The 421,945-nt window shown below is 46.8% G+C and overlaps 1 protein-coding gene and 2 long non-coding RNA genes across 6 annotated transcripts; all 3 read right to left on the bottom strand.

Annotated features, from left to right (window-relative positions):
- Positions 1 to 13,218: 13,218 nt before the first annotated feature.
- Atg16 (Autophagy-related 16) lies at positions 13,219 to 326,792 on the bottom strand. Of its 2 annotated transcripts, XM_050186603.3 has the most exons (16): positions 326,385 to 326,792; positions 283,679 to 283,793; positions 271,571 to 271,655; positions 251,322 to 251,395; positions 230,742 to 230,832; positions 192,275 to 192,435; positions 191,942 to 192,013; positions 172,214 to 172,417; positions 170,821 to 170,884; positions 133,395 to 133,500; positions 126,123 to 126,193; positions 114,769 to 114,840; positions 93,892 to 94,012; positions 86,290 to 86,554; positions 55,970 to 56,116; positions 13,219 to 13,588 (listed from the first exon to the last, which is right to left on the bottom strand). In XM_050186603.3, exons 1-16 carry the CDS (start codon positions 326,491 to 326,493, stop codon positions 13,495 to 13,497), a joined length of 1,851 nt encoding a protein of 616 aa, XP_050042560.1. In that variant the 5' UTR covers positions 326,494 to 326,792; the 3' UTR covers positions 13,219 to 13,494. The 2 variants fall into 2 exon arrangements, with proteins under 2 accessions (XP_050042560.1, XP_050042561.1); XM_050186604.3 differs by lacking the exon at positions 172,214 to 172,417 and having other exon boundaries at positions 326,385 to 326,791.
- A 3,652-nt stretch (positions 326,793 to 330,444) lies between these two features.
- LOC129387118 (uncharacterized) lies at positions 330,445 to 333,836 on the bottom strand. Of its 3 annotated transcripts, XR_008614418.2 has the most exons (5): positions 332,783 to 333,825; positions 332,420 to 332,511; positions 332,190 to 332,346; positions 331,470 to 331,698; positions 330,445 to 330,665 (listed from the first exon to the last, which is right to left on the bottom strand). It is a non-coding gene; the product is annotated as an uncharacterized lncRNA (long non-coding RNA). The 3 variants fall into 3 exon arrangements; XR_011892663.1 differs by having other exon boundaries at positions 331,470 to 332,293; positions 332,783 to 333,836; XR_008614417.2 differs by having other exon boundaries at positions 331,470 to 332,346; positions 332,783 to 333,833.
- A 26,282-nt stretch (positions 333,837 to 360,118) lies between these two features.
- LOC129387117 (uncharacterized) lies at positions 360,119 to 361,382 on the bottom strand. Its single transcript, XR_008614416.2, has 2 exons — positions 360,870 to 361,382; positions 360,119 to 360,805 (listed from the first exon to the last, which is right to left on the bottom strand). It is a non-coding gene; the product is annotated as an uncharacterized lncRNA (long non-coding RNA).
- Positions 361,383 to 421,945: the final 60,563 nt, after the last annotated feature.

Below are 421,945 nucleotides of genomic sequence, written 5' to 3' on the forward strand. Positions count from 1 at the left end.
AAGGGGATGTCGGCATCAAATTGTACCGCTTCCCTTTAAAACCGGGGGAAGCAACCCGGCGGCTGAAGTGGATCGTCGCGGTTCGTGTCGGTCTTGCGAATTTCTGTTAAACGAACTAAGACGGAAGTGCAAAAACAAGAAAAAGAAATGAAAATGAGCCAGCAGCAGCATCTGTAAAAATACACAATAAAGCGTCAACTGCATAAAACATGCGTGGACTGATTCCGGCTGTTGTAAATCAGTTTTGATAGTTGTTTAGCTCGTCTTGCTTCAAAACAAACTTGCAGTAGTTGTTAGGTGTCAAATCTAGCTTCGTAGCGCTTGTATGCGCTGTGCTTCTTCCTGCGCCAAGATCACGCGAATGCTGGAACCGAGCTCATTCGTGCCGATGTTTTCTCGCGCTTAGAACAACAGAACTAAGGTTGGAGTACACTGCAGAACACGTCGAGTATTCGAAAATTAGCATTTCCCTCGCGCACACAAGCGCATGTTTGTTCAGTCTTCACGTTGTTTAGTCTCAGCTGATTGCTCTCTATGATGCTTCAGCGGTAATGCCCTCTCACAGTCGAGCTCGAACGACAATACCAGAATATGCTCGAGGCACTTCGTCAACGGAGAACAAAGCACTTACCTGCCAATTCGCCAAAACCTATACAATGTGAGGGGCAAGGCACGCTCCAAGTAAGGAAGCGACAAATGACAGTTCAAAGACGTCCACGGCCGTATTTGCTCACTTTAGTGGCATAAAATAATGATTTGTTAACGCACTTCGCGATCGACGTCGTAAGCATACTTACTTTGTTGTGACAAATACTTCGCGACCTGCGGTGGTTGCTTAGTAGCTGCGGTTTGGGCTGCTGAGCGCGAGGTCGCGGGAATAAATCCCGGCCACGGCGGCGGAATTTCGATGGGGTCGAAATACCAAAACACCCGTGTAATTAGATTTAGGTCCACTTTAAAGAACCCCAAGCGGTCCAAATTATTCCGGAGTCTCCCACCACGGCGTGCCTCCTAATCAGATCGTGGTTTTGGCACCTAAAACACCACAATTTAATTTAAGCACCTCACTGTAATGTCCGTGCTGTTTAATTCTTTGACACGGTATACGTGGTTGTAATAAAAGATGTTACGTCCTTTCTCAAGCGTCGGTGGTCCAAAATGGGCCTCGACGTTTTCGATTGCATTAAAACCGCAATTTAGAACGTCCGAAAGGTTTCAAACGAGCGCCGCAAAAGCATGCCTCCGCAACATCGGCCGCCTCGGTGTTTCGCACAACTGACACGGTGGCGCTGACGGCTGAGCCGATCGCCGCGCCGCCTGACCATTGCAGGGAGCCTATAGAATCCAGTTGGCGCACGTGTTGTTATGACCGCGTGTGATTCGAAACTTCTGAACCACGTGCACCACAGTCCTGCAGGTAAACGTTCTCATACCGCTGTTTTACGATGGCAAATTTGCAAGACATCGAAAACTTCAAAGGAAAAAAAGCATGCGGACGGCGGTACTGCTGCGTCAAAGACTGTAGCGGACGCACAGGACTGCCAGCTCTCCAACTACATATTTCCTGGCCGGCAGTGGTTTTGTGCTCGCGCTTCCTTCCCGGAGGATCGCATTAGAAAGTATTGTAGTTAGTAGAGTTAAGTTTATGGTCGAGAAAGAGTCTTGCCGAGAAGCCGACTTAATTCTTTTTGCAAATTCTCCATATCATTTACAGCTATTTATTTTGTTGTACGAAGCGTACTGCGAGGTGGCTGCAGGTGTTCTGACTTGCATGCGTCGCTCAGCATTTCACGCTGTGCGGCTGTGCTTGGGTTCAGGTTGCCGGATACGGTCACGCCAGTCTTGGCGGCCGGAGCGGCCCAAGATCGTGCCGCTGCATCGGCAGTCGTAAACAAAGTACTGCGGTTGCTTGGCAGAACATAGCAGTCTAATACAACTTTTGTGCAAGTTGTTTAAAAGAGCTTTTTAGTAATTCGAAAAGATATGGCGCCTATCATCCGGGGCCAATGAGGCTTTGCAAGCGTGTCAAAACACCACGGAAGAACACTTTTTGTCTACGGTAACTCAAGTGGTTGGCCAAGAACACCTACACTTAAAGCTTAATAAGCTCAGCCATGCTTGCATACTCAATTGAGCTGCTTGATCAAAGGATAATATGATAGTTGAGTTTTCTCACGTCCAGAGATATGCTGTAGTTGTGTTTTCCTTGCTGGGAGTGACACGTCGCCAGCACAGTCACACCGGCAAATTCTTTCACGCTGTGAACGAGCCTGGCAGCGTAGGGCTTTTCCTCTTTGCGACGAATATGTCAGGGCCTATCCGACCGTATCCGATAGTCTAATTTTGAGATTGGTTTGAAACCACACTGCAAAACTTGCGCCATTTGTTCGTTTCAAAACAAGGATGAACATGCGATCACGTTAGCAGATCCGCGTGGGCAGCCTGAGTAGCGTGGTCCGTCAGTGTCAGTTTTGACGGAAAGTGCCGCAAGAGGCGCTGACGATCGCTGCTCGGACGCGCCGCCTGGGCAGTGTCAGGAGCGTATACACCACAGTATAACTTTCTACGGCACGTTTCTAAGGGAACACTGCATTTTCTAGAGGCGATTTTGTCTTTGAAGGAACGTGGCCGAGTTTCTTCCGACAGGTGAAGCCTGCCCTGCTTACTGAAAGGCGGGTGATCTTGCTTGGGGACTTCAATTGCGTCTGTAGACCAGAGGATAGGACAACAAACCGTTCCTTTCGAGATCGGAGTGCCGAGTTACTTTTAGAAATTGTAGGTGAGCACGGCCTTGAAGATGTAGGCTTGATATCGACGCATGCAGGCCAGGCAATGTACACTCACTGTCAGGCAGGCAGTCATGCTAGATTGGACCGTATATATTGTCAGGATTGGGGGCTCAATCCCATCGCTCGTGGTCCGTTGTCAAGATTGGAGTCCGGCATGAATTCGAAGGTAGCTGGCCCATGCTGTCGTCCAACTTATCCACGCTGAGGACGTTGACGAAGGTAAGAACTGCTTCTCATCTAGAACGAGGAATATGGGTTTATTTACAGTATTTAAATCAGTCTAACATGACTGCTTGAGAAAAAGAGTGTCAGTCCAACATGACTGCTCAAGAGAAGTGTGTCGAGCATCCGCACAACAGCCGTTTTTAAACACTCGGTCCGCCGGCGATACAAGGTGACGCGAACGTTCGTTTACTCATTGTAAATTCGCCGCCGCCCCGCAGAACAGTTTACGTACACACATTCCGATGTCCGACGCCGACGTCAGAGGGGCGCCGTTCCGGGAAGCTCAGAGCCATTCTGGGTGACTCGTTGTCCTGCGTCCTCTTCGGCGCGTGAGAAGCACCAAAAAACGGCCTTCCCGCGGCAGCTCGCTCACGCGTAGCAGTTCAGGTCCGCGCTGGGGAGTTTGGACACAATAGTTCGTTCGCCGAACTCATTCCGTCACAACGGCGATGGGGCTAGGGGATGGCGGCGGTTTTCAGCACAAAGCCCGCTTCATCGAAGCGACGGAGAGTGGGGGATGCGCGAATTGTTCCCCAGTCGTAATTGGGTGGCAATCCTGCATTGCAGCTCGCCATTCTTAACAATATGTACCTGTCGAATTTTCGCTGTTATGTTCCGACTACCAGACGATCTATATGTCTCTTTTAGTAATCACTGCCTAGTCATTGTTACAATCGGTACGAAGAGAATAGCTGCGAAATTTAATTGGGACTTGTGGAAGTTTAACGATAAATTACTGGAAGATGAAGAGTACGTGGCTACAGTCAAGGATTATATAGCGTTCGAACATGCTGCGAAGTAATTCCGGAAGTTTTATGCAAGTGTGGGAGCAGTTCAAATGTGATATTAAAATAGCCGCTATTGATAGATCATGTGCGCTTCGGCGTAAAGAAAAACAACGAGTTAAAGAGCTGCAGAGTGCCCTAGATTTTATGCTAAGTACGGAGTGCTACGAGCCGGGATTGTTCACAAAAGAAATTAAAGAGACTAAAACTAAGCTCGAGGCAATAGACGAAGAAATGTACCGAGGCACAGTGATAAGGGCGCGTAACGAAAAACTGTGGTCCGGAGAGACGCCCACCAAACGCGCGCTCAGTGATGAAAAAAGGCACGTTCTGTCGAAAGAGATAACGGAAATATGCTATCAAAACGAAATCACAAATCGAAGAGAAATAATCAAGCAGGCATTCGTCGAACATTACACAGATATAATCAGCCTTAATACACCGAACACTGACTACTTCAGAACAGATTTCCTATCGCTGATGCCGAGATTAGAGGATGACCTTGTGCACGCTCTAGAAGCCAGTATTACGGCTGAGGAAATTGAATCAGCGATTCTGGAGCTTAGTTCAAACAAGTCTCCTGGGCCAGACGGTCTCGGTACATCTCTATATAAAGCCTTTAGAACAGAAATGGCAGTCGCACTTGAAAGGCTGATTAGCGAATTCTATGAAATGAAAGCAAGTCCTCCATCCTTCCGAGCGACCCACGTAGTACTAATTCCTAAAACGAATGATCCGATTAAGTTACAGTCTGTTGAATCATACCGTCCCATCAGTCTAACAAACGTGGACTACAAGATATTCATGAAGATGTTAGCTCGACGCCTTCAAAGTGTTATTAAGTCACTTGTAGGGCCACATCAGATATGCGGCATAAGAGGCAGGACAATCTACCAATGTTCACACAGCTAGAACTGTCCTTGAATGCTGTGACGGAATGTATGGGCGCGTGGCCATGTTGCAATTAGATCTGCACAAGGCGTTCGATAAAGTCGTACACGAAGTTCTGTTCTCGATCCTAGACCATATCAATGTTGGAACCGTTATTACAGAAGGTGTTAAAATGATGTACAATGGTTGTATAGCGAAGCTGATAATTAATAGGCAGTTAAGTGATGGTATTCCTGTGCAGTCGTCTGTGAGACAAGGCTGCCCTTTATCCCCCCTGCTTTTCGCTCTCTACCTCGAGCCCTTTTGTTTGCGGCTGCTGAAGAGCCCAAACATCCGGGGTTACACCTTTCATAAAGCTGAAGTTCGAGTTTTAGCATATGCTGATGATGTAGCAGTGTTTTGTACGGACCATGACAGTGTTAAAGCAGTTGTACAAGAGGCTGTAAAATTTTGTGCTGCAAGTGGAAGTGCTATTAACTGGAACAAGTGTCTTGGTTTTTGGCATGGGAATTGGCTATACAAGCCTGAGACTTTTTGTAACATGCAATGGGCGGTAACTCCAGGCACCTACCTAGGTGTCCCCCTCGAACATTATCGAGATAGCAAATAATATTGGGACAATGAAGTAGTGCGAATGAAACCCAGACCGGCAAATTGGGAGGGCATAAATTTTCAATGTTTGCAAGAGCCACCGTGTGTAATTTGTTTTTAGTCGCTAAAATCTTTTATGTGTTGCAAGCGTTATGTCTGACGAAGATGTCTGTGCAAAAGCTGCATAGAGTATTTGCGATGTTTATTTGGGTCTCAACATGGGAACGTACAAGTCGTAGTAATCTGTTCCATAGAGTGTTGAATGGTGGGCTGGGGTTGTCACATTTGTTCCTCAAACAGATTGCAAGCAGGTTTCTTTTTTTGCGTGATCAAAAGGATGCTTTTCTGAGAACAATGATTCAAGTTAGACTGCGCGATTCATTGCCTGATTATGTAGTGTCGTCCATGTATACGGGGCCAATGCCTTTAAGTGCTTTTTACGTGAAGTGGTCGTGTCTTTCCGAATACTAAAAGCAGAGTGCGTCATGGAAGGACTCTGCTAAAAGCAAGATTTTCTAGTGAATATCTGGGCGTTGTTGCTAGTAAGAAGTTGTATAAAGATCTTGTTGATGTATTCTTGCCTGTACCGTTGTATCGTACAGTATTTGTTTTAGGTTCAGAACGAGATGTTCTTAAGAGAGTTAAACGAATGCCGGTAAGAGCCTCTGTTAAATCTTTCTTTTTTCAACAACATACAGGCACTCCCAGTGAAACCATGGCTGCAAAGCAAATGCATTTTTGTACCTTGGCCTGTGAATTGCTTTATATGCAAAAAAGCGGAGACGATTGAGCATATATTTTTGGACTGCCATGACGCAGTGTTTTTGTGGGATATTCTAAAACGTAGCTTTAAAAAGGAACTGCCGTTAAGTGCTTTCGGGATACGCTTCCTGCCATGCGCGGAACCAGAGGGAGTGCCTGTCGACCTGTTAATGCTTCTGTGCATGTACAGTGTGTGGCGAACGCGTATGGATATTAGACATGAGCGCATTGTTCAGGCCCCAACACATGAATACTTCATTGAAAGTGTGTTATATATACGCGAATTTTTCTGTGCACAGAGTGATCCTCCTGATTGGCTAAGTGCTTTGGACAAAGTCTACATCGTTCTTATCACACCACACTGATCCGGCATTGACTAGTTGTTTTTTATGGCCATGTAATATTCACATTGTACTTTCTTTTGCCAAGCCGGTAATAAAAAAAAAAAACTCATGGCTGAGTGGTAGCGTCTCCGTCTCACACTCCAGAGACCCTGGTTCGATTCCCACCAGCCCATCTTGCGAGATGTTTTTTATTTATGAAGTGCCTTCTGGGATTTATCGCTCACGGCCAACGCCGCTGACGACACCGGCTTTTCTGCGACACGAGCTCCTTAACGCTGTCACGTTAAAATAATAATTTCTCGCAATTACGGCCGCACTTGTCGTCTGCCTCCCACTAATGCCAGCGTCGCTATCGCGCTCTCAACATGCTTCCAATGAACGACTACAACCTCAAGGTAGATTGAAAAATTCTGATAAAAATGTTCCACAGAGTTCTCCGCGTTGCCATTTCTTGATTAGACACTCTGACCGGCAAGCTTTCCGCTGCATTAAAAAATATAGGTACCATGAAAACTGATTCTAAGCCCCTTTAAGCTGCACCTTTAAGAGTGCAGCGCGATAGCATTCAAAGCTCCCCGACTGCTTCTCATGCTTCCTGCATGAGACTTGCAGTCCATGCATGAGACGTGCATGAACTGGAGCTTATGTAACCATGTTTACCTGCAAACGCTGGTGGCGAACCTTATGCATGCGCAAAGGCGATCTTTCTGGTTCTTTTTCATTCCCCCCGCACAACTGGCGCCGCCGCGGATGCGAGTGTCATAGGGATGGTGCTGCAAGGAACCGAGCGGAGCGCGCAGCGCCCATTCAGACAGGCCTCAAACGGCAGCTGTAAAAGGGGTTTGTGTTCGACTCTCCTGGTAACAAAGATATGTTTTCTCGTATATTCAAATTACAATCAGACGCTGTCATGTCTGTAGGTTGTATGTCAGTCGTATCTTACGAACTTTCTGATGCATTTTACTTTGAGGAATTGAATTCGTGCAGTAACGCCTATGCGCCACTCGAAGAGCCTGCGTGGTTCGGCATCATTTTTCTCACACGGTTAACAGCACCGACACCGGATTTCACCGCGAAAGATGTATATGGCTAACCTTCCGTAGTTATTTCGGCGTCCAGCAACAAATTTTTCATACGTGGGCCAATCCCGAAGATAGTGAAATGCCAGGCCAATCCGCGGCGGAGGTGAAGCAGCACTCCCCATACGTGGGCCGATCCGAAGATTGTGCAACACCGCGCTACTACCGGCGGCGGCGAAGCAGCCGTTAAGCACTCCCCGTACGTGGGATGATCCCGAACACAGTGCAATGCCGGGCTGACCCGCAGCGGAGTTGAAGCAGGCCTTAAGCACTCCGCACACGTAGGGCGATCCCGAAGATTGTGCAACACCGTGCTCCTACCGGCGGAGGTGAAGCAGGCGTTAAGCACTCCCCATTACATGGGCCGATCCCGAAGTTAGTGCAAAGGCGGGCCGACCTGCAGCGGAGTTGAAGCAGGCGTTAAGCACTATAAGCATACGTAGGGTGATCCCGAAGATTGTGCAACACCTCGCTACTACCGGTGAAGGTGAAGCAGGCGTTCAGCACTCCCCATTACATGGGCCGATCCCGAAGTTAGTGCAAAGACGGGCCGACCTGCAGCGGGGTTGAAGCAGGCGTTGAGCACACCACATACGTGGGGGTGATCTCGAAGATTGTGCAACACCGCGCTACTACTGGCAGAGGTGAAGCAGGCGTTAAGCAGTCCCCGTTACGTGGGCCGATCCTGAAGATAGTGCAGTGCCGAGCCGACCCGCGGCGGAGGTGAAGCAGGCATTAAGCACTCGACATACGTGGGCCGATCTGAAGATTGTGCAACACCGGGCAGACCCGCGGAAGAGGCGCACTTCGCCATTCAGGGGCCCACATACACAGCTACGCTGGTCACCTACTTCACAGAGTGGAAGGGCACGGAGTTCTTTTGCGACACGCGGTCCTTAACATTATCTTTTTAAAGTCAATCTCGCACGTATATAAAGGAAAATGGCAGTAAAGCTTACTGTGACAAACGCGGAGTAGATCGAAGCTGTGCCCGGCGCGATACTTCAACCAGAAGCCTTGGCCATGAACACACTGGAGCGTGTCATCTACCCGTGCGTCCCTTCTTTCATGCCGGCGCTTTGACCACCCAACCCTATTTTATTGCTCTTCGTTTCTGAGCATAGGCATATTAGTACAGCGTACCGTGGAACACCCTCTACTCCCAGGCTCATCCCGGTGCCCGGTGGTCGGGATAAGACCAAGATGAGACGATGTTGCTGGCCCAGATCTTAGCACGGTGAAGTGCGGTGTAAATTTAGGTTCATCAAAGATCAAAGTGATCGGCTCGTACAACGGCGAGGCAGGCCATTGCGCGCATGCACGCATGCACAGCCGCATTGCCGGCTCAGCCAGCTGAAATGTAGCCTTGGAGAATTGTTTCTACTCTATGATAGCCACATCTGGAGCATGGATTAGAGTGCCACTTATAGCCCAAACAAAGCCAAGTCACAGATTTTCAGTAGCCCAAATATAGCCACGTAGCCAACTCGCCCAAGTCGACGCCAAAAAATTTTTTCTGTAGCCCAATTTGGCTATGTATAGCCAAACCTGGCAACACTGCACAAAGGTTGCCAAATTGAGCGTGGGTGCCTGCCCCGTGGTGCCTGCTGCTTCACCTAAAGTCCCTTGATGATTTGAAAGTAGCGACACTCTTTGAACCCTGCCGCCGCCGCGCCACCTCCTCGCCCCTTGCGCATTCTCCCCGCGGCAACCAGTTTTGCCCCCGTTTCTCTGCGCGACGATTGGTCTCCCTGCCGTTGCCCTTGGAAACGCGCGGATCTTGAGTTTTGCTTGTGTTTTTCTTTTTCGTTCGCGCCATTTTCCTCCTGAGCACGGCTGGCTCGGCGCTTTAGCTGGGCGTAGCGAACGTTGTACGCTGTGTTTCCTGCTCTATGTGCTAGCGCTATGCCGGGCTGTTGCGCATATAACTGCAGCAAGAAGCCTGAACATGGTTATGCCGTTTTTATGATACCACAGCGAAAGCATGACGGCTTGCGCAGGAAGCAGTGGCTGCATGACATTGGCCGAAAGAACTCTGTGCCGACAAAAAACAGCGTTGTTTGCGAGGTGAGGCGTCTTTCTTATAGCTCGTAGCAAAGCATCCCGTAATGCTGCATTTTTTTTTTCATTCTTCCGGCCAGCTCACCAACGTTTTTGTTGCGGTTGTCCTCAGTGTGCTTAATATTCTGGGGCGGCTCCATCACTTCGCACGTCGCTAACTGTTGTTATTCAGTCGGAAGTGCAGCATTACAGATTCTGCTTTGCGCCCTGAAAAGAATTAGTGGCAAGTATACCCGTGGTATTGCAGGTGATGAGCGTTAGCTAGTCAACATTGAGTTTTTTTTTTGAAGTTTTAAGGCGAAAGCCGTTAGATCTCCATGTTTCAAGGTCGCGTTGTAAACTGGAAGTATCACGTGAGCCAAGGAAGGCCGGAGGTGACCCAAAGCATGTCCACCCCTGTATAAGGGAATCATTACCCAAGTTAATTAATGAATCATTAGTGATTGACGTAAGGTCGATTAGGGAGGATTAAGGTTGATTAGAGTGTATTAAAGGTGGATTAGTGTATTAAAGAAGATTAAGGTGGATTAAGTGTTAAGATGCATGAATAAAGATTAAGGTGGGTGGAGGAGGATTAAGGCAGATTATGGTGGATTAAAGTGAAGGGTTGATGAAATGGTATTAAGACCGATTAGGGTGAACGAACATGGATTAGGGGGATTAAGGTGGATAAAGGGATATTAAGGTCGATTAATCTGGATTAAGGTGAATTATGGTTGATATATGAAGATTAAGACCGATTAAGATGGATTAGTGGATTAAGGTGATTAGGGACCATGTAGTGCGATTAGGTTTGATAGAGGTGGATTAGTGTGTATTAATGTAGATTGGGACTGTTAAGCAGGATTCAGTTGTATTAAGGTGCATGAATAAAGATTAAGGTGGATGAAGGATTTAGGTGGATTAGGGTGGACTAAGGTGAATTAGGGTTCATTGAGTGTTACGACCGATTAGTCTACCATAATCCTCCTAATGCACATTAATCCACCGAATCCACATTCATCGACCTTAATCCTCCTTCATTCGCTTTAATCCACCATAATCCATGCAAGACCTCCTTAATGCACCCTAATCCAGCTTCATCGATCTTAATCTACTCTAAGCCTCTTTAATGCACTTTAATCCTCCTTAATCAACCCTAATGCTTCCTCATTCACTTTAATCTACCCTAACTGACTATAACCGTCCTTAATTCACCTTAATCCACCCGAATGCGCATTCATCTACCTTAGTCCACCCTAATCCTCCTTCATTCACTTTAATTCACCTCCTTAATGTACCTTAATCCTTCTTATTTCACCCTTATCCTTCACGCACTTTAATCCACCCTAATCCACTATAATCGTCCTTAATGCACGTCAACGCACCTTCACCCACCCTAATTCACCTTCATCGACCTTAGTCCAACCCAGTCTTCCTTTATACACCTTAATTCACCTTCATTCACCCTAATGCACCTTCATCGACTTTAATCCACCTTAATACACCCGAATTCATCTTAATCCAATCACCAATCAATCATTACTTTGCTAATCATGAATCATCTCTTATACGCGGCTGCACATGCTTTGGTTCACTTCCCGCCTTCCTTCGGTCACGTGATATTTTCTGTAGCTCACAACAGGACCTTGAAACAGAGGTCTAAGGCTTTCGCTTAATAAGCCACACACAAATGGATGTGTCACAAGCAATACTAGATCAGACGCACGAAGTAAAGCATCTGATCATGTGGCAGAAAAATTGCCTGGAGTACAAAACTTGCCTCAAAGCACCCTTTACATTGGCATAGCCCGTTGATACGGCTTTAAGAAAAAACCAACCTCCTCGTAAACGTTGCCTCCAGCATTTTTGATGCTGTTATTTGCATTTCTCAAAATTTTCAACCCCAGTGGCGCGCGCAACTGGCCCAAAATAACACTCCTCCACAGAATCCTGCGGCCCGTCCGCGGGAGCCCAGGAGGAAAAGCGCGCCGTGCGCAGCCGGCGGGTGAGGAGAATCGAGGAGGAAAGCGCCGTGAGGAGGAGAGTGTCGCTACTTTCAAATTACCAAGGGGCTTTAGCTTCACCTATTTCACTGCGCCATCTGGCGATCCTTCAAATGAATGTCTCGTTTTGTAGACCCAGCGGACGCAGTGTCTGACACACTCTGTACATAGGGAACAGATACAATAGACCCTGCCCTCACTCGTGACTCCTTCTGCTTTCACCTCCGCATTCGCTTCTGGGTGTTGTTAATAAATGTCCTGGGATAATGGCGCTGTTCTAATGCATCAAATAACGTTTCTACTTCTTGTAGATGTAACTGCTCGCTCAAGCACATTGCATCACAACGTAAAAAAATTATGGGGTTTCATGTACCAAAACCATGACCTGATAATGTGGCACGCCGTAGTAGAGGACTCCGGAAATTTGGACCACCTGGGATTCTTTAAAGTGCACCTAAATTGAAGTACAAGATCGTTTTTGTATATTGCACCATGAAAATGCGGCCACCGTAACCTGGATTCGATCCCCTGACCTAGTGCTCAGCAGCCCAACGCCATAGCCACTAAGCAACCACGGTGGGTGATAAAAAGTTCTTACAACGGAATTTTCGTGTTCAGTCGGGTGACGTGAGTCAAAGGATAAAAAATTGTTCGCGATCACACTGCTTATGGTACACTGTTGTTTCCACACTGCCATTACTGGCCCGGCGTACAAGCACATCCAGAGAAGGCAAGACATTATCTCTCTGTTTCGGATGTGAGCTGAATGGTGTGGTGTACGCTGTTCAGTGCCATGTGGAAAGCAACCAGGTTACAAACCCTTTTTAAACCCCATTATACCTTGGGGGCTGTGCTCACGAAACCGAAAGGCAGCAACCCTGCGGACGATCAGAGTGAGGTCGTCTACAAAGTCCTATGCGGGATTGTAACACGACTTGCATTGGCGAAACACGAATAAAAAGGGCAACGAGATTGGAAGAACACAAAGGAGACGTTGCCAAGGCCACCTGTGAAATGCGTTTTATGACCGAACTTGTCGAACACTGCTGGACAACAGGGCATTGCTTCGACCTTGACAATGCGACGACGGTGGCCCGAGAGTATAAGTGGGGGAACAGAAAAATCCCAAAATCCTGGTTCGCCTCGTCATGACGAATCGGTGTGCAACACTATACCGTGCCCCCCTGCCGGACGTTACAAGGACACGTAGACCTCCCCTTATTTCTGTATGCCGCTTGCACAGGTGGCAAAATGCCTTTTCATTGTTAATTTGTTAAGTTGGAGTAAACTTTTTTTCAATAATGAATTTACCCAGCTTTTGGAACATTTCTGCATAATTTGTGGTGAAAAAAATTCAGGTCAGCGACTTGTTTCACACACGCGACAACACGCAATGTGAAACTCAGGGTAACATAGTTACGGACTTGTTGGTTCAACACAGGTGCCGCTTAACTTAAAATAACTCTTTCAATCACTTAAACCATGGCACCTGTGCAATAAAAGCCACATCGAGCCTGCTGAGAAGCAGGCGGTTGTTTAGTCTCTGTGATATAATCATCAGCTTATGTGGAGCCCAGTGGCGAGTGAAGGACCTTGCCAGAGATCACCACTTACCTTAAAGTACATTGTATTCCTGGCCCCTGCCTTGGAATTTAGGATCTCCATCCCGCAAGGCATAATAAAGAAGAGCACACAACAAATAAAACTCAAGACACAAGAAGTTTGTTTACAGACAAAAAAAGAAACAGTGACAAAAACGTGACAAATGTGTCTGTTCACTGGCATTGCATTGGCGTCTGTAAGGGCACTAGACGTTGGAGTTGCCTGGATAGGGAGTATTGCCAGGAACACAACCTCTTTATTTAAAAAGAAACTGCTGCAGTATTATAGGGGCAAATGATTGAGGCAGCAGCAGAACCAGCGAGAGCATGGCACAGGAAGGACACTGGCTGCCAATCTGCGAAAGCCACAGAGGTGTGGGCTCAGACTTGGGACCAGACGCAGATCCTCTTGTCCCGATCCGAGCTCGCAATGTAATCTCCGCTGGGATTCCATGAGCAGGCAATGATAGGTGAACTGGAAAACAGCAGTGTTGACTATAAGGTGCAAACTCCTAGCTAAATATGATACCGTACGAAAAAGTATTTCACTTATGGAAACCCTGGTCTAACCTGCAGAAATGTGGTCAAAGCATATGAAATTCAGCGCAATGAGCACAACGAATATGAACAAGGATTTTAGTTCAGCATTGTTCATGTGTGACAAGCATAAGGAAGTTGTGCGAACAAAAGCACAATTACTTTTTACAGCGAAGCTGTATATGGCTAGCCGATTCGTCTGTCAGTCGTCTGTACGCCGTAAACTCCTCCGGCACAACCCCATGCACATGTGCGAAAAAGAAAGAAAAAAGAGGCATGCGATTAGCCAACACCACCTAGATAGCACAAGGCCTGTTCACTCCGATCCATGACGTCATGCTGCATCGCCCGAAATTTCCATTGACAAGGCTGGCATGATGAAAGCGGTGACATCAAAATCACTGTTGCCTTCTTGGGAGCATCCCCATTAGATCCTATGGCAGTCAGGCAAGGTAACATGACGTCGTGGATCAGAGTGAAAATGTCTTGTGCTATTTAGGTGGTGTTGGATTAGCTGCGCCAGTAGTGACGTTGTTGCTCTCTATTGCCGCCGACCGCGCACACAGCAGTTTCTCTGCAGCTCAGAAATGGGTAGGCCACACCATAGACTTTCTCACTATAACACTAGAGGGAAATCTGGCGGCACCATCTATGGGAGTTTACTAAGGGACGCTATGCCGTCATGGGAATGACGGTATATGTGTCTGCGACGCTTGCGTTGGCTGGTGTTGTAAGAGGCTTCATCTAAATCTTGGATATGGCTACACAAATAACGCGTTCTTAAAGTAGAATCTTCATAAAATGTTTCCATTCATGCATATTACATCTTTACTCGCCTCATGACCAAGCGAAGAAAAGCAAGAACAGACAAACTGTTTCAAAGCGAACACGAATCTTGTTGTCTGTCCTCCAACTTTAGCAGCCAGCTGATACTTCTTACATATAATTGTACATGCAATAACAAGTTCTCATACTTAAACAAAACAGGTTTTGTGCAATAATAAAGCTAAAACAGCTTTTTAGGTGCTGTTTTAGCAAAAAATTATTCATTGTGACAGACGGAACGGTGCTTGCCAGGCACGTCTTCAAGGTGTCCTGGCTCTCCGAGAACGATGCCAATCCAAAGTCACAATATACCAGCATTCCCATGCATACCACAGCTCAGCAACGCCAGATTTTCCTCTAGGTAATATAATGAGAAATTCTATGGGCCACGCGTCATACATACTCCTTAGGAGCAGGCAGCTTTCGCTCAGCAACGCTGCGAACAGAACCGGAAATGAGCTCCTCTACGCCGTGCTGATGTTGCAGTCCGGGGCACAACAGGCTTGTGCAGCAGGACGCAAGCAACAACTGCGTACCGAGCCGTCATTTAAAGGGCCCCACCAGGCCCCATAGCAAACTTTGGTTATATGTTGGAAGTTGTTACGTGTACTTTAGGGAGTGTCCTGCCACAAAAATGTTTCAAATTGGCTCATTAATAGCCAAGATAGAAATATTTCAGTGCCGTGAACTCATGATTTCAGCAGGCAGGCTCCACTGCCAAGCAAGACGCTCTCTCCACTCACCCCATCTAGCCTCCGCAAGCGAAATTCCTTCCCTGTGTCCTCCCATACCGGACCTCGAGGATCACGTGACGCCTAAGTCACAGGCCCGACCTTCATTTTTTTCTCCTCGCTTTATTTTTTTTGGCACTCCGCACTTCCGCTGACAGCGTCGTGTGCCAGCTGTTGTCTCGTTCATGCAGCGCACGATTTTGCGCACTGTGCACAAGGACACATGACAAGCGGTATAATTCAGTGGTACACAAATACTGAGGCAGAACAAGCAGAACGCAGAGCTTGATCACACACTGCAACATGGTAGAAAATGGCATAGTTTCGGTACCTGCGCACACGACTGCACGACCGTAGGAACAAGCAGACGAAGCTGAAGTACATCTCTCTTGCTTAAGTACGAAGTAAAACAAAAAATATGCAGGCATTCCGTTTATGTGTTTTATTATTGCTCTAAGCTTCAATTCATCAATTCAAGCAACAGATCACACAAATAACAGATGGTGCCTTGAATAATTCTCGAAGTCACGTGTCACCACAAGCGACGGCACACTACAGACCCAAGTACGTAAGCGCAGGGACGCAAGTATGTCACCGTCCGGCTTGGAGCGCAGCGGCTGTGAGAAGGGAAAAATGGTGTTCGGATTGAAATTTCAGACCTTTCCGCGGCACGTAGCGATGTAATTCTTTGCAAACACAATCGTTGGCACGCATTGTATGTGCTGCGCTTGTCGGCTCAAAATGGCCAGACCTGTTGAGGGGTGTTTTAAGGAACCATCGGCATTAATCCAGTGATAAACACTGGGGCCACATGTTTTAGCTTCGCTGCTGAACCATCTGTACAGTGTGCTCGGGTGGTGACCTTTTCTTTTATGTATCTGCTATGCAATATCTGAAAGATCTGATTAAGAAACGCCAATGTATGAAAGCCTCTAACCCTACAGCTAGAATGAAACGGGCAGAACTTTCCAAGTTAATCAACAAGCGTAAGACCGCTGACATAAGGAAGTATAATATGGATAGAATTGAGCATGCTCTCAGGAACGGAGGAAGCCTAAAAGCAGTGAAGAAGAAACTAGGAATAGGCAAGAATCAGATGTTTGCGTTAAGAGACAAAGCCGGCAATATCATTACTAATATGGATGAGATTGTTCAAGTGGCTGAGGAGTTCTATAGAGGTTTATACAGTACCAGTGGCACTCACGACGATAATGGAAGAGGGAATCGTCTAGAGGAATTTGACATCCCACAAGTAACGCGGGAAGAAATAAAGAAAGCCTTGGGAGCTATGCAAAAGGGGAAGGCAGCTGGGAAGGATCAGGTAACAGCAGATTTGTTGAAGGAAAGTGGGCAGATTGTTCTAGAAAAACTGGCCACCCTGTATACGCAATGCCTTATGACCTCGAGTGTACCGGAATCTTGGAAGAACGCTAACATAATCCTAATCCATAAGAAAGGGGACGCCAAAGACTTGAAAAATTATAGACCGATCAGCTTACTGTCCATTGCCCACAAAGTATTTACAAAGGTCATCGCAAATAGAATCAGGAACATATTAGATTTCTGTCAACCAAAGGATCAGGCACGATTTCGTAAAGGCTACTCAACAATAGACCATATTCACACTACCAATCAGGTGATAGAGAAATGTGCGGAATATAACCAACCCTTATATATAGCTTTCATTGATTACGAGAAAGCGTTTGATTCAGTCGAAACCTCAGCAGTCATGCAGGCATTACGGAATCGGGGTGTAGATGAGCCGTATGTAAAAATACTGAAAGATATCTATAGCGGCTCCACAGCCACCGTAGTCCTCCATAAAGAAAGGCATCAGACAGGGAGATACGATCTCTCCAATGCTATTCACAGTGTGTTTACAGGATGTATTCAGAGATCTGGATTGGGAAGAATTGGGGATAAGAGTTAATGGGGAATACCTTAGTAACTTGCGATTCGCTGATGATATTTCCTTGCTTAGTAACTCAGGGGACCAATTGCAATGCATGCTCACTGACTTGGAGAGGCAAAGCAAAAGGGTGGGCCTAAAAATTAATCTGTGCAGAAAACGAATGTAACGTTTAACCGTCTCGGAAGAGAACAGCAGTTTACGATAGGTAGTGAGGCACTGGAAGTGGTGAGGGAATATATCTGCTTATTGCAGCTAGCGACCGCGGATCTGGATCATGAGACTGAAATAATCAGAAGAATAACAATAGGCTGGGGCGCGTTTGGCAGGCATTCCAGATCATGAACAGCAGGTTGCCATTATCCCTCAAGAGAAAAGTATAACAGCTCTGTCTTACCAGTACAGTACAGTAAAACCTCGTTAAACCATACCCGCTTAAACAGTAGTTTTGTTTTAAAAGTAGTAAAGTCAAATCCCCAACTCAGTGGCCATTGAACATAATGTGTTTTGTATCCGCATAAATCGTAGCTGCTTATTGTGTACGTATCGGTTAACACATAGTGTTTCCACTTTTCGTCGTGCAAAAACGACGGTGCGTCGTCTCCATCGGGCGGCCCGGCAGAACAACAAGCCTCAGAGGTCGGAAAAACGGCCTCCAGCTCCTTGTGCGTTCGTGCGTGAAGCCACATCACCATTTCAGCGGTGTGCTAGAGAGTGTTGTGGCGTCGTGTACAAGGACTCGCGTCATGCCGAAGCTCAGATAAAAAACACGCCAGATGCTCAGCATAGAAGAAAACTTAGACATCGTTCGTGCTATCGAACGTGACATGAAGAAGTTGGCGCTGGCACGTGACAGGGATCTGCTGTTGACTACGGTGTGTGGTGCATTTGGAATGTGAAGAAGTTATTCGGCAGCGCTGCTGCGACCGTGAAAAGATGTCGGCTACGAGGTTTGACTTTTCACCATCGTTGCCTCTGTTGTTTCCAAAGTGTCAGCTAGCAACAATGATGAGGACGACACGGAAAGTGACAGCACGGGCGATTCTGGCCCGACAGTGGCAGAAGCTGTGCGTTACGTCAGCCTCATGAGTGCAATCGTTGCGACAAGAACAGCCCCCTGCAATGAAAAAGGCGGCCAGCGACTTCTGCAGCGCTACCGCGCGCGTGCACAGGGAATACGTAATGCCAACGAAGAATCTGCCATGCGAATGTTTGCCGAGAAGAGGGGGGCTGGCTGAAAAGCAGCCTCGCAGTTTCCATAAGTTTGAGGCCGTTGTCGTCGCTGCCATGCCGCCGCGACATCATACGAAAATAACATTTTAGTCGTGCAAAGTGAATAAATACTGCATGTTTTTTCCCTCTTTCATCGCACTCTCTCTGAGTTCCGTTTTTGACAGGTAAGTGGTTGATCTCATGCTATTTCAGTTAAACAGTACTACCATTTATTAAATAATTTTTCTGAGCTCCGGCCAACAACGGTTTAATGAGGTTTCACTGTACTCACGTACGGGGCAGAAACCTGGAGGCTTACGAAAAGGGTTCTACTTAAATTGAGGATGACACAACGAGCTATGGAAAGAAGAATGATAGGCGTAACGTTAAGAGGATAAGAAGAGAGCAGATTGGGTGAGGGTACAAACGAGAGTTAATGACATCTTAGTTGAAATAAAAGAAGAGAAATGGGCATAGGCAGGGCATGTAATGAGGAGGGAAGATAACCGATGGTCATTAAGGGTTACGGTTACGGACTGGATTCCAAAAGAAGGGAAGCGTAGCAGGGCGCGGCAGAAAGTTAGGTGGGCAGATGAGATTAAGCAGTTTGCAGGGACAGCATGGCCACAATTTTCACATCACCGGGGTAGTTGGAGAAGTATGGGAGAGGCCTTTGCCCTGCAGTGGGCATAGCCAGGCTGCTGCTGCTGATAAATGATGCTCTCATTAGCGCTCATGGCGACGACGTTGCGATGCAGCTCCTCACCCACTATGAGCTATGCATTTCACCGCTGATGGCGCTAAAGCAGGCGAAAATAACCAATTTCTGGAAATAAACAGCTGCCAGTGTTTCTTTTTCCTTCTTTTACTAGTTTTAGGACAACAACATTCCCACTACCCAAATCTTCTTGCATGTGCCGTGAATTTCTTTGTAGCAGGATTAGACTGTAAAGTACACATACAAAAGGTCACACAGTCTATTATCGATCTCAAGTGTAATAGTACAATTTATCCTCAAAGAAATTCACCCCAGCAGAAAACAGCTAGATTGACGTTTCACTGATGCGCAAGACGTGCCTTTCTGTATCGGAAGTTTCTCAAATATGTTATTGCTGGCAACCGTTCCAGTGATTACGATGGAACGATTGATGAAGCATGTACAAAAGCCAAAGCGCTTGATCCACAGATCGTATATCGATGAGTGCGTTCGTGCTATCATTTTACTGAATGTTACTCATTTTGCTGGGCACATGCAGAAGTTCGCCCAATAAACAGTTAGTTTCATGACTTGCGTTGTGCCACTGTGGTTGTTCACCATCAATACAATGTGATATCTGGTGGGGGTGCTTTTGCGTTCATGTGCCACTACCCCCTTCAAGCCCAAACCTGGAAGGCAACATCGCCCTGGACGATCGAGCTAGCCAGAGGCAACAAAACCTGCTCCCAGAGCATGGACTTCTACCTGAGATAACCAGGAAGATCAACCACCGCAATGACATACTGAGCATCGCCTACAGCTATCATACTGCAACAACCCAGCGAACCACCTATGTTTTGCTGATCCTCGTCCGACATCACAGAAAGCTGGCTCGAGACTCTCGAAAGGGTCTCAACCTTCAACTGGAAGTCTGAGGACAAGCTGTGCCATGTGTACTTCTCCTTGGAGGACGCCATGAAGACCAATTTCGTGAACCGGGAGATCAGTCTAACAATGTGAGAACTATTTCAAAGCAACTTCCTATAGACCTTTAAGAGTGTCGTCCGATGAGAAAGGGCTCAAGTTGTACTGGAAGCGTGAGTGCAGCTGTCAGCACCACACTTCCGCACAGGTTTCATTGCCCCCGTTGAGGCGAGGTGGTCTTCGCAGAACTGGGTCTTACCCTACGGAGGCGCCTCTTAATCCCCGAGCTGACCCCCGCAGAGTGGCTGCCATGGTTCTCCATTGTCTTGCATTTTGAAAGGTGTGTGGGATGGTGCCGCCAAATACATTCCCTCAGGAACTCCCCCGCTCCCGACAGACCAGGTCGGTGATGGCGAGTTCACTAACAAAGCCTGGTTCGCCAACATCGTCCCAGCGTTCCGGTGACGAAGAGTTGCCGACTTGGTGTATTGTCCTCCCTACAGTCAGTCGCCACAGCAGACATCGTGACGCCAAAAGGCTGTGAAATGAAGCCTTGTCGTCCTTTCAAAGCAAGTCTCCACAGTAGACCTAGTGGCGCCGTTCGGCTGGAGACCGACGGTCGGTTCCTAGAAAACGCCACCCCGCTGCTGCCGCTGGGTGGGAAAACCTTGCATGTTGGCACCTCTGCAGGCCGTTCCTAACAGGTCCTCCATGGCCCAGAAAATCTCGAGTGTCCAGCGCTGACAACCGCTGCGCAAGAAGAAAACGGCTGGTGGCAAGGGGGTGATGCCTTGGCTTGCAGCAACCACTTGTGTAATGATGTCACTGCCCCAAAACATCCAACAAGCACAGGCAACTGCAAAACAAATCGCACAACATGGCTCTGCACTGAGATGACGTATCCTGGATCTCAATATAGACCCGCTAGGCTTCAAGGAAAACATAAGTGCAGAAACAAAAAATGCTGCATTTCGCTATGCCAATTTCTTTTTTTTATATAAGGAATTTCGTGCTGACAAGTTGAGCAATCATGGAGGGAATCCTGCTAAATGAGAGGGGATCTTCTTGGCTTAACAAAATTAACAATAACAACCCCAAAATTTAGGCGGGATCACTAAATGCAGAATTCAAATTAGCCTGCTCAAACCATTCGCATTGCTATGCAACTTTCCCTTCTTATATCTAATGGAGAAGTTGTACTCTTGGAGGGTGAGGCTCCACCGGAGCAAGCGGCCTTTCTTGTGTGAAATTTGATTAAGCCACGTCAGAGGACAGCGGTTGGTCTCGAAGATGAACCTCGCTCCCTACAACATGACAACTTCTGGGCTGCCCAAACCAAACAAGTGCATTCTTTTTCTGAAGTGCTGTAGGCTTTCTCTCTTACAGTTAGTTTATAGCTGGCATAAAGGATAGGATGTTCCTCATTATCGTCGCCGACCTGACTAAGCACCACGCCCATACCTCTGTCGCTTGCGTCGCACTGAACTATGAATTCCTTTGTGTAGTCTGGCACGTGAAGCACCGGACAAGAAACCAATAACGGTTTCAAACTTTGGAAAGCGTTCTCTTTGTCCTTATCCAAGTGCATGCTATTCGGTGCTCCCTTTCGGAGGGCGTCCGTTGAAGGACTTGCTATTTGCAAGTAATGGGGAATGTACCGTCGATAGTACCCCGCAAGTCCCAAAAATGAATGAATGTCTGTCTTCGTGCACGGCTGTGAAAATTCTCCAATCGTAGTTGTTTTCAGCTCGGCCGGCCGTCTCGTGCCCTGGCCGACAACATGGCTTAGATAAGTAACCTGCGAACAGCCAAATCTACACTTTTCCGCTTTCATCGTTAAGCCGGCTTCCCTCAACCATGAGAACACCTGTTTTAGGTGCGATACGTGCTGTTCCCAGCTGTCCAAAAAAATTGCTACATTATCAAGATATGGCAACGCGAACTCCTGCAAGTATTTTAGGACAATATCCATTAACTTAGAAAAGCTAAACAGCGCGTTCTTCAGCCTGAAGCTGAGTGTGAGAGGGCGAAAAGTGCCTACAGGTGAGATAAATGCGGCATAGCGGCTGGCACTTTCTGAAAGGGGAATGTGCCAGTACCCCCGCAGGAGATCTATAGTTGAAATGTATTGAGTAGCGCTAACTCTTCCAATTCGTTCCTCAATGTTAGGTATCAGGTACAGCTGATCCCTAGTGATGGCATTTAACTTCCTGTAGTCAACACATGGACGAGGGTCCTTGTTAGGGGTTTCTACAAGTATTAGCAGTGACATATAGTCACTCTCAGCGGGCTCAATCACTCCCAACTCTAGCATGCGCTGTATCTCTGCCTCCATAATTTCTCTGTCGTGGAGACACCCTGTAAGGCTTTGATCCTACAGGTTCGGTTGATGTCAGTTCTATTTCATGTGTTATTAGTTCAGTTTTAACTGGCCGATCGCTGAATCTGTCGAGATATTCCCCCAACAGCCCTCTTAGCTCATCTAGCTGCCCGGGTCTGAGAGAGTGCGAGCTTACTGAATGTTTTACTGCTTCTTCCAGGTTGATTTCAGAGTTGGAAGTCGCTTTACACTCGTTAAACTCAGTACTAGTATCATCCTGCTCCTTGATGGTACAGTTAACACCTCCGCTCTGCTCTACGTATGGCTTCATCAAATTGCAGTGGTATATCCTCACCTCCTTCCTGCAACCTGGTTTACCCGAGCGCTGGCAGGCGTCACATGATCTTAAAGTTTTCTACGTCTTTGCAACAGCCAGGCCAGTAGTATTCCATAAGCAATCTTTCCTTTGATTTCATTGTGCCTAGGTGGTCAGACCACCCATTTCCATGACAGACTCAGAAGGTCCTCCCTGTACCTAGTAGGTACGACTAATTGATCTAGAATCCTGCCCTTTCGGTCCCTGTAGTGCCGATACAACAATCCTCCTCTCTCCTGTATCGTCACATTGCGCCTAGCAATGCCTTCTTTAGCTGTGTGATGTAATTTAGCTAAGCTGTCATCATTCTTTTGCTCGGCTGCCAGTGACTCTCTGTCCACACGTAAGAGCTGATCAAAGTTCTTGGAGGCCGGTGATAGTAATGGCCCTGTCTTGCTTGCGATTGCGTCAGCTGGCTCTTCCTGCAGGTGTGAACTTTGACACCCTAGTGATACACTCTCGTTGAGCTGGTAGGCTTTCCTCAACCGTTTTTAACGCAACAGCGTTAAGGAGCTCGTGTCAAAGAAAAGGCGAGTCATCGGCGGCGTTGGCCGTTAGCGAAAAATGGCAGAAGGCAATTCATAAAAACAACTTGCAAGATGGGCTGGGTGGGAATCGAACCAGGGTCTCCGGAGTGTGAGAAGGAGACGTTACCACTCAGCCATGAGTTCGATGCTTCAAAGCGGGACAAAAGTGCCTCTAGTGAATGCGGTGTTGCCTTAGAAACGTGCCGTAGAAATTTATACTGCGGTGTATATCGGTAATTATGAGCATGTAAATTACAGAAGTCGCAGTGAAACACGTAGCGAAGTACGTTTCCGCTACATTTCTTCTGCGCTTGGCGTGCAAGCAGAGTCATCTTGCGGCAAACACAGAAGACCCCCTCCTCGCAATGTACGGCGCTGCCCCGACAGGTGGCGCGCCACTCGCCCGCTTCTCCCCTTCGTCTCGTTTGAGCGCATTGGGGCCGTGCGGGAACCGGTGCGAGGATTCCCCAATACCCTCGCGTTTAATAAGTTTTCTCGCTCTCTCCCCTTTCAACTTCCAGCGTGCGTCACTCGAACCCTCGTGTTTAGAAGACGCGGCTCCTCTTTCCGCTCACAGCGCGATTCCTAGGTGTAGCGTCCGATGCTGGACGCCTCTGACGTGATCGCTGCGCCGTAGCACGTCTGGTGGGAAAGCGTCCACTGCGATGTGTGCCATGCTGCTGGAGAGGAGTCATGCGTCTGCGTGGTGCTCCCAAGCGAGATAGAGGACGATCCCATCGAGGCGTTAGCCCCATGATTGCGTCCGCCTTCATGGCGCGTCGCGGCCCGGCTGTCCATGCCGATCATGACGTTTGGCTCGCGTAGATCGTTTCTCCCTTCGAAACACCGAGTTCTTTGATTCATTAAGCTTGCTCAGGCGCACGTTTCGTCTTTGTGTGACTCAAGAGCATGCCAAGCGAATGAGTGGGTGGTGTGAACGGGGTGCGATAACGCTATCGCTTTCCACTCTTGAAGGCGAAGCTTAAGCATCCTCCAATTTTTTGTCCCTCGAGCCTAGCTCAGATTCGGTTACTGAAGTTACCTCTTTTGCTACTTCCGCTGGAGTAGCTTGTGCATTTTAAGCCGAAAGCAACGCGATTTTGTGAGCTTGGCCTCGCGTCAATGCCTGTACTACGTCCTCTCTCAGTTAAAGCCCTTTGTCACGCAGTAACTGATCCGACCGATTCGAATAAATGTAAGGGTACTGCAGCAAAAAAAATTTGGAAACTGCAACTTCAATCACGAGCTCCCCGAATGGTCCACCGATTTTGACTTTGGCCATGGGCAGATACACGCTTTGTTCTTCTACAACCTGTTTAATCCATGCTACTTCTCCAGTGAAGTCATCTACCGTCACATAAGATGGATGGACAATGTCCGTAGTGGCGGCACTGTCTCGCAGCACTGGGCATGGTTTGCCATTAACTTGCAGGTCGTGAAGATATGGGCTTAAAAGTTCCAGATTCTCGTATTTTTCATCCACGTAGGAGAAAACTACGCTAGGCTTCCCGCAGTTTCCCGCGATATGTCCTAGTTTGTGGCACTTGTAGCAGCGAATCGGTCTGAAAGATTCCAATTTTCTTTTCTGCTCTTTTTGTACGGTTTCCCCATTTTATTTCTCCTTGCTCTTTTCTGAGGGCTTTTCCTCCATGTCTAAGGCTCCGGTCGTTTAGTCTGTGAACCTTTTTTGAACAGAAATGGCTTCCGTGGTCCATTTCAACCGTCCCAATTTCCGTCCTCGGCGTTCAGCTTTCTATGCTTTGCGTACTCTTCGGCTAATTCAGCCACCCTTTCCACAGTGTTTACATTCCCTCTGTCTTACACCCACAGTTTCACAGCTTGGGGGATGCTCTTGTAAAACTGCTCTAGACACATGCATTCAATGATCATGTCTCTGCTGTCGTACGCTTCTGCGCTTTTCAGCCACTCGACTAGGTTTGCCTTTAAGCTATGTGCAAACTCCGGATATCCCTCGCTATCCTTTTTGCCTGTGCTTCTAGACCTCTGCCGAAAAGCTTCGGCTGAAAGGCAGTACTTTTTCAAAACACTAGCCTCAACTTTCACATAATCATATGCATCCTGCGCACTGAGTCTGGCAATTACTTCCGCAGCCTCACACGGCAACATAGACAGCAACCGCTGTGGCTATATACTCGGACCGAAGTTCATCTTCTCGCAAGTCCTTTCAAAATTTCCAAGGAACAAGCCTATGTTGTTTCTGACCTCAAATGGCTTTAACAGCCAGTCCATGCAGTATGATTCTGCCTCACTTGATCATCCCAGAGCCCCTTCACTTCCTTGAGACAACTCCAAACGTTTGCTTTCAAGTTCAAGTTGCATTTTTCTTAACTCGCGATCTTTCTCGCGTTCCTCTCTCTCTCTCTCTGTCTCGTTCTTCTCTCTCAGTCCCGTTTCTCTCTTTTCTTAAGAATTTACAACCTCATTTCAATGTCTTCCTCACTGCCCTGTTCGGAAATTAGCTGCAATAATTCCGATTTTAGCATTTCCTTGCGTATATCTAAGCCCAGTTCCTCACCAACAATCAACAATTCGTCTCTCAGCAGTGTCCTTAACTCCATGGTTGCTGCTTTACTGCCTTGGTCCTGCTCGCTAAACCTACCTAGGAAAAACACAACCTTGCTAACAATCAATAATCTAGCTTCCCTACTCTTCTAAACAGAACAACCACAAAATGAAGCCTAGAGAGTCAAAGTAAGAACCAAGCACTCACCGCAGACACAGCACCACGTTGCAAAATCCGTCACACTGCTGCCACCAGTTGTAAAGTTTGGAGTCGGGCATGAATTAGATGGTAGCTGGCCCATGCTGTCGTCCAACTCATCCACGCTGAGGATGTTGTTGAAGTGAGACTTGTTCTCAACGAGAACGAAGAATATGAGTTTATTTACAGTATCTACATAAGGATGTTGCAGTACATCAGTCTAGCATGACTGCAAGAGAAAGCACACTGATGAGTCGTGCAACAGCTCCTTAAATACACTCTGTCCTCCCTAGATCTCTAGGTGAGGGAAAACGTTCGACCAGAGTCATTGTAGCTGAGCCGCTTTTGAGGGGGAGGTCTTACACACACACTTCCGCACAGGTTTCACTGCCTCCACCGAGGCGAGACGGTCTTCGCAGAACTGGGTCTTGCCTTACGGAGGCGCCTCTTAATCTCCGAGCTGACCCCCGCAGAGTGGCTGCCGTGGTTCTCCATTGTCTTGCGTCTTGAAAGGCGCGTGAGACGGTGCCGCCAAATACATCCCCTCAGGAACTCTCGAGACCGAGCTCCCGACAGACCAGGTCGGTGTTGGCGAGTTCACTAACAAAGCCTGGTTCACCGACCTCGTCCGGCATCCGGCATTCCAGCGACAAAGAGTGGCTGACTCGGCGTATTGTCCTCCCTACACGGTCCGTCGCCACAGCAGACATCGTGACGCCAAGAGGCTGCGGAATGACGCCTTGTCATCCTTTCAAAGCAAGCCTCCACAGTAGACCTAGTGGTGCCGTTCTGCTGGAGACTGACGGTCGGTTCCTAGAAAATGCCAACCCCGCTGCTGCAGCTGGCTGGGAAAACTTTGAATGTTGGCACCTCTGCAGGCCGTTCCAAACAGGGCTCGCAGAGACCTGCGTGTGCCAGGAAAGTATAAGATCGGCTGTCCGCGATAGCGGACAGCCAATTTTTTATGCGAACACCCCATGGCACACTTCGGCCTCCGCGGCCCCAACCCACAGGCAGCCCTGCTTCCAGCTTTGATCCCACCGCTACCACTTTGGTGTCCTGGAGGCGCCGCCAATAATACAAAATAATGACACGTTGTTTTAATTAGGAAAAGCATGATTGAATAAATATAATTGCATCGAGCCGCCAACTTGCGATGCTAAGTTCAGCACTACCGTACCCCGCGACTTCTGCCGGCACGCCTAGGGTCAAGTGCATGCAACGCGCGCCAAGAAACTCCTTCGTAGTGCCTAGGCAGAGTCGTATATTCAAGGAGCAAAAGTACCCACATTTCCTCTCTCGTACCCGCTTTTACTCGCGCACGCGCAAATGTCCGTCGTCTCTGCAAGTGCCACGCCCCCGTGTACCTACTAGAAATTAGAAATACGTGACCTGGACCAGTCAGCAGAAACACCACCTGCAGATCTGGTGCAGCACACATGACAGTCGGTGAGCAATAAAAGCCAACCATGAGGGGATGTCCGGATGCTCAGTTTTAATTATATTTCATTTATTTCCACCTTAGCACTTTCCTGTCCGCACCTATTCCCAATGAAAGCCAGTTACAGATGGTTGCAAATTTCTAATTTCGCGCTTTCCGAGCGGATGGATGGATGGATGCTATGAGCGTCCCCTTTGGAATGGGGCAGTGGGTTGAAGCCACCAAGCTCTTATTTTATTGCCTAATGTCCTACCTATGTTAAAAAAAAAAAAGAAACACTAGCGATGAATTTCCATAACCAAAGTCTCTGGATCCCTATTGTGAATTTGTTTTTGTACGCCTCTGTTTGTCATTTTCCTACTTCCACCAATCCTCCTATCACTATTTACTAATCTCTATTGCGGACATGTTTACTTTCCCCCTGCTCTCACGGAACCCAAGGGCTTCAAGGAGGCCAGTGATTCCTAAATATACCGCTGGGCAGATACCTTTACATTCTAACACAACATGCTCCATCGTTTACCTAGCTTTACAGCAGCCCAGCACATGCTTCTTCTTATAAGTGCGTGTTCCAAGGCATCCTGATCTCACTTCGAAAAGTAATGAGCTTCACTTTGAGTTATCATAAATTGTTTCTTTCCTGATTTCGTTTCTGCCTCTTAAGTAGTTATTCACGGCAGGTTTCTTTTTCAATGATGCCACCCATGAGATTATCTCAGCTTCTCTGACTTTCCGCTTGACGTTCTTTGTTGCTGTATTGCTCATCATACAGGCCGCATACTTGCTGGTAAGCTTCCTAGTTCTTTTCCGTCACTGTGAGTCAATGTTATTCCTGTACAAATACCTGCACACTTTCTCAGCCCATTTACTTCCTTCCATATTCCTGAGTCGTTCTTCATAATTAATGTTATTGTGAGTTTCCCTCCCTTCAAAATTTGTCCAGCCCATATCACCCAGCACAGCTTCATTTGTAGTCTTTCCGTGAGCGCCCAATGCGAGGCGTCCCACAGACTTCAGGTTGCCATTGTGTCCTGATTGTACCCCTGATTTCAAACAAACAACCGCACTTCGAAATGTAAGTCCTGGAACCATTACACCTTTCCACATACCCAGGAGCACCTCGTACCTATTGTATCCCTACAGTGCTGTGTGTTTCATTATGGTCTAATTTCTCTTCCCCTTTACTGTTAATGTTTTTTCCTGTGTTTCCATATATCGTATTTACTTGCATAATGATCGAACTTGCGTAATTATCACACTCCTGAATTTTCTCGTCAAAATTTGATTTTTTTTCTTTCCTGTGTAATGATTGCACCCCGAACTTGTCGCAGCGATATGTCATGTGCCAAGTCTAGCTAATGGTAATCGTGCTTACCATCTGTCGAATGCTGTCAAATGCTATGCGAACGACTCTTGAAGACATACCAAGCGGTATGCATGCACCAAACATTCTTAAGCAGATGCCCCATTTCATTCCTTTCATCACTTTCCGCACTTCCAAGGAAAAAAAACAAGAAAGCTACAACCAAACTTGCCTTGGCTTTATTACTTGTAGGCTTCATAATGATTTTGGCCAACAACAACAAAAAAGGTGCCTTTCGATTCTTCTCGTCTGCGCTCGTGGGCACGCAACAAATCGCGAGCGGCAAATAGTGCCGTATCAGGATAGTAGTGAAGAGAAATGCCGCAGTTTCCGCAGCATGCCCACCATGTGTTTCTGTCACTGGCAGCTACGCGCGTCCATCTGTTTCTGTCCCCTCACTACAGTGTACTAGAATGGGGCAGTGAAGCGACCGCCAGGGATTGCGCCTTGACAGAGCTGTCACAGCAGGTGGCGAATGTAGCGGCGGCGCTGCAGTCGTTGACTATTCCCCTTGACAACACGTGCGCGAGGTTTATTGTAGGCACGCTGTTTCGGCTACGTGCTTCTTCATTTAGTGCGTGTTTTTTGATACAGTTCGTGTGTGAACGGTGACTCCTTGCTTCAGCAATGGGTAAGCAACTCTTGAACCATTGCTACGCCCCTGGATGTAGCACTGGATACAGTTGAGCGGACGCTACAAAGAAGTCCTCGCTTTTCAAGGCACCTGCAGACCCTGAACGATGGAGCCTATGGCAGCAGAACTTGCACAGAGCGGATAAACAACTTACGGAGGATTGTGCAGTTTGCAAACTACACTTTGAGCCGCACTGTGTTGTCAGGGACTATGTGCATGTAATCAACGGCGAAGAAGTTCGTCTACTGCGACGAAAGCCTACGCTTTCGTCAGACGCCATGCCAACAATCTTACCAAATGCCCCGGCGTATTTAAGCAAGCGCGTGGTGCCCAGAAGGAACGAGAGAAAACGCAAGGCTGGAGAGATCAACAGATCAGCTAAAAAGGTACTGTTCTCAAGTGCTGCAGAGCGTCAGACTGTTGACGAGCCTACCGATGTTTGTGAGACATTTTGTGTGTACAAGCACGAAAGTGATGTAAATTCTGTAGTGACTGTCGCCGCACTTAAGAATGTAACCCCGCCTAATAAGCGCTGGGTTCTGCATGAGATGCATGACGCGGAAGGAATTTGTTTCACTTCGTGCACCTTTAACGCCATCACAGGTGAAGTGAGAGTTGAAAGGGTCGTGTTTTGCACAGAGGATAGCTCTGGTGGTTTTCGTGTGAAGACATTTTTGCGTGGGAAGCTGGTGGCAGAGTCATCGTTGACAACAGTGCAGGACGAAATGAATGCTTTGCAACAAGCCAATGTATCTGTGTAAGGGTGCTGCTGCGAACGACGAGGTCTTTTTGATGAGCAGTCTTACAGACCGCTTGCATAACCCAGTAGAAAACAAGTGGAAAGCCGCTTTCAGCATAAATTGTCTTGGTAGAACGACCAAGGATGCAATACCGGGCGTTGCGTGCAAATATTTGAGAAAAGCGCTTCTGACCCGCCGGTCACGTCTCCTAAGTCGGAAGTCGCCAAAATGTGCGCCTAAGAAAACATCGCAGAAGTTGCAAGCATGCACGCGCAAGAACAAGCGCCTTACATCAAAAATAATGAAGCTCAGCGAAGATCTCAGTAAGATGAAAGCCGATAGTGCTGCGACCAAAGAAGAAGTGCTTGCCGAGAAGATTAAGCATCTCTCATCGAAGCAGCAGCTTGTTGTTCGGCAGTGTTTTGAAGCTTCAAAGAGAAAAAGTCCACGTGGGATGATCTACGAGAAAGAGTGGATTTTGGAGTGTGTACTACTTAAAATGCATAGCCGAAAACTTTACAAATATATGCGAAAGCAGGCAATTCTAACCCTGCCAAGTGAAACGACTATAAGGAAATACACAGCTGAATACAGGGGTGGTTATGGGTTTAATGAACAAATGCTGATCGCACTAAAAAAGAAAACGGTTCCACTAGATGAACTTCACAGGCATGGAGGCATTATCATTGATGAAATGAAGCTCTCCGAGCACCTTTCAGTGACCTCAGTAGGAAAAATTGAAGGTTTTGTCGACCTTGGAGCATACACACCTGAGGACCAAAAGACCTTGCCATGCAATCATGGCCTTGTTGTAATGTTTGTGCCCCTTGTAGGCGATTGGACGCAGGTGCTTGGTGTCTGGTAGCCATGAGAATGTCAAGGGTGAATTGCTTGCGAAAATTCTACTTGAGGCCACAGTACTCACAGAAAAAGCTGGGCTTCTTATAGACTATATAACGTGTGATGCAGCCTCTTGGAATAGGAAGATGTGGAGAGTTTTTAATGTAAAGGCATCAATGAAAGAAGTTATCTGCAAGAAGCAACACCCAGTTGACAGTAGCCGGTTCCTTTATTTTTTTTCTGACTTCCTTCATCTTGTCAAGAATATTCGCAACCGGCTTCTAGGCACGACTTTCAAGACAACGGATGGACAGGTGTCCATACAGTTTGTGAAGGAAGCCCTCACACTTGACAACAGTGCACTTGCATTGAGGGCAATGCCTGGTATATCAAGTGTTCATGTTGCACCGAACAACTTAGAAAAAATGAGAGTGAGTTATGCTTTTCAATTCTTTGGACAGGGACCTCTGCAAGCATTCTTTCTTTATCAGACACAACTGGAGAGAAGCTGTAGCAGCATAGAAGCTACTGCAAAATTCTTTTCAAGAATGAAGTCGCTGATTTCTGTAATGACTTCTAGGTATCCAGCAGAAGCTCTAGCACCCAATTCTACCAGTGTACAAAAGATCCAAGATATGCTTGAATTTCTGAACACATGGGAGCGTCACACTGACAAGGGGCATTTTCTCAGTTACTCAACTGCAGAAGGACTAAGGGTAACACTGACAAGTACGCTCGAGCTTCTTGACTACTTGAACAAAAAAGTGGGATTAAAATATTTGCTAACTTCAAGGCTTAGTCAGGATAAAGTTGAGAACTTTTTCGGTATAGTGAGACTTTCATCGGGCTGCAACAGTCATCCAACGCCGCAGCAGTTTCTACTGACTGTTCATTGCCTTTCTTTTTACAACTTGGCACGAAGCGTCACGGGCAGCAATGTGGAGGATGGTGAGATCAACTCTCTTCTTGAGGCAACCGACAGAGAAGAGGGTACAACAAAGGGAAAGTTTTTGGAAACAGTGAAGTTGTACACAGATGAAAATACAGAGGTTCTGACTACATCTTTGCCAGCAGAAACTGATGAACATGTGTATCATGTGAAGAGAAGCGAGTCAAGGTTAATATATTACATTTCATGCTATGTGGCAAAAAAGTGCGTGCTACCGACCAAACGTCCTGATTACATTGCCCGCCTCTTGCTGTCAACTGAGCAAGGGCGCTTGTTGGCTGCTTCTGCATTTGTGCAGTTCAAAGATCAGGGTGGTTTGTTGTACACCTCAGTTGAACTTTTTACATTTATTACACGCCTAGAGGATGTTTTCACTAGTTGTTTCTCTACTAATAAGGTGCACAGTGAGAGTGTAATGGATATCCTGGAGATGATTCATTCTGCCAGGCCCTTGAGTATTGGTTGCAAAGCGCATGCAGAGTGCTTGACACCTCGTGTTGTTGGCTTTTATGTCACAACCAGGCTCCACTTTTTTGTAAAGGGGCTGAACAAAGCCAGCACCTCCAAGCGGAAGTCATCTAAGCACTTGAAGTTAAGCAGGCTGGATCGATTGCATATTAAACCATTAATTTGACTGGTATGCCGGCATTCCTGAATGATAGCTGCAGTTTAATTAACCTTTGTATTGTGTGTACAGCACAGTTGCTTATCTGTATTGTGAATTTCTTTAAATCCTTCAGTGGGTGTCGCTTTTTATATATTTGTACTTATTAACCATGGCATTGCTAAACATGTTTATTTCTATTGTGCATTTTTGTATTAAGTTCTCAATTTTGTCATACCATGGAAAACCTCTTAATGTATTTCTAATATCACTGTATGTTTGTGTATGTTAGTAACTTCTGCATTGTCTTGACCTGGAACATTTTGTGTATTTGTGTTGTGCATTCTAATAGTATGCGAATTCTTGGCATCCTCATGCCACGGAAGTGTGCAATAAAACTTTGAAGATAATCATTATCTGTTGCAGTTTTTTTATTTATTTCGTCTCATCTATTCATGCCGTAAACACTGCGCACGGCGTGTACTGTCATTTGCAATCGGTGCAAGCAAGCATCTTTGCATCGCGGTTTTGGCAAAAATAGAGAAAGAGTAAATTTCAAACGCTGGAAAAATTTGTTTCGCTTAACGGGCGCGTCCTGGGTGCGAATGAATGAAAGAAGTTGCGGAAGTAGCTTCGACGCGCGCCTCCCCGTAGTCGCCGATCACAGCGCCGCCGCTACTTTCGCCGCTGCGATAGCTGCCCAAGGAGCGCGGTCGTTTCACTGCCTATTCTAGTACACTGTAGTGGACATGGCTACGTTATTGTCCCAAACTTGCCGAATTAACAATATCATTCATTACTGATACCGAAGAAACTGTTTCAATGAGCGTAATTTACTCATGAGAACAAAAAAATGGCTGTGGCTTAGCTAAGGTTAAGCCCAGGATGCGAAGCATACTAGACTTTATTTTAGTTGTTGAACCACTGTTTAGCCTGGTGAACTGCTGTTGCTAGCTATATTTGGTTCGGCTAGTAGAAGAAACAACTCATGCGTTACTCTGCTTCGCCTTCAAGAGTGGAACGCGACAGCGTTCCCGTCGACCCGCCAAGGGGTGTAAGACAATGGGCTACGGCGCAGCGACTACGCGCCCCGCATTGGATGCGGTGAGCGTCGAGCAACGCAGCGTTCGGCGCGGCAACGAAATGTGCGCCTGAGCAAGCGACGCACGCCTGAGCCTTAGAAACAGCTCGTTTCTAAGGCAACACCGCATTCACTAGAGGCGCTTTTGTACCGCTTCGAAGCATCGTACTCGTGGCTCAGTGCTAGCGTCTCCGTCTCACACTCCGGAGACCCTGGTTCGATTCCCACCCAGCCCATCTTGCAAGAGTTGAGCCAAAGCCACCTAGAAAAAGTGCAGCTGCTTATATACCGCCGCGACGGCGCGAGTTGGAGCCCCGTTTCTCCTCTGTTCGTGACGTCACGGTGTCACGTGGTATTGAAGGCGACACCGCCGCGCCTGAGGAGCTGGGTTGAGCTCTCGTAATATGCTTTGCATAAAAAATTTCGTTCGGTGCATTCAGCTTGCTCCGCTGGCCGCCACATTTGTTTTGGTGTCCCGAACTGTTACAACGGCAGCCGCCTATTTGTTGACCTGTTGTCATCCCGCAGCAAACGCAGGATGAAAAAAAAATATTTTTGCGGAAAATTTAACTAGCGTAATGATCACACCCCTGAATTTGCGTCAATTTTTTTGACAAAGAAGTGCAATCATTAAGCGAGTAAATACGGTATCTATTGCCTTCGTTTATCCATATACCAAAGTATTTATATTCTTTTACGTGAGGTATATCCTGGCCCTGTATTATTACTGTCTGTTCACTGTTTTCCTAGAATACCATAACACCCGATTTTTTGACGCTATATTTCAGACCTGGATTCTCGCCTTCCTGTCCCCAGATTTTCGCCAGATGGTGCATATCACTTTGCTTGTTAGCTAGCAATATGATGTCGTCCGCATAACAAATAAGAGACCTGGAAGCTGCTGCTCTACTACTGTACCCACCTGTTTGTATGAGACAATAAACCCAATATTAGTTCCCCTCTAGCACCCTCTCCATCCTCACCATGTAGGTACATCATAAACAGCAGTAGAGATAAAGGGCACCCCTGCCTCAGTCCCCTGTTGATATCAACTTTCTCCCTGCTCCTCATCCCTTCCCATTCAACGCAAATGGTATTTTCTAGGTAAATATCTCTCAAAAGCTGTAGACAATCGTCGCCTAAGCCTTCCCTTTCCAGAATACCCCACAAAATGTTGCGGTCTGCATTGTCATATGTTCCTGTAATGTTATATGTGGGTTTTTTAACCCACATATAATGGTTTCCATTCTACTCTTGATATTTCAATACACTACATAAGGACAAATAGGTTATCATACAAACATCTACGTATTCTGAAGTCATTCTGAAGTTCTCCCAAAATTCCTTTATTCTCTGCTCATGCTTCCAGCTTTAATTTGATTGCCTGCATTGCAAACCTGTATATTACCGATCTAATGGTCAACGGTCTATACGAATGAATTCTATCTTTCTTCCTCTTACCTTTATATATTAAATTCATTCTACTTTGTTGCCAACTGTCTAGTATTCGTCTATCTTTTAGACTTTTTTCTACTGCTTTCAACAGAGCTTCCTTACTTTTTGTTCCCAGTTCATTAATCAGCCTAACGGGAACCACATCTAGCCCTGTGGCTGTATGCTTAGGAATTTGCTCTTCGGCTTTCTTCCAGTTGAAATTTGTCACCACCACCTCCTTTCCACCTGGTTCTCTTTCATGCACCTTTTTTCCTCAACTAGGCGCTCAAGATGGCGCTCAATGATGATGATGATGATGCAATGCGGCTTCACCCTTTACAATGGGCAGGCATGTCAATTGCATGCACTAGCCGGCCCCTCGGATGGATGGATGTTATGACATCCCCTTTGGAACAAGGCGAAGGTGGGTTGCGCCACCAAGCTCTTGTTAGCCAGACCTTGCACATTACTTTGCTTGTTCGCTAGCAACAAGATGTTGTTCACATAACAAACCTGGAAGCGAGATGGCACATGCTTTTGGACAGCGAGTGCCATCTACTGAGTTATTTAGGAACTATTTAGTTATTTTCGCTTTTCTGTTTTTGCTTTCTGCCGTGCAAAAATTTGAAAGCACCTGCAGGGAAGGGGTGTGGTCGGCACGATGAGAGCTTATAGTTTCCAAGATGGTGACGGCGTCGAGCGCTGCCCATGCAGCAAAATTGTTCTGATTGTTCGCACAAAAAGACAGCCGGGAGTTGAACTCGGCATTGCATTGCTAGGGCTAGTCACCAGGATTAGTGTTTTTTTAGTTCCCAAGAAATTCTTTACATAGAACGCTGCTTCTTCTGGGGCATTGCACAGGTTTCTTGCATTAACAAGGTATATTCTAAAATATTTTTGAGGTTTTGCCATGTGAAGCAACAATAGTGTTTTTATGTAACTTTTTCTTTTTTTGTACAAAATTTTTGTTTAGATGTAGTTTTTTTTTTCAGATTCCTTTTAATAAGCTAGCATGTTGTATAGGACTCTTACCGTCGAAAACAGAATTTCTTCATCTTCAATTTGATACTAACACTTTAGTATCAAGCCTACTCTGTGATAGGGGAAAAAAGTGTTTACTAGACTACCCAAAAAATTTGGAGGACGCTTAAGCTTCCCCTTAAAGTGTGGAATGTGGATCCCTGACTGCTCCTCGCACTTGCCAGCGACTGCAGCTTGTGTAACCGTAATGTTTACCAGGAAACGCTGGCAGCGAACGCAATGCACGAAGGCGAGCTTTCTGGCAGAAACGCGCCCTCTTGCATGGGCAGCAGATGCGCGGAGGCGAGCGCCATCTGGGTGGTGTTAAAACGGATTCGAGCCCGAAAGGACACTGCGACTAAGCCCACCAAAGCACACTGGAAAGTGAGAGAAGACCAGCGCCTTGAAGCATTTGCAAGAGATTTGGAGCTATCAATAGAAGAACCATTGAATTATAAAGGATTCACAGGAAAGTGTCTATCAATACCTCATGAAACCATGGGAAAAATGACTGGAAACAAACGATTGAGGTCACTGCCATGGTTCGACAAGGAGCTCAAAACTGAGATACAAAAAAGAAAGACACTCTCCAGACAGTGCCATCATATACCCGAAGAAAACACAACCTTAAAACATGTCACCTGGGAAGAATACCTGACGCAAAAAGAATGAGTCAGAACTACGGTCACCAAAAAGATAGAAAAAGCATTTAAGCAGCAAGAGGAACATGTAACAAAGGAGCGAAAACGCTACAGTTAGAAGTTCTAGGCTTATATACAGACCCTGGAACCATGGGAGGACCTACATAAGGTTGTTGCATTCCTAACAGGTGAGGGATGTACTCTCCATAAAGAAAGAAATAGAACAATACATAACAAACCACTTTGAAACCATGGAAGCAAACTATGCAACACCACTGCGCCAACCCACAAACAACACAATGAAATGTTGAAATGCACCACCACACAGCGAGACTCTATATGAGGTGATCTCAATGGCAGAACTAAAACAATGCCTTGGAGACTTAAAGAACCAGAAAGCATAAGGCCTTGATGATATTCCAAATGAATTTCTCAATGCTCTCCAAGCAAAAACAAGAGAAACGCTACTAAACTGTTTCCATGACATCCGTGCAACACAACATATACCTGAAGCTTGGGAAGAAACCCAAATACAATTCATTCACAAAGGCAAAGGGAAAAGTAAAAAAATGACATCAATGCCGATAACCCGATAGCGGTGCTCAGCAACGTTTTCAAGATCTCCAGTACAACTCTAAATCGTAGATTACAAAACTATGGTGAAAAAAAAAAAAAAAGCTATACAGTGAACCACAAAATGGCTTCCGTCTACAAAGACAAATAAGTGATCACATTTTCACTCTCACCCAAACAGTCAAGATAAATATAAGGAAAAAACGCAACTGGCCTTCCTAAATCTAGAAAAAGCCTATGACTGTGTGCGGCGGTCTCAGCGGCTGAATTGAGATGCGGCCAGTCGCAAGCTCGTCAGCCGAAAGACAACGGTGCATCGGGGGAATAGCGCTTCTCCCCGAGCGGCGGAGAGGGAGTCTCCCCGGTTCCAAGAAGGGGAAAGGAGGGAACGGGGTGCCTTGGCTGCAGCGTCGCGGCCAGGCGTGAAGAGCAGCGGGAGCGGCAAAGGTGCCCTCTCCCCGCTACCCTCCGCGAGCGAGCACGTGATTATCGCGTGATAACCGTGTGGCTGCTCCGGAGATATCGGGATGCGCGTGCAATCCCCACAGCCTAAACACAAAATCCGAAGGATTGACATTCATGCTAGAAGGAAATTCTATCACAAAGACAGCAACTTATAAATATCTTGGAATTGAAATATCAAACAAAAAAGATTACCTTCAAAAACAAACTTGTTTGTTAATAAAAAAAATTAAACCGTCTAAAAGGCCAAGTATCGCACCTATTCCGACACTCGTACAACCCTTATTCAGTCAGTCCCACACTGTGGAACGCACTCGCAGTCCCAGCAACAACATATGCAACTGACACTAACATACTCGACCCACACAATAAAATGCGTAAACCGGCACCAGAATGAACTTGGGTGATGGCTGCTAGAAGGAAACATTTTCACAGCCAATTCCGCGGTATAAAAGGCGAAATGGGCTGGTCGCTATTTGAAATTCAATAAGCAAGGTCAAAATTACAATACATGGGTAGGTTGAAATGTATACCCGAAGCCAATTACAGCCACTGAAAATACCTACACCTGTGGTATAAGGGCATAAAGACCCTCTTGATGCAATGACTTGCTTCTATCAAAACAAAATTTGACCCAAACCCAAAGCTCCAGGAAACCAAAAGTGAAAGTAAATGGGGTAAAGAAGTGAACAAATGGATAACACAGACAAACACACATCTGGCACACAGCGACCGCAAAGAAAAACAGTCTATTGTGCTATGCGAAACATAAACTGGAACCTGGCAGTGAACCATATACTACAGGGGGGACAGACCGAGCGCACTACTCTTTTAAGCTTGCACGGGACCTTTGGCCACTCAACAACGACGACATGAACTGTTTGACTCGGACACTTCATGCTGTTTATGCAGTGCCCACGAAGAAACAGTTTCCCACGTCTTGCAGGTCTGTCCACGCCTGCATGATAAACCCCGAACCAAGTTTGACTGAACTCTTGGGCCTGTCTGGTCAAATGGATGATGCACAAATTGATCGGGTCGAGCCCACAAAGTTTATTGCTGCAGTGGGAACGGCTCTGCGGACAAACTGAAAGCAGGCAAGCTGGGTTAACTCAGTTTGCCAAGCGTGCACACCAGCACACCACCTCTTGGGCATCGATGCACAGACGACGGCTGTGCAGAGTGGAGCCCTCACCCGTCTCTTCTGAGGATCCATCTGGAGCCCAGCCAGATCTGTCCATGTGACAGTAGCCAAAGCATTGGCTACAGGCTACGAGACACCACCTACGTGCCATCTAGATGTTTTCATCGCCATGCCACTCAGTTGGCGATGCCAAACTTGGCCTTGCTCGTCTTGGTGTGGTGCTGTGCGCAAAACTGTGGTGAACAGGGGGGGGGGGGGGGGGTTCTGTGACACTGTGGTGAAACTCCACAGTACACAACAAAAAACTAAAGTGAACTGTGAGACACAGCAAAAACTACATATATATTTTTCCTGTGGTGCCTAAAATGCCTGCCCTGTGTTAAAAGGGACTAGGAACAAACTTACTAAGAAATCGAGCATGACATACTGCTTTATGAATGATAGAAATGCAGGAAAAGGGGTTTATGTGAGTTTCCGAATAATAGAATGATGTTTTCTCAGATATTCAAATTACAATCCGACGTTATCATGTCTGTATGTTGTGTGTAAGTCGTACCTTACAATTTCTTTTTTACGCATTTTAGTTTGAGAAATTCAATTACTTCAGTAATGCCTCTGCACCTTGCATAGGGCCTGCATGGTTAGGTACGCACGGTTCGTAATAATTTTTTGCTTACACAAGACAGTAGGCACAGGATGCTAGACGCCAACACCTGTTTTGCGACATGGGGCCCTTAACGCTACTGCGTTAGAACTGCTGCTTTTCCAACGGACAGAAAAGTGCTAAAGGCCCAAATGCATTGCATAACAGGGGTGCTTTTCAGGGATTAACATCAACTGTTACAATGAAATACTCAACAAAAAACAAACAGAAAAGATAAGAAAACATGGAAACTAAATATTCGGTTATAAACTTGAAGTTGTATGCAGGGTAACTATACAGTAAGTAAACAAAACAGTACATACCGTATTTACTCGAATTTACTGCTACAACAAAGAAATAAGGACTTGACCTTTTCAGTGCCACCAAAATACCAGTATGTTTCTCCACTTCTGTCTTGTAATGTCCCTGACGTACATGTACATACTCCACTCTCTCCATGTGGACATGCACAGTAACACAAAGGTGGAAAGCTCTGAGCTGGTTTCGCTATCTGTTGCATACTTCTAGAAGCATATTTTTTCCTCTCTCTGGATTTTCTCAGTCTAGGTTTTTGTTAGTGGCTGCGGAATGCGCACCTTCATGTGTGTGGTTTCGCTGCTTCTGCAGATAGGAGGGGCAGCTCCTGGACTTTGTACACCACTACGGCGGCGATTCTCCATTCAAATATTTGCATCGTAGTGCAAGGCCATCACTCTTGCATATTTCTGCGATCTGTGTCTTTGCTATAGCGTACCTCCTCTCCAGCAACGAGGGTGCCTCTTTCGTTGGTATTCAGGATGGCTCTGCCCTCTGTCGTTTATTCTTTCATCTGTTGCTCTGTTTCAGCCGTTGCTCTCTTTGCTTTGTCTGGTTGAGTCTGAATAAACAAAAGAGCTCCTTCCTTGAGCATGGCAGCATGATCACTTCGAGACGGCTGCTGGCACAGGACCTTCAACTGCTGATTGGAGTGGAGGCTCTTCTGACTCTGAATATGAGCCAAACTTGTCATCCGAGGAAGAGGCAGCTTAGACCTTGTCGGAGTCTGACCCTGACACCGTGAAAAAGTACTGAGAACAATGGCATTTTTGAGTTTGCTGCGTGTTTTATTCCTCTGGTTAAATAGGAATGTTAGGACTATATTAAGAGAGCATTTATCATTATCTTTGCCATTTTTTCACTTCCGCATAACCAAAAGTAAACCATTGTGTTCATTTTATAATACCCGAGAATTGGATTGGATTGGATTGTAAAACTTTATTTGTCCAACAGATGTAGGGAAGGCTTTAAGCCTTCCCACCTAGATGAGGGCCAGGAATCCTTGGACCCTAGCGGCGGTGTCGGCCAGTCGGACAGTCTTCAGTTGAATCTCCGGATCGGAGCTGAGTAATAAGGTCTCCCATTGTTCTAAAGACTTTATTCTTCCCTCAGAGGGAGCCTGTGGGCATTCCCACAGAATGTGATTAAGATTAGCCCTGGCTTTACATAGCTTGCACTGGCTGGAGTACTGAGCCGGGTAGTAGAGGCTGCACGACACCGCGCTCGGAAACGAGTTGGTTTGGAGGCAACGCCAAGTGGAGGCCTGGCTCTTGTTTAAGGATATATCAGCCGGAGGATATTTAACCCGCCCTAGTCTGTAGTGTTGTGTGATCTCTCTGTAACACACTGAGCGGTCCCGCTCCGTGAAGCCTTCGGCTAGCCCACCAGCTCGGAATGTAAGTCCTTGAGCTAATTCGTGGGCCGCCTCGTTCCCAGCGTGGGAGGCGTGCGCAGGTGCCCAGATTATTTCAATTTTCCTGCTATCTCTGCAGGTCTCTGCGCCTCTGCTCATTCCATAAAAAGCCCAAACCCAGACTGCTTGCGCTTGCATTAAAGCGAATAGCAGACAGGCAAAACACTAGTGTGGTAGTAATCCCGCAATGCAAAGTGATGGCTGCAACTTGCAAATCCTGGTGCCGATCGGATACCAACAGCCTGATGCGCTGCAGCCATTCCGCTCATCTGCTCCCTTGCAGAGGGACACAATGTCGAAGCTTGACATATTGCTAGTCGCTACGTTTGCAGCCCACAGTGTAACAATGGGGAACGGTGGTTCTTGTGTAAAGAAAGATCGGGATCAACACTGACTGCGGAGCTCTCGTCAACACAGAGCACATTGTAACACAAGCAGATGACACTTGCTGTGTGCCAGAAGTCTTGAGTGTAATCACGACTTGTCCTTGTGCATTCTCTTTCTGTTACTTTCTTTTTTTTATAGAAACAAATTGACTAACATTCCAACTATTATGAACAACATTTGTTCGCCACAAAGTTGTAAAAGTTATTGATGACGTGTCCTGGGCCGCCAATTGGATAGCTCGCTCTATCGGCGTCATCTGGTCATTTTCCGTCACCTGGTTAGGGGCGGTTGAAAACTCTGCCAAGTGGCGTGCAGCGATTGGTAGCGATGCACAGTTTTAAAACCTTACAATAAGTTACACGCTTTACGCACATCACTTAGATGTGTCAGTTAGGAGCTACCCTAATGACGCAGTACGTCTATACAATATCGTCAAAATAGTTTCAGGGTCGGTCAACTCTTTCTGTACCGTGTCCATTGGGCATTATTAGCCCACTAATGATGGTTTGAAACACAATTTTCAAGACCTTCTACGCCGCTCACAGACACACAGCACTATCGAACATGAAGGAGGAGAACTATATTTTTGTTTTCTAAAGAGTTCACTTTTTTCCAGCCCGACATTAATTTTTGAATGCACTCCAAAGCTTCGCGATCATCAAAGTGGAAAGCAAGAATGACCGCCTCGGGGAGTACTTCGAAAGATCGCAGATGTCACGATTCCACTGCACATGCGGCTGATTTTATCGATGGACCGAGCAGCAGCGAGTCTGAGGATGTTGCCTTTTCATCGGACTTTGACACTGAAAACGACGACGACAAACCCAGCCTGAAACATCGGCGGCCGCAGCCAGGCAAGCCAAGCTGTACTGCTTGCACTTAAATTTTTGTAGTGGAATACCTGTTCAATGGAAAATTTAATTTTTTGGAGATAGCGCCTATTAGACTGCAATACATTTTGTTTACCTAATAATTTCTTAAAATTTTTTTCTTACTAGATACAAGCATGTCTTCACAAACTTTGTTAAATTTTATCCCACAATCTTGATTTTGGCAATTTATATCTTTTTATGACACATATGTCATTAATAAAACTTTCATGCGCGAAAAGTGCATTAGTTCTGCTTTTTGTTTATGTATCACATAAAATATTGAGTGCAGTAGTTCCTTCAGGAAGAAATTCTGGTGTAACCTACAAAAAAAAAAAACACCTATGTTCAAAAAAGGTTAAAACATGTTGGCGGGCTAGTTGGTTTGAATCAATGATAGAATGTGTAAGCGCGACTGAGCGAGGATGTAGAAAGAAATAGACAAACAGAGACAGTGCTCTCTCTGTGTGTCTGTTTCTTTCCATGTCCTTGTTCAGTCACGCTTACACATTCTACTTATTTTCCACATGGTAGGGAAAGAGTTAAGTATTTATTTTCTTGTATTAATATGCATCCTTTAGTCTTCAGCCAACTCACCTAGCAGTAAATAGTAATGATTGTTTAGCTTGGTGCAACATTTTGCAGTCATTATATAAGATGATGGCATCGGGTAAGCAGAGGCATAATAGCCTGAGAAAGAAAATAGCAGCTGAGAGCTAATGTGTGGCCACTCATGCATGAGATGGCATGACTACGGCTTAGGCATGAGGACGTCCGATAAGGCACTTTCAGCAATGTCCATCTTGATGTCAGGTGGCAGTAGGAGGAGTGTAGAAGAGCAAGAAGTGAGGGGACGTGGCAAGATGTGAGGGCCGGGAGGAGAGTTTCCGTTTTGACTTGGTGACACTGCTTTGTGGTGAGTAACCTTAGGCAATAAAGCAAGCTTTATTTAGAAAAGATTGTAAGTTTATATGCACATGCAAAGGATGCCATATGAAAAGAAGCATACTCAAATTTTGGTATGAAGCACGTCTGATAAGCTAGTATTTTATTTAGCATCAACTGAAGCGGTTTTAAGGTATATCACAGGTAGCCTAGTGTCCATAAAAAATTCGCATGAATAGTTTCAACATACGTGTCCCATGTAAACAAAGGCGTTAGATGCAGGCACAGGGACTTCTATGAAGCAGTGTTGCATATGGGGAAAGTATTTAAGTATTGGGGGTGAACTCCACCACTGGAAAAGCTGGCACCGTCATCGGTGTGACATTGTATAAGAGATCACGTGAACACAGCAGCCGCGTCAGCTACTTCGGAAGTGCCAAAGCAAGCTGAAAACAAAAGTTTAAAGTCCCACCTGTGCTGTGGTTCTGATAAGCAGGGAAGTTTTCACGCTTTGAGTGTCTGCCTCGCAACACTTGAAAGCACTACAATAGGTAGTGGCTGCCTTTGAAGGGCTCCAACATGGTAGGCTACTGCTCGGTGCTGCAGTGCCAGACATGCACAACGGAGCACGGTGTCAGCCTTCACACGTACCCACAGAACAAGAAGCTGCATGAAGCTTAGATTGCGAAACTTAGAACCGGCAAGCAGCCATCAGCTACAACTCAGCTGTGCAGCAGGCACTTCCGCAAGGAATATTTCTGCTATGGCATCGGGGCTGAGATGTTTGGTAAGTAGCAGAAAGTGTGCACTGAGACACTCGCCTGAGCACACTTCCGTCTTATGCAGCTCTGGTCTATCAACTTGTTGATGCTAGATACTGGCATGTTCACTGGCATAGAAAGGGAACATTAAGAAGCACATTAAAAAATAGCATGGCAATGCCTTTTTCCGTAGCAATATGATCATGTTTGTATTAGCACTAAACAATGAATGTACTGGTTTAAGAAAAAGAAGCAGCTGGAAAAATTTTTGGATGAGAAGACCGATAAACATACAGTGCGATGCAACATGAGAAATAATGATACTGAAATGTTCAAGAATTTACAAGAAAAGAAGAAGAGGAAGATTGAATTGTTGCAATGGCACGTCACAAGTTGCCTAGGCATCGAAGTCCCTAGTTGCAATGAAATTACTTTTGAACAGCTCTGATAGCGTCCACGTAACCAAGGTTCCTTCTGTACTGTCAAATGCTCATATGCTACAGCCTAAAGCTCATGGCACAGTGCGAAAATGCGCTCGCAGCGAAAGCGAAAGATTGTGAACGATACATGCAGACGGCACAGTCGGTCGCTGCAAAGCTGTTCGATCGCTGCATCGGAGCTTCATTTGGTTATGCTCCATTTGGTTGTACAAAGTGCCCTCTATAAGAACACATTTCACATACAGTAAAACTTCGTTATAACGAAGGTGAAGGGAGGTCATAATTACTTCGTTATAACCATTAGTTCTTTATAGCCACTATCCATTTCTATCCACAATTAGCAAGCAAGAGAGGATGCACTCACAACCAAATCTCACAGCAGCCTGCCAGGTGGAAAAGAGAATGGCCGTCGCACGGAAAAAAACAAGTGAAAAAAAAAAGACGGCAAGGAATTGCTACTTTATTCACACCAAACGGCTCATCACTGATCGATGAACAGCACACCAGCTGGCGGCTCCCTTTGCAGAAAAAAAGTACTTGATAGATTTTTGTCGCTTCTTCTTCAGGCAAATGATGGCTTTTTCAGCTGCAGCCGCTATTTTGAGCCCGTCCTTGTCGTCATCATGAGCGCCAAAGAAGCGGTGCAGCAGGTCTGTTGCATCCAGCGCTTGTGCCAGCGTCGGTACCTTGGGTTTGTCAATATTAGGCTCCGGGCTGTGGTAGACACATTTGTCACTGTCCTCATTAGGCACCCCCGTCACTGCGCGCACAATTTCCGCCTCCATTAGCTCTTCCGTTGTCACCGCATTAGCACCAGCACTGACATACGTGCAGAAGGTGTCCCAGTCGGGCACAACGCCAGTGTCAAAGAGAGCGTCCCACGACGCTAGGGCTTGGTTGCTCGCGGCACCCTCACCCTCGTTGTCGGCAGTACCGAGACCTTTGCTCTAACCGCCGCTGCTGATGCCAAAGGAGGCATGCCGGAAGCAATTGGCAATCATGCTTGCCGGCACAGCCATCCAAGTAGCCTGCAGCATCTCGATCGCCCTGTGCAAGTCAATCGTGGACTCGCGCTTCATGCTCATATTGAGCAGAATTCGGTGGATCACATGCTTGCAGTAGCCCGAGTTAAAGTTCATGATAACACCTTGGTGAAGGGGTTGCACAACTGCAGTGCAGTTTGGCGGCAAGAAGCATAGCTCGATGTTTTTTAACGCGGCGGCAGTGTGATGGGCTGCGCAATTGTCCAGTACGAGGCATATCTTCCAGTTCAGCTTGCCCAGCCGCTCGGTCCCACTCCTGCAGCCACTGTGCGAAAATTTCTCTCGTCATCCAAGCCTTACGGTAGGACACATAACTCACTTGGAGCTTTCATTTGCCTTTGAAGCATCGTGGTGACACACTTTTGCTGACCACGAGGGCCGGCACCTTTTCTGACCCATCCATGTTGGCACAAAGCAACACGGTTATACAGACCTTGCTCTTCTTACTGTCCTGGCAGCGTTCATCTTTGAGGGCGAAGGTTTTTTGTGGCAGCATCTGGTACAGCAGGGCTGTCTCATCTGCGTTAAACAAATCCTTGGCACTGTATTTTTCTAGCAGCTGTCCAATGTTTGTCTTTACCCACGCGTGCACTGCAGCTTCGCGGTCGACAGACTGCACTTCCCTGCTGACAGCCCTGCCGACGATGTCGTGGCACTCCTTGAAACGCTGTAGCCAGCCGATACTCGGCACAAAATCATCGTGCTGCCTGATGCATGCGAAGTCCCTCACTTTGCACTGCAACAGTGCCCCACTCACAAGAGTGCCGCTTGCTCTTGCATCCAAAAACCACTTGAAGACCGCCTTCTCTACAGCTTCGAAAGTGGGGGATCGCGGCTTCTTTCTGTCGCCTTTTACGCCACGTGCGACAGCACCAGACCAGCACCCCAGACTATGTGCACTCTGTTGACAGTTGGTGAGTTTTTCCACAACACCCTCGAAGATAGCGGTGGCGCGATGGGCGTTCCTGACTGCTGCGCACCATGGCTGCAGTCATCGATTGCGCCGAGGGCGCCATTTGAACACAGCGGCATTTGCACATGGCAACTTGGCTAGTTCGGTAACGTCAATGACGCACTGCAGTTGCCACACTGACTCCTTCTCAGTGCCGCGTTCTGCGCCTGCCGGGCCTCACGAGAACTAGCGGTTTGCATCCACAGACGCACGACAGTGCGCGCTCACTAGCATCACTCATACATGCCTTGGCAGACGCCACTTAATACTTTGTTATTGACAGTGTTTCAAAACGCTTCGATTGACGAACGTGGAGATCGCAGCGGAAGTAGCAGCCAAACGAAGAATGCTGCAAAGGCTGATCCTGCAAGCACTGATGTTGCTCCACTCCCGACTTCAACTGGGACTGTAGCTGCTTTGGCCCTTCTGCGCCGCTACTGCGACGCAATAGAGGGTACCGGTCTATCGCTTCTGGATCGTTTAGACTATGTTGAGGACTCTGTGTTTAAGCATGTGGCTGGCAATAAGAAGCAGGCGACACTGCTGCAGTGCTTTTTGCAGTTTTTACTGCGCCACGATTGGGATGCAATCGTTGTTGTGGAGCACACATTCGGTTGCACCGCGCGCAATTGGCCTAGGCCACGCCGACTTCGCGTGGCGGACGAAGCCGGCGCGGCCTAGGCCAATCCGCCTTTATCATGGTGCAACAGTGCATGTGCCCTGCCCTAGCAGATTAGTCGTGAAATGTTTTGGAGGGGTCGCGTGCGGGGAAGTCCCCGAAAAAAAAAAAGAAAGTGTTTGGAAAGGCGCTGATGCAAAGACTCGTGCCGTGTACCACGTTGAAACTTCACTAGTAGCTCGACGTCAATGCGGTGCCAAAAATGTGCGTAGCGCAAGACTGCAACTCCACTTTAAAACAGAAAGCAGCCAGGGCTTTGTCCGAGTGGCCCGGACGACACCATGAGCCATGTAGTTGTCACCTTTCATTGATGGCTAGCAAATTTATCGAAAAACCCATGCGTTAAGCTTAGGCAACACTTAACCCTTTCAGGGTCAATGACGTAAGTATACGGCACCGTGAAGAAGTCCAAAATGGTCGATGCCATATATTTACGGCGCCGTCTGTACGTTTAAAAAGCGCGTCAATTTCCTAACTTTTTCTTTCCTGGCATGTGCTGCCACTATGTAGGAATACAAGGATCTTCTTTTTCTCTCACCTCCCACTCTTGGCTTTCATTTCATGGTTTGCTTTAGAGCTAGTTTGCTCTGGCACATCTATATACTACCGCTCGCGCATTGGCGCACGCGGGCAGTTTCGGCTTCTTGCGCTCGCAAAACTGATGGTTATCTCGCTACTAATCGCTGAAAGGGCGACCGCCTGTTTCTCGCTCGTTTATTGCTCACAGGGGTGCGCATAGGAAGGATGCCGCCGTGCATGCATTTCTTTTCCTTTTCTTTATTGGAGACTTGCGGAAACTAATCGCCTCTGGTTGGCAATAAGATGAAGATTAGTAGAAGTTTGTTACACATTTTGCTTTTGTGACGGGCACACAACCACACAGTTTGCTTGAATGTGCTCATTTGCACAGTTCAATTATGCTATGAACGTAACTATTAGAGTAAGAGCAAGGAACACTTGAGACTTGTGAAATATTCTCGTGTGCGCATTTTCTAATTCTTGAACTATGTGTATAACGATGCATAATATTTTTAATTCTTATAAGTTTATTTCCTTTTTTATTGTTGTTATTCATAAATAAACAGCACACATATACCAACACAAAATATTTTTTTCTCACGTTAAGGTCACCCTAGAAAAATCACGATAATTTTTCTTCGAAATAGGTCGCTTAGAAGAATTGGAATCTGCAATAAAAGAAATCGACCCTGAAAGGGTTAAAAACATCACGTTGCTGACGAAGCCTTCTTGTAGCGGGGACCCTCACTTGCTGGTGGTGGCAGTGCATGCCTGACTTCACATGCCCATTTAAGGCGCGGTAATACTGGGTAGATACGAGACCGACAAGATGCTCACGCCAACGATTGATCGACTATTCAGCACAGTACATCACCGAAGCCATCATACCAGGCCAACAACGGCGCAACTGTATAGAACGTAACCGACGAGTGCGAGTTGCTGTACTGCGACGAGCTTTCTTGTCGAAGGCACCGACAAAATAAGCATGCCGACTATTGTTTGACCGAACTCCGCGCGATCGGTCGTCGAACCTACAACACAATAGCGAGCGCGCCTTCGCTTGTGTATGTAATTAATTGTACTCAATATGAGTCAAACATGCCTACCTATTTGAAATGCACAAGCTTCAACCCTCTCAAGCCGCACACATGAAGTCTGAGCCAATGTTGATACTGTTCAGCAAAGGTCAAGCCTGGCGTCATCGAGTTTGTGCACTGTTAGGAATGGCCGGACGGGGTGGCAACGTGCCAGCTATTTCAGCCCGCTGCACGTGTTCCCGACCAACCGGACGGGGCGCACTTCAGAGAACTGCGAATAACCGGCAGCCATGTGGTGCGGGGTCAGCTCAGGAATGTGGTACCCGGCCGCGCCACTCGGGACGAAGCAGAGTTCTACGAAGCCCCCCTGACGTCGGCTCCGGACCTTTACACCTGTGTGTGTGTGCGGCACTGAAACCTGTGCAACATGTGTTTGTGAGCCCTCCTCCAAAAGGGCGGATCATCTACGGTGACGTCGAACGATGACTGGACGAACGTTTCCGTCCACAGGGAATCAAGGGGGGATCAAGTGCTTATAAGCAGCGTTTGCCGGCTGCTAGGGCGTGCTCGTCGTCGGGAGCTGAGTGCTTGTTGTCATGCTCGAAATGTACTTGTGAGCTGTGTGCTCGTAAGCTGTTTGCTGTATGCGTCGTCTTGTGGGCTCCATTTGGGAGTCACGCTTGTGGGGATGCGCGACCCTCGCGCCTCCCCTGATGTTTTCCCGCATAGCGCATCCCCTGATATGCTGCTTCTCCCGCACGGCTCGCGTGGCCTGGCGCCCGCGGCGCTCGGAGTGGTACAAGCGCGGTGTGAGAGATGGCGCCACCGTCGCGGCGGGGTTACTCGGGCGCCGAGGGACAGGCGCTTGCTCTCTTTCCCGGCGGGTCGGCGAACAGCGCCGGACGTTCCGCGCGCGCGGCGACCGATGCTTCTGCGAGACCGCCTCGCGTAGCGGCCTTCGAGCGCGCCTCCGTTGGCGTGACCGAACACGCGGACGACCAGGCGTTGGGATCCAGCATGGGGCGAACATATTCGCTCGCTCGCGGTGAGTCGGACTTCTAGATTTGTCGCGCGCCCATCGGCATGTTTTGGGGATAGCAACTCGGCTAGGAGGCATTGATCTATGAAAGGTGCAATAAATGCCCTTGTGATTGTTTGCACTACTGTGTACTGTCGTTCCTTTGTCCCAAGAGTACGGAGGAAGAACCCCGTTTCTCCCACATCTGGCGCCCAACGTGGGGCTCTTGGGGCACCGGACGATAGATTTAACAGTTTTGCTTCGTTCAAGACCTTTGTTTGAACCGAAGCGTAGGCCTAGCGTGAATTTTGATCGCTAGCATCGGCGGCGTGCTTTCTTGAGCGAGGCGACGGAGGCTGTAGTGTGTTTGAACACGTCAACATGCTAAGCCTCTTCGCAAGTGTTTTCTTTAATGACATTCGTCAGTACGAGAGCCACGTGGTCTGCATCCTGGGAGAGCGAGGCTGAGCGCCCGCGGAGCAGTGGCAAGCCTGAAGCGAGTGAGTACGGAAGCCTCGTGGGTGGTCCGAATTTCTTATGTAAATAGCTTCTTCTATCTCTTTGACTCGGATGAAGTCGCGGCTCAGGGAGCCGGGTGGCCGCGGGCCACGGGTGCCACGACGGGCTGACTGGTATTGCGGCCTGGCACCGGGTGCTCCGACACCGTCTGGGACGGTGGGCGCCGTCAACTCGGATGCTGTGTGCACCAAGCGGAGTAGGACCACCTCACAGAGCTAACGTCTCCTCGCGGCTGCCTGTTTTGCGCCCATTTTGGGTGTTGTTTTTGGATGCCGGTTGTTGTCAGAGTAGCGACGATTTAGGCCTAAGGCTTTACGAAGCTGCTTGTCGCACGTGGAGGGACACAACCTGGTGGACCGTGGCGTTGAGGCGTTGCAATTTGCTTCCCTCATTCTATTTACCCTCGCACGAATTGAAATTACTCGTTCGGCTCAAGGAAGCGAGCTTCGTTCACGTGAACTTAGCATCTGAGTAGCTGCCCGATCTTTTGCTAGCCGAGTTGAACATCGTACCACGTGGGCGATGCGCATGCAGAATTCCTCTCCCTTGCACTACTTTAGTGTTTTCCGAGTGTTTTGAGTGTACGCAGCGTGATTGGAGTCGCCCCTGGCTTGCTGTCACCTGCACATCGTCTGCGCTGCTGCCCCGGACTACGATCGAGTCACCCCGGGCGATGGAGTTGCTGTGGCCAGTTCGGCGCAGCGACTTCGGCGGCCTCCTGCATCCAGCTCACAACCCTCGGCGGCGGACAAAGGAGCCAGCGGTCACCGACAGCTATGGCGGCTCTTGCCAGCTGGGCGCGTCGGCGCGAGCGACGCTTGCTCGTACCGACTACTGCGTCATCGTCTCCGGAGTCCTGGCCTGGGATCGTGCCGTCGAGTCGCAAAGCTGCTGCTGCGGTGACCGGCGGACGCCAGCGGTGTACCCCCAAGGACAGTCGGCTCGCATGTTATGGACAGCGTGTGGACATTTCTCCGGCGCGGCCACTGTTGCATGTACCACCTTGTTCGCGAAGCACGTGTTAATGTTAGACTGTGTGAAATGTTTCGCCGGAATAAGAAGTGATTTAAGGTTGGGGGGATGTGGGGATAGCGACCCTCGCGCCTCCCCTGATGTTTTCCCGCATAGCGCATCCCCTGATATGCTGCTTCTCCCGCACGGCTCGCGTGGCCTGGCGCCCGCGGCGCTCGGAGTGGTACAAGCGCGGTGTGAGAGATGGCGCCACCGTCGCGGCGGGGTTACTCGGGCGCCGAGGGACAGGCGCTTGCTCTCTTTCCCGGCGGGTCGGCGAACAGAGCCGGACGTTCCGCGCGCGCGGCGACCGATGCTTCTGCGAGACCGCCTCGCGTAGCGGCCTTCGAGCGCGCCTCCGTTGGCGTGACCGAACACGCGGACGACCAGGCGTTGGGATCCAGCATGGGGCGAACATATTCGCTCGCTCGCGGTGAGTCGGACTTCTAGATTTGTCGCGCGCCCATCGGCATGTTTTGGGGATAGCAACTCGGCTAGGAGGCATTGATCTATGAAAGGTGCAATAAATGCCCTTGTGATTGTTTGCACTACTGTGTACTGTCGTTCCTTTGTCCCAAGAGTACGGAGGAAGAACCCCGTATCTCCCACACGCTAGACTGTCAATATATGTCTTGTTCAAAATGTTAAAATGTAAATAAATCCTGTTCACCGAGTTCCTCTCTACGACCGTCAACTCCTTCAAATGGTGGCAGCGGCGAGGTCGTCCGACGACTCCTACATCTGGTTGACAGCGGTAGGATCGTCCTACAACTCTGACAGCACCCGCTACTGGCAGTCCTGAACTGAAATGCAAGCAGTTAGGATGAAGGAAACTGCTTTCATAGTTCAGTTCTGGCCTTAGCAACTTGAAATCAACTACACTTCACTTTGCATGGCGCATACACAGTAAGCGGCAAGCGGTGACATTGCGCCGTGCCAACATCTGTACGTCACCATGCCCGTAAGCTGCCGTTCGCATTTGTCACGTAGATGGGTGGGTCTGTGCTTGTTGTTACGCTGACACATTTATCAATCCCAGACATTCACTGTTGACCTCTGTGTCAAACGAGAGACGGTGCATGGTGCAGTCGGTGTACAGCAGCATAGACAACCATCTCGCTCAGTTATACCACCGGTGGCAGTGATGGCATCCACCTTTTCGCAAGAGAACAACACGGCCTATAAATGAGCGCATATGCCAGCACAGTTTTCTCTAATAATGCTTTATGGCATGCACAAACTGCAAGTATGATGGAGTTAAAGAAATGCAAAAATAAGTAACAAATTAACAGCCTTTAATATCTTGATCACAATTGCTGTTGTTTAAGTGGTTTGGCCAGTCATATTGACTCGTCTCACAGTGGAACAACACGATACATATGCGCACATATGTATGCTTTGCTACGTTTTGTGATTATTTCACATGAGCAATGCATCTTTTCCGCAATACTTGGCGCTAACAACGATCTGTGGCTGTAGATGTCGATGCAAGCAAGTGCGCCTCTTTGATAAATACGATGCAGAAGACTGCGCTTGCAGGCTTCTTGAATATGCGAAATGTCTAAATAATGTGCAAAAGAGACTACAGAAAGTGAGCTCCAAGTGCAGAGATGGATGGATGGATGGATGGATGAAAAACTTTATTAGGGTCCTTTAGGGCGTGCCCTAGCACGCAGCGGGCCGCTCCCACGTCGGGACAGAGAGGCCGAGCCTCTCCGCTGCGTCGCGGGTCCGTTGGACAGCCCATAACTGTTCTTCGAGGTTGGGGCTGTGTAGGACAGCATCCCAGCGTGAAGTAGTGTTACTATCATCGCCGCGTAACGCGGGACATCGCCAGAGCATGTGAGGTAAGTTCGCTAAGTCATTGCATAGTGCACATGCATTTGTCGTCTGAATTTTGGGCTACATCTTGTGAAGAAGTAGGGGGTTTGGGTATGCCCCCGTCTGTAGAAGCCTTAGTGTCAAAGCTTGAGGTCTATTGAGTTTGCAATGTGGGAGGGGGTAGATCCTCCGAGCCAAGTAAAAGTGCTTAGTAATTTCGGTGTACGAGGAAGGAGAGTCCCGATTGTCAGTACCCCGGGCGTCACGCTGCCCGGTAGCTACGCGGTTGATGATCCCTCGCGCAGCTCCGTGTGCAGACTCATTGAGGTTGGGCGGGGCACCCTCGATCTGTCCCATGTGGGCTGGAAACCAGATTAATGTGTGTGGCGTGATCTCTTTGCTTCCTAATATCCCTAGGGCCAGCTCGGATATGGTTCCCTTGGCAAATGCCCTAACTGCTGCTATCGAGTCACTGTAGATTGATGTCCTCTTGTTGTCCAATAAGGCCATCGCTATTGCAGCCTGCTCTGCGATTTCAGAGGATGTCGTCCAAATCGAGATTGCGTTCGTTATTTGGCTTTCATGATTTACGCTAACTACAGCAAAGGCCTGTCCGTCGGCGTAGCGCGCTGCGTCTACGAAACTGTTCTGCGAAGCCCGTTCACGAGCCTTTTCCAGGAGAGCCTTCGCGCGTGCCCGACCACCGATGACAAACTCCAAAGCAGCCGTGTTGGCAGACGGAACTCAGTGTGCCTTTATCGGCCACACTGTTTGCACAAGGGCACACTCAGGCTTGCTCACCCAGTAGTTGGCGAGTGATAAATGGTTTCCAGGAACGACATGCAGCCCCGGAGTAGCCATTAATAATGATTAGTGATCCACGAAACGCACTACCGACCCACACTCAACGTGGGCGCAGGTACGCAAATCAACTAGCGAATGCCCCGGCACCCTTCCAAAACGTTTCCAGCCGTGTGCGGCAGAGGGCAGCACAGGAAAATGAAAAAGGCGGGTTGTGTGCGCCGCAACTGAACGCGCGCTCCGAACAACGACCCCCAATCGTGCCCTTGGTTCATTGATCGATTTGCAGAAGTTATTGACGAGCTTTTACATAATATTATGTATCAAAATCTGGCTATATCGAACTATCTTGCGATCACCGCACTGTTCGATATATCTAGGTTCAACTGTAGCAGTTAAAGATATTTTTATTCTTGCTTTATCCAAGCCGCAGCAATAGAGTAACGTGCTGTGGCAATGGAGCGACCGAAAGCATCTCCGCTGCAAGCGCTATGGTCTGAAGAGAGAGCCAGCCACACCGACTGCTGAACTTACTGAAGCCTGAATTGAAGCGCTGCAGAGGGGAACACATACAGACGCTGACAAAAAAACAAAAAACAAACAAGAAATGAACACAGACCCTGTGTGAATGTACAGCTCTAGCAAAACCTGCCTGCATGATTTAAGAAGCAAGTCAAAAGGACACAAGCTAAACTGCCTCATCAGGAGAGTTGGCACTCCGTGTTGTCCACTCATAGCATGGAGGGCATGGTGCATGGAACCATTGGTGGAGGAGTAGGTCAATGAGTAAGAGGATCCATGGTGACATAGTAGAGCGTAAAAGCTACAAAGGCTGTCTGTGGCCTATGAATGGAAACCAACTTGACCAACTTGTCAAATTATTGTACTAGTACTGTGGAACCCCACTGATACATTCCTCACCGTTGCGTCTTCCTGGCTGTTGCACCTACTCTTCACAGTCCCAACCTAAAGCCCATTAGCTCCCATGTATTATGTTCCCATTTGATAAATAGCCATTGTGTAATGCTCCCGCATCTTACGTTGCATTTGAATGTGGCAGTCACATACATTTAGTGATACAAAGGCAAATTTTCTCTTGCACATTGCTACAAGGACAATAAAGGTATACTCGCAGTTAAGCTTGACAAGCCCTGCCAGGAAAACAATTATCAGTCCCAAGTAGCGTGTCTCGGTGCGATTGTGGTTTTTGGCAGTTCTTTTAAATCAGCTTCGCCACAATACAGCTGTATTATGCGGTGAGGCATTTTAAAAGTGATATGGGGTCACTGTTACGAAACAGTCTGTATCCCTAAATTATAAACACGTGCGCACACTGTCTTCAGTCACAGTACAGGCAGTGAGACATCTAATAACTGTACTAGCAGCCATTCAGAGCTGTTCCTGATGTTACTATGGTGATTTGAGTCCTTCCTCACTGTTACATTCTCTCAGCTGTTACGTTTCTTTTTCGCAGTCCCTTGAAAAATGTGCCAACTGGGATTTACTGCATTAAATACTGTATTCCCCTCCCCCGCTGCAATGTGTGTGAATTGTGACCAACATGCTAGTCACATGAAGGGGGATGATGTGTCGGCGAACTATAATTAGCCACTTGACTGCCCTCCACACTGCTTGGATGTATCACAAAGTATATCTATGAATACGAATGGAAAAACTCAATGCCAATCTCAGCGTCAACAGCTTTAATGGTAAAAGCACACCTTGTGGCACTAAATAAGTGCTGTCTAGTGTGAATCAAATAAATGCTGTCACACTAATAAGAATTAATAGGTGAGACACAACAATAATTCAATATGAAAAATAAGTTTCATGAAAATCAGCAAGGTGGAGAAAGTTCCATGAAAAGTAAAAAAATGTCATTCACCCGACAGTAGCACAAAGGTACAAGAAAATAGGTTTCCTTCACAGCTTAATCCCATTGTCAGGTGGATGACGATATTTCCCTTTCGTGAAGTGTCATCTACTCATGGAAACCTAAAACTAGCTGGCCCAAAGCTCAGCCTGCATTGACTCACCTCATCTCCTTCAATTTTTTCTCCAGTTTAGCTGTCTGTGTGTTCCATATGAAGAGTGTTCCATCGTGGGAGCCCACAGCCACGTAGCTTGCATCAGGACTGAACTTTGCCCTCGTCCAATCACAGGCCACCTTGAAGCTGTCATCCCTGCAGTGAACGCATATGGGGGATACAATAAATGGAAAAACACAAAAGGATTTCTGCTGCGCAATGAAAGAAAATATGCAGCTTCTCACCCGAGTCACATGCGTTGAGAACCAGAACATTTTATTGAGAAACACAGAGGCCAAGTTCTTGGCCTGTTTAGTATAATATGAGAGTGAGTGGCCCATGGGCAAGAGTGGGGTCAGCACTGATCAACACTTCAAGAAGAAAAATTTGAAACTGAAAAATGCCAATTGTGAACGGTCAGTTAAGAGTAAGATAGTTCAGGACCAACTGTTACCTAGCTAGTTCTCTATTAAATTACACAGAAATGCAAAGCATTTGCACGTTAGAAAACTACTGAACAATCTGAATGAAATTTCCCGGGTTTAAGAGAGAAAGATACATTTTAGTGGTGGAACAGCTGCACCAATTGTGCCTTTTGGGCCATCCTGCACCAAAACGACATTTTAGTGGAAAGTTGTGCCAAGCCTGCGCCGAAGCATGCATAAGAGCGAAACCATCCTTCCGTCGATGCTTCACAGCTATCAAAGCTGAAATCAAAACCAACAGCACGCTATCATCATCAATCATAGAAGGAAGCAGAGGCCCGTCCACTGATCTGTAATATAGTGGCACTAAAGTAAGTGTTGTCTAGTGTGAATCAAATAAATGCTGTCATACTAATAAGAATTAATAGGTTAGACATAACAGTATAGTGAGTAACTCTAGAGATGGGTGCTCAGTACACCCGTCTGTTCATGAGAAACTGAAACTGTCTCACTGAACTCTATTTCTCACTATATAGTGAGAAACTCTATGGGCCCGTTGGAGTCATTCGGTTCATCATTCGCACATATTTCTCTGACGGACGTGCAATGTAGTACCGCTGTACCATCTTAGTGGTGCTTTATTTCGGACCTGCGTGATAACGCGGAATCTGCCAAACGAGTATATATGTCACATTTTAGGATTAAACGTAAGCTGATTCGATGTTTAAAGGCGATAGTGGGGCTTTGCAAAAGAGCTTCTGCGAGAAGAATCTCAGGTGGTGCATAGTTAAGAATGGTATTAGCGAATGAGGTTGAATGTGGTACATGGCGAGAGCCGCCACATCGATGGGTGCTGCCACGTTCAAAAAGCAAAGCTTTTTCGTTGTGTCTTTGTTGCCGTGTTATTTGGCTATTTCGGTGAAATAGTATCGCCGACACCAATGTGAAACCCTATTTGTGTCTTGCGCATGCACAGTGGCGTCGCTGCTTTTTTTTTCTGCCCCTATTCGAAAACTCCCTAATGTGCATGGCTCGACATGAGTATATTGCATGATATCATGTTCAGTGCAGGCCCGCAGACTAGATTGGCCTTGCGGTGAGCCTTTGCCCACAAGCTCTGACTGTTGCACTGTGCTGCATCCTCACTTAATTATCCTCTGCACTGTATCAATGAATGCAGCCATGGTGCCCTTTGTGAGTCATGGTGTGGAGGACCATCGCATCCTTTCCTGACTGCACTTGCAGGGCAAGCCTCACGCAAATCCGTGTCTACAACATATAGACTATATCAGTTAAAATCTGCATGGTATATGGTAAGCACATGTGCATTGGACCCTGTGCCAAAAGTGCTTGCTGCTGAGCCAAATCGGCCCTTTGCCTGCGCCCAGACCTGCACCGAAATGTGAAATGGCTATTCCACCACTGAAATTCTCACATTTTTATAATAACTGCCATCATAAATACAAATATATTGCTACACGCGTGTGATATTTGCTTGTTTGAAGGAGGTGCATGGGCTCCATCACTCGAACAAAGAGCATAACTCGCGCAGTGAATCTAACCGGTCAGTACTGCAACCGTTGTTGTATATATAACCTGTAAATAGTTGCTTGTCTGACTGACTCGTTCTTCACTTAACATTGTGGTGGAGGTCGAACGTTTCCTATTCTCCTAAGCATCCGCACCGTCGTCTTCTCAGCCACGGCTTCCGATGGAACCACTCCGTTGCCACCTACAGCTGCGGGGCCTACCCCAACGTATGTTACAGTTCCTAGTCTTTGTGATGCTGGGACATTTTCTGGTCAAAATGACGTTGACGTCGACGACTGGCTCAGCATGTATGAGCGTGTTAGCCAAAGCCACCACTGGGACCCTACCATCATGCTTGCCAATGTGATCTTTTATCTGGACGGTACACCGCGTGTCTGGTTCTTGCACCCATGAGGACGAGCTCTCCAGCTGGGACCTTTTCAAAGAGCGGCTTCACGACCTTTTTGGCAACTCGTCAGGTCGCTAACAGGCTGCATGAAAAGAGCTTGCCACCCAGGTCCAGTTGTCGACCGAATCATATGTCTCCTACATACAGGAAGTGCTCGCACTTTGCTGGAAAGTCAACGAGCACATGACCGAGGTTGACAAGGTGGGCCATATTTTAAAAGGCATCGTGGACGACGCCTTAAATTTGCTCGTCTATAATGACGTTTCTACCGTTGACGCCGTCGTCAGACTACTGCTGCTCCGAGGTAGCCAAAAGCCGCCACGTCGTACCACACTTTTCCCGGCTCACAAACACCCCTGCTACGTCCTCTTGCTCCGCTCTTACCGCCACATGACCATTTCAAGAGAATGTCACCTGTATCGTTCGCCAGGAGATTGAAGTGGCGAGTCTCGCCCCCCTTAATCCACGACCCCCTGAAGGTACCTTTGACCAAGTGGCCCCCACTATTTCTGTTATCCAAGCAGTTGTGTGGCAAGAAATTGCAAACCTTGGCATCCCTACCACCTCCTCTGTCTCCCAACTCGATTCGGCACCCATTACAATATCCGCAACCTGTAATGACCAGTATTTCGCTCCCAGACCATGCAATCCTGCTGAATAGTGAACCCCAGACGACAAACCGATCTGCTTCTGCTGCCACCGCGTTGATCATTTATCCCATCACTGCCGCACCACCTTGATGCCGCCGTACTGGAGCTCATTCCCTGCTCCTCGCCCATATGCCGACGCTCGCCGTTATTCCCCTCGCTGTCTGTACCCTACTTCTGATGCCCCCTGATAGCTGCTCCTCCGTGCGATTGCTGTCGCCTCAACGCCATCGTTCCCCTTCACCCCAACCTCGCTGCTTTTCCTCGACAAACCGACAAACGGAAAACTAGGCCATGCAGCTCTTGGAGGTAGTGCTGCATCACGTTCGTTCTTTCCAAATCCTCCGTTGACGCTCCTCACCAACATGAACCTAATTCAAGTTGATGCAGATGGTTTTCCGTTGACGGCATTAATTAATACTGGAGCCCAAGTGTCTATAATGAACACTAACCTATGTCGTTGCCTCAAAAAAGTTCTTCCACCTGCCATCACTTGAGCCGTACGCATCACCAATGGTGCCACTCTTGCCATCAGGGGTATGTGCACTTCTCGCATAGGAATTGCTGGCCGCCACGTTCCAGTCCTGTTCACGGTGCTGACCACTTGCCCTCATGACCTAATCTTCGGGCTCGACTTTCTGACGATGCATTCTGCCCTCATCAACTGTGTCACCGGTACACTGTGCCTAGAGCTTCCTCTTCTTTCAGACGTTCACCCGAAACAACCGAACACTCTCTGCACTACAGCGTTTGTTCACTTACCTCCAAAAGCCCTAACCTTTGTCGAATTGGCCTCAACGGCAACCGTGCCCGACGGCGACTATGTCGTCGCACCTATTTGTGATGTTCTCCTGGGGCGCGACATCTCTGTGCCACACTCCGTCGTAACCCTTGCCGCTAATAGGATGTGCCTCCGCGTTATCAATTTTGGCTTGACGAAGCAAGTGTTACCTGAAGGCATAGTGGTGGCTACGCTCCGGTCAGTGACAGACAACCACGTCACTGCCTTTGCAGGCGATGCGTCTCCAGATCCTCCTGAATACCCTCAGGATTCCTTGAACCTCGACGGCCCATTACATCCCATGGTCCCCCTGGACCTCGCACCTGACCAAGCAGTCACCCTATATCGCCTTCTGCTTTCCTACCGCGACATATTTGACACTGACAATCGACGACTTGGTCAGACGTCCCTTGTTAAGCATCGGATAAACACTGGTGATGCTGTTCCCATTCACCGCCGACCGTATCGCTTGTCCTAGGCAAAGCTGCAAGTTATTTAGCAGGAAGTAAACAAGATGCTCGCCAGAGGCATTGTTGAGCCCTCGTCCAGTCCTCGGGCATCGCCGGTCGTGCTCGTCAAAAAGAAAGATGGCATGTGGTGTTTCTGCATTGATTACCGCCACCTGAACCAAATTACTAAAAAGGACGTTAACCTTTACCACGAATCGACGACACTCTTGACTGTGTTCACGGTGCCAAATACTTTTCGTCCATTGACCTTCAATCTGGTTATTGGCAGATTTCCGTCGATGTGCAAGACCAAGAAAAGACCGCTTTTGTCACTCCAGATGGCCTCTACCAATTCAAGGTTATGCCTTACGGTTTATGCAATGCCCCCGCCACATTTGAACGGATGATCGACTCTCTGCTTCAAGGTTTCAAATGGTCAACTTGCCTTTCTTACCTCGAAGACGTCCTTGTGTTTTCTCCTACATTTGAGACGCACCTTGAGCGTATCGCAGCTATCCTTGACATCTTCCGCAAGGCTGGGCTCCAATTAAACTCATCAAAGTGCCACTTCGGGCGCCGACAGATTACAGTGCTAGGCCACCTCATCGATGCTTCCGGAGTACAACTCGAGCCGGAGAAGGTTCGAGCAGTAACAGCTTTTCCTATACCTCAGTCTGTCAACAATATCCGGAGTTTTGTAAGGCTCTGTTCTTATTTCTGATGGTTTGTGAAAGATTTTGCAGCAATCGCTCGACCACTCACTGGACTTTTGAAGACGGGCCTTTTATGTGGGGTTCCCCTCAGGCTGCCGCATTTCCACACCTTATCACGATTCTCACCAATCCACCGGTCTTGGCCCACTTTCACCCCTCCGCACCTACAGAGGTCCGAACTGATGCCAGTGGTTATGGGATCGGCGCCGTCTTATCGCAACGCCAACACGGACACAACCTCATTATAGCCTATGCTAGCCAGCTCCTGACAACTGCAGAGCACAACTATTCCATTACCGAGCGCGAATGTCTTGCTCTCGTCTGGGCTGTTTCAAAGTTCCACCCATATTTATATGGCAAGCCCTTCTCAGTAATCATAGACCATGATGTGCTCTGTTGGTTTTCGTCGCTCAAGGATCCTACTGGCCAGCTCGGTCGTCGGGCTTTCCGACTACAAGAATATCCCTACACAGTGACTTACAAGTCGGGACGACAACACCAGGACGCAGATTGCCGCTCTCACTACCCAATCGGAGACGAGACCTCTACGTCTGACACTGACACTGATGCCTTTGTTCTCTCTGTTTTCCCCTGCTCCATGTCACCGACGAGCAGCGCCGTGACCCGTCCTTGCGTATCATCATTGAACGCCTGGAATCGTCACTTGCCGACAGTTCCCTTTGCTTACTCACACTTCAAGATGGCATACTCTACTGCTACAACGTTCACCGGTTATTACTCCTTGTGATCCTCAAACACCTTCGCTTGGCTGTTCTCCACGAACTTCATGACCTCCCCACTGCCGGTCATCTGGGTGTGTCACGTACCTACGACCGAATCCACCGACGCTTCTTTTGGCCAGGGCTTGCTCGCTCCATTCGAAGATACGTAGCTGCGTGTGAGAAATGCCAGCGACGCAAGACACCATCGATGCTCCCTGCTGGGTACTCTCAACCACTCGACATTCTCGTGAAACCATTCTTTCGGGTTGGTTTGGACTTACTTGGCCCTTTTCCTCTTTTTACCTCTGGGAACAGGTGGATCGCTGTGGCCATGCATTATGCCACATGCTACGCCATCACCCGAGCGCTTCCTACAAGCTGCGCCACAGATGTCGCCGATTTTCTTCTCCGCGATGTGATTTTATTACATGAAGCTCTGCGACAACTTCTCACTGACCGTGGCCAGACATTCCTATTAAAAGTTATCGCGGACATCGTGCAGTCCTGTGCCACGAGGCACAAGCTATCCACGTCATACCATCCGCAAACAAATGGCCTCACGGAGCGTCTCAATTGCATTCTCACAGACATGCTCGTGAAATATGTCTCTTCGGACCACACTGACTGGGAGCTCGCTCTACCATTTGTCACATTTGCTTATAATTCCTCGTGCCACGACACAGCCGGTTATTCCCCATTTTTCCTTCTGTTCGGCCAAGAACCAGCGCTGCCCCTCGACACAACCCTCCCTGTTCATGCGGCACTGACCAGTGAATATGCACTTGATGCCATCGGCCGCTGTGTCCACGCAAGGGAAATTGCCCGTGACCGCCTACCGAAATCCCAAGACAGTCAAAGGCGTTTGTACGACCAGCGACACCAAGACGTGCACTTCCCACGTGGTTCTTGGGTACTTCTATGGTCTCCGTCACGTCAGGTCGGCTGGTCGTTACACAGGCCCATACCGAGTGCTTCGTGCCGTGACTCCCGTCACCTACGAGATCGCCCCTGACGCCCCATCCGCTTCCCAGTCCAGCGATATGGTGCACGTTACACGACTGAAGCAGTATCACCCTCCCAGTGATGACATTTAGACACTCCGGGATGTCATTTCTGCCGCCAGAGGATTATGCTAGATGCGTGTGACATTTGCTTGTTTGAAGGAGGCGCGCGGGCGCCATGACTCGAGCAAAGAGGAGGAAGAACAAACTGGGCTTGCACTGTGAATGTAACTGGTCAGCGCTGCAACCGCTGTTGTAAATATAACCTATAAATAGTCACTCGTCTTACTGACTCGTCCTACGCGTAACAATATTGAAGCAAATAGTTGAGATCTCAGCTCCAAAAATAAACATTGGAATTCTGCACTAGTTTACAGCTTACACGAAATTTCTAAATTGTTGGCACTAGTTTTGCAAAAGTTCTATTTATGAATTAAATATAATTCAGATCATAAGGAGCCAAGAGGCTTCTCTGCAATTCATTGTAACATATAATATAAAAATGTTATCAATTTAGATGTCCAATACATGCAGTTCAGATAATTGTGACATTGGTTGCTACTGTTTAGTTACAAAGTTTTAAAGGTGATGCTTGTCTTATAAACTTTTTGAACTTCAGCAATCTTGATAAAAAAAAGAGATTGATAGCCTAAATAAAGATATGCTGCACACAATCAATAGCACTGAACTTTTTCTTTTAAATGCAAGAAACACTGTCAAACCAGATTACAATCACATGCAGTTGTAGCTTAATTGTAATGTCTGATGAATAGCTAGCTGGTAATGAAACATCAATCAGTTGGTGGTTAAATGACAATTGCTAGGAAGTGACAGGCTCCCTTGAGCAACTCGTGTGGCATGGGTTCGATTGAAATTGAATGAAGTTGACTTCATTTCTTGTTCAACAGACCCTTTCATTAACGCCGCATCTGTGTCTTTCACGTACCTTCTTCTATCATCTATATGCACTACATAGTACTCCAAGATGTCATACCAACCAGGCCGTATTGCAGCACTGATAGGCTGGAGTCATTAATGATGATGACTCACTTTCCTGATTGCAACATCAGTAGTCCATTCAACCATGCTGTTCATGGGTGTCATAGAAAGCATTATTAAACCAGTAATTAGCTAAGCATTACTAACTAGCAGGGTAGAAACTAATCACTAGGAATATTCTCTGTCCAATGCGCTTAAAATTTATGGCACCATATTGTGATGGTTATTGAGTGAAACATCATTCAATGACTGATTCAATTTTGACTACAAAGCACTTTTAATGCATTAGCATTCTCAGGGTACTGCATGGACTTCCCGAGGTATAACTATTAATGTATGTTTTTATATAACCATTTTCCAGCGAACCTGGGTCACCATGCAGTCCATGGTCGAATGGTTAGAGCATCGTACTGCTATGCTGAGGGAACAGCATTCGAAACCAACCATCGAACCGACGTGAGTCACTGAGTATGTGGCATTCAATGTCTACATATATGTGCCTCTTAAACGAACTTTCCACCTATGTGGGTCACTGTACATGCGGGACTGGGTAGGTACCGCTGTTCGAAGAAACTCTGTGACACCTGCTTGGACTACTAGGTATGTGTGCCATTGGCCTCCACTGTTTGATGCCAACTTGGGTCACTGGGTATGCACCAGTCTGTCACTCTTAGGCAAACATCTTTGACGCCAATGTGGGTAACTAGGCATGTGCCACGGGAATGGGCCACTTTACAGTGACAAAGAAAGATCCTTTAAATTTTTCCAATGTTGGGTGCACCCACGTGACATGGGTTTCTCAAGGATAGCGACCTGATGCTGTAGCAAGTTGCACCACAAATGCACTAGGTACGACCCGTTTTTTATGATGATGATTTACGTATTTTATTGCCACAAGGAGCGCCAAGCAAAAAATAATAAATGGATTGTCGATGATAGAATGTGGTATATTTCAAAGTTGTGAATTAGAATTGTGAACGGTAGATGTAACCTGACAGTGAGAGGCCTAAAACGTAAATGCGGTAAAGTGCGTAAAATGCTCAGGTATTAAAATAATGAGAATGACTAGAGATGTATGCTATGATCATAAAATTCCTATGACAAAAGGATGCTGTAGTAAACACGTAACAGGAGCACTCGTAGCTCACGAGTGACCCCTTGGACACAAGGTCCGGGAGGCACAGGCTTTAGAAAAATGATATCGCAGCAGCAGCCTCTAGTGAGAGGATGTATGTGCTACGAATCCCTTAGCCAAGGTTGAAAGACTGGGCGCGTTGGTATAGCATATTAGAGGTTGGATTGCGCAACATTTTGACGAGACACGCAGAAGAGAAACACACACCACAGAGCACTACTTGCAACAATAGTTTTATTCCCTTGTCAATGGAATAAATACAGGAAGATACTCAAAGGGGGAGCGAAAAAAACTTTACGAACAGGGCCAATCCAATCCACCAATGCCAAACTGGCTTTTCACGTGATCAATTTTGCTGCACTCAACATCGCCAAAAAAAAGGAACAAGGATACAAAATTTAAGATTAGTGCGTGAGGAAATCTATTTCTTTCACACTAAGGGAAAAAGATGGCATGCTTACGCACATACTTCCCACATGCGCAATCTCAGTGGCTTCGATTACCTCTCGCGTCAGTTGTCTGCCATCTTTGCTCACAATATTGCATTTTTTTAAAGAATGGCCAACATTTGCAATCTCTACAATGTATCCCAAGATGTCCCGCAACTGCTTTTGAAACATTATAATCATGCTCCTTTAATCTTTCGTTCAAACATCGTCCAGTCTGTCCGATGTACTTTCTGCTGCACTGAATTGGAATTGAATATACCACTTCTTCGGTGCAGTCGACGAACTTCTTTCCGTGTTGTGTTTCACAACCTCGTTTCTGCATAGCACCTGGGTTTACTTTCACATACATGCTCAGCAATTTTTCCAGTGCGGAGGACACCACTTTTACATTGCATCTTTTACCAATTTTCTTTGTACGGTGCGCGATTGAATGAATGTATGGCATCACCGCTATTTTTTCACGTGTGCTTGGACCGCAAGGCTCCCTCCCAGATAATGATGCCCTAGTTCCGATTTCCTTGAGCAATTAAATTATGGGGTTTTACATGCCAAAACCACTTTCTGATTATGAGGCACGCCGTAGTGGAGGACTACGGAAATTTTGACCACCTGGGGTTCTTTAACGTGCACCTAAATCTAAGTACACGGGTGTTTTCGCATTTCGCCCCCATCGAAATGCGGCCGCCATGGCCGGGATTCGATCCCGCGACCTCGTGCTCAGCAGCCTAACACCATAGCTTCCTTGAGCAATGATTGTGCCACCAATACTAATACATGGAAAGGATAACCAGCTACCGTGAGCCTGCGTGTTTGCTCCCGAAAGCTATCAGCAATGCCATGATGGCAAGACTTTTGTAACATGTTTTTGTACCAAGACTTAACTATGGGTTGTTTTACGATTTTCGAATGCGCAGATTTGAATGGCAAAAGAAGCATATTTGCGCGCGGTTTATATTGTCAACAACAATGACTAAATCCCAGACCTAGCTTTAAGTCAAGAAACCTAAGTGATCCACCGTCTGGCTCTTCACTTGTGATCACCAATGGGTTTACAGTCTCTGAAAATTCTTTCTAGGTAAGAGAGAATTTTCCATAGTTAAGTCTTGCTACAAAAACACGTTACAAAAATTGTGCCTTCATAGCATTGCTGACAGCTTTCGGGAGCAAACACGCAGGCTCACGGTGGCTGGTTATCCTTTCCATGTATTAGTATCTGTGCCAAAATCACACGTTCGGCGTCAACATCACTGCTAATTAACGTCAATCAAAGCAAATAGCATAGAAAGCTTTGCTTACATCAATTCTCAGTGTGTGGGATCCGCATATTTTGATCTTGTCTCCTCCAACTAAGGAAATAAAATTTATTCGAATTGAATTGAACAGGATCAAGCATTTTTAGGGCACTCAGTGTAGCAGACTGATACACCACAGCCCCGTAGCCTAACGCAATCGTATGAGACTTTTGCAGATTCATTAAGCATTTTCTGTCACTGGCCTAGTTTGTGCAGAAGAGAATTTTCAGTTTGTTTATTTTTTCAGGCACTTGCCCTTGAGGCATTTAATGTGGGGCATGAAACTCAGTTTCGAATTGAGTATGACACCCAAGAATTTATGTTATTTGACCACAGGAACGTGCTGTCTTTGCAATTCAATAGTGGGATCAGGCAGCAGTCCTCTCTGTCTCTCTTGACAAAAGAGGAGCTTTTATGTGGATTGACCTTGAACCCATTATTTGGATACTTTGTTCAGCCTAAGCTGAATTTCCCTCTGAATGACTGCAAGGTTACACGATTTAAAACCTACCTGTACATCGTCTACGTAAATAGAATAGAAAATGGATAGACGTAGTGAAGAACTGAGTGCATTCATCTCCACAATAAAAAGCGTACAGCTGAGCTTGCCTCCCTGGGGTACCCCAGTTTTTTGTGTAAAGGAATGCAAGAGTGTCTTACCTAATTTCACACAGAAAGTTTGTTTCAAAAGTAACTCTCAATAGCATGCAGCATGTTCCCAATGATACCCATTCCTGACAGGTGTCGGAAGATTCCACAGTGCCTCATCGTGTAATAGGCCTGTTCCATGTTAAATATTTATAAAGAGAACTGTTTATGGACAAGAGCATCACGAATATTAGCCTTGACAAGCACGAGATGGTCGGTAATTGACAGGCTTTCTCGAAATCCATACTGATACGGATCAAGCATTTTGTTCGATTCAAGGTAATCTAGAAGGCAACAATTTATCATTTTTTCAAACAACTCGCAGAGGCAACTTGTAAGCGCAATCAGGCAACAACTTGTCCCTGAAGCAGGATCTTAACACTGTTTCACAACTGGGATGACGATAGCTTATTTCCCTGCTGTTGGAAGATGCCCAGCTGCTCAGATAGTATTAAAGAGTGTGAGCAGTGTGATTTCTGTGTCAGTGTGAAAGTGTTTGTGTGTGTGTTGTTTAGTGGCACAAGGGCCAGGTATGGCCAAAGAGCGCCATGCCAGTTTTAGTGGGTTCACACTGGAACGATGAATTCTGAGAACTAGATGAGACGTGGCAGTAAAGGAGCCTAAATATAGTCAACCTAAAGTGCGTAAGATATACATGTAGTAAGATTACGGCAATGACTAATGAGGTGTACTATGAACACAAGAAGTGCAGTGCAAAAGAATGATACGACATAGAAAATATGTCAGATGCAAGGATTGGCAAGAAACACTAGTGCTTCTTGCCAATCCGTTCCGTTCCCGTTTGTAACACTCTCAATGTGGAAGATTGAGGTCTAGTTAGCTGTGGGTGTGGCAGCGGGAATTGCCTGCGCCCAAGCTGATAGTGTTTAACTATTTCATTAAAAGATAGTAGAGGAAGCAAATCTTTATGCAAGTGCAAGAAAGGCAGTGAGCTTTGACAATTTTAAGTTCTTACTAGGCGCAAGCAACCCCTGTTCTAATTTAACCAAACATTGCACGAGACCTTCGTCGCTGCCCCTGCATTCAACCTTATTTCACAGCAGGCGTAGGTATTCCCACGTCTGCACCATAGTTGGCACTTCACATGGCTCTTCCTCTGCCAGCTCTTCGTCCTCGTCGGCGCCACCAACAGCGTCAATTATTATCTGCACATCCGTCGCTGGGGCGACCACAGGAGCAGCAGCATCAGCCAACGCGATTGTCTCCAAGTTGCCTTCTACCTCTTGGCGAGCAATTTTATGAACAGCCTCGTACAGATCTCTGCAAGTCTGGTCATCGTCAGGCTGGTTATCGTCACGGTTACTGACGATGGCACTGGAAAAGCCAGTGTGCGCAAAGCAGTTGGCAACCTCTGAACGTGCGAGTTCTTTCAGTGAAAAGTTCAGCAAATGGATCGCACTAAGCAAATCAATGTTGTACCTCGTGCTGGCGTCATACGCTGTGAGCGTGCGCTGCAAAAGAGCCTTGCAGTACAGCTTCCGGGTGGTCTCAATGATGCACTCATCTATTGATTGCAGTACTGCGGTTGTGTTTGCAGGCGAAAATTCCACAGCAAACGCCTTGAGATTGTCTATCTTCCTGCGGCTCAGACAATTATCAATTATGAAAAGCACTTGCCAATTCCTTGCGTTGAACCATCTATCCAGAAGGCACAGATAGTTTTCAAAAATAGCAGCAGCCATCTATGCTCGCTTGTTACTTCTGTAGATGCATTCCTTAGGAATAGTTGCATTTCGCAAGCACTGCGGCTTCTCTGCCTTCCCCAGTATCAACAAGGGAAGCTTGTCCTCACCTGTTGCATTGGCACCAAACAGCACCGTGACAGACACGCTCCTTGCTCTATTTTCCTCTGGATGAAGATCCGCCAGTGGTAGTGAATGTGTGATTTGTTAGCAACTTGTAGAAAACTACAGCCCCGTCTAGGTTGTAGATGTCTTTGTATTCATACATTTTAAGTATAGCTTGGAGCCGACGTTGGCACCATGTTTCTACAGTGTCACAGTTCAAGGCTGCGCCTTCGCCAACGATCAACTTCGAGGTCACGACATGTCGTTTCTTGAACCGCTTGAGCCAGCCATTGCTGCACTTGAAATCTCTGTGGCCCATTTGAAGGGGGGGGTGAGAGCTTTGGCTTTTGCAGTAAGCGCAGGTACATGTATAGGAAAATTTGCACTTCTGAGTTCTTAAGCCACTGTAGAGTGCACCTTCCACTTCGGGGTATTTCAAATCACGATTCCTTTTTCTATTCGCCAAGAAGCTCTTTTCAAAGCCATCCAGCACAGCTTCCTTGTTTTTTAATACAGTTGATAAAGTAGACAGCGGTATGCTGAATTCATTCCCGATGTCAGTTTTCTGCCGGCCGCCTTTTTCCACTTCTTTTATCAGCAAAACTTTCTGCTCCAAAGTCACCGCCTGGATACTGACAGAGGCCACAAAAGCATACGCGAGGCACGCCTAACGAAGCACTTAATTACACATAATCACATGGCTTACAGCACAGATTCAAATGCACGTGCCGTCGGTGCCAAATTGACTGAACACAACGGGCGACACAAAAGGTGGAAGCTTCAAAATGTCATAAGGGCATCTTGCGCAGGCTTGTAATCGGCTTCAAGTGTAGTGGAAGAAAGGTGATTGGGAGTTCTGGAGACCAAGAAGCAGGAACCGTGGAGGAGGCACCCATTGGTGGAAAACTGTGCTCGGGTGGGCAGGCCTGAAGAGGGCAGGCCTGAAGAGGGCAGCTTTGGAGGAGCAGTGGAGTCAAAACTGGTAGTGAGGAGGTGAGGACTTGACGTGAAGGCGAGTGAGAGGAGTGACTGGCGTCCAAATGGCTTGCAGACTGGAGAGCGAATGAGAAGAAGAAGGCAGTGGCCGCTTTTATAGGGAGGGGTGCGGAGGTCACGGAAGATTATGAGAGTATCGCGCTGGAAAGTGCCGCAAATGCCGTGGCTCGAGTCTGAGGTTGTGTTTGTTGTGCTCAAAAAATGATGAGTCGCTCATTGTGGGTATGCAGCATGATCGTGAAAACTGAACGGTTTTGCAGCAGGGGCTTTTCATGATCACTGGACAATTTTTTTCTGAGGTGTGCAGCTGTGAAGTTTGCCCGAGAGTTTATCGGCGCACCGTTGTCGACGACACTGTGCTAATTTTACGGTTCGAGTGTCGGTGCTCGTGCACCGTTGCATCCGCACCATTGACAAATGTTTAGAAACAAAATTCAATGACCCTACCACGCATTTAGACCGTTTGTCTAAAGTCAGATGGCGCGAATCAAGACCGTGTCAAGAAAATCACCGGAGAAACACCAGATTGCGTTGACCCGCCACGTTGACAGCCCGACTTGTTGCTGGCGACGCTAGGATTTTTCGTGCTTTCGGCAAGTTATTGGTCAATTTGCACCATAAAAAGTGCAATGAAGCTAGGGGTGGTGTTTTACTGCGATGCAAGGCCGATGATAGCGAGCGGCGAGCAAATTTCTAGACAGGCTTCCCCAAAGTCATCTTCCCGATTTGTTAATGTAGCTCCTCACGTTAAACATGGCAATATAATCGGAGGGACACTTCTTTTGCACTTTTTGGCACATTTCAGCGCCAGAAGTGCTTTTTAGAGCAGTAAAACTTTGCTCATCGAGCGCACCCCACAGAATGCTACGGCGCAAGTTTGCCCGCAGTCTCTTGGCCACTTTTCGGAATCCAAGAGACCGTGGTTTTCTGGCATCGCAAAGCATCAGGAAAACTTTATTTTCATGTCGATTCTACCACGAGGGACACCAACAATGCGATTGCGACCGAGATTAACGGTTAAGGCATATCGCACCATGGAGTTTGACAGCTACCGTTTGTTCCACAGTACACAGCTGAGAGCACTCGGCACTCACTTCGTACTCGTTACTAGGCGGTCATCGGTAGTGGGTTTGGTATCTTTGTGGCCTGTTCTGTGCCTGCATGAGACTAATTTGTCGGCGGTACTAATTTGGCAGTGCATGCACAAAAGGGTCGCCGCCGCTGTGCTGCGGCAAGGCCTCCGCTCACCACTTTACACTAAGCGGGTCAAGCTCTTCTTGCGCTTCGAGTAATGCGGCTTAAAATGCATGCGTTTGGGTTTAAGCTATTTCTAACAGAGCTATCCCTGATAATTGGAACATTTTACCGCCCACCAAACACCAACAGTACCTCTTTTTGAGGCTCTGAACAAATTTTATGGTGTAGCAGCATTCCCTCTTGTAACACTCTGCTTGCTGATGATTTCAATATGCCTGCTGTCAGTCAAGTGGGACAGTGCGTTCCCTGAACCCCTAAATACTACTGCTTAACCGTTTCTAGATTTAATCTTTTTCCAAAACTTCACTCAAGTGGTGAGGGAACCTACCCGCATTCAAAAAGACATCAAATCAATTGTAGATCTTCACGAGTAGCAGTCCGCTTTGCCGAGATCCAGTCACGCATGTCTATGATGGCATATTGACGCGTGTTTATATTTATCAAGTTTCACCGCCTAACAAATGTTATCGCACAGCGCAGGACGCGGCTACATGTATCGGAAGTTTCTCTAATGTTATCAATGGTTCTATCCGCTGTCTGTTGTCAGCAAACCTTGCGTAATCTGATTTCATGTATGCATGACGCGAACGGTGTAGAACATTCTGGAAGACATGCGGGCAACAGCGATTACTCTGAAACCTTCTGTGACTGATGTATAAAAGCCGACATGCTTGACCTGCTGATCAGACTTTTGCCGATCACCGACTGTGTTCGCCACTGTCGCCGTGCTTGAATTGTAGCCTGTTTTTGAGGGCACAAGTGTGCCCAATAAAACGCTAGTTTCGTAACTCCCAGTTTTGCTGCTTTTTTTACCGTCACTACCACGTGACATCTGGTGGAGGTTGTCAAGTACGTTCTTTATTTTGGGAAATCCTCGGCGCACGCACACACATGCAGCCTGCGTTCCGTCCCACCGCACCGCACGTGGCTTGTTCCGCTGATTACTTCACTCACTGAGTTTGTTGTCGTGCGCTTCCCACATGCCGACCGTGCGCACACGCCTTCTATGTTCTCCCTCCCTGCCACACATCGTTGCCTACCCTCCCGTGCCTGTTACTCGACACAGTTGCCTACCGTCTCGTGCCTGCAACTCTACGCCACCTGGCGTCAGCCTGACTGTGAATCCAATGGCTACCTTACTTAGCGGGTGCGTGTCCTGGAGAACCAAGTTTCCAACCTGGAACGTAGCTAGAGTGCACTTTTTGTTGTAATACTTTGCCTGGTGGGCTTTTGCCAAAGTTTGGTGGACCTGTGCAAAGGTCCAGGCATCTCGAAGGTACACATCCAGTTCAGCAGCTAGGGCATGAGGCGCAGAAGGGGGCACTTCGGTGCCAGCTGCCCGATTGTGATGGCTCCACGGGTTCCACAGTTCCCGCCGATAGCACAAGAAGGCAGGCGTAAAGCCAGTAACTACACTTTCAGACGTGCACATTGCAAATGCCACTTCAGGCAGCCTTTTGTCCCAGTCCCTGTGGCAAGTGCAGTAGCCCACCAGGCATTGTTTAACCGTTGCGTTATGGCATTCCACAGTCTGTCCTGCTGGTCTGTATGGGACTGTATGGCTCTCCTTGATTCTCCAGTGCTGGAGAATGCCTTTCCACAGTTTGCTTATGAATGGTTTGTCATTGTCGCTAGAGATGGAGCTAGGCACACCATGCTAGCAAAAAACATTGATCATTTTATCAATGATCAATTTGTTGGTCGGCGCACGTAATGGGAAAAGCTCCATAAACTTTGTGAACTTGTCCAGCACCACCGGGATGTGCTTCTGGCGCCGAGGAGTTGTGGGCAGTGGCCCAATAAGGTCCACACTTAGCTGCTGCATAGGGTAGGTGGCCCATGAGCTGTCCATAAGCCCTTCTGGTTTTTGCCAGTGAGGTTTAAAAGCCTCGCACTGCTGGCAGCTGCGGATGTAACGGGAGATATTGGAGCAGATAGCGAGCCATATGAACTGGCTCTTTACAAGAGTCCAAGTTTTAAAAAAGCCTAAATGCCCACTGAAGGGGGTGATCATGCTCCATTTGCAGGGCCATGTCTCGTAAGTGTTGGGGAAGCCAGGCGGCCTTACGTTCACCGACTGTGTACATAAGGATACCACTGTTCGAAATTTTGCTGTCATCAGCTAGGTCCTGTACCCTCTTGGATTCTTTAGCATCACCAGGTAGCAGGCCAGACTTTAAGTATTGCAGCAGCTGCAGCAGCAGTGGATCCTTGTGGTGTTACAACTAGAACTTTCCAGGGTCGGTGAGTGGGGACACATCAGTCATGTAAACAAGGGCTGCTAGTTCAAAACGAATGGTTTGTTGTGGCTCTTGCACTTCGACTGGAAACCAGTCCTCTGCCAAATAAGGCTGAGCAGGTTCGGCAGCAGGGAGGGGGCACCTGCTTAGTGCATCAGCTGGGATGTTGGCCCGTCCTTTACGATGCCTTATGGTACATTTCAGTCCTTGTAACCTCAACACCCAATGTTGCACTCTGCATGATGCCTGCTCAGCTGCAAACATCCAAGCCAAGGATGCATGGTCATAATGCACCTCAAATGATGTGCATTCTACATACGGTCGGAATCTATTGACAGCCCACACCACAGTGAGGCATTCCCATTCTTGGACAGTATAGTTCTTTTCAGCAGCGCTGAGGGTCCTGCATATAAATGACAGAGGCCTGAGTTCACCTACGACTTCCTGCAACAACACTGCCGATATACCAGTGCCACTGGCATCTGTTTCAATCACAAGGGGCCTGTTCAGGTCAGGCAATACCACAGCCACCTCTCCTGCCAGCATTAGCCCCAGTCTTGAATGCTGCCTGTTGCTCGGCACCCCAAACCCAATGGGCTCCTTCCTTGAGGAGAGCTGTCAGGGGTCTGGCTTTGTCAGAAAACCAGGGGATATAATTTCTGGAGTATCCCACAAGGCCCAAAAACATTTGGAGCTCCCTGACTGTTTTAGGGCATGGGAACTCTGCAACCGCTCGCACCTTGTCTGGGTCAGGTTGACATTTGCCTGGAGGGATTACATGTTGGGATTGATAGTCAGACCTGCAGAGGAAATTCTTCGCAGTATCTCATCGATATGTTGTAGGTAGTCCTCAAAAGTTTCTGAATAAATGAGCATCGTCAAGGAATTCCATGCAGTAGTTGTCTTTTATGCCTTCTAAGAACACTTTGTCCATGAGAGACTGAAATGTTGCCAGCCCACCTGCTACCCCAAATAGCATTCGCTTAAATTGAAACACTCCTCTATGGCAAAGGAGTGCAGTCTTCGGTACATCTTCGGGAGCAACCGACACTTGAAAGAAGCCCTGAGCAAGGTCGAGGCTCGTGAACCACCTAGCGTGGCTGAGCTGAGCCAGTACCCAGTCTGTGTGGGGCATGGGTTATGCTGGCACAGTTGTGATTGCATTTAAGGGTCTGTAGTTGATTGCAAGGTGATATCCTCCAGTTTTCTTCTTTACTAATATAGGGGCACTGGAGCAGGGCTCAATGAGGTCTCGGTCCAGCAAATCTTGGATACATCCATGAAGAATTTCTCTCTTTTGGCTGTTAACCAGGCGCAGCTTGCATCTAACTGGTGGGTGGCTGCTTGTGTCTATTTTGTGAAGCACCAGGAATGTGCAACCTGGCAGAGTGGTAAAAATATGGTCATGGTCTGCAACGATGTTATTAAGTTCCTGCTTCTGCTCCCGAAGGTTCTCTAGACTACACTCGCCACTCTCTGTGGTATTGTGGCATATATCCTGTACATCTGCAATACGTGCCTGTAGGGAGCTGGCCACATTTTCATCAGGCTCTTGACCTTGCTTATCGCAGTGCAACGCTGTCTTACAGACTGACAGGGGTCGGTGTCCAACATCTGATGCACATGCCCGCTTCGGTGTCTTTTAAAATTTGACAAACCCATATGGGTCAGAGTGCAGTGACGCGGTCTGCCAAGGCCCATGTGGAGAGAAATACCTGCCACCTCAAGTGTATCCCGCCCAAGGACAACATCGTGGCACAGCTCTGGCAAAAGAAGAAAACGCTGCTTCCTGGACCCACCTTGCCAACGAATACGACAGCGAACGATTGTGAAGTTTGTGACCAGCCCTGGGCAAGCCTCAGGGTCATCATCATCATCATCAGCCTGGTTACGCCCACTGCAGGGCAAAGGCCTCTCCCATTCTTCTCCAACTACCCCGGTCATGTACTAATTGTGGCCATGTTGTCCCTGCAAACTTCTTAATCTCATCCGCCCACCGAACTTTCTGCCGCCCTCTGCTACGCTTCCCTTCACTTGGAATCTATTCTGTAACTCTTAATGACCATCTGTTATCTTCCCTCCTCATTACGTGTCCTGCCCATGCCCATTTCTTTTTCTTGATTTCAACTAAGATATCATTAACTCACGTTTGTTCCCTCACCCAATCTGCTCTTTTCTTATCCATTAACCCTTTCGCTGTCGGACCTTTTTGGCCGTGACGCACCCCCAGTGTCGGCTTGGTTTCAGGGAGCGAGCATAACAGGGAATGAACAGAGCAATTTATTTTTGATTATAATTGGTATACAAATAACATAGTCAATGCAATATGCACATTTTAATGTTCTGCAGCTGTTATTAGTAAACATCATCATCATCATCAGCCTGACTATAACATCCGTTCAACATCCGAATCTGACGATGCGGAACTCATCTCTTCGTCGCGTTAGACGCTGTCCGAGTCCAAATCCGAGCTCGGCTTGTATTCTGAATCGTAAGAGCCACCGCTTCAATGAACAGACGAAGGTCTCGAGCTGCTCAGCTATCCGAAAGTAACCGCGCGCAGGGAGGATGCGCTTTCAGTCGCCCGCGCAACGGAGATAAATGGGACGTTGTGTGATCAAGAAGAGGGAGATGGAAAAAGGATAAAACAAAGTTCGAAGGGCTTTACGTTTACTGCTGCAAGTCGGAAGCGAGGGTGCGGCGAGAGAGCAAAAGCAGCAATCGAGTCACTCTTTTCGGAGAGGCAACGGCGGTGCGTGCGCCTGAACTTGACGCGCCGTAGCAGACACACCAATAGAAGAAAATAAAAACCTTCAAACCGGCGGAGATGGCAGAACAACCCTTGAACCCATAACCACACTCGCGCGACGCATGATCCAGCGAACGCGGAGCCACCGCGCTACTCGGCAAAAAGAGAGGGGGGCGTGGCAGTCGCACCGTACTCTTCAATACGTGTACTAACACAGGCCGGGGCGAAAATACGAACTTGTAGGAAGAGTCAACAGATGGCGTGGCCAAGTCCGGGAGCGCCAGCTTTGCGCTCAGGCGCGAAATTTTGAACGCGCGATAGAGAACGTACCGGTACGTCAGTGACACTGTGGGGGGGGAAGCGCGATGACGTACCGGTACGTCAGTGACAGCGAAAGGGTTAACGTTACACCTATCATTCTTGTTTCCATAGCTCGTTGCGTCGTCCTCAATTTAAGTAGAACCCTTTTCGTAAGCCTCCAGGTTTCTGCCCCGTACGTGAGTACTGGTAAGACACAGCTGTTATATTTCAATGGCGGCCTGTCCGGAGCCAGGGATTCTTACCACCCTTTGCTGCGTCGCAGGTCTGACCGCCACCGTGGTCAGTTGCTTCGCATCTGCTGGGGACTGAGGGCCGGGGTTTGGTGGTTGTGTTCATATAGGAGGTTGTGGCCAAGTACTGCACCATTAACGAGAGGGTGGCAGGTCTTGTTGTGAAACTTAATAAGAGGTACAAAATGAAGGTTGTACAGGTCTACGCCCCTACATCCAGTCATGATGACCAGGAAGTCGAAAGCTTCTATGAAGACGTGGAATCAGCGATGGGTAAAGTAAAAAGAAAATACAGTATACTGGTGGGCGACTTCAATGCCAAGGTAGGCAAGAAGCAGGCTGGAGACAAGGCAGTGGGGGAATATGGCATAGGCACTAGGAATAGCAGGGGAGAGTTATTAGTAGAGTTTGTGGAACATAATAATATGCAGATAATGAATACCTTCTTCCGCAAGCGAGATAGCCGAAAGTGGACGTGGAGGAGCCCGAACGGCGAGACTAGAAATGAAATAGACTTCATACTCTGCGCTAACCCTGGCATCATACAAGATGTGGACGTGCTCAGCAAGGTGCGCTGCAGTGACCACAGGATGGTAAGAACAAGAATTAGCCTAGACCTGAGAAGGGAACAGAAGCAACTGGTACATAAGAAGTCGATCAATGAGTTAGCGGTAAGAGGGAAAATAGAGGAATTCCAGATCAAGCTACAGAACAGGTATTCGGCTTTAACTCAGGAAGAGGACCTTAGTGTTGAAGCAATGAACGACAATCTTGTGGGCATCATTAAGGAGTGTGCAATAGATGTTGGTGGTAACTTCGTTAGACAGGATACTAGTAAGCTATCGCAGGAGACGAAAGATCTGATCAAGAAACGCCAACGTATGAAAGCCTCTAACCCTACAGCTAGAATAGAACTGGCAGAACTTTCGAAGTTAATCAACAAGCGTAAGACAGCTGACATAAGGAAGTATAATATGGATAGAATTGAACATGCTCTCAGGAACGGAGGAAGCCTAAAAGCAGTGAAGAAGAAACTAGGAATTGGCAAGAATCAGATGTATGCGTTAAGAGACAAAGCCGGCAATATCATTACTAATATGGATGAGATAGTTCAAGTGGCTGAGGAGTTCTATAGAGATTTATACAGTACCAGTGGCACCCACAACGATAATGGAAGAGAGAATAGTCTAGAGGAATTCGAAATCCCACAGGTAACACCGGAAGAAGTAAAGAAAGCCTTGGGAACTATGCAAAGGGGGAAGGCAGCTGGGGAGGATCAGGTAACAGCAGATTTGTTGAAGGATGGTGGGCAGATTGTTCTAGAGAAACTGGCCACCCTGTATATGCAATGCCTCATGACTTCGAGCGTACCGGAATCTTGGAACAACGCTAACATAATCCTAATCCGTAAGAAAGGGGACGCCAAAGACTTGAAAAATTATAGACCGATCAGTTTACTGTCCGTTGCCTACAAAGTATTTACTAAGGTAATTGCAAATAGAATCAGGAACACCTTAGACTTCCGTCAACCAAAGGACCAGGCAGGATTCCGTAAAGGCTAGTCAACAATAGACAATATTCACACTATCAATCGGGTGATAGAAAAATGTGCGGAATATAACCAACCTTTATATATAGCTTTCGTTGATTACGAGAAAGCATTTGATTCAGTCGAAACCTCAGCAGTCATGGAGGCATTGCGGAATCAGGGTGTAGACAAGCCGTATGTAAAAATACTGAAAGATATCTATAGCGGCTCCATAGCCACCGTAGTCCTCCATAAAGAAAGCAACAAAATCCCAATAAAGAAAGGCGTCAGGCAGGGAGATACGATCTCTCCGATGCTATTCACAGCGTGTTTACAGGAGGTATTCAGAGACCTGGATTGGGAAGAATTGGGGATAAGAGTTATTGGAGAATACCTTAGTAACTTGCGATTCGCTGATGTTATCGCCTTGCTTAGTAACTCAGAGGACCAACTGCAATGCATGCTCACTGACCTGGAGAGGCAAAGCCGAAGGGTGGGTCTAAAAATTAATCTGCAGAAAACTAAAGTAATGTTTAACAGTCTCGGAAGGGAACAACAGTTTACAATAGGTAGTGAGGCACTGGAAGTGGTAAGGGAATACATCTACTTAGGACAGGTAGTGACTGCGGATCTGGATCATGAGACTGAAATAATCAGAAGAATAAGAATGGGCTGGGGTGCGTTTGGCAGGCATTCTCAGATCATGAACAGCAGGTTGCCATTATCCCTCAAGAGAAAAGTTTATAACAGCTGTGTCTTACCAGTACTCACGTACGGGGCAGAAACCTGGAGGCTTACGAAAAGGGTTCTACTTAAATTGAGGACGACGCAACGAGCTATGGAAAGAAAAATGATAGGTGTAACGTTAAGGGATAAGAAAAGAGCAGATTGGGTGAGGGAACAAACGCGAGTTAATGATATCTTAGTTGAAATCAAGAAAAAGAAATGGGCATGGGCAGGACACGTAATGAGGAGGGAAGATGACCGATGGTCATTAAGAGTTACGGAATGGATTCCAAGGGAAGGAAAGCGTAGCAGAGGGCGGCAGAAAGTTAGGTGGGCGGATGAGATTAAGAAGTTTGCAGGGACAACATGGCCACAAATAGTACATAACCGGGGTAGTTGGAGAAGTATGGGAGAGGCCTTTGCCCTGCAGTGGGCATAACCAGGCTGATGATGATGACTGCACCAGGGTGGCCAATCCTGCTCTGGTGAGCCTCAGGGTGCGTGCTTCTTTCCTGAATGTGGCTCCTGCACACTTGGCCGTTGCGATGGCACGGCTACCTATTAAGCTCATGCTTGGCCCAGTGTCCATGAGTGTATGAAGCACACTGTCACCAATCAGCAGTTCAAGCAGTGGTTCTTTATTTCTGGCGGTTGCAAGCACTTGCAGGGACGTCATGTAGCCGTCGACCGGAGAAGCGGCTACGCTCGTCCATTTCCCGGGCAATCTGCTTGTAGGTATCCCGGGGAATTGCAATGAAAACAGCGGGGTTGGCTGCATGGTCCGCATGACAGCTGCCCCCGGAGCACGTACCTAAGACCAAGAAGATTGTGGCCAAGACGATCCAAATAGCAGCCGCAGCGTCCCCCATCGTTCTGCAACAGCCCTGGGAGCCACCGACTTTCCATGGAGCATCATCTGAAGACCCAGAAACCTCGCTGGAGACCTATGAATGAATCACGACTTTCAACAACTGGGACTCTGACGACAAGCTGCGGCCTGTATACTTCGCCTTAGAAGATGCCACCAGAATGTGGTTTGAGAACCGGGAGTCGACCCTGCCAACACGGGACCTGTTCCATTCTGCGAACATTTACAAGCGTCGTGAGCAAGGAAAGGGCCAAAGCTATTGGGGTGAGCTCCACCACTGGAAAAGCTGGCGGCACCATCGGCGTGACGTGGCATGAGGGATCACGTGAACACAGCGGCCGTGTCGGCTGCTTCAGAAGAGCTGAAGCCAGCTGAGAACGAAAGTTTAAAGTCCCAGCTGCGCTGCGGTTCTGATTAAGTGGTGAGGCTTTACTGTCTTGAACGTCTGCTTGACAACGTTTGAAAGTACTATAATAGGTAGTGGCTGCCTTTGGAGGCATGCAGCATGGTAGGCTACTGCTCGGTGCCGCAGTGCCGGACACATGCAACGGAGTCAGCCTTATTCACACGTAGCCACAGGGCAAGGATCTGCGTAAAGCTTGGCTGGCGAAACTTAGAACCGGCAGACAGCCATCGGCTACAACTCGGGTATGCAGCAAGCACAGACGCGAGGAACATTTCTGCTGCGGTGCCGGGACTGCGCGATGTTCGGTGAGTAGCAGAAAACGCGCACTGAAACGCTCGCCCGCGCCCGCTGCCCGGCTAACGTCATGACGGTTTGGTCTATGAACTTGTTGATACTAGATACTGGCAAGTTCACTGGAATGGAAAGGGAGCGGTAAGAGGCACATTAAAAAAAGGCATGGCATATGATCATGTTTGTGTTATGAATTAATGCACTGGATTGCGAAAATCAAGCAGAGGGAAATCGCCCGCTGAGCAGACCGATAAACATACAGTGCAACGCAACTTGAGAAATAATATTGAAATGTCCAAGAATTTAGAATACAAAAAAAGATTGAATCGTCGCGGCGGTGCATCACAGTCGCCATAGGCGTCGAAGTCTCTATAACGAAATTATTTTTGCACAGTTCTGATAGCGTCCACGCAACAAATTAATGCTTGCTAATGTAGTGTCAAATGTTCATATGCTGCGGCCTAAAGCTCCCAGCACGGAGCAAAAACATGTTCACAGTGAAAGCAAAACATTGTGCGCAGACGTGCAGTCGGTGGCTGCGAACACGTGCGATCGCTGCATTGAGGCTTCATTCTATTATGCTCCATTTGGTTATACAGACATCCCACTATAAAAACATATTTCACATGGTTTACTCTCAGTGTTTGCCTACCTTTCACACAAGAATAAGGTTCGGGAGACTCCATCGCGGCGACCGCGCGCAGTGGCGTTCATGTATTGTATATACATATTCGGTAAAGAGATAGCATCTGTAAACGATTGTGTGCTTTCAGTTTGCCCAAGATTATTATATCAACACTCAGAAACTTCCCTCGTTTTGAGAGTACTTACATAAATGTCCAGGAGGACTGCCGCATGGTGTGTTTATTGCGTGCCGTAAGCGAAATCTATGAGGAGTGCTCCGCGTGATCCCTCATACTATGCAATGGAGGCGCTTCCGACAGATGGCAACTCCATAAGTTCTCGCCCCCAATGCTAGAAGCCTGAGTACAACTACCCAACGAGACCATAGCGATCTTCACCAAGGAGATGATGCGCTTGTTCCGGCACGCCGACCCTGAAATGTCCAAATGGAAAAAAGTGCGCTTCCTGATGCGAGCCGTAAAGCAAGGACTGTTTGTCAAACTGATCCGCAACCCTCCAAAGACACAAACTCGATAAAGATATCGAGTTTGTGTTAATATCAGGACCACAAGATGACATCGTTAAATCTCTAATGTGGTTCTGCTACTAGCAAAAGCAAGGATGTGCGCATAGTCCCGAATTTCACACGTGCCAATGACGTTGCCATTCTAAATTTGTTGGACAGCTCGTTTTCTGATTTTGCTGCTTTAAGTGGTTCAACCGATTGTTCTATTGATGCATTATGGTGCTTCTTCAAGAGTGTTGTGTTGAAGTGCATGAAGGATTGTGTGTCAACCATCACAAAACAAATACTAGTCTTTGGATGACTAAAGAAGTTATTCAGCTAGAACGCAAATAAAGAAAGCTAAGAAAGCGAACCCGCTTGCCCCCTTTGGCAACAAAACTAAGCTTTTATTCTTACGTGCGCAGGCAAAGGACTGTATCAAGAGAAACAGGGACTACTATTTCAACGTTACCATGCAAAACTTCCTGTTGACAGTACCAGAAAAGTTCTATCAGCATTTATATTCTAAAAAGAAAAGAACAGACACATTTTGTATAAATGGCGAAACGATAACGTCAGAACCACAAGTCACTGCAGCCTTTAATCAATTTTTTTCTCTGTATTCACAAATGATCATGGTAGAACGGCACATTTCTACCCATTGGCCCATTGTCAGCCCATTATCAATGTTGTTGTAGAGCGCGTTCCGTCGCTTCTGTTCAACACTGACACCAAAAAGTCTGCAGGCGCTGATGGTACCTAATGCCTTCCTCGTCAGGTATGCCGAATGATGCAGTAAATATTTACATATTATGTTCAACCTTTCATTATCAAAAGCAGACGTTCTCTTTGATTGGAAATGCAGCAAAAGTGTACCCATACCTAAAGCAGATGATTCATCATTACTTTCGTCGGCCATTATCATTGTTGTGTACTTGTTCTAATATCCTTGAGCATATTATTTTCAATCATATTTCGACATTTATTGAAAATAATAACACAATCCACGACAGGCAACACGGGTTCCGAAAAGGACTTTCTACTGTGACGCCGCTCTTAGAGCTAGTTCACAGTTTCTCAGCAGCAGCTGACATTCAAAGCCAAATCGACATTATATTTCTAGATTTCAAAAAAGCCTTTAATTGAGTGTCACACCCTAAGCTTCTTTTAAAACTAAAACCACCGTTAAAAAATAATTCCCTCCTTACTTGCCCAGATCGAAGCTTTATCTCTGTGGTCAAAGCCAGTGTGTGGGAATTGATGAAGAGTGCTCTGCTCCTACATCTGTTAAGTCGGGCATCCCACGAGGATCTGTTCTCGGGCCTCTGTTCTTTTCAATCTTTATTAATGACATAGTTCACAACCTACATGCCAAATTAAGCTACATGCTGACGGCATAATCTATCATGACATTTACAACTCCAGCGACCAGACTGTATTAATAATGCTTTAGAGAAAATTGCAATGTGGTGCTCAGACTGGCAAATGACAATAAAGATTTAAAAAATCAGTTGCAATGACCATAACACGCAAGTGACGGCCGTTAAGTTTCTCATACTGCATAGATGGCAACCCTCTTGCAGTGGTAAACAGCTAAAAATATCTGGGTGCAACTATAACGTCGGATCTAAGGTGGAATCTAAGCATATGTTGGACGCTGCGAGAGCTGTACAGAAAGTTTGTTGCTTAAGAACCCTGCGGCAGTGCACACACGAGGTTAAATTAATAGCACATAAACCTTTAGTTCACCTTGTAATAGAATGTGGATCAAATGTTCAGATCCACACACTCGAGCCAACATAAACAAGCTAGAATCTGTCTAAAAGAAAGCGGTTAGGTTTGTATACCGTTCATATAGTTAGAGTACTTCTGCAAGTGCTTTGGTAAAAAAAAGCGGGTCCAGCTTGCTTATAAAAGCGGCACCAACGTGAGTGATTAAAGTACATGCACTTGCTATTCCACGATAAACTTGGCATACACAAACACATATACACAGAGCCAGTGACCAGACGAACCACCCGATCGCATTATAAAAAAAATTAAAGGAATATTCCTGCCATACTAAAATATTCACAAATTCTTTCTTTCCAAAGACAATTCATTAATGGAACCAACTACCAGCGAGCACTGTGGAATGGCCAACTACAGATACCTTTGTACAAGCACTTCAGTTGTAATCATTTTTGCAATCAATTGCAATCACCACAGCTTCAAATGCTGCGCGTGTGCTTTACTTGTTCATTTTTTTTATTATTTTTTGTACAAAATGTTGCAGCAGGTGTTTTCATGAGTGCGTTTCTTACCTTCTTGTTGGTTTCTGTAACACACTTGCTGTGTCTTGATTTCTTTTATGTATGAACACCCACTCCTGCTTACAGCCTCATCTGGAGGCTAGCAGTACTGCATAAATAAATACTGAGTGTTTTCTGCCCTTTTATCGCACTCTATCGTAGTTCCAATTTTGACAGGTAAGTGGTCGACCTCACACTATTTTGGTTAAGCAGTGCTACCGTTTAGTAAGTACTTTTTTCGAGCTCTGGCCAACTACAGTTTAACAAGGTTTCACTCAGCCGCACCAGGTTAACCCAAGCCGCCTGAGAGAGACAGAAAATATGGTAAGAAAGGAGATGGCAGGACAGAAGAGGTAAGTTAATAGGAAATCAATAGATTGGGGAGAGGAAAAGGCGATCACCGGTTTCCCTCTGGAGTCAGTCCGAGGATGCCATACACATGAGGCGAGAGAGGCCTTAAAGGTTCAAACAGCCAGAATCAGCTCAACCCCCCCGATTCCCTTTTCCCAGGACACGGCTAAGCCATGCATGGCTAGGCACGAAAGTGTCAAAGCGCCGTGTGCTCGCGTCCGTGGTGTCACAATGCACCAAATGCCTGCTATCACAGGCGCCCCTGTGGGGTACCTGCTTTTCAATGAACGCCTTTCACGCTAAAGCTTTAGTGAGCTGTGCCATGAATACACTGGGTATGTGCCGCTCTTCAATGAAATTCATGGCAACTTTGGTCTATGTACATGTGACACTGCATGTGCAGCAAGCGAAGGAACCACGCTCAGTGTTTGCAGGCACGCCATGGTTCTCGTCTCGGAGGCCGTAGGCGAGCCTCTCGATGGCGCAATGAGAGGGCGCCGAGGAAGAAGCACGAGGGAGGAGCCTGGCTGCTGCACGTCTCTCAGCCTTGCGTGCCAGGCGTGTGCGCAGGCTTCACGGCGGCGGCACCACAGACGGCGCCAAGGGGTCTTACAGAAGCAACATCATGGGAAGCCAACAAACACTCACAACAAGGACAACATAGGGGAAATTACTTGTGCTTAATAAATGAAATAAAGAGACGACAAATTAATGGCAATCAAAGTGGATGAAAAAACAACTTGCCACAGGTGGGGAACGATCCCACAACCTTCGCATCGTTCCCCACCTGCAGCAAGTTGTTGTTTCCTCCACTTTCATTTCCATTTATTTATCATTTCTTTACTTCATTTATTAAGCACAAGTAATTTCCCCTATGTTGTCCTTGGTGTGAGTGTTTGTTGGCTTCTTATGATATGACGAATAAAAATCGGGCCACTCGGTTAACCCCCTTTCTTCTCACTTAGAGCAGCATGAAAGATGAGTCCCATTGTAGTGCATGCCTCATACGTAAGTCCTTTTGACGGTGGAAATATGTTGCGTCACTATAGTTATTCAATGCTGAATGCATTACCATCGACAGTCACCATGAGATAGATTCTGCTGAACTTTTTTAGACTACGCCTGTCGCACCCTTCATTCCACCATGTAATCATAGATTTCACTGAAGGTGCCAAATTACTAACATTAATGACAAGTAAATGACTCTATTTTTGGAGCACCACATCTTGATGGCTATGAAATGAAATGTTCATTTATACTGTTAATTAAAGGCCACAGTCATTAAAGATTCCAGAACTGCTCTAGCTGAATGTACATAAGTGGAGTATCTGCTTGCGAACAATAAATGGTCAGTACAAATACATCCCAGCACTGATGAACTGCTTTCTTTTTCATAAAGAAATGAGCTTGCTGGGTGGTGAAAACATCACTGACACAATCTGTGGGTCACTACTTAATAGTGGTGTGTGAATATTCGAAACTTGGAACATTAAATTCAAATCGGTTGATATTCAATTCAAAAGCCACTTCTACAGTCAAAATATTCAAACCCCCCCAAAATTCCGAAATGTATTTAGAACATCATTGAACTGCGAAACTGTCGAGGAATTACGCCGTTTCTTTGAACAGTGCTCACTAGATCACTTAGCGTGCTTTCAGAACGAGTGTGCTGCATAGTCGCCAGTGTGCAGCAATGCACATAGGGCTGAACATGCTGCTGGTCAGCTTCCTATAGTCCACTTCGCTGCACCTTTCGTGCCCTTTTTGCAATGCTCAGATTTTGAGCAGTGTGGTGATAACGGGAGGCCATTTTGATGATACCAGCCACCACAGCACACTCCGCAAGGTGCTGACAAAAGAAGCAAAAGCTGAGTGGGGACAGCGTCTGTCAAAGAGGCACAGCAATTCAAAAATGAAATATGGTGAGTGAGAACGCACTGGAAGCTCACAAGGACCTGGTTCATGCGCACGTCCAGCAGCTTGAGGGTGTCGTCGCGCACGCAGCACAACAGCTGGCAGCGGTCGGCCGACAGGTCCAGCGAGCTGATCAAGCCACCCAGCACAATCTCGTTGGCACTGCTCTCTGCCCGCGAGTCCCAGAAACGCAGACGCTTGTCAAAGTGGCCGCTGATGATGGTGGTGCCCGCACTGTCACTGGCCACCAGGTCATTGCAGGAGGAGCCAGCAAATATGGTGCGGATGCCTGCAATTTCGAACCATCCATGAACTTTTTGCTTATTATTGCTCGTGATCACATCCTATCGCCTCTTCAGCCCTCTTTTTTATTCTGCTGCAAAGTTCAAAGAAGAGGATTTGGAGTAACTCATTCTCACACTATAGCAAAGTTACAGTAACAACATAGGTAGGTGTATTTTTTGTTTATAATGCAAACTCATCAATATGCAGGATAGGTTCCCAACAGGGCGTAGCCAGAAATTGCGTTTGGGGGGGGGGGGGGGGGCTCATGTTGCAGCTCGTCCTCCTCCGTACAGAATTTGTCGAGGGATCAAATACATGAATAATAATTGCATTGCCATTGCCAAAGATGCTGCAAACGAATTATTGAACACTACGCACAGTCAAGACAAGTAAAATAGGTATTTTTTCATAAAAGTATACACTCGTATATCCCAAAATAACTGATATCAGTGCTTCCATGTCTTTTGTCTATATATTAAGTAAAGAAAAAATCACACGAGCTTTAGAACTATATCAGTTCGAAACCAGCAAAGCAGTGCATGCCGCTGATATCAAATATGTAAAGACCGTGAAATGAACAAGTTGAGGACAAATACGTTAATGAAACTTTGTCATTCAAGGTCCTTACTATTTCCATTTTTTTACATATGCAACGGCCAGAAAAAAAATCTCAATGACATCATTTGTACTAATGTATTATTCAGAAGCAGCTGTCACCAGTCGTGTATTGTGAGTAACTGCACCGAAATTACAGTTGAAAAGACATCACATATAAAAAGCAGGAATTCTGCAGAATATATGAGGGCAAGTCAAAGGAAAGTGTGCCAATGCGAATATATGACAAACAGGGTATTTTATTTAAAAGTAGTCTCCATGAGCATTTAGACATTTGTCTCATTGATTAACAAGTTCCTCTCTCATAAAATTCCTTGGGTTGCTGCTTCAAAAAGTCTGTAACTGACTCTTTCAGGTCATCGTCCAATGCAAATCTGGTTCCCTTGAGCCACTTTTTCAGTTGCCCAAGAATGTAGAAGTCGCAAGACGACAGGTCTGGGCTGTATGGTGGATACTGCAGCGTTTCCCACTTGAACATTGCCAGTTTTGTATTAACCACATCAGCGACGCGGGGACTGGCATTGTCGTGTAGCAAGATGACTCCATTCATCAATTTTCCACGTCGTTTCTTCTTGATTGTGAGATGCAGCCCATCCGGGGTTTCACAATATCGGAAACAATTGATAGTCTCTCAAGATTTAGCAAATTCTATCAGTAATGGTCCCAGACGATCGAAAAAAAAAAAGTGAACACCTTTCCGGCGGACATGATGGCCTTTGCTTTCCTTACGGGTGGTGAATTCAAATGTTTCCACTGTAAGCTTTGCCATCATGTTTCAGGCTCATAGTAGTGGCACCATGATTCGTCCCTTGTCACAATTGCAGACAAGAAGTCATCACCCTCATTATGATACCGGATCATATGAGTCAAGGCAGCACCGAACTTCATCTTCTGGCGATGGTTCAAAATTTTGGGCATCCATTGCGCACACAAGAGCCGATAACCGAGATGTTACAAGTGCTGAATTTCGGGAGTGTATGAAGCTGAATAACATAGCACATCTCCGGACAGCACTGTTTCATCCGCAGTCCAATGGGCTCGCGGAACGTGTCGTGCGAACTGTTAAAGAATCTTTGAAGAAGAGTGTCCATGAGTCATTGAAAACATGTTTGGCAAGGATTCTGCACAGGTACCTAAGCACGCCGCAGGCCGGGGGCTGTACTCATGCGAAACTCCTTATGGGCTACGAGCTCCGTTCCAGTCTGGACAACGCAGTGGTGCCTATGGGGCCTCTCGCCCCGCAATCTCCAGTTGACTGCCCCGTTCTTGGTGTGTCGCGGCCGGGGGAACCTGCCTGGGTAAAGAACTTCGGGTGAGGCGAGCCATGGATCCCAGCCCGAATCACGTCATCGGAAGGCACTCGCAAGGTGAACGCCGATGGTCCAGAAGGGGTGAACATTCGTTGACACAGCAACCAGATCAAGCCACGAGTGGGGGAGCGTGACCTGGACAACGGAGCCTGTGACCCTTGAGTGCCAAGAAGGAACCGCCAGCCCCCAAGTATTTGGGACACCAAAGCAGGGGCCAGGAATACGCGAGGCTGCCCCAAGCAACCCAACACCAGTGCTGGGCCGGTCAGTCAGGTTGGACACGAAAACCTCCAGACTGTTATGTACCATAGCGTGAACAAGATGCCATATCGTGATGACGTCACCTGCTCCAGTCTGGTCTAATACCCCTTGATTGACACTCTTCTGAACTGGTAGGCAGAAAAGTTCACGGAGGGGCTTTATTATGGCCATGCTACATGGTGCGGATCAGCTTTGTCCTGCACCAGCTTGACCGACGGATAGTAGCCACATCTGAATTGCGCATCTTGAAGCACTATCAATGGCTCACTATGAGGCAATGTTTTCCAAGGTGTCTAACCAGGAGCAGCCAGGAGTGAGTGTGCACTTGCAACCTTACATGTGGTCCAACCTTAAGTTATGTATCGTTAGAGGCTAGTTCAAACTAATAGAAATTTGCGAGACCCGACGGCTACGACATCGATAAGCATTGTGGCCAAAGTTTAATTCCCGAGTGTGAGCATACGATAGTTGGCTTCTTCTGAAAGTATGCAATTCTTATCAAAATTTGAAACACAGATCTTTGCTTACTTCAGCATTTTTGGTAAACTACGTTAATGAATACACACAGTAAAAGCAGGAAGAAGCACACTGATGCAAACACGCTTCTTGACTGATGTCAACTAATGGCCAATGACAGTGCTCTATGGGAATCTGCCCACTGATGCCAAAGGGAAGCTGCCAGCAGCCTCGAAAGGGTGGGAATGCCTCTGTTGAATAGTGTTTCAGAAAAATGCGACTTCATGCTTCAATTGTGAGCCCCATGTATCACACACGAGTGCAAAATTAGGCCGAGATGTTCACAGGAACGTATGCTATCCATAGAATGCGTCTTTTTTTTTTTTTCACCAAGCCCGAGTGTGGCTCAAGGGCCATCTAGTGCATGCATTTTTACTCACTCCTGCTTAAGAGGAACCTCTAGCTTTTATCTATAAATACATGGCAAAAGAGAAATCAGTTTTCTTGGCAACCACTGCACTGAATTTTATAAGGTTTGAACTTTGAAGTTTATTTCTTTCTTTGAATTACAGAAAGAGGAAACAAGAGCTAAAGGCCATATGGCTTGGCAGGGGCTCTTGCTCTTAAGTGCGTTCGGCTTACATGATAATTCAATGTACAAAAAAAGCAAATATAAAATAAGAACGAGCAAGTACGATGTAGAAAATACAAATAAACAAGATAGTTTGTACATTATACAATGACTATATGTGAAAAGACATTTTATTCTTCAATTTTTGTTTGTACATTCACTTTACAGCGTAGATTAAAGCATATATTATAGTACATAAAGAAATGATAGTGTGACGATAAAAGTTAAATCTAGTAACTGTTGGAAGCAGAATGCTGAAAATCACAATATTTAGAAAAACAAAACTATCATGCTATATATAACTCTAACTCAGGAATGAAAAGTGATATTACAATTCTGTACACTGCACCTAACATGATGGGTCAGCATTGATGCATAAAACCGCTACGAAGTATAATTACATAAAACCTTGTTAATTCAGATTCTAGGAGATCGAAAAGTATATCTGAATTAAACGAAGGGGGATTATCAGGGGTATCAAGAAAACAATAAACAAACGCTTACTATGTCAACATGCCTTTATTTACTGAATGAATGAACAAATCCTGTTTCTATTCTGCACAAAAGCAGCATGGAAGCTGCAATTCTCGTCATCTCATGACCTGGTTATTTTTTCGCCAGTGAGCAGGTCGCCAACAGATCATCCATACATCGCGATGTAGCCAGTGCTCTTCATTCTGGTCAGCTTTGCGATGAGTCAAATCGAAACTGTTTGCTGCACCGCTGCAGATGAAATCGCAGATGCTTTTGATGCGATAATGGATGGCGATTATGCAGTTTTGAAGGCACGCAGCCAACGCGCGTCTTCTAAAGTTGAGGAATGCACACCACCAATGTGTCATGCATACACACAAACCATAAATTCTGTAAGTACACCCACGGTCTCAACCAAATGATACATCAAGAATACTAACTCAAGTTCTGCTCCTAAAAGGCTGCCTACGTTTTTGAATTTCAACACAGCATTCACTAACATATGAACTTTAATACCAAAGCGAGATCAGTTACACAGCCATATTAGCGACACAGAATCTGATATCGACACAGAAACGTGGCTGAGCTCGGACATAGACGATAACGAAGTTTTTCCGTCTAACAATAACTTCACATTATACCGTAATGATAGACAAATAGACAAGGCTGAAGGGGAGGACGCATTCTTGTTGCTGTTAGAAAGACATTATCATCTTACCTAATATGTCACGATAGTAACCTTGAACTTTCATGGGTATGTGTCTATAACAACATGATAAAAACAGTTTTTGGCATTTGTTACAGACCACCTGATAAACAGCAAGCTTCCATTGATTTGCTGTCCCAATCCTTAGCAAACAAACACAAGCTGCCGAATGCACCGCTTTTTCTTTCCGATGATTTTAATTACCCCCACATTAACTGGAGTATGCTGTCTGTATCAACAGGGACCTTTTCTACTGAAGCGAAACAATTTCTTGAAGTAACAGAAGATTTCAACCTCCAGCAGGTGATAGCATGTCCCACCAGAGGCAATAACATACTCGACTTACTTCTCACAAGTCACCCGGGCAACATTTCCGCCATTATCGCGAAACCTGGTCTCAGCTATTGTTGTCTCCTGCACGTTATTTGTCTCCCACTGAGTAAGAAATCATCTACCCAAAAACTAATCTCTGACTACCGGAGAGGTAACTATGAGGCTATAAACAGTGGAGTCATCTTAGCAGAACTTTCAGACCACTTTCTTGTCATGCTCAGTCAACTCCAACTGGGAGCTATGTAGAAACACAATGTTATACCTAAAGATAAGTACATACCCACTATTGTTGAAAAATCAGATTACAACAACCTTTGGTTCACTAAACGTACAAAATCTCTTCCGAATCGTAAAAGATGTCTCCACAGGAAAGCAAATCAAAGCAATAACACTGCAGCGTGGGAAAGATATTGCGCGTGCGTAAAACTGTATACTCAGGAGGTCAGTCAAGCCAAAGATAAATTTAACAGTCACGATCTGCTCTCCATTCTCCAATCAAATTCAAATAAATGTTGGCGCATGCTCTCCACTAAAGACAGATCTAACACCACCGAACTTGTTGACCTCGATGGTGAACCTATTCATAATGATGAATGTGTAACTGCCCTAAATAACTACTTTTCTTCTGTATTTACTGCTCCCATTCACGTATCTGACCTGCCCACACTTACTGATTCAGTACAAACTATGCCAGACCTAGACATTTACGAGGAGGGTATATTTAACCTAATAAATAGTCTTAAACCATCATCTTCCACTGGCTGTGATGGTATTAGTAGCAAACTTCTGAAGAACACCTCTCATGTATCAGCACAAGTACTCTGCGTGCTATTCAAACAATCGCTAGAAACTGGGACCATTCCCTGTGACTGGAAGAAAGCTAATATCTTGCCCATTTTTAAATCAGGTGACCACTCGAACCTTGCAGATTACCGCCGAATCTCCCTTACAAGCATCCCCTCAAAATTACTAGAACACATCATAGCCTCAAGCCTAATGAAACACCTGGAAGCAATTAATTTTTTCTACCCATTTCAGCATGGTTTCCGAAAGTACTTATTGTGTTATACTAAACTTGCCGAATGCACCCACGGCATTCTACTTATCATGGACAGGAACCTGCAGATCGATGCCGTTTTCTTTGATTAATCAAAAGCTTTTGCAAGGTACCTCACAAGCTCTTACTGCAAAAACTATCTGGACTTGGGATCTGCAACAACTTACTCAGATGGATTGAACAATTCCTATCCAGGTGCACACAATACACTTCCACAAACAATCACCGCTCACCTCTTACCGATGTGACTTCGGGCGTCCCTCAGGGTGCCTGTCTGTGCCCTTTATTGTTTCTAATCTATGTGAACGACTTACCTACTAGCTTACATTGTAAACTACAACTTTTCGCAGATGACTGCATAGTTTACAACACTGTCGATTCTTCTGACGATGTTCTTTTCCTGCAGCGTGACCTCGATGCCACCTTGTCATGGTGCGAAAAATGGCACATGCCTCTCAACTTAATGAAATGCAAATTGATGTCTTTTACCCTAAAGTGCAGTCTCTTTCAGTCCACTTATCGCATTAGCTCGGTCAACATCAGCACCACTTCATTTTACAAGTACCTGGGTCTTATTTTGACGCCATTACTTTCTTGGATAACACATATCGAAACAATACGTAGCAAAGCTACGTACTCACTCAGGTATCTACAAAGAAATTTAAAGAAGGCATCCCCAGAAGTAAAGAAGTTAGCGTATGTGACATTTGTCTGTCCACAACTCAAATTTGCTTCCGCTGTCTGGCATCCATCTCAAGATTACCTAGCCGCATCATTGGAATCCGCTCAAAACCGAGCCACCCGCTTCATCACTTCACATTATTCACGGTACACTAGTGTCACTTCTTTGAAGCAAACAATAGGTCTGCCAACACTGAAGTCACGCTGCATCATATCACGTCTTTGTTTGCTGCACTCCTTTTTTTACAATCCACACTCAAGGCACCACCTTCTTAAACCACCATTGCGAACTTCCTCTCGCATAAGTCACAGCTCTGCCATAGCATGTTTACACAGCCGCTCATCTGCCATGACCACTTCCTTCTTTCCTGATGCCATCATTTATTGGAATGCACTCCCTGACAACTTCGTTACTTGTACTGACCACAAAAAATTTCGCGAATCCCTAACAAATCACTTTGAATAGCTTTCTGTTCCCAGTGTACATCGTTCATGAACCCATCATAAACCACTCGGGATAGTCTACCCTTGTCAACCCTTCCACTTAGTTTTTTTTTTCTTTTTTTTTTGCGAATGTATTGCCGTGTTACTTCTTTAAATTCGAAATTTTTTCTTTGATTGTTTAAAGTCATACAAAATCAACAATGTTTCTTTTTTGTTGTTGTTTTGTACGTAACCACTCTTGCACGTGTTTGTATTGCCCCCCCCTTATTATCCCCTTGAAGGCCCAAAGGCCTTCAAAGGTGATAATAAATGAAATGAAAAACGAAATGATGGCACAGTGCCCCCAACCTTATGTGAGAAGGGCACAACTCACAGGCTCGGCTGCGGAGGTCCCAGATCTTGAGGGTGCGATCATGGCTGCCTGATGCCACTCTCCCTGTGTCACCCAGGAACTTGGCCGCCAGAACTTTGCGGCTGTGGCCAGTCAGCGTATGCTGCACAGGGGAAGAGGGCAGAAATATACGCAGCTATAAGGATCATTTAGGTACAAAAGAATCGTACCAATAACCACGGTCACTAGATTATGCGCCCTCTCAAGCAGCCTGCCGCATCCCGCTGAGTGCAATAGAGAAAGGTTACCCACCCGGACTTACAGCTGCCACCGTTGTTCTTCGTGGGGTTGCTGCACAAAAGGTGTGTTTTGTGATCTTCTTGCGCGTGCGCTGACATGGAGTATGAGCAGTGCGAACGTTTTGCATGGAAGGCCATGCTACCAGTGCATAAAGTGGCTCCTTAATGCAGGCATGAGAGCACTAAATTATGTTTGCCAAAAGAGTCTGCAAATTAGCTAACAGGAGACACTGGAAGGACAGCATTCCTCAAGGTGTGAAATTTCCTTCAGTATGTGGTTCAGGGTGTCTACCAAGTTGACATTTCCAAATTCCCCGAGTTTTCCACGTTTTTCCTGAGTGCCTTTGCCAAATTCCCTGAGTGACACAGAACTTTGTTTTATGTCAAGACGGGCTGACACCATGTCGCTCATTGCTGTCACTCTCTAGTAAGCATGTTAAAAATAAAAAAAACAAAACAAAAAAACAACTCAATCCAGTTTGAATAGTAAGGTGTAGTGATTATTTTATTCAAAAAGAAAACAGAAGGAAGGGGTCACTAAAATGCACAGCAAATAACGTACCTTTGAAAAAAATGGTAATGCCCATTGCAAATCGAGTTGAACATTATCAAATACGAATAGAAAGGAGACGCATACAGAAGCAAATATTTTTGAATATGAGGTATTTCTATACACTGATAGCAAGCTCATTGCACGTTATGAGGCCTGCACTTTGTCACAAGTGAGATTTCTTCCAGCAGCTGGAAAGTCAAGCACAACTATCTGAAATTTCAAATGTTTATATACATTGACTCTATGGGGTACGTGGTGGTACCACAAAGCCACACAAATTATCGGGCGTCCAGAAAGTCGGTCGTTGACTGTACGCTGGCAATGCAACACGTCAAAGACGATTCGTTACGATTCCTCTCCATTACTCTAGCCAGCATTACTGCGACTTTCGTTCCCTTTCAATAAAATTACAGCTAATTTTCACTGATAGAAGCACAAGTTCCCTGAGTTTTCCCTGAGTATTTGCAGACTATTCAGAGTGTTTTACCAACCGGGAAAACCGGAAATTCTCAGCGATCATAAATAGTCTGGAAATACTTAGGGGAAAACTCAGGGAATTTGTGCTTCTATCATGGAAAATTAGCCACAATTTCATTGATAGTGAACAAGTCGCACTAATGCTGGCTCAAGTAACAGAGAGGAATTATAACGAATCGTCTTGGACACTGTGTTGACGGCTAGAGAAGTTGCCCACATACAGTCAACGACCAATTTTCTGGACGCCCAATTTTCGGGACATGTCCGATAACTAGGACAGCCTCGCGGCACCACTGCATACCCCATAGAGTCAATGTATAAGAACGTATGAAATTCGGGCACAAGATCCCTTTGCCATCTGATTTTCTGGACTTCTTGCCATGACCGCAGCCTGGTTTCACAAGTTACATTGTTTGCTGAAGCACAACTGCAGGAGTGAGTGATCAAAGAGCTATGGTGGAAGCGACGACATATAAACTGAGGCTACATATAATAACTCGCTTCCTTCAATTCAGTGCCTCGCCATCAGCCATTCCAAAAGACTGACTGCTATAAGAGTAACACGTCCCTGCAGTAAAGCTGCCTCGGCAGGCACCTACTGCTCTCGATTGCGCATGCTTTGTGCCTTTTCTTATTCACATGGGATCTAGCATATAGAATAACAGTTTGGTGATGCATTGAATGTTGGTGCCAGAAGATTGCATTTTATGGCAACAATAATTTTTTGTGTTCTCGATTGCAAACATTGGCGCCAGAAAATCATATCAAACGGGGTCACATCAATGGAGTTCTGCTGCACTACTACTAATAATCACGATTGGGTATATGTGAAACAAATGCAAGCATGGTGCCTCTGAAAGGTAATCAAAAAGCCTCCTGTTGATTTCAGTTGGTCATTGGTGGCTTCAATGGCTTGTGAAACCAGTAAATGGCCCACGAACAATGGCAAATCACAAGCACTCGCTGCACCGTCATTATTATACGACAGGACCAGCATGTTGGCTTGCTATCTGTGGGCTAGCCAAGACAAGTTCTTAGCCAAAACACGTGTACATCCAGGATATGCCATCTTAAGTAGTTCTTTCCGAAGATTTGACATTTTTTTGCAACAAAATACACATGCTGAATGTTAACAGTGTAGTGTGTTCAAAGAAGCTGGTTGGTTCATTATTGGAATAAAACAGAAGCAGCACGACACAGGACGAGCGAATGAAGAGCACTGGACAGAGTGCTGATTAGCAAGGAAATGCTTTATTTACAGAAGCAGTATATAAAAACATAATTGAAGGCGACACAAAAGAAGATAAAGAAAGATAAGCGTTAGCCACTGAGATACTAATAGAGCTCTTTTGTTGATAATGTGAGGGACAAAGAACTGATGCATGCCTCGTCACTTGAGAATATGCAAAAAGCCTCAAAGATTTCCAGCACCTGCTGTTCACTATATCTTCCAGTTATTTCACACTTCTTAAACATAGCGGTGCAACCACACGTGTTACAGTGGGCAGCCAAATGACTGCACGTGTTTCCTTGTAGTAAAGTGGCCTCGCTCACGCAGCTGATCATTAATGCACCTGTCTGCTTGATATAGCAACTTTTACAACCGAGTGGGATTTGATAGACGACCTGCACTGTACAGTCAATGAACCCACAGACACGATTCTTAAAGCAGTTTTTTCGCGCGACGATATCTACCCTGTTGACTATTTTGCAGAATCTGCAGTTTATTAACCCTTTGAAGGTTTTTTGCTGTACATGCACAGCGGCGGTTTTCTGTCCCGCAAGGTCTTTGCCGTACGGGTACGGTTTCGACCCTTCGTTTGAAATTTCGCACCATAATGACGATGCATGCTCACTGGGAGGTGCTGCCACCTCATAGGACTTACAAGAAGCGTTTGAAATTTGTGCTAGCTTCTTGGGGAGATAAACAGAACTGAATTCTAGTTTGAGCGCGTCGCGCAGACTGCAGCAACACCCCTTTTGCAGTTTCGGTTTTGCCACGTGATCGCAACGGAGGTGTGCGAAACGTCATTTTTCTCTTTGTCAGCACTCTCTTGCAGGGCGATGGAAGTTGATTTCTATCTTGATTGGTGCTGCTCTTAGCTTGTTTATCACCGCTGCTCGTGAGGTAGTCTCGCTCTCACCGGCAACACGCTTTCGCGGCTTCGGTTCCGCCGCGTAATCGCAACGGAGGCGCGCGAAACATGATTTTTCTCTTTGTCGGCACTCTCTTGCAGGGCGGCGGAAGTTGATTTCTATCTTGATTGGCGCTGCTCTTAGCTTGTTTATCACCACCACTTATGAGGTATTCTCGCTCTATGCAGCAACGCGCTTACGCGAGAGGATGTCACAGATCTCTGCGCAAGGCAGCCGCACGCAGAGAAGATGTCATGTGTGCGCCAACACAACTCGTCGTTCCAAGAGGAGAACAGACAAGCGTTTTAGGTGTACAGCCTGCGATAAGGCGCTGTGCGTAAACCTGTGTCTCAAGGAGCACCCCACTCTGAAATACTATTGAACATTTTGCAGTTCTGAGCGATGCCGACACCAAAATACTGTTCCTAATTTTTTTTTAGTATTTATTCCCGACTTTATACATCTTGTACATTCAAGATCCGCAATGAAGTAATTTTACCACCTGGGAAAGTTTTTTTCTAAATAATTCGACCCTCAAAGGGTTAAAGGCATTGCACACAACCCTCACTCCTGCCTTAGCCGTAATTTTCATATTGTTATGGGAAACATGGTGTACATATGGAATAACAGCAAGCCTAAATTTCTAAGGCTGTTACTGCATAGTTTGTTTTCCGGCGTTCTTTAACTTTTTGCCAGGTCACCAGCAACGCTGCACAACATGCTGGTTGGATAGCCTGCTGATGTTAGTCGGTTCACTTGTGCTGAAAAGCTCTGTTTAACAGTGTGCTTGCACAAACGCGTGAAAGCAGCTCGCAGACATGCCTTAGTGATGCCTCCTTTTACGAGTTTGGAGTGTGCAGACGAAAACGGGAGAAGCCCTTTCTTTGAGCAAAGCGAGTAGCTCCAGCCCACGTGACGAGGCTTAAAAACAATTTCAGCATCTACGAACCTTAAACAGTCATTGATGGACTCCTTTGTTCTTAATACAATATCCCTCATTATCTGACTGAAGGCATCTATAATTGTCTTGGAGGTTAACTCCGTGTCACAAGGGTCAACTGGATAGAATACTAGAAAATCCTCAACAAAACAGAATAGTCTTACGGTTGTCAGCTGTAGGTAAGCGAGCAAGCCCCTGTGATAGTGTGCCAACAGAATGTTGCTAAGTACTGGTGCCAAGCATGAACCTATACACACTCCCTGCTTTTGAATTAAAAGCTTATTGTTATGGCAAATGAAGGTCGATTTTAGGTAGTGCGTGAGCATTTCCATGAAGCTGCCGACACTCGTTCCACAAGCATTTTCAAACTTAACTACCTTGTGCTTATGGATGCAATCACCAACTTCCTCTAAAATCAGGTTACTTGGTAACGAATAGTACGAGTCCAGTGGGCACTCACTTTCCAAGAAAGTAGACACTTCATGTGGCTTCCGGATGAGGAAAGCGTCGTCCACTTCCAGATTTTCCAGGGATTTTTGTAGGAAAGCACCTAGAAGTTACTGCTAGGTTCCCCGTTCTGACACAATCACACAGAAAGGGGTTTCCACTTTATGTGTTTTTACCGAGAAGAACACAGTCAAAGTTGTGCACTTTGAAGCCCTCATAGAGGATGCCAGCTTGGTCAGACCTGACGACTTGCACAACTTGGCTGCTTCGGCCTTCCCCTTTGTTGGCTTGACTCCACTTGCATTTTTGAAGTGGTTGCTCAGGGCTTGCTGAGCCCTGAGATATTAGGTCGGTGATAGATAGTGCTCGTCTCGCTCAAAGAAAAGGCTTCTCCCGTTTTCGTCTGCACACTCCAAACTCGTAAAACAAGGCATCGCTAAGGCATGTCTGCAAGCTGCTTTCACGCGTTTGTGCAAGCACTCTGTTCAACAGAGCTTTTCAGCACAAGTTAACCGACTAAGATCAGCAGGCTATCCGACCAGCGTGTTGTGCAGCGTTGCTGGTGACCTGGTAAAAAAGTTAAAGAACGCCGGAAAACAAACTATGCAGTCACAGCCTTCGAAATTTAGGCTTGCTGTCATTCCATATGTACACCGTGTTTCCCATAACATTATGAAAACTGCATCTAAGGCAGGAGTGAGGGTTGTGTACAATGATCCTAATAAACTGAGTGGGTAGTGCAAAACAGTCAAGAGGGTGCACACTGTCATGTGAAAAAACTGCTATAAGAATAATGTTTGCGGGTTCATTGACTGTACAATGCAGGTCGTCTATAAAATCCTGCTGGCTTGTAAATGTTGCTATATCAGGCAAACGGAGAGGTGCATTAATGATCAGCTGCGCGAGCATGCCACTTCACTAAAAGGAAACCCATGCAGTGATCCGGTTGCCCACTGTAACACGTGTGGTTGCACCCTGATCGTCAGATGTGAAATAATTGGAATATATAGTGAACAGTGCGCCCAGGAAATCTTTGAGGCTTTTTCCATATTCACAAGTGGCAATGCATGTGTCAGTTCTGCGTCCCTCACGCTGTCAACAAAAGAACTGGATTGTTTCCATGGCTAACACTTATCCTTCTTTTTCTTTCTTTTATGTCACCTTCAATGATGTCTTTATATGCTGCTTCTGCAAATAAAGCATTTGGTTGCTAGTCAGCACTCTGTCCTGTGCTCTTTACTCGCTCGTCCTGTGTCGCCCTGTTTCTGTTTTATTTTAACACAAACTGAGCTGTGATCAAGGAAATGTCTGCTTCGCTGTAACCGATATTGTTTAATATCTTGCACTCTTTGTTTCCTTCAGCAGTAAAATATTCATAAAAAACATGGCCAACCAAATTTTCGATTCACTTCGTCATACCAAGCTAAGGCTGTACAGAAATAGGGGGTGAGAATACGAATTCCAGATATGGAATTGAAATCATTGAAATATGATAATCATAGTATGTCGCTATTCAATTGCCCACAAATATTGTTATTAATACATGGTGTCATTCACGGCGGTAAATGCCAGAATAAAGGCTATAAAGGCACGAATCCCCATGAAACATTCAGGTGTGCCTGTCATTTCCGTACAATCATTTTCGCTGATGCCTATGACAATGCAGATTCCCCCTCTTCGGTTTGCTTGAATGCTAGTGCCACTTTTGCTCACTTTCGTCGTACATTTACGGTGCTCCCCCTCATTGCACTCTGAGAGTTGTCTCAATTAACTGGTGCAAGGGCATGCATGTCCGAATGAGTGAGAGTTTGATGTCATCAAATAATGCATATGTCTGCCGGGACCAGGGGACAAGTCTGAATGATTTCATTTTCTGAACTAATGAGGGTTGAATTAGCAAGGTTTTCCTACTTCTAGGTTTGTCAAAAAATTTTAATCTTCCCAGATCAATTCTGTCAGCTCCTCACTCAATCACACAGTGGCATGCCTGTGTTGTCTGAAGATTGCTACAGTGGTTCCTGTATATAATGCGGATGATTGCTCAAATCCTTCAAATTACAGACCTATTTGTCTCCTTAGTGTTATTAACACTAATTATAAAAAGCCCTTGTTAGCCATTGTAATAAGTTTATTTTGAAGTACAACCTGTTCTACAATGAACAAGATGGTTTTAAGACCAAACCACTCTACTTCTACCACTGTTGCAACTCTTGCTTAGTTAATTAATACCACATTTACTGACTACATGTACCAGTTAGTAGCTGGTATTTCTTAACACCCGAAAAAAGCTTTTTGCAAAGTTTACCACAATCTACTCCTAGAAAAATTAGGACATTACAGTTATTATGGAAGCAGTTCTGAGCTATCATCAAGTTGTCCCTTGAATCGCCAACGACTTTTTGGAATAATTGTTATCTTGTCCTCAAAGCACTTTTTACACACAGGGTTCAGTTCTTGGACCACTACTCTTTAGCATATATGTATACGAATTACGGTGCATTCTAGCCTTTTCTAACATATTGATGTATGCTGGTGACACGTGCATTGTAGTTGCTACTGATGCTCCTGCCGACCTAGAAATTAGAGTGAACAAAGAATTAGAAAAAAATTGCAAGGTGGCTCAAACATAACCATCAACTATTAACCCTTTCGCTGTCACCGACGTACCGGTACGTCATCGCGCTTCCCCCCCACAGTGTCACTGACGTACCGGTACGTTCTCTATCGCGCGGTCAAAATTTCGCGCCTGAGCGCAAAGCTGGCGCTCCCGGACTTGGCCACGCCATCTGTTGACTCTTCCTACAAGTTCGTATTTTCGCCCCGACCTGTGTTAGTGCATGTATTGAAGAGTACGGTGCGACTGCCACGCCCCCCTCTCTTTTTGCTGAGTGGCGCGGTGGCTCCGAGTTTGCTGGATCATGTGTCGCGCGCGTGGGGTTATGGGTTCAAGGGTTGTTCTGCCATCTCCGCCGGTTTGAAGGTTTTTATTTTTCTTCTGTTGGTGCGTCTGCTACGGCGCGTCAAGTTCAGGCGCACGCGTCGCCGTTGCCTCTCGGAAAAGGGTGACTCAATTGCTGCTTTCGCTCTCTCGCCGCACCCTCGCTTCCGACTTGCAGCAGTAAACGTAAAGCCCTTCGAACTTTGTTTTAGCCTTTTTCCATCTCCCTCTTCTTGATCACGCAACGTCCCATTTATCTCCATTGCGCGGGCGACTGAAAGCCCATCCTCCCTGCGCGCGGTTACTTTCGGATAGCTGAGCGGCGCGAGACCGTCTGTTCATTGGAGCGGTGGCTCTTACAACTCAGAATATGAGCCGAGCTCGGATTTGGACTCGGACAGAGTCTAACGCGACGAAGAGATGAGTTCCGCATCGTCAGATTCGGATGCTGAACGGATGTTATAGTCAGGCTGATGATGATGATGATGTTTACTAATAACAGCTGCAGAACATTGAAATGTGCATATTGCATTGACTATGTTATTTGTATACCAATCATAGTCAAAAATAAATTGCTATGTTCATTCCCTGTTATGCTCGTTCCCTGAAACCAAGCTGACACTGGGGGTGCGTCACGGCCAGAAAGGTCCGACAGCGAAAGGGTTAACATGGCAAAGAGGCTTTTCTTTAGAGAAACCCGTATGGGTTTATTTTGTAGCAATTGCTACGATTGGGTGGATGTCTCATATTCCCTTAATTAATAACTTCTCTCGACCTTGCAGGTTTCCGCAGAACTATTCCTTCACCAGAACAGGAATTGGCCTCCCTGGTGCAGTGTTCAGCTACTACCTCCCAAATGATTCCTTCAATAAACCCATGGCCCTCAGTCCCCAGTAGCTGCGGAACACCTGACCAAAGCGGCGGTCGTAGACGTGTAACGCAGCAGAGGGTGCTAAGAATGTCTGGGTCCGGAGAGGCCGCCAATGGAAACTGACCCTGTCAACCTTTAATTGCCAAACTTTGTTGAGTGAGGCTAGCTTAGCAGGACTCTTTGAGGAACTATCAGACATGGTCTGGGATATAATCAGCCTTAGTGAGACTACAAGAACTGGTGAGGCTCATACACTGCTGAATAACGGCCATGTCCTCTGCTATAGAGGTCTGTCAGATAAGAAGCAATACGGGGTAGGTTACCTAATTCAGAAGGATAGAGCGGCCAACATTGACGAATTCTACAGAATTAATGAGAGGGTAGCTGTAGTCGTAATCAAACTTAATAAGACGTATAGATTAAAGGTAGTACAAGCCTATGCTCCAACATCCAGTCACGATGATGAGGAAGTAGATCAGTTTTATGAAGATGTTCAATTAGCGATGAGAAAAGTGCAAACTCAGTATACTACACGTATGCCTGCAGACGTGCACAAGCTTGTGTTCACGCGCCTACGCAAGCGCACACAGTGCGGTACGGCTCGTAGACAGCAAAATGCGGCGTGATCTCGGTGAACAGATCCTCTCTATAATCACGCACTTGGGCTGCCTCGCGTCGACGCGCCTGGCTACGCAGCTACGGCGTGATACATTCAACTCTCAGTGAAGCAGATTTATATCATGAAAGAAAGCGCTTAACCTTTCCTTTTTGTACTAATCTAACAGCTCTAAAAATATAACAATTACTTTTATAGATATCGAAGCATTTTGAAACACTGTCAATAACAAAGTACGAAGTGGTGTCTTCGAAGGTGTCTGTGAATGAGCCCAGTGAGCGTGCACTGTTGCAGGTATTTATGAATGCAAACCACCATTCCTCGTGAGACAGGGCTGGCGCAAAGCTTGCGTGCATCCGCAATCATACGTGTGATTTCAGTTTAAGACGGGTGACTATATACTGTTCTTGATCTTGTGTGTATCACGCCTTTTCTAGTTGACATGGGATCTGGCGGCCAGAAAACAATTGCAGTCTGCAGCAGGGAACGGCGGCGTGTTTCGGTTATCAACTATTAAAAGCATGCACTACACTTCTGACGGCAGCGCGTGCTGTGAAACAGATAGGCCAAGATGCTTATCGCAACAGGATTGGCAATGATAGCTGTGAATGCTCCATGCGACGACCCCGGAGAATTGCTGGTACTGAAACAAGAAACTTAGTGCGGGCTGGCGTTTTCACGTGAGACAGGCGGGCAAGTATTGCAGTGAAGCTGCCGTGGCAGGCAGCTAAATACTGTTCTCGATCGCGTGTGCCTTGCGCATTTTCTTGTTTACATGGGATGTAGCAGCCGGAAAATGTATCATGCAATCACAGTTTCGCAACATACTGAATGTTGGTGCCAGAAAATTGTGATTTCCGGGAACATGTGAACCAGTAAAAGATCAGCGTAACTCTATCGGGTCATTTTTTTATGTTCTCGATTGCAAACGTTGGCACCGGGAAAACGTACATAACGGAAACGTATCAACGAGGTTCTACAGTATACAGCTGAAACAAAAGCTAAACCAAAACTGAACTTAAATCACAACAGGCAGGAACACTTGGGCGATCCCTGATCCCATGGTAGAAGGACAAAGATGGTCATTCCAAATCGCTGAAATGAATTGCTGTGCTGCAAGTGGTGCCGCACAGAGCAAGAACAAGTTAATCACCTAGTTAATCAACTAGTTAAACACCTAGTTGATCAGTGGTGCGACCGTTGGCAAATGACACTTAACACGTCTAAATGCTGCGTACTTTCCTTCACTCGTATGAAGTCAGCTCTTAAGTTTCCTCACAAAATCTGTTCGGCTGAAGTTGACCATGGCTCTACTTACAAATCTCTTGGTGTTAATTTTTGTATCACTCTTGCCTGGAGCTCTCACATCAAGAAGATCCACGCTAAAGCTAACAGAACTTTAGGGTTTTTATGTCATGATCTGCACCTTTCCCTATCTACCATCCGTCAACAGGCCTATCAAACTTTTGTATGCCCTCAACTGGAATATGCTTTATCGATCTGGTCTCCTCAACAACGATACCTAATAGACAAAATGGAATCCATCCAAAATTGTGCTGCTCACTTTATAACTTCAATTACATCTAGCATTACCCAGGTTAAAAGCGGTGTTCCCTTTCCTGACTTGGATTCTCGATGTTCTGTTGCCATTCTATGCCTTTTTCATAAATACTGCTATAACTCGTGGTCCAGCCGTTTATCGCTTGAAATTCCTTCAAGCACATCTAGTCGACTTCATAATCTCAGTTTCAGGTGCATATTTGACTGCACACAGTCATTCAATAACTCTGCATTGCTGCGTGCCAGCGCACTATGTAATAGCCTTCTAAATGATATTGTTTCATTAAAAAATCCTACCAAGTCTCGTCAACAATTGCAACTTCACATGTTCTCTTGACATTATTTTACGACTTTGCATTGTATTCTCATGACTGTATTTCTTTTTCAATGTTTACCAGTGTTCCTTTCTTCCTTCCAGTGTACAAATGTATTTGTTTCTCCTACTATGTAGTTGGTAAATTGAATAAATAAGAGCGCCACCGTCGTGAGATGCGATATTGCACCAGTGCGTGTGCCACTGCCTGCCCCGCGCCATGCTGTTTACGCAGTGCAGCTCCCCCCTGAGTGAGTGACCTACAATGAGGCTTCCGAAATTCACACGCAGCTGTTGCTTGCTCATCTCTAAGGCTGTATCACCATCACGGCTCGACTGGAGCAGGGCACACGCTACCGTTGTTGCAAATGGGTCGCAAGCCCCAAGGGTAGCGTTGGCCTGGCGGCCTGGGGCACAGCTGGAAGCATCCGAAGGTCCTGGCAAAGGATGAGTCGATTGCTAACAGAACAACTTGTTTATTATAGCATCGCAAACGAGCGGCTGGTCAGGTCGACCGAAGTGGAGAGACGGGAGACCACGTTACTCAACGGAAGAAATCGGAGCCTCTCTCGGCGTCCGTGGGCTGCTGCTTTTATACTCTCGGAGTCGAGGGCAGGAAGGAATGGCTCGGGATGAGGCGCACGTGACGGCGGCGCCCGGACACGTTCAGACGAGAAGTGACGCATCCGTTGGGCCGGCGCCGGTCAGACCTCCTCGCTTCACAGTTGGGGAGCTCCTCTCCCCGGCTGCCGCGCTTTGACAAGCGCGGGCACCAACATGTACACACACACACACACACACACACGAAGACACGTGGCATTGAAACATGCCTGGACGCGCTTGGGAGGAAGCGTTGCGGCAGCGCTGAACGGGCCAAAATGTCCGCCGCTTTGAACGAAGCCCCGGCGTCCGTTGCATCCGCGCCGGCTATACCGCGCGTCGGAGGCGAAATGTAACAGACCGCCCCTCCGGGAGAAGGAGATCCCGATGGTCAGGGGACTGCATCCGCTGTCCGGAGGGATGTCACTCGATGATGCTCATAACCGAAGTCGGTCGTCCCTCGGTGTTTCTTGAGCGCAGCGCACAGAGAAGGCCTCATTCTCACGTTCAGGTTCACACAGGACACTGCAAAGTGACTTCGGGAGAGTTGCCATTTTTTTCTCTCGTTCCCAGCAAGCGTTAGAACTACGCCGAAACTCAACCGCTCAGTCAGCAAGCACGACACAACCCTCACTAAGCCATGCCAGGCTCTTCCCCCTTTTATACTACTGCCTAGTTCCTTACAGTAGTCTAGCAGCACTCAGAACGCGTCCACAAATCGGAAAATTGCACTAGAAAGCATGTCATCACTTTGAAACACTAAACAAAAGCAATATGTTAAAAATCCTGCCCCAGGAAGAAAACATCAGTAACAAACAACTTTGAGGCTGATTCCTACGTTAGGGGCCTTGACTTAAGCCATCGGCGTTACCGTTGAGACTCCCCTTTTTGTAACGCACCTCAAAGGAATATTGTTGCAAAGCGAGGCTCCAGCGCAGGAGGCGGCCATTTTTGGAAGAGATGGTCTGCAGCCATTGGAGAGGGCAGTGATTCGTCTCGAAGCATGCGAAGCGGAGACCGCAGCGAGCGACCCTACAGCAGCTCAGCTGGCGAAAACCCCGTAGCCGCATGCGGCGCGGTCCTTAAGAGGAAGCTTTAGCTCGGGTGCTCCTATCTAAATACATGTAAAAGGAGAATTCGTTTTTCTCGGCGACCACTGCACCAAATTTGACGAGGTTTGTTGCATTTAAAAGACAAACCTAAAATCTAGTGACTGTTGGTTTCGAATTTTTGAGTTAGGTCGTCAATTTTTTATTAAAAATTGGCAGAAATCGAAAATTTTCAAAAAATGAAACTTTCAAGTTTACAACTCTGTAACTCAACAACTAAAAATGATAATACAATTCTGTGAATTGCATGTAATAGTTCATCTAAAGCGGACAAAATTGATATGTTACACATGAATATAACAAAATTTAATCATACGAAAATACAACTTTTGCAAAACCGTTGTAACCAACGTAACAAATTCACGTAAGATGTAAAATGACGTATTGAATTTGTCCGCTTTGAATGATCTAATGGATGCCGTTTAGAGAACGGCGATATCGGTTCTTGATGGAGAGCTATGAATTTGTAAACTTCGTGCTTCTATTTTTTTCGAACGGGCAAATATTTGAAAATCGTTTTAAGAAAATTCAAGCCCTAAATCGAAATTCGGCTTCCAACAGTCACTAGAATTTAACTTTTTCTTTCAAATACAACAAATTTCATCAAAATCTGTCCAGGGGTTATCTCATAAAAACGTTTTTGCGTTTTACATGTATTTGAATAGGCCGCGTCGGAGTTGGGCCCGAGCTAAAGCTTCCTCTTAATGCAAACATCACCCCAGGCAGACATAGCTCCCAGTCAGTTTGTTGTTCAAAACACAATGCTCTCAACACGCGCTTCATGACGGAGTGGAGCTTCTCAACGGAATTCGACTGTGGGTGGCACACTGAGCTGTGTAACAGCTTTACCCCACACCTTTCGAGAAAGGCTGTCGTCAAAGCGCTAGTAAACACTGTGCCCTGATCTGACTGGATTTCCGCAGGAAAACCAACTCGCGCAAATATGGACAGTAGTGCATTGATTATCTCAACTGAGCTGAGTTCTTTAAGCGGCACTGCTTCAGGGAACTTTGTCGCTGGGCAGATCACAGTCAAAATGTGTCTGTACCCCGTGGTTGTTACCGGCAGAGGTCCCACTGTATCAATAATGAGCCGTCTAAAAGGCTCCGTAATGATAGGTACCAACTTCAACGGCGCCCTCGATTTGTACCCTGGTTTGCCCAACCTCTTTCTGCGTTCGGCTTCGGCTGCCGCCGTCTCCTTACGTTCGGTCGGACTGCTTTCACTCGCATCCGCACTACGTGTGTCCCCCCTTGCTCTCATGGGTGTGAACTTCGGCCTCTCAAACTTGGAGCTAAATTCACCCTTTTGACCGTCCTTAGCTCCGCGAGCCCAACGCACAAACTCCTCGGCTAGCTCGGCGGCTTTAGCCACCGTACTAACGTCTGGCCTATCCAAGACCCAGTACCGCACGTTCTCAGGTAACCGACTATAAAAATGTTCCAGCCCGAAACACTGCAGAACTTTCTCGTGGTCACCAAACGCTTTCTCTTCTTTGAGCCCCTCCTGCATGTTTGACATAAGCCTGTAGGCAAACTGTTGGACTTTCCAATTTTCCCGAGACTTCCGACGGAACGCCTCCACTGACAGCCTGTACTTTTTTAGCAGACTCGATTTCACTTGGTCGAAATCCTCTGCCTCCTTTCTCTTCAAGCGAGCGACTACGTCGGCCGCCTTGCCGGGTAACAAAGTGAGCAAGCGCTGTGGCCACGTTTCCCGAGAGAACCCCTGCTTCTCGCACGTTCGCTCAAAGTTAACCAGGAACAAACCAATGTCCTCTCCAAGCTTAAATGGCCGCATCAGGTCAGTCATTTTGAACGATACTCGTTCTCCTGCACCGCGTGCCTGACTTCCATTACGAGTGCGTTCCATCTCTACCTCGAGACGCTTCATTTCCAAAGCGTGTTGACGGTCGCGCTCCTCTTTCACTTGTTGCTCTCTCTTTCTGCTCTTTACATTCGCGCTCCTGTCTTTTTGCCGTCTCCCTCTCCTCAATGGTCTCAAGGCATTCTGACAGCTCGTCATGCTCAGCTTCTAACTCAAGAATAGCCCTTAGCAGTTCTGGTTTTCTGAGTTTGTCTGAGACATCCAGACCCAACTCTCTTGCAAGCTCCAGCAATCTTGGTTTGCGCAACGACTTCCAATCCATGGCTGCTCTGAATGCTGCTTTCTCTACTGCCTACTATTGTCTTGCCACAAACTAACCCGGCAGCAACGACAACCACAATTACCAGCTCTGTTTCTGACACTAACAAAAGCCTGGCAAAACTCAGAAGAAGAAAGTCCCGCACTCACCAAACCTCGCAGCCAAGAATTCAGCGCAGTCGTTCCGCTGCAGGCAACCAGTCATCACACAGGGCTCGTTGCACTGCTCCCGGATGGTCGTTGTGCTGCTCAGCATACAGTCGACCGCATATCTTCGCTGCTGGCCTCCGTTGTCGCGATCTCACCACTGGCAACCTGTTGTTGCATCTGGGTCGCAAGCCCCAAGGGTAGCGTTGGCCTGGTGGCCTGGGGCACAGCTGGAAGCATCTGAAGGTCCTGGCAAAGGATGAGTCAATTGCTAACAGAACAACTTGTTTATTGTAGCATCACAAAAGAGCGGCTGGTCAGGTCGACCGAAGTGGAGAGACGGGAGACCACGTTACTCAACGGAAGAAATCGGAGCCTCTCTCGGCGTCCGTGGGCTGCTGCTTTTATACTCTCGGAGTCGAGGGCAAGAAGGAACGGCTCGGGATGAGGCACACGTCACGGCGGCGCCCGGACACGTTGAGACGAGAAGTGATGCATCCGCCGGGCCGGCGCCGGTCAGACCTCCTCGCTTCACAGTTGGGGAGCTCCTCTCCCCGGCTGCCGCGCTTTGACAAGCGTGGGCACCAACATGTACACACACACACACACGAAGACACGTGGCATTGAAACATGCCTGGACGCGCTTGGGAGGAAGCGTTGTGGCAGCGCTGAACGAGCCAAAATGTCCGCCGGTTCGAACGAAGCCCCGGCGTCCGTTGCATCAGCGCCGGCTATACCGCTCATCGGAGGCAAAACGTAACACCGTGCACACAGTTTGGCGGCACTTCCATGCTTTGGTACTTCGCATGGACCCTCTTCTTGCCGTAACCGGGTTCGGAGCATTTGTTGTAACAGTACAGCAATTTAAAAAATATACATTACATCTGGAAGCAGTTTGAAAAGTCAGGGTCGGAAAATCGTAAATGCACTGAAATGTAGTCATTATAACCGATAGATCGTTATATCTGGGATTGTTAAAAGTAGGTTTGACTGTGCACAGAATTCTATGAACCAGCCAGGGAAACGAAAATATTTTGTTGCAGCGAAAATTTCGTTGTCTCAGGCTTTTGTTATTATAGGGTTCAACTGTAGCACAAGATGGGACTAGGATCGAAATTTGTGATGAGTGGTTTGACATTAGCAATAGTAAAGCAGCATAGATGAGAATGAAGGGAAGATGTAAGACATATACAGCGCCTTATTATATGCTTTACATCTTTGCTTCGTTCATGTCTTTTGCGCCACCATCACCATTACTAATACATAATCCCATACATATTCACAGGCTGAATAGAAACAAACACAAAGAATCATACCTGCCCCTGCATGGCCAGTGATATATTCTAAAAGAGGTTGTTCTTGGGCAAGTTGGTGCTTAAAAGTATATTTTATTTGTTTCAAACATTCATATTATGTTTGCTCCAAGTAGATGAAGATATGCATTTGTAGCAAGTATGTGACGCCCCCTCGGACATAATCTTGGTTCGCCCGCCAAGCTCGGCGGCCTGCTATAGCTCGGCAGGCAACACTGGTCACCGCACCACAATAAACACTGACGAGCACGGCAGCTCGCCGGTCAGTAATCATTCAGCACCACCACGCTGAGAAGCCCTCCCTTGTTCACGACCCGAGGTGGATCGTGACACTGGCGAAGAAGCTGGCGACGAGTACCTACGGAGCGTCCCACGCCGCCGCGAGCGGCGAAACACCGCCCCCCGTTGCTGTCGCCATGCCGCTGTACGGAACGCTCGAGCCGTTCGAGGGAGATGGGTCCGCCTGGCAAATTTACGAGGAGCAAGTCCACGTGTTCTTCCGGGCAAACGACACACCCGAGGCCAAACAGCGGGACATTTTCCTGGCCAGCTGCGGGACCCGCGTCTTCAGCCTCTTGCTCGACCTTCTGAAGCCAGCCACGCCGCACGTTAAGACGCTGGGTGAGCTGCTTGCCATACTGCGCTTGCATTTTAACCCAGCATCGTCCACACTAATGGAGCGTTTCCGCTTCAAAAACCGGAGCCGCCGGGAAGGAGAGACCCCGGGCAATTCGTTGCTGCGTAAGAGGGTTAGCGAGTGCCTGCGCCTTCGGGGACCAACTGGACTCGCTGCTCCGGGACCGTTTCGTCTGCGGAATCAACAACCCCGCCATGCAGACGCGACTCCTGGAGCTTCCCGACCTGTCGCTGGACGACGCCGTGAAGGCAGATGGTGGCCCGGTCCCATGTTTGGTGGCCTGGCCTGGACCAAGACATCGCGCATTTGGTGCAGAGCTGCCAAATCTGCCAGGAGAATCAGCGAGCCTCGCGTCGTGTGGAAATCACCCCCTGGCCGTTCCCGCAGAGACCCTGGTCCCGCCTACATGTGGATTTTGGGGGACCCTTCAAGGGCCATTACTTCCTGGTGGTGGTGGACGCCTTTTCAAAGTGGGTGGAGGTTATACCTGTCACCACTCCATCAGCAGGCGCGACCATTGCAGCGCTACGACAGGTCTTCGCCGCCCAGGGGTTGCCAGATGTCATCGTGTCCGACAATGGTCCTGCTTTCGCCAGCGCAGAGTACCTGGCCTGGCTGACGAAAAACGGAATCTGCCGGATGATGGTTCCACCGTACCACCCTGCTTCAAATGGTGCAGCCGAGCGGGTGGTGCAAACCATCAAAGACAAGCTCAAGAAGAGCCAGACTGGGGATTTCCGGACGCAGATTGCCCGGATACTATTCCAGTACCGGACCACACCTCACGATGTCACTGGCCGTGCTCCCTGTGAGCTCCTGCTGGGTTGGATGGTCAAGACACCCTTGCACGTCTTGCATCCGGACCTCCGATCCACAGTGCTTTTGAAGCAGCTGAAGCAGAAGCTGGCTGCTGACCAAGGATGCCGTCCCGGGCCTTTGCCAGAGTTGGGAGCTCCAGTTTTCGCCAGGAACTTCCGTCCTGGCCCACCCTGGTCTGCCGGACAGGTGGTGTCTTTTGCCAGCGCCTCATTGCTGCTCGTCCGCATGCCAGACGGGGCCATGTGGCATAGACACGCCGACCATGTCAGACCTCGCCTCGGGACCTGGCCAGCACCCTCAACTGCCACTGAGTTTCAGCCCGCAGGAGGACTAGCGGCAGCACCAGTCGCTTCCAGTGGAGTACCACCTACCTCGGAGGCGGCAACCGTAGCCAGTGGTGCGCCACCCGTGTGACCGGTGTCAAGCCCGGCACCACTCGCATGGCCGACCACTACGGACCCCCCGGATGGAGCAAGGCTGGCTCAGGCAGCACCCGGCGTTGCCACACCCGACCCGTCAACACCGGTGTCCAGGCGAAGTACTCGACGGCGGAGGCCACCAGACCGTTACTCGCCTGGGTAGCAGGCACCGTCGACCAAGCTAGGGTGGAGGCAGAGCCTCATAGTGTGAACTTGGACGTTTGTTTTTTATTTAACAAACAAACTGGGGGTAAGGGGTTGTAGCAAGTATGTGACGCCCCTTCGGACATAACCTTGGTTCGCCCGCCAAGCTCGGCGGCCTGCTATAGCTCGGCAGGCAACACTGGTCACCGCACCACAATAAACACCGACGAGCACGGCAGCTCGCCGGTCAGTAATCATTCAGCACCACCATGCTGAGAAGCCCTCCCTTGTTCATGACCCGGGGTGGATCGTGACAGCATTGGATTTGCATACTTGTTAATACATATTATATAATTTTTTATAATGAATTGTCAAATCAAACATGAATATTAAAATAATTTACTTGTATCCATCTTGACACAACAAAAGTTTTATCTCTCTCTCACTCTCTTGTATTTAAAATTTTTAAATATTTGTACATCATTAGTACCAATGTTATTAGCGTGCTTCACATCGGAATGAAATAAAAAGTGTGTTTTTATTTTCCACATTTGTAAGCATGACAGTTTTTTTTTTTTTGTTACATTGTAAAAGTGCATACCTCAAACTCAGTGTGGCAGATCTTGTTGCTGACGTGCGAAATATGATAGGCATTGATTATCGTGTCTTTGTCCACATATTGCTTGACACCATCAATGAAAGGCATAACAGATGCTCGACATTTTGATGTTCTCACCTCAAGAAAGAAACTGCACATATGACAGTTTCTGGAAACCACACTGAAATCCACAAACTGCTGTTCAAGATACAGTCAAGATAAGTGAAACCTTGTCTCACGTTCTGCACAGTTATGACGTTGAGGTGGCACACGTGCCTGTGTGTAAGCTGAGGCAAGCGCACATGGGCGGTAAGGACAGGCTTGCAAGAGAGTCATTTCCTGGCCTAGTCTACAATATACCCTGCGCAGATTGTAACTATCCAGACATTGGTGAATTGGGCAACTTTAGACAGAGACTGAGGCAGCATCAGAATGATGTCCAAAAGAAACAAACAGTTGTGAATGCCCTTGCCAAGCATATGGATGCAACGGGCCACAAGATTGACTGAGAAAACTCAATAGTTATCGACCAAGAAAGAAACTTTAAATCATGGCTGTATCTGTAGTCGTAGATACGGAAAACATGTCACATGCTCAATCAATGTGAAGGAACATTCCCCACACCCTCCTTCTCGTACACCTTCTACTTACATCCCGTGCTGAAGAGCACATAAGCTTCCATGAACTTTCGTTCACCCCTTTGTGAACAAGGCTTCTGTAGCAAAGCCAGAACGTCTTAAAGAATTATTCATTTTTGGCATTTCTTTTGGTCGGTGTCTGTCGCTTTATTGCATCAAGCTACAGTGCAAGTGGCAAGAGAGTGAACAAGCAGCTGCAGTGAAAACAAACTGCCAATGGAGCACCACTACGACCGTGAGGCAACCATTCTCTTAGGGACGCAGTAGCCACCTGGCCGAAGTGGTCCGAGTCTGTAGATTGTTGTGCAAGCACACACACACGCACATCAGGGAAAGCCAAACAAGTCATCTGCACTGCAATTGCGCTCCATACCAAAGTTTCAAAATGCTGCTTGGTATCACCTTTGTTCTATCACACGGTCATTAAAGAGAGCAGGTATTTTTCCACAGCTTTTGGAAACAGGAAGAAAGAAATCTCATGGTGAATATTTAAACTAGGCGTAACATTTACTATGAAGTGGCACGTTTCCTTGTTAGTAGCAGTAGCACATGCCAAGAGACAACTGGCTGTCTACTAGGTTGGCATTTTCAAGTTTCCTAATTTTTCCAAGTGTTTCCCAACTGTCCTTTTAAGATTCCCTGGTAGTCTACACAATGATGGCTCAGGTGCAAGAAAAATATGACAAGTTACTGTGCCATCCCATAATTTTCAACAACTACAACCATTAAACTGTGAGTTGGAATGCACTATCAAATATCATAATCATGTGTTTCATAATATTTCAACTACCTGACCAGGCACACACTTGTAAAGCCATCGAAAAACAATATTGCTATTGGATTGCGCTGACCAATCCTCTAAAATTTGCAAGTTTTCCAGATTTTCTCTTATGGTAGACACCCTGCAAAAATTTGTGCTTGCTGTTTAGTATGTACCGCCACTTGGTGCATAGTTATATCCCACCAGGTATGTATTAAGTTTAGTACATACTACCACTGAGTGCTTAGTTCTACCAGATAAGTAATACCAACGTATGCCTTTTTTGGAAAGAATTCTGTACTTGTTTTAAGATATGAATCCTTCACCACTTCACACTGCGCACTTAAAAATTAATATAGTTACTCTTCGTACATTGCCGGTGTTGCTAGGGTAAGTGAAGCTGAAAAGATCCCTGATTCAAACAGAGGCTGTCCACTCACCCGCAGTCTCTGGTCGCCAAGCGTCCACACCCTGCTGGAGAAGTCATTGGATGCTGCCAGGACCAGGTTCTCCTGGGAGGCAGCATAATCACTTAGTAAATACCGAGTGGTATGGTCAGTTGGGGTGTTCTAGTTGCATAGAAAACTGTCCTGAAATAGCAAGCCAAAGCAAACCTTTTTTGTTCCCGTCCGTACAGACAAAGAGGTGACATGATAGTATTCCCTGATTATGTCATAAATGCAAAACTGCAAGAACAAACATTTGTTAGCTTGCACTCCCCTTTGTCTGTGTCTTCTTCCCGTCTGCCAGTGCCATCACTGCAACGAGCGATCAATTAGCTACGTCTCCACACATCTAGTACAATCAGACACTTCTGCAAAAAATAAAGTATCGCGCAGGCAGAAAAGCAGGCCAGCACAGAAAGGATGAAAGACCACTGCACGTTATAGCATATGTTCACAGGCAGCCTATATTCTTAACACTGTCAGGGTCAATGATGTAAATATATGGCGCTGCAAACAAGCCCAAAATGGTCAATGCCGTATACTTACGGCACTGTCAGTACGTTCAAAGAGAGCACCAATTTCTTAACCTTCTCTTTCCTGGCATCTGCTGCCACTATGTGGGGATACAGGGAATTTTTTTCTCATGCCTTCCTCTCTCGGTTTTCATTGCATGGTTTGTTTTAAAGCTAGTTTTTTTGCTCCAGCACGTCTATATAGTACTACCGCTTGCGCAGGCGTTGGTTAGTTTGGGTTTTGTTCCGCGGGCGGTCTCGGCTTCTTGTGTTCGTAAAACTGATGGCTATCTCATTACTAATCACTCAAAGGGTGACAGTCTGTTGCTCGATTGTTTATTGCTCACAGGGGTGCGCATACTAAGGATATCATGTCAAGCACATCAGGAAGTTTACGAATAGGGTTTGCAAAGATTTTGCGGCCGCAAAAAAAAGAAAAAAAGTGTCAACACCCATGCACATGCACGAGACACAAATTGGGTTTAGCAATTGTGTCGGCAACGCTATTTCACCAAAACAGCACAGCAACTGAAACTCGACACAAAAGTTCTTCGTCATCGAACATGGTGGCACCCATCAAAGTAGCAGCTCTCACCGTCTACCACATTTGACCTCATTTGCTATTACCATTATTAACTTTGCACCATGTATGATTCAAATAACAGCCGTTCTTTTGCAAAGTCTCGCTATCCCCCATAAACATAAAAAGTTTACCTTTAATCGTAGAATTTGCCATCCTCCTTCAACAAGCTCCGCAGTACCATGCGGGTTTGATGAACCCCGATATAAAGCACCAGCAAGACAGTACAGTGGTCCTACATTGTACATCCATCAGAGAAAAATGCGCGAATGACCAACCAGAACACTCCAAACACTCCGAGTTTTTCACTATATACAGTAAAAGCTCGTTTTTTCACAACTCGTTAATTTGAAATTTCGGTTAATTCGAAGCCGCCGCCGCGGTCCATCCAACAATGTATTGAAAGCAATATGTAACGCATCCCGCTAATTCACACCGAAATCCGCACCCCCCCCAATAATTCGAACTCCGCACCATCGTGGAGGGGGACAGTGCTAGTGGGCAGGAGCACGTTGGCGATGACCGTCGCTGCACAGCTTTGTTTTTCCATCTGCGGCCATCTGTTGCGCATTTTTTATTTATTTATTTATTGTGATAGTAATTATATGGGTACTCGAAGCGCATTTCTGCCGTCGGCGTGGTTGTCGGCGTCACCGTGAGGTCCCATACAAAGTCCCGGGGTGATAACACCATCGCCGGGCACACTACGCTGTATGTGTGATTGAAAGCATGCAAGGGGAGCCAAAAATCGTGGCTCAATCTCGCGCACACAAAAGGGACGAATGTGAAGAGGAAGCGTGCCGTCTTTTCTTGAACGCGAGGCACACAATGTAGCAAGGTACCGGCGTGGGGTGGGGTGTGGGGGTCTCCCAGCGTGCGGTTGCGTGGCAGTATCTCGAGAGCGATCTGCCTTGTGAGCAGAGTCGATGGCTCGTACCTTTGCGTGTACTGTGTGTTCTCTGCGCTCACTTTGCGTTGAAGTCATTGACAGCACCAATGTCAATTCGCTCGCTGCTATTGCCGCATTTCCTCACGCCAGTGTTTTGACAGCGAGAGTTTATAGTCACCGGGTGTGATGTGTTCATGTTTGCAGTGCGTGCTGACATCATGCTTAGTATTTAGTACTAAGTTGAGACATTGACATTGGTCGAGTGGGACGAACAGCGCTCTCTTGTGGAGGCACCGTGTGTGGAAAAATGTTGCAAGGGCACTGCGAGAGAACTGGAATAGGGTGGAGACACACTTCGTGGCATAGTCAAGGTAATTTCTCTGCGGGCGCTGAGACCGATTGCACGCGTGTGCTCTTATAGTAATGCTTTATTTCAACTGCAAATTGATATGGACACCTTTTTGCTACATATACATATTTGACGCGTGGGTTATACAACATGACGTTTACAATTTTGTTGTCGTTGTAAGTGTGTCGTCTGCTAGCGAGCGCGCGTTCGTTGCACGGACCCTGGCAGACACCCAGTTTTCTCGCAGAAAGTCTGTGCAGTAAAATTTTTTATGGTTTTACTTGCTTTGGTGCGCCCGCTACTCACGTCTGCCGATACCAATTGTAGTTTTAGCCAGGTGAACTGCTATTTTTAACACTGTTTTCAATAAGTAACACATAATTTTTGCCGGAGAAGCTGCCTACCTATAACAGGAAGCTACGAAAAATTTTTTTATTGATATCTTGTCATTTTACGTGCTTTTCTTGTTAGCGGAATATTGATCTGGGACAATGATCAATGAAAACAATATTATAGTGGAATATACCAGGTTTATTGACTGCGTGGTGTGAAGACATGCAGATGACCAATGTGCTTCTAGGTAAATCTAACGGTACATAGATATTGACACAAAGATGTGGGGCTCCCGCACCGCAGAACGGCGCATGTAAAGGTCGGCGCCATGAAAGCCGATGAAGTGCGTAAGCTGCACGCTCTTCTGGCCCGCCATTAAAGAGAAATGTATATTTTGTAACACTCCGTCTCCAATCTACGTTACATTTTTCTGGTGGAGGTGCGGGGTACATGCTACCACTCCCAGATCGAACACCGTCTACAAGCCCGGTACGAAGTCCGGTCGAGCTGACTCCTGTGCACGTACGGACAAGCCGCCGACTTCAAGGATTGCCACCTGAGCACGAGCCGCTACCCAACCAAGTCAGAAGAATGAGTACGTCGGTTCCATCATCTTCCTCGACCGCGCCGAACGAGGTCGTCCTCAACCAGCCGCAAATCCCCACGTCCTTCCATGGGGACACCTTCGAGGATGTAGAGGACCGGCTCGATCACTTTGAGCGTGTCGCAGAACACAATGGCTGGACTCCAGAACGCAAGCTACGCAACGCCTACTTTGCCCTCGAGGACTATGCGCGGACATGGTTTGAGAACCGTGAGGCGGCCCTATCGACATGGGACAAATTCCTACAGCAACTAATGGGCACATACGCCAGCCTCGATCACAAGGAGCGAGCTGAATCTGCAATTCAGGCGAGAGTACAAAGGCCGAATGAAAGCGTCGCAATGTTTGTCGAAGACATGTGCTGACTTTTCCGATGCGCGGATCCGTCCATGCCGGAAGAAAAGAAGCTCAGCAACTTGATGTGCAGTGTCAAGAGAGTTACTCGGTGGCCTAATACGCAACCCACCAAAGACCGTTGCAGAGTTTCTCGCGAAAGCCATATCAATAGAAAAGGCACTGCGGCAGTACAACCGTGACGTGTCAACCCTATCGCGTGGCCCTCTTGCTATGCCCTTGGACAATACCAACGCCTTGCGGGAGCTCATTAGGCTTGTTGTTTGAGAAGAGCTCCAAAAGCTTCAGGTGGCTCCAGCATCGGTGCAGCGACTCACTCTGGCTGAGGTCGTCCGGGGGGAAATCAGGCAAGCAGTCCAAGTCCCAGGGCGAAGCGAGACACCCCAGCACGAGGTATGGCAGCCACAACCTCGCATGTCGTATGTGGAAGCAACGTGAAGTTCGTTGTCCCCGATTTTTCGCGATGTGAGCGACGTCCCGGACTTTCATGGTGTGCGCGCCGTTGAACAAGCAACTGGCGACTTCAGGCCTCGCCGCACGCCATTCATGGCTGAAACACGACCACCCCGCAAGAGCAACGTAGGGTGCACCGCAGACCGGAGGCCCTTGTGTTTTCATTGCGATCAAGCTGATCAGCTCTACAGGGCGTGTCCTTACCGTCGAGCTGGGCTCCTTGGATTTTCACTGAATGCACCGTGCCCGCGCAATGGTGAACGCCCCCTGGAGTTTGAAGCACACCTCGCAGAGGCCAGCACCTTGTTTGCTCCATGATTCCTTGAACCCCGGTCACCGTCACCCGCCCAAAGCAGGTCTTCCAGCCCCCTCTTCACACCGAGAGCAACGAGGCGACGCTCACCCAGCCCTGCCTTCCAGGAAAACTGAGTCCAGTGACCTGCGGAGGTGAGGTTGCTGACGTTGTGAACGCTGAAGATCCTCCACTACGATGACCGCGATATGATGTAATAGAGACGCAGAGAAAGCAATGTAGTTCCGTGTCAGTATCCTGCGACGTACGAGTTACCATAGATGACCACGAAGTCACGGCGTTAACCGACACGTATGCGGACACGTCTGTTATGAGCCAGAATCTCGTGCGTATGATGAACAAAGTTTCGACGCAATGGACCGGAACTCAGATTCGTACTGCAGGAGGGCATCTCATAACTCCAATAGGCCAGTGCATGGCGCGAGTCAACATTCAGGGCTTCACGTACATCGGCGACTTTGTCATTCTTCCTGAATGTTCAAAGGACCTTAACCGGCATAGATTTCCTTCAGGCGAACGGTGCCGTCATCAACCTGCAAGAGTCTAGATTCAGCTTCGCTACTACGCAAGCCATAGCGAACAGTAATGACAACGACCATGACGTCGCGCTTCGCGTAGCTGACGATCACGTCATGATGCCACCCAAGAGCAGCGTGCTTACCCTTGTCCGATGCGACATGGAGGACGACGCCAAAGGAATTGCTGAGGCGAACATGCCCCTGCTTCTTGAGCGCCACATTTGTATAGCCAGAGGGCTTCTTCAGGTGCAAAACAAATGTTCAGTCGTTTTGCCAACAAACTTTAGCAACAAATATCGGCATGTACCGCGAGGAACGACAATCGCATTCCTTCGCGAAATCACTGACGTTACTGACATTGCCACATTGGAAACCCTAACGTCTCAGCAATCTGGGTTACCCAGCCTAAAAGAACGGATTCACATTATCGCCGCTCTGCCAGACCACCAGAAAGATCGTCTACTGAGTCTCGTGAATGAATTTGCGGACTGTTTTTCAACGTCATCCAAAGTGCGGCGCACGTTCATCGCAAAGCACCACATCATTACGGACGAGTCCGCACGTTCGTCAGCATCCCTACAGAATGTGTCTAGTGGAAAGGGAAGCGATCAAGCATCAGGTGAAAGAGATGCTCCAAGACAACGTGATCCAGCCGTCCACCAGCCCGTGGGCTTCCCTTGTAGTGTTAGTCAGAAAGAAAGACAACACACTTCGCTTCTGTGTAGATTACAGAAAGTTGAACCGTGTCACCAAGCACGATGTTTATTTATTGCCATGCATCGACGACGCAATGGATCGTCTACAACATGCCAAGTTTTTTTTCTTCGTTGGCTCTTAAGTCAGGGTATTGGCAAATCGAAGTTGATGAACAGGATTGTGAAAAAACAGCATTTGTGACACTTGACGGGCTTTATGAGTTCAAAGTTCTCTCCTTTGGTCTCTGTTCCGCACCTGCCACCTTTTAGCGGATGATGGATACCGTGCTTGCTGAACTCAAATGGCAAACCTGCCTCGTATACTTGGACGATGTCGTCTGTTCTCGAGCACGTTTGACGAACATCTTGCACGACTCGAGAGTGTCCTTGCTGCGATCCACACTGCCAGCCTCAACATCAAGCCTGAAAAATGCTACTTTGGGTTCCAAGAGCTCAAATTGCTTGGCCATGTCGTTGGTCCTCAAGGCGTCCGACAAGACCCCGACAAGTCAGCTGCCGTCACTGAGTTTTCACCACCCACAGACAAGAAGGCTGTCTACCGCTCCCTTGGTTTGTGTGCATATTATAGGCACTTCGTCGAGGGATTCTCGAGAATTGCTGAGCCTCTGACACGGCTTACATGCGACGATGTGCCTTTCATTTGGGCGGACGAGCAGCAGCAGTCGTTCAATGAATTGTGCAAGAGTTTGCAAGAGGCCCCAATACTTGCTCATTTCCACGAAGACGCTGGCACTGAAATTCATACTGACGCCAGCAATTCTGGTCTTGGCGCAGTTCTTGTGCAGTGGCAAGCTGGTGCCCAATGCACCATTGCTTATGCAAGCCGCAGTCTCACCAAGGCTGAGAAAAACAACTCAACCACTGAAAAAGAATGCTTAGCGGTTGTGTGGGCAATTAGTAAATTCCGACCCTACTTGTACGGTAGACCCTTTAAGGCTGCCAGCGATCAAACCACGCCCTGTGCTGGCTTGCCAACCTCAAGGATCCTTCAGGCAGACTAGCCCATTGGAGCCTGCACCTACAAGAGTACGACATTACAGTTGTCTAACGATCTGGAAAAAAGCACAGTGACGCTGACTGTTTGTCACGCGCACCACTCCCTACGACATCATCAGACCCTGACCATGACTTGCCATTTGTCGGCGTTATCGACACCATAAAGATGGCTGAGCACCAGCGCGCTGACCCTGAGCTGCTGCCGCTGATTGAGCACTTTCAAGGAGTTGAAGGTGTTTTACCCCGCTCGCTTGTGCGCGGCTTACCATCTTACTACTTGCACAACAACGTCTTTTACAGGGAAACTGCGGAAGCGGCCCCAATACGTACCTCCTTGTCCTGCCATCGGTGCTGCGCCAAGACATTTTGCAAGCCTGCCATGATAAGCCATGCGCGGAACACCTGGGATTCGCTAAAACATTAGCAAGGATATGACAGAAGTATTACTGGCCCCGGCTTTATTCTTCTGTACAACGGTACGTGAAGACCTGCCGTGATTGTCAGCGCCGCAAGAAACCACCAGTCAAACCAGCCGGCTTTCTCTATCCTGTAGACCCACCTCAAGCACCGTTCCACCAAATAGGAATGAATCTACTTTGGCCATTCCCACTGACCTCTTCGCGCAATAGATGGATAGTCGTCGCTACCGTGCACCGTCTGTTGTCATCACCGACCGCGGTACAGCATTTACAGCGGAACTTATGCAGGACGTTCTCCAGCTGACGCATAGCTCTCACCGCAAGAGTACAGCGTATCACCCTCAAACCAATGGATTAACGGAACATCTGAACAGAACGCTGGCTGATATGCTCTCCATGTATGTCGACATAGAGCACAAGACGTGGGACGAGATTTTACCCTATGTGTGTTTCGCGTATAACACTGCTGTACAGGAGACTATGCAGATTACCCCGTTCGAACCTGTATACAGGCACCACGTCACATCAACACTTGATGCCATGCTACCTCTGGCTGATAATAACCCGACCAGCGAACACGTGAATGAGTTCGTACAAAGAGCCAAAGAGGCACGCCAGCTTGCTCGGCATCGTATCCAGAGCCAACAGCATACCGACACCCTTCGATACAACCAGGGTCGACGTGACGTCCATTACAATACCGGCACCTGCGTGTGGGTCTGGACGCCCGTCCGTCGGCGTGGACTCTCGGAAAAGTTGATCCGCCGGTATTTTGGTCCCTACAAGGTTACACGCCGTCTCAGTGACGTGACCTATGAAGTGATCCCCTGCAGTTCTGACCCCGGTTTGCTCCGTTGTCGTCCTCGCGCTGAAGTTGTTCATGTAGTGCGCATGAAACCATACTATGTGCGTACGTGAACCCCGAGATGCACCTGAAGAGCTCCATTTCTTATGTCGCTGAAAGAACTTTGTGACGCGACCAAGACGGTCGCTTTTCGCATGGGGGCCATTGACACAAAGATGTGGGGGCTCCCGCACCGCAGAACGGCGCGCGCAAAGGTCGGCGCCATGAAAGACGAAGTGCGTAAGCTGCACGCTCTTCTTATGGCCCGCCATTAAAGAGAAACATCTATTTTGTAACACTCAGTCTCCAATCTACGTTACAATATATATACAGTCGCCGACTGATTTTTTTTGACTGCTAAAATACGGACATGCTCGATTATTCGGTCTGCTTCATGGCACCACCATTTTCCCCATAGACCATAATGTATAACAGCTGCCGTATGTTCGGACACCTTGTAACCTCTCGTCTGATTTTTCGGACACTCCTTGAGCCAACTTGATCGAGAGCACCATGCACCGACTCTGACCGGAGCGTGGTTCGACTTGCTGAACGCCATTTTTGTTTGAACAGAGCCTCCTTGCTGCCCCACGGAGTGGCGCTACTGCAAATCCCCGCTCATCATCATCGTTTCTGCCTGGTTCGTGGCTACAGCAGTTCCGGTGCCAGCAGTAAGCCATGTCATGTGAAGGACGCTGCGACTAGGCCACGTTTTTCATTTGTGTGACTGGTGTCAGAGTGACGACATGGTGATGTTTGCTTTGTGTGTGCTGTGTCGAGGTTGCGGTGATCCAACGCGGCATATGGAAACATCGTGTCGAGTGTCTAATGGCGCCGACAGTGCCAGCGCGGACTGCGCTGGGCAAGCGGGTGCCAGGAGGCCTAGAATTTGTCGCCTTCCGATGTGCTCCCTACTGACGCCGAAAATGTTCTGCCGAGACCTGCACAGTGGTTGCATTGCAATTCCAGACACCGTCTCATCTGACAGTTTCACAGGTGCTGGCACTGCTGCACTGACATGCGCAGAACTCGACGACGGTGAGATCATTCGTCAGGTTTCTGCTGCACCGCCGGACGACGACTCAGAGTCGGAAGATGACGCACCATGTGCTACGCTGCCGTCGCATGCGGAGCGTGTACAAGCAGTGACTGTGCTTTCAGCTGCCTATAGTGACTGTACGACCCTCTCCGAGATTCAGGCTGATCTGACTGCGCGTAAACGGAACAGCGTGCAACGGCGCATTCACGATTTCTTCAAGCCTACTGCCGAGCCCAAATAAGTGCGTGGAATTAAAGGATTTTTTTTTCTTAATCTGCTTTTTTGGACACCTGTTTATTCGGACATTTCCGCAGTCCCCGTGAGGTCCAAATAAACGGTCGACAACTGTATATATCAAAGACATACATGTAAGAGAAAAATGATCAGATATTCTAAATGCACTGATTGAAAAAGTGAAAAATACCGATCGGAATAAGTGTGTTTCGTTTAAAAGCTGCACCAGCCCCAGGTGAACCAATCGACTTTCCGAGAAAAGGAATCAAGGCAATTATTGGACATTTATATTGTCACGTGGTAGTGACGCGATGGCTCGGCGGTGCTTTCATATCGCTTCCCACCCGTGACACCTCTTTGCAGTTGTTATAGCCGTGCCATTCTTTAATGCCGACAGCCACGGCTTGTTACACGCGATCAGTGCACCCAGGAAGCAGTTAAATGAGTGAACACGATCAGCAGCCAGATGGAGGAAGTTGGTGGGGAGAGACACTGGCCTCCCCGCCATTATAGTTTTCTCACAACAGCTCTGCCATCACCCTATTTTGATTTTTTCATGCATCCCGGTTATAACAATTATCGGTTATAAAAATGGAATTTTCGTAGCACCTGAACACTGTTATAAGTGGGTTCGACTGTATGTGCAAAAATACACACAAGAGATATATGCTGCTTAAAGATCAAGAAAAATATTTCTTGTCCAAAGGGAACCGTACAATAACATAGTAGAACGAAAGAAGACACTGTGACCATAATGCACTCACAATAACCAAGCGTCATTTTAAAAAATAATACGAAATAAAGAACAGAAAGAAAGGCACCTATTCCTAAGGCATAAATACATGTCATATCCAATTATAAGCACCGTTTGAGTGTTATGAATGCATATACCAGCGCACGAAGTAGTACGAATGACCCTTTCGAGAAGTATCACCAGCAGTTTCCCACGGCGCGACCTTGATGCAGCCTAATCCACTTCGACTGCAGCGCCGCAGTATTTTTCGGAGCCGCGTACCTCATTGCAAAGCATGCGCCGCCCCAGCCATTCGTCCCACTCAACCGTATTCTAGTGCACTTTAGTATTTAGTTAGCAAGCGAATGTTTACATGTTGATACGGCCGATAAAAGTACTATCCTTACTTCATACGGCTGTCTACTAATTTGCTATCACAGTCGATGCTTCGTCTGTTGGGCGAAACTCAGTCTTTTTTTCTTTCTTTTTTTCAACTTAGATCTTGGAAACTATGCTCTTTACAATGTGTTCTGCCGAGAAGTGGCACCAGGTAATGTCTCCAACATGTCGGCCGTGATGTTTATTGGTGCTCGCAGTACCAAAAGGCATAACCTTTGAAATTAGTGGCTATTACTATTAAGGAAAGCATCGCTGGGATACGTGTTTGGATTCCACCTATGCGTGTGGTGGAACTCGCCAGCCTCAGCAAAAGATGGTGCAAAACACAACAAAAAGCATGCACCCCTCAATGAGCATCAAGTCAAAAGGACCTACAGAGATACTATGCCAATTCCTCACTCATCATCTCTCTCATCAACTGGGACTTGTGCAGCTACACAAGCAGTGCCAGGCTAGCTGTGGCAGGATAGTGGCAGAGCCTACAGTGGGCAGCCAAATGTGATCCTGTTCTATCTCCTTGGCACTAAGTGCACACTCCTGAATGCAAGTAGTACTTACACACTGCCTCTAGTTTGCCTCAAGCATGAGCTGCAGCAAAAACAAAGGACACGGCAAACAACTTCTGCATTATGTGGCACAGGCAAGGTTCTGTGTGCTACTCTACACTGGATCTGTGCCACGACTCACTGAATTCTCAGTCTTCTTCCATACAACCAGGCAGAGCTGGCATGCCCTGTCACAGTTGCATGTGTCAGAGCCTATATGGCTTCTAGCCAAGTTACCAGACCACTTCAATGATGCAGACAGCCCTTACCCTGCAGAGTCGAGCTTCAGAGCCATAGAGGGTAGTATGCAATGCAACGACAGACATGCCCGAGATGTTTACCAAATGCCAGTGGTATCACCAAGTGCAAGCTGAGCAGACCCTGATCCTTGAGAACACACACATTGTGGGCAGCATTTGCATTCTTGTGCCGTGGATGCAGTTGCATGCAAAGCTCTTTAATGTCTGGAACGGCCTGGGGCCACTGTAGTTGGTCAGGAAGAGGCTGGGAAAACTCACCTCAGTGTCCATGTCCAGAGACATGACCGTTGCATTGCTCCCACCCAGGGTGCCCCTCAGCAGAGCCTGGTCTGCACCAAGAAGAAGCGACTTCATTTGCACTCACTATACACATAAGCAAGCACAATGGCAAAAAATGGGCATGGCCCACACTACTATCTGTCAACAGTGCCAATGTGTTCAACTGTCGCAAGAGGTCCTGCAAGAAGCGCACATGCCAACATAAATGGGCTAAATAATGCTCAGAATGGTCTAACTTTTACACTATGTCTTCAATGCTATGGGCTCTTCCAAAAATTCCTGGGCAAGCTTCCATTCACACTATGCAAATTCTGCAAGTGTTAAAAGTGCAATAAAACAGCAGTTATCAGGGGTACTGCTTCTTTCAATGCATTTGCCATTGTGGGACAGCCATGGATACTTTGAAGGGACCAACAATGCCTAGAACCCATGATGAGATTTGAATGTACATTAAGAGATCATGATTTATAGTGATAGAATTGAACATACTGTTCATCATTTAAGTGGTAACTATAATTTTGAATTTCCACAGGAAGTCGGGAAAAATAATATGTCATTCCACTTTGCGGTGAAAGCTTAGTACAGTTAAACCTCGAGATAAAGAACTTCAATATAACGAAATTCTCGATATAACAAAACATTCAACTTTGCATAACCTCTTGTCAACGAACACCGTGTATTTAGAACCTCAATGCAACGAAGTGTGTTTGTATGCAATTTCAATATAAAAAACCTCAATGCAACGAAGTGTGTTTGTATGCGATTTCAATATAACGAAATTTCACTGCCACCGCCAAGGAATGCCGAGACAATAACTGGAAACTTCTGCATACGCAGACGGTCAAGTGATTGAATTACAAGTGGCTATTATTATTCATTTCTTGCAAATGCACCTTTGAAATCGCACACCGCGCAACAAAAGTGATCGCCGAAGTGAAGCCGCATCATGTTCCGTATAAAGTCCAATTAAGTGCGATAAGATCCTATCGCGCCCCACACACTTTGTGGTTCAGGTGTGAGTGAAAGTACACGAGTGTGAGACAAGAAACAGGGTGTCTACCAAATTGACATTTCCAAATTCCCTGGGTTTTCCAGGTTTTCCCTGAGTGCCTTTGCAAAATTCCCTGAGTGATCAGAACTTTGTTTTACGTTAAGACAGGCTGGCACCATGTTGCCCGATGCTATCACTCTCTAGTAAGCATGCCAAAAAATAAAAATAATTACTTATTCCAGTTTGAATAGTAAGGAGTAGCACTTATTTTATTAAAAAAGAAATCACAAGGAAGGGGTCAGTAAAATGCAGAGCGAATAAATTATCTTTGAAAAATATGGTAGAACTCATTACAAATTGAGCCAAACATCCTTAAATACAAATAAAAAAAGATGCATACAGAAACAAATGTTTTTGAACATCCCCTTCAGTCACTATATTATGATCGACTGTCAATACATGTGTGAAACATAGGCGGTGCTTGAGACTCCACTGAAAGCAAATCAAGGTGGTAGAATGACTCTGAGCATTTTATGATGAGTCATTAGAATTAGAGTAATTAAATATTTGAATATTGAAAATCAGTCATGCTGCATTTCTTCATAAAAAGGATTATATCCCCTGCTCGAATTACATGCACAAATTATTCATTGGCCTCAAGCATTTCAAGAAAGAAAAACAATATATTTCAAGGTTGCTAACGACATGCTTTATGTCAAGCGTCACGTAAAACATAGTAATGCCTCCACCAAAGCAGTACTCTGTAACGATACATATCACTCAGAAGCAAAATGGAAGTAATTTAGGCTATCAGAGCATTCAATTTGCCCTAGGCTTAATGTTTGTGACCTATTCCTTGCTACCATTGCACAGAAATGGCAAATGTAGGTTGCGTCCACAAATGTGGACACCGTGACTGAAGGGGATATGAGCTATGTTTATCAATTGATAGCAAGCTCATCGGCATGAGGCCCAAACTTTGTCAAAAGCGAGATTTTCACTCAACAGCTGGTGTGTCAACCTCAACTGTCCTGACATACTCTCAGCCCACGCCCAATGCCTCAGTGTTGCTTTTCACTGCTTTAAAGAGTTTATTTCGGTTTAGATGAGGGACACCTGCATCTCAGTGTCAGCCAACCCTTCGTTTTTTTAAGCTCATGCCCCTTGCAAGAAGTGGCAGCATGCTTCCTTTCCCATGCATTCCTCAATGTGTAGGTCCTTTCTGTTTTCGTCCTCCTTCCACCGTGCGTTCGCCCCACGGACCATTTAAAGCATCTTCTTCATCAGTTGTACAGTCAACGTCCGATTTCTCAGACTCCCTAGGGGCCGCGAAAACGTCCGCAAAATCGGGCAGTTCGAAAAAATGAATGCATGCCTTTACTGCCGTTAAGTGCTCAAATCGCCACAGGCACATCTGAAAAGGCCTACCAGTACACTTATTAGTAATATCGCTGCTTGTACTGTGACAGGGGATGGCTGGTGGACGCGTGTATAATTACGAAATAGATACTGTGTCCCGTGACAATTGCCCCTTCCCACGCTTATGCTTCACTGCAATACTTTCAAGTTTGCTTCACCGCATAACATTTCTGTATTGAGGCGAAGCTGACTTTCAAAAACCAGCATTATTAACGCGCCGTGCTTTCCGAGCTTCGAAGCTAATCGCGAGGGCCACAAAGGCGTAGTCAGTGCCATTGCTGACAGCGGCGAATTCTTTCAAGGAAAAACACGGCACCAAACAGAGAGAACCTTAATAGCGAACGTTGAAGCAGCTAGGCCTAGCATTTACCGCGGCAGTGGTGGATTTGATTTGGTGGAATCAAAACGCCGGCAGTGGTGGATTTGATTAATGCCGTTTCGGACCTGCGGTCACAGCAGAAAGTCAGGAAAACCGAACGGCGAAGGGTTCTTGCGTCCAAAATTTTAGACATTCGTATACTTTGACTCTATGGGGTACGTGGTGGTGCCGCGAAGACGTCCGAATTATTGGGCGTCCGGAAAGTTGGTCGTTGACTGTACCACGACCTACTGTATAAGGGGTAGGTCTTCATACAGTAGGTCGTGGACTGTACACTGCCAACTCCTCCAGCCAATGACACGGTGTCAAGAGACCTATTCATTACGATCCCTCTGTCAACCAAACTCTGTCAAATGGCGAGGCGTGTAACGGCACGGGTCGCCATATGGGCGAGGAGACTGGGAAAAGATGCTCGAATACTGCGATGTCCAGGAGGTGCGGCAGCGGCAAGCGACGAGGCAAATGCGGAGGCAGCGGAAGCAAATGGGCTTGTCGTCCGGAGTTCTCCACTCGGTATGGTTGCGGTATCTGGGAGGGGAATACCGATCGTGAACGAGGGAGGGCTCGATGCACTTTCCGTTAGACAGACACTCCACAGCGTGCTGGTGATGAACGATGACTGACCGCAGAGCAGCTGTGCTCACCGGTGTTTATTGATGTGGTGACCAATGTTGTCTAACGAGCCTGGCGGGCCAACGAAGATTATGCCCAAGGGAGCGTCACATGCTTGTTACAACCCTTGCTCCCCATTTGTTTGTAAACTGAAAAACAAACGTCCAAGTTCAGAGCATAGGGCTCTGCCGCCATCCCAGCCAAGTCGATGGTGCGTGCTACCCAGGCGGGTAACGGTCCAGTGGCCTTCGCCGTCGAGTACTCCGCCTGGGCACCGGTGTTGAAGGGCCGGGTGTGGCAACGCCAGGTGCTGCCTGAGACAGCCTCACTCCATCCGGAGGGTCTGCAGTAGTCGGCCTTGGGAGTGGTGACGGGCTCGATACCGGCCCAACGGATGCTGCACCACTGGCAACGCTTGCCGCCTCTGAGGTAGGCGGTGCTCCGCTGGAAGCGACTGGTGCTGCCGCTAGTCCTCCTGCGGGCTGGAACTCGGAAGTGGCAGTCAAGGGTGCTGGCCAGATCCCAAGGCGAGGCCTGACATGGTCGTCGTGTCTGTACCACGTGGCCCCGTCCGGCATGCGGACGAGGAGCGATGAGGCGCTTGCAGGACACCACCTGTCCGGCGGACCAGGGTGGGCCAGGACGGAAGTTTCTGGCGAAAACTGGAGCTCCCGACTCCGGCAAAGGCCCGGGATGGCACCTTTGGTCAGCAGCCAGCTTCTGCTTCAGCTGCTGCAGGAGCACTGTGGAACAGAGGTGCGGATGCAAAACGTCCAAGGGTGTCTTGACCATCCGGCCCAGCAGGAGCTCACAGGGGGCACGGCCAGTGACATAGTGGGGTGTGGTCCGGTATCCTGGCAATCTGCGTCCGGAAATCCCCAGTCTGGCTCTTCTTGAGCTTGTCCTTGATGGTTTGCAGCACCCGCTCGGCAGCACCATTTGAAGCAGGGTGGTACGGCGGAACCATCATCCGGAGGATTCTGTTCTTCCTCAGCCAGGCCAGGTACTCTGTGCTGGCAAAAGCAGGACCATTGTCGGACACGATGACGTCCGGCAACCCGTGGGCGGCGAAGACCTGTCGTAGCGCTGCGATAGTAACGCCTGCTGATGGAGGAGTGGTGACAGGTAGAACTTCCACCCACTTCAAAAGGCGCCCACCACCACCAGGAAGTAATGGCCCTTGAAGCGCCCACCAAAATCCACATGTAGGCGGGACCATGGTATCTGTGGCAACGGCCAGAGGGTGATTTTCACATGACGTGAAGCCTGTTGATCCTTCTGGCAGATTTGGCAGCTCTGCACCTTGTGAGCAATGGCCTGGGCCAGGCAAGGCCACCAAACATGGGACCGGGCCACCATCTTGGTCTTTTCCATGCCAAGATGACCCGCGTGCAGCAACTTCAGGACCTTGGACCGGAGACATTGTGGCATGACTACCCTGGACCACCACAGTAGGCAGCCCTGCTGCAAGCTCAGCTCGGTGGCCTTGTGGCTATAGGCCTGCTGAACCAATTCCTCTCCACGGGACACTGCCTTGACCACCTAAGACAAGACTGGGTCCCGGCTGGTCGCTTGTGATACCACAGATCTGGAGAGCACCTCCGGGTACGCGTGCTCCAGCACGAACCCTTCAGCAGGTTCGGGAACTGCATCAGACACCTCTGGCAGGGGCAGGCGGCTCAAGGCATCAGCAGGTCCTAGGTCTTTTCCCGGACGGTAAACCAGCTGGTAACTGTAAGCCGCCAGCCTCAAGGCCCAGCGTACCACTCGAGGTGATGCCTGCACGGGAACTGCCTTGTCAGGCCCCAGTAACTCCAAAAGCGGCTTGTGGTCCGTGACCTCATCAAACTTCCGGCCCCACAGATACTGGTGGAAGCGTTCGACACCCAACATGAGGGCCAAACCTTCCTTGTCCAGCTGGCTGCAACGTTGCTCTGCAGCATGAAGCCGGCAAGAAGCAAACGACATAGGGCGTTCCTGGCCATCCTTGTCCCGGTGCGCCAGGACGGCTCCCACACCGTACGGCGACGCATCTACAGTCAGGATGACAGGCTTAGCAGGATCGAAATGTACCAGCACTAGAGCTTTCGTGACTAGCTCCTTGCTGTGCTCGAAGGCCTGGTCCTGCTCCTTCTTCCAGACCCATTGCTGACCGTCTCAAAGCAGAAGATAGAGCGGCTGTAGATGCTCCGACAGGTTTGGCAGGAAACTCCTGTAGAAGTTGATGAGGCCAAGGTAGCTCTGAAGCTCCTTCTTGTTCTAGGGCTTAGGCGCCTTGAGCACAGCATCAACTTTGCTGGGAGCCGGGGCTAGGCCAGCCTGGGAAATGACATGTCCCAAGTACTCAACACTGGTGGCCAGGAAAATGCACTTTTACCCCTTGAGCTTGAGGCCGGCTTCCTGCAGTCGTGCCAAAACGTTATGCAGGTTTTGCAGGTGGTCCCCTTCGTCGCTGCCAGTAACTAGGATGTCATCCAGTACACAACCACGTGCCTCATGTCCCTGAAGAGGTTGTCCATCTCCCTCTGAAATATGGCTGGGGCTGAGGCCACGCCAAAGGGTAAGCGCGTGTACTGGAACAGTCCCAAAGTTGTCGATATTGTGACATACTTCCGGGAGGCATCCTGGAGCACCAGCTGCTGGTAAGCATCTCTGAGGTCGAACTTGGTAAACTTCTGTCCACCGGACAACTCTGACCAGAGGTCTTCATTACGGGGCAACGGGTACTTCTCCATGGTAGCGATGGGGTTGATGGTAACCTTGAAATCCCCACAAATCCTGACACTGCCATCTCGCTTGAGGACTCGATTTCTGGCACATGTCTTAGCCGTGGCTGCGCATGGCTGTAAGTGTGGCTGAGCGCATATGCAGCCGTGCATGCCGCTTTAGTGGTAATCTGCTGCATGTGTAAAGAGTGAGTGTCCCGAAACGGCATGGCATCATGTAAGCTGTCTTCCGGCACGTTTAGCATTGGAGGTTGTGCAATGTCGAGTTTTGGTAACCCGTTGATGTGGGAGGCAGACGAAACATTTGCTCCCCATTGCTGGCACTTTTCATGATAGCGTCGTCCCAGTGTGGGCGACACAATCAGGTGCAGGGGTGGAGTGCATGCAAAAGTGTGGCTGGCTCTGCTTAATTCGTACTGCCGATGTGAAGATATCATCGACGGGGGAGGAAACCATATCATTCATCGCCAACTCTCAAGTTGATCAAAATGAGTTGGTTTCTCATTCGTATTTACTTTCTTCAATTACCTGATAATTCGGGCAATTCTGCGGCCCCTTTCCACGTACTAAAAATCGATTGGCGACTGTGCTTATTTGCATAAAAGGTTGAATTTCAATACAACGAAATTTCGATATAACGAAGCAAATTGCCGATTTTACCAATTTGTTTTATCGAGTTTTAAGCGTACATTTCCCGTCTGGTGAATAAATATTGTCAGATGAAAGTCGGTGCATGTCCCATCTAGATGCTTTTCATCCCCGTGTTTTTTTTTCACGCTGTTTGCTGTCAGTGTCATTTAAAACCAGCTACAAAATTTTTTAATTCCTACATCTCTCTTGTAATCTACGTTCTTATGGAGAACACATACATACAGCACTTCTAGCACTATGTGTGTCTATTTCGTTGTGTGTATCTAATGCGCTTGAAAGTCACTGATTGTGCTGCACCAATTAGCCCAATGCTACACCTTAGCTTTGTAATCTGTTGATACAAAAAGCCTTAATCCCTTTTCTTATATATTTATAGCGGCATGACTGCACAGATGCGTCAATGAGCAACAACTGCATGAATGGGAGTGCATGTCAACTCATTCTGTCACACAACATGGAATAAGCTCCCTCACCCCTTGTGAACTCCCAGATCTTCACCTTGCGGTCACCCCCGCCCGTGCACAGGATACGGCCAGAAGGCGAGAACTGCACTGCATTCACTTCACCATCATGTGCCTCCTGGGGAGGTGGGGACACGACAACATGGTGATCACTGACGTAGGTCCGTTGCATCCCACAGCACATGTGCATTCCATGTTAACAATCTTCAGATGCTCAAACTTTTTTAAGAAAAATGCCATTACTGAAGAATAGTACAACGGCAATAACAAATCAGTGATAAATAAAATGAAGACATATTTGCTAGGAAATGTAAGAGCATGACATGGTGGCTAGGAGTAACCATCCTTCCATTATAGGCCCTTTCTGCCTACGAAGCACTGAAGCAAATTTTAATGTAGAAGAGTACGCATTTGGGCTGGTTGGTTAATGATTACAAGCAGAAAACAGTGCTAAATGACTGCACGGAGAGAAGGACACAGGCCACAGCGCTCAATAACAACCAAGTGTCTCTATTCTTTCAGTCAGCATATATATACTCTATCACTATTGCAAAACACAGAAAAAACAAGAGAAATTCAGCATGCACAGGGGCAATAAATTACAATCAACAAGACAGGAAGGCATTCTCCTTCGGATGGAGTTAAATGGAGGGGAGGCTTACGTACGTGTCGCCACTAATATGGTTGTGAAAGGCTTCAGAAATAAGACAGGCGCGGTCATCGTGGTAGTTTCACATGAAGGCTACATTTTTAAAAGACTTGCAGCTGCACTCATTGCTATGCAGGGATAACTGACTATCTCTAGCCTGTTTTTGAACCTTGTTTGAGTGTTTGCGCATGCGGCCATCGATGCCCTGTTTGACTGATATTGAATTCTTGCATTAAAGAGGAATCTTATAAACTACACAGTCACAATAGTCAACAACAAACCTCTGCCTGTGCTGCTTTTTACAACTTTGCTTGTTCTAGGTCCCCCGATTGACTTGTTGGCACAGGAAGCTTGTTTCGGACAGTGAGCAACACCCTAATGCCTGCCTTGCTGGCAGCCTTCTTGAGATTATGCGCAACCTGGTGCACATGTCGGATATCCGCAACCATTTGAAATGAGTGATTGTCAGATTGAGGTGCAGCCGATTGCTTAAAAAAATTAAATTATGGGGTTTTACATGCCAAAACCACTTTCTGATTATAAGGCACGCCGCAGTGGAGGACTCCGGAAATTTCGACCACCTGGGGTTCTTTAACGTGCACCTAAATCTAAGTACACGGGTGTTTTCGCATTTCGCCCCCATCGAAATGCGGCCGCCGTGGCCGGAATTCGATCCCACGACCTGGTGCTTAGCAGCCCAACACCATAGCCACTGAGCAACTACAGCGGGTGCCGATGCACCATCTGATGCTGATGCTTAGTTGTAAGAATATTATTGCCCTTTCCGGAAGCCCAATTCGGCTTCCGGAAAGGGCGATCAACCGAAACCGCCCTGCTAACCATTAAAGAAATCATCGTGCAAAATATTCAAGACAACCTTTTCACTCTCGGCCTGTTTATCGATTTTAGTAAGGCGTTTGACTGTCTCAACCATAATATTTTAATTTACAAGCTTTCACTTAGTGGAATCCGCGGAACACCTCTGGCTCTAATAAAGTCTTACTTAGAAAACAGGAAGCAGGCAGTATATATAGATAATCAACAATCCTTTTTTTTTCGCAGCGCAACACGGTCTACCACAAGGCAGCATGTTAGGGCCTTTGCTTTTTAATATATATATTAATGATAGTGTGAGCATTGATTCAACCGTAAAATTTATCATATATGCGGACGACAGCAGCATATTAATTTCGGGTCCTAATGCAGGCGATCCAATTATCAAATGTAATCAAATACTTGACAAATTACACCTCTGGTCCAATTTGAATTGCATTAGAATAAATTCAAAGAAGACAAAAGTAATAATATTTAGAGCTAAAAACAAGATAGTCAAGACATGCCATGCTGTCAGATGCTAAAACCAAGAAGTTCAAGTAGTGAATGAACACAAAATTCTCGGTGTTACGTTTTCTTCCAACTTAAGTTGCGATAAACACATAGAAGATGTTTGTAGAAAACTAGCCGCAGTGACAGGAATCTTATCTCGTTGCCGACATCTTCCTCTAACACAGGCCAAAATGCTAATTTATCATGCACTGTTTGCTTTATATATTAACTACTGTGGTCTTGTATGGGCTACGACGACAAAAAGAAATGTTGCAAAGATAAGTGTACTTCAAAAGAGGATCATGCGACATATTGCAAACCTTGATTATCAGTCTCCCACGCGAAGTGCTTTTATAAGCTACAATATAATTAGGGCGGAATATATGTATCCGTATCGCTTGCTCCACTCCTTTTACTTTTCCACTGTAGCTTTCCAAGATTTTCTAATGGATCTAGCATCTCTAAGAAAAAGACATATTACACTATCCACACGTAACGATGACGTTTGGCTTCAAGTGAAATTTCGAAACAATTATAAAGTTCAGTCATTACAGCATAATCTGCCATTTATTCTAAATGAGCATAAATGTGTGATCAGTTACGGTGTAAAAGGACTGAGAATGTATTTTGTATTCAAAGAATGAATGGCTATGTATGTTTGCCTTTTGTTTTGCAAGTACTGTTTCACATGAACATGTATGTACTCTATTTTCTTTATATTCTGGTGCCTCAAACTTTTGTTTGTATTGTCATATGTTCACAACTATGGATAAAGTTATTAGACACATTTTGAAATCATATGCTGTAGATTTATTAATTAATTGCCCTTATGCTACTGTATAATTCATTGTTCTTTGCATTTCTTGATGTCATGCACACTACCTGTTGCTGTACATCAATACTGCCTTGTTGAGGGGGTCATGGGCCTAGTCAAGCTGTCGAGACAGCTTTTAGCTCTTGACCCTTTCCAGGACCTATTATTTCTGGAAAAATAAAAATTGAATTGAACTGAATTGAATTGCTTGCTTGCTTTTAAAGATTGCTGCGAGGCTTTCAGCAATGCTATTCAAAAGTGGTAATGGGAAACTTGCAAGCTTCAGCCTAGCTACTTGCAATTTGAAGCTTGCATCTACTTGGTGGTCTGAATCTGCGGAAAAGAAGGCGAGAATTTGCAATTAAAATTTAGTGTTAAAGAATCTGGTTTTATGGCATTCAATGACACAGGGTTACTACCAAATTGACATTTTCAAGTTCCCCAAGTTTTTCAAGATTTCCCTGAGTGCCTTTGCCAAATTCCTTGAGTGACACAGAACTTTGTTTTATGCCAAGATGGGCTGACACCATGTCGAACAATGCTGTCACTCTTGACCAAGTATGTTAAAAATATAAAACAACTATTTCTAGTTTGAATATTAAGAAGTAATGTTTATTTTATTCAAAATAGAAAACTGAAGGGAGGGTTTAGTAAAATCCACAGTGAATAAAATATCTTCGAAAAAATGGTAAAGCCCATTGCAAATCAAGTCAAACATTTTCAAATATGAACAAAAAGAGATGCGTACAGAAGCAAATATTTTCGAAAACGAGCGCTATTTAGCAAGCTCATTCGTATGATGCCCGAACTTTGTCACAAGTACGATTCTCTCTCAGTAGCTGGAAAGCCAACCTCAACTGTCCTGACATAGTCTCAGCCTGCACACAATGGCTCAGTGTTGCATTTCACTGCTTAAAGAGTTTATTTTGGTTTGGATGAGGGAAACTTGCACCTTGGCGTCAGCCAACACTGCTTTATTTTAGCCCAAGCTCCTTCAAAGATGCAGCGGCACAGTTCCTTTCCCGTTCATTCCTCAATGCGACGGTCCTTTCTGTTCTCGTGCTCATTCCGCTGCGCGTTGGCCCCACGGATCATTTGAAGCATCCTCTTGGTCACTTGTACAGTCAACGTCTGATTTTTCAGACTCTCTCGGGGCCGCAAGCACGCCGAAAAAATTGGGCAGTCAAAAAAAAAAAAAAATGCACGTATTTTACTGCCCTTAAGCGCTCAAATCACCGCAGGCACGTCCGAAAAAGCTCTGAAGGCCAGCCAGTACACTTATTAGGCATATCGGTGCTCATACTGTGACAGGATATGGCAGGTGCATGGGTGTATCATTTAGGAATACGTATTGTGTCCCGTGACAATTGCCCCTTCCCATGCTTAAGCTTCACCGCAATACTTCACGTATTGCGGTGAATTTCACTGCGTAACAATGCTGTGCTGAGGTGAAGCTGCCTTTCGGGAAGCCGCGTTATGCAACGCGCCGTTCTTTCTGAGCTTCGAAGCTAATTGCGAGGACCGCAAAGGCGTAGTCAGTGCCATTGCTGAAAGCGGCCAATTCTTTCAAGGAAAATCATGGCACTGAACGGCAAGAACCTGAACAGCGAACGTCAAAGCAGCTAGGCTTCGCGTTGCCGCGGTGGTGGCTACGGCTGCCAGCGAATTTGCATGCAAAGTGCTGGTTTGAGGCGCCGAGATAATCAAAACAGCGGTATTGGCTTTCATTAGTGCCGTTTCCGACCTGCGGTCGCATCAAAAAGTACGAAAAATCGGACTACGAAGGGTTTTCGTGTCCGAAATTTCAGACGTTCTTACATTATACATTATCTATATGGGGTACGTGGTGCCGCAAAGCTGTCGCATGTATCGATTTGGTAGCCTTTGAATACCACTCGGTCGTTGTACCTCTACATGAAGAAAGTCGCCCACATCATCGTTCACTCATCGGCTGCGCCGGAATATGTAATATGCCCACAGATATCAAATAGATCAAGCAAGCGTCATGTCGCCATTTCTAACTTCTCCATCTCCCCCGGCTCCCCCTGATGTTCTCAGGCTTCTTCTATTTCGGCATGCTTAAAGCCTGTCGTGGCAAGTCACACTTCCTTGATTTATCAGCACATTCCTTTAGTTTGCTAGCTAGCTGGCTTACTGTATACAAGGCACAATAAATGCCTTTGTGTTTGTTAAGCATTGTCATTCCTTTGACCCAAGGGCATGCTTGAGACCCCTCTGACTGCCCCACGTGGACCTCTTGGAACACCGGAGGCCAGTTTTGTTCAATTTGAGATCTTTGTTTGAACCATTTAGGCCTAGTCCAGTTTGAATGCTACGTCGGCAGTATGCTTTTTTCAGAGCAAGGCTATGGCTCCTGCGGGGTGCTTGAACTAGTTGGCATGCCAAGGCTTTCTGCAGGTGTGTTGAGAACATTCGTCACTACAAGAGCCACTGGTATGTATCCTACAAGAACAAGGCATAGTGCCAGAAGAGCATCAGCTAGCCTGAGGTGACGGAGCATGGAAGCTGATAGGTGGTCTGAGCCTTTTCTGCAAATAGCTTCTTATATTTCTGGGACTCTGGGAGTCACAGCTCTAGGAGGCGGGTGGCTGCGGGCCATGGGTGCCATTACAAGCTGTCTTGCATTGCGGCCTGGTACTGAGTGCTCCAACACCATCAGGGATCGTGGGCACACTCTTAGCTGCTCTGTGCAGTGGGCACGGTAGAACCACCTCAAAGAGCTGGCATCTTGTGGCTGCCTGCTTTGTGACCATTTTGGGTGTTGTGTTTGGATGTCGGTTGTTGTCAAGAGCAATGACTTGCTAGGCCTAAGGCTTTTCAGAGCTTTTAGATATGGTTTTGACAACAGAATAAAGTGTATGGACAGGCGCACACTCGGAACTGATTTTTATTTTCCCAGATGCTTCACTTATATACCCTCAGGCATGTGAACAGGAACATACACGGGTGAGGTCACATGAGATACAAACCAAACCTAATCATATCCTATCAGCCAGGAAACCAAACTCATTCTTGTGAAGAGATAATGACAGAACGCTGATCACTGGTCACCAAACTTTCTGATATACATCACCTCTGCTAGTTCCCATGCCAGTGTATCCTTAGTTTTTCATAACATGCATGTGTTTTCCAGCAAAAGTTCACACGTGCACGCTTTGCAGTGTTACGGCAAATGCAAGCCAGTCTCATTCTTGATTGATAGAGCATGCTCTCGCAGGCGGTCATTTATACAACGTCCAGTTTGGCCTATGTATACCTTGCCACAGTCTAAGGGAATCTTGTACATGATGCCAGCGGAACATTTTTTTTTTCAAGAATCATTCTACGTGGTTCTTTACACACACGGCCCTTTTTACAGAAGACAGGCATGCACAAATACAAGAAAGTTTCCGAGGAGCCGAAAACACTACCGGTACATCGTACCTAGAAGCAACATTCTTTGCACCTGTCCGTGTCTTTTATTCTGTTGTCCGTGTCTCATTTTTGTGCCTAAAACCATTTCTAAAAGCCATGTACATACTAGCCTGACAGCAGACGTTACTAAACTTTTCAGAGCTGCCCGTCGCACAAAGAGGGACACAACCTGATGGATCATGGCGTTGAGATGTCGCCCTTTGCGGCCCTCATTCTAACTAGCCTCACACAAATTGAAATTACATGTATGCGCCTAAAACCATTTCTAAAAGCCATGTACATACTAGCCCGACAGCAAACGTTCCTAAACTTTCCAGAGCTGCTCGTCGCACATAGAGGGACACAACCTGATGGATCATGGCGTTGAGGTGTCGCACTTTGTGGCCCTCATTCTAACTAGCCTCTCACAAATTGAAATTACATGTATGACTTGAGGAAGTGAGCTTTGTTCACGTGAACGTAGCATTGAAGAAAGAGGTCAGGCAAGGAAACACAATCTCTCCAATGCTATTCACTGCATGCTTGAAGGAAGTATTCAAGCTATTAAACTGAGAAAGCTTAGGAGTGGGGATCAATGGCTCAGCAACACTGCGGACAAATTACAACAAAGGATTGAGTACCTTAACAGAGAAAGTGTAAGAGTGGTGTTAGGGATTAATATGTAGAAGACAAAGATAATGCTCAATAGCCTGGCAAGGGAACAAGAGTTCAGGATCACCAGTCAGCCTCTAGAGTCTGTGAAGGAGTACGTTTATCTAGGTCAATAATTACTCACAAGGGACCCGGATCACGAGGAGGAAATTTGCAGAAGAATAAAATTATGCGGATCCCACTCACTGTGAGAAAAAAAAAGGAAGCTTTCTGTGCTGTTTGCTTTGATTGACAATAATTAGCAGTGATGTTGACGCATGACTGCCGCATGATGTTGATGCATGACTTGAGTGCATGACTGCAGTTTGTCTGCGTAGTACACAGAACACACAAGGACACGTGTTTGCTTGAGGCGTTGTTGTGCGTCACTGTTCATGAAACAAAGAGGGTTGACCATATTTATTGTCTCACATGGCAGGTTACATCATGGTAGAAGTATTATTCATTATTTAAATTATTGGCCTGTACATGCTAAAACAAGAGTCAGATTATAAGGCGCGCTGTAGTGGCAGACTCCGGATTAATTTTGACACCGCGGTGCTCTTTAACGTGTCCCCAGTCTAAGTGCACGAGCATTTTTTATGTCGCCCCTATTGAAATGCAGCTGCCACATCCGGAATCGAACCCGCTACCTCGAGCAATGCCATAGCTGCAAAGTTACTGCAGCAGGCACAGAAATGTTGACTTGACATGTGGCTGCACTTTAATGCAACTCTGCGTATGCACACTCTGCGCGAGTTGTTCGCTTGAAAAATATGCATGGTGTCTATTTATCAGAAATAGCAGAGCCGTACTGAACCCTACCTTCAGTTTGCCCGCAACCGCTCTTTCCTTGCCTTCTCGCATCTTTTCCTTCTCCGACCCTCGCACCCTGTATGGGTATTGTGAGCAAAGAGTGGCTAGGCCTGCATCGCTTCTACCAACACCACCTGTTCCACCACCATGACTACCCATTCTCTGCCATCCTTCCTCCTCTCTACCAATCTATCCAGCTTCCCTCTGGACTTGCACGTTGGTAGAAAGGTAAGCGCTGCAATTTTTGCAATGTTTTGCGGGACATCACGGATAATTACAGCTGTCAAGAGGTTAATCTGGCGATGCCCAGGGAGCTCCAGAGGGCATTGTGCACATTTGACACGGCGTAAAGGTCCAAACGAGTTTCTCTCGTTGCATTTCCTCTATGCCACACTTCTATCATGTATACCCGCGCTCTGAACCACCCCCCGACGTGGTGTGCCAGACTGCAGTAGCATCAGCGGGAAAGTCGAATGAAGGGGCAAAAAAAGCTTCACTCTAAAAATGGGTTGGAGTGCATACGGCAGGCTTTGCCAGATCGTGAATGGGAGCTTACCACTATCATTGAAAAGATAGGTGCACAATCACTGCATTCTACCGGTGCTAACATATGGAGCATAAACATGGAGGTTGACAAAGAAGCTCAAGAACAAGTTAAAGAGTGCGCAAAGAGCGATCCAAACCGCTCTCTTTCTGTCTCTTAACATTATGCCTAGCAATCTTCGTTCCAACACTCTTTGTGTGGTCCATAACTTATTCTCAAGCTTCTTTGTCTGCCTCCAAGCCTCTGCACCATATGTCAGCACTGGTAAAATGCACTGATTGTACACCTTCCTTTTCAATTATAATGGTAAGCTTCCAGTCAGGAGCTGGCAATGTATGCCGTATGCGATCCAACCCATTTTTATTCTTCTATGAATTTCCTTCTCAAGATGAGGGTTCCCTGTGATTAATTGACCTAGGTAAACATACTCCTTCACAGACTCTAGAGGCCGACTGGCGATCCTGAACTCTTGTTCCTTTGCCCGGCTATTTATCATTATCTTTGTCTTCTGCATATCAATCTTCAACCCCACTCTTACACTCTCTCTGTTGAGGTCCTCAAACATTTGTTGTAACTCGTCTGCATTGTTGCTGTACAGAACAATGTCATCGGCAAACCGAAGGTTGCTGAGATATTTGCCGTCAATCTTTACTCCTAACCCTTTCCAGTTTAATAGCTTGAATATTTCTTCTAAGCACGCAATGAATAGCATTGGAGAGATTGTGTCTCCCTGCCTGACCCTTTTCTTTATAGATATCTTCCTGCTTTTCTTGTGTAGAATTAAGGTAGCTGTAGAACCTCTGTAGATATTTTCCAAGGTACTATTTACATAAGCATTCCGTACTCCTTGATTACGTAATGCCGCGATGACTGTTGGTATCTCTACTGAATCAAATGCCTTTTTGTAATCTCTGAAAGCCATATACAGATGCTTATTATACTCTGCAGATTTCTCGATAATCCTGATTAATGACATTGATAATCCTGATGTGATGCATTGTAGAGTATCCCTTCCTGAAGCTAGCCTGTTCCCTTGGTTGACTAAAGTCCAGTATTGCCCTTATTCTGTTGGAGATTATTTTGGTAAATATCTTTATAATACTGGGAGTAAGCTAATGGGCCTATAATTTTTCAAATCTTTAACATCTTCTTTTTTGTGGATTAGTATAATGTTTGCATTCTTCCAGTTTTCTGGGACCCTTGCAGTCAATGGACACTTCGTATAAAGAGCCACCAGTTTTGAAAGGCTGTCTTGCATGTCTTGCAAGGCCCTTCTGATCTCATCGCTAGTTATAGGAAGAGTTTCTTTATCCTGTTCATTACTATTTCTAATGGAGGTATCCTGACTCCTCTGGGTACTGTAGAGGTCAGTATAGAATTCTTCCGCTTTGTTTACCATATCTTCGAGATTGCTGATGATATTACCCAGCTCATCTTTCAGTGCATACATCTTGGTTTGTCCTATGCCAAGTTTCTTTCTCACTGATTTCAGGCTGCATCCATTTTTTACGGCTTCTTGTCTTTCTGATGTTATAGTTTCGAATATCCCTTATTTTCACCTTGTTGATTAGTTTTGACAGTTCCCCGAATTCTATCTTATATCTTGAGTTGGGTACTTTCATTTTTTTTCGTTTCTTTATTAGGTCCTTTGTTACTTGGGAGAGCTTGAGTCGTTACGGTTTCCTTCATTACCTCTATGTCATCATCATCATTTCTCTGTTCTCAGGCTGCATATTTGTTTGCAAGTACCAGCAGGAATTTGTCTGCTTCTACCTTTACTGCCTCTAGGTTGACCTGTTTCTTTTTGACCAATTTTACTCTGTCTCTCCTCAAATTGAAGTGAACCCTAGCCCTCACTAACCTGTGATCACTGCACTTTAGCCTACCTATCAATTATACATCCTGCACAATGCAGGGATTGGCAGAAAGTATGAAGTCAAATTCATTTCTTGTTTAACCATTAGGGCTTTTCCAGGTCCACTTTCTGCTGCTACGCTTCCTGAAAAAGGTGTTCATTATTCGAAGCTTATTCCTTTCTGCGAATTCTGCCAGCATCTCTCCTCTAACATTACTAGAGTCGACACTGTAGTTTCCAATTGTTTGTTCACTAGCCTGCTTTTTCCCCACTTTTATGTTGAAGTCGCCCATTACTACAGTATGTTGAGTTTGCACTTTTCTCATCGCTAGTTAAACACCTTCATAAAACTGATCTACTTACTCATCCTCATGACTGGATGTTGGAGCATAGGCTTGTATTACTTTTAATCTATACCTCTTATTAAGTTTGATTACGACTACAGCTACCCTCTCATCAATGCTGTAGAATTCGTCAATGTTGCCCGCTATATCCTTATGGATTAGGAATCCTACCCAATATTGCTTCTTATCTAGGAGACCTCTATAGCAGAGGACATGGCTGTTATTCAGCAATGAGCCTCACCAGTTCTTGTAATCTCACTAAGGCCGATGATCTCCCAAACAATGTCTGATAGTTCCTCAAACAGTCCTGCTAAGCTAGCCTCACTCGACAGAGTTCGGGTGTTAAATGTTGACATGGTCAGTTTCCATTGGCAGCCTGTCCGAACCCAGGCAAACCTACAGGGGTTTGCCTATCCGAGTTCATGGAAGAAATCCTATCCGAGTTCATGTAGAGGAAATAAATGGATGCAAACTACGACCTTTTCTTTTGTCTTTCTTTTTTACTTGATGAAAATCTGTATGTGAACTTTGCAACTGTTGTCGTTACGTTTTTAGAAATTTTATTGTTTGCATGCTACTGAAAACTTTTTCATCACTTTTTCTCTTCCTTAAGCGCAACAATATTTCTTTATGGGGGGGATCTCCCACTAGGAAGTCAGCGCGAGGCATGTCGGTAGAGTCAGTTTAAGTCCACTTAGTATATTTCAAATGCCTGAAAATATTGTCACGTGGTGGTGACGTTAAGAACACAGTGGCAATACTGCGAAAGGCAAAACTAGATTTTATTGGGTGAACCTGTGCCCACAAAACAGGCTACACTTATAGCACAACGAAAGCGGCGAACACAGTCGGCGATCGTCGAAAATCTGATCAGTGAGTCAAGCGCGTCGGCTTTTATACAGCAGTCGTCGAATGTTCCAGACTAATCGTTCGGACCCGCGTACCTTCCACAAAGTTCTACACCATTCGCGTCATGCGATGAAATCAGATAACACAACGTTCGGCGACAACCAACAGCCGGGTAGAAGCATCGATAACTTTCCAGAAACTTCGGATACATGCAGGCGCGTCCCGTCCTGTGCGATTACATTTGTTAGGTGGCAATACGTGGTCGCCCGATAAAGATGAGTACACGTGTCAATACCCCCCTCTTAAAAAAGCATCGACCCGATGCTGCATACAAACGAAAGTAATAAAGAAAAACACCCGTAGCAAAGAAAACAACAAAATAAGGAAGTTCGTCAGCGTCCGTAAAAGGGTTTCAGACGCACCACGTGGACCACTTCAGATCATGCGCGGCGCCGCTGTGAATGCGAAATTCCGTCTGGCACGACCTCATAGTCCAGTGCGCCAATACGTCGAATGACATTGTAGGGTTCGAAATAGCGGCGCAATAGTTTCTCACTCAGTCCTCGTCGCGTATCGGTGTCCAAACCCAAACTCAGTCGCCGGGCTGGTACTCGACGAAGCGTCGTCGGAGGTTGTAGTGTCGGCTGTCGGTCCTCTGTTGGTTCTTGATCCGTAGGCGGGCGAGCTGTCGGGCTTCTTCGGCGCGCTGCAGATAGCTAGCTACGTCAACATTCTCTTCGTCAGTGACGTGGGGCAGCATGGCGTCGAGCGTCGTCGTCGGGTTCCTGCTGTAAACCAGCTTAAACGGCGTGATCTGTGTTGTTTCTTACACCGCCGTGTTGTAAGCGAAGGTTACATACGGCAGGACCGCGTCCCACGTCTTGTGCTCGACATCGACGTACACTGCTAGCATGTCGGCGAGGGTCTTGTTCAGGCGCTCCGTGAGACCATTTGTCTGCGGATGGTAGGCAGTTGTCCTCCTGTGGCTTGTCTGGCTATACTGCAGAATGGCCTGGGTGAGCTCTGCTGTAAAAGCCGTTCCTCTGTCGGTGATGAGGACTTCTGGAGCACCATGTCGCAGCAGGATGTTCTCGACGAAAAATTTCGCCACTTCGGCTGCGCTGCCTTTTGGTAGAGCTTTAGTTTCAGCAAAGCGGGTGAGATAGTCTGTCGCCACGACGATCCACTTATTCCCGGGTGCTGACATCGGAAACGGCCCCAACAAATCCATCCCAATCTGCTGGAATGGTCGGCAAGGAGGTTCGATCAGCTGTAGTAATCCTGCTGGCCTTGTCGGTGGTGTCTTGCGTCGTTGACAGTCTCGGCATGTCTTGATGTAACCGGCGACGTCGGCGGTGAGACGCGGCCAGTAATACCTTTCCTGTACTCTCGACAGCGTCCGGGAGAACCCAAGGTGCCCAGCGGTTGGATCGTCGTGTAGGGCGTGCAGTATTTCTGGACGCATCGCTGAGGGTACAACAAGAAGGTAGCTGGCGCGGACTGGTGAGAAGTTGTTCTTCACAAGCAGGTTGTTTTGTAGCGTGAACGAAGACAACCCGCGCTTAAATGCCCTAGGGACAACGTCGGTGTTCCCTTTCAAATACAGTCGAACCTCGATATATCGAACAGCGCGGTGATCGCAAAATAGTTCGATATAGCCGGAATTCGATATATAAAATCACGTAGAAAACGCGTCAAAAACTAGCGCAAATCAATCAATGAACCAATCGTGGCGCAATAAATACTCACATGAAGCTTCAAACAAAGTATTTATTTTGTTCGCTGAAAGTACTGAAGCAGCGTAGCCTGCTTCATATTGGCAACCGCGTGCTTGACCACGGCGTCCTCAACATAGTCCAAACGGTCCACAAGGGACAGTCCAGTGCCTTCTATTGCGCCGCAGTAGCGGCGTACAACGGCCAAAGCAGCTACAGCCTCAGTTGCAGTCGGGAGCGGGGCAACATCAGCGCTTGCTGGATCAGCCTCGGCAGCGTCTTCATTTGGCCGCTCAGCAGTCACTTCTGCCGCGATATCCACGTCTGTTAACTCCGCCACTGTTCCGGTGCTGTCGTCACCGCCAACGAAGTCCGCAATGCACATGATGTGTGGCTCAGCACCGACAAAGCACTCCAACTGCCTCCCCGGCCGCCTCGATCACGCGCGCACGGCGGGGGGCAAGCCTCGCCGTGCGCGCGTGATCGAGGCGGCTTGCCCCGCCGTGCGCGCATAGGTGCGCGCGTGATCGAGGCGGCCGTGCTGGCTCCAAGCCGCCGCGTGTGTACGCCGCTACGTTCAAATGGCGCCCTCGGCGCAACCGATGTGGGCAGCTGTCGTACGCAGCAGTCTGGTACGCCGATCGTGCCGCCGCTATCTTCGAGAGTGTTGCGGGAAAGCTCGCCTCCTGTCAACAGAGCGCACTTGGTCTGGGGCGGCGGAGTTCGATATATCCATTTTACATCCGGCCCCGTTCGAAATAAAGAATTAAAAATGCATGCGATTTTCCATGTGATATAGAAATTGTTCGATATACGCAATAATTCGATATATCCGTGTTCGATATATCGAGGTTTGACTGTACTCGACGAGGCCTTTTAGCTCCGGGTCTGCTCGTTGCTGTTTAATGAAGTCTTCCGCGCTTATTATCCCAAGGAAGGCGTCGTCGTCCTCGTCGTCTTGCGGCGGGGGATCGATGGGGGCGCGTGATAAGCAGTCGGCGTCGGAGTGTTTTCTTCCGGACTTGTATATTACCGTGACGTCATATTCTTGTAGTCTGAGGCTCCACCGCGCCAGCCGTCCTGAAGGGTCCTTTAAGTTAGCTAGCCAACACAATGCGTGGTGGTCGCTGACGACTTTGAATGGCCTGCCATAGAGGTAAGGGCGGAATTTAGCTGTAGCCCAAATGATGGCGAGGCATTCCTTTTCAGTCGTAGAATAATTGCTTTCCGCTTTTGACAGCGACCGGCTAGCATACGATATCACCCGTTCAAGTCCTTCTTTCCTCTGAACTAGGACGGCACCAAGGCCTAGGCTACTGGCGTCAGTGTGGATTTCGGTATCGGCGTCCTCGTCGAAGTGTGCAAGTACCGGTGGCGACTGCATGCGTCGTTTGAGTTCTTGAAATGCCTTGGCCTGCGGCGTTTCCCACTTGAACTCGACATCACATTTGGTTAGATGTGTTAGCGGCTCCGCGATGCGTGAAAAGTCCTTGACAAAGCGCCTATAGTAGGCACACATGCCAAGTAATCTGCGCACTGCCTTCTTGTCGGTTGGCTGCGGGAACTTTGCGATGGCAGCTGTCTTCTGTGGGTCGGGGCGTACTCCTGATTTGCTGATGATGTGGCCTAGAAACAAAAGCTCATCGTAAGCGAATCGGCACTTTTCCGGCTTCAGAGTGAGCCCTGATGACTTGATGGCCTCTAGTACTGTCGCAAGCCGCCTCAGGTGATCGTCGAAATTTCCGGCGAAGACGACGACGTCATCCAAGTAAACGAGACAGGTCTGCCACTTCAATCCTGCTAAAACCGTGTCCATCACGCGCTGGAACGTTGCAGGCGCCGAGCACAGTCCGAATGGCATAACCTTGAACTCGTAGAGGCCGTCTGGGGTGATGAAGGCCGTCTTTTCGCGATCTCTTTCGTTGACTTCTATTTGCCAATAGCCAGACTTGAGGTCCATTGACGAGAAGTATTTAGCGTTGCAGAGCCGATCCAGTGCGTCGTCTATCCGTGGGAGGGGGTATACGCCCTTCTTCGTGATCTTGTTCAGACGACGATAATCGACGCAGAAACGCAGGGTTCCGTCCTTTTTTTTCACCAAGACTACAGGAGATGCCTACGGGCTTTTGGACGGCTGGATGATGTCGTCGCGCAGCATTTCGTCGACTTGGTGCCTTATAGCTTCACATTCTCGCGTCGAAACTCGGTATAGGCTCTGGCGGAGAGGTCGAGCGCCCTCTTCGGTTATTATGCGATGCTTTGTGACTGGGGTTCGTCGAATCCTTGATGACGTCGAAAAGCACTCTTTGTATCGTCGAAGTAGACTTCTGAGCTGTTGTTGCTTAATCGCGGGGAGACTTGGATTTATGTCGAAGTCTGGCTCGGGAACTAAGGTCGTCGCGGTAGATGCGGCGGAATCCGAGAGGACAAACGCATTACTGTTTTCCAGAATTTCCTCGATGTATGCGACCGTCGTGCCCTTGTTGATGTGCTTGAACTCTTGGCTGAAGTTTGTCAGCAACACTTTCGTGTTTCCTCCGTGCAGTCGAGCGATCCCTCTTGCGACGCAAATTTCACGGTCTAGCAGTAGACGTTGGTCACCTTCGATGACGCCTTCTACGTCAGCGGGTGTTTCGGTGCCGACCGAAATAACAATGCTGGAGCGAGGCGGGATGCTCACTTGATGTTCGAGCACACTCAAGGCGTGGTGACTACGAGGGCTCTCCGGCGGTATCGCATGATCTTCCGACAGCGTTATTGACTTCGACTTCAGGTCGATGACTGCGCCGTGTTGGTTGAGGAAGTCCATGCCGAGAATGACGTCTCGTGAACACTGTTGGAGGATAACGAAGTTGACAGGGTAAGTCCGGTCGTGAATAGTAATTCTTGCCGTGCACATTCCTGTCGACGTAATCAGGTGTCCTCCAGCGGTCCGAATTTGAGGGCCTTCCCATGCAGTCTTAACCTTCTTCAACTGGACCGCGATGTGTCCACTCATAACTGAGTAATCGGCGCCTGTGTCGACTAAGGCGGTGACTGCGTGGACGTCTAGAAGCACGTCGAGGTCGGTGGTTCTTTGTCTTGCGTTGCAGTTGGGTCTTGGCGTCGGATCACGGCTGCGTCGTGTTGAACTGAAGCTGTTACGTCGCGTCGTTAAGTCATCTTTTGTCGGTGTAGTCTTGGCTTCCTGACTTCCTCGGGACAGCGGTGTGTCGTTATTATGTCCTCGAGATGGTTTCTACGGCGTCTTCGTCGGCGGCGGAGGATCTTCGTCAGTTCGACGAACAGCAACCGGACCTCCATCGGTTGCTGCCTTTAGTTTTCCGGATATGGGCTCGCTGACTGGCCCCGGGCTGGGCCAGTGTAAGGTCGGCGCTGCGGCGACAGGTAGCGGCCTGGTGATGGCGAACGCGACGGTCGTCGAGAGCTCCACTGAGTAGCGGCGAGGTAGTCGGCGATATCCCGGGGGCGTTCACCTTGCTGCGGGCGCGGAGCGTTCACGGTGAAACCTCGCAGTCCCATCTCCCGGTATGGGCATCGTCGGTAGACGTGACCCGCTTCTCCACAGTGGTAGCAGAGCGGGCGGTGGTCAGGAGCGCTCCAAATGTCCGTCTTCCTCACGTAGGTGCGCTGGACGACGGGTGGTCGTGCTGGCTGCGGCGGCGGCGGACGACGGAACTGCGGCGTGACAGGGCCCTGGCGCAGTCGCGGAGGGGGACCTTGACGGCGCGCGACGGCGGCGTAGGTCATCGCTTGCGGCTCAGGCTGCGGCGATTCAGGGGCTACTCCAAGTTGTTGTTGGAGCTCCTCACGCACGGCGTCGGCAATCGAAGCCACTTGAGGCTGTGATGATGGGAACAGCTTTTGTAGCTCCTCCCGCACGACAGCTCGGATAGTCTCGCGTAGGTCGTCGATGGCCAGTGATTGAACCCCGGCGTAGTGTGTATAGTTCGTGCGGCGATCGAATTGCCGGTTCCGGATCTCGAGTGTCTTCTCAATGTTTGTCGCCTCACGAAGAAACTCTTCGACGGTCTTCAGTGGGCTTCTTACCATCCCAGCGAAAAGTTCCTCCTTTACCCCACGCATCAGTAAGCGGACTTTCTTCTCCTCGGCCATATCCGGGTCGGCGTGGCGGAACAAACGGCTCATTTCTTCCGTAAAGATGGCGACGTTTTCGTTTGGCAGCTGCACTCGGGCGTCCAGCATAGCTTCAGCCCTTTCCTTGCGCACGACGCTTGTAAAGGTGCGTAGGAAGCCGGTACGGAACAGATCCCACGTTGTCAAGGTCGATTCCCTGTTCTCAAACCAAGTTCTGGCGGTGTCTTCTAAGACGAAGTAGACATGCCGCAGATTCTCGTCGGAGTCCCAGTTGTTGAATGTTGCGATTCGTTCGTAGGTCTCCAGCCATGATTCCGGGTCTTCAGTCACTGCTCCATGGAAGGTTGGTGGGTCCCGAGGTTGTTGTAGGATAACGGGGGACGCTGGGGCAGCCATTGGGGTTGTCTTGACCACGATCTTCTTTGTCGTCTCAGGTAGAAGTCCGTGCTCTGGGGGCAGTCCTTGCAGTCTGCGGCTAGCACGCTGGTCTTGGGCGATGTTGGTTCTGTCCTCAGGCTTCGGGCTTGGATCGCGGCTTTGCGGGGGCGTTCGGTACATGAACGCACAAGCACCTCCACCAGATGTCACGTGGTGGTGACGTTAAGAACACAGTGGCAATACTGCGAAAGGCAAAACTAGATTTTATTGGGCGAACCTGTGCCCACAAAACAGGCTACACTTATAGCACAACGAAAGCGGCGAACACAGTCGGCGATCGTCGAAAATCTGATCAGTGAGTCAAGCGCGTCGGCTTTTATACAGCAGTCGTCGAATGTTCCAGACTAATCGTTCGGACCCGCGTACCTTCCACAAAGTTCTACACCATTCGCGTCACGCGATGAAATCAGATAACACAACGTTCGGCGACAACAGACAGCCGGGTAGAAGCATCGATAACTTTCCAGAAACTTCGGATACATGCAGGCGCGTCCTGCGCTGTGCGATTACATTTGTTAGGTGGCGATACGTGGTCGCCCGGTAAAGATAAGTACACGTGTCAATATACTTGAATTATCCGCGGTATACGGATTTTAATGATTGTAGCAAGTGGCATGGCATAGTATTTCTCAATGGTCGAAACACCATGGTTTCGGAGTCTCCCGTATGCAAGCAGACATGAACGTGACTAGATCGACAATATATTTTCGGCAGCATTGAACAGCACTTAAAACTAGTGTGAAAAAAAAAAGAAAATAAGAAAATGAAAAACCTTTCAGCGCTGACCGTGAATTCACTAGTTGAATCTGGAGAGAGGTACACTAAACAGTTCACGGTCTCGGCTGCCTGCCTCGTGCATCGGAGAAGTCTTTCTGAACGAGACAGAACTGGTTTTGGAAATCTAGAATTAGTCACTCATAGCCCAGAAGTGCTGTGGGCGACTAGCCAATAGTGCGGAGCCAGAACTGTATGTACGTCACTCAAATACTTCCGATTGTCGCACAAAACGAGCAAAATATTGAAGAACCAACTGCAAGACTGTCAGAAATATTTTATGCTGCTTTTTACAATAAATTACATCAACTCAATTACCCAATGGCCCTCAGTCCCCAGCAGCTGCAGAGCACTTGAACAAGGCAGCGGTCTGACCTGTAATGCAGCAGAGGGTGCTAAGAATCTCTGGGTCCGAACAGGCCGCCAATGGAAACTGACCCTGTCAAACCTTTAATTGCCAAACTCTGTCGAATGAGGCTAGCTTAGCAGGACTCTTTAAAGGGCCCCTGAACCGTTCGGACAAATTTTGTAGACACGTAGGTTACAGCTTAAGTAGAACATTCGCACCACAATTTAAGTGAAGCGTTACGTATTAATGGAGCTACAAGCGATTAGAAGTTACCCTCCTCCCTAGCCATGCTTTTCCTCCTCAACTCGTTCGCCGAGCGAGCGGGGCTAAGCTCCGCCTTCACTGGTTCCGCGTCACGATGCGACGTCACATCGTCCACTTCCGGTTGTTTTGGAGCCCACCCCCGCCCAGGCGAGACCTCTCCGCTAGCCGCTTGGCCGTCGACCCCAAGCGAGAGCTATCGAAGCAGCGTGCGTTGCGAGCATTCTGTCGTAGCGCCGAACGTGTTTGGTATTCCGGTAACCACAGGCAAGCTGGTCATTTCGGCGAATGACTGGAGGCATAAACTCAAGCTGATGAAGGAACATTAGCGTAGACGTACGTGAGCGGCCTGATCGGTCGCACGGTCCAGACACTTGTTGGCGCAGCGCATAAACAGATAACAAAGCGCTAATATTGCTCTAACCAAGTGTTAAACATTTTAACCATTGATAAAAACAACGTGTTGATGATTACAATCCTGCGAAAAATACACATCAGCAGCAAAGAAGAATACACTTCGTTGCTGCTACTGTGTATGGTTAAGCTCTGTGCCACCAGGTGGCTGCACCATGCAGACCATTCACATTTTTCCTTCTGCTCATCTCATGGCTCATCCCGTTACGGCACAGTCAAGCGGCCAGACCCTGTCCCCTTGCGCTTATGTTTGCCCTAATACCGGACTCGCGAAACGCTCTTGCGTTAGTAATCTTCCGGTGTAAAGTGATGGTCACAAACGCGCAAATCCTGGCGCCGATCGGATAGCAGCAGTCCGATGCGCAGCAGCCAGTTCGCTCGTACGCTGCCTTGCAGAGGGACACGATGTCGCAGCTTGACATATTGCCAGTCGCTACGTTTGCAGTCCACAAGGCAACAAAGTCGCATCATAGTGCTCGCGAAAAGACTGAGACCGACTCTGACCGCAGAGCTCTCGTCAAAATGGAGTACGTTGTAACACAAGCAGACGACACTTGCTGTGTGCCGGAAGTGCTTAAGTGTACTGAAAAATTGTTCTTGTGCATTCTCATTATGTTACTTTCTTTTTATAAAAACAAATTAACTAACATTCCAGCTATTACGAAGATCATTTGTTTACCATAAAGTTGGAAAAATTATCGATCACGCGCCCTGGTCAGCCACTCGGATAGCTCGCCCCACTGACGTCATATGGGTGATTTCGGTCATATGGGTAGGAGCGGCTTAAAATTCCGCCGAGCAGTGTGCTGCGATTGGCAGCGATGTGCACTTTTAAAACCTTATTATAAATTACACACTTTACACGGAGCAGTTAGATGTGCCAATTAATGATCAGAAGGATCTACTCTAACGACTCAGTACGTTTGTAGAAAATCGTCAAAAGCGTTTCAGGGTCCCTTTAAGGAACTATCAGACATTGTTTGGGATATCATCGGCCTTAGTGAGATAACAAGAACTAGTGAGGCTTATACATTGCTGAATAACGGCCATGTCCTCTGCTATAGAGGTCTCCTAGATAAGAAGCAATACGGGGTAGGATTCCTAATCCATAAGGATATAGCGGCCAACATTGACGAATTCTACAGCCTTAATGAGAGGGTAGCTGGAGTCGTAATCAAACCTAAAAAGAGGTATAGATTAAAGGTAATACAAGCCTACACTCCAACATCCAGTCACGATGATAAGGAAGTACCATATTTACTCGCACAATGATCACACCCCTGAATTTTGTGGTCAAAATTCTATTCCTTTTCTTTCGCGTGTAATGATCACACCCTGAACTTGTTGCAGCGATATGTCGCATGCCAAGTCTAATGATGATCGCGCTTACGATCTGTCAAATGCTACGCGAACGACTCTTGAAGACATACCAAGCGGTCTGCACGCAGCCAACATAGTTAAGCAGATGCCTTATTTCATTCCTTTCATCACTTTTCACACTTCCATGAAAAAAAAAAAAAAAAGAACTACAACCAAGCTTGCCATGGCTTTATTATTTGCAGGCTTCATAATGGTTTTGGTCAACAACAACATAAAGGGCACCTTTCGATTCTTCTCGTTTGCACTTGTAGGCATGCAACAAATCGTGAGTGGCAAAGATAGTGGCCACGTTTACACTGATACGTTAGAAGTGTATCCTATTTATACGCCGATGCTTGTAACACAGAGTAACATAGTAAATGACAAGTGTGGACACTAGAGCCGTTTCGCTGCCAAGTTATGGAGCTTTGCCGATTCCGCTAGGTGGTAGAGCACATCAAGAAAAATGCGGCTGCGGCTGCTGCTGCGGCTAGCAGCTTGACAGGCAGCACGACCACTGGGCACGACCCAACACGTGCCAAATCTAGTCAGGCTGCACCGCCAGGCTCTTTCTGTAAAATGCGCCTAAGATTTATTGTTGGGTTCTTCTGCCAGCGTCTGCTTCGTCCCCGTTTGATGGCAAGGCCACAGCAAGTTCTTTTGTGCCTTGTTAACAACTTATTCTCTTCGCATTTCATTATGTCACTATTAGCCGCATGAATGAGTGACGGCGGCCTTGCAGCCATAAACAGCTGCTGCCCATTTGCTATGCTGGCATTCATTTCGCATTCCTTTTTTTTTATGCGCAGCAACGCGGCAGCGTCCGAGCTGCGAAGCAGGTTCAATACAATGACAGTTAGAATACAGTTACGGTTAGAAATAAAATACAGTTAGAAAATAAAATAAAATGGTTCGTTAAGAAATGCGGCCTATGAACACATGCCGTTTGAGGCAGAGAGCTTTATGTTACATGCAGCAACTGCTCAAAAAGTATGGAGCTCTACTTTTGCAAAAGAAATGTAGCTATTTCTAAAGTGATACACATGCAATATTTGCAGTATGGCAATAATGCGCTCTCTCTCAACCTCAGTAGCAGGCTATATGCGCTCGAGCGTTGTTAGCTGTTCTGCATTCGGCTGAAGATACGTGTGTTCATGTTTTAATAGCGTATGAAGTTGTTACCGTAGAAAGTTCTTTGTTTCATAGCATTTATAACAGTGCTTCCTTAACCAAAAAATATGCATTACATGAAGGAATGCAGCATCTCCCATTACAAAGCTTTGCAGGCTCCAGTATTGCTTATACAAAGGAACATAATGTCTACATTCAATAGCTTTGAAGCCTCCAGTATTGCTTACCTTCGGTCTGTCTTTCTACGTATTGCAGGAATCTCCACCATTTCCTCAAAATACACTGTACAGCCAAAGGACATCATGCATACTCAAGGGCAATATTCCAATAATCAGAAGACGATTGCAAGGCTTCAAAGACGGCAGGTGAAGACCCCCAACACAAAGTGCTTAATTGCAGCTGTTTAATGATGGACACACTGGCTTACACATTCCAGATGAGGACGTTGGTGTGTGCTCAATTACTTTTGCAGCCATTTTATTTCAGCACACAACCATTCACATAATTTTGCCACCTTAATTCACCCTCCTTCACAGAAGTACAAGCAAAAACATCATGTTTTTTTCCTTCTAAAATAATCCCATTTTGACCAAATTAATTGCTGGTGTCTATGTGCAGCTTTTTTTTTTTCATTATCTTTTTCATTATCTTCTATGTGTTTTGCTCATGCAAAGTTATTTTCATCACACCATTCATTTCCCACTATTCTCCTTTATATCAGTGTCACATGACCACTTTCGATCGCGACCAAGTGCGATCCGGATCGAAATTCTCGACTGATATTGGCTCCATCGCGCAGCTTGCGCAATAGAACCAATTGCTACCAACATATTAAAATCACATTGGTCTTGATCGTGTGTAAAAGTGCACCGTGTGACACCCGTATTACTTGCATTTTGCTGTTTCTTCCCGTTTTCATCTATCTGCCTCTTACAATCTTGCTGCAATAAATTGTTGTCTTCTATTTTTGTGTTCTTGATTGTGCAGCAAGTTGACTTATATTTAAGGAACATGGCACATTTATTTACAATACACCTTTGGCGTGAGTTACTAGACATAGAATATCATACGCGATAAAGTTCTACTTCCTCAACAACTGGCATGATTGCTGCGCTAAGTTACACCTTGAAACAGCAAATATCAATTTAAATGAAACTAACATGAAGTGAAACACCTTTGAGCGCTTGTCGTCACAACATATAAACAGCGGCACAAGTGCCTGCATGAAATCACTCGATTTAAGTGACAATATGGGCCACAAAAAAATAATAATAATAATAAGAAGAAACGAAACTGAAATGAGGGGCTCCGAGATTCGGCGGCTTGCACAACCATCTTAGAGGCTGGTGCATTTCGCCGATTCCGCTAAGTGCGTTGAGGGCCAAAGTCAGCCGCAGGCGCCTATGGGAGTGTCCACTCTCTACGTTTACTATGTTACTCTATGTGTAACGCAGCTAAGATATTCACCCACCCTTAGCGGAAACATGCCGCATTAGGATAGCAGTGAAAACAAATGCCGCAGTTTCTGCAGCTTGCCCACCATGTGTTTCTATCTTACTGGCCCCTAAGCGCACCCACCTCGGTTTCTGTCCCCTCAAAGTGGACATGGCTAAATTATTGTCGCAAACTTGCCGATATTAACAACATTATTCATTACTGATATGGAAGAAACTGTTTTAATGCACATAATGTGCTCACAAAAAGAAAAATAATCGCGTTCGGCTTGCTCCGCCGGCCGCCATTTTTGTTTTCATGTCCCACGCTGATGGCGGCAGCCGCCTGTTTGTTGACCATTTGTCATCCCTCAGTGAATGCAGGATGAAAAAAGAAAATGTTTCTTTTCGTGAGATATTTGAACCGCGTAGTGATGGCACCCTTAAATTTGCATCAATTTTTTTTACAAAAAAGAGCGATCATTATGCGAGTAAATATGGTAGATCACTTTTATGAAGATGTTGAATTAGCAATGCGAAAAGTGCAAACTCAGTATACTGTAGTAATGAGCGACTTCAATGCAAAACTGGGGGAAAGGCAGGTTGGTGAACAAGCAATTGACAACTATGGCGTCGATTCTAGGAAAGCTAGGAGAGATGCTGGTAGAATTCGCAGAAAGGAATAAGCTTCGAATAATGAACCCCTTTTTCAGGAAGCGTAGCAGCATAAAGTGGACCTGGAAAAGCCCTAATGGTTAAACAAGAAATGAAATTGACTTCATACTTTCTGCCAATCCCTGCATAGTGCAGGATGTATAATTGATAGGTAGGCTAAAGTGCAGTGACCACAGGTTAGTGAGGGCTAGGGTTCACCTCAATTTGAAGAGGGAAACAGTAAAATTGGTCAAGAAGAAACAGGTTAATCTAGAGGCAGTAGAGGTAGAAGCAGACAAATTCAGGCTGGTACTTGCAAACAAATATGCAGCCTTAGAATAGAACATAGAAATTATGATGACGACATAGAGGTAATAAATGAAAACGTAATGAGGCAAGCCCTCCCAAGTAACAAAGGACCTAATAAAGAAATGACAGAAAATGAGTGTCCAGCTCAAGAGATAAGACAGAATTCGCAGAACTGTCAAAACTCATCAACAAGGCAAAAATAAATGATATTCACAACTATAACGTCGGAAAGACTGAAAAAGCCATAAAAATTGACCCACCCTGAAATCAGTGAGAAGGAAACTTGGCATAGGACAAACCAAGATGTATGCACTGAAAGATGAGCCGGGTAATATCATCAGCAATCTCGAAGATATAGTAAAAGAAGTGTGAGAATTCTATACTGACCTGTACAGTACCCAGAAGACTCAGGAGTACTCTATTCGAAACAATAATGAACAGGATAATGAAACTCCTCCTATAACTTGCAACGCGGTCAGAAGGGCCTTGCAAGACATGAAATGAGGAAGAGCGGCAGGAGAAGATGGAATAACAGTCGATCTAATCAAAGATGGAGGAGACATAATGCTTGGAAAACTGGCAGCTCTCTTTACGAAGTGTCTATTGACTGCAAAGGTCCCAGAAAACTGGAAGAACGCAAACATTATACTAATCCACAAAAAGGGAGACCTTAAAGCAGTGAAAAATTATAGGCCAGTTAGCTTACACCCAGTATTATATAAAATATTTACCAAAACAATCTCCAACAGAATAAGGACAATACTGGACTTTAGTCAACCAAGGGAACAGGCTAGCTTCAGGAAGGGATACTCTACAATGCATCACATCAGGATTATCAATGTCATTAATCAGGATTATCGAGAAATCTGCAGAGTATAATAAGCATCTCTATATGGCTTTCAGAGATTACAAAAAGGCATTTGATTCAGTAGAGATACCAAAAGTCATAGCGGCATTACGTAATCAAGGAGTACAGAATGCTTACATAAATACCTTGGGAAATATCTACAGAGGTTCTACAGCTACCTTAATTCTACACAAGAAAAGCAGGAAGATACCTATAAAGAAAGGGGTCAAACAGGGAGACACAATCTCTCCAATCCTATTCAGTGCGTGCTTGGAAGAAGTATTCAAGCTATTAAACTGGTAAGGGTTAGGAGTAAAGATCGACGGCGAATATCTCAGCAACCTTCGGTTTGCCGATGACATTGTTCTGTTGAGCAACAATGCAGACGAGTTACAACAAATGATTGAGGACCTCAATAGAGAGAGTGTAAGAGTGGGGTTAAAGATTAATGTGCAGAAGCCAAAGATAATGATAAATAGCCGTGCAAAGGAACAAGAGTTCAGGATCGCCAGTCGGCCTCTAGAGTCTGTGAAGGAGTCTGTTTACCTAGGTCAATTAATCACAGCGAACCCTCATCTTGAGAAGGAAATTCATAGAAGAATAAAAATGGATTGGATCGCATACGGCATACATTGCCAGCTCCTGACTGGAAGCTTACCATTATAATTGAAAAGGAAGGTGTACAATCAGTGCATTTTACCAGAGCTGACATATGGGGCAGAGACTTGGAGACTGACAAAGAAGCTTGAGAACAAGTTATGGACCACACAAAGAGTGGTGGAACGAACATTGTTAGGCATAATGTTAAGAGACAGAAAGAGAGCGGTTTGGATGAGAGAGCAAATGGGTAGAGACGATATTTTAATTGATATCAAGAAAAAAAATGGAGCTGGGCAGGTCATGTAATTCGCCAGTTAGATAACCGTTGGATCATTAGGGTTACAGTATGGGTACCAAGAGAAGGGAAATGCAATCAAGGATGACAGAAGACTAGGTGTAGCGATGAAATTAGGAAATTCGCGGGCATTAGTTGGAATCGGTTGGCACAGAACAGAGGTAACTGGAGATCGCAGGGAGAGGCCTTGGTCCTGCAGTGGACATAAAACAGGCTGGTGATGATGATGATGACATCAACTTAAATTAATAAAGAATACGTCCCGCTAGTTTCTATGTGTATTTGCTGCCCTCAAATATCGGCAACACCAAAGAAACATCGCTTGAAATCGTCACTCGCATGGAGTAAGACTTGTAGGTGACGAGCGAATGCGACAACCATCTGCATCACATCGCTTGTCGCTGTCGCGGACAAGATCGCTTGAATGGGGTTTATACTTAAGAGAAAGAAATGGAGCTGGGCACGCGATGTAATGCATAGGTTGGATGACTGGTGGACCTTTAGAGTTACAGAATGGTTGCCAAGAGAAGGGAAGCGCAGTCGAGGACAGCAGAAAAATAGGTGGTATGATAAAATTAGAACATTTGCAGGTGCAAGTTGGAATTTGTTGGCGCAGGACAAGGGTGATTGGAGATCGCAGGTGGTACTGCCTTCATGGCCTTTGTCCTGCAGTGGACATAAAGATAGGCTGATGATTATGATGAGTTGCCAGATATTTTTCTAGCTGAATTGAACATCGTACCACAAGGGTGATGCGCAAGCAGAACTACCCTCCCTTTCCCTTGCACTGCTTTAGTGTTTGTTGAGTGTGTCGAGTATACGCAGCGTGAGCAGAGTCAGCTCTGGTTTGCTGTCATCTGCACTTTGTCTGTGCTGTTGCCAGTAGAATGATCAAGCCACCTCAGGCAATGGAGATGCCCGTGGCTGGTTTGGCACAGCAGCCTTCAGCAGCTGCTCGTGTCTGGATCACTACTCTTGGCAGCTGGGACAGGAGCCAGCAGTCACCAGTGGCAGCTACAGCAATTTTGTGGGGAAAGCGCATCTGTGTGAGTGGCGCTTGCTCGTGCTGACTACCACGTTGCGTTTACGGAGTATTGGCCTACAGTCGTGCCGTCAAGTCTGCAGACATGTCTGCGGGTCTGCTGCTGCAAGCAACGGACACCAGCGGTGTAGACCAGCGGCACTGTCAGCGCGCGTGTTATGGTCCTGAGTAGCTGGACACGTCCAGAGAACAGCCACGGCCACATGTACTGCCTCTTGTTCGCGGAGAACGTGCATATGTTCGACTTTTTACCATGTTTTGCCGGAGTAAATAGATATTTAAGGTTGGGGGGATGTGGGGATGTCCGACTTTCTTGCGCCCTCTGAGGTTATTTTTCTCTACATGGTTCTCGCGTTTTCTGGAATCTGGCTTCCCTGCATAGCATGTGTGGCGCTTGTAGTCAGTCGGTGGTTGTGCAGTAGTACAAGAGATGGCACGAGTATTATGCTGCTAATGCTACCTGATGGCAGGGATGCAGTAGAACCTCATTCATGCGTTTTGGAAAAAAATGCGAGAGAAAAACATACTAACCAAGAAAATGTACTATCCTAAGTATCAAAACAGTTTGACGGACACCGTATTTACTCGATTTTAACGTGCCCTCGATTGTAACACGCACCTGTTTTCTGCGACCAAAAAAAAAGGAAAAAAGAACGCTCTCGATTGTAACGTGCACCCGTTTCCGTGACCTAAAAAAAGAAAAGTCCTTTACAGTACCGCACACGTCATTCTTTCATGCAGAAATACAACTTTCTCTCATTTGGAAAAAACAAAGAGTTACGCCCAGTGCAGTAAAGTTGGGATAAATAAAAAAGTTGCAGTTTCGCCCAAAAGGTGAAGCATCGATTACGATAGCAAATTAGTAGACAGCTGTACGAAAAGTAAGGCTAGTAGTTTTATCAGCTGTATAAACTTCTAAACATTCGCTTACTGGCTAAATTAACAAGCATGGTGTCAGGCACGCAAAAGCAAACATGAACACATCTCATTGATGAACTCTTTATCAAAACGTTGGAGCAAAGAAGTGCGGTAGCAGGAGCGAGGGAATTGACCCTTGTGCAGCCTCTCACTTCGATGTGAACTAAGCGACGAGGGCACAGCGTGGTGTGCCTAGATGCGTAGACTCTTGTCTCCATCACAGATTGCTTTCAAGATAGGAGCAGTGTGGCTACGCCGTACGTAGCAACAGCCAGTGCAGAACGCCTCTCTTGTTTGTGCCAGTCCCGCACGCAAGTTTCAGGAACTCCGAATGCCCGTGATGCGGCCCCATTTCCGTCTGCCTCCACACACGTGATTGCTTTCCTTTTAATTGCAGCACCGTGATGAACTTGGCATGTCGTTGCAGTCGGCACTTCCATGCTGATAGACCAAATGCAAAAAACGGGAAGACGGACAGTGCACGAACCTAAGCCAAAGGAAGCAATGCCTAAGCACACATACTGTAGCACATGGATGAAGCTACGGCAGCTAGACTCAAAGTGCACAAGAGGCGGCCATTTTGAAATGCCGATGGCGATATGGTAACGCGCTTTAGGGTCATACTCAATTACGCAATTTTTGTACCCGTTTTATTGGAAAGAAAGTGAACATTAGATTCAAGGAAATACGGTAACTGTAGTTGACATCTATAAATGCGAAATGTTATGCAAATCATTGCGCACAAGGCATGAGACGCGGATGCGCATCGTGCTGGTGGGGCTTTGACAGCCCAAACACGTTTTATTGTTTTCCTATTGCGTAGTGTTTTAAGACAGTGGCGGGAAACCAAAATGAAATCAAGCTGGTGGGTAATGCCGGATGCTGCCACAGCGAAACGTGATGCTCACATCACGCTGCCTGCAGCAGGGAGTGGTGGCGCATTTGTATTATCGCCTACTAAAGGGTATGCAGCAGGCTACCAATGACACTACGCCCCACGCCCTGTAAAACAAATAGGTGAAGATGCTTGTAGCAATAAATATGGTGGTGACAGCTGTGAATGTGGCATGCAACGACCTGGGAGGAGATCTGCTGGTACTGGAATAATAAGCTGAGTATGCAATGGCGTTTTTGCACGAGACAGGCATGTGAGTATTGCGGGAAAGCTAATGCCACGGACGGCTACATACTGTTCTTGATAGCACACACCTTGCACATTTTCTTGTTTATATCGGATCTAGCGGCCGGAAAGCACATCGTTTGATTGTAGTTAGGCAATGAAGAGAATATTGGTGACAAAAAATTTTGCTTTCCAAGAATGTATGAACCAGTAAAAAATAAACATCACTCCATTGAGTAATTGTTTGCATTCTTGATTGCAAATGGTGCCAGGAAATCGTATGCAACGGGAGCGTATCAATCAGGTTCTACTGTACTCGGGTGCAAAAAGAACTAGCCTCGTCCTCTAGGGCTTGGGGTCTGCAAAAGTTCAAACGCACCTCTGTTCGTATGTCTGCAACAACGAACGTCTTACGTGTGCCCGGCATGGGCCGAATGTATTAGCTTGATATCCTATTGTGGTGAATCAAACTTCCTCGATTCTTCTGCATGTTGCATTAGTTGTAATTTGGCCAGATGGCTTATTGTATAAAAGATGTAATAAATGCCCTTGTGCTTGTTTCCACTACTGTGTTGTCATTCCTTTGACCCAAGGGAACACTTGAGACCCCTCCAAGTTTAACTGTACAGTAAAACCTCGTTAAATTGTACCCGCTTAAACAGTAGTTTCGTTTTAAAAGTAGTAAAGTCAAATCCCCAACTCAGCGGCCATTGAACATAATGTGTTTTGTATCCGCATAAACCGTACCAGCTTATTGCGTAAGCATCGGTTAAAACTTAGCGTTTCAACTTTTCGTCGCGCAAACACAGCGGTGTGCCGTCTCCATCGGGCGGCCCGGCAGAACAACAAGCCTCAGAGACTGGAACAACGGCGTCCAAGTGCCCTGTGCGTTGTGGGGATGCGCGACTCTCGCGCATCCCCTGATGTTTTTCCCGCATAGCGCGCCTCCTGTAGTGCGGCTTCGCCGCGTGGCCGGCGTGATGCCCGCGGCGGTCGATGTGGTTGGGGCGCAGTGCGAGAGATGGCGCGAGGGTTGCGCTGCTAACGCCGCCAACAGGCGAGGTTACTTGGGCGCCGAAAGGAAGGCGCTTGGGCTCTTTGGGTTCGGGAAGCAAGCGCGACGGACGTGCCGTGCCGCGGCGACCCATGCTTCTGCGAGACCGTCTCGCGTGGCCGCCTTGGACACCGTTGGCGTGACTGTACACGCGAACGACCAGGCGCTGGGATCCAGCATGGGGCGAACACATTCGCTCGCTTTGCGGTCGTGGTGAGTCGGACTTCTAGATTTGTCGCGCGCCCATCGGCATGTTTTGGGGATAGCAACTCGGCTAGCAGGCATTGATCTATGAAAGGTGCAATAAATGCCCTTGTGATTGTTTGCACTACTGTGTTGTCGTTCCTTTGTCCCAAGAGTACGGAGGAGAACCCCGTATCTCCCACATCTGGCTGCCCAACGTGGACCTCTTGGGGCATCGGACGATAATTTTAAGTGTTGCTTCGTTCAAGACCTTTGTTTGAACCGAAGCGTAGGCCTAGCGTGGATTTTGATCGCTAGCGTCGGCGGCGTGCTTTCTTGAGCGAAGCGACAGTGGCTGTAGTGTGTTTGAACTTATCAACATGCTAAGCCTTTTCGCAAGTGTGTTTTTTTTAATGACATTCGTCAGTACGAGAGCCACGTGGTCTGCATCCTGGGAGAGCGAGGCTGAGCGCCCGCGGAGCAGTGCCAAGCCTGAAGCGAGTGAGTACGGAAGCCTCGTGGGTGGTCCGAATTTCTTATGTAAATAGCTTCTTCTATCTCTTTGACTCGGATGAAGTCGCGGCTCTGGGAGCCGGGTGGCCGCGGGCCACGGGTGCCACTACGGGCTGACTGGTATTGCGGCCTGGCACCGGGCGCTCCGACACCGTCTGGGACGGTGGGCGCCGTCAACTCGGATGCTGTGTGCACCGAGCGGAGTAGGACCACCTCACAGAGCTAACGTCTCCTCGCGGCTGCCTGTTTTGCGCCCATTTTGGGTGTTGTTTTTGGATTCCGGTTGTTGTCAGGGTAGCGACGATTTAGGCCTAAGGCTTTACGAAGCTGCCTGTCGCACGTGGAGGGCCACAACCTGGTGGACCGTGGCGTTGAGGCGTTGCAATTTGCTTCCCTCATTCTATTTAGCCTCGCACGAATTGAAATTACTCGTTCGGCTCAAGGAAGCGAGCTTCGTTCACTTGAACTTAGCATCTGAGTAGCTGCCCGATCTTTTGCTAGCCGAGTTGAACATCGTACCACGTGGGCGATGCGCATGCATAATTCCTCTCCCTTGCACTACTTTAGTGTTTGCCGAGTGTGTTGAGTTTACGCAGCGTGATTGGAGTCACCCCTGGTTTGCCGTCACCTGCACATCGTCTGCGCTGCTGCCCCGGACTACGATCGAGCCACCCCGGGCGATGGTGATGCTGTGGCCAGTTCGGCACGGCGACTTCGGCGGCCTCCTGTATCCAGCTCACAACCCTCGGCGGCGGACAAGAGCCGGCAGTCACCGACAGCTACGGCGGCTCTTGCCAGCAGGGCGCGTTGGTGCGAGCGACGCTTGCTCGTACCGACTACTGCGTCGTCGTCTCCGGAGTCCTGGCCTGGGATCGTGCCGTCGAGTCGCAAAGCTGCTGCTGTGACCGGCGGACGCCAGCGGTGTACCCCAAGGACAGTCGGCTCGCATGTTATGGACAGCGTGTGGACATTTCCTCAGCGCAGCCACTGTTGCATGCACTACCCTGATGTTAGACCGTGTGACATGTTTCGCCGGAATAAGAAGTGATTTAAGGTTGGGGGGATGTGGGGATGCGCGACTCTCGCGCGTCCCCTGATGTTTTTCCCGCATAGCGCGCCTCCTGTAGTGCGGCTTCGCCGCGTGGCCGGCGTGATGCCCGCGGCGGTCGATGTGGTTGGGGCGCAGTGCGAGAGATGGCGCGAGTGTTGCGCTGCTAACGCCGCCGACAGGCGAGGTTACTTGGGCGCCGAAAGGAAGGCGCTTGGGCTCTTTGGGTTCGGGAAGCAAGCGCGACGGACGTGCCATGCCGCGGCGACCCATGCTTCTGCGAGACCGTCTCGCGTGGCCGCCTTGGACACCGTTGGCGTGACTGTACACGCGAACGACCAGGCGCTGGGATCCAGCATGGGGCGAACACATTCGCTCGCTTTGCGGTCGTGGTGAGTCGGACTTCTAGATTTGTCGCGCGCCCATCGGCATGTTTTGGGGATAGCAACTCGGCTAGCAGGCATTGATCTATGAAAGGTGCAATAAATGCCCTTGTGATTGTTTGCACTACTGTGTTGTCGTTCCTTTGTCCCAAGAGTACGGAGGAGAACCCCGTATCTCCCACAGCGTTTGCGCGTGAAGCCACATCAACATCAACATTATTTCAACGTCGTGCCAGAGAGCATTATGCCGTCGTGCAAGCGAGGACTGGCGTCGTTCCGAAGCTCGGATAAAAAAGACGCCGGGTGCTCAGCATAGAAGAAAAACTAGACATCGTCCGTGCTATCGAACATGACACGAAGAAGTTGGCACTGGCACGGTACAGCGATCTGCTGTTGCTTGCAGTGTGTGGCATTTGGAATGTGAAGAAGTTGCTCAGCAGTGCTGCAGTGACCACGAAGACATGTCGGCTACGAGGTTCAACTTTTCGCCATCGCTGCCCGTGTTGTTGCAGAAGTGTCGACTAGCGACAGTGATGAGGACAACACGGAAAGCGACAGCACGGGCGATTCAGGCCCAGCAGTAGCATAAGCTGCGCGTTACGTCAGCCTCATGAATGCAATTGTCGCGACGAGAACAGGGGCGAGATAACGTAACTCTATTCCAAATGAAAAGTATTCCAAACTCCGGCACCTGGCAATGAAAAAGGCGCCCCCGGGACTTCTGCAGCACTACAGCTCAAGTGCACGGAGAATACGTAACGCCAACGAGGAATCTGCCATGCCAGTGTTTGCCGAGAAGAGGGAGCTGGCTGAAAAGCTGGAACGCAGCTTCAGTAAGTTTGAGGCCGCTGTCGTCGTTGTGCTAGGCCGCCGCGGCATGAAACGAAAATAACACTTTTGTCGCGCGAAGTGAGTAAATACTGCATGTTTTTTTCCCCTTTCATTGCAATCTCTCTGAGTTCCATTTTCGACCGGTAAGTGGGCGATCTCATGCTATTTCGGTTAAACAGTACTACCGTTTAGTACGTACTTTTTCCGAGCTCCGGCCAACTACGGTTTAACGAGGTTTCACTCTATCATGAAAGTTGCTGAAGACACTGCCTTGTTTGTCTGATCGCACATGTCTTGTTGCTGTCAGTCTCTTTCTTAGGCTTCCCTTCTTCTTTCCAGTACCATAATTTTAAATGACACTTATTTTCAGCTTGTTGATTAGTTTCGGCAGTTATGCCAATTTGATATGATTGCTGGTGTTGGGAGACTTGTAAGATAATTTTTTTGCTAACTCACTTGTTGCAGGGGAGAGTTAGCCTGTTTCTTGTTTTGATGTCTTATCTCATATTCAGTTGTGGCCTCTGAGGCTACTTCATTAAGGCATCTTCAACTGCCCCTATGCTGTCATTTTCCTCCTATTCTAAAAGCCTTATATTGACATGTGTGCACAGTGCAAAAGATGGGGCAGAAGAAAGGACACAACACAGGCACTGTGTACTTCAAATAAGTTAGCTTAGTGAAGACCATAAAATAAAAAGCTTAGTTGAAGTCAGTGCTTGTGTTGTGTCCTTTCTTCTGCCCTGGTCTTTTGCGCTGTGCAGACATGTCGATATTGAATCACAAACTCAAATTACAAAGTCCCCATGTTGCTGCGAGGGTCATATCGTGAGGCACCATCGCGGCAAGGTGTTATCGGCAATAACCTTTTATTGCCGTCACGAAACAAACACAGAACCGGGGAACTTTGATAACCACTGGAATATATACATTTTTGGGGCCAGAAGCGGGCGCTCTTCAACGCCACGGTTGACTGGCAAAGATACGTCATCCGCTGAACTCAGCGGCCAGAATCGGTACACAACACTCCTTCCCCATTAGTTCAGACTCAACAGTCAGCCAATGACAGTACAAAGTCCCAAAGATGTTGGGGTGTCTTCTGGGAACGCTGCCAACGGCGAGGGTCTGGCAATTCTACACTTTGCTCTGTTAGTGCTGGCTGAGGTGCTGCTATGTCGTCCGAAGGGAGCATGACTGTTGGTTGCTCCTCAGGTGGTAGCATGGCTGTTGGTTGCTCCTTGTGTTCACTGGGATCTGGTGTCTTGCTGCTGCTCACTCCGCCAGGTGAAGGGCTTGATGCAGGCCAAACCTCAGGCTGTCCACTTTCAGGTACGGTTTCGGCTAACCTCATGGGAATGCTGCTCCGCTGACGAAGCTGGTCCACGTGCCAGCGATACACACGGCCATCCAGAAGAGCAACCTCATAAGAGATCGGGCCAGTTGCTCTGGAAATCACAGCAGATACCCCTGGTGGGCCCTGGCTGTAGTTACGTGCAAGTACAGGGTCGTCGGGCTGGAATGTGCATGGTGTAGGCAGAAATTCTGCCAACCGGGAGGACTTGCCAGGGGCCCGGTCTGGGTGCAGCGATCCAGCATGGTAGACAGTCGGCGGCCCATCAACAACTCGCACGGGGAGCGTCCTGTCACTGTGTGCGGAGTTAAATGCTGCTGTAGAGTGAAGTCTGCCAGGCGCTGTGCCCAGCTTCCTCGGATTATCCGAGATAATGCCTCTTCGGTGGTCCGTACCATCCTTTCGGCTTGCCCATTCGTGGATGGATGGAACGGTGCAGATGTCACTTGGCGGATGAGGTTGGCATCCAGGAACCCTCGAAATTCTGTGGAAGTGAATTTCGGGCCATTGTCTGAGACAAGGGTATCTGGCAGGCCATGAGTTGCGAACAATCTTCGCAAGGTAGTGATTACAGCATTCGATGTCAATGACGACATTGGTATGGCCTCCAGCCATTTGGAATAAGAATCCACCACAATCAAGAAGGTTTGTCCTTGGAATGGACCAGCGAAATCATTGTGCAGGCTTGACCATGGAGCCTGTGTCGTCTCCCACGGGTGCACAGGTGCCCGAGGCATCTCAGGCCATGTTTTCTGGCAAGAAAAGCATCGCCGGACCCATTCCTCAATGGCCGCATCCATGCCGGGCCACCATACATAACTGCGGGCAAGCGCTTTCATTCTGACGATGCCGGGGTGTCCAACATGCAGAGCTTCGAGGACCCGGAAACGCAACTTCTGTGGAATCACCACATAGTCATCCCACAGTAAGCATCCCTTGTGGGCGGACAGCTCATGTTGCCTGGACACGAATGGTGTGAACTCGGAACTCGGAGCGCACCTTGGCCACCCCTTCCACACCCAGTTGAGGACACGGGAGAGGATAGCACCCTTGGCGGAGTACTTAGCCACATCCGTCTGCATGGACTGGAGATTCTGGAAGTACGTCCAGAAGCATGACGACCTCTGCTGGCGAAGGGTCATCCTGGCACTGGTCCGCTTGAGGCAGTCTGCTGAGACCATCTGCGTGGCCTAACTGTTTTCCTGGTCGGTGGTGGAGAGTATGCTGGTATCCATTCAGAAAAATGGACCAACGCAACATTCGCGGTGAAATAATCTGTGGCGTTTGCCGGTCTGATGTGAAGAGCCCCAGGATCGGCTTGTGGTCTGTATGGATCTGCAATGGGCGGCCGAATACGTAGTCATGGAACTTCTTTACTCGGGCAACCACAGCGAGTGCCTCCTTATCAATCTGGGTGTAATTACGCTCCATAGAGGACAAGCTTCTTGAATAAAAAGCAGTTGGTGCTACCGTGTCGTCCGGCATTCTGTGACTCAACACTGCTCCTATTCCGTACGGGGACGCATCGCAGGCAAGGATTACTGGCTTCTTCTCGTCGAAGTGTGTCAGCACCTGGTTGGATGCCAGTAGCTTCTTCACATTGTCGAACACAGTTTGTTGTAGGTTTCCAGGGGACCTTCTTGTTTAATAAACAGTGCAGGGGTTCAGCGACAGTGGCCTTGTGTGGAAAGAATGCATGGTAGAAATTGAGAAGGCCCAGGAAGGCCTGCAGCTCGGCTCTGTTCAACGGCCGCGGTGCATTAAGGATGGCTTGCGTCTTGGCCAGTGTGGGGTGGGCCAGTGTGTGGAGGAGTGGTCTTGAATTGTTGCGTCCGGGCTTGGTCTTTGGCATTTCGACGTGGGCTAAGCTGCCTCCGGGACCGGCAGACCTTAGCAATATGTCCGGCTTTTCCCCATTCTCTGCACTGGGCACCACGGAACCGACACAGGCGGCGTTCGTGCGGGCCTCCACAGCTGGCGCAGGGGCCGCCCACCAATCTCTCGGTGTCCCGTCGCTGAGCGGGGCTCGCACGTAACCGAAGAACATCTTCAGCGCTCTTCACCACCAGGGTTGACTGACGAAGATACGTCATCCACTGAACTCAGCAGCCAGAATCGTTACACAACACTTCCACTTTATCAAAAGCCTCATGCTTGTTTACGTGTAGCCACTGCATTTCCCCAGACTGCTAATTTCCTGCTTTCTCTCTTCAAATCAAGGACTTTGCTTCGCTAACTTGTGATAATGGCCCATCGCTCCAACCAACACCTTTCCATGCTGAACAATGCTGTGGTTGGCACAGAGCAAGAAATCTATTGCATTTCTCATCTTCCCACTTGGGCTTTTCCAGCTGCACATCCTACTGCTGTTTTTTTAAGAAAGTACTAATTATACTACTCTGTTGCTTCGAGCAAACTCTACCAACACATCTGCTTTTCAATTTATACAGTCAATGCCATAGTTTCCACTTGTCTGTTCTCTATCCTGTGTGCCACTCATGCTTGAACATAAACTCACTTAGTGCACATATGACATCATAACCATGTGTATCAGGGACAAGAAATTGTCTACAAAGTGCAAAATTCGTTGAATCAGCAAGGAAAATGACAACACAAAAAAGGAAGGACAGTGTCCGTTCTTTTACTAGTGTTGCCTCTGCTTTCCGCGCTGATTGAAGAAATGCTTCGATTCCAACTCGCCCAGCTTTCCACCTGACTGCAAAAGTGCAGAATGTGACGACTGGGAAGCAAGCACAGGCCTGAAAGCTGCCCATGGCAATATAGGAAGCTCTGTTCAGCAAATGAGATGAATTTGAATTTAGCTTCGGTTCTGGACATGATGTGATAGTAAGCAGACTTCAGCTGGCCTGTTGCACAAGGGTTGTTTCCTATGCAGCATTCCATGCTGGCATGTATACTTTGCAAGTTTGCACACCATGCACCTGCAAGGTCAAGCACTGGTTCAAGCAGAATGTGTCCTTTTGCAAATGAACCTCTACAGGTGCTGCGGAAGGCTCTCACACAAAGAAGAAATAGGAGAGAAGTCTCATGCTACGTACGAATTTCAGCAGCAGCCGATTGGGCACAAATGACTGCAGGCACAGAGGGGGCACCGACCGAGTGCTGGAAAAAGCACAAAGCATGAAGAAACTGATTAGCATAACCTTGCTGGCCTAGAACTCTAAAAATGAAGTCAGGCATTCTCTTGTGCATTGCGTGCGTGCAGAGTGCACTCACTAGATTGCTGTGCATTTTGCCAGCACTACATCTTCTTAAGACTTGCAGGTAATGCCAGTGTGTCCCACAATGCAGCCTGTATTGCCAGTAAACACGTGACTTTGTTGTAGGACCGACATTTTTTTTTTTTCACACTTCCTCGATGACAGCACCGCTCCAATTACGATGTTCTGTTGTCAGCTGAGCTGCTGCATTCATCTAGTGTAGAATTAATATTGCTTCACTATTGGCATTATTGATTGAAGGAGGTAAAAGCATTGCACCAAGAAAAGTGAATGTATGAGTGATAGCCACAAGAGTGTTGACATATCAAACAACAGCAACATTTGCAGTGAGACATGCAGTCAAATATGCACAGATCTCGACCTATAGTAAAACTTGATGCATCCATTCAAAATTGTGCATACCATAATGGATTTTTCTTTGAAGGGTAAGTGACAGAGTTGGAAAAGTCTGAAGGCCCTGTAGTGACCAGTTATGTTCACAGTTGAATAACTGTTCCAAGGAGCTCCTCAAATTACACTCAAGTGAATCGGCACTAGGCTCAAGGATAATGGCAACTGTCATCTTCAGGACCACACGAGCAAAGTGGTAACAACGTACACAATGACTATGTGCAGCCCTAGAGCACCACGCTATGCACCACCTTACCAAAGATGCATTGGGGCAATGTATTGATGACATAAATTGTCAGCAATGGTCACTGCGCTTGTCATTTGCAATGCCTAAACCTCATGAGTATCCCTTTAGTGATTCGGTACCAAAGTCATTCCACCAAAACATAGACGTAGGCAAGTCTGTTAGCAGCACCAATCAATTCCTGCATTGCCATGCAAAGCATGCCGTTAGTCCAAACTGGTTCAGTTCACTACACAATCAGCACAGTAAACAGAAGTGCCACCTTTCCATGAGATGACACAATGTCACCTTACAAGAGTGACATGAGCCTTGCAAGTTTCACCGCACGATGCTTGACATACTATTTCAGTGTGTGGATTTTAGTAGCCTTTAAAAGCCATACCACAAGCGTTTATCAAATAAACAAGCTGCAGTGTGTGCAGAACAATAGACACTCCCAAAATAATACACAGTCACTGAGCGGTGTCTGGACGTGGGGGACACCACAAGCATCCCTTGCCGCAGGGACAACACGTACCAGCTGCTAGATCTCCCAACAGTGCACAACTGTTGAGAGGTCAGTGCTTCAAAACTCACCGCTTCATTTTTCGGACTTGTTTCGACCTGAGCGGCATATCTGTAGCCCCAGTGGGCAAGTGGGGTGCCGTCCTCACTAGATCATGCCTTGCCTGGCGAGAGCCTGCTGCTGGTCCAGCATGTGTGGACCGGGCCTCACCGCCAAGTGACCAGCGGCGCAAGCCCCAGACTGCGGAGGTGCGGCTGGGCTGACCAGGAGTGACCCTGGCATCAAGATGCTGTCACACAACACGCTCATCACACTAATGGGGGACTACATTTGCTGGCATCGACATTAGCCACAGCATATGTGAATATTCCTTTTTCCTCCAGCAATCTTTTTATGCTGTACACCAATCATGGTTGCACTGCTCTGTCACAAAAAGAAAAGGGCATTCACACTCCTGAGTTGACAAGACCCTGGCTGGGCTCAACACATGCAACAACACAGTTAGCCCACCAGGTGCAGACTGAAAAGGTTGCCAGCACCAAGCCACCGTGTGCAGGAAAGCAGTTGCGTGGCAAGTGCCAAACAGTGGCAGACATACATGCCAAGGAGATACGCTACCGGTACGTTCCCACACTAACCAACCAATGTCCAGGCAGCTGCCATAAAGTTACACAGTGCAGTAAGCTGTCCATGACTTTGCGGTAAGAAGAGATGCCATAGGGTCACAGGATGCGAATGGGCTAAGGCTGACAAGGGCACTGATTCATCAATTCAACAGCACACATTAGGAAATAACAATGAAGTAATGTTTTGCCCAACAACAGAATGCAGCTATATAAGTCATGCAACTGGACAGTAAGGGGAGGATAAAATTTGGGATCGCTATCTTGTAGTGATGGCTTTTTCAATGCCAATGCCTTTTCCTTCCTTTGGCATTCACGAGTGGCTGGGACGGAGCATCGCTCTGACCACTCACAAACACCAAAGGCACAGAAACTCATTAGCATAGAAAAAGGCATCACAACAAAATAGCAGCCAAGATGACTAGAGGGAAGCCCCTTGGACATCATTTAATCATTTGTGAGTTCTTTCCGTGAATACCCTCTATTAAAGATGAAAGATCAACTGGTGCTTGCTGGGTGACTATGTAGCCATCTTCACACGGTGACTGACAGTCCAGCACTGTACATAACTAAGCATAACTGCTATTTGTATAAAGCTCAATAGCATGTCAAATAAAAGGGGTGGAGCGGTGCTAATGTATCATCAACATACATTCAAATACTAACATTTCCAAAAATACATTAATGTGTTGTTCTGTTTCCAAGCTCACTTACATCTTTAAATTGGCTTAGTTAAGTCTCCAAGATATATGCTTGGGACTGCTCCATGCTTAGAAACGTGTAATCACTCTAACAGCCTTTCTGGTAAATTATTTCTTGTTTGCCTTCTGGTGGTACAGCTGGTGGAGTTGGTTAGCAAAACCATCATCACCTACTCAGTTCTACAAGCACACATGCATAATTGACAATAGTTTTATATATTCCATGACAAATATCCTTAAGGAACTGAACTTCCATCATATATCAATTGAACTAACTGCAATTTAATTAAACTTTTGAGCTTTTGGGTGTCTTTCATTTCAGCAGAACCGTCACAAAGAGTCACTGCATTAATTCTCCTGATTTAGCACAGCCATCTTTTTGCCAAGTTAACAAATAATTTTCTCTAGCTTCGATAATCCTACATTCAACTAATTCTGACATTTTCTCTAGTCCTGTAATATCTATGTACACAAAGTATTGCTATACTGCAGTGGTCACAGGATTCATTTAAGGCTAAGTTGCAAGCAGTGCAATGAAAAAAGGAAGAGTTGGAGCATGCAGGGAAAACTCCCAATTATTTGCCATTCTGTGGTGTCCATACAGATGCACAAAAGCAAGCTCATACAGAAGGTATGGCACTTAGCACGTCACACACTGTACCATACAGAGACAACCTATAAGTGGCTGTTCAGATGCTTGTAGCCAAATTATAGTGACCTCTATATTGGAACCAATATTAACAAAGCATATGTGGATTGGTTGCTGCTCATGTTATGACAATATCTAAAATATGACAGTTTCATTGTGGTGGTTGTGGCAGACTTACAGAATAATGGCAACATCATGTTTCGTGCCGACAACACTTAAGGAGAAAGGTTGGTGCTTTATGCTATGGAAGTCTCAATCCGGATGGCTGGTTAACCATAAGTACAAACAATGCCAGCAACATCAAACTCAAGTAAAACAAGCCACATCTATGGCAAATAACATGAAACTTTCGCACCCTTCCATGCGCCTGCCAGCCCCAAGACTCCTTAAACTGCCCGAGGACAATATCAAAGTCGTAATACACTTAAGGGATGGCTTCAAGGCTGCCACAGTAGGCAAAGCGCTATTAAGAGATGCTATTCTCGCCGCCACTGGCCTCACTCCTGACGAAACCGATGCAGATACCTACACAACAAACCCGGCTTGTAACATCGTTCTGGCCAGCACCCCCACAATGGGTAACGTGGAAAGATACTGCATCATCACCTACTTACAGATTGGCAAAAACAAGTTTTCAGCCGCAGAATACGCTACCTCACCTAACGATACCGCGAAGGGATTCATACACAATGTCCCTTCGTGTGACAGCACTGAAGCCATTACAAGCAGCCTAGTCAACAAGTGAAACCCAACAATTCTCCAGGCAGACCAAATGGACACCACCAACTCGGTTCTCATCGTCTTTGACTGCCAGAAAGTTCCATACCAAGCCTACTATCGAGGCACTGGATACAAATGCTACTTGCACAAGAAGAAAGCTGCATTTTGCGCGACCTGCGGCTTGGTTGATCACAGAGAGGATGTATGCCCAGTCCCAGCGCGCAACAGGTGTGCAACCTGCTACAAGCAGGACCCCCAACCTGACCATACGTATCAGCCGTGCTGCTCTCCCTGCAGCCTAGGTCACTCCACGGGGGACAAGATCTGCACAAGGTGCTATCTTACCCCACAACTGCTTCTACAAGACACAGGGAGCAGCCCCAGCGACGTACTCTTCAAGGCACTGCATCTGTGCTCTCACAACAACAGCCCCAGAAAGATCCTCAACCCACACCTAGGAGAAGTTCCAAGAACCGTGCTCACAACTGCTTGAGGAGCTGTTCAAGAAGCAAAGCCCGACAAACCTCATAACCCGGGAGCAGCCAGGATGAGACGCCCCCCCCCCCCCCCGGCAGTCCACCAGAGCGAGTCATCCTTTGCAGGTAAGCTGGGCAGCTACAGCCTTCTGTCCAAATCAGCAACCACGTACAACACCGCAATCACACAATCACACAACATCCATGCTCACCCAGACACCCAGTAGTGTGGAGGGATAGGCCCTTCACATATTCATGAAAGAGCTTAGTGCACTACGACTAGAGCTTCAGGAACTTTGGGCAAAGAATACACTGTTCAAGCAAAAGCTTCTAATGCAGCATGCTCACAAGCCCGAGACAGAGCAGCAGATTGGGCAAGGCAGTAGAAACATTACTCCCAACCCGCTGAAACGTGGGGCAAATGCACCAGACACGAGACGGATACCTCCATGCAGGCAACAAATGCGGACATTATACGAACAGCGGTAGAAGAATGCTTACAAGGGACCATCGCTAAAGTGCTGGAAACCACAGTTGCCACAATGGCCCAAACCTTAAAAGAACAGGATAAGCAACATTCAGAACTAGTGCATAAGGTCCTTATGGCTATCAAGAAACTAGAGCGCCGCATGACAGAGGTAGAGGAACACTCCGTTAGGCGCAAGGGAAGCATCGCAAAGAAACCATACCCCCGTCCTGACGATGCCTCCGCCTCCCAGTCCTAGCCCTGCTGCTTACTGTATCTGGCAGTGGAACTGTTGAGGCTGCTTCTCAAGGAAACACGAAATACTTCAGCAAACCTTACACACTCTCACACCACAGAGCCCACCAGACGCCATAGAATTTCAGGAGCCTTTGACCGAGGCAAAGCTAACTGGATATGCGGCCTACAAACGTCAAACAAACACAGACATGAGTGTGACGGTGGTCACGCTAGTGAGCAGCAACATAGCGGTAATACAACATGACTTGCTCGGGAGGGTTAGGGTGTTAAACGTTGCAAGGGTCAGTGTCCATTGGCGGCCAATCCGGGTCCAGAGATTCTTAACACCCTCCGCTGCATTACAGGCCTGACCGCCACCTCGGTCAGGTGCTCTGCGGCTGCTGGGGACTGAGGGCCATTGGTTGGTCAAATGAGTCACTTGGGAGGGAGTGGCCGAATACTGCACCAGGGAGGCCAATTCTTGTTCTAGTGACGGAGTGACTTGTTGAAGCTTAGTGGCTCTTCCTAATTTGGTAGTACCTAGATTAGTATAGCCTCACTTGCTCTTGCCGTTTTTGCCAGTGTCAGGCGCCAGCCCAAGCCTGGAGATACCACATCAAATGCTCATAAAATCGGAGGCATTTGTCCCAGTGCTAGTCAACGCTCATTGCACTTGTTGTCAAGCAATAAGCTGGGAATTAGAGGTGGCGGTACAAAAAAAATTTAGAAAATAAATAAAAAGTGCACCCTCGCTGTCTGCAAACCAACGCCCCTCGCCTTCGAGAAACAGGCTTTCCCGCATAGTTCAGACGTTTGGAGGCTAAGTGTGCTTTATAGGCAAGATTTCGCTATCAGCATGAAATCATCGCCAAATTCAGCACGAAATCGCCCCGATATTCTTAGATTAGATTAAAACAAATGCTAAGAGCCATGTTTCCTCTCGCACACCCAGCAATATAATCGATTTTATTCAAATGTTCGTAACCAAACGAACATTCAAACATTTTCGAATATCTATTCTTAAAATCGAATACACATAATAAAAATATAATATTCGATAATATTCAAATTTTCAGAATATTCGCACACTCCTACTTTTATGCTATTTGTAGTCGTACTCTGCGACACTTCGCATGCTTTATCAACGGGATCAACGGGACCATCTGGCCATGGACGGTGTGCATGATGAGAGTGGCAAAGAATTCAGCGGAAGGTGTCACTACTAAATTGCAGTCCGTATCTCGACCAACGCCTTGTTCTTGCTGCAGATGTACAAAAGTACAAACAATGCATGCATCCTCATTGGCGTCTATAAGATTGACTAGGCATCGCTAGTTTCAGTATCGCAGGGCCCCAGCGACATGGCTGATGACCATAACAGCGACATACGAATTCGGCTGATACGAATTTCGTTGTCATATGAATTTTCAAAATTCCCTGGCCAAAGCACATTTTATGTGATGTAAAAAAATTCGGGTGATCTATACACATTTATCAGTCCGGTGCAGGTGATACGAACACGCAAGCAGCCAGCAGCCGACTGCGGCATGGACAGGAGGCCAGATGGGTCGGGATTTTCGTTGCGGCTGTGGATGTGCATGGGCTCAAAAGCAATCAGTCCACCCCCCCCCCCTCGGCGACAGTCGGTATTCCCCCTCTTGGCGCGTTTACAATAGCGGGGGTTGAGGTGCTGCTCCGAACAAACAGAACATTTCGCCCCTCTATGCTTGTTCATTCTCCCTGACCCCTCGTATCTTTTATTTCGCTCTGCCGACCTCCTCGCTGTCCCTTTCGTTTCCGCTAGCTGTAGCTCAGGTGCCTCTAGCTTCCTTTTTAGTATTTTTTTTATATATATAAACCGCGACCGTGGCAGCAATCAAGCGTTCCCCCTCCTTTGACGTTGAATACTCTCGCCATTTTGCCTGCACACAACGGATATGCCGCCGCAGATTGGCCCGTTCACTCTGCGGACCGGCCAACCAGAGAGCCTGGTGGCGGCGATCGCGGCGGCGGGCTGCTCCTGTGCACACGTCTGTTCACAAGCATCAATCCTCATGAGCCATGTCAGCTCCCAAAGGTACGACGTCGCGGAAGCGGAAGGCACTCTCTTTTAGTGTTAAAGAAAAACTAGAAATTTCAAAGAATGCGGATAAGGAACCGAAGAAAAGGCGCACAGACCTCGCCAGAGTTCGCAGTCTACTCTGTCACGTCAGCGCGACCAAATCATGCTCAATGTGCAGCGCTTTGGCATCAACAAAAATGAGGCTAAAGCTTTCCATCACATCAAGTTAGACATTGCTCTGACGTGGTTTGAAGTGGCAGCAGCTGGCGTCAGCATTCACGGTAAAGTCCTACGTGAAAACGCCACGGACGTAGCACTTTCACTCGACATAAAAAATTTTCAGGCCTCCGGAGCATGGATGCACAGGTTTAAAGCCATGCATGGCCTTGCCTACAAGACCGTCTGCGGCGAAGCTGAGACAGTCGACGCCTCCACTGTTGAGGATTGGATAGAAGCGAAACTACCAGTGTTAACTGAGGGCTACGAAGCTCAAGACGTTTTCAACGTGGACGAGCCTGGACTTTTTTATAACCTGCAGCCCAAGAAGAGTGTGTTTTAAAGATGAAGCCTGCCAGGGTGAGCAGAAGAGCAAGCAGCGCATGACTGTGCTGTTCTGCTGCAATGCCGACTGGAGAAGATGCAGCTGACAGTCATAGGCAAATTACACGAGCTGCAATGCTTCAAGGTAGCCAGGCGGTTACCCTGCATTTATAAAGCTAACAAAAAGGCGTGGATGACATCGTCATTGTTTTTGGAGACATCTGCCTTTCTGTTTTGTCTAGACATCTACCTACTGAGATAGGGAGACGTCTAGACAAAACAGAAAGTTTGTTTTGATTTTAGATCAATGCCCAGCACAACCGATAGAGATGATGCTACAAAGCGTGAAAGTTGTGTTGTATTTTTGCCAGCAAATACCACAAGTCACTTGCAGTCGCTTGATCCCGGCATTATCAAGAAAGTTAAGCATCATTATAAAAGCTTGTTGGTGCGACGTCTCCTGGCGAAAATTGATCAATCTTCTGGATGTCCTACACTTCATTGCAATGGCTTGGCACCGTGTGTTGCCTACGACAATTGCCACTACTTCAGCAAGTGTGGCATTTTCAAATCCAGTGTGGCCACCTCTTCACAAAAGCCAGATTTCGTCAAGACTAAAAATTGGGACACACTTGGCGTGGACTGTTCTGCCAAAGACTTCGTGACCGCGGATGACGACCTCGCAACTTGCGGTCTGCGAAGTGTTGCAGACATTGTGGATGATGTGGACACATCACAAGTTGAAGTCGCGAGCAGCGATGACGAAGATAACTACAACAGCTGCAATGATCAGCCTCCGACGGCAGCAGAAACAATGCATGCACTTGGCATTCTATGGCGCAGGGCTGCTTCAGAGACTGTGTGGGAAAACACATGTGCACAGTTCTTTTCTCTCCAAAGTTTTTTTGCTAGCTGATCTGGCGGAAAAGAAGACGCAGGCAGACAACCGGCACTTCTTTCCACGGGAATAAATTACCTGTACATGAGCCTCTGATCTAAAACTTATTCTTTCTAGTTTTTTGGCGATACGAATATTTTTGCCACCCCTTGAGATTTCTATCACCAATATTCCACTGTAATGCTATTTCTGCTTGACTCGGTGGCGCATGGCTGCGCAGTCAGAGTCCAAATGATCGCACGATGCGTGTGAGGTGTCCGAAATTTCGGTCAGCTGTATACATTAAGTCTATGGGGCTAGTGGTGCCGCCAGGAGGCTGTTTGAATAATCACACATGTGCAAATCATCAGTATCCGAACAATCAGTTCTCAACAGCATGCTGACAAGAGAAAAATTACGAACAAACGGTTTCATCCTTTAGGCTTGCTGCTTTGGGTTGCATATGAGATTCTCTTCTCGGGAGGCAACACTAGTAGGCACACTGCAGAACAGTGCATATTCCTGGATTTTCTGAAGTTGCCCGGAGTTCTTGGTGTGCTGTGAATTTCATTGGCTATTATGTGACTGTGCCAGACTATAGCGCTTGATTCCTCGTTCACCCTCCTTTTTTTCTTTAGTTTTTTTTCCAAGGTGCATCCTCTGCTAGTAAGCTAACTGCACCTCATTTTTTTCTGTAACAATTAAAATCAACCGATCAATCTGCATGGCCGATCTGCGATATACCTGTATATATATTTTTCTTCACATGTTTGTCCCAGCAGTCAGCCCTGATTTATGATGTTTTTCTTGTGTAAATGAAAGAATTGCAATTTCCTTGCTGTGCCGTTGTGTGCCAGAGCATGCGAAACAAGGAAAGGCTAGCATGGTGCATACGTGGTTTTAGAATGTTTCTGAGCAGATGACACAGTGGTGGCTGTGGCATGCTTCTCGGTGGCACACAAGCCTTGCCAAGGTGGCAGTTGCTGTCAGTGGAAGGGGTTGACTTTTCCACTGCTGCTGCTGCGGCGGCGGCGGCCATGACTCGGCGGCCATGATATCGGTCATGACTCGGTCGAGTTGGTTTGGTGCACAGCTACACTGGCTAATAATCTTTCTTTTGTCACTGGAGTGTTTTATCAATCACCAAGCACGGATTTCTGTGTTTTGGAAATGCTGTACGATATCGTTTCGGAGGCATCTGGCCAAATAATATTGCTTGCGGGTGATTTTAACTTTCTTCCTGTGTTTTAATGCTTTGCGGAGGAACACGAAGTAGAATATTTGTGGAGCACATTTAAAAAATAACCTGTTTTACCTTACGGAGAAGTTCATACCAAGTATTAGATCGGCTAGACTTCAAAAACGTAAAAAACCAATGATCACCTTTCGTGTATTGAAGTTAGTTAAAAAACAAAGGCATGTGTTTCAAAGATATAAAAGAACAAAAACACATGCTTGTTTTAAAAGGCTACAAGAATTAACACACAAATACAGAGGCTTGTTGAAAAAAGCAAAAGAACAGTATCTTAAACGATTAAATGACAAAATGAAAACAAATCGTAAACTGTTCTGGCAATATTTGAAGGGATATGGGTCTGATCCTGTTGGAACAAATGAAATTATTTAGAATGAACGCACTCTTTCTGACGATGCAGAAAAAGCGACATGCCTAAACAGATACTTCCAATCAGTCCATCTTTCTCTATCTGCATGCAGCCCACAATCATCCAATAGCAACGTTCCTCTTATGAAACCAATCGAACGCAGCGTTAACGGTATTCAATCTCTGCTAAAGATCCTTGATGAAAGTAAGGCTATCGGTCCTGACGGAATCTCTCCAAGAATTTAGAACAGTGTGCTCACGGCGCCTCGCTTTACCTTTATTTAATTTTTCACAAGTTATTAACTACTGGTCAGATGCCACAGGACTGGAAAATTGCAAATGTAGTCCCAATTCACAAAGGAGGCTCTAAAAAAAGAAGTTACTGATTATAGACCTATCTCACGTACTTCGATTTCGTGCAAGATCATAGAACACGTAATATATAAGCCTATCATGAAACATCTAACGGACAACACGTTGCTTACGAACAGACAGCATGGATTTCGCAAGGGGTTTTCATGTACAACACAACTGATTGACTTTTATGATGACCTAGCGCCTGCAGTTGATTAGGGTGGGCAAATAGACTGCATATTTCTGGACTTCCGCAAAGCATTTGATACTGTCTGCCATTCTTTGCTACTTCATAAACTTCGAATGTTAAATATAGATTATAGTGTTTCTAGCTGGATAAAAAACTGTTTGTCAAGTTGCCGTCAACGTGTTGTCCTGAATGGTACTAATTCAGATTGTCTTGAGGTCACATCGGGCGTCCCGCAAGAATCTGTTCTGGGGCCTCTTCTTTTTCTTATATATATTAATGCATTAACTTAGGTATTGACTCTAACATGCGGCTCTTCACGGATGGCTGTATTGTGTATAGAAAAATTGATAATGAACATGATGTTCTCAAACTGCAGGCCGACCTAGAACGTATTTGCAAATGGTGCTCTAAGTGGAAAATGAATTTGAATATGGGTAAGTGCGTCCATGTGCAGTTTACTAAAAAGAAAAATGTAATCGATGCCAGCTACTGTCTAATGAATAATGTTTTAAGTAATAAATCCACCACTAAATATTTGGGCGTGATGCTGTCGGGTGACTGCTCATGGTGGGCACATATGGGATATGTGGTTGGCAAAGCGGCAGTTGCTTTGAATTACATTCAAAGAAATATAAAATGTGCAAATTCTAACCTTAGAAGCACGGCGTACCTAACTTGTATACGACCTGTTTTGGAATATGCTTGTACCCTTGGGGACCCGTCACAGATATGTCTTTGACGGGTAGTTTTTCAAACTAGAAAAATACAAAACAGAGCAGTCAGGTTCGTCTTGGGTAGGTACGGGAGGAAGTACAGTTGCACAGCAATGAAAAAAAAGCTCAACTGGGAATCCCTGTCGTCTCGCCGAAAGAAACTGCGGCTAAAGCTTCTGTATGAAATCTATCGTAACAAAACTGTAATTGATAGGGAAATGTACTTAAAACCGCCAAACTATATATCGGCATGCACTGACCACCAGTGCAAAATTAGAGAATACCGGGCTAGGACGGGCCTGTATGCCAATTCTTTTTTTGTTAAAACTATCACTCAGTGGAATCGACTGTCATGTGGACAGGTGTGCAGTGTGAATCAAGATGTATTCTTTTCATGTTTGTAACCCCCCTGCTGTAATGCTTTCGGGCTAAGTGGGGATATGTCTGAATAAAAGAATAAAGAATATGGGTGAGACTAATGGTTGCATGAGAACTGCACACACTGTCGGATGACCGGCCAGCAAATACTGTACTTACTCAATTCTAATGTGAACTCCCAATTGTAACACTATCTGATTTTCATACTTTATAAATGATATGTGCAATGCCCTTGAGCTCACCACTTTTCTTTCTTTTTTTGTGTGTGTGTGTGGTTCTAAAAGAAAGAGTAATGGCGATTTGTTGCAATTTGGGAAGTGCAATGTTATTGCTCTTGAGCCATAGTGGATTGGGCAGCACACAATCAGATGCCTATCAGATGTCACTTAAGATGCCTCCTTATCACTGTTAACAGCCCCAGAGTATCTCATCTTCGGTAGGGTCCATGGCACTTGAGATATACTGTGCACTGATACACCTTGCAGACCACGGCAGCCCAATGAACATGGAAAGCGACTATGAAGCTACAGCTACTCTTTTTAAGCTAGGGTGCTAGTATTTTGGACCCTATTTTTGAGATCCACCATGTTAGCGTTTTGAGCCAATCACAGAGGACAAAGACAGACACCCTGTGATCCAATCAGAGATGGAGTGGTGCATAACAATCTCGACATCGTGGCAGGACTTGACAATATCCAGGATAGCTCCATCGCAGCTACTGGATTACAAAAATTAGTCCTGTAACAACGCTAGCTTGTCACTATACAGTCAAACCCGGCTATTTCGAACTCGCAATAGAAAACGCCTGTCAGTTCAATATAGAGCATAATTCGATATAAGCCTGCTAAATAATTGGATGTCATAAAAGCACATACCATTTATAAAATCACTTTATTGATGAAACTAGCCTAGTTTCGCTTGAAATAGTCCTGCATTTTCTTCTGCTTGGGCAATTTCACTGCCTGCGGCGCACGCACTTCTCCACATTGTCTAAGGAGTCGGAGCAGCTAAGGCCGCAACCTCCCGCATTCGCGCAGAAGCAGCGGACTAGTGCGAGCGCACCAATCACTTTGGAGGATGTGGGCAAAGGACCGTCGTTGCTTTCCTCATTGTGCTCACTTTCACTTTTGCTCGGTATGATGTCAGCAATATAGTCTTCATTTTCAGGCTCTCCTGTGGTCGCGACACCATCATTTGCACTCACAAACTCGTCCACCGTTGATTCGTCAACAGCTTCCGGTAATTATGACAGCTCGCTCCAAACTTCGGCAACACAGGCAACGGCTTCGTCGCATTCATCGCAATTTACAGTCATCACCGAGCACGCGGAAGCCGGCACGGGCACCGGGTCGCGAGTTTGGCCGCTTTAACCCTAATCTCCCCCTTATTCTTCAAGATTGTGCTGAGGGTGCTCCTTGGAATCTTGCACGCTGCGGGGACATCCGACTTCTCAATGTGTTCGACCTGATTTATGATTTCGAGCTTCACAACGAAAGGCAAATTCTGCAACTTCATCACAGCAACACTGCAGGAGAAGGTCTACAAGAGACACACAATGAACCAGAAAAGCAGTGAGACAACTCGCACTATCGCCATCTTGCACGACAAGATCACAAGAGCCCCTGATTGGCTGTCTGAGCAAGCGTTGTGGGCGGGACAGGATCATTTTTTACAGGGGGGTGTCGGCGGCTCGTCCGAGGCAGCACGGTCATGACAGGGAGAGCGGTTGGATGGAGCCGTGCCGCCGGGCTTCCCCACCACCGGGAAGGAAAGACAACTTCTGGGGGAACTTTTCCAACGCTTGGCATTTGATATATCGGGAGTCGCTGCTATTTTTGTTCGATGTAGGTGTAATTTTTGCTATATATACTCATTGTAACTATACCGTGGCCAGAAATTGTTCGATATATAGAATAATTCGATGTACACGGGTTCGATATAGCCAGGTTCGACTGTAGTATCGGCTTTGGCTTCACCTAATGCACATGCAATTTCTTGGTAAATTCTTCAAGGAAGGAACTCCGTCCTTTTGTGCACTAGCTAGAATGAATAGCGAAAATTAGCATACAAGCAGAAAGCTTTAAACTGAACTTAGGGAACATGGCCAGAATTGCACAGCCGATGTTGCAAGTGAGATTGTAACCCAAATCAGGCTAGGCTGATTTGGCCACTGTGCCAGCTCGTGTGCCCAGGTGAACAAAGACGTCCCACCCCATTGGCCTCGAATGCCACACTATCTTAAGTATAGATATTGTCACGTACAAGTTTGTGCCACTGTGGCCACAAGGACGTTGGGAGGTGAAGAGGAGGTTGAAGTGTCTCGAAGATCGGTAGATGGTCTTACCCTGGCCACTGAGCTACAACCTTGTAGCTGTGTATATATTGTAAATACATATATTTTCACCCCATAACATTTTGGTCTATGTGTGGGATAATCTTGCCACAAGCCAGCCCTGGATCTTCGTAGCGGTTCTGCTGTTATGGCTACTGACACTGCCTCTGCAGCTCATACGCAAGCGGAAGTAGTGCTAACCCAGCTACGTTACCCGGGAATCTTCATCGGCACTGGCAAGGTCGACCTCGAAGACTGGCTGACGTCGTATGAGCGCATTGGTAAGCACAGCAAGTGGGATGCCACACTTTTGCTGGCCAACGTGATCTTTTAATTGGGAGGAACCACAAAGGTATGGTTCGAGAAGCATGAATCCGACATTAGAAGCTGGGACTCCTGCAAGGAAAAGCTACGTGATCTTTTCGGAAGACCTGTGGGACACCAAATAGAGGCCAAGCAAGAGCTAGTGTCTTGTGCCCAGACATTAATCTAATCGTACGTCGCGTATATTTAAGACGTTCTGGCTCTCTGCCAAGAAATTGCAAACGTGGAAACCCATTCTGCCTTCCGCCCACGTCCCACCCCTACCGCTCCTGCCATTGCCTCTGCTGCACCTCGACAGACGTTCCCGAATTGATATTGGAACCCCTCTCAGTGGCGTACACCGGATGACAGGTCAATCTGCTTTGCTTGCTCCCGGGTCGGTCACATCTCCCGCCACTGCCATACTAGCCGCTGGTACTCCTCACCTCGACCATTTGCTGATCGCTGCTTCAACCGAGACCCTCGGCCTCTGTCGCCCCTCTTCGAACCATACCATGCCGGCCTTCCCTCTCGGGGAAACACCACTAGCCGCTCGCCCTCGCCGCAACACCGTCAATCCTGTTCGCCTGCACCTCGGCGACCCTCGTCCCCGTCCTACACGGGCCACTTCTCGGGAAACTAAACAATGCAGCCCCCAGAAGTGAGGCTGCATTGACAACTCGGACTGCAAAATCTCTGCCAACCCCTGCTGCCCTACCGAACCTTGATGAAATTTTGGTTGATGATGTACCCGTTCAAGCCCTCATCGATACTGGCGCTCAGGTGTCGGTTATGCGATCAGATCTTTGTAGCCGTCTCCATAAAGTCCTGACACCTGCTGAGTCGCTTGCCTTCCGAGTAGCTAATGGCAGTACAACAGCCGTGATGGGAATGTGCGCCACCCGTGTTACCATTGCTGGCTGTCCAGTGTTAGTCCTGTTCACTGTACTGGCCGAGTGTCCCCACAAAGTGATTCTTGGAATCGACTTTCTGACTGCCCATTCAGCACTTATTAACTGTGAAACCGGCACTCTTTGCCTTGAACAGCCCCATCACTCTGCCGACCCGACCGATGACCACAAATACCAACTTCGTTCTACTGAATTTGTTCGATTGCAACCTGATGCTGCGACTTACGTCCTCATGTCGCCTTCTCCACCACTTCGAGATGGTCCTCACGTGGTGTCCCCACTTTGCGACGTCCTCGTGGACCGTCAAATAGTGCTACGAAGCTCAATTGTAACTCTCGTCAATAATCAAGCGTGGCTTCCTCTTCTGAACTTTGGTTCGTGTCTGCAAGTACTTCCTGAGGGTGTATCTCCCGCTGTGCTGTACCCTTTTGAAGACTGTGGAGTAGCTGCTCTTACGCTCGAACCACGATTCAACACTGCTGCAGCTTCTGCCCCTCCTACTTCATTCAACAACCAGTTTACACCAATGATAGCTACAGATTTACGACCTGCTTACGCCGACACCCTTTATCGCATTCTGATTGTTCTTCAGGACAGGACCTTATACCGACACAATATGAATCCACATGGTGCTGAACTGCTTCTTGTCGTTCCCCAGCATCTGCGCTCGACAATTCCCTCACAGTTACACGATCCGCCCACCACTCGTCGTTTGGGTGCCTCCCGTACGTACGACCGTGTACGCAGGCAAGTTTTCTGGCCTGCGATATATCACTCTCTTCGAAGTTATGTCGCCACCTGCGAACTTTGCCAACGCCACAAGAAGCCTCTGTTGTCTCCCGCTGGGCACCTTCAGCTTATAGATGTCCCCAGTGAGCCATTTTACTGCATCGGCATGGACCTCCTTGGCCCATTTCCAACTTCATCCTCGAACAAGTGGGTGGCCGTTGCGACAAACTATACCACACGTTATGCCATAACGCGAGCCCTCCTTATGAGCTGCGCAACTGATGTAGCTGATTTTCTCCTTCATGAGGTGATCCTACATCATGGTGCCCCATGTCAGCTACTCACTGATAGAGCCCGCTGTTTTCTTTCTAAGGTTGTCGACGACCTTCTTCGCTCTTGCTCCTCGTCCCACAAGTTCCGGACGACCTACCACATACAGACAAGCGGACTTACCGAGCGTCTCAACCGTACACTCACGGACATGCTTTCCATGTACATGTCCAGATGTACAGATTTGGACTGCACTTTACCCTTCGTGGCATTTGCATACAATTCGTCACGTCACAATATTACTGGTTATTCGCTGTTCTATCTACCATATGGCAGTGCCCCACTCCTGCCTCTCGGCTCGCTACTCCCTTCCGATGCCAACACTACCACGTTCTATGCTCACGACACCATTGATCGCGCGGCCACAGCACATCGCATTGCCCGTGACCGTCTTCTGGCATCTCAAACTATCGAAAAGCACCGTTATGACAGTCGTCATTGGCACGCTCATTTCAGCCCTGGGTCACCTGTCCTGCTTTGGTTACCCTCCTGCCATGTCGGCCTTTGCGAAAAACTGCTGCCACGATTCCTCGGGCTATACCAAGTTCTTTGCCAAGTCACCAGCCTCACATATGAGATATTATTACGATATTACGATACTCAAGAGACGAGCCGCCGCGAGAATGACGATGAAGTGGGTCTGTGCCCTTGGCGCGAGCAAATGTCGGCCTGGCGCTCTGGCTCGAGTCCAGTGTAAATTAGTGTAAATAGCCTCTTCCGTCTGTGTCTTTCTACAAGTAACATTCTGGTGGAGGTGAGCGATCCCCGTCCTCGCCACGGAACTCCGGAATGGTCAGTACATCGAACTTGTCACCATACCTCCTGGTGACGAGACCGCCTCTGCAACGGCTTCGGCTTGTCCGACTGCTCTCATCGTCACGGTCACTTAACATCGCGACCCTGGTGTGTTCTCAGGCCTGGAGGGACAGGACGTTGACGAATGGATCAAGCTATATGAACATGCCAGCGCTAATAACAAGTGGGACCCAACCATTATGCTTGCCAATGTCATCTTTTATCTCGGCGGCACCCCACGCGTGTGTCATCAGACGCATGACGACCAGATAACCAGTTGGGACAGTTTCAAAGAAAAGCTACGGGAACTGTTGGGCGACCCCATTGGCCGCAAGGTTGCCGCGAGAAAGGCTCTTGCATCTCATGTTCAGGCACCTACAGAGTCGTACGTTTCATACATCCTCGACGTCTTGGCTCTATGCCGCAAAGCTGACGATGCTATGTCTGAAGCTGATAAAGTGTCACATGTTCTGAAAGGCATCGCCGACGACGCTTTCAATTTGCTTGTTTTCGGCAACGTCTCGACAATCGACGCCATCATTAAAGAATGCCGTCCTTACCTTTACGGTCGCCCTTTTTCTGTAGTCACTGACCATCATGCTCTCTGCTGGCTCTTATCGCTAAAGGATCCTACAGGCCGGCTTGGTCAACGGGCTTTGAGGCTACAAGAATTTTCATATTCCGTGGTCTACAAGTCTGGTCGCCTGCAGCTTGTCGCTGACAGCTTGTCGCGTTACCCTGTTGATGACCCTGACTCCTTCAATATTACCAGTGCTGCTTGCGTATTCTCTGTATCACAGCTGCTTCATTTCGCCGATGAGCAACGTCGTCATGTCTACATCAGAGCACTCATCGACCGTTTTGAACACTCTCCGGCCGATGACACTCTACGCCTCTTTGTCCTCCGCGACGGTACTCTGTCAGACGATAACCTTCATCCGGACGGCTCTGAGTTCCTACTTGCCATACCTAAACACCTCCACTCAACCCTTCTAGAAGAGCTTCACGACGCACCAACAGCAGGACACCTCGGCATATCTCCAACCTATGACTGTGTATGTCGCCATTTTTTCTGGCCTGGCCTTGCCCGTTCCGTACGACGTTACGTCGCCGCTTGTGAACTTTGCCAACGACGCAAGAAGCCTTCCCAGCTCCCCTCTGGTTACCTGCAGCTGCTCGACATTCCTGCTGAGCCCTTCCACCGTGTTGTAGCTTAGACCTTCTTGGCCCATTTCCTGAATCTACATCAGGAAACAAGTGGGTTGCAGTCGCAGCTGACTACGCAACCCGCTACGCCATAACCCGCGCTCTTCCGACCAGTTGCGCAACTGATGTTGCGGACTTCCTTCTACATGATATCATTTTGATGCATGGTGCTCCGCGTCAATTGCTAACAGACCGTGGCCGTACGTTTTTGGCCAAAGTCATTGACGACATCGTGTGAGCCTGCTCCATACAGCATAAATTTACCACCTCCTACCACCCTCAAACAAACGGCCTCACTGAGCGTTTAAACCGCACCCTTACCGACATGCTATCAAAATACGTTTCAGATGACCACCGTGACTGAAACCTGGCTCTACCTTACATTACCTTTGCATACAACTCTTCCCATCTCGACACTGCTGGCTTTTCCCCGTTTTACCTCTTGTATGGTCGAGAACTGACGCTACTACTAGACACTGTGCTTCTGTCCACCACAGCTTCAACTAGCGCTTATGCCCGTGATGCAATCGCCCGTGCTGGCCATGCTTGTCAACTTGCGCGTGTTCGTCTACAAGTGTCTCAAGACAAACAGAAGCAACGCTACGACCTCCATCACCGTGATGTCCATATTGTGCCCGGCACCCTCATGTTGCTTTGGTCACTATCGCGTAAAGTTGGCCTTTGTGAGAAACTGCTTTCCTGTTATACAGGCCCATATCCCGTGCTCCACCAAGTGACCGATGTCACCTATGAAATTGTTATAGCCACGCCCACTACGTCTTTCGCTGTGACAACCAGTGACATTGTCCACGTCGCCTGACTCAAGCCCTACAACTCTCCACAGGCCTTGGATATTTAACAGCACCGTGATGGCGCTTTTGCTGCCGGGGAGTAGTATTATGATATTACGATAATCAAGAGACGAGCCGCCGCGAGAACGACAATGAAGTGGGTCTGTGCGCTTGGCGCGAGCGAATGTCAGCCTGGCGCTCTGGCTCCAGTCCAGTGTAAATTAGTGTAAATAGCCTCTTCCGTCTGTGTCGTTCTACACGTAACAATATCACCTGTGACTTCAACGTCTTCATCCCCACCAACAACTGATATCGTGCACGTTTTTCGACTAAAGCCTTATAACTCGCCCACCAATTTGACACCCTAAAATGCATCGAGACGATGCTTCTGCTGCCAGGGGTTAATGTCACATACAAGTTTGTGCCGCTGTGGACAAAAGGACGTTCGGAGGTGAAGAGAAGATTAAACAGTCTCAAAGATCGGTAGATGGTGTTACCCTGGCCACTGAGCTACAACCTTGTAACTGTGTATAAACTGTAAATACATATATTTTTACCCCGTAACAATATTATTTCACTGAAGCAACAACACTGAGTCTAAAAATATTTTTTTATGCTGCTGGTTAGGACAAAAACAAATTTTTTTTCTTGACTGCCCAGTTATGCGGACGTCTTTGTGGTCCCCTCTACATGCAAATAATTGGCTGTCAAGTCATTATATGTGCATATGCATTTCCTGAAAGTAGCACTGAGCAAGGTTACCAACCAGATTCATCTAACATTTTCCTAAATCAAAACAGAGAAGTTCTGGGCTATGGAGTATTGATTTCGCTTTGAGAACAATGTGCATTAGAAGCTCTTTGAGCATATTAGGTAATATTGAGGGGTACATTTACATACCAGTTCCCACAGTTGGTACAGGAGGAGGAAAAAGACTTCAGTATATATCAGGGAATCATAACTTGCCGGTCACTGAGAGCCAGGGGCAGTATTCTCAGATGATCACATTCAGAGACACCCCTCTCAATGTGCATGCATTAGATAAGCCAGCAGACAGGACTTGCATTGTTCCAGTGAGGTGTCAGGCTGATTTTTACATCACAAGAAAGTGAAAGTATCCCCAATAGCAATTGACCAAAAATATCGGTCCAGCAGATCTTGTGGGAAAGGATGGAGTTGTGTTGTTTCAGTGAGATGTGCCAGTACAGCCTCATCTAACTTTCTCAACCAAGGAGAACCCTAGGAGAAGTACACAGCAGTGTACTTCTGCATGTGCCCCAACTCGAAGCCCAGTAACAGCAAACACCAGAGCACCGAAGTGGTTGCTTGCTCACTGAAAAGGCACTGATGAAAGCATTGCCCCCTTTATTTTCACCGTGTTCTGCAGCCACATGCCAGTGTGGCTGCACTGCCCAGTGCCCATAGCACCCAAATCAGGAGCTCGACCAAGCAGCACCTTGCATCATCAATTCACCCAAGCTGTCTTCCTCCAAGAGCAGAGAGCCACAGGACACTAGCACAATATTTAGGCTCTGAATGAGTTGCACTGCTGGCACATTGAATTTGTGTTGCTTCCAGATAACGACAATAATCTTGCTAGCAGCTTTTAGTGGCATAATAAACAAACATTCTGAGGAACACATCCAGACATTCAGCTACTCATGTAGTTACAAAAGAGCACTGTCCTCCAATCAATACTTTTGACAATCTGTGAAGCGGAATTGATGGTGCAGCAGAAGTTGATGCACAGAGTCTTTTCCCAAAGCATGTGCTCCTAGGCCAATGCTCCAAGCAGCATGCAGGTGACACCTACTTGTCGTTGGGCACCACAACCGGCTCCCTGGCGGCATCCTCCAGGTCACGCTTCACCTGAGCCTGCTTCAGCCTGCACAGAGTGTGAATCACAAATGACAGTGGTTTCATCACTTTAATGCAGTTTAACAGCATTTCGTAATATTTATGCACCACTTGACGCCAGTCTAATTTTAATCTAATGCCCTAGTGCACTTGTGTTAGAAGGGCACCTTGGAGTGTTATGAAGAAAGCTGTGCCTGCTTTTTTTATTGCTGCAACCAAAGGTGGAGTGAAACTGCAGTTATGTGCAGTGAGGCACCCATTCCTGCGGTAGGAAGGGAAAAACACTGACCGCAGCATGCGCTCGTTCTCTGCGTTGAGCTTGTCGGCATCCCGTGACTTGAGTGCCATCCAGCGCTTGATGAGGTCCTGGTGATCCCGCTCGAGGGTGCTGAAGTTGCGCTCCAGGCTGTTGTAGGCCAGCTGCAGGGCTTCGTGCTCATCCCGCAAGAGCTGCGCACCACAAGGGCTCCTTCCTCGTAAAGCCATCCAGTTTAGACTCTATCAAAGCAATGCTTTTATTCATTATGCAGATTTAGTAATGGAAAAAAATTAAGGTCGTAATTCCATTTTCTTAATTTTGGCTGAAACCTAAGTAAAAAAAAAATTCTGGAACTTTATATGGCAAAACCACTATTTGATTATGAGGCATGCCATGATGGAGTACTCCATATTATTTTGACCAACTGAGGTTCTTTAACGCGCGCACAATGCACGGTACATGGGGGACTTAAGTACTGGTATGTCACTGTTACATCATGGATTTCAATATCTTGGTATTTGGAATGTCATGACAGAGAGAACCTGATTTGTCGAGCCTCCTTCGAAATGCACCGTTGTCCTTCATTGCCAATACCTAAATGCAGTAGAGAAGAAGCGGTCAAAATATATGGTGCCACAGCAAGCTGGTGTAATAACTTCAGGACGCCACCCGTATCCTGCCTCTTCCATCTTCCCGTATCCCGCCTCTTCCATCTTACAAAGACAGCCTCTGTCTTTTAACGAGTGAGCAAGGATGAAAAGGTATTGAAAGGAGGTGCCACCCTAAGTTGGGTCATCGCCCGACTACAGGTGACGAGAAGTCAGTCATCCCCTTAAAGGCCAACTGCAACAAAATTTCACTTGAGCTAAACTGACTATAAATGCTTAGTGTATACTCTCAAAGTAATCTTGGCAAAGCTGCAGGGCTGGTAATTGCCCAATTTTGTTAATAGCAGTTATTAAGTAGTGCCTATGCAGACTACGCTTGCAACTGGTAGCAAAGCAGTAGCGATGCGGATATGATGAATACTAAAGAACTGCATGCAACTGTTGATCTCTCAATTGCACCTACGCGGCCAAGCGTCTCTCTTGGCATGTGCTCTCCCTGTTGCACTCATGATCCGAGCTGCTGCAAGAATGCCAATGCGTTGCATGTTCGTCGGGTGCTTGAACACATACTTGAACATGAGCGATGGCTGTGCAGTACCCAACGCTGAGTAGAGGAAAGCCGAACACATCTTTCCCGTCCCAGACTTCAGAGCGCAAGCGTGCACTATGGCTCAGCAGGCAAGTGCTATCGGCCAACGTGCACGAAAACCAAAGGCAAGTTGTATTCAGGGGCGATATTCTCGAGCAATCATTATCTCATAGGCATTTCGCACATCTGTAAATCAGACGCGTCAAAGCAAACGAACGAAAGCCTTTCTGACTACGCCAGATACAAGCCGGAACTGCATACTGTATTTGTTATTATCGAAGGAAAGTGTGATGCAGGGACCACGGAGTAGACGTGGCGGCAAGCAACGATGCGATGTTGCCAGAGCGAAATGGGCAAAGATTTAACACGGTCGCTGTCCGGCCCGTCTGACCGTGAGTTTACATGCACTTAGCACCGAGCCTCAGCTACTTATCCTTACCTACAGATGGCGGTAGCAGTCTGATCTGTCGACAAGGCCGGCGTTTCCAGCATGTCAGACAGCGGCCGGTGAAGTCGGATACGCCATGCCAGAGACGCCAAGATTGCTAAAATTTTACTTTACACTTTAAACGTAACCTGCAGCAGCACAGCAATCAGTTGTTGCCACAGCTCAAGCGCACAAATGGGCGGCGAGCGAGCGCTTCTTTGTTTGTTGAAGGCGCAAATGCAACACACTCTCTTTAGTGAACATGAACTAGCCAGCATGCTGGTCAGCCAAGCTAGCGCATGATGCACCCTGTTTCAGCGGCTCCGGCATCCGATAGGACATGTTTTATTCCCGTGCCAGCCACACTAGACTGTGAAGCGCCTAATTGTCGCCAATCTAGTGTAATGGTGCACTGCATGGATAGCACCCGTGTTAAGTCGGGCTAGCTTGGCCACCCCAGTGCGCTCTTATTCGAGAGGAGGCAGAACACATCGAAGCCATGCTGTTGAATGCAGACAACCAGATAGACAAAACCGGCTGGATTCTGAGAATACTTCGCGTTAAAAGAACATCACAGGTGCACAACAGCATAGTCACAGAGCACGAAGCGGCTAGCTAAGTAGAATAACATGTGGGACCTATTTGCTGATACACAGAAACGGTGTACAAGCAAGGGAAGCAGACAACCTGGGTGCTGATTCTCCATAGTCTCCAAAGTATGTCACTTCCGGCAACTGGTAATGGCAGCATTTCTTGGGGGGTTTCGGTATGAAAAACATTTTTGTGATAGATTTGTGAAGTGCCCACTCACATTTGAAGCGTTAAATTTTCCACAGAGGCTACTGTACGTCTAAATTATCTGAAACAGGGCTTTTTACGGGGTCCAGAATTTCATTGCAGTTGGCCTTTAGCTTCCATCTTTTGTGCAGTGGACGTTGTCCCCCACTCGGTGCTTAGTTCATTTTACCTGGAACAATAAGCAGTTTCAGTCATGGCTTAGCCCATACTTGCCACACTCTCAACAGAGATAGGTGAGCACGGCAAAAACCAGGGCTTGCCTTTCACATTAGCTGCAGGCAAAGCAGGCCCAGTTCTTACAGCAGCTGGTTGAGGCCTCTGCCGCAGGATAGCTCGCCTCCTCGAAGCATTGCCTTTGATTTTTTTCTGCGTTCATTAAACTTAACCTCGATGAGAATGTCACAGTCAAGAAGCAGCTGCACATTCAATTCTACGATGGCGTTCAGTACATGTTTTGGCCGATGCCACGGTACTTGAGTTGGGAGGGATGCTGATGTGTTTCTCAATAAATTGTCAGCAGTGGACTGCCATCTCTAGCTGTGTGCATTTGTGAGTAGTGACCATGTTATCGTTGCTTTTTTCATCTGAGATGCGAGTGAAGTGTTCACTTACAATTAGGAGTGCGCAAATACAATTGATATATTTGGACACTAATCGAACATGAATACTTAGCTTCAAATATTGAATAATGATATGCACGTGCATTTATTAACAGGTTTGGTTATTTGAACATGTTAGAACATTACAATTACAACGTCAATGGCAAAAACTTGACTAGCAAGTCGTTATACAAAAAGATTGTGTTTTTTGACTCCTAATAACACGGGCAGATGTGTAATTCCCACTAGCTGTCTGTTCTTGCCAACCTCAGCATCTCGTAGCATGTTGGGGATGTCATGCACCATGGACACTACAAAAGCATGGCCACAGATTTCTTCACCAGTGGGCATAGTGAAACGGCTGTGACCACGCCGCTGACCAAGAGACTTGTTTTTGCTATGCAGGTCACTTGTTCCCTCTCTAGAATTAGGTGCGGTGATTAAGTTTTCTTACTGGTTGTGCCGTGCCCAGGCATCTGCCTATGACTGTCATGTCGTTTTCACAATTTTACTATGTGGCAACGTAGAAACCAATTAGGGGCCCACGACAATTGAATTTTTTCTGTGTCCTGAGGGGACAGGTCAATATTCGCACTGAGGTCATCGAAATGAAAACAAAGTTCAGCAAGTGCGAACAACTGATTCGTGATCTGGACTCAGATCTAAGATTAATAGAACAGCTTATGAAGGAATCGAAAACTCGCCGCCAATTACATTGCTTCAATCATCGTCTGTGTCCTTTCAGAATACGTTGCCATTGCAAAGCATAAATCTTGTCGACCTCAAACATCGCAGCAGAAGGTCGAACATTATTGTTTATGGCATTAATGAGTACAGCGGTAAAAACAAGGCATCCTTAAAGAAAAGCGTTGTTGAAGGTGTTTTTGACTGAAAACTTGGAGTTAAATGCAAATCTATAGCCTGTATCTACTGTCTTGGTCGTCAGGAAGGCCGCTACCCTGTGATCGCCTATTTCGAAGATTACACTGAAAAACAGGCCATCTCTCAAAGTGCCAGCCAGCATAATGGAACGAACATTTTCATTCAAAATGACTGCAGCCAGAAAATACTGTGCTCTCATAAACTTCTCTGAGATAGCACGAAAACTGATAGAGAGAATGCACGAATCTCTTTTGCATGATAAGCTGAAAATTGATGGCACACTGTATGTATTAGACGATACTACAAACGAAAGCATAGCACTTTCAAAACAGAGACGGTACAGATTGACACAGCACACATGCTGAGACAAAATATATAAGAATACTCGATTTTATTGTGCGAAGCCTTGTCCATAAGGTTGGAAAGCTTGAACTTTTGCTTCTTGAACACGATCAACACATAACAGTGATTACAGAGACCTGGTTACACTATAACATTAGCAATTCGGTTCTAATTCCCCCGAACGATAGTATTTTCCATTGTGATCGGCCGACTAGGGGTGGTGGCGTAGCCATAGTGTTAAGGCACCCATTGACCGGGGTGGTTTAAACCATATTGATGACAACGAAAGCTTGTTCCTGCGTTTTAACTGCTGGAGCCATTTTTTTTATTCTACAGTCAAATTGCTTTAATTTGAACATGCTTAATTTGAACTTCCGGTTTATTCAAACTGACGCCATGATCCTGTCAAAGTTATGTGTACTCCAATGGGTGAAAACGGCCAGTAATTCAAACGTGCAAGCATTTGCGACGGTTAATTTGAACATACCGCGCTCCGACAATGCTCTCAGCAGCGCACCAAATCACGCGACAGCACCTCCGACCATCACTGCTATCACCCCGCTTAGGAAAAACTCCTCAACGCTGCGCGTGAAAGAAAAGCAAAGAAAATGTGGCAGAAATTTCACCCTTTTTCAAATGGCAAAGTCACCGTTTCTGCGTCGTGCCGTAATGCCCCAGCCACACTAGCAGCAAAACATGTGCCGTGGGAGGGATTGCTCCTGCGCCGATTTTTTGTGGCTTGCCACGGTGGCAAGCAAGTCGCGAGCGGAGGAGACCAATAAGAGTGGCCCTTACAGTGACGTACGCACAGGAAACTGGTATCATGCAGGCCCGCCCGATCACTCTATTCGCGTCTGGTTCAGCCACACTGCTTCTTTCGCACTATCGTGTACTCATGTCAGCTCTGGCTCGCGTTTGTTTTAGTTAGCTTGGTTGATCTTGTTCGCACTTGTTTTTTTACACTGACGTTTCTAAACCGAGATGTCCCGTGGAAAGGTTGTTGGAGACAGTGCGCAATACCCGATTCTGTACAACAAGACAGACCCTGAATACAAGGACGCGAAGGTGACACCCAGTGCCTCATCCTCCTTGTCTTTTGAATGTGGCGACGCCACATTCAAAAGAGCCACAGAAAAAGGCACACCAACATGATTATGATCAGCGGTAACAACTTCATCGTCTTGGTGATACATCACTAATGTTAAGAATGCAGGACGAAGAAGGTAAACGCAGCGCTGATCTGTCAACAAACGAAGGAAAAAACATGCAAGCCCACAGAGGGGAGCAGCAACAGAGGCCCAGTCCTGGCCTTGACAACTCCGTTGCTTCGGTGGCAGTAGGTGGCAGAGGTAATTAGCGCCACCCAGCAAGCTCGCGGGAAAGCAACTCTGCTTCCCTCCAGCCCTTCCTCGCAATTACGCTACTGTCGCCCTGCCTCTCAACTCCCCAACTTCCTCACCTTCAACAGTCTCCGTGCGTGCCTCTGCGCCGGCGCCACTAGCTTAGCCTGCTCCTTGAAGTTTTGCTTTTTGCCGTTATTGAAAAACGAGCCGTTGGCCGGCGTGGGCAGTTTCATGGACTTCGCTTGCCGAGTGCTTGCGCGTTGCAATATTTCATGACTCGCACCGTTCTTGCATCGGGCTCTGGTGCACGATTACTTCAAAAACAAGCCCTTCTTTTTTAATTCGAAGTTCTTTAAATTCGAACAAATTTTCTGGCCCTTCCCAAATTATCAAGGTTCGACTGTATGTGCTGTGCAGTATAGCTCTCCCTGAATACTTGTCCAAACTTTGCGATCACATGGCTGTGTTCACTGACAGCAAGGTTATTCTCACGGGTGATTTTAATCTCCCTTGTATCAACTGGCACAACTGTCTTCGACATTGAAAGCAAGGCTTTAGTTGATATTATGATTATGTGTGACCTAAAACAGACTGTTACAGAGAATACTAGAGAAGTCTGAAGCGCCTGCTCAACAAAAGACTTAGTGTTTATTAGCAATGATATATCCACATGCTCAGTTGGTGTGGCTACTGGCGTCTCAGGCCATCAAGGCGGTGTGCTCCCCTTTCCGACTGGTGATCCAAGATAACACAAAAGCAAAGGCACAAATTACTTAAAGATTTCCCTAAGGCCGATGACCATGCAATATTAGACTGTCTGTGGGACTTCTGTGATAGCATGACGGGCAGTGCCACGTCACTCTGGGGCGCCCTGAAAGGCACTACACGTCATTGTATCGAAAGGTTTCTCCTTAGCAGATGCGTTCGCATCAAGAAAAACAACCCGCAGACGACCAGAGAAGTTATCCACTTGCATTGTAGACTAAATGAGCCAAAAAGCAGAAAAAAAATCCTCTAGCGTAATCTCTGCCCTCAAAGATGAGCTTGCTTCTAAATTTTACGAGGCCAAAACGAAGTACTTCGCTGAATTGTTGTCTAACTTTTTGATAAAAGGCCTGAAATATTGTGGCATTATTTAGAGGACCGAAGTAGTGTACCACGTGAAATTTCCATTGATTGGTGCCTTGCCAATGATGCATTTAAAATTGCTAAGCAGTTTAATTGTTACTTCTCCGTATTTACCACTTCCCAGTATGAATAAATGCCTAATAACTCTCTTCCATTACTATCCCCTGATTTTATGAGGTATGAGGGTGTATTTCCCTTACTGCTTAACCTGAAAGCTAAAGCATCAGCCGGTCCAGATGATATCCCAAATGCATTCTTGTGCCCCTATGCTGAACCCATTGCACATATTTTAACACAAGTGTTCCGTCTTTCGATAGCTATGTAATTCCTGATGACTGGCGTACAGCACGTGTAGCGCCCGAGTTTTAAAAAGGTGACCATCTAAACATTGCAAACTATAGTCGGGTACAACTTTAGAAAAAAGGGGGTGTTTCCTCCTCCGAGGCATACAAACACATCGTTCCCACTAGGGGATCAGAAAATTTGGTTGTGGGAGTTCATAGTGTTTTTCTTTTCTTTTTTTTATTGTTTAACCTAGGTAGGACATTAGGCAGTACAATAGCAAGAGCTCAGTGATGCAACCAACTGCCCCATTCCAAAGGGGACACTCATAACATCCATTCAGATGCACACGATGGGCAGTGCACCAATGGGCATGCACTCTGGACTGACGTCATGAGCCGGACGGCCGGTGACCCCGCCAGCGAAGAAGATGGCCACCAGCACTTCAAACTGGGCTAAGTCCCGTCAGCTGTGTGCGTCAGCCACTCGTCAGAGTGAATTCTCGAACTGTTTGTGATGGTCTATCATGCCGGAAATATTACTGCGAGCTTACTATTACAGAAGGATGACTAAAGAGAGAGAGGAGGAAGAAGATCGCGAGACGCTGGCTGCTGCGTGTTGTGGCTGGTCAGCCGTCTTGACCACATTGACTTTGCTTGCTGTAAATATATTCAGTCTATGCTCCCAACATCCCCGCAACATTACGATGCACTATTTGTGCTGAGTAAGAGTACTTATTTAAAACGATGAATGAAGCTTTTTTGTACCTTTCCTGCCTCGATCGTATTGCAGAGGTAGTTCTTCTCGCCCCAGGTTTGTAATGGTTTCGATAAGCGCGTTTTTTTTTTTTTTAATAACTTGTTCAATAGCAACTGATTCATTTTAAGCTCAGAAAACGAGTAGTAAATGTGCCGTGTACATGCATACTAGCACAAAAGCTATGCAGAGCTACTCTCTCTACTTTTGTCACTTGCAATGAAGCTGAAGAGCAGATGACGCGCAGCACTGTAGAAGGCACAGGGTTATTTTACTCCTACGATCCGGCACGTGCTGTAGCACATGAGAGCTCTACTAAACCAGCCATCAAAATACAAAAGTCTTTACTTGTACCGAGAATTGCGCGTTTCAGAAGCACGATTTCTTTAGCAGGTCTACGTTAGTCGTGGAGGCAATCGGCTGTCGCGCTTCGGTCATCTGGGTGGGGTCCCCCCTTTTTTCTAAAGGTGTACCTGACTGTACAGGCCTACATGTTTAACCTGAACATCGTGCAAACTCTTAGAACATGTAGTCAAACATTAAATCACCTCGTTTCTTGAAGAAAACAGCTTGTTGTTGCCATTCCAACATGGTCTTATGAAAAAATTATTAACGACACAATTGCTCACAATAATCCACGAGTTTGCTTCGTCTTTTCATAAGGCAAATAAAACTGATGCTACAGTATTTCCTTAGTAAGGCCTTTGATCTTGTTACACACAGTAAACTCATTTTTAAGTTACATAGCATAGGCCTTCCAGTTACCCTCATTAACTGGATTCACTCTTATCATAAAAATCAACAGCAGTATGTTAAAGTAAATAACGGCATGTCCAGTATATTGCCCGTATCATTGGGAGTCCCTCAGGGCAGCATTCTGGGACCTGCCCTTCTTTTTTGTGGTTTATATAAATGACATCATTACATCAATAGCTACATCAGAAGTAAATATACGACTTCTTGCAGATGACTGCACACTTTTAAAAGCATTAATACTGCAAAGGACAAGCAATGCCTCCAAATTAACTTGCATACTGTTTATAAGTGGTGTGAAGACTGGTCTATGAAACTAAACAGTGACAAATCCATTTTCATGCATACATCATATGAACTTCCTTAACAACTGTCCTTTGAGTCAGGTTGATGAGTACAAGTATTTAGGTGTTATTACAAATCACCTGACATAGTCGAGCCATATTAATAAAATCTGCTCATCCGTGTCGAAAAAGCTCGGTTTCTTGTGGCACAAGCTAAAAACAGCACCATCCAACATCAAACTATCGGCCTATAATGCTTTTATACGAACCAAATTAGAACATGCAAGTGCTGTGTGGGACCCACATCTAAAGGAAGACATTAAGAAACTTGAAATGGTGGAACGAAAAGTGGTTCATTTCATCTTCAATGCCTACTAGAGGAATGATTCACCAACAACTCTCTCGGCCACTAACAATATTCCTGTCTTACAGTACCGAAGTGTGATTACTAGACTAAAGTTTCTCCACTCACTTTACTTCTGTAAGTTTAATATTAGCCCTGCAACCAACTTAAGAAACCAACATTCTAGACAAACTAGACATACGCATGCTTACACCCTTGAACCGTACTTCGTGTGCATTAATCTTTTCATGTATCCATTTTTTCTTTGGACTATCAATAAATGGAATGATTTGCCATCTGAAGCCTTCTTGGAAATGGATAACACTGAATTTGAAAATTATGATTCTTTTTCTTCATGACCACAGGATTCAAACTATGATGGCTATCAAATGAATGTCTGTGACTAGTGCTTTGCTGTGTTGCAAGACCTTTACCTGTATATAGTTACTCTAGTGTGCTCTACTACTGATCCACGTTTTCACTACTTCTATTTCTGTATATTGTTCGAATTTATTTGTTAGTTCTTTTTGATTATTATTATTATTATTATCATTACGCCACCCCAGCTTGTTCTACGGACTGTGGTATGCTCAAAATAAACATAATAAAATTCCTGCAAGCTCAGGGGAATTTGGCCCTGTGCTAGCCGTCACTCATCACATTTGCTGCCAAGCCTGGTCGAATTGCTGCCAAGCCGAAAAACAGCTCAGGGTTGGGGATCCGGTAGTGGGTGCAGTTGGTCGTCAGGCCCTTGTACATTGGAGCCGTCATTAACGCTGCCATTGAGTGATGGCAATGGCAGGCAATATCATTGACTTGGCTTCTTCCGGTGGCTATGATCAAGATCACAGCAGAAAATGCCCTTCAAAGGGTAATATGATACAGCGACCACTTTTTATAAAATAACATGGCAATAGTGGAAAAGACCACCAGCAAAATTAAACAAAGCATGTATGGCAACATCCAAGATGCTTCAGCATGAAAATGCACAACTATGTGGTTACTGCAGCTGTACAAGCAATACCTGAAAATAAAAAAAATTTGAGGTATACCATATATCTAGTAGTACTTCCTTTAGCACACCAAGAAAGCTAAAGAGTCCATGAAATGATTTTGCTGTATGTAAGAGAACGGCTTAAACATACAGAATCTCTCTCATGGAATGCACTCTTACAAAAATGACTCAAATCTCAAACTGTACTATTCCCCTTCAACTTTTGTGAGACCATGGCTATGTCCCACTTCCTTTGGCAAAACACTGTTCAATGTCACAACTGTGGTCTACTTCTGGCTAGTTTTCTCACGTATTGTTTCATGTTAGTGTGGTAACAATGACCTCAAAATAAAGTTTATGTGTAGCATGCGCCAACTGTGTTTCATTATGTACAGTGCAGCAGAAGCAAAACACACAGTATGACTGAAAAACAGGGACATGGCACTACTAGTAACTAAAAGTGCATTGCGCATTACTGAAATATTTATCATCGCAAGACAAAAAGGGAAAAAGAGCACAGGCAGTACTTGCCAACAGAACAAGCTGTCACAGGCTGCTATTGAAGAGGAAACTGGGTTTCCTTTTTTGACAATGAGGCAGATTGGCAATCACCACATCTGCTGTTACTCTTCAGCTTCTATAATCTGATAATTAGTGGGGTTTATTGGCGCAGGGGCCAGATGTGGGCAAAAAGCGTCAAGGCCATGGTAATGGCTTGCCAATGGTACATAAACTGTGAATTACGAGCGGTGGATGAAGCACGGCTGTACAGGCCTGAAAACATTCACTGAAAAGTGCATAAAATATACATGTATTAAACTACAACAATGACAAATGACGTGTGCAATGAACAAATCTGCATTACAGAGAGGTTACATACTAAAATACGTTGCTGTAAGTAGCACTACTGCCTCAACAGAGCCCTTAAGCACAAGGGCCTGGGGATATGTGCCATACAAGATGCTACTACCGCAGCAGTCCCTGGTGAGAGGACGTGCTATGAATATTGACATGTGTACTTGTTTATTTTCATCTGGTGACCACTTTTCACAGGCTAACAAATATGAAACATTATCACTCTGTGAATACGCGCCTACATGATTCTGAATTTACTTGAGAATTATCGTTGATTTTGTCTGTTGTGTATGCTCCCGTCGAACCTTGTGTAATCTGATCGCATGCACAACACGAAGTGTGCAGTAGTTTCTGGAAGGCACGCGGCCACTAGCAATTACACTGGAACTTTAGAGGATGGATGTATAAAAGCCGATGCGATTGACTTGCTGATGTGACTTCGATGATTGCCGACTGTGTTCGCCGCTATCGTTGTGCTTTGAGTGTAGCCTGTTTTCTCGGCACAGGTTCCCCCAATAAAAGGTTAGTTTTGTGATTCGCAGTTTTGCTACTGTGTTCTTGGCTGTCATTACCTCATGGCATCTGGTGGAAGTGCTTTGCGTTCATGTACCGGACTACTTCGACAAGCCATGATCCAAGCCCGGACCATGAAGACAACACCAACATCATCCCGGATCATCGAGCAAGCCGCAGCTACAACACTTGCCCCCAGAACACAGACTTCTACCTGAGACAACAAGAAAGATTGTGGCCAAGTCAACAACACCCTGGCAGCCCTAGCATGCTGCAACAGCCCAGGAAGCCACCGACTTATCGTGGATCATCATTTGAAGACCCAGGAAACATTCGAAAGGGTTGCTGCATTCAACCGGAACTCTGACGGCAAGCTGCAGCATCTGTACCTCACCGAAGAAGACTCTGCCAGGACGTAGTTTGAGAACCAAGAATCTACCCTGACTACACAGGACCTGTTCCACAGCAGCTGCCTGCAGATGTTCACGAGCGTCCTCCGCAAAGAACAAGCCCAAACTCTGCTTGAAACCCGCATGCAGCTGCCAAACAAGAACATCGTAATGTTTGCAGAGGAGATCGCTTGCCTATTCCACCACACCGACCCCAACATGTCTGAAGAAAAGAAAGTTCGATTCTCGATGTGGGGTGTGAGAGAACAGCTATTTGCTGGCTTGATATGGAACCCACCCAAGACTGTCATAGAATTTGTTTTCGAGGCCACAACTATTGAGAAGAAACTCGGTATGCGGACAAGGCAATATAACCACTGACATCGTCAAAGAAGCAGTTCAGCGATCACTTGGAGTTCCTGAGCTGCAACCACAATCACTGCAGCCACAGCTGGAAGTGATGACATACGCCGCCGCCGCACACTGCCAAGGTTTCCCTGCGCATTCGAACTACAGCCCCACAACACTGCAAGTCCGTTGCCCACCGCCACCACCAGCATGCCTGCCCGTCGCCCATCGCAGCTTCCCTAGGAAGACAGATGTCTGGCATGCTGCCGCTCACCGCCCACTCTGCTATCACTGCGGTGAAGCCCGCCACGTCTACCACCGATGTCCTTACCGCAAGATGGGACTGTGAGGGTTCACCATCAACGCACCACGCTTGCAGCAAAGTGAATGCCCTCATGATATTGCCGACTATGTTGCCGCTACTCAGTAGGGCCCTTGACGACCATCCCATTTGCTGTCACCAGGCTGCTACTTGTCCCCGCAATACCGACCATACACAGGCCCGGCCCAGGGCCGGGCTGCGAGCCCATATCCCCATATCTGGAAAACTAAAAGCAGCAACCGATGGAGGTGCAATTGCTGTTCATCGAACTGACGAAGATCCTCCACCGCCAACGAAGACACCAACAAGATTATCTCGAAGACATACCAACGAGACGGCACCACCCTGGCGAAGCCTAGAAGCAAAGAATATGCTAACAAAAGAAGACCGGATGATGCGACGTTCCAGCCATAGGTCAACACGATGCAGCTGTGATCTGACGCCAAAACCAAATTGCAATGCAAAACAAAGAACCACCGACCTCGATGTGCTTCTCGACGGCCACGCAGTCACCGCTTTAGTAAACACAGGGGCCGACTACTCCCTCATAAGTGGACTTTTCGCCGCCCAGTTGAAGAAACTCAAGACTGCATGGGAAGGCCCTCAAATCCAGACAGCTGTAGGACGCCTAATAACGCCGACTAATAAATCCTCCCACAGTATTCACAAGACGTAATTTTCAGCGTGGAGTTCCTGAACCAACACGGCACAATCATCAACCTGAAATCGAAATCACTAATGCTATTCGAAGATCAAGCGATACCACCAGACAGCGCTCATAATCACCATGCCTTGAGTGTGCACGAAGATCAAGTCAGCATCCCCCTTCGCTCCAGTATTGTAATTTCCGTCGGCACCGAAACACCCGCAGACGTAGAAGGCATCATCAAGGGTGACCAACACCTACTGCTCAACCATGAAATTTGTGTCACAAGACGGATCACTCGACTGCACGGAGCAAAAGAGAAAGTGATGCTGACAAACTTCAGCGAAGAGTTCCAACACATCAACAAGGGCACAATGATTGAATACACCGAGTAAATTGCAGAGACCAGCAATGCGTTTGTCCTCTTGGATTCTGTCGCATCTACCCCAACGATGATAGTTTCCGAACCAGACTTCGACATAAATCCAAGTCTCTCCATGAGTAAGCAGCAACGGCTCAGAAGTCTTCTCCAACGATACAAAGGCTGCTTTTCGACGTCATCGAGGATTCAATAAATACCAGTTACAAGACACTGCATAATAACCAAAGAATCCACTAGACCACTCCATGAGAGCCCTTTAAGAATTTAGACATGAGAACGTGAAGCTATAAGGCAACAAGTCAATGAAATTCTGCACGCCGACATCACCCAGTCGTCGAAAAGCTCGTGGGCATCTCCTGTAGTCTTGCTGAAGAAAATGGCCGGAACTCTGCATTTCTGCGTCGATTATCGTCGGTTGAACAAGATTACAAAGAATGATCAAGACCCCCTCTCACGCAGACAACACATTGAATCAGCCCTGCAACGCTAAGTACTTCTTGTCGATGGATCTCAAGACTGGCTGCTGGCAAATAGAAGACAACAAGAAGGATTGCGAGAAGAGCGTGTTCATTCCACTGGACGGCCTCTTCGAGTTTAAGGTCATGCTATTCGGACTTTGCTCGGCGCCTGCAATGTTCCAACGCATGACGGACACAGTGTTAGCAAGGTTGAAGTGGCAGGCCTGTCCTGTCTAGTTGTTCGACGTCGTCGTCTTTGCCGGAAATTTCAACCATCACCTTAGGGAGTATTAGAGGTGATCAAGTCATCTGGACTCACCCTGAAGCCGGAAAAGTACCATTTTGCTTAAAAAGAACTTCTGTTGCTAGGGCATGTCATCAGCAAGTCTCGAGTCTGTCCCGACCCACAGAAGACAGCTGCCATCACTAAGTTCCCGCGGCCCATCGACAAGAAAGCAGTGCACAAATTCCTTGGCCTGTGTGCCTGTTACAGGCGCTTTGTAAGAGAACTTAAAGAAATTGCGGAGCCCTTAACCCAGCTCACAAAACCCGACATCGACTTTCTATGGGAAACACGGCAGGAAGATTCATTTCTAGAGCTGGAACGATGGCTGCAATCACCACTGGTGCTTACACATTTCGACGAAGACGCTGAGACGGAAATCTACAGCGATGCAAGCCGGCTAGGCCTCGGTGAGGTGCTTGCTCAAAGGAAGGATGCAGTTGAAAGCGTAATAGCTCACGCTAACTGGTGACTGTCGAAAGTGGAAGCGAATTATTCTATGACGGAGAAACAGTGCCTCGTAATCATTTGGGCTACGGCGAAATTTTGGCCTTATATATATACAGGTTGTCCCGCATAACTTGAGCCAAAGTTTTAAAAATGAGAGGCACTCCAGGCGTGAGTTGAACCGAACGCATAATGTTGGCACTGGCCTAGAGTTACTCAGGCTATTTATTTATTTTCACCTTAACTAACGGATTAGTTATGTTTAATTATTCAGCTTTTTAAGTATTGGCTGCAGACTCCAAATCTGAGATGCAAAGTTGTAGAGCACCTTGAGAAACCACTCAATAAATTGTTTCCAACACGATATATCTCACGTGGTCCTTTTTTTCGTGTTCCAAATAAATCCCGCGAAATATGAAAAAATACCACGTGATGGGGCGCTTGCGCACTGTTATTGTGTTGCTCTCAAGCATGCGATGGATGAACAACGTCGGCTGCAGCGAGACTGGCCTACGACAGGGCGGTATGTCTGGTGTAGGTATTTGGGTATGCGACTTTAATCATATGACGGTTCAAATGCGTGCTGCTGTCCGAGCATTGCTGAAGCAATAAAGCGTCGAAAGGCTGCTTCACATGCTGCGACTGAAACGACGAAAATCGGTGCAGTCGCACACGTCGCAATGCGATTTTTAGAGGGCCCATTTCACATGATTGCAATTTCAACAATGCAACTGGTGCTATGCCTAGGGTTGCTTACTGCCAGGTTTCGTGGCACATGCTGCATAATTCTTTTACTGTAATGAATAAAACGTTTACATTATAATATTGTTGACCTTTCTTTATTAGGGGTAGATAATATGCGTGTTTTGTAATCTAAAACGTGTTGAAGTTAAGATTTGTTTTGGAGTACGCAACGGCAGTTTCTGAAGTTCAGTGCGATGAAACACGGCGCATTTAAACAGCTGTTCGCATCTGGTTCAGCACCGTGTGTTGTCTCATCTGCCTTCTATGACAGTTTTGTTCTGCCTGCGCTACAACAATCTACAATATGACCTATTAACAAGTTCATATAGCTACCCTCACCACATACGCAGTATCTGGAATTCAGCTGCCATGAAGTCGTCATGTCAGCTGAACAAGATCTTTGTGCGGTATGGGGGTAACGTTGAGCTTAGTGTTACCCAGCGAGGTTACACTAATACTGCTGAAGCGGAAGTGGCGGCCCTGCACTGACGCCGAGGCGCCACTGGCCCCGCCATCTTGCTCAGGGCAGAAGGTGCACGCATGCATAGCACGCCCACTGTAGCACGTCAGTGCGAGTTGAGTTGTGCATGCGCAATTGCTCCAGCATTCCTGAAGGTGATGGTGGGCTCATGTGCTGCGTTCAGGTGTACCAATCGCATGAGAAGACGCCGGGAGTAACATTTCATGTGTAAGTACACCGAACACATCCTGTGACTTGCTCCCTTATCTGTTTTATGCATCAGACTGTACGAGCACATGAAGGCATCGTTAAAGGCATGCCTTGGAGATGCATATTGCACATGGACCTTTTTTTTGCGAATCACAGGTTTCCCAAAGATGACGCCCAGCATGGAGCCTGGGAACATGCAGTGCAGCGAGTTGGTTGGGCACCCAAGAAAGCTGACGTTCTGTGGTCCATTCATTTCGAAGCCAGCTGCTTCGACAGAACAGGTCAAACAACAAGGCTGCAAGCAGTATTTCCACAATATTTCCGAAGTTCCCAACCCATCTTCGGCAGCCAGTAAGTAAAAAGAGTATTTAAAATTAGTTACACTTCTCAGGCCGGACATTGCGATTACACTAGCCTTACAGCTGCATATTACTGCGCTTTTTGTGATGAAATGTTGACGTTTCTGCATAATTTTTTCTTTCTGGTCACACATTTTTGGTAATACATTTTTTTCGTATTCTGCTTGGAAAAATGCTGATTTTGACAACTACCATTGAAACGAGAAAGTACTCCTCTAAACGTGGATCTATACTCTTTAGTATGAAGCATATGTTCTTTTAAAGGAAAAAAAAGAACATCTGCTACATTACCCAAAAACTACTACTTTTCTCACGATCAGGAAAGTGTTAGTAACTTTACACAAATGCGGATATGGAGAGAGCAAGCAGTACAACGAATTCTAAAATACTCTCTTCCTGACAAAAAAAAGAACGAAAGTGAGCTCCTCCTAAGTCCCGGGCAGCGCCTCCATCACCTGTGCCTGATGTTAACAAACAAGAACCAGACATCATCTCAGAGCCCTCTTCTCCTACGAAAAAGTTTTACAAGCAAAAGGCACAACAGTCAGCTGATGGTTCTACAGTTGAAGAAGAAAGTGAAAACGTTGCAGCAGTTGAAACGAAGGTTAACAAAGCGCTGTGGCAAATCAAATGACTTTATCGAAGAGCTGAAGAAACAAAACCTGCTATCTGATAAAGGCCTTGAGGTTTTTCAACCTACATATTCAACTAATATTCAGCAGCTTCTTGCACGAGATCATGAAAAAACAAATGTTAAGTATCCTCCTGAACCTCGTGCGGTTGCCCTAATGCTGCACTACTACTCCCCCGCTGCATGAGTATGTGCGACTTAAGTTCAACAACGCTTTGCCTTCTCAACGCACACTGCATGAATGGCACAAGTCCGTTAACGGCCAACCAGGTGTTACTTCTGAAGCCTTTGCCTTCCTGAAGAATATAGTGCAGAGCCAAGAGAAGCCACTGCTAATCTAAGTCTTCCTATGAGTAAGCAGCAACAGATCAGAAGTCTTCTCCGACAATACAAACACTGCTTTTCGACGTCATCGAGGATTCGACAAACACCAGTGGCAAAGCATTGCATAATAACCAAAGAGTGCGCTCGACCACTTCGCCAGAGCCCTTACAGAGTTTCGACGCGAGAATGTGAAACTATTAGGCAACAAGTCGACGAAATGCTGCGTGACGACATCATCCAGCTGTCGAAAAGCTCGTGGGCATCTCCTGTAGTCCTGGTGAAGAAAGAGGACGGAACCCATAACTTCTGCGTCGATTATCGTTGACTGAACAAGATAATGAAGAAGGACGTATACCCCCTTCCACGGATAGACGAGGCATTGGATCGGTTTTAGAGTCAAATCCCTCCAAATTTAGACAGTTACTATCAGACCATTTCAACCCAAAATAGCCACTTTTCCTCGCGTTTCCTCTCCCAGCAATCCGTCTTGCTTGTGTCATCGTCTATTTTTCCTTTTCTTCTTTTTTGCCACTTATGTTTAGCATGTTTCACATTTACGTGTACACTTTTCTTTTAATTTATTGCTACTCAGTTTGAGATATTTTCATTGTTCTGTTTATACCTGATGTTTTCTACACTTTATTATTTATTTTTCTGTTGCCTTTGTTTGCATTTTTTTCTTTTGAGCTGATGTATGGCACTTTCACATCGCTGTTTCCCCCCCTTATGTAATGTCCCCGAAGGGACCCTTAAGGGAATAATAAATGATGATGATGATGATGGCTCTGCAACACTAAATACTTCTCGTCGATGGACCTTAAGTCTGGCTACTGGCAAATAGAAGTCGACGGGAGAGATCGCGAAAAGACCACCTCCATCATGCCAGACGGCCTCTACGAGTTCAAGGTCATGCCATTCGGACTGTGCTTGGCGCCTGCAACGTTTCAGCGTGTCATGGATATGGTGTTAGCAGGATTGGAGTGGCAGACGTGTCTTGTTTACTTGGATGACGTCGTCGTCCTCACCAGAAATTTCGACGATCACCTTAGGCAGCTTGCGACAGTATTAGAGGCCATCAAGACATCAGCGCTCACTCTCAAGCCGGAAAAGTACCGCTTCGCTTATGATGAGCTTCTGTTCCAAGGCCACGTCATCAGCAAATCTGGAGTCTGCCCCGACCCGCAGAAGACAGCTGCCATCGCAAAGTTCCCGCAGCCAATCGACAAGAAGGCAGTGCGCAGATTCCTTGGCATGTGCACCTACTATAGGCGCTTTGTCAAGGACTTTTTAAGCATCGCGAAGGCGCTAACACATCTAACCAAATGTGATGTCGAGTTCAAGTGGGAAACGCCGCAGGCCGACGCATATCAAGAACTCAAACGATGCATGCAGTCGCCGCCGGTACTTGCACACTTCGACGACGACGCCGATACCGAAATCTACACTGACACAAGGTTTGACTACGGTGCCGTCCTAGTGCAGAGGAAAGACGGACTTGAACGGGTGATATCTTATGCTAGCCAGTCGCTGTCAAAAGCAGAAGGCAATTATTCTAATACTGAAAAGGAATGCCTCGCCATCATTTGTGCCACAACAAAATTCCGCCCTTATCTCTATGGCAGGCCATTCAAAGTCGCCAGCGACCATCACGCGTTGTGTTGGCTAGCTAACTTAAAGGACCCTTCAGGACGGGTGGTGCGGTGGAGCCTCAGACTGCAAGAATATGACGTCACGGTAATATACAAGTGCGGAAGAAAACACTCTGACGCCGACTGCCTATCAAGCGCCCCCATCGATCCCCCGCTGCAAGACGAGGACGACGTCCTCGTTGGAATAATAAGCACGGAAGACTTTACTAAACAGCATTGAGCAGACCTGGAGCTAAAAGGCCTCGTCGAGTATTTGGAAGGGAACACCAATGTCGTCCCTAGGGCATTTAAGCATGGGTTGTCTTCGTTCACACTACAAAACAACCTGCTCGTGAAGAAGAACTTCTCACCAGTCCGCGCTAGCTACCTTCTTGTTGTACCGTCAGGGCTGCGTCCAGAAGTACTGCACACCCTACACGACGATTGAACCACTGGGCACCTCGGATTCTCCCGGACGCTGTCGAGGATACAGGAAAGGTATTACTGGCCGCGTTTGACCGCCGACGTCGCCCGTTATGTAAGAACATGCCGGGACAGTCAGTGACGCAAGACACCACCAACAAGGCCAGCGGGACTACTACAGCCGATCAAGACTCCTTACCGACCTTTTCAGCAGATTGGGATGGACTCGTTGAGATCATTTCCAACATCAACTTCCAGAAAAAAGTGGATCGTTGTGGCGACAGACTTTCTCACCTGCTTCGCTGAAACTAAAGTTCTACCAAAAGGCAGCGCAGGCGAAGTGGCAGAATTTTTCGTCGAGAACATCCTGCTGCGACATGGTGCTCCAGAAGTCCTCATCGCCGACAGAGGAACGGCTTTTACAGCAGAGCTCACCCAAGCCATTCTGCAATACAGCCAGACAAGCCACAGGAGGACAACTGCATACCATCCTCAAACGAATGGTCTCACGGAGCGCCTGAACAAGACCCTCGCCGACATGCTAGCAATGTACGTCGACATCGGGCACAAGACGTGGGATGCCGATCTGCTGTATGTAACCTTCGCTTACAATACGGCGGTGCAAGAAACAACACAGATCACGCCGTTTAAGCTGGTTTACGGCAGGAACGCGACGACGACGCTCGACGCCATGCTGCCGCACGTCACTGACGAAGAGAATCTTGACGTCGCTTCCTATCTCCAGTGCGCCGAAGAAGCCTGACAGCTCGCCCGCCTACGGATCAAGAACCAGCAGCATACCGACAGCTGACACTACAACCTCCGACGACGCTTCGTCGAGTACCAGCCCGGCGATCGTGTTTGGGTTTCGACCTCGATACGCCGACGAGGACTGAGCGAGAAAGCATTGCGACGCTATTTCGGACCCTACAAGGTCTTTCGACGTATTGGCGCACTGGACTATGAGGTCGTGCCAGACTGCATGTGGCATTCACAACGGCACCGGGCACGATCTGAAGTGGTCCAAGTGGTGCGTCTTAAATCATTTTATGGACGCTGACGAACTTCGTTATTTTGTTGTTCTCTTTCCTACGGTTGTTTTTCTTTATTACTTTCGTTTGCAGCATAGAGTCGATGCTTCTTAAGAGGGAGGTAGTGACACATGTATTTGTCTTTATCGAGCGACACGTTTCAACGCCTAACAAATGTTATCGCACAGCACAGGACGTGCCTGCATGTATAGGAAGTTTCTGGAATGTTATCGATGCTTCCATCCACTGTCTGTGACCGAACGTTGTGTAATCTGATTGCATGTGTGCGCGACGCGAATAATGTAGAACTTTGTGGAAGGCATGCTGGTCCCAGCGATTACTCTGGAACATTCGACGACTGATGTATAAAAGCAGACACGCTTAACACGCTGATCAGATTTTCAACGATCACCGACTGTATTCACCGCTATCATTGCGCTATAAGTGTAGCCTGTTCTTGTGGGCACAGGTTCGCCCAATAAAAGTTAGTTTTGTCTTTCACAGTATTGCTACTGTGTTCTTCAACATCACCACCACGTGACACTATGATAGAAAGTCAAGAGGTAGACGGCTTTTTTGCAGGCGATAAAGTGTTACTGCTCTTTCCATTTAAGAAGAACAAGTTAATCTTGACATGGAAGGGCCCCTTCGCAATTGCTGACAAATGCAACTGTAATGATGTTTACTTGAAGGCGAGAAACAGCAAATAGAAAGCAGCCTAGCAGCAGCACACAGCCCGAGCTCTCTCGCAAATCACAGCACGGGTCATCATCATCTCTGAGCTGCTATCCGAAACACAAGGCGCGTCTGCTTCAGTACATTGGCCCCGGGTGTCAAATGGAGCCATCCTGGTGACTCGGGGTGCAGAGATGATTAGGGGATCGAAATAAGGCTTCAGCCAGCTAACATGCACCGTCTCACAACTTCGACAACGAAGGTCCGGCAATGGTGTGACGGGCTGAACGATATAGTTCACAGGAGAGGAGGCGTCAATGATCCGGTACAGACCGTGGCACCGGGCAAGTAGCTTAGAAGAAAGGCCGAGGGATTCCGGGCCGAGAAAGAAGACTTGAGGGATTCCAGCAATCTCCACCAAATGTAATGATGTTTAATTGAAGGCAAGAAACAGCAAATAGAAAGCAGCCTAGCAGCAGCGTAAAGCCAGTGCTCTCTCGCAAATCACAGCACAGGTCATCGTCGTCGTCTCTGAGCTGCTATCCTAAACGCAAGGCGCGTCTGCTTCAGTACACAACGATTACGACTACACTATAGACCTCGGTTCGCAAGTATTCCACATCAACCTCCTGAAAAGATGATGAAAGGAAACGAAACTAGACGACCAGCAGCACGGTGCAGTTATCGTCAAATCGGATATTGCAGAGGAACATGACATACTTTCTGTTCTCTGCACCAGAGAGAGACACATTAACATGGTGCCGTAGCAAGTTACTATCGTGACTATCGGACACATTACTATAGTTACTATCGTTAAATGTTACCGTATTTACAAGACTAAGTCGACCACTTTTCTAAATTTGAAAATCTGAAGTGGGGGGTCGACTTAGAATCGAAACCAAAACATGGCACCACCAAAAAAGCGTAATTGTAACTACAACGTAGTTACAATTTTATGTTTGCTCTATGGCCCTACCCGTAGCTTTTCGCTATCCCGCATGTTTATTCGCTTTTTGGAAGGGTTTTTCAACATTTTTGAGAGTTTTACAGTGCACACAACACTCATGAGGGGGTGTCGATAGTTGATGGAAGCAATGCTGTTCCATTCACGGCGGCACCCTCAAAACGGCGGCGCTTGCAGGGAGCATCGGTAGTTCATGGAAGAGCAGACACCACTCTGCGGGTTTCTCTTTGCCTGTTTCTCTTTGCGGGTTTCTCTTTGCCTGCGGGTTTCTCTTTGCTTTCTCTATAGTTTGATGAAAGGCATTGGTTTGATGCGTTCCACTTGACTGCTGGCTACGTGCTACTTCTATGCTTCCTCAGTCGTCATGAGTGCTCCAGGCCCACTAATCATTCGGCACTTGTTCACAGCAGCATTCAAGAGGGCTGCCATTCTTTATGCCAAAGAAACAAATCACTGCGCAGCGTGCCGCAAGTTCGATGTTTCTGAATGGGTGGTGCGAGAGTGGCGACTGCAGCGAGGCAAAATTTTCACCTGTGACGGCAAGTGAGGAGTTTCCCACGTGCCAAAGTCTGGACGCTTTCCAGAGCTGTAGGCTAAGCTTGCAGCGTACGTCGCTGAAATGCGCGATCGGTCCCTGCCAGTGAAGTGCGACATGGTCATGAAACAAGGCCGGATCTTCGCCTTTTGAGGACCTGCTCCACCGTGAGTACAACGAGTGGCTGGCGGCAGAAGACCGCGAAATTACGCCAACCGGACCTGTCAAAAGAGCCTCCCTGACGGCTGCGTGTGGTTGGGTGCATTCGGCGTGGGCTGCTGTTCCACAAGATGTCGTGGTGCGGTCGTTTGCCAAATGTGAAATTTCACGAGACGACAACGTGCTGTGGGACCGTAGCAACGATGACGACAGCAGCACTAGTGAAGACGAGTAGTCCAGTGACCATCATGTCAGCTACTATAAATTTTCGTTATCGAATGCGCCCTCGGGTATTCTCTTTTTTTTTCTTCTTTTTTTTTTTCTCCTGTCAAGCGATATGGGGGGGTCGACTTACATTCGAGTCGAGTCGACTTACAATCGTGTAAATACGGTGCTATCAGAAAGATTGGTACAGTAGCATGCAAATCATGTGTGTGTATGTTGTTGAATTGTGTACACTGTGGTCCCAAACAACTTTCTTAAGTGGGGGGGACAATTGTAGTGCAAGGACTTAATTTGATTTAATTCATGTGTGCGTGGACTTTGTGAGAACTTCTGAGGGTTTTGAATTTTGTGTCGAAAAGAATGAAGAAAGAAGACACAGAAGGCGAGCCAGGGACAGCTTCCGTGCTTGGCAGCGTCAAGGAATTTCAACAAGAGGAAAAGGAATAAGAGGTGGGTGCCGAATGAGCAGGCGAGGCGCTTGTGATTTGGAAGACGTAGGACCCAGTGTGCTGTTCCGGGAGCTCCTCCTACGGTACCCGAGGCGGCCCAGAGGCCGCGCCTGCCTGTTGGTGCAGATGCGGAGTGACGCCGTTCGGAGCAGGCCTGGCTGTTGCCTGCTCGTAGCCGCCTGTCGGAGCAGCGTAAGGCTGTGTCCGGGACGAGGCCTAATTGAGGCCTAACTGAGGCCTTTGCTTTGAGGCCGCCTCTTGCTCGAGGTGGCACATGGAGTTGTGGCAGTGGAAACCCCCCGCCTGACACCCGTTGAGTGCACTAGCCACAGTAATGCAGCCGGGGCCTGTCGTCAACCTCATCTGATAACCATTGCCATCATCGCATCTTGACTCGCCTCCCATGAGGGACATCTTGTGTTGGCTTGCCTCCAACTAGAATCTTCACGACAGTTCTACCCCTGATCGTCGTCACCATCGGAACTGAACCTTTGATATGTTTTCACTCCTTTCCTGAACACTGCGCGTAGGACTTAATGTAGACATGTGTTTGTTTTAGTGACTTTCGTTCCGTACTCTGCGTTTACTGCTTGTTTTGCTTTACGTCTGTGGGTGCACCTCTGACATTCATTACCGTTTGACAGCACACAGACATACGTGACGAACAACCGTTATAGCATCTTTAAGGTGCTCGATGTAGCAGACTGATACACTATAGCAGCACTGCGTTTTTCTTTTATTTACATGAATGATTTGCCTGTTAACATCTCTTCTCACATTCGTCTTTATGTCGGTGATTGCGTTTTATATGAAGTTATTAACTCTTCTGATGATCATTACCACCTCCAAGAGTGATTTGCTAGGTTTGGTACTTGATGCAGCACCTGGCAAATTTTAATTTTTATATTTATTATTTTTATTTATAAATACTACAATCCCTGGTCGGGATTTTAGTAGGGCGGGAACTGAGCGATACATGATCTCATACAATAATATTGGCGAACAAGAGAGAAAAAAGAAAGAAAGAAAAGGGAAAGAAAAAGAAAAAAGAAAAATGTATACAATGCCATCCATATACTCATAGATATACACACGTATACACAGATATATATAAATGAACATCAACTTTGATAAAACCATCCCTATGTCCTTCTGTAAAACTTATGTTCTTTCTCTTTTTTTATTACTCCTTAAATAACAGTGCTGCGTGTATAAGTATCTCTGTGTAATTTTTACGCATAACATGCCATGGTCTGATCACATTGATTACATTTGTAACAAAGCCCTAAAAAAGTTAGGTTACCTACGTCGTACACTATCCAACTCTCAAAAAGATACTAAGCTACTGTTATAAAATCGCTAATCTGTCCCGTTGTTGACTACGCATCTGTCATTTGGAACCCTTATAAGTAGTGTGAGATTAGCAAGTTAGAAGCAAATCAGAAAAAAGCTGAAAGATTTTTAAGTCACCGTTATGATGGTGACTTTTCACCCTCATCTGCACTTCGTTCCTTTAATTTAACTTCGCTCTATTCACGTCGCCGCGTAGCACTGTTAGAGTTTTTGCACAGCATCATCAATTCTTCTGTTCCTATACTATACTATACTAACCTCGTGCCAGAGTCATCGACGAGATGACATAAACTTGATACCCTATGTTGCACGCACTAATGTGTTTAAATTCAACTTTTTCCCTCGTTCCATAGAAGACTGGAACTCCTTACCTAGGTCTATTCACTCATGCTCACCCCGAAGTTTTGTATCTGCCACCCAGGATAAATGGTATTCGCACACCACCCTCATCGTATGATACTTTTATCTGGGTTTATTCCTCTGTTAATGCACTCTTGCTATAGTGCTTATTCCCCACTGCAGTATGTGCAAATAAATAAAAGAGTCCAAATGTGCACATATGAGGCTCTTGTACAGGTTCATTAGGCACTTCCTGTAACTGCCCCGTGATGTATGCGATTAAATTTATGAAGGTTCACTGTTTCTAAACATTTCTCTTTGAGATGCTTTACTTGTGGAATGAAGGTAAGTTGTGAGTCTAATATGAAGCCTAAATATTTCAGGTGTGTGTTTAGAGGTAACTGCTGTCCATAAAGCAGTCATTAGGATCTGGAACCAGGCCTTTTATCTTTGTTAAGAGTGCGCTGGAGCTTTTATTTGGATTCAGCTTAAATTTATTCCTACTGGCCCATTTTGACACTTTGTACAGACTACGCTGAACCTGTCCCTACTAGAAGGCAAGGTTACAAAAACTCAAAACCCAGCTGAACATCCTTTCCACACACACAGTAAAACATTGTTGGTGGTAATAATGGATGCAGAAAATTCATTTTAACCAGAAAGAGAATCAGGGTGTCTACCAAGTTGACATTTCTAAATTCCCTGAGTTTTCCAGGTTTTCCCTGAGTGTCTTTGCAAAATTCCCTGAGTGATGAAGAACTATGTTTTATGTCAAGACGGGATGGAACCATATCGCCCTATGCTGTCACTCTCTAGTGAGCATATGAAAATAAAATTATAAAGAACTGACCTAATCCACTTTGAATACTAAGAAGTATATAGTGTTTATGTTATTGAAAAAAATAATAGAAGGGGGGAGGGGGTTAGCAATATACACAGCAAATAAAATGTCTTCAAAAAAAATTGCAAATTACATTCTCAAATACGAATAAAAAGGAGATGCATACAGAAGCAAATATTTTCGAATATGAACTATTTCTATCAACTGATAGCAAGCTCAGTGGTATGAGGCCCGAACTTTGTCACAATTGAGATTCTCTTTCAACAGCTCGTAAGTCAACCTCAACTGTCCTGACATATATGTCAGGACAGTTGAGGTATACTTTCAGCCCACGCACAACACCTCAGTGTTGTGTTTCATTGCTTTAAAGAGCTTATTTTTGTTTGGATGAGGGACACCTGCATCTCAGCATCAGCCAACACTTCGTTTTTTGAGCTCAAACTCCTTGAAAACGGCAGCAGCACGCTTCCTTTCCCGTTAATTCCTGAATGCGTAGATCCTTTCTGTTCTTGTCCTCCTTCTGCCACTCGTTCGCCCCACTGACCATTTAAATAATCTTTTTGGTCAGTTGCACACGGCCGATTTTTCAAACTCTCTAGGGGCCGCGAAAACGTTCGAAAAATCGGCCAGTTGGAAAAAATAAATGCATGTCATTTACTGCCCTTAGGGGCTCAAACCGCCACAGGCACATTCGAAAACGCTTGAAGGCCTGTCGGTACACGTATTAGGCATATCGGTGCTCGTACTGTGACAGGCAATACCGGGTGCATGTGTGTATATTAAGGAATACATACTGTGACCCGTGGCAATAGCCCCTAATTCCCATGCGTGTTATGATTCACTGCAATACTTTTGCGTATGATTCATCAAGTAACATTTCTGTACAAAGGCGAAGCTGACTTTCGGGAACCGCCATTATGCAACGCACCGTGCTTTCCAAGCTTCTCAGTCATTCGCAAGGACCACATAGGCGGAGTCCATGCCATTGCTGACAGCAGCGAATTATTTCAATAAATAACACAGCACCCAACGGCAAGGAGCTTCATAGCGAACGTCGAAGGAGCCAGGCCTTGCGCTGCCACAGTGGTGGCTATGGCCGCCAGCAGATCTGCGTGCTAGAGCGCTGGTTCGAGGCGGCGAGGTAATCAAAATGGCAGCGGTGGTGGCTTGATCACTGCCTTTTCGGACCTGCAGTCATGGCAAAATGTCTGGAAAATTGGACGGTGAAGAGTTCTTGCGTCCGAAATTTCAGACTTGCACGATTGCACGATTGACTCTATGGGGTACGTGGTGGCGCCGCGAAGCCGTCCAAATTATCGGGAATCCGGGAAGTTGGTCGTTGACTCTACACTGGCAACTCCTCCAGCCGACGACAGGGCGTGAAAGACGATTCATTACGATTCCTGTCTGTTACTCGAGCCAGCATTACCGCGACTTTCAACCCTTTCAATAAAATTACAGCTAATTTTCCCTGATAGAGGCACAAGTTCCCTGAGTTTTCCCTGAGCTTTTCCAGACAACTCAAAATCCCTGAGAATTCCCGGTTTTCCCGGTTTTCCCGGTTGGTAGACACCCTGAGAATGCAGCTCAGTACACCTCCCTGTGGCACTCAAGCCTCCTGACAGTTCGGGAGAGAGTATTGCCCATTAATAGACAAAATGTTAAGTTTGACAGGTAGCTTTAACATGTTTACCCGGATGCCCATGGCACACCAATCTTGCAGGATTCCATAGCGCTGTCATATCAGAGGCCTTTTCTAAGTCTAGAAACATGGAGAGAGAAAACTGTTTATGTATAAATGCATCTCTAATGCTTGACTCAATGTGGACAAGGTGGTCAGCTGTTGACCCACCTTCCTTGTAACTGCATTGAAATGGATCTAATAGCTTGTTGGCCTCTAAGAAATGCATTACGCACCGGTTTATCATTTTCTAAAGCACTTTACACAGACACCTAGTCAATGCTGTCGGTCCGTAGCTGCTCCACAAGTATGAGTCCCTTCACACCTTAAGAATAGGAATCATAATAGCCTTCCTCCAAGAAGCAGGAATGTCCCTAGCTGCCCATATATTATTAAACAGTAAAAGGAGTGTCATTAGAGTTTCCAGATGTGGGTGTTTTATCATACTGTACATGGTGTGGTCACGTCCTGGCACAGACTTATTTCAGGAGTGAAGCGCTCCATAGAGTTCAGCTATTTTAAAAGGGCTGTTAACCTCCTGAGGTGATCTCCATTTATGCTCAAGTGGCTTCTTTTCCGACAGCTGCTGATGTCTAAAAATTCATGTCAATAATTGGCACAGATACTTGCTCAAAGTGAGCTCCGAGAGTGTTTGCCTGATCTTTTAGGCTATGTTACCTTGACGATTTGCTAATGAAATAGGGTGTGGTGGCAGACCTTTTATTTTCCTAACCCTGCTCTAAGCTTATTTTCTCATCTATATAACAGTTCATTTCTGCTAAGTACTTTTGCCAGCTCTCACCCTTGGCCTGTCTACACGTTCTCCTTCCCTGTGACTTGATGCATTTGAAATTGATGAGATTTTCTGCAGTTGGAAACTCTTGTAGGAGTCCTCATGCTTTGTTTTGGTTCTTGCGGGTGTTCTTGCATTTTTCAATGCACCTTTTAACAGAATATTGATTTGTTTGTGGAATGCACTAGGATGCATCAGCAATAATAAAAGTTGTCAAGTATGCGACGTCATCACCTATGCTAAAGGATGCTATGCCATCTCGCCTCAGACGCGTAAGTTGGTGATACTGTTCCCAGTTGGCCAATCCATTTTCCAGAGGGCTGCACACAGAACGTTTTCAGTGTGTGTGGTGTGGCTTAGGACTACTGGAAAATTGTCACTGTCGTAGAGATTTTCGATGACATTCCAGTCGAGAAGTGGCATTATTTCTACTGAGGGTTCATTATTTAAGAATATGTGTTCTGTGTTCACGTGTAGAATAGTGCTTTCTAGGCAACAGGACCACCTTTCGAACCTGTTGTGGGATTTTTGTTTTTCCAGACATGCTCATGAGAGCCACACCTTTCCCTTGGCACTAAGGATGCCAAGGAGCTTGGGATAGCGTCCATTACCTCGTCTGAGGTCCTGGATGTCTGCCGTTTCTGCTGTTTCTGCAGACATGTAGGGATCTGGGCCTTTGGCTCCTGAATAAGGGCCTTCACACCTGGCCGCCCGGAGGCTTCCTGACCAGACTTCATGAATGGCAGAGCAGCTTCGACCACTGTGGAGACAGGAGTTGTGACTGTCGGCTGACTAGACGTGGCCTGGACAGGCACGAAAAGCTTCTGTGGCACTGCCTCCTGATGCACCACATTGTTGTAACTTGCAAGTGGAAACCATGACACATGTTGGTGTGCTTGCTGAAACATTATCTTTTCTGAAACTTTGATGGTTATTCCTTTTTCATTTTTTCCAGATGGTACCGGACTGAAAGTATGCTCGGTGGTTTCCTTCACAGTTGGGACAGTAGAGTGTCTCTCTGCAACTGTCGGAAGCATGGTCTTTTGCAGCACATTTTGCATAAGTCAGCCAACCTCGGCAGCTCTGGGACCCGTGTCCAAACTTCTGACACTTAAAGCAGCACCTTGGATTGGGTACATAGGGTAGTACTCTGATTTTTACGTATCCCATTTTAACTGCCGTATTTCTGGAAGTATGCTGGAGCGATAAGTGAGAATCAGGTGCTTGGTGGGTATTTCCTGGTCATTGCGTCTGACATTAATTTTTTTAACATCGATGATATTCTCTTTCCTCCATTCCTCCAGGAGTTCAGAATCACTAAGATTCATTTGATCAAATTATGAAACAACAACTTTGGCAGTGTTCATGGTACGATGTGCAGTGACTGTTAGTGGGATGTCACCAAAATGAACAAGATTGCTTAGTTTGCTCTACTGAGCTTCATCGCGTACTTCTAGAAGTACGTCTGCATTTGCCATCTTAGTAACTTTGTAGCCTATGCCAATGGTCTTTTTCAGGAATTTTGTAACAACAAATGGTGAGATTAATCTGGCTTTAGTCTCAGGTTTTTCACAATGGATGACATGATACTTGATTAATTTATCTTGACTTTTACCAAAAAAGTGGCAGGTTACATCAGTGCGGCTTCCTTTCAGGGGCCAATCAGAGGCAGGAGGAGCTGCCATAGCCATAGCCTGTGTTAATTATTTGTACCGGTGCCCACCACCGACCAATGAGCCCAACAAGGGGTCGTGACAGGAGTTCCTGCGAGAGAATCACTGCCAATGCCAGCTGTACATCGCTGCTATAAGCAAATAGAGCGTAACCAAAACTGGTTAGCCACATAAGGTTAACCCTTGCCACCCAGAAACTGGGTACTGAGAAGAAGTGAATAGAGGACAGAAAAGAAGAAACAGTGAAAGAGAAAGAAAAAGGGAGACTGCTGTTTTCCTCCAGGTGGATTAGTCTGGAGGCACCGTCTATGTGAAGCAGAGGCCAAAGAGGTGTGTTGCCTCCGCCGGGGGGGCCTTAAAAGTCGAAACACCCGGCACTGGCTCAACCTCCAGAATTCCCCGGTCCCCAGACACGGCAAAGCCACACACGGCCACACACAACACACCTGCTGATGAAGACACGCCTGCAGGGGGGCTTCAATAATTCATGACAGCTGATCGGCATATTTATGAGCACTTGTGTGTTATAGAACAAATGTTTGTATCCACAGGTCTCGCAATGTTCACCAAGATGACTTGGTATGGCCGATTTGCTGACATTATTGTAGTGTTCCCTTGAGCTCTCATTAAAGAAGTCACCTTTTTGAAAGAAGCCTCAGGCAGATAAGAGACAAGATGTGGCAATGAAATAAAAAGCGTGGGAATTTCAATAAAGAAATCAGTTGACAGTGCATTTGCATCCACATCTAGTCGTTCCTTCTGTGTCTGTTTTCCATAAGTTCAGCTGCTACAATCCTCAAAGAATAAACCAACTAGCTCAGTTAAACACCCTTTTGACATTCATTAAGGCATCTGCTGGTCTACCTGACATACTCCTTCCTACAAACTTGCAGTATGGAATACACTACTGCCTTCATGCAAGTTACAAATTAATGCTTCTCGGTGTTTTTATCACATGCACATGGCATATGAGTAACTGTATCCACTCTTGCGCACAGATCCGACAGTTTCAACACAGCAGAAAACATGATGTCAACGCCAACTTGTTTTGCGATTTTTTGGTGCATCATTTTGTGAACCCGACAAATGTCAGCACAGCAACTGTTTTCTTTGCACCTGGCTGTTGCACTGTTGTTCTGGCATTTGTTGAGCATGCTGCCTGCCACAGCCGGTAGCACAGTACAAATCTGCATTCGTAATTTGATCTCAACGGCAGCAAAGACAAATGTATGACGTCTTGCTGCGCTAGCTTAAATAAGCTGATGTACCGTGGTCTTTTAAAGCTAAAGCTTCCTTTGGTTCTTCCCCCTACTTTGTGGTTTACATGTTTATGTCTAGCCGTTCACGTGACTTTGAGGGTGACCATGACAAATGTCAATGAGCTATGGAAAGAAGAATGATAGGTGTAACGCTAAGGGATAAGAAAAGAGCAGATTGGGTGAGGGAACAAACGCAAGTTAATGATATCTTAGTTGAGATCAAGAAAAAGAAATGGGCATGGGCAGGACACGTAATGAGGAGGGAAGATAACCGATGGTCATTGAGAGTTATGGAATGGATTCCAAGGGAAGGAAAGCGTAGCAGAGGGCGGCAGAAAGTTAGGTGGGCGGATGAGATTAAGAAGTTTGCAGGGACAACATGGCCACAATTAGTACATGCCTGGGGTAGTTGGAGAAGTATGGGAGAGGCCTTTGCCCTGCAGTGGGCATAACCAGGCTGATGATGATGATGTTGATGATGATGACAAATGCCTATGAAGTCAACAAGGGATTTTCCGGATGCCCGATTTTTCGGGCAAGGCCGATAATTCAGACACTTTTGTGGCACTGCCATGTACCCCATGGTGTCTATGCATAACAGGGTCTGAAATTTCGGACGCAAAAACTCTTTGCCGTCCCGTCTTCTAGATTTTTTTCGTGACCACAGGTCTGAAGTGGCATTAATCGAAGCCACCACTGCCACCATTTTGATTATCTCTCCGCCTCGAACCAGCACTCTAACACACAGATCCACTGCCAGCCGTATCACCATCGCAGTAACGCTAGGCCTAGCTTTCTTGCCGTTCGGTGCTGTGTTTTTCCTTGAAACAATTCGCCGCTGTAAGCAATGGCACCAACTCCACCTTGTAAGCTTCGCCAATGGCTTCGAAACTGAAAGCAAGCTCAGCACGCTGTGTAATGCAGGTTCTTGAAAGCCAGCTCTGCCTCAGTGCAGCTGTATTATGCGGTAGAGGATGCGCGAAGTATTGCAGTGAAGAATGTGAAGAGTGAGAAGGGACACGGTATGTATTCCTTCATTATACACCCGTGCACTCGCTGTCTCCTGTCACAGTACAAGCACCAATATGCCTAATAAGTGTATTGGCAGGCCTACAGAACTTTTTCGGATGTGCCTGTGGCAATTGGAGTCCTAGGGTGTGTAGCCTCTGCTGGGAATCCTTAAAGGTCTAAACACCCTGCAATGGCTCAACTCCCAGGATCCCCTTGTCCCCAGACATGGCTAAGCCATGCACGGCTACTCACCAAATGCCTGCTGACGGCAGACCATAAAATTTCCTTTGAAGAAACCGAAATTCTAACAACCGAGACTAACCAATGAAAATGACTGGTGTTGGAGTAGACTGTTGTTGGAGTTGGCATGGCCGGAGTTTCTGTTGGTGTTGAGGTCGATGGAGTGCCCAGTGCAATGTGTGCGCACATATTAATCTGAGTATACAATCAGCCTCAGAGATCTGTTGCATATTTCTGAAAATTTGCTTCCCAAATGTGACCTTAATGCAGTGTTGTCACTGTAGTTCCAAGCTGTGGTATAGCAGCAATGAGCAGCTGCAAAACTACTCAATGCGATGTAGGCTTGCACTAATTACAGACAAAATACTTTAATCTTCGCTGCCATCAAAGTGTGGAATAGTCTACCCTTGGAGGCTAAAACCTCGTCCTCATTAATTATTTTCAAACGTTCAGTTTGCCTGTTCAACTCTTGCCTTTGCTTCGAGTTGTCGCCAAATTCGACTTCGCCCTATCATCTGCTAGCCGCCTGGTTAGCTCAGATGGCAGAGCATCTGCCTCGGAAAGGTGGTGGTCCCAGGTTCGAGTCCCGGACCAGGACAAATTTTTCTTCAACTGCGAGGCTTTTCTTTTGAGGAACCCATATGGGTTTCCTTCGTAGCAATTGCTATGAATGGGTGGATGTCTAATTTTCCCTTCATTAATTGCTTCTCTCCGCCTTTCGGGTTTCCACAGAACTATTACGTCAAACTCTTGCCTTTGCTTCGAGTTGTCGACAAATTCGACTTTGCTCTGCTATCTGCTAGCCGCCTGGTTAATTCAGATGAAAGAAAAAAACCAGTAAAAAAACACAAAGGACTTAAGGAATAAAGCTCAGTTGATAGTCCAGTCATTGTGGTGTGAACCTATCATCTTCTCCTTTGTGTTTTTTGACTGGTTTTTTTCCTTCAAATATGTACCAACTGGCCCGGATTTCAACCCTTCTGCTAACTCAGATGGTAGAGCAGCTGCGCCAAAAAGGCGGTGGTCCCGGGTTCGAGTCCCGGACCAGGACAAATTTTTCTTCAACTGCGAGGCTTTTCTTTCAGGAGGAGGAGGAGGAGGAAAAACTATTTGCTCTAAGTGGTTAGAAATTAGCGGTGGCAGATGTGGTCGGCCGTCTTCACGGACTGCTTCCCCATCTGCGCAGCGTCGACGCCCCTATTCCAGGGCACCACTGAGGGTGGCTACTCGGAGAGCGTGCCTTACTAGTCCATGCTGGACTTTCGGGTCACTGCTGGAGAGCACCCTCTCCCACTGTTCCGCACTCGGGTCTTATATTTGAAGAAATTGTTGATTGTGAATGCATACCCATGTCAGGTGATATAAGGTGGGCTTGGTGCCGCACCAGGGGCAAATGTCTCTATACTGGATGGGAACCATATTGCTTAGTGTGTTTAGATTTGGGTATGTTCCTGTTTGCAGCCTCCTCCAAGAGGTTGCTTCATGCTGATTTAGGCTGTTGGGTGGAGAATATTTGATTCAGACCCCCTTATAGTATTCAGAATGTCAGAGTAGCTTGGGTCAACTGGTCTGGGTTCCTCAGGGTCGGTGCTTGTGGCCGCTCGGCTTGTGTGCTCTCGAGCTGCCTTGTCCGCCCTTAGGTTCCTTCTATTCCAGCGTGTCCTCGTACCCAGAAAATCGTATGCCTGACTTTGTTGTTAGCCCTGCAGGAGCGGAGGATGTGAAGCGCTTTGCATCCTATTCTGCCGTTCATGCAATTCCGAAGCGTAGCTTGCGAGTCGGTGAGTATTATTAATGACCTTTCGGATCGGTAGCCCTCCACTGCCGCTAGAGCTATGGCTATTTCCTCAGCTTCCGTTACCAAGCAGTCCTTCATTGACGCGCTGCTGATCTCTTGGTAGTCCGGGCTTATTACTATCGCAGCTGTATTTGCTATGTTTGTTCCTCTTTGCTTGGCGTATACTGCAACATCTGTGTATACTGTTGTGTTTTTTGTGGCTGGGTACTTTTCGACGTATTTCACCCTTGCGTCCCTTCGTGCCGTGTGGAGATTTGGGTCCATGTTTTTGGGTAGGGGGCTAACAGTCTATGTTTTCCGATATTCATCAGGAATCCCCTCCGTTCTTTGGGTTTCTTTGACTGATTTCGCGAAGCCTAGCCTTATTAGCAGCTCCCTTCCCGTTTTGGTCTGCTGGAGTCTCATGAGCTGTGCGATACTTTGGGCTTCTTTTAGTTCTTTGAAGGTGTTGCTTAAACCAAGTGCCATTAGTTTTTCTGTCCATGTATTGTACGGCAGGTGAAGTGCTGTTTTGTATGCTTTGCGTAAAATGGTGTCTGCTTCTTGTATTTCCTGTTTGGTGCAGTTGAAGCACGGGAGTGAGTATGCGACCCTGCTGACCACCAGGTTCCCAACCAGTTTAAGTGTGTCTCCTTCTTTCATCCCATATCTCTTTTGTGACACCCGCTTGATCACGCGAGCTATGTGGGTTGTTGACTGCTTGAGTGTTTTCAGCATGCGGGCGCAGCGCTGGTTGGATTGCACCCACATTCCAAGGATTCTGATTTGTTGGCTTTCCGATATCGGCTGCCCCTTTAGCCACATGTTAAGGGTTTCTTTGCTTTTCTTGCCCAATGTAATTCTCAAAAGCTCGGATTTCTCCGTTGAGCACTCAAGGCCTCTTTCCCCGACATATTCTTCCACGCAAGTGGCTGCTTCTTGCAGATAGCTTTCTTTTTGGCACAGCGAGCCTTTAGTGGCCCAGATGGTAATGTCATCTGCATATATGGCATGTTGTACGCCTTCGATTTTGCTTAGTTTATGCCCTAGGCCAATCATTGCGATGTTAAAGAGTATCGAGGAAATTACTGAACCTTGGGGTGTCCCCTTGTTTGGTGTGGGGAGTTTTTGCGATCGGATCTCTCCTAAACCTATTGTTGCTGTTCTACTGGAGAGGAAGGCTTTGACGTATCCGTGTACTTTCTTCCTGCAGTCTAGGCTGTTAAGGCCTTCCAAGATTGCCGCGTGGCTAACATTGTCAAAAGCTCCTTTTATGTCTAGTGCCATTAAAGAGTGTTCTCCGTTGTATAAGGAACCCACATGGGTTTCCTTTTTAGCAATTGCTATGAATGGGTGGATGTCTAATTTTCCCTTTATTGATTAGTTCTTCTGTTCGTTACTTCCTATTCTTGCTAACTCTATGTATTTGTATGTATTGTTTACATGTATTTCGCAAATGATTCTGTTTGCTTGCATTCTATGCCTGTATTTTGCAATTGCTTGTTATTTTTTATTATTTTTATGCATACTTTAACAACAGTTCCCATTGCAGTGTTCACACTAAGTCAGGCAATCGAGGAAGATATAGAGAACCTGACTTTGTGATGCGTAAAGGAAAAATAAAGAGTGCATTGCGCTTACACTTTTATCCCTTGATTTGTTTACAATTTGATCTTTTGAATGGCAACTATAGCTCTAGAATAAGATGGCTGACACATACTTCTCAAGTCAGCACTATTAAAAGACATTTTGTCTGCTCAGGTACTGCTTAATGAAATGGCCAAGAAGGTCTTGAAAATGGCTTTCTGTATACCTTTCTCCATATGCAACCCCCTCCATGTAACGCTCAATGAACTCAAACTCAATATGACGATACTAACAGCATGGGTACTATTCTGCTGTGAAATAAGTTGTGCTGTTGTTTTTTTTTTGTTTTTTTTGACAGGCGTTCAAATTGTTAACTTTAAATACATTGAGCGACTACATTGTTTGTCAGATGAGATTTCTGCCTTCAGATAAACTAGTTTTTGTTAGTAAAAACAGCATACCGTACAGTGCAAATCGCACTTGAGCGGTCGAGCAACCGGTTGCAGACTGCGCGAGTGTCCAAAGAAGTGATAGAAACTGGGTTATAGGTCTGTTTGCTCTATATAGTGCATGGTATACAAGCATGTGGCATGACCATGCAAGATCTTATTGCAATGTTTGCCACTTTTTTTCTCGCAAAAGAAGAGGACGAAAACAATTTTTTGGGTCTTGTTCCTATCGTCCACTATGACGCAATCACCTGTTTTACGAAAATTGTGTCCTCACAAACAGCCGTCGAACTCTTTCTATGCAGTCCCCTTTGGATGTTAATGCTTTACAGGAAAGAAAGGCAATACTCAAGCACAAAACCTAAATATCATGCTGGTTTACCAGCCTCAGTGATTGCTGTGTTTAGCAATGCCATCGGCCTCATACAGGAGGCTAGTGCAGACATAGAATAGCAATTTTAAGTCTACTAGACTTGAAATTATGTGAGAATGTTGCCAGTGGCTGATGCAAATGGTTTATAATGGTCGGTGCTTAGATGTTTTGGGATTGCCTTAGGTTGGCTGTACACAAGCACTCTTACGCTTTAGTTCCCACACCAAGTGGTCAGATAGCAAGAATATTTTATGATTCATGCTGGCAATTCATAGACAGTGGTTCTCTTCGTCAAGTCAAAACTTATACAGCCAAAATAGTTCACAACACATGCACACACCACAGCTGATGATGCATGTCACATGTTTGAACAGCCAAGAGAAATTTACGCATGCTGTAGTTACTGCTGCACTGAAAGGCTACACAGTGGTTCTTTGACAACCGCACATGAACTGACAGCGCTTAAGTTTCACAGAGAACAAGCTAAAACATCTCCAAATGATTCCGCAACACACGATGGCAACACCTTCAAGCAGCGCCGCACCGACTCACACAAGCCAGAGGGAAGGAATGGCTTCCCGCACACCCTTTCCTTCTCACTCGACTAAAAGGCCTATCGTTATGCAATCAAAGGTATACAGGTTTTGAAGATGCACACATAATGTAGTAGTTAGCTCTCACACATGTTCACATCAAAAGAAGTTTGTTGACTTCTTATGATATGACTAATAAAAATCGGGCCCCTCGGTTAACCCCCTTTCTTCTCGACGTTCACATCAAGGCTCATGTCAAGTTAAGCTTGGTTATTATCTAAGTGATAGAAGAGAAAAAAGTTAGCTTTTCTATGCCAGAGTTGCATGTGTTGTGGCATGTTTTGAGATCTCTGAACCGATTTTTCTCAATTTGCACTGTTCGGGCAATTAGCACTTTTGGGGAAAACTATCGTTTCGAATCTGCAAAGGTGAAAACTGTTTGTAAGATTGTTTCTAGGCTGAAAATTTGTGAAGAACAAGACTACGCACATCTTAAATTTCCAGGTTGTTTCTATCAAGAGATAAATACATAGTTCTGGATCACAGCAACAAAAAAAAAAAAAAAAAAAAAACAGGACGTAGTTTCCAAGTGAGCAGGCCTATCTTCTATAGCTGATGAAGACAGAAGACGGTCGAAACATTAGTTGCCAAAATTCACTATACGTGTCGTCATACTGTGACACTATGTCACGTTTCTACAATGTCAAGCACATTGTGTATTGCGATTCAACATGCTTAGTGCTGAATAAAAGTTCCACTTTCTCTGCGAGGTCCAACATGATGGCTGAGGGACGCGCTTGTCACTGAAATCTGCAGCGTGTCTCTAGTCACAATGTTCCATCTTGTCTAGCTGGCTATATAAAAGCTCTGCATGTAACGATTCACACAGCAGTGCACACGATCTGCATAATTCTTGGTGCATGCAGACAGACAGAAAAGCAAACTGGCTGGGTCTCACAGTGTAGGCGTCATGCCATGGAAGTAAGTGGTCAGTGCGCACCTGATTGGCATCCTTCATGTCCTGCAGCTCCTTTGAGGTGGTGTTCAGGGTCTGCTTCAGCGTGCCCAACTCTGCCTCACACTCCTGGATCCTGCACATGCACAATGCTCTCGTACCAGCCATAACTTAACGAGGGGGCTCAGACGCACGCACAGCAGGGTCCCACCCTAAAACGCTCGCCAACCTTTGGCCAAGAACTGTTGGGCTCATTTGTTGGGGATAATGTAGAAATTGCAATAAACACACATCATGACGAAAAAGCAACAAAAGAGTGTGCTGTCAATATCTTTTCTTTGCTCATCATGTTTAGCACTGTTTCTACATTAAAAAGATTTGGCCAGGCAATCGAGGAATATATAGAGAACCTCACTTCGTGATGCGCAAAGGAAAAATAAAAAGTACATTATGCTTACAATTTGATCACTTGATTTGCTCACAAATTGATCCTTTGAATGGAAACCATAGCTTTAGAATAAAATGGTTGACGCATACTTCTCAAGTCAGCACTATTAAAAGGCATTTTGTCTGCTCAGGTACTGCTTACTGAAATGGCCAAGGTCTTGAAGATGGCTTAGGTCTGGTTTTCTTCCAGAGTTCTATGGTGATCATGCCCAATACTTTGATTTCTTTGACAAACTATATAGTACAATGCAGGTAATTAAAGAAAGGAAAAAGAAACTGATGTTAAAGCGAAAATAGCAGCCTCAAGATTAAACCTCTGAGTGGACTAATGCCAAAATGGGGAGTGCAGTTACGAAGAAACAAACAAGATTCACTTAGGCAATTCATAATGAGGAAATGAACTTCCCACATACTAAAAGTACATGTCTATAAAGGCTAACTACACATTGTTATTTGGCCTTTTCTGCGATTTACACAAAATCCTTTTCTGGAAGACTGTGCTAAGGCTTCAGAGGTGCAGCCACCGTCTATCAAGCAAAGGCCTGGCCTAAGTTGAATGTGCGAGATGCTGCTACAGTCAAACTTTGCAATAACGAATGGCAGAGACAATAAAATTCTTGCCACAAAAAGTTACTACTCTCATGTCACAAATCATTTCAAAGTGAAACCTCATTACTACGAACACTGCATTAACAAGCTTTTCAGATTAACAAACTTTTCAGAAATCCCCTGCTGACTTCCTATGGTTTCAACGTAAAAATATTTCAGTTCTGCAAACTTCAGAACACTGAACTTTTCAGAATAATGATCATTCAGTTTCCGTGTCATGTTAACAATGCCTCAGTACTACGAACTAATATTCAGAAATCTGGGGATTCTTAGATTTCTGTATATCCTTCATGGCAGCCAAACAGCAGGCGAGCAGACAACAAGGTGCCGAAAGCAAACGCCGCAGCACATGTGTTCGGAAAATCTCAGACGGTGCTCAATAATAATAAAAAAGAAACTGTGGGAGATAACCTTTTTCTCTCTTGAGGAGGCAATGACACATCGGGTTTTACAAGCACATGCTCCGCCCAAGCAAGTGTAGCCTAGCAAAGGAGGCACGGCTCTTCCTTCTTTTGTCCTTTTTTTCAGCGCACACCTCAGTCTTTCTATCTTTTTTCTGCGGCCGTACTAGCCATGCGCACAGCGAAACGTAACCTCCATACTCGCAGGGATGCCACACAGTCATATTTTGCACTTTCCGGACGGTGTCGTTTACGCGCGCTTGCACTTTGGAATAGTTCAGGTGTCCGCCTCGAGTGGGACAGTTGCGCGGTAACCACGGCAAGGAATGTGAAAAACAAACAACAAGAAACATTGTGCTTTGGAGGCAACATGGAGTTACCTTTTTGTAAGTAGTTTTTTCAGCGAGAGCATCTGCTTTGTGTGCGTCACTCTTATTATATTGTTACGGTGAAGGGAACGAAGAAGTTGAATTGGACTAGACGAAGACGAAGTCTGGCAGTTGCCTGAACGCCATATACGCCAGTTGTAAATATACGTTATTTTACATTCGTGGGCCTGCTTTCTTCCTGCAAAATTTTGGTGGAAGGTGCGGGGTACAATCACGGAACTTCGCAGTGGACGTCATCTACCTGCCGCCACAATGGCAACTCAACTGACACAAGCGACAACGCCTCAGCAGCCCGTGCCAACGGTCATCCTCACTCATCCGCGGGACCCAGGGACATTTTGTGGGACGGACAACGCCGACGTCGAGGACTGGCTTACGATGTACGAACGAGTGTGCGACAACAACAGGTGGGATCCAACAATGATGCTAGCAAACGTGACATTTTACCTAAGAGGAACTGCAAGGCAATGGTACGACACACACGAAGCAGACCTAACGAGCTGGGATGTCTGCAAAGAAAAAATGCGAGACCTGTTTGGCAGACCTGTCGGTCGTCAACTGGCGGCAAAAAAAGAACTTGCGTGTCGCGCTCAAACGTCCACAGAATCCTATGTCGTCTACATACAGGATGTGCTGGCCCTCTGTCGCAAGGCTGATAACAACATGACTGAGGCAGACAAGATTAGTCACATATTGAAAGGTATTGCAGATGATGCCTTCAATCTCCTGATGTGCAAGGATTGTGCCACTGTGGATGCAATTATAAAGGAGTGCCGGCGCTTCGAACAAGCGAAGGGCTGCCGCGTCGCTCAAACTTTCGACCGATTGCCCAATACCGCCGCGACATCTTCTTGCGAAGACCCGCCACGCTTCGTTCAGCCCACAGGACCGGAAGAAATCACGTGCATCGTTCGCCGTGAGCTTGAGGCCATGGCTCCGGCTCCAGTTCGTTCTGACTGTCGGGAAAGCGTGCCCCCTATCTCCCTTATACAAGCGGTCGTTCGGGAGGAAATAGCAAGTTTGGGCATTCCATCTCTCTGCTCGGTCTGCCATACAAACACCTATCAGATTTCTCCGGCCGCTCGCTCCCAGACACTGTCCGCTGCCGCAACCCAGCTGACTGGCGCACAGCGGATGATAAACCTATCCGTTTTAATTGTTCCGGTATTGGACACATCGCCCGTCATTGCTGCAACCATTGGTCATCGCCTCCTCAGTGGTCGTCTCCGAGTCACTACCGCCAAGTACCAGACAATCATACTTTCTTGCCCTATACGCCGACTAGGAACATCAACGCCGACAGTGCTCCACCAAGATCCAGCCGCTCCCCGTCTCCGCAAGGTCGTAGGTCCCGTTCGCCTCTCGTTCACCGCTCTTTGTCCCCTTCTGCAACCGGTCGCTTCACTTTGGGAAACTAGGCGGTGCAGCTCCCGGAGGTGAAGCTGCAACTCCGACCCAGCCCACAAATCCTCTGTTGACCTTGCCTACATGTGGAAACCTAGTGGACATTGAAGTTGATGGCGTTCCTGTTAGATCTCTCATTGACACAGGAGCGCAGCTTTCAGTTATAAGCGCTGCTCTCCGCCGAAGGCTCAAAAAGGTTCTGACACCCGCTGTACCGTGCACTGTGCAAGTCGCCGATGGGAGTACTTCACCTGTCCTTGGAATGTGCACAGCACATGTGACCATTGGGGGCCATTATGCCGTTGTTCTATTTATTGTCCTTGAACACTGTCCACACGACCTAATTCTCAGCCTCGACTTCCTTTCGAAACACTCTGCCCAAATTGACTGCTCCACAGGTGTTGTACAGTTGGATCTGCCGCTTCCTGCCGACGCAACAACTTGTGTTTCACACCGCTTATGTTCTGCTGAGTTTGCAAGGCTGTCTCCACAGGCGACTACAAATGTCCTCCTGACGCCCTGTCCTCCCGTATCTGATGGCAAGTATGTCTTGTCGCCGCTTACTGACGTGGTTTTGTCGCGCAATATTGCCCTACCGAGCACCTTAATCCGGATCCGCGAAAACTGCGCTCGCGTGCCCATTCTCAATTTTGGATTTTCGTCGCATGTGCTGCCACACGGTATTGCCATAGCGTATATCACTCCTTTGGAAGAATTTGAGATTTCTTCTTTGACCTCTGAATCCTTCGTCAGTACCAACGGACCTTTGTCACCCACTCCTCCGTACTCGACGCCTGCGGACGATGTTTCTAAAATGATCGCCCCTGACCTTCCTTCCGAGCAAACAACAGCTCTTCATCACCTCCTGTCATCTTTTCGGGATGTCTTTGATTTGGACGACCGTCCACTTGGCCAGACATCTGTTGTTATGCATCGCATCAACACCGGTGACGCCAGCCCCATTCATAGGCGGTCATATTGTGTCTTCACAACAGAAAGGGCCATCATACAGAAAAAACTAGACAGGATGATGGACAAAGGCAACATTGAACCTTCCAGTAGCCCGTGAGCATCACCGGTTGTCTTAGTAAAGAAAAAAGACAACTTGTGGCACTTATGCGTTGACTACCGTCACCTCAACAGGATAACAAAGAAGGATGTTTATCCCCTGCCACGCATTGATGATGCTCTTGACTGCCTTCACGGATCCCAATACTTTTCATCAATTGACCTCCCCTCCGGCTATTGGCAGATTAGCGTCGATGAGATGGACCGCGAGAAAACCGCCTTCGTCACACCGGACGGTCTGTACCAATTTAAAGTAATGCCGTTTGGATTATGCAATGCACCAGCTACATTCGAGCGCATGATGGACTCTCTCTTGCGCGGCTTGAAGTGGTCTACATGCCTCTGTTACCTCGACGATGTGACTGTGTTTTCGCCGAACTTTGAGAGCCACCTGCGGTGCCTCACAACCTTACTCCCCTCCCCGTGTTTCGCAGGGCTGGCCTTCAGCTAAACTCCTCCAAGTGCCATTTCGGTCGCCGTGAAATTAACATGCTAGGCCATCTCGTAAACGCCGCCGGAATCCAATCTGATCCACAGAAAGTTCACACCGTGCGAAATTTTCCTGTACCTTGTTCAACAAACGATGTCCGTAGTTTTCTGGGCTTATGCTCTTATTTCCGGCAATGTGTGAAAAATTTTGCCGACATCGCTCACTCTCTTACTGACCTTCTTAAGAAAGACGTCTCTTTCTCTTGGGGACCTCTGCAGGAGAAAGCCTTTTCCACTCTGATTGAGCGGCTTACAACTTCTCCAATTCTGTCACACTTTGACCCTTCTGCGCCCACTGAAGCACGAACTGACGCGAGTGGTCATGGCATCGGCGCTGTCCTCGCTCAGCGTCAACAGGGCCAAGACCGTGTCATCGCTTATGCTAGCCGCCTTCTTTCCACGCCCGAGCGAAATTACTCCATTACTGTGAGAGAATGTCTCGCGCTCGTATGGGCGGTCGCAAAATTCCGGCCGTACCTTTTCGGTCGGAGCTTCTGCGTCGTAACCGATCATCACGCCCTCTGCTGGCTCTCCTCTTTGAAGGACCCAACTGGACGACTTGCACGTTGGGCATTGCGTCTACAGGCATATACATCTTCTATCATGTATAAGTCAGGGTGCCTGCATAAAGACGCTAACTGCCTGTCCCGCAATCCCGTGGATCAACCGGACGATACCGATGCAGACTCGGACATCAGTGTTCTATCCATCTCCGGCTTCCTCCATATTGGCGACGAGCAGCGCAAAGATCCTCTTATTCGAACACTTATGGAACGCCTAAGCTCCTCGCCCAATGACCCATCCCTCCGCATGTTCACCTTGCGCGATGGAACTTTATACCGTCGTAGCGTTCGTCCTGACGGCCCCGAGCTCCTAGTCGTTCCCAAGCACCTTCGACTAGCCGTGCTCCAGCAACTTCACGACGCTCCTACTACTGGACATCTGGGCATCACCCGTACATACGACCGCCTGCGGCGCCGCTTCTTCTGGCCCGGCATTTATCGCTCTGTGCGCCGTTATGTCGCTTCTTGCGACCTGTGTCAGCGCCGGAAGATGCCTGCTACGCCTCCCACTGGTTTGCTTCAACCAATTGATATCCCCACAGAGCCTTTCTTTTGTGTGGGCCTAGACCTGCTTGGCCCCTTTCCAATTTCCATCAAAGGAAACAAATGGATTGCTGTAGCAACCGATTATGCCACGAGATATGCCATCGCACGAGCGCTACCAACCAGCTGTGCTACAGATGTCGCCGACTTCTTACTATACGACGTCATCCTGCACCACGGCGCCCCTCGCCAGTTGCTGACGGATCGCGGCCGCTACTTTTTATCGAAGATCGTCGATGACCTACTCCGCTCCTGCTCTACAGAACACCAGATTGCTACCGCGTACCACGCTCAAACGAACGGCCTCACCAGCGACTCAACCGCACACTCACTGAAATGCTCGCCATGTGCGTTTCCGACGATCACCGCGACTGGGACGTCGCTTTGCCATACATCACTTTCGCATACAACTCGTCCCGTCACGACACTGCAGGGTTTTCACCATTTTACCTGTTGTATGGCCGCGGCCCCACCTTGTCCTTCGACACGTTGCTACCTTCCGCAGTACAATCACCCAGCCCTGGTTATGCTCGCGATGCTATCGACTTAGCCGCCCAGGCCCGAGATGTCGCCCGTCATCGCCTCACAGTCTCGCAAGCTTCTCAAAAGCGACGCTACGACCTTCGGCACCGAGACTACCATTTTTCACCTGGTTCTCTTGTCCTTCTCTGGACGCCTTCACGTCACGTCGGCTTGTCGGAAAAACTACTTTACCGGTATTCTGGTCCGTACCAGATCTTATGCCAACTGTCCTACGTGACATACGAGATCGCCCCAGTTGGTCACCCTTCAGTGCATCGCAACGTCACCAGCGATGTTGTTCACGTCGCCAGGCTTAAGCCCTATGTCCCCCCATTAAGTGAGGCTCTATAACTTGCACCGGGACGGAGCTACTCCACCGGGAGGGTGATGTTACGGTGAAGAGAACGAAGAAGTTGAATTGGACTAGACAAAGACGAAGTCTGGCAGTTGCCTGAACGCCATATACGCCAGTTGTAAATGTACGTTATTTTACATTCGTGGGCCTGCTTTCTTCCTGCAACAATATGGTGCTTCTGTGGTGCATGGAAGCGGAATCTATGGAACATAGCAACAGCACAGGCTGAGAGCCAACAGTAATGTTTTCGTTGATCGCTCAAACGGTAACAACTTGTGAACTGGTGGATTGATGGGCGGAATGGCTAATTTTGTAGCTTTGACTATACGACCTTTAAGAATAATGACGACTTTCGGCGGTCTCGCATGATTCGTCATATCGGGATTCGACTGTATATCTCTTTTAATAATGAAACATATTTGGACTATATTTCTCCAACGGGGTGCCAAAATAAGTCAGCAATTTTTCCGTCTGCATACAGCTAATTAAAGCCTACAAAGCACCCAAGTGTATTTGCATACACTTGAAGTGTGCCGCATCACAGAATTAAAAATTACAATATGGGGTTTTACTTGCGAAAACCACTTTCTGATTATGAGGCACGCCGTAGTGGAGGACTCCGGAAATTTCAACCCCCTGGGGTTCTTTAACATGCACGTAAATCTAAGTACACGGGTGTTTTCGCATTTCGCCCCCAACGAAATGTGGCCGCCGTGGCCACCCCATCACAGAATGCTTGCATGGTTGACATCATAAAAAAACTGCCCCGGACAAATTAGGGTGAAGATTATGACAGTGCACCAGCCACATTCACATATATGTTCTCAAAGAGTTGCGTCAACCAGCTCACTCATTACATGACCTGACACATGACAGCATTTGTCTACAGGGTGTCTACCAAGTTCACATTTCCAAGTTCCCTGAGTTTTCCAGGTTTTCCCTGATAGCCTTTGCGAAATTCCATGAATGAGCCTGAACTCTGTTTTATGTCAAGACATGCTGACACCATGTTGCCCGATGCTGTAGTATGCATGTTGAAACAAAAAAATGACTTAATCCAGTTTGAAGAGTAAGGAGTAAAATCTATTTTATTTAAAAAGAAAACAGAAGGAAGGTGTTAGTAAAATGCACAGCGAAAGAAATGATAAAATACATTGCAAATTGGGTCGAACATATTCAAATACGAATTGTAAGGAGATGCATACATAAGTAAATATTTTTGAATATGAGCTATTTCTATCAACTGATAGCAAGCTCATCGGTATGAAGCCTGAACTTTGTCACAACTAAGATTCTCTCTCAGCAGCTGGGAAGTCAACCTCAACTGCCCTGACATACTCTCAGCCCGTACACAACATCTCAGTGTTGGGTTTCACTGCTTTAAAGAGCTTATTTTGGTTTGGATAAGGGACACCTGCATCTCGGCATCAGTCAACGCTTTGTTTTTTGAGCTCAAGCTCCTTCAAAGAGGCGGCGGCACGCTTCCTTTCCTGTTAATTCCTCAGTACGTCGGTCCTTCCTGTTCTCATCCTCCTTCTGCCATGTGTTCACTCCCTGGATCATTTGAAGTATCCTCTTCGTCAGTTGTACAGTCAACGTCCCATTTTTCGGACTCCCTAGGGGCCGCAAGAACATCCGAAAAATCGGGCAGTCCGAAAAAAAGGAATGCATCTCTTATCTGCCCTTAAGGGCTAAAATTGCAACAGACACGTCCGAAAAAGCTCTTAAGGCCTGCCAGTACACTTATTAGGCATATCGGTGCTCATACTGTGGCAGGAGACGGGGGTGAACGTGTGTACACATACTGTGTCCTGTGACAATTGCCCCTTCCCACACTTGTTATGCTTCACCGCGTAACATTGCTGTACCGAGGCGAAGCTAATTTTCGGACACTGTCATTACGCAACGCGCTGTAAGCTATTCGCGAGGATTACAAAGGCGGAGTCGGTGCCATTGCTGACAGCGGCGAATTCTTTCAATGAAAAGACACCGCACCGCACGGCAATAAGCTTAATAGCGAACATAGAAGCAGCTAGACCTAACGTTGCCGCGGTGGTGGCTACGGCCGCCAGCAGATCTGCATGGTTCGAGGCGGCGAGATAAAACGGCGGTAGTGGTGGCTTTGATTATTGCCATTTCAGGCCTGCAGTCAGGGCAATATACACTGACTATATGGAGTACGTGGTGGCACCGCAAAGCCGTGCGAATTATCGGGCATGTCCGATAAATTGGGCGTCTGGAAAATCGGTCGTTAACTACTCTGGCAATACGTCGTGCCGACGACACGGCGTCAATGACGATTCGTTGCAATTCCTGTTACTGGAGTCAGCATTAACACAACTTTCGTTCCCTTTCAATGAAGTTACAGCTAATTTTCCCTGATAGAAGCACAAATTCCCTGAGTTCTCCCTGAGTATTTCCAGACTATTCAAATTCCCTGAGAATTCCCGGTTTTCCCCGTTTTCCAGGTTAGTAGACACCCTGGTCTAGGAGTGTGAGGACATGCATAGCAATGTATACAAGGTGTAAGAGGCGCATGAAAAAGGTGACTGTGGTGGGTAGTGAAGGCAAAAAGCAATTTGAATTTGTTTGTTTTCACTGTGCCCCTCATCAAGTGGAGTGTTTCACCAGAAAGCAGTGGACCGAGACACAACTTCATACACAACTTCAACGAAAGATGAATTGGCGCACTTGCATGCGCACTGCAATGCCTGCCCCTGTGCATCACTTTTCAAGGAGATAAAGATTCTGAGGAGAAGCCAGGACCAGACTGGGCACGGACTTATGGAGGCATATCACATAAAAAAGAAAGGCCAAGACTGTGTTAGTGATACTTCCATAAGGTTGTTTCAATCGGAGATAGATTGTTGTTTTTATTTTTTTATAATTGGTTGCCCCACTAGGCTGACGAATGTTCTTGTTTGCTGCATTCTGTGCATGTTCTAATTGTCTATATACTGCCACGGGTTATCGTGAATAAACCAGTTGAAAGTTACCGCCCGTGTCGTTTCTGTGTTCTCTTCCACTGTCCCCGTTTTTATTTGTGGTCAATATGATATGCAACTTCAGCAGAGCATGTTGACCAAAGAAAATAATAGGAAGCTGCTGATGCAGCACTATCATCAAGTGGGTTGCAGGAAGCTGGACAATTGGTACGTGCCATGCAATGCTAATGCGAATGAAATGGGTTAAGAAGAGAGAAGAAAGCACTAGTTGTGCAGTGTACCAGACCCGTAGCAATAGTCCAGTGACAAGATGAATCCATTTCATAAAGTGCTTTCGTTGAGGAAGCTGGATCTGAAGAGGCTATAATGCCACGAAGAAACACAGCCAGCAGCAAGTCCATATTTGTTGTGCTTAAACACAAATGGCACACTTAACTGGTATTTTGACGGGAATTGCAGGCTGCCTCCTACCTACCCCATGATTAAGAAGCTATTCATGATGATTCGAGCAATGTTTTTGATGCTGCTGATTTATGGAATGTAGGCAGGTTGGTGCGCCTACCCATCCCGTAATGTACACGTGGTGTTGTCTTGAACTGCTCTTCCTAGCTGCGGCCACACAACCGATATGTGAAGGGCAAGAATTGTGCGTAATGGGAGAGGCTAATTCTGAGCACTTAGGTGTTTCACCAATGTGCACTTGTTATGGCCCCCGAAATGGTGGTTGTAGTGTGTCTATGGGCTGCCACATTGACTGCCAATTGAAAGTTTTGATAAACACACAGGTCTCTGTGTCACACAGCTGGCATCACATATTTATTTGGCATCGCTGGCCAGAGTTGACTGAATACGTAGGTGATGACAATACCAGTGGTGTAGTGCCATTATCACAGGCCCGATACAAAAGGTGCACTGCAAAAGGCACGATGCAAAAGGGGGGGGGGATGGGTTGGATGGTCATAATAACTTCATGTGTGCTGATTGATGAAGAAGTAGCTGTTAACAATAGTGTTTAGTTTACTGGTAAGGCCTTCTTACCAGTAGCACATGTGAAACTAATGGTGCCAGGGGCCAGAAAAAAAGCAAAAAACAAACCCAGAGGATGCGTTAGACATGAAGGATGTGCTAGATAAGGTCTTTCTGGTCATTCCTAGGCATTCATGGTGACAATGGACTGCTTGTGAGTGGAAAAAGCAATTCTCAAGTTGCAATTAAGCAAGACTTGCAAAAGTGAGCACAAGAGAGAGCAATAACCTCACACCTTGCAGTAAAGTTTGGATAGATCAGGTCAGTTAGGCGTTGCTCTCTGTTGTGTCTAGCTTTCCCGGCAATAAAATTCTCATAACAGCTGTAAGTTATTCAGTTACAAGACTACCACTTCATTGAGTGCCAAGTTGGTAATCAAGACAACCCCAGCCAACGGCAAAGCCAAGCAATAGAAACTCGATCACTCTGCTTTAGCCCTTTGAATGTTAGCACCATACAAGTACGGAAGCCAAAACAAGTCCTAAACAATCACAAAGGTATGTGTACCCTGCCTAGCACTGCTCGGGAGGTGCTGCAACTTCCCGTGACTTCCAATAAATTTCTTAATGACCCTTAGCTTCCACAAAAACTCATTTTTTACTTCACTCTATGGTGGCTGCCATCATGATGGCTTAGGAGCATTTCTGCTTCACCTAGTTTACTGCCATACACCCACGTGCCCAACTGTTGTGCACCAGACATAGCTTGGGATGCTTTGGATGTTTGTGCTATGCTGCAATCTATACAGCCTTTACAAAAATTTTATCTGTCGTTTTAAATGCTCAAGCTGTAGCCCTTGATCATGACACAGTGTAGCTATCAGTGAACCTTCAGTAAGGAAAAAAGTGAAATATTTTGACTATACAGTGAGGTATGTACGACGAAGTGAGGTGAGTGGGGAGGTACCACTTGTCTTATATGAGTTCTTTGCAACAGCTGTTCCAGCTGTGTGTCATTTTTCTGTATGTTTACATATGTTACCTTTGACACAATTGTGTACAAATGTAACAAAAGGCCTCACAAATGAACCACTTCAGACGATATGTAAGAACAGGTGTTCCATTAATGTCGTAACCCCTATAGAGAGACACGTTCTGCAAAAGACAGCATTATGTGCAAACACAGAGGTGGCTGAAAAGGCCAGAAATCTGAATGCTTTGATTATTAGATCTGAATCATACATACTGAAAGAAATAAAAGCAGTCATTCATTTAACTATTCTCCTATAGTTCAGTTCTCCTATGTAAACACTCAAGTCACTGGGGAGCTGTAAATGATTACGATGCTTTCGACTGTACGGGTTGCAATTGGGGTCGGGCATGTAAAAAGGGGTAGCTGGCGCATGCTGTTGTCCGACTCATCCACACTAAGGACGTTGTTGAAAGGAGCAACACGCTCTCATAGAGAATGAGGAGTATTGGGTTTAATTACAATATTTACATGAAGAGTAGAGAACGCTACATTTCATCAGTCTAGCATTACTGAAAATTAAGCACTGAGGAGCCGAAAACGGCTGCTTATAATCCTCTCTGTCCTCCCTATATCCTCAGGGAAACTGCCGTCCAACATTCGTCCAGTCGGAGTGTCCAGAGTCATCAAAGGACCCACCTTTGAGGGTGAGGGTTCACACACTCACTCTTGAAATTTTGTTTCGCTGAACACATCGAAAGGAGTGGGGCCTCAGAGACAGGGGTTGTGATGCTTGACTCAAGCTGGCATGTTTTGGTTCCTGAGCTGACTCCGCAGTTAACTGCCACGTCTGTCAAATGACCATGATGATTATCGGAGTCCATGGGGGAATGCCGTAAACACCCTTTTCCTGGAGTTTCCTTGCTCCAATTCGTCCGTGAAGGCGACAGCAAGCCAGCTAACAACACTCGGTCCGCCAAACTGGTCTTGCCTTGCAGTGTCGGTAGTCTGTCCGAGGGAGACACACTGTTGGCTTCACGAAGCGATTCCTCGCAGTGGGCTAGGAGAGGCTAGAAAGTCACTACCCTCGCTGGCCAATCGTAACGGGGTGCGTGATTTTCTCCAGCAGACAGTGTGCGACTATGACTATACAGTATGCGAGATGACAAGTTATATTTACAATGTTTGCTTGGCCATTCTACACTCTATCATCGTCCGTTTGATTCACAACAAATGGGAAATGGCAAAGAGACTGAGTTGGAGAGATTTGTCGCTCAGGTGGCAACAATGCCTGGTGGAGATGGACTGTAAGTAAGAAGTGTTTTGTACCAAATAGAAACAGTGGCTATGGCTCAGGTAAAGACAATATTAAGCATCCCTAAAGACAGAAGCATGCATGAGAGATCGCCATAGCGGGTGAAGATTGCATCCCACGAATCAGCTTGTGTTATGATGACACAGACATTGATGTGCGCACTACAGCTGCTCAAGCCAACACAACTTAAAGAGCCATACTATGCAATCCAAAGATGCTACTATGAACTACACATCAAGTAGACAGCCAAAAGTCTGTGAGGACTGTAGCTTGAAAAATGAATCTGGAAAAAGGCGCAAAAGATAAAAGAGGAACAAGCAGCAGCAACAGGTGACTCACGAGTTGCCAGAGTTCAAACTGATATGTCAGTAGAAAGTTATCAGAAGCATATCAACAGTGCCAACACAGAATGTGTGTGTGCAAAATGAAACTTGACAGCAGACAACCCCAAGAACCCTCCATGAAAGGCTGCTACACTGACAACATTATTCATGTGCAGCTTACGTTTCAATGCTGATTTTGGAGGCTGTGATTCACAAACTTCACTTATTATTCCAAGTCATAATCTTTTCGTTCTGAATCCATGTACACTTCACTATGCCTGACTAGCATTAAAGTCACCAATTTTCAACAAGGAAACCCAAGCATGATTTCCTGTGCTTTTCTTCCCTTTGAAGAGGCTTAATGTCTAGACAGGTTGGCCATGCACAAACCACTGTTGACAAAAAACAAGCAGCTGCAATCAAATTCTTTACTTTCTTGGTGTGATGTCCAGCCCTCTGGCTCCAAGTGTTGTAAACATGCATGGGTGCTCGTGTGCAGCATGCCAACGCTAGCCAATGCCAGTGTGTTAGTCTAGCAACAATGTCTGCATGTATCAAATTGTGCCATGCCTACTACCAGAGATATAACAGCTAGGGTTGTGTGCATACTGAACAGAATATCAAATCAGGTAAAGCAAAAGAACCCATATATCAAACCGCATACCAGTAAATTTAACCCTTTCAGGGTCATTTTTCTCACCACATGTGACTGCCCAGGGTCGATTTTTTTATGGCAGATTCTAGTTCTTCTGAGGGACCTATTTTCAAAAAAATTACCATAATTTTTCTAGGGTGACCGTAAATTGAGAAAAAAATATTTTGCATTGGTATATATGTACTGTTTATTCATGAGTAACAACTATAAAAAAAAAGGAAATAAACTTATAAGAATTAAAAATTTGATGCATTGTTATACACATAGTTCAAGGCTTAGAAAATGTGAACACAAGAATATTTCGCAACTCTCAAATGTTCCTGCTCCCACACTAATATTTACATCCATAGCGTAATCAAACTACGTAGGTGAGTGCACTCAAGAAAACTGTGTGGTTGTGTGCCCGTCAAAAAACCAAAACCTGTGACAAACATCCGTCAATCTTCATCTTAACGCCAACCAGAGGCAATTAGTTTTCACGCATCTCCGAAAAACAAAAAAAGAAAAGGAAATGCATGCACAGCGGCATCCTTCCTATTGTAATGAAGAAAGAAAGAGAATGACATCCCGATCATCATCAAGAGCGGAGGGCACGAGATCGGCGCTCGAACACCACCATCTTGTTCTCCCTGCGTACTGTTCGGAGCTACCGCCCGTTTGTTCGACTCGTCCAATAAACCTCCTTACATTTGGTGGATCGTGCTGGGTACGCACATCACCGGCACCCTGGAACTCCAATCCCACACGCTGCACTCGACCATGCAAGCTGACGCAGTCCAACCGCCGCCACCTCACCCGGCTGCCGTTTGCCTCGGCCCAGTTCGCCAGCGAGACCCCCCGGTATTTTCGGGTTGGAAGACCAGGACGTCAAGGACTGGCTGTCGTCCTACGAAAAAGTTAGTGGACCCAACAGGTGGGATGACGCTGCTAAGTTGAGTACCACGAACTTTTACCTGGCTGGCGTGGTGAAGCTGTGGTACACGAACCACGAATCGGAATTTGAGAACTGGTCCACTTTTAAAGAGGCAATATCTGCCATTTTCGGTCGCCCTGCCGCGTGGAAGTTACGCACCGAGCAACGGCTGCGCACACGGGCACAGGAACCGAATGAAACCTTTACCGCCTATATTGAGGACATAATCGATCTCTGCAGGCGCGCCGATGCCTCCATGAGCGAAAGTGCCAAAATACAGCATATTATGAAGGGCGTCGACGACGATGTCTTTCAAATGCTTCTTGCGAAGTCTCCTGGCACTGTGTCTGAAGTGGTAACCCTGTGCCACAGCTATGACGAATTGAGAAGGCAGCGGGCTCTCACCCGACATTCGTCTCAGACGTACAATCAACCACTCGCTGCAATGGACATCATGCCTGACCAGTCATACCTTCTCGCACAAATGAAAGAATTTGTGCGTGAGGAGGTGGCCCGTCAGTTGTCTCTTCCGCCGTTTGCGCAGCGTCAGGAGCTCCCATAGCAGCAGCAATTGCAGTGACCAATCCCGTTGGCTCCCATGCTTCAACACGTCATTCAAGAGCAGATTTATGAGGCCATGCTGGTGCCCATTCAGCAGCAACCTGTCGCCGCGCCTCTTAGTTATGCTGAGGTAGTAAAGCGGCAGCAGCTTCAACAGCCCTCACCGCCCCATGGTGTGTTGTATGCTGCAGCACCGGTTCAGCCGTCCGTGGCATGGGCTGCTCCCATCACTGCCAATCTCTGGTGAACGCGCAACAACCGACCGATCTGTTTTGCATGGGGTGGCCCTGGTCATATCACCCGATTCTGCCGCCATCGCGCGCCAGGATACTCAGACGCCTGTTCACCGAACTACATGGATCGTCCCCGCTCTCGTTATGAAAGTTCGGGTCCCCAAACAAGCACGTCTTCACGTGACTATCCGCCACCCACGTCTCGTCGCTCACCTTCACCCCGTTGCCGCTCCTTGTCACCCATGCGTCGTTGACCAGCCCCTGAAAATGAGGGAAACTAGCCCCCGCAGTTCGTGAGGCAAGAACTGAGCTGTCGAAATGCTCAAGTCCACAAATCTTGCCGTCGAATATTGTCGAAGTTTTTATTGCGAAAGCAATACTGCTCGAGATTTCCGCTCTTGGCCGTCGTCCGGAGAATCTACCATTGACCTTTAGCGTGACCTATGTATGACGTCATACCAGCTGTGGAAAAGCGGCCCCCCCAACTCGGCTCGTCGCGATCGTCCCAGTGAATCCTCCACGCGCCGCTGCCGTGGGGGAGGTGCTCGCCCTACGTGACGTCATGCCAGCTGTGGAAAAGCGGCCCCCCCACTCGGCTCGTCGCAGTCGTCCCAGCGAATCCTCCACGGTATGTCGGATGATGTGTATAAGGTGAAGCTGCGACGATGTGCTGCAGCTAAGAAGCGGCGGCGTGCGGAAGAAACGGATGAAGAGCGGGAACAACGTTTAGCTAAACGGCGTGCATATGATGCAGCCAGGCGAATGCGTTCAACATCTCTTGATCTGGGTGCATCTACAAGTATCATGCATGCTCTCAATGCTGACGCGACTTTGGCGACACCTGATCGTTCGACAGCAAGCCTTATAGATGCTTTAAATGGCGACGAGACTGCATCTACACGTTCGGTGAGCAGTATGGAACTCTACAACCTGAACAGAAGACAACGACGTGCTGAAGAAACGCCTGAACAGAGAGAGCAACACCTCGCCAGGGAAAGAGAGCGAGATGCTGCTAGGAAAGCGAAGCATAACGAGTCGAGGAGAAAGCGCCAAGCGGAAGAATCACCCGAAGCGAAAGCTCAATGATTGAAGAAGCAACGAGAGAAATCTCTAGCCAAGGCTGGTGTGGTTCAACCGGAGGGGGACATTGCACTTCAACGATGTGAAGAGCATGCGAGAAGAGTCAAGGAGTGTGAGCCCGCAACTCGTGAATTTCACAGACGCTTTACAAACAATCCCTTTGGCTGTGTGTGTTCTGTGTGTGAACGGTTGTGGCACAAGGACAAACTTACACCGGTAAGCGAACTTATGTTCCCTACTTTGAGGAGGGCTTACCCAGAGTGGGATGAGCAAACGTTAGCGAGTGAAGTGGTGTGTAACACGTGTAAAGCCAGTCTCAGAGAAGAAAAGATTCCACTGTACAGTGTGTCTAATGGGTAGAAATATCCGCCTATGCCAGAGGGTTTGCCGCGGTTGAATCCTGTAGCCGAACGATTGCTGTCTCCCCGCATACCCAATTGTACAGATCCGCAGGCTCATGAATTGGAAAAATGGTCAGTATGGCATACTTGCTTTCGCAATCCATTAGGCTTAACCAAGCTAAGCCTCTGCCAATTTTGTGGAAGGCACCCGTGCATATGCTCTTGTCGATACCGGTGCTGCCGTTTCCGTTATAGACGCCACACTTTGCCGCAAGCTTCGGAAGGTGACCACGGCTCTTGAGATGATGCCTTTACGTACAGCGAATAGAGACCCTGTTCGGCCTATAGCTGCCTGCACTGCTCGACTGATTATCGCTAAAGAGCACTACATTGTTGACTTTATAGTCCTTTCATCCTGCTCGCACGACATCATACTTGGCTGGGACTTTCTCTCGTATAATCACGCCGTTATTGATTGTGCCAGATCTGAACTTGAGCTTTTCCCGTTGTGTGACCAGTCCTACAACCCTGATCATCGAGCCGCACACAATATAGTCGTAACAGAAGACACAGAAATTCCGCCGACAGCAGCTGTTTTGCTCCCCGTGTTCTGCAACAGCATATGTGATGAAGCTGCATTCTTTGAACCATCACGCCTCCTTCTAAGTCGGAAGCCACTTCATTTGCCTTATTCGACCCTCTCTATTTCGAATGGAACAAGCGCTCTCTGCCTCACAAATCGTCTTCCGTATCCCAACAAACTGCTGAAAGGTGAATCCCTTGGATGCGTACAACCCATTGATATCGGCCAAATTTTTTCCATGCAGCAAAATTTAGCTCGACGCGACCTCAACGTCGTCAGTGCTCTTAATCCTTCTGATGTACCAGCTGCCGACCTATTCGATTCGTCGATCGCAGACGGACTGTCACAATTTGAATGCTCTGCTCTTCTCCAGCTGCTCTACCAGTTTCGCGACTCTTTCGATGTTGCCCAATGTGCCCTTGGCCAAACTTCTACCATTGTTGTTGTACCATAGTGGGTCCGGTAGCGGCATGGCGAACGGCTGTCTGAACTTAGCTTGCTTCATCTTGCAGATCTCTGCTTGCGTAGGCCACCACTATCCGGAGGACTATGCTCTTTCCGTTTGTCGACTGCGCGGCATTCCGGCACGTCTGAACTTGGATTCCACCTTCAACGGCACGTGTGATTTCGTATCACATGAGAACCTGATTATCGACAACGACGATCTTCATCGGTGCTGGTCAAATTGGGGATGGCCGATTACTGCTGGAATGCTCACGTGGTCACAGGATGATATAAAGCCAGACTCGCGGCTTCTGCTCTTCAGTGGTTCCGGTAGCGGCATGGCGAACGGCTGTTTGAACTTTGCTTGCTTCATCTTGCAGGTAAGCAATAGACACCGTGTACATTGCTTCAGAAGTGACGATCGTTGTTTGCTGCTGCTGCCGGACCCAGAGTGCCTTTTGTGTACCTTTTTTTGTTTGTTACATTCCTTGAGAATCTTGCTAATTATGTCAGGTCATGTAGAATCAAACTCTGGCCCAGATACAAAAACTGAACGTATGCTCACGGAACTGCTAGAGGGGCAAACCCGAATAAGCAAAGACTTAGTAAGTCTGACCGCTAAAATTGATGCATTTGAAGATAGGATCTCGAAGATAGAAGCGTGGGCGTCGGCCACCGCTAATGTCGACCACCGTGTGCATACTTTAGAAGAAACAGTCGACGACCTTAGGAAAGCCATCAAACTACTGGACAGAAAAAAATGTCGATTTAGGAAACCGATCACGTCGGAACAACTTAATTATCTATGGCCTGCCTGAGCCGTTGACTAAATCCCCTGAGCAACTACTTACCACTGTGCTGAAGCTTTTTTCCACGAAATTAAAAATGGAATGCACCTGTGTTGAGCGCTGGCACAGGCTCGGTGCACAAAAAAAAAGGGGAAGGTAAGACCTATCATACTTAAGTTGCTTGATTTCAGAGTGAAGACTTCTAAGGAATGCTTTTAAATTAAAAGGGTCAGATACCCATATCAGTGAGGATTTTTCTTTCTGTGTGTGCCAGATTCGCAAAGCTTTGTGGGATATTTCAGTTGAGCTTAGGAAGAAGGCGAACAAGGTTCGACTGAGCTTTGACACCCTGATAGTAGACGGCGTCCGCTACTCGTGGAATGACAATAGAAAGTCGCTTATCAACACTTCCAGAAACATACCCACTAGCAGCACAGAGTGACTTCATGATAGATGCAACCTAACCCTTTTGAACATAAATGCACTGACGATGCACTGACGATAAAACAGGTGTTGCTTTGATGGAGGAGTTTCCGAATGCTGCCTTGTTGTGCGAAGAGATCTCCAATGGCGCAATCATTGTTGTGACAGATGGCAGCGCTGGGCCAAGGAGGCGATGAGATTGGGAATGACTCGTCTTTGACACCAACCTTGATGTTCACGCAAAGTGCACTGCCGTCAATCGAGTCACTAACTGATTTCATGCATGCTAAATTATTGCCGCTAGGGTTTTCACAGCAGCTGGACGCAATGCACACTGCAGTTGCGAACTTAAAGCTCCCACGAAAGCAAGTGCACATTTCTGAATATTTCAGTGTGTTTAACGCTTCGATACACTGCTTAGACGTATAAATAAACATTTTATTTTTCAGTCTACTTTATGCAATGCCTATTGTGTAGTGCAAGTGACAAATTTGGTTTCGGAGCTACAAAGGTGTGTTCAGCAGCTTTTCTTTACGGCAGTCCACATATAGCGATGATCTGTTATAACGATTGGATTTTCTATTGTTCTTCAGATCATTATAAGTGGACTGCACTGTACTAAGTAAATTAAGAAGCATAGTGTAACACGCGCAAAAGCAAACACGAACACATCTCACTCAATGACTGCAGAAATTTGCTGTCAAAACGCTGGAGTGAGGAAGCGCTGCTGCAGCAGTGAGCGAATTGACCTTTACGCTGTGTCTCGCATTAACACCGAAAGCACGGCGGCTGTTGCAGATGGCTCTCAAGATGCGGTGGCCTAGGTGCATGCATGCGGCCGCCTGGGCTGCCCTGAGTAGAACGCAGCCCCCTGCCCACCATCTCTACCCTCTTCCCACAGCCTTGCGCACGATGGAAGACAGCGCACTTCCTCCCCACTTCCCTCTTTCACGTGTGCGAGATTAAGCCGCAATCGCCGGCTCACCATCGCACGCTTTCACTTGCACATACAGCGTACGGGGTGTGGCGATGATTTTATCACCCTTGTACTTTCTACGGGACCTCATGCCGATGGCAGAAATGCACCTGAAGTGTCCATATTGCTACGGAACAGTATCCCAATGACGAAGAGGCGAGCAGTGAGAAGACAATGACGACGATTAGAGGCTAGCGTGGGCTGTTGCCTCTTGGCCAAGTGCGGCGTATTCGCTTGTAAATATACTTGTATATAGCTTTTCATCTGTGTCTTCCTACAATATAATTGCTATTGCAATAAAAAGAAAAACATGCTCTTACCTTGTGTCCTTCTGGTGCAGTTGCCGCTCTTTTTCTTCCAAGCTGTTCTTGGCATCAATTAACTGTTGCGAGTGCTGTTGAGCCAAAGAAAAAGATAAACTCATTAGGCACCACCTTGTTACATGAACAGCAGTCAAGACTCTGCACAGCGACCTGCATCTAGCAACTTTGCTGTTGCTTTGTATTCCCTGAACATCTGCAATACTACTGCACTTGGTATCATTGTTTGTAGGGTATTCCAGTTGCCAACAGGCAGAAGAACTAGTGCAGGCTTCTCCAATTGCAACATGCACACATAATGACAATTTCTCTCTTTCCACACAAAGTAGGCAGGAAAAGGTTAGAAGTGTTTTCTTGAATGATGCAGAAGAAAAATTTGAGTGGTATGTATTCTTCATTTATTTCTGCATGTTACAATGTGCAAGGCCACAACATGAGCCAGAGGTCATATGTAGTGATGTGTCCAGACCCTCTGCATGCTGACAGCTCACAACAAATATGTTTAAAAAATGTAGGCTCATTCCATAGTACAACCAATGGTCTTTTGTGCTTCTTTAATTGCAGACTGGTCTGCTTCAGAATACTACTGCACTGTACTATTGCAAGTGTGCACAGACTCTCAGTATGCACGAGAAACCTGCATGTAGAAGTAGCAACATGCCACAGATGAAAGCGCAAAAAGTTGAATCTGTGATGCCCTAGCTTAAAATCTGGTTGCAAACACCAAAGAGCAAAACAGCCTATTTCTTGCAGTGAAACAAGAAGGGAAAATAATGAGGGGAATGACCGCACCAGAGAGACATTCTTTCCTGTCCACCCCTTCATTACTCTCGCATCTTTTTTTTCACCATAACAAATTATGAACCAACTAGCCCAGCAACAAGTAGCCTATTTCTATAGTGCAGGTGTTGACGAGCTCACTCAGAGGCACACAGAATATTTGACAAGGGTGTTGGGGGTGAAGCAGCAACTTACCAGTTATGAACAAAATAACCATTTTGCTCAGGCACTTGCAAAGCACCATATGTACAAAGCTGCACCTCAATCCATGAGTATAAAAGCAGGGCCGAGTGGGAAATCAGACTTAAACACAAAACTACTTTACTACCACTTCCTGGTATACAGTAGACTCCCTTTAAGACGAACTCAACGGGACCATGAAAATTTGTTCGTCTTATCAGAAGAATAATGGCAACATGACCAGGTGCATCCAAATATCTTACTCCAAAATGGTAAATGAAATAGACTTACAATGGGGGAAAAATGACATAAGAAGCATTTATTTAGCTGAACTTAGCGAAAAACTGTCTTTAAGTGGTACTCTTGCTTGGTTTCATTCAGTCCATGACGGATGTTTGTCGCTTCTGTGCAAATCGGCGCGCAGCTACAAATGATGTCATCTTACCTAATGACCTTAAAAATGCTTCTGTGCCTTCGTGCTCCTGGAAAAAGTTCACTAGGGAGTTCAAGCAGGCATCTGTAACTTTACAGGTCATCAGTGCAGGCTCCCAGCAGTGAAAGTATGAAGGAGTGCGCTGAGCACACAGCAAAGCTAAGCAACGCAACTTAGAGGACAGTCTAGGTGACATTGAGTGAAGTGGGGAAGAAGAAATGAGGCAAAGCATGGCAGAGGAGGAAGGTAGGCAGAGGCGCGCTGGGTTGACCTCCTCTGGCAGTTGCTACAGGTTTCGTTTGCAATACAGATGTACCGGGTTTGTCTCGTGATAACACAGTGCTCACGTGCCACATGCTGTGCATGCAAGTGAAAACGTTCAATGGTGAGCCAACAATGGTGGCTCAATCTCACGTGCGCAAGGGGGCAAAGAGAGCAGGAAGCATGCGGTCTTCCGTTGCATGCATGGCGCCGGGGGAAGGGATGGAGGGAGGCATTGTACTTCGGCCGCGTGCGCTGTGGTGTGCGCTTTATCTTGAAAACGAACTGCTTTAGGGGCATAGTCTAGGTGGGCCGATGGCTCATAGCTTTGCGTGCAATGTGGTCTTGCCGCTCAGTTTGCGTTGAAGCAATAGACAGCACGAAGGTCACTTCACTCGGTGTTGCTACCGCGATTCCTCCAGCCAGCGTCCATGGTCATCGAATATGATGTGTTTGCCTGTGCGCGCTGAAGCCATGCTTGTCAATTTAGTTAGTAAGCAAATGTTTACAAGAGGGCGTTCTACTCCAGAGGCTGCCGCTTATGCAGCTGCATGTGTGCCTTGCCTTGAATACGATCTGCGATGATGTGGACAGTACAGCCTGACCAGCTACACCATGGGCCGATAGCGTCATGTGCTCTGTGTAGCACCCATACGCTTGCGCGTTACACGCGTTGAAAAAGTGAAACGCATCGTAACTTTTCTTGTTTCCTCGTCTTTTCGCCTCTGTCATGGGCGATGTGTGCTGCAGGCCTCCAGTAGGGTGCCTTGATGCCCCCAGGCGCAGGGCATCGAAGCAACCTAGCCTCCAGAATCAGCAGCGGTGGTGGTCACTCCGCATGTTCGTTTTAACCAAAGAGTACGTCTGAGGCGGTTCACCTTAAGCAGATTTTTTTGCCATTGAGTCTATGGAAAACCAGACAAATGTTCCCATGTTGTTCATTTATGCGAGAATTTGGCTTAACTGAGTTCATCTTAATGCGAGTTCACTGTATTTTCTACATGTTTTCAGCACTCCCTGCCTCAACTTGTGCAGAAAACATTACATACCTGTTGTGCCATCTGTGCTTGTAAGTTTAACTTCTTACTGCCGGTAGAGCAAATATATCAGTGCTCTATATAGTTAGAGCAGACATGGCAAACCAATGAGGCAAGTCTATCTGCACTTTTACAGACAAAGAGTTTTAAGAACTGCTAATGAATTCTGAATCAGAAGAAACCAACAATCATGTCTGTTACACACTCAAATGAAAATAATTAAAATGAAATGGCCAGGGCTTAAGATCAGATGAGCAGCCATGGTCAGATGAAGACGAAGAAATCACAGATGAAGAAATCTATGAACTGTTCACAAATATGTAGAGATGGTGATAACAGAAAACCAGCTTCTATGTAGCATCAAATGTTCACTGAATCAACATATGCAAAGAAAACCCAGCGGGTGCTGAGGTGAAGTCAGGAAAAAAAGAATATGGCAGTCAAAGGGTTAACTGAATGCGATGAACATCATCTTCATTTCTGGTGTACATATGACCTTTCACTGAACTTAGTTTAGAGGTGTCTGTGGACATTAAGAAATTATTTTATTTTATACCACATGACAAGCTTTTGTAGGTGTCCATGAATCAATTGACTCTTTCAGCTTAGTATCATTTCACGAAATCTGTCTGATCCCTGAAGAAAATTTTCTAGAGCTTTTTGATTGCTATATCGTTATTACCTTCCAACAACTAGGCCTATACAAAGAAAGGCATTTGCGTAGGCTCATGTGTTGCACCCACCTTGTGCGAAATTTGTTAGCCTGCTCCTACAAGAACTAAGCCAGGAGAATGTTCTAGCCCTGTGTTTTGACGACCGTGAGACCATGACATGAATCGTGACAACCACTTATGTTGGGAATAAATGCTATGCTCGAAAAGAGGCATTTTAGCTTTAGTTTGTGGGAACATCAATCTTTAAAAACTCAACAAAGAGGTACATTGTGATGCCATGCATTCATGCAATTTCATGCAACCTAAAGAGGATTGGGCAACAACAGAGCACAGACATCACCTTTACAGTCCCTATCAGGCTTTCCCGACTGTGTGCACTGGCAAGCAAGAAGAAAACATGCAAAATCATTTGTCCCCTGCGCTAGAATGTTAACGATATGCAACATTTAACTCAGTAGTGGGAAAGTTTATATAGAGTCGATGGGTCACTGTCTCAATGACAGTGCGAGAGAGCACTCAATGTCGTCGAAGACCCTGAGCAGCGGTGTGGACCTATTGGTGCACTGTAAGGAATGTGACTGCTCAGCACTTTTCAATGAAGCTGTGATGATAAGCAGAGCAAGGGGCCAGCTGGAAAAGAAAATCCTGGAGGCTGGCCAGATTAACCCACATGCAGACACGTGCATCAGTGCTTCTGATGGACAAATAATTACTCCTGAAGAGTAGCTTGAGGTTCAGTGCACCCCTTCCTTTTTACTGTTTTTGCCCACACCAACCACACTGCCACTTGTGTTTGCAAGTAAGCAAAGACAGAATATGTGTATTTTTTTTTTGTCGAATTCACTTTACCACTCCCCTACCCATCCATTCTATAACATTTATTCTAATTTTATTTCCCACTGTCAGTATTTGTGTAATAATGGTCCCGGTGGACTTATTTTCCACTAAACCTCAGTTGCAAGTGAGCATCCTTCCTGTCAACATCTCTAGCTGCCTTTCCATACCCCTTTTTCAATCCACCATGCAGTCTGGTTGTCTGTGCATGCTTTTTTTCTTAAACACACTTGAAAGGGTAACTGAATTAACCTATGAAGATGAGAACAGGACAAGCCCTCCTCCTTAGGCACCATAAAGGCATACCATGGGGTCAGATTGTCAAAACCATGCCATAAGTCAAGGAATCGGGACAGCTGCTGCCAAAATTTTCACATGAGGGCTCATTTTTTACCAACTTCATGACAAATATCCTTGCCTTGACAAAGACAAATCCTTAAAAGGAAGCTTTAACTCGAAGGCTCCTATCTTAATACATTGGAAAAGAGAAGTTGCTTTTTTCAGCAACCACTGCACCAAATTTGGTGAGGTTGAAAGTTAAGATCTAGTGACTTTTGGAAGCAGATTTCTGATTTAGGCCGTCAATCCTTTAATAAAATAAATTCACCAATGATTACAATACTCCCTAATGCAAAATTTGAGCAAAGCTCTATAAGTGTTTTGATTTTGGAATATACTGGCTGGTACGGGCAATCTGTCTTGTGCAGCCCATTGGAAATGGAGATGTGTGGTACAAGTGCCTCGCTAATTTGAAGATAGCAAGAGGCACCGTGTAGGTGACGCATGGGCGTGATTCACAGCAGCCGCCGCAGACGGACCTTCCAGACGACGCACGCTACTCTGGCACCAGTGGCGTAGCCAGAAATTTCGTTCGGGAAGGGGGGGAAGGGGGGGGGGGGGCTCGCGTTATAGCTTGGCCTACTACTTAAGAGCAAGCTTTAGCTCGGGTGCTCCTATCTAAATACATGTAGAAGGTGAATTCGTTTTTCTCGGCAACCACTGCACCAAATTTGACGAGGTTTGTTGCATTTAAAAGAAAACGTAAATTCTACTTAGTTCTGGATTCGAATTTTTCCTTTAGGTTGTCAATTCTTTATTAAAAATTGGCAAAAATCGCAAATTTTCAGAAAACTAGACTATCACGTTTAAAGCTCTTAACTCAACAATAAAAAATAATATCATAATTCTGTAAATCGCATCTAATAGTACATCCACAGAGGACAAAATTCATATGTTAAAATGAATCTCAAAAAATTTAGTATTATCGAAATACTGCTTTGCAGGACTCTAGTACACCACGTAACCAATTCATGTAAGGTACAAATTGTCATACTAAATTTTTCCGCTTCGACTCTTATAATAGATGCCATTTGAAGAACCGCGATATTTGTTCTTGATGCAGAGCTATTAGTCTGTAAACATGGTATTTCTATTTTCTTTGCTCTGTCAAATTTTTCAAAATATTTTAAACAAAATTCAGGCCCTTAATCGAAATTCCGCTTCAAACAGATACTAGAATTTAACTTTCTCCCTTAAATGCAATAAATTTCATTAAAAGCGATCTAGGGGTTATCTCAGAAAAGCCTTTCTGCGTTTTACATGTATTTGAATAGGCCGCATCGGAGTCGGGCCCGAGCTAAAGCTTCCTCTTAAACAATTTGTCGAGGGGTCAAATACATGACTAATAACTGCATTGTCATCGCCAAAGACGCTGCAAATTAATTCTTGAACGCTACACAATGCCAAAACAAGTTTTATGTGTATTTTTTCATCAAAAGATATACTGGTATGTGCCTAAAATCGTGCCCCAAATAACTGATATCAATGATTACACGTTTTTGTCTATTTATTAAGTAAAAAAATTATCACACAATCTTTAGAACTATATCAATACGAAACCAGCAAAGCAGTGCATGCCACTGATATAAAAAATTTTCAGATCGAAAAATTCGGGTTACTAAATATCCACAAGCTTTTGGAAGTAACCGCAGCAGGTGTAAACACTACTGGGGGTGCACATTGTGTTGCGCCATAAAAAACTAGGTCCTTAAAAATCGGCATGAAATGAACAAGTCTAGGACAAATATGTTAATGAAGCTTTGTCATTCAAGAACCTTGTTTAAATTTTTGTACATATGCAACGGCCAGTGAAAAATCGCAATGGCGCTGTCATTTATTCTACTGTATTACGCAGGAGCAGCTGTCACCGGTCGTGTATTGTGAGTAATTGCAACAAAATTATTGTCCCAACAGAGAGACGTATATGAAGCCATGCTGCAAAATTTACGAGGGTGAGTCAAATGAAAGTGAGCCAATGCGAATATATGACAAACGCAGTATTTTATTTGAAAGTAGTTTTAATCAGCATTTAGACATTTCTCCCATTGACTAACGAGTCGGGTGATTCCCATCTCATAAAGCTCCTTGGGTTGCTGCTTCAAAAAATCTGCAACTGACTCTTTCCCGTCATCGCTCGATACGAATCTGTTTCCCTTGAGCTGTTTTTTCATGTCCCAAAATGTGAAAGTCGCAAGGCGACAGGTCTCAGCTGTATGGGGGATGTTGCAGTGTTTCCCACTTGAACGTTGCCAGTTTTGCATTAACCACATCAGCGATGTGGGGACGGGCATTGTCATGGAACAATTAAAAATTAAATTATGGGATTTTACATGCCAAAACAACTTTCTGATCATGAGGCACGCCGTAGTGGTGGACTCCAGAAATTTTAACCACCTGGGGTTCCTTAACGTGCACCTAAATCTAAGCACACAGGCGTTTTCGCCTACATCGAAATGCGGCCGCCGTGGCAGGGATTCGATTCCGCGACCTCGTACTCAGCAGCCCAACATCATAGCCAGGTCGTAGATCAAGATGACTACATTCATCAATTTTCCACGTCGTTTGTTTTTGATTGCGACATGCAGCCGATCCAGCGTTTCACAATATTGGAAACGATTGATAGTCTCTCGAGCTTTAGCAAATTCTATCAGTAATGGCCCCTGGCGATCAAAAAACAAAGTCAACAACACTTTTCCGGCGGAAATGACAGTCTTTGCTTTCTTTTGGGGTGGCAAATTCGAATGTTTACACTGTAAGCTTTGCCGTCGTGTTTCAGGTTCGTAGTAGTGGCACCATGGTTCGTCCCCGATCACAATTGCAGACCAGAAGTTGTCACCCTCATTGTGATACCAGATCAGATGAGTCAAGGCAGCGCCGAACTTCTCCATCTTCTCGAGGTGGTTCAAAATATTGGGCATCCATTGCACATACAAGAGCCGATAACCGAGATGCTCATGAATTATGGTGTGAACTGAACCATGACTACTGTTCATACGCTCTGCTAGTTCCTCGGTGCTTATCCTCCATTTTTATCTCATCAGCTCATCAACCTTTGCAATTTTGTTGGGGGTGGTTGTACGATGGCTTTGGCCCGGTCTTGGATCATCTTTGCAACTTTCATGTCCTTCTTTCAACCGTTTGCTCCAACGCGTCACAGCGGCCAATGAAATGCAATGTTCAACGTATACAGCAGTCATACGGCGACTAATTTCTTTTTGGGAAACACCTTCAGCTGTCAAAAACCTCACGGCACCACGCTGCTCAATGTCTGAAGCATCCATTATGTCACGCAACCATGTTCAAACCAGTGTATGAGAGCATTAAGGAACATTTACCCTCACACCTGCGTGTCACTTTTGTAAATGAAGAAGGCCTGTGTGTTACGCGCGTGCCTCGCAGATAACGAACCGAACCATTATTGCGCGGGGTGGGTAGGCTCACTTTCATTTGACTCGCCCTCGTTCATTAGAAATGCCAATATACAAATGCTTGATAAAGGGCAAAAGTGTCACTGGAAAGAAAGTTCACTGTGCGTACACGCAAAACCTCGCAACAAGATATTTGAATATACGTATAAGTCTCCAATAAATCTACGTATCTAAGAAAAAGTCACTGTATATAATGCGTCAAAGAAGGCAAATAAACATGTTACCCAATCACAGGTTCACAACATACTAGATCCCGCCCCCATTCCATCCACTCCCCTCGATGTATCGCGCGCGACGGAAGGCGGCGCACTTGCTCCCCACTTTTCTCCTTTGCGCACGCAAGACATAGCCACCATCGTCGGCTCACCCATTCGTATCCCCCCCCCCCCCTACTCTTTCACTCGCACGAACAGCATGCAGCAGCATGCGGCAGCATGCATGCAGTCACGACGTTATCGCCCTTGCACTTCATACGAAACATGAGGGCGACGCCGACAGCAGGAATGCGCCTGGAGTGTTCATATAATTGCTATTGCAATAATATAATAATGGTATCCAGCAACCGAAGCGTGCCGTGGTTGATTACTTCCCGCAAAGGTAGTAACAAGCTGTCACCATGCGACAATTCGCTGGGCCGCAACAATGTATATTTTTTTCTTTTGTGAGACGTAGACACCGAAATGAAAAAAAAAAAATGCAAAGGAGAGTATGTTGGCCACAATCCAATGCCTACTTTGGCCCCTTAATGTGGGTACCGAACGAATATCGAAGAAAATGTGAGACGTTTGGTCCATTGAGAACCATACGCATATATTGTTCGGTATCATATACTGGTGAGACAAGACTTTCCGGAGAGGTTGTGCTCAACGAACACGGTGCAATCCGTCGAGTCTTCAAAGTGATGGCGGCAGGTAACCATTGTTTCTTCTTCTCGTCTGCTAGCCAGAAGGCGTCCAAAATTCTGCAGGTGAAAATCTACTCGGCCAGAGAAAACCAAACGCGCACCGAAGTACATAGTGCGGTGGTCGGGACAACACGAGCAAAACGCATGCGCTCTGGCTGGCTCTGGCAGCCGCTGGTAGGGTAGCGAGAATAAAAAAAATTATGAGGCTCAATGTGTCCTCACGAATAAAAGTCAAAGTAGAAGAAATAAATAAGAACGTAGTTACCCTGGCTGGCTTTAGTGTCTTGACATGGATGCATTGGCGCAGGTGAAAAAAAAATGTTGATATTTTTTTATGCGACATGACGGCACAAATGAACCATCACAACGCTTCGTCTCATCGGATCTCACTGCGTGTTTTGTCAACTTGTCTGATAGTGTCTTGAGTGGGCTTGTCTCGTTGTATGTTCCGATCTAAGACTTTAGAAAGGTCAATGCACCTTGGGCGTGAAATGTTTATAACATTAAACCCACAAACTTCAGCAATCGAATCTCTGAAGCACAACTTCGAAAATGTCAATGCACATTTCGCATCAAAAGTTTATAAGAACGTTATGCCCATAAGGTTTTGGAATTGAAATCTATGCGCTCCGTAGATTCCACGGTGAGCCCGTTCGCCACCAAAACGCCCTTGAAACTTTGTGCTCGGATGGGGCTGCTTGTGTTATGTGAATCCCGGTCACATAGCGGTCACATAAACGGTCACATAACGGTCACATAAATCCAGCCCGAGTTCGCAATGTTCGCGATGAGATGTCTTTTTGCGCGTGAGAAAGACGTTCTAGACAAAATCCAGAATGATTTCTGGCGCTGGGGGTTGCTTTGGTCGACGGTGCATGGACATTACGAAAAAATTTCGAGGGGGGGGGGGGAGGTCTGAAGCCCCATAAGCCCCTCCCCCCCCCCCTGGCTACGCCCCTGTCTGGCACCACCTTGCAGCCATCGTCGCTGCACTACGCTCTTCTTCTCCCGCTTTTGTAATGTCCTTCTCAGCTTTCCTCCTCCATGTTCCACTGCACTCTCTTCTCCACTTTCCACCTTGCACCTTTCACCCTCCGCAGTGCTAAGCGTTCACTTTCATTCATCGCTGCGCTCATTTGCTCGGTGATGCCGAGGCACAAAGCCAACACTTGCAGCAGGAACAGGCACCTAAGAGCACCGATCGAAAATTGTGAAAAATAGAAAATTTGCAGGAAAAGAAATTACCAAGTTTACAAATCTGTAACTCAACAATAAAAAATAATATCACAATTCTGTCAATTGCATCCAATAGCACATCTAAACCAGAATAAATTGGTGTATTATACACTGCTCTGCTGCATACTGTTCTTATATGAGTATGGCTTTCGAAAAAACATTGCAAACATTGTAATAAGTGCGTAGCGTAGCTCTAATAGATGCAGTTTACACGACGGAGAGATCTGTTTTTGATGCACAGAGGCAAATTTGTAAGAACTGGGCTTCCAATTTTTTAACTTATAATTTTTTTGAAGTCCTTGTAAAAAATTCAGGGCCTAAATTAAAATTTCATTTCCAACAGTCAGTAGACTAACTTTCTCTCTAATATGCAGCAAATTTAATTGAAGTTGGTCCAGGGGTTATCTTAGAAAAGCCTTTCTGCATTTTACATGTATTTAAATGGTGGCATAGCTTCCTCATAAGCTAAAACGCTCCAAACCAACTGGTGCAAAGCCACATTACAGCAGCTCCTGTTGCAGGAAAAGAATTAACTTTTAAATGCGTAAGCATTTTTATGCGTACCCATTGAGCAAACCATCCCTCCGTCTGTCCGTCCCGTAAGAGGACATCTTTCGAAATAGCGCCCGCAGCAGCGAGCGGATTTGCCTTCGTGCAGCCTCTCGCTTCAACGCCAATGAAGCGGCTAGAACACCGTGCTCACAGAGCTCTCAGCACAAGCCTCACTCTGCCACTTTCGCAGATTACTTTCAAGATACGGGCCCATGTGTCTCCCTCCAATGCTAAGTAAGTGGTGAGAATACAGCACAGGAAGCCATCAGTAGTCAGCCCTCTTTGTCAGCAGATCACTTTCAAGGTGCAGCCCGCACGGCAGTGCCATACGTTGTCTGAATACGTTTGGTCAATGGTTCGACGAGGATGAATAAGGTGCTAAAGAGCAATAACGGTTTATAATGACTGAAAAGTCACCAGCACATCTGGCACCGCTGCCCGCACCTGTTCGTGTCACCACAGCGCTGTCGTTTGCACTGGCTTGATCAAGTTTCATAACATAGGTAATGACACAGGGCTGCGTGCAGATAAGCAAGTGGTACAATGCTTATGCACACTTAGAACACTCCCGGAGGAGTTCCTGCGTGAATTTCTTATATCTGTAAATTAACTTCTGGACATGAAAATATTATATTGATTAAAATTGAATTTATTTTCCAACAACAACTTTGTAGAAATATTGAAAAAAGGCTTAGTAAAGGTGCCTGCAAAAGCTTTAAAAAGAGCAATACTACACGTGCATACGTGTAGCATCGAAGATCATCTCATAATGCCATCCTACTCAAGTTCCTGAGAAGGGGGCTTAAAATGCTGTTAGTACCATGCATTGTAGGCTGGCTTTTCTTTCTGTCATTCCCAGCAGGCTGGAAAGTGTGGCGCAATTATTATGTAGCACCCATCATAATGCTTAGCTTTGACATCACGGCAACAGATGGCACTGTGGCATATGACCGGAATTGCCCTGGTTTTGTTGCAACCCATAATAAACACTGTTGAATTAAGCACACAATTACTGTCACTTAGTGCAGTAGTTGGTACACCATGCTGCAAGCTGCTTCCTGGATTTTATTTACCAATGAGCAAGAAACTATGTGTCAGAGTGTGCAGAATATATACATTTAATATGCTATCAAATGATGACAACCAGCTAGAAGAAGTCAGGCTTCTACTGTCGGATCAGCAAGTTGATGCCTTCCTTTTTTACTTGTGCATTTAGCCTTGTCTGGGCCTCCTCTGTTAGCCGCACTATTTCTGTTGACTCGCCTCCTAGTTAACTTGATGTGGAAATGCATTGACCATCTAAAATAAGCAATCAACCCTGAGAGATGCTGCCGCCATAGCAAGTGCTCCAGAATTACAGTGGTTCTCAGCCATGGATTTGTCAGGGACCCCTTGTGGACCGGTGAAAATGATGGGGAACCCCTTGCAATGAGAGGAGGGGGGGGGTATAAATTAACACAACATGCGGCACGAAACAGGTGCCTTTAGTGCCATGTCGATTCAATCTAGACAGCTTATCAATATGTGGTGCGGTCATGATGCTTAAGCAGAGTTGCATATCTGCAGGCACATTCAACAAGAGGACAGGACGTCCTCAAAACGCGCCATTATAACCATGTTCCATCAAGCCAGCAACCAACTAGCCCATCTGTCTCTTAATCGCATGCATATGTCGTAGAAAACTGCAACAAAGCTTTACAGCCATCTCATGGAGAAGAGGAAATATTTTTGCAAACGCCAACCAGAATGCCCCAAGGCTTGCAGTGGCCACACCTGCACGCGTTTTGCGGTCCCCCAAGAATGGCTTCACAGACCTCGATTTGAGAAGCACTGCTCTAATAAATCCCTGGCTAGAACAACAATGTGGCTCGCCTCTGCACACCACAAAGCATTAGTGGCAAGAGCTAGCAAGCTGCTGCACTGCTTGAGCACTGAGACAGCTTTATTTAAAGGAACCCAGAAAAGGATGGCACAGAACACGCTATTCTATTGTCCATTCTGCACAGCCATTTCCTTCACAGTCCAGCACACAGTTGAACCCGGATATTTCGAATTATTGGTTATATCGAACACACAGATTATCCCCTTGAAAATCCTGTGTAAATGTGTAGGAAAGTTGCGCCATATATCAAACTCTAATTTCACAGGTCATTAGATATATCGAACCACTCGCCGCACACTGGAAGGTGTGCTTTCCGCAAAGGCGCAGCCATCTCCCGCGCCCATCTGTTTCCGTTCGGCGCACAATGTCACGTGATGTTTGCGAACTGCATGCGCGGAGGAAACCGGCTTTGCGACGGCTGGTCTAAAGCAGTAAAATGCACCTTCTGCGGTCATTCGGCGCGCGATGCCGCATGATGTTTGCAAGCCACCTGTGTGAAAGAACAAGGAAAACAGCTTGGCGACGGCCAGTCTAGAGCAGCGCTGCACCCTGAAAGGTGCACTTTCCCCAAAGCCCCTCAAGTTTCCCACGGTCGTTTGGTGTGCAGCACGCGGTGACTTTTGCAAACCACGTGCGTGAAGGAACGAGAAAACCGGTTTGGAGATGGCCGGTACAGAGCAGATGCAGCCAATGGAGCCGTAGTGGGGGAGACAACACGAAAAAGCAAATGGGAGTGTGAGGGAGGCACGGCGCCTACACACGGCGCATGCCGCCATCATGGCCATTACTGCCGAGTGCTGCCGAGCTCTCTCTCCACTCTCTCCATCCTTCCCTCCTTTCTTTTTCTCCTTCGCAGCAGTATGCAGGCGCCGGAAAGCCAGATCAGCGCATACCAGACAGAACGCCCGTTAGTTTCTCTTGTGTGTGGTGAACGTTCCATGGGTGGCGTGTGTGACGTGCGGCTTTGTCGTGTAGTGCAAGCTATGGCGGCTGCAAACGTAAAGTGGAAAAAATTGGACTCTCCAACCAAGTTGGCAATCATACAAAGCGTCAAAAAGGACGAGAAGTCCTCGGTGGCTGATGCACTTGGCATTCCACGGAGCACTTTAAGTACGCTGCTCAAAACCAAGGAAGATATTGACACGTGTAGTTATATTTATCGGGCGACCACGTTTCGCCGCCTAACAAATCTTATCGCACAGCGAGGGACGCGCCTGCATGTATCCGAAGTTTCTGGAAAGTTATCGATGCTTCTATCCGCTGTATGTTGTCGCCGAACCTTGTGTTATCTGATTTCATCGCGTGACGCGAATGGTGTAGAACTTTGTGGAAGGCACGCGGGTCGCAACGATTAGTCTGGAACATTCGATGACTGCTGTATAAAAGCTGACGCACTGGACCCGCTGATCAGATTTTCGACGATCGCCGACTGTGTTCGCCGCTTTCGTTGTGCTATAAGTGTAGCCTGTTTTGTGGGCACAGGTTCGCCCAATAAAAGCTAGTTTTGTATTCCACCGTACTGCTTCTTTCTTCACCGTCACTACCACGTGACATCTGGTGGAGGTGCTTTTGGTCCATGTACCGGACGCCCCCGACAAGCCGTGATCCAAGCCCGGACCGTAAAGAGAGCACCAACGTAGTCACGGACCATCGAGTAAGCCGTCGTCTACAACAGCTGCCCCCGGAACACGGACTTCTACCTGAGAAGACCAAGAAGATCGTGGCCAAGACAACCCCAATGGCTGCCCCAGCGACCCCCGTTGTCCTGCAACAACCTCGGGACCCACCAACCTTCCATGGAGCAGCAACTGAGGACCCGGAATCCTGGCTGGAGACGTACGAGCGAATCGCGACTTTCAACAACTGGGACTCCGACGACAAGTTGCGGCATGTATACTTCGCCCTAGAAGACGCCGCGAGAACGTGGTTCGAGAACAGGGAGTCGACATTGACAACATGGGACCTGTTCCGTACCGGCTTCCTGCGCACCTTTACAAGCGTCGTGCGCAAGGAAAGGGCCGAAGCTATGCTGGACGCCCGAGTGCAGCTACCAAATGAGAACGTTGCCATCTTTACGGAAGAAATGAACCGTCTGTTCCGCCACGCCGACCCGGATATGGCCGAGGAAAAGAAAGTACGCCTACTCATGCGTGGTGTGAAGGAAGAACTTTTCGGCGCAATGGTACGAAGCCCACCGACGACCGTAGCAGAGTTCCTTCGCGAGGCCACCGGCATTGAGAAGACACTCGAAATGCGGAACCGGCAATTCAACCGCCGCACAAGCTCTACCCACTACGCAGGAATTCAATCACTGGCCACGGACGATCTGCGCGAGACCATCAGGGCCATTGTGCGCGAAGAACTGCGCAAGGTCTTGCCTTCGTCGCAGCCTCAAGTGGCCTCTATCGCCGACATCGTGAAAGAAGAGGTGCACCGATCCCTTGGAGTTCCTGAGGTGCAACCAGAACCACCGCAGCCGGAAGCAATGACCTACGCCGCCGTCGTCGCCCGCCGTCAAGGCCCCCCTGCGCGACCGCGCCAAGGTCCTGCAACACCGCAATTCTGTCGTCCGCCGCCGCCGCCGCCAGCGCGCCTACCCGTCGCCCAGCGCACCTATGCGAGGAAGACGGACATTTGGCGAGCCCCCGACCACCGCCCGCTCTGCTATCACTGCGGAGAAGCCGGCCATGTGTACCGCCGATGCCCATACCGCGACATGGGACTGAGAGGGTTCGCCGTCAACGCGCCGCGTCCACAGCTTGGGGAGCGCCCACGTGACATTGCCGATTACCTAGCCGGCACTCAGTGGAACTCTCGACGACCGTCCCGTTCGCCGTCACCAGGCCGCTACCTGTCGCCGCAGCGCCGTCCATACACTGGCCCAGCCCGGGGCCGCTCTGCGAGCCCATACCCGGAAAACTAAAAGCAGCAACCGATGGAGGTGCGGTTGCTGTTCGTCGAACTGACGAAGATCCTCCGCCGCCGACGAAGACGACGAAGAGACCATCTCGACGACATAACGACACGCCGCCGTCCCGACGAAGTCTGGAAGCCAAAACTACACCGACGAAAGACGACTTGACGATGCGACGTTCCAACTTCAGTTCAACACGACGCAGCCGTGATCCAACGCCAAGACCTAACTGCAATGCCAGACAAAGAACAACCGACCTCGACGTGCTTCTCGACGGCCATGCAGTCACTGCCTTAGTCGACACAGGGGCCGATTACTCCGTAATGAGTGGACACATCGCCGCCCAGTTGAAGAAAGTTAAGACCGCATGGGAAGGCCCTCAGATTCGCACCGCTGGAGGACACCTCATCACGCCGACTGGGATCTGCACGGCAAGAATAACCATTCATGACCGGACTTACCCTGCCACCTTCGTTATCCTCCAACAGTGTTCACGAGACGTCATTCTCGGTATGGACTTCCTGGACCAACACGGCGCAATCATCAACCTGAAGTCGAAGTCAGTAACGCTGTCGGAAGATAAAGCAATGCCGCCGGACAGCCCTCGTAGCCATCACGCCTTGAGTGTGCTAGAAGATCAAGTGAGCATCCCGCCTCGCTGCAGCATTGTTATTTCGGTCAGCACCGAAACACCCGCTGACGTAGAAGGCGTCATCGAAGGCGACCAACGTCTACTGCTAGACCGTGAAATTTGCGTCGCAAGAGGGATCGCTCGACTGCATGGAGGGAAAACTGAAGTGTTGCTGACAAACTTCAGCCAGGAGTTCAAGCACATCAACAAGGGCACGACGATCGCGTACATCGAGGAAATTCTGGAAACAAGTAATGCGTTTGTCCTCTCGGATTCCGCCGCATCTACCCCGACGACCATGGTTCCCGAGCCAGACTACGACATTAATCCAAATCTCCCTATGATTAAGCAACAGCAGCTCAGAAGTCTGCTCCGACGATACAAAGGCTGCTTTTCGACGTCATCGAGGATTCGACAAACACCAGTCGCCAAGCATCGCATAATCACCGAGGAATGCGCTCGACCACTCCGTCAGAGCCCTTACCGAGTTTCGGCGCGAGAACGTGAAGCTATAAGAGAACAAGTCGACGAAATGTTGCGCGACGACATCATCCAGCCGTCGAAAAGCCCGTGGGCATCCCCTGTTGTTCTGGTAAAGAAAAAGGACGGAACCCTACGTTTCTGTGTCGATTATCGTCGTCTGAACAAGATCACGAAGAAGGACGTATACCCCCTCCCACGGATAGACGACGCATTGGATCGGCTCTGCAACGCTAAATACTTCTCGTCCATGGACCTCAAGTCTGGCTATTGGCAAATAGAAGTCGACGAAAGAGATCGCGAAAAGACCGCCTTCATCACCCCAGACGGCCTCTACGAGTTCAAGGTTATGCCATTCGGACTGTGCTCGGCGCCTGCAACGTTCCAGCGCGTGATGGACACGGTTTTAGCAGGATTGAAGTGGCAGACCTGTCTCGTATACTTGGATGACGTCGTCGTCTTCGCCGGAAATTTCGACGTTCACCTTAGGCGGCTGGCAACAGTACTAGAGGCCATCAGGTCATCAGGACTTACTCTGAAGCCGGAAAAGTGCCGCTTCGCTTACGAGGAGCTTCTATTTTTAGGCCACGTCATCAGCAAATCTGGAGTCCGCCCCGACCCGCAGAAGACAGCTGCCATAGCAAAGTTCCCACAGCCCATCGACAAGAAGGCAGTGCGTAGATTTCTTGGCATGTGTGCCTACTACAGGCGATTTGTCAAGAACTTTTCACGCATCGCTGAGCCGCTGACGCAGCTAACTAAATGTGACGTCGAGTTCAAGTGGGAAACGCCGCAGGCCGACGCATTTCAAGAACTCAAACGACGCATGCAGTCGCCGCCCGTACTTGCGCACTTCGACGAGCACGCCGATACCGAAATCCACACTGACGCCAGTAGCCTAGGCCTCGGCGCCGTCCTGGTCCAGAGAAAAGATGGACATGAACACGTGATAGCTTACGCTAGCCGGTCGTTGTCAAAAGCGGAAGGCAATTATTTTACAACCGAAAAGGAATGCCTCGCCATCGTTTGGGCTACAGCGAAATTTCGCCCTTACCTATATGGCAGGCCATTCAAAGTCGTCAGCGACCATCACGCCTTGTGTTGACTAGCGAATTTAAAGGATCCCTCAGGACGGTTGGCACGGTGGAGCCTGAGACTACAAGAATACGACATCACTGTAACATACAAGTCCGGACGAAAACACTCAGACGCCGATTGCCTATCACGCGCCCCCATTGACCCGCCGCCGCAAGATGATGAGGATGACGACGCCTTCCTTGGAATAATAAGCGCGGAAGACTTCGCTGAACAACAACGAGCGGACCCGGAACTTAAAGGCCTCGTCGATTATTTGGAAGGGCACACCGACGTTGTTCCCAGGGCATTTAAGCGCGGATTATCTTCCTTCACGCTTCAAGACAGTCTACTCGTGAAGAAGAACTTCTCACCAGTCCGCGCCAATTACCTTCTTGTTGTCCCGTCAGGACTTCGTCCAGAAGTATTGCACGCCCTACATGACGATCTGACCGCTGGACACCTCGGATTTTCCCGGACACTATCGAGGATACAAGAAAAGTATTATTGGCCGCGCCTGACCGCCGACGTCACCCGTTATGTCAGAACATGCCGAGACTGTCAGCGACGCAAGACACCGCCGACAAGGCCAGCCGGATTACTACAGCCAATCGAGCCTCCTTGCCGACCATTCCAGCAGATCGGGATGGACTTGTTGGGACCCTTTCCGACGTCAATAACCGGAAATAAGTGGATAGTCGTGGCGACGGACTACCTCACCCGCTTCGCTGAAACAAAAGCACTGCCGAAAGGTAGCGCAGCCGAAGTGGCGAAATTCTTTGTCGAAAACATTCTGCTGCGACATGGCGCCCCAGAAGTCCTCATCACCGACCGAGGAACGGCCTTTACAGCGGAGCTCACCCAAGCCATTCTGAAATACAGTCAGACAAGGCACAGGAGGACAACAGCTTACCACCCGCAGACGAATGGTCTTACGGAGCGGCTGAATAAGACCCTCGCCGACATGCTAGCGATGTACGTCGACGTCGAACACAAGACCTGGGATGCCGTCCTGCCGTACGTAACATTCGCTTATAACACGGCGGTACAAGAAACAACACAGATCACGCCGTTCAAGCTGGTCTACGGCAGGAACCCGACGACGACGCTCGACGCCATGCTGCCTCACGTCACGGACGAGGAGAACCTTGACGTCCGTACCTACCTCCAGTGCGCCGAAGAAGCCCGACAGCTTGCCCGCCTGCGAATCAAGAACCAGCAGAGGACCGACAGCCGACACTACAACCTCCGACGACGCTTCGTGGAGTACCAGCCCGGTGACCGTGTTTGGGTTTGGACCCCTATACGCCGACGAGGACTGAGCGAGAAGCTTTTGCGTCGCTATTTCGGACCGTACAAGATCATCCGACGCATTGGCGCACTGGACTATGAGGTCGTGCCAGACGGTATTTCGCTATCACAGCGGCGCCGCTCGCAACCTGAAATAGTCCACGTTGTGCGACTCAAGCCCTACTACCAGCGTTAACGAACTTTGTGGCTTCGCGTAACTGACCTTTGGACTTTATTTCTTTTTTGTTACTTATGTTTAAGAAGTGTCCTTTTGTGTTTCGCTCTCTTATATTTGCAGCATCGGGTCGATGCTTTTTAAGAGGGGGGTATTGACACGTGTACTTATATTTATCGGGCGACCACGTTTCGCCGCCTAACAAATCTTATCGCACAGCGCGGGACGCGCCTGCATGTATCCGAAGTTTCTGGAAAGTTATCGATGCTTCTATCCGCTGTATGTTGTCGCCGAACCTTGTGTTATCTGATTTCATCGCGTGACGCGAATGGTGTAGAACTTTGTGGAAGGCACGCGGGTCGCAACGATTAGTCTGGAACATTCGATGACTGCTGTATAAAAGCTGACGCACTGGACCCGCTGATCAGATTTTCGACGATCGCCGACTGTGTTCGCCGCTTTCGTTGTGCTATAAGTGTAGCCTGTTTTGTGGGCACAGGTTCGCCCAATAAAAGCTAGTTTTGTATTCCACCGTACTGCTTCTTTCTTCACCGTCACTACCACGTGACAATATCAAGCTCAAAGCAGCTGAGCAAAGTTGCTCTGGAGCATTTGTGCACACCCTGCAGCTTTTGAGAAAGTTGAGAAAGCATTGTATGCGTGGTTTCTGGACATCTGAGCTAAAAACATTCCCGTAGATGGCCCCATGTTTATGGAAAATGAGAAATGGTTTGCAGCTGCTCTCGGCAAGGAAAACTTGCGGTGGCACTGGGTGGCTGCAAAGGTTCAAAAGCCGCCAGAGCATTGTGGGAAAAGCCATTTCAGGTGAAAGTGAAGCTGTCAGCAGCCAGGAAATGCAACAGTAGCTTTCCGAGGAGTGGCCGAAGATCGCGGCGGAGTTTTCTCCCGCAAAAATCTTCAATGCAGATGTGACTGGACTTTTCTGGCAAATGCTGCCATGCAAGACGATCAACCTCCGAGGGAGCACATGTCACGGTGGAAAGATGAGCAAAGCCGAAGTGACAAACACTTGTGATGACATATGCACTTTGTTTTCTTCACTCTGGGGTGACACAAACCACACAGCCCAGTATGGTAAAGAACAAAACCTGCACAAAGCACCAGGACACACTGGCACCACTCACCTCAGACTTGTGCCGCAGTAACTCAGTCATTTCCTCCTGAAGCTGGTAGATTTTAGTTTCGAGCGCTGCTCGCGGCTTTCCTAGGCTGCAAGCAGGCAACGATAGCAAAAGAAAAATTGCCTCACTCTTTTTCAATCCTCCGAAAAAGAGGTGCACATTTTTGTCTGCAGGCATAGTATACACATATTAGGCTACTAAAACAACCCAGCATCGTATAATCAAGAACATTTTCCAACATGATAACACTCAAAACATAAATGTCCTTGAGTTGTTTATATTATAAAACTCTTAAACAACAGGAAGTTGTCGTTTGTTTTATTATTAGGAAAGCCCCCAAAGCCCACAGACTTGTCTCCAATCTCCGTACAAGCAAGATTAGAATTCATCAAAAGTTCCTGACTTAATTAATTGCCAAGTAGCTGCATCTGTCCTATTTGTATACCACACCAGCACTAGTAAAATGCAAGTGGATGATTCCTACTTCCAATAAGCACATCTTTATATACAGTGTACCATGCTTAATCAATTCAACAGGCATATATTTTGTTTTAATGCCACAACAATCATTCAGACACTCGAGGCGTGCTCATGGCACTGACACCAGGGCAGCACAATAGTGCTGGCAACGATGACAATGACAGCTCCGCTCAGTCGGATTTGCACTGAAGCCAGAGCAGCGTTCTGCCTCCCACCGCTTGAATGATCATTGTACGCATAAACACTAGCATTCCTAAGCAGCTATGTCCATGAAACTCCAATGTGCATACGACACTCAGAGTGTAAGAGGCAGCAAACATGAGGCAATGCACAGCTATGGTTTTTCTTTCATCCCACCTCGTGCAACATCAAGGTGCGAAGCCAGCAACACTCTCATCACACCAGCATTGTGAAATGCCTGATAGCTGCCAGGGTACGGTTTCTGGTCTGCAGCACCAACTGGCTAGCTAGCAGCACTGAACTAATATTTTGTGCCCACATATCCTTAGAACAACGTACAAAGGGTTTCAGCCCAATGCTAAACCTTACTACCGATTTCACTGCTTCGCATGCTTGAATTTTCAAACGTCTAAATGTGATGTATGTGCCAGGCACAAGTGGGAAATTATTTGTCGCAAGACAAAAAAAAACCAGGCCTCATAATTGGCCAGTGCATTGACATTAATTTGTCTCTCACCTGTCGCATCTGCTTTTGCACAAGGGCAAGAATGCAGCCAAATGGATTGTCACTTGTTCTCACCTCCGAAATAAAAATTACCATTATGTGCAAGCAAGGTAGACATTTGAAAGAGTTGTTAAGATTCCATGGTGAATTAGGGAAGCGCAATCGACACAGACAAAGACAAAGAAAAGGACAACAGGAGGGCTTATTCGCAACTAATATATTGACACATTAACTCGTTTATATTTTACGGGTGAGCGCTTTTACCGTGTAAGAAATGTTATCGCTCAGCGCCGGTACGAAGCCCACCGCAGACCGTCGACGAGTTTCTCCACGAGGCCACCAGCATTGAGAAGACAATGAAAATGCGGAACCGGCAATTCAACCGCCGCATGAATTCGACAAACTACGCCGGAGTTCAGTCACTTGCCACCGACGATCTGCGTGAGACTATCCGAGCGGTCGTGCGAGAGGAGCTACAGATACTGTTCCCTTCATCACAGCCTCAAGTGGCTTCAATTGCCAACGCCGTCCATGAGGAGCTCCGACAACAACTCGGAGTAGTCCCTGAATCGCCGCAGCCTCAGCCGCAAGCGATGACATACGCCGCTGTAGCCCGCTGTCACATTCCCCCTCTGCGCCCACGGCAGGGCCCAGTGACGACACAGTTCCGTCGTCTGCCATCAGCCCCGCCGCCAGCATGCCAACCCGTCACCCTGCGCAGCATTCCAAGGAAGACTGACGTTTGGCGTGCCCCCGACCACCGTCCGCTTTGCTATCACTGCGGAGAAGCCGGGCACATCTACCGTCGATGCCCATACCAGGAGATGGGACTTCGAGGGTTCGCCGTTAACGCCGACTACATCGCCGCCACTCAGTGGAACCCTCGACGACCGTCCCATTCACCATCATCAGGCCGCTACCTGTCGCCGCAGCGCCGACCATACACTGGCCCAGCCCGGGGCCACTCTGCGAGCCCATATCCGGAAAACTAAAAGCAGCAACCAATGGAGGTGGGGTTGCTGTTCATGGAACTGACGAAGATCCTCCGCCGCCGACAAAGACAGCGAAGCAATTACCTCAACGACACGCCGCTGTCCCGATGAAGTCCGGAAACAAAGAATACACCGACGAAAGGCAACCTGACGACGCCACGTACCAGCCACAGGTCAACGCGACACAGTCGTGTTCCGACGCCAAGACCTACCTGTAATGCAAGACAAAGAACCACCGACCTCGGCCTGCTTCTCGACGGCCACGCATTCACTGCCTTAGTAGACACAGGAGCTGATTACTCCGTCATGAGTGGACCTATCACCGCCCAATTGAAGAAAGTTAAGACTGCATGGGAAGGCCCTCAAATTCAGACCATTGGAAGACACCTCATCACGGCGACTGGAATCTGCATGGGAAGAATTACCGTTTATGACCGGACTTAGCCTGCCACCTTCGTTATCCTCCAACAATGTTCACGCGACGTCATTCTCGGCATGGACTTCCTAAGCCAACACGGTGCAGCCATCGACCTAAAGTCGAAGTCGATGACCCTGTCGGAAGATAAAGCTACACTGCCGGAGAGCTCTCGTAGCCACCATGCCTTGAGCGTGCTCGAAAGTCAAGTCAGCATCCCGCCCCGCTCCAGCATTGTCATTTCTGTCGACACCAAAACACCTGCCGACGCAGAAGGCGTCATCGAGGGTGACCAACGCCTACTGCTAGACCGTGAAATTTGCGTCACAAGAGGGATCTTTCGACTGCACGGAGGAAAAGCGAGAGTGTTGCTCGCAAACTTCAGCCAGGAGTTCAAACACATCAACAAGGGCACGACGATCGCGTACATCGAGGAACTTCTGGAAACCAGCAATGCGTTTGTCACCTCGGATTCTGCCGGATCTAGCCCGACGACCATAGTTCCCAAACCAGACTTTGACGTAAATCTAAGTCTCACCATGAGTAAGTAGCAACAGCTCAGAAGTCTTCTCCGACGATTTGCGAAGTTGCAAATCCATGACACCAGTAGCAAAGCAATGCATAATAACAGAAGAGTGCGCTCGACCACTCCGCCAGAGCCCTTACCGAGTTTCTACGCTAGAACATGAACCTATTAAGCATCTAGTCGACGAAATGCTGCGCGACGACATCATCAAGCCGTCGAAAAGTCCGTGGCATCTCCTGTAGTCCTGGTGAAGAAAAAGGACAGAACCCTTCGTTTCTGCGTCGATTATTGTCGACTGAACAAGATCACGAAGAAGGACATATAGCCCCTTCCACGGATAGACGACGCATTGGATCGGCTCTGAACAGCTAAATGCTTCTCGTCGATGGACCTCAAGTCTGGCTACTGGCAAATAGAAGTCGACAAGAGAGATCGTGAAAAGACCGCCTTCATCACGCCAGACGACCTCTACGAGTTCAAGGTCACGCCATTCGGACTATGCTCAGTGCCTGCAACGTTTCAGCACGTCATGGACATGGTGTTAGCAGGATTAAGTGGCAGACGTGTCTTGTTTACTTGGATGACGTCGTTGTCTTCGCCGGAAATTTCGACAATCACCTTAGGCGGCTTGCAACAGTCATCATCATCATCATCAGCCTGGTTATGCCCACTGCAGGGCAAAGGCCTCTCCCATACTTCTCCAACTACCCCGGTCATGTACGAATTGTGGCCATGTTGTCCCTGCAAACTTCTTAATCTCATCCACCCACCTAACTTTCTGCCACCCTCTGCTACACTTTCCTTCCCTTGGAATCCATTCCGTAACTCTTAATGATTATCGGTTATCTTCCCTCCTCATTACGTGTCCTGCCCATGCCCATTTCTTTTTCATGATTGCAACTAAGATATCATTAACTCGCATTTGTTCCCTCACCCAATCTGCTCTTTTCTTATCCCTTAACGTTAGACCTATCATTTTTCTTTCCATAGCTCGTTGCGTCATCCTCAATTTAAGTAGAACCCTTTTCGTAAGCCTCCAGGTTTCTGCCCCGTACGTGAGTACTGGTAAGACACAGCTTTGCGACAGTATTAGAGGCAATCTCAAGCCGGAAAAATGCCGCTTTGCTTATGATGAGCTTCTGTTTCTAGGCCACGTCAACAGCAAATCTGGAGTACGCCCCGACCCGCAGAAGACAGCTGCCATCGCAAAGTTCCTGCAGCCCACCAACAAGAAGGCAGTGTGTAGATTCCATGGCATGTGCGCCTACTAGAGGCGCTTTGTAAAGGACTTTTCCCGCATCACTGAGCCACTAATGCATCTAACCAAATGTGATGTCGAATTCAAGTGGGAAACGCCACAGGCCAACGCATCTCAAGAATTCAAAGGACGCATGCAGTCGCCACCGGTACTTGCACACTTTGACGAAGACGCCGATACCGAAATCCACACTGACGCCAGTAGCCTAGGCCTCTGTGCCCTCCTAGTCCAGAGGAAAGACGGACTTGAACAAGTGATATCTCCCGCTAGCCGGTCGCTGTCAAAAGCGGAAGGCAATTATTCTACAACTGAAAAGGAATGCCTTGCCATCATTTGGGCTACAGCACAATTCTGCCCTTACCTATGTGGCAGTCCATTCAAAGTCGTCAGTGACCATCACGCGTTGTGTTGGCTAGCTAAATTAAAGGACCCTTCAGGACAGCTGGCAAGGCGGAGCCTCAGACTGCAAGACTATGACATCACGGTAATCTACAAGTCCGGACGAAAACACTCTGACGCTGACTGCCTATCACGCGCCCCCATCGATCCCCTGCCACAAGACGACGAGGACGGCAACGCCTTCCTCGGAATTATAAGCACAGAAGACTTCACTAAACAGCAACGAGCAGACCCGGAGCTAAAAGGCCTCGTCGAGTATTTGGAAGGGAACACCGAGCTAGTCCCTACAGCATTTAAGCGCGGATTGTCTTCGTTCACGTTGCAAAACAACCTGCTCGTAAAGAAGAACTTCTCACCAGTCCGCGCCAGCTACCTTCTTGTTGTTCTGTCAGCGCTGCGTCCAGAAGTACTGCACGGCCTACATGACCATCCAACCGCTGGGCACCTCGGATTCCCCCAAACGCTGTCGAGGGTACAGGAATGGTATTACTGGCTGTGTCTGACCGCCGACGTCGCCCGTTACGTCGAGACATGCCGAGACTGTCAGCGACGCAAGACACCACCGACAAGGCCAGCAGGATTACTACAGCCGATCGAACCTCCTTGCCGACCATTTCAGCAGATCAGGATGGATTTGTTGGGACCGTTTCCGAAGTCAACATCCGGAAATAAGTGGATCGTCGTAGCGACGGACTATCTCACCTGCTTTGCTGAAACTAAAGCTCTACCAAAAGGAAGCGCAGCTGAAGTGGTGAAATGTTTCGTGGAAAAACATCCCGCTGCGACATGGTGCCCCCGAAGTCCTAATCACCGACAGAGGAACGGCCTTTACAGAAGAGCTCACCCAAGCCATTCTGCAATACAGACAGACAAGCCACTGGAGGACAACTGCCTACCACCCGCAGAATGGTCTCATGGAGCGCCTGAACAAGACCCTCGCCGACATGCTAGCAATGTATGTCGACGTCGAACACAAGACCTGGGATGCTGTCCTGCCGTATGTAACCTTCACTTACAACACGGCAGTGCAAGAAACAACACAGATCACATCGCTCAAGCTACTTTACGGCAGGAATCCGACGACTACTCTCAACGCCATACTGCCACACATCTGCGACGAAGAGAATCTTGACGTGGCCACCTATCTCCAGCGTGCCGAAGAAGCCCGACAGCTCGCCCGCCTGCGGATCAAGAACCAGCAGAGGACCGACAGCCGACACTACAACCTTCGATGACGCTACGTTGAGTACCAGCCCGGCGGCCATGTTTGGGTTTGGACCCCTATAAGCCGACAAGGACTGAGCAAGAAGCTTTTACGCCGCTATTTCAGACCATACAAGATCATCCGACGCATTGGCACACTCGACTATGAGGTCGTGCCTGGCAGCATTTCGCTATCACAGCGGCGCTGTTCACGACCTAGTAGTTCATGTTGTGCGACTTAAGCTATTCCACCAGTGCTAATGAACTTTGGGGACGTCGCATAGCTGAACATTGGACTTTTTTTTTTTTGAAGTGTGTCACCTTAGACTTTGTTTCTTTGCTGTTTTGTTGCTTTATTTAACAAGTGCCCTTTTTTGTTTCACCTCCCGTTATGTTTGTAGCATCGGGACGATGCCTTTTGAGAGGGGGGAATTGACACGTGAACTCGTTTATCTTTTACGGGTGAGCGCTTTTACCGTCTAAGAAATGTTATCGCTCAGCACAGAACGCGTCTACATGTATTGAAAGTTTCTAGAATGTTATCGATGCTTCTATCCGCTGTTTGTTGTCGCCGAACATTGTGTAATCTGATTGCATGCATGCGCGACGCAAATGGCGTAGAAATTTGTGGAAGGCACGCGGGGTACCAGCGATTACTCTGGAACATTTAACGACTGATCTATAAAAGCCGACGCGCTTGACTCGCTGAACAGATTTTCGACAATCGCCGACTGTGTTCGCCGTTTTCGTTGAGCATTGAATGTAGCCTGTTTTTCTGGGCACAGGTTCACCCAATAAAGTTAGTTTTGCCATTCACAGTTTTGTTGCTGTGTCCTCAACCGTGACTACCATGTGATAATATGTTTTTATATATGTGTTTCTACAGCATAAGCTGTTATGGGCTCAATCGAATAGTCGTTTCAGCTGGCAGTGTTGCCCACTGCCACCGCTGCCGGTGTCCCTTGCAGCTATCGCCAAGAATGAGAAAAAATACACAGTACCCGCCAGGATCGTACTCAGGCTCTCTGCGTGGGAGTCAGCTACTCTACACTGCGCCAAGCCAGCACTTGCTAGCTGCTGCAGAAACGTGACCTACACAGGCGTCCTAGCACACGAAGAGTCATGTGATATGAGATGCATGCCACATAACGTTGATACATGCATACTTTGCATTGCAGTTGCATACTATTGCACCAGGTGGCACGCCATGTAGCATTTGCATCATATTGTGCCGTTTGTCAAGCGATCCAAGATGCACACTGTGTAGTGTCGTAACGTGTAAACGTTGCACTGCAGTTGGGTTGACATGACATGACATGACACCACCAGGTGTCATGACATGTAGCTGTTGCATTGTATCGTGCCACGTGTCAAGGGATGCAACATGTGTGCCACGTACTCTTGATGTCTGTGTTTCGTCTTTGGTACACGTTATGGCGTCTCCTCACAAGGTACAGACCACTGCTGAACAAGAAAATTGTAAAGCTATGTGCGCAGCTGCAACCAGGCAACATCGGGCTCAGCAGACCACTGTGCAAAGAGCAGCATAAGCTGCAGCTCGCCATTGACAGAGCACGGGGAGTTAAGTTTGTTCTTGTGAAAATGACTCAAAGAGACTTCACCGCGAAGGCCCTCTAGCGCAAACTGCCGAAAGCGTAGCTCAACTGCTTTGCCGCCAAGACCTTCAAGTGCGTGCTGCCGAAAATGTGACCCAGCAGCTTCACCGCGAAGACCCTCAAGTGGGTGCTGCCAAAAATCAGACATGACAGCTTCTTCATGAACAACCTCATGTGTGTGCAGCCGAAAATAAGCCACGGCAGCTTCGTTGCACAGGCCCTCATGTACGCGCAGCAGAAAATTCCACCCTGGAGCTTTGCTGCTTTGGGAGCAGTTTACCATGGTCTCCTATGGAGCTGCTCCACCAGCTTACACTATGACTGTGCTGCACAGGCCTGTGACTTTTACCTTCAGTAAACTGTTAGTTGCAAGTAAGCACTTGTGTTCTCCTTTCTTTCGTCTTAGTCTGTGTCGATGGTGCTTCCCTACTTCACCATTATGTGCAGGTCATGCTACGATACTTGGCAGCTGCCCTGGCTTTCACCTAATGCTGATGTAATTTTGTCTGCTAACTCGTGGAACTTGCCATCCAGTTGCTCAGTCGTTTTCCTGCAGCTCAATGAATATCACCTGCAGGTCGAATGAACCTTGGGACAACAGGTGACAGAAGTCTGGTAGAGTGCCCTCGACTACGACTATAATCTAACCTCTCGATTACTGTGCCAAGCCTGATGATGACGGTGTGAGGACGATAGATATAAACGATGACGATTGAAAGTCCACAATGGCACGACGATGGTACAACAATGAATGCATGATGACATAACGACATGAGGACCGTGAGATGACAACTGTATGACGATAATTGGATGATGAAGCTGGAAGGACGATAAATTCATCACGACGACGGCATGACAACAAATGTATGACAATGACAGTATGATGATGATGCAATGATGACAGAATGACAGCATAATTATAATGAAATGAAGAATGAATGACGTCAATGGGACAATGAGGGCCGTGTGATGACAATGGGAACAATGTTTTTGAAGTCATGACTTTAGTGCGACGAAAGCGTGATGAAGATGGCATGACCCCAATGGAATGGCAATGATTGTGACGATGACGACTGCGAGGACAATGGCATAATGACAGTCAGATGACAAAAGTTGGAATGACCACGTGAACACCATGATAGCATCACAACCTTGAGGAAGCTGGAGTGACGAGATTGGAAGACCAAGAGAACATCACAAGCATGAGGACATTAAGTCGAATTTCGTTAATTTGAACACACTTTATTCGAACTTCCAGTTTATTCGAACTGACGCTGTGGTCCCGTCAAAGTTATGTGTATTCCAATGGGCGAGAACGCCCACTAATTCGAACACGCAAGCATTAGCGATGGTTAATTTGAACATGCTGCGCTCCGACAATGCTCTCAGCCGCACGCCAATCACGCGGCGGCGTTCTGACCAGCATTGCTCAGACTCCGCCATAGAGGAACAACTTAGGAGAGACTCCTCAGCACTGTGCGCATGGTTCCAGGTAACGTCCAAGGGCAATAACACCGTCGTAGCATGACTTACACTGTATGTGCAAGTGAAAGCGTGTGAGGGGAGCCAAAATTGGAGCTCAATCTCTCCCACAAAGCCGGGAGGAAGCACGCCATCTTCCGTCATGCGCAAGACACCCAATGCTGCTAGGCACCGGGGAGAAGGGAGAAAAGGGAGCAGCATTTTACTCCAACAGCAACTTCGTATGTGATGGCTGCTCACAGTAGCGCGGTCGTATCTTGAAAGCGATCTGCACTGGGGGCAGAGTCCAGGTGCGTCGGCAGCCTGTAGCTATGTGCAAGCTGTGTATTCTCAGCACTCGATTTGCATTGAAGCGATAGACAGCATGAATGTCACTTCACTCGCTGCTGCTGCCACGTTTCCTCATGCCAGCATTTTGATAGCGAGTTTACGTGGTCATCGAGTGACATGTTTGCTTGTGCGCGTGACACCATGCTTGTTAACTTAGTGCGCCTAAGTTTTAACTACTATCCTTGCTTCATATAGCTGTCCACTAATATGCTATTGCAATCGATGCTTTGGCTTTCGGGTGAAACTGCGACTTTATTTTTTTACACTGACGAGTCTAAACCAAGACGTCCCAATGGAAAAGTTGCTGAAGACAGTGCGCCACATCCGGTTCTGTACAAGACGGGCCCTGAATACAAGGACACAAAGGCAACACACAGTACCTCATTCTCTTCGTCTGCTGCATGCGGCGATGTCGCAACAGGAGGGAGCACACGAACTCGATTATGATCAGTGGCAACGACATTGTCATCTTCATAAGTCATGATGCGTTAAGAGGGTAGGATGAAGAATGCAAACGCAGCGCCTATCTGTCAGCAGATGAAGGAAAAAGCATGCGAGCATGCAGCAGGAAGCAACTCTGCCATTTTGGTGCGTCTTAGGTGGCAATAAATAGGTGGCAGAGGTAATCAGCGCAATCAATTAGGCTGGCGGGAAAGCATATTCGCTTCCTTCCCCCCACTCCTCGCAGAGGCACTCCCCTCGGCCTGCCTCTCAACTCCCTCGTAACTCCCTCACCTTCGATAGCCTCAACGTGCACCCGCCTCTACACCAACACCGCCGGTCCGGCGCCAGCTTAGCCCACCCCCTGAAGTTTTATTTTCTGCCATCATCGGGAAGCGAGCCTTGGCCGGCATGGGCAATTTCATGGTCCTCGCTTACTGTCTGCTTGCATGCCGCAACATTTTACAGCTCACATCGTTCGTGCATAGCACTATGGTGCATGAGTACTTAAAGAACAAGTCCTCTTTTCAATTCGAACTTCCTTTAATTCGAACTAATTTTCGGGCCCATTCGAGTTATAATTATAGAGATTCGACTGTACTACCTAGTGGCCTAAACTAGTAGGCAATTTGGGCCACGAAGTCAATGTGTGAGGGTGAAGGCATGACGAGAGCTGGATGATGAAGTTGGAATGATGACAACGCAAAGACCATGACACCATCATAACCAATAACCATAACCTAGTGGCCTAAGCTAGTAGAAGACTTGGGCCACTGGGTCGGTGCAAGAGGCTAGTAAATAGGATCCAAATGTCGAAGTACGCAAAGAATGCTAATTGCATTAAATGTGAGTTGCAACATTTTTCATTCATGCGAAAGCATTTTTAAGGTACTTCACACACTTTCCGGGGGCATAAATCCTAGGCACTGGCGCTATGCTTCTGATCTCGGAGGCTATGCGTGCGCCTCTCAGCAGTGCCACTAAATGGCGCAGCAAGTTCAGGCAGAAGTGCAAGAGAGGAGCCTGATTGCCACGTGCCCCGTTTCTCATTTGCACGCATTGGCATGCCATGCATTTTGAAGGCCACGCACAGGCTTCATGGCAGCGGTGCTAGATGGCACAAAGTTTCTTAGGGAAGCATGAAAGAGCAGTCCCACTGCAGTTTCACCTCATAATATAACTCGTTTCAACAGTGGCAATATGTTGTGTCATTATATTGATTCAATACTGATGTATGAGCATCGACAATTATCGTGAGATGGGTTCTGCCGCAATTTTTTTCATAATGCGCACATAGCTTTATGCTGAATGGCTCCTCTTTTATTTTATTGTGAGGGTTTTTCTCACATGTGCATTGCTCTAAGTTAATTTATCAGCAATCCATGGGTTTTAGGTTAAAGGATTTAGGTTAGGCTATTGGCTTCGTGCATTTCCATTTGCAGTAATAAAAATGAAAATATGACAACAAGATGCACATAAATCTTGAAAAGGCTTGCTAGAAATTGCCTGCAGCCGTAGCAGGGGACCAGTCAGCCTTGGTTATGAAGTTTAGGAATCATTCTTTATCGAGCACAAGCTTGGTATGGTAGTAGGGCAGGAAGTATAGGTAGCATGAAAAACAACAGGGGCATTGCCACTGATATCAGTCCCAAGGATACCAGCTCCTGGTGGAAGCATAACACTTGGAAAAAATGTGATTAATTTATGTGGTGGAGCTCTAGAGTTACGAATGTGACAGCATGTTGATAAGGCATTCGTAACCAAAACTACACTTTTTTCTGGGGCTTTGTGTGCCACCTGAGGTCCTTTGGTGACTACGGCACACAAGCACTTCTATCGCTTGGGAACACGACGTCATTCTCAGAAGTGCAGTGCCATAGCCACTGAGCTACCATGGCAGGCAACCAAAACTATTAAAGCAGAATGAACAAGCAACATTGTTTCGAGATGACAAATCAATAAATTTGATATACCTGGTGTCCCCTCAGTGTCAGCATCGACAGAGCAATGGAAACCAATATCAAAGGCCACATTTTTGCATACTGCAGGTGCTTGAGACAAGTCATCGCCACCATGTTTTGAGCACCTATTCGCAGAATCAGCATCCATTTGGCAGGAGCACAAAAACTACAGTTAAACTTTTGACAATGGCACCTGGAACATTCTATGATGTCATAGCAGGGTCCGCTAAATGAGGACGTATGTTCTGTGAACCGCATTAGCCAAAGAGTCCGTACAATGCCTTTGAATCTCATGGCACGCAGGAGACAAGACAGACAGGCACCTGGATTCAGTGTTCATCTGGAGCTGCAGGTTTTCTTGCTGCAAGCGTTCCTTCTGCACAGTCAGCTGCACATTGTTTGCACGAAGAGAATCCACACGCTCGAAAAGTTGTGTGCCTGCACAAAATGGATAGACATATATGAAAGTTCAATTTGGTCACAGACAAGGCTGACAACTTTAATAATACTATGACCACAAAGTCACATTAAGAGTACAAAGTGAAAGAGCTTATTAAAACCCTATTTACACACAACTCTCTATACTTCAAGTCAACAGCAATGAAATTTTCAACCACATAAAATGACTAGTCTGTATACACAGAAAAGCATCCATGCAAAATGCGCCATAAAAAGCTATCAAAACTAAACATTTCTGATAGAAAAACTGCTGTTTCCTGCAAGTGATGCATGACCTAAAACGCCGAGAACCAGCAGGACTCCTCAGCATGACCTCCGACATTAGGCGGCACCCGCAGATGGCATGGCGCACTGAAATATCTCAGAGGCCATGTGCTGGGACTTATGGCAGATCCACTGACCACCAGGTGCACACCTCATCTGCTTAGATATTATTCAAAACTTGCTGAAAAGAAAATGGGCCAATGACCAGCCCTGCAGTTTCACCAAGTTTGCTTCAGTAGTACATATGTGCTACTCATTTATAACCAAGTTAGCCAAAGTGAACTTTAGTTGCAATTGGCCAGGGAGGGTAACGGAAAGTCTCCACATACTATGGCATAATTTAGCAGCAATTGGGACATTGGTGAGACACCACATGCACGTAAGAGGGAATGCTCTACGAGTATGCCAGGTCTAGTTACAACTGAAGATACGAAGTCCTGAAGACCTGCCACGTGCATGTTTTCCCAGTTTGTTCATAAATAGAAGATACAACCTGCATTTCCTGCACTGACTCCTTACAACCTTCTTTCCTGTATTTGGCCATTTAGGAGTGGAACAACTTAAATAAACATGTTTGCTGCAATTATCGACCATACCACACTTACCAAAGTGCTCCAAGTCATTGAATTCTTGCGACTTTTATTTATTTATTTATTTATTTCAGATACTGTCTATCCCAGTGGGATATTTACAGGTTGGGCATATATTATATACTCACAAATAGCAATAAAAACAGGTTTACATGATTTCAACAATGATATTTGCAGTCGTCACGAAGCAGATATACACATATGGTAGGAAATAAAACAAGAATGGTACATTTCATTTGGCAGAAAGGGGTGACATTGCATAGGCAAATACAATGCTCATACAGATTTCATTTTATACAATGATGTGAGTGGTGTTCTTTCCGGCTAACATAATCTAATTATTGCACAACAGCTCTTCTACAAGGGTTACAAATTTCGGGAACAATGTGTTAGTCGTTATGCAGGGGTCCAGGCTATTCCATTCTCTTATTGCAAGAGGAAAGAACAAATATCTAAAGCAGTCAGTGCAAAATGCATATTCTTTAAGTGTTAATGAATGCTTATGACGGGAAGGTCTGGTGTCAGCTAGGGATATATACCACGAAGTATTTATTCGTAATGCATTGTGTATTAATTGGAACAATAATTTTAGTCTTGCTAGTTTGGCACGGCTTCGCAGAGTAGGAATACAGGCTTGTTTTAGCAGTTGGGTAGGTGAATCGCTGTTCTTGTATTTGTTAAAGATGAATCTAATTGCCTTTCGCTGTACTCCTTCTAGTTTGTTAATAAGCTGTTGTGTATAAGGAAACCAAATTGTGTTACCATATTCGAGAACAGGGCGAATAAATGCGTTGTATGATAGCAGTTTCATTTCCGGTGGCGCGGCTCGAAGTCTTCGTCTGAGGAAGAATAGCCACTTTAAAGCAGATGGTACGATATTGTTAATATGCGATTCCCATCTTAGATCATGTGAAATGATCAAGCCAAGATATTTAAGCTCATGAACTCGGGTGAATGGTATGTTATTGATAGTGTGTTCGAAGTCCGACCTATGTTTTTTGCGGGTTATAGATAAAAAGGCAGTTTTTTTAATGTTCAGTTCCATCTGCCGCTTTTTACACCTCTTCACTACATCATGAAGGGCGCTCTTTAAATCAGCGTGGTCATTCATAGAGTTAATTTCATTATAAAGAATGCAGTCGTCGGCAAAAAGCTTCATTTTAACGCGGATGTTAGAGGGCAAATAATTAATAAAAATAAGGAATAAAGTGGGAGCAAGGACGCACCCTTGAGGCACCCCCGATGTAACTTTTGCAATGGAAGAAATTTCATTGTTAACCCTTTCACTGTCACGGACGTACCGGTACGTCATCGCTCTTCCCCCCCCACAGTGTCACTGACGTACCGGTACGTTCTCTATCGTGCATTCAAAATTTCGCGCCTGAGCGCAAAGCTGGCGCTCCTAAACTGGCCGTGCCATCTGTTGACTCTTTCTACAAGTTTGTATTTTCGCCCCGACCTGTGTAGTACATTGTATTGAAGAGTACGGTGCAACTGCCACTCCCCCCTTTCTCTTCGCTGAGTGGCGCGGTGGCTCCGCGTTCGCTGGATCATGCGTCGTGCCTGTGTAGTTATGGGTTCAAGGGTTGTTCTGCCATCTCCGCTGGTTTGAAGGTTTTTATTTTTCTTCTGTTGGTATGTTTGCTACGGCGCGTCAAGTTCAGGCGCACGCGCCGTTGCCTCTCCGAAAAGAGTGACTCGATTGCTGCTTTCGCTCTCTCGCCGCACCGTCGCTTCCGACTTGCAGCAGTAAACGTAAAGCCCTTGGAACTTTGTTTTAGCCTTTTTCCATCTCCCTCTGTCTTCTTGATCACACAACGTCCCATTTCTCTCCGTTGTGCTGGCGACCGAAAGTGTATCCTTCCTGCGTGCGGTTACTTTCGGATAGCTGAGGCGCGGGGGGACCTTCGTCTGCTCATTGGAGCGGTGGCTCTTCTGATTCAGAATACGAGCAGAGCTCGTATTTGGACTCGGACAGCGTCTCATGCGAGGAAGAGATGAGTTCCGCATCGTCAGATTCGGATGTTGAACGGATGTTAGTCAGGCTGATGATGATGATGATGTTTACTAACAACGGCTGCAGAACACTGAAATGTGCATATTGCATTGACTATGTTATTTGTATACCAATCATAATCAAAAATAAATTGCTATGTTCATTCCCTGTTATGCTCGTTGCCTGAAACCAAGCCGACACTGGGGGTGCGTCATGGCCAGAAAGGTCCAACAGCGAAAGGGTTGACAACAACATACTGAAACCGGTTGGTTAAGTAATCTTCAATCCAATTGACAATAGAACCATTGCGTAAAGTTGTTTTCAGTTTGCTGATTAGTTTTTGATGGGTTACTCTATCAAACGCCTTCGAAAAATCTAATGCTATTAAGTCAACTTGTTTTTGATTATCAATGCTTTGGGATAAGTCATGCGTTTATTCAAGTAATTGGGTTATGGTTGAAAGTCCCCGCCGGAAACCATGCTGGATAGGCGATAATATTTGTGCTTGCTCTAGATAGCTCGTGATACGCTTTAATATGATATGCTCCAATAGTTTCCCTACTGTGGACGTTAGCGATATTGATCTGTAATTACCGACATCACTTTTGCTTCCTGCTTTATGAATGGGGATTACTTTCGCTATTTTCCATTCCTTTGCAAGGCTACATGTTGATAAGTATTTGTTAAATATTAGATGTAGATATTTTGCGTTGACTTCGGCATATCTTTGAAGAAAAGTGTTAGGAATATTGTCCGGGCCGTTTCCTTTTTTTGTGTCTATTGATAGTAATAAGTTGAGGACTCCTGACTCAGTTATCGCTGGCATGTTTAGCGGTCTCTGGTTATAGTGATTCACCTCCGGAATGTGACCATCGTCAGCAGTGAACAGACTGGAAGTATGTATTTAATGAATTTGCAAAACTTAAGTTTTGTTCCTGAGAATTGAGAGTGTTGCTTTGTTTTTTGGGGCTAAGATACTTCCAAACCTTTCCAGGGGAATGTTTTAAAAAGTTAGGAAGCGTAACTGAAAAGAAATGTGCTTTCGCTGTACTAATCTTTGCTTTCATTTCATTGACAGCACACGAGTTTACGTTTATGTTGAGAACCTTTTTTTGTTTTGAGCAATTTTCTTAGTCGCTTCACTTTGCGCTTCGCATGAATTACGTCACGTGTTATCCATGGGTTATTTCTATTTATTCGTTTTGTTCTTATTGGTATATAGTCATTGATGCAGTGGGATACAATGGCTTTAAGCCTTTCCCATAATGCGTCTATATCAGTGTCTGAAGAATTAGCGAGTTTCTTCAAATGACTGATACTCCAAGATTAAGTACTTAACTATGCTTGAGTCATCAGCTTTTGTAAAGTCTGGATAACTAGTTTTGGAAATAGAAGGATTTGTTGCAGCCTGAATGGGAGCAGTGCATAATGTTAATTTGTGATCTGATATTCCATCTAGCACTGCTAAGTTAGTTTTATTGATCGAAAAATGATTGCTCAGAAAGATGAAGTCAAGAATGTTGGATGCATTGCCTTGAACACGTGTGGGCTCGTTGACAACTTGTGACAAGTCAAAACTAAGCATAAAATCAAAAACAATTTCTTAACAAGGAGTGCGATAACACATGGTTGGCCAGTCGATATCTGGAAGGTTCAAATCCCCAAGAAGGATCAGCCGGGATTTTTGGTACATGAAGTTCCATATACTGATATAATGATGTCATCGCACGTTCATCAGTCGAAGGGCTACGGTATACACAACCGACACTGATAGTCGTCGCACCAAAACCGAGTTTGCAAAAAAGTGCTTCGGCATTCTCGACTTTTGGCAAGACAGTGAAAGAATCTTTTTATTTATTAGTAAAGCCACTCCTCCCCCTCACATTAATCTGTCTTTGCGCAGAATCACATAGTCGGGTGGGGCTATTTCTTTGTCCTGTATGTCATCTGTAAGCCACGTTTCTGTAATCGCCATAAAGTCGAGCTCTAATTCATCTAATTCTTCTAAATCTCTAATCTAATTCTAATTCATCTAATCTCTAATTCATCTAATCATCCAATTTTCCATTTCCTTTTCTTTCCACCTACTGATCTCATTTGTGAACTGCACCTACATCATTTATTTGTTTAAGTATTTCTCTATGTAAAGCACTTACGTTTGCTTGCCATGTTTCGCTTATTTCTTCGTTTTCTCATCCTTGCTTTGAATATGTGTTGTCGCCTGTTATTGCTTAGAGAATTCTGTTATGTGTTTGTTATTTATTGTACTTTCCCTCCCATGTAATGCAGTGACAGGCTTTTAAGATAAATAAGGAGTAAAAGACTCATGAAGAAAGTGCAGGAAGGAAACAAGCAGGCACTAAACTTCCGATTGTTTATTCGGAGAGCAAAGTCAAAACAACAGACCACATGTACGTGAATGCAGCGTGTACATAAACAATCAAAGCAACATGTCAAACAGTTGCAACTCGTTGCCAAAAATATAAACAAAAGTGTCACTCGTACAGCTCGTGCCTTTTAATATGAAAAGCTCCCAAAAACTCTCATACTGATATCTCACTACTGCTGCCTAGCATTTTGATCTCATGAAGCAGTGGGTCACACTTCCAGGCACTAGAATGCACAGGCACAATATGTGCCCTTTAAAGACAGTTGATGCTCTCAAGCTAGGTCACTGACACCAGTTCGATTTACATAGGTCTTCACACATGAGAGCTGTATTTCATACACAACACCAGTCGCACATTCATGTATGGTCTGGCTTTTTCTGGCATTCGAGCTACTTTAAATGCAGCTCATGCAAGCATAAAGGGCATAAGTACAGCCGCAAGCCCAATTTCTAGCAAAGAAGGCAACCGGTGAAGACCATGATTGACACCTTTTGGAAGAAGTTTATGCTTTTGGTCAGACTGCAAGAAAGGTCAGGTCTGCCAGGTCCAAAGATAATAAAGTTCTGTAGTGTCTTTTTGTGAGAAACCAACCTTCAACTTCTTCAGTCTGACAAGGAAGGCACTGCACGTTTTTTTTTTTTTGGTGGCATTTCAAGCAAGAAACTACATGAGGCCATAGCAAAGAACTTTGCCCCGGTATGGAAAATCTATCCAAAGTCAAGAGAGAAGCTCTAGCAGTGTGCAAGGACCTTAGTCTTTCAAAGTTAGGGAAAACACAAATTGAATGTAAAGTTGAGTTATTAAAAATATTTTTTGACAGCAGTCTAACAAGCAGAAAATCTCATTTTGAACCATCGTAAGCAAAAGAGGCTCTTGGCAACAAATAGTTAGCCAGTGTAAACCCATAAATATGCTACAGGTGGACGACCCCATTGCGACAAAAAGCTCAAAAGATGCGATCTGTATTCTGCAGGAATACGCCTCTATCAGATACGTCTTCTCAGAAGATGTTGAAGATTTGTTTCATTTTGTGCCTCAACAGAAAATGTGCGCCTCCATCACACAATGTTTTGACCATAATGATGGAGTCGGTTCTAAGAATTTAGTGGGCATGTGTTAGAGTTTTATTAATGTGAATTGCATTCTTTGACTACTGCCATTTCTAGCCTGCCCTCCCCTGCCCTGCCCTGCTCGTCTGTCTGTCTGTGTTGCTTGTTACGCCGACCCAGTGTCCCAAGTTGTCTACTTGCTTGGGCCACTAGGTATGTGCTCCTGGTCACAATGCCACTGTTCTCATTCCTGCTTCATCATCTTTCGTCATGCCATCGTCGTCATGCCTTCTACCCCAACTCAGTGGCGCATGTAGTCAATAGCTTAGGCCACTAGGTATGGGCCTGTGAACATGTCGTCGTGGTCGCTGCATCATCGTCATACCATCTAAGTCATCCGACCCTCGTCATGCCATCGTCATCACACCATCACATATTCCTTGTCACACCACCATCGTTCAATCATCGTCATTCCAGCTTTGTAATCTGACTCTCATCATTGTGTCATCGTCCCATTGTGGTCATGCCGTTATAGTCATACCGCCTACATCAATTCACTGATGTCCGTCTTTTTTGTTCATTCTATTGCAATCAATGCTGTCATTCAATCATGATTATGCCGCCCTTTTCGTACCATCATCATCAGACAGTCACTATCATGCATTTGCTGTCAGACGGGTGCCGTTACGTCGTCGTGCTATTGTGGTCACACCTGCTTTGTCACTCTTCATCCCATTGTTGTCATGCCATTGTTATCATACAGGTTTCATGATACAGTCATTGTTACACTATTGTCATCATATACTCGTCATATCGCTATCCTTATGCCACTGTTACATGATTGTCATAGCATCTTCGTCAAGCACTCGTCATACCATCGTCGTGATGCAGTCGCGGTTATTACTTCATCGTCATGGTAAATTCGACATTTGACTTTCGCAACACTGCTGTCATGAGCTTTCGTCATCACACAGTCATCGTTAGAACATTGTCATCCTGCCCATCACTGTCACGGTATCGTTTCAGCATCTTCATCACTTCAGTAACGTCATACCACATACATTGATCCATCAACATCATTCCTTGTTTGTCATTATATCGTAATCATGCTGTCGTCATTCAGTTGTGATCATGCTGCCATTGTCATACAATCATCGTCATTGCACCGTCGTCAAACAGAAGCTATGATGCATCCATTGCCATACCGCTGTCATGCTACTGTAGTCGTGCCATCATTGTCATTCCAGCTTCTTTATCAGGGTGGCATCAATATGTTGTCATCACGCCATCGTTGTAATCATTTCCTTTCCCTCACGTCGTAGTCATCATGCAGTTGTCATTACACTATCATCACAATTTTCATAATTTAGGAATCAAGATTTCATTTTAGTCATGCAGTAGTCATTTCTACTGCCTTTGTTATTCCATCGATGTCATTCCTTTTTCATTACTACTGTGGGGATCGAGGTGCCTGTATGCGCCTCGTCTCCCAGCTCGTGCGCTGTGCTTACCTTGATCTCTGGGAATCACTGCCATAACGGCAACATGGTGGACACGGCTAGTGCGCAGGAGCTCATTTCCTGTGTTAACAGTGCTTCTCCCTCTCAAGGTCGAGTCACCACTGGAGCAAGTGTCACCAGGATTCGCCCTTTCCCGACTGTCACTCGTAGGGCAAGCCTTGTGCAAACCCATCCACACATTACATTGTCACTGCATTGGCGTCACACAGTCGTCATCATGCTGCCATGCTCGTGGGCAAACTTGGCAAGCTAGTGCCATAGCAAAGTGAGACAATATAAGAGTATCTGGCACATAGTCGAAAAAATGGAAGTCTCGGTATTATCACTACACATGTTAAATAAACGTGACTTCAGGAATATGGTCTGTCGGTAAATTGCTTGAATGCTATTTGCATTACCGTCAACAGTCATTGTGAGATGAGTTCTGCAGTAATTCTTGTAAATTCACCATTTCTATCTTTTAACGAATGTTTGTACTTCAACACCAACAAATATGCAATGGTTCTTGCATCGCGCCTGTACTGAGCGACATCTTCATGGCAGCTACTGACCGTGAGATGCAGTATGCATTTGACGCAAGGTTTAACTTTAGGGCTTTTAGATATGTTAATTTTTTAATTGTTATAAAGGGCGAAATTGACCATACTGATGGTTTTAACTTTGATGAATGTATTACCAACATTTTAGCCACTTTTCGGCAACATGAGAAGGGCATGCTCATTGCACATGAAATTCCTTTCCGTGGTTGTCCTCAGTTTTAGAACATTATCTTTTGATCTTCACCTAGAGTGCTGGCAGTACAGCCCACATACACAGAAAGACGTTCTGTATGACTGCTGCCACTACTTGTCACAGAGGCAGTCTTTGAAGGTGGCCCTACACTTGCAACAGGACTCGAGTTTGTACTGTGGCACATTCTCGGCCCACGGCAAAGCACTATCTGCCCATTATGCACCACAAAAGTGCTGTGCTGATGTTCCAGCGGCCCTCAAGTCTTAGGGCCCCTCACGAGGTCTGGCCATGTTGAGATGACATGCCCAGTGCATACAATGCACACAATGCACACAAACGATTGTGTCTGCTAAGCATTACATCCCTGCGCACTGTGGAAAGAGCTTAAATTTCAAACCGAATGCCATTTGCCCTTCTCCTCACGGGCGCCGCACTCCCAGCCGGAGAGTTAGACATATACACTAACCCATTTATAGTGATACCGGTTTTAACAATATATCGGTTATAACAATGAAAAGCTGCTGCACCATCAACTTTTGTATGTTTTCTATGGAGAAATGACCCGCTTACTACAGTGCCCCCGTGCTACATTATCGGTTATATTGGTCAAGTCTGGCTGCTGGGTGTCCGTGCCGAAAGGTAATGGAATGCGAAATCCTTGAAAAGAAAGAAATGAAATGCGAGCCGCTGCACGATCGCCCACCGCCCCAACTGCCACTGCACGCTGCAGTTTTCTCTCCATGAGAGATGCACGGCAGCCTCGCAGGCATCTCTGCCATCCCCCTTCTACCCCTCTGAACACAAATGGGTTTCGCCCATAGCTCTGCACCGCACCACCCTCCGAAACATGAATGGACCACCCCAACTGCGCTGACAACACTGCCGGCGTTGCTCCCAGACTGCCAACTGAGCCCCCATTCTGCGCAATTATGCTAATGGATGAAGTCGCTCATGCTTGTTTTTGTTTGTTGCGTCAGTCGTTCCTGGCCACATAGTTTATCAGGCTCGTTATCAGGCTTATCAGGACACCAAAACAAAACATGGCTGATCCGTCCTATGATCATCGGCAATGCGTAATGTTGTCGGTGAAAAGAAAGCGCACTGCTATAGATTTGCAAACTAAGTGCTTCTAACCAATGAGTCGATCGTTGTGAACGTGCTTCCACCAGATAGCGACAGTGATGGCCACGATGGCAGTGCTGACGCAGTAGGGCAGGCTTCCTCAACATAGTCCCTGTGGGAAACCCTGTAGATGATTCAGTCCCTCATGGGCTTATTTTCGTGAGGGACCTTCCGCTTCACTATATGGAGCACCTGGATGCCTTGGAGAAGGACGTCAGCTAGTTTTGTGTAAAGCAAGCAAGGCTGACAAACATGCGGTTTTCTCGTGCAAGCCAATAGGAAGCACGTGGTGAGGTGCTTGTGGCAATCCTGTCCCAGCATTTCTTCTGGATTTCTCAAGCTGAGATGCTGCCATGGCAACCTTCCCGCATTTTTTAAAATGTGTGTTTTGGGGCTGCCAAGGTGATGCCCCGGCGGAGCTCGTATATCACATGCCACTCGTGACCTCTGTTCGCAGTTGTTATAGCAGTGCCATTCTTGAACGCCAACAGCTGCGGCTTGTTAACAACACGCGATCGCAGCATGCAGGGAGCAGAGTTAAACAGTTAAATGAGTCAACACAACCAGAAGCCCGATGGAGGAAGGTGGTGGGGAGGAGAACTGGCCTCTCCGCCATTATAGGCTGTATTCACTGACGACACGCCCACGCTGCCGCATGGGCTGATGGGAAAGGCGTGAGCTGGTTCTACTTCTGGTGCACCATGCTTCTGGCCACTTTGTGAAGCTCGTAAGTTTGCGGAGAAGCAGCTGACCATGTAGTGCAGTAGCAGTCAGTCGCAGCAACCATGGTAAATTGCGCTGTCTATGGACGCAGCAATAGGTCATGGCGAAAAAACTGCGAGAACACAAACGAGGTCAAGTTCTATGGAGTGCCTTCACTCATCTGCAACTAATGCAGCAGTATGCAAGCATTGTCGGAAAGTCATTGTGCCAAGTGGTTTCGCTGCATTCTTCAAACTGACATCGACAAAATTCCTCCAACTACAAAGTGTGCAGTGTTCATTTCATTTCTGGCAAGTGCCAGTTTACATTCTAAACATTGCAGTTATGCCTATTTTATGCTTGAGCACGAGCCTGTTTGTTGTCGTGTCATCAAGCAGCTTGGAAAAGGGCAGTTAAACTTTAGTTACTCCAATGTTTGCGCTTACATAACTGCTTTTTTATTGACGTAGGCGACATTAATGTATGTACACTGCCTGCGTGCATGGGCGCACCTGAACTGTTTAAGCTCCACATATTTTATACTTGAGCACGTGTGTGTTGTCACGTCATGAAGCAGCTTGGAAAAGGGCAGTGTTAAAACTTGAGGTACTACGTATATTCACGCTTTCCTAACTGCCTTTTTATTGACGTAGGCAACATCAATGTTCACTGTCAGCATGCACGGGCACAGATGAATTTTCTAAGCTAGCTTGCAATGTCCTTTGTAAAAAGCTCCCACTTGGACTTGTTTTCTCTGTGACCTTGGCATCTTCCTGCAAGACACGGTGCTGATGTGTGCACCTGTATTTTTCTAACTTGCAGGAACGCCGTCTTATCTGATGGATGAGACAAACCCAGACTGGGCACCAAGTCTTCAGTTAGGGTATGCAACAAACCCTACAGATCTTGCAGAGGGCAGCATTCTAAAACAAAATTGCACCCTTTGGGTTGTATCTTGCCACACAACAATAAACGTCATTCTCCTACACCTCGAGCAACATTAAAGCATTGCTCTAGCGCTTATGTTTGCGCATTATGCATCGCTGCAAGTTTTCATCAAGGCCACAAATGCACTATAAACATTGTGGAATGGGTATCATAAATGAAGGTATTTTTTCTGCTGATTTGTTAGCTGCTGTGATGAAAGTACACACTTGGGAAGAGTGTAAATGTAATTTGACAGGCTTTAAATTTATCAAGATGTGTGCTTTAGTAAAAGGAATGCATGATATAGCCACAGTGGTGCCCCCCCCCCCTGTATTTCCTCCTGCATGACTCCATTGTTTCATACCAGGCACAAGCGGTGCTCCAGGAGAGCCCGGAATGCACCACATTGTGTGACCGACAAAGTATGTGATACGCATTGTGATACGACAAAGTATTTCGTAAGGACCGAAGTATCTGCAGAGAAGCCTTTCAGACAGTCCACGGCGTCGCACTGGGGTCCATACCCACACCTCCTCCTGGGCTGATAATGAGCTTCCCTGCGTTGCTGGTTCTACCGGCTAAAGTCGATGCATTGTTGGCGGCATATTCGATACTTTGCCATCTGTCGTGCCTCCTCGGCTCTTTGCAAGAAATCATCTAGGTCAGATGCTCTATTGTTTTCTTCATCTAACGGCAACATAGCATTCAAAGTTGTGGCTATTGCTCGACCGAATACAAGTTCAGACGAGGCGACTTGTGTTGTTTCTTGAACGGCTGTATTATATGCGAAGGTGATGCACGGCAAAATTTCGTCCCACAGCCTATGCTCAACATCGACATACATCGAAAGCATGTCAGCCAGTGTTCTGTTGAGGCGTTCAGTTAAACCGTTTATCTGAGGGTGGTAGGCAGTCGTTCTCCTATGATCAGTATGTGTCATTTGCAACAAGGATTTCATGAGGTCTGCAGTAAAGGCTGTTCTACGATCGGTAATAACAAGTGTAAGAGCTGCATGCCTGAGCACGATATTGTTGACAAAGAATTTTGCAACTTCGACAGCCATTGCACTGCACAGGGAATCAGTTTCTGCGTAACGGGTCAGATAGTCGGTGACCACAACTATCTACTTTTTGCTGAATGATTATGTTCGGAAGGGTCCAAGGAGGTCCATACCGACTTGATGGAATGGGGCTTTCGGTGGCTCTATTGGGTGGAGGAGGCCTGCCGGTTTTACGGATGGAGTCTTGCGCCCATGACACTCGCGACAAGTCATCTTGACATAGTGCTTCACTGATGATAATGACTTAGGCCAGTAGTATTTCAGACGAATCCTGGCGAAGGTACCGCTCACGCCCATGTGTCCAGATGCCGGTTAATCGTGACATGCATGCAGAATTCCTTCTCGCATAGCTGTGGGTACGACAAGTAAAAACATTGTCTTGCTGTTCTCGAAGTTTCTCTTGTAGAGGACATCTGCTCGCATACAGAACGAGGATAGTCCTCTAAAGAAAATACGCGGGAGTTGAATGTCGAGTCCCTCCAGGCGCTGTATAAGTGGAAGCAAGTCTGGGTCATCTCGTTGTTGTGGAGCGATTTGTGACGCGTCAACAATGCCAAGGAATGGGAAATCCTCTTCTTCTGACACAGTTGTCTTGACTGGTGCACATGACAAGCAGTCGGCATCGCTGTGCTTCCTCCCAGATCGGTATACGACAGTAATATACTCTTGAAGCCTGAGGCTCCATCTTGCTAGTCGTCCGGATGGATCCTTGAGATTCACCAGCCAGCAAAGCGAATCGTGATCACTGACTGCTCTGAATGGTCTACCATAGAGGTAGGGTTGAAATTTACATATTGCCCAAATAACTGCAAAACACTCTTTCTCGGTTGCTGAGTAGTTTGCCTCTGCTTTTGAGAGCTTACGGCTGGCATAAGCTATTACTTTCTCCTGGCCATTCTTCCGCTGCACTAGTATGGCACCGAGGCCGACTTTACACGCATTGGTATGAACTTCAGAGTGGGCTGTCTCATCAAAATGGGCAAAGATTGGAGAAGCTTGCAGGCGTTTCCTTAACTCATCAAAGGCGTCTTGTTGTTCGCTTTTCCACATGAAAGGTCCACCTTCTCTTGTTAGTATTGTAAGAGGCTCAGCAATCTTTGAAAAGTTTTTCCCAAATCTTCTGTAGTATGCGCATAAACCCCAAAAAACCTCGCACTGACTTTTTGTCTGTGGGTGTCGGGAACCTCGCAACAGCTGCTGTCTTTTCGGGATCTGGCCGAACGCCTTCAGCACTGATGACGTGTCTGAGAAACCGAAGTTCATTGAAGCCGAATTGACATTCTTCCGGCTTAATTGTCAAGTCTGCTGCGCGGATAGCTCCTAGTACTAGTCGCAGGCGCTCTAGATGTTGGTCAAATGTGGTGGAAAATACGACCACATCATCCAAATACACTAAGCACGACTGCCATTTCAATCCTGCGAGCACAGTGTCCATCATTCGCTGGAACGTCCCATGCATTTATACCATCGCAACCAGACTCGTGTTCCAGGAGGAAAAAAACGAGGCAGGTGGTGCTGAGACTTGACTCCTGACTGGAACACTTGTGCCCTTTTGGTCTGGGAAAACTGCACTCAGTCTGGTCCTTGGTTGGGTGCCCAGCAACATCTCTGCAGGCGACTTGCAGTCCTTCATCGGCGTTATCCTGTAGCGAAGCAAGAATTTAGCAAGTCAACATTGCAGTGACCCTGATTTATTTTTCTTTAGTGCTTCTTTGACATCTCTGCAGGCGATTTGCAGTCCTTCATCGGCGTTATCCTGTAGCGAAGCAAGAATTCAGCAAGTCAACATTGCAGCAATCCTGATTTATTTTTATTTAGTGCTTCTTTGACAGGGCACACAGCACGTTCTGCTGCTCCATTTGACTGTGGATAATAAGGTGCAGTTGTAACGTCACCCACATGCTTATCTCGGAAGAATATCTTTGTCACCGCGTCAGTAAACTGGGAGCCACTATCGGACACGACTGTGTGAGGCAGGCTTTACCAAGCTTTCTATCATGGTCCAGCCCAGGATACCAAAAGACTGTGCAAGTGAGGCTCTTCATTGCCGGACGGGTTTCGTGCGACTCCTGCAGCATGAAGAAACGCACTTTTTCAGGCAAAATAATGTGGTACCTCCAATAAACTAATCCGTCACTCACTGTCAGTTCGAGCCTAAGAGTGAAAAAAGGTTGAAAATATTGTTGTTCTGCACTCAATTGTTCTGGCCAGCTTTGCAAGATCCACGTGTTACCTGACAAAGCAGTCTGTCTTCGGCAGTGTTGGCTGCTAGGTTGTGAGGACACAAAGAAAACTTGTTCAATGCTTGTGCATGCAGCACATGTTCCATGGATGTATATTCTCCTGCGTTTTCTAGATTAGGCAAAAGTAAGCAGCTCAAGGTATCGGCTTTAGTGTTCAGCAGTCCTTTTCGATACTCCTATCCATATTGATATGCGGACAAGAGTAACGCCTAGCATTGGATTATTGATACGGCTACTTGTGGAATGGGCTTATCCATGTGAAAGAGCCCTGTCAAGGGCTTGTAATCGGTTACCAGTGTGAAACGGTTGCCAAAAATATAATCACGAAACTTAGTCACACTCTAACTGCAAGTAGTTTCTCTCTGCTGCCATCAATGTTCTCAACCGGAAACCTATCGGGTAATCTTTATTGTTGATGCAACAAGAGAGCACTGCACCCAAACCATACATCGGTACATCACATTCAAGCCTAAATGGCTTACGCAGGTCATAATGAATGAGAAAGTTAGCCTTTTTCGCAGCCTTCTTCGCTTCTTGAAATGTGCTTTCTTACGCCCATTCCCATTTCCAGGCAACTCTCTTCATCAAAAAGGCATACAGTGGTGCTAGCATAGTTGAGACGTTGGGCAAGAATTTATAGTAATACGTGATCAAACCAAGAAAAGATTTCAACTGGCTCACCAACGTTGGTGCCAGTGTGCCTAGTATGGCACCGTGGTTGTCTTGCAAAAGATGCAGACGTTTTTCGTTGATTGAGTGCCCAAGAAATGTCACTTGCTTTTCCCAGAGCCTGCATCTGGCTTTGTTCAGCTTCAGGTCGCTGTCACGCAGTCGCTGGAACACTTGTCGCAGTACAGAGATATTATGTTTCTTTCCCGCAATGATAATTATACCTAGGTAGACTTTCACCCCTGGAAGGCCCTGCAGAACAGATTCCATGCGTCTTTGGGACAGATCTGGTGCTGAAGCAATTCCAAAGGCGAGGTGATTATAGCAGTACAGGCCCTTATGCGTGTTCTGCACTGCTATCTTTTTGGCTTCTGCATCTGGCGGAAGCTAGTTGTATACGTTGCGCAGATACAGCGTACTAAACACTTCACCTACTGCTAGCACTGCAGTATCGAAGCAGACCATCTTGCACACAGCCAATCCATTTGACATTTTGGGGCCTAAATGTGAGTGCGGCAAGAATTTAACAACAGCGCAAGAAAAATATTAACATAACTTCTTCAGGCCTTGTGTCCACCCCCATGGATAACAGCTTTCATCGTTTTCAAGGTTAAATCAAGAATGATAAGCTAAAATTATCTGGTGTAACATAAAAATAGATGCAGGCGACACCATATATCAAGCGTGTAGTAACTTTGTCGCCACTGGTTTTCCAAGAAAATTGATACTCTGTATCAGACATGCTGCTGCATCGTCACCTATGACAAAAAGTGAATGCGTTCCCCATTTCAAATGCCAACAGATGTTGCAGCAATCCAGGATGAAAAGTGAAGGCAAAGAACCGCCATGTGATGTTAAACTGTTTAGGAAAACAAAAGCCAGTTTTACTAGTACGAACTGGAGAAATGGACTCTCTATTCACACATACGGAGGCACTGATGCAAGCATGTGCCTGTGCAATCTGATCAAATGCTTTTTCAGAATCGAACAGACTGATTGACAATAAGAAATAAGTTTAAAAGGTGTTGTGTCACTAAGATTTTTTGGGGTCTGAGAAGAATAACACAAAAAACAAATTTAAGTAGGCCCACCCCGTGATTTCAAGTTGGCCCAACCCTAAATTTAAGTTGACCTATCCCCAGATTTCAAGTTGACCCATCCCCTAATTTAAATTGGCCCAACCCCAATTGCAACTAGGCTTATACCCAAGTTTAAAGGGACTGACAACTGGCCAGAATGTGTTGCGAGGCATTGATAGAAATGAAATGACCATGATATATAGTGATAAAATCCAGCACACCGTTCGTGATTTGAGCAGGAATTATAATTTTAGAGTGTCAAACAAAGCTTTAAAAACTAGTAAGTGGCGAGGTCTGGTGGGGAAATCTTGGTACTTCTGTAGTCTATGAGATTACTGTACGTTGTTGGCTGTTGTTGTCACTGGCTGTTGTTAAGCACAACATAATTACTGCTTAAAATTGCAGTTGCTATATTATTGGACACTCGCGCTTTATTCTATGCTTCAGAAATCAAAAGCACATGCATGGCTCTGGAAACATGCTGAACTGCGTATCATGTGTAAAAATGTTTTCGTTTTCAATCCAATTGCTTTTGTTTTGACTGGTTAAATAACAAAGCAGTTGGACAGGAAACCACATAAACGCCTAGCTTTTATCGCAGAAATACATTAGCACTTTGGAAAACATAAATTGCAGGAACATCCAACTTGATCAACAAAATATTGCTTTCTCACAGTTATGGCTGCACTTGTCATCGGCCACACATAAATGCCGGCATATAATCGTCATCGCGCTCACCTATCACCGCTTTCAACATGCTTCCATGAATGACTGCATCCTCACTGCATATAGAAAAATTCTGATAAATGATTTTCACATTAGCACTTCATGATTAGACGATTTGAATGTTAAGCTTTCAATTGCAAGAGAAAAAATGGGTACCTTAAACATTGGTTGTCAGTCCCTTTAAGCTGGTTTACCCCCAAATTTCAGATGGCTCACTCCCAAATTTCAGACAGCCCACTTCCAAATTTCAGTTGGCCCAGCCCAAGATTTCAACTTGGCTTATCCCCAAGGTTAAATTGGCCCACCCCCGAATTTCAGTTAGCCCACCTCCAAACTTCATGTTGGCCCAACCCTACTATGAGCTTCCCCAAGCATTTTCTAAGGAGCCCTATGTACCTCTACGGGTATTCTGCTTTTATTATTTGGGGGATTAAAATTGTTCCTTATCGCTTATAAAACTACCAATCATCTACATTTATACTATTTGATTGATTAAATGTCCTAAGTTTGCAAATGACACATTTTTTTGTGCAGATACAAGGCATTACACTTTTTGCATGACGGGGCTGGGGCACTCGCCAAAGAATGCTTACGCATTAAAAATGCAATGTAGACTAACTAGCGCCTATCACCCGCCACAGGTACACTTTCCATTAATTTTTTCAGGGCCTGCATTCGTCATATCCAAGTGACTGATGCTTACATTGAAATAAGCTAGAAAGAAAGTTCTTCTACAAGACATTACCCTATTTCTATATTAAGTAGAACAGACAATGAATCGTAACAATCACAAAAAGTGCAATCGAGAGGCTGTATCTTCATACATAATTGTTCACAGTGGAAAGCAGAATCTATAGCGCTGCGTTTCCGATTGAATAACTGTTGCCGACGTACTAGATGATGAGTCCCAGCAGCATTTACAGTATACTGAGGACACCCCCATTTTTATGTAACATACACATTGTCACAGCAAAAATGCTGATGAGCAGGCTGGTAGAATTTTTTTTAAAAATGAAGCATTAGGGGATGTTTTGATACAAGCAATAAGAAGGGTGCCTTACCCCGTAAACAATACTGTTCTTTGTAAAAACAAAGTTCTTTCGGCCAACATTGTGCAGCCACTGCTTCTTGCGCAAGCCGTCACGCTTTCCTTGTGGTATCACAAAGACTGCATAACCACTTTCGGGCTTCTCGCAGCAGTTATATGTGCTACAGCAGGGCATAGCACTAGCACCACACCACAGGAAACACAGCGTGCAACGTCCGCTGCGCCAAGCCAACAGTTCTACAGAGAAAAATGGTGCCAAAGAAAAAGAAGAACACAAGCAAAATGCAAGATCCACGAGTTTCCAAGGGCAACAGCAAGGAGACCAATTGCTGTGCAGAAAAACGGGTGCAAAACTGGCTTCTGCGGAAGGGATACGCAAGGAGCGAGGAGGAGGTGAGGAAGTCGCACGGTGGCACCAGAGTTCAAAGAGTGGCGGTACTTTCGAATTATCAAGACACTTTAAATCCACCAAAGGTCCAAATGACCTTGGCGCAGACCCCATGCTCTATCTCCTTGAGACCTTATTCTGGCAAAAATAAGTAAATTACTCGTACGCTTGTGATGAATATTCTATTCTCTTCCAAAGTTCAAGCATCCCAAATTTTTAGAAAAAAGGGAAACACCATGTTTCTTACAGCAAGCAGACAAGTACTCCACATTTTGTTGTCTAGAAATGTGGTTTCTGGGTGTGAAACCCATGGTGTTGTGTCGATGATGATAACGTACAGCCATAGGCACTGACTACAGGGCGACTCCAGGCACGGAGCCCCCTCTGAAGATTTACATGGGCGGGGAGGGGGGGAGGGGGCAGAGCATTCTAGCGATGCCAAAGCCTAACCCCCCCCCCCCCCCAACACACACACACCTATAGTGTAATTATCAGAGTTCTGCCACCTGCATCATTTTAGGTTTCTTTTAGTTGCCTCTACATGTTCAGTTAAAATTTTCTTGTGGCTGACAGCTTACTGCATCATTGTTGGCGCGGATGTGCTTGGCTTTTATTTCATAGTTTCCCTATACTTCTGCAAATCCTGACAATAGGACAAGCGCATTAGAAGCACCAGCAGCGGATACCTCAGCCGTATTTTCTCACTTTCACAATTTTTTTTAAATTTCCACTGTAAACACCATGCACAGACACAATATATTTAAATATATACCAAAGACAATGTTTTATTATATATTTTATAAAGGGAAAATAATTATTCCTAAAGGCACGGATAGCCTATGCCTAGAGAATGAGTATGTTGCTGTATCTATGAGTGTGGCTAGCTTAGCAGGACTCTGAGGAACTATCAGGAATTGTTTGGGATATCATAGGCCTTAGTGAGATTAGAAGACTGGTGAGGCTTATACAGTGCTGACTAATGGCCAAACCTTTTTGTGTAATGAATCCTTACCAACTAGCTCAGCTTTCTGTCATTCTAAGCTTCATTTCTAGCACTCTGAGCCCTTTTCCATGTTCCCCTACTTATCTGCACAATCCTGCTTCGTTAGCTTCCTTAATTGCGACATGTGGCTTCCGCGCTAGAACCATGTCATGGTTTACTCGTAATCGTGTAGACCCATCGGAAGTTCAAATGATGTGCGGCTTCCTTCAACCATCAACTGGACATGCCAGGAGGATTGGAGCTATTCTTTCCGCTGAATCATGGCGCCAAGTTAGGTTCTACCAGGAGTGTTTAAAGGTCCGTTGCGAGGCCCTGGAAGACGGTCGTCATTGAAACCGCCTTTACGCTGATTGGAACAGGTTAGCCGAGCAACACGCGGACTTCTTGTGGAGGATGAAACTTGCCGAGCTTCAAAAAAGTAAGAGGAAACACCTTTCTAATAATTCGCCGTCAAATAACGTACTGGTTCTTGGAGACGCCATCGTAAGTGATACCCAAAGAAAAACCCTTGCTTTAGGTCCCAAGCACTGTTTTAAGCCTAACATAAAACCCGATGACGTTTTAAGCATACCGCGCTGCATAACCAGGTTCGTCCCGGAAGAACGCTCGCGCTGCATTTCAGATTGCATTCCAAGCATTAATCAATCAAATTCTCATTTTAAGACATCTGACCCTGTCTGACTGTTAGCTAATTACCTTGTGGAGCATAAACTTAGACCAGCAATATCTGACAAGAAAGGTCATTTCGTAATTATGCCAGATGACATGTTTTCAGAAAAAGCGATTTCAGCCATAGAAAAGAATTTACAGCCAGTAAAACTCAAACCCTTGGCAGTTAAGCAACGCGCAGTTGACCTCATGTCAAGACATAATCTTGACAGGGTTGTCTCCAATGTCAAGAAAGCAAAATCCCTCACCTTAGAACTATTTTTCTCAACGAAAACCCATAAGCAAGAAATTCCTTTTCGTGCTATAGTGTCAGAGAAAGGGACGTGGCAGGTCTGTATCGCTAGTTGCCTACAGAACTGCTTAGCTTCACTATTTTTTTCAGACCCCTTTCACTTGCGTAATTCTCAGGCACTAGTTCAATATTTGAGAGAGGAAAATCCTGGTGATTGTACAGCTTTTAATATGGATACCGAAGACCTGCATTACTCTTTGCCGCATGACAAGTTGCTAAATTCCGTAAATGAATGCATTAAAAAACAAGTGCAAGAGTCGGCTTTTATTGACAGATGTGGTGTTTCCTCGGGAGCTTTTCTAGAAATTCTTTCAATGTAGTTAAAGTAGACGCTGATTGGGTGGAGAGATGGCGTGTTTCTGCAGAAATCAGGCATTTGTATTGGCTCAAAGGTTGCCTTTATTCTTAGCAATATTTACCTGAGTAAGGTTGACAACTGCCTAGAGAAAGCCTTAGGTGACAGCGTTATTAAGATATTTCGTTACGTTGATGATTACCTGATTTTCTGCAATAGTGAAGAATTCGATTCCGCTGCTACCACAGTAAGTGAGCAATTTAGGCTTTATGGAGGAGGATTAAAGTTTACCAAGGAATTTCCTCAGCGACGCGTAATTCAGTTTCTTGACATTTCCTTGGTCTTCAAACAAAATCACGTTTGTTGGCAGTACTCCCCAAGATCTTTGAAGCTGTTGCTAAACTTTCAATCCAACCAAGCATTCCAAGGTAGTAAAAAACGGAATTGCCATGTCATGCCTTAAGTCTTCTCTCACCAGATCCTGCATGCACAAAATGAGCGCCAGTTATAATGCGCAGGTCCGGCGCCTATTAGAAACAGGTTATCCTAGTGTAGCAGTGGCCACTGTGGCTGAGCGCCTAAAGAAGTCAGTTTCGAGGGGGACGGACGTGATTAGAGAAAGCAGTAATAGCAAAAAAATAGTGGCTATTCCGTACATTCATTCAGTGTCGCACAGGCTTAAAAAAGTTGCAAGTGGATATGATGCTAATGTTGCCTTCACTGCTCCCAATAAGAAAGGTAAGATATGCACAGCCGTGCAGAGGAAAAAGGAGCAGGTAAAAGGCAAAAAAAGAACAGATATTTGTCCAGTGAAGCACAATTAGAACAACAGGTTTACTGACTCGTATGGGTGTGGTTTATAAAATTCCCCTTAGCTGTGGCCAGTTCTACGTAGGGCAAACGGGGCGGTGTATCAATCAAAGGCTAATGGAGCATAAAAAGTCGTTAACCGGTGGATCGCCTTCTAATCTTTCCCTGCATTGCCAAGATTGGAACTGCACGCAAGAGTTAGATGAATGCGCGATATTGTACAGGCATAGGAATGAAGATACACGTCTTATGGTAGAGACATGGCATATCTATAAAGGTGGAAGTGCGTGCGTGAGTCAGCCTTCGATTACCTTACATAAGGAAGAGATTAAGTGCCTTAACAGTTATCTCTCACGTAGACCGGCACATGTACCCAACTGACCCGTGGTGATACCATTCCTGAGCTTGTGCAGATTAGTTTTGTGTCTTCTTTCTTCTTTTCGCCTCAGTGCTCCCTTCAGCTGATAGTCGGCGTTCGTTTGTCCACTTCTCTTGTGTCCTGTCTGCACGCCTCACCTTTTTGCATAATGAAGGTCAGAAGGGCCTTGCAAGACATGAAACGGAGAAGAGCGGTAGGAGAAGATGGAATAACAGTCGATCTAATCAAAGATGGAGGAGACATAATGCTTGTAAAACTGGCGGCTCTCTATACAAAGTGTCTCTCCACTGCAAGGGTCCCAGAAAACTGGAAGAATGCAAACATACTAAACCACAAAATGAGAGATATTAAAGAATTGAAAAATTATAGGCCCAATAGCTTGCTCCCAGTATGATATAAAATATTCATTAAGATAATCTCCAATAGAACAAGGGCACCCCTGGACTTTAGTCAACTGAGGGAATAGGCTGGCTTCAGGAAGGGATGCTCTACAATGGGTCATATCCCTGTCATTAATCAGGTAATCAAGAAATTCGCAGAGCACAATCAACCTCTCTATATGGCTTTCATAGATTACGAAAAAGCATTTGATTTAGTAGAGATACCAGCAGTCATAGAGGCATTCCGTAATTAAGGAGTACAGACTGCTTATGTAAATATCTTGTAAAATATCTACCGAGATTCCACACCTACCTTAATTCTACACAAGTAGGAAGTTACCTATAAAGAGAGGGGTTACACAAGGAGACACAATCTCTCCAATGATATTCACTGCGTGCTTGGAAGAAGTATTCAAGCTATTAAACTGGGAAGGCTTAGGAGTAAGGATCGACGGCGAATATCTCAGTAACCTTCGGTTTGCTAATGACATTGTTCTACTCCGCAACAATGCAGATGAGTTACAACAAATGATTGAGGACCTTAACAGAGAGAGTGTAAGAGTGGTATTGGAAGATTAATATGCAGAAGACAAAGATAATGATAAATAATCAGGCAAGGGAACAAGAGTTCAAGATCGCAAGTCAGCCTCTAGAGTCTATGAAGGAGCATGTTTACCTAGGTCAACTAATCACAGGGAACCTTGACCATGAGAAGGAAATTCACATAAGAATAAAAATGTGTTAGATCACATTTGGCAGACATTGTCAGATGCTGACTGGAAGCGTACCATTATCATTGAAAAGGAAGGTGTACAATCAGTGCATTTTACTGGTGCTGACGTATGGGGCAGACTTGGAGACTGACAAAGAAGCTTGAGAACAAGTTAAGGACCGCACAGAGTGATGGAACAAAGAATGCTAGCATAACGTTAAGGGACAGAAAGAGAGCGGTTTGGATCAGAGAGCAAATGGGTATAGCCAATATCCTTATTGACTCTAAGAGAAAAAAAATGGAGCTGGACAGGTCATGTAATGCGCAGGTTAGATAACCGATGGACCATCAGTGTTACAGAATGGGTGCCAAGAGAAGGGAAGCGCAGTCGAGGTTGCCAGAAGACTAGGTGGGGCAACAAAATTAGGAAATTCGCAGGCACTAGTTGGAATTGGTTGGCACAGGACAGAGGTAATTGGAGATTGCAGGGGGAGGCCTTCGTCCAGCAGTGGACATAAGATAGGATGATGATGACCTTGCTTCAAATTGCTTTGCGTGCTTTTCTGACCCTGAAAAATCCTGCAGGCTTCGGTGGCCCCTTCTGCATTCTTTTATGAACAGCGTGTGAAATGCACGTGCATTATATGTGTCTCAGTATTCCTTTTCTCTCCAGCAGCAATGCTAGCAACTCAGGAAGAAAAAGACATTCTAATAATTTTACAACATCTATTAGGGATGGAAACATCGCACTTGCATGCAGATGTCCTAAATATGTATAATTCACTCGGTAACAGAAATAAGGCCAAGTCATATAAACTCAAAATCAGAATCATTAGCAGTCATGTACACCAGCATCACACTGAGGACTCGCAGTAAAGAACAAAGAAAAAAGTGAGGCTGCAGTTTCGCCAGAAAGGTGAAGCAGTATTGGTAATAGCAAAGTATAAGACTACACGAAGGAAGATTACACCACTGGGAGATGCCAGATTGTTGGTGGTACGAGAGGACTCTGGCTGTGAAATGTCTCCTACTATGAGATCTTGCAAATACTCATTCAAGGCCCTCACTTCAGTGAACAATCTTCGAGGTCACAAGAATAACTTTCTTCAAGTGCAACTGTCAATTAAGGTAATATACATGGGGTTCGGAAAGCTAATCAGGCCCCAGCCCCCCCCCCCCCTCCCCCACAGAAAAATGAAAACTTTCCACCTATGTATACAGCGTTTTATGGTACAAGCACCATATATGGCCAAAAGAGCGCCATGCACATGCTGACGAGTTTTCAATGAATCCTTCATGAAATGAAGAAATGAACTGCAAATTATGGATGTAGCATGACTGTAAAGAGGCCTAAAATCAGTTGCTATAACTTGCATAAAATACATCAGTATTAAAATAATGACAATGACTACAGATGTGAGCCACGACCATAAATGTTTTGTTCTGAAGGATGATGTAATAAAATGCGAAGGGGAAAGCAGCACTGGTGCCTCAACGGGCCCTTGAACACAAGGGCTGGAAGGCACGTGCTCTGCGAAATGCTACCACAGCAGCAGCCTCTGGATAGAAGATGCGAGAAGATGCGCTAAGAGTCTAGGGTGATGATAACTCGCAATCTACTGGCATCATGAACAAACTTCAAAACTAACCTGTGGGCCAAAGACTGTTCTATGCCAAGAAACATTGCCGGGTGGAGAGGGGCGTTTTTGTATGCTAAAGCAAAGTACTTTTTTCTTTGAGGTTCACATTCCTGGCACTCTACTAAGACATGAAGTACAGTCAGCATCTTGCCACATTTACTGCAGGTAGGAGATTCATTACCAGTCAAAATGCGAGAGTGTGTGCCATACATGTGGCCAATCCTAAGATGGCAAAAGATTATCTCAGTTCGTCATAGTTTCGTAATGGGTGGCCAATTCCCTAACTGTGTCTTAACTACGTGGAGTTTATTAGGTGTTATAGTGTCCCATAAGTGCTACCATAAGCCCCTAAGGCTTTCCCGCAGTACAGGTTTCAAATCTACTGCAGGGACAGCTATGGATGAGGTGTTCCCCTTTCTTGCTAGGGAAGTAGCAATTTATCTGTAAACATGTTGCCCTCAATACCTCTGTGGCCAGGTACCCAGCATAATGTGACACGCTGCTCGTTAGACATATATGCCGTGCACAGCACTCAATACAACTCACTGAGCACAGGATTTTTGTGTTTACAATCTGACATTAATGCTTTTATGACCTTAAAGGGCTCCTCACCAGGCCCCATAGCAAATTTTGGTTACATGCTGGAAGTTGTTACGTGTTTTCTAAGTAGCGTTCTGCCACAATTTTTTTTTATATCGGCTCATTAATAGCTGAGATAGAAATATTTCAGTGCCGTGAACCCATGATTTCAGAAGGCAAGCTCCACTGCATAGCAAGACACTCTTTCCATTCACCCCGTCTAGCCTCCACAAGCGAAATTCCTTCCCTGCGTTCTCCCATACCGGACCTCGAGGATCACGTGACGCATACGTCAGAAGCCCCGCCTTCATTTTTTTTTTCTTCACTTTATTTTTTTCGGCGCTGCACCCTTCCACTGACAGCGTTGCGCGCAAGCTGGTGTGATGTCTCGTTTCGCGCAGAGCACGATTTTGCACGCTGTGCACAAGGACACATTACTAGCAGTACAAGTCAGTGCTACACGAATACTGAGGCACAACAAGCAGATCGCAGAGCATGATCACGCACTGGAACACGGTAGAAAACGGCATAGTTTCGGTACCTGCGCAGGTGAATGCATGACTCTGGGAACAAGCAGACGAAGCGGAAGTACATCTCTCTTGCTTCAGTGCGAAGTAAAACAAAAAACACGCCGACATTCCGTTTGTGTGTTTTATTATTTCTTTAAACTTCAATTCGTCAATTCAAGCAACAGATCACACAAATAATAGTTGTTTCCTTGAATAATTCTCAAAGTCACGTGTCACCATGAGCGACGTCACACTCCGGACACGACTAGGTAGATGCAGGGACATGACAACGTCGCCGTCCAGCTTGCAGTGCGGTCGCTGCGAGGGAAAGGGAAAATGGCGTTCGGATTGAAATTTCAGACCTTTCCGCAGCGCATAGCGATGTAATTCTTTGCAAACACGATCGTTAGCGCGCATTGTATGCTCTGCGCTTGTCAGCTCAAAATGGCCAGGCCTGGTGAGGGGCCCTTTAAAAATACAGTAGATACAGTGAAAGCTCGTTAATTCAAACTTCAATCATTCGAATTTATGGATAATTCGAACTGTACGATTTGGTCCGGCCAAGCTCCACAGAAGTCTATGCATAAAAAAGCCTGTTAATTCGAACGTGAGAAGGTTCCGCCATGGATAATTCAAATTACGCGCCATAGTGCCAACGGCTTGGCGCCTGGCACACGGCCAGAGAAATGCGCATGCTGCCTACACACAAGGCTGCGTCGCCTCCAGAACGGAGAGAACGGCGAGAGAAGGCAAAATCGGGAAAAATCTAACCAGCGTGGTGTCGGCAAGAAGGCAGCGGCGGCTGCCTTCTCTCCGGTTTACGTTGACCTCCGAGACTTCTTGCCCGTCGCGAATCTCGGGGGCTTTGCAAATCTCCTTTGTTGACTATGTCGACGTGGATGAGGGTGCAGTGGTGTGTGGTGCGCTGAAAGATGAGGACATAATTTCTCAGGTCACAAGCGCTGAACCTGTCGCTGCCAGTGATGACGAGGAAGAGGAAGACGAAGCGCCAGTGCGGCTCTCCGCTGTGGAGGTCATGGCTGGATTGAATGCTGCCCGTCTCTTCTTCAGTTTTGAAGAAGGCAAAGAGGAGGCCTTCCGCCACATTCGCTCGTTAGAGCAAACAGTGCTAGCTGTTGCCTTCAACAAAAAAAGGCAGGCTACGATCACGGACGTTTTCAAGCATTACATTTCTGACATGCCCTACTGCTTCTAAATCTCAGTGTACTGTTGTTCTCTTTCACTGTCGTTAGTTCGAACTTTCGTTAATTCAAACTGAAGCGGCTTCCCCTTGCGGTTCGAATTAACGAGCTTTTACTGTATAACAGTGTTTTTGAGGGCTTATTTTCCCAATTTATTTCACTGCATCCAATAGGGCATAGGCTTCAGCCAGGAATATATTTGTTTCTGGGTTCAGGACAATCGATTTAGAAAAGGATGGACCGATTGCTGCATAGGACATTCCAGCATGTGAATTTGAGGCATCGGTGAAAAATTACAGGCAAGAGTATATTGACTGAAGTTCCAGAAGATGCATTCAGATGTGCACGTCTGGAGCATGCTTTGTTACATCAATAAACGATGTGTCACATCCTGTAATTTGCCATGACCATGGCAGTAACAGCTTTGCAGAAGACATGACACGATGCTCAAGGAGTGGAACACCCATTTCTTCAAAGAGCTTCCTCACCCGCGTGAGGAGGGTTCCCTTGCCTAGGTCGGTTATGGAAAAGTGTGGCAGATGTAATATCATTTATGAGGGCGTAACAAAGATATTGGCAGTTTGAATTTACTTCAAGCAAATACATAAAACTAGAGTATGACCTTGGGAGGTGAGGGACCACTCATTTGACTCTACGTAAAGGCTCTGCACAGGGCTAGTCCTGATGGCTCCGGCTGCAAAGTGAATGCCTAAATAGTGGACAGGATGAAGCATCTTCAAAGCACTGGGTGCAGCAGATTGACAGACTATTTTCGCCACAGTCTATGCGTGAACAAATTAGATTTTTGTATAAATTGAACAAGTAGTTCCTGTCCCTGCCCCATGTGATGCACAACACAATTTTTAGAATGCTTATTGCTTTTAAACACTTGCCCTTAAGACACTTTATGTGGGGAATGAAAGTTAGTCTAGAGTGTAGATTGGTGCCTAAAAATTTGTGTTCTGTGCTCACTGGTATCTGCTGTCCGTGTAGTTCTACTTTGGGATCTGCTACGAGCCCTGTCTTTCATGTGAATAGAACAAACTTATATTCAAATTTATTTTAAAGCCATTTTCAGTGGCCCAATTTCGAAACTTTGTCCAGGGCTCCTCGAACCTGTTATAGATGCTGCCATCAGGTGAAAGCGGGGCGAGATAGTTCCCCGTGACGGCACGTGGTTGGTGACCTGGCAGCATGTGCTTCTTCTTGTTTAGATAGAATACATCTGAGAGACTATTAAACATGTGCTTATGTGAGTCTTTGTCTGGCCGTCTCCCTCTTGCCTTCTAGCTACAACATGGTGTCAGAAGAATAGGTGCTACCAGCGCACATCAACTCCTAGTCATCCTCCGTGCCAAGGACGACACCAACAAGGAAACGCCGGTGAGCTGCTCCCTATACGCACATCTCGGAACTCAAGCAATGCGAGCACTGAACATTCAAAGCCATGGCATCATTCGTAATTCAACCGCCAGGCGCCTTCAACTTTTCATCGTCGAACGAGTGGCTCAAGTGGAACTAAAGATTTGAACATTTCCGAACCTATTCAGGGTTGTGCGTGAAGCCCGAGAAACATCAAGTAGAAGCGCTACTCTACATCATGGGCGAGTAAGCCAAAAGAAATCTGTGCGAACTTTGCTCTCTCTGAAGAGAACTCCAAGAAATTTGATGCAGTTGTGGGCAGTTTGACAAATACTTTATCCCGCGACGCAACATTATCTTTGAACGAGCCATATTCAACACCAGAGTGCAACAAGACGGTGAGTCCGACGAAGATTTCGGCTGCGCTTCACACAATTTTGAAAGATTGCGAGTTCGGCTTACTTCGAGAAGAGTTTGTGCGCAACTGCCTGGTAGTTGGAATAAAAGATAAGCAGCCACCCATCACAGGCTACAGCTTGACGCAGACCTCACTTTTCAAAAGGCTCTCAAGTCCATCCGCCAGATCAAGAGCGTCCGTCAGCAACAAGACGAGCTCTGCAAGAAAGTGCCATCTGTGAACAAAGTTGCATGCGGTCCCCAAACCAGTTGGCGTACTTCGAAACAGGACAAAAGTGGCAGCTATTCATATAGCTATTCATATAGGAAACAAGCCATCTTCATCTTCCCGTAAAAACAGCATACAGAAACCATGCCAGGTCATTACGCCTCCGTATGCATTTCACGGAGCCTCGATTGTGTTGAAACCCAACAAATAACTTTAGAAGCAGGATTCCTCTGGGCAATCAAGACGTCGGATGCTGAAACGTGCGAGGCAACAGTCTTGGTTCAAGGTGAACCAGTAGACTTTAAAATTGACACTGGTGCAGACGAAACCGTCCTCCCAAAGCAAATATTCCCGACACTCAAGGACATATTTTTCCTTTCAGCTCCTCCTTTCCAGCTACATGGTCCAGATGGAAAGCTTCTTCCAGCCGCAGGAGCAGCACAACTTGATCTCATCTACCACGACTACTTGGGATGGCTATGTCATAGATGAGGTCTGCACTGCATTGCTAGGCAAGCCAGCAATCAGAGAACTCCAGACGTTGACATATTTAAATGCCATTGCTGAGAAAGTGAACCTGAAAGAAGAATTTGCAGCTTTGTTCCAGGGACTCAGCAAGCTGCACAGGGAACACCAGATTCAGCTGCAAGCAGGAGAGAAACCTTTCACACTCAGCTCTCCGAGGTGCATCCCAACTCCTTTATACTAAAGACAAAGTTGGAACTACAAAGAATGCAGAAAATCGGCATCATATCACCTGTTGATGAGCCGATTGAGTGGTGCGCACCAATGGTAGTCGTCCCAAAGCACTCCGGAATCGTGAGAATCTGCATGGACTTTGCAGAACTGACCCGCCACGTTCTGAGAGAATGGTATCCTATCCCTTCCGTGGAGCACACACTCGAACTTCTCCACGAGGCCAAGGTGTTCTCTAAACTGGACACTAACTCTGGATTTTGGCAAATTCCACATTGTGGAGATTCTAAAGAGCTCACCATATTCATCTCACCTTTGGGCGCTTCTACTTCAACCAATTACCAATTGGAATTGCATCTGCTCCTGAATACTTCCAGAAACAGATGTCATGCATTTTTACAAGGCCTCAACAGGGTTGTCTGTCACATGGACGACATCCTTATCTGGGATTCGAGCGAGCATGAGCACAATGGGACACTCAGAAATGTGCTTCAGCTACTCATCAAGGCTGGAGTGACAACGAACGAAAGCAACTGCTTGTTTAATGTCCAGTGCTTTACGTCCCTTGGACACTGGCTTGACAAAGATGGAATATGACCCGACGAAAAGAAGGTTGAAGCCATTCTGAAAATGGAGAGCCCAAGAAACAGGACTAAGCTGCAGAGAATTCTCAGCATGGCAACATACCTCACCAGATTCATTCCCACTGTCTCCGAAGTCCGGCAACCACTTACTCTTTTGCTGTCAGAGAAACAAGAGTTCACTTGGGATGCTCCACAACAACTGGCATTCAACAGATGGAAGTCAATGCTCTCGTACCGCCCTCTCCTCAGAGTTTACGATCCATCAAGATAAACAATTGTCACTGCAGGTGCCCCGTCCTTCGGACTTGGGGCATTAATCCAGAAGAAACAAACGAATGGCAACTTTTCTGTCATCGCTTATGCCTCAATATTACTCTCCAGACCGAGAAGCATTACACTCAAATTGAGGATGAAGCTCTTGCTTTAGTCTGGGCATGTGACAAGTTCAGCGATTACATTCTCGGCAAGCTGTTCGAGCTGAAGACGGATCAGAAGCCGCTGGTTCCCATCTTCATTTCTAAGAGCCTTGACGACCTGACACCCAGATTGCAGAGCCTAACGATGAGAATGATGCGATACCAGTGCTAGATTGCATACGTTCCAGACAAAGACCTTCTAGCCGAATACACTCTTTCCAGAGCGCCTCTACGAAAAACAGAAGAGACAGAGCTTGAAGAAAACGTGGAAGCTTGCGCAAGCTCTTTGAAAACATCTATTCCCATAAAGGAACACTGCCTTCAATGGTTAAAGGCATCTCAACAAATAGACCCTGTTTGTGCACAACTTCGGCGGTTGAGCAATAAAAAATGGCCCTCCAGGCGAGATTTACCAGTGGACCTAAAGCTTTTCTACAAGCATCGACACCAGCTCACTCTGGAGAATGAATTACTCCTCTACACTGCTCGAGTTGTAGTCCAGGCTTCTTGCCAAAGAAAAGTCCCACGACTCCTACATGAAGGACACTTCGGCATAATACACTTGCTCAAGCCAGAGATTGAGTCTGATGGCCCACTATAGAAGCTGACATCCCCTCCCTGGTGAAGCAATGTCCGCAATGCGTTGAAACAAGAATTAACAGGAAAATGCCACTAATAGGCTTCGAATTTCCAAAAAGACCCTGGCAACTCATTGCAATGGACTTGTTTTACTTTTAAGAGCCAGTGGTGGTTGATAGCTACTGACTATTATTCAATATACCCTGAACTTGTTCGGCTGGAGAAGCTCCCGTCTGCGGCTGTAGTCAACCACTGCAAGTCATATTTTACACGCCATAGAATTCCTGATGAAGTGGTTTCGAACAATGGCCCACAGTTTTCGTCAACTGAGTTTTCACTTTTCGCTCAAGACTACGGTTTCAGGCATATTACATCTAGCCCTCACTATCCTTAGAGTAGAGTCGCCGACTGATTTTTCGGACTCCAAAAATTTGGACATGCTCGATTATTCGGTCTGCTTCGCAGCACCGCCATTCTCCCCACAGACCATAATGTATAACAACTGCCGAAAGTTCGGACACCTTGCAACCTCTCGTCTGATTCGGACGCTCCTTGAGCCAACTTGATCAAGAGCACCATGCACCAAGTCTGACCGGTGCATGATTCGACTTGCTGAACGCCATTTATATTTTGAACGGAGCCTCCTTGCTGCCCCACGAAGTGGCGCTACTGCAAATCCCCGCTCATCATCATCGTTTCTGCCTGGTTTGATAGAGTGGCTACAGCAGTTCCGGTCTCAGCTTAGTAAGCCATGTCAAGACAAAAGACAATCCAGCAGATGATTTGTTTCTTTGTGCACGACGCTGCGAGTAGGTCACGTTTTTCGTTTCTGCGTCTGGTGTTGGCATGACGGCGTGGCGGTGTTTCCTTTGTGTGCCGTGTCGAGGTTGCAGTGATCCAACGCGGCATACGGAAACATAGCGTCAAGTGTCCAATGGCGCCGACTGCGCTGGGGAATGCCGGCAAGCACACCGTTCATAAAGCTTTTTTAGTTTCGAAACTGCTCCTCCCAAAGCGGGAGCTTTTTGCGCCCAGGCACTAAGCTGGCGCTGCGGTCGAACTTTGCACTATGCTAGCCACGCTGCCGTGCAGCAACGCTGCTGACGCTGCAGTAGCCGTGAGCATTTGCATCACGTTTTCTTGTTGAGTGGTCCTGATTTTTTCCCTGTAAGTGTGTGTGCATTATCGTGAGTAGTGCCCAAGTTGCGCTTCAGCATCTTTCAGTGTATGGTATGGTGTGGTCGGTGTGGGCGCTCATGTTGCCCTTGGGGCCTGCAGGTATGCAAGTATTTATAGCCTGGGCTGCTGCTCTTGAATGCCAGATATTTTTATTTTTCGCTGTCAGAAGGTAGGTGGTGTGTGTGATTTATCTTCATTACAATGTGTTAGGACTGGGCAACCAAATGCCAACGTGCCAACGATACCCGCTGGTACATCTCGGCAAGCCGGGATGTACCAGCGGGTATCGGCGCAGCACGAAGAGGCACTTCTCTCCGCCGACCGATCCGCTTCTCCTTGCAAAGTGGTAGAGAGCGATACCCTGCGCAGACAAAGTGTTGGGGAAAACATCCAAAGTGTGCGACATCCACTTCCAAGAAGGGGCCATTGTGAAGTCGTATAAGCATATAATCAACGAAAAAGTTATTGAAATCGAGCACGGAGTATGGTCTCTCAGAAGCTCGTTGATGCAGTTCCTACCATATTTCCCAATCTCCCGCAGTACTTATCCTCAAATTGTAAAGAGAGAAAATCTCCGAAAAAGAGAGCAAGTGTCGCAACATTTAAATGCAGGGGCAACTAAGAGCGATGCTGCAGAGAACAAGAGCAAATGGAGCCCGCGCAAATCAGCTGTTTGAATGTTAATGAGTTGGTGGAGTCTTTGGGGTCACGATTGCCTCGATAGTGGAGATCGGCAGCTCTTCAAGACGAAAATGGACAGCGATCACAGATTGTTTTTTGAGGCAGAAATAGAGGGAGTGGTATACACAATACTGAAGAGTGTCGTAGTTCGCAAAGACATGAGCTATGTAGTATCTGCCTGCGGAAAACTGGTGCTGACGTTGCCCATGGATATGGAAATCACTTAAATTCACATAAAATGATGAACGTGACCTCCTACATGAAGTGCAAAAGGGATACAATGGCTTCACAAGACTCGCTACCTCATGAAGCAATTCTTGCGATAGAACGTGAGTTTGTGACTGCCAGCCTTGTTTGTCCTTCAAGGAAACTGTTAAGCTGCGAGAAAAGCATAGAAGAGACCGTTGTGCAAGCATAAAAGAAAGAAGCCTTTGGGGACCTTTTCTGGAGGGTTTTACATGCCCTTAATTGCCAAGACAGGGAACTGTATTGGTGGCCCAGAGCATAGCAGTGATTTTACAGCACAGACTGTACATTTCTATTTGGTACCAGAAATGCACTTTTTACCTGAAAGAAGAGCCAGGAGAACGACAGTGCCAATAGAGCTCGGAGGGAACATAAAAAAGCAAAGCTCGTGTGAATGGTAAATGAAGTGAAAAGGAAGGCCTCTGAAAGTGTGTGAAGAGTTTTAATAAACTATAATATGTTAATACAAGTCCACTAAAGACGTCTCTGTAATGTTTTTATTTTATAACTATGTACCAGAGGTAGCAGAGCAATGTCAGCATGATGTCCATTGATCAGGTAGCCCTCTATATATGTGCCTTGAAAACTAAGAAGTCGCTTTATGGAACCTCCCTAGACGACCCTGGAGGGTATATCTCGTCCTTAATAAAATCGGAGGAAATGTTCAAGCTTTGTTGCTTCAATTTTTGTAAATCCTGACAGGCGATTTCGCGCTCGGAAAACAGGATTAAAAATTACTCCCAATCAGTGTGATTGATACGGAAGGTATGAAACGCCAGCGCCGAGATGTACAGACGATTGATTAGATTCACACGAGTTATACGAGTGTTTATAGATGTTTTAATCAATAAACGTTGATTCATATGCCGTTTATGCGACAGCGTAGTTTTCTACAGCAGGTTTAATATGCTTAAACGCATTAAAAACCAAAACCGCAAAATGCATACGCACGAAAGCGACTATTCTGCTGAAAACGAAATGTAATCGCCATGCCCACCTTTTTCTAAATCACTGATCGTTTTCCGCATACGTGGGCTAACTCGAACTTCGACAGCAGCACCGCTGTGGCGGGTACAAAGGCGGGCCGCATACTCGCTGCGGGTGCCGCGAGGAGATGCAGAACTGAAAAGGATCTATAAACGGTAGGCAAGCAGGTGCCAGGAGGCCTAGGATTTGTCGCCTTCCAATGTGCTCCCTACTGACGCCGAAAATGTTCTGCCGAGACCTGCGCAGTGGTTGCATTGCGATTCTGGGCATCGTCTCATTTGACAGTTTCACAGGTGCTGACACTGCTGTACTGACGTGCGCAGAACTCGACGACGGCGAGATCATTCGTCAAGTTTCTGCTGCCCTGCCAGACGATGACTCCGAGTCGGAAGATGACGCACCATGTACTATGCTGCCGTCACACGCAGAGCGTGTGCAAGCAGTGACTGTGCTTTCAGCCACCTAAAGTGACCGTACGACCCTCTCCGAGATTCAGGCTTATCTGATTGCACGTAAACGGAACAGCGTGCAACGGTGCATTCACGATTTCTTCAAGCCTACTGCCGAGCCTGAATAAGTGCGTGGAAATAATTTCTTTTTTCTTAATCTGCTTTTTCGGACACCTGTTTATTAGGACATTTCCGCAGCCCACGTGAGGTCCAAATAAACAGTCGGCAACTGTAATGGACTTGCTGAGGTTACAGTAAAAATCATCCAAGACTTCCATGAGAAAGATGAAAGACCCTTAACCAACGCTTTTAGCTTACAAGTAGACTCCTTCAAAGAATGGGTATAGCCCTGCAGAACTACTCATGTGTCATCAGCTAAGAACCAAGCTTCTTCTTAGTTCCACCAAGCTGACACCTTAACTGCCGCATAACTGCCGCCTTCGAAGAACAATACTGGAAACGTTAAAGGAAAGACTTCGACAGATGTCATGGAGTCCGCAATCTGCCGGAGCTTTTCTGTGGAGATGGCATCTGGCTGACAGACCTCAAGCACGAAGTGACAGTACAAGCCCCAGCCGTCAAACCTTGGTCCTACTGGCTTAACACCGACACTGGTGCTATATGCAGGAATAGGACCCAGCTAGTTTAGTGCCCCATTGCTAACACCATCGCAGAAAGTGCCAGTATCAAAGAAGGTGCTGCAGACGCTTTTTCATGTTACTGAGACACTTCCCACATGCCTACTAGATGTGGGAGATGTGTGAAGCCGCCTGCTGCAACGAACTTTGTTTGCTCTATTGGGAAATGTTGTACATGCTGCCAACTGGTGAAACCAGCGCTAGGTAGTTCCCCATGATGGCACGTGGTCACTGATCTAGCAGCCCATGCTTCATCTTTAGATAGAACACGTCTGCGAGACTATTAAACATGTGGTTATGTGACCCCTCGTCAGGCCGTCTTGCTCTTCCCTCCTGGCTACAACAGAACCTGTCGTTCACACACCGTAAGGTTACAGGATTTGTAACCTATCTGTAAGTTGCTGACGTACATGGAATAAAATAAGGCTGAAGGCAATGATGTTTGCAGTGAATTCATCTTAGCTATAAGAGCAGACAGCTGAGCGCACCTCTCTAAGGTACCCCAGTTTTTTAAGAATGGGCAGGACAGTGCATTACCTATTTTAACCTGGAAAGTACAATTGTGCAAGTAACTTTTTATAATGTTTCCCATGTTCCCGCAGATACTCATTACTGACAGGTCTCGAGGGATTCTATAATTCCACATTCTTTTTCCACATCTAGAAATACAGATAAGAATTGTTTGTGTATGAATGCATCACGAACGTTTCTTTTGATGTGCATGAGATGGTTGGTTATACATAGACCGGTCTTCTCTAAAACCACATTGATGAGGATCAAGCAGTCTGTTAGATTCCAAAAGAAAATATAGAAGACGATGATTAATAATTTCTTTGAATAATTTGCAAAGGCAACTCGCGAGCACGATGAAGTGATAACTTGCCACAGAGGAGGGTCTTTCCAATTTTAAAACCAGAACGACAATGGCTTCCATCTATGCAGGTGGTATCCAGCAGCCCATATAGCATTGTAATATGCCAATAGTGTCATTTGAGTATTGTTGTGAAAGTGCTTAATCATGTCGCACATGATTCTGCCAGGTCCGGCTGCAGAGCCAAGACGAGCAATCAAAGCTCTCAGCTCGGCGATACTAAAAGGAAGCTTCCAAGGTTTGTTATGTCTACAACTGCAGTCAACTGCCTCTTGTGTTCTACTATTTCTTTGTGGTTAAAGAATGCCTCGGAATAGTAGACTGAACTGTATATGCACTCGAAGTGTTCGACTAGGGTTCTTTTATTACTATTTTATGGTGCAAGGGCTATAACATCAACCAGGGGTAACAGTTGGGTTTGCTGGCCATTAAGTCTTTTCAGACCATTCCAAACTTTCGCCTCCTGCGTGTAAGAGTATATGCTTGAGAGAAACCACCCCCAGCTTTCCCTCTTTGCCTGTCTGTGTCCGCTTTTCCCATGACTTGACGTGCTTAAACTCAACGAGACTTTCCACACTTGGAAATTGGCACAACATGCTCCATGCTTTATTCTGTTTCTTCCGCACCTGCTTGCAGTCATTACTGCATCAGGGAACCCGTCTTTTATATAAGCTGTCCTTTGTTTGCGTCTATAATAAAAGCAGTAAAATACACTATGGTGTCGTCTATGCCAAAATCCCTGATAAAATCTGGTGTTACACATGTTGGTTCTTTAAAACACAACCAATATTCCAATGGTAGTTTCCATCTAAGGACATACGAAGGACAGTCTTCTTGCCTTAACAAGTTTAGCTTCACAGGGAAGTGGTCACTTCCAAACAAATAAATTTTTGATGACATTTGATTTTTGAAAAGAGTCACTGAGCCAATCATTAAATCTATAGAGGAGAAGGAATTGTGATGGATGCTGTAGTAAGTTGGCTTTTTTTTACTGAAGAGGTGAGCACCGGAATTCACTAGAAAGTTTTTTAGGTCGACCCTTCGAGTCCCGTCTCCCCACAGACCGTTGTAGACATTAAAGTCACCAACAACAAAAAAAGGTTCTGGAAGCTGATTAATTAGCCTATATAAGTCTGTCTTGCTGAGATGGTAATCTGGCGGAAGGTAAAAAGAGCAGATAGTAACCAATTTATTGAATAGAATTACTCGTATTGATATTGCCTCGAGGGGCATTTAAGGGCTAAATGCTAACAACCTACAGTCTTGTCAACAATTCTTGCCATGCCGCTGGATGGAGAGTTAGCATTATCACAATGTTTGCAGAATATGGCATTTTGCCGGAGAAAATTCATTTGCATGGGTTTTAAATGTGTGTCTCGAACACACAGAAGCTTTACATTATACTTATGTAGAAGGTCTTTAATGTCATGGAGATTGTGGAGGAAACCTCTGAAATTCAAATACAATATATGTATACCCATGTTGAAGGTGGTTTTTGTGCCGTGTTTAAGAGAGTGGAGTTAACTCACAGAGATCTCTCCGAGTGCCGTGATGTGAGGTTTGCATTTTTTTGAGCAACACCGCTCCTTCGGAGCTGCGCCGTTAAGCTGGGAGTCGTGTCCATAACCTCTTGCAGCTGGACACCCAGTCTTGCGAGCAGTTTCTTCGCAGGGAAGGCCTCGTCTTGAGACAAAACCCTTGAGGCCACCAGCCCAGACATTGATGGGCGGAGCAGCACTAGCTGCCCATCAACCTCCAGGCAGATGGCGTCACCGCCAGCTCACTGTGTGTGGGCCGGACAGCCGCCGAGGGCTATGGTGGCGCTGCCCCTTGACTTGCCACCCCAGCAAAGCTGTCCTTCGGCAGGTATGACACCTGCCTTCATGTCTCTTTAAATTAAATATTCACTTTTACTTTGATAGATAACATTTTTTTCTTTCAAGCATAATGGTAGCACTGGGAATATGAGGCATGCTCCCCATCACAGCCCACACAGCGGAGAGCATTTTCACAATTTTCAGGAGTGTTCGTGAGCATTGCCTCTTGCACTAGTTTGGCGGCCTTGGCAGTTCTGTAAACTGTGGCCGAATCGCTGGCAGTTCAAGCATCACAGAGGATTTGAGACGTACAGTTCGAGCCGGATCTTCATGTATTCGGCCCTGTTTATCTTGGGCAGCACACTTGAACCGAACATGAGAATAAGGTGCGCTGTCTGGATTTCTTTCCCATTGCGCCCTCATATTAATTAGTTCCACATTGACCCCATTTCGATCTTTCCAAGCTTCCAGAAGTTCGGCCTCTGTCAACTCCCCGAAATCGTAATTGGAAATAATGTGGATGGTGTTCATAGTTTGGTGTGCGGTTACATTAACTGGAATGCCCCCAAAAGAGAAGTTTCTGTAGCTTCCCATACTGTTTTTTCAAGACGAGTGTTCCAAGAGAAAGTCACCACTAGCTAGCTTTATAACCTGGGCCTATAGCATCACTTAGATATTTCACAATAAGGAAATGTGAAATGACTATTGTGCTCTTTTCTGGTTTTTTCAGAGTGTGTCACATGATACCTGGAAAAGTTATCTTGGTGGTGGCCGAAGAATTGACATACTTCGGTCCGCCCTCGTTCGTGAGGGCGATCAGGGAGTTTGAGAAAAGAACTATCCATAAAGAATCTTCAGTTTTCGGCAGCAATGCCAGCCACCCACCATGGAGCCCAAAGAGGAGACACCGCAGAATATGTAAAACAGGTCCTGCAAGCACCAGCTGTAGGTTTGGCTACCCACACAAGATTAACCGTTGCCGCCTAGGAAATCAGAAATAAAAGGAAGTGAGTAGAAGACAGGAAAGATTGAAAGTGAGACAGAAAAATTAAGCTTGAAGAGGAGGACAGGAAAAGAGCGCCAATTTTTTCCAAATGTGTCAGTCTGGAGGCACCGTGTATGTGAAGCAGAGGCCGAAGAGGTGTGTTGCCTCAACTGGGTGTTTGGACTTTTAAGGCATGGGGGGGGGGGGGGCCCTTAAAGGTCCAAACACCCGGGATCCTCCTTTCCCCAGACATAGCTAAGTCGCATAGGGCTATACACGGGAGCGCCCAACCTTCATGTGCTCAGGTACGTGGTGTCACAACACCCCAAACACCTGCTGACACAGATGCCCCTGCGAGACAGTGTTGTGTTCAGTACCAAAATGCTACAGCCATTGAGCAACCGGGGCACATAAACAGGCTAGCAAGGGGAGAACCTACCATTCCGTATTCACTACTCAATGTGACCTTATTTCGGCAGGGGTAAACGGCCACAGTATACACCCTTAGGGATCCCACTTGGGAATCGAGTCACTGGAAAGGATGCAGAGCCTGTTCAGCAGCCAATGGCTAAAGAGTGGCTGCAGATTTCCCCAGGCAGCCACATGTGGGTAGGCCACAGTTAGTGGCCACTTATGCCGGAACATAATTCGTCAAGAACTTGAACCCAGGAATGCAGCAAGACCACTTTCCAATCTCCCAACAGGCTGGCCAGAGTGCAAAGTTGGAGTAATGCGATGTTTCAATATACAGTCAACATAGTGCAGTAACTGTGGTAGAAATTAGTGGGCTGAACTTCAGTTTTTGCTTGAGAGAAAGGTGTTCTCTGAAATATTTAAATTACAGCGATACATTACCAGTTCCCAAGCTCAAGTGTAAAATATCAGTTGTGTAATCTGCTGATGGCTGCCTGATTCAGAACAATGCCACTCATTCCATACTAGCCAATTATTTTCGTACATCCAGCGTAACAGCAATGAAAGCCAGTTTATTATTGTTTCATGTATCGCTACCCAGAAACGTTTTTCGCTATGCATAATTCACAAAGTGTACCATCATCTACATGCTGAGCTCATCCTTGCACCTACGTACCTTTCATCACAGGTTGACCACGTTAGTAAAGTTGGGTGTACATCCTCTCGCACAAACACACTTCTACACTGTTTCATACCGAACACCTCACGTGACTGAAATCACCTTGCCGCCAATCTCATTTCCATCAGCGATCATGCTTCATTCAATCTTTATTTGCAATATTTTCATTGTGACTGTGCCATATAGCCTGTCACTTTGTTTTTATCACAGTTTTTTGTTTTATCGTTATTTCTTATTGTATTCTGCATTACAGTTTCTTTTGTACAACTCTGTATATCTTACCATTCTTTTGTAACCACTCCCCTCTACAGTACATTTGCATTTGAAGGTATTTGCAATAAATAAATAAATAATTACAAAATGGCTACAAGAAGTTCCAATTTGTCCCACTCTACCACTGAAGAACTATGGCAGTTAAAGAAATAGGGGATATAAATTTGCTATTTTCGTGAGGAACACATATTTGCATGCATTGTGAACCTGTTCTGTATACAGTGTAAGCCAGAGCGTGCAGCTTGCACTAAGATTGTATGTTGGGCCCCATGCACTAAGATTCCACGAGTCTTAGAAAAATAAATAGAAAGGTGTGGTGTGCACCTTGCCATACTAAGAGTAAATGCCTAAATGAGTTCACCCTACCCTTCTTAAGGTTTGTTTGATTGAGAAAATATGCACAGCACCACAAACGAAAAGGTGAAGGGGGTGCCAGTTGCGGTCTGCCAGGCTGCGGTCACTCACTCCATGGTTCAAAGGTGCACTGCACAGAGGCGATACCTTGCCTAGCACCCCATTCAATCGAGCACAAGGATGCAAGGTGCACTACTTACCCTAGGGGAACCGAATGTCTAGGTGCAGAGAAACTTGGCTGAATTGAATAAACCTTTAATTTTGGACAAATTGAAGCAACGAAAGAATTTATGTTGGCCGATGTAAAGCCATGGTAGTCTGCACAAGGTGGCCAATGTCAATCCCCTAGCACGATACAAGCTGTACTGCTCAAGCAAACCTTGGTTGACCACCATAACTCTTGCCAAGGTTGAGCTGGAAGAGCTTTTCCCATTGGACTGTTAACTTTATCACATCTAGTAATTCGCCGGTGTAAAAAAAGCGCTTTTTGAATCCGCAGCTTGTATAACTTTTATTGCCTGTAAGGGAGTACGTCATCATCAGCTTGGTTACACCCACTGCAGGGCAAAGGCCTCTCCCATAGTTCTCCAACTACCCCGGTCAATTGTGGGCATGTCGTCCCTGCAAACTTCTTAATCTCATCCGCCCACCTAACTTTATGCCGCCCCCTGCTACGCTTCCCTTCCCTTGGAATCCAGTCCGTAACCCTTAATGACCATCGGTTATCTTCCCTCCTCATTACATGTCCTGCCCATGCTCATTTCTTTTTCTTGATTTCAACTAAGATGTCATTAACTCGTGTTTGTTCCCTCACCCAATCTGCTCTTTTCTTATCCCTTAACGTTACACCCATCATTCTTCTTTCCATAGCTCGTTGCATCGTCCTCAATTTGAGTAGAACCCTTTTCGTAAGCCTCCAGGTTTCTGTCCCGTTGGTGAGTACTGGTAAGACACAGCTATTATACACTTTTCTCTTGAGGGATAATGGCAACCTGCTGTTCATGATCTGCGAATGCCTGCCAAATGCACCCCAGCCCATTCTTATCCTTCTGTTTATTTAAGTCTCATGATCCGGATCCGCAGTCACAACCTGCCCTAAGTAGATGTACACCCTTACCACTTCCAGTGCCTCTCCAGTTATCGTAAATTGCTGTTCTCTTCCGAGACAGTTAAACATTACTTTAGTTTTCTGCAGGTTAATTTTTAGACCCACTCTGTACGTGAAGCAGCTCTATTTTCGCTTTTCAATGTATTTATTTTCTCGATAAGGTGGGCGCTACGGCACACCGTATACAAAAAAAAAAAGAAACTGTGATAAGCATACTAACAATGTCATAATTCAGACTGGTTTGTTTAAGATCGGAAGCTTTCAGACAGCTGTGTTATTGCTGTAGGCTGCAACAATTTTCGCCAAAAAGGAGCAGCTGTAGTGTAGCTTTCGTTTTGCAACCTGGCAGAAAATTAGAAGAGAGATGCCTATGTCATTGATAGTGCGCTCCCTGCTGAGCCACAAATCAAAGCAAATACAGAAGCAGTGATTTGCTTTAGCAAACTCAAGCTAAGTCAACCTCTGTATGCACTTGCTCGGCAACTCAGTCGCCACCTGAACGACGCATGCATGGAACGTTCCATTCGATGCGTGAAAGAACGAACGCCTGCTTCCATATATCCCTGCGCACATTTTCCTAGCGCGGCACGCTGGCCGAGCAATGCGCAATGGTACTGCTTAAAACATGGGCAGACCGCATGCAATCACTCACTGAACACAATGATGTCTTCGAACTGCTTGCACTGCGTGTCGTTTCTGTCCTGCAGAGATTTCAGGATTTGCTTCCTCCAGTCCACAAACGCGCTTCCTTGAGTTGCCATTGCAAGGTTTTAAGGGACAGCGGCCAGCGATGAAAGAAAACAAGAATGTTCACATGGCTCGCCGGATCCCTTTCAAAACCCGACTGGCGAGACTGCCGCTCCAACCTAAGTCAAGGTTTCACGAGGACATGTCCGACCGTTGCTGGGAGAAGCCTAAAGCGCTCATGAACGCGCAAACATGCAAACAAAAACGCATTTTCAGAGACACATTGCGGCAACGCAAAGCAGGCGATTAGATTAGGTGGGCCATTGGGTAGGCGAGCTCGCGTGCCGTGGAGGCCTAGGCCATACTATGGTGTACTGGCAGTGTGTCATCCGTACGGCCAAACAATTGCAGAACCGGGGCGCTTGTGCAATGACGCCTCCAGTAGACGCTGCGATCGACCGGGGTGCAAGTGCGCGAAATTTAAACATGTTGTGCAAAACTTTCTGCATTTATGAACTAAAACGCTCTCTAAACAATTAAAATTAACATAATTCACAAAACGAAACACTACAAACTGCTAGAATATATCAAAACGGCGTCTAAACTTGCACGTTTCTAACCACAGATCACGCAGTTCTCGATCGTCTGCTCAGCGTTTCGGTTACAGAAGACAAACAAACACTCGTCTATTCGTTCCGTTCTGTAAGCACGCATATGTTTTTAGTATTTCGAAACATAGGACGATAAGAAGTCCGGAAGGAGCACCTGCACTGTGCCTGGCAGATTGCATGTGATTCCTTTCATGTTGCTGCAGCCAGAAAGGCGGTTACCAGGTTTCACTGAAGAAAACAAACAAACAAATGCGCACGCACATACACACACACAGATATTTACAAATGCAGCGCTACAATGTGCAAATGCGGCCGGAAAAACCACAAGAAGCAATCAGCGAGCTCTGTGCGTTCCACGACCTACTGAACTCCAGACCTGCACATATCTCCCTCCTCCAGCACGCCTGGTCTAGTTCGCCCCTTTTGCCGCTAGGGAAAGGACGTACGAGCAGAGTGGCGCTAGTTATAACCTGTTCACTGTCGTCTGCTTCAGCGCTCGTGTTGCTATTTCGGCAGGCACAAAGCGCTTGTATTGGCGGTAAATGAATAAATTCACAAATATACAAACGAAAACAGATATTTGCGAATGGTTTGCGTTTGAATAGTGAAACTAGAAGAGGAGGAGCGGTGCAAGAAATGTAAACAACGAGCGTAGGAGGCAACTGCAATACTAGATCGACGGCACACATTTCCCTTTCCTAGCCTCCGTAAGAGACTGGAAAAATTGTTTTAAAAGATTCATAGGATAATCTAGCTTTCTTGAGTTGATTACAGATAGCCTAATGTCGTAGACGACATAGGATTTACTGCTGTGTGCCGTAGTGAAAGGCAGATGATCTGGTAAAAGCATAGTAAAAGTATTCACGAGGAAGTCCTCCGCCCCATATGTGCAATAGGTTGATCGATTCTGTTTCAAGAAAAAGTGAGCATATCTTGTGTTTATTGTCGTTGGATGTCTAGCTCGGTAGAAAGCTTGCAAAAGCGATCCAAGTGCTTTAATACATGCTGATCTGCAGGCCTTAAATCGTGCCACGGAACTCTTTTCAAACTGTAAAGCTAGCTTTTCTGCGTGGTACGGCGGCAGCATGTCGCGTAGCTGTCTTTACGTTTTTTTCGTTGCCTGTGCTGTGTGGCAGTGTTCCTTTCTTTCTTACCGCTTTTCTCTCAAAATGTATTTTCGCCCACGAGTCGGGAGGCCGGTTGGGAGGGGGGGGGGGGAATCTCACGTGCGGCACCCCCCGTTCCGCCGAGGGTCCGGCCGGCCGACTGCGCCGTCACCCCCTCCCCCCCCCCCCCCCCTATGTACTGGCGACGGAATAAATTCAAGCTTGGTGGCAGGTTTCTTTTCCATTGCCGCCACCCATGAGATTAGGGAGTTTTAGAATAGGGGCCGCAATATTTTGGGGCCCCAAAGAGCTTTGCGGGTGTTAGCGTTGGGGCACGCAGAAGTGAAGAGTTTTAGAATAGGGCTTTGCGTTTGCAGATAGCGTCTTGCGCTGACAGCGCCACTACGGCGTCTAAGAAAAACGATTAAAAATAATTAAATAAAATATACCATCTTAATTATGATATGAATAGTAATCTTGACTTGCGTGTATTCGCGTTTAATTACAATTTAGAGGTTATTCTTCAAGCCGCAAACAATTAGTTGTGCTTAGTTTGGAGCAACAAAACCAACTTTACGTGCCTTCACCAGCCAAGCTTAGCCGTGTTAGGCCTACGAGCCATAAAATCCACACTCGAATTCCGAATCAGCGGCGTGTAATGATTCAATCTTCATAACACACGCTAGTTAAGAGAAAGCGATAACTGCAGTCACTTCTCCTAGCTTGCGAACTTCACGCATTACCGCGAATCGAACCCAGTTTGGTGCTAGGTTAGAGCCGTCGCTTAGATGGGTGCCGCCATGTTTGTTGACGCAAAGCTTTTGGGAACGTTATTTGAGCTCCCGCTAAATCGGTGAAATAGCGTTCCCAACGCAAAACCCAAACGCAGTTTGCGTCTCGCGCATGCGCAGTGGTTTCGACGCTATTTCTTTGGGGCCCCAAAACGTTTGGGGCCCCCATTCTAAAACTCTCTATTAATTCAGCCTCTCTGACTTTCCGCTTGACCTTCCTTGTTGCTGTGTTGCCCACCCCACAGGCCGCATACTTGCTGGTAATGTATTTCTTTTCCTCCACTGTGAATCAATGTTTTGCCTGTACAGATACCTGAACACTCTCCCAGCCCATTAACTTTCTTCCATATTCCTCAGCTGTTCTTCATACTCAATTTTACTGCGAGCTTCCCTCACTTCAAAACTAGTCCAGCCCATATCCCCCTGCACAGCTTCATTTGTAGTATTCCCGTGATCGCCCAATGCGAGGCGACCCACTGACCTTTGGTTCCCGTCGAGTCCTGATTGTACCCCTGATTTAAAGCAAACAACCGCATTTCCAAAAGTAAGTCCTGGAACCATTACCCCTTTCCACATACCTCGGAGGACCTCGTACCTATTGTATCCCCATAGCGCTTTGTGCTTCATTATGGCTGCATTTCTCTTCCCCTATGCATGTTATGGTTTTTTCCTGTGTTTCCATATATCCATTGCCTTCGTTTATCCATATACCAAGGTATTTATATTCTGTTACCCGAGGTATTTCTTGGCCCTGTATCTCCACTGTCTGTTCACTGTTTTCATTGAATACCATAACACCTGATTTTCTAACACTAAATTTCAAACCTAAATTGCTGCCTTCCTGTCCACAGATATTAGCCAGACGTTGCAAATCGCTTTGCTTGTTAGCGAGCAACACAATGTCGTCCACATAAAATAAACCTGGGAGCTGCTGCTCTATTACTGTACCTGCCTGTTTGTATGAGAGATTAAACCCGATATTACTTCCTTCCAGCGCCCTCTCCATCCTCACCATCCCAAGCAACAAAAAGACCGTGGCAAAAAGTCGGCCCGACGTCTCCGGCCGACTGCAAAACGGTTGGCCCGACCTCGGCAACCGAGGGCGGCCCAGCTTTGGGGATTGACATTGGCCTAACGTCGGCCGATCGTCGGCAATCGATGTAGGCCCGACCACTGTGGCCGACTTGGCCGACGGCGTCCCATACGAGGGCCTACCAAGGCTTTAGGTACGTAGTCAGTCGGCCAGCCGTAGGGCCATTCTATTTGGCCAACGCAGCCGAGCGCATGCCACACGCGGGCCAGCCATGGCCCTGACGACAATAATGGTCGGCATTGCACCGGCCCGGTGCTGAAAGCCGACGTTGCTTTTGACGCCCCGAATAATCGTAGCATTTGCATCATGCACTTACAACAGCATGCGCATCATGCATCACGCTTGTGTGGTGGCCGGCATAGAAGTACCAGACGAAAGCGAACGCTTTTTTGTACTTTTCATGCCACATAAATGCCAGGCAAAATGTTCTTATACAGGTCTTTATTTCTTGTATTTGTCTTGGATATGTACACCCACACGTTCACAAAAGTTTCAAACGCTAGTTCATGGTGGGCTTGAAGCGGGGTCACGACGCCTTCTCTCGTTCCGGCCTCCATCCCTGTCAGCTGCTCCGACTAACCAGCATTTCGTGACTCCAGCCACTGAAGCCAGTGATCGCGTCTGGGAAGGTGCTCCTCACAGATGCTGCAATAAAGCGGCACATATAAGAAAGCTGCCCCCGCTTTATAGTTCAGTTGGTTAGTCGCATTCCATTTGAAGAAGTGAAACAATAAAAAAGATCATAAGCCAGATAAAGAAACGATAACGAAGTAATATTAGGGACGTGCAAATCAGTATCGAAGCTGTTAGGAAGAGTGGCTGGACGACACAAATCGTGTAAGTACCGGATAGTTGATAATTTATATGTCGTTAGCAATAGGGGGAACTCAACACGGAACCATAACAAAACACGCATACACAGTGGCTACTGTGTCTATAGGTAGTGCGGCTATTTACACCACGATCCATCTTGTTGCTTCCCGTGAGCACTGCACGAAACAGCCAAGTTGAAACGCTGAGACAACGAACGCGCCGGAGCCCGGAGCGCCAAGCGGCACAAGGAGGTGAATAGGTAAATGTCTGGAGAGGCAAGAGGGGAAGTTTATGGCATGATACATATACTTGCTGACATGACGGCAACGATGATAGGTCTATGTTTTGCAGAAAACAGTTTGCATACATGGGTTAAAGCAGAAACAGCATATACAGCATATATTATATGGTGAAGCAAAACAAACTTCTCAAAAGCAGTGACAAAATATGGACGCCGCAAGTAGAACTCACTTATTACGGCATTATTTTATTAAAGAAAGTGCTAATACTGGACGCAGCAAGATGCAACAGGCAGCAGCTTGTTTGAATGAAGAAAAAAAAAAAAACGAAGCATGCAGTTGGTACCGATGTTCGCAACGTGCAGAAGAAAGCTGATTGTTATGCCATATTTCTTACTTAGAATGAGATTCGTGATGGGGGGCCGGGAGCTTCACGAAGGCGTGCTTCCTCCCCTGCGACCCTTTCCAGCTGAACTGCAGTGCAGCTTCATTTGTAAGTATGCCCTGCAGAAGAGTGCGCACGGCATGACCGGTGTCCGTTCCTGCGTATCTGGAAAAAAAGTTCACCTGCACGAATCAGCGCATGTAGAGCTAAACCAGACATCCAAATACGTGGTTATCGTGGTCTGTAAAAAATAATGGTCAGGATAAGAAATATGATCGCTCTCGTTTTAAATGTTTTAACCACATAAAACAAATATATCTAGAAACAACGTTCTATGACAGAACGACATATGGCTGCGGTATCGTATCAATGACAAAATGAAAATCAGCCAAATATAAACATGAATACATAGAAAACACAGCATGTCACTCACCATCTGTTCCATGCGGGAATCTGAAGCTAAATATTCCTCTAAGATACACTTTAGAGCCGCCCAAGGAAACATGAGGACAGGAAGGATAGATTTACTGGCTTGGCTCAGAATATCATTAAAAAAAAAAAAGAACATCCAGGCAGCGTGATAAATGAATACAACACAGTTGCACAAACAAAATAGCACGCAGACTGCCACGAGACAAATGTATAGGTATACATAACGTCGAGACCGCGGTGACAAAGTATTACACGTAAACTACGAAAATGCAACAACAGAAAAATTGAGGAACAACTTACATATGGGCTATCCGCAGGGTTTCACATACGCGGCTTCTTGTCTGATGTTCCTAGATCTACTCTAGTTCACATGCGGAGATGTGCCACACACAATCCATTCTTACCTGCAATGCACCAGACGTATATCGTACAGGCATTTACAGTTTTGTTTTTTCATCTGTGGGAAGGAACGAAATTAACTTCTAATTAATTATGACTTGTCCGCAATGACAACCAGACAAGCGTCTTACCTGATTTCTTCCCGAATGGTGGTAACAGTTCCGAGCGTAGCAGGTCATTCGCACACTGTGCTTCAACTTAAGCAGTGTCGTTCCAGTGTTTCCTAGAGAAAAATTAAGGAAAATACAAGACGAAAGAATAATATTAGAAATATATACATTAACGTACGTCTCACATTTCCCTGTCCCAACTCTCGAACGTTTGATCCGTTCTCATATAAAGCCTCTTTTTTTTCTTCCTGTCAGAAAAAATAAGCCCGAGAAACAAGGAGCTTATCATACGTTGCAAAACCATTTACGCAATACAAAGCGAGTTTTGTTCACATGAAAAAGACAGTCATGCATTACACAACGTGAAATTAAAATGCCACTTACGAGTACGCATATTTTGAACGGCGAGATATATATATATGTATACGGCGGCTCCACTGCATGGAAAGGGCTTGCGCTGTTTTTGTCCATGTCACTTTTGTGTAGTTTGCGTTTATATGCGCAGTCCATGATAACAGAAATGCACCAACTAGTCTACCAAGAGACGCGGAACGAGCTGGCATCCAGAGCTAGCATTTGGCGGCAACTCACGCAACTGCTTGCGCCCCCGCGCCATTTGGTGGGAACTCGCCTGCGCCCCTGCGGGCAGCCGGCGTTGAGCGTGACGAAGAAAAAATAGACAGCAAGGAAAGTCCCGCTTCGCTTTCTCGCCCCGTCCTCGCTGGTGGGAGCTGATGCTGACAGAGAGAATCGCCCGTCCCTGCGTTCCAAGAACGTCTTCATTCCTTCTGGGAGAGGGAGATGCGACAGCGCATACGACCTCGGTTCCCCACACTTTTCCTTTTTTTTCTTTTTTTGTCAGGCGCTTCCTGTGAGCGCGTCGCCGTTTCCTTTTGGCGTGTGTGCTGTGCACGTGCGTGCGTGCGTGCGTCTGTGTAATATTTTGGAGGGATTGATAGCTCTATACGAATATGTATATAGCTTATGTAAACAATAATTTTGACCTCTTCAATGCGTCGAACAGTACTTTGGGTGCTATGCACGTTAGCATGTAGGTTCTGTTTTCTTTTTTGGGAGTATTGTATAAATATTGTATAATCTTTTGTTTCCTTTTGTACTTGTTCATTATTGTACACCTGTTATTACCGTGTGCAATTGTCTTTGTCCGCGCCTCACTTACATGCGCGTCACGCTAAAACTCACAGTTTAGCGTGAGATTAAGCGTGGATTATTTTTTAGTGTATACTGAGGTATTTGTGTTCTTTTACTCGAGGTATTTCCTGGCCCTATATTGATACTGTCTGTTCACTGTTTTCATTGAGTACTGTTTACCATAAAAGCTGATTTCCTAACGCTAAATTTCAAATGTTAAATTCTCACCTTCATGTGCACATATATTCTCCAGGCGCTGCATAACACTCCGCTTGCTAGCTAGCAACACAATGTCGTCCGCTTAAAACGAACCTGGAAGCTACTGCTCTACTATTTTAACCGCCTGCTTGTATGAGAGATAAAACCCAAAATTGCTTCCCAAAATTGCGCCTTGTCTGTCGTACATGTTGTTCTTTCGTCCTCGTCTTCGTAGCGCTCTCTTTTTTCAAGTATGCTCAACCAACTCGCCCACATCAAGCTTCTGCTGGTTCCCTCTAGCGCCCTTTTCATACTTACCATGTACATCACAAACAGCAGTCCCTAGTTGATATCAACTTGCTTCTCGCTCCTCATCCCTCCCCATTCAACGCAAACTGTATTTTCTAGGTAGGTCTCTGTCAAAGCTATATAAAGTCGTTGCCTATGCCTTCCAGAATATCCCACAAAATTTTGTGGTCTACGTTGTCATACGCTCCGGTAATATCTAAAAAAGCCACATAAGACAGTCTCCTCTCTTTGGATATTTCAATACACTGAATAAGAACAAATAATTTATCATCCAGACGCCTATTCTGAACCCGTTCTGAAGTTCTCCCATACCATTCTCTGCCCATGTTTGTACTTGTAATTTAATTACCTGTATTGCTAACGTGTATATTGCCGATATAATGGTCAACGGTCTATATGGGTGAATTCAATTCTTTTCTCCGTTATCTTTATACATTAAATTCATTCTACTTTGTCTCCGGCTGTCTGGTATTCGCCTATCTTGTAAGCCTTTTTCTACTGCTTCCCACAGAGCTTCCTTACTTTTTGATCCTAGTTCGCTAATCAGCCTAACGGGAACCTCGCCTAACCCTATGGCTGTGCGCTTTAGAAGTTTCTCTGGTTCTCGTTAACGCTCTTCTTCTTTAAAACTACTTCATCATTGCCTTGGAATGATTCGGTCGTTATTTTTCGGATGTAATTTAATGTCGCATCCCCTTCCATTTTTTTTATCTTAGTCTAGGACATGTTGTTGTGTTCCAGACTTTCTGCTTAATAAGTTTGTGTGTTTTCAAAATATTCTAGGCGCGGCCTTCTTTTTCTCACGTATTTCCGACAACCAACGTTCACTTTCACCTTTGAACTTTGCTTGAACCAGTATTCTAACAATAGATTTTTTTCTCCCGGTATACTTCTAATTTTCTGTCTACTTCAACCTGTGGCAACTGCACTTTCTATGCCTGGTTATGTTCTCGTAATGCTTTCTGTCGTTCATCGATCGCTTCGGGTACCACGCTGTTCCACCAGCTTTTTTTTACTTCCTTCTTGTTTTCCAACAAATGTGTTGCTTCTCCTTCCTAATTTCTCTCGTCATTGCATTTAGAAGCTCACTGTATTCCCACTTTTTGCTTGGCCATTTGCCGTGTCCTTTCTCGACTCCCGCGGCTATATTTATTATTTGTTGAGCGTTCAAATTTGGACTGGCCATTCTTCGCTCCGTGCTCTCCTTCACAACTACATATCCCATTTTCAAAATGGTGCGTTTATGGCCAGTCCTTGTGTTACTACAATCTTACTCGCCAATGGCTCAACTTATCTCAACTGATCTGAACTTATCATAAATATCTGCCGTCATCAGACAGTTTGTAGCTGCCTCCAGACCTTCCCCAACCCCGTCCATCTCAGAAGGATATATCCGGACATCTACTCAGATGATAACTGCAAATTATGCAGCAGGGCTCACGCATCTCTTAGACACGTTCTCTGGGAATGTGAAATTATATGCAAAGAAAATGCAGTTTCCCCAGATGAAGCTGCGGCGCGATGGACGGCCGCGTTGCGCAGCTCAAACCTCGAAAATCAACTATGGGCCATCCAGCAAGCCCGTGAGGCGGCGAGGAGACAGGATCTCCGGACCTCCTCGGGGGCGGCCTAGGCCCAGGCCATGAATTTGCCGGATTGTTAATAAAGTTGTCACCACCACCACCACCATCAGACAGTAACCAATAGTCGATTGCCTATTTCCAACTTCCCATCTGATCTGACCATCAGATTTACGGCCCGTAATTACGATAACGAGGTTACGTTGCTCACAAAGGTCCAGCAATAACTTCCTGTTGTCGGTATAAACGTCTAGATCCTGTATGTGGGCATTCATGTCACCTAACAGGGTAATTTCGGCATTATTTCCGAAACGCCTAATATCAGCACTTAGGCATTCCGCTAAGCCTTGGTTCTTCTCTCTGCAATGTTTTCTCGTTCATAAATACGTTAAGCCCAGCCAAGTTTTATTTCCACTCATTGTGCCTGAAAACCAAAGATGCCCTTGACACTTTGAATATGCTTTTTCCCATTTGAACATTCCGGCCCGCCTCCCTTTCCTTTCGATTTAGTTCTGTTGCAACCTTCCCAAACATAATTCTCAATGACTGGTGCATCTCTTAAGTCTCTAAGGTGCGTTTTTATAACCGCATACACACCTATTTGTTCTCTATTTAACTGCTCCTCAATTTATAAGCGCTTTTCCTTTCTTCTGGCGCCCTGGATGTTTATGCAGCCTATTGCATGGCGAGCTCGCTTTTTTTTTGCGCCTTTCTCTGTGGTACTAATCTGAGGTACCGCCACCTACCGGCCGTGGCCACTCAGACAGACCTCAAATGGCAGCTATAGAAAAGGGCTTTGTCTTTCAGTTTCCGCGTAACAGAATTATGTTTTCCCGCATACTCGATTTGCAATCCGAAGTTATCATGTCTGCAGCTTGTGCTTAAGTTGTATTTTACGCATTTTCTGACAATTTACCCTCAAACTTTCATTAAGTTCCATAAGGCTCTTGCGCTTGGCGGGGGCCATGTATGCTGCACTTCCGTATACATGCGTGCCCGCGTTACGTACGTCACTTGTGGTGTTAGTGGTGGTTGGTTTCTGAGTAACGTCGTCTAACGTCGGCAATCGTTTCGTTGTACATCCACTTTCACAGGGTGCAATGGAGGAGGGCTTTTTTTTTTTTTTTTGCTAAGAATACTGCAGGGAACCTGCTGAGAAATATGCGCACAAAGCCACAAACGTGCAAGCCCGCGCACAGCGTAGGCAGAATGTAGCTGTAATACCTTACGTTCACACACTATCCCACAATTTGGAAAAGGTGGCTCAGCGTTACGAGTGTTCGCTGCTCCCCATAAGCTGTCAAAGCTTTGTAGGATGACCGACCCGGAAGCAAGCCAGTAACGTGACTGCGGCATAAAGCACAGGCCGCCTTTTATTGAATGCGCATAAGGGGTAGTCTATGAAATTCTTTTAAGGTGCGGAATAGTGTACATTGGCCATACTGGGAGATGTGTTAATGATAGGTTAAGGAAGCACGCAAACAATGTAAAAAATCCGCGTGAAGGAAAAGATTTCGAAGGTTTTCTGGCAAGTCATTGTCTGACTTGCAGGGACTGTTCGCCCGACCTTGTAAACACTTTCGTTATTAAGAAGAGTAAAACTCGTGTTATACGGGAAATCGCAGAATCTGAACCGATTTCTAGAAGTGAACTTGAACTTTATTTCCATCATCGATGGAGGAGAGGAAAAAAAAGCCGTGTAAGCATGGGGATGTGTCAACATGGCATCCATGACGCTGTCAGACAAATAGTTGGCATATTTACGAATGCGCAGATGATTACACCAGGCTCGGACAGCATGTATATATTCGTGATTCATTAACAATAAATGTTTTTGGAAGTTCAGCACCCGTCCTTGTCCTCTCGTCTCCGTCCGTGTCTTCTTGCGCTACCACCTTTTCAAATTCTTAGGATATATCACGCACTTTCCACTGTGTGTTTTCCGGGGCAAGGAGTAGTATAACGCGCGCCGGCGCGTTTCGGCGGCAGGGAGCCCGCTCCTCTCCCCAGCCCCGCTGTAACATGATCGCCGCCTGCACGGCATGAATGGTGGTGGTGGTAGAAACATTTATTGCCAATGATATGAATGGTGGGGGCGAAGCCCCCTACATGGCACTTGAGTGCTCCCTTACTATGAGGGGGCACCCTTACAAAGCGAAGGAGAGTCCTTGAAGCGCAATCCTTCTTATTGCACTGGAGATGATCCGGCACTGGTCTTGAGCGGAAGTGCAGGTCAGAAGAGTCTCCCAGTAAGACACCGCCACGGCAGGTGATGGGGGATGAGGGAAGGTGGGGCATGTGAGGAGGGTGTGCAGGAAGTCTCCTGGTTTGCCGCAAAGTTTGCATGTTGAGGGGAATTGGTCTGGGTATCTGGCATGTAGTAGTATGGGGTATGGCGCAGTCCGAGTTTGTAGTCGACGCCAGTGTGCGGCCTGCTCTATGGTGAGGGATGGGGCTGGGGGTGTGTATTCCCTTCGTTTGTCCCGGTAGTACGAGAGAATATCACGGAAGGAGAGCAGGCACTCCCCGGCCCGTAGAGGGGGCTCGGCTCCCACTGCCCGGAATGTGAGACCTCGGGCGAAGGAGTGAGCCTCCTCGTTGCCGGGGAGGCCAGCATGTGCTGGCGTCCAGATTAGGGTTATGCGGCGCCGGGGCTGCCAGAAACGTAGTAAGCGCGCAGCGGTGCGGGATATGTAGCCATTGGCATAGTTGAGAATGGCGGATTTGGAGTCAGTGATAACTTTGGTGGCAGATGAAGAGATGAGAGCAAGCGCGATGGCTGCCTCTTCTGCCTCTGTGGTGGAATTGGTGATGATTGAACTGGAGGTTAGAAGCTTTGCTCGATTATCGACTACCGCCAGGGCCATACGGGAGCCTGACGTATATTCCGCTGCGTCCACGTAGACCACCTCATGGTCCTCGCCATACTGTTTGTGCAGGGCCCGAGCCCTTGCTATTCGGCGGTTCCCGTCTCGCTCAGGGTTCATGTTCTTGGGGACAGGGGGTATGTTCAGGTTAGAGCGGAGGATAGGAGAAAGGGGGACCCTCTCGGTAGGGTGTGTAATTGGGGTTAGGCTTAATTGGGATAACAGAGTGCGGCCAGGCTCTGAGTTAGACAGACGGGATATTTGTGCCGTAAAGGTAGCTTCTCTGAGTTCCTCAAAGGTGTTGTGGACACCGAGTTTGAGGAGTCGGTCATTGGATGTGCTGGGAGGAAGGCGTAGAGCTGCTTTCGTGCAACTCCGTAGGAGCGCGTTTACTCGATCTCTCTCCTTCTGTCGAAGGGGTAGGTAAGGAAGAGCATATGCGGTGCGGCTTATTATGTAAGCCTGGGTGAGGCGAAGCGTGTTTTCCTCGCGTAAGCCAGCCCGGCGGTTCGCTATGCGGCGAATCAGTCGGGTGGTCTGTTGAGCGTGTGTTTGGAGAGTTTTTATGACTTCTCCGTGCGCGCCATGAGAGTGGATAACTAGCCCTAGCACTCGGATTTTTTATACTAGTGGGATGGGGTGAGTACCTAGCGTAAGGGTGATGGGAGGAACAATTGAATCGTGTTGCTTGTGGCAGTATAGAAAGAGCTCCGATTTTGATGGGGAGCAGGTCAGGCCACGCTCTCGTACATATGTGTCGATGGTGGTTAGTGCCAATTGTAGGTGTTGTTCTATTTCGGCGTTACTGCCTCGGTTTGTCCAGACAGTGATGTCGTCGGCGTAGAGGCTAAAATGGATGTCGGGGATTTGAGCTAGTTGTAGGGGTAGGTGAAGGAGTGCTATATTGAATAATATAGGGGAAAGGACGGCTCCCTGGGGCGTACCTCGTGCCCCGAGTGTGATACCTGGGAGGCTGTGGTCACCGAAAGTAAGTGTGGCTGTGCGGTGGCTGAGGAAGTCTCGGATGTAGTTGTACATCCTGGCTCCGACTCCCAAGGTTGTAAGGTTTTGTAGGATAGCTGAGTGTGTAACGTTGTCAAATGCCTTAGTAAGATCCACACCTAGAATAGCTTTGGTGTCGTTGGTTTGGGAATCTAGAATGTGATGCTTTAGCTGTAGGAAGACGTCCTGTGTGGAAAGTCCAGGAGGAAATCCAAACATGCAGGTGGGCATCAGATCATTGCTTTCTAGGTAACGGCAGAGCCTGGTCTGGAGTGCGTGTTCCATCAGTTTGCCCACCGAAGATGTCAGAGAGATGGGTCTGAGGTTAGAGGTGAGCAGAGGTTTCCCGGGTTTAGGTATGAAGACGACTTTGGCCTCTTTCCATTGCGATGGGAGGGTGCCCTTTTGCCAGCACCCGTTAAAGTATTCGGTAAGGGCCGCAATGGATTCAGCGTCGAGATTCCGGAGTGCCTTGTTATGTACCCCGTCCGGACCGGGGGTTGAGCACGTGTTAAGTCTCTGGAGTTCAGCCTGAACTTCTGCTTCTGTAATGGGTTGGTCGAGGAAGTCGTTAGGGGGGCCTGCATAGTCGGTGTGGGTTAAAGGAGGGTGTGTGGGGAAGTACAGATTTCGAAGTTCTTGGAGGAGTTCCAATGGAGGTGTATCGGAAGTATGTATGAGTTTGGTGAGGTTGTGTCTTTGTGTAGTCTTAGACTGTGTGGAGTCTATTAAGTGTCTAAAGAGGTTCCAAGTCTGAGGTAAACTCATATTGCCATCTAGCTTGTTGCATAGTGACTCCCAGTTTTGTCGTGAAAGAGTCGCTGCGTGTGTCTCTATCTCTTTGTTGAGACGGGCGAGGCGGCGTCTAAGTGTCCGGTTCCAACGCTGCCTTTGCCAGCGTCGTTCTAGGCTTGCTTTAGCTTCCCATAAATGTAGGAGGTGGGAGTCAACTGTGTCGGTGGGGTAGTCCTCCCATAGGGGACGAGTTACGAGTCGGACATCACTTTGTAGTTGTTTGGTCCATTCGGTGATGTCCTTGATGGGGGCGGAGGTGCGGGCTGCTCTATATGATCGGAAAGAGTCCCACTTCGTGAAAGTGGAGCCTCTGGGAGGTCTGCGGGGTAGTTGAATGTTTAAGAGAATTTCGATGATGCAATGGTCACTACCCAAATTCTCTTGTGTGTTGCACCATGTGGCGTGAGGGAGGCGATGTGCGAACGTAAGGTCTGGCGTAGTGTCTCTACAGACGCTGGTTCCCGTGCGTGTAGGAGAGGTAGGGTCGGTGAGTAGAGAGAGACCGGCTTGTTGCGCTGCTAACCACACACGACGGCCTTTCGGTGTGTCATGTGGGTAACCCCAGGCCGTATGCGGGGCATTAAAGTCTCCTACGACGAGTAAGGGGCACTTGTTTGCTATGCGCTTCGCAAGTGTAAAGAGGCGTTCGAAGTTGCTTTGTAGGCACTTTGGGTGGCTATATACATTTAGGATGAAGAGACTGTTCGCTCGAGCGTGTTGCGGCACAAGCTCAATTAGAAGGTGATCAATGTCTCGAATCGGTAGGGTATGGGAGATGGTGGTGATTGAGCGACTAACTAGAAACGCTACCCGAGAGGGTAGGGGGGATGTGGGCAGAATAGGAGTATAGCCAGGGAGGGTAAGTGGGTTGGAGGGTTCCTGCAGGGCAAGGATGTCGGGCCCCGTTGCGCAGGACAGCAGTTGGTGGACCACATGACGCTTCTGGCGAAAGCCCCGGCAGTTCCACTGCCAGAGTGTAAGATTATGGTTTGGAGCTGCCATCATGAGAGTCGATAGCAGGGGAAGGAATAACAGGGGGGTGGGGGTCGTGAGCTATGACAGGCATAGGGTTGTCGTTTCCCTCCGTTGCTTTAGCTTTCTTGCGTCTATTTGGGGTGGGGTCCCGCTTCGGGAGGGCGTTTGAGTAAGAATTGAGCTGGGACTCAAGATCGCTACATCGGTCAGAGAAGCATTGGGTTAGCAGGTCTAATCGTTGGTTAAAAGCAGTATTGTCTTGTGTTATGCGGATTACCGCGTTTTTGAGGGTTGCACATTCCTGGTTGATGTGAGCAATAGCGGCCTGCAATTTTGCCTCAAAGCGAGCAGCGAATGACTCAAGCAGGGTGGGAATGTCGTCTCGTAAGGTAGCGGTGGAGGGAGTGGGTGCTGTGCATGGAGTTGAATTTGCGGAGGGTTCGGTGTCAGCTTCCATTGCTAGCAAATCAGGAGAGGAAGTAGGATTGGAGTGACTGGGTAAGGTATGGGCGATGGGTGAGTTGGGGGTGGGAGGCTGGGATGCGGCAGGAGCGGGGGCAGGTGGAATGGGAGATCCAGAGGCAAGAGCACTTATCTGGGTTTCCAGTTTGGCGATATGTTGATGAAGGGCGGCGGCTTCTTTCCGGGCTGCTGTAGCTTCTGCTTTGGCCGCCGCTGATTCCTCCTGGGATTTTGCAAGGGCGTGTTGTAGATTGGGAGTCGCTGTCATGGATGGCATGTGCTTGTGAGAAGAGAGGGGAGTGTCCCAGGCTTGCTTCAACGGCGCTGTCCAGGCTTGCTTGTGTTGGTTGGGCGACAACTGGGGAAAATTGTCCCCGGATGTGATCAATTCTTGATGCCGCGTTTGTGGGTGGCTCGGCTGTTTCCGTGTCTGGTGAAGGTTTCGTCCCTTGCAGGATCCCGTGCCGGTAAGGTGAGGGCCCTCGCACAGAATGCAATTAGGGGTGCAAGGAGGTTCTTGTTGCGGATGTTGTATTCCACAGCGGGGACAAAGATTGGTCTTGGGGCTTGGGCATACGTCATGACGGTGACCCGGTTGTCTGCAATTTGTGCAGGCTTCCGGACTGCCGCGGTATTGGGTGCAGCGGTGGATGGCTCCCATGTATTTGATGGAGTTCGGGACTGCGCTTGCGTCGAAGGTGATTAGGATGGAGTGCGTCTTTCCCATGCGTCGGGCTGCTAATATGGTGTGCTCTGGATTTCTTCTGACCAGGTCTTGGTAGAGTTGCATTGGGGTCTCGTCGTCATAGGCGTTTGTGATGACTCCTCTGGTAGCGCCCGGTGGGGCTGCCACGTAAGCTGCGCACGGGTAGGTTCGGTCTAATGGTGAGGGAGGTCAGCGTCTTCAGAGTCTCGGCTGTTGGGAAATGTGTTGTTGCCATGGTGAAAGTATTGTTGGTCGGGTGGATGCGAAGGCAGAAATCGTCCGGTAGAGTGATTTGGAGGTGGGTCTGCACTGCCTTACTGAGTCGAGGTGTTGGGATGTCTAGGAGTCGCACTTCACCTCGCGGGCGAACGACCACTCTAATAGCGTTGGGTGGGAGTGGCGGCAGTTGCTTGCTGCGTTGCACTGTGAGGCGAGCCTCCTTGGTCGCAGGTGGTAGGCGGGCCGGCGTCTTGCTGCTAGTTGCGACTGCTGCGTCGGGCGCCGCGTTTCTGGCGTTCGGGTTTGCTGCCTCGGAGGTAGCGTTGTCTGAGCGTTGAGCTGGTTTCGGCGACTTGGCCGGTTGGGAGGCATAGGCTTTATATAGAACTGGTGTCCAATCGTCTGACTGGAGCTCTTGTGCGGTTATGGTGTGGCCTTCAACCGTTACTTCCATGTTAACGGCTGGCGTTGCCGGCGGAGTCCGAGTGAGGCTTAGCTCGACGGCTGAGCGTGGGGCATGAATGGTCCCCGCCTGCTCTCGCGCGACGTGTTGGTGGGGGAGTGAAGGGGGCTGTGTTCGTCTTTACATTCGGGGTCGCGGAAACCAGGCGGTTCGCTTGCCGCCGAACTCACAACTTTCTTTACCAGAGATCCAAGAAGAAGCTGAAAAAAGAAAGAAAAAGGGCCAGAACAAGTTTCGTCCTCTCAGGCTCCGGAGAAAAGCATTCCGTCCGCAAGCAGCAGCGCGAGTTCGAAAAGAAAGGAGACTTCACAGTCTCGAGCAGCGCCGCGCCGTCCGTCACGAATCACCCGAAGAAGATGGCACATGCTGAGTCTGAAGGATTAGACTGAATTGCGCGCAGCCAGTGGCACATAGCGAATGATAAATCATGAATCTGTACATAAAGCACTATTCCATTAAGAGGTCGGTGTGCTGTAGATATACATATGAGCCGAAATCATACGTGTTAGATTTTTATGAAGGAACGTATTTTTTGTTGCACCGAAGAGAAACGCGCTTACTGTGAGGATACAGTTGTCTGTTATGTATGAGTGCCTAACAGAGCGCTTGCCAGCCCAACTGGAAAACCGGCAAGCGGCGTGCCGAGTGTCAAATCGGCAGCCAGCACCATGAGGGAAAACCTTGCATTGCTATTTGAAAATCGCCCACGCGGAAACTATGCGAGAAAACCTGGGCGAGCGCGAAGTGCTGCTGCAGAAGCGTGCAACAGAGAAAGTCTTGCTGGGACGCACTCGTAAAAAGGGATCCTCGAGCCTTTGGCAAACCATTTCTTGAAAGAAGAAACAAAAATTTAGAGAATGGGTGGTGGGACTCGGTGCCGTAGCAGATGAATTGCACCGTCGTAGCAGCCAAATTATTTCTACTAAAAAGAAGAAAAGATTGGCTGAGAAGATTTCGAGATTGTGTTGCTGTAGGTGCAACACCGAAGTTATACTATTGATGCATTTACGTTTCACAGTCTCGTAGCAAAGCAGGAACAGAAAACCCTTCGCGCTCACCAGTCATCTCCTGCAAAATGAAGACATCAGCACTTTTATTAGGGGAAGTTAATTCTTAGTATGTCGCATAACGGTTTGCTTGGGCTATTTCTCATGGAAAACATCACGGCGTGAAAGACGAGGACACAGGGCTCATTCTGTTTCTAGTCCTCTTTTTTTTGCGCCACTGTTTTTTGTTTCCAGCGGTTTCCACATAATATGCATTTCCCTAACCGTAGTTCTATTCTTGGTTCAATACAAGTCGCGTTCGCCTTTTGGCAAATGCTCAGCGTGCGTTCATTGTTATCACCTCGTCGCGCATGTTCTTCCGAAATATTAAATTGTGAATTCATATCTGACCAATTCATTTTGAGTAAACAATATATCTGCGCCGTAGTAAAGAGATGTTTAACTAGTTTTCTGACACTTTCCTTACGTCAAATATCCAAAAGAGGAGGATACGAATAGTCTTGCCGTGATAAATGAAATATAAAAAAATTCACTGTGGAGCAAGGCCTGCATTAGTTTTTCTGTTTGGGAATGAAAGCATCACCGCTCGGTACTGCCTGCTGAGCGGAATTCAAGGACTCCTAGCTCCACAGTCTGTAATAATTCGCATAAGTTAACTTCAGGCTGATCATACGTATGTTCTGGTGCACTTGTCGTTCACACGAGTGAAAGCGCTATTAGTTGATGCAAAAAGGAGCTAGAGGGAGGGAAAGAAAGATGCCAAGCATCGTAAAACGCGTCTCTTTTTAGTGGTGGCTGAATGCAGTGGGTGGGGAAGGCGCCTCTGTGTTGCAGCTCTTGGCGCGGAGGCGGAGAGTCCGGGTGGAAGACGGGGGTGACGTTTGTGGAGAGGAGACGCTTGTGGGAGGGAGTAGGAGGAAAACTAGCAGTGCAGCGAACGTGGCAGCGCGCCGAGGGCAGCGCTAACAGAGCGATGCGATGTCTGGTGGCACTAACCGCTTCAGCGCTCCGCCCCAGAGATTCGTCGGCGCTCTATGATGGCATCTCGGAGGCCATGTTTAGGGCGGTAGGTACAAGTTTAATTTAGTGACGTTTGCTTTGTTAAACTCCAAATATTTCTAGAAGTTTAGTGTTTAAATTACAGTAAAAAAAGGATTAGCGAAAATTCATAATATATACCACAGCCCACGTGAAATTCCGCATGTTTACAGAATTAATCCTTGCAAGCATCCCGAGAATTTCCCTTAAAGAAACATGGCAGGTTAATTCACATGTTTACGCGTACGACGAGTTTCATATTGCTTCAGAAAACGGTCCCACACACATATATCGCTGTTTCTGAACGCATTGCGCTATACCCTATAATATTAATGCAGCTGTGTATGTATATAGTCACGAAAAGTATAAATTATGTAAGCATAACAATGTATTACCTTCACCTATAATAAATTTCCCTAGTGAGAATTTTATAAGTATAGACCGACAGACAGGAATTGATATAAATATTAAATTATGCTACTCATCGGCCTCGGGCGTTGGTCCGACGCGTTGCCATCGTACCGAGCCGGCGACCAACTGGCGGGTCGGGAGCACGACCTACTACTCTCCTACCCCACTTTGGCATTTGTGGGCTTTGTTTCACTTCTTGAGGGTGCTGCCTCTAAAGCAGCTGCAGTGCTGGTGAAAGGGCCACAGCCTTTAAAAAAGTTTGGAGAAGTTGTGCTTCCTTCCATTGTTAAAAATCCTTTGTTTATGTGCAGCACAAATCACTCGGAGGCCCATAGAATGGAACTTGTTAGACTTGTACTGAAAAAGTTCATGAGGCCCTATTTGACAAATTTCGCTGGGCTGCTCACTGAAGCCAACGCAAAGAGAAAGGCCCTGAACAAAAAGCCCAACTCCAGAAAAGTACTTAAAGTGTAGTAACTATCCATGTGATGGCACAATAAAGCGAATTTTTCAAGCTCAGACTTTCGTTATCATTTGGTGCAGCGGCGTAAATAAATACGTTGATAACAGCACATTTTTACGATTGTGGCATGCACTGCAATTAAATCTACTCGCGTTCTGCCGTGCTCTCAACGGCACGTCCCTTCAGTAAACGTGCCGAATGCAGCAAGGGAACGCGTGGGCCCTGCAAAGCGGTACGTAGTGCGTTCATTGCTTCCGGCTCGAGACTAGCGAAACCTACGGGAGAATGAAGTGCGGACGCGTTCAGGCCTCGGCTAGCGCGGGAAGTGCGCACCAGACCATATTGACACCACAGCACTAACCAACATTTTAGCAGGCAATGAGGAAAAAAAAAAAAGCTCAAAGGGGTGACTTCACAATCCTAGCAGCCGCGCGGCCACGCCTTCAAAGTAGTTTCAGATTTCATTGCACTGCACAGCGAAGATACCAAATATCTGGGGTTGAGTGCCTCTCGCATGTGTCGCCGCGCCTTTTTCTAGCCGCACCCTGTCTATAATGTGAAATGCTGAGTTTACTGCAGCTCCTTTGCGAATTTTTACCAGCATCGCCGTATTACTGAAGGCAGGGCCGGAGCGTTTCGGGCGTTGCTGTGGGGGTGAGCTTTGGCGGCATCTACCGGCGCACTTGGTCCCTACTCAATGATCACGTGGTATTTCTTCGGCCGCGCGCTCCCGTAGGCGACCACGGGATGCGCAGGTCGCCCTTTATGCAGTAGGTCGTGGTCGGGAGTCAGTCTGACAGAGAGGTTGGCAAGACGCCCTCTGCCGACTGCCCGCCGGTAAAGGCGGCGGCCGTTGTCATACCGACCTCTCGCCAACCTTCGCTGGCCAATATAGTCGTTTGACGATCATTTCCCGATGATCGGCCAAGCAGCGGCAGTTGGCCAAGGTTGCTTGGGATGTACATCATAAACAGCAGCGGGGATAAAGGGCACCCTTGCCTCAGTCCCTTGTTGATATGAACTTTCTCCGCGCTCCTCATCCCTTCTCATTCAACGCAAACGGTATTTTCTAGGTAAATCTCTCTCAAAAGCTGTATACAATCGTTACTTAAGCCTTCCCCTTCCAGAATATCCCACAAAATGTTGCGGTCTACGTTGTCGTAGGCTCCTGTAATGTCTAAAAAGGCCACATACAACGGTCTGCTTTCTGCTTTTGATATTTCAATACACTGAGTAAGAACAAACAAGTTATCGTCCAAACGCCTACCTATTCTGAAGCCATTCTGAAGCTCTCCCAAAATGCCATTATTCTCTGTCCGAACAGGTTATAACGAACAGGTTATAAAAGCGCCACCTACGGCCGTCGGTTGAACGAAAGTGGGCGCAAGCCGCTCCCATAGAAGCCGGATATCTGTGCAGGTCTGGAGTTCCAGTAGGTCGTGGTGCGTACATGCATGACCTCCGCGACCACCATAACAGCCAATCCGAGAGGCCCTGTGCTACACAATTATTTTTCCTCTTACCAGCAATGACTCCAAGCTGCAGCGACAGCTGGCGCTGCAGCAGACCGGCGTGCTGCATGGAAATACTTATAGAGTTTCCTACAATAATTTTTGTAGGAAACTCTATGGGAATACTCATAGGAATACTGCAACCATAGAGTTTCTATACCCTAGAGGGAAATGTGGCGCTAGTGTCTACGGGGTTCTCATGAGCGTTGCCTCCACCCACGAAGTTACTATACTGACTTTATAGAGTTTCCTACAAAAATTATTTTTTGTGGGATACTCTATGACTGACTCTAGGGGACAAGCTACCCATAGGGCCCATGCATTTAAATCGGTACAGTGTACTAGAATAGGGGCAGTGTCTTCGGGAAAAGCTCGCCGCTGTGGCGCTTCATGTAGATAGCACAAGATGGCGCTATGAGCCCCGAGAAGGAACTACAGGGGCGCTGCGAGCGCCGCTCGCGTGACGTCAAGGCACGGACTCGCGCCTGTCGTCTGCTACAGTTCGGGCGTTGTCCGGGCGCTTTCTGCGGTGTTTTCGTTAGTTCGCCCTCGTTCTCTCTGCTTGTATACTTACGGTTGTCGTCTCAATTATATTTTTACGACGTCTTCCTTTGCGAACATTTATCCAAAGAGATAATTTCTTAGACAACAATGCAGCTCTCAAAGGCAACGCTACAGTGCCAGCCGAAGGAGCGCAGACCAGCCCATTGCGGGTTTTTTATGCGCGGATGGACAATCGCAAGAACATTGCATAGAAGAATCCAGTTATGATACCATACCTGCCGCTGTGCAACAAGTATGTCACAAACGCTGGCTATATATGACTTCTACAACAGTTACGTTGATTTTAATCCGCTAAAACAGGTTTGCTCACGACGAGTAGTACATGATATAATATCGAATTTTTGCATTCCTTCACAGAAACGCTCGGCAGTAACACGGGGACTTAACTAATACAAGCACCACTTGTTTAGATTCTACAAGCACCACTTGCTTCCTTAACTGCTTGTCAACATTAGGTGGTTCTTCACGTGTTTATTTTAAGCGGCAGAAATTTGAAGTCAAGTTAATGAAAGCTTACAGTTATTTACAGACTTCAAATAGGAATGTACCAACATATATTCCCTTTTACGTGCTACACGTTCAACTCACTTGAGAAATTTACTGGTGCTTGTTGCTTGAGGGATATACATAAGAAATCTTTTTGGCGAACTGACACAGGCTGCTCGGCCCAAATTTTACAGTGAAGTATGCCTGTTGGACCGCATGGCTGCAGCTAGCAAGAAGTCGAAGCGTCAATCGTTAGTAGTGTGGGACATATTGAAGATTCCCCGGTGGAGGGTCAGAAATCAAGTGAAAGTATGTGCAAGACTTGTGGTGCTTTCTCTATGAATGTTTGCGATTGGATTGGAGCAAACATTATTTAGCTTGCAGTTGGGCAAGGTTCTCTTTTATGTACCGACGAAGCGAATAGTTAACCGTTTGTATAATTAAACGCTGGATCGAGACATGGTGAGACAGAAGGTGCTTGAATTTTCCTTTTTTATGCAACCTAAGCTGCGCTGTAGTAGCTCGAAAATATTTTAGCCATTCCAGTTGGCGCTGTAAAAGAATGCTTTATGGTTTCAATTTGAAGTTGTAGTGAACTGATGGGTTTCGCGAACATAGCGTGCCTCGCCATACCGACAGTCGGTTGCTACCGTTACGTGATCAGGGGTGTGCCGTATTGTCGATAAAGGCTACTGAGGGCCACTATGAAACATTTCATCACTTGCAATTGATTGGCTCTCGATCTTAACAACGAAACTTTTCTCTCAGGTGATTACTACTATGGTGTTTGTGAATTAACTATGTGAATACTCTACACCACGCGCCGTCGTGTCAGCAGCCATGAGCAATTCGTTTTTTGGAGGCCTGTTTCAGAGGGGGATGAATGTAGCAGCAAACTTTTTCAGAAGAAATGCGCGCCTAACTATTTTTTACGCATTAATGAATGGTCATATCTGAATAGAACAACACACCAAAGTAATAAGAATCATGACGACAGCTTCGCTGGGCAGTGTCTTTCTAACACGGATAACAGGCTGACGCCAATTACCAATATTTTTCTTCTATGTAAAATGCAATGTCTCTCATAGCTAAATACTTAGGGAATGTTAAGTGTTTAGCGAGGCATCACACGCAACTTCGCGTGCTGAATTTGCAGACGTTCCTTTTATGCAAAGTTTATGGACAGACACGGCTCATATATCCATTGCAATGCCAGTAGACTCCTTCAACGCTACGTAGCTTGCGATATCCAGGCCGCAAATTTTATTGACTCATGCGCTTTAGGAGAAGGAACTGTGGTTCAGTCATGGCAGCAGAAAGAAGCCGACATATCGTTCAATACGCACGGCTCGAGCCACCCATACCCCAAGCATACACGAAGGGAACGAGCGCGCGCGGCAGCCGAGCGAGGCGAGCGAGCGGCGTCCTGGCCGTGACGTCACTCGCGAGAGGGCGCCACTCCTAATACTCGCCGCTAATAGAAACATGGGCTGTACGGAACCGATGACGCAGCGCTCGCGCTGCGCGTTAATATTATTGTAATCATTTTCTGCCGCAGTCGAAAGATGTGCAAATGCTCGGCGGATGTTAAGATGCATGCCCGAAACTCACTTGATATAAGATATGAATTATACGTGCACTCCTAGGGCTTCTCATTGCCCATTAGACGGATTTATTAGGCAGCAAAGGTTTTGCAGAGACCGATCGTAGTGACGTAAAGCCATTAAATCTGTTTTGAGCGACGCTACCACGTAACCAGATATTATTTGGACGAAAAAAAAAAAACTGATGGATTAATGGGTTTAATATCCACAAGCAACACTCGTGCTGGAGGTAGCACCGTAGTAAAGGCCTTCGAATTGATTTGATGCAATGCGGATTCCAGGTGCACACATTTTTTTCTTTTTTTTTTTGCGGTTCTCATCCATAAAAAAGTGACCGCGACATCCGCGACCCAACATCAAGTGCTCAGTTCCTCAGCCGCTGTTGTAGAAGAAAAGGCAAAACAATATATACGTACATAGCGTAGCCCAAAGCCATGGAGACCTTCCCTGCTTGGCATTTAACCTCTTTCTCGATAAACATTTGTCCCTCGTTTTTTCATTCTGTTTCCAAAATCCCCCGCAACGACTACATTTGCACATACACTTTATTCGTGAATGTTTTTTTTTATTTACATCATGAAGTGCTCCCGAACGTCAGGCTCATGTGCGAATATGAGACACACAGACATCCTATATTTCTACGAAAGGAATCAAACAGGTTGGAAAGACGCTGAGTAAAAGGGATCCCTGAAAAACTAGAAACACTATGCGAAAACACAGAAAAACAATATGAGTACCTAAACAATGGAGACTTACAGCGGCATTAATATGCCTAACTGAATTCCTTAATTCATTTCTTATTAGTAATAATGAAATTAGATTTTTGCATGCACCAGAAAGAGTTGTGCAGTTAGATAAAAAAGAAACACGAAGTGTCAGCAATGTTGCACCAGCCTGCTAAGAGCATAGGCAAACTTAGCTTTCACTAGAATCATGACATCGACTATGCCGCCTCTGCAAAGCTCCTTTTGGCTGAAGAGGGTTGTAAATATTCCCTCATGTTTCTTTACTGCTTCAAAAAGCAACTTGGAGGAATACAGCAAGCCTCCCCTGTCACAAATTTCGTGAATTTTGAGACTATGCTACTGACACTAAAGTTCTGGAAAAGAAGAGAGTGGCAGTCCTCACATTTGTTGCGAGTAAAAAATTTCTGCGCGATATACCTTGCCATATAATGGATGAGACGCGGTCATCGCTCGTTTCCTTCACATAAGCCCAGCGCTCTGCCGCAGTACTGTACGTTTAGCCTTTGCTTTACAAGCGTCAGATTTCTAACTACAACTAACTCATGAAGTGACGCAACGTCCCCTTCCTTGCCAGAATTATCAGGTAAGTTAAAGGGACACTAAAGGTTACCAAAAACTCAAGTTAAAGTGGTAGAGCAATGTTCTAGAACGTCTAAGGCGTCAATGTAATCGCGAACAGAGCTTTAGTAACCGAGAAATTGAGGTAAATGCATGACACGATTTGAGACCCCCCAGCGACATTCCGGTACTAGCCCGATGACGAAAGCACTCCTCATAATTTGTGTTACTAATACTCAACTACTCGTATTAAAAATATCATTTCATTCGATTATAAGACGGAAAAAAATGCTACTTGTCTACGTCTATTCGATTCTAAGAAAAAATAACATTTTGACGTTACCCTTCAGTAATATGGGTGTTCGAAAGGTTTCGTTTTCGCTCGACTCTGCGCGCTCGACTCCGCGCCGCGCACACTTTGGAGTTTCAGTAGCTTCGTTATCGCGTCGTGCTGTGAGGGTTCGCTCGCGAAACTTTCATTTGGAACAAGCAGCGAGAATGCCACGTCCATGTGATGTCGTGGGAAGCCCTCGTTGCTTTCCCGCTCCGGAGAGCCGGTGTCGAGGCCGCCGTCGTAGTACGCAACGACGCCGGCAGTGCGAGCCCTCAGCAGCAGGTCGCGCTCGCCGGTGCTCAAATCGCTGAAGTTGAGCCCACCATCGCGAGCCAATCTGTCGGTGTCAGGGTCCATTGCGACGAGCGTCGAAGTTTGCGTCATAGAATGAAGTACCAGCTTCTCGGCGTCTTGCGCTGGAGTTTGAGGTATAGTAGCGGCGCCTGGTGGCAGTGCGGGAAACGACATCTGGTTCGTGCCAGCTTGGATCGTATTCGCAACTTTCACGTACGGTGGCGCCGCTGTGCGGCGGTGGCCGGAAACAATCGAAAGATTATACTCGCCGCTGGCTGCCGCCCGTTCGGGTAGCGTATATATTGGTGTTGTGTACGCTTTTCCTTCAATTTTGGTTGATGTTAATTTTAACGCGTTCAAAGCTCCAGTGGGATACTGAAGGACACTTAACATGCTCAGAATGAGCAAACATAGAAGTAACCGTATTTGCTGCGTGCCGTAATGGGTGCCGAGCGGTAGTTACGCGGTATACCGATGTGAGCTTTCACTCATTCCCACCGGCTGCGTCCATGAGGAAGAAATTGATTATTAAGCTGCGGATAGGCAAAGCTGTCACAGAAGCGATGAAGGTTTGCGATGCGCACTTCACGCCGGAGGACTTTTTTTGGAATACGACAGATGAGTGACGATTCCGAGCACTTGAAATCGCGAATAGACGCACCTCCATAAAAACGCAGGCATAGCACTATATTACGTGCAGGGAAAGAAATAATGCGCAATCTTAACTCAAATGTGTTGTAGGATGATTGGTGCTTGCGTTCTTGCCACTCATGTCTTTGCGGCTACGTTGGAGCGCAAACGTTCTCCGCGAAACCTTGTACCTGCTTCAAAATTTCTTGTTCTCGTTCATGCATTCGTGCTCTGCAACGCCGGCTTGACATTGCACCATTTTCGAACAGAGAGATGAGTTTCTCATTTGTGCATCGAAGCAAAGTGACGTAGGCGTAGAGGGACCTGGAATTCGTACCTCGTCTGCCACTTCGATGCGCGGCTGCAACGTGCGCACAGGCGCGCATGACTGCACTCGTAAGCTAACAAATTCTAGTCCAACAAACGTTAAACTACTGTGCAGTGTTCGCGTAGCGAACCCTCAGCTGATCTACGTGTATATTATTTTTTAAAGATAACTGGAAGAAGGAAGCGAGCATTGCCACGAACCGGTAAATATCGACTATGTATCGCTTGATCTGTCTATAGGCAAGACGCAGTAGGACTCACACAGGCTGTAAAACTACCGCAAGACTGTAGCTTGCACAGCACGCATAAAGCGCAATAACTAAATTACAAGGGTGAACGGTTATCGTATTAGCTCGCAAAAGCGGTCAGATGTGGTTTTTTGTTTACTTCTCGTGTTCAACATCCAGCTTTGTGAACACAGGCAGGGATAACTAGACAACAAATTTTCGCACACGAAACACTGCTTTAGGGCTGTTTTTCACGCCATCGATGTTAAGGACTTCGGTCGCGCGACACCAGGAAGGTTTTTTTTCTCGACACGGCGGCTTATTCAAGCGGTCCAAGTAACAACTTGCAGAGAGCACCACACCGTATAAAAGCTCATGGTACCCGTTCAAAGAGGTCAAAATAATAGAATAACAAATAGAAAGCACGGTCACTTCTCTTAATAACACCGTCGCGGTAAAACTGAAACCACAGCTCGCGTGGTTTGCTTCGAAGCCGCGAAGTTGGTATGCAAAGGCCTTCAACAGCACAGACGTCGACGCGTGCACGCTTTTATGCCGCAGTACACAAGATGACAAGCGTTTAGGACTTCCTCGCCTTCAAGCAGGCTTCGAATCCTGCGTTCTGCTCGCCCAATGTGAGCCATTACGCAGGCTAACGACTGCGGGCGTGTAAATTGAAGAGATATTTAACATGACGACGCGAAACATGTCACTGAGCAAGACGACCGCAGCACTGCACCGACCTGCTCTAGTTCTTAATCTCTCGGACAGCCATGTTGGATTTAAGGTGGCGCCCCCTATAGGCCGTGAAAGTTGCGAATTGAGCCCTGGCTGTGGCGAAGCACGTTTCTAGGCCGAATTTTGCGTCGATTCGCACTCTTTTATGCCCTGTTGCGAGTGCGAAAAGGCTCGTCACTTCTCACAGACCACGCCGACCACGCTGCGAGCTCGCCGCAGCCTATAGTTTAACGAAAACGGACTCTCCGTGTGCCGTTGGACGTAATTCGTTTCTCTTCCCGCTAGCTTTCGCTCTGCTGTCGGCTCTGTCTTGGCTCTGTTTCTGGCCGCGCGTTTGCGTTTTGCGCAGAAAAGCCGTAGCGCCGTCTGCGGACGCTGTTCTACTCACCGATGGCGCAACGTCACTATGAGACCATGATGTCAGTACTCCTCGATCGGAGGGCGGGCGATTTGAACTGCGCTAGAGGTACGCGGACGCTTCAGAACGCATTTTCTCTTAAAATATGTCTCTCCTTGGCACGAAACAAGCGTTTCGAGGTTTCTGTGATGGTATTTCAACAGTCCACGTTGACTTAATAGTAACCTTTAGTGTCCCTTTAAGTGAAGTAGCGATACCAAGTCTTCACTGGCCTCTGTGTTCCCTGTTTGCATTGCCTTCGCCAAGTTATAAAAAGACAGGCAATTCACGACAATCAAAAATTGAGACGGCGTTGAGTGATTGTTGGATCCGCACGACTACCCTACAATACCAAAGAAGTTCTCCAACTTGGCTAAGTCTAGATGTCAATAGGGTCAACAGATATTTACAACCCTCTCCTTCCAAGTATTCTAACAGCCAAAGTGCTGCACAATGTCACACGGAGCCCATCTACCGTCGACTGGCTCAAGAAGCCGCTAAGTCATTTTGCCTGTGACTCCTAGCGAGTCAGAAACTCGAGAAATTCCTTCACAATGCTTCAGAGCAAGCATGCTGCAACCGGCCGCAACACACGGAGAACGCGTCCGTACAGCCCGTGTGACTGCAGTGCCGCCGCATACATCCGGGACCTGTCTACGCTCCCGGGCTCCCGGCCAGTGTTGCCAGGTTTGGCTATATATGGCCAAATTGGGCTACAGAAAAAAAAATTTTGGCGTCGACTTGGCCGAGTTGGCTACGTGGCTATATTTGGGCTACTGAAAATCTGCGACTTGGCTTTGTTTGGGCTATGAGTGGCGCCTTAATCCACGGTCGAGAGGGGACTCTCATACTGGAAAACAAATCTCGAAGGCTATGTTTTAGCTGGCTGAGCCGACAGCGCGTATTTGTGTGTGTGCGCGAAATGCCCCACTCCCCCTCAGTGTATCGTTCTCTGAGCCGATGGTTCTATCCTTGACGCACTTAAATTTACACCGCACTTCTCCATGCTAACATTTTCGCCAGCAATGCCGTTTCATCTTCGTCTTATCCCGACACCCAATCACCGGGCATAGGGATGAGCCTGGGAGTGGAGGGTGTTCCACAGTACACTGTACTAACATGGTTAAGCTCAGAAACGGAGAGCAATAAGGTTGGGCGATCGTAGCGCCGGCATGAAAGAAGCGAAGCACGGGTAGATGACACGCTCCAGTGTTTCCATGGCGAAGGCGTCTCGTCGAAGTATCGCGCTGGGCACAGCTTTCGACCTAGTCCGCGTATCTCACGGTAAGCATTATACTGCTATTTTCCTTTGCGTGCGAAATGAACTTTAACGCAATAGCGTTAAGGGCCCCGTGTCGCAAAAAATCTGGCGTCGGCGCCGTTGTCCGTGTGAGAAAAATGATCCCGAACTACGTAGGCCTTTGGCTGGCGCATATGCATTACTGAAATAATTGATTTTCTCAAAGTAAAACGCGTCAGAAAATCCGTAAAGTACAACCTACACTCAACCTACAGACATGGTAGCGTCGAATTGTAATTTGAATATACGAGAAAACATATTTTTGTTACGCGGAAACTCGAACACAAACCCCTTTTCCAGCTGCCGTTCGACGTCTTAGTAGGAGGGCGATCATGTGGGCTAGTTGGTTTTCCATGAGAATGTGTCGTGCAGCGCGAAGCGGGAAAGGGGACACAGGAAAAAATGAGGACAAGCGGTTACTGCCAAGTAGGAGCGGCGCGCCCCCCTCGGTTCCATGCAACACCATCCAGATGGCACTCGCCTCCGTGGCAGCGGCGGCGCCTGCCGTGCGAATGGAATGAAAAAAAAAGAACCAGAAAGCTTGCCTTCGTGCATATTGTTCTCCTCCAGCGTTTGCAGGTAAACATTATGGTTGCATAAGCTGCAGTTGCCGGGAAGCGTCAGAAGCAGTCAGGGATCTTTGAGTGCTATCACGTTCCACTCTTAAATGTGAATGTTAAAGAGCTGAGAACCAATTTTCATGGTGCCTATTTTTTAGTACAATGGAAAGTTCACCGGTCAGAGTGTGTTATCAAGAAGTGGTAACGCGGAAAACGCCGTGGAACATTTTTATCAGAATGTTTTTATCTGCAGTGAGGATGTAGTCTTTCACTCTCAGTTTGCTGAATGCGGTGATAGGTGAGCGCGATAATTATTCTACGCCGGCATTAGTGGGAGGCAGACAAGTGCGGCCGTAAATGTGACAAAGTATTTTGTCCAGCGATTCGACGTTCCTGCGATTCATGTTTTCCGAATTGTTAAGTACTTCTGTGGTAATAGCTACGTGTTTTCATTGTTTCCTGTCCAACTGCTTTGGTATTTAAACAGTCGAATCGAAACCAATCGGATTGAAAATGAAACGACGATTTTACACGTGATACGCAGTTCAGCGTGTTGCCGTAGCCATGCGTGTACTTTTGATTTCTGAAGCATAGAATGAAGCGCAAGTGTCTAATATTATAGCAACTGCAATTTAAGCAATAATTATCTTGTACTTAATAACAACCGACTTACAGTAATCATATAGACTACATCCCAACTATTAAGATTTCATTGCCAGGCCTCGCCACTTACTGGCCTTTGAGATTTTCTTTGCCAATTTAAAATTATAATCCCTACTTCAATCCCGAACAACGTGCCTATTACTATCACCATAAATCATGATCAGTTAATTTCCATCAACATCTCACAACACCTTCTGGCCAGTTGTCCTCAAGCATCCTCGGAGTTTTTTTGTTCGTGCTTACATTTTAGATTCATCTCAATAGGTTCTCCCTCAGCAGCGATTCGCTGGAACTTGAGTTTCCGGGGCCAACAAAAAAGTTTTCTGTGTGCAAGCATCTGCTCAGTGGCTATGGTGTTGGGCTGCTGAGCACGAGGTCACGGGATCGATTGCCGGCCACGGCGGCCGCATTTCAATGGGGCGAAATGCGAAAACACCCGTGTACTTAGATTTAGGTGCACGTTAAAGCACCCCAGGTGGTCGAAATTTCCGGAGTCCTCCACTACGGCGTGCCTCATAATCAGAAAGTGGTTTTGGCACGTAAAACCCCATAATTTAATTTTTTTTTGTGCAAGCATCACGTAGCTGTTGCAAATTGAAAGCGTCGACCGTCACGGCATCACGGACATTTTTTTACGACGGGTTGTACAAAAAGAGATTACCGTGGTATAACGTAAAAAATTATATACAGATAAAACTGAAAATAACACTGGCTATATTTGGCTACAAATTTGTTTTGCTCTTTTTTGTTTTTGGCTACATTTGGGCTACAGTTTCTCTAGCTTTGGGCTACGCCGCGTTGTCCGACCTGGCAACACTGTTCCCGGCTTCAAAGCAGTGCGTGGCGCGCTCAGCTGTCTGAACACACTGCCCCTATCGCCCCTATTCGAGTACACTGTAAAATCGGGAACTGAAAGAGCGCCGCCATGTTGCTACGCGCCGAGGTTGCCAGTTCCTGAGACGCTTGCGACATAGAGTTTCTCACTATAACACCTAGAGGGTAATCTGGCGCCACCGTCTATGGGAGTTTCTTAAGGGGCACCGTGCCGTCATGGGAATGACGGTATATGTGTCTGCGAGGCTCGTGTTGGCTGGTGTTGTAAGAGGCTTCGTCTAAAACGTAGATTTCGCTACACAAATAACGCGTTTTCAAAGTAAAATCTTCATAAAATGTTTCCATTCACGCATATTACATCTTTACCCACCCACGATGCACGACCAAGCGAAGAAAATCAAGAACAGACGACAAACTGTTTCAAAGCGAGCGCGAACCTTGTCTTCTGTCCTCCAACTTTAGCGGCCCGCTGATACTTTTTACGTAACACGTAGTCGTACACACAATAACAAGTTCTCATAGTTAAACAAAACATGTTTTCGCGTAATAATAAAGCTAAAACAGCTTTTCACGTGCTGTTCTAGTAGAAAATGAATCATTGTGACAGACGGAACGGTACTTGCCAAGCGCGTCTTCAAGGTGTCCTGTCTCTACGAGAACGATGCCAATCCGAATCCACAATATACCGGCATTCCCATGCATACCACAGGGCAGCAGCGCCAGATTTCCCTCTAGGTAATGCAGTGAGAAACTCTATGGCTTGCGAGACTCTGGGTCTGTTCGATTCGCCTGCACCGCTGCGAACCAGTTCACAGCGGTTCACGAGAAGTTCAGAAACTCTGCAGCTCGATTCCGGAAGTGTAGGCCCAGCGAAACACTCGAAGCGAATGCAAAGGTGCAGACGCGGTTTAGGCGTTATGCTATGTCAGACTAATGTGCACGGAGTGCGTAAGTTTGAGAGGTCCTGAACTGCAGGTATGATCGGTTTCTGGGGCGTAAATACACACCACAGCTGCGTAGACACATCAGACGTGCGTAAGCGGGTTTTAACGGTGCTCGCGCCCGTATGCTGCGTCATCTGCTTCGCACCTGCATGCCTGCACCAAGTCGGCACCGACAGTGGAGCGGGTGCAGCAAAATCATGAACCAGCCCTGCACCTTTCCTGCACCTTTTGAAACGCTGCACCTTTTGCTGCACCGCTGAAACGAATGGCAGGGTGCAGCACCTCGCGAACTGGTTCATGTGGTGCAGGCGAATCGAACGTACCCTTTGTGACCGTTTGTGACAGTAGTCAGTTTTAAACTGGCAACCGTAGCAGTATGGCGTCTCGCTTGTAGTGTGGTGTGCGTGCAGCCGTGTGTTTGGGGCTTTATAAGTTGGTTCTTTATTCTACATTACGGGATGGTGTTGGTGTGGTCCATGTTGGCTGTGCAGGTGGCAGTTATGCAACCGAAGGATGATCGCGTTGAAGTTTCCGGTGGTATGCGGTTTTCAGCGGTCACGCCTGTTGCAGGAGTGTCACTCGACGAGTTTACGAGTTAGGAGCTTGAAGCTGTGGTCAGATTCCTCGTTGGCGTTCCGTAATTGTCTTCGCACGGGCGCGGTATGTTGCAGAAGCTGCTGTCTCGATCAATCGCCGCGACGATAGATCGTTTTTTTTTTAATTACAAGTACTGATCCAGCTGTGCGGCACATGTAACCGACAAACGGAAGTCTCAGGAGATTATAATAAAGCAGGCGGTGCAGGAACTCCAGGGCACCCAAGGGACAGTGGGGGGATCAAAGCTCGAAGCAGAACGGTACGTAGGTTGTGGCCGCAGAGGCAGGTGTGTGCCAGGGAGTGTTCGCACGAACAGCTCCCCTGGCACGCACATCGGTGCCTCACAAGGTCGAGATACTTTAAAGGCACCTGCGCCCATGATCTTTCTGTTACCCTCGGTGCAGTTAGCACGATTAATGAGAATAATATGGAGGGCATCCGGTGCAGTCGCGAACGTGAGTCACGGCAAATGTAGCTCGCGTCGCCTGGCGTGTGTAATAATATCGGAGTTGTATGAACTTTCTACATAATACCCTTTGCTACGGTACCTTAAAGGAATGGGTCTAGAGGACGGTGTAGGTACGTTTTTTCCTACCGCCCTAATCCTATTCCCCCCCTTCTTCAAACACACACATACCCCCCTTTTTTCCCTATGTGTATACTTACAATTCCTTCCCATGACTGACTGACCAGTTCAAGTTGTCAACTTGTCAATAACTGTCATAGGAATTACTGTAATAAACACAATTCCATGATCGGTTTGTTTACTTTTATTTTTATTGTAACACTGAGAACTACATAGAACCTTATTTTGTATATGTGAGAGAATTATAGGCCTTTTGCACATGTGGATATCACAAGCTTAATCCAATGTGCAATACACAGACAAAACAGCTGCTACAACATGAACTGCATTGAGGGCCATACAACACATACGTAATTAAAGGTGCAAAATATAGAGGGAAGCTTCAAAGTACGCTCTGTAGCAGTGCAAAGTATACATATATCGTACGTGTACACTAAATGTTCATGAATGCAATGCATCAATGTCCCATCTGCCTTCAAGTTTATTATCAAGTTCAAGTTTACTGAAGTTTATTATGAGCATATGTACAACAGGAATCTGCTAACACACCCGCAGTCAAGGTGGCTGTTCGAGGTCTGCTGGCTGCCTCAGTGTAAGGAAAAGAAAGAAATTGGGTGAATGTCGACACCAGTGCCAGTGCTTCTTGCCTCTGACCTGCAAGTGCCTCCGCGGCATCTTTGTTGGTGGAGTCTGCACAGATGAGCTGGCGTGGCGAGGCGTAGGAGTCATCCGAGAGAAAGGGTATTGTTTGCATGGAGAAGTGGCTGTTCACATTGCCTGTCGCTTTCCCTCAAATGTTTCCTTGGCGACTAGGGTGACACACCCGCAGTCAAGGTGGCTGTTCGAGGTGTGCTGGCTGTCTAAATGTAAGGAAAGAAAAAGAAATTAATGTCAATACCAGTGATATTGCTTCTTGCCTCTTACCTGCATTTGCCTCCACGGCCTCTTGGCTTGCAGAGTCTGCATGAGGGAGCTGCTGTGGCTAGACGTAGGCATTGTCTAAGCAAAAAGAAAAGGCCATTCAAATGTGGAATTATGGAAATAAATGCAGTTCTTATGTCTGCATGTTGCACTCTTCTTGCTTAAAAGTTTTCAAACTTAAGTGTCCAGAATACACCAGCACTTTGACTGCTTTTGCTTTTTACCTCCAGGTGTTGCTGTGAGATCCTTAGTATGGCTGCGTGCAGCATTGTAACGCTTGGTGGAGGCATTCGAAGTGGTAGCCAAAAATATAAAGAATCATCCTTGTGCAGTGGTAACTATCACTATTGGTGCAAGGCCCCTCACATCTATGCAGCAAGTGCAATAGCTCGAAACTGAATTTTTTCTTTAGTGTTTCACAAGGCGTCTGATATGTCCACATTAGATGTGATCCGTTTCTTTTTATTTATCTGTGTTGATAAAGCATCATGAAATCATTTTTTTTGCGTGTCTTGTTTTTTGGTTAATTTCTGAATTTATCAAGCAACAGTCTCGTGATGCTTAAGTGACTTATGTAATGACAATCATCAGCTTCTTTTTGCAGAAAAACAACGCATTTCCTGACCCATTGTTTGCCATCCCTTCACTCGCATAATTTTGCAGAGTATTCTACCTGTATTGACTTGCTTGTCCTCCACTCAAGAGTCTTGCATTTTCAAATACCATTCTTTCCTTTAAATCATTCGACACTTCCCATAATTTCTGTACCTTGGGCTTCTGATACTATGCATCCGCCATTTTTGCTTGTTGTTTCTGATTCGAAATGTCTTCTTTAATTTAGAGCTTAAATTTTACCTTTGGAACACGCAGAAGGGCTTGTCATTGGATATCTGCATAACAGGGGAACATATTTCATTAAACATTTGCAAAATCCAATAGAAGATCGATGAATGCAGCTTGCAGTGTGATTTGACTGAATGAGCCATAAAAGTAACTCATCTCACTTGGTAAATTAGAGCACATATTAGTGTGATGTACATGATACGTTACACTAATGTGGTGGGTTCTCTTGCTTATACAGCAAAATAATCGGTGCGCGAGAAAAAAGTTATTTTTGCATACCCCTTGTATACACACTGATTTAAGGAAAATGAGCTGGAGCTGTCCACGTGATCTACTTATTTTACCTGCGAGTATACTCAACAAGAATGTGTCCCAGCTGCTTAGTGGTATTTGAGGTTATGTAAATATTGCATATGTGCGTGTTGCCTAAAATAATTGAATTTTGAAAATGCTCGTAGGTATCTGATGTGCATATCTGCAGTTTATGAATACATGTAAAAGACTCAGCATCAAGTGCAAGTCAACGGTCCCACAGGCCCGGAGTCAATCATGCAAATCGATTCGCTGCACGAATTTGACCAGAAAAGATATGCCTCATGAAATGGCACGCAAGTAAGTGTTGAAAATATTGCACAGTTAATAAAACGCCTACGCTATTAATATGTGGGTTGATGCACTCGTTATGCAAAACGGAGGTGAGGCGTGCAGACAGGATACAAGGGTAGAGTACTTACAAGCAAACACGAGTGCCGCCCACTTCTCTACTCTCGTGTCCTGTCTGCACGCCTCACCTCTGTTTTGCATAATGAATCCTTACAAATTAGCTCAGCTTTCTGTCGTCCTAAGTCTCGATGCACTCGATTTCGTCGGCATTAGGCACTCGCCTCTTGATTACTTCGTGGCGCAGAAATACTCGGCATCAGGTTGTTTTCCTGCTGGGGCCTTTGTAGAAGCATCATTGTTCAAAGTGCAACAATTGAACAGATTCTTTGTGTTGCTTGTGGCTTCGCCAGTACAATTCCGGTGCGCTGGTCCGCCTGTCCAGCAATTTCCTACTGAAGGGAAACCTGTAAATAAAAACACCGCTCCGCATGTAGAAAAATGCTCTACTGTGACCATAGAGTTTCTAAATAAATACCTAGAGGGAAATGTGGCGCTAGTGTCTACGGGGGTTCTCATGAGCGCTGCCTCAACCTACATGGGAATGATGGGAAGTACAGGCTTCGGATTGACTTCGATGTTTAGACTAGTGACGTTTGCTTGTGGCGCAGTAAACAAAGCTATACTCAAATATTATCGCGTAAAATCTAATTTTATTTCTGTAGTATGTTATATAATGTACAAGACGCTACATAAACTTTGTATGACTTTGAGATGGAAGCATGGTTTACTATGGTTTGTCACCAGGACACACCAGGGTATGCATACTTGTGCGATTCTGTTCCCGATTTAACCACAGAGAATAATTATTTATTTATTTTTGCAACAGCAATAACAATCGTGCATGTACTTATATAAAAATGCTCATCAAGTATTTATGGAAATAAAAATGTTGTATTGTGAGAAAGTGTTGCGCCCTTGAGTGGAATGCTACAAGTGTCGTCTGCTACGAGGCCTGCTCGCTGCAAACGCGAGACTTTTCTCGCAGACGACAGGCACTTGCTAACTCTCTCTCGCTCTTTCGAAAGGCTGCGTCGGCTGTCACGATTGCTGAACGTCTTCACATACTTTTAAGCACATCTGCTGCAGTGCTACCTAGGACGCTAGTGGCCTCCTACCAATATGCTTCATCATATTGTATATTGACGTACCGCTTCCGAAGCGTTATGGCGTGGCTTTGCACTTACCCATTTTGTGACACTAGACTACAGCCAGGAAGCAGCAACATTTCCTACCACAAGTACGTTTGTGTTCTCAAAGACCTAAAACACGCATTTCAATGAGCACATAAACGAGGAATGCATAATGAAGCCCTCAATAAAACTTGATTGTCAAGCCACTAGAAGTACAACTGTATATGTCTTGTATCAGTAGTGCCTTCTTTTTCATATTCTGAAGTTTCATAAAGCACGTAACGGTACAGTGCCAACCTAACACACTTAACAAACCAAGGTCCAAACGCTCAAAACGTGTCCTTTCAACGTTTACGATGCCGTCGCTTTGTCGTCAGGGCTTCGACGCCACACTGCGACACAAACATCGTCCCAGTCGCTGGCCCAGCGCGCTCTCGCCACTTCGAGCTACATAACAAAGACAGAGAGCTTTGCGTTGCACTGTCCCACTGCAGGTTACAGCAAGTGCGCTTGAAGCTAAACCAAAACTGCCAAAAAAAAATACTTGTAGACTAGTTCGCCAGTGAATAGAACGCCAATCCGAAGCCTGTACTTCCCATCATTCCCATGATGGTTGAACTATCGCAGCGCCAGATTTCCCTCTAGGTATACTAATATGAAACTCTATGACTGTGACGCTTCTCAAACGATTGTGATGCACCACAAGAGCTGCCTACTCGCGTGATATTCTCAACAAGAAGATACACTCGTTTACTTACATGTGAAGGTATATGCCAGAGCACTTCAGGGCTTCGGCGGCACACAAGGCACGAGTGTGCCATAGCATCCGATGTCAACGCACGATGGCATGTCAAACCTTAACTGTACGAAACTACTACGCATCCAAAAAACAGATTCGAAACCGAAATTCGCGTCATCCTTTATTGCATGAATGCGTACATAGTGATTTACATAAGTCACGGACTTAGCGATCGCTTTCTGTAAACTTAATATTAACGCACCACCTTCATAAAGCCATCAGGTATGCGTTTTTAGATGACAAAGCATAAGGTGTCCTGTACTTGTTTTCACCTCCTTCAATAGTAATTGCGCTGGCCACATTGACCAGTAGCAACAGGGCGGCGCCCTAGAGGTTCTCACTTTTCCGGCCTAGCTTTTCCTCTAGAGTTGTTCTACTAACTCTATGGCTCCACCACTGGAAAAGCTGGCGCCACCGTCGGCGTGACGTGCTATTAGGGATCACGTGGACATAGCAGCCGCGTCGGCTGCTTCGGGAGCGCCGAAGCGAGCTGAAAACGAGAGCTTAAATTCCCTCGTACGCTGCGGTCCTCATTTAGTGGCGAGATCTTCCCGCTTCGAGTGTCTCCTTTACAACGCCTGAAAGCACTACAATAGGTAGTGGCTGCCTTTGATGGCGCGCGACATGGTAGGCTACTGCTCGGTGCCGCAGTGCCGGACGTACGCAACGGAGCCCGGTGTCAGCCTTATTCACACGTAGCCGCAGGACAAGAAGTTGCGTGAAGCTTTGCTCGCGAAACATAAAACCGGCAAATAGTCATCGGCTACAACTCGGGTATGCGGTAAGCACAGACGCGAGGAAGATTTCTGCTACGGCGCCGGGTCTGCGATGTTCAGAAAACGCGCACTGAGACGCTCGCCCGAGTCCGCTGCCCGACTAATGTCATGACGGTTTGGTCTATGAACTTGTCGATGCTATAGATACTAGCAAGTTCACTGGAGTGGAAAAGGAGCGGTAAGAAGCACATTAAAAAAAGCATGGCATATGGTCATGTTTGTGTTATGAATTAATACACTGGATTACAAAAAAGAAGCAGCGGGAACTCGCACGCTAAGAACACCAACAAACATACAGTGCGACGCAACTCGAGAAATAATATTGAAACGTCCAAGAATTTAAAAGAAACAAAAAACGATTGAATCGTCGCGACGGCACATCACAGTCCCCGTAGGCGTCGAAGTCTCTACGATGAAATTACTTTTGAACAGCTCTGATAGCGCCCACGCAACAATGGTTGCTTGTATACTGTCAAATGCTCAGATTCTGCGGCCTAAAGCTCATAGTAAGGTGCGAAAACGCGCACGCGGCAAAAGCGAAACAGTGCGCGGACAAGCATGCAGACGCGCAGTCGGTCGCTGCGAATCTGTGGGATCGCTGCATTGAGGCTTCATTCTATTACGCTCCATTTAGTTATACAAACACTATAAGAGCATATTTCACATAGTTTTCTCTCAGCGTTTACCTACCTTGCCCGCAAGGAGCCGGTTCGGGAGACTCCATCTCGGCGACTGCGCGCAGTGGCGTTCTCTGTACGTATTCGGTAAAGAGATAGCACCTGTAAACGATTCTGTGCTTTCAGTTTGCCCAAGATTATTATTTAGACAATAAAAAACATCACGCGTTTCGAAGTACTTATAGAAATGACCGGGAGAGTTCGCGCGTGGTGTTTTGAGTGAGCGCTGACAGCAAAATCAATGAGGAGCGCGCCACGTGATCCCTCATACTACGCCAGCGAGGCGCGTCCGATAGATGGCGACTCCGTAACTCCTCGCCGCCAAGACCTGAACTTCGCCCCCGAAGGCTCCGCGGTCGCTACGCATGCGTGAGCTGAGAGAAGGTGAGGAAGGAGAACAACTCTTTCTCGCAGGATGTGACGTCACATTGTTGCTTGTTTTTACTTTTTTGAAAAAGCTACTCTCGAACGTAGATTAGCCATTGCCGTCGTGTCGGCTGCAAGACGTTCTGCGCGCGCTTTGCGCGCTTTTGTGCGTGTCGAAAGCGTATAACGTGCGCGATATTCGTGCGAGCGCAGTTTGACTTGAGCAATCGTGGGCTTGGACTCCGTGACATTTGCTTTCGTCATATGCGAGTTAGGGGCTTGCCGACAGGTAAACCGTCGCTGTACTTAAGTGAATACCTTGTTTTTCGTGGTCCTCAAATAAATGGCGCGTCGCTGCGATGGCGACTTCAATCGAGTGCGGTAATTGCTGCGCATTACGGGCGACTTAATTGCACAATACGTTCTGCATTATAGGTGTAGGTAGAGAAAACTTATCCTGTGAGCCTTACTTCCGTCAGTCAGTCGGTTACATGTTTTGCTTTTTTCCAGTGCACATTCCTTGATAGCCACTAACGAGCTGCTTCAAATATTGACGAAGTGTCTATTGATCGTGCAGATGTTTTTTTTTTATTAACACAATTGGCGACGAACAGCAGGGTTACGGCCGTGAGTTTTCCTTTCGAGCAAACCTTTTCAAATTGAAGTTTTCGCTCATGTTCGCAAGATAGCAAATTTAAGTGTTACACTCGCTGCTGTATTTTTCGATTCCATGTGACCTAGATTTAAGCTGCCTCAGGTTGAGGTTGCATTAACGCGCACAGAGGCTTTTAGAAAAATAGTTGTCACCTGAGAAATCAATGCAGTGTGCCAGTTCTTTTGGAATGGTGCTATTTGTGAAATTGATTATATTTCCCCTAGTCATGCTCAACTACTTACTGGTCAGATGCTTGAACTTCTGAAGAAGTATTTGCAAAGTTTCCCTGCCAACTCAGCATTGTAACCGACGCTTCTCGGAAGTATGAGTGTGGTATTTGCCCCTGCAGCACTGCCTTGAGTTCAAATTCAAATTGTGCCCACCGACTGTCTATCCGTGTGTCACTAGAAAGTACAAAGAATTCATTTCTCAATTGTCGCCACATTTCTTTTTCATTCCATCTTCAAGGAATTTGTTTACTTCTTTTCCTGGTCATTGTGGACTTGCACACATTGAAGTTTTGGATAGTTTGGCAAAAGCATTGCATAGTGGGCCTGTAGGTTTTTTTTGTATTTAGCGCATTGCCCTTCTGACTGGCCAAATTGTTTAGACACCAACAGTAACTGCATTACAAATATTTCACTTCCTTGGAATGTCTGTTCCATGTGCCTCATAACAGTACATGGTTGAATTTGGCATATGCACCTTCATATGACCAAGTGTAGGTTTGTATTGCAATGGAAATAAGAGCATGAGTGCTTCTTCAATTGTCTTCATCACATTGCTGATGCCTTCTTCAATGTGTGAAAATGGCTTGTAACAATATTGCTGTGTTTCATGTGAGGATATGGAATAGAATAACTTTCTTCTTTTATACTGAAGGTATTCAGCCGAAAAAAATTTTGACAGCTACCCCTTCTGCCTGTTGGGCTTCAAATCTTGTAGAAAATGGTGTGAGCAGCCTGGAGTGTGCCTGAAGAGTAATGCTAGTTTGTGCATGATCATGTTGTTGCTGCTGGGAAGATGACATCTTAGGCACATATTTTTCATACTATTTATTTATTTATTTATTATTTATTTCAGAATACTGCAGGCCATTGCTTGGCCCAAGCAGGAATGAATTTACATTGTTACATAACCAAGAGAACAATCTACAAGCAATCTTTCCACGCGATCCTTACTAAAGCCACATTGGCACGAAACTCACCGCTCATTATCGCAGGGGACTTCAACGCCCCCCACCCGTCGTGGGGTTACCCCACAATCAAGCCTAGCGGCAACAACCTCTGGAGCGCGATCGACGACCTGTCCCTCACCCTGGTTACGGACCACAGGTTCCCCACCAGATTGGGTACGTCGACCCGACGCGATACTACGCCGGACCTCACGTTACTCCGAAGTGTAGCAAACTACACATGGACGAATACGCAAGAGAACCTGGGCAACGATCACTTCGTCATACGCACAGAAATACCAAACACGACGGCCCCACACCGGTCTTTCACCCTCACAGACTGGGATAGCTTCCGCCAGTTACGGAAGGAAGACACGAACACGTACGATTCCTTCGCAGAGCTCCTCTATGCGATAAAGGACGACGTAACTAGAGCCACGAAAATCATACAAACGGAATTGGAGGTCCCAAGGGTTGACCCTCACCTCGCACACTTACTCGAGGCCAAGGCCTCGATACTTGCGCGATGGAGAAAGCAACGTCTCAACAGACGGCTGCGCAAACGCATCGCGATACTCAACCGAGACATCGAACAATACTGTACGGAGCTCACAAGACTCCAATGGCACGAACTATGTTCGGTGGTCGACGGCCGCATGCGAACCGGAGGTAAGTGGAACCTCCTGAAACGCATGTTAGACGACAGCCAAACAAAGGATAATCAAAGCCACGCGCTAGACCGACTTTTACACTCACATAAAGAGAAAGGGGGAACGAAAGAGTCCTTCCTGGAAGAAATCGCCAAACGTTACCTTCCGCTAGGCGACGCTCACCCCAACGATTACCCGAGCATAAAGTGCGAAACCACTCCCGAACTAGACGCTGCCTTCACGGAAGCAGAAGTCCGAGAGGCGCTACACAACCTAAACAGCAGGTCGGCCTCAGGACCCGACGGGGTAACCAACCGAATGTTACGTAACTTATACGACCAGGCTATTACATTACTCACTAAAGACATCAATCACGTGTGGGAAACAGGAGAGGTACCAAAGCAATGGCGCACGGCCACGGTGGTCCTTATCCCAAAACCCGGCAAACCACTTAACGTCGACAATTTACGCCCTATCTCTCTTACTTCATGCGTGGGTAAAGTAGCCGAGCACGTCATTCAAAACCGAGTGTCACGCTACATTGAGGAACACGAACTCCTCTCACACAATATGGTAGGGTTTCGACCCCACCTTTCCACGCAAGATGTCATGTTGCTCCTAAAGAGACAGGTCTTTGACGTTAAAACAAGAAACGTTCGAGGCATCCTCGCCCTCGATCTCACGAAAGCATTCGACACCGTCTCGCACCGCTTCATATTGGAGTCTGTGGTAGGCGTCGGCCTCGGCCAGAGATTTCAGGAGTACGTGCGCTCCTTCCTAAAAGACAGAGAAGCCCGACTGCGAGTCTCACAACTTAAGTCGGACTGCTACACGCTGGGCTCCGTCGGAACACCGCAAGGCTCAGTCACCTCTCCATTACTATTTAACATAGTGATGAAGGGACTCGCAGACAAACTACGAAACATCCAGAACGTAAATTGCGCTCTAAATGCAGATGGCATCACCATCTGGAGCCCGGGAGGCTCCCTGGTAGACATGGAGCAGGCATTACAATCTGCCCTAGATGCCACGGAGGAGTACCTACTAGACACAGGAAAGAAACTATCCTCCAAGAAATCGGAACTCTTACTATATCGCAAGTCTTGCCAAGGAGTCCGATACCTAACTCCTCTAGACGAACTGCCGATCGCACTACACACAAGAGACGGACCACAGATTCCGCGAGTCGACCACATACGCATTCTTGGACTCCTAATCGAAGCCACCGGATGCCACGGACACACGATCAAACACTTAACCGCCAAAACCGAAAACATGATCAGACTCATCACAGAGTCTGATCAGAGTCTTCCTGCGCCCTGATCACAGAGTCTCAGGGCGCAGGAAGGGTCTCTGCGAAGATAACCTTCTGCGCGTATACCACGCATTCCTTATGAGCCATATTAATTACGTCGCCTCTACCCACAATTGGACGAAAACAGAAAAGACGAAACTAAACACACTCATGCGCAAGAGCATCAAACAGGTCTTGGACATTCCGCAAAGAGCAAGTACAGCAAAGGTTGATCAGCTAGGCATGCACAACAACATCGACGAAGTGATCGAGGCTCAGACTATGGCGCAAATACTCCGCCTACCCTCGTCCAAAGCCGGTAGACTAATTATAAGCGAAGCTAATGTCTCCCCATCTCCCTATCTCGAGCACGCTGTTACCCTACCGACTGAAATTAGAGACAACTACAGAGTCTCACCGTTTCCCAGAAACGTCCACCCACTATACAACGTGGGTAGGCGCCGGGCCCGCGCCCGCGTGATTCTCGACCGCACCGACGCGGATCATGAAGCCACCGCATTTGTGGACGCGGCTCAGTACGGCAATACATCAACTTTCGCGATAGCAGTTGTGGACGGCAACAGAACGTTACGATCATCGGCATCTGTTAAATGGACCACCAGCGCTAAAGCAGAACAGATTGCCGTAGCCATCGCCATGGCAGACCCCACATTTACCCATGTCCTCACGGATTCGCGTGCTGCAATTCGCGCTTACGAAAGCGGCAACGTATCGAAAGAGGTAGCGCATGTACTACTAGCAAGCTCAAAAGAGTGCAAACGATGCCTCTCCTGGTTCCCCGCTCACATGGGGAAAGACATTCACCCGCAAAAACCCAACCTCAATGAAACGGCCCACGACCGTGCGCGAGAACTTGCCCGCCGCGACGGTCCCACGGCCTCCGAGGGGCTGGGCATTCAGTTTAATGACCCGCTACTCACTTACCAAGCAATCACCTCGCACTATCGAAAAGGCAGAATGAAATACCCGCTCCCGCACACCAAACTCGAGCGCGCGCAGGCGGCCGCGTTTCGAATGCTGCAAACGGACTCGTATCCGTCACGAGGCCTATTAAGCCACTACAATTCAGAAATCCGGGCAAATTGCCCAGACTGCCCAGAACTCTATTGCTCACTCTCGCACATGCTTTGGCAATGTACCGCGTTACCAGAGGGCCCTCTCTCCAGTGAGCCCGAATGGGAAGAAGCCCTCAAAAGCCCGGACCTCAAACTCCAACTCAAGGCCGTCCAGAGGGCCCAAGAACTGGCGGAACGTCACCACGTTGCCGTCCCGACTTGGGCGTCGCCTACGGTTGCGGCCCAAGGAGCTCCCCGCGTGCTATCTCCAACGGCTTATCTCCAACGGCTCAGGACCTCAATAAAGTTCTTGACTGACTGACTATTAACACAAATGTTTCCATCTTTCCCTTTGTGGCTCAATCGTAGTGGACCTGTTCGTTTTTCAGTTACTTTGTTGTTTATTTTTGTTACATAGTATTATGTACTATCAAGTTAGTGGGAATATAAAGCTATTTGATGATGTACTCATGGGGAATCCTAGCTGATCCCTCGTCATGGCTATGTGCCATATGTCACAGGCAAGTCATTCTAGTCTCTCTGCTTGTGATAAAAGTATCCCAAAGCCTATTTTGCACGCATGTAGATGAGTTGAGATTTAGACATCAATGCCAGCTCACAAAGCATCTTATACGTCAATCAGCCAGCCACCTCTGCAGATGGAGAATTCTGCATTTTCCAATCGTACGGTTTCTGTTGTCCTTGGCAGAGATGTTGATTGTACACAGAGGGAATATATTGTAGGACAATAAAAATAACTTGTGATGAGAAGGGTCATATATGGTGGAAATTATAGTAGACTATGAGCAGCATCAATGCAAACCCTGCGGTATCTAAAAAATTTGTAATGTGCTGGTTTTCATATGCTATAGCTGCTATGTGCATTAAGCTCACAACTCCTTTCTTGGCAACATCACCCAGGAATGCCCACTCCAAACACTCTGTCACATGCACTTTGACAGCATCTGCTTTGATCTACCTAATTGCATATCAGTAAAGATGGGTCTAGTTCGCTAAAGACTGACAATGCTGCATTCGAATGGAACCAAACCGTTCTCAAAAAGTTCTTGAAACCAGCCAAGCAGGTTTTCGAGAACTTTTAATCTGGCAAAATGACAAAATGAAAGTTATTTGAAATAAGTGATGCAATGCTGATGAGGTTTGGGCATGCATTTCAAGCTGATTGGCCTTCATTATCTCTAGTAATAGTGAACCTGCCGAATTGGCAAGGATCTTGAATGAATTCTTCACAAGGCCCAACTATTTTGTTGCTGCCCTATATTGTCTCTATAGGAAGAGTGCATAACAAAAATCTTGTGGCTTCCTGTTATCATAACACCTTCTAACTTCCTTAGATGTAGGGCCATTTGATATTCACCAATAAATACACAGGATTTAGATGATTCCTTTAAAGATGTGTCCCTCATGCTTACATGTAAAGGAGCCCTGACATTAAACTTTTGGGCTGAATTTTTTAATATTAATCTGGTTCCACATGGCAGCTTTTATGACCGCACCATGCCACTGAAAGCTGTGTGTGCTTTGAGCGATTCATAATGCGTGCTAAGACTTGCTTCACTAAATAAATTTTCTTATGACTCTTCTCAAATATCTAAATTAAAATGAATTTAATTCTAGTGTTCTATAAGTCACAACCACGATACGATTACGAGGCATGCCTTAGTTGCGGACTCCGGCTTAACTTTAATCGCCTGAGGTTTTTAACATGCACCCACTCCACAGTGTGCACCAAGACAGAAAGGAAAGACCAATGTTGTGCTGCATAGTGGTCCTAACATGCTCAGTTTTCAATGACCTAATAAGGGCATGGCTTACTCATGAACAACTGCAGCATGCATCATTTGTTTGTGACCTACCATGCAATGTTGTCACCAGATTATGGGGCCACACTGCCTTTGGCACATGTTTAAATGTTTGCATTAAGGATATATTTGTAGCGCATAGAAGGAATTTGAAGTTTCGTAGTGTAATTAACTAAATGACAGCTACACACGCATAAGAAAAAAATTATGCCAGGACTACTTAAACTCTGCAGTGTTTGAGCTTGACCAATTCTTGCGATTTTAGACATTTTGGATGACTGCAGGTCATTCATTACAGTTATACCAGCTTTTGTACTTTTTAGACATGCTGTTTGCCCCGGTTTTATACAGTGATCATAGATAGCCACACCACACCATTTTGGTAGAATTCAAAATTTTAGTAAAATGGGGTTGCTCCATGTTGAGGTGCATCAGCATGTCATATTTCGTCATTCATCATTAGTACAGAAGGAGGTCCCGGAGTTACAAGAACTGTCAGGGGGACCTCCTATTAGTAATTTAACATTGCATGAATTAATACATTTTGGCAACATAGCAGCGACAGACATCAGAAAACACGAAGTTAATGAAAAAATAAACAAATACAAAAGGTTGCTTACAATAATTGAAGTTCAAAACAAGCAAATGAAAACGATACAGCGTATGAATAAATAAATATGTAGTATTTGACACGTTATAGAACATAGGAATGACACATGTCAAAGAACACGGGGTTAATGTAACAGATAATTAGAAATAAATATATGCTTACAATACGGAAAGTACAAATGTTATATAGACTATGCGACAAAAAATTTGAAATGCCTAAGAAAGGAGAAAAAGGAAGACAAAGGAAGATATAGAATAACCAATAAATAAAGGCTGTCGATACAATAGGTAAGTACAGAACCATTGAAAACTGGGAAATAGATTTGTACACAATATATACTTATAGTAATGAATCAGTAGCCAGTAGTGTCGTTAGTAAATATTTCTTCGTCTCTCTCCTGAATGTTAATGTTGTGCGGCAGGCTTTAATATGGGGTGGTAGATTGTTCCAGTATTTAATGGCCGTAAAAAGGGAAGTAAACATTCCATAATTAGTGTTTATTCGAGGAAGTAAAAAATTGTTGTTAGAGGAAAATCTCGTATTTTTAGTGTTGGTGAGAGCAGAGTTATTAAATGCATCTAAAATTATTTCATGATTTAGTGTGCGGTATATTAGTAAAACCAATTTGAGCTGGAGCATGTAACGTAATGGTAGTATTTTTAAGGAACTGAAAATTGGTACAGCATGTGACATGTAACTAGAGAAATTAATGATCCTCAAGGCTTGATTTTGTAAATGTTGTAGATGTATTATGTGCGAGCAATATGTGTTTCCCCAAACTGAGATGCAGTATTGTAAGTGACAGTGAATAAATGCGTGATAAAGTGAAGTTCTGACGTTTTGTGGAAAATACGAGCGCGTTAGGATTAGTACTCTTATTCCAAAGGCAATTTTTTTTGAAACCATGTCAGCATGCAAGTTAAATTTAAGTTGGGGGTCAAGTTTGACGCCAAGGAAGACAACTTCATGTGCAGGTGAGAGAACATGAGTTTGTAAGACGAGCGGTGGCGCGGGAGCGATGACGCGTTTATGTGTATGAAAAAGCATAAACTGAGTTTTCGTAGGGTTGATCTGAAGTTTGTTACTTGTGCACCACGCAGATAAGTTGCTTAGGCCAGAATTTAGTCGTTTTATTACAGTATTTATGCATTTGCTATTAGTAAATATAGTCGTGTCGTCAGCATATAGAATGGATGAAGTACTGGTTAAACAGTGAGGAAGATCATTAATGTACACTAGGAAAAGTAAAGGGCCTAAAAGTGAGCCCTGTGGGACACCCTTAGTGACTGGTTTAGTACGTGAAAGTGAACCTCCGAAATTTACAACTTGAGTTCTGTTAGTCAAATAACTGCGGATGAGCGTAAGAGCTGGGCCACGAATGCCCAGAGCTTCTAACTTGTAAGAAAGGATGTTATGACAGATGGTGTCAAATGCTTTACTGAAGTCAATGAAAACTGAACCAACGATATGGGAGTTGTCAAGGGCATGTTTTATTTTGTCAGTGAATGATGTTATAGCTGTTTCAGTCGAATAACCTTTACGAAACCCGTGTTGTTCAGGCGAGAGAAGATTAAATTTGTGAAAGTAGTTTGTTAAGCGGGTTACAAGTAGTTTCTCAATGACTTTGCTAAAAAAAGATAGCATGCAGATAGGACGGTAGTTCGAAATTAATTCTTTGTTACATTTTTTTAATATAGGAGTTATTTTACCGTGTTTTAATTCATCGGGGAAAACGCCTGTTATGAACATGCAGTTAACAATGTGCGCGAGTACATCGGCGATATGAGATGATACTAATTTGATTTTAGAAGGTTGTAAATTATCAAGGCCAGGACCTGTAGTTCGTAAACTAGCGATTGAATCGGATACTTCTTTGGGTGATGTAGGGAACAAGTAAAATGAATAAGGGGTTTGCCTGAGTACTGGCTGTGGTATACTGTCTAGTGAATGATCATGTGTAGGACAGAAAAAAGTATTGAATTCATTTGCGATATCAGTCGCTTCCGTTACTACCCTTGTTCCTGTATTAAGTTGGTTCAGTGCGTGGTTTGGTGAAGACAGATGAAGAAAGGACCTAATGGTATCCCAGGTTTTGCGGGTGTTATTTGTGTGTTTAACAATCGTTTTCTCAAAGTAGGAACGCTTGGCTTCTTTCAAGAGTCTGGTAAGTGTGTTAGAATAAGTTATGTACCGCGACTTTAAAGTTACATTAAAAGGTTGGCGTTTTAATTTTTTATGGAGGTTATCACGTTTTTTAGTACTTTTTAAGAGGGATCCTGTTATCCATGGGTTTCTTGGGGCGGAGAACCAGTGAGTATTTTGTGTTAGGCTAGTACATTGCGAGTACACGCTTTTAACTTTGTTGTTAAATTGTTCGAATGCCAGGATTGGGTCTGGTATAGAAAGAATCGGGTTCCAGTCGATTTCAGCAATTTGACTAATGAACTTAGTGGTGTGAAAGTTTGCCGTTTTTATGTTTCGTTGGTACGGTGTGTTAATAGACTTTAATAGAACGAATATGGGATAGTGGTCTGTTATGGGAACAGTGACTACGCCAGCACAGTGCTCTAGGTGTAAGTTTGATAATACATGATCTATTAAAGAGTGAGATCCGGACGGAGGGCATCTTGTGGGTACGGTGATTAATGAACCTAGGCCATATCCCGCATAGCAGTTGGTATAATTAGAGCAGTGACTATCATTGGGGTTAGTAATGTCTATGTTTATGTCACCGAGGATGACAACATTCTTGTTTTCGTTTGTAATGATGTTCAAGATAGCATCTAGTTGAGAACAAAAGTTTGCAGAGCAAGATGATGGGGAACGGTATACTGATCCAATTATTGTGTTTCTACTGTTAGCTGAAAGAAAAGTGTTATCGAATTCCAAAAATACAGATTCAACGTTAGGGCAAGAGAAAGATAGATCATGGCGACGGTGATATGGATGGTTATCTTGGACAAGAATTGCTGAACCGCCATACCGAACATCCTTACGGACACATACTTCCATTGTGTATCCGGGTATACCAAATAGCTTGCTATCAGCGTTTGTCAACCATACTAAATGGAAGCCAGAAGCAGCAGTATTTTAAGGTATTGTGCCGCACCATGTAAAGTCAGATTATTGTGCCCCACTCCACTCGCTGGCAAAACCTGCTGGTGAAGCATTGTGAGGAAGCTGTCGAGGTACGCTGCACTTTTTCCAAAACAGCCTCCGAGACGGCCATCTATTTTGCCTACAGGACGAAAAGTCCCTGGCCAGGAGTGCATCAAACATACGGAAATAGCTGTCAATTGCGCTGCTGAACTTCTAGATATCTATAGTTTTGCCCTCAGGTTGCAGGACACAGCAATGCTATAGCAAGCAGCGTGGTGAAAGCTGTTTCAGGGCTAGACAACGGCATAGCCAGCACTGCATGTGCATACTATACAAAAACATGAGGTTTTAGCAGCAATACTTAAGAGGAAGCATTAGCTCGGGTGCTCCTATCTAAATACATGTAAAAGGAGAATTGATTTTTCTCGGCAACCACTGCACTGAATCTGATGAGGTTTGTTGCATTTAAAAGAAAAGCTTAAAATCTAGTGACTGTTGGTTTCGAATTTTCGATTTAGGTCGTCAATTTTTTATTAAATATTGCCAAAAATTGAAAATTTTCAAAAACGAAACTATCAAGTTTACAACTCTGTAACTAACAATGATGCAGGATAATACAATTCTGTGAATTCCATCTAACAGTACATCTAAAGCGGTCAAAATTGATGTTACACATGAATATAAAAAAAAATTAGTAATATGGAAATACAACTTTTGCAAAACCCTTGTAACCAACGTAACAAATTCACGTAAGATGTAAAATGACATATCGAATTTGTCCGCTTTGAATGATCTAATGTATGCCATTTACAGAACCGCGATATCTGTTCTTGATGCAGACCTATGAATTTGTAAACTTCGTGGTCCTATTTTTTTTTCAAACGGTCGAATATTTGAAAATATTTTTAACAACATTCAGGCCCTAAATCAAAATTCCACTTGCAACAGTCACTAGAATTTAACTTTCTCTCTCAAATGCAACAAATTTCATTAAAATCGGTCCAGGGGTTGTCTCAGAAAAACGTTTTTGCGTTTTACATGTATTTGAATAGGCCGCGTCGGACTTGGGCCCCAGCTAAAGCTTCCTCTTAACAGCAAATTGTATTTGTACTTCACTCTGTCTAACACTGCCAGGCATTAAAATACACGAGATCACTCTTTCATTTGATATGTTTATATAAAAAAGTGTGTATGCATGGAAGGGGTTAAGGCTCCTTTGTCAAGCCAAAAATGCTTCCCGACATGATAAAGTGAAGCCTTGCGCATTTCAGTCTGCAGTCGTTCACTGCACTTTCAGAAGCGCAATCAGCACAGAGAGCACAGGAAAACACACAAGCTATAGTTAAGCAATTTACTTGGAACAAATGCAACTTTATTTTACAGAATGACCACATTTCAAAAAAGCAACCACATGCTATGCAGACAATACAGCCAACTTATGTTAATTGGACAGCTGTTAACGTGTCCTGCCTTTATATGTGCAAATGTTGTAAGTCTCAAAGTGTGCCCCTACTTTGCAACTTGTCCTTGGAACGATGGATGATTTCAAATGCTAAATTTAGCACCATTGGCACACTGATAGAAGAAAACTATATATTAAAATGGCAAGTCCTTGTAGAACACAAAGGGGTGTACAGTAAACTTCCAATAATTCGACTCCCGTTAATTTCATTTTTCAGTTAATTCGATCCTGGCCGAAGGTCCTGGCCGGTGCCCATGAATTTCTATGGGCCTAAACATTCATTATTTTGATCCTAAAACTGGCATTCGCCGGATAATGCGAACTTGACCAGACCCCAATAACGACCCCTTTTAGTGGCAACTTCTGCCTCAGCAGAGCTTAGGGGACAGTGAATGTGTTAAACAAACGCTATCTCCTGCCTGAAATGCTTATTTTTGACCCAGCTGAGAAAGATTTTTAAGCTGTAACGGTAGCTGACAATGTCTGATTGTAGTACGTATCTGATTCTAATGAACACTTTTTGTTTTCCAAGGACATTGAGCCGAAAATTGCCTAGCTGTGCAATCAATCGCGAAACTAAAACCATGTTTGTAGCATTCATATGCTTTACCTTAGAAGAGTTAACTGCTGGGCTAGTTGGTGATCTTGCATACTGAAAAGATTTTGCGCCAAAAAACAACACACAAGAAAGACGTAGACACCACGGGCGCCCGTGGTGTCGTCGTCTTTCTTGTGTGTGTTGTTTTTTGGCGCAAAATCTTTTCAGTATATGCTTTGCCGCATATCATGGCTGTGATACAGCGAAGATGAATTTAGAAAGTTGGCTGGCATACTAAAAAATCAGGTACGCGTAGGTTCCTACTTTGGTTTGGAGTTGTCATTTCTACTTTAGTTTTATACTTTGGACAAATAGAAAGTTGATGCACGTTCATTTAAGAGGCAAATTACGCAAGCACATATTGTCAAATGAATCAACGGTGTTTCAGCAGGTTTTTGCATCTTAATTCGACCCGTCAGTCTCGTGAGGGTAGAATTAATGGAAGTTGACTGTAGAAATCGCGTGATGAAGCACCAAGAAAGTTACCTTGCTCAGGTAGTGAAAAAGCATGGAAAAAGTGCTTCACACAACATCCACCGATGTTCTGTTGCAGATGCAAAAGCTGCCTCCCTTCCTCCCTTATCTGGAACAGAATAAATTACTTTCGAAGACAAAATAAAAAAACAGAAAGAGAAGTCATCAAGGCATTCCACATCCATCTTATTCAGTCTTTACAGTGTTGCTACATCACCATTTTCTGTGCCTCCTATGCCAAAAAAGGTTGTCAAAAATAAAATGACCTGATTCCCATGTTTTTCACCATCCAAGCAGTGTTTACTGCCAATTATTACTGCTTTCTGTAACCTCACCTGTAATTACTGTATGTTAACACTGAGCTATATGATAAGCTTAGTAAAAGTTGAAAAAGTATACTGGATGTTTATTTGTTTTTTTAGGCATAAGAAGGGGTGCTTAAAAGCGAGCCGCATTTGCAAAATGCTTGCGTAAACAGCAACTACCCCGGTCATGTCCTAATTGTGGCCATGTTGTCCCTGCAAACTTATTAATCTCATCCGCCCACCTAACTTGCTGCCGCCCCCTGCTACGCTTCCCCTCTCTTGGAATCCAGTCCATAAACCTTAATTACCATCGTTTATCTTCCCTCCTCATTACATGCCGTGCCCATTTTTCTTGATTTCAACTAAGATATCATTAACTCGCGTTTGTTCCCTCACCCAATCTGCTCTCATTTATCCCCTTAACGTTACACCCATTATTATTCTTTCCATAGCTCGTTGCGCTGTCTTCAATTTAAGTAGAACCAGTTTCGTAAGCCTCCAGGTTTTGCCCCATACGTGAGTACTGGTAAGACACAGCTGTTACACACTTTCCTCTTGAGGGATAATGGCAACCTGCTGTTCATGATCTGAGAATGCCTGCCAAACGCACCCCAGCCCATTCTTATTCTTCAAATTATTTGAGTCTCATGATCCGGATCCGCGGTCATTACCTACCCTAAGTAGATGTATTCCCCTTACAACTTCCAGTGCGTCGCTACCTATCGTAGACTGCTGTTCTCTTCCGAGACTGTAAAGCATAATTTTAGTTTTCTGCAGACTAATTTTCAGACCCACCATTCTGATTTGCCTCTCCAGGTCAGTGAGCATGCATTGCAATTGGTCCTCTGAGTTACTAAGCAAGGCAATACCATCAGCGAATTGCAAGTTACTAAGGTATTTTCCATTAACTCTTATCCCCAATTCTTCCCAATCCAGGTCTCTGAATACCTCCGGTAGACACGCTGTCAATAGCATTGGAGAGTTCGTATCTTCCCACCTGACGCCCTTCTTTATTAGGATTTTGGTGCTTTCTTTATGGAGGACTACGGTTCCTGTGGAGCCGCTGTAGATATGTTGCAGTATTTTTACATATGGCTCGTCTACACCCCGATTCCATAATGACTGCTGAGGTTTTGACTGAATCAAACACTTTCTCGTAATCAATGAAAGCTATGTATAAGGGTTAGTTTCATAATTAGGTCTTTCGTCTCCTGCGATAACTTACCGGTATCCTGTCTAACGAAGTTACAACCGACTTCTATTGCACGCTACTTAATGATGCCCATAAGATTTTCGTTCATTGCTTCAACACTAAGGGTCTCTTCCTGAGTTAAAGCCGAATACCTCTTCTGTAGCCTGATCCGAAATTCCTCTATTTTCCTTCTTACCGCTAACTCATTGATCGGCTTCTTATGTACCAGTCTTTTCCATTCCCTCCTGAAGTCTAGGCTGATTCGAGATCTTACCATCCTATGGTCACTGTAGCGCACCTTGCCGAGCACGTCCACATCTTGTATGATGCCAGGGTTAGCGCAGGGTATGAGGTCTATTTCATTTCTAGTCTCGCCATTCGGGCTCCTCCATGTCCACTTTCGGTTATCCCGCTTGCGGAAGAAGGTATTCATTGTCCGCAAATTATTCCGTTCTGCAAACTCTACTAATAACCCTCCCCTACTATTCCTAGGACCTATGTCATATTCGCCCACTGACTTTTCTCCAGCCTACTTCTTGCCTACCCTGGCATTGAAGTCGCCCATCAGTATAGTGTATTTTGTTTTGACTTTACCTATCGCCGATTCCACGTCTTCATAGAAGCTTTCGACTTGCTGGTCACTGGATGTAGGCGGCTAGACCTGTACCGCCTTCAATTTGTACGTCTTATTAAGTTTTACAACGAGACCTGCCACCCTCTCGTTAATGCTATACAATTCCTGTATGTTACCAGATATATCCTTATTAATCAGAAATCCGACTCCTAGTTGATGACGTTCTAGCGTTAAACGTTGCCAGGTTCAGATTCCAATGGTGGCCTGTCCGGATCCAGAGATTATTAGAACCCTCTGCGGCGTCACAGGTCTGGCCGCCGCTGTGGTCGATTGATTCGCAGCTGCTGGGGAATGAGGACCGGGGTTTGATTGTTCTATTCATATAGGAGGTTGTGGCCAAGTACTGCACCAAGGTGGCCAATTCTGCTCTGGTAAGGGAGTGCATCACCAGTTCTGGTCACCGGGGTCAGGCCACCAGGCCTGTTTATACAACTGTATCAACATGTGGATTTTTTTTATCCGGTGGAAAATTGCGTGGCACCTAGATTTGAACCACAGTCCTTCTGCACGTGAGGCGCATGCTCTACCTCCACGCTATCGCTGCATCGGAGCGCAAGTGGTAAGTAATTATACAGAAAGCGTTTTATTTACTGTAATTCGAGGATTGGAGTAGATTAGTTCGACCACTCAAAGAGTGGGAATGGTCCAATTGTCAGAATTTTGATGAGTTATAAGGACTGGAATCGCATAAACGACAACTCTGAAGGAATGGAGTGGGAATAGAATGGAGCGCCCTCACTCTGCAATTCTGCACCATTCCGATACACCCTGTTCTTCGGCAATGCCAGCGCAGCTCTAGAACCACAAAGATGACCGCACTACCAGGGCGAAACGCATCGAAGACCCGTCAGCTGCCGCATGATCACGTGCTGCCAACGAGCAATCCTGCACAACCTATATATATATATATACACACACACACACACACACAGTGCACAGACTGGTACCCTAGGTAGGGGCTAGGACTCGCAAAAACTATAGTGTTCTCCCCAACTGTGACGAGTACCAGGCCACCAAACTCCTTGCCATGTGCACGTTGCTGTCTATCTTCATGAGCCTAGATCCTGATGGAACCACTGGTGCCGCACTGCTATATTCAAAGGCCACCACTAGGTGAAGTGCCAGGGCCCGCCCAGGCCAGGAGACATCGGCTTGGTCCGATACACAAAAGACAGTAAACTTCGAATTGACAGGACTACGAATTGGATTAGTAAATTTTTAACTAACCCGTACCAATTTGTAACTACTAATGAACTTTCTTCTCCGTGATCGCTAGTAAGATCCGGTGTGCCACAAAGCTCTGTATTGGGACCAATTTTATTCCACCAAAAACAGGGCTCCACACATTGTTTGAAAACATATGTGAGTGCATATAACATATGTTAGTGCCTATGCTTGTATCAGACAGCTAGAATAAGTAAGAGTCAGTAAGCAATGTCAAATACATGCAATCTGGCTTACAAAACAAAAGAAACTGGTCACTATTTAGTAATAGTTTTCTTTTGTGTGAAACAACTTCACCCTTGAAACGTTCCTCATTGTACAAAGGTTTATATAGTGAAATATAGAAATATTTGGATGCATTTGAGTTATCACCTGGCCCAAGGAACTTCTAGTGGCAGCCTGTCTCGATCTCGTAATTCCTGGCACTCCCCAATATTGCCTGGGCAGCAAAACTGTGACTAACGAAACGAGCGTTGCATTGGGGGAACTTGTGCCCTCAAAAACAGGCTACACTCAAAGAAGGACCCGCCGTGGTTGCTCAGTGGCTATGGTGTTAGGCTGCTGAGCACGAGGTCGCGGGATCGAATTCCGGCCACGGCGGCCGCATTTCGATGGGGGCGAAAATGCGAAAACACCTGTGTACTTAGATTTACGTGCACGTTAAAGAACCCCAGGTGGTCGAAATTTCCGGAGTCCTCCACTACGGCGTACCTCATAATCAGAAAGTGGTTTTGGCACGTAAAGCCCCAAATTTAATTATATAAATTTAATTTAACTCAAAGAAGGATGGTAGCGGCGAACACGATCGGCGGTCGTGGAAAATCTGATGAGCGGGTCAAGCGCGTCGGCTTTTATACATCTGTCGTCGAATGTTCCAGAGCAATCGCTGGGATCCGCGTGCCTTCCACAAAGTTTCACATTATTCACGTCGCGCACACATGCAATCAAATAACACAAGTTGCGGTGAAAGACAGCGGACGGAACCATCGATAACATTCCAGAAACTTCTTTTACATGCAGGCGCGTCCTGCGCTGTGCGATAACATTTGTTAGGCGGCGAGAAGTGGTAGCCCGATAAAGATAAAGAAGAACACATGTCATTACCCCCCTCTTAAAAAAGCATCGTCCCGATGCTACAAACATAAGAGAGCGAAACACAGAAGGACACTTATTAAAGAAAAGTAACAAACCAACGAAAAGAAACAAGGTCCAAAGGTCGGTTACGCGAAGTCCCAAAGTTCATTAACGCTGGTAGTTCGGCTGAAGTCGCACAACGTGAACTACTAGGTCGTGAGCAGCGCCGCTGTGATAGCGAAATGCTGCCTGGCACGACCTCATAGTCGAGTGTGCCAATGCGTTGGATGATCTTGTATGGTCCGAAATAGCGGCGTAAAAGCTTCTTGCTGAGTCCTCGTCGGCTTATAGGGGTCCAAACCCAAACATGGTCGCCGGGCTGGTACTCGACGTAGCGTCGTCGAAGGTTGTAGTGTCGGCTGTCGGTCCTCTGCTGGTTCTTGAGCCGCAGGCGGGCGAGCTGTCGGGCTTCTTCGGCGCGCTGGAGAAAGGTCGCGACGTCCAGATTTTCTTCGTCGGTGACGTGCGGCAGCATGGCGTCGAGCGTCCTCGTTGGGTTCTTGCCGTAAACCAGCTTAAACGGCGTGATCTGTGTTGTTTCTTGCACCACCGTAAGCAAAGGTTACGTACGACAGGACCGCGTCCCCCGTCTTGTGCTCGACGTACATTGCTAGCATATAGGCGAGGGTCTTGTTCAGGCGCTCCGTGAGACCATTCGTCTGCCGGTGGTAGGCAGTTGTCCTCCTGTGGCTTGTATGGCTGTACAGCAGAATGGCTTGGGTGAGCTCTGCTGTAAACGCTGTTCCTCTGTCGGGAATGAGGATTTCTGGGGCACTATGTAGCAGCAGAATGTTCTCGACGAAAAATTTCGCCACTTCGGCTGCGCTGCCTTTCGGTAGAGCTTTAGTTTCAGCGAAGCTGGTGAGATAGTCCGTCGCCACGACGATCCACTTATTTCCGGATGTTGACGTCGGAAACAGTCCCAACAAGTCCATCCCGATCTGCTGAAAAGGTCGACAAGGAGGTTCGATCGGCTGTAGTAATCCTGCTGGCCTTGTCGGTGGTGTCTTGCGTCGCTGACAATCTCGGCATGTCTTGACGTAACGGGCGACGTCGGCTGTCAGACGTGGCCAATAATACCTTTCCTGTATCCTCGACTGAGTTCGGGAGCACTGTGTCCGGGAACACCGTGTCCATGACGCGCTGGAACGTTGCAGGTGCCGAGCACAATCCGAATGGCATGACATTGAACTAGTAGAGGCCGTCTGGCGTGATGAAGGCAGTCTTTTCCCGATCTCACTTGTCGACTTCTATTTGCCAGCAGCCAGACTTGAGGTCCATCGACGAGAAGTATTTAGCGTTGCAGAGCCGATCCAATGCGTTGTCTATCCGTGGAAGAGGGTATACGTCGTTCTTCGTGATCTTGTTCAGTCGACGATAATCGATGCAGAAACGTAGGGTTCCGTCCTTTTTCTTCACCAGTACAACAGGAGATGCCCACGGGCTTTTCGACTGCTGGATGATGTCGTCGCGGAGCATTTCGTCAATTTGTTACCTAATAGCTTCACGTTCTCGCGTCGAAACTCGGTAAGGGCTCTGGCGGAGTGGTCGAGCGCACTCCTCGGTGATTATGCGATGCTTTGCGACTGGTGTCTGTCGAATCCTTGATGACGTCGAGAAGCAGCCTTTGTATCGTCGAAGCAGACTTCTCAGCTGTTCTTGTTTAATCATGGGGAGACTTGGTTTAATGTTGTAGTCTGGTTCGGGAATTATGGTCGTCGGGGTAGATGCGGCGGAGTCCGAGAGGACAAACGCATTACTAGTTTCCAGAATTTCCTCGATGTACGCGATCGTCGGGCCCTTGCTGATGTGCTTGAACTCCTGGCTGAAGTTTGTCAGCAACACTTCAGTTTTCCCTCCATGCAGTCAAGTGATCCCTCTTGCGACGCAAATTTCACGGTCGAGCAGTAGACGTTGGTCACCCTCGATGACGCCTTCTACGTCGGCAGGTGTTTTGGTGCCGACGGAAATGACAATGCTGGAGCGAGGCGGGATGCTAGCTTGACTTTCGAGCACGCTTAAGACATGGTGACTACGAGAGCTCTCCGGCGGTATCGCTTGATCTTCAGACAGGGTTATCGACTTCGTCTTCAGGTCGATGACTGCGCCGTGTTGGTTTAGGAAGTCCATGCCGAGAATCACGTCGCGTGAACATTGTTGGAGGACAACGAAGGTGGCAGGGTAAGTCCGGTCATGAACGGTAATTCTTGCCGTGCAGATTCCAGTCGGCGTAATCAGGTGCCCTCCAGTGGTCCAAATTTGAGGGCCTTCCCATGCAGTCTTAACCTTCTTCAACTGGGCGGCGTTGTGTCCACTCATGACGGAGTAATCGGCCCCTGTGTCGACTAAGGCGGTGACTGCATGGTCGTCGAGAAGCACGTCGAGGTCGGTGGTTCTTTGTCTTGCGTTACAGTTAGGTCTTGGCGTCGGATCACGGCTGTGTCGCATTGACCCGTGGCTGGTATGGGACGTCGTCTTTCGTCGTCGTATTCTTTGCTTTCGCCCTTCGTCGGGACGGCGGCGTGTCGTTATGTCGTTGAGGTAGTTTCTTCGTCGGCGGCGGAGGATCTTCGTCAGTTCGATGAACAGCAACCCCACCTCCATCGGTTGCTGCTTTTAGTTTTCCGGATATGGGTTCGCTGACGGGCCCCGGGCTGGGCCAGTGTATGGACTGCGTTGCGGCGACAGGTAGCGGCCTGGTGACGGCGAACGGGACAGTCGTCGAGAGTCGCACTGAGTGGCGCCTAGGTAATCGGAGATGTCACGTGGGCGCTCCCCAAGCTGTGGACGCGGCGCGTTGACGGTGAACCCTCTCAGTCGCAAGTCGCGGTATGGGCATCGGCGGTTCACATGGCTGGCTTCTCCGCAGTGAGGGCAGAGCGGGCGGTGGTCGGGGGCTCGCCAAATGTCCGTCTTCTACGCGTAGCGGCGCTGGGCGACGGGCGGGCGGGCTGGCGGTGGCGGCGGTGGACGACGGAATTGCGGCGTCATAGGGCCGTGGCGGGGTCGTGGAGGGGGGCCTTGACGGCGGGTGATGGCGACCTAGGTCATAGCTTCCGGTTGCGGCTGCGGTGATTCTGGTTGCAGCTCAGGAACTCCAAGCGATCGCTCAAGCTCATCTTTGACGATTTCGGCGATTGAGGCTACTTGAGGCTGCGACCTGGGGTACAACCTCTGCAGCTCTTCCTGTACGACCGCTCTGATAGTCTCGCGCAGATCGTCGGTGGCCAGTGATTGAATTCCTGCGTAATTGGTAGAGGTCGTGCGGCGGTTGAATTGCCGGTTCCGTATTTCGAATGTCTTCTCGATGCTGGTGGCCTCGCGAAGGAACTCTTCTACGGTCTTCGGTGGGCTTCGTATCATTGCGCTGAAAAGTTCTTCCTTCACACCCCGCATGAGAAGGCGGACTTTCTTCTCCTCGGGCATATCCGGGTCGGCGTGGCGGAACAGACGGTTCATTTCTTCCGTGAATATGGCAACGTTCTCGTTAGGTAGCTGCATTTGGGTGTCCAGCATGCCTTCTGCCCTTTCCTTGCCAAGTGTGCTCGTAAAGGTGCGCAGGAAGCCGCTCCGGAACAGGTCCCATTTGTCAAGGTCGATATCCGGTTCTCAAACCACGTTCTGGCGGCGTCTTCTAAGGCAAAGTATACGTGCCGCAGCTTGTCGTCGGAGTCCCAGTTGTTGAAAGCCGCGATTCGTTCGTAGGTCTCCAGCCAGGATTCCGGGTCTTCAGTCGCTGCTCCATGGAAGGTCGGTGGGTCCCGAGGTTGTTGTAGGACAACGGGGGACGCTGGGGCAGCCATTGGAGTTGTTTTGACCCCGATCTTCTTTGTCGTCCTTGCAGTCTGCGGCTAGCTCGCTGGTCTTGGGCGATGTTGGTTTTGTCCTCGGGCTTCGATCGCGGCTTTGCGGGGGCGTTCTGTACATGAACGCACTAGCACCTCCACCAGATGTCATGTGGTAGTGACGGTTGAGAAGGCAGCAAAACTGTGATTAACGAAACGAGCGTTTTATTGGGTGAAGTTGTGCCCTCAAAAACAGACTACACTCAAAGAAGGATGGTAGCGGCGAACGCGATCGGCGGTCGTCGAAAATCTAATGAGCGGGTCAAGCGCTTCGGCTTTTATACATCTGTCATCGAATGTTCCAGAGCAATCGCTGGGACCCACGTGCCTTGCACAAAGTTCCACATTATTCGCGTCGCGCACATATGCAATCAGATAACACATGTTGCGGTGAAAGACAGTGGACGGAAGCATCGATAACATTCCCGAAACTTCTTTTACATGCAGGCGCGTCCTGCGCTGTGCGATAACATTTCTTTGGCGGCGAGAAGTGGTCGCCCGATAAAGATAAAGAAGTACACCTGTCAATATACAGCATGCCTGACTGCTGCAGTGGTCAAGTGCTCTGCAGCTGTAGGAAACCGAGGGAAAGGGTTGATTTCACAATTTATGACATTTCCATATTTTTAACTTAGTACCATCTCTACACTATGTCGACACTATGCCCATTGCTGTGCTGCAGTCATCATAATAATAATTACTCATTGTATACACAAGCTATACAGCTGGTTAGGCAAAATTTTAAGCTCCGCGAGGAAGACGGGACGTGAACTGAAACATAGGCGCACACAAAGCACAGGCTTCAAACTGGTTTTATTTCGTGAAAGAGAATATATAAGGTGCTTCAAATTAGCAAAACAAGGAGGAATTGCAAATAATTCGTGCATGAAGCAGTGACGAAAAATAAGAGTGCAGGAGAGTCTTAATGTGCCCATCTAAGACTAATTCTTTCCTTGAGAATCTCCTCTTGCAGTGCAGGAGCTGCGACAGCAAAAGCTGCCTGCCTCATCTGGAACAGAATAAATTCCTTTCGAAGGCAAACTCAAAAGCAGAAAGAGATGTCATCAAGGCATTCCACATCGCTGAAAGGTGTGACAACTAAGTTAGCTCACCTTCTTGATACCTATCAAGGAAAGAAATAGGATTCTTAGATAGGCACCTTGGGACTCTACTGCACTCTTAATGTTAAGGTGGCCTTGCTATTTTTTGTCGCTGCCTCGTGCACAGTTTCTTTGCGAATGTTCTTTGTTTTTCCATTTTAAAGAACCTTATAAACACTCTACCTTCACCAAACAAAGCCAGTCGGAAGTCTACACGTTGCGCATGCATCTATGCTTTTGCTCATGTCCTGTCTTCCTCGCACAGTTTAAAATTTTGCTTAAGCTACGAGCTGACTAGCCCAACAACATGCCTTACTTCAGTGTACAGCTGGGCTTGTTGGTAAAGCTACACAATGCCAGCTCAAGTGACCACCGTGTGTGTGTGCTCTTCCGTGTTCTCATGTGGCTCTGCCTTGAGTGCATCTGTAGTTTCAATACTGGCTACTATATTTTAACTACTAATATAACTTATATCTTCAACTTCCAGCCAGGCAGAGTACCTCATACTACATTCTGAACATTGCTGCAGTCTAGCAGGATTTCTGTCTAATGCACTGGCCTCTACTACCAAATGCCTGAGAAATTAAGAAACATGTAGATTCCAAACACAGTCGGGATTTATGTTACAGGAGGCATGTTGCAGGTGAATGGCTTTGCAGTGTTGCCCAATGTGTTTGTGTATGGAGAGTGATTGCATATATCACACAAGGTTTGTGAGGAGTACGAATGCAGAGACATGGTTTCTTTGCCTCTTTTCTAAGACATTGTGGTGGCTGCTGCTTTGACGAGTGGAAAACTTGGCTTATGCGGTATGCGCAAATGGGCACGTGCCTATTCTAGGCCCATCTCGTAGAGCGGGTATGTGTCGCTGCGACACAAGTATACAAGCCTTACATGTAGTATTAAGATAAGTGTCATATGTCTCTGTGCATACACCTCTTGTCAACGTTCTTCACTAAACAAGCACATGTCACCATCATCCTCACTGTACAGAGAACAGCTACAGGTGATAAGGTGGCTTCCCTGAATAACATGCCTGTGATTCTGCTACTGCTAGCTTGCCAATGCAAATACGCTTTCCATCATTTGGATTGCAACAATGCATTAAATATGAATGTTTCATAGATTCGGATTAACCACTTTTAACATGCATGTTGGATCTACATGATTCCTTTTTGTACTCCAGTGAAGAAACATTACAGCATAAAAGTACAGTGTCCATGTTGTGCTAGCTGCTACAGTGAGGGGACTTAGAAATGTGAGCGAATCCCAAAGGTGGTGCATTCTAACAAAGCACCTCGAAGTCCAGCCACAAAGGAAGAATGGGAGAGACTGACATGCTCACAGTTTGATCAGCAACTTGTATATGCACACATGCTCTGACACGTATTATGCACTGTAATACACGAGCCACTATCCCATACACACAGCAATGCAATGGCGAGCAACAAGTATGTGCACGACAGTGGTCAAATGGTTAGAGCATCAGGTTGTTATGCTGCCAGACAGGTTCGGGCTCACTGTAACATATTTTTGTTTTCAATGCAGAAGACCCAAACGAGTCGGGATGTAAAATTGCCTACTGCAAAGTGCTTGGTATGAAGAAATAATTATTTGCATTAAAAATGCCCAATTCCCACATACCTGAAATGTTTTGAGGTGCGGCACATTGCAAGTGCAGTGCCTTTGCCACAAGGTGACGTGTATAACAGTAAAGAGTGTAGCAACAATGGTAGCTTTTCCACATAACCAAGCAGCATTGCGGTGCAGCACATTGCAACAGCTGTGGCTTCTACACAAAGCTAATGTGCATAATGCCGCAGCATGATGGAGCATGTTTTTAACAGACATAACGTAGAGGTTCTTTACATGCACTTCAATGATTTTATAAGCAGCTAAAGTGGTTGTGAATGTCGCAACGATAATGTTTTTGTTTTCACTTTTCAGACTGCAGAATGCCCATTTCTACATTATACTAGGGCAAATAAGTAGCTTTTTTATTCTCATGCCGTTTAAACAGTGTGGTGTTGTTGTGACCATAGTACATTAGAGAAAATATGAAAACTTAGTATGATACAACTCAAAAACTCAACTCAATACGTGTTGCTTCTAGTATCACTGAAAATCAGGTCAAGAAGCTTGGAGAACTGTCTCCTACTGAGTGCACATAAAAAGCATTTCGAAATGGTGAGCTCAAAACACTGAAACTTCAGTCACAGGCTGCATTCTTAGTCTTCCCCAAATATAGGTCATGACCCTGAGCCAGCATACATCAGATTCAGCTTGCAGTTGTGAAGTGGCTTGGGAAGTTCACAAATAGATATGAAATTATTTTAAAGTTCAGGCTATAGTTTGTACGTGCAGTTGTGCCTGCTCATAGCACAACTGGTGCTGTATAGCATACTTGTGATAAAAACAGTTCCCCAACAGAAAGGCACTCCTTTTTGTGCAACTTCCCTGACTGTCTATTCACGAGGGCACGAAAAGGGTTTGAGACTTTTAAGACTAATTCCCTTGAGGCAAAGTTTAGCATGGAGCCAGTTCGGCCACAAGTTATTCCTACTCACACATGTCTGTTTTTTTTTTTTCATTTAGTTTCAGGTCCACCTAAATTATTGCCGTCATGACAGCCGTCACATATTATGGTAGCATCAATCTTTGTATTAATCATTCGAGCTTTGAAATCTAAAAGTTTGCAGCAGTGTAAGAGGACAGGAGGACAAGGGAAGAGAGGAGAAGTATCACGTTTTAACTTTAGTGGGTCGCAGTGCAACAGAAATAGGCAAGCACTAATTGAGCAACAAGGACACTGGACACAGGAAAAGCAGATTTAGTTGAAACACAGCAGCCTGTAAGGAAGAGATGGAACATTAATTCTTTGTGAAGCTTAGTCTGCATCACTGTTTTGTATACCATCGGTGATCATGAACATGCCAGAGGCGAAGCATACTGTTATGGGGATGTGTATAGAAAGACTGTATTTGCAATATATATACAAGATGAGTCCCAGTAGTTAAGATGGCTGACCACCAACAACACGCAGCAGCCAGCGTACTGCGGTCTTCTTCCTCTCTTTTTTCATCAATCCGTAACAGGACCCCCGGGTGGTGAAGCGCCGTCTCGGCTCATGGTCGGCAAAGAATCGCGAGCGAAGTGTGGCTTTAGCCGCGAAACATGCACGACATCAACAGGCGTCCGACTTGAGTATGCATTAAACTGAAGCGGCGAAATCTCGTAATTTACGTCGTTAGCTTGACTTAAGACTTCGTAAGGCCCTGTGTAGCGAGAGAGAAGCTTCTGGGAGAGGCCAACCCGACAAAATGGTGACCAAAGGAGCATCCAAGCACCTGGCGCGAACTTAACATCACGATAGCACTAGTCATAACTCTTTTTATATATGTTGCGGGGCTAATAAACGAGATCGGGCGACTTGACGTGCCATGTGAGCGCGATCGATGACTTCACGAGCATACTCAGTTGCAACACGTGGCACAGAAGGGAGGATGGTGTCAAAGGGCAAAGTGGGGTCGCGACCATACAAAAGATAAAAGGGTCAATATCCTGTGGTGTCACGTCGGGACGAGTTATACATGAACGGCACGTAGGCCAGTGTGGCGTCCCAGTCGCGGTGATCGTTGGAGACCTACATCAACAGCATCTGTGTGATTGTTCCGCTGAGACATTCCATAAGACCGTTTGTTTGTGGGTGGTAGGCGGTGTACAGCTTATGCTCAGTGGCACAAGAGCGGACGAGGTCGTCACAACTCGAGACAAGAATGAGCAGCTGTGGTCTGTAATAACTGTCGAGGTGCACCGTGGGGGAGAATGACGTCGTGGAGGAGAAAATCGACGACGTCTGTTGCACAACTATAGTCGGCAACACCTTTGTTATCGCGTAGCGTGTCGTGTAATCAGTAGCGACGGCAATCGACTTGTTAACTTTAGTCGTCGTCGGAAAAGTGCCAGGCAAGTCAAGGCCTAAGCGAGAGAACGGTTCAGAGGAAACTTCAACTGGATGGAGTCATCCGACAGGTGGTCGGGGAGGTTTCTTCCGGCGCTGACACAATTCGCAAGTTGCGACATAACAGTGCACTAAGCAGTAGAGACCCAGCCAGAAGAACCGGTGTCGTACGTGATCGTACGCACGCAAAACTCCAAGGTGTCCCGCCATCGGTGCATCGTGAAGTTCAAGAGCAACATATTGCAGATGACAAGGAGGGACAAGGAGCAACTCAGGGCCATCAGCGTTGATAGTACTGTGGTAGAGGATGCCGTTGTGCTGCACGAACATGCGGCATGTGCCTTCAGTGCTGCTGGAGTGATTGCATCCCGGCGATGATGGACTGTAAGGACTCGTCGCGTTGTTGTTCGGCGCGCATGTCAGTCATGTCAGTGAAAGCTATCACGCAGGTCATCGGATCATGCGTAGAAGGATCAAGTGGATCCACGGGGTGACGAGAGGCAGTCAGTGTCCTTGTGGAGGCATCCAGTCTTGTAATTGACAATAAATGAAAATTCCTGGAGCCACAAAGCCCAGCGACCAAGCCGTCCTGTCGGGTCCCGGAGGGAAGACAGCTGGCAGAGTGCGTGGTGGTCTGTAACGATCGAAAATGTACGGCCGTACAAATATGGCCGGAACTTGACGATAGCCCAAACTAAAGCGAAGCACTCCCACTTGTTGATGGGGTAAATTCTCTTGGCAGGTGACAGCAGGCAGCTGGCGTAAGCAATCACGCACTCGGTACCCTTGTGCTGTTGATCGAGAACAGCGCCGATGCCATGGCCGCTTGCGCCTGTGTAGACTTCGGTCGGTGCAGATGGATCAAAGTGGGCAAGTATGGGAAGGGTGGTCAGAAACCCGATGAGAGCAGCAAAAGCGTGAGCCTGCTCCGGGCCCCATGAGAATGGCGTGTTCTTCTTTAGAAGATCTGTCAAAGGCCGAGCAATGTTGGCAAAGTTTTTGACGAAACGGCGAAAGTAAGAACACAGGCCGACGAAGCAGCGCACGTCAGAAGCAGAATGTGACACAAGGAAACTGCGTATGGCACGAACTTTTTCCGAATCTGGTTGAACACCGCATGCGTCAGTGAGGTGTGCCAACACTGTAATCCGACGGCGCCCAGATTTACATTTCGTGGAGTTCAGTTGGAAGTCTGCTTTTAAGAAGACCGCAATAATGGCAGCGAGTCGCGTAAGTCGGCTGACGAACATGGGAGAAAAACAACAGCTTCGTTAAGGTAACGTTACTGCCACAACGTTACTGCCACAATTGGAAGCAAATGCTCCTCATGCAACAAGAAAAAACACGTTTTCGCTGTAAACAGCACGAGTGCGTGGAGTTGGTTGATATTCTAAAAACAGCACAGACAACAATTAAAGCAGACACACTACTTGTGTCATCTGCCTTCTTGCTGTTTTTACAATATCGGTCACGGTTGCAAAGCTACGCACATGATATATGAACGAAAGCAGCGGACGTGCATATAAAGCTTGGTGAGCTGATTCATACTCATATATGTTTAATTTTGAAAGTTCCCGTAAAAGTGATAGTAGCAGTAGCAGTAAAGTGGGCTCGTTTACCAGCTCGCTCACAACGTACGCATTGTATGATTTAACTCGACGGCTCGCAAAGCAGCTACTAAGAAGCTTTAAGTGAAGGTTACAATACGCTTTCGTTATCTCCCTGCAACGAACGAAAGCCTATGACGCCCCTACCGCGGTCAGTGCGAGCTGTGAGAAAGGTAATTCAATGCAGCCATGCGCTGCATGGGTAAATAAAAGGGGCATAGCGTAGTCATCCTATAGAGATGGAGAAAAATAGACTTAAGAACGCGATAAATCACTAGACGACATCCACACTAGTTCAGTGCATGCATTGCTGGCGCGTCGAAACTGTCGCTGTTTTTTGTTTTTGTTTTTTTACATCGGTGCAACGCGTAGGAACTGCAGTAGTAATTGTTGAAGGCATGAACGATTAAACTATCCTGCGATCACTCCGGGACCTGCGACAACCGTTTCGTGTTCCTTCGAATTGCGAGATCACATCGACCACAGCTCGAATGCGCAACCGGTTTTTTACGTGCCAGCAAGAGAACAGGTAATCGCACGACGCTTACCGTTGCTCCAAGTACGTCGCGGCAGCACCAGCAGCTGGGCAACAAATGTCATCAAGCCCTGGCCCACTGCAATGTCCGCAACTTGAAGCTTCTAAATACGGTACGCGCGTGAACGAGAAGCGAGCTATGCCGTCTGAGTTCGAGAGTAGTTATTTCATAAAAGCAAAAACAAAAAAACAAACAACAATGTGACGTGACATCCGGTAAAGTCAACTTGTCCTCCTTTCTCACCTTCTCTCAGCTAACGCATGCGCATCGACCACAGAGCCTCGGGTGCGATGTTCAGGTCTGAACTAGTGCAGAAAGTGCAGGCAAATTGAGGAGACCTTATGCCGGGGCCAAGTAAAGATGTTCGGTGTGCAAGCACGATGTCGCTGTTAATGTCAAGGGTCGACCGTCACGGCGTCACGGACATCTTGTTACGACGGGTTGTGCAAAACGGGATTACAGTAGTCGAATGTGAAAATGTATGTACAAATAAAACTACAAATAAAAATGGCTATATTTGACTGCCAATTTATTTAGCTGTTTTTTGTGTTTGACTACAGTTGGGCTACACTTTCTCTAGCTTTGGGCTACGCCGCCTTGTCCGACCTGGCAACACTGCCGCTGTGTCGGTCGGGAAGACTTTAAACCACGGTGGAAGGAAACTTAGGAGAGCATGGAGGAAGGAAACTGAGGAGAGGCCCTATCCCCTTCGCGCGCTAGGAGAAAAGTGTGGAGAAAGTGACGTAATACGTTCTCCTCCTTTTTGCTGATTTTTTATTTCTTTGCCGTAGGGGCCACGCCTTTCGGGCCACAATGGCGGCTTCGTTTTGGTTCTGTGCGCTCACACGTGTTGCTCCGTAGGTTTCGTACCGTGGCAAAGGCGCCGTGCGGGCAGGTTTGCGTTGGTCTCCGTGCTCTGTTGCGCTGCGTTAGCTGGACCGTGCTCTCCCGGATGTTGCTGTGGCCAGGTGGGACAGGAAGAACTAAAGTTCGTGAAATGAACGCGCATGCAACGCCGTACGCAATGTAACGCGCCACGGCAATGGCTACGGACGAAGGATTATCCACGGGAAATGTTGCCCTCTTTGGCTGAATCATGCTAACGTGCTAACGATTGTTTAGTATTGCTGCGGAGCGCGCGGGTCCGAGCAGCACGGTTGCGCGCAGCGCGGCGTGGTTTCGCGAGAAATATAAACAAGAGGGGAGAACTGGCCCGATAAGCGGAGCAATGCCATGAGCAACGCCAACTTCCGACTTCACTTTAGCCTCACAAAGAGTGACGTCAGGGCCTTTCCTGAGTTTCCTTCCTCCGTGCAGGAGAGCATAGAGTTTCTCACCACATTATCTAGAGGGAAATCTGGCGCTGCTGCGCTGTGGTATGCATGGGAATGCCGGTATATTGTGACTTCGGATTGGCATCGTTCTCGGAGAGACAGGACACCTTGAAGACGCGCTTGGCAAGAACCGTTCCGTCTGTCACAATGATTCATTTTCTGCTACAACAGCACGTGAAAAGCTGTTTTAGCTTTATTATTACGCAAAAACATGTTTTGTTAAACTATGAGAGCTTGTTATTGCGTGTACGACTATATGTTACGTAAGAAGTATCAGCGGGCCGCTAAAGTTAAAAAACAGACGACGAGGTTCGCGCTCGCTTTGAAACAGTTGCTTGTCTGTTCTTGCTTTTCTTCGCTTGGTCATGCATTGTGGGTGAGTAAAGATGTAATATGCGTGAATGGAAACATTTTATGAAGATTTTACTTTGAGAACGCGTTATTTGTGTAGCCATATTCACGTTTCAGACGAAGCCTCTTACAACACCAGCCAACACGAGCCTCGCAGACACATATACCGTCATTCCCATGACGGCACGGTGCCCCCAGGCCCCGCACACTATCAAGTTCAACAAATGGCCACAGAGGGCGCAAAAATCGACCGCGCGCTGCTGCTAAGAAAACTAGCATCCACGGAGGAAGGAAACTAAGGAGAGGCCCTGACGTCACTCTTTGAGAAGCTAAAGAGAAGCCGGAAGTTGGCTTTGCTCATGGCGTTGCTCCGCCTATCGGGCCAGCTCTCCTCTCTTGTTTACATTTCTCGCGAAACCACGCCGCTCTGCGCGCAACCGTGCTGCTCGGACCCGCGCGCTCCGCAGCAATACTAAACAATCGTTAGCACGTTAGCATGATTCAGCGAAAGAGGGCAACATTTTCCGTGGATAATCCTTCGTCCGTAGCCATTGCCGTGGGGCGGTACATTGCGTACGGCGTTGCATGCGCGTTCATTTCACGAACTTTAGTTCTTCCTGTCCCACCTGGCCACAGCAACATCCGGGAGAGCACGGTCCAGCTAACGCAGCGCAACAGAGCACGGAGACCAACGCAAACCTGCCCGCACGGCGCCTTTGCCACGGTACGAAACCTACGGAGCAACAGGTGTGAGCGCACAGAACCAAAACGAAGCCGCCATTGTGGCCCGAACGGCGTGGCCCCTACGGCAAAGAAATACAAAAATCAGCAAAAAGGAGGAGAACGTATTACGTCACTTTCTCCACACTTTTCTCCTAGCGCGCGGAGGGGGTAGGGCCTCTCCTCAGTTTTCTTCCTCCATCGTAGAATCACTCCGGGATGCTTGCGTTAGTTTGAAAATTTTTCGCTAGAGGCGCCGTAATAGGCGCAATTTTATCTTACAAACTTTCTCTTACAATTACCGAAACATTTTTATTACATAAAAAAGAGGCGAAATTATCATTGCTAATTAGATATTGTACTATTTGTAGGTAAGTTTATTGTTTCTTTGTCACTATAAACGCAAATAGCGTTCAGCATCATCGATCTTTCACGTGACCTCTGGCCTGGATTTAAAATTTTTACCGGTATTTTCGAGTGCATGGCGGCACGGATTCATTCGTTCGTGCACTCAGACTGGTTGCTTATTTTTTGCTAAAACTAGTTTATTGCGCTTTGATTTCTCGCGTTATTTAACCTGGTTGAAGTGACGCGTTTGCAAGCGGACATGTAAGCCCGAAAATTGGGTATCGGTCGTGAGCCATTCGGAACACGTCTGCATCGAAACGGGAGCTGGATTCTTGTGCGGCTGACAACGGCAACAACGGTGAGTCGTTTAACACCGCTGCTTGAATCGTTATATAATATTCGTCTCATTAACTTACAGGCGGAGGCAAGTTAACGAACTAGATCCTGCACAAGATATGGCAGTCGGGATCCTCCGTTGCTGTTTCCTAAATAAACCGTTACTTGCGAGGCTGTCGTTATACACACACAATCGGGAAAGAAAGAGCGATATCGGAACGCGCGTCTCATTTTTCATCTTATCGTAGCCGTGGCCATAGGTAACTGGGTAGCCTTAACAATATACATATAAAACTTTTTTTCGAGTCCGCCGGCAACTTCTTTCGTCCACAAAACCGAATAATCCTTTGGTAAAATGATGTGAAAGTACAGAATTTAATCTATTAAACAGTTGCAAGCGTGATAATTTACTCATATTTCGTATTTGTTGGTTCCAAATGTTCTTGCTGTTTAGTTTGGTTTACCGTAGGGCATTTATTTTTGCAGTAGTGAGGCAGTGCATCACGTTCGTGCAGAAGAATAATGCTTCAGTTCTAATAGCTTCATGACTTTCATGCATTTGCTTGTGGAACCAGCAGTGTGATCTCTTCCAGTGTATAAATGAACGCACAAATGTTCTCATTTGTGATCTTAATAATACTTAAGCTGTTTACATGCATTGTATAATTAGGCAGACATAAATTTATGGACAATAGCAATATTTATTTAACGTGCTGAGCAGAGTGGCTTCTCTCTTGAATGCAAGATTTCTCATTTTCCATATTCCTAGTCTCGTTGATGATTGCTCTTCTTCCTCGATAGCCTGGGTCTTTGCATAAGTTACACTGAATGATTGATTGCAGCATCTGGTTTTGCTGCCCCACTTGGTTGTGGTCGCCGTGTTACATTTCTCGGATGTGGGGCCCTGGTCAGTTGCATTGGTAAGCAGTCTCTCGAGGTAAGCATTTGCTCCTGCAGTCCGCACAGCGACATACACTCCCAGTACACACGCACCGTAACTGGTGCTCCCGTTCGTTCTTTCCTGCTGCAGCCATGGGCAAATTGTGCTTGTGGCCTACCTCGGCCATGATTTGCTCAGAAGGGAGACCAGCATATGTGCTTACATGGTTCGAAGTGCATGAAGTTGATAGCCGTATAGGTGGAAAGGCCCGCAAAAATGGCTGCCGTAGGTGATGCCCACGAAAGCGACCTGTCCATATTGAGACAAAGTGGGATACCAAATGTGAGCCACACATTAGCGGCCCTCGACAGAAAAGAAACGTGCAGGTTGGAAAGGAGTTAACGCTAAAATGCCGGATAGTCCATTTTGCTGTGTTGGTTGCGGCAGCAGATGCCTGCTACACCCGATTGCTTCACAATGCAAGTTGCTCATCTTTAATGGCGACTGTCACTGCAAACAGGTGGGACACACTGTCCAATCTGTTTCTGCTGCTGGTTGTCGCTCGTTACCAGACCACCACATGCGACGAAGGCGAGCATTATGCCTGTAATAAGGAGGCTGAATGTATCCTAAGACATCCATGTATGTGAATGCTCACTGTTGCCATATGGTTTGTAGCCAATGTATAATGTGTTGTCTGAACACTATGTGGTGAATGATTGCCGTTTATTTTTGCTGTTATCTCAGTTGGTTACGGTCGCCGTGTTATGCTTATCGGATGTGGCGGCCTGGTCAGTTGCATTGGAAAGCAGCCTCTCGAAGTAAGCATTTGCTCCTGCCATCTGCACAGCGACATAGACTCCCAATTTACACACCGTGATTCGTGCTCCCCGTTAAGCCTTTCCTGCTGCATCCATGGGCAAATTGTGCCTGTTGCCTTTCTCGGCCGTGATTAAGCACGAACGGAGACCGGCATACGTTCTTACATGGTCCGACGTGTGTGAAGTTGGGTGCAAAGGCCCGCAAAAGTGGCTGATGGAGGTGATGCCCACGAATGCGACTTGTCCATATTGAGACAATGTGGGACACTAAGTGCGAGCCACACATTAGCGGCCCCCGAAAGAAAAGTAACGTGCAGGTTGGAAAGGAGTTAAGGCTAAGATGCCGGGTAGTCCATGTCGCTGTATTGGCTGCGGCAGCAGATGCCTGGTTCACCCGATTGCTTCGCAATGCAAGTTGCTCATCTTTAACGGCGACTGCCGCTGCAAACAGGCGGGACACTCTGTCCAATGTGTTTGCGCCGCTGGTTGTCGCTAGTTACTAGACCGCCATGTGCGACGACGACGGTGAGCCGTTTACGAGCTCGCGTCAAAGATTCCAGCGTATCTCGACACACAAATTTTATTTCTGCTATTGCACGAGAATGTACAATGCTTGTCTTCTGCCAATAAAGTCGCACGTTTCGTTCACTAACTTGTGGCTTGTTTGTATGGGCGACAGTAGAGGCTCTTTGGTCTCCTGGCGATTAGAACACACCGGCTACGCGGCAGCCGAGGCATCGAGGCTTGTCGCATAGCCGGCGGGGCGAGTACGGCGCGTACGAGCGGATACAAGCGTACACGACTTGCGAAAAGCGGCCATTTTGGATAATGCTCTAAAAAAATGCGCATTTCCGGATGGATGGATGGATGAATATTATGAGCGTCCCCTTTGGAACGGGGCAGTGGGTTGCGCCACCAAGCCCTTGTTACTGTACTGCCTAATATCCTACCTAGGTTAAACAATGAAAACAGAGGAAAAAAAAAACACTGAACTATCACGCCCAAATTTTCTGATCCCCTATTGCGAACTGTGCTTTTGTACGTCTTCGTCTTTTGTCGTTTCCCTACTTTTCTTCCACCAATCCTCCAGTCGCCTCTTACTAATGTCTAATGCGGACATGTTTGCTTTACTACTGCTCCCTCTGAACCCAAGGGCTTCAAGGAGGCCAGTGGTGCCTAAATCGACCGCTGGGTAGACGTCCTCACATTCTAATAACACATGCTGCGTAGTTTCCCTAGCTTTACCGCAGCAAGCACATGCTTCTTCTTCCTTCTTATATCTCGCTTTATAGGTGCGTGTTCTAAGGCATCCCGATCTCGCTTCGAAAAGTAATGAGCTTCCCTTTGAGTTATCATAAATGGTTTCTTTCCTGATTTCGTTTTTTCCTCTTAAGTAGTTACTCATGGCAGGTTTCTTTTCCATTGCCGCCACCCATGAGATTAATTCAGCCTCTCTGACTTTCCGCTTGACCTTCTTTGTTGCTGTGTTGTCCACCCTACAGGCCGCATAGTTGCTGGTAAGCTTCCTAGTTCTTTTCCTCCACTGTGAATCGATGTTTTTCCTGTACAGATACCTGAACACTCTCCCAGCCCCATTGACTTTCTTCCATATTCCTCAGCCGTTCTTCATACTCAATTTTGCTGCGAGCTTCCGCTTCCTGTTTTAGCAGCGCCATCTGGCGTCCACCTAGGTAAGTTCCATGCGCTGTCGCTGCTTATTTTCGAACCACTGCGGAAGGTACAGTTTCCCTTCTCTAATGTTGTTCTTTATTCTATGGTGCCCCCTTACGAAACTCCCATAGGCGGTGGCGGCAGATTACCCTCTAGGTGTTATAGTGAGAAACTCTATGCAGGAGAGGCCCTGACGTCACTCTTTGTGAAGCTAAATAGCGTGCTCGATCACTTTGCCGCGGGGTTGCCCCGAAACCAGAACGGTGCGCTTTGCGCCGCGGTGGTGGCGCACTGCGGAGGGTCAACATCGAGGACAAAACTGCACCCCGTGAAGGGTGCTTGCATGCAGCGCTATTTTGTCCCTGGTGCGCAAAAGGTGCGCGAACACGCGCGCGTGCGCACACATTTTACTGTTTACAGGTGCTGAGCATCCGCGGCAAGCGCTTGAACCTTGTCAAACTGCGTGCCCCGTCATACCTGGTTGCAACCAAACACAAATGGATTTTATAATTAATCCTGACGACCCGTTCCTGAAGACCCTTTCAACGAACCTGTCCACTTTCGGCCGCTCTTCACCACATTGCTTTTGGACGAGGTCGATCAGCATGTACGTCATCTTCGCTGTCAGACGAACTTGAAAAAAGCTAATCGATTGCGGCAACTAGCAGCGCTTCCTTTCTCATTGCCGACATCTCCACTTGCTAACTCCGTCAACTCCGTTGCAACCGCAGCTATCGGGCCAGAGCGTCTGCGGTTCTGCAGTCGCGACTCGGCAGTGCGCGCACGCGTCGCGCGTCCCGCAGTGCTTGCTGGGATTGCACTCCGGCGCACCGCCGATTTTCGCGGTGCGAGATGGGGCAACGGAAAACCGCTCCAACAGGGTGCGCTTCCGGCGATCGAGGATGGTCGGTGCGCACCGGTGCGGTTAATCGATGATGAAAGTGCGCACCACGGCGCCTCGGTGCGCACCGGCGCGGGTGATCGAGGACGCTAAAAGTGAAGCCAGAAGTAGGCGTTGCTCATGGCGTTGCTCCGCCTCTCGGGCCAGCTCTCCTCGCTTGTTTACCATTCCCGCAAAACCACGCCGCGCTGCGCGCAATCGGGCTGCTCGGACGCGCACGCTCCGAAGCGATACTAAACAAAATCATGTAATCGCGATGTCTCAATGCATTACCGTTGCCGAAGCCATGTTGAAAGAAGTTCATAATGAGCTTCGCAAATTGGGCCGTGAGGCCGAATCGGCTGCTTTTACCGGCTTTTATGAAAATAAACATGGTTTATCAGGCCAACCAAATGAGCTATTCTCATCGACCGCGGGTACCGGCCGCTGCCCAGTTATTGCGCGATATTAAATAAGGTTACCTTTATCGCTGACTTCTACTTGCTTTTCTCTGCTTGGACTTCCTGGGCCGCTCAGACGATCTTACGAACTAGACGTCTGGCGATACGAAAAAAAATGTACGCATTCTCACTGCACTGCAAGAACGCACTGGAGACACGGACGACACATCGACCCATTTGCAATCCATTCGGAGTTTATGAGCACAAACACATTCTCGCTTGAGGAACCGTCGTGCTTTAGTGAACATAGTTCGAGTGGCCGCGCATCACTACGACAGCGCGCCGGCGAGGAGGCAAAATGTCATTTCTAAAAAAATTAAATTATGGGGTTTTACGTGCCAAAACCACTTTCTGATTATGAGGCACGCCGTAGTGGGGGACTCCGGAAATTTTGACCACCTGGGGTTCTTTAACGTGCACCTAAATCTAAGTACACGGGTGTTTTCGCATTTCGCTCCCATCGAAATGCGGCCGCCGTGGCCGGGATTCGATCCCGCGACCTCGTGCTCAGCAGCCTAACACGATGGCCACTGAGCAACTACGGCGGGTGATGTCATTTCTGATATCTTCGTGTTTAAATTCATTAACTGCGGCCTGAGGTGCCTTCTTACCACGGTAAGTGAAGCATCACGTAACCAAAGTTTTGCGATAGCCTGCGCAAGGTGCAGAACAGTACGTCCCTAGAACCGGCCGACGTGCGACCATGGAACAGCCGTTTGATGTGTTAGCAGGCGTACGTTCTGTGGAGTCTTGTCGACCCTTGCAGCGCATCCGCTAACCTTCACTTCCCTGCGCTCCTCGCGCGCACAGATAAGATACGCCTGCGGTAGGGAGAATTCGTTCCTTAAGTCAAAGCAGCCGCTTCTTTCCCATCTTCCAGGATGAAGCGTCGGCTTGCAGGCGCACGGTGCCGAGGGCAGCAAAATGCACATGTTCGGCGTAACGCTCTACCAGCACGTGTATTGAGGTACACCTGTACAGGTGTGCCATGAACTTCGAACGCGCTCTGCTTAAAAGACTTCGTGATGTCGCGAGTACTGCGAGGAACAAGCAACAGTTGATGATGTGTGGCGTTTTATGGCGCAAGGGCCAGGTATGGCCAAAAAACGCCATGACAAATGTAATGTTAACGGTGCATTGTGAATGGTGTAGACAATGAATTCTTCATGGTATATGTGACATGGCTGTAAAAAAGCCTAAAATCTGTCGCTGTGGATGGCGTAAAATATATTGTTTCTAAAATAATGACACTAAGTCATAGAGTTACTATACTGACTCTAGAGGACAAGCTACCCATAGGGCCCATGCATTGAAATCGGGAACCGCAAGAGCGCCGCCATGTTGCTACGTGCCGTGGTTGCCAGCTCCTGAGACGCTTGCTAGACTTGGTGACAGTAGTCAGTTTTAATCCGGCAACCGTAGAAGCGTAGCAGCATGGCGTCTCGCTTGTAGTGTCGTGATGTGTGCTTGCAGCCGTGTGTTTGGGCTTTATAGGTTGGTTCTTTATTCTATGTTGCGGGACGGTGTGGGTGTGGTCCATGTTGGCCGTACATGTGGCAGTTATGCAACCGAGGGATGATCATGTTGGAGTTTCCGGCGGTATGCAGTTTTCAGCGGTCACGCCTGTTGCAGGAGTGTCACTCGACGAGGTTACGAGCTCGAAGCTGTGGTCAGATTCTTCGTTGGCGTTCCGTAATTCTCTTCGCACGGGCGCGGTATGTTGCAAAAGCCACTTTCGCGATCTATCGTCGCGAGGATAGATTGTTTTTTTTTATTATTACAAGTACTGATCCAGCTGTAGGGCACATGTAACCGACAAACGGAAGTCTCAGGAGAGCACCTGAGGTTATAATAAAGCAGGCGGCGCAGGAACTCCAGGGCACCCAAGGGACAGTGGGGGGATCAAAGCTCGACGCAGAACGGTACGTAGGTTGGGGCCGCCGAGGCAGATGTGTGCCAGGGAGTGTTCGCACGGACAGCTCCCCTGGCACGCGCATCAGTGCCTCACAAGGTCTAGATACTTTAAAGGCACCTGCGCCCATGATCTTTCTTTTGCATCGGTGCAGTGAGCACGATTAACGAGAATAATATGGAGGGCATCCGGTGCAGTCGCGAATGCGTCATGGCAAATGTAGCTCGCGGCGCCTGGCGTGTGTAGTAATATCGGAGTTGGTTCTATGAACTTTATGCATAATACGCTTTGTTACGGTACCTTAACGGAATGGGTCTAGAGGATGGTGTTGGTACATTTTTTCGTACCGCCCTAATCCTATACCCCCACTACAAACACACACACACACATACCCCCCCCCCCCTTTTTTTATGTATAAATACAATTCCTTGCCATGACGGATCATAGCCTCCTTTATTTTTGAAAAACAGAGGAGGCTATGGACGGATTGACCAGTTCAAGTTGTCAACTTGTCCGTAACTGCCATAGGAATCACTGTAATAAACACAATTCCACAATCGGATTGTTTACTTTCATTTTTTGTTGTAACACTGAGGACTACACACAACTTTATTTTGTATATGTGAGAGAAGTATGTGGATGTCACGAGCATAAGCCAATGTGCGATACACAGACAAAGCAGCTGCTACAACATGAACTGCATTGAGGGCCACACAACACACACGTAATTAAAGGTGCAAAATATAGGGGGAAGCTTCAAAATACGCTCTGTAGCACTGCAATGTATAACATATATTGTATGTGTACAATAAATGTTCAAAAAAACAATGCATCAATGTCCCCTTTGCCTTCAAGTTTATTATCAAGTTCAAATTTACTGAAGTTTATTATGAGCATATGTACAACAGGAACCTACTGACACACCCGCAGCCAAGGTGGCTGTTCGAGGTGTGCTGGCTGCCTCAGTGTAAGAAAAAGAAAGTGGGTGAATGTCGACACCAGTGCCACTGCTTCTTGCCTCTGACCTGCACGTGCCTCCGCAGCATCTTTGTGCACATGTGTGCTGGCGTGGCGAGGCGTAGGAGTCATCCGAGAGAAAGAGTATCGTTTGCATGGAGAAGTGGCTGTTCACATTGCCTGTCGCTTTCCCTCAAATGTTTCCTTGGCGATTAGGGTGACACACCCACAGTCAAGGTGGCTGTTCGAGGTGTGCTGGCTGCCTAAACAAAAGAAAAAGAAAGAAATTAGATGAATGTCGATACCAGTGCTATTGCTTCTTGCCTCTTACCTGCATTTGCCTCCACGGCCTCTTGGCTTGCGGAGTCTGTATGAGGGAGCTACTGTGGCTAGGCGTAGGCATTGTCTAAGCGAAAAGAAATGGCTATTCAAATGTGGAATTATGGAAATAAATGCAGTTGTTATGTCTGCTTCTTGCACTCTTCTTGGCTAAAAGTTTTCAAACATGGTGTCCAGTACACACAGCACTTTGACTGCTTCTGCTTTTTACCTGCAGGTGTTGCTGCGAGATCCTTAGTATGGCTGCGTGCAGCATTGTAACACTTGGTGGAGGCATTTGAAGTGGTAGCCAAAAATATGAAGAATCATCCTTGTCTGCATGAATGCTTTCAATTTCTAAATGCAGTGGTAAATATCACTATTAGTGCAAGGCCCCCCACATCTATGCGGCAAGTGCCATAGCTCGAAATTGAATTTTTTCCTTTAGTGTTCCACAAGGCGTCTGATATGTCCACATTAAATGTGATGTGTTTGCTTTTATTTATCCCAGTGTGGAGAGAGCATAATTAAATTGTTTTCTTTATTTTTGCGTGTCTTTTTTTGGTTTATTTCTGAATTTATCAAGCAACAGTCTCATGATGCTAAAGTGACTTATGTAACGGCAATCAGCTTTTGTTTTGCAGAAAAACAACGCATTTCCTGACCCATTGTTTGACATCCCCTCACTCGCATAATTTTGCAGAGTATTCTACCTATATTGACTTGCTTGAGCTCCACTAAAGAGTCTTGCATTTTCAAATACGACTCTTTCCTCAAAATCATTGGACACTTCTCATAATTTCTGTACCTTGGGCTTCGATACTCTGCATTCACCATTTTTGCTTGTTTCTGACTAGAAATGTCTTCTTTAATTTCGAGCTTAAATTTTACTTTTGGAACACACGGAAGGGCTTGCCATTGCATATCTGCATAAAAGGGAAACGTTTGATTAACATTTGCACAATCCAATTGAAAATTGATGAATGCAGCTTGCAGTGTGATATGACTGAATGAGCCATAAAAGTAACTCATCCAACTTGGTAAATTAGAGCACCTATTAGTGTGATGTACAAGAAACGTTACACTAACATGGTGGGCTCTCTTGCTTATACAGCAATATAATCGGTGCGTGAGAAAAAAATTATTTTTGCACACCCTTCATACACACTGATTTAATTAAAATGAGCTAGAGCTGTCCACATGATCTACTTATTTTGCTTGCGAGTATGGTCAACAAAGATGTGTCCCAGCTGCTTAGTGGTATTTGAGATTATGTCAGCATTAAATATGTGCCTGTTGTTTAAAATAATTGAATTTTGGAAATGCTCGCACGGATCTTATGTGCATATCTGCAGTTTATGGATACATGTAAACGACTCAGCATCAAGTGCAAGTGAACGGTCCCACAGGCCCGGAGTCGATCATGCAAATAGATTCGCTGCACAAATTTGACCAGAAAAGATATGCCACATGAAATGGCATGCAAGTAAGTGTTGAAAATATTGCACAGTTAACAAAACGCCTACGCTAATAATATGAGGGTTGATGAACTCGTTATGCAAAACGGGGGTGAGGCGTGCAGACAGGACACAAGAGTAGAGTATTTACAAGCAAACAACACGAGCGCCGCCCACTTCTCTACTCTTGTGTCCTGTCTGCACGCCTCTCCTGTGTTTTGCATAATGAATCCTTGCCAACTAGCTCAGCTTTCTGTCGTTCTAAGTATCGATGCACTCGATTTCGTCCGCATTAGGCACTCGCCTCTTGATTACTTCGTGGCATAGAAATACTCGGCATCAGGCTTTTTTTCTGCTGTGGGCTTTCTAGAAGCATGATTGTTCAAAGTGCAACAATTAAACAGATTCTTTGAGTTGCTTGTGGCTTCGCCACTACAATTCCGGTGCGCTGGTCCGCCTGTCCGGCAATTTCCTACTGAAGGGAAACCTGCAAATAAAAACACCGCTCCGCATATAGAAAAATGCTCTACTTTGACGCTTCTCAGACGATTGTGATGCACCACAAGGGCTGCCTACTCACGTGATATTCTCAACAACCAGATACATTCGTTTACTTACATGTGAAGGTATATGCCAAAGCACTTCAGGGCTTCGGTGGCACATAAGGCACGAGTGTGCCATAGCGTCCGATGTCGACGCGCGATCGCATGTCAAACCTAAACTGTACGAAACTACTACGCATCCAAAAAACAGATTCGAAACCGAAATTCGCGTCGTCCTTTGTAGCATGAAATTGTGCATCGTGATTTACATAGGGAACAGGGATAAGCGGGCTAGTTGGTGGTCGTTAACGGAATGCATCATGTAACCGCACAAAAACAAGGGACAAAGAAGGAACACACAAGACAAGTCTTGTGTGTTCCTTCTTTGTCCCTTGTTTTTGTGCGGTTACATGATGCATTCCATTAACATAGGTCACGGACTTAGCGATCGGTTTCTGTAAACTTAATATGAACGCACCACCTTCATAAAGCCATCAGGTATGCGTTTTTAGATGACAAAGCATAAGGTGACCTATACTTGTTTTCAGCTCTTTCAATAGTAATTGCGCTGGCCACATTGACCAGAAGCAACAGGGCGGCGCCCTAGAGGTTCCCACTTTTCCGGCCCAGCCATTCCTCCAGAGTTTTTCTACTGACTCTATGACTTCGTTAAATTAACTCCGTCTGGCCCCGCACACTCTCAAGTTCAACAAATGGCCACAGAGGGCGAAAAATCAATCGAGGCGCGTATCAGCGTAGGCGCGCAAGTGGAGCTACTGTAATTTGGCCGCATACTTTAATTTGTGCTTTCTCTGCAAGGGGCGCTGAACATGCTGAATTTTTTACGTTACACAAACCATTGACATAAACAATCGAGGTGTCTAAGGATGTTTTTTACCTCAGGCAAATAGGCAGTTGATTTTTTTAAAATTGGATTATTGAAGCTGCTTTTTAGTCATACCGTCAAGGTTTTTGTACTTGATCAACCACCGACAGCAGACAGCCTATTGGTATCGATGTGTTTCCTGGCCGTTGGCGTTCGAATACCACGGCGGTAAAACATTTTCGAAAAGCATGCTGTGGCGCGATATTGTAAAAATGTTTTTTGTCATGCGAATGCCCTTTCGCGTGACGTCACCGATTTTGGAAATTGTGGTTGCGTAGGCACAACGTTTCTTGGATCGTCCAATCAGAAGCTCCCTTAATTGGCCGGATGTTTCTTTCGTGTTCTCTTCTCTTTTTCCGCGGCTGTATAGCAAATTTGTTTTGTAAAACGGCACTTAATAAAAGCGGACTTCCATGCTACGTAAAGCAAATTCATTTTGTTACATTAGAACCCAAAAGCTGCCGCAGCCCAAAGAAATGCAAACGCAAGTACTCTATTTTCGAAGCCGTAGACACATAGTAGTCGGATGTGCATCCAATCTATGGCGTTGAGCGCACGCAAAATGGCAGCCTCTGTTTACCCGAACAGCTGACAGCCCCTAGCGTGTGCGTTATTGCGCTCCCCCCCCCCCCCCCCCCCGTGAGATGGATTGAGGTAACTATTGCTCGTGTAGTGCTTGCATTGTCGTGTGGTTTTCGCTGCATGTCTGACGTGTGATAATTTCTTATTTAGGAAGGGCCAAGAAGAATTATCCGTAGCACCCGAGGTCAAACTTTGCAACATAGTGGATCGAGAACTGTCAAGGCACTTTCTATAGGGCACCGCCATGACATAACGATAGCTTCGTCAAAGTTATCGCTGCATCGGTAATACTTCCTGCATTGATACGCTCCGAGAAAGAAGCTGCCACAGCGTTAAATGTGAGTAGTGACTTCACCTTTTTTTACATTAGTGGTATAAAAAGGCAGAAATAATTAAGTCGTAGTGAGCACTTTATGCAGGAGCTTCTTACTGTGCTGCGGGCCGGCTGAAATTCCCAAGTTGACAAAGAGAAAATGGCAGCAAAAGGGCCGCGCGTATCAAAAGAGCAGGCGGCTATTCTCGTGCAGTTCATCGAGCAGCACCCATGTATACCTGGCGATAGCTTCTACATAGTTCTCGCCAAGTATGACTGCTGCTCGAAAAAACGAACTGTAGGAGGAGATGGCGGCGATTCTTAACGCACCGGGGCCAGCCGTAAAGACCACCAGCCGTTGGCGCAACCATTGGGCCAAGATGGCCCATAAAGCGGAAAAACAAGCGGCGAGGGCCGCGAGCGAGAAGCGGTGAGCTTCTAATGATGCTGACAGTAACGTCATTTCACGTTGTCGTTGTTGTTGCCGTGTTTGCAGGGCTACTGGAGGTGGCAAAGTGGGTGGCGTCGACGGCCGCGTCCTCGACGTCCTTACGCGGAGAGGAGGGGTCCTTGTTCCCCCCCCCCCCACTCCCAGTTCTTCGTTGATAGCGAGGTGCGTACATTGCATTTAAAAAAGTTGTTTGTGTGACCTGCTGTGGCCTCACAAATTTTCAGTATTACATTGTAACACAATATTGCAAAATGTTCTAAGCCCTTGTTTTGTGCAAGTGACAATATAGGTTATGTACTCTCAGCAGCAACTTGTGTACATGATGCGCATTGCAAACACTGCTCGCAATATCTGAACACTACTCTGACTGCAGGACACAAGTTCAGAGGAAGCTGCAGGGCTCAGCGGTTCCCGCAGACATCCACCAGCGACAACTGCCTTCGTGGTGTCGGGCCCTGCAGCTGTTGCTGGGCCAAGTGGCCTTACACGTAAGGCAGTGACCTAGCTTTTGTAGTAGCATTGTTGTTTGCAGTTGCTGTATGATCTTGCTATGAAGTAAAGTACGTCACTATGCTGTTATTACCTTTGTGTCCAGCATCCAGCTATTATTCATGGAGGAGAAATGCAAGACTACAAATGACATGATGTTGTAATAGAGATTCCTTGTGCTTCTTATAGGTTACTGCTACCAGCAACTTTCTGTGGCACTTTTGCTCTAACTACCTGTTTTGTGTATCATTATTGCAGCAATGCAGCTATAATGACAGTTCAAAGTGACTGGTTGGGACAATCAATCTGTGTGGGTCGGATAACAGTGAATGAGCAGTCTTTGCTTTCGCCTTGCATGAATAGCCACCTGCTACCCCCCAGTTGCCGCGGCCTACCACCCAGGTGTCACAGCCAACTCCCCAGGTACCGCAGCCAACCCCGCAGGTGCCGCAGCGAACCCCCCAGGTGCCGCAGCCTACCCCCCAGGTGCCGCAGCCAACCCCTCGAGAGCCACGGGCACCCCGTAGACAGTCCAGGCAGCAGGAACTCGAGGGTGCCGTGGTGACGGCTACTGCCGAATACGTTCGCCAGGGCCAGTTGGCGGAAGCCAGAGCTCAAGAGGACGCCCGCTTCCGCCAACAAATGCTTGAGCAAAACCGGCAGGTATGTGTAAGGCCACAGGTGTATATTTTTCTGCGTAAGAAATTGATGAACATACGACCTCTATAAAAATTATATTAATCAGTGAATAAGCATAACGTATACGTGTGGTCCTATGGTGATATCTTGTACACATTCGCGTGATATAACATGTGCAAATATCTATGCAATTATGTGGCAAAAATATAAACGTGGCGTTAAGTTCAAGGAAGCAGGTATAGCAATGTAACACATCTTAATGGAATGCGACGGCACAAGCTTGATGGGCCAGAAAGATATTTCCAGTGTTTGAATATACAATGGCAAGACAATAGCCTGTAAATGCGGATGAATGCAACACACGAAGGCCTTGTTACTGAGCTTCTGTAATTAAACTAATTACACATCTTTGCTAACCGCACCACGAGGCCCACATGGAGAGCCTGCGGCAGCTTAGGGAGGAGCTGGCGGGAATGCGGGAAGTGCAGCCGCAGCGCCTCGAAGTGGCGCGTCGGTCACACGAGACCAACGAGTGCCTGCTTCAGCTGCTGCTGGCTGCACTGGGCATGGTGGCAGCCAAGCACCTCCCCCCTCTCAGGCCCCACATAATTAAAGGAAGCAAAGGTAGCATAGGCAAGAAATTTGTAACTTATCTTAAAATTTGCTGATGTATGAATGATATGAAGGGCGAATATTGCTAGTTTGCAAATAAATAATTGCTTAAGTCACCCTTTAATGCAACCACAAGTAGCATAGCCATTGCAGGACGAATTTTTTCTTCAAGGTTTACTTCAGCAATGAGAGCGTGCACACCATCAGGCTCACCTGCAAAAGTGCCAGTAGGCCTGGTGTGTGCGGGCATTCCGACTGTGGCACTGCAATTTTGAGGTGCCTAGTTATTGTCATGTCAATTTAAGCACGACGTCACACTGCAAGTGTTCTACAATTTAATCCTTTTCATCGAATGGTGAAAGCTTCAGGCCTTAACATAATGTCGAAAGCAACCTGTTAATATACACAACAAAAAGAAAGAAAAGTTATGAAAGTTCCTTGCCTATGCTCCGAGCTTCTTTTCATTTGTAATGTTTATTTTTTGTTTGTTGCATATGCATATTTGTTTGTGTCCCTACGTACAGAGCTGGAATGTCTCTTTTCTTGCACATCGGTCTCATTATCAAACATTTTGTTGTCATTCAGTGATCTTTCAGGTTGTGATACATTGTATGTTTAGCCCTTGTGGTGTAATTTGTGTGCAATATTTATGCAGTTTGTCTTTCTGAACATCAAATTAGGATGTTATGGCTTTTTCAGTTTCAGAGTGCCAGAACAGCATGTTCCTTTCACATGTAGTGATGCATCTATTCATTTCGCTGTGATAAATATTTGGTTATCGTGTGGTTTAAGCACCTGCTCATTTCTGTTTCTGGTGCAGTTTAAGCCAGTTGTTATTACTGTGTACTTGTGCAGTGTACAACAGTTTTCTTAAACGATGCATGCCGTTACCTGTGATATTTTATGATGCAGTTACCTGTGAATCTTTTCGATGCAAGAACAACGTGATCCAATATTTATTCCAACGTGTCTGTGATATGTTGCATAATGTCTCTACTACTGAGCACTCATGATTCTCACACTTCTTCAATGTAGAGACTGTGGCATGTGATGTGTACATAAACAAGTGTTACTGTAAAGAAAAGTCTATGTTAAAGGCTGAAATACAGAAAGGTGCAGTTTTCCTCTAGTGCTTTTATTTACGCATCGCAACCACATTTCTAGTGCTAGCTTGCACTGTACAAATATTACTGTATAACATTGCTGAGTTCTGCTATATACAAGTGAGGTCACCTTGTTGAAATCTATCAACTGCTCGTGCGTGCACACACTTCACGGGAGCCACAGCTACGGCGTGCCTCATAATCAGAAAGTGGTTTTGGCACGTAAAACCCCATAATTTAAATTCTTTAACAACTTTTACGTTTCTCAACAAATCATGAATGCTTTGTATTACGCAGACATCAACTACAACTTAGCACAGGAAATGTATCTGCAATTTCACAGCATGAAATGCACATTGCAAATATTTAAAACTGTGTGCATACACCTAGCGATGCCGACGCTGCTGTTGACGTCGCAGCTGCCGTCGCACACTCCTCAGATGACGCATGTGCTGCGCACGGGTTGTGCCAAACATGCCAATCACAGTGTCGCGAACAGCCCGCCCTCTCAAGTAGTGCATTCTTGATCCCGTGTTTCGGGGCAGACTGTGTGGCGTGGGATCGCCGTTATTGTCAAGCTCAGTACTATTGCCGCTGCTGCTGTCGTCATCGCTGTCATCGCCTGATTCTATGTCACCTTCAGAAAGGCGAAGGTTGTGCAACACAGCACACGCCGCGACAATGTTGGCTGCACGTTCCGGCTCGTAGAGGAGGGTGCGATATCGCTGAAGACAACGGAAACGGCTCTTTAAGAGCCCAATGCACCTCTCCACTACGAAACGCATGGCAGCATGTGCTGTGTTGTACTGCCCCTCGGCTGTGTGCACTGGAGGATGGCCGGGAACTGTGGTCAGTAGCCACGGCTCCAAGGGGTAGCCACTGTCACCTGCACAAAGATGGAAATACTGCATTTAGTACTACTCTGACGAGAGGCAAATTGTCAACTGAGGAAAGCTACAGCATCATTCAACAAAGGTAGACTTCAGGGTTGCAAATCCCAAGCAAAAGCATGAGTTGAGCCTGTCCACACACGACACAAACTCTTCACCAATTTACAAGTGCACTACTCGGTGCCTGCCACAAACAAGAAATCAACACTTGTGGTTGCTATCAATGACAGTAGTAGCAGTAGCACTAATCTGTGTTCTTCTGCTTCTGGCAGGCACTGGGTGCAGTCAGCACTAATATGTGTTGCTTTCGTCTGCTCCTCGCAGACGCCAAAGTGCTACTTGGCGTCTATTGTGCTTGTAACTTAACACTTCGAACATTGCCAATGGTGGCAGTCAATATATCTTCATTTTCTTTTTTTACTCCCGACTCACTCATGTTCTTGTAGTTTGGTTAAAAGTTTGGGTTGGAGCGGACACGGGGTTCTGCGCTACTGAAGCGTGACTGCGCCAAAAAAATGTTTTTTTCTCACCGAGGACGTATTCCCCGGGATTCACGATGCGTCCCGCTTGGAACCGCCGGCGCAACCATGTCGTCCGCCAGACGAAAGCGTCGTGGTCCAACCCCGGTCGCAGAGGGTCCAAGGCCAAGATTTTCATGTCCGCGTCGCACTTCTGAGGTAAAACGTAAACAGAGAAAGTGATCGTTGACGAGAGCAACGTCACTTTCAAAAAGGATCGCAGAAAATGTGAGTTCTACTTACGAACATGCAGTTGAGGGCGTAGTATCCCTTGCGGCACACGAACATTGCACTCACCCTTGGGCGCGATAATGGCTATGAGGCTGCCGTCTACGCATCCGATGACGCCGGGGATAGCGCCGCGCCGAAGGAAACCATCCTTCACGGCTGCCTTTTCCTTGGCTGCCTTTGGAAAATGGACCCATTGTTGCGGGCCCCTGCTTTCACGACAGCCTCTGCCACACGTCGCACGCACTCGCTCACCGTCGACTGCGACACACGGATCGTCTCCTCGCTCCCAACGGACGCTTGGAAGCTCCCGGTAGCAAAGAAGCGCACAGCGAACACAACACTTTCCGCTCCACCGGCAGTCCCGTCGCTCGCTCAGCTTCTAGTTCCCCCGCAGTTCCTCGCACAACAACCGCACCGTTCCCTTCGAGAGGCGAAAACGCCGTTGAAAATGATCATCCGGCATGTCAAAGGCGTCGTCTGGCTCTTCGTGTTCACGCCGGCGACGGCGAAGAGGCACGGCCATAGCAATGAGAGGGGCAGCCATTTTTTTTATGCCTTCGGAAACGACCTTGCCTCTGGCCGTGGCAAAAATCCGTGTCTTATGCTCCGCATAATGAGTGCGGCGACGTCACTATGACGATTACAGTTTTCGCGGGTTCCTGAAGTCGCGTGATTGACAGACAAAATGGGCGCAGCCCGGTCATTTACGACCAATGGCTACGCGGTGATGGCGGCAAAAGTCATAAAGAAAGTAATAGAATTCCTACAAAATCGCACCCCTGGTTTTTTCTGCGAGTCATTGAAGAGGTCTGCTCCTGGCAAAAAATAGTGCCTCATATTGTTTAGGCGTTGATTATCATAATGAATGCGGCGGAGGTTGAGGGAGTACGCTTGAATGTACGTTTTTATTCAGTTGATCTCCATAACACCGTAAGTACGCAAACCGATGTCACAGAACACCCGATGCATCACTGTGTGTTCTCCGTCATCGCTTGTTTTCTGTACGCCTACTAATCCTTCATTCCTTCTTCAAGTGTTGTATCCTCCGTTTGTCCTTGTTCTCTTGTGCTTCACTTACAGTATGTCGTTCCGTCAGCTGTAATGCGCATTTGCAAAACCAATACATGTTTGATAAACGCAGTGGTTATCATGATTTCACTACACACGTATTAAGCTGGCACATATGGTTCAGATACAGATACCTGTATGCGGACTTGCACGACGTTGATGCGGAGATTAGGATAATTATGACACACATAAAGAAGAGGCAGCTGACGGACGTAAGCTGTTGCGCTCTTTCCGCCAAACTACTCGGCCTGATAGTGCTGTAAAGATGCTGTATAAAAGTGACACGCGGTGACAGGCGAATTATTATACTTAGCAGCCGACCGTACGTTTTGTAGCTTAGGTCTTCTTTCTCGTGCGTTTGTGCTACCCTTATTAATGAGCGATTTCTTGACTATGTTCTTGACTATGTAACCGCGTTTGTGTGGATGCGTAGACGTGTGCTTTTTGTTGTACTTGTAAAATGCAAATTAAATATTTTCTGGCTTACTCAATCTTTGGTGTCGTGCGCGTTTATTCCAGTCGAGGCCATCGTGCCATCTGGAAACCGCATTCTGTCAGTAGCCCTACATGAAATGCAACAGCTGGAGCGCGGCGGCACTACTCGGGATGCCTTTAAAAGTCAGTTCAGAGTGTGCCTTAACTCGATATGACTCAGCGCTACATGTATTCTGCTGCGCCTCGATCGTGCTCCCGCCAGGTTGGTTGCTGTGTGGCAAACGTAGCGCCTACATAAATATGTAGACGCTACGTTTGCTACACAGCAACTAAACTGGCGGGAGCACGATCGAGGCGCAGCAGCCAGAAACCCAGTAAAGCCACAGAACACCTGGTAAAGCATGTGCAAACCTGGTGAAGCGTGTGCAAAACCCCGTTTCCGTTTCCTTTTGTACAGCGCCACCTGTGGTCACATACTTTAGTTCACGACGCCACCGCTACGTTTATTTCCGTAGCACTGTGGAAGGTACAGTCCCCCTTCTCTAAGTCAGTGTTGCCAGGTTTGGCTATATATAGCCAAATTGGGCTACAGAAAAAACATTTTGGCGTCGACTTCGGCGAGTTGGCTACGTGGCTATATTTGGGCTACTGAAAATCTGCGACTTGGCTTTGTTTGGGCTATGAGTGGCGCCTTAATCCACGGTCGAGAGGGGACTCTCATACTGGAAAACAAATCTCGAAGGCTATGTTTTAGCTGACTGAGCCGGCAGCGCGTATTTGTGTGTGTGCGCGAAATGCCCCCCTCCCGCTCAGTGTATCGTTCACTGAGCCGATGGTTCTATCCTTGACGCACTTAAATTTACACCGCACTTCACCATGCTAACATTTTCGCCAGCAATGCCGTTTCATCTTCGTCTTATCCCGACACCCAATCACCGGGCATCGGGATGAGCCTGGGAGTGGAGGGTGTTCCACAGTACACTGTACTAACATGGTTAAGCTCAGAAACGGAGAGCAATAAGGTTGGGCGATCGTAGCGCCGGCATGAAAGAAGGGAAGCACGGGTAGATGACACGCTCCAGTGTTTCCATGGCGAAGGCGTCTCGTCGAAGTATCGCGCTGGGCACAGCTTTCGACCTAGTCCGCGTATCTCACGGTAAGCTTTATACTGCTATTTTCCTTTGCGTGCGAAATGAACTTTAACGCGATAGCGTTAAGGGCCCCGTGTCTCAAAAAATCTGGCGTCGGCGCCGTTGTCCGTGTGAGAAAAATGATCCCGAACTACGTAGGCCTTTGGCTGGCGCATATGCATTACTGAAATAATTGATTTTCTCAAAGTAAAACGCGTCAGAAAATTCGTAAAGTACAACCTACACTCAACCTACAGACATGGTAGCGTCGAATTGTAATTTGAATATACGAGAAAACATATTTTTGTTACGCGGAAACTCGAACACAAACCCCTTTTCCAGCTGCCGTTCGACGTCTTAGTAGGAGGGCGATCATGTGGGCTAGTTGGTTTTCCATGAGAATGTGTCGTGCAGCGCGAAACGGGAAAGGGGACACAGGAAAAAATGAGGACAAGCGGTTACTGCCAAGTAGGAGCGGCGCGCCCCCCTCGGTTCCATGCAACACCATCCAGATGGCACTCGCCTCCGTGGCAGCGGCGGCGCCTGCCGTGCGAATGGAATGAAAAAAAAAAGAACCAGAAAGCTTGCCTTCGTGCATATTGTTCTCCTCCAGCGTTTGCAGGTAAACATTATGGTTGCATAAGCTGCAGTTGCCGGGAAGCGTCAGAAGCAGTCAGGGATCTTTGAGTGCTATCACGTTCCACTCTTAAATGTGAATGTTAAAGAGCTGAGAACCAATTTTCATGGTGCCTATTTTTTAGTACAATGGAAAGTTCACCGGTCAGAGTGTGTTATCAAGAAGTGGTAACGCGGAAAACGCCGTGGAACATTTTTATCAGAATGTTTTTATCTGCAGTGAGGATGTAGTCTTTCACTCTCAGTTTGCTGAATGCGGTGATAGGTGAGCGCGATAATTATTCTACGCCGGTATTAGTGGGAGGCAGACAAGTGCGGCCGTAAATGTGACAAAGTATTTTGTCTAGCGATTCGACGTTCCTGCGATTCATGTTTTCCGAATTGTTAAGTACTTCTGTGGTAATAGCTACGTGTTTTCATTGTTTCCTGTCCAACTGCTTTGGTATTTAAACAGTCGAATCGAAACCAATCGGATTGAAAATGAAACGACGATTTTACACGTGATACGCAGTTCAGCGTGTTGCCGTAGCCATGCGTGTACTTTTGATTTCCGAAGCATAGAATGAAGCGCAAGTCTCTAATATTATAGCAACTGGAATTTAAGCAATAATTATCTTGTACTTAATAACAACCGACTTACAGTAGTCTCATAGACTACATCCGAACTATTAAGATTTCATTGCCAGGCCTCGCCACTTACTGGCCTTTGAGATTTTCTTTGCCAATTTAATATTATAATCCCTACTTCAATCCCGAACAACGTGCCTATTTCTATCACCATAAATCATGATCAGTTCATTTCCATCAACATCTCACAACACCTTCTGGCCAGTTGTCCTCAAGCATCCTTGTTCGTGCTTACATTTTAGATTCATCTCAATAGGTTCTCCCTCAGCAGCGATTCGCTGGAACTTGAGTTTCCGGGGCCAACAAAAAAGTTTTCTGTGTGCAAGCATCTGCTCAGTGGCTACGGTGTTGGGCTGCTGAGCACGAGGTCACGGGATCGATTGCCGGCCACGGCGGCCGCATTTCAATGGGGCGAAATGCGAAAACACCCGTGTACTTAGATTTAGGTGCACGTTAAAGCACCCCAGGTGGTCGAAATTTCCGGAGTCCTCCACTACGGCGTGCCTCATAATCAGAAAGTGGTTTGGCACGTAAAACCCCATAATTTAATTTTTTTTTGTGCAAGCATCATGCAGCTGTTGCAAATTGAAAGCGTCGACCGTCACGGCATCACGGACATTTTTTTACGACGGGTTGTACAAAAAGAGATTACGGTGGTATAACGTAAAAATTTATATACAGATAAAACTGAAAATAACAATGGCTATATTTGGCTACAAATTTGTTTTGCTCTTTTTTGTGTTTGGCTACATTTGGGCTACAGTTTCTCTAGCTTTGGGCTACGCCGCGTTGTCCGACCTGGCAACACTGCTCTAAGTTTGTATAGGTGTTCTGTGGCTTCGTCTCCGCAACAAGAGCCGTCATCTCTTCGCGCCTCGCGCCTATGGTTTTGTTTTTCTGCAAGTCCGCTCACGCAGCTCAACGGTGGATGCACGGCGTCGCATTGCTACCTGCGTCATTTTCTCGGGCTCGCACCATTGGTGTGAGACATGTGGCATGTGAAATGCTTGATAGAAGCGCCTCACGTGCAAGTGAAGCGGCCGTTCGGGTCACGATGGAAGAATACCACAGAGCGCTGACAGCGCTCCGTTCTCTCACCTAGCCTATCTTCCACCGCGGTGCGGGTGCTGTGGCGGTGTGCCCCGTTATCGGAAGCGTCGTCGGGTTTTCGGCATGCAGATTTCAGGTACGTGCAAAATGCGTTTCGCTCTCCTATTGAGCTCCGGAGCAAAGCGTGCAATATTTAAAGTGAAATATGCAGTGTCCGTCATCATGGTGTGAATTTCGAGTGGCAAACGAGAACTGCGGCACTTAGCGCACACTGCGGCGGCTAAGTCTGTGTGGAAATTGTTTTACGTTGCCGTAATATATTACTTGGGGCAACGATAGGTATGTAAGTGGGAAGCGGTAATAATTTTAGAGAGCAGACAGTTGTTTCGCTCGATGTTTGGTCGTGTTCATGGCGTTATGAAGGCTAGAAAACTGCTTGATGGGGCTTAGTTCTAACTTCAACGGGCGTAATGTTGGGGCTGTATGCGTTTGTTTTCCGTGCCGCGAGTACCACTTTCATGTTTTGTTGCATGAGAGTGGTAGCTGCTACGTGCCGCCTGGGCAGAATAAAATGAAAGCAATTTTCTCACTTTCGTACGTATGCAATGTGACGTGACAAAATTTCCAGCGTTTTATTCGGAGCGTAAATATCCAATATAGTTTAGTGGGAAACTCAAATTGTATCTTGGCTTAGTAGCCGTGAGACAAGTGAAACTCGCATTCCTGTAATTGTTCGCCCAATTGATCTGCCAGGGGCGGTGCGCCCCTTGGCTGGTGCGTCATCGGGTATTTTCATTTCATTTTTATTCCTTAAAGACCCCGTAACGGGGTATTACATAAGGGTTGGGTTACACAGAAATAAGCAGAAACCACGTGTTAATCTATGGTGAAAGGTGATTGGTGGCGCTTTCTATGAAGGTGGATGGACAAGGGATGGCAGCGGTGTCGCCCGGAAGGCGATTCCAGTCAGCAGCTGTACGAGGAAAAAATGACGTAGAAAAGGTAACGGTGCGTGCACGTGGGCCCGACTTGAAGATGATGACCAGTGCGATTAGATATGCGTGTTGGTGGAACAATGTATGGCGGGATACGCATCGAGCTATGAAAAAGTTTATAGAATAAAGAAAGACTGGCGATACGGCGGCGACATGAGAAAAGGGGTAAATGAGATTCTAATTTTACTGATGACACACTCACATCATAAGAATACGAACGATGGATGAATCTAGTGGCGCGGTTTTGAAGTGACTCAAGGGCGTCTTGAATATAAGCTTGTCGCGGGTTCCTAATTGGTGAAGCATATTCCAATTTTGTCCGTACGAGAGTTTTATAAGCTAACAATTTTACGTTCTTAGGTACGTTATGTAGATGACGTCGCAAAAATCCAAGTGTTTTATTTGCAGATGATATGACGTTAGTGACGTGCAAAGTCCAAGAAAGGTCATGGCAGAAAGTGACTCCCAGATACTTGAACGATTGAACTGCTTCGACAGGAACGCTGCTAATTGCTTAAAAAAAATAACAAATGGAAAGCGGCGGCGGTTGAAAGATAAAGTTTTGTGTGAGAGTTAAGTTCCATGAGCCAATCATCGCACCATTGCTTTACATGGTTAAGATCACTTTGAAGGGTTAATTGATCAGAGGCGTTGGCAACAGTGCGATAAATAACACAGTCACCGTCAAACATTCGGGTATTACAAGATACATGAGTTGGTAGGTCGTTAATGTATATAAGGAATAAAAGTGGGCCAAGGACGGACCCTTGCGGAACGCCTGATGTTACTGGAAGGGAAGCAGAGGTAGCATTGTTTACAAAAACAGCCTGAGAGCGGTTATTTAGAAATTCACGGATCCAATTTATGATGACGGGGTGAAGATTTGAAATGAAATTGTTTATTTGCCATCCTGTACATTTACAGATGGAGGGACTGTAGATAAAAAGCTGTCCTTCGACAGCTTGACGTGTCCACAATTCCTGTTTTTGCAGGGAGGCAGCATAACATATGCGCATATAACATATACATACATATATATATAGCTGTATACATAGCTTCAATGACATGTTACTCACTCACACTTTGCTTCATGTCAACAAAAAAATGCAATAACACAGATACATAACGCTACCAGATATTACATCGAAACCGTATACATCAGTTTCAGTTCCTTGGATGATGACGTGAAAAGATCAAATCGGGCCCAATTATAGTAATTTAACAGTGTTGGTATTAGGTATTTAAGGCATTGTTTCCCGTAGTTTGAACGTGGTGTTGGTACTAACTAATCCTCAAAGTGTCTTGTAACATAATTTGCAGATTTTCTCTGAAGTTGGGCTAGAGTACGCAGGTTGCTGATATTTCGATAGATTTCCAGTTTATATACATGACTCGGACGATATCTGTAGAGATTGTGAGCTGGGATCACACCAGAATTATTAAAGAAGGTTGTTGTCGATGCTGTGTAGGAAGCGTTATATGCGTTGCGGAGATACTTTTTTTGTAACAGGTGAATATGTTCTAGATTGGTGGATGTTGTATTACCCCATACTAATTGGCAATAGTTTAAATGTGATTGGAAAAGTGAATTGTACAGCAAGAGTTTAATACGCGTGGAAAGAGTGTATCCCATACGGCCTACTACACCAGTTATTCTACTTATTTTGCTTAGAACGTGTTTGACGTGATTGTCCCAAGACTTGTTCGCTGAAAAGAAGACACCCAAACA

The sequence above is a fragment of the Dermacentor andersoni genome, chromosome 2 (assembly GCF_023375885.2).
Source record: "Dermacentor andersoni chromosome 2, qqDerAnde1_hic_scaffold, whole genome shotgun sequence".
Classification (NCBI taxonomy): Eukaryota; Metazoa; Arthropoda; class Arachnida; order Ixodida; family Ixodidae; genus Dermacentor; species Dermacentor andersoni.

Bases quoted from the DNA above. Each gene is read 5' to 3' on its own strand.
- Atg16 (XM_050186603.3), bottom strand. From the start codon at position 326,493: ATGGCAACTCAAGGAAGCGCGTTTGTGGACTGGAGGAAGCAAATCCTG. The intron at 192,436-230,741 runs GTGCGCACTGAC...TGTGGTGCGCAG, and splicing joins ACATGAAGGATGCCAATCAG to CTCTTGCGGGATGAGCACGA. The intron at 192,014-192,274 runs GTCAGTGTTTTT...CACTCTGTGCAG, and splicing joins GAGAACGAGCGCATGCTGCG to GCTGAAGCAGGCTCAGGTGA.